This window comes from Mustela erminea, chromosome 2 (genome assembly GCF_009829155.1).
Source record: "Mustela erminea isolate mMusErm1 chromosome 2, mMusErm1.Pri, whole genome shotgun sequence".
NCBI classification, from domain to species: Eukaryota; Metazoa; Chordata; class Mammalia; order Carnivora; family Mustelidae; genus Mustela; species Mustela erminea.
In genome coordinates this window covers 155783213-156335892 of record NC_045615.1, presented here as the reverse complement: position 1 = coordinate 156335892, position 552680 = coordinate 155783213, and the positions used below count along the sequence as shown (strand labels likewise).

At 39.3% G+C, this 552680-nt stretch overlaps 2 protein-coding genes and 2 long non-coding RNA genes across 8 annotated transcripts; 2 read left to right on the top strand and 2 right to left on the bottom strand.

Moving 5' to 3' along the window:
• The first annotated feature begins 258948 nt into the window (after nt 1-258948).
• On the top strand, nt 258949-274786 carry LOC116584069. 4 transcript variants are annotated; one of them, XR_004283048.1, is made up of 6 exons: nt 258949-259205; nt 269205-269287; nt 270699-270770; nt 273058-273139; nt 273534-274220; nt 274747-274786. It is a non-coding gene; the product is annotated as an uncharacterized LOC116584069 (long non-coding RNA). The 4 variants fall into 4 exon arrangements; XR_004283049.1 differs by having other exon boundaries at nt 273058-273633; nt 274203-274220; nt 274747-274757; XR_004283046.1 differs by having other exon boundaries at nt 273058-274220.
• Nucleotides 274787-292401: 17615 nt separating this feature from the next.
• On the bottom strand, nt 292402-293268 carry LOC116585182. The gene is made up of 2 exons (XR_004283490.1): nt 293007-293268; nt 292402-292543 (listed from the first exon to the last, which is right to left on the bottom strand). It is a non-coding gene; the product is annotated as an uncharacterized LOC116585182 (long non-coding RNA).
• Nucleotides 292476-545885, top strand: ADAMTS3 (ADAM metallopeptidase with thrombospondin type 1 motif 3). 2 transcript variants are annotated; one of them, XM_032334543.1, is made up of 22 exons: nt 292476-292554; nt 293860-293887; nt 312707-313113; nt 407145-407301; nt 482445-482644; nt 502575-502658; nt 504460-504616; nt 505373-505478; nt 505878-506021; nt 506655-506787; nt 508854-508967; nt 511603-511748; nt 512934-513109; nt 514264-514397; nt 516435-516558; nt 521230-521310; nt 522996-523159; nt 529051-529216; nt 531943-532075; nt 535714-535921; nt 537663-537780; nt 543161-545885. In XM_032334543.1, exons 1-22 carry the CDS (start codon nt 292486-292488, stop codon nt 543700-543702), a joined length of 3591 nt encoding a protein of 1196 aa, XP_032190434.1. In that variant the 5' UTR covers nt 292476-292485; the 3' UTR covers nt 543703-545885. The 2 variants fall into 2 exon arrangements, with proteins under 2 accessions (XP_032190434.1, XP_032190435.1); XM_032334544.1 differs by lacking the exon at nt 292476-292554 and adding an exon at nt 293210-293295.
• Nucleotides 510294-510901, bottom strand: LOC116585181 (60S ribosomal protein L17-like). Its single transcript, XM_032334545.1, has one exon. It carries the CDS (start codon nt 510875-510877, stop codon nt 510326-510328), a length of 552 nt encoding a protein of 183 aa, XP_032190436.1. The 5' UTR covers nt 510878-510901; the 3' UTR covers nt 510294-510325.
• Nucleotides 545886-552680: the final 6795 nt, after the last annotated feature.

Below are 552680 nucleotides of genomic sequence, written 5' to 3'. Positions count from 1 at the left end.
ATTGCTGGATTGCAGGGTAGTTTGATTTTTAACCTTTTGAGGAACTTCCGTCCTGTTTCCCACAGTGGCTGTACCAGTTTGCATTCCCACCAGCAGGACACACGAGTTCCTCTTCCTCCACATCCTTGGCAACACTTGTTATTTTTTGTGTTTTTGATGTTGGCCATTCTGACAGATGTAAGGTAGTTTTACTGTAGTTTTGATTTGCATTTTGAGTGATGCTGAGTATTTTTCACGTGTCTGTTGGCCATATGTCCTCTTTGGAGAAATGGCTGTTCATGTCTTCTGCCTGTTTTTAAATTGGATTACTTAGATTTTTGAGTTATATACATTCTTTATATATTTTGAATACTAATGCTTTATTAGATATGTCAGATATGTCATTTGCATGGGGCACCGGGTGTGGTGCAAAAACAATGAATACTGAAAATAAATAAATAAATAAATTAAAAAAAAAGATATGTCATTTGCAAATATCTTCTCCCATTCAAAAGGCTATCTTTTAGTTTTGTTGGTGGTTTCCTTTGCTGTGAAGAAACCTTTTTTTTTTTTTTTTTTAATGTAGTCCCAATAGTTCACTTTTGCTTTTATTTCCCTTGCCTCAGGAGACATATCTAGAAAGACGTTGCTATGGCTGATGTCAGAGAAATTATTGCCTGTGCTCTCTTATAGGATTTGTATGGGTTTCATGTCTCATATTTAGGTCTTTAATCCATTTTGAGTTTATTTTTGTGTTTGATGGAAGAAACTGGTCAGTTTTATTCTTTTGCATAGAAGACTGTCTCCTTCCCATTGCATTTTATTTCCTCCTATGTTGAAGATTAATTAATCATATAATTGTAGGTTTATTTCTGGGTTTTCTATTCTGTTCTGTTGATCTATGTGTCTGTTTTTGTGCCAGTATCATATTGTTTTGATCACTATCACTTTGTAATATAACTTGAAGTCTGAAACTGTGACACTTCCAGTTTCGTTTTTCTCTTTCAAAATTGCTTTGGCTATTCAGGGTCTTTTGTAGTTTCATATAAATTTTAGGATCGTTTCTTCTAGTTCTGTGAAAAATGCTATTGGTATTTTGATAGAGTTTGCATTAAATCTGTAGATTGCTTTAGGTAATATAGGCATTTTAATAATTTATTCTTTCTATCCATAAGCATGGGATATCTTTATATTTCTTTGTGACCATTGATGTATTGTTTTAAGTGTCCACTTTGTGCAAATCATGGTGAGAATATTAATAATTTTTAGAAATTAGAAAAATACTTAACTCTTAGAGACTGTCACTTTGCTGTGTTCACAAATACCATAGTCAACACAAACACTGCCTAAGGAGTCTCTCAAACACTACAGAAATGTAGAAATATTTCTTATAAACCAGAATGCTTAATTAATCAGAACTCTTACTTTCCAAGCATTCTGAGAAATCAGTATTTTCCTATCACTTGCACCATGACACATCTGGGATGTTCAGTACACTTTATTCTGCATCTTTAACATTATATGTGATATACATGACAAATACGCATTTAAATAGTCACAGATATATTCCAAGTGGGGTTGGTGTGCTCTAGTTCTCGTGAATTGAGGGATAATGTTTCTATGTTACTGTTTTCTATAGCAAGTCCTAAAAATGGCTGCACATGTCTGGCAATTTAAAGTTTCAATAAACTGGGGCACCTGGATGGCTAAGTCAGTTAAGCATCCAGCTCTTGATTTTTGATCAGGCTATGATCTCAGGGTCTCACTGACTGAAGCCCACATTGGTCTCTGCACTCAGTGGGGAGTCAGCTTGAGATTCTCTCCCTCTCCTTCTGCCCCTCTTGCTGCAAGCTCCATCTCTCTCTCTCTCCCCCACTCACTAAAATAAGAAGAAATCTTTTTAAAAAGTGTCAATAAACTATTGCTTGATAATAACAGTGATTTATTTCTCTTAAGGATTAAATAACTGGAAGTTTAATTTTGCACCCAAATTTAAAAATAGCATATATCAGGGCCCCTTAATAAGGTGCACCTTAAGCATCGGCCTTAGGCTCAGGTCATGATCCCAGGATCCTGCATCACTTGCTCAGCAGGAAGCCTGCTTCTCCCTCTCTCACTCCCCCAGCTTGTGTTCCCTCTCTTGCTGTGTCTCTCTATATCAAATAAATAAAGCTTTAAAAAAATAGTGTATATCATATAGAATTGCTGATATGAATCTAATAGAACTTTGCCATTAAATCTACTGGATAGAATATGTAAAACGATTTGTCTCTTGACTAAACTGTACCTCTAGGGCAAAGTAGATTAGAAGAGTTGTCCAGAGTGACACAACTTTACAGGCTCACTTTGCTGCTGCTTTATTATAAAATCGAACCTATTGTAATAGATACACTTTTATGAGTCTAAAATTGAAGAACCTATTTATAGATATTATACTCCAATATGTTAGTGATTCACTGGATGAATTATTAAATAAAAGAATATTTATAAAATAACTATTTTTTAATAGGGTTCCTAGTTTGGAAGAAGATATTTGCAAATGATATATATGATTAGGAGATAAATAACTTATATAAAGAACTTACACAACTTAACACACATAACAAACTCCAATTAAAAAATGGCAAAGCTCAACTATACTTCAATTTAAAAACATGGGCAGAGAACCTGAACAGGTATTTTTCCAAAGAAGATATACAGATGGTGAACAGACAGACACATGAGAAGATGCTCGATGTCATTAATCATCAGGGAAATACAAATCAAAACCATGATGAGATATTACCTTACTCCTGTCAGAATGGCCGGAATAAAAAAGACAAAAGGTAAGTGTTGGCAAGGGTGTGAAGTAAAGAAAAACCTCATGTAGTATTGGTAGGAATGTAAATTGATGCAGTCACTGTGGAAAATAGTATGGAAGTCCCTCAAAACATTATAAATAGAAATACCATAAGATCCACTAATTCTACTACTGGGTATTTACCCAAAGAAAACAAAACACTAATTTGAGAAGATATATGCATTCCCATTTTTATTGTAGCATTACAATAAATTTACAATTTACAACTGCAATAGCCAAGATACGGAAACAACTTAAGTGTCCATCGATAGGTGAATGCATAAAGAAGATGTGGGTATATCCACAACGGAGAATATTACTCAGCCATATAAAGGAATGAAATCTTGCCAATTGTGATAACAGGGGTGGATCTAGAGGGTATTATGCAGAATGGAATAAGGCAGAGAAAGACAAATACCATGTAATTTCACTTAAAGAGACAAAGCAGAGCAGACCCATAAATTCAGAGAACAAACTGATGGTTGCTGGAGGGGAGAAGGATAGGAGGATGGACAAAATGGGTGAAAGCACTGGAAGGTTCAGGCTTCCAGTTATGGAATGAGTAAGTCATGGGAACAAAAGGTACAGCGTTGGAGGGGATAGAGTCAATGGTGTTGTAATAGTATTGTACGGTAACAGATGTAGCTGTGCTTATGGTGAGCATAACATAAGGTGTATGCTTGTTGAATCATTACGTTGTATACCTGAAACTAATATAGCACTGTGTGTCCATTATAGTTCAATTAAGAAACTATAAACCTTGCCTGGGGGTGTATCAAGTAGTCAACATACCAAGTCTGGTCTTTTCTAGGACTCTGGATTACCACCAAATGTGATCTGGTCCTCGCCTTTTGGCCTCGTTACTCACTTAGTTTTGTTAATGCTTGAATTGCCAGTCATCAGGGAAACAGAGCTTAGCAAATCCACCAAAGTGCTGTGTATAGCAGCATAGCAGGGACATAACCATGCCTACCGCTGCAGATAGACTGCTCAATTAAACCTTGTCTTTGCTTTTTACTGGATTTTGACCTTGGTCAAATTATCTGACCTCTGAGTCTCAGTGTCATCATCTGGAAAAGGTAGGGTAATAAAGTACCTCATATGTTACTATTGTAGTGAAATAATGTGACTAAAATGTGAAGTATGAATGAAATGATGCTTCTCAAGCACTTAGCCCATTCCTGGCAATACTAAAGGCTCAGTAGATGTTAGATAACAACAATAATTTGTGTTGTGGATTTTCATTGGTTTGTTACTATCATGACTACTTTTATTACGTAAAGCAGAAAGTTAATATATAAATTTATATGAAACATAGTATAGTTCCGGGAATGCTTGGGCAGGTTCTCAAAAGTACTTCATTTCTTGGTTTAAGGATAATTTAGATATAGAACTGGTAGATAGAAAGCTGTCTAATTAATGAGATCAGAACAAATGAACATAGGGGAAGTGAAGGAAAAATAAAATCAGATAAAAACAGACAGGGAAGCAAACCATAAGAGACTCTTAACTATAGGGAAAAAAAATCAGGGTTGCTGGAGAGGAGGTGGGTGGGGGAAAGGGATAAATGGGTGATGGGCGTTAAGGAAGACAGGTGATGTAATGAGCACTGGGTGTTGTATGCAATGATGAATCACTAAATTCTACCCCTGAAACTAACAATACACTAAATGTAAGCTTAATTGAATTTAAATTAAAAAAACAAATAAAATCTTTAAGAAAGGATTAGTTTATGGACAAATTAAATCCTGGGTTTTTTGTTTGTTTTGTTTCTTTTTTTTTGCCTTTAGCTGATATTAACTCACCTTAACATAGTAATCTCCAGTTATCTCTGCTGGTAAAAAGCTTATTGGCCACTGTATTTACTGTTGATTAATTCTTTTTATTGAACTAAAATTTACATAACATAAGACTAACCATTTTAGAGTATAATTTATTGGCATTTACTATATTCATAATGTGGAAACATTTCCTCATAGTAATTACAAAACATTTTTATCACTCTGAACAAGACCTCATACCCACTAAGTAGTCCCTCCCCATTTCCATGCCTTTCCACCCACCCAACCCAGGCAACCACCAATCTACTTTCTGTCTTTGGGATTTATTTATTTTGGATATTTCATGTAGATAGAGTCCTACAATATGTGACCTTTTAGAATTCTACAATTATGTAACCTAGCTTCTGTCACTAAGCCCAATGTTTTCGAGGTTTATACACATTATAGCATGTGTTGGTACTCACGACTGAGTAATTTTTTGAAACAGCTTCAGGAGAATAGGTATTATTTCTTCTTTGAATATTTGGTAGAATTCTCCAGGGAATCCATCAGGTCCTGGGCTCTTGTTTTTTGGGAGGTTTTTGATCACTGCTTCAATCTCGTTACTAGATATTGGTCAATTCAGGTTGTCAATTTCTTCCTGATTCAGTTTTGGAAGTTTATAGGTTTCCAGGAATGCATCCATTTTTGTCTATGTTGCTTAACTTATTGGCATATAACTGTTGATAATAATTTCTGGTGATTGTTTCTATTTCTTTGGTGTTAGTCATGATCTCTCCCTTTTCATTCATAATTTTATAAGTTTGGGTCCTCTCTCTTTTCTTTCAGATTAGTTTGGCCAATGGTTTATCGATCTTATTGATTCTTTCAAAAAACTAGCTTCTAGTTTCATTGATGTGTTCTACTATATCTCTAGTTTCTAACTCATTAATCTCTGCTCTAATCTTGATTATTTTCCTTTTTGAGTGTGGGGTTGGCTTAATTTGTTGTTAATTCTCCAGTTCTGGCATCATACACAAAGATGAACTCGAAATGGATAAAAGGCCTCAATGTGAGGCAGGAATCTATCCAAATCCTAGAGGAGAACATAGGCAGTAACCTCTTTGACATCAGCTACAGCAACTTCTTTCAAGATATGTCTCCAAAGGCAAAGGAAGCAAAAGCAAAAATGAACTTTTGGGACTTCATCAAGATCAAAAGCTTCTGCACAGCAAAGAAAATAGTCAGCAAATCAAAGAGGCAACCCACAGAATGGGAGAAGATATTCGCAAATGACACTACAAAGGGCTGATATCCAAGATCGGTAAAGAACTCCTCAAACTAAACACACACAAAACAGATAATCACGTCAAAAAATGGGCAAAAGACATGAACAGACACTTCTCCAAAGAAGACATACAAATGGCTAACAGACACATGAAAAAATGTTCATCATCACTAGCCATCAGGGAGATTCAAATCAAAACCACATTGAGATACCCCCTTACACCAGTTAGAATGGCCAAAATTAACAAGACAGTAAACAACATGTGTTGGAGAGGATGTGGAAAAAGGGGAACCCTCTTGCACTGTTGGTGGAATGCAAGTTGGTGTAGCTACTTTGGAAAACAGTGTGGAGATTCCTTAAGGAATTAAAAATAGAGCTACCCTATGACCCTGCAATTACACTACTGGGTATTTGGCCCAGATGTAGTGAAATGAAGGGCCATCTGTACCCCAATGTTCATAGCAGCAAGGGCCACAGTTGCTAAACTGTGGAAAGAACCAAGACGCCCTTCAAAAGATGAATGAATAAAGAAGATATGCTCCATATATACAATGGAATATTATGCCTCCATCAGAAAGGATGAATACCCAACTTTTGTATGAACATGGACGGGACTGGAAGAGATTATGCTGAGTGAAATAAGTCAAGCAGAGAGAGTCAAGTATCATATGGTTTCACTTACTTGTGGAGCATAAGGAATAACATGGGGAACATGGGGGAGATGGAGAGGAGAAGGAAATTTGGGGGAATTGGAGGGAGAGACAAACCATAAGAGACTGTGGACTCTGAGAAACAAACTGAGGGTTTTGGAGGGGATGTGGGTGGAGGGGTTGGGTGAGCCTGGTGGTGGGTATTATGGAGAGCACGTATTACATGGAGCACTGAGTGTGGTACATAAACAATGAATGCTGAAATACTGAAAAGAAATAAAGTAAAATGGGGGGAAAAAAAAGAAACTGTGCCAGTTTAAGGAGTCTGGGAAAGGATTCTTGCTGAAAGATTGCATCATGCATTTGCAAACATAAATCAATTTTAAACCAAATTTTCCTTGAATGTGGTAGTTGAAGAATGAATTTTCTTTGTTAGCCAGTTTATGAGCAGAATCAGAATACTTTTACCGCCCAAAGCACCATTTAGTTATTCTTAAGATTGTAATGAATTTACTCTGCTTCAGAATTGCTTTATGTCCCACATTTTAATCTAGGAGTAATTTCATGATACTTTTATGTGGCTAGCATAATTCAAGATTTGAACATAAGTGCTTATGCATAATCTTCAATAATAGTTTTGTGATGTATGGACTTGCCAGGAATTAGATGAGGTCTGTACACCCAGCAGTTTGACATATTTTATTAAAGAATATAGTAAATCAAGAGGTGGGGAGACAGAAACATATGTGAGTAAAAGACAGAAAAATAAGTTACATGAAGAATGGCTAAAGCAATGAATATAATTTAGCTTAAAGAAGGGATATTTGAAGAATTATATGGAAAATGCTGACCAACTGGATCTTTCTCTTTATTGAGCATATGGGATAATGAACTTAATCAATATAAGTTAAAAATATGAATACTGAATTCAAAGAGACAGATTAGAGTCCCATCTCCAGTCACTTATTTGCAGTCTGTAACTTCAGGCAGATTCCTTAACTGGCTTTGATTTTCGGATAGGAAAAATAAATATATAGCAATAATTATCTAAGAAGGTGGTTGTGAGGATTAAATGAGCTCATCTTTGCACCCTGATGCACCATAAATGTCCACTAAGCTATTTTTATAGTTTGAAGTCAAGGCCATTTAAATGTTGGACTAGATCTTCAAAGGAATGGATTCTTCCCTTGAGAGCCATGAGACCGTGAGGGGGTCCCCTCTGTCCGCAAGCAACATTCTTCTCCAGATGATCCATTTATGTATTTTTCTAGCTCGCAATCCTAGCAGCAAACTATAAATAAGGAGCAGCTGTTGTAAAAATCCTTTTTGCTCTTTCATGTTGGCTTGATATCTCTGGGAAGAAAATTTTTGCTATTTAAATTCTGTGCTTGTCACCCTGAATCTGGGTTGGAATTGGGGTCCTGCTGCGGATGGGGCTATACCAAAGCTACCAATGGGGACCGGTGCCCAAGAGGTAGGCTGCTCTGGGTGCCCTGCCCTTGTTTCTCAGACAAGCCTCACACTTCAGTAAGACAGGCCAAATCTACCTGCTACTTTCTTCAAAGCCATGGGTGGTTTCTCTGCCAGGGTACGGGCCAGGGACTCGACATTCTCCAGGAAGAGTCTCCCCCAGTGACTATCGGAGTTGCTGGGTGGGTTCTTGAGCTCCTTTTTCCCTCAGGTGAGACGATTCTCTTCTATGTTGTTTTCTCACAGGATCCCACCCTGGGAACCCACGTGGGACCCACTTTTATTTGCTGCCTCCTCTTTCTTGTCTTACTTCCCCCACTTTCCTTTTGGTGTTTGGGGGGATTACCTCTCAAATAAGTGGCTTGCATTAAAAATTCTTGTTTCAGAGTCTGCTCCGGGGGGAGCCAGACTGAGAGGCATGGTGTCAGGGGTCATCTGTCATGATTTGTTGATAAGCGTTTTGCAGTTTTATGGAGATACAATGGACACATAGTTGTGTAAGTTTAAGGTCTATAAAGTGTATATTTGATACACGTATATATGTCGTATGTTTTCAGAGCAGGGAACATCAAAATAGAGATTATGGGAGATTTGATGTGAATGGGAAAGGTTGGGATATATGGTGGGGGGGACTGAAAAGATGAGTGTCCATTCGCTTTAATTAAAAACATCTAATTGAGTGTTAAGCGCAAGACACTGGTCTAAATCCTGCTAGTGTAAGAGATGGGTGCTGTCCTGGACAGATTCACACTCTTCTAGGAAAGACAATCTTAGTAATTCATCACTAAATTCCAAGATGATCCAAGACTTAGAAAGCTGAGAACAAAGTGCTGTGGGAGTACAGACGAGAGAGAAACTCAACAGGCTGATAGGGATGTACCTCAAATTCACAAAGGAAGACGGTTTGTGCTAAAGGACGAGTAGGACTTTGGTGGACTCAAGTTGAGATGTGCCTTCTGGGCAAGAAGAGCAACCTGCATCTGCATAGAGTTTGAAGTTGCCTGGAGTGTTTGCGTGGACAGTTGAAGGAAAGCTAATTGTGGGGTGGAGAAGAGGCAGGAGATCAGGCTGAGAGAATGTGAAAGGTGTGATTATGAAAAGTCTTGTCTGCTTCAACTATAGAACAGATGGCAGGAGCACGAAGGGCTTCATGACCAGAAAATGCAACTGCGATGCCTTGTCCAACACCTCCTTTCTGCTTGTCTCTAGTTCAAGGAGAAAAGATACAGAAGAGGCTCAGGACAGAGGCTGTGTATTTTCAGTTACATTCATTACTGATTATAACGTGCCAGACCCTATGCTAGCGTGTCCTTTCCAAACCTTATCCTGTTTCATCCTCACGATAAGCCTGCAAGGTAGGACTACTGAGCTGTTTTGCTGGGGGACATTGAGGCTTAGAAGAGGTCTAGAAAATTGTAAGATTTGGAATCACGGATGGCTACCTGATTCAAAAGCCCTTAAACACTATACCATATTACTTCTCTCCTGGAAGAAGGGAATGTGGAGTAGGCAGACGCTGCAGAGGTCACCTTTCCTGGACGGGGGTGACAGCTCAGTGGAGACCACTGAAGGCAGAGGCCCACTTGCTGAGTTCTGCTCATTTGGAGCAGCAAAAGTCAGAAGGCACAGAAGGAAGAGCCATCATGTGGAAAGTTGTTTGTTTTATTATTTACTTTGTCGAAGTCTCCAGAAAATATTTTGGGTTTGGAGTATTTGTTTTCTCATCAGATTCATCCTTAGCAACTGTTAAAAGCATCCAACAGATGACAAGAGAATAAACAAACAAACAAACAAACAAAAAAACACTTAAGCCATCAACAGTGGCAAAGCCAGTGCCACAGAGTAAGTGACTGTTGGTTTTGGTTAACCGTTTCCTGGACGAGCCCGCGTACTCCACTGTCACACTTCCGTACCACCTCAGAGTAGAACTTTTCTTCTGCAGAAGGCTTAAGGAAACAAAACGAGCTTTTCTGCTGTGGTCCCAGCATTTTTGAACTACTTAATTTTTTTTGGACTTTAACATCTGTCTTAAGGACACAGCTACTTGACAGAAAATGCTTGTCATTAACTTTTCATTTAACACTTGAGAAAGTTGAGCCTTTTTTTTTTTTTTTTAAGATTTTATTTATTTATTTGACAGAGAGAGAGATCACAAGTAGGCAGAGAGGCAGGCAGAGAGAGAAGGGAAGCAGGCTCCCTGCCAAGCAGAGAGCCCGATGAGGGGCTCGATCCCAAGACCCTGAGATCATGACCTGAGCCGAAGGCAGAGGCTTTAACCCACTGAGCCACCCAGGTGCCCCGAGAAAGTTGGGCCTAATTGATGTGACTTAAAGTTTTTTTTACAAACAGAATTCTGAAATCTAGAGAGATAAGAAAGATAAGATGGATCCTATGTTTTCATAAATAAATAGTGGAAACCAGACATATAAATGATTTTGAAAGTTTTTTTTTTTTTTTTTAGTATATGTGCTGCCGAAGCGAGCACTGATTTTGAAAGTTTTAAGCACTGTGCATTCTTGCTACGCTAGACTAGAAGAGGGAAGCAGTAGGGAGACAATATGGAAAATGCCAAAGTACTTTTTTTTTTTTTTTCACGTAGGCCTCCAGGCTTGAACTCAGGACACTGAGATCAAAACCTGAGCTGAAATGAAGGGTTGGATACTTAACCCATTGTTCCACCTGGGTAGCCAAAGTAACTTTTAAACATGTGACTGAAGCATTAATGAAATTAATTAATTAAAAAAAGAAGTCTCACAATGGTCAGTGTAATGTAAAACATTTTTTCAAATAAAACATTATTTGAAACATCCCATTTTTGTAATGGATGTTAAAACATCCCCGTCATCCGATTCCCTACAGACTGCCGTCCACACTTACAGGAGGACCATTGCACATGGGAACTGGACATTTTGAGCAGTGATTGTTTCAGGCAACAGTCTTATATTAAGGATTTGAGTCAATTTTCCATCAGCTACTTGATCCGTACCTCTCCGTTAGAATCAGAACAATGTTTACTGTGTATCAGGCTCCCAGCGGTCTTTGAGAATCAACCTGAACATGTTAACTTGCTGCTCCTGGTGATGCTTGACGGTTATCCCTCTTCAGACTGAAGAGGGGAAAATCTAACACATTCATCTGAAAGCTTTATTTGCTATGGGAATTTGCTTTGGCTAATGCAATGTTTAAGACCTGCTGGTTCACTCAGAGGTCAAGGAACATTTATGTAAGGAATCTTCAATAACATTCTTGCAGCTTGGCGAGCGGAGAATGCCCTGATGCCAGTTTTCCCCTCTTTTGAATATTAAATTTGTGTATGCCTTCGTCTAAATTCCCACTGCACAGTGAAACTGTTTTCAAAATATGCAGATAACATCATGTAAAGTCAGAGCATTTGTTTTACTTTTATTTCCTTTTCAGGGATTTTCTTTTCTGGTTTATCAAAAGCACTGTTTTTGAAACATTGGTCATAACCAAAACCTGCATTATGAAAACATCTTTTACCAAACAAGTCAGTTTGCATTAAAATGCTCCCTAAGGGGACGTTTCCCTGCATTTCCCAAAGTATGTTCTGCAAACTTCTCCTTCGAAACCCTGGTTATTAGGGTGGTAACAGTTCTCCTTTGGTGAAAATGTTCTGTGATTAAGTAAGTTTGAGTAAGTCCAGGAATGGGGTGACACAGCTTGCTTTCTTCCACTTTCCGTTTGAAAGTATTTGACTCCCCTGGTGAACCTGTCGGCTTTGGGGTGAGGCTTTAGGCACTGGTAGATCCTTTTTGGTGAGAATTGGTACAGGGTTTGCTTGGATTACAGAGCACCGTGTAAGCCCATGTCAAGCACAAGGCACTTAACCTCAGAAAATCTTGGGGGGAACATCGACCTCAGTCTCGGGTTTATGTTCAGTCTCCCCCTCCCTAAATGTTCACAGACCAAGAGAGAGCTGAAAGGCTAATTTGCATCTACCCTGCCAGTCAGACTGGGAGATGACAGGGAAATTCTGCAGGACTGGTACCCCGATTTTTCCTCACACGCCCCAGATGCTGAGAACCCTTTGCCTGACACTGCCCACAGGTCTCACTGCCCTTTACGCTTTCTTAGCAATAAAACCCAAATCCCAAAGAAGCGACAAAGAAAGATAGCAACCTAGTTGAGAGCCACCGAAGAGAGAAAGATCAAGTGGGGCTCTCAGAATGTGCCACAGAAGAAAGGAAACAGAAGCACCGGAGAGGACATCCCGGCTCAAGATGGCGATGTAGGAGGGTCCCCAGTTCACGCCCTCCCATGGACAAGCCCAATCTGCAGTTACATAGAGAACAAAGTCTCCTGGGAGTAACAAACAAACAAAAATAAAAACTTAAAAATTATCTGAGCAACTCCCGTGCATCTGGTGAGCGAAAGAAGTCTCGCTTCGAAGCAGGTAGGAGAAGCTAGGACACAACCTTGCCATAAGCCCTGTCCCCAGTGCAGTGACCCACAACTGGGAGTGAACCAAACAGCGAGCTTCCTCCTGAAGAGGACAGGCTTGAACCCTACATCAAGCACCCAACTTTTTCTTTCTTTTAAGGATTTTATTTATTTGTTTGACAGACAGAGATCCCAAGTAGGCAGAGAAAGAGGGAGGAGGAAGCAGGCTCCCCGCTGAGCAGAGAGCCCGATGCGGGGCTTGATCCCAGGACCCCGAGATCCTGACCTGAGCCAAAGGTAGAGGCTTAACCCACTGAGGCACCCAGGCACCCCAAGCACCCAGCTTTTAAGACCTGAGAGACAAGCCCTAAAACATCTAGCTTTGAAAAATACCGGCGCTCACGTCCATGGGACCCACAAGTCTATGAGGCTCTGAGAAATAGCTCGTAAAGTATTTGAGCCCTTGGACTCACCAGCCTCGGAGCTCAGTGCAGCAGCAGTGGATAGAGAGTTGCCCAGACTTTGTGTGCATGAGGCTCAGTGACCACTTTTAAAGCCTTGGTCTAGGGGCAGGCATCTAACTCATCACACATGTAGGGGCCTGCCGGCTGGTGAGTACCTTCTTCACACTCTCCCTCTGCGTCCCTCTAGCCAGCAGGTGCTATCTTTTTTTCTGTATTTTTTTTTCTCTCTCTCTCTGTCTCTTTCTTTCCTGCAGGCCCCACTTATATGTTCTCCCTCTGCCTCATTGCAGCCAGTGGCCACCCTCTCGGTGCTCTCCCTCTGCCTTACTCCAGAGCATCAGTATTTCCTGGAGGGGAGCTTTTCCGTGTGTCTGGTGCTCCTGGTTTTGTAGCTGCCACCCAGGGGACAACCTTTGGTCACCTGGCTCTTGAGGCCAGGAGTGCTTATGATCCTGAGTCCCATGGGACAGTATTAATCAGAGAGACAGTTCTTGGCAGGCTACCACTCTTGGCGCACTGCACAAACAGCAGACGGACACACACTCCTGTCTTTCGTCAAAAAGGCCTGCTTGTCCTGGAGCTTTGGTCCGAGGGGCAGGCTTCTGGTCTGGCACATACCTAGAGGCCAACAGAGGTGCCCTCTGGGAATGGAGGCTTGTCAGAGGCAGGCCCCTGGCCAGGGCGGCCTCCGCCATTAAAAGATGGCGCCTGGCTAGTTGCCAGGTTAGGATTGCCTCGTGAGACTCAGCGGAACGCCCAAAGAGGAAGTAAACAGCATTGGTTGCTAGCGTAGTTGTTCGTTTAGGTGCACAGCCTGATTCGCTCGCTCTTGTACCCTGCTCGCTGATTGGTCATGTGAGTGTATATAAGTGTGTAGACTTGCGGAAATAAAGAGAGAGAAGAGAGAGAAGATGCATCCGAACCAGGGTTCTTGTCGTCCTTGCGGGGCGAGGGCGATAAATGGCGCCTGCACCCGGGAGCTTAATAAAGGAATCTTGCAAGGTAATCCGCAGGAAAGTGGGGAGTAAAGGTCCGCAGGTAAGCGGGGACATTAGCCACGTTCAAAAGTGGGAATTCCGCGGCAAAGCGGGGAGTAAAAATAGAAAAACCCTGCAAGGGAGAAGTCCACAGGTAAGCGGGGTAAAACCACGACAGAGGTGGTGGGAAACTTGTACAAGACCGCAACAAGAAGCGGGGCGGCCATAGAGCCGGGATTTTCTTATTGAAACCGCAGGTAAGCGGGGAAGGGACCACGATCAAAGTGGTGGGAATCTTGTACAAGTCCGCAGTAAGAAGCGGGGCGGCTTTAGAGCCGGGATTTAGCGAGTCCGCAATAAGAAGCGGGGTGGTCTTAAAGCCGGAATTTAGCGGCGAGTCTTTAACGTCCGCGTCTGTTGTCTGTTCATAATGGGATCTGAAGTATCTAAAGTGCGGTTGGAAGGGTCTTTAGAAGACCTGCTGAAAGCCAATGGAACTCCACTAAAAGCAAAAACTGCCCGGGCCTTTTTGAATACAGTGGAAAAGGCGGCTCCATGGTTCCTAGATGAAGGCTTGCTAAACATACCTCAATGGGACCACTTAGGGGAGGATTTGAAGAAACAGGACAATAAAACGCCTTTGCCACCTGGGACCCTGGCAATATGGACCTTAGTCTGGGGATGCCTGGTGGGGCCTAAACCCAAATGTGAATCAGCTCTACAAGAGGGAGCAGAGGCATTGGAGGAAGTGAAAGAGGAGAATTTGTCTTTGCCATTGAGGACCCTGGTGCAACAGGCGAGACATTATCATAAGCTGTTCGATGTGAATGCTTTAACTCTTCGCCTCAAATTTAACATAACAAAAGCACAGGCACGGGACATAGTAGTCTCCTGCAGAAATTGTGTGATCTTACTACCTGCACAGTCCTTGGGGGTTAATCCTAAGGGTTTGTTACCTAATCATATATGGCAAATGGATGTCACACATGTTTCAGAATTTGGAAAGTTAGGATATGTTCATGTCTCTGTAGATACCTGCTCTGGAATAATTTTCACCTCAGTGCATACGGGGGAAGAATCCAGAGATGTTATCGCCCATTGCCTACAGGCTTTCGCAGCATGGGGAAAGCCACGCCAATTAAAGACAGATAATGGTCCAGGCTACATCTCACAACCCTTTAAAGCCTTCCTACAACAACTTGACATTCACTTGATACATGGAATACCCTATAACCCACAAGGACAGGGTGTTGTGGAGCACACGCATCTTACAATAAAAAATGCGTTTTATAAACAAAAAGGGGGAATAGGGGACACCTTCAGGTCCCCTAAAGATAAGCTCAACACCATTCTCTTTATTTTGAATTTTTTAACGTTGGACAAAACGGGTAAATCAGCTGCAGACAGACATGCAAGTGATGCTGCTGCTTCCCCTATGCCTTTAGTACTTTGGAAGGACATCCTCACAGGAAAGTGAAATGGACCAGATCCAGTGTTAGTATGGAGTAGGGGGTCTGTATGTGTTTTTCCACAGGAAAAGGAGGCTCCAGTTTGGATCCCAGAGCGGCTGGTGCATGCAGCCTTGCCTCCAAACACCAGTCATGATGCTGAAGATGCTGATGATAACTCTGGGGATGCTAAACCTCCTGCGGCAGACTCAAGCCAGAAAGCTGTGAGCAGTGGTTAAAGCATGGCTATATCCTTTACCAGTGACTAACTCTTCTCTCATATTCCCTCCTCTCCCTTTGATGCATGGCAGGTCTGTAACTTGCTAGGAGCATGTACTGATATCTCAGCAGTGTCCATGTTAAATGGTGGCAAATTCCTCAACTGTTCTTATAAACAAAATGACTCTAGTACCTTTGAGACAACAGTTAATGTGTCTTGTCCCAATAATATTACTTATCAGCCCACTCTCATATGCGTCTGGCCACTGTTCCTTTTCCTCGTAATAAATGCTAGCGAGCTGAATGATACGTTGAATTGGACTAAGAATTGCTATCTTTCCCAGTGCTGGAATGTCACGGCCTTCAAGCTGGCTGTGATTATGCGTATCCCTACCCATGTTCCTATCCCAGTTTCCATTCCAGAGGACAAGTTACCGGTGGTACTATCAGGAAAGAAGAGAGATTTTGGTATCACAGCCGCCGTTGTGACAGCGTTGGCTATATCTACAGCAGCTGCCACGGCAGCAGCAGTCTTGCTTGCTGCAACTATACCCACTGCGGAAGCTGTGAACACCCTTGCAGAAGGAACGGCGGCTGCCCTTCAAACATAGACTCAGATCAATGCACATCTGCAAGCAGGAATCCTGATAGTCAACCAGAGAGTGGATTTGGTTCAAGAACAAGTGGACATATGAGGGGCCCTATTGGGACTGGGATGTATAGTACCCTTCCTGGCAATTTGTGTAACTCCCATAGCCTATACTAATATGAGTAACTTACAGAATGTCTCCCGACAGCTCACCCAATACTTGCAGGGGAATTAGCCCACCGAATTCCAAAACTATACTCAGCACCTGCTACTAGGCATAATAAGGATAAATAACACCAGAGTTGAGCTTGCAACCCTCCCAGAGATAATCAAAACATTGCAAGATGTGTTAACCTTTACGAAACAATGGGCTAGCGTAATTGGTCTGATGACAATCCTCGTAGTGGGCTTGATTCTGCTAGTAAGGAAACTGCAAATTTGGAGGCGACAGCAACATAGGCAACAGCAAGCCATGGTGCAGGCCTTGTTAGCCATCGAGGCTGGAACATCCCCCCAAATGTGGCTAAGTATGCTGGATCGGTAGTCAGTGACGGGTAAGATTGGTGGGGGAAATATACCAACCTAAGACAGGACGCAGATCATTGATATCTGCCATCTGATGATGGGTAAGGATATTCCCTGCCACTGACAACCTAAGACAGGCATGATCCCTGCCATAAAAGAAAAAAGGGGGAGATGTCGGAGGCAGGCCCCTGGCCAGGGCGACCTCCGCCATTAAAAGATGGCGCCTGGCTAGTTGCCAGGTTAGGATTGCCTCGTGAGACTAAGCTGAACGCCCAAAGAGGAAGTAAACAGCATTGGTTGCTAGTGAAGTTGTTCGTTTAGGTGCACAGCCTGATTCGCTCCCTCCTGTACCCTGCTCGCTGATTGGTCATGTAAGTGTATATAAGTGTGTAGACTTGCGGAAATAAAGAGAGAGAAGAGAGAGAAGATGCATCCGAACCAGGGTTCTTGTCGTCCTTGCGGGGCGAGGGCAATAGAGGCTGATGAACATGATCCTGGCACTCTTCCTCTGCCCAGCTACTGCCTACTGTATCCCCCCAAACAAACTTACATGCTCATCCAGTGCCCTGATTTTTGCAACTTGCCACCAGGGGACACCTGTACACTGCCTGACTCTGGTGGCCAGTGGGGCACAGGCTTGCTGTCCCACAGGACTGGGGTATTTGCATACTTTAAAAGCTGCTGCCCAAGGGCCTGGCTTCTAATCAGCTAGATGGAAATTACGACGGAAAAGATAAAAGATTGGAGGGTAAATCCAGGAAACTGAACATATGGGTAGTAGGTATTCAGAAGGGGAAAAGAGAACAGATGGTGGAGATCCTGTCAAATTGTAGGGAAATATTTTTCAAGGCTGAGCTGTCTGGAGTCTGCGGATTTAAAGCACTCACAGGGCTCCAGGCTGAACCATTCAGAAAAGATACACAATTATTTTCTGGTCAAATTCTTAAACAGTCTCCCAGGAAGAAAGATTAAATTATCTACTGAGATAAAAGAATCATAATGCCACTAGACTACCCAACTGTAAACAAAGGAAACTAAAAGACAATTGAATAACATCAGAGAAAAAGAGTCATACCTCAAGAATGCTACATCCAGCCAATGTATTATTCACCTGCATAGACATTCAAGGATTGGTGATAAAACAGCGTCGTCCCAGTAACCCCTCTGAGAAAAATATTTGAGATAGTCTAACTGAGATATAAATGAACTCAAATTAAGACTCAGGCCAGAGGAAAGACGAAGAGGACAGGAATAAATGGCGAACGAGGAGCCTTGCCATAGAACGGATTCACTCTCAGTGGACGGGTATTTTCCAAGTGCCTAAAACATACCAACATGGTTGTTGACAACGAGGATACTGCAGGGACTAAGATAAACAAGAATTAAATCTTAATGGACGAATATAATCTATCTGAGAATAAGTAACATAATGTTTGATTAAGGATGGCTGAAACACAGGGAATACATTGTGTTGGATTTTAAAATAAATACTAAAATATGCCCACAAAGCCTAAGAGAAGGGGGTGGGGAAGCACAAATGCATTATGAAATTCTCATGGGGGAGAGGGAGATGACGGGTGTTGGGGACTGGGAGAGTGAAATTAAAAATACTCTAAAGAACTATTTCTATTGGGGAAGACTGGCAAAGCAGTTGTTTTAATTGTAGATATCAACTCTGGTTGGTTAAAATCTAAAGATGACTGTAGACATCTCTTGTCTTAATCTCTAGGACTGAATATTGTGTGTGGGATTCTGTTGTCTTACATGGCAAAAACATTTTGCAAAAATAACTAAGGTTACTAATTAGTTGGCTCTGAGTTAATCAAAAGGGAGACATCAAGGTAGACCTAAGGTAATCACATGAGCACTTTTTTTAAGGGAGGGAGGGCCTGAGGGAGAGAGGGGTCCGAAGCAGGTTCCGCACACACAGCACAGAGACCAATGGGGCGCTCAGTCCCACAACCCTGAGATCATGACCCCAACCAACATCAAGGGTCTCACCGAGCCACCCAGGCCCCCCGGATCACATGAGCACTTTAAAAGCGGAGTTTTCTCCAGCTGATGGCAGAAGACGAAGTCAGGTAGATGGAAAGCTCGGGAAGGATTTGCTGCAACACTGATGGCTTTGAAGATGGAAGGAGCCACAATGCAAGAACTGAAGGGCGGCTTCTACTTGCTGAGAATAACCTTTGGCCAACAGCCAGCAAATAAAGGAAGACCTCAGTCCTACGCAGGCAAGAAACTCGATCCTACCAACAATGTGAATGAGTCTGGAAGCAGATTCTCCTCAGACCTTCCAGATAAGATCCCACCATGGCCATCATTTCAATTTCTGCCTGTGAAATTCCTTTTTTTTTTTTGTAAGATTTTGTTTATTTATTTGACAGACAGAGATCACAAGTAGGCAGAGAGGCAGGCAGAGAGAGAGAGGAGGAAGCAGGCTTCCCGCTGAGCAGAGAGCCTGATGCGGGGCTCGATGCCAGGACCCTGGGATCATGACCCGAGCCGAAGGCAGAGGCTTTAACCCACTGAGCCACACAGGCGCCCCAAATGTGAAATTCTAAGCAGAGATTCCAGGTGTCCAGACATCTGACATACAGAACTGCAAGCTAATAAATGGGTATTGTTTCACACTGCTGATTTTGCGATAATTTGTAATGCAGCAGCACAAAGCTAATATGTCAGCTTGTGAAAGTATTAGCTGATACTTAACCTTTATGACATTGTCTTGATGCTTTTGCTCAATCACAATTTTATAACTTAAACGTATGAAAAATTAATAGTTTATAATAATTAAACAGCAAATATCTAAATAATGAAATAAATACTAAAGAAAGCAGTGTATTTGGAAGTCCTTTGTAGACCACAGAGTGACATACAGTCTCAAGAGGCATCTATAGAACGTTAGGAAATGCATCCAGAGCACTATTCTTGAGTTTGTTGACTGTTCTCCCTTAGCGTGACCCTTAGTAACATTAAGTGTGTTAACTCAAATGCAAAGTGCCCTTTAACTCAGTTAATACAAAGTGTTTTCACTGCAAACCTATAGTTAACAAAGAAAAATGTTATATGCTTTTTACAGAGGATTGCCTGGTTAACAGATTTTTCTAGTGCTTTATTACTGTTGCCTTTTATATTTAAGTATCTATTTTTCTAATCCCAGCTTTATTGAGACATGGTAAATAAAAATTGTATGCACTTAAACTGTACAATGTGATGTTCTGACATACGCCTGCATCGTAAATGATTACCACAATCGAGCTGATGAACATATCTACCACCTCACATGGTTATCCCCCACCGCTTTGTGGTGAGAACACTTTAGATGTACTCTTCACAAATTGTAAGTATACAATATGTTATTTTTTAAATTTAATTTTATTTTTTCAGTGTTCCAAGATTCATTGTTTATGCATCACCCCCAGTGCCCCGTGCCGCCCGTGCCTCCTTAAGTAACTCTTTTATTTAGATTTTCATCCCGTCATTCTCATCATCTTCAGCTTTGTTCTCACTGGAAGGGTTTACAGCCTCCCCAACGTTCACAAATGCAAATTAACCTTATGATTATTTCTTTTTTTATTTTTATTTTTTATTTATTTGACAGACAGAGATCACAAGTACGCAGAGAGGCAGGCAGAGAGAGAGGAGGAAGCAGGCTCCCCACTGAACAGAGAGCCCGATGTGGGGCTCCATCCCAGGACCCTGGGATCATGACCTGAGCCAAAGGCAGAGGCCTTAACCCGCTGAGCCACCCAGGTGCCCCAACCTTATGATTATTTCTATCTGGAATCTGGAGTATAGTATTTCTTCAATAACTAATATACAATTTCTGGGTTTACCTAATCTCATAACTCCTTAATTCAAAGACCTTTCTTCAAAGTTATCCAAAGCTCAAGAGGCAATGAAAAATGTCAGAAAGAATGTTGTGCTATATTAGAGTTCACTCTTCAGGCTTCCATGAGCTAGTATTGCATCTTTGGCAAATCTCTGCTCTTCTCTCTCAGGCTCTACCTTTTAACATTTGTAAATTCAGCTCTCCATTTCTTTCTTTCTTTCTTTTTAAGTAGGCTCCATGCCCAACATGGGGCTTGAACTCACGACCTTGAGATCAAGAGTCGCATGCTCTACCCACGAAGCCAGCCAGGCGACCCTTAACATTTCTAATTCAAAGGAGTGGTTTCCACACGTTAGAACCCTGGGCCCTTCTTGGAGGTCCCCATATTTGCTCTAGAAATAAGTCAGGAGCCAGTGGGGTGGCTTTTGGATGCCTGCTCCTGTTTTAATTGGTAGAGTTCTTTTATCTGCTTCATAGAGTGGCTTCTGTATCACATTTCATTTCAAGAAATAGCTATAGAGCTTTTGAAAAATGAACACCAGAGTATTAGATGATTTCTAAGATTTATCTTGGTTTAAATGTAAGTTCCCTTCTCCACCTGAATTTTCTTTTCTGAATTCGGTAACTGAATACATTTATTTTTTGTTTAATTTTTTTAAAGATCTTACTTATTTATTTGACAGAGATCACAAGTAGGCAGAGAGGCAGGCAGAAAAAGAGGGGAAAGCAGGCTTCCTGCTGAGCACAGAGCCCAATACGGGGCTCCATCCCAGGACCCTGAGATCATGACCTGAGCCGAAGGCAGAGGCTTTTACCCACTGAGCGACCCAGGCGCCCTGAATGCATTTAGATAGCAAGGAATAAACATTCTACTATATATTAGTCATATTCCATAGAAACAGAGCCAACAAGATGTGTTCATTTTAAGGAATTGGTTCACTTGAGTGTGGAGGCTTTATAAGTCCAAAATCGTCAGAGGAGGCCAAGAGGTTACAGACTGCGCTTTGAGTCCAGCCAGTCTGAGGACAGAGTTCCCTCTTGGTTGGGACTGGATGCTACTGGTGATGGTCACTGTCTTTCTGCTTTTAAGACCTTCAAATGACTGGCGAGGTCCCATCCAGAGGTTAATCTGCTTTACCTGAAGTCCACCAATTCAAGTGTCAATTTTATCCAAAAAATTCCTTCATGGAAACATCCAGGAGAATGTTTGACCAATTTCTAGGCCCTGTGGCCTAGCCAAGTTGACACGTACAATTAACAGTCACATGCTAGGAAGAAAAGAAATAGGACATTTTTGCTGTATAATTACTCTTTTACCAATACACAAAAGTATGCACTAATAAAAGATAAAATAATACATTTTATTTTGTGGAAAATGACAGAATTAGAAAAATCAAAGTTTCATTTGGATAAGAAAAGCATGCTATTTGGGGCAGCTAAGATGACTGTGAATTTTTAAGTTAAATTGCTTGGACAAAAATTTCTCCTCTTTGAGTCAATGTTGGGTATAGTGTTATAAAGAAATAGCTCCTCCTAAATGATACCTATGTCTTTCACTGAAGAACTACCTCTGTGTTCTTTAGAGATCATGGATTCATGATGTCCTAGTCTTTACTTCATCTGTGTTTCTTCCTAAGTCTCTGCTTCCTATATCTGTTTACTGTTTCCCTTTGTTAATTCTCCCATTTTTATTTGTCGCTATTTCCTTCAGCAACTTTTCAGTAAATCATGGCATTTTGCAAGAAATAAATGAACACGCTCTTAGTAGATTGTTCTATATAAAATGTATGTATCTTTTTTTTGTATTTGCTTATTTGGTAATTGTCTTTGAGGCAAAAGGAAGGGGCAAGGTACATTCATCTTACCAAACAATAGAGAAATGAAACATTTACTCAAATTTAGTGGTAAATGTAATGAATAATGAAGGTTATATTTCTCTGAGTGACAAAAGAAATTTACATAGTTTAGCAATGTATATCATAGAATAAAAATAGTTTGTGTAGTCCTGTATCTCCCCTTGAAATAGATTTCCCCCCACAGAATGATATTTTCTTGCTAATTTAATTATTCTCTTCTCTGTACCTTGAGAATTCTAGTGCTATCCAGATGTGAAATATGCCTTAAAAAAAAGAAGTGTTTCATTATGAAATGACATGCATGACATATTTGCTTATAATGACACCATATAGCCAAATTCCCAAAGCAGCAACAACAAAGTTTCTCAGGCCCTCTTAACAACTCATTTGTATTCTTTCAACATGATTCCTTGCTTATGTGCTGCCTCCTTGGTTTGGGCCAAGGTTATAACTGATTTATATATTTTGCTGCCTCAGGAAAACACTGATACTTTATCTCCAAAAAAAAAGAAAGAAGAAAAGGTGATGAAGGAGAATTTCAGTATTTTTTAAAGACTGAAAAAATTAGACATCAAACTCTGGAGTAGAGAGTACACGTTTTTCATGCTTCCAAAGCAAGTAAATGCAAGGAGAAAGTACTTGGTCAGAGTGATCCATGAAGACAGCAGTCTGATGAACAAGAGTGCTATTCCAACTGTAGGAAGTGGCCAAGGAGACAACTCAAAACATCACCAGCTTTTGAGAAAGACACCATCACCTGTTAACTATCTTTGATTTGAGGTTACTTTTGAGATGAGAATGGTATGCTCACAGTTATCTTTGAGATTCTTCTAGAAAAAGGAATTTACCCTTGCCAGAGGTTCAAGGCAAGAGGAGAAGATCTTAAATATTTGAATATAGTGTTATGCTCCACAAATAAGTGAAACCATATGATAGTTGACTCTCTCTGCTTGACTTATTTCACTCAGCATAATCTCATCCAGTCCGGTCCATGTTGCTACAAAAGTTGTGTATTCATCCTTTCTGATGGAGGCATAATACTCCATATGGACCACATCTTCCTTATCCATTCGTCCGTTGAAGGGCATCTTGGTTCTTTCCCTAGTTTGTGTTCTATAGGTAGCATTTCTTTCTCCACAGGAGCATTGTCTTGCCTCCTGCTCCCCTAGCTTCATTTGTACAAGGACTGTTTTATATATTGTAGTGTCTCTGGAACCTCATATTGGTCTCGAATAAGATTGCCTATTAAATGAATATTTGTTAAGCTGAGTTAAACTGATTTCTCACTATTAATATATGATTAATTCTAGCTTTAGCGTATTGTGCTGTATTGTGAGATCTTAGAATCACTGGGATTGATATTCTTTTAAGGCCCAGTAGAAGTATTTAAGTAACAGTAACATAATAGTAACATTGGTTTTATGAATCATTTGTTTTTATGAATCAACTTACAAAAGGAGACTTAGAGGCAAATTTCAGGGTTGAATATAGAACATCCATCTCTAAATAAGTTAATGGCTACAAAAACCCTGATATACTTCGAATCCCTACCCAAAGAACACAAAATGTTGATTTTCAGTGACTTTGGTTCAATTTAAATTCTTCAGAATTTTTTTCCTGAACTGTCTCCTGAAGGCAACTAATGCATAGCTGTATGCCCCCTTTGTCTTCTCAGACACTGGTGTTCCTCTACCACCTATATTTGGTTATTTCTAACTTGGTAGGGGTTAGCACTAGAATCAGAAATTGCAGACTAATAGTCTGTACCCAAATAAGTCTCACATAGTTGCTCTGTTTGGTATTTTAGAAATTGGTATTTGTATCTCAGAGTCCCTAAAACCATCCTTGGGTTCCATGATTGCTAGAAGGACTTGTAGAACAAAGAAAAACTGTTATTATACTCATGGTTACAGTTTATTACATCAAGAGGATAAAGATTAGAATTAACAATGGAGAAAGGTACATAAGGCAATGTTAGGAGACTCCCAGCAAAAGTTTCCAGGTGTCCTATCCCAGTAGTCATGGGGACAGTGCTTAATTCTCCCAGCAATGATGTGTGATGGCATGCATGGAGTACTGCCAATCAGGGACATTCACCTGAAACTTGGTATCCAGTGTTTTTCTTGGTTGGTCACATAGGGGTCCATTCTGTCTAGGGGTCAGGCTGATATCACAGAAGCCATAAATCACTTGGTTGGCATAGACTCTCAGACATGGTCTGAGGGTATTCTAAGGGTTTCCAGGGTACCTTCTAGGAGCCTGACGAACGCCACACCTTTCTGTGTAGTGTGTGGCGTGTAGTCAACCCAGACCCGCTGAGTGAATCCTAGACCACATAGTATTAATAAAAACCTATGAGATTTAGGAAATTTCACATTAAATATGGATTTTTGGATTTTCTTCAAAAAGTGGACAAACTGGCTTATGTGTCAACTTGGCCTCCAGTGGTAAGAGCTGAGCAGCTGTTTTTACTTTAGAAAAGGCATGTTCTTTCCAGCCTACTGTAGTCCTTCAATATTACACCCAGTTTTTTTCACTCAATTGCATCACTTGTTCATCTCTTATGAACATTAACTTATTGATTATTTAGAAAGTAAGATATTTGTTGGTGATTCAGAATCAAAAACAGATCATTCTTTTACCTACTGAATTGGTCATGTATCTCAAGTTGTTTTTTCTATGCTACTTTGTTCACCATTTCATTGCTTAAGACATGGGATAAATTATTATTCCTGAGAAATCAACATTATTCAAATTTAAAAAAAAACCCAGAAGATTACTCTGGGCAAGTTTTCAAAATTTTTTTGTCCAGTGATGACGGCAACAAAGTAATTATAGATCATCTACTTTTTCTAACCTTACTCATCCTTTTCTCCTAAATCACCCTCACCTAAATCAAGGGAATAAATATTATATCTTACTTTAATAAGATTTTATTCAATATCACATATAAATTTTTCTTGGAAGCCAGGACACAAACTTTTAGGCTACCTATAGCCACTTTTTATTGGGACCTGGTCTAAATTAAGAATACCCTATATAACCTGACTACCACGTTAGAATGAAAGCAGTTTGCAGAACAAAAATGCCGCACACCCAGGTACTTCTTAGATAAATGCTCTTTAGAAAATAGATACAAAATATGGCACCTGGATGGTGCCATCATCTAAGTGTCGGGCTCTTGGTTTCAGCTCAGGTCACGATCTCAGGGTTGTGGGATTGAGCCCCGCATCAGGCTCTGGGTTCAGTGTAGAGTCTGCTTAAGACTCCCTCTTTTTCTCCCTCTCTCCTCTCCCCCTTCCAAAAAAAAATAAATCTTATAAAAGAAAAGCAAAGAAAAGCAAATAAAAGAGGTATAAAGCAGTTTATATTCTTTTCTCCGGAAGCCCGATGCAGTCCCAGCTCTGTGTCCTTTCAGAAGCTTTAGCTGCCTCATTACAGAACAGTTTGCTCAAGGCACACATCCGTCAGTACAGAGGCAGGACTAAGATAACTGAATTCCTCCTAACCCAAGGGCTCAGAGCAGGGCATTTAAGGATCAAGCCTGAGCGTTACCCATAGCGATGTGGCTATAGTCTGAATTTTATAGAGTAATTGCTTGCCTTACAGTTGAAGCTTAAACTAACGGACACATCCATAATTCCATAACATCTCGGCTGAATTTTTAAATAAATTACAAATATCTTAACATCTCTACAGATTTCTAGTGAGGATGGTTACTGTTGAGAGAATGGATATCATGATCTGTCTCCTAGTTCAAAGCAGAGCTGCACTTAAAATGCCCATGTGTGCAGGTACATCCTTAAATTTCTGTGGGCATTATGGAGAAATTAGAGACTTCATTGGTGACTCGGTGGTTATTATACTTTCTTTTGCCGAAACTCATTTTGAAAGGAAAAACATGCCGGTTTTCCCAAATTAAAAGTAATGGTTAATAAAGGACTATGACTTATATTACATGGAATGTATGGCTATGTGGCCATAATGTAATAAATCATAATGAAAATGAATGTAGGTAGGGGTAAACGGAAAAAACCAAAAAACAAAAAACGCTTCACTTGCAGCAGCTCACTTGACTGGCTTTGAGATTTGTTCTTAATAACAACAGGCAAAACAAATATAAAAATCTGAGAAATACTGTGTTAATCAATGGAGCATTATAAAGGCAGAGTCTCTCTCTCGAGTTAGTAATTATCAAGAATTGGAAGTTCCATTTAGAGCTATATCTATAGCTTAGAGCCATTAAAAAGTCAGCTTTATTATGAAAAGTCCTGCAGGAAAACGAAATTCGTTGTTAAGAAGTCTCTAGCTCCCAATCTCTTTTCCCCTCATTGAACTATTGTTTTTACAGCATTATTTTAGATAACTAAGGTTTCTTAGGAGCATAAGGATCACATTATAACAAAATAGATGGTATTTAATGCAACATTCATAGTATGGATGGGACTAGAAAGAGACAGGTGGGAAGATTTGTGAATATCTGAGCCATTTCCTTTATACCCTGTGATTTTGTTTCACACACAGCCTTTTAGCTTATTAAGCATTCATTCTTTTGATGTTTAAAAATGGAATGATTTTTCTTTGTTTAAAATTTATATCAAACAACAAGAACTTGAGCTTACTTTTCACTGTGGACATAAATTCTTACATTCTGTGTATATGTATCCTCATTGTAGCCACTGTACATATAGTTCTACATGTATAAGTCCTGAATGCTCTTTTCTCCCTTCAGGCACGTGCACCTGAATGTTTATAGCAGCAATGTCCACAATAGCCAGACTATGGAAAGGACCTAGATGTCCATCAACAGATGAACGGATCAAGAAGAAGTGGTATGTATGTATGTATGTGTATATATGTGTGTGTATGTGTATATATGTATATACACACACACACACATATATACACATACACATATACGTGTGTGTGTGTGTGTGTGTGTGTGTGTGTGTGTGTGTGTATAATGGAATACTATGCAGCCATCAAAAGAAATGAAATCTTGCCCTTTGCAACGATGTGGATGGAACTAGAGGGTATTATGCTGAGCGAAATAAGTCAATCAGAGAAAGAAAATTATCATTTGATCTCCCTGATATGAGGAAGTTGAGAGGCAATGTGGGGGGTTTGGAAGTAGAAAAAGAATAAAATGAAACAAGATGGGATTGGGAGGGAGACAAACCATAAGGGACTCTTAATCTCATAAAACTGAGGGTTGCTGGGGGGAGTGGGGTAGGGAGAGGGGGGTGGGGTTATGGACACTGGGGAAGGTATGTGCTATGGTGAGTGCTGTGAAGTGTGTAAACCTGGTGATTCATGGACCTGAACCCCTGGGGCTAATAATACATTATTTGTTAATTAAAAAAATTAGAAATTAAAAAAAGTTCTTCCTTAACATACTCAAATTGTATCCATCTTAGGGATTCTTTTCTTTGCCTACTCATGCAGCAGCACTCCCCAAAGCGCTGTAAGATAAATGTGATTGGGAACATGCATAAAAATGCAGTTGGCAAAGAAGCAGGGGGAAAAAGAGAAACAGAAAGAAATTCTGTGTCAGGGAAAGGGATATTTTATGTGCAGGAACTACAGAAGGCAATAAGATGCTGGGTAGTATTTCTCCTTCGTTCGAAGGAATGTCATAAAATGTGTTAATCATTAAAGGAGCCAAACGCTTTTAGATACCTCATTCATGTGTTATCTTTAAATAAATCTGAAGCTGGTGCTTGTGCTGCTAGTGATTTTCTGTCTGCAATGAGGAGAAATGAGTTACTATTCTTAATTGTATGATAGTGAAACCCTTGGTCGGTAGGGCACATTGCCTTCATTTGCGAGCAGTTTTATTGTTTTTATTTCAGGGATGGTACAGCACGTTTTGTCAGTTTTGAAAGTTTTCCAGTTAAATGTTTAATGATGGGTGGGCTGAGGCTGAGGGGCGAAAGAACAGGTCTCAAAATTCTCTCTTCCTACGGCTACCCAGAATGTACTCTGTACTTTGAATTCTCCCTCTGGACAGAGCTTCAGAGCAAATGAGGTATGTACTTTTAAAAATATTCATAAACTAAACAGGAAAAAAGTTCACAAGATAACAGTTATTTTTATTTTTTCAAATATGAAGATGCAGAGTTCCAGCATTTAGAGCGAACCCTCAGTTCTCAGTTAAGCCCAATCATTGCCTCTCATTACTTATATTTTAATTTTGATTCTCTCTTCAGTATACCCCTTTAAATAACCATAACGTTATTCAAATGTGTATACTGAAAACTTCTAGAACATGAACACATTTAATAGGCATCTGTGGGATTATTATTATGACCTGAAATTTTTAAGTATTCCATTAAAGAGCCTCGTTCTTACCAAGATACCAAGCGGTTTGATAAGTTATGGAGAAGGGGACATGACTGTGAGCTCAGAGAGAGAGGTGTCTGCATCATCTTTGTCACTGTCTTCCTAGCACCTGGTAGGGTGCCTGGTGTGTATGCAGCAGGAGTTTAATACCTGCTTTAGTTTGAATAATCAGAAAAGAAGATCATGTCCATGCTGTGATTGACATACACAATGCATTATCTCATTTAATCCTCAAACCCCTCAAGTAGGTACCACTTTCATCCTTTTTATTAATGAGACTAAGAACTTTAAGACCAGTGAGCGTTTGTGGCTTACCCAAGGTCACAGAACAGAACTAGTTGTGGGACTGAAATTTGAAAGAAAATTCTTGAACCTTCTACTGCACTAACGTGCTCTTGCCACAGAGTTCTGAATACCTGAACTGTTTTAGAAGGAAGGAAGAAGTTCAAGATTTGCAGCCAAAGTGCCCTTGAGACCCAGTGGTTTTCTTGTCCCAGCGCAGTGATGGTTGCCTGGAATGTTCCCGAAAGACGTTAAATGGATGTAGGAGGGCTCTGAGTGTCTGCTTTGGGCAGGAGACTTTTTTTTTTTTTTAAATACAAATATTTCCAAATGGGAGAGGAGGAAAAAAAAATCTTAGAAATCTTTATTATCCCATGAAAAGCCTTTTGAATACATGTGAGGAAAAATCCCAGCCACGTGAGGCCGGGCTCAGATGTGACGCCGACGACCGTTGATAGGTCCAATTACACCATTTATTCTAATAATGACACCAACTTATTTTCTTTTAATCTTCCACTCAATTTTCTGTGCTAAGTTTAGATTTTTGTAACATTAAACTGTTTCTGAAGCAGTTTCTAAGGAAACCTCTCCGGCGAGGCACTTAAATCAGTAATTAGAAAGTCGTTCTGTGTGAATTAAGTGAAACCGGCTGCGAGCCTGGAGGAACAGATGGGAAGGGGCAGTCGCACAGATCCCAGCTCCAGTGGCCTCCAGGGTTACTCCGTTTCTGACAGCCCCTGGGAAAACAAGCCTTCCAAGGTCCCCAAGGATGTTCAAGGTCCAAATGTAAGAACAATTTTTTAGTTACCAAACTTTGTGCCACTCCCCCCCCACCCCAATGATCTTGCAGCCTCCCCTTGTTCCAGAACTTTGTACCATCCCTGATAACGCGCTCTTCCCGCCAACCCACTGCACACGCGAGGTCAGCAGTAGGGAGGGGCTGCAGGGTCCGGGCTTGGACCCTCTCCAAAGACCCCAGCTTTCTGGGATTATTTTACCTGTCACACTTAACTGAAACCGATGCAACTCCCTTTCTGGAATCTTGTATCCCATGTTGGTGGAAAGTCAAGACTGGTCCCAAAATTTTGGACCAAAAAAAAAAAAAGTATTTTTTTTTTTTTCTGGTGCCAGGGCTGGGAGGTACGGAGTATGGTTTCCCTGACTTCCTGTCTGGCTCTGGATGCCTGCCTCTGCCTCTCCGGACCTCTCTCGGTTCTGCGCTTTCTCTTCTCCACTCCATCTCCGGCTGACTCTCCCCAAATCAAAAATTCGTCCTAGTCTATCATTCAGAGCAATCCCACCTTCTGCAGCCCTGACGGCAGACTGAAGCCCAGACCTACTTTTGGGTACTCAGACAGATCCAGAAGCTGGCTAAACAAAGCCTCCGGGCTCTGTCCGCAGCATGAAGCCCCCGCAGAGGCTTTGCGAGGACAGATTTTCCTTCACCTTGGGCGGCTCAGGCTCTCGGTATGGCCTCTCTCCCTCAGGAAGGCAGAGGGCTACAGTGAGCGCTTTGTTCACGTACATACTTTCTCTCCAGGTTTCTTTTTTCCAGGCAGAGGGATGTTCATTGAGGTAACACGTTTGGTCTCTTATTGTCCCTTTGTTCTGTCCTTTGGTGAATCTGGGACAAGAGGCCGGGCACCCGCAGCCCACATCCCTGCTCTGGGGTCTTGTTCTTTGCCCCCTGCAGGGAGGCCACCACACTTGCAGGTCGTTAGTTTTGAGGGGCAGGTTCTCCCCCCTCACTTATTTATTTATTTATTTTTAACTCTGCTCACCTCCCAAAGCAATAAAGGGAACCTTCTGATGTCAGTTTATTTGACTTTTATGTGTCACTCTCTCAGTTATTTGCAAATGTATGTGGAGAAAGGGGGAGTATTTGTTGGTTCCCTCAAGACCCATCTGGTTTTCTTTTCTTTCTTTTTTTTAAAGATTTATTTATTTATTTTAGAAGGAAAGCTAGCACAGTGGAGGGAAGCAGAGAGAGAATTCAAGCAGACTCTGTACTGAGTAGAGGAGCCCAACACAGGGCTTGATCCCACAGCCCTGAGATGGTGACCTGAGTGGGGATCAAGAGTTGGTCCCTTAATGGCCTGAGGAATCCCAAACGCCATCTGATTTAATTAACGCATCATCCCTCACCACTAGTAACATGTTTCCCCTTTAACCAATATCCTGATCTCAAGCCAGACCGTGGTACCCTTCAGTCTCAGAAGACAATCTAATCTCCTACTTCAGAAGGAAAATTAAGCCAACTGTGTCTTACTTTGCCTCAAGTCATGAGCCTACTTCCTGTCTTTCCTCTTATTTTCAAAGAAGGAGCTGTTTCACCCTGAGAGTAACCGCTTGACATCGTTTGTTTGTTTTTTTTTTTTTTTTAGAACACACAGAAAGAGAGAGAGAGAGAGAGGGAGAGGGTGGGGCAGATTGAGAGAGGTTTTTTTTGAAAGGTATTATTTCTTTATTTGACAGAGAAAAAGAGAGACAGAGAGAGAGAGAGAGAGTGACAGAAAGAGAGAGAGCACACAAGCAAGGGGAGCAGCAGAAGGAGCCTGATGTGGGACTTGATCCCAGGACACTGGGATCACGATCTGAACCAAAGGCAGACGCTTAACCGACTGAGCCACCCAGGGACCAGAGAGAGAAATTCTTCAGCAGGCTCCATGCCTGGGGTGGAGCCAGATGCAGGACTCGATCTCATGACCCAGAGATCATGACCTGAGCTGAAATCAAGAGTCAGACACAGAACTGACTGAGCCACCCAGGTGCCCTCCATTGAATTCTTAGGTACAAAACCAAATGAATCTTTATTGTCATTCAGTTTTCCTTCCTGCATCACTTAGAAGATTAACCAGCTCCTTAAAATTCTTGGATTTCATGGCACTACTGTACAGTGCAGTCTCTGGGACCTTCCAGACCAAGGTTTGCATTCCGCATCTACTACTTACTGTGAGACTTTGCACGAGATTCTCAGCCTTTCCAAACCTCCGTTTCACCATTTGTACGATAATGGTAGTAACAGTGTCCTCCTCACAGGGCAGGTACCAGTAAACTAGAGACGAGTACATGCTAAGCTCTTTACCCTGGTTCAGGGCCCTGAAGTCTTCAGACCCAGGCTTCCCTGCAGTGACTTGCTCAGGACACTTTGCAAAACTGTGTCCAGAAATCCCGGGCATTGTTCATTCTCATCTTCTTGAACTCCACAATATTTGCTTCTCTTGGTTTCCTGGACACTGTACTCTCTCTCCCTCTCTCTCTCTTTTTTAAATCTCTCTTCCCCTCCTCCACTTTTAGTCACATTTTCTGGCTCATCCTCTTTTATTTCATATTTAAGTGGCTGGAGTTTCTTGAAGCCTCTTCTCATGTTTTATTCTTTCCCCGGGAGATTTCATCCACATCCACGGTTCAGTTCTTATCTATCCCCTGATGACTCCTAGATTCATTTTTCTCGTTAGGCCTGTCCTCTGAGTTGCACAGTTACCTATCCACTATGTGTGGTCACAGGTACCCACCAACTTTGTGTGCCTCGAAGGAAACTCTAGGTGTTCCCTTTCCTCACCAAACTGACTTGGACTTGAGTTTTTGAACATCCCAGAAATCCTTCCCATACCTATTAGGCAGGCCAGGCTCCCTTGTTTCAGTGTTCGTAGGGCTCACTCTCTCCCTGTCAGACTTCTCCCCCAGTTACAATTGTTTAACTAGTGATTTAGTATCTTCCTCTCCAGGTAGTACAAGCTCCAGGACAGCTAAAGTGTCTGTCTTATTAACAACTGAATAAACAGCAGGTGGTGTTTCCCCTCACATTTTTCACATTGACTTCGTATTTTACCTCACATTTCATGAGTAGTAACAATATGTTATGTGCAGAAACAATAGAATCCATGGCACATAGCCATCACTTGAAAATGTTAGCTATTACAGTTTTAGCCACCAATCTGTAACTTCTCTCTATCCCTTCAAATGCTGCTGTATTCCAGGGTTTCTATCTCTCATGTCCTACTTTACATATCTTTTTTAAGCAATTTAATCTATTCTCTGGTTTAACCTCTCCCCTATGTGCCAACACTCTAGTGGGGCACTTAGTTTATACTGAAAGATTTGGGAAATGCTCTTTGAGGAGTAATATTAAGTGCAGAGACCTTCGGGATAAGTATGAGACCTTCAGGATAAGTATGGGCCAGAAGTCTTAATGACTTCTATAGGAAATTAGCTCTGAAAGCCTACCTTGGCTTTTAAGTCAGCCACCGAGCATGAGGTATCTGACACACAACATTCCAAATACATTTGTCACCTACTGGGGCTGTCTCTTCTTGTGTTGAGGTCCTACCCTTTCTGATTTGGTGACGTGATGTCACTGAGCTTGACTCTGCCTTCATCTTCTATTTGTACCCATGCAGGCCTCTCATTCAGCTTCAGTGAGTCTGCTAACTGGAACATAGACCAAAGAGCAAGAAATATTAAATGTTCACGTAAAGAAATATTACTATATAGTGGCGTAGCTCAAGGGTTGCTAACTTGTTCTGTAATCCCAGTGGCTTAAATTAGAGCTTCAATTAATTTAAGCTTTTCAGGGCCAAAAAAATTAATAAGAATAAAAATAAATAAATAAAATGCATGCCCAGGGCAAACAGGAAAAAAAAAAAAAGGTTTCAGTGATTCTTCTAGATGTTGGGAGGAAAGCTTCCTCTCACCCATGGTCAGTGCTATAAACAGTCAAGGTGATACATACCCACGTTGTTCTGGGTTCCCAATGTCAAAACTCTTTAACTGATATGCAAAGCTATTTTTTTTTTAATTTTTAATTTTTTATAAACATATATTTTTATCCCCGGAGGTACAGGTCTGTGAATCGCCAGGTTTACACACTTCACAGCACTCACCAAAGCACATACCCTCCCCAATATTTTTAACAAAGCAAAAATTATTAATAGTATTCCTTCTCACTCTCAAAAATATCTTGATTTGGGTAATCAATTGTATGACCAACTTCCTTAAAGTCCACCCAACCTAGAGTGGTAGAGTGATTGATGCCATAGGGAGGATGGGTTCAAATTTTGGCTGTTTGATGTGCTCAAACCTCACCTCCCTGTGACTTCTTCACAGCCCTTGGTATACTTTGTAGAGAGCTGGTCTAAACTGGGACCTCCTTAACCCTGCAGAGATGTTCTACTTACATTTAATTCTAAGAGACGGGGAATCATTTCCAATCTCTTTCATACAGGATACTTTCTAACTCCTAATATGAATTCAAGCATCTTTTCTCTGATATTCTCAGATTCAGCATACTAGGGAGTATAACTTTGCCAAACCTAGAAACTCTAGTTCTGCCTTCTACTTTACATCATACAATCAAAATAGTCCACTGAAAGATTCAGCTAAGAAGGAAGATTTATCCAGGTCATCATAACTGTGAGACTTTGAAGCAGCTCACAACTTTAAAACATCAAGCTCTTGAGCTTTCCTTTATCCATACATGTATACATTATTCACACACCTGTTCATAAATCCATAGAAATAAGCACAGGAGTCTGGAGGGTTATTCATTAAGTGATAATTATAAAAGCTGTTTGTTTTTAAGTCAAACTGAAGAATGAAAAACAGAAAAATCCTTCTGGTTACATTTTCATCAACAATCATTTCTTGAGTACCAGCTGTATGCTAGGCACCATGTAACTATTTTGAAATAGCATAAACAATAAAATTATATAATCTGAAAACAAGTGGATTTTATTTTTGGTAGTTTGTAGCTCTCTGACCAAGTTAATTGCACATTTATTTTTTCCCGTGGAACATCATACTCTCTTCTGGTATGGCATACAGCATGCTATATTATAGCTCTCTGCAACCATTTTTATCCCCTCTGTCAAACTGTGATCCCTTCAGGGGAAACTCCATCTTTTCATCTTTATAATGCCAACTATTGGCCCAGTGCCTGGCTACAATTGATGTACTATTTTTTTTTCTCTTTTTGCTAGTTTTTTTTTTTTAACTTTTCCTTATATAAAGTCAATTTAGAGCTAAAATAATTGAGTGGAGTTGAAATCTGTGTGGCATGATTTCAATAGCAAGCTAAGAAAAGAGATAGTTACAGAAATACTTTCCTAAGTGAACTGAATTGAAAATAAACTCCCAGAACTTGATGTGAAATCTTAAGTTTAGAGACAATGTGTTAGTCTTCTGATGTGAAATCTTAAGTTATGAGAACAATGTGTAAGTTTCAGAGTGATTATAGGTTCCAGCAAACTTATCAGAGTTGGCGCATGATGAACTTTAATTTTATTTTGGGTAAAAACTGTATCTCATCAGGGGAATCTGAGTAGCTCAGTTGGTTAAGCAGCCACCTGTTGATTTCAGCTCAGGTCATGATCTTGGGGTCCTGAGATTGAGTCCCACCCCCGTAGGTGGGCTTTGTGCTCAGTGAGAAGTCTGCTTCAGGATTCTTTCTCCCTCTGCCTCTTCCCCTGCTAATGCATGCTCTTATGTGCGCACGCTCTCTCTCTCAAATAAGTAAATTTCAATAAAAAGGATCCATACATCATCATATCTCTCTAGTCTATCTAGATAGTACCTTAAAGTATGTGCTAGGTAAATGCTCATAGAATGAATGGGTCTATATTTATCATAGAATTGGCATTAAATGTTCTACGAGGAGTAGTATTTGTTTTGATGTTTAACATTTATCTTATAATAAGGAAAGCTATTACTTATAATATAATTATAAATAAAGCATATCTTAGGAGCTAATATTTCCTCATTAGCAGAGCAATTATTAAGTGCTCAAAAAATTTTGGGCAAAATAACAAAATCAAATGACCACAGTTTCCTCCTCTGTGATGGGTCTAGCAAAATTCGGCATTTTCCCTATTGCCATTTTTTATTCTATATCTGTTGCAGTTAGTTTTATGCTGATATTACTTATATTTATGCACTTGTTGATTTTACTCACTAGGAAACTTTAAGGCCAAGTCCATGGCAGCTTGGGATTGTGGAATGACCACATCCTGGCTCTAATGCCCCTGTCTCCTGATTCCATTAACTGTGTTATTTCCGGATTTGTTTCTATTGGTTAGTGTTTTTCTTACTTATAGGTCATATTTTTCTGTTTCTTTTTGTGCCTGGTAATTTTTGTTTTGATGCCAGGAATTGTGAATCACGTTGTTTGTTGCTGGGTTTTGTTATATTCTTTTAAATATTTTTGGGCTTTGTTCTGGCAGACAGGTAAGTTACTTGGAATTTGTTTGAACCCTGTTGTGGCTTGCTTTTAAGCTTTGTTTGGAGTAGTCTTTAGACTAAGGTTATGAACGTATACTTTTCAGGACTCTACCAACTGTCTCCTATATTGAGATCTTTTCATTCTGGCTTGTGGGACAGAAATTCTTAGTGCTGAGTTAATTCTGAATTGTTTGACAAACTGCTGTTTGGTGGTTCTTAAGATTACCACCTTATGGAATATGACCCTTGCAAGCACAGATCAAAATTGAGCAAAAGATTTAAGAGGAACTCTCTCCTCTAAGGTATTCTGCCATGATTCTTGATGCTTTCACCTTCCCATATTCTGATATCTATTTCCTTAACTCAGTGAGATGACTCAGTTTTCTGTTTGTGTTTCCACTCCATATTTTGAGGCATCAAAATTTTCCAGGCAGGAAGCTAGGGTGCATCTCATTCATTTTTATATTTTCAGAGATCACAGCCCTGTACTTTCTGTTGTCTAATGTCTGAAAGTAGTTGTTGATGTATTTCATCTGGTTTTCTTCTTATTTAATGTGGGAGGGTAAATCCAGTTCCTGTTATTTCTTCATGGCCAAAACCAGAGATTCATATACTGTATTATTTAAAAATTTGATGTCTGTAATAGGACTAAAGACTTTTAATTTGCTGTTTAAGAAAATAAAAGGACCAGGGTGCTTGGGTGGCTCAGTGGGTTAAGTGTCCAGCTCTTGATTTTGGCTCAGGTCATGATCTCGGGGTATAATGCTAGAGATGGGCTCCATGCTGTCTGTGGAGCCTACTTAGAATTCTCTCTCTGCCCCTCCCAATCCTCACTCACTCTCTTAAAAAAAAATACAAAAGGAAAATTTATGCTATCATTCTCATTTCATAGAAGATAGGCTATTTAACAACAACAATTTGAGAACTATCTATTCTCAGTATATAGTATATTCCTTTCTATCACTCCTATTAAGTAAATTTAGTTCATGAAAAATTTACATTATTCATTTTCCCATTGTGTCATATGAGTTGAGTTTATGTTAGGCTAGCTTTAATCTGTTGGTTTGTGGTCAGAGGCCACTGATCCAGGCCATGCCTACCTTTTGTCATTTGTGCTTTCTTGCCAAAAAGCACAAGATTCAGATAGACCAATGAGAAAGTGATAAATGTTTAGCAATAGGCCAGGGCAAAAACTCAGATCTCCTGACTCCTTGTCCAGTCCTATATCACAACGGGGTTTTCCATGTGTGTGAACATAGTCAGTTGAGCTTCTAGATACTCTAGACATTATCTTCCCATTGATGTGTAACATCTCACAAAATTGTTTTGGCCCTTTGTCACCAATGTCTTATCTGAGTTAAGTACAATTACTTTGATAAAAGTGCTGACTGATAATAGCTTCAAGAAATTAAGAAATATGCTCAATAAAGCAATTAAAATAAGAAAATTCAAATCTGTTCATGATTTGTATGAGAGATAGAGATGCTTACCAAATCTTCCATCTGCTCCCTAACATTTACCAGCCCCCTGTGTGAGGCAGACCATGTGACCAGTTCTGGCCAATTGACCGTGGGCAAAAGTGCATGTGTTGGTTTCATGCAGAAGTATAGAAAAACTGGAGTCTGACTCACCAAATACTTTTCCTCTGCTGTGGGGACTGTGGCCATTTGCACATTCCAGATGGTGGAGATAGAAATTTCCTTTAGCCTAGAGTTTTGAGGACTCTGTGTGGAAAAGTCCCTATAAGCCCACCATAGGCAGATAACATGAACTATAAGCCACTGGGATTTGGGGGTTACTATATAATCAGCCTATGCTGCATTCTCATTGGTTATGGGACATGGTCCTGAATTACTGATGAAGCAGTGAATGATTATGAACATACCTGCCAGTCTCCATCTTCATCACAATCAGTCACTCTGATTTTTATCTGTCAAATATTCTTTCCTTCTTAGGCTGCTGCATATCCTGGCAGCTTTGAGAATGAGTGTCATCTTTTGTAAATTGTTAGTCACTGTGATTGTGCTAAATGGATTGGATTGGGGTAATTATAGCAAGTCAGCCTATACTGAGTGAAATTTTATCAAATTGTGTATTTTTCTTAGCTGATATAGAAGTGGCCTTATGAGGCCATGAACTGCCATAAGTAGTTCATAAGGGAGGATGAGAAACACAGTATAACATGTGTTTTTTTTTAAAGATTTTATTTATTTATTTGACAGAGACCACAAGTAGGCAGAGAGAGAGAGAGAGAGAGAAGCAGGCTCCCTGATGAGCAGAGAGCCCGATGCGGGACTCGATCCCAGAACCCTGAGATCATGACCTGAGCCGAAGACAGCGGCTTAACCCACTGAGCCACCCAGGAGCCCATAACATGTGTTTTTAATGAATAAAGCCAATTTGAGATAGTTCAAACAATGAACATCAAGAAAAAGAATGTATTGGAAAATATTTTGCTATCTCATAGAACCTAAGAACATCTGCATGTAGGGCCTACTGGAGCAGGAGCTGAAAAGATAAGTCTCTTACCCAGGCAACACTCTTTCTCTTCAGTCTCTGGTCTCAGATCTGCTCACCATTCTGCTTTATTCTCTTTTATTAACTGGAATCATCTGCTTCTTTGTGTGCATGGGGGTAGATGGCTACCCGCAGTTCATTATGCTACAAGTTGGCGTTATCTTAGTTCTAGTCAGATGGCAGAAGTTAATTAGCTGTGTCTGAGTCTTTATTGCAAAGAGAAAAGTGTCATTGGCTAACATAAGATCAGAAGTGTGTGTGTGTGTGTGTGTGTGTAGCAGAAAGTTGGTGTGGTGCAGTAAGCAGTTCTTAAGGAAATCAAATCACTGTGACATGATCAGAGACCCTGAAGTTATTTCCATCCATTTGAGATATGGGGGGCATCTCAAGAGTAAATCAAGGAGTTGGTAGGAAAATCTCACCAAAAGTTTATCTAGAAAAAAAATTGAAAAATCTTAAGATCAGCAACAGTTTATTTAAGAATGAAAGGAATTGAATAATTGATTATTAAATACAGGAGCAGGGGATGAGATACAATGTAAATTCTGCTTAATTTATAGAGGCTTTTTTCCATTGGCATTTAATGCACCAGAAGAAGCAAAATGCATGTCATGGGGGAAGCATTCTTTAGTTTTACTTCTCCTCTCACACTCCTCTAACTTGGCTTTTATTTTTTTTTTAATTTTTAATTTTTTTTCTGCATCTTTTTTTTTAAGACTTTATTTATTTATTTATTTATTTGACACACAGACATCACAAGTAGGCAGAGAGGCAGGCAGAGGGTGGGGAGGAAGCAGGCTCCCCACTGAACAGAGAGCCCAATGTGGGGCTCAATCTCAGGATCCTGAGATCATGACCTGAGCTGAAGGCAGAGGCTTAACCCACTGAGCAACCCAGGAGCCCCCCCCCTTTTTAAAAAAGATTTTATTTATTTATTTGAGAGAGAGAGAGACAGTGAGAGAGGGAAAATAAGCAGGGGGAGTAGGAGAGGGCAAAGCAGGCTTTCCACTGAGTGGGGAGCCTGAATCGGGGCTCCATCCCAGGACCCTGGGATCATGACCTGAGCTAAAGGCAGATGCTTAAGGACTGAGTCACCCAGGTGCCCCTAACTTGACTTGTCTTAAAGGAGATGCATACATGCTGCAAAAGTTATTCGTTACATGGATAGTAAAAAAAAAAAAGAAAAAAGAAAAAAAGAAAAGAAAAATAAACCCTCCACCATACAACCCTCCACCAAAACAAAAACAACCCAACAGAGAGTACTAAAAAGCTTCAGAGTTTCCAAGAAAGGAACCGTTGTGAAAGTGAGCCTGGTATCTTAGCCAGAAGGCTCCAAAATGGGTACAGACCTTGAAGAAGGATGAAATGCTGGGATATAGAAAGAAAACATTTATTTTATATTTCTACTTATTCTTTAGCAAAAAATTCAGAAATAAATGAAGCTTTGCTGATACATAAATCAAGGTTGGTAGCCTAACATGGATTGCATGTTGGACTTGAGGTACCATGTCTGATACCTGAGGTAGAAGGCAATGTGCATCATGGCTAGGATCACAGACTCTGCAACCATATGTCTGGGTTTTAGTCCCATCTTTAATTAATTAATTAATTAATTAATTCTATTTATTTTTTAAGACTTTATTTACTTATTTGACAGAGATCACAAGTAGGCAGAGAGGTAGGCAGAGAGAGAGAGGGAGAGAGAGAGAGAGAGAGGAAGAGTAGCAGGCTCCATGCTGAGCAGCGAGGCCGATGCAGGGCTTGATCCCAGGACACTGGGATCATGACCTGAGGCGAAGGCAGAGGCTTTAAACTACTGAGCCACCCAGGTGCTCCTAGTCCTATCTTTTAGAGCAAACACTTATGGGACCTTCCCTGAAATCTTTAACTCTCTGTGCTTCTTTTGTCTCACCTTATACAAGACGAATAAAAATAGTATTTGTTTCATGGAATTGTTCTGAAGATAAATGAACTGATGCATGTAAAGCCCTTGGAAGAGTTGCTGATACAAGGACATAGGATGTGAGTGGTAGAAATAACTTTGATCCTGAGAGGTGAAGGGTAGTTCCACAGCACAGAGGAGCTGACAATGATACCTTCCCTCAGTTGGTCAGTTTCAGCACACTGTGACATACTGCCACTCAGATATACTTTGCTAATACAACTTACATCATTTAGTTCCAATGAGGGCAGAATGGTTTTTTAGTACCATTAATATATAGAAATAAGTAACAAATCATTTTTTTCATGTTAACTTATGTTAAGAACTTTAGATTTCTGGCTCTCAATGATTCTTTCCAAATCCTTTTCTTTCTCAAAATGGTAACTTATAGATTACCATTTGTCTTTATTTGGAATATATATAAGACATTTCACCCAATGCAAGAAAAGCAATTGGAAAAGAATACAATACCGTTCATCTCTGAATCACACTGATTGTGTTAGGCATCAGCACTATAAGGGAATCTTTCATTTGGGGTCAAATTAAAGAACAGACATCATCTTTGCCTTGGAAAATGAAAACGAAGACACCTGAGTAGCTCAGTTGGTTAAGCGACTGCCTTTGGGTCAGATCATGATCCCAGGGTCCTGGGATCGAGCCCTGCCTCGGGATCCCCACTACTTGGAGGCCTGCTTAAGAAAAAAAAGAAATGAAAACAGACCTCAAAGATAGAATGTGTGCATAAAATTGTAATGATTAGGAGGGCCAGAATGGGTTGGATTGTTCAGAGTTTTTTCCATCTGGTTGGGAAAAGGAGCAGGTAATTCCCACTCATATTGGGGAAGCCTGTGTGGGCTAGACCCCCAGGTACCTGTGCCATTGTGGCATAGACAGGTAGGTGAGGAAACATTTCATATTTTGTAGAAAAGACAAAAGCTCAGCAGAACTCAGGGCACTTGGGTGGCTCAGTCAGTTAAGCGTCTGCCTTCTGCTCGGGTCATGATCCTGGGGTCCTGGGATTGAGTTCCAAGTCGGGCTCTTTGCTCAGTGAGGAAACTGCTTCTCCCTCTCCCTGTCCTCCCCCCGTGACCGCCCCCCCCCACTTGTGTTCCCTCTCTCACTCTCTCTGACATAAATAAATAAAATCTTAAGAAAAAAATCCTCAGCAGAACTGATATTAGGAATTCTGGAAAATAGTAGAAAGTGTTTTCACACGGTTTCTGGAGATTAAGGATCAGGGAGACCATCCTAGGTTATTATCCCTGTGTGGCCGTGTTCCTTCATGAGCAGGAAAACCAGAATTTGGTTCTTGGGAAGAAGAACCAAATCAAAGGATGTGTTCAAATGTTGTTGTAGTCAATTCTGTGTGTCAACTCAATGGAGCCTCCGGGTGCCCAGATACTTGGTCCAGCATCACTCTGGGTGTGTCTAGGAGGGTGTTTTTGATGAGATGAATAGCTGAATCCAAGAATGAGTAAAGCAGACTGCTTCCTGCGAGTGGGTGGTCCCATCGGAAGTCCTGAAGAGAACAAAGAGATTGATCTTCCCAAGAACAACATGGAGCTCCTCGTGCCTGACTGTTGAGCTGGGACATTAGTCTTGTTTCCTATTTTTGAACTTAAACTGAAAAACAAGCTCTTCTTGGGTCTCAAGCCTGCCAGCTTTCAGACTGTAAGTAACGTCTTCAGTTCTCATGCGTCTGTAGCTGTCTGCGGGTCCTGGGACTTCTTAGCCTCCATAATCATGTGAGTCACTTCCTTACAATAAGTGTCTTCATGTCATAAGGCATACATATGTAAGAGATTACATATGTAATATATATGTCGTATATTATATATAGCATATGTGATATATTACACGTGTAATATATACATGTTTATATATACACACACACATACACATATATGTGTGTATATCTATAAAGCCCTAACACAAGTGTCAATAGTACTAAGAATGATGATTTCCATTCTAATACATTCTGATAGGATTAGAATGAAGAAAAATGGCCCACATACTGGCTTAGGCAAGATACACTTAAGAAATTGAACTTAGTGTAGAGATCTGAAAAACAAACAGACAAACAAAAGTAATTCTGAATCAAGAATACAAGGCATTCCAGAACTCAGCTTTTTATGCTAAATAACACATCTTGGTGTTAAAAACAGCATATGACTGCATAAATCATTTTATAGCATATTGGTAAATAGAAGAAAGGATTGTAAGTCAAGATCAAATGAAATCTGTATGTATATAAAAAGTGAATAACCCAATCTTTTAATAAGACAGCCTACCCTTCAGAATCACACCTTATATTTTTTGTGCAGTTTATGGAGTTGAATGTTGAGCATATTATTCTATTACTGAGTATTTTTTATTTGACTTTGTCTTTTAACCATTAATTAATATGGATTTCACCGTTCACTTAACACCATGGCACTGTGATTTGGCAGTGCAGGAAATAAACACTCGCAGCATGGCTTTTATTATTCCCTAGGCAGCCATGAAACCAAATAAAGCAAAGATGAGACCCAGTGTTTTGAATTTTACCTCTTTTCCTATGTGTAAAATGGTCTGGGTTTAGTGAAAAAATGTTTCCCTGAAACCTCAGAAAATGTTTGCTTGGACTGAGCCTCAAGAAAATTTAGAGTTAGAAAGAAAAGGAAAAAGACGCATTTTAATAATTTCAGTTAAAAAAAACAAACCTAGATCTATTAAGCTCTCAAATGGAACATATTGCATGATTTCTATGACTTCTGTTATCTTGGCCTTTGAAGTAATTTGGGTAGGTGCCTTCGTTGATAGGCAGCCAGACAATGGTATTAGTGAAACTGATCATGTGGGCACTAACCCCAACTCGAGCTTTACCAGTCCTACTAGTCTGGGCTTTTCTACCGTCTCAGGTATGCTTGTAATAGCTGGAGATTCTGGGATCGATTTCCTACGCTTCCCGTAGCCAAAAGCCAAATAGTGTTCATATTTCATTCCCAGCTTCACCGCAAGTCCAAGCTTTTGCCAAATACCCCAGTACCCGAATCCAGAATATATTCCTTGCAGACTTTCTTTCTCATAAGGCGTTATTTATGTGGCTGTCTTGGGGTGGGATAACGTGACTTTTAATTTAACCGAAAGGCAATCACAATGCACTCGATGCTACTGGTGAGAAAGCGTCTGTATGAGCACAGGGGTCTCTGGAGGAAGAATGAGACGCAGATGTGTAGCTCAGGCTGCCCGACAGTAACATTGTTATTCCCAACAATCAAGTCAGACTTCTTGGCAAACGAGTTTTGGGTAATACGCAGCTTATAATGTCTTTATACTCACAGACTGGCAGGGTCCGGCGGATCTACCCGCTCATACCTTACATTCCTCTTGAAGAATAAGGAAAAGAAATCCAGGAAAGTGGAGTGTGGGGAGATTGTTGCTATTTTCCCCAAATAGACAGCTACAAAGTACCAGGGCCAATGGGAATGCTCTGCTCTGAGAGCCACTTTGGTTTCTTGGTGGGGGCTAAGAGAGGAAGGTCGGATGGTATGTTTTATGCCAGAGACTGAAGTTTAGTAGAGTTGGACTGGACCTTATGGGAAGGAGGAGCAAGGGCTTGCAATTTTGTTTGGTATAGAATTTCTGCCCTGTTTTTGAAAGACCTAATGATAATTATATGGAGCAAGAAATAATTAAAATCATAGGTAAGATAGCGAATTGATCAAATAATTCTCCTAAGCTTTCTCCTTCGCAAAGCTCTTCTCTCCTTTCCTGTTAACCCAAGGCTTCACCCTTCATCATCATTTCTCTTCCTGTGTCATTTCCCCCGAGGGTCTCCAGACTCCAATGATAAAACGGAAAATTCTATTTCGGTACAGTGTCTGTGATCGGTTATCATTCAATGGGGGTGTTCCTCCCACGTAAGATCTGTAATTTAAACCGTAGTTTTCTGTATCTCTAGCCCCTGATAAGCAGTTTGGGCTCGTTTTTCTAAATACCACCCCTTGGCCCTTGGAAGCAGACAGATTAGAATATTCTTCTGGGTCTTAGAATTAATTCAACACATATTTAATAAAACCTACCATTTTCCTAGAGTCTGTCCTAGTCACAGGAAAACAAAGGAATAAAATAAAACTCTTGTCTTCAGTGAGCCACTGAAGATTTTACTAGAAAGGAGGTGTCGTATCTTCTGTGCATGGTCTGAGTCCGTAAGATGGAAGGAAGTTCATGGGCTGTGAGGAGAGAGAGCACCCAAGTTAGAGGTGTGAGTTGTGCGACGGGTTGGGATGTGCTAAGCGCTCCTTGCTTACCATTCGGTCCCCCCCACCTTATCCCTCACCCCGTGCTGGGAGGTCCTTGTTCAGGAAACTAGTTCCTCACATTCACACTTTTGGAACTTCCAGTGAGCCAATCTGATGGCTCAAACCCTAGGATCTACAGCTTTCCAACTGTGACCTTGAACAGTTCCTCCACAAGCCTCAATTTCCTCATCTGTGAAAATGAGGAAATGAAAATTCTCCAAATGGCTTATTTTGGGGAAGGATTTAATGGGATAATTCATGCGAAGTTCTTAGTGCAGTTGCTGGCACATAGGAAGCTCTCAAAGAATGTTGGCAAATGCAACATAAATAAAAACGGATGTACCACGTGGCTCTGTCTTTACAAGGAATTAAATAAAAGAAGTAGAAATCCAACTCCAGAAGCCTTGATGAATGATGTAGGAATGTGGGGGTTATTTTCTGAAAGAAGCAGGCCCAGAGATCTTGGAGGGTCTAACACGTAAAGAAGCTTCTAAGAAATATTCTAGAATAGTTGCAGTCATTTGTTCCATCATCTCTCCAAATTCCTTGCCATTCATGACAGCTGCTAAGAACCGATCTCAGTCTCTCAGATAAATCTGTCTTCCTGTTAATTTCCCCCTTTCCCCCTTGCCCGAAGAGCCACGTCCCACATCATGTGGTCACGTTCCGGCTCACACTTCCTACGCTCAGGCACTGCCCCCACCGCTGAAGTGTAACCATCCCTATGAGGGACAGCCCCTGAGAAACGAGGGCTTTTCTCTCCTTAGATTTATTTTCTCATAAGTGTTACTTCTCTTGAAATTGTGATAAATCAAATGTTATATATTATTGCATAGCACTAATAACATTATTATTAAATGAATAATCTGTGCGTGACTCTGCTATTGTAGCATGAAAGGAGCCCTAGACAATATGTGAATGAAAGGTTATGGCTGTGTCCAATACACAGCAGGGGCTTATCATTAAAAAGCAGGTGGACTGGGGCGCCTGGGTGGCTCAGTGGGTTAAAGCCTCTGCCTTTGGCTCGGGTCATGATCCCAGGGTCCTGGGATTGAGCCCCACATTGGGCTCTCTGCTCAGCAGGGAGCCTGCTTCCTCCTCTCTCTCTGCCTGCCTCTCTGCCTACCTGTGATCTCTCTCTCTGTCAAATGAATAAATAAAATCTTTGAAAAAAAAATAAATAAGGTGGATTATGACTTGCTGATCCCAGAGGCCACCATGGTGGGGGCCTTGGCTGTACTCTGAAGACAAAAGATGCTAGTAGAGGTTTCAAGGGCAGGTGGGTGACACAGTCTTACATATGGAAAGGATCCTTCTGGATCTGTGCTGAGAAAAGACTGTGCGGGGAACAAAGGCAGAAAGTGGCAAACCGGTAGGAGGATTATTGCAACAGAGAGTGGTAGCATGAAAGTAAGAAACAGTGGGATTCTGGAGATATTCTGAAGGTAACCAGTTGTTGATGGATTTGTTTACGGATTGCATGTGGGGCCAGAAGTGGTGAAAGTCTGGGAGGGCGCTGGCCGGTTAGGAAGCAGATGAGGGGTGATGAAGGCTGAGACTGAGGTCTGGCTTTTGGGTTTTACGCCAAACCTGGCTACGTGTAGTTGTAAAAGGGTGTGGCTACGGCGGAGAGCTGTTCCCCGATACTCTTCACCGGATAAAACTCGTCACCTGTCTCATTTCCTACCTGAGCCCTAAGCTTTCTTCTGGGCTGCCACAGCACCTTGAAGAAACCAAAGAGAGAACGTGAAGGTTTGCTAACAACCTCCCTCCTCTCTCCGTGCCTGCAAATTCTAGTCGGGGTGGAGAGAATCTTCTGAGCCTGTAGGGGGTGATGGTTGCCTGCTTAATACAAAGTGAGTCAGCTCAAGTTGACTTGGTTTCTTGTCCTCATCCCACAGTTTAGAATATGGAGATCTGATCCTCACTTACATTCCTAAGATATTATCTAAATATTTTACCAAATTTTTGATCCTCTGCTTATATGAGGCACCTTTATTTTTTACACACGACAAAAGAAAAAACAAAACAAAACACTGCTAATTGAAACACAATCCAACACCTCAATTGCGAGACACGTCCTAACTCTACAGCTGTCAAAATGTTAAAAATACGAATCTTAAAGATCAATGAAATAAAGCATGCTATAAAGAACAAGTGTTTAAGTTGAAAGCCAAATAAAAATAAGAGAATTCTGTACTGGATGCCTATATTACATCAGAACACTATTTGGAAATTCCAGTATTCACCATCTATGAATTTTCAATATAACTGGGATAACTTATAAAGCCTACTTAAATTATATTTTAGTGGATATCTTTTATTTTAAGAATTTATTTACTCATTTGAGAAAGAGAGACAGTATATGAGTTGGGGGGAGGGAAGGGAGATACAGATTCCCCAAGAGCAGGGATCCTGATATGGGGCGCAGTTTTAGGACCCCAAGATCATGACTTGAGCTGAAGGCAGACACTTAACATACTGAGCCACCCAAGTGGGTATCTTGTTAAAATGTATATGTATTTTAAATAACCTCACCATTATCTCTTTAAAAAAGCATACTGAATAATATTCCATCTTTTTATCAATAGCTTAAAGTCATGATTATAAGTAACATTGGTTTCCAAGATACCACTCTCTTAGTCTGACTCCTAGTTTAGTGGCTTCTCTGTCTCTTCTGAGGGTTCCTTCTTGCTTCCCCAAGTCCTAAAATTTCAAATGTTCAGTGTTTCTCTGTTGTCTCCTCTTGGGGCTCAGGTGAGCTCCCTAACATCTTAGGTCTTAAAAGCTTTAAACACCACCAGTCAGAACCTCCGTCTGAACTTCCCTCTTACATTCAATTACATGGTTGCCTCTTTCACTCGATGCCTAATGAACATCTCGTGCCTGACCTCTCCAAATGAGCCCCTCACTTTTCCTTCTCAAGCTTTTCCTCCTATGGTCATCTTTATTTCAGCAAATGACATTCCATTCTGTCTCCATTCTCGTGTCTCTCACCCCACATAGCTAAGCCATCAGAAAGTTCTTTTCATTCTATCCTCAAAATATATTCAGGAGCCCACCAGTTCTCACCACCTCCACCGGCACCACCATTGTCTCTTAGCTGGAGTTCAATAACTTCTCTCTGTTGCCTCCCTTGCCTCTCTAGCACCCGTTCCCTAAATTTTTTTAGGGTTCCTTTAAAAATGTCATCAGACTATGCCACCTTTCTGGTCAAAAACCTGCAATGGCTTTATAATTGTTGCAGAGTCAGATCCAAAGCCCTTACTGTGATCTGTAAGGTCTGAGGGGCCTTGGCCTCTGCCTCCTCTCTGACTTCGTCTTCTGTCTCTTCCACTGGCTTCCTCTGTGTGCTTCTCCTATGGAGTTTCTCCATCTTGGCCCTATTAGCAAGTGCCTTGCTCCGGAGGGGCTGTCCTGTCCACTGTAAGATGTTTGCTAACATCCCGGCCTCTCAGTAGATGACGGTAACATTCCTCCATTGTGACAAAAAAAAAAAAAAAAAAAAATCTGCAGACATCACCAAGTGGTCTCCAAGGGTTAGGGGAAAAATGGCTCCTGATGGAGAACTGCCGCTCTAACCTGTCCCATACACTTCTCGCTCAGGACCTTTGCACCGTCCATTCTCCGCCTTCTTCCAGATACCACATAGCTTGCTCCCCTGCTTGGCCAGGTCTCTGCTTCAAGTATCATGTTAATCATCCCACTCTCCTTACCTTTTTTTTTTTTTTAAGATTTTTATTTATTTATTTGACAAAATAGAGATCACAAGTAGACAGAGAGGCAGGCAGAGAGAAAGGGGGAAGCAGAGCAGAGAGCCCAATGTGGGACTCGATCCAAGGACCCTGAGATCATGACCTGAGCCGAAGGCAGAGGTTTAACCCACGGAGCCACCCAGGCGCCCCTACTTTTTTCTTTTTTTTAAGAGAGAGAGAGAGAGAGAGCGAGCGCATGTGCGTGCGTATTGGGGGCAGGGCAGAGGGAGAGGGAAACTCTCAAGCATGTTCCATACCCAGCACTGAGGCAAATGTGGGACCCAGTGTTATGACCCTGAGATCATGACCTGAGCCGAAATCAAGAGGCAGACGCTGAACTGAGCGAGCCACCCAGGCGCCCCTCACTCTCATTCCTTACCAAGCTGTCATGGTTTTACTTCCTTTGTTCCATTTGCCTTTGCCTTGTTTTAGCCACTTACTCTGCCCAGGTGTCTCCTCTAATATGGAGGGAGCACAATTAGGGCAAAACTCGTGTTGTCCTTTTTCCCTCCCCCCCAGGGAAGGTGGGATGACTTAACTGATTGGCAGATTTGGTCAGAACAAGCTGGGTGTTTGGGGCTCAGCTCTCATTTCTTTTTCCTCCTGGTGTGTTCCTCTCCGAGAGCAAGTGAGGGAACCTGCTCCCTTTAGTGCTGCCTGTGACCACGGGGGTAAGTTTGGCTCAATCTGAGGTTTGATGAATTTTTAGCCCCTTTAGCCAGACCCTCATATCTAGCCTTTCAGTGACAAAAGTGCTACTTCGGACTCTGTCTGTTTTGTCATCATATATGTTAATCTGTTCGGAATTGAGGGAAAAGGAGAGATATCTACTGGAACCCTGGAGACCCTAATGTTGGATGCACTGAGAAATAAAGAAAGGATTGGAAACTGCGGGAAGCACAGTAATATGTGAACAGTTGAGGTTTCTGGTGTGGTAAGAGTAAGTGGGCTTTTTTTTGTTTTTCAAAGATTTGTTTGCGAGAGAGGGCGCACGCATGAGTTGGGGGAGGGGCAGAGGGCCGAATCCTCAAGCTGACTCCCTGCTGAGCACCGAGCCCCATGGTGGGGTTCAGTCCCCGCATCACCTCCACCACCACCCACCCATGAGATCATAACCTGAGCCAAATCCAAGAGTCGGATGCTTAACCAACACTTAAGGGCCTGAGCCATCCAGGCACCCCAGAGGGCATACAGCCTTTGATTGGGATTTTATTGTGTGGCTAGGGTATAATGGTTTCCGCTATTTTTAGGGGATTATACTTGGGCAGTTTTTAACTGCTCTGGCTGAGGCACGAGGCTTCCAGCCTTAAGCCATGAAATATTTTACCTTGGGCGGATGATTCCCTGGTAGACCGCTAATTCCAGAAGCCATTCTCTTTCTATAGCATCAAGACTGTGGGCTGTAGGTCTCTGAAAAGGGGGGCTAAATGGGCCTCAGCAAGGGCACTGGCGTCTCTTGGGCCTTGGCACATGCTGGCTGTGTGGGCAGCCCTCGCAAAAGTGGCAAGAAAAGTGCAGGGGGTGCGGGCCACCCCCAGGTGTGGGCCTTGGCAAGCGCAAGGACCTCAGCGCATCGGTGGGGCTCCGGGGTAAGCTGCTACTCCAGCACAGCGCTGGAGTGAAGGCCCCACAGTAGACCGAAGTGATTTTCCAAGCGGTGGTCCTTTATGACAATAGGTGAAGGGAATTAATTTCCTTTAAACAGCAAAGCAACCAAGTCCCATGGGCCCTCAGAGCATTACTGTGTGGGCTGGGGGAGGGGGGTGGTTGCAGAGGGAGTCTGTCCTCAGTTGTTGGTGCGGCAGGCAGCAGGACATTCATGGCCCCAAATTCCATTCAGGAAGGTTTGTGGAAGGTTAAGTCTGGATGTATATGTTCTTTCCATACATAGGTCAAGAGTTCCCTTTCACTCCATGGTCTCAGGTTGGCTCTTGATTGGTTAAATTTGTCCGAGAGAGAGATATTCTCCAGGAGACACCTTTTTCAGGTCTAACAATCCCTTGATGAGAAGTAGAGGAAACAGCCATTGTGGCTTAGGACGAGAAAATATCGGATTTCAAGGGACCGTGAATGTGGGGATCCTGGGTTCTATCTAATGGGGTGCCATAATTGGGGGTTCAGAGGGAAATGGAAATTAGACACGTACAAAGGGAATATAAGGGTCTTTGACAAAGAACTGGTGTCTGGTGCTCTCACCAGCATAAACTTTCAGCCTTGTAAGAAGACAGTAACTTCTCAGTGCCACATACCTAGAAGAGAGACAAAACACACAAGTGAATCCCTCTGTCCTCGTCCTCATGCTAAATGTTTAAGGCCAAAATGAGCCAAACTTAAGTTCTCCTGAGCTAAGGTAGGTCTCTAGATCTGGGGCTTTGGGTCCCAGGTTTAGCTGACTAACATTCGGGCAACACTAGCCTCATTTTTCAAAGATAACATTGAGTCTTTGCAACACTAAATATTTAGTTTTCTGAAACATAATTTTTCTTAAGATAACAGTTTTTGGGGGTGAGGGGATTTGTTTATTTTCTAGTTTAGTGGGTGCTGGCTGGTGCCATGATCTACTTATGTGTCCAATTAACTTTTTGGACTCTATAATAAGGGAAGGACATCAAAGACTTGGCATTGCGCTGAGCAGCCCTGAGGCAACCGCTCTCTTCCCGTAAGAGACAGCGCACACTGCGGCTGATTAAAGGACCCCCAACTTCACCCAGGCAACGAGAACCCCTTCAAAGCCGAGTGTGAGACACTTTGGAGAAAAAATCTGGATCTGAATTTTGTTGACCTTTAACTTACATGGGCAAGAGTATTTGATTCCATTGGATTTTCGTACTTTTGGACATTAAATCACAGGGATTTAATCTCTGAACTTTCCATTTTTCTCAGAAATTACACAACAAAAAAGAGAGTTTATATCTAATTATGGGGTAGCTCTGTGTTGGCGTATTATTGTGGAGTGCCTTAAATTGTTTACTCTTACTAAAAAATCTCTGATATGCTTTCTTGGAAAATGTGGTTTATCAACAACTGGGTATGAGAAATCGAATTGGGAGTGAGTAGACAACCTTAGTACAGAGTGACTTGGAGTTGGTTTAATTATGCTGTTCTAACCCATTTTAGGGTTTTCTGGGAGGAAATTCTATACCTCCCAAAAATATCCTCCAAAAAACTGGCTAGTATTGGAGGTGTGGCCCCAGGAAGGCAACAGCAATTATTCTAGCAAATTTCTTACCAATACTCTGAGAAAGAGAGCAAAACCCATGGTTGACCATAGACTTCATCTCGGGTTAAGCCCGAGATGAAAAGATACAAATGTGAGCAACTGTTGGAGAAAAAGGTAGAAATGCTTTTTCTTTAATGCTGATGTCTCCGTCCATGTTGAGGGAGTTAAATTAGTGTGATGCTAATAGTCCCTCTCCAATGCTCTGCTCAGCGTACAGCTACGGAAGGAGAAATGACTTACCTAATTTGAACATTTGGAAAGAATACACTGTGCATGCGTGGGGTTCAGCTCCCCCACTTCTCTCTTGGGAGAGAGATTCCGACTAAGCAGTCAGCTTTGTTCTGGCTCTACATGCCCTAAGTCAGCCAAAGCAGTTTCCCCATAAGAGGATGTCTTCCCTTGTCTAGACTTGCCTATGGCTGGGTGGGGAAAGCCTGTCTAATTTGGGGGCTTAGAATTACTGGCTTACTTACTTGTCAGCCATATCCCTCAACTTAGTCTTTATCCATAATAAAGGTGATATTTGACCTATTCTCAATCTCTCATTTTTGTCTTATTTTTCCATTTCATCAGAGCCACAGTGGAGGGAAATACCCACACTTGATAATACCCATATTTAGCACTTTCTGAAATATTCTTTCTTTATGTAATATCTCTCTTTGGTAGAAGACGAGTTCCAAGGTAGGAACGTGTTTTCTTCTCTGCTGCGTTCACAGTGCCCCCGACTAACACAAGGTAGACTCTCATTAAATATTTGCTAAATGAGGACCTCAATTATGATGCCTTATGAACTAGGGTGATGACCTCAGGGATGACTGAGCTTTTTCTGCAATAAATATCTCCCTGTAAGTTATGGATTGTTAATTTCCTATCTCTGTTCTTTCTTTCTTTTTTTCAAGATTTTATTTATTTGTCAGAGAGAGAGAGCACAAGCAAGCAGAGTGGCAGCAGAGGCAGAGAGAGAACCAGGCTCCCCACTGAGCAAGGAGCCCGAGGTGGGACTTGATCCCAGGACCTGTGATCAGAGACTTACCCGATGAGCCACCCAGCTGTCCCTCTGTTCTTTCTTAGGAATACCATAGAGGTGCTCTCTTTTACTTGCTCCCCACCATCTTTTCTTTCTTCTGTGTACTTAGGTAAAGCATTTTAAAATATGAGCCCAAGAATCTTTCTTAGTAAAGTATATGGACCTTGTATATTTACTGAGGCTGTTCTGTAGTATTTCTTTCTATTTTCTTTTTTCAGATTTTATTTATTTATTTGAGAGAGAGACAATGAGAGAGAGCATGAGAGGGGAGGTCAGAGGGAGAAGCAGATTCCCCATGGAGCTGAGAGCCTGATGTGGGACTCAGCATCTCAGCATCCCAGGACTCTGGGACCATGACTTGACCTAAAGGCAGTCGCTTAACCAACAAAGCCACCCAGGCGTCCCTGCATTTCTCTGTCTTGTGTTTAGTTGCATTTCAATGACTTCGATTTGTTGGATAAATGACATCTGGATAAATGAGGTGTTCCATTTCATTACGATGAAACAGAGAATGGCGCATACATGATTCGAAGTTGCCAGGAAAGAGATTCTATTTTGTCTCCATCAAGGCCAGCAAGCAGTTATATTATGACATTTACATGTTTGGCTTCTGTTCCCATGGGGCTTTGTCTTTCAAATGTCCTCTTAAAACTCTGTTTATTTGTCAGACTCATTTCCTCTTTTGTTTTCTGGACTTAGGCATGTACAGCAGTTCCCCCTTATCTACAGGTCAGCCAAGACCTCCAGCAGATGCCTGAACACATGGAGAGTACTGAACCCCATATGTATATAGTTTTTTCCTATACGCACCTATGACAAAGTTTAATTTATAATATAGGCACAGCAAGAGATTAACAATAATAAAATAGAGTAATTGAAACAATATACTGTACTAAAAGTTATATAAATGTGGTCTCTTTCAGATTATCTGGTTGTGAGGTGCCTGGGTGGCTCAGTGGGTTAAAAGTCTGCCTTCAGCTCAAGTCATCTCAGGGTCCTGGGATCGAGCCCCGCATCAGGCGGGGAGCCTGCTTCCCCTAGCCTGCCTCTCTGCCTACTTGTGATCTCTGTCTGTCAAATAAATAAATAAAATCTTTTAAAAAAGAAAACAAAAACAAACAAACAAACTCTCTGGTTGTATTGTACTCACCCTTTTTCTTGTGATGATGAGAGATGCCTACATGATCAAATAGCATGAAGTAAATGACATAAATATTGTGATTTGACATTAAGCTACTATTGACCTTCTGACTATTTGTCAGAAGGATCATTTGCTTCTGAACTGTGGTTTCAGCTTTGTTGTCCTAGTTTCCAGTTATCTGTTTAGTTATCACAGTCCAGAAGCCGATGATCTTCCTTGATTTATGGTCAGAAGATTAATGGTGGCCTAACGTTTTGTCACAATAACTATGTCATTTGCCTCACATTATCTGGTCACATGTGCCTTTTATCATCTCACATTACAAGAAGGCTAAGTCCAGTAGAATAGACATTGAGAAACCACATTTCCATAACTTTTATTACAGTATATTGTTCTTATTGTACCATTAGTTACTCTTTTTACTTTTTACTCTTTACTACATTAGTTACCATTAGTTACTCTTAATGTCTTGCTGTGCCTAATTTAGAAATTAAACTTTATCATAGGTATATATGGAAAGAAAAAAACCCAGTGTTTATTGGGTTTGGTACTCTCCATGGTTTCGGGTACCCACTGGGGGTCTTGGAACATGTCCCCCATGGACGAGGGGGACTACTGTATGAATCTGGGCATGCCCATGGGTATTTTCATCTCTTCAGTTTTTCTTTCTTCCTACATGGCCAACTTCTTGTAATATTAGGGTTTTTAATTTGGAATTATTTTGAGGCAAAATCATAAGCTTAAACTTACTAGAGTGTGTGCGTATGTGTGCGTGTGTGTAGGGGTTTCCAATTCAAGTTCGGTTAAGAAAAAAATTTTACGTTGCCTTTTTGTTGTTTTTATTAGTGTCCCTGAAGCTTACAATTCCATCTGAAACATCAGGAAAGGGGTAGATCTGTTAGAATCTGGTATTCCCTCATTTCAGTGAGGTCATGACGCCAACTTAATATCATCAAAACTCCACAGCAAACTAAATTAGGCCTTTGTTGTTGTGGTTATTAAAAGCAACAGAAGCCAATCTGTGGTAGGCAGCTTTTAAGACAGCGCCAGGGACTCCCACCTCCTAGCATTCACAGCTTGTGTGGTCCCTTCCTCTTGAGTGCGGGCTCAACAGTGACTTGCTTCTTATGAATGGAATGACAAAAGTAATGTGGATCACTCTGAGATTAGGTCATAAAGGACTTCCCTCTGGCACTCTCCCACTATCTCACCAGTTGGTTCCCTCTGATGAAGCCAGTTGCCGTGTTAAGAGCTGTCCTCCAGAGAGGCTCACATGGCAAAGGACCACAGCAGCCTCTGGCTGGGAGCCAGTGAGGAACAGAGGCCCTTAGTCCAACAGCCTCCAAGGAAGTAAATCCTGCCAACACCCACTAAATGGGCATGAAAACAGATTCTGCCCTGTTGATTCTTGAGATGACATTAGCATTGCTGATACCTTGATTGCAACCTCTTGAGATGCCCTCAGCTGGAGGATCCAGCAAGGCCATGCTTGGACTCCAGACCCATAGAAACTTTGAGCTAACGTATGCTGTCTCAAGCCACCATGTTTGGGGGAAGTGATCTATCACCAGTGATAGACAACTAATATACATCCTAAATCTATCATGAAAAATTAAATTTAATAATTTATTAGTTTATATCTCTTTCAACTCTAATTAAAAGCAAAGAATAAGAAATCACTTGACTTGCCAAAGGATTTGTTACCCTGTCATTAGAATCATTTACCTTCTCAGTTTCCGGGAGTCCTATCCCAAAAGGCTCTACCAAGACTTACCAAATAATTATCAGTAATATATGCTGGTTTTTAAGTTAGAAGCTCCTTGTTTAATCCTATATACTAAAAAGATTGGAAATGTGGGATGTTAATTTTACGCCTCTTTGCCAATATAACATTTTTTAAAATTGAAAGATAGTTAACGTGGCTATATTATATTAGGTTTAAGTGTACAACATGGTGATCTGACAGTTACACACCCTACAAAATGCTCATCATGCTGCGTGTGGTTACCATCTGTCACCGCGCAAAGCTATTACAATTTATTGAGTATATTCCCTGTGCTGTACTTATCACCCCCATGACTTCTTTATTTTATAACTGGAAGTTTGTACCTCTTCGTCCCCTTCACCTATTAAGCTCATTCTCCCCACCCCCACCCCTGGCAACCACGCATTTGTTCTCTGTATTTATGAGTCTATTTTTGTTTTCTTTGTTCTCGTTTTATTTTTTAGAATCCACATGTAAGTGGAATTATCCAGTCTATTTTCCTATCTGACTTTTGTTTAGCATATCTTCTAGGTCTTCCCATTTTGTCACAAATGGCAAGACTTAATTCTTTTTAATGGCTGAGCAATATTCCCATGCATGTGTGTTGTATGTGTGACGCGTCACAACTTTTTTTTTTTTAAGTGAGGATATTTATTTATTGTGTCGTTTTAATTGAAATGTAATTGGCACACAATGTTGTATTAGTTTCAGGTGTACAACATAGTGATTCAACAAGTTTATACATTAGGCTATGCTCACCCACAGGTGTAGCTACCCTCTGTCACCATACAAGTCTATCACAATACCACTGCTGTATTCTGTGCTGTACCTTTTACTCCCATGACTTACTCATCCCATGGCGTGAAGCCCACACCTTACTCTCTCTTTCACCGTTTTGTCCATCTTCCCATCACCCACCCCTCTGGCAACCATCAGTTTGTTCTTTGGGTTCTACATATGAGTGAAATCACATTGTATTTGTCTTTTTCTGAGGAACTTATTTCACTTAGCATCATACCATCCAGGTCCACCCATGTTGTTGCAAATGGCAAAATTATATGTGTATATAAAATGGTCACATCATCTTTATCTATTCATCCATCAACGCTTCTGCATCTTGGCTCTTGTAAATGCTGCTGCAATAACCACAGGCTGCGTATATCTTTTTGAATCAGTGCTTTCATTTTCTTTGGGTAAATACCCAGTAGTAGCATTCTGGCTCATATGTTATTTCTATTTTTAATTTTTTGAGGAAACTCCATACTGTTTTTCACAGTGACTGTACCCACTTACTTTTCTACCAACAGTGCAGGAGGGGTCCTTTTTCTCCAAATCCTTGCCAACATTTGTTATTTCTCGTCTTTTTATTTGTTTTTTCTGATTGGTGGAAGGGGTTATCTCATTGTGGTTTTTGTTTGTTTGTTTTTTTAAAATTTTATTTATTTGACAGAGAGAAAATGCCAGAGAGGGAACACAAGCAAGGGGAGTGGGAGAGGGAGAAGCAGGCTCTGCACCGAGCAGGGAGACCCATGCGGGCTCCATCCCAGGACAGTGGATCACAGCCCAAGCCGAAGGCAGATGCTCAACAATTGAGCCACCCAAGTGCCCCTCATTGCGGTTTTGATTTGCATTTTCCTCATGCTTAGTGAGGTGGAGTATCTTTTCACATGTCTTTTGGCCATTGATGTGTCTCTGGAAAAATGCCTATTTGGGTTCATTTGTTAATTGGACTATTTGTCTTTTTGATGAGTTGTGTAAGTTCTTTATATATTTTAGACATTAACCCTTTATTAGATACATGATTTGTAAAGATCTTCTCCCATTCAGTAGGTTGTTTTTCTGTTTTGTTTATGGGTTCCTTCATTGTATAAAAGCCTTTTGTTTTGAAGTAGTCCCAATACTTTATCTTTACTTTTGCTTCCTTTGCCTGATGAGACATATCTAGAAAATATTGAGAAGGCTGATGTCCAAGACATTAATGCCTATATTTTATTTTAGGAGTTTTATGGTTTTAGGACTTGGAAGATATTTTAATCTTTTCACATTGCCCTAAATATATATTCCCCCAAATATTGAAGTTGCAAATTTAGCTCATTTAATTTTAGAGCATATTGGCCAACATCTTAATTTTTAAAGTCATCTTTATGTTCAAATTAATTAACTGAATTGGATTTACTTTCTGTTGGAAAAAGTCTGACTCTCTTTTAAAGTGTTAAACATAATAATACACACTTTAAAAATATTACATAAAGTACTGAGAGATAAATTATGGTGCACATCCTACAAGACTATTCAAGAACCAGCTAGAGAGTGCTGGGTTTATTTTTGCTTCAAACAGCAAAAAGATAGATGATCTCTGATGGAAGAAGAAGAAAGTGTTTTTGCAGGCATTTACTTGGGAAAATGAGCTCCAGGAAGAATTTCTCAGTTGGGTAATAGAGAATATTAAGTTTCTTTTCTTATCACCAGTGTCACAATGTATAATTTTTCATAGTGACACTCAAATCTCTGACATTTCTGTCATTGGGGAAAATAAAGTTGTTATATAAAAAATAATGTTATTAATCTTATTCATAAAAATAAATTATTATACCTATTCTGTGGAGAAAGATATCCCTTATGGTATAGGAAGACATCCTCTAAAGAACATATATAATATTTTTTTCTCATTAGGTTGAATGAATTAAGTGGGATACTCTAGGTGAAAATGCCTGGTGTAAGTCCCAACACTCTGTAGGTACAAGGCTTTTTTTTTTTTAATTATTATGTTTTCATTTTATTTTAAATTTTAATCTAAATTTAATTTAATTTTTAAGCTTAATTCCAGTACAGTTAACATACAGTGTTCTATTAGTTTCAGGTGCACAATACAGTGATTCAACAATAAATGCATTCTTTAATCCCCATACCCTATTAGACCCAACCCCCCACCCACCTCCCCTCCGGCGACCATCAGTTTGTTCTCCATAGTTAAGAGTCAGTTTCTTGGTTTCCTTGTCTCTCTTTTTTCCTTTGGTCACTTGTTTTGTTTTTTAAATTCCATGTATGAGTGAAATCATATAGTATTTATCTTTCTCTGACTGACTTCTTCACTTAGCCTTATACCCTCTAGACCTATCAATATTACAAATGGCAAGATTTCATTCTTTTTTATGGCTGAATAATGTTCCATAGTATGCATATACTACATCTTCTTTATCCATTCTTCTGTTGATGGACACTTAGACTGCTTCCATAATTTGGCTATTTAAATAATGTTGTAATAAACATAGGAGTGTATGCATCCCTTTGAATTAATTGCTTTTTAAAAATAGCTATGTCTCTATCTATTTATCTTAGTTCCTTGTTTTTTGGCACAGAAGCATCTTTTTTTTATTTTTTAAATTTAAATTCAATGAATTAACATGTACTATATTATTAGTTTCAATGGTAGGCTTCAGTGAGTCATCAGTCTTATGTAATACCCAGTGTTCATTACACCCTGTGCCCTCCTTAATGTCCCTCACCCAGTTACCCCATCCCCCTGAATTAGTGGTTTTTGTATTTTGGGGGATAAATACCCAGGAGTGTGATTATGGTTTTTTTTTTTTTTATACATGGATTTAAGGCTATTAGTCTGTGTTCTTCAGGTAAAGATGATGGTAGCGAGGGATAAGGATGTCTGGGGACCAAAGGTTCTGGTTGAAGATTTGAGGTTTCTGAGGATATTTCAATCTCCACAATTTATAACCAATACACATATGATGTCCAAGAGCCTCAACTTTTTTCTCTAGAAAGAACAAAACACTGGCCCATAAGATAACATGGGAGAGAAAACTGGCTGACCCAGTGGACTGTTTAACTTTGGAGTGAGCTACTGAGGTTGTGAAATCCCATCTTCTGGCTGCCTCCAAAAGTGGAGTATTTTCTTATCTGTCTGGTATGTTAAGACAGAGATGGGCTAAGGGTGTAGGACAATGGCAATGACCTCTGAAGATCTCTCCAATCCTAAAAGTGACTAATTTTTGCAAAGGAATGCATAGTGTTGGGCAATAGAGAAATAAAAACATCTATCTAGAAGTCATGTTATGAATTAGAATCTGTAATTCTTGGAGATTTTTTTCAGGACCTGATCAGTAAAATATCTACAATATATCATTACCTTTATATGCAATCTCAATTTCAAAATGATAGTGCCTATTTTATACCTTGCATGTGTTGTCTTCGTACATAATTTGTATAGTGCATCTTATTGCCATTAGTATATACACAGATCCCTTTTTTCTGCTAGCCTCTGTGTACTTCTAGGCAGGCACATGTCTTTATCTTTACATTCTTAGAACCTGACATTAATCCTGGAATGTACGGGGCTGAATGAACTTTTGATGGACCGAGCTAATCTGGTCAGACCTGTCTGAGCCTACCCCAACACTCTGTACCTTTTCTTGTAGCATTTATTTTCTCATTTTTGGGTCATTGTCATTACTATTTACTTTATCTCCAACATTAAGTCTTGCTCTTCTTTTGTCTAAGAGAAACAGTATATTTTAGTGACAAAGACATACTCTACCAGACTAAAAATCAGTTTAGGTAATCTGCTGTATAACTTTGTGCAAATTACTTAATCTCTCTATGCCTCGATATCTTCATCTGTAAAATCGGGGTATTGACAGTACCCGTCTTGTAGGGTTTTGTGGAGGACTATCTGTATTGAAATATCTAACAAGTTTAGCACAATACTTTGCAGATAACAAGTACTCAACACATGATATCTATTTTCAATTTACCCTGTAGGCTTACAATTCCCTATGGATGGGAGGCATGTAATCCAGGTTGAATTCAAATAAATCAGAATATGGGGGAGAAATAGTCAATGGTTGCAGTAGGTAGAGATTTGTAAGAGATGATTACTAAGTTTGACTTAGTATTCAATATATTTTAATTAAATGTGTTTTAGTTATTATCATCAGAATTATTACTTTTTTTTTAGAAGTTGTTCTTACCTAAGCCATCAGTCTTTTCTACATTCTACAAGATATGTACAACCTCACTTCATCCCATGTGTTTCCATGTGAGTTTTATGAAGTCAGTGCCTTACACTTTCATAGGCAACTCGTTCTCCCAGGCTATTATGGAATGCAAGGTTTTCATTTCAGAGAAGCATAATTGCTATAACATATGGGTACATTTATGATGCTGTATAAATTTTAAAAAATGCTGGGGTGTATTTTCCCATGACCATACTCTGGGAGTAGCTTTAAAACAGTTTTTGTTTCTAAGACAGGAATACTTCATATATAAGAATTGCTGATTCATTCATTAATCTTTAAAAGTGAAACTGCAGGTCTATGTATCCCATTGCATTTTAACATCCCCCAAAGCCTTAAAAACAAAAACTAGGATGAAAAGTGAGATGACTTCTACCATAGGAGTGTTATCAATAAGGAGCTGCTCAGAAAATGTTCTCCGATCCATTTTCCCAACTCTACTTTACCCACTCCATCTTTTTTTTTCCCCCTTGCAGACACATTCTGCCTACTTTTGGCCAATGGAAGATATTGGCGGGAGATTGGAGGACAAGATGTCCGGGCATTTCCATCCCCCTCATTTGCTTGGGTCGGGGAGACTTCTCTCTGGCAGTGTTTGTGTCTCATCATGGTTACAGGGTTTTGTAGGATGGCCCTCCACCATTGTTCCAGCTAATTATGGGGAGTCAACTCGTGAGACCAACTCTTACTGCATAGCTTGGCTTTTAGGATTGGTCTCCTCATCTCCTCTTCTTCTAGTCCCTCTAGACCTAAAGGGGGTCACAGATTCCTTCAGTTACTAATTTCTGGGTTGTCTCAAGGGCCCATCTTTGGTTTTTCGGCTCTTCCAAACATTTTATGTCTCTCTGTTGTGTTCCCCGACATAGACCTTGATCTCACAGTAGGATATTCAGTGATTTTAGCAATTTGGATAGATACGCAGAGACCTGTAAGTTTTTCTCTATATGTAGCAGGTACATAGTAGGTGCCTTAGCCCATCTGGGCTGCTGTAAAAAAATGCCACAGACTGGGAGGCTAGTAAACAACGAAATTTATTTCATATAGTTCTAGAAAGTTAGGAAGTCCAAGTCAGAGTGCCTGTATGGTCATGTTCTGGTGAGGATTTTATTTGTTGTTCAGAGCTGATGGCTTCTCACTGTGTCCACACCTGATTGAAAGTGCTAAGGAGCTCTATCATTTCTTTAATAAAGGTGGTGATCCCATTCATCAGGGCCAGACCCTTAGGACCTAAGCACCTCCCAAAGTCCCCACTCCCAATATAATCACATTGGGCATTAGGATTCCAACACGGATTTTGGGGTATACAAACAGACCGTAGCAGTAGGTAATGCAGAAGTTTCTGGAATCTTGTTGTTTCAAATGCAGGGAGTAAAACTTTGTTTCTTAAATCACTTCTAAGGATTTGCATGCTTTGAACAAAGACTTATTAGGCTGTAACTCTTCCCTTTTCAAAATTCCTGCACTACTTCTCTATGGCTGAAGTTTACACAATTTTGTTTTAGTCGATAAGCAAAAGGACAGAGGAAGAGAACATGAAGGTTCTGTACATCCCTCTTGTCAGCTCAGAAAATTTCCTTCAACTTTAGACTCTTCTGCATTGATTTTTAACTTTCATGGAATCAGGAGCAGCTCTTTTCAAAAAGGAGAAGTGTTGGTGGACTGACTAGTACTCTTAGGTATAGTGAATTCTAGGGAGGAGGCTCATCCTATGTATGAAAGATCTTTTTCCTCCTACTCTGATTTTCTCTTTTACAAGGAGAAATATTAAAAGTATTGATGAGAATGTTATCAGTAATGAGTTGCTTAAAGTGATCTGTATGTGTACTAATCTTAAATAGTGAAAGTGCCAGAGGAATGTTCAAGAACACCAGGTTACTGTTGGGCCAAATAATTCTCTTATTTAGTGTTATTTGATAGCTGTAATCCCAGAGATTGGATTGAGAGTATTTACTGCCAGGCTCTACTTTTGATTGCTTCTAATTTTTTTAGGCTCATTTAAAAGAGCACGAAATCAGTTAATTAGGCAATGGTGATTCCAGGCAGATGAGGATTGATTTCTTCCATTTAAGAGTATCATTCTTGATAAAAGAGGATGCTATTTTGGAGATAAAGGGCCAGAGAGACAGCATCTGTTAATTTCCACAATGCTCAAGATTCATAGACCAGCACATAATTTCTTGTATAAAGAGAAACTCACAAACTACAACAACACAATTCTCCTAAGTTTCACTGAGAGAGTATTTCCTGCCAGTAACTTCATGACCCTCACATAACTTAAATTTGTGGTTTGAGATAATTATTTTGAAGGGAAAAATAAATTGGTACTAAACTCGTATTGGCTCCATGCTTCTTGGACATATTCTGTAAACATTTTAAAAAGATTATTTGGAAACATTCTTCACAAATTTATATACATATTTTTTACTAGTTTCATTGCCAAAATAAATTAGCCTAGGTCAATAGCTGTCTTTCAGTCTCTGTTTTCTTCTTTTTATTATTATTTTTTAAACATTTGAGAATCTTAACTGGGGAAGTCACCCAGAAGACGATTGTTTCTATTAAATTAAAGATTTGGAAGCTAAAGTTTCAGCTCAGTAAATGTTTGCTTATTATCTACTTTGTGCTAGGTATTTTGGATAGAAGATGAGGAAAGCAAGTTCTTTGGACAGTAGGTTCTCAAATTTTACATTTATCAAAATTACCTGGAGAGCTTGCTAGACCCCAGCCCCAGAGTTTTTGATTTAACAGCTCTAAAATGGGAATCCCAAATTTGCATATCGAAAGAGTTTCCAGTAATGTTGATGCTGTTGTTCTATGAATCACAAAAAGAACATGAAAACACATGATTAAAATGTGATTTGTATGCGACAACTCACAAGGATAATGTTATGACCGAGTTTTTGCGTCTGAGAGACCACCAAGGAGCCAAGCACCAATGCAACCACATGAGGGTTTATTTGACAAGCTTAAGGTTGGGCCCAAGTATACCCGACACAGCGGAGTAGGGACTTGGACCCCGAACCAGATTACAGTCAGAGTTTTTAAAGGCAGAATAGGGGTCGACTGGATGGTGGGTGAGGACAAAGGGGATTATGGATGATGTCAGTCTCCAAGGATTTTTGGAAGCAAGGTCTCCAGGACCTTGAGGGGCTTGCTATTGTTGGGAGAAAGGTTATTTATTACCAATAATAAAAATCTTCTCGTGAGACCCTTTAGATGTATCAGTGGGCCATATGCTTGGGAATGATTCTCGACACTATCTTGGAGGTTTAGAGATAAAGTTTCCTAAAGAAATTGTTAAAGTAGACGTAGAGGATTCTGGTCAGACCTGTCGGGGTAGGGGGTCCGTCAGGCTAGGATTGTCCTTAACAAAACCTCAAGGTGAGGGCAGTTGAGTCCTCAGGGCAGAGCCACTCTGTCTGTTTCAAGGGCTTGTCAGTAGGTAAGGAATTTTTTTTTAAAGATTTTATTTATTTATTTGACAGACAGAGATCACAAGTAGGCAGAGAGGCAGGCAGAGAGTGAAAGGGAAAAGCAGGCTCCCTGCTGAGCAGAGAGCCCGGATCCCAGGGCCCTGGGATCATGACCTGAGCTGGAGGCAGAGGCTTTAACCCACTGAGCCACCCAGGTGCCCCCGTAGGTAAGGAATTTTAATGATTTTCTTCTGCCTCTGTTTCCCACATCAGCTAAACTTGAGATGGGATGGCGTAATTTTCTCGGCTTCCACAGATATAAGGTGGGACAAATGGAAAAATAATTAAATCCATTGTAGAAGGGGGAGGATCAGAAAAAGCTTCAGGAAAGGATGATGTAAGAGCAGTATTTGGTAGCATGAATTGGAACTCAGAGAGGAACAATAGAGGATAGAGAGGAAATTTTTTTAAGTACCAACATATAAAAATATACAGAGTCATGCCAGAGCATGATTTATTCATTCATTTAACACATTTTTATAATATCCATTACATCTTGGGAATAAATAATGTGTTTACAAGAGTACTCATTGATAGATCACTTGGCTGAAGCATGAGTAGCTGAGTACCATGGCAGGAAATGGGACTGGAAGTATGGTTGAGGGCCATTAGTGATTCGTGGATGACATGGACCATGCTAAGGAGCTTGGATTTCATCCTCTAGGTAGTAAGGAGTATTTTGGGAAGATTACTTTCGTAGCAGTGGAGAATGCATTGGAGGGAAACAGAACAAGACCCAAGTAAGAGAGATCAGTAGGAAGGTTATTGCAGTAATCTGATCAAGAGATGATGAAGAACCTAGCAAATTTTTACTTCATTTTCAAGTCATATGACATATAAACATAATTTTTAATGCATTTTCTTTCTCCAGAAACTCACCACCTACCTTCCTCTCCCATTAGAATGTTAATTGTTTAGAGGCTAGGTGATGAGCTTTTTATTAAATCCTATATGGTTACACATGGGTTCAAACAGTAGAAAGGAAGGAGTATTTTTGCGTAACCACCTAAACAGGTAATAGGGAGTAATTTAGACAATTAGGAAAATAAAATTGACTGGGGGGATTTTTTTTTTTTGAATATTTAAAAAGCCACCTTTAAATACATGAGTTCCTGCTAAGTTCTTGTCCTGAAATTTAGCCGGTGGCCCTATTGCCATTCTAAATTTAAAACTGTCTTCAGATTTATGGAATAGCTGAGGGCACTGGTAAAATTCTATGTAGACTACAGAAGAGAGCCTGTCTTTCCTCCTGCAAACTCCAAAGATTCTCCAGTCAAGTGATGAGAACCATAGAGGATACTGTCCTCATATCCAAATTCTTTTAGGTCAATTCACATCTGATTATATTTTCAATTTTTTGCCATGCCAAAATGTCCCATTTGATGAAAATGTAGCTTTAGTATTTGTGGGAGCAGAATTTATAAAATGACATTCCAAAGACGTCCTGCTCTAAACCCTTGGAATCTGTACATAGGAGTTGTCACTCTCCTGACTATGCTATGCTATGACATAGTAGACCTTAAGATAGGGAGAGTATCTTTTTGGACCTGATCTAATCACACAAATCCTTAAAAGAAAACTTAGAGAGTTTTCTCCAGCTGATTTGCAGTAGGAAAAGCCAGGGGAAACTGAGGTGTAAGAAGTATTCAAGGACTCAATGCTGGTTTGTGGATGACAAGATCTACAAGAGAAAGAATGTGGGTGGCCTTAGGAGCAGCAAGTGGCCCCTTGTTGACAGCCACTAAGGAAAAGGGAGCCTCAGACATACAACTACAAAGAACTAGATTCTACCAGCAACCTGAAAGCTTTGTTACAGCCTGAATTGTGTCCCCCAAGATTATATGCAAAAGTCCTATCCCTTAGTGCCTCAGAATGTGACTATATTTAAAGATAGGATCTTCAAAGAGGTAATTAAATTAAAATGAGATCATTAGGGTGGGCCCTAATCCAATACGGTGCTCTTTTAAGAGGAAACTGGGACACCAACAGGCACACCGGGAAGACCAAATGAAGAAAGGTAGAAGACGGCTCTCTGTCGACCACCCTTGCCAGCTTCTAGAGCTGTCCTGAACTTCTTGATCTTGAACTTCTAGCTTCTAGAGCTGGGAAAAAAATAAATTTCTGTTGTTTAAGCCACTCTGTCTGTTGCAGCTTTACCAAGCTTGGAAACAGGTTTCTTCTCCCTAGCCAGGCTGACACCATGATTTTGGTCTTGGGAGACCATGAGTGGAGAACATAGAGAAACCCATCTGGATTCTGACCTACAGAACTGCGAGATAAGAAATGGATTATTTTAAGCCACTAAATTTGTGGTAACCTGTTATGTAGCAATAGAAGATTAATAAAATATCCTAAATTATTAATTCATGAATGTGCACTTTAAATATTTTAAAATTATATTTTATGATTTCTACAACTTGAAAATGTGAATTAAATATATTATTTATTTGGGTAGAAACTTAGCTGACTTTAGAATTAGTAGACTTGTTCAAATTAAAAAAATATGTTGACATTTTTCTCTGTGGTAAGAACAAAGGGAATCCCATAGCAATCTTTATTGCTGTAAACCAACTTTCTGCTCAGGCTTCTTATGGGAGGTGGTGATGCCAAGACTGAATCCAGGTTCAACTGAAGTAAGTCAGGATTTGAGGGAGAAAGTGTCAGTGGCTACAGTTGGTAAAGATTGGTACTAGATGATTGCTAAACCAATGTTTAACTCCCTGCAATTCAACATATTTTAATTCTCATAAGCTAATTACTACTTTTTAAAGATATAACTCAGAAAATTGCAAATCACCGGATAAATTAAATACACATACCAGAGTGAATATCTTTTCCAAGGCCCACGAATCCGAGCCCCAGGACAAGTTCAGCAAAGTTATACTGTGAAGTGTATTACCTATGAACTGCAGCTTTCTGAGAATTTCCTTCTAAAATATGTTACAGCCATGAGGATTAAATTGGCCCCTCCCATACCAAGTTAAAGATTAATTTGTAGTTTTAGAAATGAAAACCAATGATCAAGGAGCACTTTTATTTCTGGTGTAAATCACCAGTACAGAGGAGATAGATGGCGTCAAGTGCCAAATTTGTAGGACTATGGGGAATATTTGAGCTTTTGTCACATATTGCAATTTCCTCTGAATAATTTTGGAGTCTGAGTAAGCAAGTCATAGACATTTATCAAAATAACATGTCTGTCTCATTTTTCCTAAAAAATGACTTATCTTTGACTTATATTTGGGAGTAACTAATTTTTTCACTTCCTGATCATTGTTCACTTACTCATAAAGTTGATAAATTTCAGTTAACTGTTCCCATCTGTTTATCTACTTTGTGGATTATTATGCATAATTGCTCATGTTTCATACTCTGTATTTGATTACTGTCCTAATCCTAAGCTTTTCTCACAAGATTTCAGGCAAGAATGAAAAAACAAGAGTGCAAAATACAACTGGTTGTTGAGAGGATTAATGACAACTCTAGAGGAAGTTTGAGATAGAGAGTGATATCATTGGCTTACCTTTGTTCACTGATGTATTATAGAAGGTTCTTGGCACTTATTGTACAAATGAATAGGAATTCTGGGTTACTTTTGGGCTTTATTTCATTATTGAGCTTGAACTGTTTCTTAGATATATATTGACTCATATATATATTTTCTTTTTTGTGAATTTTCTATTTACATATTTTGTCATTCTACTGCTTGATGTTTTTACTATTAATGTATTAAACATTATATATATATTATATATATAATAGTAAAACCATACCACAAATGTTCCAAGTATTTTTTAAATTATAGAACTCTTTTATTTATGTAAAAAAATTTTTACTTGACATCCAAGAAAGACTTCCTGCTTCCCTATTTAGAGATCAGATATTCACCTATATTTTTCCATTTTAAATATACTATTTTTAAACAGTTAATCTATCCATCCATTTGGCATCTGGTGTATATTTTGACATTAGGATCTAACCTAACCTTTTTTTGATAAGTCCACTCATGTATTTAGTTGCAGGAAATTTAGTTGCAGCACTCTGGCTGTTTGAGCAGAAAAGTAATTTATTAAATGGCTAGATCACAGAATCACCAAGAGGTTTGAAGAACCAGTATGGAAGCTGTGAAGATAGAAAAGTCCAGTGCTAGGTTTTAGATCTTTCTAAGGGCCCACTGCTTCTCTGGCTGAGTGCTGAAACCTTCAGTTTCCACAAGTAAACCACAAGCATTGAACATTGGCTCTTCCAGTCCCTTGCAACCTAAGACAATCAATCTTGCTGCAGAAGCCACTGCAAGCAGAGAGGATTCTCTATGTTTTCTGTTTCTTTGGTGTACTGGTTCTCCATTCAAAATCTAGGGCAAGTGTGTGTGTTATCTACCAGAGTTAGGGCATAGCTCATACTCTAGATCAAGGGAAATTAGCAAACACCTGCATTTTCAATCCCAATAGTGGGAAGTACTTTTTTCCTGTCTCCAAAACTCACATGGTGGAGAGCATAGAGGTGTTGACATTACATACCATTGACCCCTGAACAACATGGGTTTGACGGTGTGCATCTATTGTTACATGGATTTTTTTTTCCAGTACAATACAGTACTGTAAATGCATTTTCCTTATGTTTTCCTTAATAGCATTTCCTTTTCTCTATCTTTATTGTGAGAATATGGTTTAGAATATATATAACAAAATGTGTGTCAATCAACTCTTTATGTTATCAGTAAGGATTCTGACCAACTGTAGGCTATTAGTAATCAAGTTTTGGGGGAGTCCAAAGTTACACATGGATTTTTGACTGCACAGGATTTGGCATCCCAACCCATGTGTCAATCAACGGTCAGCTGTAGGTTTCTTTCTTGAAAGTATAGATAAGAATGTCATTATATACATTAACCATACTTGCAATATACTTTCTTAAAAAAAGATTTTATTTATTTGAGAGAGAGAGAGCGCACAAGCCAAGGGCAGGAGACAGAGGAAAAGGGAGAAGTAGACTGCCTGCCAAGCAGGAAGCCTGATGTTGAGTTCGATCCCAGAACCCTGGGATCATGACCTGAGCTGAAGCACATGTTTAACTGACTGAGAACCCAGGTGCCTCCTTTTTTTTTTTTTTGGTTTGTGAGGAATATTAGGTTGTAGGGAAGGGGACCATGGATATGAGTATATGCTACTCCTTGTGAAGAGTTAAAATATGATCTTTGTGTTATATCTGCTGGCTTTGAATTCTGTCTTTGCCATCACTAGCTCTGTGACCTTAACCAAATTAATTAACATCTCTTTTAACCTTAGTTTATCTGTTAACTGGGTTATATCACTATCGAATGTGTTGGGACGATTATATATATTATCTATATCTATATCTATATCTATATCTATATCTATACACACGCACACACACACACACACACACACACACCCTGAAATGAGGGTGAAGTGTGTCATAGCACAGTGTCTGGTACAGAATATGCACTTAATAAATGTTATCATTATAAGTTACAATCATTATGTGTTCTGTTTCTTTCACTGCAGCTGGACTATCGTTTTTGGTCATCTACTTTGGCCTATTAAAAATATCAATGAAAGATGCAATTCTTTTTTTGCAGAGTGGGGAGGGGCCATGGGGGAGGGAGAGAGAGAATCTTAGCAGACTCCACGCCCAGTGCAGAGCCTGGTGCCAGGTTCTATCTCACAGTCCTGAGACCGGACCTGAGCTGAAATAAAGAGTTGGACGCTTAACCAGCTGAGCCACCCAGGTGCCCCTAAAGATGCAGTTCTTATTGTGAGAAGCTGGTGACAGTGACAATAGATACCAGATTCAAAAATCACTTCTCTCATAGTGTTTTAAGGTCTGTGTAACCTTGTCATGCCATTATGGGGCCATAATTTGGGGGTTTAAGGTATATAGGAATATAAAATGCATCCCAATTCTGAGTGTCAGTTATTTTTGATTATGAAATTTTCAAATTTTCACAAAATTAGAAAAACTAGTTCATTGAATCACTCTTTATTTTTCACCCAGATTTAATAACTACCAAGATCTTGCTACATTTGCTTTATCCAAGTCAAATTAATATATTACATTTGATTGGAAGTTAGCTCTAGAAGTTTTCATAGATGCCTGTTTAAATTTTTTGGTAAGACTCTTTCCGAAGTGAAACTGAATGCTTCATACTGTTACTGTATCATGGTATCATGGCAAGAAGCATACAATATCTGTTTGTCTCACTTTTATAATGCTGAGATTGACCATTGATTTCAGGTGGTGACAGCCTAATGCCTCCATTATAATTCTTATGAACACTGTCATCTAATGTTTAACACACTGATGACGTTTTCCTGACTCAAATATTACTTAAGAGGTACAAAGTGGAGATTTTTCTATTTCTATTTTTTTGCACATTTAATAGTATATTGATTTGCAAATATTTTCTCGCATTCCATAGGTTCCCTTTTCATTTTGTTGAGTGTCTCCTTTGCTGTGCAAAAGCTTTCTAGCTTGTTGTACTTCTATTTTATTTTTGCTTTTATTGCCTTTGCTTTTGGTATTAAATCCAAAAAATCATCATCGAGATCAAAGTCAAGGAGCTCACTGCCTATGTTTTCTTCTAGATAGTAGTTTTATGGTTTAGGTCTTCTTATATTTATATTTAATCTAGTTTAAGTTTATTTTTGTGTATGGTATAAGATAGTGGTGCAGTTTCATTCTTTTGTATGTCAGTGTTCAGTTTTCCCAACACTATTTATTGGAGAGACTATCCTTTCCCCATTGTGTATTGTTGGCTCCTTTGTCATAAATTAATTGACTATATATGGGTGGGTATGTTTCTGGACTCTGTCCTGTTCTGTTAATCTATGCATCTGTTTTTATGCCACGACCATACTATTTTGATTGCTATAGCTTTGTAATATAGCTTGAAGTTGGAAGTGTGATGCTTCTAACTTTGTTCTTCTTTCTCAAGATTGCTTGGCTATTCAAAGTCTTTTGTGATTTTCTACAAATTTTAGGATTGCTTGTTATTTTTTGGGGGGGAGTAGCTTTCTCTATTTTATATGAATTTTTATTTGATGTGTGTTAGTCAACAGCATTCAAAAATGCTCAGATTTTTCCATCTTTAATTAATGGGAGCCATTTCCTATGGACTCCTGTGTTCTTTTGATATGGTCTATTAGAAGTGAATTACATTGTACATTATACAGTATACCAAAGTCTAATAGTAAGTGATCAATTCTGAGTATGCAGTAATTTTCAATAAATTATATAAAAGTATAAAATTACATAGTTAAAAAATATATTTGTAGTAACACATAACAGTCAATAAAATACAACATATTTACTGATAAACTGGGTCCCATGGCACACATAGTACATATTCTAGCACTTTATCTCAATGTATATTGGTGACTAAAAAGCAATCTATGAGATAAAATAAATATGAACAAGTCTACATAGGTTATGCAAGTCATGCAATATCTTATAAACTTTGATACACATTAAAAAGCAAAATAAAGGGCGCCTGGGTGGCTCAGTGGGTTGAGCCGCTGCCTTCGGCTCAGGTCATGATCTCGGGGTCCTGGGATCGAGTCCTGCATCGGGCTCTCTGCTCGGTGGGGAGCCTGCTTCCTCCTCTCTCTCTCTGCCTGCCTCTCTGCCTACTTGTGATCTCTCTCTGTCAAATAAATAAATAAATCTTTAAAAGAAAAAAAAAAAAGCAAAATAAAATTCATTTACATGAATTCCTACACAGTTAGCAAAGGTATGTGAAAACAAATGATTATTATTTAAATATTTCTTTGTTTATTTTAGAGAGAGGGAGTGCATACATACATGTGCAAGGGGCAGGGGGTTAGAAAGAGAGGAAAATTTGACTCCCCAAGACCATGAACTCAGACATGACCATGACCTGAGCCAAAACCAAGAGTTGGCTGCTCAACCTACTGAGCCACCCAGGTGCCCTAGAAAACAAATTATTTGATGAAATAACAGGTACAAAATATTAAGCAAAAAATAATTTTGAAGGCATTATAGTGTCATTCTCATGCATACATTAAAGGCAGATATTCCAAGATATATCAGAATACTTCATTGAATATTTGTATGAAGCCAAAAAAGGATAAATATAAGAATTCTAATGGAAAGTTTGAATTCAATGAAGACCAATGTATGTAACTAACAGTAAACAATAAAGATTTTAATTATATTCAAAACCTAGAACACAATAATCTTCAAAAGCATATGTAATTCCAGTCACAAAGCTAGATAATAATAAATCATGTCTGTAGGAATTCTGTCATCACTGTCTTCAAACTACTGTTTTGTAAGTACTCTCACTGCGTCCAGTTGAAAAATCTATACCAATAAACTGGAAACCAATTTTATAGTATGTCTCATTACTTTTGAGAGTCGGATTATAGGGATAATAAATGATAAACCTAAATATAGGGAAATAAATCCAAATCTAATTTTGATGAGTTGTTCAGTTTATAGCTTGCCATTTTTGGTAAAAACAATAATACAAACTTATACTAAAGAATGTGAATTTCTTTGCTGTGATGCTTTCCATTGGTTTGTTCCTCTTTTAAAGATTTTATTTATTTATTTGAGAGAGAGATACATGAGCAAGGGGAGGGGCAGAGGGCAGGGGGCAGAGGGAGAGGGAGCCCACAAGTGGGAATCTTAAAGGGGGGCAATGGGGTGGTATGGGGAGTTCTTGATCCCATAACCCTGAGATCATGATCTGAGCCAAAACCAAAGACTGGGCACCTTAACTGACTGAGCCACCCAGGCTTCCCATGATCTGCTCCCCTTTTAGAGGTAATATTAGCACTACTGTGATTTTGGAATTAGTGGTTTAGTAGTCTTTGATGACCATCCCAGACCCATCAGCTGTGAATGGCTTTTCACGTGCAGTTTTTGTACCTGTTGTTGAAAATACTGATGGAATGCTGGAAGATAGAATTGTTTTCTTCAAAGTATCCAGATGTAGATATCGCCAGGGATAGTCATATATTCCCTCGAATCATACAAATAAGCCCTGTAGGCAGTAAGTTCAAAAGTCAGTGTTCCCCAGAATAGTATATAAAACTCCCTCTTTAAACTTATGAAGAAGATTTTAAAAATACTATTACATAATCAAGACACAGATCAGACCCTTTTCTTTAAATGATTTCTGATACTCCAGTGAATGCCCTCTCATTTTGGTTTAAGGATAGTGTATTAGCAAGGGTTCTCCAGAGAAACAGAACCAATAGGATACACATACAAAGCGATTTATTATGGAGTATTGGCTCGCCAGGTTGTAGAGGCTACGAAGTCCCATGATCTGTCCTCCGCCAGCTGGAAACCCAGGACAATTGGTGGTGTAGTTTCAGTCTGGGTCTGAAGCCATGAGACCCAGGAGTGCTACTGATGTGAATCTCAGTCTGGCGGCAGGAAAAGATGAGTGTCCCAGCTCATTCACTCAGGCCAAGAGAGCAAATTCTCCCTTTCTCAGCCTTTTTTGTCTTATTCAGGCCCTCCACTGATTGTATGAAGCCCACCCATACTGGAGATGGCAATCTGCTTTACTCAGCCTCGCACTCCCCACACTGATCTCATTCAGAAACACCCTCACAGATATACCCCAAAATAATGTTTAACTAAATATTTGGGCACTCTATGACCAGTCAGGTTGACCTATCAAATTAATCATCACAATCAGGTTTGGTTAAGTTAAAAATAGTAAGATGTATATGTACTCCCATGTTATTTTCCCTATCTAGATCATCCTGAAGATTTTTAAGCTCTGGGATATTTGCTAACGAATTCTAAAACTGCAGTGCATCCTACATGTTCAGGACTTCCTCATTCTCTGTGTATCTTTGCAAACACGGTATTCTAGGGAAATCCAGTGATTCATCAACTTTGATGCAAACCGATTGTTCTCAAATTACCACTCATATGGGGGGGAGGTAATTTGTGTGATTATAGGTTCATGTTCATATACATTCTTTTGGGGCTGGGGGGATAGCATGCAGAAATTGATGACTTCTGAGTACAAGAGCATGCAAATAAATTCAAGTTGCACAAACAAGGCCAAAAGTGAATTTTCATTCTTAGTAGTACATTTCCAAAATAGGCTGATTCTGTTTGCTCTAGTGGAGTGGACTTTGACATAGCAACATGTAAGTCATCCTTGGTCTTGAATTGATGGTGAATATTGGTGTTTTTTAAAAGTCAAAATTTCTGAAAGTCCTGACTCACAGATGTACATAAAAGCAAAGAGAGTCAAAGCTCCTAACTTGCTTTGCTGGGTTAGAGTGCGCTGCCGTTGGGACATAAGAACTGAATAAAGCAGTTCATGCTGAGCTTGGGTCACTTAATTTACTTAGTTCTCAAGGCAATGGAGTTGTCTTTGACAACATTTGCCTTACTGATGCCATGTCAGCAAGGAATGGATTTATACATGGATTACTATTTCAGTATTAAGGTCCAATAAATTGAAGAAACCCTCAGAAAAGGGGTGGGGGTGGGGGTCCAACTCTGCCTGCTGAGAAATCAGCAACGATTTGTCAGTCTCAGCTTCATCCTGTGGAAGCACTTTCTTTGGTATCTTGGCCAAAAATTGTTCATGATTTTTCCACAGCAGGGCTTTGGGTCAGGAGATTTACATCATGCACATGGCCAGAGTACTTGCCAAGTAAGCCAAGGAATGAATGAATATTGTCGCTCTCGCCAGCAAGAACGACCAGGAGACCTCAGCGAAGCAAGCTTTATTTCTGGGTAGCTGTTGGGATCTCCCTCTCCCCCGCCTGCGCATATCTATATATACCAAGGTTGCACAACCAATCACTCGCAGCCACATAGATACAAAATCTTAAGTTCCGCCTACTGGCTCGCATCCAGCCGCCATCTTAATGGCGTGTTTACTTTCGGGCACCGAAAAGGTCATGCGGCGCATGAGGCCCCACGGGCCCAGCCGGAGCAGCTCCGCATCGTCGCCGCCTGGCGGTGGCGACGGCTTGAGGCAGCGGCGGCCGAGGCAACGAGCAGCACGGCGGAGCCCAAAAGCATCACCGCGCATGCGCTACAAGCCGCTCGGGCACCGACAGAATATCTCTCTTTCCAATTGTTCTTTTTTTTTAAAAAAATATTATTTATTTATTTATTTGAGAGAGAGAGTGAGAGAGAGAGAGCATGAGAGGGGAGAAGGTCAGAGGGACAAGCAGACTCCCCTTGGAGCTGGGAGCCCGATGTGGGACTCGATCCCCGGACTCCAGGATCATGACCTGAGCCGAAGGCAGTTGCTTAACCAACTGAGCCACCCAGGCGCCCCTTTCCAATTGTTCTGAGTGGGCTTTTATTTTATTTTATTTTTTTTATGTTGAAGTTTAATCAAGGGTATTGACTTGTCTCCTGGAATGCCAATGGGTATCTAGTTTAAAAAAAAAATTATAATCTTATTTTACTTTTTGACCAAATTTCCCCCAAAAAAGTGGTGCTTAAGGGTTCTCACTGTTGAAACCACAACTTCTACGGGGCAGCAAAAAGGACTTCTCACATTGTTATTAGCCAAGTTTTTGATACCAGTGCAAAACAATCTGTACAGCAATGCATTCCAGTGTCATGGTTGCTTCTCTCTTTACCAAAGCAACAAAAGCAGATGTATATACAAGCATCACAGGTGTTCCATTGTGCCCAAAATTCCTGAATTTTTTTTCAGCTCAAGTGTTTCTTGGCCAAAAAAAAATATATATATATATTAGCTGTCAAAAATTAGGTTGACTGTCCTTGGAGTGTCTAAGAGGGGCTCACAAAATAAGAATCCTTACGAGAGTTCATTTGTCCTTATAGATAATAAAGTAGTTTTATCTGATTGAGTGCTGAAAGAAAAAGATTTTCCATCATGATTTGACTCAAAACATTAGAAGAAATGTCTTTTATTTTATATTGGATAATAGGACTTTACAACAACATACTTTTTAAAACTTAAATTCAATTAATTAACATGTAGTGTATTATTAGTTTCAGAGGTAGAATTTAGTGATTCATCAGTCTTATATAACACCCAGGGCTCATTACATCATCTGCCCTACTCAATTTCCATCACCCAGTTACCCCATTCCCCCACCCATTCCCTCCAGCAACCCTCAGTTTGTTTCCTGTGATTAAGAGTTTCTTATGGTTTGTCTCCCTCTCTGATTTCGTCTTGTTTTACTTATATATCTCTCCCTTCCCCTATGATCCTATTTTGTTCCTTAAATTCCTCATATCAGTGAGATCATATGAAAATGATCTCTCTGATTGATTTATTTTGTTTAGCTTAATACCCTCTAGTTCCATCCATGTCATTGTAAATGGCAAGATTTCATTTCTTTTGATGGATTCATAGTATTCCATTGTATATATATCCCACATCTTCTTTATCCATTCATCTGTTGATGGACATCTGGGTTCTTTCCATAGTTTGGCTATTGTGGACATTGCTGCTATAATTGGGGTGCAGGTGCCTCTTCAGATCACTACGTTTGTATCTTTAGGGTAAATACCCAGTAGTGCAATTGCTGGGTCATAGGGCAGTTCTATTTTCAACTTTTTGAGGCACCTCCATGCTATTTTCCAGAGTGGTTGCACCACCTTGCATTCCCACCAACAGTGTAGGAGGGTTTTCCTTTCTCCACATCCTCTCCAACATTTGTCCTTTCCTGGCTTGCTCATTTTAGCCATTCTGACTGGTGTGGGGTGATATCTCATCATGGTTTTGAGTTGTATTTCCCTGACACCAAGTGACAGCAACACACTTGATTTTAATTTTTTGGTCCACAAATCAGCTCAACAATATATATGGCACACGTGTCAACACCGTTTCTAATCATGAACTGATGTTCATGATTAGAACAGATTGACAATCTGTCAATGTGATCAGTAACCTTGTAGGTTGCTTCAAAACAAACTTCAGGTGTTGGGGAAAATTGATGTGTCAATGAAACAGTATTCTTTTTCAAACTGAGTCTTCTTTTCATGGCAAATCCACTCTGCCCTTTGTACTTTCCAGAGGGTGGCCACGGTGAGTCATTTCCGCTTCTCTGGCTGAGACATCCCTCCAAACCCCCAAACCTCCCTTGCTCAACAATATAGGTTCATTTTTCTCCTTAACATGTGTGCAGGTTGGCTGAGGTAGTTCTTTTTTGGACTGTGGAGTGGGTTTGGCTTTACTCTACCTGTTCTTCGTTCTGGGACCAGTAGCTCCCAGAACCTGTTCTTTTCATGCCAGACATCAGGGGCACTAGCGGCCAAGACAAACTCTGAATGCCCTTCAAAGCCTCTGCTTGAGGCATGCTGGTGAACACTCCATGCATGACTTTACCTCTTAACATTTTCCCCTCCTCTTCATTGTCTTAATTATTTTAATTAGTGTAGCTATATACTCAAGTCTTATCAAGTCATTTATTTATTCATTTTCAGAATGAACTTCTTCATTTATTTATTCATTTATTCATTTTCAGAATGTTTGGGCTATTCTGTTTCCTTTACTTTTTCATATAAGCATTAAGATAAAATTTTTTTTTTAAACATATAATGTATTATTTGCTTCAGGGGTACAGGTCTGTGAATCATCAGTCTTACACAACTCACAGCACTCCCCATAGCACACACCCTCCCCAATGTCCATAACCCAACCACCCCATCCTTTCACCCCCCCACCCCCCAGCAACCCTCAGTTTGTTTCCTGAGATTAAGAGTCTCCTGTGGTTTGTCTCCCTCCCTGGTCCCATCTTGTTTGTTTTCTTTCTTTCTTTTTTAAAGCATAAATGCTTGATAGAAATTGCATTAATCCTCTGGATCATTTAGGAAAGTGACACTTTTATTATGTATTAATGTGCTATGTACAAAATACCTCATCCATGACAAAGATCTCTGATTTCTTTCATCATCATTTTGTCATTTTCAGCATACAGATCCTCTTCTAGCTTAGTTAGGTTTATGTCTAAATATTTTGTTTTCTTTGGAGTGATTGTATATGGTATTGTTTCCAATTTTATTCCAATTGCTTAGGAGTTTGTTTCTCAAACTTTTGCTATATACTTTAAGGTAAATACATATATATTGATCACACAATAAGGCATGTATAGTTTTTACTCTTTTGAATTTAGCTAATTTTTCTGGCTTGGTACTTAATAGTTACATAAGTTCTCTGGATGTTGGCAAAGAAGGTATAATTCTGTTTATAGAATATAAAACTGAATCTTATCACTTAATAAACTTCTTTGTGATCTTAAAATATGGTCTTACCTATTTTTAAATATAATCTATAAAAGAGAGTGATAGGTTCTAGTACTTGATTAAAATTAGTTTAATTTATAAATTTTATTTTGTGAGTATCATTTGATTTGTGCTTATTTCTTATAAACACATGTATTTGTATCATTCTTACTTTTCTCTCAAAGCCTATGTCATTTACCTACAAGTTTAAGCCTTTTAGTTATATTTGTAATCAAAATTTACAGCTTAAAAAATTTTCTCTTTGTACTTGATGTGTTTTCTACATTGCCATTGCTTGCCAACTTTCCATCTTTTTATGTAAGGACAATAGTTTGCTTCTTTATTTTTGAGTGATATGAAAGATGTCCACTCGTAGTTCTCTCTATGGTTACCATAAAGTTTTCTGAAAAAATAACTTAGCTTCCATTTTTCTAAAAATCAAGTAAAGGCATCCCTAAAGGACAAGATATTTATTCACCCCATGTATCTGTCTTTCAGCTTTTTTCTTCCCTTCTGTTTCCTGGTCATTAAGATAATCAGTAAATATAAATCTAGATTACTATTAATAATGTTATATTTTATTTTATGCATATTATCTTTAAAAGTATACTATTTCACATTTTCATTCATTATGTAACCATTTTAACTATAATAACACAACTACTTCAGACTAACTCTATGATAAGACTTTTTTGTTCACCACTAGCCCTTTGTAACCTGAATTCCCTATTTTTGAGTTCTTCGCTTAAATTTGTCCCTTCTTTAGCTGGAAGTACATTTTTGAGTAATTTATTTAAGAATAGTACATATCCAGCCTGTTTATGAAAGTAAAAGGAATTTTTTTCTATTGTGTTCACATGATTGATTTCTTACCTGTATATATCGTTTTGGAAGCTCTGCAAACACAACTTGGTTGTCTTCTGAAATGTTGATAAGGAGACATATTGTTACATGGTCTAGGGTGAGATTAATTTTGTTGTCTTTTCCATTTGGCTGTCTGGATATACAAGAGAGATAGAGGAGCAGAGAGAGAGAGAGAGAGATAGAAGAGACAAGGGAGAAGGAGGGAGGAGGGGAAGAGAGAGAGAAAGTGGGGGAGAGAGATAATCTTTGTAAACTTTTTTATAAACTATTGCTAAAATTTATCTAGACATAGGTTAATTTTGTCATCAGTTTTGACTAATAAATAGATAACATTTCTAATCTGACTTTTTTTCTTAGAGAAGTTGTTTTTTTTTTTTAAACCTGTAATAACTTTAATCATTCTATTTCATTAATTTCTGAGGACTTCTTAGGACTCAGTAGTATCTCACATGGTGGGTGTTTGTTCTCCTTTCCCTGTGGTTCATCCCCTCTCTCAGCTGCCTTCCCCTCTGCCTTTGTCTTCTCTGTGCTGGGAGAATTTTGTAGCTATACATTGACAGTACCTTTGACTTCTGACATGCGGAATTTCGATTCTTCAGTCCTGGCATGAAGATTTCAATTATTGAGCGTAGTTTAGTCTCTTTGTGGAATTTCTTTGTGTCGTCCATCTTCTTTTTCATGTCTGTTTCCATCTTTGCTTCTGAGCCAACGGTCTCTTTTTCTCATTTTGATTTTTCCATAGAATTCCTATTTTGGGGGAGACATGCTTTCCGTTTCCCTAATTAAATATGAAGCATTTCGTTTCTAAAAACTAATTTCTGATTTTTATAACAAATTATTTTCAAAAGTAATCTTTTTGCTCTGACCTTCTTTCCTTATTTTCAGCCCATGGTCGATTGTTTTCTGTATACTCACTTAACTGCCCACGACTGAGGAAAGATTTATGCAGACTCAGTATTTGTGAAAACACAGAGTTTGTAGCTATTTCAAAATGGCCCACTGTCTGAATAATGGATATAACTTCCATGCCATTTTTTCTGTCCATCAAAGATTCAACCTTTGCAAATCTTCAGAACTGGGATGTGTAAGCGCTTTAATTCCCACTGGACACTTCTCTGAATCCCGAAGCACACGTTGCCCTAATTATTCTTCTAGTCTATTCCTCAGGCCGCTTGCGTTCCCTGCAAAGATTACTAACTGCAGAATAGTATCACCTGCCATGTTCCTCCACCTCTGGCCAATAGTGCCAGGAATGCAGCTTCGGAATGTGTGTCAAAAGAGAGACTCTGAGAGCACATGGAAAGGAAAAGGAATGCATCACGGAATGCCTCTCGAGTGTAATTTTCATAAGGTAATGGCTCTTCATTTTTCTGTTTGGAACAGACCCACCATCTGAGTTGTGATTAGATGGTGGAGGCCAGTGAAGGTGAGTTTTAAGTGCACAGACGTGAGCCAATTAAAGCTTCCTTCAACTGGATTTAGGATAGCGAGCTTCTATCCTTTGAGCCTATGAAGCATGCATAAACATTTTATTGTGTTTCTCAACCTTGATATACCAGCCTTATACTTAGAAATTCATCCCAACTTCTGGATTAGTGTCTCTTCCTTTACATTTCACTGGGGCAGTGAATATTTTTTACTATACTATTTTAGGTATTTTACTGAAAATTTGAAATAGGGGCTATTAATGAAATGCTGTCTTCAAAGGTTTAAAACATTTGTTCTATTTCTGAAATGAGATTTTTTTTTTTTGAAAGAAGCTTCTAGGTTTAGTTCATCTGGACGGCATAGATTTATATAATTTTCTCCTAAAAACATTTCCCCCTTGATTTATAGTGTAATTGAATTTAAATCGACTGGTTCTGGGCTCACACAAAACTTCCACATCCAGTCAGCAGTTAACTGTTGCTTGCCCTTTCTCAAGGGTCATGGGACTGACTCCACAATAGTTTTGCCAGATATGACCTTAGAGTCAGCCCCCAGTAGATGCTTGGTACTAGCTAATTCAACTATGTCTGACATCCCTGCTTCTCTTGCTGATTGCCCCAAATGTAGTCTCCTCTCCTAGTTCTTTTCTTCTCTTTGTTTCTCTTCATATTACCTTATGTTTTGTCTTCCCAAGTAGCTATTCCCCTAATTCTTACACACTTATACATTCTGGAAGCACTATTTCTTAGTAGCAAATTCTCCTCTGTTTGCAGCCTCTATCCTGAGTGCTACCTGTACCCCTGGGGATAAAAATATGTGTTTATAAAAAATAAAAAATTAAAAAAAAAACTTCTTATATTTTCTTGCTTTAATTATTTAATAATCAAAAGGTTGTTTCAAAAACATATCCTACACACACACACACACACACACACACACACACACACGTTTCATGTTAGCCATTGATGAACTCATGAGATGGTTCATCCACTCTAGTCATTTCTGTAATGAATGAGCATTTATAATCAGAGAAATTGGTCTGTTTCTCAGCTTTATGCTGAGAATATCCAAGGGATACTCAGCAAAAGTTAAGCAGGCCATATGATTCTTTCATATACTTCTGGTTTGAATGCTACATTACCTACTTCAGTCCTTTCTCATGGCATTAGTTAGTTGCAGTGTAGTCTTGGCAGCAGTCCTAACTTTCTCTACTGTCTTAAGCATTGCTAAGGGCCCAAGTTGACCATTATTTATGTGTTAGTTAGCAATGACAAGAACACTTGCTTGGATTGACCAAATAAAAAGTGGCCAGGGAACAGTTCTATAAATTACCCTCCTCCCCCTCAACCCTCAACATACACTGTGATTATAATTGGGACCTTATTCTCCTTATGTCATCTTACTTAAGGGCATCTTTGTGATATTGTGATTTATGAGACATATGTATTTGGACTTTGTCCTCTTTTCCTGCAGTTTCTAAAACCCTTGGAATTTCCTTAGTGTTGAGAACAAAATAGCATCCATTGTTATGTTAATGAGGAGACTTTTGGAAAGCACCTGAGAGGGGGGCTAGTTGTTAGAGGACCCAATCCTGTGATTAGAGGGTTAGAACTCTCAGTCCCACCTACCACCTCAGTAGAGGAGAGAGGGGCTAGAGGCTGAATCAGTTGTCAATGGCCAATGATTCAATCAACTATGCCTACATGTCCCTTCTTATACTTTGCCCTATGCACTTCTTCAATCTGGCTGTTCCTGAGTTGTATCCTTTTATAATAAACTTGTGATCCAGTAAGTGATCCAGTAAATAAAATCCAGTAAATAAAATGGAGTTCTGTGAGCCACTCTAGCAAACTAACCAAACCTGTAGAGGGGATCCTGGGAACCTCCGATTTATAACCAGTTACTCAGAAGCTACAGGTAATAGCCTTGCTATGTGACTGGCATCTGGAGACCAAGGAGAGGGGTCACTGGAACCTCTAGTCTATAGCTAGTCAGAAGCATAGGTGGTAACGTAGGCTTGTGCTCATCACCTCACAGGTGCCAAAGGGTAGGGGGATGGCCTTGTAGGACTGAGCCCTTAACCTATGAGTCCTAGGTTATCCCCAGGAAGATAGTGTCAGAACTGACTTAAACCTGACACCCAGCTGATGTGGAAGAATTTCTTGCTGGGTGGTGTGATGGGAAACCCCACGCCATACAATGGAATTGGTGACCAAAACCTTTAAATCTGCCTTTGTATTCTCTTTTTGGCTGCAATTCAGGGGCTAGGTGCTGGTTAGCAGACTACTTAGTAAAGATCAACTTTTGTCTTATGCCCTACACCACTGCTTAGACATTTGATGCCCTGACTGAAATGAAAATCTCTGTTAATGTGATGGTTATCACCCCTTCCTTCTTGAAAATTGACTCTCTCGGTTTCCATGGTACTACACTCTCATGGTATACTACTCAACAGTAGGGCTATTTTTTTTTTTTTTTCCAGGCATGCCTCCTTTCTTAAACATTGGTGGTTATTGGGGTTTAGGGAGTGATAATCATGTCTCTTTCCAATGTGGCTTCTGAACCACTGGGGAGGTAGATACAGGACACAGATGGAGATCAACATACCAGTTGTATTCGGATAAGGCTGAATTGGCAAATCAGCCTGAGACCACAATTGCATGACTCAGTCTTTTGGCAGAATTGGAACCAACCTTTTCACCCAGTTCTAGGTAGTGAAGCAGGAAACCCTCGGGCCTCCCTTTGCAAGGCAAAGCCTGCCTCTGCAGCTTCTGACAGGAGAAGTAGGAATTTGTACCCACGCTATATACCAATTAGTCTGAAGGTGAAGGAAGACAGGACTCTGGGCCATACTTGTGCAGTCAGATTTTTTTGTTTTCTCAATCTGATATAACACTGAAAGCGTGTTAGAAATATGTTTTTTAACTTTGTAGGCTGTCTGGCCTGACATGCAGATATCCTCCAAATAGCTGATTAATTAATTCCCCTCCTTAGTCCACAATAAGTCTGAATGAATTCTTCAGACACTCCCAGTGATGGCATCTGCCCCAACCCTAACCCCTCTGGTTTACATCTAAGCTTGATGATCTTCCTTTAGATCTTTCATATTTGCGTAGTTGTCGTTCCAGATTTCATTCAGGTGTAATAATGAGGATGTAATAATGAGGATGTTTTCTTGTGAAATTATGTCGTATTTTCCTCTGGGGACCCTTGTGCTAGGGTTTCTAATGGAAATAGAATCTCATCAGGTCCTGGAAAATTGACATTGATGGAGCCTTGTATTTTAGGTGAATCTGAAGCTCAATTTGGGAAGAGTATTCGAAAATCTAGAAAGATTTGTAATTCTGAGAATTAATTTTAATATAACTAGGATATTTTTTAGTATTCCCAAATGAGTGTCAGCTGAGCTGGAGAAAGGATTCTGAATGACTTTTTCTTCAAGACTGAGACATTGAATTACATTTTAACCTTTCTGCTTATATGGCCTTTTTTTTTTAGACTCCAAACCTGAGCACATCCATGCATATGTAGGCCTTGAGCAATTTCCTCCATGTTAGTAATGTCCTTCCCAGTGTGAGATCCTTATCTTGACATGCAGTAGGTACAGACCTGTTTTGCACTGGGCAAAAAGCAAAAAACAATGAGCACTTCAAGGCAGTTCGAGCCTGGAAGGCAGGAAATTACTGAGTGACTGAAACAACATTTATGAGCTTCTCCTGTGTTCAGAGAACAATTCAAGCCCTGAGGGGAATACAGATACTCTATTAGTTCATGTTCTCTTCTTGTCATGTGCCTATTTTCTGACTGAAAATTTACATAAACAGAAATTCTTCAAAGTCACTATATTTATTAGTCTGTCCAGTAATATTCTTAGATGTGGGTTAATGTACTAACTCCTGAAAAATATGTGCCAACCACCGTATCTGCAACACCATTCAACTTCTTGTAGTATTCAGGGTTCTCCTTCTAGATTCATGGATGCTTCTAGAATCATGGATGCTTTAGATGAGCTGTAAGAACAGAAACCATTTGAGTATCTCTTTTACTATCTTGGGTGGAAAAATATCTACAGTCCTAAGGACTAAATTTGACTTTCCAGTGCCTAACCAAAATTCAAAGTCTGTCTTTCACTCAGTTGCTAAATACCATACTGGTTGTACAACACCTCTTTCTCATTCTTTTTCCAGGAGGTCCATTCGAACATTGACATATATACTGAGTAATTTATTGATTTCGTCAGTAGTATTTCTTCAGTAGTATTTATTGAGTGTCTTTTGTGTCTGAGTGCTAGGGTTACCAGGATATTACTATATATAGCCCCTGATTTTAAGACACCATTTAGTGAGGGAAGCAGACAGAAACCAGCAATGACGGGATGATTTGATGTGTAGGTTGGCAAAGGTATATACAAAGGTGAAGGAGTCAGCTGCCTTGGGATGAGAAGGGGAAATGAGATATTTTGATTTTTTCTTAGACCACATATATGGAGTTTCCCAGATAGAAAGAGAAACTTAAGGAAAGGAAAATATGCTAAGGAATCAAGTAATTATTTAGCCTGTCACAGTGTTGTGCCTTTGGGAATAAACAAGTGTATTATTTGGAAATTCATAAACACTTCATGACAGATTTTCTTCTCAGTAGAGTGAGATCTCTAGAACAAAAGGGGAAAAATGGTTTTTATCCAGAAAAACATTGTAAAATCAAGTCAGCTAAAGACCATTGCATATTTATGCATTGGGATACTTGTTTTTCACATTAAGTTAGCTTATCAAGTTCTAATTTAAAATTATTTCAAGGCCCAAATATGCCTCTGGTTGTACATATACTATTGAACTGGGAAAGCATGACCAGCATAATCTTGGTTTGACCATATCTTTGATTTTTTTTCCTTCTTCCAAGATTATCACTGAGTATGAGCAGTCAGACCAAGACTTAGGATGTGGCCAAGAACAAGCCCGGGTGAGCCAAAAGTGAAGGTTCCATAACTCTGTGGTCAAGCCAACAGCATGTTTGGCCTCATTGCCATGAATGATTGCTGAATTCTTTAGAATAGGGGAACTCGGGTAAATGAGTGCTCTTGTACTCAACTGACCACTCTGGAGATTTGTGTGGCCACTAGCCCTCAGCTATCTTGTACAGACTGAGAAACCCACAGAACAGAAGAAGTGGGGACTTGGTACTGTTCGGTTTTTCCTTGTGTGGTGAATTTGTTGTTGTTGTTTAAATTTGTCTTTAAAGATCTTTCCCAATCCTGAGATTTCTCTCTACTGTCCTATCGAAATGGAAATTCTTTGCATAAAGTCAATGGATGTTGCTAAGAAGAAAAGAAAAGAGAGCTTGCAAAATTTGATGCTTGTTCTCATAAAATGTAGTATAGTTAATATTTTGGGTGGTCAGTAAAGTAGAGCAACTCACACACTTGCATATGAACATCTTCATTCATCACTAACATGTATTAGTTGAGCTGGAAACACAATATGCCACAGAATTTAGGAGTTGCTTTTACTCTGGAAAAGATGCTGGTGCTCTGCATTGGTGATGCCAGCAACAAAAATTTATATGTGAAGTATTTTTCAGTCCTTCCATCCTTTTTATCTTGAAGCATGTTTTTGTTTATCTGGTATGATTGTAATGAGACTCCATAATCTCCCTGTTTGCATGAACCACAGGTGAAAATTGCTTTCAATAATCCATGGTAATTTTCACTTAATAAATGATAGATTTTGGCCATTCTTTCTCTTCTTTTTATTAGGGCAGCCGTCATTTCTATCTTCTGAGAAAAACTGATAAAGAGAATGAGAAATCAGAATCAAGGCACCTAAGCACTTCACAGGACCTGCAGTAGAAATGCACACTTTCCAGTAAGCAGTATTAGACGACAGACTCTTGGAAGAACTCCCCATTTATTAATTAAATTCCTATAACAACCCTAACTCCCAACTTATAACTCCCACTTTCCAGATGGGGAAACTGAAGCCCAGAGATTTTCAGTAACTTTTCTAAAGACACAGTGGAGTTGGGGAAGCTTGAACTCAGGCACTCTGGGCTCTCAACCATTATGCTACAAATAGCTTTTGATTTTAGTGGAAAAAATCCACATTTCCTTGCTTGACTGAGTTAACTGGTTAAAAATACCATTACCTTTTGAATCTATTCTTATTTTAATTCTTATTTTATAAAGAAGACTGAGCTAAGTGTGCTTATAGCTACTGTACTTAGTTTCAAAGATATGAAGTCAGGTGGCTTGTACTCTATGGTGAAGTAAGCAACTGTATTGAGACTCAAATGACTAGCACTTGGCTGGACCTCACATCTGGTTCTGGGCCACAGTAAACATGCCCCCCTGGCTGAACTCAGAGATTCAAAACATTCAATCTTTGCACATTAGCAGATTCCTGCTTCGTTCATACAAGTGGGGATTTTGCATAAAGTACAATGCAAATATGCATGACATTTTTCAGAGAGAGATTGTATTCTGGGGATATTTGTCTTCAGATTATATTAAATTGGACATTGCTCAGTATTCAGTTAGAACAAATGAAAACTTACATATACTGTGTATATTAGAAATTGTGCAAAACCATGCAATAAGAGTGGCGATCACAGATCCCATAGAAAGAGAACATTATATGGTGAATAGTAAAGGGTTAGAGGATTGGACGCTTGGCCCAGAGGCCATCGCACACTGGCTGGCTATGTGGGATGGACATGATTTAACCTCTTGACTTAATTTCTTCTGTGTAAAAGAAGGATTATAATAGCAGCAACATCATGCAGTTAGTGTGAAGATTAAACCAGGTAGTGTGTAAAAGCCTGAGCGTAGAAAGCCCTTGGTCAATGTCGCAATTGTTGCATTCTTGAGCATGTGTATCACGGACTGCCGTTTGCCTTAGTTGAGCCATAAGTGACTTTAACCAATAGGAATTTACTCATGAGTCATTTTTTTAATACCAGCTATCAATACTCAGCCAATTAAACAGAGGTGATAGTTGATGTTCTATAGGTATATTTACAGAGTAAATTACCACAGTGAGTGCCTATGATCTAATTAAAAGGGCATATTCCCTCCCATAAAATTCTATAAAAAGGCCAGAAAAAAATTGAAATGTGAAAGTAAGATAACTTTGGGAAAATAACAATTTGTCTTATGTCAGATTTTTGCCCAAGGCTAAGCTGTTGGTTGGGTCGGATCTAGCTGTAATTATTTTCGTCTATATTCCACTGGACACGCAAGCATTTTGAGCTCAAAGATATTTTGGCTTAGATGATGATAATAATTTATAGGCCTTAAAAGTGTTCTCTGAACTGTCCCAGAAAAATATACTTCCAGTAGTGCTAGCATTTGTGAGTAATCTATGAGAAATAGAATAGGCTTGTTTGTCTGTTAAAGCCCTTAATTAAAAGTGATTAAAAGTGAATTCAAGGTGACTATACTAAAAAAAGACTGCAATGTTCCATATTTTGTGCATTGGTAATCAGTCCACTTAACTTCAGACGCAATTTTAAATGTTGCATATTTTATCTGCTATTCATTAACATTTGCCAATGGTTACTACGTAAATAAATAAATGAATGAAAAGAACACAAAGGGTTTTCATATGCCACAAGTGTATTCCGAAAAAGTTGGCCAAGCCTCCTGAAAATTCAGACTACTAATAGAAAATATTGAACATAATAAACTTTTATAGAATTCTTGCTTTATTATACTTCTTTGACTTTTACTGAAATGCTTGCCACATGTAACTTATTAGGATCTTTGGATCTTCGTCCACATAATGATTTTTCTCTTGTATTAGGAAGCTACCCCAACACCCAGGTAGCGGACACAACTCCTGTTTATTTGAACTTCTCAGAATTAATTTCATATAAACCGTGGATTTATAGCAACTTGCCAGGTTATAGGAAAGTATCTGGAATGCACACAAGTAAAGCGATTTCTGTAACAAAATTGAGCCATGTATCGGAGGTGAGAGTGGGTTAGTCTGTTAATCGTATATACCAGACTTGGAATATATTCTGGATGCCCTCCCAGGATGGCTTAAAGACTTCTTTTCCATGCCCCACTCTTGTGCATTTTCACATTTTAACTGTTGTCACTTATGGATGTGGGGGCGCATTGGCTAATTTGGCGAAGAGAGAAACTAAGAAACCATTCATACCATCTAAACCAAAGTTCCATAAACAATATTGTTCTTAAAAGGAGAGATGAGGACTAAGTTGTACCAAATGGAATGTGTAATTGAGAAAGCACACGGTCGATCCAATTGTTGATGCGTGTTCTTTAGTAGATAGAACAGAAAAATGAAGACTTTTCCTTCAAGCTGAACTATTTAATTGCATACATAAAACCTGTATGAAAAATGAAAGCCTCAGTCGGTATTACTGAAAGTATGGTATTGAGGTCTTCAACTATTAATGTTTATGTATTTTCCCCCTTCAATTCTGTCAGTTCTTGCTTCATCTACTTTGTTAGATGGCATATATTTGTAATGGTTATATCTTCCTGATGGTTTGATCTTGTTATCATTATAAAATATCCTTCTTTATCTCTAGGGTCATTTATTTAAGTTTATTATTTATGATAATAATATATGTCTTTTAATTATTGTCTGTGATTACTTCTTCTCAGGGTAAAGAACTTTCTATACTGTTTATTGTAAATAGAGTCTACTAGCAATGGATTTTCTGTTTTGGGAATGTCTCTATTTTACATTTATTTTGAAAAAAGTTTGACACGGTATAAAATTCTTAGTTTGTTGCTTCATAGTTTTTTATAAAAATGCTATCCCATGGACTTATGCCCTTCATTATTTCTGATGTGATGTCAGATGTTAATTTTAAGGTAGTTTCCTTGTTTTGTCTTTTTTCTTGCTGCTTTCAAGATTTTTTCTTTGTCTTTACCTTTCAACATTTTTAGGATGACATGTCTGGGTATGGATCTCTTTGTTTTTATCTTAGAGTTTAATAAGCTTCTTGGATATGTAGATTTTTTAAAAAGCTTAAGCCATTATTCCTCAAACATTTACCTCTCTTTATATGTTATTTTGATGCTTTCTCTCTCCTCTCCTTCTGGAACTCCCATTATGTGTATGCTGGTGTGCTTAATAGCATTTCACATTTCTCTGAAGCCCTGTTTATTTTCTTCACTCTGTTTTCTTTCTGTTCTTCAGATTGCATAATTTCTAGTGACCTGTCTTCAAGTTTGCTGTTTATTTCTTCTGCTGGGTCAAATCTACTGTTGAGCCCCTCTAATGAGTATTTCATTTCAGTTATTGAGTTTTCAATTCCAAAATTTCAACTTAAGTCTTTTAAAATACAATTTATTTTTCCTAATTGATATTCCCAATTTAGTGAGACATTATCATCATTTCCTCTTCCATTAGCTCTTTACTTAATGATATTTGCTTCAACTTTTTTGCTACATCTGGGCTTTTCTCAAGGCACTTTCACTTGCCTGCTTCGCCCCCCCACCCCACCATGTATGGGTCATACTATTCTGTTTGCTTGTACATTTTCATCGAAAATCAAACATTTTAGATAACATTTTATAGCACCTGTGTATACAGAATACTTTTCTTCTCTGGGCCCTTACTCTATGGAGTTTGTTGTTGCTCCTTTATTTCTTTAGTGAATTTATTGGAATATTTTAATGTAGCATTTTTCTTTCCATAGTGCACTCTTTGTCTCTTTCCATTGCCTTTCTGTTTACCTGTCTTCCTGTGTGAGTATCACACCTAGCAATTAAGCTTCATTGATTACTTTCTTGTTTTTGACAATGCCTGGGATAGAAATTGCGCCACAATTTGATCCAATTCATTTGGGTCCCTCTGAAGGGGAAGTTTTTGAGGTTGGTCGTTCTAGTTTGTTTTGACCCTAGGAAGACTCTTCTTAACTCTATTTTCCCCTGGTTTTCTCTAATTAACTTCTAGCTGACCTATGGTTTAACTTGTTGCTCTATGATGCTACTAGCCTACTCTTAATTACTTACTACCAGAATCCCCATGACTTTTGAGAGTACCCTCAGGCCTGAACCTCCTCTCTCTATACCTAGTAAAGGCCATTCCCTTAGAAAGCACCTTGGAACTGTTTGTTCTTAAATCTTGTCTCTCTCCTGGGCAAAAAACTCTGCACCACTGTTCCAGAATGGAGGGAGGAGATAGTGGCTTTATTCTCTAGGAATGACACCCCTGATTTACAAGTGGCATGCAGTGCATGGGCTGTGATTCTGGGTCTTCTCGGGCTACCTCTCCTGGTTTGGCATCTTTGCCCTATGAGTGAACTGGAGCAATAGTCTTGGTCTGTTGACCCTGAGGACGACCTTCTGCCCTATGAATAAACTTTGGGTAGAGGAAATTAATCTTAAACCCCTCAACTATTCTTGCCTATGATAGGGCTTTTGCAACATGGATTCGAGGGAGATGGGGATGAGAAATGCTGGTGGCCTTCCTTTCCTGGGACATACTTTAGCCCTTGGTGGGCAGCTTGGCAGGGAAGAAAGCCCTCTGTTCTTGGTTACTCCCACCCAGAATGGATTTTCTGTCACACTGAGCTTGGAGGGAGGTAAGGATGGAACAGATAATGGTTTAAATGCTACAGACTCTCATTGTTGTTACTGAGATTTAGTAGATTTTTTCTCCCAATAAATATGTCTTCATTTGCTCTATGTCCTTAAGACAATTTCTGTAGAGTTTAAGTGGTATTGTTTTTTTTTTTCCTTTTGCCAGTTATGATTGTTTTGCTGGGGATTATGTCTATGGAAGTTTTCATACTGACCTTCTAGATGTTATCCATTCCTAGTTTTTATTGATTTTTCTCTTTTCACTTTTCTGGCAGTTCCACTCTCATTGATTGTCCAGTCCTCGTACATGCAAGTTCACGGGTAAAGTATATTCACTTGGCTTCTTCCAGATAGTCCATCCACCTATAAATTAATGTGTAGGAGATTTTTGTAAAGATTGAGAATATGTGGGGCCCCTGGGTGGCTCATTGGGTTAAAGCTTCTGCCTTTGGCTCAGGTCATGATCCCGGGGTCCTGGAATCAAGTCCTGCATCGGGCTCTCTGCTCAGCAGGGAGCCTGCTTCCTCCTCTCTCTCTGCCTGCCTCTCTGCCTACTTGTGATCTCTGTCTGTCAAATTAAAAAAAAAAGTCTTAAAAAAAAGAGAGTATATAAACATTTAATAATTCAAATATCTTGCATTATGTGGTCATTTCCCCTTAAATAATCTGATGTTACTGAGATTAATTAACTTAATTAAAAATACAGTTGAGGGGTGCCTGGGTGGCTCATTGGGTTAAAGCCTCTGCCTTTGGCTCAGGTCATGATCTCAGGGCCCTGGGATCGAGTCCCACATCGGGCTCTCTGCTCAGCAGGGAGCCTGCTTCCCCCTCTCTCTCTCTGCCTGCCTCTCTACCTACTTGTGATCTCTCTCTCTGTGTCAAATAAATAAATAAAATCTTAAAAAAAAACAGTTGAGTAAGAAAAATCAGATTATTCCCTGTCATGTACTTTTTAAAGAGTCTTTTCAGAGAGTAGAAGAGATCTTAAAACCTAAAATAAAACTAGAACTCTTAGTCTAAGGAAATACTTCATGTATTATTAAGACACTTCTGTGGCTTGTGAGTTTACAAACTGATCAGAGGAGCATTCAAGTAGAAAGAAGAAATGACAAAAAAAAAAAAAAAAGAAGTTTAAAGAGTATATCAGTTAGGTGTGTTGCAAAACAAGCTATCCCAAAACTTAAAATAGTAATTTATTTATTATTTTTTATGACTCTGCCAGTCACCATATCCAGGTTGAGCTCAGCTGGGACAGTTTGGCTGGTCTTTGCTAAGTTTACTATCATGTCTGCTGTTGGCTCTGTTCCATTTGTCCTCTTCCTATGACCAGCAGATAGCCTCAAGATGCTTCTTATGATGACAGAAGAGATGTAAGAGAGTAACCAGAAGCATGTAAGACCTCTTGAGGCCTAGGTTTGGAACTGGGCATCATGACTCCTACCTCATTCTTTTGGCCAAAGCAAGTCACACTGGGTTCGGAAATACACTTTGCTTTAATGGAGGAACTCCAAACTCACATAATAGAGCAAGTAAAGAATTAGGGTCAGCAATGCAGTTGGTCTACCAAAAGGAATTAGGGAGGAAGTAAAGAGAGTTTTTCCAGTTCAGTTATTTTTGTCAAATATAAGTTAAGAGTTCCATTTGTGTTAAATCAGAAAAGAAAGGAACAGTCTTGTTGAGGGAATACATACAATATAGGGAACTAGAGAAGCATGGAATGGAGCTCACCAGCCATTGTACAAGTGAGCAGACTGATTCTTACAACATGTGCCCTTTCGTGATAACAAATGCTTATTTTGTGCCTTCTTGTGTGGCCATCTTTTGTGTGGGCACAGAGCAGGTTACTTTGGAAAGCAGATAAGCTTTTCTAATTCTTGGGAGGTTTAATCTTTACTTTCTCTCAGGAATGTGCAGCATCAGCTGGTCTTGTTTGTCTTGAAAATGGGGAGGATTCTAGTGAAGCTGACTTGTTACTCCACAAATAACTTAAAACCGTGGAACTTTCCCTCTGGAATTGTATGTGAATGGATTCCTACATTTTACAATGGAAAAGCATGAAATCATAGCCGGCTTGGCTACTGCTATTATTCATTTAGCAGGTTTTATTTTTTTAACAGTTAAACTTCCATTATGTTTTACTATTTGTGACATACCATTTTTATGTGTTTCACAGTTTTATGTATTTTGCAGTTAACTATTTGAAAGGACATTCAGACCCTGAAAGCAAGAGTGATTTACCATTCTTGTGTTTTTGTCCTTACTAATGCTAAATTTTTTAAGAAGGTAATGATCAATTTTGCTATCAAAACAAGTCTAAGTGACTTTTTTTTTTTGCTACTAACAGCAAGTCCTAATGTTTCAAATGTGGTGGCTGTGTGTTGGGAATGTATTCTATAACAACATACATACCTACAAATGTTAGATGCTGCATCAACACAAAGATAGCGACAGGTGAAAAGGAAGAGAAAGATCTGTTAATCACTACACAGACCTTTTAAAAGCTCGCACATACACACATAATCAAAAAGGTAAGTTGATAATGGTATCCTGTAATTCTAAGTATAGCAGAAAATCAATATAATTTTTAAGGAATACTTATTTATTTATCAGAAGTTTATCTATTATTCATAATTAATGACAATAAGAAGTTTTAGAAGATTTTATTTATTTATTTGACACACAGAGAGAAAGAGAGAGCCCATAAACAGGGAAGCAGCAGGAAGAAGGAGGGGAGAAGCAGGCTTCTTGCTGAGTGGGAAGACCCATGCAGGGCTCAATCCCAAGACCTTGGGATCATGACCTAAGCCAAAGGCAGATACTTAACCTACTGAGCCACCCAGGTACGCCAAGAATGTTAAAAGCAGACTAATTCTGATATTAGAAAGAACGTGTTTACTTGGAGAATGCATGCTTTTATGCATTTGTACCAATGATTTATAAAATTATAAAAAAGTGAAAGGCTACTTTCTTCTGTTAGTTTTATTTTTATGTTAATATATGTAAGCTATGACCATAAGGTAATGAGAATATTGTACTTGTTAAAAAGAACAAACATCCTACAATGTATACTTCAAAGCATGTGTTGTCATCAGTCTATCAAAGGAGGAAACCAAATCTTTTCTAAAAATGAATTTTTAAATTGTTAATGAAGAATTAATTTGTGGGATTTGTAAGAAAATCGCTCTCATTTCCTTATTTTTAATCTCATTCATAAATATTATCCAGCTTGCTTTCTTCACTTTATTCTTCAGACTTTATTTGTAAAAACAAACAAATAGCATGGAGGACATGGGGAGTTAGAGAGGAGAAGGGAGTTGGGGGAAATTGGAAGGGGAGGTGACCATGAGAGACTATGGACTCTGAAAAACAATCTGAGAGGTTTGAAGTGGCTGGGGGGGGTGGGAGGTCAGGGTACCAGGTGGTGGGTATTAGAGAGGGCACGGATTGCATGGAGCACTGGTGTGGTGCAAAAACAATGAATACTGTTATGCTGAAAATAAAAAATTTAAAAAAAGCAAAAAAAAATTATCTTAAAAAAACCCACAAAACCTTGATTTCATTAATAGTAAATATATTTACATGATTCTGTGACCCAGATGCTACCAAAGTCTTCCTTTCATAGACACACTTTCAGACATATTTTAAGTAAATACAAATACATATGTGTGTTGACTTCTCTTGTATTTTTCAATATAAATAGTCATATGCTCATGAACAATTCTTCAACTTACTTTATTTAGGAAAATCTTGGAGATCATCTCCTATTTATATAGTTTCCACATTTTTTTCACAGCTGTAGAGTACTCCACTGTGTAAACTGGTCCCTAGTTAAGGGATAGTTTGCAATGAATAATTTTGTATTCAAGTGACTTATTTTTAAAACCAAATTCACCTTCAAGGGACAAGAATTATCAGCACTGTGGATATTAACAAAAATGTATTTTGGACTCTGAAATGAGTAAGCCAAACAATTATGGAAAATGGTAATATTACAAAGGTACTTCAAAGACTATAATAATTTGGGTGTATACATTTAGTATGTATTTTTAAAATAATTTACATTATTTTACAGTGTATCTCCTATTGTGGTCACAATATAGTATCTTCTATTCCATATGTCCTATCCCTAAATAGTATGGGAGGAAAACTTACTTTTGATTTACCCCTTCCTGCTCTTCTTGGGGAATATGAACACTTTCTACCTTACTACAGTTGCTTTTTTTAATAGCTTATAAAATAGCTTATAAAGTAATAGCTAATGAAACCCTATAAAGGGCTTAGTTATGTTGTCTCCTTTCCATTTCATTGAAAAGCAAACTAAGATTCAGGGAGATTAAACAACTCGTCCATGTCATGGAGCTAGAAATTGATGGAGCCAGAAATTGATGGAGCCAAGATTTGAATCCTATTTATAAACTAAAATGAATTAACATTATGGTTTTTTCTTAAGAAGACTAGGGAGTGTGGCTGATAGAATGATAATAACTAGGTGAATGTACAATATAGTAAGATATCATCAAAATTGGACAAAGGATGAAAAGAATCCTAAATCCAATTAAGGAGCATTGAGATTTGTTGAATCTAATTAATTGTGGAAGGAATTAGCAGCAATACGGGTGGTCTTGGGTAGAATCATCCTGAAATCATTATTTCTCCGCTCCATAGGGTATCAGGCTCCAAAAGTTTCAATCCAGTAAACTTCAGCCTGTGTGAGACAGTAATATTCTCTGCCTAAATGGGTGAGTGATTTAACCCTGCTACAACTTTGAATTAAAAACACAGGTGATAAAATCAGTCAAACCTAAAATATTAGTGCTTTTGTGTTAAGCTCAAGGTAATCTGTTAGAGTGTTTGCTATGTCCAGGAGAATTTGATATATTAACTTCGTGATTTGAGCTTTAAAAAGTATGGAGAATGGGATGCCCAGTGGCTCAGGTCATGACCTCAGGGTCCTGAGATGGAGTCCCACACTGGACTCCCTGCTCAGTGGGGGACCTGCTTCTCCCCCGCCTGCTGCTCTCCCTGCTTGTGCTCTCTCTCTGTCTGACAAAAAAATTAACAAAATATTTTTTGAAAAGTGTAAGAGAATGAATATTTTAAAAAATATTGAAATAGAAACTATTTAATACAGTTAAGAATTTAATTTATTAATTTAAAAAGAGTTATCTGAATACTTTGGGAAGTTTTGATTTTTATAATTGTAAGTACGTCCTGTCTGATACATTATAAAAATGTCATGATGTGGGTTTATTTTCACCCACCATCCTGGGAACTTACGAGGTCATTTTAATCTAAAAACTTATATGGGGAATTTTCTTGGGTTATTTCATTAATAATTTTCTCCTATTGTTTTCATTCTTCTCTCTTGGACTCTTATGATTGGACATTGAATATTTTTCTGTTTGTCATTAAATTTTATCCCCTATTTTTCCTCTATTTTCTATTCTTTGCCTTTTTTGGTTTACTTTCTGGAACCTTTCCTCTACTTTACCCTCCAACTCCTCTATTGAGTTTTCAGTTATGCTATCATATTTTTAATTTCCAAGGTTTCTTTTTATATTTGGAATTTAAAGGATCATCATGTTCTTATTTCATGAATGCCAACTCTTAGCTATTTGCAGACATTAATGATACATTTTTTTTTTTTTTAGTTCATAGTCTGAATTTCCTTCAAGTCACTTATTTCTGTTAGTTTAAGCTTCTGTTTTATGCATTAGAGACTTTCTTCAAATGCCTATGCATTTTGGCTGGTGGCCAAATCTTTGGCTGTTGTGTGAGGTATTCAAGTGCTAATTGGAAGCTTTGTACCTATAGGCAGGTCTTGTTGATCCGTTTCCCTTGTCAGATGGTTGAACCAGATCATTTCTAGGGAGAACTTCAATGTCAGGGCTTGTAGCCCTTTTATTCTTGGGCAAGCAGGTTCCCCAAGAAGAGTCTCTTGAACCTTTGTTTGGAGATCAGAATCTTTTCTGCCAACTGCAAGGGTGCCCTGTACCTGGTGTGCCCTGGCTTCATAGAATTTTTCAGAGAAGAAATTTTCAGTCTTTTGTGGAAGGGAATTATCAAAAAGATCTGGTGGTTTAATTGCTTCTTATATCTTCAACAATATTTAGTTCTACTTTCTTGTCTAGCAGTATCTGCATGCCACAAAGTTGTAGTATTTTAGGGGCTATGTTTTCTTTCTAGGGTCTATATTCTTGGGTCTCTTAAGGCAGTTGCCACTTTCTCTTTTTTGTTTCACTATAGACTCCTCTTCTATTCTCTTGGTCCTTATAGATTTTTATCACTTTATTATCACTTTAGTTAAGTTTAATGACTGAGCATGAGTTTGTCCATCATGCTTAATGGGAAGTTTCACAGTGCTTTTCACACATGCTCATATTTATGAATAAAGAGATTTCTTAACCAGTCGTGATGACAAACATTTACTTCCTTAACAACACCATTTGTAAAGACTAATATTTATTGTTCTGCTTTTTCTCAACACTATTTGTACACTTGGCAGTAACCCATATATCTGTGGACGTGCACAATGTGTTAGACTTATGTGAGTAGTCATGTCAACATGATTGATGGGCAGACATATTTAATACTTTCATCAGTCATTTGAATGATGGCCAAGTGTATGCAGTGCATATACATTAATTTCACTGACAGCATGGGTCACTAGAATCTTGGACAGTAGTGTCAGGAAGCAGAAACAAACATATAACTAGTCAAAAAGAAAGTTAAAGGACAGAAGACTGTAAAAAATAAAAATTAAATCCATATTCATGGGTTATTGTACATTGGTCGTGTTTGAAAAGAAAAGGAAAGGCTTGCAACTGATGACAAACTAGACATGAATCAACAAAAGATAAATTTTCACACTTTTTTTAATAGGTTAAAGAAATTTACTGGTTTTTGTCATCAAGATAGTTTGATTTAAAAAAAGCTCATTAATTCTTCTCGAATGAACATTAGTCAGACTCTTATCATAATTTTGTTTAGGAGCCCACTCTTTCAGAAAAATGTGAGAACTTTGGAAAGACTTCAGAAGAAACTTGTGAAAAGAATTAAACCATCTAGAACCACAGTTGAGGAGGAAAGCATAGATGATTTGTGGCCATTTAGTCTAGTAAGGAAAGGCTGAAAGGGCATAGAACAACAGTTTTCATATAAGGAAAAGATTTTGGTTTTAGGGATGCAAAGCTTTATTTTCCCCCCTACTTTCACCATGGATTAGATAAGAGGGAAATTTCTAGGCTATCATCTCCTAACTTTATCTTGAAATAAGGGACTCATAGTTCTCATAGAGCAAGGAGCGTTTAATGAGTTATTGACGGAGTTGGGGTGACTGAAGAGATATGGACCCAGTAGATGCAAAGGACACTGAGTGCGAGACTTAGGAAGCTTAAATCAGTCACATTCTCAGGCACTAACAAATTGCATGATCTTTCATGAACCACTTGACTTTTCAGTGCCTGATTTTTTTCTACTGCAAAGCAAGAACACATCCCTACCTCCCCATCTGTATGCCGTCATTGTGAGAGAAATGAGATGACAGCAACGGAATCCCACCTCTGTCACCGGCCAGAAATACAGAAATCCATCCCTTCTTTGGGACAGCTTTGCATAGGCATCCCAACTCAATAAAGACTTTGTCAAACTAGGCAGTACAGTTAAGCTCATAGGCTTTGTGTGCTTAACTTACATGTGTTCTACCTAGGTATATTTTTATCTGTATCTATCTATCTGTGTATCGTTTATGTAGCATATCTATTATACACGTAAAATCATGTCATCTGCAAATAAGACAGTTTTACCTCTTCCTTTCCAATTCTGATATCTTTTATTTCTTTTCCTTGCCTATTTTGTCTCGCTAGGGCTTTTCATTGAATAAGAGTAGAGAGAGTGGGTACCCTTGTCTTGTTTCTGATCATAGAAGAAAAGCTTTCAACCTTTCATCTTTGAGTATGGTGTTAGTTGTGGGCTTGTCATATATGGCCTTTATTACACTGAGGTATGTTTATTCTATGTTTAATTTGTTAACGGTTTTTATTGTGTATGAATGTATTGTATATGAATGCTGAATTTTATCAATGCTTTTTGTATCTATTGAGATAATATGGTTCTTTTATTCTATTAACATAAGGTATCACAGTAATTGATATGCATATGTTCAACCATCCTTGCACTCCATGGATAAATATCACTTGACCATGTGCTGCTGAATTCAGTTTACTAGATTTTTTACTGAGAATTTTTGCAACTATATTCATCAGTGATATTGGCCTATAGTTGTCTTTATTAGTACTGTCTTTCTTGGTTTTGGTATCAGGATAATGCTGGTCTCATAAAATGAGTTTGGGAATGTTCCCTCCTTTTCATTTATTTAGAAGAGTTTGAGGAAGATTGGTGTTGAATCTTTAAATGTTGTAAATTTACCAGTGAAGCCATTTGTTCCTGGGATTTTCTTCATTGGGAGATCTTAGATTACTGATTCGATCTTCTTACTAGTAATTAGTCTATTCAGATTTCCTATCTCTTTCTGATTCAGTCTTGGTAAGTTGTAGGTTTCTAAGAATGTTTCTATTTCTTCTAGATTGTCCAGTTTGTTGGTATATGGTTGTTCATAGTGGCGTCTTAAAATCTTCTGAAGTTGTGTGATATCAGTTATGTCTCCTTTTTCATTTATAATTTTGTTGACCTGGGTCCTTTCATTTTTCTTTTTTAGTTAGTCTGAGGATTTGTTAATTTTGTTTGTCTTTTCAAAGAGCTAGCTCTTAGTTTGGTTAATCTTCTCTGTTGGTTTACTGTTCTCTATTTCATTTAGTTCTACTCTAGTTGCTATTATTTCCATTCTTCTGGTAACTTTGGGCTCAGTTTGTTCCTTTATCTAGTTTCTTAAGGCATAGAGTTAAGTTGTTTATTTGAGGTCTTTTTTGCTTCTTAATGTAGACATTTATTGCTGTGAATTTCCCTCTTAGAACTGCTTTTGCGGCAGCATGCCTGGGTGGCTCAGTTTATTGGTTAAGCGTCAGACTCATGATTTCAGCTCAGGCCGTGATCTTGGGGTCATGAGATTGAGTCCTGTGTCAGGCTCCATGCTGGGCATAGAGTCTACTTAAAGATTATCTCTTTTGGTCTTTCTCTCCCCTACCCTCTTGTGTGTGCCCCCGTGCCTGCATGTGTTCTCTCTTTCCCTCGAAACAAACAAAACTGCTTTTGCTGCATCCCACAAATTCTGCTTCTCTTTGTATGTTAAGAGTCCATTTTCATTTCTCTTAAGAAACTTTTTCATTTCCCTTTTAATTTCTAATTTGGTTCTTTTGTTGTTTAGGAAAGTGTTGTTAATTTTCATGTGTTTGTGAATTTTCCAGTTTTCCTGTTGTTGATTTCTGGTTTCATGCTATTGTGATCACAGAAGATACTTGGTATGATTTCAGTCTTCTTGAATTTGCTAAGACTTGTTTTGTGGTCTAACATATGGTCCATCCTAGAAAATGTTACATGTGCACTTGAGAAGAATGTGTATTTTGCTATTGGTGGATAGAATTCTCTGTATATATCTGTTAGGTTCATTTGGTCTATATTATTATTCAAATCTACTGTCTCCTTATTGATTCTGTGTATGGATGATATATCCATTGTTGAGAGTGAGGTATTAAAGTCTCCCACTATTACTGTATTACTATTTATTTCCTCTTTCAGCTCTGTTAGTTTTGCTTCATATTTTTAGGAAAAATGGGCACATAAATATTTTCATTTGTTATGTCTTCTTGATATATTAACTCCTTTATCATTATACAGTAACCTTCTTTATCTCTTTTTACCATTTTTAGTTTAAAGTATCACAACCCCTGCTTTTTTGGCAGCAGGAGGAGATTACCATTTGCTTGAAATATCTTTTTCCCTTCCTTCATTCTCAGTCTATATGTGTCTGTAGGGCTAAAGTGAGTCTCTTGTAGACAGTATGTTATGGATCTTATGGTTTTTTTTTAATCCATTCAGCCATTCTATGTCTTTTATTTGGAGAATTTAATCTGGTTATATTTAAAGTAATTATTGATAGGCAAGGAGTTACTATTGCCATTTTGATCATTGTTTTCAGGTTGTTTCTTGTAGATCCACTGTTGCTTGTTTTTTTGTCCTGCTGTCTTTGTGTGTGTGTGTTTTGATGTCTTTTGGTAAAAGTATGTTTTGACTTTTTTATTATGTTCTTTTGTGTAACTACTATAGGATTTTCCCCTAGCATAAAATAAATTAAGCTAGCATAAAATAAATTAAGCTTACAGCACGTTATTTTAAACTGACAACAGCTTAGCTTCAATACAATGCATAAACTTTATACTTTTATTCTCCCATCACATTTTCAGTTACTGCTGTTAGATCTTACATGTTTTTTAATATTGTATGATTCATAACATATTATTATAATGGTTATTTTTACGATGTTCCTTGTTTAGCTTTTTTAAACTAGAATTTTAAGTGAATCAAGTTAATATTAAATAAATTATGTACCACTATAGCTGTACTACAAAATCTCAATGACACTATATTTATCATTACTCAAATGAGATTTACACTCTCTTTTTATGTTTTATAATGTTAATTAAATTCTCCTACTTCCACTTAAAGAACTCCCATTAGCATTTCTTGTAAGTTAGGTCTGGTGATAATTTTTTTTTGTTTGTTTAGAAAAGCCTTCATCCCTTTTTTATTTCTAAAGGATAGCTACACAAGGTTTAGAGTTCTTGGCTGACAATTATTTTCTTTCTGTATTGTGAACAAGTCATCTCATTCTCTCCTGCCCAAAAAGTTTCTGTTTAGAAATCCACCAATAGATTTATGGGGGTTCCCTTGTATGTAACTTCTCTCTTTTCTCTTGCTGCTCTTCAAATTCTTTCTTCGTCTTTGAGTTTTGATGATTAATTATAATGTATCTCAATGTGCCCTATTTGAGTTCAACCCATGTAAGGTCTTTTGGGTCTCATGGATCTTCCCAGGTTTGGGAAGTTTTCAGCCATTACTGGAGTTTTCTTAGTTTATGGTGATATTGTATTTACCTGATTTTTTGTGATTCTTTATTTCTTATGTTGTTATCTGTTCATTTGAGTCACCTGGTTCCTCTTCTAGATTTTACAGTTTGATTTGGTGGAGAAATTTTTCACTAGTCAGCTCTGTTTGGGTTCTGGGTGTGTCTGTGTGATATTCTTGGGCAAGTGGGGTCTGCTATTAGAGTCTATTTTTGAGTGAGGCAACTGCTGAGGCTCTGAGGATTGGGATGGGGGTTGTGCTGCTAGCTGAGAACAGCCCAATAAGACTACTGGTTTGGTTCCCTACCCAAGTAATGCTGTAGGATGGGTTCTGTAATTGCCTGGATTCTCTGGTCAGGTTTATTAACTACTTGGGCCTGGGTGACTAATCAGTAGCTGGGGTTACGAATTAGATTCCCTGTCCTGGCAGGGCAACAGGGCAAAACCCAGGGCCTCCACAGCTGATTCTTTGGGCACTCAAATCAGTCCAGGGTTCTCTGGTCAGATGAGGCTACATGCTTTGATCTGCAGAGGAGGGAAGCCACAGGTGGTGCTCTCTGTGAAGTGCCACTGTGGGTAGTACTGTTGAATGGACCATGAAGCTTCCCCTGTGCTCTGGTTAGCTTCCCTGGTGGGAGGGACTGAAGTCTGTATTCAAGGAAGAGCGGGACTCTGAATTAGCTTCCCTGGCTGGGTGCAGCAGGGAAGAAGCTCTAAAGCCAATAAAGCTCTTTGTTTCTCATCATAATTCGAGCCAATTCACACTCCCTGATCATACAGGGCCAATGGCTTTGTTCTGCCCATCTCTCACTCAAGAGCCGCTGGGCCACACAAACTCCAGTGGTTGTCTCCCACCTTTCTGGTCAGATGGGGCTGGAAGACACTCTCCTCAGTGGGTGGTGGTGTGATTCAGCATGCTGCCTGGGTGTGGACAAACTGGGCTTTAGGGCTGCCAAAACCCCTTGTTTGAAGATCTAAATTAGGCAGATCTGAGCCCTGCCACATTCCCAGGAGAGAGTGCACCACTGATTTGCTTCCAGAGAGGAGCAAAGTCTCTGCTTGGGATTACTACTTGGACACTGCAGGTATGAGTTTGGTCTGCCAAGGTCCATGTGCTGACTATTGCAAGCTCCTCCCCACTTCTCTGTCACACTCAGATTCCCAGTGATTGAGCCCTATAGATTCCGTGCGTGCAATCCCTCTGATGTGAGATCAGAGTAGGGGCTCTTGCAAAGCCCCTAAATTGCCCCTAAGATGCCATCTGGTAGCTGATTGTCCTTATAGGTTCTTTTTCACCACTGAAGGAACCAGAGGCCCTAGGAGACCTCTCAAGGTGTGGCTCTGGTCTGTGGAAGTCAAGCAGTGCTGTCAACATGGCGCCACTTCTCTTATCCCTCTAATGCAGTCTGTCTTGGTCTCTGTGGTACACAGTGGCTGCTTCAGTCTCACCCACATATTCTAGGATTCTCTCATTGGTGTCTTATTCTTGAATAGTTGTTAGTTGTTCTTCTTGTGGGGGAGAGGGACTCGAGTCAGAAACAACCTATGTCATCATTTTGGTGATACCACTTCTCAAAGTACTTTAAGGACCTGGGAAAGTGCTGCTGAAAGGAACTTCACTTGTTGGATGAAAGCTCCCCCTGAATGCCGAGTATGATATCAGAAGGTGGTCACAGATGTGTGTCAAATGCCACTTTTACTTAATATTTCAGTTTTTGCTGTTTACGTAGCAGCCATTTTATTTTATTATGAGAACACAAAGTTCAGCGGAAGAAAGAAAATGCGTGTAATTTCAGTGAAGAGTTTATTCATATATTAGGAACTTGAGGTAGATATTTATTCCTGCCAATGTAAGTAATTGTGGACTTCCAAAAAAACTTAAATTTAAAAGAAATTTTTAATAATTTGGTCCTTATGGTACTTTCCTTTTCTTTTGTTTGAGATTATTATAATTTATGGAACCACCATTCTGTCTAAATTTATCATAGCCTTTTTAAAAAAAAACTGTCAGAAAAACTTTGGAATTTATGAGGAAAAGCAATAAATATTTCATATACAGTTGTTTTATAGAAGTTGACATTCTAGTTGTGAAAGTAATGCAAACTCTTTGTTGACTCCAAAGGGAAGGGGAGGACACGTTTAGATCTGAGTGTAATTTAAAGCAGAACACTAGAAGCAAAATAAACCATGTTAAGGAAACTGGTATATTCAGAAGTAGTATATCTTCTGTATGTTTTTGGTTCCTGAGACCTGAAGCAAATTTGCCCTTTGACTTGGAGGTGGGGCAGGAAATAAGAGGTGTGAGAGTCCTGTTTTCTCCTGCTCTAGCCATGGGTACAGCAGTCCAGTGTCTTGACCTTGCAGAAATGACACTTTCTGCGGTCTGGAGACAGCCGGAACCACAAAAAACAACACATCTCAAAAACAAACAAACAAACAAACAAACAAAAAAACACACAGATTTGGAAGATGTTGGCAATGATTAAAGTTAGGTGATGGCTCATGAAGGTTCTCTGCGTGACCCTTCTCTACTTTTGTATAGGTTTGAAGGTTTCCATAATGGAGGTGAAAAAAAAAAAAAAAAAAAAAAGGACAGCTGCAAAGAACTTGGGTGCTTTCTATGAGAGAGCCCATTTTCTTCTAACTTCTATACCAGGCTCGAAGGTGCTTATAGGGGAAAATGGTGTTTGGGGCTCTCCCCCGAATAAAGTCCCAGGAGATGGCAGCATGGTCCTCTGAGGGCTAATAACAGCCCATCTCTTGCCCTGTAGTTATGAGACACTTTGTTAATGGTTAATGGAGTTGGTTGATACTTTGTTAATGGAGTTTACATCTTATCTGTAGAGTCTATGATGCAGCAGGTAAAGCATGATACGGTGGGAACTGGAAGGCTTGTCTTCCAAGCCCTGTTCTGCCAGTTGCCAACAGATTTTGGAGGACATGAAACACAGTTACTGTGTGCTCCCTCTGGGCCAGATGCTGTTCTCTAGAATATGGTCATATATTACCTTGTGTATGACATTTGTAGACTAGAGATCACCTCTACTGACATCAATGGATTATTTTGTGGCACAAGCAAGATAAAACATATAAATGATTAGAAAATTTATACATCTCACAGCTTATAAATATATGATACAAAGATTAGCATTAGCATGTATCATTTATTAAAAGTTGAATATTTTAAAATAGCCTATAAATAAAAACCTGCCAGTAAGTAGTTCTTCAAAATAATTAATGTCCCATCCTGAAGTTTCTACATGGTCTTATTGAAGGAGTTTTCTTTTCAAGTCGCAAACCAGTAGGTGTGAATGATGACTGATTAAACCATTATTATATATTTTAATGAAAGCATCATTACATATATGGGGAGTAAAATGGACTTAACTAAGAGTTTTCTAAGGATTTATTTCATAAAATTGTAGAGCATGCTTGATTTGCTTGTAATACATAATTCTTGTCCCAGAGACCTTGGCAGAAGCTTTATCCCACTGGTGTTGCTCAGTGATTTTTCTTTAGTTGAAAGGAAGAGCAGAATGCCAGCTGCAGCTTTGACACTTATAATTGTACCCTATATAATAGTAATAGTTATGTATGGGCTGTTTAATTTGAAAGCAACATCAGTCATGCAAATTTCACATCAATTGAAAAAGAAAGGAGAAGAATTTCTGTCAAACAGCAGAAGAGTTAAATTACCAGGATTAAGTGACAGAAATTATTTCTAATATTCTGTGAACATGGAACTAACAAGTAATGCAAAATAAAAAATTAAAAAGTATTTTGATGTAAAGTTAAAATGATACTTAATTACTAAATTGGCCTCGTTTCCATTTAACAATTCAGAAAAATCTGGTAACTCTGGCTGGTGTGGGCAGCATTTCTCAGTGAAAACTTTAATCCCCATTTGGAAAAATACTAGTTGTTATGACGTTTCTCCTCAACATAGGTTGGCTGTGGACCATAAGATTCCAAAGCCAGCTAAGCCCACATTGATGTGAGGGTGATTATTTGAAGACATTCTGTTGAGCTGTGGGGGTTGGAGCATGACGGCAGCACGAATCTGTGAATCAAGTTTATGTGTCTTGGTATACAATCTTTTGTTTCCTTGCTTAGAAAGGTTACTATATTTTTCATTTTGTAAGCATATCTAGTTAGGCAGAAAGTATTACATGTGTCTGTAATTTGAAAGAAATTTTCTTAATCTTACCGGAAATCAGATAATAATAAAAATGAAATCTGTGAAGTATGGAGGAACCAAAGCTAGTGCAGGTACGTGGCTCACTCAAGGTCATCCAGCTCATTAGTACTAAAGCTGGGCCTCAGAACGAGAGGGTTGGATCGTAGCCTGGCCGGGCCTCACGGCTGTGTGAATGCCAAGGTCCTTTCTCGTACCCACAGGGTAAAGCTTGCTCGCTGGCTTCCTTCCTTCTTCCTTCCTCCGTCCCTATCTCCCTCTCTCTCTCTGTCTTTTCTTTCTCTTCTTTTGCTTCTTTCATGTGGAGCCCAGTGCAGAGCTTGAAATCACAACCCTAAGATCCAGACCCGAGGAAAGACAAGAGTTGGACACTCAACTCGCTGAGCCACCCAGGCATCCCCTGATTTAGTTTCACCTTTAAAAAAATCTGTTTTGTGGGACACCTGGGTGGCTCAGTTGGTTGGACGACTGCCTTCGGCTCAGGTCATGATCCTGGAGTCCTGGGATCGAGTCCCCAATCAGGCTCCCAGCTCCACGGGGAGTCTGCTTCTCCCTCTGACCTTCTCCTCGCTCATGCTCTCTCTCACTGTCTTTCTCTCAAATAAATAAATAAAATCTTAAAAAAAAAATCTGTTTTGAAAGAAATTGTACTTAGATTGTAATGCCTTCTTCTATAACTCAGGGAGAGAGATGGAGACGCTGGTCCTCACTTTTGGAGGGTAGAATGTGCAACAAAGCCATGTCTTCTATTTTTAGAATACAATAGTAAATCAGATAATTCAGCTTAAAGAAGGAAATTAGTTAGGTGATGCTACCAATTATCTAGGTTAGATTAAAGAAAACTCTAAACAGTTTATCATAGAAACACAGTGGTTTAGGATTAAACATTTTGGGTCTATAGAGAAAGACTGTTTCTTTTGAAAATCACTTAAACTGTAAGAGTTTCAGTTTCTTCATTTGTAAATTGAGGGTCTCAAATGAGTTGACTTTAACATTTCTTCCAGTCTGTGATTTGGGAGTTTCGGGATTTGTATCAAATTAGAACAGTGTAGTATAATAATATTTACTACAGATATTTATTTTTCATTTATTTTTGAACTTAATTATTGACACCTTTATATTTAATGGTGACAACAGAATTTTTTTTAATTGATTTTTTATTTTTTATAAACATATAATATATTTTTATCCCCCTCGGTACAGGTCTGTGAGTCGCCAGGTTTACACACTTCACAGCACTCACTATAGCACATACCCTCCCCAATGTCCATAACCCCACCCCCCCTTCTCCCAACCCCCTCTCCCCCCAGCAACCCTCTGTTTTGTGAGATTAAGAGTCACTTATGGTTTGTCTCCCTCCCAATCCCATCTTGTTTCATTTATTCTTCTCCTACCCCCTTAACCCCCCATGTTGCATCTCCACTTCCTCATATCAGGGAGATGACAACAGAATATTTTTTAAAGTGACTTCAGGATGTGGCTGAAAGGTCTCCTTTGACATATGCGTGGTCAGAGCCTCATGCACTCTTATTTCTCAGAGAATCTATGGGGCAACGGTGCCTCCCCAACCCTAAGGGACTCCCTTCTGAAATTGGAAACAATGGTAAATCTCCAATACAAGCTTCCATGTTTTACAAGATTCTCTAATTAGAACAAAATAGAGATTTACACTCTAATATGAAGAATTTGAGAGGCTGAGTGTGGGGCTTGGGGGTGTAGGGAAGGAAAAAATGCAACAAGATGGGATCAGGAGGAAGACAAACCATAAAACATTCTTAATCTCACAAAACAGAGGGTTGCTGGGGGGGGGTGGAGGGGGTAAGGAGAGGTGATGGGGTTATGGACATTGGGGAGGGTATGTGATATGGTGAGTGCTGTGAACTGTGTAAGACCGATGTAAGACCTGTACCCCTGGGGCAAATAATACATATGTTAATAAAAATAATTAAAAAAAAAAAAGAAAAATCCAAAATAAAAAAAATAGAGGTTTACGTATCTTATATTGAGAACAATGAAGCAAGTCAAGTTTCATAAGCTTTGAGTTTGAATGAGAAACAGGAGGCCAGAAGTGAATGCTGAAATGACCCAGATGATCGCAAGACCAGACGAGGAAGACTCAAGACTCAAAAACACAAGTGTACTCACATATACACAGGGACACCACCTACAAAATAATAAAAAAGGGAAAAAACTTACTCTAGCATCTGCCCCAAGAGAGACACAGAAGGGTAGCTTTCTGAAGAGGGTAGGAGTCCGGGCAATTAGGATGTCTCAGAGGGAAGGGCGAAGGCTGGGTGCCTGAGGAAGCCCTGGCAAGCGTAGAGGATTGGCCGCCATCTGCTCTGAGAGTTAGTGCTCTCACTGCATTCATCCTTACTGCCAATGGTAAGCTATATCCACTCAGTCAAGTTGTCTTCACCGTTCCTCTCCCACAATCAGCAGGGACTGGTTAGAGTAACCAGAACGATCATCTGGGTGATACACTAGTATCACAGGAGCTGCCAGATTCACATGTGGAGAAACTACCACTGAGGAAATGGAGATAAAAGAGCGATAAAGAAAACTTAATAATAAGCACAAATAATATTCTCAGATTTGAATGGATAATGCATCCATAAAAAAACAGTGTGCCCGAAAGGGGGGAAAACCAGTTAGAGTTGTTGCAAATAAAAAAGCAATCACCATCAAAACACAACTTTTCCACAGACAGGTTAAATAGCTGAAAGAACAGAGCTGAAATCCAAAGGATGTGAAGCAAGTATTACTGTAGAATGCAAGGCAGAATAACAAAGGTTTATTTAAAGGGCTCTAGTTTCCTATTCCTGCGTTAACAAAGGGCCTCAAACTTTGTGGCTTAAAATAGCCCAAATGTATTATTTTACAGTTCTGGAGGTCAGAGACCTAACAGCAAGGTGTTAGCAGGGCTGTGTTCCTTCCAGGAGCTCTAGGAGACAATCTTTCCCAGCTGTTAGAGTGCACTTATGGTCCCTTCCTCTGTCTTCAAAGCCAAGACAGCATCTTCAAATCTTTCTCTTGTTTTGTCCCTGAGCTCTGCCTCTGTTGTCACATCTTCTCTGACTCTTATACTACTGCCTCTTTCTTTGAAAAACTCTAATGAGTACCTTGGGTCTACCCAGATAATCATGGATAATCTTCCCATTTCAATATCTTTAACTTAATTACTGCAGAGTCCCATTTTCCATGTGAGGACACGTATTTGTAGATTCTGGATAGCGCTCTATGGACCTCTTTGGTTGGGGGCAGGTCGGGGACCTTTGTCTACTACAGAAACTATGAGAAAAACACTGAAAGGAATAGAGTATAAAGCTTGAATACGCATATCCATGTGATAGCAATGGCCAGGGAAAATAAGGAGAGAACAGATGAGAGAAAAGAATCAATTAAATACGAGGAGAAAAATTTTCCAGACCTGGAGAAAAAATAACGTTTTAGGAGGAAAGGACCATGCAATACCAAACAGGATGTATAAAAAGAGACCTACAAGTAGACACTAGTGAAATGTTAGATCTCCAAGAATAGAGCTGTCTCAAAGCTTTCCCAGACAGTAGCTTAAACACAAATGAGTGAAAATCAGATGGTCTCCAGGCTTTTATTAAGCAACACCAGGTATAGTAAACGAAGAAATAAGGCTTTCAAAATTCCGAGACAAAATTATTTTAAGCTTAGAATTCTATTCCCAGTCAAAGTAGCATTCATGAGTGAAGGCTGAGGATATTTTTGGACACGTTTAGAAATTTTTCCACCCACAGATTCCATTTGAAAGAATTACTTGAGGCTGTATTCTAGTAAAAACAAAGGGAAGTAGAAGAAAGAGGAAGACAAGGGATGCAAGTAACACTGGAGAGCAAAGGAACCCGCCAATCTAGTAAAGTCTGAAAGTTTGGTGCATATGACAAAAATAATAATCTGTCATTTAAACCACAGATGATTCTAACATGGCTGCTGGCAGAACTGGTATGGCAGGGTAGGAGGGAAGTGAAATGAAGCCATTCATTATTCTTCGTCTTGCTGGGAGTAAAAAAAATATTAATATAGTCTATTGTTGCATTTTCTTGATTAAAATTTTAAAAATTAGAATGATTGGATTAATAATATTCTGTGTTAGCATATTTTGAAAGAGATAGTCTCATATGCTGTTGGAAGGTATATACTTTGTCTAGTGTTTTAGGAGGCAAATTTGGTAGTTTCTTTCAAATTTTAAAATGAATATATACTTTGCTGTAGCACGTTAATCTCAAAGAATTTATCCTATAGAAGTATTTTTATATCTCTGAAAAGATTTGCAAGAATTTGTGTATGGCATTGTTCATCACTGTAAAAAAAATGGACAATAATCTAGACCTATGTACACTAATTAATTACTGACAACTAGTTCTGATTTAAAAAATCAAATAATTTTGAGTATTTGTACATATTGAAATATCTTCAAGTCATATATTTGAAGATATTTCAATATCTACAAATACTCAAAATTATTTGATCTTTTAAAAAATATAGGACTTGAAGATATTTCAAGTCCTATATTTTTTTAAAAGATTTATTTATTTATTCTTAGAGAGAGTGAGAAAGTGAGAGAGCACAAACAGGGGTGAGGGGGAGAAGGGGAGAGAGGAGAATCCTCAAACAGACTCCCTGCTGAGCCCAGAGCCGGGTGCAGGACACGATCCCGTGGTTCAGGAGATTATGGCCTGAACTGAAACTGAGTCAGATGCTCAAGCTACACCGAATGAGCAACCCAGGTGGCCTCAAGTCATATTTCTGAAAAATAGCAACAGAATTACTGCTATAATTCTATTTATTGCATATGATCCTATGTATGGGTGTATGTTCACATATTTATGGAATTACAGAGTTGTGTCTAGAAGAATCCAAACTAAAATGTTAACATTATTATCTTTGGGGAGGAGAGTTATTTGGGAGAAGATTTGCTTTTAATTTCCACTTTTGCTTTTTTTACATTATGAATATTTATGTATTATGCATGTTACCCCTAAAACATTTTAAAATTTCAAAAAGAATATAGCAAGATTCCTTGAAATCCCACACCCGAGGACAATTACTATGAGCAGTTTGGTGAGCATACATCCAGACTGCTTGACTACGCATGTGAGTATGTGGATATATTTAATTTTCCATAATTGGAAGCATACATAATGCATTTTAAAGCCATTTTTAGCTAAATTTTCAAATTCTGACATAATTGTAGATTCACATGCAGTTGAGAAAAGTACTACGAGAGACCCCTCCTACATTTTACCTTGTTTATCTCAGTGGCAACATGTTGTAAATTTGTACAGTACTACAACCACGATGTTGACATTGGTGTTGGAAACCAGAACATTCCCATCTCCAGGAGGATACCTCATGTTGCCCTTTTATAGTTAACCGCACTTGCTTCGAATCTCCACTTCCTATTTAACCCCTGGCCATCATGGACATGTTCTACATTTCTATAATTTTCTCAGTATTACATCCATGGAATCATATGGTATGTAACCTTTTGAGGTTAGCCCTTTCATTCTGCATAGATTTACCCAGGTTGTTGCACGTAGCAATCGCTTATTCCTTTTCACTGCTAAGTAGTATTCCACCACGTGGATGTAACCATTTGTTTAATCAGTCCCATGTGGAAAGATGTCTGGATTATTTCCAGTTCTTGCCTATTACAAATAAAGTTGTCATAAACATTGGTATATAATTTTTTTTTTTTTTCCCTTAACATAAATCTCCTTTTTTCCTGAAGTAAATACCCAGGATTGTAACTGCTGGGCCATATGCTAGTTACATGTTTAGTTTCTAAAGAAATTGCTAAACTGTTTTCCAGAGTGACTGCACTATTTTACATTACTTCTTCCTTTCCAATCTGCATACCTTTTATTTCTTTCTCTTGTTTTATTGCACTGACGAGAACTTCCATAACTATGTTGAATTAGAGTACAGGAACGGATATATCCTTGCCTTTGTCCTGATCTCAGAGGTAAAGCATTCAGCCTTTCACCACTTGAGTATCATGTCAGCAGTAGAATTTTTGTAGACACTCTTTATCAAGTTTGGGAAGTTACTCTATTCTTTTTTTCTGAGATTTAAAAAAAAAATCATGAATTGGTATTAAATTTTGTCAAATGCTTCTTCTGAATCAATTGATACACATGATTTTCTTTCTTTAGTCTGCTAATATTATAGGTTATATTGATTGATTTTCAACTATTGAACCAGACTTATATCACTGGATTATACTCTGTTTGAACTTAGTGTATAATTCTTTAATATTATACCATAATAAGGTAATAATAATATTAGAATACTACTTAGTTTTACTTGCTAACATTTTATTAGGGATCATCTACATTGATAAGAGCTATTGGTCTATAGTTTTCCTTTTTTCTTTTTGTATTGTCTTTGTCAACTTTTGATATTAGCTTCATGAAATGAATTAGGAAGTCCTTGCTCCCTCCCATTCTGTTTTTGGAAGAGTTTGTTTTACTTTTTAATTGGTTTTACTTCTTTTAATGTGTGGTAGAATTCGCTAGTGAAATCATCTGAGCCTGGAGATGGCTTTTTGGGGGATGTTTTTAAATTATGAATTCTTATCAATGATAAGATATGGAAAGAATCTATTTCACATTGCTTAGGTTGTGTTTTTGGAGGAAGTGGTCTGTTCTAAGTCTAATTTAGATGTGTAGAGTTTTTTTGTAGAATTTTTTTTTTTTTGTAGGGTCTGTGGTGATAACCTGTTACATTGATAATATCCATGATTTGTATTTTCTCGTTTTTTTATTATCAGTTTTGCTGGAGGTTTGCAATTTTACTCTTTTTGGTTTTTTCTTTGTTTTTGGAAGAACTAGCTTTGTTTCATTGATTATTTTGTATTGTATCTTTTGTTTTCAATTGATTGATTCTACTTTTATTATTATTTTCTTTCATTTGCTGACTTTGTCTTAATTTTGCTTTCTTTTGTGCTTTCTTGTAGTAGGAGCATAGATTATTAAATTGAAGCTTTTCTTCTTTTTTAATGTATGTATTTAGTTCTAAAAATTTACTCAGCACTGCTTTAGCTAAGTCTCACACATTTTGACATGTATTTTCATTTTCATTCAGTTCTGTCTTTTTAAAATGTACTTTGAGACTTCCTCTTTGATCATGGTTTATTTAGAGATGTGTTGCTTGGTTTTCAAGTGTTTGGTGATCCTCCTGTTTATCTTTTTGTTCTTTAACTTTTAGTTTGATTCCATTGTAGTCAGAGAACACAGTATGCATGATTTCAATTATTCTAAATTTATTGAGGCTTCTATTATTACTCAGGATGTGAATTTGTCCTGGTATACATTCCAAGGGCTCTTGGAAAGAATATATATTTTGTTGTTGTTTACTTATAAATGACATTATAACCGTTTGTTGATGGTGTTGTTGAGTTTTTCTCTGTTCTTGCTGGTTTCCTGTCTAATTGTCCTATCAGTTGTTGAGAGAGGGGTGTTAAGGTCTCTACTTATAATGTGAATTTGTCTTTTCTTTCATTTCCACCAATTTTTTGCTTCATACATTTCACAGCTTTGTTTTTGGTGCATTCACATTTAGGAATGATATGTCTTCTTGGTAAACTGACCTTTTTATCATGATATAATGTCTCTTTCTAGCTCTGGTAATGCTTTCCTCTGGAGTCTGCTTTAGTATTAATATAACCATTTTTAAAATTTCCTTTGATGAAATAATAATAATAAATAATAATTTATTTTTTCTAGCCTTTGACTTTAAACCTGCCTATATCATTTTATTTTAAGTAATTTACTTGTAGATAGTATTTAATCCCTTCACTAATCTCTGTCATTTAATTATAATATGTAGAGCATCTCCATTTAATTTAATTACTGATCTGTTAAGGCTTAATTCTTCCATTTTGTTTTTCTTTCCTGTTTGTTCTCTCTGTTTTTCATTTTTCTGATTTTTTTCCTGCTCATTGTGAGTTTATTTAGTTCACTCAATTTTGATTTATTTAAAATGCTTTCAAGTGTATCTCTTTATATAGCTTTTTTTAGTGCTTGCTTCCTATTAACCATATGTGTGTGTGTGTGTGTGTGTGTGTGTGTGTGTGTGTGTGTGTGTGTATTACCCTCTTCTCAGTCCACTGGTATTGTTATTTTCTCAATTTTAATGCAGATAGTGGCCTTACCTCCATTTATATCTCTTTACCTTCCCACATTTATAATCATCTTATTTTAATTGTCTTAAGTATTTCCTGTTTGTATATTTAGAAATACATCAGATAGTGTTGTAGGTTTTGCTTCAGCCATCAAGTATTTAAAAAAAAAATGCAAGACAAGAAGGAAAGTTTATTTTGTTTACCCACATTTTTCCTTACTATGTTCTTTCTGCTTTTCTGATATTCCAAGCTTCCTTCTTATATCATTTCCTTTCTGTTTAGAGAACTCTCTTCAGCCTTTCTTTTAGGGTAGGTCTGAAGGTAACAAATTTCTCTTCTCCTTCATCCGAGAATGTGCTGATTTCTCCATTTCTGAAGGGTGTTTTTACTGGGTGTAAGATTCTAGGTTGCCAATTCTTTTCTTTCAGCAAGTAAAAAATATTGCAACACTTCATTCTGACCTCCAAGGTTTCTGATGAAAAATTTGCTGTCATTCTAAGTTTTTTCCTCTTAGAGGTCATTTCTTTTTCACTATTTTCAAGACTTTTTTCCTGTATTTAGTTTTTAGAAAGTTGATTATGATGTATCTTGGTGTGGATTTTCTTTGGTTTTTACTGTTTGGGATTAGCTCATCTTCTTAAATCTCTAAGTTTACATTTCTGGCTAAATTTTGGAATTTTTAGCCATTACTTTTCCAGGTACTTTTTCAGCCCCACTTTCTTTCCTCTCTTTTTCTGGCACTTTGTTGGGTAATTGTCACATCTCTGTTGTGTCGGTGTTGGCATCTTGTGTCTTTTTTATTTGGTGTGAGATTTCTTGGATGGTATGATAAGTAATTTTTTACTAAGAAACTTGGTCATTTTCATATTACAGTTTGAGTGCTGTGTTTTGTATTCTGTGTCTTATTTAAACTTTGTTTTAACTAACTCTTTTGGATACTGCTTCTGGGGGAATGGGTGATTCCACCTCAGTGCAACCTCATGCCAGGTGGAGGTAGCAGCTCAAGTTCCCCATTTGGTCTATGTTGATATCCAACAGTGATGCTACTCTTCCTTACTACTGGGCAGGGGTGGAAATTCTGGCTTTTCTGGGTCTCCACTGACTCCTTGGTAGGGGCGGCCTTGTTATTGCAGAGGGAGTGACAGTCAAAGTCCTGAATCTCTCCTAGGCCTCCTACAAGAGGTAAGGAGTGACTCATTAATGCTAGGGGGGAGATGGAGGTAGGTTCCCCACATACCTACTGTCATCACAGTGGGTGGGCCTCATTCTATCAGCCAGCAAGGACAAAGATACCAGCCCCTTACCTCACCTTCCTTAATACTTGGTGAGGTATTGGAGAGATTCACTGTAGCCTCCAGAAGCTAGAAACTGAGTCCCTATTTCACTTTTACTGGCATGCGTAGTGGTGGGATCAGAGGTTTTCTGTTGTGTTTGACTGGAGGAGAGTAGTATTTGTCTAAAAGTTTTGCTCTTGATTGGCTGCCCCTATCCTGGTTCTTTGGCTAGAGAGAATAGGTATTTGTTGAGGCTATTTTTGTATGTAGCCATTGACATTGGATTGCTGGTTTTTCTGCTCCAAATCTGAGATGAGGCAAACAGAAATTTCAGGGACTTCACCATTCTGTCCTTTCTGGGTCCTGATATCCTCAGATTGTCTGACTTCTTTCCATTTTTCAGTCTTGTTATTTATAATGTACAAGGTTTTTTTATTTAGTAGGAGGAATAGGGAAAAGTATATCTACTCCAACATCCTAAAAGTAAAAACACCGATAATAAATCCTGATAAAGCAAAATCCATTTTGCAACCAATTTTTCACTCAAAAGTATCTTTTGAAGATCTTTAGTCCAATGACTACTGGTAGACATTTCAATAGACAAATATTCCATAGTTTCCTTTTAACTAATCCAGTAGTAATATACTTTTATTGACATAATAAAAAGTACAGTGATGGACATGTCTTAATATGGGGGCCACATTCTCTAGTCTATATTTCCAAAATCCAAAAAGCTATATAAACAAAAATATTTTACAATACTTGGTGTAAATTTGTTTTGTACAAAATCTCACTAGAATTCACATAAGGCTGTTTATCATCTCAATTTATCCAACTTGCTTCAATACTTTATGGTTACTAAAAAATATTAAGATATTTGACTGTGGTTCGCTGTCTAGCCTGCTGGGGTTGTTAAGAAACATGTGATCTGTATATCTTATACTTTCTGAGATGCAAATATTTTAAATGTAATACACATCTTTCAAATTGTCTTAGGATAATATCCCAGGAAAGTACTTGTTAAATTTTGAGTCAGACTGTCAAATTGTACCCTAAAATGTCTAATATGTATTCTTAACAGAACATAAGAGAACCCATCATTTCTTCATGTTTTTGACAACACGGGATATTGTCATACAGTAGTTTAAATTTAACTTCATTCTTTGTAGGATTATAAATAGAATCTATAAGTGCACATTTCAGAAAAATCTAGAGAATACAAAACAGTATAAAGATAAAATTAAAAGCACTTAAAACATTTCATTTCAGACGTGATAACTTTTAATATTTTGGCTTTTTTTCATTGTATCTACTTTTAAAATACAACCTTGGAATTATGTGTAGTTTTACTTTTGTCTTTTCAGCAGTGTTGTATTTTGAACAATTTCCTCTTTCTCTAAATATTTTTATAAAGTAAAATTGAAATGATTGCATAGCTTTATTGAAAAGATACAGCATAATTCATGTAACTAATTCCTTATTGTTGGGAAGATGAAATATTTCCAGATTTTCCCCATGTAATCACGTTGTAATAAATGTGGTTATATACATTCCAAAAACTGAAATTCTCTCTTTTCCAAAGATGTTCCAGTTCACTCCGATTATGGTACTGTTATTTTCACGTATGACTCAGAGAGCAAATTGAAAGAAATTAGTTTTAGTTTCTTTCCCTCTCACTCCCTGTCTTCTTTCTCCTTTCTCTCCATCTGTCCCTCCTTCTAGAAATGTTTAAATACAGGTAATTGATTTTTTTGTCAAAAAGCTAAACAAAGAAAAGAAAAGGAGATAGACTTTGGGTTCTCACAATAACTCATCTTGGAACTGGGAAAACTACTTGACTTTCTTATCTTCACTTTCTTCAACTATAAAACGAAGAAGTTGAATTAGCAGTTGTCTAAGATTATCCCCAGCTTCTACACCCTCATGTTTGTCCTTTTGTTAGGCCATCATCGTCACTGAGGTGATATCACCACCATTTTTCCAGTTTTTTCTATGCCTTTGTATGCTTGTTGGGGCAGAATTACTGTTTTTCTTTGCTTTACTAGTTTTCAGTTTTCCGGCAGGATTGTTTTGTGTGTGAGGAATATAAGCAGAACATCCCTCGGTTACCATGTTGAGATTTTTCTGTACTTTACTTCATCATGACATGTATATACTGCCTTGCAGATCATGGAATGTGTACCAGGTCTCTCCTTTTGTAGTGAATCAGTCTATCTGGGCCTCCTTTTCCCTATCAGTAAAACAGAGAAAATTGTCTAACTCGCAGCTTTCCCTTAGGAAAGTAAATGGGGCGCTGGGGTAGAAGTGGAGACTAGAGCAGCCGCTGAGTCACAGGCTAGAGGAACTTCTCCCCACTAGATGGCAGAGTGGAGGCGTTGAGTTTGTCCATCCCGCGTTGAACCTGGTTGACAGCTCTTCCATCTTCCTAGGCCAGCACCTCTTTCTTTTCCCACCTTCATTAATCCACCCTTCTGATTCTACCTCTAAAGACCTCCAGACTAGTGTTTTGAAGTCCTCCTCCTCCTACGCCATCAAAGGAAGAATTTCTGGTCACATGTTTGCAATTGTCTATCCGTACTCCCCAGATACTTTGTTGGCTCACTAGCCTTGATGACTCAGGGTGGAGACCAAGCCTTTCAAGCCTGAAGGACTTGCTGCCATTCCTGCCAACTTAAGGCCAATGCCATAAAACTTTCTCACATATACCCATGTGGCTCTTGGCTTTTTTTTTTTTTTTTTTTTGGAGGTCTGACATCAAAGATAACCCCGAGGGACTGAGGGTCAAGGTAAAGAGCACTCTACTCCCAGCACCTAGGATGTCAGTTCACCTTCAACCTGACCTCACTGGAGGAAGGGTGGTTTAGTACTTTATAACAGACTCCAAAACCTTCCATAATTTGTGTGTTATTAGGACAGGACAGACAGAGTTTTCCACTGATTGTTTTTTACATAAACTTCTCATCAGAAATCAATACATTTAAAGCATAAATGGAGGAATACAGTTTTGCTCTGGTTAGAAGCCATGCAGATATTCAGCGGTACCTGTTAGCTCTGGATCAGGGCTGAATACTGACAAAAGGGCTGCAAACCAAGGGCTGTCTTTCCAGATAGGCAGAGTTGACGATTCTCCAAAGATATGACCTACAAAAGAAGGGCTAAAAATCTTATTTCTAAAACGGTCTTCCTTGTAGTAGAGCTGGGATACTCAGATTGCCACTATTTGAGTTTAAGGCATTATTTCTGTTTGTGTGCCCCATAAAAGTGCATATCTCTTGGGGTTATGTTTTCATGTGAATTTTTTTTCTAAATTTACTATGTTAGCATGAGGAACTGAATCCATAGATCTAGTAAGCTAAATAATAGCTAAGCTCAAGTTAAGGTCTTGTAAACACAGTTAAAGACTGTGTTTTGATGGGGTAAGAGCACAGGATCTTTCAGAAGAAGAGGAGAAATCAGAGCAACAGAGGGTATCCAACAGCATGGAGTATCTACCAGGAAACAGAGTAGTGTAGGCTTAAGGGTTATCAGCAAGTTAAATATGATAATGTAAATGAAATCTTTAGCCTAGAACCTGACACAAGGTACATCCTCAATAAATGTAATTGTTACAACAATGTGCCCTGTACATTGATGCTAGGGTGACAGCAGAAAACAGTACAGACTTGGTTCCAGCCCTAAGGAAGCTAGCTGAGTAGATGAGCAACTAACTGAAAATTGTAATAGGGTGAATGGTAAATTCTCCTCCAGAGGAAGGTCAGAGTAGAGTGGTTGAGGAGCATGGAGCGGGGACACACAGTACTCTGACGAGAAGGGTTCTCCGCAGAAGGTGATTTTCTATTCTATGACCTCAGTTAGAGATGGGTAAAGGAGAGGAGGAAACAGAAAAACAGGGGAGGAAAGAGAAGAGAGTTTCAAACACAGGGAACACATACATGAAAATCCAGAACCGAGACCAAGCAGGGCATGTGCTGAGAGCTGAAAGTAGTTTCATTGTATTCAATACAATGGGTCATTGTACTGAATGAGGCTGAAGAGGTTGGCCGCGGAAGGGAGAATGGAAAGTGGCAGACATGAAAGACATACCTATAGCTAGCGGAAACTGGAACTGGCTGCTCCCAAGTGAGAAAAACCTTAGTCACCAGCACAAATCTGTTCATTGTTTCTGGAACACTGATGCGGCAATCAACTTTTATTGAATTTGGGAGAAAACTGTATATTCTGATTACCATTTTTATACTCTGAATTATGTGCCACAATTGCAATATTTTTGCTTCTCCCCTTGCAATTCTTCCTTTTCTCCTTTCCTCAGAAGAGTGAGAGTGGTACAAACACCACTTCGCTCGTATTTCTGTGTGTGAAACTACAGAGAAGAATAAGCAAGTACAGAGGGAACACAGCGGTGGGGCACCAGGGTGACGCAGTTGGGGTGGGCATCCGACTCTTCATTTTGGCTCAGGTCATGATCTCAGGGTCATGAGATGGAGCTCTGTGTCAGGCTCCACACTCAGTGTGGAGTCTGCTTGGGATTCACTCTCTCCCTCTCTCTATACCCCCCCCCCCATTCACTCTCTTTCTCTCTCTCTCTCAAATGAATAAATAAATAAATAAATAAATAAATCTTTTTTTTTTTTTTTAAAAAAAAGGAGCTGAATAAACAGAGAGTTAAAAATTGTTACAAGTTTCAAAAGTAGTAAATATACAGGAAAAGTAAATAATATAATTCATCTCCCCTTCGCTTCTCTTACTGAACTGTTGCACTGTGGATAGATTGGTGTGTACCCTTTTATATCTTTCTCCAACACCAAATATGTATATAACTGTGCGTATAGTGAGAGCTAATTCCGTTTTTAAAAGAGGCTAAACCTCACACATCATTTTGAAACTTGCATTCTCATTTAATAATATATCCTGGACAACTTTTGGATACATAAAGATTTAATCCAATCTTTTTAATAGTGCATACTATTTTATAGTATAATGTGCTATAATATAATTAACTACTCTACTCCTGATAGACCTTCAGATTTTTGTCAGGTCATGCTATAAAAATGCTATAATAGGTTAGTATATTTGTAAATACTTAGTTTTTTTATGGGTTGTCATAGTAGGTGTAAAAAAGTGGGTTGAATACATCATGTGTGTATAGGAACTCCATATTTTCTCTTTTGAAAGTTTCAAGTACATTTCTTTCTTTTTAATCTTTAGGAGTAGCCAATATTTCAGTTTTGGGTAGAGGGAGTAGCAATTTTCAGCTTTACCTCTATTCAAGGCATTCTTTAAGCCAGCAGCACACAAATTTGGTGCTTACCCAAAACTTATGCTCTCAAAAATTAATGAGAACATTAAAGAGCTTTTATTGTTAATAGGAGTAATATCTATCAATATTTACCATACTAGAACTTAAAGCTGAGAAAGTTAAAAATATGTATGATTTCCTTTAAAAATAACAGTAGTAAATATATCACATTTTAACATATAATATGTTTTTATGAAAAGAAGTTATGATTTAGTTAGATTTCAAAACAAAACAAAGCAAAAAGAATGGCATTTTTTCTTTTGTACATTTCTTTAATATTTAGATTAATAAAAGACAGCTGGATTCCAATATCTGCTTCTGCATTTTGCTAAGTCATTTTGGTTGAATGATATTAAGAAAAATTGGGTTCACACAAATATGTAGCAGGAAAAGAGGGATACTCTAATAGAATTTTCAGATAACTGTGGATATTCTTCTTTGATACTACATCAAAACTTGACAAGTGATAGTTTCATAAAAGTTATATACAATGTGAAACCATATCAATAAATGGATATTCTGTTACATTTTCATTGTTCTATTTTGTTTTTGAATCAATCTCTTACTCATACATTGGTCATTTAAAAAATATTGGTTTCCTGAGTTATTTAGGGCTTTCCAGTGCAGTTGTCAAGTTCACCACCAATCTTATCAGAAAAGTCTTACAGTAGTTGGAAGCTGTCAAGATCCTTGTAGTAAATACTAATTTTCTAAAATCCTAAATCTAAATTCCACTTTAAATCTCAAAGATTATCATTGGAAACATATATTGTGAATTATTTTCCTTGAAGCTACAGAGTGATTTCATTCATTTTGAATAAATTATTTGCCAAATACCCAATTACGAATAACCATAGTTTGTCTGTCATTGTGTCCTTAGGACAAGTGGTGCTCCACGGAAAAGAGGCTCGTTTAGCTTATAACTCAGTCTCACGGGTGATCTTTCTTCAGTCCATCTTTATACTTCATTTTGCAGCAGCAATTCTTTATGTATACCTGTTTATTTATTCCCATAGAATATGAAAAAATGTCTTTTCAGTGGCCAAGATTTAAGAAAATCAGTATGTTCTCCTGCATCATAAAGAACATTCCTAAGTGTAACTGTTTTTGTTTTTGTTTTCTTCCTGGCAGGGTATAACAGTGAAGAAATTAAGGATTGCTTCAGGGGTTTGGTGCCAGTGCCTTGATTCATGTTAAGGCTTCAAGTTTTTATATTCCATTGCTTTTATACCATCAGTGCAAATGCCAATAGAGTGGAAAAGGTAATGGACTTTGGCCTTATTTTGAAAATATTTTGACTTCATTAACACTCTGAAAAGATTTTAGGCATCCTCAAGGGTGTATCTAGCATTGAAAACTGCTGTTTTAGATAAGTGCTTCTCAAATATTAATATACACAAAAATTGCTTGGGGATCTTATTAAAATACAGATTTGAGAATGCCTGGGTGGCTCAGTCGGTTAAGTCTCTGACTCTTGATTTTGGCTCAGGTCATGATCTCAGGGTTATGAGATTGAGCCTTGTGTCAGAGATTAAGATTCTCTCTCTCTCCCTCTCCCTATGTGCCCGCCCCCAATAATACAGATTTGTTTTAATTCAGTAGGCTTGAAGTGGGACCTGAAAGTTGCATTTGTAACAAGTTCCCAGGTGAAGATGATGCTTCCTGTAGGTGGTACACATTGAGTAGCAAGAACCTAGACCTGCACAGTTTTAAAGTAATTAAAATGAAATGAAATAAAATAAAGTATTCAGTTAATCAGTTGGATTAGGCACATTTGGAACACCCCAAGCCATGTAGGGTTAGTGGCTATCATACTGGCCAGAATAGAGAAAATATCTGTCATTACAGAAAGTCATTGGATGGCGCTGCTCTAGGTGGTTTACATGGAGTTAATAATAACAGGCTTATGTAACTGAGTTCATTCAAATATTGATCAGATGCTGTTCTTCAAAACATATGTGGAGATAGCTTATTATGAATAACTTCAGTATTTTTCTGATAAATGCAACAAAGACAAATAACTTAGAATTTAAAAAAAATGGTTTAAACTCAATAGCTTCAAGTTGCCTGATGAATTTCTTAAAAACTCCCTAATGCTATGCCGTGTCTTTATGAGCTGCGTAAACTGATATTGCCAAGACCGGTGCATGATATTCCACTTTTGTGGAAGAAAGGAATCTATTTAAAAGATAAAATGATTAAGAGTAACTGATATGGAGATAGAAAAATCCTTACTCCCTGTAAATGATTTTCATAATAAAAAACATGGTCCTCCGTACAACTCTCAAGCAAAAATTTCAGTGAAAAAAAGCTCCACTGGGGAGAATAAAAGGTTATGCCTCAAAGGTTAGCAGGCGGGATAGTGTTTCTCCTGGGCACACGCCAGTGCAGACAGTGTGCTGAGAGGCATTCCTTGGAGTTCACTTGGGCAGCCCTTGCTCTGTTGAGAGCTGGCCAAACTGCATACCCCACCTGACTCAAGGAAACATTCCAACGTAGGCTTTCCAGAAGCATTCCTCGTCTGCAAAGTTCGCAAGCTGAGACGAGCCTAGTTGGAGTGAAATGCAAGTAAAAAGCTAACAAAAAGAAGAGGGAAGTCAGGGAGGGCGTTCTAGACTGAACTATGGGCTCATCTTTAGGTTATTTCCTGTCACATCTCTATCCATAAGTACAGTTTACCGTAGACTTGTCCGGAGTAAGTTGTGAATGTAGCGTGCCGGAAATGGAGCTGGTTATTTGGGGTGATAAGAACACCCCAACAGCAAAGCAAGAAGCCTTTCATCAGACATTCCAGTTTTAAAAGTGCATATGGTGCTGGGTGTCTTGGGTGAAGTGAAAATTCCCACCCCGGTCTGGGTCTCTTCATGCACCTCACAGATCTCCATTACATTCTTTGGTGAGAACAAAGAGGAAAAGAGAGTATTCCATCCATCTTGGCTACTGGTTTGCCGGTGTCCAGAAGCCCAAGATTGGTAGTTCTTGTAATTTCATCCCCCAGGGTAGGTGCAGATGTTGACCTTGTCAGATCAGTTCTCATTTGGGTGGATGTGTCTTGGCTTCGAAACTTCTCAGACATCGGTAAATACCCCCAAGAGGAACAGGCTGATGAACTCCGCTGGAATTTATGTCTAGGAAACATGTTTTTCTGCCGCATTAGCTGTCGCTCTGTGGTTTTGAGAGTCTCATACCACCATTCCCTCAGTCTCTCAGCTCCCACATGCACTACTTCAGAGCCAAGGCTTACCTCTGGGTTCTGTCTTGGGCTCTGGAGTCAAATCTTCAAATCTCAGTGGTCACCATAAATGTGGGAGACTGTGCTGGAGGCATTGTTTTTATCTACTTGAGACAAAAAAATGCCAGTTTGTAAAGACAAAGAATTGGCAGCCAAATTCTCCTCCACAATTTCTCAATGAACAATTGACATTTACTAAGAACCTACCATATGTCAGGCCATGGGTTAAGTGCCAGCAGACCTTCCAAACTTATTTGTCAAATGAAAGAAAAAAAAAGGGGTATCTTATGGAATTTTTACAACCAAATGTATGAATGTGTATTAGGACTAGAAAGGCTTACTATTAAATATAATGTAATATAAGCCCTGAAGGCAAGCAGGAAAATTTTTAGAACTCTCCACCTTTTTCTTTTCAAGGGTAAAATGGTTTAAGAATTCACATGTTTGCATACAGAATTTTCTTTTGTTTCTTGTTGGTTCAGCATCATTATCCTTTTTTTTTTTAAGATTTTATTTATTTGACAGAGAGAGAGATCACAAGTAGGCAGAGAGGCAGGCAGAGAGAGAGGGGGGAAGCAGGATCCCTGCTGAGCAGAGAGCCCGATGTGGGGCTCGATCCTAGGACCCTGATATCATGATCTGAGTCAAAGGCAGAGGGCTTAACCCACTGAGCTACCCAGGCACCCCCAGCATCATTATCTTAAACTTTAATGTGCTGAAAAATATTATGTACAATAGTGTATAAAACCATGAATTCTTAGACTGTATAGTCTACTTAAGGGATTATCCAAGAGCAATTTTCTTCCTAATCAAGTTTTGCTTTAAAAGCTAATTTTCATTTCTACCTTTGAGTAAGATGCCATTGCATTATGTTTATGAAAAATTCTAGGCATTAGCATTACTTTAAAACTGTATTTGAAGAAATTAGACAAGCGTCTTGGAACAGATGAAATTTTAATCCTAAATAGTTTGAAATGAGACTGTTAGTCCTTCTCTCCTTCCCAAAGTTTACATCACTTGGTACAATTATTAGATAAGTGTGCTTGTTTTCCAGCTGACACCAAGAAAACATACATGTTGCTCCTTACACTTGCAAATGGGTTTAATTTTTTTCAGTTAGGAACAAATGCCATAAACTACTTCTGTTCAGAAAGAGCAGCTCATCATCAGCTATAGAAAAACAAAGATGACAGATATTTATGAATGCATTAAGTGATTGTTCTAATATATTCCTACCATAAAAGCAATTTATTCAACTTAAAAGTGTGTTTTGCAACCATTTCAGTCTTCAGAGATGAAGTCCTACCTAAATTTGGTAAGTCTCCAGGAGACACTCCTGAGGTCATTTTGGCCAGTGCAGTTGATTGGTAGTTGAAGCTCTAAAGATATTCTAGGAGAAAAATCATCCTTTCAGTTTCAACCAAATCCTTGTCCACAACTCACTCCCCTCCAAGAACTCGCCATGTGTGGTAGGTTGAGATTAAACTGGTTCTACCTGAAGGCGCACTTACAGGGCACCTTCATGTAACAGCTTGTTAACAGGGGCCAACGAAGCTGTGCTAGGAAGACCTCACATTTAGACTTTTGCTGTCATCCTTAAGTAATGTTGCACATCATTTAAAGGAAAATGATTGAAGGTGTGTGTCATACATGTCCTTTGACTAGACAACATTGCCTAAGGTGATATTAACCTCTTCTCTTGAAACGTGCAAATACCATGTTAATAGCACAAATATATTGCACTGAGTTTTTCTACATTAGAGATGTTACTTTGTCTACCATAAAGACTTGAAATATATGATAGTTTCCAAACCGTATTTTGGCATTTCTTTATTGCCAAATATGAATGATCTCAATAAATAGAAATGCCCCGAGCCCCTCTAGACCTCTAAGTAGTCCTGCTTGTGATCTAAAGCAGGCAAAGTTATTTTTATTTTTTTATTTTTTAAAGATTTTATTTATTTATTTGACAGAGAGAAACACAGCAAAAGAGGGAACACAAGCAGGAGTAGGGGAAGTGGGAGAGGGAGAAGCAGGATTCCCGCTGAGCAGGAAGCCTGATGTGGGACTCAATCCCAGGACCCTGGGATCATGACCTGAGCCAAAGGCAGACGCTTAACACCTGAGCCACCCAGGCAAAGTCTGGGTGACAGTCTAAATTGACAACTTAGAATATTAGTGTATAAGGTATATTTAAGTAATTTAGCCACAAATTAATTACTTTTATTTCTTGCCAGAATCTCTTCCAGGGGCAGCTTAATGAACATGTTGACTGTCTCCAACTTTGTTCTTTACCTTTGTCCTTAAGCTACTTGAGTAACAGTGATGTCAGCCAGGCCACGTTATTCCGCTCCTGCAGAATTGTGTTAAGATCTCTTGGCTCTTAGCTTTTGTAGGCTACTAGAGACTCATAGATATCATTTATTCCAGTCCCTACATTTTAGAAATAAAGAAATTGATGTCTAGAGATGTGAAATAACTTGCTCAGAAATCACAAAGTTAGTAAGTGGCAGAATCAATACTAAAAATTCATCTTCCTTTTCCTTTATGTGGCATCCCGTGGGAAACGGCGGGCTGTCCGGCCCTCCTCTGTGTGTCCTCCCCCTCCGCCACCTAATCTGTAGCTTCTGGTCTTGAACACCTGAGTGAGTGGTGATGAGTAGAAAACATTCATGCTGCTAAAAGTTTAGGAAGTTCTTTAAGATGTTTCACACAACCATGTTTGTTTGCTGTGAACAGTGACTTCCAAAAGGAATCTACACTCCACACGCAGAGGGGAAGCTTTTCACTGGAGAGTTTGTGTTGGGCCAGATACTATGCAATATGTTTCTTTGATTGACTTTAAAATTAGTAAAAATTAAATAGAGCACAAGATTTAATATCACTATTGCCTCTATAATGAGATCATTCTTTTTTTTTTTTAAAGATTTTATTTATTTATTTGAAAGACAGGGATCATAAGTAGTCAGAGAAGCAGGCAGAGAGAGAGGGGGGAAGCAGGCTCCCTGCTGAGCTGAGTGCCCAACACAGGGCTCTATCCCAGGATCCTGAGATCATGACCTAAGCTGAAGGCAGAGGCTTTAACCCACTGAGCCACCCAGGTGCCCCAAGATCATTCTAATAAAAGCAGTAGCACCCAACTATGTGGCTTCAAATATATTCTACCACATTAGGCTTGGGACCCTGAGTAAATTACTTAAATTCTCCATGACAGTTTCCTCATTCATAAAATCAGCTAAGAATAGTTTTTATCTAATAGAACTGATGTAAGGAATAAAGTAAAGATTACATGAAAAGCCTTTGGAATAGTGCCAGGCATCTAGCCATTATTGATATTTTAATAGTCCAATCCAGGTTTTCTTACTGCAAGGCATGCATAATGGGAATTTTGGAGTATGCATCTCAAATCAGTGCTGCATTTTTATGTATCTTATGTAAACTACAAAAGTAGCACTTAAAATTGGTGAGATAAAAATTCAATCTTTTTGGGTTCCAAGAGACTATCCTGCATATCCATTTCCACTTGGAAACTCTGGACACCAGTGGTATATTCTCATGCCTTTTGTTTGATGTTACTGCTTGCTTCAACTTTATTTCCCAGTGTACCATCAACCACAGAAAGTTTTTCCCAAAGCAATCATGCCTATGATAATATTGTTAACTTTAATCAAATTTAGTGGTTTAAAGTGCTGATAACCTTACAACATATATCTGCAGTAATTAAGGATTTTCTCTCCATCTGGTACCAGTGGAATTATTCTGTGGTGATTAGTCATAGGCTGTAACAAATTACATTGTATGCTTGGTAGTTAGGATTTTTTTTTTTATTGCTTAAATATGAAGGCTATAATAGTTTTTTCAGTGTCTTTGTTTTTTCTACAATGTTTTGTTTATAGATGGAAATACATCAAAAAGTTCTCTCTCTCTCTCTCTTTTTTTTTTTCCATATGTTAGTTTGTCAGTGGAGGACTGTGCATATGGTCCTAGTTACCACAGGGAACCAGAGACATTCTACTGAGGTCTTGGATGTTCCATATGTCAGAGTCCCAGATGAGCTGCAGATGACATTTAAAATGAAGGTTGTCTTTGGGTATCTTTCTACTAAGACATATCAAACACAAATTGTAGGATGATTAATGTTATAGGGGTTATTTTTCTCAGTTTTTATGTGGTTATGGAAGTTGTTGGTGTATCACCAAGATGATAAGCAATTATAAAAATTCAAATCCATTTTTATTTAAAGATTCAAGTTGAATACTCATTTTCATTTTGGAGGAAGAAAAAACACTCTCCATTTAATAATGATACAATAAGTATGAATGTATTACTGGGATTGTTAGGAAGTTTATTTTATGACTTGTCTTGGCAACAATTTTAAAAAGCAATTATTCCATAGTATTTTAGAAATATCCTATACTAGGATTATCCTACAGTTTACCTGTATTATTTCATAAATAATATTCTACCTCATGTTTCTTTAAGATAAACATCTTTATCTCCAGTTAACTAAGATTAATCCAGTTACTGCAAAAATCAATATGGGGGGTGGAATTCTGTGGAGTTTACAAAGAATGTAGAAGACATAGTACACAACCTCAAATAGAGTAAAAAGGATATACAGAGATAAAATGCTTAGCAATACAAATAGACTCTAAAAGAGTACACATAATTATACATAGTGATGATTATCAAAGTGCAGAAAGCAAAAGGTGGTTTGTTCAAAGACAGAGAACTGAGAATGTAGTTAACTGAAACATTTGAGTACAGCTATGATTAAATTAGAATGACTTCATGACTGAAGAGGATTTTAAGTAAGTATATTTAAGCTTTAGAGAAGAAGAAGAAACAAATATCTCTACTGTCAGAGAGTTCATGTACCCGAGCTTGGCCCAGGACTTAAATTTGTGCAGGCCTCATGTGTTGGGTATTATTTGGTGTCAGTCTTGTACAGGAAGGCAGCAGTAGGCTCCATCACATATGTTGAAATTAGCCTGAAACTATATTCTCCATTTAGTTATCTAAGGCACTATATTACAAAAAAAATTATGGTGTTTGCTAAGCATTCATAATCATAAATGGTGATCTAACTTTTTTGGAGAAGATCAATGAAGCCTTGGTGTCATGTCAAGGGTAGTTTATGTTTTTATACATCTGCTTGGCTAGAGTATGGTATGGAGTTGTTCCATCAAACATACATCTAGATGTTTCTGTGAAGGCACAGTTTTAGATTGATTAATATTTAAACCAGTAGACTTTGAACAAAACAGATTATTCTCCATGATACGGATGGGTCTCATCCAATAAGCTGAAGGCTTTAAGAGAAAAGATAGATCCCATGAGGAAGGAAGAATTCTACATCCATATACTGTCTTTACACTTGAGGCTGCAACATCAGCTCTGCCCTGGGTCTCAAGCCTTTCCAGCCTCCACAACTGCTTGAACCAATTTCTTCAACAAAACTAATCACACTTTCTTTCTTTTTCTGTATATATACCCCACTGGTTCTGCTTCTCTGAACTCTGACGAATGTAGCATATAAACGTTTGCTATTACTCATGGTGACTGGTCTTTCCTCAAAAGCACAGGAAGATTTTATCTTTTAGTGAACATACTACCTCCATCTATTCAAGAAACAATGTCAAAAATGCAATCACACAGTGACCTCTAAAAGTATATATGTCTTAGTTATAATTTGGTATTTATTTGTAGCATGTTCCATAAAGGTGTATTCTTGGCAATTTAAAAAAATTGATATTATCTACTTGTGCTTTTACTACTTTTTTTTCTCATTTTTTTAAATTTATTTTTTATTTATTTTCAGCATAACAGTATTCGTTATTTTTGCGCCACACCCAGTGCTCCATGCAATCCGTGCCCTCTATAATACCCACCACCTGGTTCCCCGACCTCCCACCCCCCGCCCCTTCAAAACCCTCAGATTGTTTTTCAGAGTCCATAGTCTCTCATGGTTCACCTCCCCTTCCAATTTCCCCCAACTCCCTTCTCCTAACACCCCTTCTCCTCCATGCTATTTGTTATGCTCCACAAATAAGTGAAACCATATGATAATTGACTCTCTCTGCTTGACTGATTTCACTCAGCATAATCTGTTCCAGTCCCGACCATGTTGCTACAAAAGTTGGGTATTCATCCTTTCTGATGGAGGCATAATACTCCATAGTGTATATGGACCACATCTTCCTTATCCATTCGTCCGTCAAAGAGCGTCTTGGTTCTTTCCACAGTTGGGTGACTGTGGCCATTGCTGCTATAAACATTGGGGTACAGATGGCCCTTCTTTTCACGACATCTGTTATCTTTGGGGTAAATACCCAGTAGTGCAATTGCAGGGTCATAGGGAAGCTCTATTTTTAATTTCTTGAGGAATCTCCACACTGTTCTCCAAAGAGGCTGCACCAACTTGCATTCCCACCAACAGTGTAAGAGGGTTCCCCTTTCTCCACATCCCCTCCAACACATGTTGTTTCCTGTCTTGCTAATTTTGTCCATTCTAACTGATGTAAGTTGATATCTCAATGTGGTTTTAATTTGAATCTCCCTGAGGGCTAGTGATGATAAACATATTTTCATGTGTCTGATAGCCATTTGTATGTCTTCATTGGAGAATTGTCTGTTCATATCTTCTGCCCATATTTTGATATGATTGTCTGTTTTGAGTGTGTTGAAGAGTTCTTTATAGATCATGGGTATCAACCATTTGTCTGTACTGTCATTTGCCAATATCTTCTCCTATTCTGTGGGTTGCCTCTTTGTTTTGTTGACTGTTTCCTTTGCTGTGCAGAAGCTTTTGATTTTGCTTTTACTACTTTTTAACTTAAGTCACATAGAGTAGAAGCATTATGTAGTCACATTTTATTTAATTGTACATGGATTTATAGTTATATTTTTTCTTCCTTCCCTTTTTCCTTCCTTCTCTCTCCTCTCCTCTCTCCTTTCCTTCCTTCCTCTCATCCTTCCCTCCCTTCATCAGATCTGTAGTAATATTCCGAGGTCCATTTATCATTTTTTTAAATATATGAACATTTTTATTTGCCATTAATAGAATACAACATATTCTATCACAACTTAATTTCCTGATTTTAGGTCTCATTTAAGAAATAATTTATTGGAAAAGTATGGAATCATAGATGATCAAGTTTCAAAAATTTATTCTATTTATAGTATATAAGTCCCTTGATTTGTTACTTTGAACTTTGTCCTCAAATTTACTATGTTGAACCATATGAAATTGCTGATGCTTAACCATTTATTATCTATAATTTTTTATTACAAAAAGCGGTATTTTTTGAGGTAAAAAATTAATGGTAATTAAAAAATTCCAGATATTCTGTTTTGGGATAGCTATTTATTTATTTTTCTTTACTAATTATTGTCTTCCTCAACTTAAGTCACATTATTAGTCCATGCACAAAAAGAAAGTTTTACAGAAGGATAAATAGGGTGGGAGTGAAATAAGAAAAAGATGATGATTTTCTTACAATGTAATACAGTGTAAATTTCCTTTTGGGGTCAGATAGGGCTGCTGCTTTGAATATATGTGGATGCACTATAATATTTGTGTTAAAATAATGCTCTGAATTTTGCTGTACTAAAAGTCATCATGTGACATGTGGTTCAATGAGGGTCAAGTCCCTCAAGTACATGATGTGCTGTGTGAAGTTTGAAACCAGTAATCTTAATGGTACATAAAATGGTAGGATTGAAATGTGGTCTGGACAAGATGCCACAAGATGAAATACCACAGGGAAAGATGTTACCACAGTGCTGTTTGCCTTGTAATCATCCCTATATTTATTTACTTTAGTTTTTTGTTTTATTTTGTTTGTTTGTTTGTTTTTAAACTCAAGTATAACCTAAATATTTGAGTTAATCCAGTAGATTCTTAAAGCCATCTGCTTATTTGATTTTTGCTGTATAAAAAATTATAACATAATTGTAAAATGTTTACATTAGAGGAAATACAGGTTAAGAAAAGAAAATTAGGTGGCTCAGTGGGTTAAGCCTCTGCCTCAGGTCATGGTCTCAGGGTCCTGGGATCGAACCCCACATCAGGTGCTATGCTCAGTGGGGAGACTCCTTCCCCCTCTCTCTCTGCCTGCCTCTCTGCCTACTTGTGATCTCTCTCTTTCTGTCAAATAAATAAATAAATAAATAAATAAATATTTTTTTAAACAAGATTTTATTTATTTGACAGACTGAGACCACAAGTAGGCAGACAGGCAGGCAGAGAGGGAGGCAGACAGGCTGAGCAGAGAGCCTGATGCGGGGCTCGATCTCAGAACCCTGGGATCATGACCTGAGCCAAAGACAGAGGCTTAACACACTGAGCCACCCAGGTGCCCCAATAAATAAGAAATTCTTAAAAAAAAAAAAAAAGAAAGAAAAGAAAATTAGGGGAGATATCCTAAATACCTCTAAATTCTGGATTCCTCTAAGGGAGGAGGAAGGCTTTTTTATTGATGCTTTAGACTAGAAATTTATCAGCCAGTAGTCTTCAAGTTTTGATGTCGCCATATCGGGTTTTAAAATGGAGACATTTCCCGTAAAAGTGGTTTCTTAAAGCTTCTCTTGAAAACTGAGAAAACTTGGGTAACATTCCATCTCTTTGCTTTCATGGCAACAGTAAGTCACCAGTTTTGGAATGATAGCTACCTGCTTTAGACTCTTACTTGCCCCAGCGGCGCCACTCCCGGCCAACTTCATGTAACAGCTATCTAACTGTTTTCTTAGATATCTGAATTTGTGACTAAGAAAAGAGGTATGTTTTTAGTTCAGCATGATAACCTTATTTTGGGGGACATTACTGACATAAAACATTATCTTGGTTTTATGCATACAACTTCCTTTCATCTCCAAACTCCTTTAATTCACTTCATTAGCACAGAATCAATTTCTGAGAAGTATTAGTCTTTATAAATTTCTTGTCATTTATTTAAAACTTTTTTTCCAAGAAAGATAGTAATTTTATATAGTAAGGAATTGAGACACAAGACTAGCGTATGTTTTAGATAATGAATGGAAAGAGTCTGTCTGCGAAGCCAGAACCTATTGTCCCACACATGGATTTGTTCATTTGACATTTATTCACTGAGCACCTTATATCTGTTCAGGGTCCTGTGGATGTAGGGCTACAGTGAACAAAGTGTATGGTTTTATGGGAATTTATATGTGGCCATGGGAAATAGAAGACAAGTAAGTATATAATTTCAGAGAATAGTAGGCATGATGAAGAAGATAAAAGCGAGTGAGGCAATCTGTTTGTGTCCTTTAGAAAAGGTGGTCAGAAATGCCCCCAAGGAAGTAACATGTGCTCAGTGAATGAATGATTAGAAAAGGTTAGCTATGCAAGGATATAGAGGAACTGGAATGAGCTGACTTGTTCAATTCACGACAGGAAAGCTATTGCAGATGTTGCCTAGTGGGCAAGGGCAAGAGGGGAAGAAATGAAGCCAACCTGTAGGGAATGTTTTGAGTACAGTGGGGAGACATCAGAAGACTTTACTCGGGGATATGATGTGATCTGATTAGGTCTGAAGGATCACTTTGGCTGATCCGTGAAGAATTAACTTCCAGGGACAAAAGGGGATGGAGGGAAACTGTAATCTAGGCTGGGTGAAGTGGATGTAAGGGATGGTGCGAGATGCATACTGAAAATGGAACCAACAGGAATTGATCATGGACAAACTGGGAAGAGAAAGAAAAAGCAAAGATCAGGGATGACTCCTACAGTTTTGGACTGAGCAACTGGATGAATGATTGCTAGTAAGTGAAATAGTGAAGATTGAGAGAAGCAAGCTCTCCCAACAAAAACCAGCTAACGCATTCAATCTTTTCTGGAAATGGTAGGACATAAATACACAAGAGGTATATTGGGTACTAAGCACAGATATAAAGAAAGAATATGGCACAGTCCCTGGTCCTGGAGGGCTCACAGTCTAGTAGAGGAAACACATGTCAAAAAGTCAATAAAGATTTATATCCAGGGACATCTGGGTGGCTTAATCCGTTAAGCATCTGCCTTGGCTCAGGTCATGATCCCAGGATCCTAAGATCAAGTACCCCATCAAGTTCTTTGCTCAGCGGGAGCCTGACTCTCCCTCTGTCTGCCGCTCCCCCTGCTTGTGCTCTCTCTCTCTCTCCCCCTCTCTTCTATCTGACAAATAAATAAAGTCTTTAAAAAACTGTGTATCCAATATGACAGAGATGTGAACCAAGTGGAAGAGGAAGGAGCTTCCAGGAATCTCATTTCCTTATGATAAAAAAGGTAAACAGAAAGTTTTAACAATGAGCTCGACTGGATGTCTCAGAAATGGCTACCAGAACTTGTGACCATTCAAAAAACATTATTAATCACTGTTAACATGTTCTTTTATGGAGAAGATTGGATTTTATTTAGTCTTTTACCAGAGATCTTATTTTCTCACATGTCAGTTATTCCATTAATTCTCTGATTATCCCTTTACATCACATAAAGGAAAGACTATGAAACGTTAAAAAAAAAATTATTTCCGCCTGTTCTTTTCTCTACAAATTCTAATCGTGTTTTCATTACCCTATCTCTTTTCTGTCTCAGCATCAACCAAAGCCTACCAAGTGCTTCTTAAGGGTCCATTATGAGCCAACTACTTGTTTCTTCCTACATTCTCTTTACTTTCTGGCACTTCAACCTGAGTATGCTAAAATTTCCAGCTGTTATTTTAAAAGCATTCTTAGACTTCCTCTCTTCCTGACTTGAAGTTTTATTTTCCTTACCATCTCCTATCTGTCTCTTTCATCTTGTTCTTCATTTCCCCCCTTTTGGCTTAAGTCACCTATAACCTGGTAGTCAGCCATGGTTTTGCTTCCTATGATTAGCACACTAATCATACTGCTCATCTTTCCCGTTTCTTATTCTTCAATTGGAACTTCCATATACTCCTTAGTTACCATTTTTCTTTATTTTTCTAGGTTGTTCCCTGTCCATATCACTCAATTCTGTTTTCTCTAACGTGCTGTCTGCCACCATTTCTTCAGTAAATCCATAATAATAAAAAAAAAACCCTAAAACATGAACTTTTCATGCAACTTAAAATAATTTGATACATCGATTAAAGATGTTCTGAACATCATCATGAATGGTTAATAATGCCAAACAGAAATGCCTACATTTTTTCCTTCTTGCTCACTGGGGTTTCCTCTGATGTATTTTCTTAAAAAAAAAAAAAAAAAAGTCTTACAAACAACTGATCTATTTGTCTACCTTGGCTGGTTTTCGTCGGGCAGGGTCTGAGTACAGACTGTAATTAAGTGTGATCCAACAGTACCAAAAAAAAATCCAAATGAAAGGTTAACAAAATTAGATTTAGAGAAGATAATATGACATAAACGAAGACACATATGAAGGGGAAAAAAAAACGCGAAGAGTAAAGTACATTTCCAAGGTCCTTATTTTTTTAATGGATATTTAGGAGAGCACTTTATTAGAAATTTCTGTCATTGTAGGTTCAGGAAGAATTGTACTTCTTTATATTTGAAGAGCTTTCCTCCTTTCCTAAGCACTGCTATAAAGATCAAGGTCAAATTAGTGGCCCACACTATCTATTTATCTTTCCACTATCCTGAAGATATTTAAGCCTAAATAATTTGGGGTGGGATTTTCTTTCTCAGCTTACTTATTTTTAGTTCTTTGTGAACTTGAGTATCATTGATACACAATGCTACATTTCTTTCAGGTGTACAATGTAGGGGTTCAACTTCTCTATGTGTTACGCTGTGCTCACCCCAAGTGTAGCTGCCTTGTATGACCATACTATAGTACCGTTGACTATGTCCTCTATGCTGTGCCTTTTATTCCCATGAATCCCATTAAAGCCCAAAGAATTTTGTTTCCTTATCTATGATCTACTTTTAATTTGTTATCTTGTTGCATGATATTTATCTCTGTCCCCCCCACCATGGTTTCTGATGAGAGATGGGATATAAACACCTTCCTTAATAAACAGCCTTTTCTAACCATTTGGTGTCACTGTTCACCCTGTTTCCACTTCAGTCTTAACTGACTAGAATATGAGCCATTTGGTTAGAAAATCTGTCACATTTGGAAAGCAGCAGCCAGTCAGAGAGAAATTAAATTGTTTTTCTTTGTCTGCCTACTGTTCCAAGTTTCTGCCGGTGTTGCCAGTCATTTGGAGAGAGAAGTGTGGAGCTTGTTCAGCTGTCAGTGAGTGTGGAGGAGCTTGGGTGGATGTACGCCAACCTCTGCTGTTTGCCATGGACTCAATAGCTGAAGGCTGGGGAGGCTCTCGGGGAGGCTCAACCAGGTCATTCTTGAAGAAAGCAGCTGATGCTTTCTGAGGAAAGAATGCTTTGTCACTATTGTGAAACTGATGGCATTGGTCTATGAGGCAAAGCTCATATTTTCCACTTTCATATCTCTGCCTTAAAAGTCTTTGTGGACAAAACAACCCTAAGGAAGACTATTCACGAAGCTGAATTTGCCCTATGGTTAGTTCAATCATCCAACATCGAGGAGATGCTGAAATATTAAGAATTTCTTCATGTGAGTCCGTCCCTTAAGACTGCCCTGGAGTGTTAGGTCAGATACCTTTGTATGAAGAGAATGGGGCAGATGTTAGAGGTGTAGCTCTCAAGTGTGATGAGAATGAGAAAGGCATCGACGGAGACACTACATACTGGATTGAGAGAAGTTACTGAGGAAAATCTATTCCTATAGAAAATTGTGAAAAATAAATGAACAATGGAGCTCCCTAAAAAAATTCAGAAAGCTAATACATGATATTTAAATTCAGAGAGCTGTTTGTCAGATATTCTGTGTTAATGTATATTTATTTTCAGATCTGTAGCAGAAATCAGTGACTCCGTTGATGGAAAATTAGTCTTGTTGGCTTTAGGACTGTGACTCTTCCTATAGGTAAAGCATGTGTCGGGAAACTATTGTAGGGAGAAATTTCTCTCCCCTCTTCTTTTCGATGTTTGTTTAGTGATTACCTGTATTATTATTCCAAGGGCTTTGGATACATTATAGCATTTAATACTAACAGGAAGTTTACGAAATCAATTCTGCTATTGCCTCCATTTTGTGAATGAAGAAATTGAAGCTGCGAAAGTTATGGAAGCAACTTGCCCAAGATTACACAGCCGGAAAATGACAGAGTTCAAACCCAGACACCACTCAGGTTGTTAACCGAGGGGCTAGATAACCCTTCATGATATAGGTGCAAAAATGGGGGTAAAAAGTTAATCCTGCCCTTAAATCTGTTAGTCAGATATAAACTAAAATTTGAAAGGGATCGGTGAGGCATTGGTACATTGCTCAGGAACTGATGAGACACAGAGGAAAATAGCCTCAGCATAGAACCTTGTAAGATGACGTTAAACATGACTGCAAGGTACAAGTTTTCATGCAGATGTAGGAGCTTGGCGAGGTATCGTCTACAACAGTTATAAAGACCTACTCGTGTACTAGACTCACCTGCGTCATGTTTCACGGTTTTGAAAATGGACTCTATCACTTATTACGTGTGTGACCTTGTTCAGTGTACTTCATCTCTCGACTTTATTTTTCTCGTTTGTAAAATAAGGATAGAAACTAGACAATGCTTTGGAAGGATGTTGTGATGATTAAAAGAGTTCATAGATGGTCTGATGCCAGGCAGGTTCTCAAATGTTAGCTGCCATCTTTGTTAGCACCATCAGCATTTCACCTAATTCCTTTTAATTCTCACGTTACTTTCTACATGAGGCAGCAGTGTCTGTGACCTATGGTGGGCATTGTTATAGTGTATGTCTTATCAGAATACTGAGGCAGTGCTTCATGGTGTTTGGCTCTGGAGGGAGGTATTTTAACCACCACCTAAGGCTCACAGATACTGTAAGCAGTCATTCCAACCTCAGACAGCTGGGAAGGGCCAGAACTGGAATTGGACTAACATTTTCCCACTATAAGTCTAGACTCTGCATTTTTTTTTTTTCTATAATTTGGGGACCGATGAGAGTTGAAGAATTAAAAGCAAGACTCTCCCTAACCATCAGAGATGTGCTAGTGTGGTATTCCAACACAGGTACCTTCCAGCATGCCCAAATCAGATTGTCTGGAAAAGAGAAATTAAATACACAGAAAAAAATGAGCAAATAAAATACTCAAAACAAACAAGAAGATAAATTATATTAGCAAAACAGCATAAACTAACAAGATGGGTCAAAGGAATCTCAACAGAGAGATTCCCAAATCTAAACCCTAAAAGCTCATTTTAATGTGGCAAACCAAAGCAGAAATAAAATAATTATATTCTGTTTACTTTTTTAAAAAGAACTTAATTCCAGTAAACATACTGTGTTATATTAGTTTCAGGTGTACAATACAGTGATTCAAAAATTCTGTATGTTGGGGCGCCTGGGTGGCTCAGTGGGTTAAAGCCTCTGCCTTCGGCTCAGGTCATGATCCCGGGATCCTGGGATCGAGCCCCGCATCAGACTTTCTGCTCAGCAGGGAACCTGCTTCCTCCTCTCTCTCTCTCTATCTGCCTGCCTCTCTGCTTACTTGTGATCTCTTTCTGTCAAATAAATAAATAAAATCTTTTTTTAAAAAAAAAAGAAAGAAAATTCTGTATGTTGCTCAGTGCTCATAATGATAAGTGCACTCTTAATCTCCTTCACCTGCGTCAGCCGTCTCCCCGCTGACCTCCCCTCTGGAGGTATCTGGCAATCACCAGTTTCTTCTCTACAGTTAAATGTCTATTATTTGGTTTGTCTTTTTTTTCCTCATTCATGTATTTAGTTTCTTAAATTTCACATGTGAATGAAATCATATTCTATTTTTCTTTCTCTGACTTATTTAACTTAGCAGTATACGGTCTAGATCCATCCATATTGTTGCAAACGGCAAGATCTCATTCTTTTTTATGGCTCAGTATATTCCATTATATATTTCAATATAATATATCACATCTTCTTTATCCATTTGTCTATCAATGGATACTTGGTTGCTTCCATAATTAGACTATTACAAATAATACTGCAATAAACATAGGGGTGTTATATTTTTAAATTTGTGTTTTTATAGTCTGGGTAAATATCCCATTTGTTTGCTATTATGTTTTGTTTTTCTGATGATACTGAGTTAGAATATTAAGTTGTAACAGTCTTACAGAGATACAAAATAATTCAATTCTTAGATCAATTTTTGTAACAGCTGAAATTCATTGAAAATGTCTTCCCTCTATTTTTGTAAAGATTAGAATTAGAAATTTAATATTCTCTTTAGACCAACTGTCACTTAGTGTTCAAAACTATCAAAATTTCTCCAAATACAGTGTCTATAAAAAACAATATATTAATAAGATGAATGATTCTTTCACTCCAGATTTCTGCCTCCCTTTTCTGTCTTTGACTCCACTCTGCAAAAGTAGGACAGATTACTCTTTGGACATTTTCTTTTGTGTTGTTCTAGATGCTGGGGAGCCAGTGATAAAAAAGATGAAGACGAAGCAAGTCCCCACTCTCCTAAAATGAAAGAGAATAAGTATTGAAAAAAATGTCTAAATGCAAGACAACAGTAGCAAAAATGCAGGCAGGGAACTTTTTAATGCTGAAGCTACTGAAAATAAGAATAATAGTAATAATAATAATAATAATATACGGTAAGTAACATCTACTGAGGACTTACTCCTGCAAAGTACTGCTAAGCATTTTATATACATTTTATCTTTGAAAACTCACAATTCATTCATTTAGTAAGTACATGTTGAGAGCCTGCTTTATGCCAGGATAACTCTTCTAGGATCTCAGCCTTCCTCCGTGAACAAAAGAAAGATTGTGCTCTGCTGAAATTTATATTCTGGGACTAATAAGTAGTAAAAAATGTTTCTTTTATAAGATCTTAAGATAAGTGTTCTTACCACACACACAAAAATAATAAAAGGAGCAGGAGGAAGCGCTGGGAGGTGATTGGTTATGTCTGTGGCCTTCATGATGGTGATGGTTTCATGGGTGTACACTTAACCCAGAACTCAGGTCCCTCACACCTCAATAAAGTCATTTGAAAAAAGATGTTTTGTGAGTTGGCAAGCTGAGCTCATGATGAAGTCAAGGAGAGAAGTGTAGTGCTGGGGAAGGAAAGATAATCCAGAAAAAAGACAAGGAGGTCAGTTTCTAGTAGGTTGAAGGTTGAATTTGAGATTATAGTGGGTTGTACAAATGGAAATGCCCTCTGGCTGTTTGCAAGGGAGGGGCTGGTAGGAAAATAAATGGTGATGAAGTCTTGGGGATTACCTTCTCAGAAACAGTTAAGAGAGAAAAGTGTGGAGTGCAAAGGACAAACCCTTGAGAAATCAGAAAGGGCATGATGCGGGGTGGGGGGTAGGGATGACTATCTGGTGACTATCTAAGAGAGAACCAGAACAGTCAGAGAAAGAGGAAGAGTTCAAGAGAGTTCTGAATGCAGCAGGAAACTTAGTAGAGAAGATGGGGGACATTGTTCTTTAGCAAGAAAGTGGCTGCTGGTAATATCAAAAGAGCACTTCACATTAAATGGAAGTAGAAGAGTGCAGAAACCAAAAAGAACAAAGTGGTACCACTCTCTTTACATCTAGTCTCTGGGTCCGTAAGACTATCGAGACAGAAACTGGTATTAGCTCAATGAACAATACCTAATGAAATATTGAAAAATCCAATTTTTTTTTTCTGTACAGCAGTTGGCTTTCAGTATACAGCCAAACCACAAAGAAGAGACCTACGTATCAGTTCTTGAATATGAAGTAGAACTCTGTGCCCTCCAATGTAGAAGTTTTATTTTCCCATGTCCCTTCACATAGAGATTTATTTTTGCTGTCCGTCAGAAGGGAAAACTGTCCTCTGGTAGGCAGCAGCGTTTGAAATAAGGGAGAAAATGAAATATACTCTGTCCCAAGGTTGCATTTGTATTAGGAAAATATCATTTTGGCAGGAGAGACAGGGTAATTTGTCAAGCAGATTAATCTCAGGAATGGAAAGTCCTAATCAAATGGCAAAGAGTTTAATAGATCTCTTGGATAGGTAGACTGGCCACAGCTCTGTAATTCTGCTATGGGAGAGAAAAGAGACTTAGTCTATCTGCAAAAATCTAATGGGTGGAAATCATAATAAATTTGGAGACAGTATCATTAGATTTGTTCAGTGTTGGTCCGTTCCCACTTTTAGCAATGCAGTACAGCGAATAGAAAAATGCTCACTTAGAGCATATCCTATGTATAATACAGTTACACTCCTTCGATCAATCTATAGGTTCTTAATGGCTAGAAAAGTAGAGAAATAGAATAATTTTTTCTCTTTCACCCTTAATTACATTTGTTATATTTTTTAAATAAGCAAAAAGGAACTGATGGAGAAAATTCAAAACAACACACAAGAGCTAATTTTTTTTCTCAAACATTTTCACACTATTCCAACTAAAACTACACATTATTGTCAAATTGATACCAATTTTACTCTCTAATCATTTTCTCATTAAGGGGTCTTTTAGGAAATACTTGTTTACTGATAGATGCACAAAAGCTATCCTTTATATGTTGGCCCTTTTCCTCTTTTTAATTACTAAAATGGTGGTAGAGGTAGAGGTAGAGGTAAGTGGCTCTAGACTCCTGAGGTATGAGGCTTTGTCAGTTTCGGTGCATCTCCTCAAGGTCAGTGCCAACTTCTGTGTATCCTCCTGGTAGTTAGCAGAGTACTGTAGGGGCAGTAGGCATAAATCATAGTGCAGTGTATTATCACAAAGAATGCTGTCACATTTTCAACTGTAATAAAAATAGTTTTAAAATCCCATAAAGAAGCCAAATGGACAGAATTTGAGAGCGATATATATATCTAAATCTATATCTATATCTATATCTATATCTATATCTATATATACACACACACATAGAATTTGAGATATATATATATATAGTTATTTAGAGCATAATCACTATCCATTTCCCAATTATTGCTGATTTGGGAATATTAAAGTACAATTTGAATACAGACCGATTATATCCAGTGTTTCCAGCTCACTGCAAACAGAAATTTGATGCTATTTGAGGGATGGAGTCTCTGGGGGGCAGGGGGCAGTCTGCGGGAATAGAGTGCACACTCTGGGTGTTGCCTCAGTGTCCAGAAATGGCCACGACTTTATCCGACTGTAATAGCCCTCCTTTCAGAATCTTAGACAGTTCGTGCATACCATCTGCTCTCTGTCTGTATTCCTTCTGTGCTTTTCTTCATCTAGAAGAATGGTTCTTGAAATTCTTACAGGACTCTTTAAAACGTTTGCCACATATTTTGAGAAGCATCTGGTTGGAAGAAGTCCTGCTTTCTGTATTTGTTCCCAGTTGTCTGGTGTGTGCCATGTTTCTCGTGAATCTAGTTTTGTTAACTTTTGGGGTAAATGCTTTTGCATCTGCTTCAGCACGTATTTCCAGTGAGACTAATAGCCCAAAGCAGTTGCTAAGGGTTGTATAAGTGAAAGACCCTGCGTCGGGAAAACTTGATTAATTTACCTGCCATCTCATTTGCACAAGGTTACCTGGAAATTGGTGTTTGTTTCTTTTGCTTGATGATTTCAAGATGGACCTTGTCCCTTTAAGGAATCCTGGATACCTTGAATACTTTCTCAAACATCTGCTCTGGTTTCATCAGGGAGACTTTGGAAGAGCTGTAATTCACATCGCTTTCCTTCAGCAAACAAGGCAACTTACCTGTCAGTAAGACGAATTTTCCGAGGAGCTAAAAAATGGAGAGCATTATAAAGGAACTCTGAATCTTAACAGGGACAGAACTTGCAGTTAAAGTAGAGTGGAAGAATGTCTGTTGCTGGTTACTTTTTATTATTTTCAGGTTTTCTTTTTTTAAGATTTTATTTATTTATGTGAGATAGAGCCAGAGTGAGAGCGAGAAAGTTCGAGCAGGGGGAGAGGGAAGGCTGGAAGGGAGAGGGAGAAGCAGGCTTTCCAGGGAGCAGGGATGAGGCTGGATCCCAGGACCCGGGGATCTTGACCTGAGCTAAAGGCAGCCAATTAAATGACTGAGCCAGTGAGGCGCCCTTATTTTCATAGGTTTTTTGGTGTTAAATCGTTAAATTAACATACACATATTCAAAGTTTGGAAATTCCAAAATATGTAAGGAAGAAAATTAAAATATGTATTGTCTAAAAAGAATCGTTACTATAAGATGATGGTCAGCACTTACGTTCTGTTACCGTGCAACAAGCACTGTTCTCAACTCTTTACTTACATTAATTCTTTTAACTCTCATGATGATTTTAATGAGATGGGTACTATCGTTGTCCTCATTATAGAGATGAGGACACGGAGGCCCAGGTTAAGTTGCTTGCACAGTACTTGTTTGGTTAATCAGTGGCACGGCCAGAATTCAAACACAGGCAGCCTAATTCTTGGGTCTCACTCTTTTTTTTTTTTCTTTTAAAGATTGTATTTATTTGTCAGAGAGAGAGAGAGAGAAAGAGAGTGAGCACACAAGCACAAGCAGGCAGAGTGGCAGGCAGAGGCAGAGAGAGAAGCAGGCTCCCCACTGAGGAAGGACCCCGATGCGGGACTTGATCCCAGGACCCTGGGATCATGACCTGAGCTGAAGGCAGCAGCTTAACTGACTGAGCCACCCAGGTGTCCCTCTTGGGTCTCACTCTTTTTTTTTTTTTTAAATTTTTAATTTTTTTATCCCCAGGGGTACAGGTCTGTGGATCACCAGGTTTACACACTTCACAGCACTCACCAAAGCACATACCCTTCCCAATGTCCATAACCCCACCTTGGGTCTCACTCTTAACTGCTGTACTGTGCCATCGACCCTTGTTTATCCCTATTGGCACTTAGGTGAAATTTCTTCCAGACTGCTTTCAATCAAGTTTTTAAAATAAGGTTGAATTTAGAGACCATGTTTAATTACTTACCTTAATTTTGTTTGTTTAATCTTCTAACAGTTTTCCCCTATGCTATCTGCAAACACTTGATAAGGATCTTTGTAATAAAGATATTTGAATCCAGTGAGGCCGCTGAGACACCCCCCCTTCTCATATCACGTATTTACAAAAGTCCGCTTTGCCTACCGAGCAGTAACAGCACAGAGGAAAAAGTGCAGAGACCCAAGTCAGTGCAGGGCAGGCTTAGTGAATGACTTTCGGTCAATCCTTTAGCCTATTAAGTCTCAGTTTCTCACCTGTAAAATGGAGCAGTGATATTGGTAACCTGGAGTGCAAGGTTGTCATGGCAACTGAGATAGACCTGAGAAGTATTTTAGGAAAGTGTATAGACACGTAGACATGTTAGTGATTACTTTTTTTTTTTTTTAAGATTTTATTTATTTGACAGAGAGAGAGAGACACAGCGAGAGAGGGAACATAAGCAACGCAGTGGGAGAGGGAGAAGCAGTCTTCCTGCTGAGCAGGGAGCCGGATGCAGGTCTCTATCCCAGGACCCTGGGATCATGACCTGAGCCAAAGGCAGATGCTTAACAACTGAGCCACCCAGGTGCCCCTGTTCTGTATATTTGAGTCTCCATTTTGTTTGTTTCTTTTCTTCCTTGCTTGTTCATTTGTTTTGTTTCTTAGATTCTACATGAGTGAAATCATATTGTGTTTGTCTTTCTCTGACTTATTGTACTTAGCGCTATGCCTGATGGATCCATCTAGGTTGTTGCAAATGGCACAACGTCCTACCTCTTCATGGCTGAGTAATATTCCATTGTGTGTATATGCCTTATCTTCTTTATCCATTCATCTATCCATGGACACTTGGGTTGCTTCCATATCTTGGCTATTGCAAACCTGCAATAAATATAGGGGTGCATATATATTTTTTGAATTAATGTTTTTCTTTTCCCCTTTGGGTAAATACCCAGTAGTGGAATTACTAGACATCTAGTAATTCTATTTTTAGTTTTTAAAGGAACTGCCACACTGTTTTCCACAGTTTTCATTCCCACCAAAAGTGCACAAGAGTTCCCTTTCCCACATCCTTGCCAACACTTGTTATTTTTTGTGTTTTTAACTTAAGTCATTCTGACGGGTGTAAAATGACACTTCATTGTGGTTTTGATTTGTGTTTCCCTGATGATTAGTGATGCTGAGCATCTTTTCATGTGTCTCTTGGCCATCTGTATGCTTTCTTTGGAAACTCTGACCTCTGACCACTTTTTTTTGAAGACTTTATTTTTTTATTTGAGAGAAAGAGAGAGGGAAACAGAGAGAAGGAGCAGGGGTAGGGGAGAGACAAAGGGAGAGGGAGAAGCAGACTCCCCACAGACTACCTGTTGAGCAGGGAGCCCAATGTGGGACTTGGTCCCAGAACCCCAAGACCATGACCTGAGCCAAAGGCATATGTTTAACTGGCTGAACCACCCAGGTCCCTCCTCCCCTGACCATTTTTAATAGAATTATTTGGTTTTTTGGGGGTGTTGATTTGTATACATTCTTCATATATTTTGGATAGTAACCCCTTATTCGATGCATCATTTGCAAATATCTTCTCCCATTCAGTAGGCTGGTTTTTCACTTTGTGGGTAGTTTTCTTTGCTGTGCAAAAGCTTTTTTATTTTGGTGTACCCCAATACTTTAATTTTGCTTTTGTTTCCCTTGTGAGAGGAGGCATATTTAGAAAAATGTTGCTGTGACTGATATCAAGAAAAATAAAATAAAAAAATTATTGCCTATGTTTTCTTCTAAGAATTTTATGATTTTGGGTCTCACCTTAGGTCTTTAATCCACTTGAATTTATTTTTGTTTATGATATAAGAAAGTGTTTCAGTTTCATTTTTTTTTCATGTAACTTTCCAGTTTCCTCAACGCCCTTTATTGAAGAGACTATCTTTTCCCCATTGCATATTCTTGCCTCCTTTGTCATAAATTAATTGACCATATAAGCTCTGTTTTGTTCCATTGATCTATGTGTCTATCTTTGTGTCAGTAGTACAGTGCTTTGATTATTACAGCTTTGATTATCACAGCTACTATATTTTGAAATCTGAGATTGTGATATTTCCAGCTTCATTCTTCTTTTAAAGACAACTTTGAGTATTTGGGGGTTTTGTAGTTAAATACAAATTTTAAGATTATCCGTTCCAGTTCTGTGAAAAATGCCGTCAATACTTTGACATGGACATTTTAACAACTTTGGTTCTCACAGTCCATGGAATACCCTTCTGTTGGTTTGTGTCACCTTCAATTTCTTTCATCAATGTTTTACAGTTTTCAAAGTGTAGGTCTTTTACCTCTTTGGTTAAGTTTTTTAGATATTTTATTCTATTTGGTGCAGAAATGGAATTGTTTTCTTAATTTGTATTAATTATTATTTATTTATTTTTTTAAAGATTTTATTTACTTATTTGACAGACAGAGATCACAAGTAGGCAGAGAGGTAGGCAGAGAGAGAGAGAAAGAAAGAGGGAAGCAGGCTTCCTGCGGAGCAGAGAGCCCGATGCGGGGCTCGATCCCAGGACCCTGAGATCATGACCCGAGCCGAAGGTAGCAGCCCAAACCACTGAGCCACCCAGGTGCCCCAATTTGTATTAATTATTAGTTTATAGAAATGCAGTGGGTTTCTGTATATTGATTGCATCCTGTGGCCTAACTGAATTCATTTTTCAGTTCTGGTAGTTTTTTGGTGGAGTCTTCAGGGTTTTCTATATATAGTGTCATGTCATCTGCAAATAGATACAGTTTCACTTCTTCCTTACCAATTTCAGTGCCTTTTATTCTTTTTCTTGTCTGATTGCTGTGGCTAGGACTTCCAATACTATGTTGAAAAAAGTGGTGAGAATGGATATCCTTATCTTCTATCAACATTTGTTAAGCTTGTTATTTGGCTCCTTTCAACTCTATGGTCAAAAAATTGCTGAATCAACTGCTTTCATTTTCCTCCCTTTTTAATTTGCAACTGACCTTTTAATCTCTCCCATTTCTCCCTTTGTAAATTTCTTCCTTGCTTACCTAATTTCTCTCTTTTATCTTCTTCCCTCCCCTTCTCAGCGTCATAAGTGTATGAAGTGTTTCTGTTTGTAGGCAAACCAGGTGAGGACCTCCAGTATTGTCATTGACCTTTGAGAGGTGCTTGTGCATTCCTTTTCTCTACCTCTGCCCAGGAGCATACCCAAGTGGTTTCAAACACAAAAGGCTGGACACTTGTTATTGAGGCCTCTGGGGAAGGAGGCCTAACTCTGCTCCCACAGTACTGCAGCAGCAAGTGACCTATAACCACAAGAATCAACTTGATTAAATGAACTGCTTTGTAACAGATGTGGCTCACTGACTTAGGGAGAGGATATTCAAAATGCTAATAAAATAATGAAGGGGATGAATTGTTTTTCACTTCCAGTTTCTTCTAAAATTGGTTGAAAATATCTGCAAAACTTGCATCAAGGACATTTTTTATGAAGTATTCTAATTCTCCAGCTTTTGCCATCTTTGGATATTGTTGGTAGTCGCTTAGCATATATGAACATGCTTATATATTTTCTTTTAACTTGGGGCTTGGCACTCGCCTTAGAAAACCTAGCAAGACTGAATGGCACCCGCTGAGGTGAAACACTTGTCTTATAAACTTGTTATGGAGATATGCATGGAGATACATAAAAATAAGACTTACATTCTGGGATGATATCATCAGTGCCTGCCCACTGCCTTAGATGCGTGTTGCCCTATCCAAAGAATGTGCCATACAAAATTTTGCAGTGGATAAGTCTAGACAAAATATTTTTGGATACTTTGAGTATATCCCTCCGGATTAAACACTGTTGCCAAAGGGTTAATCGGATTCAAAGATCCCTCCCATGAGGTTTGAGAGTCTGTGATATAAATTCCATCTGTTTCTTGAAGCATTTTATGGGTTTGGCAATGTGATGTGTTGGCCTGACAATTGTTTAAAAAATCCTTTTTAGCCTGATACAGGTATAATTTTTTTATAGTATCCAGATTTATTTTCTTCAACATCTAATTTTAAATTAGAAACCACTCCAGGTCTGTGTCTGGGATATAAAATTTGTTCTGAATGTGAGTACTACAAAGCCATCCCTTGACCAAAGAGGTGTTAACTTTCATACTGTAGTGTAGGAGTAGAACAATCTTTGTCCAATTTGAATGCTATGAGAATTGGAAAATTGTAAACAGTGAAAGTCGGTCCTGAAATATTTCTTGACTGTACTTTCTTTGCTGCAAGGAATTGTCTACAAACTGTCTTCAGTTGATTATGGTATCTGAGATGACCTCTGGGCTTATGTAAACTGTGTGTGCTCATTTTTCATGAATAACTTTCAAATTGGTAAATCCAGGTTTAAACAAATTGGTAAAACCAGGTTTAAGAACAAACAAACAAACAAACAAACAAACAAAACAACAAGCAAACTCAACCTTAAAGAGTTAAAACTGGGAAAAACCAGCCTGAGAGAGAGTGAATGTTGGAAGAGGAGAGAGATGGTTTCATCTATTTGCCTTAGTCATGGAAGGGATCTACTTCACGTTTACCCCTTCACCACCTATAATCCTGGCTTTGAATTTACATAATGAGCTCCCTTGGCTGTATTAATTCTTGGATAGGGAATTCCTTTAGGTCTGTCTGCTTCAGTCTCCTGGTGAGCTTTGAAACACTGAACTTTTTCTCAAGCCTCTTCTCCTCTTATACAGACCTATTTAGTCACATGATCAGATTGTAAACCTTTATTTTGACCCGGCTTCCTCTTAAATTGTAATTCTAATCAAATAATCTTTCTCTGGCTCCACATACCTCCACCACTGGCAAGAGTTTCCCTTCCTTCAATCTTTAGCAACCACTCCGGAAATTTGCTTATCTCGACCTACATCAACCCTTAGGCATTATTTATATGAAGAGGGAGATTGAGAACACTCACTAATTGTTGTTCAATTCTCAGAGAGACAGGGTCCCCGGTTTTTGAGAAGAGTGTAAACTTCTGTAACTGCTTACCCTATCAACAAAAAGATAAGAAGCCTTAGGTCTTCCTCTGTACCAAAGGAGGTATCATGTTCCATTTTTTAGAACCAGGGCTAGCCAGCTTTAGAACAAGGTAATGATGATCTCAGGAGACTCAGCTAGTTTTTTGAACTGGAAAACTGGAACATCAATTTCTGGGAGAAGTATTTGATTCTGACTCCTTACAGATACATGGGGGTGCCCTATTAAGGACTAGTGCCCACTGAACTCCTGTCCCGTTCTGGTCTTCTATGTCTTCTTTAGATAATGATTTGAGATTAGCAATATCTCCTCACCATCAGTCCCAATTCCAAGATTTCAGATTAATATGTTTAGACCCTGTAAAAGGAAGAAAGCAGTGTCATTAACTCTATAAAGACTATTAGAACCATGAGAGAGTCAGCATCTGGAACTGCAACCTGCTTCTGTGGATGCCTCTTGGGCTGATGTGTATTCCACCAGATGCCCTTTTTAACATGCCCAGCCTCCCAAAAGCCAGATAAAAAAGCTCTGTGTCCACCTGCTTTTTGACTCAGAACTGTCTCCTGGCTCCATTCCTCATCATCATCTCCAGACCTCTCTCTTATTAGCCATCACCAGTCTCCATGTTCTTCAAATGTCACTAGACTCCCCCTCTTTTCCTCGCTCTCCTTTGAAATAGTAGCTGGATTAAAGACTGCCCTGCTGGCTCTCATCTAACATCCCTTTGAGGTGGTGTTTTGGTAAATGCCTCCAACAAAAAGCCTCAGGTCCATGATGCTTTCACTATGTCTTTGGCTTCATTGTGGCTTTAGACACCGATTGAATTCTGTGTTTTTTTATTGGTTAACTAAGTAGTACAGTGCTGAAAGTCATATGGCAGTTTCTGCCTCTGGCTCTAAGTGACGGTCTACTCCAGGGCACTGATTTTATGTGATCAGCTGCATCTAGTGTGAGCAGACATTAAACTTCTGTGTGGCAAAAGTTTTTATATGCCCGTCGCCCAGTGTACTGTCTGGCAGACATAATGTCAACTGAACAGCTTCTGAATGAACAAACATATCCCAGGGACAGTTTGAAGGCCTATGTGGACCTGTAGACTGAGCTCTGTATTTTGTCAAAAACCTCAATTATGAATTTATAAGAAAATGGTAAAAATTGAAGCATCAACTCCAGTGAAATTGATACTCATCAGACATCCAAGTGAGTATGAAACAGATCTCCTATGCAGATTTACAGTTTTATTAAAATTATATCTTGGATTTAATTTATAGAGGCATGACTGAAGATTGAAAAAGAATGGCCAATGCCATTGAAAGAAAATTTATTATTTATGTTTCCCAAGAGATGGCTGCATACCACGCCACATAAGGTCACAGGCGAAACATTGGGTTTTGGTCAGGAGGCAAAGGAGAAAGCCTAGGTCGAAACTTTATTGGGGTTTCTGGAAGAATAGCCAAGTGAGGTAGGGTTAAACAGCTCAGAATTGGCTACGTTGTACAATGTCAGTGGGCTCTTGGCTGTAGGAATTGTCCTAGTTACGGGCCCCTGGGTTATTTAACGCAGGAGAAACAATGGCTTGATGTGAGAGAGAGTTTGATAAGGAGATGTTTGAGGGTATAGGCTTTGTTTTGGTTAGTCTGAATATGAAAGATGTTCTTTCAAGTCAGTTGTTTACCATATTTAGGAATTGGCTAACCTGGAAGGGGCAGTTTCTTCCCATGTCTGTAGTTCTCCCCAGGAAGTCAAAACATCACACCACAGAAAATTAAAAAAAAAAACATGATCAATACTATGGAAATGGTTGCTCACCTGTTCTATGATCCTTGAACCCCTCAGCCAAATCAGAGATCTTAGAAGAGATTAGAAACTGATTTTTAAAGATATTTGTTTGGAGAGGAAACTGTAACTATAAAGTGGTAGTGCCCTTGCTCCCACAGACATGCACGCATAAGAGGTGGAAGGATTAAGGGGTTCTGCTTTCTTCCCCTCAAGCACAGTGCAAGGAGCTGTTATAAGTCCCTCTGGAGGCTTGTGGGGGTTTTCACAGAAGATGGGTGCCTGACCCTGTCTGAGAAAACCAAAGCATCCTGTGGCCAATTTTTCAGGTCATGTAGACTTTGCAATGGAGCAGATGTGGGTAGACGGGAGAGAGAACCAGGGTGGTATCATCTTAGGTCCTGTCCAATGGGCCTCCCTGGAGGAAAGGATGACTCTAGTAGCAAGAGGTTATATGTGAGCCCTGACTTCCTTAGGGCTGCAGAATGAGTTGCGAGGGACCACCCAAAACAGAGACACATCTGCCTAGGTCAAGAGAACTGTAGGACAAGGCCTCTGGGTGAGGAAATCACCACAGAACCCTCAAACACACCCACTGAAAAAAGGCTTTCAAATACCTTCCAGTCCCGAGGAGCCTGAAGGCAGCTTATGAGAGTATCTATTTAAATAAGACCTTTCTCATTTAATAATTCCTTTTTTCTGTATTTGACCTGAAAGGGTCCAGAAGTGGTTAGTAAGCCAGGCAAGGTGGAGATAGAATATAGAAAAATAGAAGAGGCCATTCACTTACCCAATTTCTACTGCAAGTTTCTGGCCTAAAGCATCCTAGGAACCCAATTCTGCTTAATTTCCTGGCAGGACACTTCTAGTTTCTGAATGAAGACTATGATTTTTATTTAAAGTAACTACATATTGTCCATTACCAAAAGGCAAGCAGACAAATCATGAGACCTAACAAAGTTTTCATCAAAGACAGGATCCAAAAAACAGAGGACACAAGGAAATAATCTGCCATATGAAAAAGAGCTACAGTACCTTAACAGAGTTGAAGTAGAGCATGTTTTTGATAAAGATCTACCACAGGGAAGAAACAAAACCAGTGGAAGGTTCTGCTTTGTAGCTCCAATGAAACATTAAGGAAATATGATCTCTTTGAAAGTAAAAAATTAATTGAAAAATCAATAAATTGAGAAGCAGGTTGAGAGAGGTAAGAGCTGAGTGAAGGAATCAACTGAAGAATTAGAGAATTAAAATACCAGAAGAGTACATAAAGAACCAAAGTCACATGCAGAAAACAGAATCAGTGAGGTTGAGGACTAACTCGAAGTGCTCAAAGAATATTGAGAAAAGAGGGCAATGGTGGCTTCTGTTTGAACGAGTACTTAACTGACTGGACACCAACACATTCCAGAGGAAGAAGCAGAGACTTGGGGAGGAGGTCACCTAATGGGTCCAGGAAAATCGCCAGGAGGTGACAGAGCAGAATTCAAATTGACGTCTGTCAGATTCCAGAGGATGTCTATCAGTCATGACCCTTTACAACACAAGGATGAGACATTTGGATCTGAAGGAGAATGAGCAAAGAGCCAACTCATAGGTGTTGGGTACTTAAAGGGAAAAAAGGAAGAACAATTTGAGCGGGGACAAAAATAAAATACAGAATAAAACTTTTTTTTAACTGGAAAAAAAATAATCATACAGGTGAAAGATCTTATTTAGTTAGAAAACTGGACAATTGATCTAAGCAAACTGGTTCTTCAGGCAGAAGTGAGGGTAGGCAATATAGAAATAAAATAGATCATTTGCAAAAGAAAGAGCATTTACTGATGTTAAGAATGTGGTGAGACAGGTATTCTTATTTATGGATGTGTCAAGTAGTATATAAAAAATATTGATTGTAAAAAATAATCTGAAATGCAGACAAGAAATCATCTTAAGGGTCAAGGGGGGGGTGGCGCCTGGGTAGCTCAGTCGGTTAAGCCTCTGCCTTTGGCTCAGTTTATGATCCTGAAGTCCTGGGATCCAGCCACGCCTTGGGCTGCCTGCTCAGCGAGAGCCTGCTTCTCCCTCTGCCCTTCACCTTGCTCATGCTCTCTCTGTTTCTCTCTCTGTCTCTCTCTCCTGCACGCTCTCTCTCTCTCAAATCAATAAATAAAAGCTTAAAAAAAAAAAAGAAATCACCTAAAGGAGGCAGACATTAATTTTATAATTAGAAAAAGATATTTAAAATAGATAAAAAGTTAAAAATGTAAATAGAACTAAATATTTTAAGGTTTATATGATTATTAAAATATAAAAATACTTATTAACAGAGCCTAGTATCTGAGATTTTTCATCAATGGAAAAAGTCGTGGTATCCCCACAAAAATTCTAAGAGGAAACTATGGACACATCTGACATGATAAACTAACAAACAACGTATGACTATGTTGAGTTTGGCAATAATCTTTGAATTCCTTGATGTAATCCTAGCGAAGCAGGATAGGGCATAGGTGGTTGGTCTCTAAGACAACAGATGAGTTCTTTCTGGTCTGCTGTTTATGGTGTTACATTGTGCAAATCAGCATCTCCCTCTAAAAGTCTAGAATCCAGCCGAGAAGACCCTCAATATTTTTCTTGCCCAAGTCACTTGTCCAAGGCCACACAGGTATTTAGTGTTGGAACAAATGAGGTTTGGTGGACTCAAGCTGGCTGGAAGAAAATCAGATTTAGGAAGAGAGGAAATTCCAGTTAGAGGGAGCAGTGTGAAGAAAAAGTGTGGTGCTCAGACCAAGTGAGAAGCTGGCTTTCCCCTGCCAGTACAGACAGATGTATATCCACATAAAATCTCAGCATAATAATAGTATTTCATAATAATAATACATTTGATATAATATACAATATATACTACCTCAGCTTTCTATTATAATTTATAGTTTTATAATATAATTACTAATACATTTTTAAAATTTGGTCTTCAGGAAGATCTTTGGAGTTTGGAAGAATTATTACTATCATCCTCTGTCCCATCCTTGAATTACCAATAAAATAAAACTGAGGGACCAGGAATTTAAAAACACTCTTTCCTGATTGTCTCCCTCCCTCTGTCCCTCCTCCCAAAATACTCTTCGCTAAGTAAGTAGCAGGTCAAGAAATTCAGTTAGGCAACTCCTGGCAATTTGATGGACAATACTGAAACCAGTGGAAACCAACTTAAAACTCAGTATTTGAGAATGACGGAGACTCCGTGGCATGCCGCAGAGAAGCGACTGATGGATAAGGAGGCAGTGAAAATTTGTATGAAATTATTGGCCTATAAGGGGGCTCAGGAACAGAATCCAGGACGCTGGGTAGTATAAAGGGAAAAAAAAAAAAATCAATCCCCACACAGCTGGGTGGTAAACTTCTTTTCCACAGTTTGGAAGGTATGAATGAAGCAAATAGAACTGTTCAGAGGAGATTGATTTGGCAAAGTTCTGAATCCCAAAGACTGATGATCTGGGGAGATTCTCTCTTTTACCTCAAGGCAAGACCACACCTCAACCATCTCAAACAGATAAAAATCTTCCCTAAGAAGACAGCAAGAGATTTCTCAACCTTATACACTTCAAACAAGTCTTTGTTGGGCCAAGATGTGTCAGAGTGATCCAAGGTCTGTCTGCCTGTTCTGGCTGAGCTTCTGCCAAGCAGGATCCAGAAACCAGCTCAGGCATGACTGGTACTGGATACAGACCCCTGTCAACCAAGAGAGCCCTGGTGGGAGCTCCAGAGCAGGGCAGGACTGGCCTCCCCTGTGGTTCCTGGAGGCACAACTAACTTTTCTGGGTGTTTGTACAGGAAGCCTCCGGTGTCTGAGGCCCTCCATTTACGCGAAGGACCAGAGAATGCCAGCCATTCTCTGTATTTTATTTACTTAAGTACAAATATATTTGTACTGGTGGAAAAAAATACCAATAGATATCAAATAAATTTTTAAATGAGTTGTACTAATGTAAATACACCTACTTATACATATGAAGTGTGCCTATACACAGATTTATTGGGAAGAGGGCTCACCTGTCTGTTAACCGGTCATGTACTCAGTGACCTGTGAAGCCATCTTTCTATTTTGGATTAGTTTGGAGGGCAGAGAGTATAAAATCCAGTGAATTTATGTTACCCATAGCATTGTTCAATAGCAATGCAAAAGCCGGAATCTTATCTGATGTTTACAATTAAATAGGTAAGAGGGTCCCTGGGTGGTTCAGCCGTTAGGCATCTGCCTTTGGCTTGGGTCATGGTCCTAGGGTTCTGGGGTCCTGGGGTCCTGGTGTTCTGGGATCAAGCCCCACATCTGGCTCCCTGCCCAGCAGGAAGCCTGCTTCTCTCTTTCCCAGTCTTCCTGCTTGTGTTCCCTCTCTCACTGTGTCTCTCTCTGTCAATAAATAAATAAAATCCTTTTAAAAAAATAATTAAATAGCCAACATATTTCCTCTTTACTGATGATCTGATAGATTCTTTTGAGGTTTCTCAAGTAATTTCATGTTGCTTTCTATTTCCTGAAAAGCAAAATACATCCCACACTTGATCATAGTCCAAAAATTGAGAATCTCCTTGGAAATTCTGTAGCAACATAAAAGCTATAATATTAATTTCTCCTGATGATATATCAGAGTTCTGAAAACTTTTCAGGTAGAGGTTCTGTCATTTCTGATGAAACATTTTACCACGTAAGAGGCACAAACAGATGGAAGTAAATGTGGGTTTTGTTTGTTTGCTGTTTGTTTGCTTATTTCTAGATAATTTTACTAGAGCTAGAGGCAACAAAGTACTTACAAACTTAGAATCCTCTAAATGTTTGAAAATAGTTATTATGGTTTCTATAACAGTTTTTCCAAAATCTCTACTTGCCCCAAACACAAATAAGGTCCAAACTGCTAACCAGCTAGGCCTCTTCTGAAAGGAAAGAGTCAGCTGTTGAGTTTTTCCTCATATGAGGGGCTCTTTCATTCTTCATTTAGATCCTTCCAGAGGAGTTATAAATATCTATGCTGTGGCTGGGGGCAACACTCTACACAGTAGTGTGAGTAAGGAGGTGGAGAAAGATGCTCTGATGTGGTAAGACTGGCTGAGGCAGCAGTGAGATTCCCATTCACCAGGCCATGAAACAGCATTTACCTTTTAACTTGCCCATAAAGAGGTTAGTTATGGATCAGTTCAGGTCAAAGTCTTACTGGGTCTAGCCTCCTTTCTTTGCCTAACGAAGGCCATCTGTTGTGGTGGCTCTATAAAAGTCCTTAAATATTGACTGGTTTGAGTAGTGAAGGTTGGTGCCTAATTGCCTAGAACATAATTTTCCTTTTTCAAGTGATGATTGCTCTGAGTTGGTTGGCCATTTTTTCTATTTTGGCCATTTTTCTCAAGTTTACCCTCCTTTTTTTTTTTTTTTTTTTAAAGATTTTATTTATTTGTTTGACAGAGATCACAAGTAGGCAGAGAGGCAGGCAGAGAGAGAGGAGGAAGCAGGCTCCCTACTGAGCAGAGAGCCCAGGACCCTGAGATCATGACCACCGAGCTGAAGGCAGAGGCCTCAACCCACTGAGCCACACAGGTGCCCCGTTGCCCTCCTGTTTTGAGATCCTGTGGTAACTTTGTCTTTGATTTCTTGGCAGTAACAGAGTAAAGAGAACATTGGATCAGAAACTAGGAAACTTGAGTTCCCCTTCAGGTTTTACCATTACCGACTAAATGAATTTCAGAAGAATCACCTAACCTTCCTATGTCTCGGTTCTTTCATCTGTGAAATGAGGGTGTTGAACTGGATGGCTTTTCCAGAAATTAAATTCTGTGAGTGGGCACAATCGCACACCACCTTTTGTTTCCACAATTTATGCTCTGGCAAATTTTATATTACTATTTTCACAAAGGAGACAATAAAGTAATACATATATTTTATGAAAATTTTAGAATAATACAGAAAATTAAAAGAAGATGATTTTAAATACTAAAATCACTCCTACAACTAACTGGAGATAACTGCTGTTAACTTTTGTGGTATTAGTTGCCAGGGTTTCTTGTTTGCATATGCCTGTGTGTTTTTGACTTCCAGTTTATAAACATGTAATAAACATATTTAATTATAAATATATTTTATAGGTAAATAAAATATATAGTTATATAACATGGAATCATGCTGTATATATAATTTCATATGCTATTTATTTCACAGAACATTATATTATGACTGGGTTGTTAAATATTCTTCAAAAATATTATTTTTAATGGTTGTAGAATATATCCCTTTAGCACAGTGCCTGGAAAGAGAAAAGATTGAGTTACTTGAGGAGAGTATATTCATTATCTTTTGCGGCATAACAAATTACTCCAACATTCAGTGTGTTGAAACAGTTAACAAACATTTATTAATTTGCAGCTTTAACGTCAGGAATTTGGGAGCAGTTTGACGGGGTGGTTCTGTCTTTAATGAGATTGTAGTCAAGATGTTAGCTCAAGCTGCGATCGTATGAAGGCTTGACCAGGGCTGGAGAAGCTGCTTCCAACATGGCTGCCACTCCCTGCTGGTAACTTGATCTTTGCTGTTGATAGAAGGCCTTAGTTCCTCATCTTAGGGGCTTCTCCATGGGCTGCTTGAGTGTCCTCACAACATGGAGGCTCTCTCGTTCAGGGCAAACGACCTAAGAGAAAGTAAGGCAGAACCTAGAAGGTCTTTTATCAAGTAACCTCAGAAGTCATGCTCCCTATTTTTTACAGCACACCACTGATTACACAGGTCACCCCATTAGGGGTGGGAAGACAGGAACATCAGGAGATGAAAATTTGGGGGGTTCTCTGAAAGACTGGTTACAACAGACGGATTCTCAGAAATGTAATTATGGTATCATATTAACAAGTAATTTTGTTGGAAAAAAAATCACATTTTTTGGATTATATTATTTAATATCTGTGTATGTTTATGTAATTCAAGTGTGTACAGTATTACATTCTCAAACTTTCTAGTCTTTTTCTTGGGTCACTTTGCCCTTTTATATTTCAAACAAATGGTTGAATCTCCTGTCCACGTAAGGATATTGTGAGAAACTTGAAATTCTTTCCCTCCTACTAGCCAATGAATTTTGAAAGTTTTGTAGTATTCTGGTCACCTTTTCTTGTAATTTTACAAAATCACTAAATTTTCAGTCCCTTCTCTATATTCCTCTTCCTGCTATTGTTTTCTTCTGAGATTGCTTTGCCCCCTATTCTTATTTCAATCAAAGTGTTTCAAATGAAGGATTGTTATATATAGCAGATTTTTATTAAATATTTGGGGGTAGCAAGGCATATTATAGTCTAGCATGATATAAAAAATAACTTAAAAGTTTATTATTAGACATCAGTGTCCAGAAATTTCATTAACTGCTTTCGTTTCAAGACAGCTCTTATTAGCTATTTCCTTAAGCCCCAGTTTATAAGTTTTTGGTCTTTTTTCTTCCCTATTGCTGACTCACTTTCTTCTCTTCTTTTTACTTTTGAGGCCCATGCTCAATTTGTTTGAAGAAACTAAACATTTCTCTTGCTTCATTATGCAGAATAATTCAGCTATTATTCTATTATACTATTTTCTTCTAAATTCTCTCATGGGAAGCTTCACATTGGCTTCCCAAGGGGCTCATGAATAATTTCCCTAAGCAAGTAACTATCTTTCTTGATATGAATTATACCAACTCTCTAGTATGTTAACATAGCTTCAGTAATTTTCCTTCCTTCTACAGATAGAAATATTACTTTAATTTTCCTCTTTGTGTTTTTTAAGTTATTTTTTTTATTTCAATATGATTTCAGACCTCCAAAAAAGTTGTAGGAATAGCAGAAAAAATTCCTATATATACTTCACCAAGTTTCCCCACATAGTAACAGTTTACCACATTTACTTTATATTTTTCTTTCTGTGTGTGTGTGTGTGTGTGTGTGTGTGTGTAATTTTTTTTCTTAACCAGTTGAGAGTAAGATGGGGACATGGTGTATCTTATCCATAAATACTTCAGTGTGCATATCCTAAAAACAAGGACATTTATTTGCATAACCCAAGTACAATGATCAAAATTAGGCAAATAACATTGATACACCATAACCGTCTAATATACAGTCCTTATTCAGATTTTTCAAATTTGCCCAAGAATGTCCTTTTTAGAGAAATGAAATCTGAGATCATGTGTTCCATTTTGTTGTCCTTTCTTTTCATCTGGAACAGTTCCCCAGTCTTTGTGTTTCATGACATTGACATTTTTGAACTATGTAGATCAGTTATGTTATAAAATATCCCTTAGTCTGGGTTTGTCAGTATTTCCTCGTGATTAGATTCAGGTTGTGCATTTCTGCCAGGAAGTACAGAGGGATGTGTTTTTCTTAATGGACCACATCAGAAGACACATGGTGTTGATTTGTCCATTCCTGGTATGGGAGACTGTTTCTAATACCAATTTTTTCCTTAATGCTTATTACATGATTCTAATTGGTTATAATGTAATGCTTTGTAATTTTTTTTGCAATTTTTTCACAATGTGGTCACTTTATTGTAGCCCTCTTTCTTAAAAAACAAAAAATTAATCTTCTTGCTTAGTAGGTTCTTTCTTTTTTGTACCTATTGAAACCTTTTAAGGTTTACTCAAATTCCATCTCCTCTTTGAGCTAATCCAGAGTAATCTTTTCTGAACTAAAATCTTATAATTATTGAATATAAAAAACTGGCTTGAAGTCTGACATATTGTAAGCACTCATTCAATATTGTATTTTTTGCTTCCTTTCAACTTTTTGTGTGACATCTCATATGTATTGTTTTAAATGTTTGTTTGCTTCGTGTAATTTTAGATTTGCAAGGAAAATCAGTCATAAGATAATCTCATTTTAGTTTGCATATGAAGAAATTGAGGAAAGAGAGGTTGTGTGATATTCTTAGGTTAAAAAGTTAATTTTTAGCACTAGATCTTATATCTAGAGTTCGTAGATTCTTAAGATTTTAAGACTGACCAGAGCTTTTATTTCTTGGAGATATTGTAAGGGCAAAGGAGAAGGTTTGATCATCTAGGTTCCTGCCAGCCAATTCAACAAAACTTCCCTGGTTTTATCTGTTTTAGATGTTAGAATTAAAACAAACAAACAAACAAACAAACAAAACCTCTGCAACTAAAAAGAAAACAAGAATTAAAAATTTGAAAAACAATTGCTCTATTCCACATTAACCCAATGCACAAATGCCCTGCTAGGAACCTATGTAATCTGTACTTCAGATCCCAGAAACAAGGAATCCACTGACTTTTCATTCAATAAATATTTGCTGAGTACTTTGCATGTACCATGCATTTTGTAGGCTTTGGACATACAAAGATAGAAAGACATTAGTAGATGCTATTCTCACATAGCATTTGACACTTATTTGACACTCATTTGACACTCATTTGACACTTAGGAAGCTTAGGAAGCTTAGGAAGTTAATTTATATTAACTTGAGTTCTACTTATTTGCAATTCTCTCTTCAGGGTACACAAAGAAAAGCCAGTGGCATAATCTACATAAAACTCTTAAATTTACTGAGGCAGATTGACAGTATCTTTTCTTCTCCAGGGTAAAACTCCCAAGGTCCTTCAACTGTATATATATATTTTTTCCTGACTTTTTTTTTCTTTTTTAAATTTTTTAAAAAAGATTTTACTCATTTGTTCATGAGAGACAAAAACAGAGAGAGAGAGACAGAGAGAGAGAGAAGCAGGCTCCCCACTGTGCAGGGAGCCCAATGCGGGACTCGATCCCAAGACCCCAGGATTATGACCTGAGCCAAAGGCAGATGCTTAACCATCTGAGCCACCCAGGCACCATTTTCCTTTTAAAAACAAAACAAGACAAACAAAACAAAACAAAACAAAGCTCTTTTTTTAGAGCACTTTCAGGTTTATGATGAAATTCAAAGGGAGGTAGAGAGGCTGCCTATATACCCCCATTCCTACACATTCATAGCCTCTTCCATCATCAACATCTTTTGCCATAGTGGTACATTTTTACCAAGGATGAACCTACATAGACGTATGATAATTACCCAAAGTCTGTAGTTTACCTAATGATTCATTCTTGGTGTTGTACATTCAGTGGGTTTGAACAGATGTATAAGGACATATATCCACCATTATACGATCATACAGACTATTTTTACTGCCTTACAAATCCCTGTTTTCTGCCTATTCATCTCTCTTCCCCACCCCCATCCAGGCAATCACTGATTTTTAAAACTGTATGCATAGTTTTGTCTTTCTAGAATGTCATATACTTAGAATCATACAATATGTAGATTTCTCAGATTGGCTTTTTTCACTTAGTAATATGAATTTAAATTTCTCTATAGGTTTGTAGCTCATTTCTTTCTACTACTGAATAACATCTCATTGTCTGGATATATCGTAGTTTATTTATCCTTTCACTTACTTAAAGGACATCTTGTTTGCTTCCTACTTTGGCAGTTGTGAAAAAGGGCTTCCATAAACATTCATGTGCAGATCTTTGGGTAGATATAAGTCTTTAACTCCTTTGGTTAAATACCAAGATGTGGCATTGCTGGATTGTATGGTGCGAGTATGTTTAGTTTTGTAATAAATCATCAAACTGTCTTCCAAAGTGACAAGTACAATTTTGCAGTCCTACCAGCAATGAATGAGATTTCCTGTCACTCTGCATTTTTGCCAGCATTTGATATTGTCAGAGTTCCAGATTTTGGCCATTTTAATAGGTGCACAGTGGTATCTCATTATTCTCTTTTGGATTTCCTAGATGACATATGAGGAGGAGCATCTTTTCTTTTTTTTTTTTTTTTAGATTATTTATTTAATTATTTGACAGACAGAGATCACAAATAGACAGAGAGGCAGGCAGAGAGAGAGAGAGAGGGAAGCAGGCTCCCTGATGAGCAGAGAGCCTGATGCGGGACTCGATCCCAGGACCCTGAGACCATGACCTGAGCCGAAGGCAGCGGCTCAATCCACAGAGCCACCCAGGCGCCCAGGAGCATCTTTTCTTTTCATTTTTATTTGTCCTCTGTGTATCTTCTTTGGTTAGATGTCTGTTAATTTTGGCCCATTTTTAAATCAGGTTGTTGTTTTTTTTTATTATTATGCTTTAAGAGTTCTTTGCAAATTTTAGATAATAGTGTTTTATCAAATGTGTCTTTGCAAATATTTTCTTCCAGTCTGTGGCTTGTCCTATCATTCTCTCAGCATTATTTTTTGGAGAGCAGAGAAGTTTTTAACTTAAATGAAGTATAGCTGGGGCACCTGAGTGGCTCAGTGCGTTGAGCCTCTGCCTTTGGCTCAGGTCATGATCTCAGGGTCCTGGGATGGAGCCCCGCATTGGGCTTTCTGCTCAGTGGGAAGCCTGTTTCCCCCTCTCTTTCTCTGCCTGTCTCTCTGCCTACTTGTGATCTCTGTCAAATAAATAAATAAAATGTTTTTAAAATAAAATAAAATAAAATAAATGAAGTATAGCTTATAATTTATTTCTGTCATGGATCATGTCTTTGGTGTTGTATCTAAAAATGCATCATTATGGCCAAGATCACCTACGTTTTCTTCTACATTATCTTCTAGGAATTTTATAGGTTTGCATTTTACATTTATGTGTGTGGTCCATTTTGAGTTACTTTTTTTAAGGGTTATTTTTGTGAAGGGTGTAAGGTTTGCATTTAGGCTCATTTCTTTACAGGTGGGTGTCTGGTTGTTTTGGCACCATTTGTTGTAGAGTATTTTTGCTCCATTGTATGGCTTTTACTCCTTTGTCAAAGATCAGCTGACTATATTTGTGGGATTCTATTTCTGAGCTTTCTAATTTGTTCCATCGATGTACTTGTCTAATCTTCCCCAATACCACAGTCTTCGTTACCGTAGCCTTGTAAGTTAGTCAGTGTTGAAGTTGGGTAGTTTCAGTCCTCCAACTTTGTTCTCTCTTAATATTGTGTTGGCTGCTCTGGGTCTTTTGCCTCTCCATATAAACTTTAGTTATAAAGTATAAAATAAAAATATAATATAAATATATTTATATTATATAATTTATATAATTTATAATATATAATATAAAAAATATAAAATACTTTAGTTTATAAAGTATTTGCCTCTCCACATAAATGTTTATTGAATTCATAAAATACTTGCTGGGATTTTTATTGAGATTTCATTGGATCCATAGATCAGGTTGGGAATAACTGACATCTTGAAAATATTGAGTTCTCCTATCCATGAACATGGAATACATCTCCATTTTTCCTTTGATTTAGTTTACCAGTTTTGAAGTTTTCCTTATTTACGTCTTGCATATATTTTGTTAGATTTATTCCTATTTCTCTTAGGAGGTACTAATATAAATAGTATTATGTTTCTAATTTCCAATTCTACTTTCCATTGTTGGCATATAGGAAAGCAACCAACTTTTACATATTAACCTTGTATACTGCAACCTTGGTAGAATTACTTATTAGTTTCAGGAAGGTTTTTTGTTTTGTTTTGTTTTTTGTTTGATCAGTTCTTCCTGTTTTTCTGTAAAGATAATCACGTCATCTGTGAACAAAGACAGTTTTAAATAACCCTTCTCAATCTGTATACCTTTTATTTCCTTTTCTCACCTCATTGCATTTGCAAGGCCATCTAGTACGAGTCGAAAAGGAGTGGTGAGAGAGAATATCCTTGTAATATACCTGATCTTAGCAGAAAAGCTTTGAGTTTCTCACTATTAAGCATGTTAGCTGTAGGTTTTTTATAGTTTTAGAAGTTGAGAAAGTTCCCCTCTTTTCCTAGTTTACTGAGGGTTTTTATTTTTAATGGGTGATGGATTTTTATCAAATTAATTTTCTGTTTCTTTTGTTATGATCATATGATTTTTTAAAAAAAGATTTTATTTATTTATTTGGGAGAGAGAAAGTGAGAGTGAGTGACGCACAAGCAGGGGAAGGGCAGATGAAGAAGCAGACTCCACACTGAGCAGGGAGGCTGACACAGGGATTGATCCCAGGTCCTGGTAGTATGACCTGAGCCAAAGGCAGAGGCTTAACCAACAGAGCCACCCAAGCTCCCCTAATTTTTCTTTTTTAATTTGATGATATCATAGATTATATCAATAGATTTTTGAATGTTCAACCAACTTTGCTACCTGAGATAAAACTCACTAGTGGTCATTAAGTGTGATTCTTTTTTTATATTTTTCTTGGATTTAATTTGCTAATATTTTGTTGAGGATTTTCATATTCTTGTTCAGGAGGAATATTTATCTGTAGTTTTTTTTCTTCTATAGTATCTTATAATGTCTGGTTTTGATATTAGAGCAATTCTGATCTCATGGTTCCCTTTGCAGAATTCTATCCTTTGAAAGAGATTATAGGAAATTGACATAACTTCTTCCTTAAATCTCAGCCTGGTGCTTTCTTTTTCGGAATATTATTAATTCCCTATATAGATTTGGGTTGACCTATATTATTTTTCTTCCATCTAAAGAATGCCTTTTACTATTTATTGTAAGGCAGGCCTACTGGCAACAAATTTCTTTAACCTTTGCTTCTCTTTAATTTTCCTTCACTTTTAAAGGATAATTTTGCAGGATACAGAATTCTAGGTTGGTGGTTTTTTTTTTTTTCTCAACAGTTCAAATACTGCACTCCCCTTTCTTGCTTGCATGGTTTTTGAGAAGGTGGATATAATTATCTTTGTTCCTCTATGGGTAAAATACATTTCCCCCCCTTTAACGTCATTCAATATTTTTTCTTCATTTTTAAATTTCTGTAACTTGAAAATGATATACCTAAGTATAGTATGTATGTATGTCTGTATTTTTATGTTTATCCTGCTTAGTGTTTTCTGGATTTCCTGGATGGTTGTCTGGTGTCTGACATTACTTTGGGGAAATTCTCTATCATTGCTGTTTCAAATATTTCTTCTGCTCCTGTCTCTCTTTCTTCCTTTTCTGGTATTCCCTTTATACATATGTAAAACTTTTTATAGTTTTCCCAAAATCTTTAGATATTCTGAAATTTTTTTCAGTCGTGTTCAGTTGTTGTTAGGTTTTCTGTTTATATATTCTCTAATGCAAATAATTTTTTTTTCCTCAACTGTGTCCAGTCTACTAATGAACCCATTAAAACCATCCTTCTTTTCTGTTATGGTGTTTTTTATCTCTAGCATTTCTTTATGGTTCTCTCAGGATTTGCATCCTTCTATTTACATTGCCCATCTGTTCTTACACATTGTCTATTTTATCCATTAAAGCTTTTAGCATAATCATTATAGTTGTCTTAAATTGCCAGTCTGATAATTCTAAAATTCTTGCTGTATCTGGTTCTGATGCTTGCTTTGTCTCTTCAAATTTTGCCTTTTGGTATGCTTTGTAGTTTTCTTGACAGGTGGACATGACATATTGGGTAAAAGAAACTTCTTTAGATAGAATGTTAGTAATGTGGTGAGATATAGGGGGAAGGGAAGTGTTATATATTCTACAATTAGGTCTCAGTTTTTTAGTGTGTCTATGCCATGGGACTGTAAATTTCACATGTGTTTTTAAGTTTTTCCTCCCCTTCTGAAGTGGCCAAGAGTTGGTATTTCTCTTCTTCATATCTATTAGACTCTGATAATAGCTGAGCAGGTTAGGCTCTAGTTAACTACTTTCTCCTGAGGTCAGGCCTTGATTATAGGAACAGGGTGTTCTGGCATATTTCAAAGTCATTCTCTCCCCTCCCTCCACTCCCACCTCTCACTTGCCAGAAACCTGGGATGATTTTTCTGAAATATTTGCTATAGGAAACTAGCAAAACTCTTGGAGGCAAATCTCACAATATATGGTTCTCCCTGGAGTCTTTAATTCTCAGAATTGCCTGCACTGAGCCTCTAACAAGTCATCAATTATAGTTCAGATTTTCTTATCCCTTCACTCTTTTCTATGGTAGTTTCTGCTTATGAGTCTATTCAGGTAAGCTACGACTCCCTGTGCTTCCCTGTCTCTCCAGTCTTGTGGGCAGCAGTTTGTTCTATGTCTTCCCCTCTCATATGGAATCAAGAAGAGTTGTTGATTTTTGTCTGTTCAATGTTTGACTTGTTGTTAGGATGGAGTAGTAACTTCCAAGCTCCTTATGCATGAAATTGGAAATTGGAAACTATTTTTTAATGACATGGCACCAAGTTGATACACCACTGAAGACACTTAACTCTATACATGTTCCAGTTGCCAACATATCTCTGAATTGTGTGGTACTTAGACCTTTACAGTGGTAATAAAATTAAAATGAGGTCTTTAGGGTGTGCCCTAATCTAATATGACTGGTGTTCTTCCTGAAAATGGAATTTTGGATACAGATATACACATACAGAGAAAAGACCATATGAAGAGACACAGGGAAAAGATGGCCATCTATGAACCAAGGAAAGAGGCCTAGAACAAGACCTTTCCCTCACAGCTCTCAGACAGAACCTACACCACTGACTTAAGATTTGATTTCAGGCCTTTTGGTTCCCAAACTGTGAGACAATAAATTTCTATTGTTAAAACCACACAATTTGTAGTACTTTGTTATAGCAAACCTAGCAAACCCATATGGGTTTAGAAGAATTATTCACAAGTATTAAAAAATGCTTATTACAGATAAGACTTAATTATGTCTGTATACTAAGTTATTAGGAATGTCTAAGCAATCCAAATATATCAATGCATTTAAGTTTTATAAAAATCCCTTTGAGATAGGTACTGTTATCACTTCCTTTGTGTAGAAGAAAAAACCCTCTCTCAGAGAGATTTATAAAATTGTTCTAAGTCACCCAGTTAAGATTTAGATGGCTGGCCTGTGGAGTCTATACTCTTTTTTTTCTTTTAAAGAGAGGGAGAGAGAGAGTTGGCAGTTGCAGGGGTGGACAGAGGGAGAGGGAGAAGCAGACTCCCTATTGGGTAGGGAGCCCAATGTAGGACCCTGAGATCATGACCTGGACTGAAATCAGGAGTTAGACGTTTAACCAAATGAGCCACCTAGGCACCTTATAACCCTACTTTGGGTAGTACCCACTGTCCAGAGAGAGGGAGAGTTTGCCAAATTATAGGGTTACTTATTTATTTTTCCAGAATTTAGGAAAATCACATTTTAATTGGTGAGTGTTAGTGCTTGTATTAATTTTTTGTGACTGTCATAATAAATTGTCACAAACTGGGTCACTTAAAACAGAAATTTGTTCTCTCACAGTTTTGGAGACCAGAAGTCTGAACTCAAGGGCTACAGTCTCCATAGGCCCTAGAAGACATCTGTTTTTTTGCATTTTTCCAACCTCTGCTGACTCTTTGCATTCTTTGGTATTCTTTGACTGTATTACTCCAGTCTCTGCCTTAGTGGTCACATTGTCTGCTGCTCTTCTGTCTGTGAGCATCTCCTCTGAATACCGCTTATAAGAACACTGCTCATTGGATTTAGGGCCCAGATAATCCAGGATGATACCTTCAATTTAAGATCTTTAACTTAATTACATATCTAAAGACTTTTTCTTAAAAATGAGGTAACATTTACAGTTTCCAGGGATTTAATTTGATGTGGACACATCTTCTGGAGGGCTACCATGCAACGCACTACATTGCTGTCTTGTATTTTTAAGTCAGTGTGCTTTTCTTGTGATTGTAGTGAACCACAAACATTTAGGTAAACTAATGAGGAAATACAGTGACAAGAGGGGAAGAAAGGAAAGAAAGAGGAAAGGATAAGATGAGAGGAGAGGAAAGCGTTAGCTCTAGGGACAATGACCATTGTCCCTATGTTTCAATATGTGCTACCAAAGTTGAATCCTTGTTATTTGAGAGTAGTTTAAAACAAGTGAAAAAGTTATGGATTTGTTTGGGGAAAATACGGGTAAGTGTTTGAATAAAAAATAGGGGAAAAGGATTTTTAAGGCAACTGAAATGATCTATTTTAAAATTATAAGTCCTTCTAAAGAATATTATCATAAAGAAATAGCAATTTAAGTCATCATCATAATCTTCAATTATGATCTTCAATAGATCTGTCTCCCTGCCTCTGTTTCTATGGCAAACAAATAACATTTCAGCATAGTTTCATACAATTACAAGGCTAAGAAACAGTTTGTCATTGGCAAGCCTTGTGAATGTAAGACATTAGTGAGACTCCTGCATATGCATGTTCACATTAATTTGCCAAAACTTAATTTAAAATCCAGAAACTGAAATGTTATTCATAATAAGAAAGTTGGAACTTTCTTAAAAGCTTTTCACACCCTAATAATAATGTAACAATGAGCACGAGCAGACAATTCACAAAAGAAGTCCTATAAACACTAAAAATAAAAATCTAACTCAGTAATAATCAAAGAAATGCAAGTTGCATGTTTTTATCCACATACTGGTAGTGATTAAAAAGAATAATTCTATCCAGAATTGTAAAATATGTGAATGAAAGGGCATTTTTATACTAACTGGTGGGATGTAAACTCGGACAAATTTTCCAAAGGGAAAGTCTTCAAAATGTGCAGATACTTTGACCCAACAAATTCAGTTCTAGGCAGTGTATCCTAAGGATATAAAACATGTTTACTCAAAGATGTATGCACAACAAGGTTTATTCTGATATGCTTGTATTAGTTATGAAATGAATCAATTTTGTGAAAAGCACATTTTATTTATGGATCTTATTCAAATATATAATTCACATACTTATTACATAAAATATCTGGCAACAAAAACATTAAGAATATTATCTAGATACTAAAGTTATGTGAAACTTTTAAAGTATTTATTATTGTTTTTCATTTTTAAATAATTTGAACCACATGTAAAATAAATAAAAATGTATTTTGAGATATTTAAATATACTCCTTATTGGGTTCTTCATTATAGAAGAAAACAATATGTTAGATAGTGCTTTATAAGTGTATTTTTGAGATTTTCTCCACTAAATTTTGCATTGTGCATATATGTAGTTAATAGAAAATACACATGGAGATTTTTTTTTTTTCAGGTAAAATTTATAATTTGTTGCCATAGAGAAGAATAAATTTCCAAAACTAAAAACAAATTCCAATAATGTGTTCTACTTACTTCAAAAGGATAGGCATTTAAAATTTCCAATAGATATATACTTGGCAAGTTAAGAATGTTTAGGACGCTAAGCCCCTGGGTGGCTCAGTCATTTAAGTATCCAGCTCTTTATTTTGGCTCAGGTCATGATCTTGGGGTCATGAGATTGAGCCCTATGTCGGGCTTCTCTCTGGGTATGGAGCCCACTTAAGAGTCTTTCTCTCTCCCTTTCCCTCTGCCCTCCCCACCCCTGACTTGTGCATGTGTGTACTCTTTCTTTCTCTCTCTAAACAAGAAAAAAAATGCTTAGGACTCAAAGAAATAAGATTAAATGGAGGGGAAATAGTTAAATATGAAAGTAGAGATTTTCTACTTTTCTTGCTACTGCCTGCTTTATATTGTAGAATAAGATACTTCAAGGACATTTCTTCACATTCAACTCAATTCAGTAAATATTTATTGAGCTCAGTCATCATGTTCAATAATGAAGAAGTTACTGAGCCATCATCACTTTTTTCTAGGAGACCAATCCTGGACCTTCTCATATTCAAGTAATTTCCAGATTCACACGAGAAACACTTCAATAGTAGTACTCAGAAATACTGCCTAGGCAATGTGACTCTGAAATTCTAATATTTTAGTTATTAGTTTTCTTTTGTCCATGCTGTCATGAGTGCCATTATAGGCAGAAGATTAAAGTTAAAATCCAGTATTTTCTCAAAGTAAACAGTATGAAGGCTCTGTTCCTTTTCCTTCCTCAATAACATATTGCTTAGTCCTTTGGGGCTACTATAGCAGAATAACACGGACTGCACAGTGGATAAACAACAGAAATTTATCTCTCATAAGTTCTAAAGGCTGAGAAGTCCAAGATCAAGGTACTGGCATGGTTGCCTTCTGGTCTGTGGACCCTTTTGCTGGTTCAAGCTGGCTTGTTGTGTTCTCACCTGGTAGAAGGGGCTGTGGAACTTTCTGGAGTCTCTTTATAAGGCACAAGTCCCATTCATGAGGGCTCCACCCCCATAGCACGTCAGAAAGGCCCCGCCTCCTCACACCATCATCTTTGGCATTTGGGATTTAACACATAAATTTTGAGGGGACATATACATTCACACTGTGGCATGCTCTAAGAAGAGCCATAAACATGACAGGGCCCTCAGGAATGGATTCTCTCTCAGTACTGGATATGGTGGTCTTCATTTACTTTGAACTTGAGCATCACGTTTAAGGTGATTATAACTGTACCATGTCTCTATCATCTCATGCTTTGGATTTATATAATTAAACATAATGTAAATATGTATAAAAGACACACCCATTAAAAAATAAAATAGAACTTAAAGGAATTAAAACAAAGGGGAAACACTCTATTTTTCACTCTTTCCTGCCCTCAATACAATTGCTCTTGAGGCAACCAATTTAAATCTCTTGTTGTGTTTTCCTCCTTGTTGCTAAATAAGGCATTTATACGTATTACATTCTCTGCTTCCTGTTAGGATATTGAGGATTTAATTTCTTATACCTCCTTCCCGCTTTATACCGATCCTTGCAAAATAATCATGTATCTTAATTTTAGGTACACCATTTAACAATATTTGCATTAGAAAGAGATAAATGATTCCTGTAGTGTCAAGTATTGACCTTGGATTGTATTTCTTTTCTGGTAAAATTTTGTCCCCTAAAGTTGCTAATCATTTTACATTTTCTTAGAGGACTTTCTTATCAAAATGGTTATATTTCCTAACAGAGCTTCATCAGAACCATTTTGCTGTTAAAAAAAAAAAATGGGGGTGTGTCGGTGGCTCAGTGGGTTAAAGTGCCTTCCACTCAAGTCATGATCCCAGGGTCCTGGGATCGAGCCCCGCATCAGGCTCTCTGCTCAGCAGGGAAATGCTTCCCTTCCTCTCTTTCTGTTTGCCTCTCTGCCCACTTGTGATCTCTGTCTGTCAAATAAATAAATAAAATCTTAAAAAAAAAAAGGACCCCAGTATGCTTATGTTAGACTCTGTCTGGACCAGTGGCTCTAGGCCATAGCCACAGTGTTGGCAGTTTCAGATACTCTGTCTTAGGTCACAAACATTTTCCTTCTTAAGGTACTCCTTGGTGTAAAGATGACTACCTCCTTAAACACTTTGTATAAGGTTACTCAAAAGGCAAGTGTATGCAGCGATGCATGCCTGAATATGTTTTTAAACAATCCACACTTATGATGGATAATTTTTACGTTATAGAAATAGGTAAAGAGCTAAGATACAAGAAAAAAGTAAGACACAAGCCAGAGCTCTCTAACATTTGACTACTAGGTGTTCCAGGAAAGACACAAAAAGAACTTGGGGCAGGATGATGTAAAAAGAAATAAAGAACCATAAAATTCCAAATTGAAGGAGCCAAGCTACAATTTTTCCTCAGAATTTTGAAGAAATATCCCATTGCCATATAGCATCCAGTGTTACAGATGAGAAATCTGAAGATATTCAGGTTTTTATTTCTTTGCAGTTCCTTCTACTCTCTGGAAGATTTTAAGATCTTCTTTTTACCTTCGGAATTCTAAAATTTCATAATGAAGCACTTTTCTGTCAATATTTTTAAAAATCATATTGCTAGATGCTCTCTTTGCCCTTTCAATGTGGGCCCTATGGTTCTTTCGCTCCAGTAAGGTTTTGCTTTAGCTTTGTTTTTTTCTTTTCCTTTTCTGAAGCTTCTATCAACCAGATGTGAGATCTCCTAGTTTTGTCTTTTATGTCTCTTGCTTTAAAAAAAGAAAATGTTTTCAGCTTTTTCAGTTTTTTTATTTTTGAGAAATGTCTTTTATTTGTTTTATTTTCCAAACTTTCTGCTGATTTTCAAATAGTTATTTCCCAAGAACTCTTTGTTTTCTTTTGTTGTTTTTTGTAGTGCCTGATTAAAGACATTTAATCTGGTTGGTATACACACTGGAGGGTATCATTTTTGTTATTATTCCTATTAGTCTCTGATCTCAGTTTTCTCTTTTTCTTCTGGGATTCCTGCCCCCCCCCCCCCCCCGTTTATCTTGTTTGTCTTTCACATTGCTTGTCTTTTCACATTTTTTCTTAAACCATGTTGACTTTCAATTGCCCATTAAAAATCTGGCTGTGACCTCTGTGTTTGATTCCATTTTCAGCTGGCAGCCCTGTTAGTGATCAGAGAGCCAGAGGACTCAAAAAATGTCAAAATACCAGACATTTGTTCTCTGGGATTCTTCATTTTCTCTTAAAAAAAAAAAAAGCCTTCATTCTCTTGTCTAAGAATTAGACTCCTGACTCCTCTTTCTCGTATTCCATGAGAAGTGGAGTGTGTTGGTGTGGACATGGGATGAGACAACTGGATGCACACCTTCAACCAATCCCACGTTTGTAGCCCATAATCTTATCACTCCTAGCATTGCTTTTCTGTCTGCAGTTCTGCTTTCTTCCTTTTTCCAAGCATTTATCCAAGCTAAGGTCTCTTCTGAGGTGCTGTGTCGGGGTTGCGCCCCTAAGATGGCGCCATAGAGCATGGTAACTCACCGCAAGTATGGCTTAGCATGCTGGATCGGTAGTCAATGACGGGTAATGAGGACGATAACAGGTACCAACCTAAGACAAAAGCTGCAGCATGCTCTGCAGTATTTGATGATGGGTAAGGATGCAAGTTGATCGTCCCAACCTAAGACAGGCACGGTCTCTTATCCATACAAATAAATAAAGAAGGGGCAGCTGTCGGGGTCGAGCCCCTAAGATGGCGCCGGCTACATAGCCCGAGCAGCACGGACAGCCTGAAAAACATCCGCCCTGGCCACACATGACCTCGTGCTCCTCACATGAACACTGCATGCCACCACTGCCTACGAGCCCCAGATACCTCCTGTTCACGTGAACACCTCTGTGATTGGCTGTATACCTCCTGTTCACGTGAACACCTCTGTGATTGGCTGTTATGCCCTATATAAGGCAAGGGAACTTCCCCGCAGGGGAGGGAGAAAGATCGACCAGGGAATAAACAAGAGCTTGTGCATCGACCTCTGTGTGTGTTGGTGTTGCCTCATCTCTGCAGGGAGGGAGGGCGCGACAGTGCTGTATCCGTTACTACTCTTCCACCTGCTTTTCATTTTCCAAAGTTGTGTGAAGTCTGTCATCCATTGATAGCCCTCTCCTATCTTTTAGTGATTCTTGGTTTAACTGCATATTTCTTAATCATGAAGTATTCATCAAGTACCTGATCTGCTTATGTGCTCTAAAAGATACAAGAGAACGTCAAGGGACAAAGACTTTGCCCTGAAGAAACTCACAATTAATGGAAGAGAAGAGACCGATACAAGTGATGGTGAGCTATGGATGGTATTATACAGTACTGAATTATGGGCCCCAGTCTTAACGGTGCTGTGGGAGTTCAGAACACTTGGACAGAGCTCTGAAAGAAACATTTTGAACCTGTGGAAGAAAGAGAATTTAATGAAAGTACATATCATTGATTTTTCTAGGCCTTTACTCAGGAATATGACAACTTTATACACTAGTAAGGAGACTGGCTAGTGCAAAGGTTAAATGTTGGAGTAGTAGCAACAGAAAATCAGTGCTTTATAGTTTAAACTTCATGTGATAGTAATGATAACAAAAAAAAAATTTAAGAATTTATATGTTGCATGGAGGTTGAGTCCTTATAACTCTGTTGAATAGATAAGAAAAACAAAGTGCTGATAATTTAATTTGTCTTTGAGTAACAAAGGAAAGGATCCAAGAATCCAGCCTGGGGATATAGACCTCACTGACATATGATCCGTGGCCCTTTTCAATGCACGTGGTCTATACCTAATTTCTGATGATAATTTATAGGTTCTTTTATGTAAGAATTCTTGCACATATCCAGAGATGTTACTGGCTGAATATTATAATGCATAATTGTGAAGCAGAGGCATACTTGATACGAAATTACTTTGAGTCATATCTCCTGCAGGCTTCATTGACCCATTCACTTCCTCATTAATGCATTCAATATTTTAGTCCTTCTCTTCATGTAGGTGCTGAGTGCTGGGAATACCCATATGAATGAGCCAAAGAGCTCATTTTATGTATGTAAAGGGATGATATTCATATTTCTTTGTTTTATATGATTCAAACAATAATTTTGTTTCTTTGGATTATTAAGGTTATTTCTAGCCCATGTTAGTTTATTCTTTTTAAAATTAATCAATTTAATTAATTAATGAAAATTCCAGAATAATTAGCATACAGCGTTACATTAGTTTGAGGTTTACAATATCATGATTCAACAATTCTCCATTTTACTCATGCTTATCACAAGAAGAATATTCTCAATCTCCTTTACCTATTTCACCCTCCGACCACCTACCTCCCTTCTGGCAACCACCAGTTTATTCTCTATATTTGAATTGGGTTTTTTTGTTTGTTCATCTATTTCTTAAATTCCACATATGAGTGAAATCATATGGTATTTGTGTTTCTCTGACTTCTTTCACTTAACATTATACCCTCTAGATTCATTCATATTGTTGCAAATGGCAAGATTTCATTCCTTTTTTTATGGTTGTGTAATATCTCTTAATATATATATATATATATATGCCATATCTTTTTTTCATGTTGATAAGGATACAATTTGAGTGTAATTATAAAGGACAGAGCAGCAATCTAAATCACAAGAAGATAGCAAAACAAATTTAAAATACAGGAGATTCAACAGAACAAATTACATGGAATCTTCAACAAGTCTAAATGTCCTCACAAGAGCCCCTATTGAAAATTTTTTTAAAAAATTGAGGCAAAGCTGTGCGATTTGTGTGCTACATCTTCTTTATCCATTCATCTACCAATGGACATGGGTTGTTTCCATATCCTGGCTATTATAAATAATGTTGCAATAAACATAGGGGTGCACATATCTTTTCGAATTAGTGTTTTCATTTTCTTTGCATGATTACCCAGTAGTAGAAATACTGGATCATATAGTTGTTCTATTTTTAACTTTTTGAGGACCAGAAGTACACAATGGTTCCCATTTATTCACATCCTTGTCAACACTTATTTCTTGTGTTTTTTATTTTAGCCTTTTTGTCAGGTGTAAGGTAATCTTATTATTGTTTTAATTTGCATTTCCCTGATGGTAAGTGATGTTGAACATCTTTTCATGTGACTTTGGCCATCTGTATGTCTTCTTTGGAAAAATGTCTGTTCATGTCTTCTGCCCATTTTTTAATCAGATTGTTAGGTCTTTCTTCTTTCTTATTTATTTATTTATTTATTTATTTGGTGTTGAATTGTGTAAGTTCTTTTTATATTTTGGATAGTAATACCCTTTATGGGTATATCAATTACAAATATCTTCTCCTATTCAGAGAGCTGTCTTTTTTGTTCTGTAGATGGTTTCCTTTGCTGTGCAAAAGCTTTTTATTTTGGTGTAGTCCCAGTGTTTAATTTTGCTTTTGTTTCTTTTCCCTAAAAAGTTATATCTAGAAAGATGTTCCTATGGCTGATGTCAAAGAAATTACTACCTATGTTTTCTTCTAGGAATTTTATGGTTTGAGGTCTCACATTTAGTTCTTTATTTTGAGTTTATTTTTGTGTATGGTGTAAGAAAGTAGTCCAGGTTCATTCTTGGGCATATAGCTATCCAGTTTTCCCAACACCATTTGTTGAAGAGAATTTTTCCTGTTGTGTATTTTTGCCTCCTTTGTCAGAGATCAATTGACCATATAGTCATGTGTTTATTTCTGGGATCTCTATACTGTTGTATTGATCTATGTGTCTATTTTTGTCATTATATAGTTTCTGTTTTGTTTTTTCATTTAAGTCTACCTACAATCTGAAAAACAGAATTCACTTTTACCTTTTCCTGATAACCCTCAGCAAGAACAACACTATGGCCAGGTATTAGAGTTAGCAAACACATCCCCAAAGTATTTTTTCCAAAATATTTAAAAACTGTTTTGGATTTAGTAGAACCCAAAACACAATGTATTCAGAACATTTTCCCTCTTGATTTCTAAATCCTGACTCATTTACATGTAACTCAGTGCTATGTTATTTGGGAGAGTGGTTCAATGTTTAAGATTTTTCCTGAGTTTTTGGCATTTATTTTTTCTCAGTGCTAACTTCAAGTATCCCCACCCCACTCCATCCAACCAGGAAATCTATTATATTTACACAGACCTAAATATTCAAGTTTTGCTTAAAACCAAAAATACAGAAAGTTTGAGGTCAAAGACGTATGTTCATGGCCCTACTCCATATCTGTCCCTTCCTATGAATGAAGAATATTTCAGAAAAACAAGGGGTAGGAAAAGAAAGGAAGAGCAATTTCTTTCTACAAATGTTTTGGCACATAGGTGTTCTGCTGGATTTTCCCCACATGCAAGTGTGATCATGAAGACGGAGCAGGACATTCCTTTTCCTTGAAGAATATACTGGCATGGGTATTTTTATTGGAACCTGGTCTTTTGCAAAAGCTATGCTAAATCAGAAGAAGAAACAGTGGTGGAAAGTTTCAGCCTCATTCTGTCTTCTCCTCCTTTCTATCCCCAAGGAAGGGGGAAACCCACAGAGAACATGCAGCACATTCCAAGAGAGTTGATCATTATTGTGTTTTAGCAGTCCTTCACACTTGTAAAGAAATACCTAAATTAACCTGGTGGAGCCTGCAGTTTCATATCCTTTTGCCTTCTAGTAACCCCTCTGATTACTACAGCCATTGCCATTGTCATTACTGCGCACATTGCACTACGCTTTCAAACAAAAGCCTGGCTCCCATTTCCGAAAATGTCATAAGAATTAAGCTCTCTGTAAAACTTTAAGGAAACATTTTAAAACGAAAACTGCACAGGTTCAATCTGAACTTCATTAATGGCCTCCTTGAAGCCAAACATAGTCTTGCGAGGCCTATTAGTGTGATCTGGAGATGCTGAAGGCCTGCATAGTTTCTTAGAGTCCAAAAATGCCTCCCTCAAGCTGGCATCATTCCCTGAACTGAGTTGTTTGAGGCCTTTGCTGGGTCCAGGTAAAATTCACATCTTATTTTTTCCCCTTTCCCCTTTCTGTCAGCTAAGAGAAAATATAAGACAGCACTGCCCTGCTTGGAGAATTAGCAGTCAGATGAAGGGCCTTCTTTATTGGCAGGACTGAGAGGTTTTCTGCTTCCTTGTAAGCAGAATGTCCTGACGTTGCCCTGTGTGCATGCATTTATGGTTCCTTAATTAAAAATGTAAAAATTCCCTCATTCTATGGCCAAATACATTACAAGGGATTCATGGGAAATAGAATTCTTCGGGGAGCCTGGAGTGTATCTGCATCTTCCTGGGAAGGAAAATTTATGAAGGGACTTCTGATCCTTAGGCTTAAAGATCACATCCAGTGATGAATAGTTGAATTTCCAACTCAAATAGTAATGACTTTCATTTACTCATTCAACCAATACTCATAAATGAATTTCTACCTACCAAGCACCATCCTGGGAGAATGGTGGTGAGCAAGACAGACTTATTTATAGATTCCTCAAGGAGCTTGCAATAGAGTGATGGAGACAAACCCAGAAACACATAATTTTTTAAGTAATGCTTTAGGTACTTCCTTTAAAGAAAATGAAAGCAAGATAACAGGATGGAATGTAATGGGGTGTGTGTATAGGTGGTGGGTGTGGCAGTTATTTTAAATATGGCAGTCAGAGAAGGACTTCCTAAGGGACTGGCATTGAAGAGGTATCTAGATGCAATGAGAGAATGAACCATGGCATACCTAGGAGAAACCCGTTTCAGGGTAAAAACCAGTGCCCTGAGGTTGGGATGAGCCTCATGTACTTGAGGAGAAACAGAAATGCCAGTCTGGATAGAGGGATTAAAATAGGAGAAAGTATTAGAAGATGAGGTTCAAGTATGGAAGGTATTGAATGACTGACCTGATTTTTTACCTCTCACTGTCTTCTCAAGGCTAAAATATATCTCTTGCTCCTCGATCTTGGGATTGTCCAAAGAAATTAGATGACTTTCTTTGGCTAATTGCAAGTGAGCAGAGACAACAGGATGGCAGTTCTGAACAGAGGATTTAAGAGGCTTGGCACATTTCCATTTCTACTGCAGCTAATTCCCTGGTCCCAGGAGAAGGAGGAGAGAGGCAGGTCGAAACTTCCAAACTGCTTCAGCCTGAACAGTTTTGCTTCAGGAGGGCCTGCCTGGTTGAAGCAAATCCACTAGCTCACTCACAGATCTGCGAGGATAAATTATTGATGTCCTTGAGGTTTATGGTTGTTTTTAATGCAGCATTACTGTGGCAATGGCTGATCAACACAGATACCTGATCATTTAAGACCTTGGGAGTTAAAATTGGGCATTCCTGTAACTGTAATGGAAAGCCAACTGGACGGTTTTAAGGTAGGAAATGACACAAACTGAGTTAAGATTTTCAAAGATTATTGTTTTAAAAGGTCTTCACTTTCTGAAGAATAGACTATAAGGAAAAAGTGATATCAGGCAGTTCAGGAGCCGTGATTCAAGAGGAAGATGTTGGTGGCCAAGATACTCCCTTGTTTATAAAAAAAAAAAAAAATGTAAAAATAGTAAATTCTGATTTCTATCTTAGAAACTTGGCAATCATATTACAGTCAGTGACATCAAAGGCATTGATTTGTTCTGTGTTAGAGATCTCTGCTTTACAACTAGTTGGAGCATTGCTGTCCCCTCGTCATGCGTCAATCTAGTAGAGTTATTTTGTTTTTTCACAGCAGAGCCAAGGGAACTAACTCACAGCTTGAAATTAGGAAGAATCTCTTCTGATGACAATTTTTTTTTAATGACAATTTTTAAGTAAAAAGGGGCAAGTCAGGGCATGGAAAGTAGAAACCAAATTATGTTGTTGGTGCTATACTTTCAGGCCTTAAGAACTAAACAGATATAATATGGTAAGAAAAAAAAAAAATAGGAGAGAGAGACAGAGCGAGAGCCCACTTTATCAGGAAGACCAGATAACGCATGTCTACCTAATGTCTCTCTAATCATGGGCAACAGTAGTCTTAGATCTTCCTGAGGTTTCTGTTCACCCACCAGAAAGATGGGATAACAACTGCCTAACCTGCTTTTTAGTTTATCCTGAGTTTATTCATATGCTAAAGTACTTTAAAGAAAAGTATAATGTACTCTATCAATGGAAAGTACAATTATAAAACTTGAGAACTAGTCAAGGTCTTTGCTAGTGAAAGATAATTAGTACTATACATGCAAAAATTCCTCCTAATTTATTTCAAGTGCTATAATTACTCACATACCTAGGGAATTTCCTTTTTTATTGAATGTAGGTTAGAATAACACTGAGCAAGTGTGAACCACTGTGTCTGCTCTTATGTTTAAATTTTGAGCTAGTATCTCCTAACACTGTGGCAGAAAATACACCAGACTTTAAAGGTGTTTTGCTGTTGTGGAGGTATTAAGGAAGGATTTGAATTGTTCCAGACAGTGAAATTTAAATGCTTTTTTCCCCTCTCAGAGAGAAAAGAAAAAAAAAAAAAACAAATCTACTAAAATTACAGATAATTCCCCAAGTCTAGTACTTCACCCACAGCACACATGAGTTGTCTGTTCTAATGTTTTTGCTAAAAGAGAAACAGGAATAATGCGAGCTCTCGTGCATGCTTTTTCAATCTCTCCCGCCCACTTCTCTATAATCCCCACATCCTCTGAGGGAAAATTCTCCTCCACTTACAAAGACAACTGTAAAATCTTCATGTGAACTGACATTTGCTAAACCAAACTGCCCACTTATATTTTATCATTTGGTCAAAAATATTCTTGATCTTGTGTTCCAAATTAAATGCAAATGAGGCCCTAAGTGGAGAAGTTGGGTCAGGCTGCAAGGACACTGTCCAGAGGAAGGTGACCTGGCCAGCTGGCTGTCCTTCTCAGGTAATAGGGAATTTCAGACTTGCCAGCAGAGTTGACCAAAAGGCAGAAGTGTTTCTGCTTTTCCTTTACCCTTTCATGTCCGATAAGGCAGAAAGTTTTGGAGGGAGCCCGCCATCCGGTTCAGGAGTCAGCCTTCTCACTTTGCTCTGTATTTATGGCCTGTTATTGTGGCCCCTTTCCTTGTCTGAGCTTGACACTGGTTGTTCTGGTGAGATAGCAACAAGCCCTTCCCCTCCTCAGCGTTCTGGCCATCCCATGATCAGACTTTGTGGGAAATGATACGTGTGTAGATCAAAGACTTCCTTGACAGCTGAGATATTCACAAGCACAGGTGTTGCCATGACTACCACTTCTCACTAGCAGGGGGAGGGCAGCTAGGGTGGCACTGGATGGCTTTTTCTTTTAAGATATTAAGAGTTTCACACTCCTGTCCCAACTGAGTTATTTCTTGATTTCATGTATGTTTTGACTTTTTTTTTTTTTTTTTTTTTTGCCCTTCTATTGTTTATAGCACTTCATGAGCTGTGGCCTTTGAACTTTAAGGAGAATGTATACACAATTTTCTATGTAAATGAGTATGCATATTGTGGAAGATTGAGGTTCAGAAGATTTCATGATATTTTCAAAGAGATCTGTGATGCAAAAATGGGTTAAGTACTATTAGCCTTGCTAATAAAGGTCACTCATATAATGGCTCCAGGATGTTAGCCTTAAGCCATTAGGGCACGATCTGATCCACATTCCAGTGGGATATAATAAAAGCTGGAGCAGCTACCAATTTGCTCAGGGAATCGGGGACACCTAACTACTTTTATACCTGACCTTTGTATCCCCTTTGGGTTTCACATTCTAGAATCATTTCACTTAAAACCTAGATATTCTTTTTAAGCATACCGCCTTATTACTGATAGGTTATTTGACCAATTTATTGTTTGGATTTGAGCCTTCTTTGCACGAGGATCAAAAGAGGGGAGGGGAATTGGGAAGGGCTAGTGAGGGGCTGAGGGGAAGAATGAGAAACTAGAAATGTTTCCTTTGTTTTTAATTAGGTTTCCTTGAAGTCGCTCCCCAGTTCTGAATCCAGAACCACAGATTTCAAGGTTTCAGGGCCTTGGGCTTTGTGGGAAAAAAATTTGGACTTGTAATAAAAGTTTCGGTGGTTCTAAGAATAAAAAGACCTAAGACCTATCTTTCATCTACTACTAATTGAAGGACTCCATTCCAACCCTCCAAGCCATATGGAGCCTGTTTCTTTCAATGTCTAACAGATGAAGTGGGTTACTTCCCTCTCTTTACTTGGATTAACTTGACTGGCCCCAGAAGGCATCTGCTCTTGGTTTGGTACTTCCTGTTGTCTAGTTTCCTGAAGATGATCCTTCCTTTCCAGGACTATTTGGACTGTAAGAAGGTTGTATCTTGGCTTCTTTCTATCTTTGCTCAATCCTCCTCTTGAAATGTTTTATCAGACAAGATCTGACAATAGCTCTCTTTCTGACCTCCTGAAACATGTCTGTTTAGCTGGTTATATTATCTTTTCTTGATCTTCTCTTTGAAAGTAATCCAGTAGATGGAAGAGCCCCAGATTCTTAGGCATTTCCTGACTTTAGATATTCTAGAAATACAATTTAGCACTTCTCAACTTTGTTAAAAAATATTTTACAAACACCCAAATGAACAAAGTTGGCATAATAATTAAGATTGTTGTGAAGCTAGGAGGAAAATGAAAAATCATTTTTTCAAAATGTATCACTAGGAAAAATAGGGTAGTAATTCGGCCATATAATTTATTCTCCAAAGGGAAGTGAGTCCTGTATCCCATGTAATGACTCCTCAGTCTCCGAAGGCCAGGCTAGAAGTAATCTCCGTTTAGATGCTAGTTCTTATTCTGTCATGTTAACTATGAATTTCCTTGGGTCTTAATTTTTAATTATTTGAACCCGATGATTTCTTAGTTAGAAGACTGTGACTACTGTAACTTTTGTATCCTTTAGATAGTCTTTAATACAGAAGCATTCTCTTCAACACATAAGCTTCATATATGCACAATAAATCATAAAGAAGGCACATTTTTGTTAACCTCTGCAATCTAAGTACTTTGTAAGAGCAAGCTACTTTTTTTGAAGTTACATTTTTTCCAAGTTCCTAGGTTTGCCATTTAGGACACTGAACCATGACTAACAATTTGGTATCTATGGTAAAATTGTTAATCAGTGTCCAAGCAAGACAGCTAAAATAAGTAGTTGGTTCCCATCTTTGAGCATATGTCATGACTAAACTGCTCTGAATGAGTTTGATTGTCTGAGAGATGTCAACTGTGAGTGGGCCAGCTATGAGGCTGCAGTAAGATAAAAAATAGAGTGGACAGCTTAGAATCTCAAACCTTCTTATCCACTGAACCAGATGCTTGCATCCAGACCTCAGCTCTGCTCCTTCTCATGAGGACCTGAAACTCTGAAACTGAGGTCTTATGAAATGGTCTTCAATTCTTGATCATTGTTTGATAGTGTGTTCTTATAGCAGGATCCTTTTCCTTTTCTCTCTTCTCTCTCCTTTTTTCCTTCCTTCCCACCCAACATCATCTCTCTGTCTCCTTGCTTCCTCTCAGTTTGACACCTTTTCTTGGCATTTTAATTTTCCATAGCCATTCTTCTTATGTTCAGGGAAAGGCTTAAAAAACTGTTTTAAAGATATATCATATCTGATCCAATAGGAAGGTCTCCAAGACACAGAAACTAAGGCTGACAAGGCAAACTGGAGCAAAGTTTTAGCATATTTTCACACTCCAAATAAACAAAATCCTTTTATCCTGAAAATGCATTTTTCCTTTAATAATACATACCTTTATTGCTTTAAGTCCAACATCTCTTGGGATTCTCTGTTTAATTAGCTGTTTTTTACGCTGACCATGAATCTTTGTTTTGTTGTAAATTTCTCCTTTCTCTTTTCAGATACCCTTGCTGGTCTATCATTTATTCTTCTTTGTATCACTCTCCCGTCTAAAACTTCAATATTAGAAATTCTTTTTATTTCACATTTGTAGTAACCTGTATGAACTTTAAAATATTTTTTCTTGAATTTATTTTCCCTGAGATCTGGTTCATGCACAATTGTAGAGGATATTTTTCTTCACTAGCCCACCCTTTTCCAGATACATTTATCATAGCCTTTCTCGTGTCTCCTTTACTCACGATATTTCCTTCACTTTCTGTTCTTCTCCAGTTAGGCATACCAATCTCACTCTACACAATTTCTTGCAACTTCCTTTCTCCAGGAGATTCTCATAACACTCTTTACACACTAGGACTGTAAGAATTTTCATTATGTGACCTAGTTCTTGCCTAAGTTTCTGTGGCTCATATGATAATAATTCTTCACTAATGCATGACACAGAGTAGATTTTCAAAATATATTTTGATTGAATACATTAACATTAAATTTCCTTTTTTCTATTTTCTCATTTATATATTTAATAATCACATTGGTATACTATAGCTGGCTCATACTAGCTTGTGAGAGCTGATTGTTAAATTTTCAAGATTTTTAAAAACTGTTGATATAAAAAATCATATAAATGGTATTAAGTCAATTAAATTAAAAACAGAGGTAATAAATACTTAAAGCTCAACACTACTTAATTATTTTATTATATTTTTCTATTGTCTATGCTCTTCAGATTACTTACATCTATAGAATCTATATTGTAGGAACACTATAGAAGGTGTGCTACTATGCATTTTTTCCCAACAGTGAGATTAAAACTGATGATGGTGGGAGTATTGCCACAGGAGAAATTGGCAAATGCAAATTGGGTCTTGGTTTATTTTGTTGATTTTCTAGACATAAGAAAATGATGGAGAAACTGTTAGTATTGGTGTCTAAACTTTGAACTGTATTGTGTTTGTAGTAGTTCCATTGTGAATAGCACCAAGAGTTGAGAAAATAAATTTCTTGTATTCAAAAACTACAATCTTACTCAACCAACAAATTTCTTACAGAACTGATGAACAAGTGAAATTCCAACATACATCTTCATCAATTTCACTTTTGTCTGATTCATTGACATAAATAAAAATATCAGCCTTCAGTCATGTCTAAACTATACTTACTCCTCAACTCCCCAACTGCAACCATAGGTTTGGTTACAGAAACAAGAGTTAGACAAAAATCACTGGCATAAAAACAGACACATAGACCAGTGGAACAGAGTAGAGAGCCCAGATATGGACCCTCAACTCTATGGTCAAATAATCTTCGACAAAACAGGAAAAAATATATAGTGGAAAAAAGACAGTCTCTTCAATAAATGGTGCTGGGAAAACTGGACAGCTATATGTAGAAGAATGAAACTCGACTATTCTCTTACACCATACACAAAGATAAACTCAAAACAGATAAAAGACCTTAATGTGAGAAAGGAATCCATCAGAATCCTAGAGGAGAACATAGGCAGTAACCTCTTCGATATCAGCCACAGCAACTTCTTTCAAGATATGTTTCCAAAGGCAAAGGAAACAAGAGTGAAGATGAACTTTTGGGACTTCATCAAGATCAAAAGCTTCTGCACAGCAAAGGAAACAGTCAACAAAACAAAGAGGCAACCCACGGAATGGGAGAAGATATTTGCAAATGACAGTACAGACAAAAGGTTGATATCCAGGATCTATAAAGAACTCCTCAAACTCAACACACACAAAACAGACAATCATTTCAAAAAATGGGCAGAAGATATGAACAGACACTTCTCCAATGAAGACATATAAATGGCTATCAGACACATGAAAAAATGTTCATCATCACTAGCCCTCAGGGAGATTCAAATTAAAACCACATTGAGATACCAACTTACACCAGTTAGAATAGCCAAAATTAGCAAGACAGGAAACAACATGTGTTGGAGGGGATGTGGAGAAAGGGGAACCCTCTTACACTGTTGGTGGGAATACAAGTTGGTGCAGCCACTTTGGAAAACAGTGTGGAGATTCCTCAAGAAATTAAAAATAGAGCTTCCCTATGACCCTGCAATTACACTCCTGGGTATTTACCCCAAAGATACAGATGTAGTGAAAAGAAGGGCCATCTGTACCCCAATGTTTATAGCAGCAATGGCCACGGTCGCCCAACTGTGGAAAGAACCAAGATGCCCTTCAACGGACGAATGGATAAGGAAGATGTGGTCCATATACACTATGAAGTATTATGCCTCCATCAGAAAAGATGAATACCCAACTTTTGTAGCAACATGGTTGGGACTGGAACAGATTATGCTGAGTGAAATAAGTCAAGCAGAGAGAGTCAATTATCATATGGTTTCACTTATTTGTGGAGCATAACAAATAGCATGGAGGACAAGGGGAGATGGAGAGGAGAAGGGAGTTGAGGGAAATTGGAAGGGGAGGTGAACCATGAGAGACTATGGACTCTAAAAAACAATCTGAGGGTTTTGAAGGGGCGGCGGGTGGGAGGTTGGGGGAACCTGGTGGTGGGTATTATAGAGGGCATGGATTGCATGGAGCACTGGGTGTGGTGCAAAAACAATGAATACTGTTATGCTGAAAAGAAATTAAAAAAAAAAAAGAGTTAGACAAAAATCAAAGAAAACATTCATTCTGCAAGAATTAATTAGTTACATAGAATTTAAAATAAATTTATGGATTTTAATATTATTTATAAATTGCTAAACATCATTTATATCAAGATATTTATAATAAAGCTACATAAGTACATATATTTATATGCATACTTTTTCCAGATTTTTCTCCATATATACAATATTCAACTATTCACCTTTTCTTCCACTTATAACCTAGACTTGTTTTCTTTTTATTTCTTTAAGTAAGGTATTTCCATTTTCCTTATAATATTAACTATCAGTATACAGCCATCCAAAGAATACTACAAATTAACTACTAGTATTACAGGCATCCAAAGAATACTATGGTGTAGGTAATTAAGAGTGGCAGTATATTTTTATGGCATTTATATTCTCTTCCTTCAGAGAACAATTAATATAGCAAATGCTGGTTTCGTGATGATTTCTTTTTCAAGAAGATTGTAACCAGTTTTTACTCAAAATTATCTGCGGTGTTTGTGCATCTGGAATTACTGTACACCTCACCTGTAATGGTGCCTGTTCAGGATAGTATTTTTGTGTGAAGAGGGAAAATATAGAAAGTGGGTATAGGTGCATAGCTCTAGAACAGCAAGAGGCAACCAGGCAAACTTTCAATTCAATATTAAATTTTAATAGCTTATCCAATAATTGACATTTTAGGTTTGTTGTGTGAATGGGCAAACTCATTTAACTTGGTACCACACATTTTATTAATTAACACTTTACTGTCATTCTGGGGGTAATTCTAAGTTTTGGGGGGGCTGAGGCTTACAAAATTTAGGAAGCTCCCTGTGAAGAAAAAGAATACATAATTGTGTATAAAATATTAGGTTACAGAGGTGAATACTTATCTAAAATAAGAATATAACAAATTACAAATTTTACACAGCTGACACATAGCATAAATGTCATAACATCTAGAAAAATAACACAACAATTCACAGCTTTCATATGAAGTCATCTTTTATACAAAGGATAGAAAGATAATTTTTTAGAATGATTAATAAAAATTGGTTTTTATGACTAATAGAAAATTTTCTGTCTGCTTCATAACTTAAAAGGAATGTCATGTAGATTAAACCATCTTTTATACAAAGGATAGAAAGATAATTTTTTAGAATGATTAATAAAAATTGGTTTTTATGACTAATAGAAAATTTTCTGTCTGCTTCATAACTTAAAAGGAATGTCATGTAGATTTTTAGGATTGTTGTCAAGTCTGAGAAAACCTCATTCATATTTCTTTCATATATGAGCTGTGAGATTTCGAGGTTTTTTGTGTGTATAATGATTGTTTATAAATACATTTTGAATTGGTACTCATTAACTGATATATCATTGATATCTTCATTGTAGTGACATTTAAGTTTTGTATTTTCTTTGTCAACATCAGTGTTTTACGTCAAATCAAATTGGTGAAATATAGTAATTCAACAAAGAAAGAGTATGAGCAGTTATAGTCCATCAAAGGCAAGCAGTCCAGTTTGAATAGAGTGTAGTGTGGGATAAGACAGGAGGAGGCAGAGGCAAAGAGGCAAAAAAAAAAGTCTCAGAGCCAGAGAGGAGTAGGGAAGTAATATCACTTCCTGGAAGGAGCTTGAAGAACAATCATTAAGAGGTCTGCTGATGGATCATTAGCATACGGAAGGGCAGTCTAATGGAAATGTTAAGAGCATTATAGAGTCAGACAAAGCCAACTGTGAATCCTAGCTCTGCTACTTACTAACATAGGAGACCTTGCTACCAATAACTTAGGATACAAAGAAATGCCTGCAAACCACAGACCTATATCCAGCGAAACCAAACTAACCCTTTTCAAGTTGCTCTTAGCCAGATCCCCCAAATGCTCGTGGCTCTTCCAGCACCACCCAAGATAAGGGGAAGTGTGATAGACAAGAAATTCGAGGGGCAAGAGTCAGTGATATTCATCAACTGCAGTGAAAATTTTATAATTTTTTTTTATACATTTCTAGGGCTTCTCATGCAGCCTTAGCATGGATGGTACAAGGGAGAGACCCCGAAGATTACATTTTATCAGGTCCACAGTAAGTGAGGCTCTGTTGGCAAAGTCATGGTGGGAATGGTACTTTGGGTGTTTCCTATACAACCATGAAATGCACATGTCAAGGTAGAAATTGAGGCTTCTTCTCAAATGCCTGCACTCTTGCCTTTTTCATCCCGTGTGCTTAATAGTAATATCACCTTTCTCTGTGTGGCACAGATCTGTCTTTTAGCTGCCATAGAAAGTCAGAAGTGCTTGTTATGGGACAACTGAAAAGAGATTCCAGAAATCACTGTATTCCTTTGCTGCTTCTGGCAAACTTCAGTTGATTGGAAAAGGCAAGGGGCTGTGGCAGGTCCGCACAAACATATTGCCTGTAATACAGGGTTGCTTTTAAAAACTCAACACATTTTTTCAGGACTGAGGAAGAGATTTTAAAAATAGGAAGCCAAAATTTCTTACCTTCCAAAAATTAGGCAAACAGAACCATGTTTTTATAAATGAAAAACAATGTCTGCAGTTTTGTGCTATTGGAGTACGTGCTGAAACTCACAAATGCTTGTTATAAAAGGCTTTTATTTTATGATATTACTGCTCCTCTGTGTTCTTACTTCTGAATGTGTTTTCTTTCCTCTACCAGGCCAGTGCTTGTTAATCCTGGCTGAAAAAGACAGTCACGAGAGTACTTTAAAAAAAAAAAAAAAAAAAGCCCATTTCCTAGGGTACTCTTAGTATTTGCAACTAAAGAAAAAAAAAAAAAACAAGCAAACAACAACAACAACAACAAAAAACTAAATAACTTTGACCCACAAGAAGGGCTGAGAACCAATGTATGAAACAAATATCAGGCAAGGTATCTCTAGGCTAAGCTTGAGCGGTTCCATTGCTGTGCTCAGATTTAGAAAGAGGAAACAGAGTCAGGCTTCCTTGTCCCAGTCTACTAGCATTATAGCTCCACCTACTGGGAGGACAGGCCTTAAAATATCAGTATTTACTCTATTTTTCATAAACACAGTAGGTTTTATTTCAGCTACTGGCAAAATAAGTTCAATCTTGATTAACAGCAACAACAACCACCACCAAAACAATTACCGAATACTGTTTGGTAAAATACAGTTACCAAATCCATGTTTTATAAGTTAAGTAGAATTCCTAGTTTTTTGTTCATGATCAAAGGTGAGGCCATCAAAAGAAATGAAATCTTGCCATTTGCGACAACATGGATGGAACTAGAGCGTATCATGCTTAGCGTAATAAGTCAAGCGGAGAAAGACAACTATCATATGATCTCCCTGATATGAGGAAGTGGTGATGCAACATGGGGGCTTAAGTGGGTAGGAGAAGAATCAATGAAACAAGATGGGATTGGGAGGGAGACAAACCATAAGTGACTTTTAATCTCACAAAACAAACTGAGGGTTGCTGGGGGGAGGGGGGTTGGGAGAAGGGGGGTGGGGTTATGGACATTGGGGAGGGTATGTGCTTTGGTGAGTGCTGTGAAGTGTGTAAACCTGGCGATTCACAGACCTGTACCCCTGGGGATAAAAATATATGTTTATAAAAAATTAAAAAAAAAAAAAAGGTGAGGCTGACTTGGATAAACAACGTACTTCTTCAAACGCTGACGTTATTTGAAGCAGGTATTACATTCTGTCTTTGCTTCATACCTCAACCCGATATTTATTCCGAAGAACTCCAACCCATATTTACGGATGCATGAAACAATTTTATCACGGGAAAATAGTAAAGAAGATACAAACTTGCCCTTTGGCTCCTGACCTATCCAATACACCTTCTTCCTCTAACAATCCGTTTTGGAAAAAGTACTCTGACTTTGATCTTTACTGTTTTGCTAAAAATCAGTTTTGAAACTCCTCCAACTTTCAACTCCACCGTTGGGGGAGAGAAGAAATGACAGTCTCTCTCTTCCCTTTTCCCTCGGGCCAGAGCACAAGGGACTGATGGTCAGAGTTGAATCTAATTCATTTACATCCAACCAAGACCATACTATAGAAAATATAAAATAAAAATATTTTATTTTTATTTTGTATAAAATATAAAATGGTGGCTCAGTGGGTTCAGCATCTGCCTTCAGTGCAGGTCCCAATCTCAGGGTCCTGGGATCGAGTCCCACATCAAGCTCCCCTCCGTGGGGAGTCTGCTTTTCCCACTCACTCCCCCTCCATACTCTCCCTCTCTCTTTCTCAAATCAATACATAGAATCTTTAAAATAAAAATATGATCTGGTCCCTTCCCTAAGAAAATGCGTGTTAACATGGATTATAAGAAATAGTATAGTGCAGGGGTGCCTGGGTGGCTCAGTGGGTTAAGCCTCTGCCTTTGGCTCAGGTCATGATCTCAGGGTCCTGGGATTGAGCCCTGCATCGGGCTCTCTGCTCCGCAGGGAAACTGCTTCCTCTCTCTCTACCTGCCTCTCTGCCTACTTTTGCTCTCTCTCACTCTGTCAAATAAATAAATAAAATCTAAAAAAAGAAAGAAAGAAAGAAAGAAAGAAAGAAAGAAAGAAAGAAAGAAAGAAAAGGAATAGTATAGCGTAACGGTGAAGAGCAGTTCCTGACACCAGGCTGCTTGACTCCAATCTGACCTCACGATCAACTAGCCCTTCCCAAGCAAGTTACTCAATACAGGCGTAGCCTGGTTTCCTCCTCATCTGCAGAAGAAAACCGATACTGGTACCTATTTCAGAGAGTTGCTGTAAGAATTAGATGTGGTAATATTTTCTAAATAACTATAGATAGATCACTGCCTGGTACATAGTAAGGGCTATATTTATTAGCTTTTTTCATTATATTAACTGATGCTTACTTATTTTCCAATATGCCAGTATTCTTCTTAGAATATATTGCTGTATGTTATTTTAAAATATTAACTTTTTTCTTCCTTGTAGTTTCCTGGTTTGCTCCCCCCACTCCCAATTCAGTCAAGTTACCCGCATTACGCTTATGACCTTAAGGGAACACGTGCAACTATAAATATATAGTTTTGAATTGGATCCAAATGATATTCGCATATGGTGATTGGGTGGTGCATCTCTTTTCTTTATAAAGGTTCCCTTCCTTTGTCTTTTTATTGAAGATACCAGATTCTATGTTCCGTGGGTTTCCCATAGTCTGGATTTTGCTAATTGCATGTCTATAATGTCATTTCATATGCTCCTCTGTCCCCTGTTGTTCCTGAAACGTGGTAACACTTTCTGGAGAATCGTTAAGATTCAGGTTCAATTCTTTGTTTATTTTTTGGAAAAGTACTTCATATGTGGTACGTTCTTCTTTTAATCAGGGGGTCCATGATTGGTCGTCTCTGTTGCTGTGTTGTTGCCAACGACGGATGGTCACTGCCTGGATTTTTTAGTATCAACGAGAGTGAAAATTCTATCTCTTCTTCATCTATTATCTGAGAGTATAGGAATGTTGAGCATCTTTTCCTATGTCTGTGGCCATTTGAACGTCTTTGGAAAAATGTCTATTCAGGTCCTCTTCCCATCTTTAAATTGGGTTATGTGCCGGGGCAGGGTGTTGTGGGTTTTAATTTGTTTTAACATAGAATGTATTATTTGTTTCTGGGGTGCAGGCATGTGATTCATCAGTCCTGCAGAATACGCAGCACTCATCATAACACACAGTACAAACTTCTGTTGCAGAGCGGTCTCCTTGTCCTCACGCATAAAGCGGAAACTGCCCAACTGCTCTCCGTTTCAGCTACTGTTCTCGGAATGGCCCACCGTGCTTCTGCTGCTTTGGGGGTCCCCATGTCATGAATATCCTATGCCTTACTCCCTTCTCCTCAGTTCTTCTTACATAGACACTGATAAAGCAGTTCAGGGGGTGGTTTGATTCTACCCGCTGATGTGAGGACAGCTTGTCCCTAGTTTTGTGGTAGCTGCTGTCTATGGAGTTTTGGTTTTGCCATTCTTGTTCCTCCATATAGTTTTATGGGGAAGTTTTCAGAGATTCAAAACCACCTCAGCTAGTATCTTCTGAGAATCTTTCCTGTCAGTTAATTCTTAATGTTGTTACGTGGTACCGGGTCCTCCGCCTTTTTCATTGTCATTCCGGACCTTTTCTGGACTGAAAAGCAAGCTTGTATGTAAATTAACCGTAAAACAAAGTCCTGAAAAATCTCACGGGGAGTGCTATGAGCAAACAATTTGCACAATTGTTAAGGCTATGGATTCTGGAACTGAGGAGACAAGGGTTCAAATCCTATCTCTGTCACTTACTGTCTGTGTGATCCTAAGCAAACCACTTACCCTCTCTAATCCTCAATTTTCTTATACTTAATACACTTATTTCATAAGAATATCCTAGGGATTCACAAACAAGACATGTAAAGTATTTGGCACAGAAAGTACATAGACATCATAGATGTTAAAGTTTTAAATTGTCATTTGTATATTATTAAGGTCTTTTTTGGTTTCTTAGTTTTGCTGAGGACATATCATTCAGACTGGGGAGAGGCATACAGACAAGTAGAGTGTTACTTTATATTTATTTAACTACTGCATGAGGTTCTGCAAACATCTAATGTTTGATTGGTTAAATTATTTGAGTAAGTAACTGAAGTAGCTTGAAACACAAAGGCTCTTTGTGAAGATTGTGTTTTTTAGTGGGGATGTTCTACTTTTTAGGTATAATCTGAACAAGCTCCTTGATTCTTGGAAGCCTCATGTCTTCAAAGTAATTGAGATAGTGGACTAAATAATTTAAAAAATACTCCTCGTCTTCAAGCCCTTTGATATTATATTTTTATGAGCTTTTGCTGTTATTTTTAGCTGCAGATTTCTCAGCTGTCTGGGAGTAGGAGATAGAATAGAGAGGTATCTGGGAATGGAAAAAGCTACCTCACTATTGTGGGAAGTAACATTAAGATAGGTGAACCTGGAAATGACGAAGAAATCCTAAATGCCTGAAATACAGATGACTGAAATAATGAGTGCTCGATTTGGGTATAAGATTTGGGCAAGGAGTATAGGAGAAGATTGTATACTCAGTGGAAAGAAAAGGTATTCCTTGGCTTAGCAAAGCATGGTCCTCGAAATCTTCCAGAACTAGCATTCTAAACACTTTAAATTTACAGAGTTGTTTGCCTAAGCTCAGATTCTTTGATCCACCAATGTCTATAAGCTCTAAAAGGAAATCTGAATTTCTCCAAGTGTCTCATAAGGAATGACATAACTTTGTAATGCATACAATGAGAATAGAGATTTCTCTGCGTACCATCTACAAATGTAAAACTCTCTAGTTTCCAAACAGGTATAGGGAGGCTTAAACTAGGGCCTTCAACTGAAGACATTAGGAATTTGCTTTCTGATGTGTTATTTAAAAATATCCAAAATGGTTTGGGTTTCAAAAGCACTTGACTAGAAGTCACAAATAAGTCACCTGGATTTTCTTTTGTAAATATGACCTTGGCTGATTTGGGCTATCCCAGAAGAAGCTAGAATATGTCTCCTTGCCTGGCTGTCTGAACAGTATCATTTCCAAGACCCAGTTAGTTTCTATTTTCTTTTCCTTTTGTAAGATTTCAGCTAATATCCAAAAATTATTAAGCATTTTTATTGTATAAAGGTATAAGAGGTCATTTCACTGCGGTACATCATTTTGAGCCCTAAAAAAGGAGATGTTTCTGATTTTCTCTATGAAGGCAGTCTTGCCATTAGCTATTAAAAGGAATACGTTGATGAATACCGTGATGAAATAGATTATGTTGAGAATAAACACTAAACAAGTGGAGTGGGATAAGAATTTGGAAAAATCGGAACAAAAGCATAGCTGGCTGTAGTAATAATTCTTCCCCAACCCGATTACCTGTTGTAGAAAAGGGGGATCCAGAGCTTGAGGTGGGAAGGAGAGAACAATGCATTCTGGCTCTACGCTCGCAATCGTCATACCCTCTCCTCATTCAAGGTTTGTGAATCCTCTGGGCACCCTGAACAGACATTCCTGCTAGTTTTAATTTGTTTCTTTTCCTTCTCTCCCTTTCTTCTGCTTTCCTGTTGCTTGAATCGGAAGTGGATGCGTAGGGAGACTGTGCACATCGCTTCCTTCATCAAGTAGGTATTAAGCGTCTTCAACACACCACACACTAGGCAGGGGGTGGTAGGTTTGTTGGGAAGCAGAGATGAGGGAGGTTATTTGAACTTCTTTCTCTCTTCACAGTTTAAGCCCAAAGGGATGATGACTAAAATGTTGAATCGGATACTGGAAAGTACTCAGACCCATCCATTTCTATGATGATCTTTTTATTTGGTGAGAACATGAAAATGAAAGACTAGTATTAATGTGATGTGTACAGTCACAGCGTATTAAAGTTCTCCTTAACAATATAAAGGGGGGGTTCCACCCCACCTTGAGCCCAAGTTGGATCTACGAGAGATTCATGCAAACACAGGAAAATGTAATGAGCTAATATGGTGGGTGGTCTGACGGTGTCTAGTTGCATAAATCGATTAGCAAGGGGAAGGTTGACTGCCAAAGAGGAGAGTGGGATGGGCTACAGAAAAGGCTTTAAAGTGTCTGTTTTAAGAACTTGTATCCTAGCACAATGTCATGGAATTGTTAATGAGACTTAAGGAAAGAAAGACTTAAAGCAAATCCTGATTTGGGGACATTAGGGAGGGCTCTTGGGGCAGCACCCAGGAATATGGATATGAGACAGTAGTCGAAAGAAGACTTTTCCCCCCCAACTCTACTCAAATATAGCACCTTGGAATTGGTAATATCAGGAGAATCAGGAGATTGTGGTCCTGGCACAATCATCAGAATTCTTTCTGTGCTTCCAAGTTAAGACAGCCTCAAATGGCTTCATACGCAGCAGACATGGAGGAGTGAGTGGCAGCAGGAAGAATGGTCAGATTCCAAGTAGTTAATGTGACTGACAGGATGGTTGTGACACATGTGACATACTGAGTATTAGTAAGCATAAGAAACTCATAGAAGGAAAAAGTCCTTTAAGATATGAATCATTGTTATTAACATGAAATTTAGATTACGTATGCTTTCAAAGGGTACTTGTGTAGAAGGGTAAAAAATATTCAACTTGTTCTTATTTGGTTATTTATCTTTTTTGTTTTTCTTATTCTTTTCATTAGAGGGATCTGAGCATTCACAGATCCTCAGTATTTCCCCTACCCCTCTCACTCCCATCTCAACACCAAAGCTCTGGCTCTACTTCTGGGAGCATTTAAAAAGCAAGCCTCTCTCTCTGACTTCAAAGAAAGACAAACCAGCTTTTTAGTAGTAATCATTTGGGTCTAGTTATAATGCGCTAGCAAGATCTGTTAAGAAAGAAACAAGAAGAGGGGTGCCTGGGTGGCTCCATTGGTTAAGTGTCTGTCTGCCTTTGGCTCAGGTCATGATCCCAGAGTCCTGGGATCAAGCTCCACATCAGGCTCCCTGGCCAGCAGAAAGCCTATTTCTCCCTCTCCCACTCCCTCTGCTTGTGTTCCCTCTCTTGCCATCTCTCTCTCTCGCTCCGTCAAATAAATAAATAAATATCTTTAAAAAAAAAGAAAGCAACAAGAATTGACTAGGCAATAGGAGTAGAAGAATTAAGAAGCTATGACAGAAAAAAAAAAAAACCAGAGAGAAAATTGTGTGTAGGAAAAGAGAGAAGACCCTGGCCCCAAAGTCTGGAAAACTATCCTAGGATATTTAAGGAGTGGGGTGGAGTTTGAGAGAGAAAGCAACTACTGCCCAGCAACTTCCAGGCTGATAAAACTAAGACCATGTTGAGGGGCATGCAGTTAGAAATTATAAACATCAAGAACAAAACAACAAAAACAACAAGCCTTCCAACACTTAGTCACTTAAAACAATAACTATTTTTTTCCTCACCAGGTTATAGGTAGGCAGGTGAGCTATGATGATCAGTTCCTATGGCACAGACATAGTTCCAAGAGAGGAAAGGAAACATGCAAGTATTTTTTTCAAATATCTATTTGAGTCAAGCGTGTACTTCCCATTGGTCAAAGTATGTCAGATGGTCAAGCTGAGCCTCACTGAGAGAGGGCATTATTGAAGGCATGATAGGGAAAGATGGCGTTATTGAGATTTCCAGGTGCCATTTGGGAAGTTGATCTCTCACAGGTTACACAACAGAGAGCCTCTCACTGCCCGCACCCAAGACCTGTACCAACGTTTGCCCCAGCCATAGCACAGTATAGCACAAAGGTGGGTGGGTGTGGTTGGCACTTGTGTCTCCCTTTTGCCCTCAGCTCCTGATGTTTAAAGATTTTGGTTCTAGTTTTCGCCAAAATAGTTTAGTAGAAAGCTAAACCATACTGGTAATGATATAACTCTTCAAATAAGTTTAAAAATTTTATCTTATATTTTTGAATGGTTGTAAAACATTTAGAATTATTCAATTAATTAGTTAATAGTTTTGAGGTAAGACTGTTTTCTTAAAGATATTTGTCTTGTCCTTTCCATTCAGAGTGAAAGCATAATATTAATATTATTGATAATAAATATATAATTAATATAATATTAATATTATAATATTAATATTAATAATAATTGCTATCATCTTGGGCTGGCTTCATTTGAATTTAATAATAATAATATTTTCAGTACCATACAAATATGTGTAGTTGATATATGTCATCCATTTATTCTTCAAAAACTATAATAATAAAAATTTAAAAATTTAGAAAAAAGAGTCAAAACATAGAAAAAAGTTTTATCTATAACTAACAATATGGATGGATATTCATACAATATATAATATAATATTTGGTAAAAAAATTCTAGAATATTATATATAATATGATATACATTAAAAAATTTCAAAAAAAACAAAAATAAACAATATATTTTTTAAAGATTTTATTTATTTACTTGAGAGAGAGACAGTGAGAGAGAACTTGAACGAGGAGAAGGTCAGAGAGAGCAGCAGATTCCCCATGGAGCTGGGAGTCCGATGCGGGACTCGATCCCGGGACTCCAGGATCATGACCTGAGCCGAAGACAGTCGTCCAACCAACTGAGCCACCCAGGCGTCCCAGAAATAAACAATATTTTTAAAGGAATACTTATAAAATAAAACTTTAGTATTTCTTTATTTAAAATTTTTTAAAGATTTATTTTTTTTATTTTGAGAGAGAGAGCAAGAGGCATAGGGAGAGAATCTTCAAGCAAACTTCCTGCTGCATGTGGAGCCTGATGTGGGGCTTAATCTTACAACCCTGCAATTTTGACCTGAGCCAAAATGAAAAGCTGCATGCTTAACCAACTGAGCCACGCATGTGCCCCAGAACTTTTTTTCTTTTAAAAACGAGGTTATGGTATGCAAGGGGCTCCGGATAATAGATACGTTGAGTGGAAGTTGAAGGGAACAAGATGAAGGAACATCATAGGGATATATAAATTATTGTTAAAATTGTAGTTGTCACGATGGGTGTAGGAATACACAGGCCTAATATTATTAAAAATATATTTATACATATGTACCAACGGGGAGACCATATACAGATCAGTGGTGAGAGTATATCAGGGACCAAAATTATGATTAATTCAAATCTGTATATCTAAGTTTATATATTTAAAGCAGCATTACTTAAAAGAAGGTTTAAATGGTGAAGAAAATGACTTAATTTCGAGGGTACACAGTATGCTTTATATATATCTTCCTACCTCTTTTTAAAATACTTTCTCTTATCTTAATGTCTTTGAAGAAATAGCTTTGGTATATGTAAAATAGTCTTTATGAAATAGCTTTAAATCTCATTGGTCTTTAATTGCAAAAAGTACCCAAGCTATTAATAATAATGATTACAAACCTTCTGCCTTTTTAATTTGGTTTTATAAACTATCAACAAAATGTGAATTTTATAACCATGGTTTGTTTATTTTCACATTAGCCATTCTAAGACAGTATTACACATAAAGTCGGTTTTCAACATCCTACCATTTGGTGGTCACGGTTAATGAAGTTACATAGATCTGCAAGTTTATTTTTCTTAGATTTTAAAATCATAAGGAGAAAGACTTGGTTACTCTCCACTTGAAATTTCTATTTAAAACAACGGAGCAAAGACAATTAAGCAAAATGCTTATAAATGATTACAAACAATGTCAGCAGGACAAACAGAGATCTAAGAAGTAAATGAACACAAACTGTTCATTGATTAAATTACATGAGTTTTATTCCCAGCTGGGGAAAAGGTGTCACCATCTACCTCACCAACACAACCCCAAATTAAGAAGAGGGAGATCAGGGCTGTGAGAGACCAGGAAAAAACCAAACCAGATACTCACCCCTGGAGGCAACAGCAGATGTTTCCCTTCAAAGATGATTACAACTGGGAAGCAGTTAGTGACAGTAAGGTCCTACAGAGAATTTCCTCATTGAGAGGATGATTTAAAATAAGTTACTGAGAGAGGCACAAGTGTTCCTGTGTGTTACTAAAATTAAGCTGAATTAATTCCTCAAGGAACTGACCATAAGGAAGATTCCAGTGAAAAGGACCCAGGGGACTTGAACACTACAAATTAGACAGCAGGGGAAGGCTTTCCAGAGGATGGGCACCCAGTGGTTCATAAAGCTCACTAGAGATAGGGCGATTGTAAGAGTCATGGGAGGAGCCATCTGAGAGCTCTGCTTGTGAAGATGCTTTCATGTTTGAGACATTCCCCCTGTTACGGTGAAAGAATACAAATGTGTCATACTCTGGTGTTCTCCAAAGGGTCTCTCTTCTCTATTCGCTGCCGCTCTTCTTCGTTGCTCTCAAATATTAATACACATGATTATATATATGTATATAGTATCTATGCTACATATATGTGTATATATAATACAACAAACAAATTACATATTTATATTTATATTCATCTACATACTCACATGGGAACTAAGTCTAACTCTCAAAGGGACTATGATGGCTTAGAGTTTAATGCCTGTTTAGATTTCCTTTCCTTTTCTCGTTTCTTTTCTTCTTTTCTTTTCTTTTCTTTTTTCTCTTCTTTTTTAAATATAACTTCCCTTCCTAAGCCTTGCACGTTTTCTAAGGACGGTGAGATTGAATAAGAAATTTCTCAGGCTCATCTCACTGACTTCAAACAAAATAATTACGCACTTGGGCAGCAGATGCACAAAACATCTTAATTATTTGGCTTGTATCGAGGAATTGGTGATCTCAGAAAGCAGAGCACTAAACATGGTGATGAGACACTAGAGGATGGTCTTTTTAGAACAATAACAGACAAACCCAACACTAGAAGAGAGTGACCCTAAAATCAGATCTTTCTTGAACAGAAGCAGAAGCAGCGTTTGCTGGTGCCCACAGGGGTCCTTTCAGAGTCGGTGTGGATTGGTGCACATTGACGAGGTACATATTTGCCCTGCAATAAACTGATTACCATCAGAAACTCTAAACCGGCATAAGCTAGGATTGAGAATTTTCTAAGGATTTAGGCTTCACTAGGAGTATGGCGTAAAGCCGAACATAGAGCTTTGTTAGAGCCACTGAGGGGCCCAAAATAAGCAACTAATTAATCATGAGAATGTGCAAGTCAGAAGTCTCTTAAGTAACAAACCAGTAACTGAGACTTGATTTAAAAAAAAAAAAAATTCTAAATGTGAACTCCTAGATTAGCTTTGACAGGAACCAGGGTGGAGAGGGTTGGTGTTGGTCATGGTGGTACCACCTTTCTTCAGTGGTCATAAATTTAGAAAAGATTGCTAACCTATGGGGTCAAGAGGAGGCATAGGGATTTCTGTGTTGTTACTAAGAAGATTGACACCAAGGATGAGAAACATCTCTACCTGCTGATCTCTCTGTTTGGAGAAATCTTCCCCAGGCTCACTTCTACCGTTTGATGGCCCTGAAGAGACTACAAATGGAGTCCTGGCCAATGGCCTGACCCTTCTCTTCCCACTTTGATCTGTCTTACACTGTGAAGGACCTTGTGTGTATACATTTGGACAACCAATTATAAATTCATGTTCTATCCCAATTCCCCTCCACTAGGCAACCCGTAGTCTCTTGGCTACCCATCCGCTCCAGGAGGACAGAAGTGATTCCCCTCCAAGGTGAGAATCTGGAGATAAGGCCTGCATAGGCCCTGAAATAAACTCAGGGCCATTTGTGCATGAAATGTGGTCTAACATAGGTAGGCATGGACTCTGGTGGCCACCTCCCTTGGTCCTACAGACTCTTTGCTCAGTGATAGGAGCATGATACATGCCTGAGTGGGGTCCTCTTGAGTGCAGACCCAGAGCAGGGGCCCTCAGTGCCTGTTGCCTGCTGTATCTTCGTGGTTCTTTCCCTCACTTGTCTCACTTTTTCTTCAGAGTGCAGGAAATTGGAATAACTTATAATTGCTTTGGACCTTTTCCATTTCAGTTTTGGAGGCATTTACTCCACAGAATTGTCGTCTGCAATGTTTAATGATGTAAACACAGAGTATGCTCATCTTACAATAGTAAATGCATTTTTCAGAAATTAAAAAATTGGTTTTTTTCCAAACTTAACTGTGTATGTGATAAGGATCAAGGAAGAATGGGCCAAGAGAAGTGGAATACAAAAGAAGATGGCTTGGTGAAATTATGCCATCTGGGTCTTTGAGCAACGGGCTACCTCCAACAGGGTTGGCATCTTAGACTATGAGAGCATTTTCCATTTCATGGAAATCTTCTGTGTTTTCCACCCTGGGTAGTAAGTATAGTCATGGTAAGTGAAGAAGGGGGGTTAAATATTCTCTCTCTGCCAACAATCCAAGAGAAAATTAAATCAACTCACAGAAGCTGATTGTTAAAGTTTCAGGAATTTTGCAAGCCAAAATTGTGTTTAATGTGGTCATTATTAAAATTAACCTATGGAGTGCCTTGCTGGCTCAACCAGTAGAGCATACAGCTCTTTATCTCAGAGTTGTAAGTTCAAGTTCCACATTGGGTGCTGAGATTCCTTAAAAATAAAATCTTTTAAAAAACAAATGTATAGGGATGCCTGGGTGGCTCAGTTGGTCAAGCGGCTGCCTTCAGCTCAGGTCATGATCCCAGCATCCTGGGATCAAGTCCCACATCGGGCCTCTTGCTCGGCAGGGAGCCTGCTTCTCCCTCTGCCTCTGCCTGCCTCTCTGTCTGCCTGTGCTCACTCTCTCTCCCTCTCTCTCTCTCTCTCTGACAAATAAATAAAATCTAAAAATTTTTTTTCTTTAAAAAAAATGAATGTATAAGCTTACAATTAAGGAATTTATATTCAAAACAAAGGTAGTAAGTACTAAGACTATACTAAGTTCTAATTATTAAGCTATATTATATTTTTTCCTATGCTTTAGAAGTTATTTGTGTCTGTTGTATGTACATGGTAGGAATACTGCAGAATGGTGTGCTGCTGCATTTCTCATCTTCACTTCATGTTGAGAGATATGTCCTAGACCACAAAACCTTATCAGTTCATTGATATGCTCGATTTATTTCCTATGTATCTTTTAAGTCTTGTGTATATATCTTATAGGTCTTGGTCTGATTAATGTAATCTCACTGATACAATGCATCAGAGGAATGTTCTTCAGAATATTCTGACAATTGGATCCCTTTGAACTATATTAAGATAGAAGGTAAGAGAGTTTCGAAAAGACATAGGGTAAGACCATAGGGGTCCATCTCACACGAACGCAAACTGCTTCTGATCCTCTTTTTGCTAGGAATGGAAAAGAGCAAATTTGCTGGATCAATAGTTACATGCCACACACCAAAGCTGCGCTAATTTGCTCTTGTCAAGATATCACATTTAAACTGTCATGATTTGCAGATGACAAGATGCTATTACATAGAAAATTCTAAAGACTGCATCAAAAAAAAAAAACTGTTAGAAACAATAAATGAATTCAGTTTAGTAGCAGGATTTAGTAGCAGGATTAGAAGCAGGATCCAAAGTTAATACCAGGAAAGCAATTGTGTTTCTATACACCAGTAACAAGGTAGCAGAAAGAGAGATTAAGAAAATAATTCCATATGCACTTGTACCAAAAAGAATAAAATATCTCGGAATAAACTTAACCAAGGAGGTGAAAGACCTATACTCCAAAAAATATAAAACACTGATGAAAGAAATTAAAGATGACACAAACAAATGAAAAAATATTCCATGGTCATGGGTTGGAAAAACCAATATTGTTAAAATGGCTATACTTCTATACTACACAAAGCAATCTACAGATTCAGTACAATCCCTGTCAAAATACCAAGAGGTAAACTAGAACAAATAACCTTAAAATCTGTATGGAACCACAAAAGGTCCCAAATAGCCAAAGCAATCTTGAGAAGGAAGAACAAAGCTGGAGGCATCACAATCCCGTATTTCAAGACCTACTACAAAACTTCAGTAAGCAGAACAGTATGGCACTGGCAAAAAAAAATAGACACATGGATCAATGCAATAGAATGGAAAGCCCCCAAGTAAACCCTTGCTTTTATGGTCACTTAATCAATGAAAGGGAAGGAAAAAATATACAATGGGGAAAAGGTAGTCTCTTCAATAGCTGGTACAGGAAAAACTGGACAGCTGCATACAAAATAATAGACGTGGATCACCTTCTTACAAACACACAACAATAAACTCAAAACAGATCAAAGACCTAAACGTGAGACCTAAAACCATGAAGCTCCTAGAAGAGAACATAGGCATCAGCCGTAACAACATTTTTCTAGATATATCCCCTCCAGCAAGAGAAAGAAAAGCAAAAACAAACTATTGGAACTATATCAAAATAAAAAGATTTTGCTCAGAGAAGGAAATTGTCAACAAAATGAAAAGGCAACCTCCTGAGTGGGAGGAAGATACTTCCAAATGATATATCCGATAAAACGTTAATATTGAAAATATATAAGAAAATATGCAACTCTACACCAAAAAAAAAAAACTACAATTAATCCAATTAAAGATGTGCAGAATACTTGGGTAGACATTTTTGCAAAGACATACAGATGGCCAACAGACCCATGAAAAGATGCTCAACATCACTAATTAGGGAAATGCAAATCAAAACCACAATAAGTCACTACCTTACACCTGTCAGAAGGGCTAGGCTCAAAAAGGCAAGAAATAATAAGCATTGGCCTGGAGGTGGAGAAAAGGAGCCCATGTACTACTGGTGGGAGTGTGGTGCTGCCAGTGTGAAACAATATGGGGCATACCCCCCCAAAATTAAAAATAGAGAAAGATATCATGTTCAGCACAACAAAATTGGGGTTTCTTTGCTTAACCTTTTATTCATCCATCATAATCCATGTGGTTTTGTAAGGAGCAGACTTATGTATTAAATCGATATGATGGGACTATCATTTCTGTTAAGTCTTCAAGAGTGAAATTGATATCTATTATTCCCCTCAGCGTATGGTAATTTTAAAAATGTATTAGCTTTGTTGGAGTGGACCAATTTCAGACATTTCCACTTAGCCTTCACCACGAGGATAATTCTTCTACCACAGGTCAAGGAATTAATGTGGGGTTGTATGAACTTTCAAGTATGTCCGCTTTTTTTTTTTTTAAGTCCATTTCAATATGTGATAGCTTTCAAGGAAATGTCTACCAGATGCTTCTGTGGATCCAGGGGACCCACTATGAATTTCAGCTACTCTATGAGCTGGTTTACTGGTACTGATGTCAGTGTGGTAGCACTTGGAATTTCTGGGTATCAGTATCAGTGGATACCCCATAACAAGTAATTTTTGAAACAACCTGCTATTATTCTTTCCCCCAATTCATGGATACCCAAGTAAATGCCATAGGTCCTGATATTTCAGGGTCTTTCCTCATAGGGATCTGGCCTCTCTGTGAGTTAGTAGATTCTAGGTCTGGAAACTAGGTCAGATCTGAAAACTGGGTCAGGGATTGTGACTTTAATCAGGCAATTTCTTTCAACTTCCTGAACATTCTTCCTCAATTTCTTGTCATAACATAAATTAAGCGATACCTGTGTTGGCTACCTTTGCACCATGCCTCTAGAAATATCATCTATTTTTAACATCTCCATAGTTCTTCATAGTTTGGGCCACTCCTGACTACTGCTTCAGCCTTGCCTCTCATTGCAATAATTGCACACCGTTTGCTTCTGATAGTTAAATAACATCACCTGGTCCCTGTTGCTTTGGGAATTTAGTTTAATAATAACATCTAATGCCCCTGCCTATGTTCAACAGAGGACACCACAGCCAAGCTTCCCAGTAATATGTATGTCCAGTCTCACCACTGATTTCCTTACCAATTTACTAAATGGGGTTTCCTCTGGTCCTTTACTGAACATATTTGGCTGTTGGGTTTTATAGCCTTATATAGTATAGCCACTTTAGGATATCTACTTTGGGATAGGAAAAATGATTATGGGTTTTATTAAATGCTGCCAGAACACCCTCTCTTCTGGCTTTTGCGTTTTACATTGAATTTTACCTTTTGATTTGTCACCCTGCACATCCCATTATTTTCTCTTTAATGACTCAATGGTGCACCCAGTTCCATAGTTACTTTTTCCCCCCTCATATCTCAAGCAAGCAGGTCTTTGTAACTAAAGGTAGTCAAATAATCCAGTCCTAGCCAGGCGTGTGTGGGGCCAGAGAAGAATGTTTGGTGCTCAGTTAATCCACTAAGGTGTCTCTTGATGCTACATGCCCACTTTTAACAGTGAACAGGCAAGAACAGCAGCCATGGCCTCTGAAGGGGCCAGGAAACCTCAAGTTCAGATTCCTCAGGGATGAGGGTGTAGATCACCCCACCAGCAGAGGCGCTAGCTGAAGGTGAGGGCATCTAGACCGAGCAGTTGAAGAAGAGAACAGTTACTGACCAGAGATCAATTACCATCTTGAGGTGCAGTTCCAACTCTTGCTAACCCTCTTTTTGTACTTCTCTTGGAAACGAGAGCCACCAGCATCCTGGAGAAGCTGTTCCCAGATGGACACACTGGCTGTCAGAGCCAGTGGACCTGAGCAGGGAAAAGATGCTCTTTCAGCCCCGAGCCCTTTGGGGTGACATATCCATCATCACCTGCCGGCGAGTACAGCTACTGACTACTCACAGATATGTCCTGCACTGGAGCAGTGAGCAGGTGTAAACATTTCTGTGCTCAAAATTACGCCACCTCAAAGGGGGTGGCTTAGAAGCAATGACTGTTGGATGTGGGGACACAAAAGCCCAAGCCCTTTGCCTTAAGTTGGGGCAACTCTGAAAGATCATTCAGCTCCAAAATTCGCAGTGGGACTGGCTAAGACCTCATTTGTAACCTTGTAGATTTGCTTCTTCTCTGCCCAACCTTGCCTTCCTCACTTTCTTACAGATATACATCCTGGGAGGAGTTTCTAGTTAATTCTTCCAGATGCAATGCTCCATCTACAAATCTGCTTCTAGGGAACCCCATTAAACCAGTGCAGTTGGGTTTCTATGGATGCAGTCAAAGAGCAATCCCCAGTGAGGATATAGTTTGAGAAATGGGATCCTCACTGGTACATTCCAAATCACAGACATCTATGTCACTCTTATTTGTAGAAGTAGCCTTTAGTTAAAAGAGCCAAAAGTCTTATAATTTAAGTGACAGGTAATTGGTAAACTGAAATAAGACAGAGACATAATTTCTTAGACTTCATAGCAAATGGGAGAACCCATGACTGAGTAGACTTCTTAGAGACCCTGAGCAGACACACCTTGAGATAACTATGACTTAATTCAATTGTTTTTTTCTTTTCAATTAGCTCAAATTAATTTCTGCTTTTGTATTTATGAATTATTTCTTCTTGTTTTATAAGAAAATATTTTTCCTCATTCCAGCTCTCAAGTTGAATGCATAAAGTATTTATTTTAATTCATATGTCGGAAAAAATCAAAGCCATAATTTTTTTGGAAATCAATCACATTTTATCTCAGAGAACACTAAATTGATTCTTTCAGATGTAATTCAAACAGCTTATATACATGGATGTTAAGACAAAAAGATCTAAGCTCTCAGTTGGTTTTTAGTTTGTTTGTTTGTTTCCATGACCTAACCACAACTTCAACATCACAAAAAGATGCTCTTTTTCATTTATGTTTTTGCTTTTGTCCTATTTTTATTCCCATTGTAACTTAAGCAATGTAGGCACTTAAAAAAGTTTATCCTATATAAAATAAAGTTTATCTTCCAAGTGTATAAAACTTCAACATATTATATAGTAAATCCAACATTTCTAGAATTTTTAAAGTTTGGATTTTAGAACAATAAATCATAGCAAGATATTCAGGACAGTATCTCTAAGCTTGAAATCTGAAAATAATATTGATTTCTACCAAGGTTATTTTAGTGCATTCATCTAGTCATCATTTTTCTGTCTCAAGAGAAATTGTGAAAACAAAAATATCATGTATAAATACTTTTAAGAAAAACTTCTGCCAACATCTGAAGACACTATCTTTCATATTTGTAAGAAACTTTCTACAAAGCAGTGTTTGAGATGCTTCTTTTGACAATAACGTTTATAAATCCATGAATTTATATTCTCTGTTTCTTCCTTTCTTGTTTCCCCTTTGATTCCTGTTCTCTTCTTTTATTCAGTCGTTTCCAGTTAATTAATTCTACCGGTTGAGGTCTAGACTTGTCATTTTCATGGTCATAGTAGCCAACATGAAGGGGAAAAACTAAAAGAAAGCAAACAGGAGAATGGCCAAAAAAAGAGAGACAAAGATCTCTCCTGGTATTTATTAATCCATAAGTGTATCATTTTCACAAATCTCAACATTCCATATTCTGTTGTGAGATCCTTCCTGAGTTCAAGAAACCAAGATATTAACAAAATAGGCAATTTGATGTTGGTTAGGCATAGAATTGAATTTAAATCTTTAAACTTAAGGGTGATGTGACCTTGGGGAAGTTCTGTTAAACTCTCTGAAACACAGTTCCCTCCTTCATACGTGGAGAGAATGCCTTCCACGCAGACTTTGTATTACATAAACACATAACATGCATTGGACAGAGCTTGTTCGTTCACTCACTGTCACATTTGACAAACATCTAATGAGCACCTTCTGTATGCTGCGTGTTATGTTGGGTTCCAGGGTGTACTTCAAGTTTTTGAGAAATAAAAATGGTGCATTTCAGGCATACGGTAAGTGGCAACTGCTAAAAGACTAGAAAATGTACTCCGGAAAGAAACTTAATGACTCCAGGAAGAAGTAATGGCATGTGGGAATCGACAGTGAGCACAGAAATTATACAAACTTATTATTCATTCCCTTCAAGTGTTGGCTGACAAAAATGAAGAACAAATGAGAGAACTAAAAGCTTTCTAAAGTTAGTAACATGTTCTGGGAGAGGTCACAGACAGTGATATACTCTAGATATTAGAAAATACAAAATCTTACTATAAATATTAATTGTGTTTACTTTAAATGTAAATACTGAAAGACTGAAAAGAGAATATTTAGTTTTTCTATCTAGTAAATAATAGGATGGAAAAGATAATCTTTCTGCAAAAGGAAGAGAGGAGTTAAAGATAGTAGAAATTTCTAGTAAAAATAGAAAACAGATGAAAATGTCAGAGATAAAGGTCATGACATATACCTGGTGATAAAGGAACATTTTAAACTGAGGTCCCTGCTGTTGTAAAGCATTTGGAAACTATGAAGACAGGCTCGGAGCATCTCAGCATTCTGGTGAGGCCTTCACCAGAGCCTTTACATTATAGATTTGCTGAACTTAAGCAATAAATATCTTTCTGGGTTTGCTTCTGTTAGTTGATTTTTTTTTTCTACTCATGGGCAGAGTTATGGTCTGCACTCTCTAGACTATAAATTAAAAAGTGAGCTTAAACTTTTGTAAATTCCTATAAAATATATTGTTAGCTATTGGTACATTTTCATGACACATTGTCGCTCACAACAATTTTGCCTACTAAAAATTAAATTTCACTTAACTGACTTTTGTTTCATGAGTATTATGGAATAATGAACATTCTCCATTTCTTCTGTAAAAGATAAGTCTGTGTCCTGTAGCCCCTGAGGGCTTGGGGCTTACAGTCTACTCTCACATATTTATGTACTAGAGCTCCCACTTGCTGAGTTTAGTTTTGTTTCTGCCAAATATTTATTATTTTAATGACATAATTTAAATATTTGTGTATATCAATGAAATATGAATGGGAAATGGGAGAGAGAGATTTGTGTGAATATTAAGTTACATGCTTTGGAATAACTCAGTAAAGAAAAAAATGGGTGAAAAGTGATGTTAAATTAGGGGGAAACAAGATATTTAGAAAAAAATAATCAGGGTGCCTGGGTGGCTCAGTCAGTTAAGTGTCTGCCTTCGGCTGGGGTCATGACCTCAGGGTCTTAGGCCAAGTCCAACATCGGGCTCCCTGTTCAGCAGGGAGTCTGCTTCTCCCTCTCCTGCTCCTGCTCTCTTTCACTCACTCTCTTTCTCAATTACAGTAAATAAAATGTTTAAAAAGAATTGTCAAACCATGGACATCTAGAAGGATTTTAGCATTCTTTTTGCTTCACTATAGTATTTGAATTCCTGTATCCTTTCAAACAACTGAAACTGGAAATCTTAGTCAATATTACAGGAGTAGCTTATGCAAGAAAAGCCAGAGGAAATGCCCACCAAAGAATATATATTCTCAAGGGATTTAGCTTTCACCCTACACCAAAAGACAGGAACTTGAATACATACTTATTCACTTTAAGTTAATATAGAGTAAAATATTGATGATATTTATCAGTTTTTATTGTTCCCTAATTTAACTAATTTTCCAGATTTGTTAACTACCAGAATCAATAGGGAAAGTATTTCTCTTATATTTTATGCACTTATTTCATACTCTACCAAGTTAATTAATTTTAGTAGGGGAATAAGTCACTTGCTTTTGCTTCTGACTCTCAACTGGATTTCAGTCTTCTGATTGAGCTATAATGTTTGATCTGACGATACAATAGAACTCTGACTGTATCATGACTATTCAAATAGCCGTACTTGGAGTTTTAGTGTGTAAAGACATAGTATAGCCAAGTGAATTTTCTGTGTTGGTCATTTTTACAATGTATGCTCGCTCCATATAATTGTAACATAATAAGTTATTTCTCCAATTATTTGTGAGTCCTAAAGCCTTTTTTTTCTCCAACACGTAACTGATTCACCCTCATTTTAGCAGCAACAATTGACTTGTGATTCACTAGTTGTGAGAACAATTGTAGCAAGCCTCTGGTTTGGTTCTGGAACAGAATAGTTAGCTTTGCCTGTGTAAGGAAAGGAAGTCTGCTGGAGGCCACGTTCCTAAATTACCACTGAATTTCCAAATGTTCATTTGCATAAGTTAGGGTATATATTGTGGGTGTCCTTTTTCTGATATAATTCTGTCCTGTCATTTCATTACAGAGTAGATAGCATCTCAAACACGTGGAGGGGGGAGTCATGTGAACGCCCCGTGGGTTACGGCAGCCTGGCGTTTCTTATGCACAATTCAGAAGGTCACTAGCAAGCATGTGGGTGCCACTTGTTCTGAAAATCAAGGCACTTAGTTGTTAAATTCACTATCATACATACTTAGCCAATTATGGTATTACAAGAGAACCTGACTTCCGGAAGGAGGCTACTTCACAGATTTTACAGCCTCAGTACAGTATGGCATGGAAGGCTTACCAAATGCTGGGGTGTCAGCTCTAATGTTTAACTCCTAAATTACCAGGCTGGGAATAGCTTGCCACGCTTCTCTCTCCATTTCCATATTGATCTAACAGTAGAAATTATTCTCATATGGCCCAAATCCAGTCGCTGCAGAGAGTTGGAGAGCTACAAAAACTGGCATTCACTACTATTTCACAGTATCATTTTTTCCCCTCAAAAATAAGCAGAATTTTGGCTTAATTTGTGGAACCAAAGGATACCTGACATAGTAATGATGCTTACCATCTCCCCAGTTTGTATGTTTACAAAAGGACAACCTATCCTAAGAACCTTCTTTAAAAGATCCTCTGGCATTTTCCAGACACTTCTTTTTCAGATGAAAAATTTTAAAAATGTGTAAAAAGCATCTGACAGATGCCACGGAGCCGACTTCACACTCCGCCAGTACTAGGAGAGGCCGCTGTGGTGGAGTGAATATTGGACAGAAGCAGGGAGGTTAGGAGTTGAAATAATCATCAAAGACTTAAGGCCAGAGGCACAAATCACCTTGCCCGGTGGCAGTCAGACTCCAAGTCTTTGGGGCCACCCGCACATAAAAGGATACTGGGTGCTGTGTGCTCGTGGGCACAGCTGTCCGTAAATCGCTGAGGTCAAGAGGAGTTCTTGACCTGGAGGAGGCATGTAGTCGCTGGGTGTTGGAGCCAGCGCCATAGGGCTGCGTCTCCAAGTTGTTCTCAGACCGAAGGGGGGCGGGGGGAGGTCGGTTTTGAAGTAGCGCTGGAAAGGTGTTTCCTAACTTTTTGATTGCCCAGAACCCCGAGCCCAGGTCTGTGGTATCATTTACCCCATCACCTCAAACGGCCTGCAGGTCCGCTCATAGGACTCTCTGGGGATGGTTTGCCAACTCGGGCACCTGTTTCTGTGCTCCGCGGCGTTCTTGCTGCGGAGTGGGGGTAACCAGGTTCCTCCCTTGTGGGCGCACCTGAGGCTCAGGGGACCACACGTGTGCGTGCGTCAACAGACACCTGCTGCGCCCTTCCCTTTTCTCCTCGCGTGCCCTTTCTTGCCCCGGGGCTGGGCTTCGAGGGGACGAGGGTCCCCGGGGCGGGTGGGGTGCGGGGGGTGCGGGAGGGGGTTTGCCCGGAAACACTCTTCTTTGTGTTCTCGGTGAATGGGCATTACGGAATTTCGTTTTTAATCGGAGAGGCCGTCTTGGACTGCGGGTTTTCTTGGGCATTTGCCGGGAACTGGTGCTCGGATGGGAGGAGCGGATCGCAGCGCCGGGGCAGGAGCGGGCTGACAGCTCGGTGCCCACACTGAAAAGTTTTCTGTTTCCTGTCTTCCTCCTCCGCATGCCTGCTGTGCAGCTCGGGAGGAATCAAAGAACGAGAGGAGGAGGACAGTGGCCTCGGGGTTGGGACTGAATGCGTGGGAACGTGGGAGGTAATGTGAGAAGGAGAATGGAGAGCTCGCGCTGTTAAAAATCTGTAAAATGAAATTGGAGAAGCATTGCACCTATTGATTGCCAATCTCGCCCGAGGGACCAATTAATCTTGATGAGATTTCCCAGTCAGTGTGGGGTTAATGCATCCTCATGGAAATCAGACAAAGGGCATCAGACTGCTAAATTCAAAGACCAAGTCTCGGGGGCATCTATTTAACAGTCCTCTGCGCTTATCTATCTGTACTGTGTCGATCATTATCCTGTGCTTTGTCCATGTCACGACAGATATCATAGGATCATGACGTCTTTTGATTCCCAGCGTCTCGCAGGATACCTTGCAGATAATAGGGACCGTGTGTAAGGAGAGAAAAACGAGAGGAAAGCTAGGAAAAGGAAAAGAAAGGAATGAAGGGAGGGAGGAAGGAAAATTCAGGCTAGTGTTTATTTTTATAGCTGTTGTCAATAACTGCAGACAAATTATTTTCTTAAAGAGCTCTAGGAAGGAGTATATCCTGTAATCTTTCCCAATAGTACATCCCAGAAAACAACAATTTGAGCAGACATGTTATGAAGACCATAGATCTTTATATAATTTAATCTTTACTCTGGAAGAGTAAGTTTTAGGGATATAAGAAATGTATTAAAGAGAAGTTAATCTGGTTAAATGTAGATAGTACATATATTTTTTTAAAAAAAGCCACATTCATTGGGGGGGGGGTGGAGAAAGGTGATGTGATCCAGCAAATATTTTGCATAATGCAATTGAAATACTATTGTGTTATTCATCAAGAGTCCTTCCAGAGTACAAATATGAACTTTTCACCTATTTTTAATTCCTTGGTACATTGTATAAATTAAACCATTGTGCTTTTGTTAAACCAGAACACCTTTCAAAATTTTCTTAGCCTCTTGAGGTCGATGAATTATTTATTGTTAACTAATTTAGTTGCCAGAAGGAGACATTCTAATGAGATTTTGGAAGCTAAATATGAAAAGTCTCATGCTTTTGAAAGAAAATAGTGCATTTGTTGAGAAGTGGTTTTACTTCTATTTAGTGATTAGCTCAGCACTCAATAGATGTGCCATTTCTCACATCTATTGCTAACTAGCTTACCAACCCCAACTTGGAAGGGAGAGGCAGCATTTCCCACTGCTATTTCTACCGGTGTTCATTGAGAAATATTTAAAAAAAAAAAAAAAAAGTTTAATCTTGTAAATGTCTGCTAGAGGTAAAATGGTGATTAGAAAAAAATATAATTCCTTCATAGATGTGTTAATTAAAAGTAAGATGTCAAGATTTTAATTATAAAGGAAAATATGCCCCTCAGTTCAGGTTTCCTTGGATACTAGGACAGACTTCTGGACTTTTACAGTGTTTACTTCTAGACCGAGCAAACGGGAAGGGGCTCAAAAATATTTTAGCAAACTCTTCAGTGTGGTTTTTGTATCTCTCAAGGTGTGAATATAGATGTCTACTTCGGACTTCCTCCTTTCCCAATTTAAAGGGGAAGCTGGAGGCTTTTCCATGATGTGTAACTTGGAGCTATATACTAATGGAGTGTGCCTCTAGCTAGATACGTGTTTTTTACGTATGGATACTTCAAGCACCCCAGCCATCCCAGGGACACAGTAATATTTTGTTGAGCTGAACTTGAGAAGGACTGTTTGAATGAATGCTTGATGACTCCTGAGTTATGCCCCTTTCTTGCCTGTCACAATGATTCAATGTGCATTAGCATGGCATGTCAAAAATTCAGCCTTGTTCTTAGAGTCGTTCATGCAAATACAAACTTTTTCTCTTTAAATTCAGCAAGTAGCTCAATTTCGGGGACCATAAATATATACTGTATAAAGCAAGTAGCATTTAGTGGATGAAAACAGAACACACACTTGGCCTTCCCATCAGCCATGCGCCTACTTTTCCTACGTGGAGACACTTATGCATGAATTTTTACACTCATTGGAAGAAAAGAAATGGTAAATTATCATTTTTATAATTGAGGAAAGTCTTTTTCATTTTCTTGGAACTTAAAGATTGTTTAATTGATTTTCCTCACACTCTTCAATATGAAATTGGCAGAGATTAAACATGGAATGTTTCTGTTTAAAGTGATTGTTTTTCAGGAGTAACAGCCAACTGTGTACAAACTATGAGAATGGAAATCATATCCTCAACGCACTAGTGTCTCTGTAGGAGGCTATCCTTGAATCCTTTCCTGGGAAGACTTCATACAGGCGGAAATGTATCGGCTTTGAGAGACTTGAGTTAGTAATGGCCTTAGATGAGGTTCAAATTAAGACTACGTTAGCAGAAGATGGGAGGTCACATGTTCGGAGTGTCAGTAGCAATATTAGTGACTCCTGTCTACATCCCACAGAACTCTAAGCAGGCTGAGACAGGTTCTTTGAACCAAATTGACCAGAAAATGCTTTTTGAAAATGGGTTTAGTTTATGCTTTGGCGAGTATGTGCAGACACATTCTCATCTCTATTGGTCCATCAATGTTTCAAGAAAATGACAAAAGAGAGCTTTTAAAGAAAGACGATTTAAGAATGGGGATGGTAAGTCTGTTCATCCATACTGAAGGAAAAGAGGGAACTAAAAGGAGACTGTTAGAGTTGGAAAGGGCAACGGAGCTAATTTACATGTCGTTCGGCGCCTCCATTTTGTAAGTTACCAAAGTGAGTTCTAGGAAGACAAATGACTTGACAAACTTAGTCTGTGGTGAACAGAGCTGAGACTTCAGTTCTGAACTTCATGTTGCTTCTCTGTAATAGGACACCTTAAATTAATGTAGCCCCAAGCATCTGGAGTTTTTAAAGAATTATGTGAAACTGTGGGATATTTAATCCTGTTGAGAAAATGGAGCCATTCATCAATGTCCTCGTGCTAGTGGTGCTGGGGTGGAGAGAGGAAAGACGAATTGTGCTATTAAGCAAGAGGAAGCAGGTGGTAGGATGAATGTGACTCTAACACAGACCGTGAGACTGATATGATAGTAGGGTAGATAAGCTGAAAGTATGGCATCCAGTGAAGAGAAGTTAGATTAAAAATAACACTACAAGTTCTTCAATGTCTAGGTAGTATATAAATAAAGAACTGCATGGAAATAAGTGACACCCAATGCAGGATAGTTTTTAATTGAAGGACGAGAGAGAGTGGCACAATCTGGGAGAGGTAGCTGAAATACTTTATTACAATAATATTTCATTTTAAGCTGGAGGTGTTCTTCTCTAAACTTGCACACATCTTAAATATGGTATAATGACTTTTTATAAGTTTGTGCAAGAGGAGTCTTTAACTTGAGATATGGTTGTAAATGTTATGTATGCTTATCCTCATTTGCATTCCTTTTTCCCATCCCACCATGCAAATCCTGGTTTTAGCACACAAAGATAAAATATTGATATTAAGTTGTCAAAATTTAACGTTTCACACTATCGCATTATCAGCAATGTTCAGACTCTATTAGCGGCCTTTCGTCTGTCTCTCTCTCCAGTTGTCACTATCTATTTCCACCAGATTTATCCCCACTCACCAACTCGTGCTTGGGCCAACCTGGCACTCTTGGGTTCACGCACTCACCATCTCCTACAAACTCAGATCAGCACATAAACATGCTTGCTTGCCTGTGTTCCTTCCTCACTGACGGGCATTATCCATTTCACTAGGTTCAAACCTCTTCTAGTTTAAACTTGAATGCTACAGAGTTCAGATGCCCTTAGTAGGCAATTTATACAATACATTCTTCTTGATAGTTTCAATATCAGTATATCCTCAGATCAGTAAATTGAGTCCATACAGTTCTGAATGCAAACAATATGAAGATTCACAAATGACTATTTTGCACATTAAGTCATGAATTAACCTAACAGGCATGTGTTTTTAATCTCATTGAACTCTTCTCAACTCTCTGATACCTAAAGCTCCACTGAATTAATGTACACAAAGTGTCAGTTATATACCAGGACATCACTAAGTCTTTCATCTAATTTTTTTCCTGCCAGGAATAGAGGCTATTCTCTGTCTTCATCATCCAGCTTCTATTTTTTTTTAAGATTTTATTTATTTATTTGACAGAGAGATCACAAGTAGGCAGAGAGGCAGGCGGCGGGGGTGGGGGGAAAGCAGGCTCCGCGCTGAGCAGAGAGCCAGATGTGCGGCTCCATCCCAGGACCCTGAGATCATGACCTGAACTGAAGGCAGAGGCTTAACCCACTGAGCCACCCAGGCGTCCTATCCAGCTTCTATTTTAACTGAGCTGTCTGAGAAAAAAAAATAAAAAAAGAAAGAAATTCTTCTTAGGTGCAACAAAATGTCTACCCAGGTTTAAAGACGTGAGAATGCAAAAATCTCAAAAATCTCATGGGAGTGATCATACGGAGTGAGACTATGTGAAAGCATATGGCACTGCACTGCCCTCCAGACAGAGCATCACGATGGTCTAACTTCTCAGGAGACAGCAAAGGTACATAGGCAGGAATGAAACTGGAGGCCAAGTTTATGCCATGCCACGAGGGAAGAACCTAGTTGCGAGCATAGTGATGTCATGGAAGAGACACTAGACCTCATCTCTTACTTTCTGTATCTCTTCCATCCAATCTCACACAGTAGCCTGTGTCATGAGGACAAGCAACAACCACAAGAAGAGAGAACTAGTTTAAAATCTTAACTAGGGCATACCACAAGTGGCAAGGTCAGACGTTATAAACTCTGGAAATTCCCAGGAGTACATGTTCTGCTTTGAGATTATCCACTTAAGAAGGATGCCAAGGGGACCCGCTTCCCTGATTGGCCTCTACTCCTGGCCTTGCTGTGGACGATAAAACCGTAGATGGCCTCATTTCCCCTCTGCTTGTCTCCGAATGCCATGTGCATGGAGACGGTTGTCGGAGGAGGCATTCCTCTTTTACGATCCCATATTATTTTGGCTCAGCGGCCTGTGGCATCATAAAAGTCATTACTCAAAACAACGTGTAGCTAAACCACAGAGGCATGGGCTTTTCCACGCTGCCAGTTGGGAGGGGCAGTCGAGAATTTGGCCTGACGTGGACCTCTAATGGGATTATGCTGGACAGGAGAAACTCTCGGCTACCCTCTAGTAGCTCTTTGGCGTGAAAGGTGGGAGCACCAGTCAGGGGGGCAGTAGCCTCTAAGAATGGATGTAGTTTCATCTTCTGGCTTCTTTAATGTCCCCTTGGGCCAATTTCCAGGCAACGATTATTAATAAGGGAAAGAGCTAATAACTGAGACAAGATCCCTGAGAAGCTTCTCAACCTGTTGGTTGGTGTTCAAAGGACTCATGTAGGGCCTCTGAAGGAGTTATGATGCTATGAAAGATGGCTTAGACCTTGTAAGATGTAGATTTTTATTTTCAAATGCTGACTCTTTTTTCTTTAAAAATTTACTTGTTTGTAAATTATTAATTTTTTTCCTTGAATTTTCTATCTTTCTCCTAATGACTTAAAGAGCAATGTGTTGGGGTGCCTGGGTGGCTCAGTGGGTTAAGCCTCTACCTTCGACTCGGGTCATGATCTCGGGGTCCTGGGATTGAGCCCCACATCGGGCTCTCAGCAGGGAGCCTGCTTCCCTTCCTCTCTGTCTGCCTCTCTGCCTGCTTGTGATCTCTGTCTGCCAAATAAATAAATAAATAAATAAATAAATAAATAAATAAAATAAATAAAAATACAATCTTTAAACAGTTATGTGTGCATATATATATGTATGAGTATTTTTATTACTCAGAAGTTGTGACTCAGCACTAAAACACAAGCACTGGCTTACTCTAGCCACAAGAATAGTACATTGCAGTTCTCACAAAAATCTCACAAAGATGTGAGATTTTGATAATTTGATATTACCACCACTATTTTATGAATGAAATTGACTCAGAGAAGTTAAAGAAGTTATTCAAAAATACATAGCAATTATGTAAAAGTGCTATATTGTAGCTAAAGGAATCTATTTTTTACTTAGTTAAAAGTTTTAGCCTTTAAAGTACCTGGATGTTTATGGTTAGGCAAATATTCCTTTTTATGTTTAGGGTTTTTTTTTTTCTTTTTCTTTCTGTAATGGAAATAGGGTTAAGTAGTAAGTGAAATGTCTAAACAATGGATAATTTGAGACTTCTGTTTTCTTCCTAGTTTCCATTTGTACATGTACAATTCTATGTCTAATTTTTTCCTGTTCTGAATTTTTCTCTGTCACAAATAATGGTACAATAAATATCTTAGTGGCAAATGGTTCTTGTATATTTATAATTACTTCCTTAGAACATATCACAGAAGTGAAATGAATGGGTGAAGGGGAATGAGTATTTAAAAATTACTGATCTACATAATAAATAATTTTCCTCTGTGCTGTAAAAATAACATGTGGGTGTGAGCTGCCTTTTATTATCTATGCAGTTATATATATCTATATATCTGAACATATATATATATACAGACCATATGTATGTATATATGGGTGTATATATACCCAAGATACATGGATATATATATAAACATTTTATATATATATATATATTCTATTATCTGTACAAATATTTATATAATTATAGAAATCTGTACAGAATTACAATTAATGTTGTCAGTGTATTCCAGTTTAGCTGATAGAGTCAAATGCTGACTGACAAATGAAACCGATGGAATACTTCTCTGATAATTGAAAATTTAGAAAAAGACACTTTTGGAAAAAAAACCTAAAATTATACTTAATAGATACCTTGCTTCAGATAAGCATCTTTAGCATTGACCGAGGACCGATTTTTATCTAATTAAATACCATAAATATGTAAATATTTTAATCAACTACAGAAAATTAGATAAGACTTAAGAAGTATTGGAACACAGAGCACATAGAGCGCATAATAAAACATAATAATTTGAAACGATGCAACAGTTTTATTTATTTATTTATTTATTTATTTAAAAGAAGGGATTTTACAAAGCTGATTGGAATTGAACCACTATGAGTCATTCCTTAACATTTACAGGCACCCTACATTCATTGTTTTCAAATATGCATGAAGCAGGGAAATTCCCAGGTATATGATCCTGAAACTGAGCAAACCTAATTGCCATATATGATCCTTAAACCACTAATTAAATTAATATATTTATTTAAATGTATTCCAATAATAAAAGAGTTCTTGAAGAACTGTCTTCAAAGATGGCATATGTCATAGATATAAATCAACTTAGAACCAAGAAGATGTCTCAATAGAGTGCTAAAGAAGTGACCAAGAGTATGTCAATAAGATGGATAATCTAGGTATGTGTTTGTTATTTCAACTTACAGGAACGTCAATGAAATAAAAATAAAATACCTGCTCCCAGCATTTTCATTGACAGCTCCTAGATTTTTCTCAAATGGAGTTCAAAAAGCTATTATAGAAAATCAGATCTGGAAATTATGCTCAACTAAGTCAACTTAAGAGTGAATTGAATAACATCCACTAATGGTCATTCATTATCAATAAAAAGTGTCATGAATTTAAACAAATATTTTATTTGTATTTCATGTTACATATTATGATAGTTACTTTGTAAAGAAACTATTCCTCTTCTCTATGGAATAGTGCCATTTTGGCTGTTTTCCTGGTCCTTTGTGAGACCCCTGAGACTAAACATACTTTGTCAGCCTCCCTGCTGTGCACTCCACCATGTTGACAGGTTTCCAAGGACTTGGGGCGCTCCCAGGAAGCAAGGGCAGAGTGGGCCTCAACCCTTATATTACCAGACTTCTATGTGTTCAATCATCTCTCCTTACAGCATTACAACACACACGCCTGCACACACATGCACACACACACTCAGTCTGTTCCAGTGGGGAAAGTGGGAATCCCTCTCTTTCCAACACTAAACAGCATCTAAGTCTCCCTCTCTGTTCCAGCCCTCCCCCTTTCCTCTTGGTCAATGGAACCCTAAGAGGTTTGTCTCTCCTTTTCAATACTTTCCAGCTTTGGCTCTTGGCTAGAGACAATGAAAAACACACTTAGTGTAGTTGTTGAGTTTCAAGCAAGCCTTTCTCTAGAGAATGTCAAGACTCGAGTCCACTGTGGAGTGTGGAGAACAGGCATAAATCACGTCCTCACCACCCGCATTTTTTCACATTGGACTCAACCTACATACACTTGAAAGACACTGACGGGGGAATACGTTTTCTTGATGATGAATGGCTATCATAAACCATAGAATTAGTTTCATTGGACCAGCTCTTTACTGACCATGCTCTATTTCTACCTCACTTCAAAACCTAACATACCATGTTCTATATCGTAGTGAAATTGACATCAAGATAATTTTCTCGTCTACTAGTCTGTAAACATCTCAAGAACAAGAACTTTGTCTCACTCATTTTTCTGTCCCCAAAACCTAGCAGGGCGACTGGTCTTGAAGAACACTCAGTAAGTACTTGTTGAATGAACGAGTGAATGAATGAATGGTAATCCTTTTGGTTTCAGTGTTTGAACCACCTCAGTCTTAAACCTTACTGGCAGCTTTTGTGAATCACCATAACATAGGCTGCCTGGAGTATAAAAATGCCAAGAGGGTAGACCAATGATTAGGAGACAAGGAGAGGAAGACTTAGCAATTTTAGTAACTGCATCATATTTTAACTCTTCCTCTTCTCATGAGTAGGTCCAATTCAGGGGTGTTCCAGTTGTGGACTGAATTGGTCAGGTGCGTGATATTATATAGAAGAATCAATCATCTTTCTAGCCATGTCAGGAAATAGATTTATTTTGCTATTTTTTCCTCTATAATAATATTAATATTAATTTTATATCATAAAGTATCTTAAACTATTTTATATTTTACAGTTTAAATAATGGCTTTCATACCATTATCATATATAATCTTAAAAATATATTGACATCTAGGAATTGATAGTCAGAGAGGTTGAGGGTCTTGATAATGATGACACAGCCAGAAAGGGGTAGACTTGAACCTAAGTCATCTCACCCCATATATTCTTTCCATCATGTTATCATGCAAGACCTTAAAAGGAAGAACCCAAAGGTGAATCCGACATAGACACCCTAAGACGTTGTAGGTGAGATCACTGACCACATTTTGGAGTAGAACTTGGAAGTACCATCAGAGAAATAGAAATAACTTGCAATGGAAGCATAAAGGAGTGAGAGTTGATTTCCACCTGGGGAAGGAAGAAAGCCTTCACAGATTGGTAAATGAAAAGGACTTCTAGGATGCCAGGAATTTGGAAATTTGGGTTGTAGAGGAAGATTATTTTGAGTTGAAGAAAGGACAGAAGGAAGCACAGGGCTTGGGTTGTGGATCAGGGAACAGCAATGGCTTAGTTTGGCAGGATCTTGAGTGGGTGTAGCGCACAATATGGTCGGAAAGGTCAGCTGGGGCCAGATTTGAAGGAACTTGAATTCCAGACTAAGGCATTCAAATTTGTTATGGAGACAGTGATCACTGAGGATGGAAGTCTTCTACATGGACCATGAAACTGCTGAGCAGGGCGAATGAGATGTCTGGACCATGGCCACTGCACTCGTATCCCCCATTTTTATCAAACCAAATATGTGTGCACCTGTTTCTCTGGCTGATGTCAGGAAATCCTTTGATATTTCCCCAGGGTAATATTTTCCTTGTATACCTCAAAAAAGGGAAACTGAAAATCCTATGAGCATTTCCAAGAAACGGGCTGTCCCAGGGCAATGAGCCCTGACTTCTGCCCGACAAAACAGGTCTGCTTTGGACAGGGTGTGCACTGCACACACTCAATTGATAGCAATGCGAAAAGCAGATATTCCATCTGCCAACGATAAAACACATAAAATCACACAGGAATGTACAGTATGCTGGTTTGAACTACATAGGCGTTTGCCGCAACCGGAGAGAAAGGACCTGCCTATTTATGTCCCCTGGTAAGGACATTAGGGAGGAAAAGCTTTGATGTTTAAGCAATCATATAATTGACTCTACTGTTGGATCCAGAAGCCCAGGGTTGGTTTCAGGAATGAGCACTGAACATTTTTAATGGCACGATGAGTAAAGGAGGCGTGTGGCAAAAAATGTTAGGCAGATAGACTATTATCCGAAATATTCTGATTATGCAGATTTTCAGCTTTCCCTCTCAATGGGTACGCTGCTAGCCTGGCTGAATTTTGGCTTCAGGTTCTAGATCCCTGGGATAATAATAATCTAAAAAACAACATAGATCCTCCAACGCGGTGGCCAGCTATTGTGTCCACGTTTGGAGAGAGCCAGGTAGATGGAAAGGGCTCAGATGGCTGCAGGACGACACATCTGTCCGACGATTCTGCGATTAGATCTGGAGCCAGTTTCTCATCCTTTCACTTCGCCCCGTACAGCCAGTGAATGTGCCCAGTCCTACCGATTCCTCTTGGACAAAACGACAACCATCTGCTTCTTTCTGTCACCAGCTTCGTCCAGAACTTCATTGCCTTCTTCCTGGATTAGTGTAATAGTTTCCTAACTGATTTTCCTGCCTTCGGCCTCCTCTTTCCCCATCCAATCTGCAGACTACCTCCTTTTTCCCCCATCCAACCTGCAACCATTCCAAACTAACATTCTTAAAATACTGCTCTCTCGCCCTGACTCATCTGTTCATGCCCCCGCAGAGTTCCCCCTCACCTGCTCTGCAGCCGGGCGGTCAAGTGGTCCTGATTAGGTGCACCGAGGAGCTGAAACTCCTCGCTTCCAGCTTCTATCAGCACATGCCCTGCACGGGCCGCACTATTCACATTTTTTGTTTGTTTGGTTTTGGACATTTTTCTCCCCTTCATCCCTTCCTTTCGTTAACACGCTCTTTGCTCCAACCTTCCCCTTTATCAGCCTAAATCTCAGCTTTTCCATGGTTACTCCAGCCCACTTGGGTGTCTGTTTTCAGAGTGTCTTTCCAAACTTATATCTGAACTCCTACTCTGGCGCTAGCTTACAGACTGCCTTGTTTGGTTAATTAATCTCTTTAATATTGGGGATTGTCCCCCAAAACACTTTTATGTGCTGTGAGAGCAAGGATCGTTTGTAGCGCCGCTTTTGTAACCTCTCGTGTTCAGCAGCTTTATAGGATGATCTAAAAAGAAATGCTTTCTTAAATGAATTTAAAAGAACTGCATTCTTTTCACCAAAGAAGGTAATACATGGTAACGAAGTTTAGCTAACTTACTTTATCCCAAAACCAGAGAAATGATTAAAAAGTGAGATAAAAAAATTTTTTTTTAAAAAGTGAGATAAATAGGGACAGCTAACAATTAAGTTGTTGCTTCTTTTGTTCCAGCATACTTTCATAAACATTAGATACATTATTTTATTTAATATCTTCAGCAGTCTTGTGAGGTAGGCCCTGCTATTATTCTTAATGTATAGAGCAGGGAATTGAGACTTCTAGAGATAAAAAATTTGTCCAAAGTCACAGAGCTGGTAAATGGTGTTTAAGCTTATTTGTTTAACTTCAGAAACCATATTCTTTTTTCTTTAATATTTTATTAATTTATTTGACAGAGAGAGTGAGATCACAAGCTGGCAGAGAGGCAGGCAGAGAGAGGGGGAGAAGCAGGCTCACTGCGGAGCAGAGAGCCTGATGCGGGTCTCGATCCCAGGACCCTGAGATCATGACCTGAGCCTAAGGCAGAGGCTTAACCCACCGAGCCATCCAGATGCCCCCAGAAACCATATTCTTAATTACTCCTTGCTATGGTCTGAATGTTTGTGTTCCACCCCCCACCCCCAACTCAGATTCATAGGTTGAAATCCTAACAAGGTGATGGTATTAGGAAAGGAGGACTTTGGAAAGTAATAATGCCCAGAACTATGGGAAATATATTTCTGCTGTTGACAAGCCACTCCGTGTGTGGTGTTTTGTTACTGCAGCCTGAACAGACGAATACACTCAGATAGTCTGAATTTCTTAGAAGAAATCTCAACCCTCCATCTGTTTTTTAGTAAGACAAATAAATATACATTTTGTGATAGAGTATGATTATTTTACTATTGATTATATTTTCCTGGCTAACATGTGAGACAATTGGTACCAGAATAAAAAACAGCTCTACTTATGAAAAGAAAAATTGGGGGAAAAATGATTTTATAGAAAACACAATGGGATGGATAAAATTTATAGAATAACAGCAAGGTACATTAATATAACATGTCATTTAGGCACTGTGATTTATATTTTCCAGTCTGAAGATATATCATGTTATTATTTATAACCAATAGTTATTATTTTTGAAAAGAAATGACTTGTTTTCTGAATTCAGCCATAATTTGTCTTTCATTGGAATTTTTTGCTCAGTGTGAAATCTGATAGCTGAAAAGTTATAAAGATAACAATGTTTCAGAAAAAAACGATATTTAGAACTATTTCTTATAAATCATATTGTAGAATTTTATAGAAAACAAGACTCTCCAGCTGTTCTAAATTTTCACTGAAAACAAATATGAGGAAAATGGATTTTCTTCTAGCAAGAGGGTTTCAGGCAGTAAGTATTGTGAGTTTGGAACAGTCTTCCAAGGGACAATTATGGTTGCATATAAAATTAATGTTTATACTATCATTTATTTAAAAACCTCAATGAGAGCATCACTATTCTCTTGAAAATATCTGCATGATCTATCAATAACAGAGAAATCTGGAAAGTAGTTAGAGCTGATGACCAAAAGCAGGACCTAGCGGGTGTCCAAAATGGGGAGGAGACATGAGCTTGGAAAGAGGAAATTCTGCTCTTCTACGTTAGCAGAAAAACTATACAACTTTGAGTAGTTTCGGATGAACATGACCTATACTAGCAAGGACCACGTGATCAGCCTAGTTTAAAACAAGAAGTCAGGAGTCAAGAGCTTTGGAACCTACGTTGACAAAGAGGGATGAAGAGTCCATTTATGAAAACATTTATTCAAAAAAATAGCTTTTATCCAACACATTGATACATCAAGCACTCCACTTGGTACAGAGGTTATAAAAAAATATATGATACAAAAGTAGGCTTTGCCTCCAAGGGGTCAACATGGTTTTGAACTGTGACTTATAAAGAGAAGTGGGTTAGGGTTGAATATAGGACTCTTAGGGCCTTAGATGTACCATGGTGGGGTGACAGATATCAACCTTGCAAGGTTGCTTGACAGAATTTTCCCCAGATTCATCTTGGGTGTTTGAAGGGGAAAGCCGAGGTGCTTATTCAGTTCAGTATAGACAGAAAGCACTTAGTCTTAATGGCCAGGGGGGATGTGGACTGTGACGGGATCAGCTCCAGACCTAAGGGCCATCAGGGGCCCTGCAGTAAGTTGTGAGTCTAGTCTTAGAAAACCAGAATTGGTGCTAAGGATATACTCCGTGGTGTATCTCCTCTGGGCCATCAGCTCACTGAGGATTGACATCTCTTATTAAATACTTTAGTGAAACTAACTTCCCTAAGAAAAATTAATAAGATTTAGAAGGAATGTCAGGGTCATCTTTGAATTATAGGATTAATTTACTTCCTATTATGTCCTCCCAGTGCCTCACCTTTGTTCCATCCTTCTGCTAAAATTCATGAAACTGACCCATGAACAGAACAGTGTTTTCATTGCTCCCACCAAAATGGAATGGAAAATGGCCCGATTCCTGACCCACGTGGGTATGCTGGGTAACTTCTCTTGAAGGGAGCTGATGTAGTACCTCCAGGGAGGAGACAACTGGGTTAACTGGAATCATAAAGGATCTGCCATTGGGTCACTGCTTGCTGTGCGCCAGGCGTGGCACAAACACACTCTGAAGGTGTAGATCTTAGATTCTAGTTAGAGATTTCTCAGGCTCTCTGCCTTTGCTTGTGCCATTTCCTCTGCAAAGAGCCCCCTTTCCTCTCAAAACCATCTGAAAATCTTTTGCATCATTCACAACTCACAATTTGGCACCTACCTGAAGACTTAGTTCTAACTTCCCCCAATCTAAGAAAACTCACCTTCCGTTCTCTATGCCTCTGTGGTAGGTTCTTGTGTTTCTCACCTAGAACCTACTTTTTGCCCTGGTTGCTGTGCTCTCAGTTCACAAAGCATATGGCTGGCTTCCTTACTGGATGATCAACTCCTTCAGAGTAGGATACACTCTTTTTTTTTTTTCCCCTAAGATTTTATTTATTTATTTGACAGAGAGAGAGAGAGAGACAGTGAGAGAGGGAACACAAGCAAGGGGAAAGAGAGACAGAGAAGTAGGCTTCCTGCCCAGCAGGGAGTCTGATGTTGGGCTCGATCCCAGGACCCTGGGATCATGAACCAAGCTGAAGGCCAACGCTTAAGGACTGAGCCACCCAGGTGCCCCAGAAAACACCCCTTTTAAAAGCTTTATCTTCCCCAAGCGGTGTGGTTTTCAAGGTTTCCTCCATATCACAATCCTTTGGGGAGCCTGTTAAAAATCTGGATTACTGGTCTACATCTCAGATTTGCCAGGTTAAATCTCAGGAGGTAGGGTCCCAGGACTCCCATGTCAAACCAGTATCATGAGTGAGTTTTGTGCTGAACAAAATTCTGGACTCCGTCTTAGGGTAGAGCATTGGTTCTCAGCTGGGATCGATTTTGCCTTCCAGGGGACATGTGGCAACAGCTGGAAACATTTTTGTTGATCACCACCAGGACAGGAATGGGTGCTCCTGGCATCCGGAAGGGAGAGGCCTGGGACACTACTCGATGTCCTACAATGCCTAGGACAGTCTCCAGCACAAAGAATTATCTGGCTCAGAATGTCAATGGTGCTGAAACCCTGGTATTGAGCAAACAACACCCTGTGCATGCAGATGATCAATAAATGTTTCTTGAATAAATGAGTCTAAGGTGAAGTAGGTTGGGAAAAGTAAAGTGAGGTGTTTTTCATAAGGGTTCAGTTGCATTCCTTCTGGGACAGGCCTGATGGGGCTGCTTTACAGCTTCCTAGCTGTTCAGTTGTGCAGGGTCACGAAGGCCCAGGACCTCCTAAAGACCACCCATTCTAGCAAGAATAGTAACCTTTGTATAAGAGAGCCAGTATTATTATTTTTATAATGTTCACATCATAGTGACTTTCTCCTTTTAGTTCTTTATGGATTTCTTTTTTTTTTTTTTTTAAAGATTTTATTTATTTATTTGACAGACAGAGATCACAAGCAGGTAGAGAGGCAGGCAGAGAGAGAGAGAGGAGGAAGCAGGCTCCCTGCTGAGCAGAGAGCCCGATGTGGGACTCGATCCCAGGACCCTGAGATCATGACCTGAGCCGAAGGCAGAGGCTTAACCCTCTGAGCCACCCAGGCGCCCATCTTTATGGATTTCTTAAATTGTAAAACTAACATGTATTTCCTTAGGTGACCCTGGTATTCCTGGGATGGGGGGTAGCATGACGTCTGTGGTGCAGACAAGTTCCCTCAGGGCAGCTCTATGATTTGCTGTCTCCGTGTAGTTAACCGGTGCCCTTCCTAGGACTAGAAGCCACTGTTTTCCACACACAGACCAGAAAGCCACCTCGCTTTCCAAATCCTTGTCTTGACAACTTTGGGCCTTGATTTGAAAACAGAGTTCTGGAATTGAACGTCTCCCTTTGTTCTTTGCGATTGCTCAGTCCTGAATGAAGCGTCCTCCCCCCAAAATCATTTCCTCTGTCTGGAGAGAGGCTGCGTTTAGATTGTCTCTATAGAAGTCAAGGATCAGCTCGTTTTGAGAGTGTTCAGTTTGGGGACTTACAGCTTCTGATCCTAGCATGACGGTTATTTTCAAGTTATTTTCAAGAACTGGTGGCTGTGCTGTGTTAGCCTGGCAAGCAGAGGATTTGTTCCTGGAGAATAAACCCTCGGAGATTATGTGTGTGTGTAAATGTGTGTATACACATATCATTCTACAATACTGAGACCAAAGATAGGAGACTGACATAAAAGATTTGGATGGGTTCATTTCTGACTCTCCGACTCCACTACAATTTCCCGCTTTTGATTTTTGTTTGGGTTAGAAGTCCCCAGCTAGGCTGCTCTGTGTTGAGGTTCGCCGGTATTTGGACAATGCTTTGACTCAGTAACATCAAAAAAGAAAAGAATGAGGATTTGAGTATAGTTTTCCATCTTAGAATAAATTCTTATTTTTTAAATGATATTTATTGATGCAGAAATTTTTAAGGTATAACTATAACGTTATAACACATAATTCTGTGAAGAGTTTGGACATAGGCTATGTTATTTTCCTTTTTTTTCAATATTTGAGAAATTAGGTTCTAGTCTGTTCAGGTCAGAAGTAAAAATGAGTTTAAAAGACTGGAAAGTATTTAATGGCATATAAAAACATTTTTTTGTGGGTGGTCTCCCTGTAACTCATCTTTTTTTATTTTCCTTCTTCTTATCACCTTTATTTTCAAACACGTTTCAGTGTCAGGCAAGTGAAATAAGAAGAAATAGTGTCTCTTCTTCTTTTTTTTTTTTTTTAAAGATTTTATTTATTTATTTGACAGACAGAGATCACAAGTAGGCAGAGAGGCAGGCAGAGAGAGAGGAGGAAGCAGGCTCCCTGCCGAGCAGAGAGCCTGACGCGGGGCTCGATCCCAGGACCCTGGGACCATGACCCGAGCCGAAGGCAGAGGCTTCAGCCCACTGAGCCACCCAGGTGCCCCAAGAAGAAATAACGTCTTTAAAAATCAAACTAAATAGGAGAGAGAGAAGCAAGGCAAAGGCTAATTAATGAGGTGTTTTGCATTTTCTCTCCAGCATTTAGTACAAGGCTAACTTTCACTGCTGTCTAATCAAGTGAATCAAGAGTGAAAAGTTCAAATATTAGGCTTTCCTGTGGAGCTGGTTTCATGAGGTCCCGAAAGCCAACATCAGCGGAGTGACAGAAGGGCGTTCATGTTTCTGTCTCGGCTGTGGTGGGCTGCTGAGGTGGTCACTGGAGGCAAACGAGACTCCCCAAACCAAAGTGGAACCTGCGCCTCAGGATTTCGGTGCCCTAAGGTGAAGGCCTTTGCTTCAAGTCTCCACTGACTTCCTCTGCATTTCACTAACCCCTCTCCCCAAATTGCTTCCTTAAAGCTAAACAAACAAAAACGTCAAAACACCAGACTTCTCAACAAAAGGCATTTTGTTTTCTACCCAACTGTTGTGTACAATATATGAAAGTCACAGTCATGGCAGAAGGAAACTTACATTAAATTAACTTCCCCAAAACAACTTAAAATCAATGGATGTGTTTTCCTCCAGAGAAATCCGTAATTACCTTGGCTTTGGCACAGCGGAAAATAACAGAGTATCATAGACAGTTTCTTGAGTTGACTATAGTTCAGATCAAGATCCACATATGCTATAAATCTCTGTAATGGCAAATAACTATCAGGGACCTACGAAGCCATTTAGCGATGTAAGTGGTCCACACCAGAACTTCCAAACAGATTGGAACAACCAGTGTTCATTTCTCACAGAATACTCTGAAATGACCAATAGGTGAAATTAAAGTAACAGCTTAGAGATTTAAGCTTGTGTCTGTAGAATAGGTCCGCCAGATAAAATGCAGGGCTCCCAGTGAAATTTGAATTTCATATAAGCAATGAATTTCTTTAGTATAAATATGTACCAAATATTATATAGAACATGATTTTACTAAGAAAGTATTTGTTATTTATCTGAAATTCAAATTTAATGAGGTATTCTGTGGGTTTTTTTTCACCAAGTCTGTCAGCCTTACCCAAGAAGATATTTTCAAACTTCTATTTTATTATTTTTTTAAGATTTTATTTGTTTATTTGACAGAGATCACAAGTAGGCAGAGAGGCAGGCAGAGAGAGAGAGGAGGAAGTGGGTTCTCCGCAGAGAGCCTGATGCCGGACTTGATCCCAGGACCCCAAGATCATGACCTGAGCCGAAGGCAGAGGCTTTAACCCACTGAGCCACCCAGGCACCCCAGAACTTTAATATTTTAAATGAGAGAATTGTACTTTGTGACTTTCTTTTTTTTTTTTTTTTTTTTTTTTTTTACTTTGTGACTTTCTGTAGGTTTGGGGCTTCTGGAGGTACAGAAGAAATTTTTAAAATTAAAAAAAATTTTTTTTAAAGATTTTGTTTATTTGACAGAGAGAGATCACAAGTAGGTAGAGAGGCAGGCAGAGAGAAAGAGAGGAGGAAGCAGGCTCCCTGCCACGCAGAGAGCCCAATGCAGGACTCGATCCCAGAACCCTGAGATCATGATCTGAGCTGAAGGCAGAGACTTAACCCACTGAGCCACCCAGGCACCCAAAATTAAAAAAAAAATTTTAAACAGATACATTTTACTTTAGGAAAGTCACCAGAAAGACTCTTGAGTTACTCCACTGTAAATGAAGGACCAATGAATCCCCTGGGTGGTATTGTGAGGTTGTCTTACCCCTGACTGTCAATGTTACCAACTGAGATATTTTGTGTTTCTTCACTAGAGAAGCTGATGTATTTTTTTTTTTCTTCATTTCACTGTATTGTTGAAAAATTAGTATAATGATTACATAAAATGTAGATTTTGGTCAAAGTGCAGAGATGTGTCATATGACGTTGTTTTAGATTAAATAATATAGAGCTATTAGTTCCTATTATTGTTCTATCAAGACCCTACAGGTCACAACCCATACGTTGAGGATTGTGCCTTCTTTTTATTTTTTTTAATTTTTAGATTTTTAAAAAGATTTTAAAATGTATTTGTTTGACCGAGAGAGAAAACTTGCTCACAAGTTGGGGGAGGGGCAGAGGGAGAGGAAGAAGCAGACGTCCCGCTGGCTGAGCTGGGAGCCGGATGTGGGGCTGGATGTAGAGCTCAATCCCAGGACCCTGAGATCATGGTCTGAGCCGAAGGTGCCAGTGCATTGTGCCTTCTTTGGTTGGAAATGGATGTTCCAACCCATGATTTTACCAGGGTAAGAGATGAGATTTTAAAAGTGGGGAGGAGAGGGGCCTCCATTCTGTAAGATTAAGAGTCATAAGGCTAGACTTAGAGACATGGAAATGCCCCCAAACCGAACAGCTTCGAGGCTAGAGCTGGTGCAGGTGCACGTGATAAATGCTCCGAGTCAGCTGCTTGGAGTGTAGGTGGGGACCCTTAGGCCGTGCTTCATTCCTATAAATCTCCAGCATACCCACCCCTATTAGTCATGAGAGACACTGAATCGTGTCCTTCTGTTGTCACTTGAGCATTCAATGAAGTTTTGTAAAACACTGCAGTGAGGACCCAGCCACCTTTGGAGAATTAACCCAGGGATCTAGGTCTCTGCCTGGAGGAAAGCGGAATGAGGAGAGAGCAGCCCAGAGAATCAGCTTCTAAGACGACGGGATGTGACCTGCAGGAGCTCCGGACCAGAGCTGGGGAGGCCAGACACCCGGCACATCTGAGGGACACTAGGTTGGATCAGTAGAACATCTAACAATTGCTCAGAGATCCCCAGAAATCACGCGGGAGGAAGAACACAGTACAAGAGTGAACTTCTTGAAATCGATTTGTATGTTAAAAGAAACGTAACCTTCTTTGGCATTACAGACTCGTGGGATTTGGAAGCATGTTGATTGCATTATGTTCCTCTTGGCAGCCGGAAAGCTTAGGGCTGAAAGTATTGCTTAATTATAATAATCATCTCATCCAGAATGCCTAAAATCATTAGAAGCTACCAGGAAGGAGGGAAATTGAAGTACAACACCTTCTCTCCCCTTAAATGGTTCATGACCCCTCTTTCGATCTTTATTACTGTAGGAAGTTTTTGTGTGTACAGGACTAAGGGGATTTGATTTGCACATAAGCTGGGATTTAGAGATGCCTGAGCACGTGCGGGGAAACCGGAGGGCAGCCTGCCAAGAGTCTGCTCCGATGAGAGAGTAGGGAGGCTCTTGAGAAGATCGAGTCGCTCACAAGCTGGACCCCCAAATGAAACAGCAGAGGGGGAGGGCAGGCGTGACCCTGGGTCGAATTGTCTTGTCAACTGTATTAGTTATTGATTCTCCCCACTCCCCGCCGTGGATATGTGTCAAGTCTTCTGGGGACAAGTGTAAGTAAAGCCAGAAAAAAAAGAAACCGCAAAAAGGTGTTTTAGTAAAACTGCTACATAGGGGCACCTGAGTGGCAGAGTCGGTTAACTATCTGACGCTTGGTTCACGCTTGGTTTTGGCTCAGGTCGTGATCTCAGGGTTGTGAGATCGAGCCCCACATCAGGCTCTGTGCTCAGTGAGGAGTCTGCTCAAGATGCTCTCCCCCTGTCTCCTCCCCAGCCCCGCCCCTCCAAAGCAAACAAACAAACAAATAAAATAAAATAAAAAGCCTGCATGAAAAGGAGTGGCTTTAGATCTCTCCTGAAAATGTTACATCCCCCTAAATGGTTGGTCCTTCAAGGTCCACAGTGATCTCCCCTGGGAGACACCGGTGCTTTGGGGCCTGGTAGCAGAGACTAAAGGCAGGGACAGGCGTGGCCGACGGCCCCGAGAAGCTCCCAGGCAGCATCCCAGGCAGTGGGGTGTGGTGTGTGCTACAATGACTCCCGGTATGAGGAGTGGCCAGACTCTCTTCCTCGTTCAACTTGAGTCAGCCTTCTCTAAACCCTCTGTGCCTAAGCTTTGGGGTCCGTCCTCGCTGGGTCTGGGACATCCAGTTGTAACAAGAATCTTGCTAAGCAGGTTTTACGAGAATCCTCACCCTCCATGTCTGAGCAAGCTCCCTGGTCCACACCCTGGCCATCTGGTCATCCTGGCCTCCCTGCAGCAAGCTCTCACCCGGTGGATTTTGCCAGAATCCCCCCGACTCCTGAGGTTTCCTCTTACAAATTTTCTATCCACTAGCACCCATCCTGCTCCTGGGCTGTAAATCCTCAGTTGTCCGTGCTGCATTCTGAATGGAGCCTAGAGCTATACTAAGGTCTCTTTTCCCTACGTCAGTAGTTCCTGTAGGAATAGATCTGGTTTTACCACTCTCCTGTCTGGCTCTGGTTCTCTTTAAGAGAAGAGATCCTCTGTGCACCAGAGGCAAGTAGACCTTGTACGGAGGAGACTGTGGCAGTACCCACAGTGCTTCACAGTAGGGGAGATGGTACCCAGAGGGGGTGATGCTGCCCGTGTTCAAAGCAGAGCCAGCCGTGTGTTCTCGAGTGTGCAGTGAGACAGGTGACTGCGTGGTTGAGGGCACATACGAGAGTTACCCCAATGAGTCTCAGAATATGGGGAAAGAATCTTTCCAAGGAAGCAGAACAAGAGGCAAAAAAACCACAGAAATTATATTAAATCTGATAACAGCAGTACTGATTATAAATGAAATATTGTGCTGTTTTAAATACTCACATTATTATTTTACAGGTAATAAAAACTGAGACTAGAAAAGCCAACTCCCCCTGAAAGGGCAGAATTAGAACAGAAATACAAGTGTTCTGATACATTTCCAGTGCTTATTCTAGCACAATACAGCTGTCTCTCATTTAAAATATTTCCTATACAGATTTTGATGTCTAAGATCTTTTATAATTTGGATGATGTATGCATTAACAAATTTCTTTTTTCTATATGTCTATGTGGGATATATACTTTCTTAGAGCTTATTCATTACAAATTTAAACTTAGATTTAAATTTTTGAATTTAAATTAAATTTATTAAAATATATTGAACTATATTCATTAAAAAGGTGACTCTGCTCATCTTTTTTTTTTTTTTTAAGATTTTATTTATTTATTTGAGGGAGAGACAGTGAGAGAGAGCATGAGCGAGGAGAAGGTCAGAGGGAGAAGCAGACTCCCCATGGAGCTGGGAGCCCGATGCGGGACTCGATCCCGGGACTCCGGGATCATGACCTGAGCTGAAGGCAGTCGTCCAACCAACTGAGCCACCCAGGCGTCCCTGACTCTGCTCATCTTTATTTGAAGAGAGATCTACTGGGAGCCTGGGTGGCTCAGTCAGTTAAGCCTCTGTCTTTGGCTCAGGTCATGATCTCAGGGTCCTGGGATCGAGTCCAGCATCGGGGTCCCTGCTCAGTGGGGGGGTCTGCTTCTTCCTCTGCCTGCAGCTCCCCCTCTGACAAATAGATAAATAAAATATTTTTAAAAAATGAAGAGAAATTGACTAAGTTTAAAAATAGGAAATATATTCCAAAATCTGGCAAAACGTAAGAAGGTACATTGTTTAAAAAAAAAAAAAATAGGCAGTTGGAGGCTCTGAGGATGCATAAAAGAATTCTATCTCTGTTTTTATAACTACTCTTGAAAATGACATCCAAGCAAGATGGCGACATGGGGCTGGACAGGGTCAAAACCACAGATTTTTGCCAGGTTAGTCCAGAAAAACTAGAGCAGGCACCCGACTCACTCCACAAGCAAAGAGGCCGAGAAAGCCAAGAACTGGAGGCTTTCCAGAAGCTGAGCAGGGTGGACGCCAGAGGAGTAGCCAGGAGAGCAAGCCAGGGGTTAGTAAGTAGAGAAAGCAGCAGAGGTACCAGGAGACAAGAGCACGGGCAGGGGCTGCAGGGCTATCTCCACGGCTTCTGGACAGTGTCTCCTTAGCGTGATAGTGCCTCACTTAATGCTCCGAGCATGAGCTCACTGCATAATGTCTTAAAGGTAATTTTCTACACCCGATACCACAGAAACCAAATCTAATCTACCCATTAAAATATAGGATTTGGGTGCGGAAACTGAGGGACATGGGCGTCTGAGTTATCTGGTTTGTCATTAGAGTGTGCAGCAGACTTTCTGGTTGGTTTCTTAGACCTGTGTCCATCCCTGTCCCCAGCCACGGCCTTGGCACTGAGGAGAGCAGGACGGAGTCTGGAAAATATATTCCTATTTCTAGCCTATTGTTTTGGAAGCAAGAGAAGTGAGATTCCAGATGGAATTGTGGAGACTGAGGGACAGTGTATTAGCTTCAAGCCTGGAGGAAGCCCTAGAAAGAAGGCCATGGAATTAAAATCTCAGAACTCAGGAAAGAGAGTGGAAATTGATGAGAGTTTTTAAGTGGCCCAGTAAAGGGATATGTCAGCAGCATTATTAGATATGGTTCACTATTCTAAGAGACCCTATCCTATCTTAAGAGTTGTAAATATCATCCTTGCTGTGGGAGGTCTATGGTCTTGAACTTGTGTTATGAGAATCTGTGGGATGTGCTATGTCCTTTCTTTTTGGCCAGATATTTGATTTGGCCCTAAAATGGATGATGGTTGGGACAAACCTTTTCAATATCATTATTTCAAGCAACTCAACTTTTAGGCTTTATGTACTCTTACCCCAAAACCCAAACTCTTCAAACCCAAGAAAGGGGAAGCAGTGGAAGGCCCAGATGATGTAAAGGGCAGAAGTGAGGGTTCTCCATTCTAAGAAGGCAGTGGGCACCTTCCAAACCACTCATCTCCCTCGGACTGGTGCGTGGGGTAGGGGTGGTGGAAAAAAGGGCATCTCTGTAGGAGAGGTATGCACCGATCCATCTTTTTAAGACCTTTGTGCCATGTCATATGTCCAGAGTTGTTGTGGAGATTTGCTGTTATTTTGTACTTATACAGTGTTTTACATCACCGTCAAATAAACATTGAAATCTTAAATCATTCTCCCTGCAATGTAAGCTCCTAAGACTTTCTTGAAGTGAAGAATACATCCCCAAGTAACTTAAACACACTTGTATAGAAAAGGACAGGATTTACCTGGGCGGTGGGGGAGAAGCAAAATAGAACAAAGAAAAGGGAAAAATTCATTCAATCGTTCTATGCAGAAAGACTGTTCAATTTCTTATATAACCTGTGCAAATTAGAAGGAAATGCATTGCATTGCATGGTGTTCTGGCAAGAAAACAGTTTTCAGAAACGCTCCTACACTGTTGGTGGGAATGTAAGCTGGTGCAACCACTCTGGAAAACAGCATGGAGGTTCCTCAAAATGTTGAAAATAGAACTGCCCTATGACCCAACAATCACACTACTGGGTATTTACCCTAAAGGTACAAATGTCGTGATCTGAAGGGGAACGTGCACCCGAATGTTTATAGCGCAAAGTGCAGAATAGCCAAACTATGGAAAGAACCTAGATGTCCATCAACAGATGAATGGATAAAGAAGATGTGATTTTATATATATATATATATATATATATATATATATATATATAAAAAATGGAATACTATGCAGCCATCAAAAGAAATGAAATCTTGCCATTTGCAATGACGTGCATGGAACTAGAGGGTATTATGCTTAGCAAAATAAGTCAATCAGAGAAAGATAACTATCATATGCTCTCCCTGATATGAGGAAGTGGAGATGCAATGTGGGGGGCTTGGGGGTAGGAAAAGAATAAATGAAACAAGATGGGATCGGGAGGGAGACAAACCATAAGACACTCTTAATCTCACAAAACAAACTGAGGGTTGCTGGGGGGAGGGTAGAGGAAGAGGGTATTGGGATTATGGACATTGGGGAGGGTATGTGCTATGGTGAGTGCTGTGAAATGTGTAAACCTGGCGATTCACAGACCTGTACCCCTGGGGCTAATAATACATTATATGTTTATAAAAAAATTAAGAATATATTTTTTAAAAAAGAAAAGAAAACAGTTTTCACTCTAGCAACTGGCCTGCTCAGAGTTCTGCTTCTCACTTGTTCATGACACTTATTGGGTTAACACTGTGGTCCCACAGTTGGAAATGCATAGAGGCTATAGCCTGGGTGTTTTTGGTGGATGTATGATTTTTAGTACTAGGCGCTAAGTTCCATAAGGAGAAGGAAGAATGACCAGGGAAGAAGTTGACAAGCATAGCCTTGTGGGTGTTGACAGAGTATATATGTTCTTTGTTTGTCTCTTCTTGGGATTCTCAATAATAGCAGAAGACAAGAGCACCTTCATTTGAGGATATTAGGGCAGCTCAAAGCTACCCCTAAGAATCACTGAGAGCAACAGCCAGTCATAAAAGATAGGGGTATTGAAAGCAGTTGCTGAGCTAGTCTGCAAATTCTACCATACGGGATCTGATCCGTATGATGGCAACAGAGCAGATTCAAACCAGTATCTGACAGATTCCTCTTCAGTTAATGGATTGATTGTACTGTAGTTCAATCTAAACAATACAAATACTTGAATTAATTTGCAGTCATGTTCATTATCAGCTGCATATAAAACATGGACTATTGACTTTTTTATTACTGAGAAACAATGAAGCCTTGGTAAAGGGGTAAAGTTTTGCTGTCCAATCACAGAATTTTAAAATGTGTCATTTCTGCATTAGTAAAGAAGGAGAAACCTTATTTTAGTCATTTCCCAGGTGACAAGGAACCAAATTTTCCTGTCCCAATATAAACATTTTAGATGTTCTCAAATGCTTTCTCCTATTTAATGGGGCCAGATTTACAACAGACAGCCCTGGAGAGGCTACTTCATTCCAAAAATATTGTCTGTAATTTAGAGTTTGATAGCAGCAGGCGGGTCCCGATATTGGGCCTGGCGTCACAACCCCAACAACCTGAAGGAGGGTATGGCTGCTTGAAGAGAATGACAGCAGGCTTTGCCCATCCATGGTGCGTCTCTGAAAAATGAGATGTGGGCCTATCGGTTCTACTGTAGCAATGTTTCCTTGTTAAGCTAACATAATTAGAATAGGATTTAAAAAATAATAGCTTCTGACAATTTCTATCTATGCCTTTTCCATCTGTTCTCAAAATCTGAAAATATTTGCATATACACCCCCCAAAACAATTACAAAGCAAACTCCCAAGGGTCCACCATGCATCTTAAGAAACACAAAATGGGTGGGAAATGTTAAAAAGTACAAACCTCCAGATATAAGATAAACAGCCCTGAGGATAGAATGTACAGCATAGTGACTATAGTTAACAATACTGTATTGTATATTTGACATTTGCTAAGACCCTAGATCTTAAAAGTTCTTATCACAAGGAAAAAATTTTTTAGTGATGGATGTTAACTAAACTTACTGTAACTATTTCAATATATCTATCTACACAAATAGAAATATATCTCAAATCATGTTGTGCACCTAAAATTAATACGATGTTATATGTCAATTATATCTCAATTCTATAAAGAAGAAAAAACAGAAACTTACCATCCCTTTGAAGTCCCCTTTCTCTCACACGGCACGGAAGGACGACCACTACTCTGAGCTTTGTATGTACTATTTCCTTGCCTTTTGTTATGTGAAAATACAGATTTCTCAATTGGAAAATGGGATTATGCAGGACATATTCTATTGCAACTTGCTTTTTTCACTCAACATCCCTTTTTGCGATTCATCCATGTCCCAGCTATATAGTACCTCATTGCATTAATGTATCACAACTGTATTCAATTGCCTCTCCATGGACACTTGAGTTGATTTCAGACTTTTCACCAATATCTTTGCTTTTATGAACATTCTTGTACATATCTCCCAGAGAACAAAAACAAGAATTTTTCTAAAACAGTGCTCCCAATTTTTTTCACAGGTCAGCACGTATAAGAACTAATCTTCATTCTCTGATTCACAGGGACAGTTCCATCAGGTTGCCCTGGTCCAAGGCAATTGCCTTGACCCTCCCAGAGATTCCAAGGGCTAAGGGAACAATATTTAACACACCTGTCACTTAAGGGACACTATATAGGAAGCTCCACTGTATGGATTTGCTTTCTCTTATTGAGTTAGATTGGCTCAAACCTTCACCAGGGTGTTAAATCATAAGAAAGATAATGGGCACCCTTGTATATTGTTCTTCACTTTAGTAGGAATGAATCTCACGTTTCTCCATTAAGGGTGGTGCTGGCTTTTGGGTTGAGGAATATATATATATATATATATATATATATATATATATATATAATCATACTAAGAAAAGATTCACCAATTTCTATATCATCAAATATTTTCTTATCATTTGAGGTTGATTTATGTGAAATTTATGTGAAATGCTTTTCTGGGACATATGTGGACATAATCAAATAAATTTTCCTTTAGATCTATTAGTGGGATGAATTTTATTAAAGGATTTTCTATAACATTGAAATATCCCCCTTGGGGAGCACCTGGGTAGCTCAGTCAGTTGGATGCCCAACTTTGATTTTGGCTCAGATCATGATCTCAGAACTGTGAGATCAAATCCCCAGTTGGACTCTGTGCCCAGCATGGAGTCTGAGTGAGATTCTCTCCTTCTGCCCCTCCCCTGTTCTCTCTTTCTCTCTCTCTCAAATAAATAAATAAAATCTTTTTTTAAAAAAAGAAACCCACCTGATTTTGATGCACTATTGGATTCTTTTTGCTAGTATTGTATTTAGGATTTCCTATCTATATTTAGAAATAAGATTGGTTTGTAGTTGTGTGTATATATGCATGTATAAGTATGTATGTATGTAAGGGTATGTGTGTGGAGTTTTTATATCAATGTTAAACTCACCTAATGAATATCATTTGGAAGGTGTACTTATTTATCAATGCCCTAGCATAGGTTAAGTAGCACTGAGATTACTTGGCCTTAAAGGTTTCTGTTGGCTTGTTTTTACGGACGCATAATTGGCATACAATATTATATTAGTTTCAGGTGTACCACATAGTAATTCAATATTTATATATGTTGTAAAATGATCACCACAATAAGTCTAGTCACCATACAAAGTTGTTTCAACATTATTGACTATATTCCCTATGGGGCGAGTCACATTCCTGGGTCTTATTTATTTCATAACTGGAAGATCGTACCCCTTAATGCCCTTCACCTATTTTTGCCCAATCCCCTACTCCCTGTCCTCTGACAACCATGAGTTTGTTCTCTGTATCTATGAGTCTCTTTCTGTTTTTCATTTGTTCATTTGGTTTGCTTTTTGCTTTTTGTTTTTTTTTTTTTTTTAGATTCCATGTATAACTGAAATTATTCAGTATTTGTGATCTTCAAGGTTTTGTAGAATTCCTCTTTCATACCATTTGTTCTGGTGACTTTTATGGGATGGGGAGGCTTTTTGACGACTTTTTATTTCTTCTGTGAAAACCGGACTACTTAAACTTTATACTTCTATTGCAGCTAGTTTTATAAATTATATCTTCCTCAAAAATACTGATTTGAAGGAGCACATCCACCCCAATGTTTACAGCAGCATTATTAACACTAGCCAAATTATGGGAAGAGACTAAATGTCCATTGATTGATGAATGCAAAAAGTTTCTTTATATACATTTATAATAGAATATTACTCAGCCACCGGAAAGAATGAAATCTTATCACTTACAATGACATGGATGAAGCTAGAGTATTATGCTAAGTGAAATAAATCAGAGAAAGACAAATACTACGTGATTTCACTCACATGTGGAACTTAAGAAACAAAACAAATGAACATAGGGGAAGGGAAAAAGAATGAGAGAGGGAGGAAAACCCTATACTGTTAAGTATAGAGAACAAGCAGGGTTGCTGATGGGGAGGTGGGGGATGGGCTAGATGGTTGACGGGCATTAAGGAGGGCACTTGGGATGAGTCCCAGTTGTTCTATGTAAGTGATGAACCACTAAATTCTACTCCTGAAGCCAATATTATACCATATGCTAACTAGAATTTAAATAAAAACTTTAAAAAATAAATTATATCTTTCTAAGAAGACATACATTCCATCTAATTTTCAAAAGTTAATTTCCATATAGTTATACAATAAGATCTAGAACTTTAAAAAAATCTGTGTTTTGATCCATATGGCTGCCTTTTGATTTATTTTGTGTATGTGTCATTCCCTCTTCTTTTCTGAGCTAATTGTTTATCCTGTTTGTTTTTTTTTTTTTAAAGAATCCACTTTTTGTTCTCTGTTCTAACTCAATTAATGTTTACCTTTAGAATATCTTTTATTTGTTTTATTTTGCTTTACTTTGTTGGTTCTTTCTATTCTTTTCTAGTTGTATGTTTTATTTCACTGGTTTCATTTTATTGTTATGTGTATTTAATACTATGAATTTCTTTGGAAACCTGCTTTAGCTATGTCCCACAGGTTCTGAACATAGGTCTAAGTGGATTTGAACTCCATTCCTGGTACCAAATATGTGTTTGCTTTCTATTGCTATATATCTAGTGAGCAACACCTAGTGGCTTAAAACAACACACATTTGTTTGTTTGTTTGTTTGTTTTTAATTTTTAATTTTTTATAGACATATAATATATTTTTATCCCCAGGGGTACAGGTCTGTGAATCACCAGGTATACACACTTCACAGCACTCACCAAAACACATACCCTCCCCAATGTCCATAACCCCACCCCCCTTCTATCAATCCCCCTCCCCCCAGCAACCCTCAGTTTGTTTTGTGAGATTAAGAGTCACTTATGATTTGTCTCCCTCCCAATCCCATCTTGTTTCATTGATTCTTCTCCTACCCACTTAAGCCCCCATGTTGCATCACCACTTCCTCATATCAGTGAGATCATATGATAGTTGTCTTTCTCTGCTTGACTTATTTCGCTAAGCATGATATGCTCTAGTTCCATCCATGTTGTCACAAATGGCAAGATTTCATTTCTTTTGATGGCTGTATAGTATTCCATTGTGTATATATACCTCTTCTTCTTGACCCATTCATCTGTTGATGGACATCTAGGTTCTTTCCATAGTTTGGCTATTGTGGACATTGCTGCTATAAACATTTGGGTGCACGTGCCCCTTCGGATCACTACGTTTGTATCTTTAGGGTAAATACCCAGTAGTGCAATTGCTGGGTCATAGGGCAGTTCTATTTTCAGCATTTTGAGGAACCTCCATGCTGTTTTCCAGAGTGGTTGCACCAGCTTGCATTCCCACCAACAGTGTAGGAGGGTTCCCCTTTCTGCGCATCCTCGCCAGCATCTGTCATTTCCTGACTTGTTGATTTTAGCCATTCTGACTGGTGTGAGGTCATATCTCATTGTGGTTTTGATTTGTATTTCCCTGATGCCAAGTGATATGGAACACTTTTTCATGTGTCTGTTGGCCATCTGGATGTCTTCTTTGCAGAAATGTCTGTTCATGTCCTCTGCCCATTTCTTGATTGGATTATTTGTTCTTTGGGTGTTGAGTTTGCTGAGCTCTTTATAGATTTTGGACAATAGTCCTTTATCTGATATGTCGTTTGCAAATATCTTCTCCCATTCTGTCAGTTGTCTTTTGGTTTTGTTAACTGTTTCCTTTGCTGTGCAAAAGCTTTTGATCTTGATAAAATCCCAGTAGTTTATTTTTGCCCTTGCTTCCCTTGACTTTGGCGATGTTCCTAGGAAGATGTTGCTGCAGCTGAGGTCAAAGAAGTTGCTGCCTTTGTTCTCCTCAAGGATTTTGATGGATTCCTTTCTCACATTGAGGTCCATCATCCATTTTGAGTCTATTTTCGTGTGTGGTGTAAGGAAATGGTCCAATTTCATTTTTCTGCATGTGGCTGTCCAATTTTCCCAACACCATTTATTGAAGACGCTGTCTTTTTTCCATTGGACATTCTTTCCTGCTTTGTCGAAGATTAGTTGACCATAGAGTTGAGGGTCTATTTCTGGGCTCTCTATTCTGTTCCATTGATCTATGTGTCTGTTTTTGTGCCAGTACCATGCTGTCATGATGATGACAGCTTTGTAATAGAGCTTGAAGTCCGGAATTGTGATGCCACCAACTTTGGCTTTCTTTTTCAATATCCCTTTGGCTATTCGAGGTGTTTTCTGGTTCCATATAAATTTTAGAATTATTTGTTCCATTTCTTTGAAAAAGATGGATGGTACTTTGATAGGAATTGCATTAAATGTGTAGATTGCTTTTGGTAGCATAGACATTTTCACAATATTTATTCTTCCAATCCAGGAGCATGGAACATTTATCCATTTCTTTGTATCTTCCTCAATTTCTTTAATGAGTACTTTATAGTTTTCTGAGTATAGATTCTGTGCCTCTTTGGTTAGGTTTATACCTAAGTATCTTATGGTTTGGGGTGCAATTGTAAATGGGATTGACTCCCTAATTTCTCTTTCTTCTGTCTTGTTGTTGGTGTAGAAAAATGCAACTGATTTCTGTGCATTGATTTTATATCCTGACACTTTACCGAATTCCTGTACAAGTTCTAGCAGTTTTGGAGTGGAGTCTTTTGGGTTTTCCACATATAGTATCATATCATCTGCGAAGAGTGATAGTTTGACTTCTTCTTTGCTGATTTGGATGCCTTTAATTTCCTTTTGTTGTCTGATTCCTGAGGCTAGGACTTCTAGTACTATGTTGAATAGCAGTGGTGATAATGGACATCCCTGCCGTGTTCCTGACCTTAGCAGAAAAGCTTTCAGTTTTTCTCCATTGAGAATGATATTTGTGGTAGGTTTTTCATAAATGGCTTTGATAATATTGAGGTATGTGCCCTCTATCCCTACACTTTGAAGAGTTTTGATCAGGAAGGGATGCTGTACTTTGTCAAATGCTTTTTCAGCATCTATTGAGAGTATCATATGGTTCTTCTTCTTTCTTTTATTGATGTGTTGTATCACATTGACTGATTTGCGGATGTTGAACCAACCTTGCAGCCCTGCAATAAATCCCACTTGGTCGTGATGAATAATCCTTTTTTTTTTTTTTAATTTATTTATCAGAGAGAGAGGGAAAGAGAGCGAGCACAGGCAGACGTAATGGCAGGCAGAGGCAGAGGGAGAAGCAGGCTCCCCGCCGAGCAAGGAGCCCGATGTGGGACTCGATCCCCGGATGCTGGGATCATGCCTGAGCCGAAGGCAGCTGCTTAACCAACTGAGCCACCCAGGCGTCCCAATGAATAATCCTTTTAATGTACTGTTGAATCCTATTGGCTAGTATTTTGGTGAGAATTTTCACATCTGTGTTCATCAAGGATATTGGTCTATAGCTCTTTTTTTTGATGGGATCCTTGTCTGGTTTTGGGATCAAGGTGATGCTGGCCTCATAAAATGAGTTTGGAAGTTTTCCTTCCATTTCTATTTTTTGGAACGGTTTCAGGATAATAGGAATTAGTTCTTCTTTAAATGTTTGGTAGAATTCCCCCGTCTGGCCCTGGTTTTGTTTGTTTGGAGATTTTTAATGACTGTTTCAATCTCCTTACTGGTTATGAGTCTGTTCAGGCTTTCTATTTCTTCCTGGTTCAGTTGTGGCAGTTTATATGTTTCTAGGAATGCATCCATTTCTTCCAGATTGTCAAATTTATTGGCGTAGAGTTGCTCATAGTATGTTCTTATAATTGTTTGTATTTCTTTGGTATTAGTTGTGATCTCTCCTCTTTCATTCATGATTTTATTTATTTGGGTCTTTCTCTTTTCTTTTTGATAAGTCTGGCCAGGGGTTTATCAATTTTATTAATTCTTTCAAAGAACCAGCTCCTAGTTTCCTTGATTTGTTCTAGTGTTTTTTGGGTTCTATTTCATTGATTTCTGCTCTGATCTTTATGATTTCTCTTCTCCTGCTGGGTTTAGAGTTTCTTTCTTGTTCTTTCTCCAGATCCTTTAGGTGTAGGGTTAGGTTGTATACCTGAGACCTTTCTTGTTTCTTGAAAAAGGCTTGTACTGCTATATATTTTCCTCTCAGGACTGGTTTTGTTGTGTCCCATAGATTTTGAACCGTTGTATTTTCATTATCATTTGTTTCCATGATTTTTTTCAATTCTTCTTTAATTTCCCGGTTGACCCATTCATTGTTTAGAAGGATGCTGTTTAGTCTCCATGTATTTGGGTTCTTTCCAAACTTCCTCTTGTGGTTGAGTTCTAGCTTCAGAGTATTGTGGTCTGAAAATATGCAGGGAATGATCCCAATCTTTTGATACCTGTTGAGTCCTGATTTAGGACCGAGGATGTGATCTATTCTGGAGAATGTTCCATGTGCACTAGAGAAGAATGTGTATTCTGTTGCTTTGGGATGAAATGTTCTGAATATATCTGTGATGTCCATCTGGTCCGGTGTGTCATTTAAGGCCTTTATTTCCTTGTTGATCTTTTGCTTGGATGATCTGTCCATATCCGTGAGGGGAGTGTTAAAGTCCCCTACTATTATTGTATTATTGTTGATGTGTTTCTTTGATTTTGTTATTAATTGGTTTATATAGTTGGCTGCTCCCACGTTGGGGGCATAGATACTTAAAATTGTTAGATCTTCTTGTTAGACAGACCCTTTGAGTATGACTGAGTGTCCTTCCTCATCTCTTATTATAGTCTTTGGCTTAAAATCTAATTGATCTAAGGATTGCCACTCCTGCTTTCTTCTGATGTCCATTAGCATGGTAAATTCTTTTCCACCCCCTCACTTTAAATCTGGAGGTGTCTTTGGGCTTAAAATGAGTTTCTTGTCGGCAACATATAGATGGGTTTTGGATTTTAATCCATTCTGATACCCTGTGTCTTTTGACAGGGGCATTTAGCCCATTAACATTCAGGGTAACTATTGAGAGATATGAATTTAGTGCCATTGTATTGACTGTAAGGTGACTGTTACTGTATATAGTCTCTGCTCCTTTCTGATCTACTACTTTTAGGCTCTCTCTTTGCTTAGAGGACCCCTTTCAATATTTCCTGTAGAGCTGGTTTGGTGTTTGCAAATTCTTTCAGTTTTTGTTTGTCCTGGAAGCTTTTAATTTCTCCTTCTATTTTCAATGATAGCCTAGCTGGATATAGTATTCTTGGCTGCATGTTTTTCTCCTTTAGTGCTCTGAATATATCATGCCAGCTCTTTCTGGCCTGCCAGGTCTCTGTGGATAAGTCTGCTGCCAATCTAATATTTTTACCATTGTATGTTACAGACTTCTTTTCCTGGGCTGCTTTCTGGATTTTCTCTTTGTCACTAAGACTTGTAAATTTTACTATTAGGTGACGGGGTGTGGGCCTATTCTTATTGATTTTGAGGGGCGTTCTCTGAATCTCCTGAATTTTGATGCTTGTTCCCTTTGCCATATTGGGGAAATTCTCCCAATAATTCTCTCCAGTATACCTTCTGCTCCCCTCTCTCTTTCTTCTTCTTCTGGAATCCCAATTATTCTAATGTTGTTTCGTCTTATGGTGTCACTTATCTCTCAAATTCTCCCCTCGTGGTCCAGTAGCTGTTTGTCCCTCTTTTGCTCAGCTTCTTTATTCTCTGTCATTTGGTCTTCTATATCGCTAATTCTTTCTTCTGCCTCATTTATCCTAGCAGTGAGAGCCTCCATTTTTGGTTACCTTATTAATAGCTTTTTTAATTTCAACTTGGTTAGATTTTAGTTCTTTTATTTCTCCAGAAAGGGCTTTTATATCTCCCGAGAGGGTTTCTCTAATATCTTCCATGCCTTTTTCGAGCCCGGCTAGAACCTTGAGAATTGTCATTCTGAACTCTAGATCTGACATATTACCAATGTCTGTATTGATTAGGTCCCTAGCCTTCGGTACTGCCTCTTGTTCTTTATTTTGTGGTGAAGTTTTCCGCCTTGTCACTTTTTCCAGATAAGAGTATATGAAGGAGCAAGTAAAATACTAAAAGGGTGGCAACAACCCCAGGAAAATATGCTTTAACCAATTCAGAAGAGATCCCAAATCGTGAGGTGGGAGAAAGGGGATAAAAAGAGGTTCAGAAAGAAAGAAAGAAAAGAAAAAAAGAAAAGAAAAGAATTAATGAAAACGAATAAAGAAAAGTATAAAAAAGAAAATATATATATATTAGATAAACTAGTTAAAAAACCTTAAAAACGAAAAGGGTAAAGGTTAAAAAAATTTTAGCAGAAGAAGAGAAAAAAAAATGAAAAAGAAAAAAAATTAAATTAACTTCCAGACTAACGAATCACAGGGAGAAAGCCATGAGTTCCATGCTTTGCTTTCTCCTCCTCTGGAATTCTGCTGCTCTCCTTGGTATTGAAACCGCACTCCTTGGTAGGTGAACTTGGTCTCAGCTGGATTTCTTGATGATCTTCTGGGGGAGGGGCCTGTTGTAGTGATTCTCAAGTGTCTTTGCCCCAGGCGGAATTGCACCACCCTTAGCAGGGGCCGGGGTGAGTAATCCGCTCGGGTTTGCTTTCAGGAGCTTTTGTTCCCTGAGCGCTTTCCGTAGAGTTCAGGAGGACGGGAATACAAATGGCGGCCTCCTGGTCTCCGGCCCGGAGGAGCCGAGAGCCCGAGAGCCCGGGGCCCCACTCCTCAGTGCACCCTCAGAGAATAGCACCCAGTCACTCCCGTCTGCCTGACCTCCGGCCCTGCTCCGAGCTCACTGAGCCTGCGACCGGTTCAAGGTAACCCCGCGCTGTGAGCTTACTGTGGGCTCTGTCTCTGTAGCCGGCTTTCCTGTTCCAGTACCCGCAAGCTCTGCGACACTCAGACACCCCCGATCCTTCTGTGACCCTGCGGGACCTGAGGCCATGCTGACCCCGCGTGGGCTTCGCCCAGGTTTAGCCTCTAGAGCGATGTCCCTCAGCGGAACTGACTTTTAAAAGTCCCGATTTTGTGCTCCGTTGCTCTGCCGCTTGCCGGGAGCCGGCCCCTCCCCCCGTCGCTTTGGAGTCACGTCTCCGCCAGTCCTACCTTTCAGAAAGTGGTTGTCTTTCTGTTTCTAGTGTTGCTGTTCTTCTTCTCTTTGATCTGCCGATGGATTTTCAGGTGTTTGCAATCTTTAGATAAGCTATCTAGCTGATCTCCTGCTAGCTGAAGTAGTCTCAGCCTGCTGCTTCTCTGCTGTCTTGACTCCTCCCCCAACAACACACATTTGTAATCTCAGAGTTTCTGTGGGCCAGAAGTCCAGGCATGGTTTAGCTGGGTTCTCTGTTCAGGAACTCTCAATCTATAATCAGGGTATTAGCTAGGCTGCATTCTTTTCTGGAGCTTGAGGTCCTTTCCCACTCTGTATAATTTGTGCCAAAATTCATTTCCTTGTGGGTGTAGGACTGAAGTCTCCACTTTCTTGGTGTCTATCCACTGGAGGCTGCTCTCAACTCTTCTAGGCTCCACAGTTACTTGCTATGTGGATCTTGCAGAGGACTTCCCACATATGAGTTTACTTCTTAATGCCAGAAAGGGAGAGTCTTATATATTAGAGCCTAATCAAGAAATTACTATCCAATCACTTTGTCATATTCTCTTGGCTAGAAGAAAGTCACAGGTTCAACTTAAACACAACAGAAGATTATACAAAAATGTCACGTATCAGATAGTCATTGTAGGATATGTTGGCCGTGTCTTTGCAGGTTATTTGACTTCTCTTTCTAGCTGTCTTTTTTGTCTTTGATGTTCTGTGGCTTTACTGGCATGGTTCAGGTGCAGATCTGGTTTTATTATTTTAGGAGCTGATCCTTATTTCCTGTAACTAGATATGTAACTCTTCAATAATTCTGGAAATTCTCAGGCATTTTTTCCCCCAAATATTGCCAGGGGGTGTCTTTCAATCAGGGACCAGGTACATTTCTCAGTTTGAATTTTCCATGAACATATGAGTGATGTAAACTTGAATCTTAGATCTTTGTGAGAGAATCTTGTGGTTTTCTTCTTTTTTCTAGTTTTGAGATATAATTGATATACAATATTGTATTAGCTGAAGGTATACAACATAATGGTTTGATATATGTATATACTGTGATATGATCACCACAATAAATTCAGTTAGCATTTATCACCTCACACACTTAAAATATTTTTCTGGTGATAAGAACTTTAAGTTTTGTGATTTTCAATTCTCAGTGGAGACTATTATTATTATTATTATTATTGCATCTAGAATTTCTGAGACAAATATATTTTCTCTCAGTTTCCTGACCTGGTAGGCCAATATTTCTGTCAACATTTTCATTGAAGGAATAGCCCATTTGGTTGTACAATGCAAAAGCTTTAGTTCATTTACCTTCTGTTGAGCAAGCCCTAGGTTTTGTTTATTGGTCCTTCATGTGCAACCATTGGTTCCCTATATTAGCTCCTGGTATTGTAATGGACCCTCAGGCTGGCCTTGTTTTCCACTTTTGTTTACTATGCTGGTTTCAACTTATGATTGATAGATTGCTTTTTTGATTGATTGGTTGGTTAGTTTGGTTTTACTTGATCTTTGTTGATTTTTCTAAAACTGAGGTATAAAAGACATACTTGGTGATTTCTTTCTCTTACTTTCTTGTAATTTGGAAGGTCATTTAAAGTTATTCTTGTCATTCTTTACCCAGTATTGTGTTTACACAGTGGGGGTATATTTTAGGATGTAGCCATATTGTTGATGTCACAGCCCTCATTTTTAAACTGTTTTTACACATAATTCCTAATCTAGCCTTGGCTTTCCTCTGAAGGTTAAATAGACTTCTTTTTATTTACCTGGGATGGTCATCTTGCATCTCTAAGCTTTTCCCTCAGCTGGCTGATGTCTCTCAAAGTCCAGTATATTTATTATATGACAACAGTCCCAGGTTTGTTCATTTCTTCAAAGAGGCAGAATGTCTTTAGCAATATTTTTTATAATGAATCCTCTATTACAAGGCAGGAGTAGATGAAAAATTGGTCTGCTACAATCAGGAGTTAAAACATTTTGTTAGTAAACAACTCAAAATATTTCCTTATAACTTTTAATAAACATGTACTTTTATTTGGTTACAACTCGTCTTCCCAGACTTAATATAATCTAATCCCTACTTTATAAATCTGGAAGATTAGAATCACTATTTTTACTACCAGGAAAAATGTGTTATATCGTGAATTATGATGAGAATTTGTCTGTAAACAACTTCACCTGTGATCTTTTTTCATCTCCTATACTCCAGAGCTGTTTCTACCTTTACAATTAAATCAAGTCCTAGAAGACATGCAAATTTTAGTGAATGTAAGAATATTTTCATGTGTTTGATAAAGTTAGGTTTTCCCTAGTTACATATCTGTTCTGCTTCTACATGGTAGATAAGACCATAACTTGCATTTTTAACCAATACCTAGATAAGTCTCATAACAAGGATTAGGACTCATAATCTAAGCAAATCTGTAGTATATTGACTCGACAAATCATTCTAAAATCTCTCCTTTCTCTTTTAGTGTTTGCAGCACTTTCAACTTTAGAAGATAGCCACAAACTAGCAATATACTGAATTGAATTATATTTTAAATTATAATTTACCTACACGCTGATTATTTCCAGCCCTAGATTAATTTATTTCATGTTCTGGGCCTTTGGAATTTTTCTGACTTGCACATTTTTATTTTATTATGTTTTTAATATTGAAGTTATAAATTATAATTTTGACATTTGATAACTTTCTTAGGGATGTTTAAATACCTCCTTTGGCTGTCCAGTCTTACATTTTATGTTTCCAATTGACTGTGGGTACTTCTTTCCTTTTCCTTTTCTCTTTTCATTTTCATACTCTTGAGGCTACAAGCAGTCATCACTTTCCACTGCTTTTCCTTCTAGTCATGTTACGTCGATGTACTTTATTGTGATTTTCTTTAATTATCCTATAATTTGCTTGTGCCTTTATTCAAATTATGTCTCCCTTATAATAATATGCATAGGGGTATTCAAACTTTATATAAAATGCATTTAATAAGTGTAATTAATAAGGATTAGCTTTATATATGTATAGTTCGTTGTTTTATAATTAGATTTATTTTCCTTTTGCTTAGTACAATTTTATAACTTTAATAGTATGCTGTTTGTTTGTTTTTGTTTTCTTGAATTCATATCCATAGTTTATCTGTGTGAGAATGAAAGGATCATAGTTTGATTTTCAGAAAAATTTTATTTTTTCAGTAAAATGAGTAATTGATTATAAATGTAGCATAGAATATACATTAAATAAGCAAATCAAAGTAAGTTTTATTTGACCATTGTCTGGACACTAGTGAAATATCTTACACAATTATAGAGTTTGTTCTCTGAAAAAGAATAGATTAACAGCACATGGAGTCATTCATATCTCATGCTTTTATTGTTCAAAATTAAGTCTAGGGTGATGATTTGCTAGAAAAGCTCAGCAGACACCGAGAAAATCAGAATGGCCTGAGATATTAAATCTAGATGGCTTACATGTCATCCTATTGTAAGAGGGACGAGACCCACACAAAAAACGAAACATGAACAAGATGAACCAAGGACTGTTCTCTTTGTTTAAAACTTCCAGCAAATTTACCTCATACTGAAAAGAAAAAATACAACTACCCAGGGTCTTTCTTGAGCCTGTCTTCTGCTCTCCAGGGGCCACAACCAGGTATCTTGGAGATTTCGTTGCAGTGCTCAGGCATCTGGGGCAAGAGCTCACCCTCTGAGAAACATGGCAACATGTGCTGGGAACCATAAGAGATTAGAAGAGAATAGCTTCAGACTGAAATTGACACAAATGTAGCCACAGAGTTCAGTTGGGAAGGAAAATGAAAAAAAAAAAAAAAAAGATGATGATCCAGTAGACTTTAAGTCTGTGTTTTTGTTTACTCAGAATTTCATTTCATTATATTTCGTAAATCTACAATTCAATAGGCTTTTTTGTACTAGAAGTGATTTTTTTTCATAGATTGTGTGGTTTTTTTTTTTAAGTAAAATCATCAACAAATATTTAGTTTCTTACTTTGATCAGGAAACTAAATGTAAATGATCAGTTTTAGGAATTATTTAAAATACCTTCATAAATATGTAATCCAGGGTGGTGAATTTTAAACTACTATTAATGTTTTCTTCTTCCCTTCTGATCACCCCCAAATTTTTAGAATTAGAAAATATATTTGAGGGAATCTCATGTCTATTTGGATCCCCATAGGTATGAAATTAAATTTAAATCTCTCCTGTTAAAAATGAAAAGAAAAATGTTTGATAGATATCTGAATCATTAGCTGTCATGTATTTGGTGCACTGTCCTCCACCTGGGATCATTAAAATCATGATTAATTATAACAGTAACAAATGTATTACTGAAGACTTTTGTGGAAAAGATGGACTTAACACCTTAAGTCTTCAGGATTTCTCTACAGTTCTGTTTCATATTTGTTCAGTGATATTTATTGGTCCTGTTTCCTGGGAGGGAATTCTTGACAAGGAAAGTACTTGAACTAAGGTACAAAAATGGGAATAGCTGTTTCCTGGATTTCTCATACAAGAACATTTACCAAGTGCTATCCCTGTGCATATGTCAAAACCCGTTTACTTCAACTGAAAACTGTGTTTTCCAAAAGAGAGAAAAACATACGTTCTTCAAGAATATTAGGAATATTTAGGAATGAGAGTTCGGGTTTGAATATTAAATCTTTGAGTCGAGGAGTTTGCTCATATTTTAAAGTCTAACACTTGCTTATTTATACTTCAAATCCTACTTTGAAATTCAGAAATGAAAGTATTTTAATGATGCTTTTTCATACCTATAGATTTCCTTTTTAAAGAAAAGACACCTGAGAAAGCAGGTGCATTTTGTTTCCATAAGTGTGAAGCTTGGAAGCAGAATAAGAGACTAGAAAGGAGATCGCTGGAACCATGGTTGGGTCCATGTTGTGTCTTTCAGCTGCACGGAATGTGTGTGAGGGTATCCGGAGCACTTCACAGAGCAAGGTAGGAATTGGTCTGCTACAATCAGTAGTTAAAACATTGGAGCTTTCCAGAGCAGAGCAGAATTGAGGAAAAGAGCTCACACTTTGGATTTTGCCTTCCTCATATACTAAAATATATGGAGTAAAATTCATTAGGAAAATCAGGCAACCTCCTAATATCTCAGATTCTGATCCAGAACGGTATATATGGAGAATAGAACACAATTTACTGTTGAATAAAGTATCAGTTGTGCTGAAAATGGATTGGCAGTAATAATAGCAACATAATAACAGGAAGACAAGTAATTTCTGTTGAGTGCTGGTTATGATGTGCCATGAATTTTACATGTATTAGTTTATTCGCTCCCGCAATAACCCAATAAGTTAGAGGCTGTAGTTACCCATATTTAAAGAAGGTTTAACTGAAATTGATCTCTTTTCCTATAAAGCTTGCTTAGTAACAGCTCATCATTCTAGCAATGACCCAGTGTTTGAGTAGTTATTCCAAGTATAAATGCACAGGCAGGCTGTATAATGTGAGAGCGCTCCTCAAAGACAGAACTTTGATGTCCTATTTTTTAAAAGAAAGAAATATCCCCTCATTCTCAGACGAAGGTTGTGAACGAAATAGACATAAGTTACAAAAGACTTAGGAAAAATAGATAAACTTACATTTGTCGTAGATTTCAAAAAGTCAAACAAACGGGCGTTTGTTCAAATTCTTTGTCTCTGTCCTCTCTCAATGTCCCTCTCTCTTAGTTTCTCTCTCTCAATATATATAGTATACATATGTATCCTTGAATACATTATTTAATATGTCTAAGCCTTAATTTCTGCATCTATTAAAGCAAGGATGAGAATACCCTTCCTAGTATATTTTAGGAATTGAAGTTGATAACATAAGGAAAGTACTACAGACGGCCCCTTACATAATACATCCTTTTCCATGTTCTTCACCTGACCTCCTGATGATAAAGCATTTAGAAATCTCATGCTTTATGGATAGTAATATTTTTTAAAAAGTCAAATGGGCCCCCATAGTAACTTTCATGTAGTTTACTTATTATCAGGAAACAAAAGCAATTTTATAGTAGATACTGTGGGTTTTAAAAGAGCTATGAGATGTTTAATGTTTCAATATACTAGAATAAGTGATATGCATAAATGACTTAACAGTGAGATGACATATAAAATTATATTGATGTAGTAAGAGCTGAATTATGTGTGGGCAACAGCAGGGCAAGGTGATAGACAAGTTGCTAATTGTTCTGAGGGATTAAAAAGAAACTTAAGGAAATAGAAGCTATTGAGGTCCTAGGCTTTTAGGGAAAGCCTTCAGTAGGCCCTGGGAGAGGAGGAGGTCTGTGTATATACGGGCAAGAAAAGGGAGCAAATTCTTGACAGGGAAAGTACTTGAACTAAGGTACAAAAATGGGAAAACTCTGTGTGTGTGTGTGTGTGTGTGTGTGTGTGTGTGTTTGATGTGCACACAAGTGCTGGGGCTGTCAGCCTACATTGATCACCAGGTTCTTATTAGTCAGCAGGGAGAAATAAAGTTGGATGGATACACTGAGGCAGAATTATGCATTCTTACGGTCTAAGCACAAGAGCAATATTTTATCACTGGCTTGGCATGAAAGATTTCAACAATTTCAGTTAATAATACTAAGAAAGCTGATGTTGGTCATATGTTCAGTATGAATGATGGGCCATTTTTCCCACTAATTTATGTGTTTTTCCTAGAATATCAATATATTTTATTAGCATTGATTTTTTTTTCTATCCAAAGTAAATATATTCCTGTATCCATCCACCATGTACCAAGCTAGAGATAATATAAAGAAATGGACTTAATTTAAAAACATTTATTAAGTGCCTCTTCCGCATCACACTCTGGGGCCAAGTTCGGAGGGGACAGCAGTGACTAAGAAATACAACCTGTGCCCACACGGAGCTTAGAGTCTAACAGGAAATCCGGGCATTGATTTAAAAACAAAAAGTGCAAGGAATTTTGAGAGAACAGGGCATCTGGGGGCTATACCCTCACTTAGAGAGTAAGTGGAAATTCACAGAGGAGTGGAAGACTTAGCAGTTTCTCATTACGGAGTTATGCAGTAGCTGAACACGTCCTCACGGTCTCCTCCCTCACTATGGGAGCGTCGGTAATTTAGGGGATGGTGGGTCTTTATTCATGAAAGTTTCTTTGTGTCTTACCACCTGTGACGTGCTCTTGAGAAGAGGCAATCATAGCAGGAAAACCAAACACCTTTTCTTTCGAGATTTTATTTATTTATTGGAGAGAGAGGGAGAGCGAGCACAAGCAGAGGGGAGTGGGAGGAGCAGCGCCCCCTACCCCTCAACCCCCCAACCCCTCCAGCTGGCTGGGAGCCTGACCAGGACCCTGGGATCATGACTTAACCAACTGAGCCACCAAGGCACCCCAAAAACCAAACAGCCTTTAAGGGGCTGTCGGGAAGTACTGTAAGCACATTTAAGGAAGGCAGCAGTGGTAAGCTGCAATTTGCTTTTATTTTGGAATCAGAAACCATCTAAACTGGGCTCCGCCATCCCTGGAGGTGATGGTTGTTTCTAGATGCACCAGAGGGTTGTCTGTGTTGGCACATTAAACTCCTAAAGGACGACCCTGTGGATTTTGGTGGTTAAGGCAGCTTGGAGGCTGTGGCCACTGCTCGCATCTTAGTGTTAAGCTGGGATTCTGGAACATCCACGGTCCTGCGGCTCCTGGCCCATGCAGAGACGCCAACCTCAGTCCTCACGGCAGAACGTTCCACAGGACTGGCTTCTGGTACTTCTTCAGAAGCTGGAGCAGGTCATACGTTCAAGCTTTCATACAAAATTCAGATACACAGAGGCTCCAAAATGCTGTTAGGAGAAATACCACTCTTCTGAGACCTGTGAATAGGTCTTCCTTTAAAGAACTGTGGCAAGAGAGGCTTTTCCTTGGTTTTGTAAAGTGGGTAAACCCCAGATAACCAGGTCTTTCCTCCCTGTGGCATGTGAATATCTGTCAAGACTCTTAGACTGGGTTATGATATACAATATCTCTCAAAAGCAGCTCACTCTAGGCCCTGGTACCAACTTGACACACCAGTGTTCGGGCTCTGTTTAGAAAAGGCCACAGTAAACCATAGCAGTCTGATCTCGATTATGGTGACATTATTATTTCCTGACGTCTCTGAGATCCCAATCAGTCTTCCTCCGTTCTGTACCCCTGACACAGAGACTTTGGCCTACAGCTGAAACCAGTCTTGGCTTGTCAAAGGAACTGACTGAAGCCAGGCTGAGTGTTTTTTATCAAAGGATGCCACACACAAACTTTCAGAAACTTTACTCTCAGTAAGATGCTCCATCCAAAACAAATTAAATGCCTCATGCTCTAGCTTCAGTCATTTCTGATTCTGACCTCTGAAAATTCAAAGCAGCTGATAACTATTACACAATCATTCTCATATAGTTGTTTACTGTTAGCAAATCGCTCCTTAGTTGTTTCCTTTTAAATAACAATTTATCCTAGTTCCTTTTAAATCTGTCACATTGAAACAAACACTTGTTTCATTTCTGGCAAATAATCCCAAATATTTGTCTATCTGCTGTTATGAGCCCTGTTCAGAAAGAACTTGTTGTGGAGGTATGTTTGAAACTCTGCAGAAATCTTTTTGAAAGAAATTTGCATATCGCTGCCACGTGTCTTTGTTTTTGTTTGTTTTTTTTTTTTTTTTTTTGACAGAGAGAGATCACAAGTAGGCATAGAGGCAGGCAGAGAGAGAGAGAGGAGGAAGCAGGCTCCCTGCCGAGCAGAGAGCCTGATGCGGGACTCGATCCCAGAACCCTGAGATCATGAGCCGAGCCGAAGGCAGCGGCTTAACCCACTGAGCTACCCAGGTGCCCCACTGCCACGTGTCTTAATCTGTATTTTAACTTTGGTGTTTTGGTGCGTGTGTGTGTGTGTGGAATGACCACTGATTCTTGTGACTATCAGTACTGTTTTTACCTTTAAATTACTGTTGCCAGACAGAATAAAGGATGCCCAGTTCAATCTGAATTTCAGATAAGCAACAAATAATTTTCTAGTATAAGTATGTCTCATATACCCCCAAATTCCTTACTGTTTATATGAAATTCAAATTTGACTGGGAATCCTCTATTTTTATTTGCTAACCCTAGCAACCCTCATGAGATAAAAGCACTCACCAGCAATAGCCACCATTCTCCTGTTTTTAAGTTAAAATGAGTCACATACCCCTTCCCTATATCAGAAGCAGAGAATATTCCAAAATACTTGCATAATACCTACTAGGTTCTAATATTGAAAACTCACTACAGAGATTGGTGTTTGAAAGAGTCTCATACCTATCTTAGTGAAAAACTTGGAAATCATAAACACTGCCAGGACTGTGTCATCTTAGCTTTTTTAATTGCTGTGAAGGTCAGATACCTTAGTTAGTGGAGATAATAATAGCTACTTTTTAAGACCACGGCAAGAGGGGCGTCTGGGTGGCTCAGTGGGTTAAGCCTCTGCTTTCGGCTCGGGTCATGGTCTCAGGTCCTGGGATGGAGCCCCGCATCGGGCTCTCTGCTCAGCGGGGAGCCTGCTTCCCCCACGCCCCCCACTCCACCACCCCCGCCATCCCACCTGCCTCTCTGCCTACTTGTGATCTCTCTCTCTGTCAAATAAATAAATAAAATCTTAAAAAAAAAAGACCATGGCAAAGGATGAGAATAAGGGGCCAGAAACAACCCGGAGCTGCTTCTGCCACATCCCGTAAATACTGTACAAGGACAACATACGCCACAGACCGTCCTCAGCATCAGGGAGATAACAGTGAACTAGATAAATCTCAGGAGATTATTAACTAGTAAAGAAACAAAAGAGAGAAGTTTAGGTAATGCTAAGGGCTAGGCAAAACATTAATCGAGGAAACAGGAAGGACCGTCAGAAGCACCGTGCTGCTGAGGATGGGCAAGGGAGGGTCGTCCTGAGGTGGCCATATTTAGTGGGACTGGAGTAGAAGAAGGAGCTGCCCTGAGAAGACCCATGGGCAGGGCCTTTAGAGTAAAGGGAGTTCTAAGTGCAGAGGCAGAGAGAGCTTGGCTGGCTGGAAGTGTTGGGGCACAGGGGCAGGGGAGGGGAAACAGAGCTACAGCGTGAATGAGGGGCACGTTTCTAGAACACTGTTTCTCAAACTATCTGTGGTGAAGGACAATTTTGTTTTATTCCCAGTTCTTCTACAAAACCCCCAAATTACCATACAAATGAAATGAAGAAAACCACGTACACAGTACGGGCCCACATTTCTTAGATTCAGCAGCATAAAATTGTATTTTAATAAGTAACATCAGAACCAACATGACAGGGAAAAGAATTACAAAAGCTGTTGCACATTCACGGAAAATGCATCTATTGGCAAACAATATACCTTGCTTAATAAGATACGCCCACCAATCACACATGTCAACATTGTGGTGATGCCGACGGCTGTACAAGTTTATTACTCTCACTTCCGCACATGGATCTTGGGGCACAGACCACACTTGGCATAGCTGGAGCATTGTTCGAGCAGGAGAAAGGCAGAGGTCATCATGGCCATGATAAGTCAAGATTTAATTCCACGTGCTAGCCAGATACTAAATCAATAATAATATGAAAAACGATGACAATAATGAAGATATGTTTTTATGGTCAACTGTGAAGGAATGAGATTCTCTTTATCCTACACTTCCCAGAGGCTTAGGTCTAAGCAGGGTGATTCATCGTAGAAGATACCCACAATGGCCAGACGTCCACATTCTTCCAAGACTCCTATCATTTCCATAGTACCAGATGGCTCTTCCTTTCAATGATGTGCTGGAAAGAGAGATCTAAATGGGGAGACAAGAGAACTTAATTCTAGTCTGGCTCCAATAGCAAGGCTTGGGCAAGTCTCTTCACATGTCTGGGTCTTAGTTTTCTCACCTATAAAAAAATAGGATGGAGGACTAGCTAGCTAATCTTCAAGGTACTTTTGAATTCCAAACTTATAAATCTATGATTATAAATGTGTTTATTTTCACTGATAGAACAAACTTTTCAGAAAGAGAAGAACCTGCTAAATTAAAATCATAGTAATAATAATTTCAAATTATTTTTAATCAAGTCAAAGTAGTTTTAATCAAAGTGATAAAAATAAAACTAAAATAAAAATATATATTTTTTAATTTTAGTGTAGTGAAACTGCTAGCAAATATTTGAATAGCTGAAATGTCTTGTAATTACCATATCCTATCTCTGCACTGGGTTTAACTTACTAGGACAGGGTTTCTAGCATACTCTGGCTAAACTCTCTATAGATTCAGAAATTAGTATTTATTCACTTTCTAACTCTTTTCTTCTCATCCCAGTATTCTTCACCATGTTTCAGGTTTTAGGTTTACTGATTTCTATATAGGTTCTTTGTGGTAGTTTGGGGCAGATGCCAACAAAACAAAACATTCCTCCCTAGAATATTTTAAATGTACATTTCAAAGTGATTCAAATAAAGATGTTCTAGAAATTGTCCATTCATCCATTAGATATTTATGGAACACTTCCGTTAAATATTGGAATAATATAAAAGTAAATGGTACCCAACTAGGCTCAGGAGAAGATCATTGATGGGTTTGGGAAGAAACGCTTGATTGGACGGGTAGAAGTCTGCAAATGAGAGAAGTCCTAAGTGCTGTGAGAACCTGAAGACCCTGACACCCCCTGGCAGAGCCAAGGCAAGGGTTTTGGGGATACTAGAATGGGAACTTGAGAAATAACTGGAAAGGATAGTTCAGTCCCGAGGAAAAGCACATACAGGTGCAGTAGGGGAAAGGCAGGCAGTTTCGTGAGGCAGGTGGAGGCAACAGGCCTGTGCTTCCAGTGCTGTATTCTGAAGACTCTCTATTCCCTTACCGAGTTTGGAAATGATTTCCTAGCAAAGGGGAATACACCTTCAAGGCTTTCCACAGGGAAACGAAGGGCCGCTGAGAGCCAACAGCGCCAGACATGTTAGCATCATTACCTCAGCCATGTAGGTGGTTTCGACCTTCCTAACTCACCAAGGCAGAAATGGGCCCAGAGAGGTTTGCCAACATCCCTGAAGGAACAGAGGTAGCCGAGTGGCAGAGCTGGCATTTGAGTTTCATTGTTTGACTTCCCCGTTCCAAAGGCCAGGCATGTCACACCTCAGCACGAGGCTTCCAGAAGGGGCGGACATGTTGCTGGTGGGAAAAGTTCTCCTCTGCCTTTGCCCTCAGGCCACCCAACTTCTCAGGCTCCCTTCAAAAGGTTACCCCCCAGGGCACTGTATGTGGGAGGGGATGGGAATTTACCTAACCCCCAATGCTGGGCCCTTGCTTATCAACAATGGCCTCACGGGGCCTGCCTCCAGGCTTTTCATCCCGCGGCAGCAGGTCTGGCCCAGCAGTTCACAGGCTGAAGGGACAAACTTAATTAAATTCAAGTGAGTGTTGTTAGGAGAGCCTGTCAGGCGCAGTTGTGTGCGGCTGAATAATTGAGTTGTGCACGGTTTTTTTTCCCCCCCTTTGCCTTCTTGGTGGTAGGCTTTTTTGGGGGGTTTTGTTTTGTTTTCTTTGGGTTTCTAAAGATGACCCTGACACTTTCCATAAAGCTGTTTTCTAGTAGGAACGCCCTCCATCAAAGCGAGGCCCTTTGGTTGCCAGGCTACCGTGAGAAAAGAGAACTCCGAGGGGACAATGCCGACCTTTTCCCGGAGGATCCAGGGTCTACACTAGCTCAGTACGAAAGTGCCTCCCAGGGACCTCACAGCTAGAACCGCGCAGCGGCCCTACCTAAACGCCAGACCCGTAGACAGGAAGGCACAGCCTGGCCCGGAGGAAGCTCATCCTTGCTGGTCGAAAGCAAACCGTATCCAATTGGCAGGGAGGAAGGAAACCGGTCACTGAGGGATCCAGTCTAAAACTCTGACCTCAGATAAGCCCAGATGAAAGCAGTTAAGGAGTGTTTTTCCCAGTATAGCCCTCGGGCCCGGGGGAGAAGGGTGCCTGCTTGGGAGAGGGGAGGACGCGAAGGCTTTGCAGCTGGTTGCCTAGACATTTGGGGCTGGATCACTTACAGTCTGTGTCTGCGGTCTCCGAACCTTTGGCACCTCCGATTTTAGCCTTTAGGTGTTTATTTTAGATGATCTTTGTTTTTTCTGGCTGTTTAAATATCACCGAGCTTACCATTCAGGGGTTCCTGCTTTCCCGAGGATGGTCAGAGGTCATCCTGTCTTTATAGTAATTTCCAGGTTTGGGTTTTTTTGTTTTGTTTTTTATTATTTTTTAATTTATTTGCTAGAGAGGGAGCGAGTGAGTGAGAGCACAAGCAGGGGGAGGGGCGAGGAGCAGAGGGAGCAGAGGGAGAAGCAGCTCACCACTAAGTAAGGCTCCGCCGTGGGAGACTGGAACCCAGGCTCCTGGCATCCGAGGCCTGAGCAGAAAGATGCTTAACCACCTGCGCCACCTGGGCATCTGGTATAATAATTTTCAGTTGTAATTAAGCTCCAGTACAGATTTCCAGCATGCAATACAAAACAGATACAATGATGGAATGAATATTTCTTTTTTAAAGATTTTATTTATTTATTTGACAGACAGGTCATAAGCAGGTAGAGAGGCAGGCAGAGAGGAAGAAGCAGGCTCCCTGCTGAGCAGAGAGCTTGACTCAGGGCTCAATCCCAGGACCCTGGGATCAGGGCCTGAGCCGAAGGCAGAGGCTTTAACCCACTGAGCCACCCAGGCGCCCCTGGAATGAATATTTTTAAAAAACTGCTGCTGTTCTTGACGTGGGAATCACTATTTGAAAGACCATGAAGTGGTAGAAGTTTTTAGTTTTTCATCAGTGTAAGTAGGTTTTTAGAGAGGGTTTTTGGCTTGCAATTAGTTGACTCTTTCACTATAGTAGACCATACTATGGTCCAGTTATTGACGTGCTTATAAATTAAGTGCTTATTTTTCTTCTTTTAAAATATTTTAATGTAACAGATGACTCCATCCTGATAATGGTACAGAACTCCAAAGTTCATAAAATGTTATCTTTTACATTTCACACATTATGAAATGGAGATTGACTATCCAAAGCTATGCATTATCTGTGCCGAAACTGGGTTGTTTCTCAAAAAAGTCTCCAGACCCTTGTACTAGAGTAGGTAAAGGGGAAATTCAGGGACACAGTTTCATCCTCTGCTTTTTTCTTTTTCTTTTTCTTTTTTTTTTTAAATGGTTTCAGAAAGTTCCCCTCTTTCTTTGGACCTCTGAGGATCTTTGGGTTTTTTAGAAAAAGCTCTTGTGTAATACATGATCTGGCCATTGTGGGCCAGAGATAAATTCCTGCATACATCTCTATGGCTTCCCCTCCTCAAGCAGAGAACATTGATGACTTTTAAATCATTTATTGCAAAAAGTATCATAAAGTGATTAATTTATAATTCATTCAGAGGTTGTTGTAGCAAAACTCCTGACAGTTATAGATGAAATAACTAAGGAATCGAATATATTAATTTAACCAAATATTAAGTGAGCACCCACATGATGTCAAACATTGTTCTGAAAGCTGGAGATTTAACAGTAAACAAAGTAAGTGCCTAACTAACTAGATTGGTGGAGATCCATTGCAAAGAAAGCATGAGGTCAGGGCTCTAAGAGTGACACAGTCATGCTCCCTGATTAGTGTTGGCACACTTTCTAAAACATCTACAAGTGATTCCGATGTTCTACCCTTGGTATTTGGAATATAACACAAAGCTTTTTCCTCACTAGGGAACTTTGTTTTGCTTAAAATGGTCTGTAGTGGCTTGGGACATAAATACAAGTATATCCTTTATAAATAGCAGTCAGAAAACACTATATTGAGAAAGCCTAGAGCCTGAAGTTTGGGTCTAAAAAGCAGCAGGTATTCTTCTGGGCAGTTTTTTCCCTGAAAAGATGTTTTGTGGAAGATGTCAATATTGGAAACAGGGAATTTAATCTATGGGATTGGTTAAAGAGATTCAGGAAGACAGAGAAGCCGAACAGAGGTCAGTGAGGCAAAGAGAGCAAGAAGTTGTTGAACCCCAGGCAGGAAGGGAAAAGGTGAAGGTCTAGGAAATGCCAGGGTCACACAGCAGAATAGGGATCCAGGATGGTAAGTCTGACAGGAGCTAAAATCCTGAGTGGGATGCTGCCCAAGGCAGAAAAAAAGGGGCGAATCTGCTTTGTCCCGTGCTCCCATCTTCCAAGATCCCATGACTGCCTCTCATTACAGGCAAAAGCCCGTTAGCAAGGGAGCTCGAGAAGTGCAGGCAGCAGGAATCAGATTCCTTAGGATGCAGAGGAGAGCAGATAAAGAGAAGAAAAGAATCGACCCAGGACTAGCACATTTATTGACTTTTCTTTGTTCAGAGTGGGTTCTGGAACCAAACTGCTTGGGCTCAAATCCTGACTTTGCTACTTATAATGTGTGTAATCTTGGGCAAGTTACTTAGTCTCACAGAGTCACATTTTCATCATCTGTAAAATGAGGTTCAAGTAGGAATGACCTTATATAACTTGTAAGACGGATCTTAAATGAAATAACATATTTTAGTGTGTTATTTTTATCATTATTATTGTGTGTAAAGCATTGCATAGGTGATGAGAGAAATGTAATAAAAGCCATTCCTATTCTCAAGGTCATATAGAATTTATTCTGGGAAGGAAACACATTCATAAACAATATAAGGGATTATACCATAGAGAGGGAAGAGTGAATGTTGTCTATCAACCAAGTACAGGACCACTATATTCTGCTTTCAATTTGCAAATTAAAAGAGGTGGTATTGTGTGAAATTACTTTTAAATCCCAATAGTATGGTTAATGTTTAAATGCCCTATTTAGATTTGTGGTCAAAAGAGCAGTATTTTTTTTAAATATTTTTTGTATTATAAAAGTAACAATGTTTATTGTAGGAAATTATATTAACTATATTAAGTGACTCTTAATTGCTTATAGTTCTAGTTTTTCTGAAGGTGCATGAACTTCCTGAAAAGATTCAATGTTAACCACAATTCTATGGAATTCAATAAACATGTGATTTCTGTTATGTGCTCAATAGTTCATGAGGGAGAGGCCCCGGGGGCGGAGTCAAGATGGCGGAGAAGTAGCAGGCTGAGACTACTTCAGCTAGCCGGAGATCAGCTAGATAGCTTATCAAAAGATTGCAAACACCTGCAAATCCATCGGCAGATCGAAGAGAAGAAGAACAGCAATTCTGGAAACAGAAAAGCAACCACTTTCTGAAAGGTAGGACCGGCGGAGACGTGAATCCAAAGCGACGGGAAGATAGACCCCGGGGGGAGGGGCCGGCTCCCGGCAAGCAGCGGAGCAACCGCGCACAAAATCAGGACTTTTAAAAGTCTGTTCCGCTGAGGGACATCGCTCCAGAGGCTAAACCGGGGCGAAGCCCACGCGGGGTCAGCGTGGCATCAGGTCCTGCAGGGTCACAGAAGGATCGGGGACGTCTGAGTGTCGCAGAGCTTGCGGGTATTGGAACGGGAAAGCCGGCTACAGAGACAGAGCCGACAGTAAGCTCACAGCTCGGTGTTACCTTGAACCGGTCGCAGGCTCGGTGAGCTCGGAGCGCGGCCGTAGGTCAGGCAGACGGGAGTGACTGGCGCTGTTCTCTGAGGGCGCACTGAGGAGTGCGGCCCTGGGCTCTCGGCTCCTCCGGGCCAGAGACCAGGAGGCCGCCATTTGTATTCCTGTCCTCCGGAACTCTACGGAAAGCGCTCAGGGAACAAAAGCTCCTGAAAGCAAACCCGAGCGGATTACTCAGCCCAGCCCCTGGTAAGGGTGGTGCAATTCCGCCTGGGGCAAAGACACTTGAGAATCACTACACCAGGCCCCTCCCCCAGAAGATCAACAAGAAATCCAGCCGAGACCAAGTTCACCTACCAAGGAGTGCGGTTTCAATACCAAGGAGAGCAGCAGAATTCCAGAGGAGGAGAAAGCAAAGCATCGAACTCATGGCTTTCTCCCTGTGATTCGTTAGTCTGGAAGTTAATTTAATTTTTTTTTCTTTTTCTTTTTTTTCTCTTCTTCTCCTAAAAGTTTTTAACTTTTACCCTTTTCTTTTTTAACGTATTTTAACTAGTTTATCTAATATATTTTTTTCTCTTTTATAATCTTCTTTATGCGTTTTCTTTTTTTTAATTCTTTTCTTTCTTTTTTTCTTTTTCTTTTTCTTTCTTTCTTACTGAACCTCTTTTATCCCCTTTCTCCCCCCTCACGGTTTAGGATCTCTTCTGATTTGGTTAAAGCATATTTTCCTGGGGTTGTCGTCACCCGTTTAGTATTTTACTTGCTCCTTCATATACTCTTATCTGGACAAAATGACAAGGCGGAAAACTTCACCACAAAAAAAAAGAACAAGAGGCAGTACCAAAGGCAAGGGACCATATCAATACAGACATTGGTAATATGCCAGATTTACAGTTCAGAATGACAATTCTCAAGGTTCTAGCAGGGCTCAAAAAAGGCATGGAAGATAATAAAGAAACCTTTTCAGGAGATATAAAAGCCCTTTCTGGAGAAATAGAAGAACTAAAATCTAACCAAGTTGAAATTTAAAAAGCTATTAATAAGGTGCAATCAAAAATGGAGGCTCTCACTGCTAGGATAAATGAGGCAGAAGAAAGAATTAGTGATATAGAAGACCAAATGACAGAGAATAAAGAAGCTGAGCAAAAGAGGGACAAACAGCTACTGGACCATGAGGGGAGAATTCAAGAGATAAGTGACACCATAAGACGAAACAATATTAGAATAATTGGGATTCCAGAAGAAGAAGAAAGAGAGAGGGGAGCAGAAGGTATACTGGAGAGAATTATTGGGAGAATTTCCCCAATATGGCAAAGGGAACAAGCATCAAATTTCAGGAGATTCAGAGAACGCCCCTCCAAATAAATATGAATAGGCCCACACCCTGTCACCTAATAGTAAAATTTACAAGTCTTAGTGACAAAGAGAAAATCCTGAAAGCAGCCCGGGAAAAGAAGTCTGTAACATACAATGGTAAAAATATTAGATTGGCAGCAGACTTATCCACAGAGACCTGGCAGGCCAGAAAGAGCTGGCATGATATATTCAGAGCACTAAAGGAGAAAAACATGCAGCCAAGAATACTATATCCAGCTAGGCTATCATTGAAAATAGAAGGAGACATTAAAAGCTTCCAGGACAAACAAAAACTGAAAGAATTTGTGAGCACCAAACCAGCTCTACAGGAAATATTGAAAGGGGTCCTCTAAGCAAAGAGAGAGCCTACAAGTAGTAGATCAGAAAGGCACACAGACAATATACAGTTAACAGTCACCTTACAGGCAATATAATGGCACTAAATTCATATCTCTCAATAGTTACCCTGAATGTTAATGGGCTAAATGCCCCAATCAAAAGACACAGGGTATCAGAATGGATAAAAAAACAAAACCCATCTATATGTTGCCTACAAGAAACTCATTTTAAGCCCGAATACACCTCCAGATTTAAAGTGAGGGGGTAGAAAAGAATTTACCATGCTAATGGACATCAGAAGAAAGCAGGAGTAGCAATCCTTCTATCAGATCAATTAGATTTTAAGCCAAAGACTATAATAAGAGATGGGGAAGGACACTATATCATACTCAAAGGGTCTGTCCAACAAGAAGATCTAACAATTTTAAGTATCTATGACCCAACGTGGGAGCAGCCAACTATATAAACCAATTAATAACAAAATCAAAGAAACACATCAACAATAATACAATAATAGTAGGGGACTTTAACACTCCCCTCACGGAAATGGACAGATCATCCAAGCAAAAGATCAACAAGGAAATAAAGGCCTTAAATGACACACCAGACCAGATGGACATCACAGATATATTCAGAACATTTCATCCCAAAGCAACAGAATACACATTCTTCTCTAGTGCACATGGAACATTCTCCAGAATAGATCACATCCTCGGTCCTAAATCAGGACTCAACTGGTATCAAAAGATTGGGATCATTCCCTGCATATTTTCAGATCACAATGCTCTGAAGCTAGAACTCAACCACAAGAGGAAGTTTGGAAAGAACCCAAATACATGGAGACTAAACAGCATCCTTCTAAAGAATGAATGGGTCAACCGGGAAATTAAAGAAGAATTGAAAAAAATCATGGAAACAAATGATAATGAAAATACAACGGTTCAAAATCTGTGGGACACAACAAAGGCAGTCCTGAGAGGAAAATATACAGCGGTACAAGCCTTTCTCAAGAAACAAGAAAGGTCTCAGGCACACAACCTAACCCTACACCTAAAGGAGCTGGAGAAAGAACAAGAAAGAAACCCTAAGCCCAGCAGGAGAAGAGAAATCCTAAAGATCAGAGCAGAAATAAATGAAATAGAACCCAAAAAACACTAGAACAAATCAAGGAAACTAGGAGCTGGTTCTTTGAAAGAATTAATAAAATTGATAAACCCCTGGCCAGACTTATCAAAAAGAAAAGAGAAAGGACCCAAATAAATAAAATCATGAATGAAAGAGCAGAAATCACAACTAACACCAAAGAAATACAAACTATTATAAGAACATACTATGAGCAACTCTACGCCAACAAATTTGACAATCTGGAAGAAATGGATGCATTCCTAGAAACATATAAACTCCCACAACTGAACCAGGAAGAAATAGAAAGCCTGAACAGACCCATAACCAGTAAGGAGATTGAAACAGTCATTAAAAATCTCCAAACAAACAAAAGCCCAGGGCCAGACAGCTTCCCGGGGGAATTCTACCAAACATTTAACCCACTGAGCCACCCAGGCGCCCCATACCAAACATTTAAAGAAGAATTAATTCCTATTCTCCTGAAACTGTTCCAAAAAATAGAAATGGAAGGAAAACTTCCAAACTCATTTTATGAGGCCAGCATCACCTTGATCCCAAAACCAGACAAGGATCCCATCAAAAAAGAGAGCTATAGACCAATATCCTTGATGAACACAGATGCAAAAATTCTCACCAAAATACTAGCCAATAGGATTCAACAGTACATTAAAAGGTTTATTCACCACGACCAAGTGGGATTTATTCCAGGGCTGCATGTTTGGTTCAACATCCGCAAATCAATCCATGTGATACAACACATCAATAAAAGAAAGACAAGAACCATATGATACTCTCAATAAATGCTGAAAAAGCATTTGACAAAGTACAGCATCCCTTCCTGATCAAAACTCTTCAAAGTGTAGGGATAGAGGGCACATACCTCAATATTATCAAAGCCATTTATGAAAAACCCACCACAAATATCATTCTCAATGGAGAAAAACTGAAAGCTTTTCCGCTAAGGTCAGGAACACGGCAGGGATGTCCATTATTACCACTGCTATTCAACATAGTACTAGAAGTCCTAGCCTCAGCAATCAGACAACAAAGGGAAATTAAAGGCATCCAAATCAGCAAAGAAGAAGTCAAACTATCACTCTTCGCAGATGATATGATACTATATGTGGGATACCCAAATGACTCCACTCCAAAACTACTAGAACTTGTACAGGAATTCAGTAAAGTGTCAGGATATAAAATCAATGCACAGAAATCAGTTGCATTTCTCTACACCAACAACAAGACAGAAGAAATAGAAATTAAAGGAGTCAATCCCATTTACAATTGCACCCCAAACCGTAAGATACCTAGGAATAAACCTAACCAAAGAGGCTAAGAATCTATACTCTGAAAACTATAAAGTACTCATGAAAGAAATTGAGGAAGACACAAAGAAATGGAAAAATGTTCCATGCTCCTGGATTGGAAGAATAAATATTGTGAAAATGTCTATGCTACCAAAAGCAATCTATGCATTTAATGCAATTCCTATCAAAGTACCATCCATCTTTTTCAAAGAAATGGAACAAATAATTCTAAAATTTATATGGAACCAGAAAACACCTCAAATAGCCAAAGGAATATTGAAAAAGAAAGCCAAAGTTGGTGGCATCACAATTCCAGACTTCAGGCTCTCTTACAAAGCTGTCATCATCAAGACAGCATGGTACTGGCACAAAAACAGACAGATCAATGGAACAGAATAGAGAGCCCAGAAATAGACCCTCAACTCTATGGTCAACTAATCTTCGACAAAGCAGGAAAGAATGTCCAATGGAAAAAAGACAGCGTCTTCAATAAATGGCGCTGGGAAAATTGGACAGCCACATGTAGAAAAATGAAATTGGACCATTTCCTTACACCACACAAAAATAGACTCAAAATGGATGAAGGACTTCAATGTGAGAAAGGAATCCATCAAAATCCTTGAGGAGAACAAAGGCAGCAACTTCTTTGACCTCAGCCGCAGCAACATGTTCCTAGGAACATCGCCAAAGGCAAGGGAAGCTAGGGCAAAAATGAACTACTGGGATTTTATCAAGATCAAAAGCTTTTGCACAGCAAAGGAAACAGTTAACAAAACCAAAAGACAACTGACAGAATGGGAGAAGATATTTGCAAATGACATATCAGATAAAGGACTAGTGTCCAAAATCTATAAAGAACTTAGCAAACTCAACACCCAAAGAACAAATAATCCAATCAAGAAATGGGCAGAGGACATGAACAGACATTTCTGCAAAGAAGACGTCCAGATGGCCAACAGACACATGAAAAAGTGCTCCATATCACTTGGCATCAGGGAAATACAAATCAAAACCACAATGAGATATCACCTCACACCAGTCAGAATGGCTAAAATCAACAAGTCAGGAAATGACAGATGCTGGCGAGGATGTGCAGAAAGGGGAACCCTCCTACACTGTTGGTGGGAATGCAAGCTGGTGCAACCACTCTGGAAAACAGCATGGAGGTTCCTCAAAATGCTGAAAATAGTACTGCCCTATGACCCAGCAATTGCACTACTGGGTATTTACCCTAAAAATACAAACGTAGTGATCCAAAGGGGCACATGCACCCGAATGTTTATAGCAGCAATGTCCACAATAGCCAAACTATGGAAAGAACCTAGATGTACATCAACAGATGAATGGATAAAGAAGATGTGGTATATATACACAATGGAATACTATGCAGCCATCAAAAGAAATGAAATCTTGCCATTTGTGACAACGTGGATGGAACTAGAGCATATCATGCTTAGCGAAATAAGTCAAGTGGAGAAAGACAACTATCATATGATCTCCCTGATATTAGGACATGGTGATGCAACATGGGGGCTTAAGTGGGTAGGAGAAGAATAAATGAAACAAGATGGGATTGGGAGGGAGACAAACCATAAGTGACTCTTAATCTCACAAAACAAACTGAGGGTTGCTGGGGGGAGGGGGTTGGGAGAAGGGGGGTGGGATTATGGACATTGGGGAGGGTATGTGTTTTGGTGAGTGCTGTGAAGTGTGTAAACCTGGCGATTCACAGACCTGTACCCCTGGGGATAAAAATATATGTTTAATTAAAAATTAAAAATTTAAAGAAAAATAGTTCATGAGGGACCTTATCTGGAGTATTTGTATAAAATGAGGGCTAGAGGAAACAGAGTTAATATCATCACAGAAATAAATATAATGCAATTTAAATATGGCCATTGCCACAGGAGAAGTACAAACAATATGGATTGGGAATTTAAAGAAGGGAGAAACCACCTCCAATTTAGGAGGCAGAAGGTTTCAATTATGAAAAGTCATTTGAGATAAACTTTGAAGACCTGTAGACTTTTGACAAAGTCAGTTACACCTGTTAGTTTCATCTGCTCCAAAACGATTTCCTGTCTTCTGGTATCATCACTTTGATTTTCCTCCAGGCATAACCCATCTTCCACCCTTAGGCTCTATGGTTTGGGTCAGGTTGACCCCATTTTTGTTTCATGTTTTGAATGTGACCCAAATCTGACCAGTCAGGTAATAGTTATACCTTGAAGATATAAGACCCAGTGAAAAGGAGTTTTTTCTTTTAGGGCTGCTGAACTTGGAGCTAAAGGAGTTTCCTGCATGGAGAGATCTTGAAAACAAGCTGAAGCCAATGCAAAGGAAAGCAGAGGTGAGAGGCGAAGCAAGTATGAGATGAAGCAGGGTGGGAGGGGGTAGAGAGAGAACGAGAGTGAATCTCACATCCTGATAACATTGCTTAAGCCTCCAGTAGTTTCTGAAACTGACATCATGACTTTTCAGCTACCCAGCCAATAAAATGTCTTCTTGGTTATGCTTTCTTGTATTAGGTCTTAGTTATTTCATAAAGAAAGTATCCTAATAGAAATGGAAGGCAGGGAGCTGTAGTAGGTGTGAACCACATGAGCAAAGGCAGGAAGGTGGTAAAGACTGGGAGTATGATCAGGGAAAGCAATCGTCTGAACTGAAGGGAGTGTGTGACATAGACACAAGCTCACACCAATATATGTAAACAATGGAGAAGAAGTGGGGAAAGAAAATTGAGAAAATATAGTAGATTTTGCATGGAAAGCTGAGTATACCCTTAATTGTCTAGGCAATCACCGTCTGAAGAAATATAATGTGAACAGCATGTGTAATTTTAAATTTTTATTTATCCTTAATGAAGGTAAAATTAATTTTAATAATGTTCTATAACCTAATACATCCGTAATATTACCAATTCAGCATTTAATCCGTATAAAAATTAGTATAAAGATATTTTGCTTATTTTTTTTGTACTGTTTTCAAAACCCAGTGTGCATTTTACACTTCCAGCTGGTCTCACTTCTTAATAACCACATTTCAAGGGCTCAATAACCACAGCTGTTTAGTAGCTACTGTATTAAACTGCAGAGGTATTAGTAATGCAGAGATACAGAGATTTTTTGAGTAGCCTATCATTATGAGGGGTGTGTTTCAAGAAGTTTAATCTGTCACGATTTTCAAAATTATTAGGGAAGGGAAGTAGGAAGCTATTCATTGAATTATGTAAATGTTCCAGGCAATAAAGAAAGCTCGAACTAGAATAATAAAAACTGGAATTAAATGGAGCTCTATTAAAGACTCCAGAGGTAAAAACGCATAGAATTTGACAGAGATTTGATATGAGGGTGATGGAGATAAAAATAGAAGAGATTACAATGATTTAATTTTCCCATCAAGAAAGACCAGGAATACATCAGTAGTAAAGATGATGACTTCTACCTTGTAGATGTTTCAGGGAGTTGTAGGACATCTAAGTAATATTGATCACTAGGTAATTGAAGAGGTGTGTCTATGGCTCAGGATATGGGGGTAAGAGAAAAGATTGGAGAGAAATGTATATGACTTTTGAGGTCATGGGAGATGACCTAATTAATGAAATGAGATTAAGGGGGAGTGTTGAGCAGCTTCATGTGAAGCAGAGACCAATAAAGATGAGATGATGACAGACTTTTGTAGAGAAAAACCAAGTACACAGTCGTTCTATGTCCTTGGCAAAACATGAAACATTCCTTGCTTCAACTTTCTCATCTGTACAGAGATGGTGGACGTCTTCACCTCTGAAGCGCCTCCTAGTGCCGACGTCTTCTAGTGCGATCACCTCGGACCAGGTCAGTAGGAGCTCCTAGGCAGAAAGTGATTAAGATTTTAAAACATTATGAAATGAGGGAATGATAATGAAGGCAGAATAAATATGAATATGGTGCTAAAATATCTATTCGGTAACTAGAAAGAGAAACCTCCTCAAGGGAACGATTCTGTCTCTTCAGTTAGAAAAGAGCTGAACCTGTTTATAGGCAGAAAGTAGGAAACTTGCAGGGGACCTGGGTGGCTCAGTGTGGGTTAAAGCCTCTGCCTTCGGCTCAGGTCATGATCCTGGGGTCCTGGAATCGAGCCCCACATCCGGCTCTCTGCTCAGCGGGGAGTCTGCTTCCTCCTCTCTCTCTCTTCCTGCCTCTCTGCCTACTTGTGATCTCTGTCTGTCAAATAAATAAATAAAAATAAATAAAAATCTTTAAAAAAAATTAGGAAACTTACAGAAGGGAGAACTAAAGGTAACCTGGTGCGGAGCCACAGCGCGTTCAGACATAGATTCTTCTAGCATTTACTCTATGTCTGCTCTATTTTAAGCATCTTGTGTGATGTTCTTGTAAAGGACATTTAATTCTTACCACAGGTCTGTGAGAGCAGAATTATTGCATCTTTTACAAAGGGAGTTGTGGTATTGTTGCTAAGACCATGAGTTTCAAAGGCAGATGGTCTGGGCTCAAGCCACAGCACCATATTTGCTTAGCTATGAAAACTTGGACAAGCTTCTTTTCCTTTACCCTTTTGTTTTTTGTCTGTTTGTTTGTTTGTTTGTTTTTGACATACCAATTTCATGGGATTTTTTTTTAATAGCATATTTGGAATACTTAGTGCCTGATACATGTAAGTATTCTATAGCAATAGTTCTCAGTTAGGGACAATTTTGCTCCCCACAGAACATTTGGCAATGGCTGGAGTCCTATTTGATGATCATGGCTGGTGCCTGCTACTGGCTTCCAGTGGGTAGAGGCCAGAGATGCTGCTAAATAATGTACAATGGACATGCACAATTTTCACAACAAAGAATCATCTTGCACATATGTCAACAGTGCCAAGGTTGAGAAGCCCCCTTCTACAGGAATTAGCTATTATTATTAGTCCTTCATAGGGGCAGAGAAGCTAAATAACATAGCCAAGATAACATAGGAAGTGACTGAACCAGTCTTTGAGCCTCTTTTTTTCTCATTCCAAGTTTGAGTCCAATTCAGGTGCACGTCTCGCTATATCATGACTGCCACTTAAAAGTAAGGTTACGCCTAACCCCTTGATTTCTAACACCATCCTCCAATAAAAGGAGCCAAGGTCATGTCTAGAATGGGAAATATACAAGATGATCTTACAGCATCTTGTAGTGCCATAATGAAAGAAAAACAAGCCAAGAAAAACAGATACCCATGATAGGAGTATGTCATTGGGTCACAGAAACCAACGGAAAGAACTCCCAATGGCCAAAAGTGAGATAATTTGAGCAATAACACAATATAGTGTTGGACCATCATCCAAAATAGAAAGTCAGTGCCCACAGTTCCATATTGTTATAAATAAATGATCAAATGTATGAAATAATGGGAGAAATAGACAAATCTTCCATGCAGAAGAATTCCAAATAATTTACATAGTTACTCTACTCTCAAAAAAGAAGAGAGTAGGGGAATAACTCCCTGATTCTTAAGTGTACAGTAGATCTAGTGACTTCTTTCAAAAAAAAATAATTTCACAGGAAAGACAACTGAAAACACTACCTCACTCAGGTGATCAAGGTTAACATCAATAATAAATTCATGTTGATAGTATGTACTCTTGATTGATATGATGAAAATGATTTTATCTTTGTGGTCTTTCTCCCCACAATGTATAACTTGTGTAATTATTAGAAAAATATCAGATTTCATTTGAGAGACATTTTTCCAAATGATCAGTACTTCCTAAAACTGCCGTCAAAAACAAGAAAAGTCTAAAAAAACTGTCACAGCCACAGGGAAACCAAGCAAACATAGCAACTAATGTGGTATCCTGAATGAGACCCTAGAACAGAAAAGGGACATCAGGTACAAACAACAACAAAAAAATCTGAATGAAGTACAGATTTTAGTTAATAATGTATCAGTCTCGGCTCATTTATTGTTACAACTGTACCATACTAAGGTAAGATGTTAACAACCGTGGAAACTAGATGTGGAGCTTATGGGAATTCTCCACAACTGTTTTGTAAATCACAAACTATTCTAAAATAAAACGTTTTTTAAAAACAGCAAATTTGCATGATTCCCCTTGAAATGGAGGGCTGACCTTTACTTGTCCTTCTCACAGACAAAAGGCAAGGTCAAGTACTGCTTTTGAGGAGGAGAGATGAAGCTATAGAAGAAGGGATGCCTTTGAGATTCTCAACAAAGTCAGTATCAAGTGAGATATTATGAAGTATTACACAGTTGGAGGAAATTGTGTTCTTGAAGATAGTTAAAAGATCTGAAGTAATAAATTCAATAGGGATTTTATAGTGAATTTCAGTAAGTACATTATATAAATTATTCTAAATCATCCATGTGAAGAAAAATATATTTAATGTATTTAAATGTACACAAAAGAAAACCTATTGAGGGATTATTTAAAATAAATACAATATTCAAGTTGTTCAGATAGTGAGAGAAACCGTATACACAACTCATGTGCACCGATAGGAATCATTTGTTACATGACCAAGGTCTCTAACAACGTGCTACTGAAAACCTGTTTAGCAGATAATGTTCTTTATTCAATATCTATTTTTTTGTTGTTGTTGCTGAAAGTTCCCAATTTTGTTGAGAGGCAGTTGACCCCCCCCTAAAATAATGCAATGTCCCAGACATCCTGGAAGCTAGAGATGGCTATGTGACACAGCTGTGACCAGTGAGTATTTGTCAGTTTTGGCGAAGACTTTGTGTTCTTAATTATGGATACCCACATTTCTTCCCTTTTTTTTTTCCTCTTCCTCTCTGTAACATCAGTTCTATGCCTAGAGTGCACCAGGATTTTTGTGATCAGGAGTCCATAAGAAGGAGGAGGAGGAGGGCACGGTGGAAAGATGGACAGCCAGATCCTTGGTCTTATTTTTAAGTACCTACTCTAGCCAGAAGAGACCTCCGTCAGACCTCTGGTTGTCTGGGGGCAAATGGTGTCACTCTTAGAAGAGTTTCTGTCCTATGAAGTCAAAACCATTCCTTACTGATACAGTTCCCTAAACTGATTGTCCAATTTCAGGAAAAACTCTCCAACATGGGTGAAGGAGGGAGGAGGTATTAATTTAGCACATCAGATTGGCTCATAATCCAGCAATCTATGGGATGTCTCTACGGAGACAGAGCATCCTAATATCTGTAACAGGTTTTTATATAACCAGTTTTCTTTCTTGATCTACATGAATCTGATGCATAACAAAATGGTGTCCTCTCTACCTGTGTTTCCTTGTTTTCACTAAGCCTGTCTTCCAGTACCCGGTGAGTATCCAAAAGGGTTTACGTGGAAGGCATTTTCTTAGAACTTTACAATCTGTTACATATCGGTCTAAGATAGTACATTTTGAAATGTACAGTTGAGGGGAATTCCCCATGACTGATTACATGAGCAAAAAGGTGGAGTTGCTGTCTTTCCCAGAAGTGTCATGGCAGAGCGTAGTGGGTTGATTTGTGACATTTTTGTGAGCGGACTACGGAACAGGCATGGTCGGTATCTCCAAGTTAAAAGAGAAGTGTTTGTATTATTGGTTGCATTCACAGACAGCCTTCCTTTAAAAATTGCATTGCAGTGTTGAGGTACAATTTGGTGGTAATTTGTAAGGGATTGGATACCACAAGTTTAAGAGGGAAATTTTGGGAGGGAAAGAAGTAGATTTTATAAATAAAAATCTAAAAGATATATTTCTGATGATTTATCTTAAGAGGATTTTATCTTTTCCTATATTTTCTTTATATTTTAATCTGAAAATATTTAATTCATTTCTTTATATTTTTATTGCTTTTACAGTCAAGAAAGTATGTATGTTGGGATGCCTGGGTGGCTCAGTCATTAAGCCTCTACCTTAGGCTCCTGTGATTGGCATCGGGTTCCTGGCTCAGCGGGGAGCCTGCCTCTCTCTCTCCCCTACTCCCCCTGCTTGTGCTCCCTCTCTCGCTGTGCTTCTGTCTGTCAAATAAATAAGTAACATCTTTAAAAAGAGAGAGAGAAAATGTGTATGTCTTACAGTAATACTATTTACTTGTTTCAACCTACAAATGAAATTTTTCTTTTTGTTATAAAGAATGAACCTCCAGTGTAGCCTATCTTTAGATTAAAAATAAAAACTTTTTCCTGAACATTGTAGTGGAATGGATTATTATTAATCCACTGAGAGAAAGATGTTTGGAAAAAAAAAAGGCTAAAGGGATCTTTGAAATGCTGGAATAAAACTTTCTTTGCAGCTGTTTTGGAAGATGCTGGAAGCTAGGAAAAGGTGAAGAGAATAGCATAGAATTTTCTTCCATTCATGGACCAACGTAAGTCTAGCATTTTCCCAGATGTCAAAGGACAAACTGACCCAGTTGTTTAACACTATTTTCAGAAACTTCACAACCAGAGCTAGAAATAAAAGAGAAGCATTGAACTACATCCATGAGTGCAAAAACAAAACAAAAAGTCCTATATTAACGAAGATGGTTTATTAAGCACATATGACTAATGGTTGTATGACTTGAATGGAAATGACCGGTGGAGTATTAAAGTAAGAAATAACTTTTCCCAATTCTGATAACCCCAGAAGCTGGGATTTTCTCACATGAGAAGCTTAAGCATTTTTAGTTGCTTGAAGAAACAGGGCTGAAATAAATAAATGGTTCATTGGACACAAGATCCTCTATAGGTGAAGTAGTAAGAGCAAGTGCAAAAGGTCTGGCAACATCCACGTTAACCACAAGCCTTTTCTCCTTTTCCCCCATCCAAAATCAGCAGAACAATATGGATTCTATTACTGCTTCTGGGAAAAACAATTGGTTCCAGGAGGTCATGGCAAGCAGAGATGCCCAAAGTGGCATTCACTCCCTGCCTACTTGGCCCACTCGGTAAGAAGTAGGGTTCTTCTTTGGCTGGCTCTGAGCAAATGTACGTATGCCAGGCAAAGAATGGTGGTCCTCTGCCAGCTCATTCCTGGCTACTACTTGCTATCTTTGGCTTCACATACTTCCTATTTCTCCCCAGGCCACTGTACCTCTGACTAGCAAAGTATGATTACAGTAAATCTCAACTTTTCATATTTATGTGTTTTTATGCTAGAAAGGTTTGAACAGAGAGACTCCTACAGTCTTGGACAGTTCCCTATCAGCTTCTCATCGTAGACAACAAGAGAATTTCCTTTGCCACAGGTGTGCCTGAGGAGACAGAAAAAAATCATCAGGCACATAGTTATTTTAGTACAAAGGAAGGGGACTTCTCTGAAGCATCAGAACTTACTAGAAGAAACAGGAATACATTTGGAAACTTTTTGTGACTCAGTAAGATTAAAAAAAAACACTACATTTATGTAACTTAAAATGGTCACTGATAAAAAGAGACCCACCTAAGTACAACTCAACTGTAATTTGAAGATAATTTTTAAAAAATGGTTGTCAGGAGTTCCTAGGAGGCTCAGTTAATTAGGCATCTGCCTTCAGCTCGGCTCATGATCCCAGGGTCCTAGGATTGAGCCTTGTGTTGGGCTCCCTGAATAGCAGGGCGTCTGTTTCTCCCTCTTGCTCTGCTACTCCCCCTACTTGTGCTCTCTCTCTCTCTGTCAAATAAATAAATAAAATCTTCACACACATAAAAATCTGGGCCAAAAGCAATGAGATGGCAAATAAAGGTTTATTTATTACAGAAAATTGAATTTTAAAAAAGTTTGACATGTCCAATAAACTCTTCAAGAGCCTAAATAAAGAGAAATAGACATAAAAGTGATGAAATGAAAGATGAGGTATAGAGAAAAGTAAGAAATGTGTTATACATATGATAGAGACTTCAGAAAGAAAGAGAAGCCAGAAAGAACTAATGAAAAGAAAAAAAAAATTTAAGATTTTATTTATTTATTTGACAGAAATCAGAAGTAGGCAGAGAGGCAGGCAGAGAGAGGGGAAGCAGGCTTCCGCTGAGCAGAGAGGTAGATGTAGGGCTCCATCCCAGAACCCTGAGATCATGACCTGAGCCGAAGACAGAGGCTTACCCCACTGAGCCACACAGGCACCCCAATAAGGAAAATGTTAAAGAGCTGAATAAAGTCTTGAGTCTGAAACTAAAATGGGCTCACTGAATACAAGCTCACTGAATAAATAAAAAGGGAAACTAATAGCTTAGGCATAAAGAAAATGAATTCAGTTACTTCTAACTAATTTTTGAATAAAAGAGAAAAAACTCCAGATTGTCTAGATAGAGACACACAGAAAATAAGAACAATAAAAATTCAATCTACCAAAGCTACGGTAAAGGGCCAAAGCCATTGTAGATAAAGTGATAGCCTACATATTTCTATTACCAAATACAAATGAATGAAAATAAATGATTAAAAAAAACCTCAAAACTTTTGAAAATGTGTAGTCAAGTTTAAGGAAATCAGAGAAAAAAAACTAATACTAAAAGTAAAATAAATAATTAGAAATTTAAAATTTATAGGTATTCATAAAACTAGAAACTGACTTTTTGAAAAACATTAAAAATATGTAATGTACTGGTAAATCTAAATAAAAAGAATTAACATTAATATGATCTATACAAAATTTAAAATAGACTTATTAACTGTGTTAATGTTAAACATCTTGATGTATAATATTTTATGCAACATTAATTATAAGATCAATTCTAAAGAATTTTAAAACCTCAAAAGACTAATATCTAGAGAAGTAATTAAATATTGTGGGTTTTTTAAAGGCTCTTGTCCTGATAGTTTTGCAGGTGAATTCTTCTTAAACTTTCAGGGAAGAATTAATATGAAGAGCCTAGGAAAGAAGGAAAATTTTCTAATTCAGCTAATATAAGCCTAATAGCTAAATCTTACAAAATGCAAAAAGTTTTAGTTCTATCTCCATTACGACAATGCAAGCATTCATAGATATTAGTGAGTTTAATACAACATGGTTTTAATATAATAACATACCATGATCAAATAGGAACTAAGCCAGAAAATAAGATTGTTTTAAGGTCAGGAGATTTATGAAGCAGTGTACAGCAACCATAGGCCAAGGAAGAATACCTACAATAAATATTTGTTGGGTGTTTGGTGTGGGAAGAGGGGAATAAATGACTCTCATTACCTTACTTGCTACTCCTTCTAGAATGCTGAACCAATTGAGATGCAGACAAAGGACTTAAGCTGATAGAAATTAACAGATCAACTTTACAACTACTAGCCATTAGAAAAACACAATGAAAATAAAAGACCTCATTCACAATGTCAACAAAATCATAAACTAACTATAGATGAATTCGAGAAGTAAAGAGCAGTAGTGATGACAAAATTTATGAACATTTACAAAGGTCCTGGAAAAGACCTAAATGGAAAGACATATCACATTCATGGAAGGGAAGGGAGGACTTAATTTCATAAAGATACAGTTCTTCTCGAGGTAAGTTCCATTTCTAATTCCAGTGTTATTTTTCTTTTTTCCTTTCTGTCCTTTTCTTACCTCTCCTCCATTTTCTTCTCCCTGGTTTGCTACTTTGCTTTTTTAAAACTTGAGGAACTTAGAAAGTTTTAGGCAAAAACAAAATAAAACCAAACCCTGAGATATTATAATACTATAGTTATTAAAATTGCTAGATTTTATGTGTGTGTATATGTGACTATATAATGTTGTTATGTTACGTACAACATTACATTATCACTATGTTGCCATGATACATGAATATCCTTTTGGGTCCTGGACCCAATGTGTCTGTGTGTGTGTGTGCATATGTAGGCTTCCCTGTACCAACAAGTAGTTCTTAGACATCAGCAGGGTGTTTGAGAATTCAACTCAATTCTGACAGTATCCACCAGAGATGGCTTCAGATTCCACAGGTAAAGGGTTCAGTCCCACAGAATAGCCCTCCACTTCAGATGCCAATCACAGTCCGCGGTTGTTACCCATATTCCTGTCAATTGGCTATAAATCAGAGTTTTTCACTACCCCCTCCTTGGATTCAATTAATTTTTCAGAACCGTTCACAGGGCTCAGAAACTTGTTTACACGCTGGATTACTGATTTATTGCAAAGGATATTAAAGGTCACAGATCAACAAAAAGATGAAGAGATACATACAGAAAGGTCCTGAACAAAAGAGCTTCTGTCCTCTTGGAGTTTAGGGACTTCAACTACCTCTGTTTTAAGCCCAAACTTTCCAGCTGATGAAATCCTTCTTCCTAGCTTATCTCTTAACTCAGGCAAAAGACCCTGCAGGCAAAACATCCTCAGAAGGGAACCAAAACTACCTCCTCAAGTAATAAAGACTGCCCTGAGTCAGCAAGACCTGTGTGACTGACCCCAACACAATGGTCAGTTTGACCTTTGCTGCCCACCTGCACGTACCCCCCAACCTGTGCCCTGTATAAACCTGGAAGTATTTTCAGCACTTTGGAGACAGTCTGAAACACTAATTGGCTGTCTTTCTGGTGTTGGCCTCATTAAACTAAATTTCTTTCACCTTTCACCATCACTCGTTTCTCTGCCTTTGGATTTTATCAGCAGTGAGTCACCGAACGTGGTCTGTTTGGGACCCGAGAGCCAGGTGATCTCACAGATGCCCTGGCTACGCAGTGGCATCTGAAAGCATTCTGGTTCACCAATCCTGTAGAATCCTCTATGAAACCCCTCCTTTTGGGTTTTTATGGAAGCTACATTACATAGGCATGATTGATTAAGTTATTGGCCATTGGGGATGGATTCAACCTCCAGCCCTCTTCCTTTCCAGGAAATCAAGGGGTGGGATTGAAATTTCCAACCCCCTCTTCTATGGTGCTTACCCATGGCCATCAGCCCCCAGCCTCAGAGGTTTTCCAGAAGTCAACTTCATTGATGTGTATAATAAGGGACTTCTAGGGCTCTAAAGTATGTTTAGGAATTGAGGACAGGACACCAAATATTATAACAAGAGATGCTTCCACTGCTCTCATGGATCAGGAAATTCCAAGGTATTTAAGAACTGTGAGCCAAGAACTATGGATGAAGACCAAATACACATGACAAATATATTTTGGTCACCTGAATGACCAAATATATATATTTCTTATGGATCACAATATCACAAGTATAAATAATCTTCATATTTTAATTATAGTAGCATAATATTTAGGATATATGTATATGCTAATATAGTTTGTTACATATGTGTATAGTTGTGTATATATATATAAATATGTTGTATATTACATATATAAATAGATAAAAGTAATAGTATAACACAAATTTCACACAGTAAAATGGGTAAATGAATTTAATTTGAAGTCAAGTCAACTAACCAGGATAAAGACTTCATATCAGTTTCTTCCTGCATGGAGATAGGGGTTTGGAAAGAATTACAAGCCAAATAGGGTAGTGGGTAGGGTTACCATCCAGTCCAAAAAGAACAGGGAGGAAGTAAGTTTGGGCTGAAATGAAATCCTAACCTTTTTCACGGTTTTCCTGAGAACTCAGTTTACTGAAATACAGATGTCGCGTACCTAGTTAATGGTCAGTCAGCAAATTGAGACTCTAGTTTTCATGTTTATAAGGATTTTGTTATATTTTGTTTCATTTTCACCAAGCTCAATGAGTATGAAAAAGTTATAATCCCAGAGCATTTGTTAAAATACCACGCTAGAATGTTTAATGCAATAGTTGTTTCAGAAAGCTTCTTACGATGGCTCATCTTTTATGTATAGCTTTTTGGTAACAGCGGGTTTTCTCTGTCTTGTTAAAATAAGGTTTCCCTTTTGAAGTCACTGACACTTATGGGAAAATATCTGGCAAGAGACACGTATGTAATGTAATGAACTAAATGTATGATATTCTTTAAGAACGAGCTACAGTACTTGAAGAACTGGAGTTTAGAATATGTCACTGAATTGAGCCTTGATGGGTCTTCTATGGAAAACATTTTCAAGGATGAATTCATTTCAGTGATAAGTGGCTTTTTTGTGTTTAAATGTTGATTATTTGTCAGTGATGTTTTCAGCTTGTCTTTGTCTTAGGAAATGGAGTTTTGTGAATGCGCTTCCTTCACTTTGTGTACATATTACAAAGGAACAGTGAGGAGTACCTTGATAGTCTATGTGATCACGATTCAAAGTGAAAATCGTTACATGTGAACAGACCCTGTTATGGAGGTTCTGTTCTTCCCCCAAAAGAATTGCTTTGCACCTGGGTTTCTGATCTGGAACTAATTCCTTCCTCTGACTGCAATTTTAAGTGCCCTTCCTCTACCCCAAGGATGAAGAGGCTACAGGGTAGAATGTTGTAGGGCTAAGCAATTGGGAATTTCTCCCAGAATAAATACAGTACATTACCGGCATTTCTGAAGTCTGTAAGATGGAGAAAACTTCTGGAACTCTAGAGAAATGATTTTAAAGGTAACTGTGATCATTTGCTACTGCAATGATTTTTTTCAATAAAGAGGTTCAATATCTAGAGGTTCAATAAAGAGGTCATTGCAATGACCTCTTTCAATAAAGAGGTTCTTGATAGAGGAAAGCAACTGATCTCTTTGAAATTGAAACAGAACAAAATCAGCTTGATTCACACAAATAATCAACTAAGCTTAAACAATGCAGGGAAGTAAGTCTAGACCCAATTAGATGTAAGGCAACTGTTCTCTTAGCCACTCCAAAGATTCTCACCAATTCCTTGGTGTAAAGTAAGTGTGGTTTATACTAGAATTTCACGGTATACCTTGTCTTTGTTTCTATTAGACTTACCATGTGGTCAAATACATGAGAACTCTTCATCCATGGTATAGGTATGATTTTTCTCACCAATTTTTTTTTTAATTTTGTGAAGTCTTAACTAAGTGAACCCTCTTATTGCTATATATATATATGGGTGGACACCATTGCCCTGTTATAACCTTATGCCTAGAATGGACAGATGTAGGTTTATCACGTATGCTTTTGCAACAATTGGGGTGTTCAAGCAGTCTTACTTTTCTTTCTTTTATATAAATTTAATTAAAACATCTTTAAATCCCCAGATCTCTCCACTGGCAAAAAATTCAATCTCAGTTACCTGGTCTCATCTGTGGGATTTCACAGTCACCGAAATACAGAGACCAGCCTCACTAGGTTTGGGTGACACAGGTCACCTTCCAGATCCCCTATGTGGGCCTTTGTGGTGTGGTGGGGAGCACAGGTGCCTGGGTTTCATCTTCCCCAGGCCCCGTGACAGCTCTTTCCTTCCAACACTTTGCTGTCTCCATGGACCTTGGCTTCCCAGGTCTTCTGGGAACATAGATGTCCAAAATCTCTGTCTCTGTCTCACCAGTCAAGAGAGGTCCCCCACTTCTCTTCCGCTAAGCTTCTGAAAAACAAAAGCAAGGAGACAGGCTGTATGGGGACATTTCTTTCTCTTTTTAGCCTTTTCTTGAAACAAGAGAACACAGAACTTGGTGTGTGTGTGTGTGTTGAGACAGGGGTTGGAGGTGGAGAGGATACGATGGAAAAGAAGAGTAAGAGAACAAAACAGGTAAATATGTGCTGCTTCGTAGAAAGTTCACATCTTTGTATAGAACGCTTCCAATAAGGCTTCTGTCTCTGTGTGTGTTAGTCATGGGAACACTTCATCTAATTCTCACAGAGAATGAAAGAACAACACTTTCTAGAGTGATCAAAGAGATTAATGGAACATTTATATTCCCCAAAACAGGATTTAAAGAGGTCCTATTACATGGATGTGAGAGAAAAATGGGCATTATGACTCTAAGAAAAATCTCTGTGGGCTTGAAGCATATGCTAGAATATTAGACTTACTTAAGACCTACTCTGACTTATATCAACCAAATCATGTTATAAAGAATCCAAGTCCCTCTCACTAGAGTCCCTAGCGAATGCCTTGTGGTTAGTCTCTCAATAAAAGTTTCCACCTTCCTTTTCTCAAAGATGAACGACCTCAGACAGTTCCTTGATTTCCAATACTGATTTTAGGCCAACGGCTCATGGAGAGCCAATGGCAGGCACGTCTCCTGCCTCAGTGAAGGGTGGTCATTGCATGAAGAGTTCATCAATGTGGCACCTCAAGAGGAAGTATCTGTTGTGTTCCTGTGGGCAAAAAATGTGCCTCAGAGGGGTTGTAGATTGCAGACTGTGATTAATTTTTTAAGAATTAATAATTAACCATTCTTAAACTGGTTTTATTTAACATGCTCACTGTGTGAGAAAGAACACGGCTCAGTGACTTTTTAGTAAAAGCATGTTTAATCTCTCAATCAGTGCTGCAGAGATGCTTCCTGGGGCTCCTTTCTACCCAGCTCTGAATTACATGTTGATTGTATAATAGATACTTAGCAAGGTATACACAAAATTAGGTGTTATTCTAAATAGCTCATACTTGGTTTTATTGTCACATGTCTTATTTTCTGTAATTATCTCTAAATTGTATGTGCTAGGGTCTTGTGACACAGTGTTTGCTGAGGACAAGCTCTGTCACCATCACCTGGGAGGCCCACCCTAAGTTTACTGCATCAGAATTTGCATTTATTCGGTACCTAAAAGTTTGAGCAGCAAGTCTTCAGACACAATGTAGACTGAATTATCTGTGTAACTTTGGAAAAATATAGACACCAAGTTTCCACAGCAGATCTACTAAATCAGAATAGCTGGGAGTTGCCCATAAATGTGCATTTAAAAAATGTTAATTCCAGTGTAGTTAACATACAGTGTGATATTAGTTTCAGGTGTACAATATGGTGATTCAACACTTCCATACATCCCCCAGTGTCCATGATAAGGGCACAAATGTGAATTTTTAAAAATATCTCCACAGGTCATCTTCTTAATGTTTCTTCTAATACTGGGAAGAGAACACCATAGTAAACTGAGATTTGCTTTTAGCATGAATTGTCACAAGCAGGTATTTAGTTTATATATTGGAAATTTTTTTCCTACTAAGTCAACAGATTTTAGGATTGACTGAAGTTTATAGACTTGCATTACTTCCTTACACTAGTAACAATTTTAATTATTAGTAAAAACAAAATGGAGACTATTTTGGAGAATTTTTTCCCTAATGTGTAAAAAGCATTTAAATATCGTTAGAATATTTGATTCTTTATAAAGTTACATTGATGGTAAATGTTTTTTCTGAAATGTTTGCATCTCTTTGAGATGACATAAGACTACGGTTCTATAATTTCACATTTGAATTGTCTCCAGTAAGCACTTATCATTGGAACTTGCCAGAATAGTGGTGGCTTCTGGGTTCTTGCTTCATTTAGTGTGACAATAACAAAATAAAGACGCTAGACATAAATCTTAGTGTTTTTTTTTTCTTCTTAAAACCAATGAACTTTTGTTATAATAGCAACCAAGTAAGAGCAGCAACAACTTCTAGACTGACACATCTGCTTTATCATCTGGCTGAGAATCTCTTCAGATAAAAACCCAAGTCTTTCCAGATCAGTGTTTGGGCTCTGTTTCGTTATTGTTTTTGTTTCGTCCTCACCCCCCGCCCCCCGAAAAAGCTAGATTCAGATAAAAACCTAAGTCTTTCCAGATCAGAGTTCAGGCTTCTTTGTTTTATTTTTGTTTTTATTTCTGTTTTTTGTTGTTGTTTTTCCTAAAAAAGCTAGATTCTAAGATTGTGAATTTTGTTTTCTTAAGAAGAGACAGTCTAAGACTGGTTGTTGATTTCATAACGAGTTTTCCATTTCTCTGGTGGTTTGTTTTCTGCCCATTTCTCTATGCAAATTATTCCTAATTTCAGTCTGGAAAAAAGTTAATTGCTGCCTTAGTGAATGCATATAACACCCTGAGAACTCAAGAACTAATCTTATTGAAAGGTTGTTTTCATGTGGTAAAACTGGGGATGACTTTTGATAACTCAGAGGAATGCAGAATTTGTTTTTCCCGTAGGAATAAAGATAAAACCCTTGTAAACATTTTGTGAGCACTTTGCCAGTCAATGGATACAAAATGTGGTTCAGAAAGTTAATAACAAAATATAAACTCTGTTCAGATGTGCTGCAATGCTGTGTGAAAGACCCTTGCTGCCTCCCAATAGAACAGAACCGTGGTTTTCTGTGTAGTCATTGGATTGGATAACCAGAAGACATCTGACTCTATTTCTTTGCTTTTAGACAGCATGGAAAGAGTCAAGTGTCCTAATCTCAAAAATCTACAGGAAATTTTATTGCAGAAGTTGCTTTATTAACTAATAGTAACAACTCTTCCTTAAGTGGAGGGATTCTCCTAAATGTTATTTTAATACAGCTTTTTTCCACAGAAAGCCATTTCATCCCGTTTGGACTCTAGCATAAATTCAGAACACTTAATTAAGTTTCTGGCTTGAAAGTAACTTACATTCTCCTGTAAGAGAACTCGATTTACGAGCTGTAAGTGTTAATTTGCTAGAGCTCTCTCTCCCTCAATACATTCTTTTGAATTCCATTGAAAATGGTAAATTCTACTCTACTTTTTTAAAATGGTAATGAATTCATAGACTTTTGTACTGTGAAGTACCTCCCAAATGTTATGTATCATTGAGTTGAGAATTACAGAAAACAACACACAGTTTTGAAGTTAACAATTTGGTGGTATTTCAAAATATAAGGATTGGTATAATTAGTAAGAGTCAGTTAACTATTTAAATTTATCATATATTTATCACATAGTCAACTGTATGAAAAGCACTGTGCCACATCTCTGATTTTGAACCTCTCTGAGAGAATACATTGACTACCTTCAATAGGCCTAAGTATTCATATGTTTTATCCTGAGTTCCATCCACTACAGTAGAGTTCCTTGAACTATCAAGAGGGAAATTATGGCATAAATGCAAAGTAATCTGATGATAATTCTCAGTGCTTCACTAATAGAATAGCTATAACTATTGAGGTGTGCCTTATCAAGGAACATTTGGAAGAACTTTAAATTTTAATTATTCTCTTATTTCTGTTTCAACCCCAAGAAGACTGATTTTTTAAGCTTTTTTGCTTCTTCCAAGCAAAAAACATTTCAAAAACTTGAAGAAAAAGAGAAAGATTATAAAAGTAATGGAAGGTAGATGGTAATATCTGTTTGTATTAGTTGGTATAAACAGTTAAATACATCAATTGTTAACTCAAACTTTGTTAAGGAAAGAAGGCTATTTATGGTGCTAATCAAAGATAGGGGTACAATGAATAATCCCACGTCAAGAAAAAGGAAAATCAAGGAACATGAGGAATGATTTTCCCTCATGTCTTGTCCCATGGTGGAATTATTCTTCCAAAAGCAAATGATGAGATAAAAAAAATTCTGGATGTCCAAGTTTATCCACATAAGATAATGGTTTCCCTCCAAAGGAAAAGACTGTGGGAACAGCACTGCCTCAACCACAAACCAAAGAATGAACTTGATGACCAAGTAGGGCTTTTCCATTTCTAATTTCTTGATCCTTCTTTTCATGAATTTTCCTGTTTAATTTTTTTTTCTTTCAGTGGGGCTTCCAAAAACGCCTGTAAAAAAGGTCAAGTTGGAAATAGCTTACTCACTGATAATAGGAGGGGAAAAGAAAATATTCATTCCATTCTGCTAAGTAGAGACAGGAAATATTCCCTGCCTCATTCATTGAACAAATATTGTCTGAGAGCCCACTATGTGCTGGTCTCTATTCTATGGGTATGAAAGTTCAGCATCCTAACTCCTAACCAACCTAACAACTTGGTTAATAATACTGACAGTAGTGTATACACAGCATGATTGATTCTCTGATCCACAAATGAAAAATCAGTATTATGTAAAACAGGGGAGGGTGTTATGTGAGGGGAAACTCTTATCCTTAATGCAAAAATGCAGCAAACTCATTCCATATGTGATGCTATCAGCCCCATTTCCTCATTTTGCAGTGAGAAAAGGCATCTCGTAGCAGTGTGCTTTGAGGTTATAGGGGATTGGAGAAGTGGAGAAGATAGCCAGTAGGCCCAGCTCTCATGTTCCTCTAAGGCTCAGTTCCATGTACGACCTACTCTCATGTTTCTCTGTGTTGGTTCTAGATGCCAAGAATTCCAGGGCCTGGAATAAAGCTCATCACCAGGTAGGAAAAAAAGCACATGATTTTTCCTGAACAAGCTCAGGAAGTAGGGCAGTACTCTGTAACTTCCATGGGATAGAAGTTTGTCTAGATACCTGTAACTGAAAGTGAACAGAGTAGAGGTCAATGTCCTCAAGGAACTTGCGGTTTAGAAGAGGGGGTGGATAGAAATCTGATTACTTATGGTGCAGTAAAGTTCTGTACTTATATTTTGAACCAGGTGGAACAGAGAATTTCTCACATTTATTGGACCATGGGAAAGACATAAAAATGACAATCTAATTAATATTGACAGGAGGTCATAAATATATTAAAAGTGGGGAGAATACTTAATTAAAATTAAAAACTTGTGCTCTGTGAAAGACAAGGTCAAGGGAATAAGAAAACAAGCTAGAAACTGGGAGAAAATATTTGCAAAAGATATTTTGCAAATAAAGATAAAGAATTATTCTCTAAAATACACAAAGAACTAAAACTCAACAATAAGAAAATAAACAACCCAATTAAAATATGGGTCAAAGACTTTTAGCAGACACTTGAGCAAAGAAAATATACAGATGGCAAAGAAGCACATGAAAAGGCGCTCTACCTCAAGTGGTTTCAGGGAAATGCAAATTAAAACAATCTTGAGATACGAATCTCTACGTTTCAGAATGGTCAAAATCTGGAAAATGGACACCAACAGATGCTTACCAGGATGTAGAACAAGAGGAGCTCTCAAATAGTCCTTGCTGGTGAGAATGCAAAATGGCACAGTCACTTTGGAAGACAGTTTGGCAGTTTCTTGTAAAATTAAACATACCTCAACCATATGATCCAGCAATCATGATTTTTGGTATGTACCCAAAGATAGTTGAAAACTTATATCCACACAAAACCCCGCACATGGATGTTTCTAGGAGTTTTATTCACATCTGCCAATCTTGAAAGCAACCAAGATGTCCTTCAGTAGGAGTGCCTAACCTGGGGTATATCCAGGGAATGGAATATTATTGAACGCTAAAAAGAAATGAGCAATCAAGCCATGAAAAGACATGGAGGAAACTTAAAGGCGTATTACTAAGTGAAGGAAGACGATCTGGAAAGGCCCCACACTGGATGATCCCGTCTATATGACGTTCTGGAAAAGGTGGAACTATGGAGACAGTAAAAACCATGAGGGGTTGCCAGTGGTTGGGAGATGCGGAGCGATGAGAAGGTGGAAACTAGAGGACTTTTAGGGCCGTGAAAAAACTCCGTATGATAATGGTAGATGTAGAGTCACTATATATTTGTCCAAATCCACAGAATATACAAAAACAAGGGTGAACCATATGCCAACTGTGGACTTGAGGTGGTTATGATGTATCAGTACAGCTTCATGCATTCTAACATACCACTCTTTTGTTACAGTTTGGAGGTGGGGATATTAGTGGAGGTTCTGTTGTGTAGGGGCTGGGGGGTATATGAGAAATCTCCATCTCCCCCTCAGCTCTGCTGTGAATCTTACATTACTCTAAAAACAAATCTTATTAAAAAAAAAAAAAAGCGCAGAAAAGGTAAGTAGCAGAACAACAACAAATTATTAATGATTTTTTTTTTTGCTATAAGAAATGACAAAAATTTGTTTATATGTTTAGAACACAATATGCATGGGGTATGAAAATACTGTCAAGTTATGACAAGATGCGGAACATTGACCAGTTAGCCTCAAATGGAAAACACACACACACATACACACACACTCCTGCCCAGTTAATTGTTGCCAATGAGGATGCACAGATTTTTAAAATGTCCACACATCGACTGATTTCATGAAACTTAAGTCTTAAAGGGACTGATTTCACAATTAGGGAGACTACATATGTGTGACGACTTCTGAAATTATTTCTCTATTTCAAACATATTTTGGAAGAAAACCTCCTACAAACATTGGTTTAGTATTTGGGCTAGTGCATGGACATGAGCGTGGGAAACAGTGCGAGCCAGAGGCAAAGAAACGTGTGGGGAAAGGCAGGGATTTATCTTAAAGCAGGCATGTAGGGGGCAGTTTGTGAAAGGAACTTAATGACTGCTTTGCTTTTGATTTCCTGTGTTATGTCTGGTAAAATTAAAAGTTCATCACATTTTAGCTCTTTACATTTTCCTACTTTTCTTAGAACTCGCCATATTTCATTCCCATCGAGCCATCTGTACATTCGCCATACAGTTTCAAGTAAAAAAAAAATCTTCATTTAGGCCCTTGTTATATTCTAGACCACGTGCTAAACAGTTGACATGCAAGGTTCTGTTAATTTTCATGAACATGTTGCAAAAGCAGTATTATTAAACTAATTTTAGATGGAGAAACCCAAGCTGAATATGCACGTGAATCTTACCTATCGGACTCAGAGTTCACTTTACCTTAATAATTGGTCTTTGCAAAGGCATTTCCCTCAAGTAGTGTGTTCTTCAGAACATAAGGCCCAAGAAAAACGCATTCTATGGTCAAATCAGGACCATAGTGCACTGTATCTCCCTCTGGAAGACTCCCAGGGCGCTTAGAATATCAAAGTCCCTGTGAAGTTCTGAAATAAAGAAATCCATTTCATGTTGTTTATCCGAGTACTTCACAATCTTTAGTTCGCTGTCAAAGAAGTGTGTGTGTGTGTGCGTGTGTGTATGTGTGTGTGTGTGTAACATTTAACATTCCAGGACATACTTTGAGAAACTGTGTCTTAGAGTATACTGAGAGAGCCTTATTAATCTGAACTCAACTCATTTAGAATCCAGAAATATAAAACTTCTTATAAGCGCTCAAATCTATGTTTGTCACAACGAAGGTCATGACTCACTGGGTCATGAAAGCAACGAAGTCGATTCTGACCAGTACTGGGTGGGGGGGGACCCAGAAAACAATTAAGATAGAAAATATCAGAGTAGTTGCGTGTAGCACATACTGAATCATGAAATTTTTACTGGGTCACAATGCAAAGTACATTTCTCTCTGTGGTCATGGCCCCAGATGTCCAAAGCCACTGTTCTCGTGAAAGTCAGATGAATTGCTTGTTGCACTATTTGTGATGACAAATGCCGGAACTTTGTAAAACTTAACACAAAAAGGGCTAGTGTAATGCCATGGCTAAAGACAGTATTTGTTGTTACTTCAAATCAGAATTTTTAGAGCTGAAATATCTCTGGGGGGAAAACCAAAATAGTTTGGTGGCTTGTCAAGGTCAAACAGACCAAGCTGGGCCCAGAACCCAGGTTTTCTGACTTGTACTTCCGTATTCTTTTACTTGTCAGTGTAAATTGATGTAGGTTTTACTTATAGAACATGAGGATTCTTTCTTTCTTTCTTTCTTTCTTTCTTTCTTTCTTTCTTTCTTTCAAGATTTCATTTATTTGTCAGAGAGAGAGAGAGAAAGGCAGAGGAAGATGCAGGCTGCACTTAGCAAGGAGCAATGCAGGACTCATGGGAGGGCCCCTGGATCCTGACCTGAGCCACCCAAGCATCCCGAGGATTATTATTATTTTTAATGAATAAGAAAACTGGGTATAAAATTCAGCAGATCACTCCTGGATAGAAAGTCAACGACAGGTTACAAACATGTTGAAGGGAAAAAGTAACTTAGCAGATTTCAGGGTTGGGGTCTAATTACAATTCCACCCCAAAACTAACCGAATACCCTACTGGGGTATTAATACCCTATTGGGAGTCCTTAGGTTATCTGGCCATTCCGCTATCTGGTTTCTCGATTGTACATATAAGCGTCCCATACACATGATTTTGAGAAGACTTAGCAGATAACGCACCGGTGACCACAGAATCTTGCTAGGTGTAAGTTAAAGAGGCAACCCTTAAATAATGAATCAAAGATTAAGAAACCTCTAGACTCTGCACCATTTTTAAAGAAGAAAAAAAAAATTGATTTACCGAAGAATCCCTTAGCAAAATACTATCTTCTACACCTTTTATCTTAGGTGGACCTTCTCAAGACTCCAGCTCAAGTTCTGAGGTTTAGATCAGAAGTTGTGCCTGATCGCCCGCATTTCATGGTCTGCTGTGGGGAGGGAGGACCCGAAACTGGTCAGAGGAGGGGGGAAATACTTTCCTTTCCAGTCCTCGGCTCCCAGCCCCTGTCTCCCTCAGGAGGTGACCTGGGCTTGGATTCCTGCAAAGTGTCTTCGCATCTTCAGGGCTCTGGAAGCCCAGGTTGGTGTCCTCTCCCCCCAGGAAGCTTCAGCCCCAGGGGGCAGAAATCATTTGATAACCTAATCTTGGAGGGAGGAAGAGACGCTGAGGCCTGTGTGCCCCAGTGATAAACGGAAGCATCCGGGCGAGTCTGGAACAGACGTGGTATCTTTCCAGAGTAATACAAACCAGGGAAGCGTACCCAAGAACTGGAAGCCGGCAGGGACCACCCCTACAAAACGTGGTGGGCGGCTGGGGGGCCCCGCAGGTTCCTGGGGCTCCCTCCGGGCAGTCTCTTCCCGGGCTGGAAGGGCGCTGGAGGTCGAAGGAGGTGAAAGTCCTAAAGCCCAGGAGCGGCCCGGGGACCCTCCCCCTTCCTATAATTAACTCAACGCGGGTCCCGCCAGGAGGGACCCGTGGCTTCCCCGGACCGCCCCCCTCCCCTAAGCCCGTCTGGCGGGGGCCGGGGAGGACCTCGGGGCGGGGGGCCCCCCGCCGCACGAGTCCCCACCTAGGCGGTTTCAAACCCCGACCCCGCCTGGGGCCGGCCGCCCGCGGGATCGTCCCGCTCCTCCCCACTCCCCGCCGTCCTCCCGCGCCGGCCGCGCCCGCCCCGGCCATCCCGGCGGGCGCGGGGGGCGCGGGCTCCGGCCCCGCGTGACGTGGGCGTCGCGGCGGGAGGGGCCGCCCGGGGAGGGGGGGGTGCTCCGGCCGCCTTATGAGCGCCCGGCGGGTCGCCGGCAGCCCGCAGAGCGCCGCGCGGAGAGCAACAGGAGCCGCGCCGACCCGCTCCTCCCGCCCCCTTCGCCAGCCTCCTCCTCCGCCCCTCCGGCTCCTCCCGCCCCCACCTCTGCGCGAGCGGCGGAGTCGCCCTCTCGCTGCCTCTTTCTCCCGCTCGCTCCTCTCGCTCGCCACTACTTCCCCCTGCTGTGCTCCCGGGCGCCCAAGCATTCTCCGCGCGAACCTCAGGAACCCGTGGTGCTCGAAAAGCCCAGGGAAAGCCGCCTCGGGCCGAGACAGTGGGAAGCCCCCGGCCCCTGCCCCCTCTCCCGGCGCAGCCCGTGCCCGGCTCGCAGCACCTTCTCGCTCCGGCACCCTCGGTTTGGGAGGACGGGGTGAGAAGGTGAAGTGGGAAGGACGCCGAGCCGAGGGGCCGGTCTCAGAGCTCACATTTCATTTTCATTGAAGCAAATCACAGAAGATCAGTTGTGTTTTTTTTTTTTTTTTTAATTCTGCATTTTTTTTCTTTCTTTCTTCCTTCCTTTCTTTCTTTTCTTTTTCTTTCTTTCTTTCTTTTTTTTTTAAAGAAACTTATTTTGGGGGGTTTGCTCTGAGCATTGGCTTCGCCCAGTAGTCGAAAAGTGAACTCGACTCGTGATGGTTCTCCTGTCACTCTGGTTGATAGCAGCCGCTCTGGTAGAGGTTAGGACTTCAGCTGATGGACAAGTAAGTGGAAAATAATAACAATCAAAAACTCAAACCCAACCTTTTCCCGAAAAAGTTCCTCCCCTCTTTCCCCTCCTCTCTTCCCTCCTCCCCCCTCCCACCCGTCCCTGTTATCTGGCGCCTTCAGGAGCGGTGTCCGAGCGCTGGGCGCCGCCTGCGGGGTGTTCCGGGGCGGGGGGTGGGATTGCAGGGGTGGGTCGCGACTCCCACGCGGGGAGCCCCGGCTCGTCCCACCTAGCGCCCCCCCCACCCACCCCGCCGTTGCGGCATTCGCAACGATTCGTGGCGACAAAGTGCAGCCAGGTCGCGTCCTCGCCGGGCCGTCTGGGTCTCCCCGATCCGGAGGGCGGTCTGGGCGCTTGAATGAAGCTCCGGACGCGGCGCCCGGGATCCCCGCGCTGCGGCCGCCCGCGTCGGGCTCGCGGGGCTCCCTCTCCTCCGCACTGACTCACCGCGTTTTCGGGCAGCGGGAGGCGGGGGTTGCAGGAAGTCCCCGGGTCGGGCAGGGAGCGATCCGGCAGACACGTGTCCTGGGAGGACCGCGGCCGGGCTGGGGTTTGACAGTTGGGGCGGGGGGCCGGGGACGCTTCCTGCCCTGCGTTTTCCTGGGCAGCGGCTGGCGGCGCCGCCGCGGTCCTCCCCTCCCCCTCCCCCTCGGCGCGGCTCCTCCTCCTCCTCCCGAGCGAAGTGGAGCGCGGCCCCTCGGCTCCGCGGCCCAGCCCCCACGCTCGGGGGCTCAAGGTGAAGCCGATGCTCTCGGAAGATCGCTGGAGAAGGCTCGCGGGCCGGCCCCGCCGTCTGTTGTAAATCACATCAGCTCAGGGCCCGTGGGACTTGGGGCACAGAATTTCCCTGGGAGTTGTTGTAGCTTCTCCGGTCTGCCCGGTTCTGGCCGTAGGTTAAAAAGTAGAAGATTGCCTGGTGGATTCTTGACCTCAAATCTGATCTGTCAGGCCCCCTTTTAGGTTTCTTTTCACGCCTATGAATACAGAGGCTTTCTTGGCTAATCCGCACCCAGTATCTGAGTTTTAAGAAAAGAATATTGAATGTCAGTATTTATTTTTGCTGGCTTTAGACATATTAAAATTAAAACGGGGAAACCACTCCCTGTTCCAAACTGTTACTAATTGGCTCATTCTCTTGCCGCAAGAACCTAGAAACCCAGGCGCAGCCTTCAGGCACCAGTCCCCATCTCGGGCATCTCCTGATTAGCTCCTGAAAAGCGTTAATGGTAGAAATAAAACGTACAAGGTGATAAGATGAAACCCAGTAACTGTTTCTTTTTACTTTTCCCCTCCTTTACAGGCTGGTAATGAAGAAATGGTGCAAATAGGTAAGCCTTGTTCTCAGATATCTTTCTTATCTTGGTAGAAAGTAGAGAATGAAATAAGCTCATTAAAATATTGTTTCTGAAATTTCTCCCATTGGTGGTTTTTTAAAAAAATGTAGTTTAGGAACACCGCTGTTCTTCTCTTCGTCTTTATGGAGGAGGGTCCCAGTTTTCTCAGACAGAGTTAAAGGGATATAAAAATTCTGCCATTGGACTTGTGATGCGTCAGTTTTTTACTGTCCCTGGACAAGCCACTCCAAGGTACTTGGAGGATGATGTAGAGTTTGGAAGAAGACATGGAGATAAGTCAAATCAAATCAACTCGTGTTGCATAAGGACAGGCACATCTGATTAGAATGGAAGGCAAAGTGTAAGAATGCTACAAAGAAGGGAAAAATGAAAGAGGATGAACATTTTTCTCTTAAAAGTTTTCCAGCTTTGTATAAGCTTTTTGATGACTTCTCTTATTCCGTATGCTTTGCAATAACTATCTGCTAATGTGCAAGATATTATTAGGTATTTTGCAAATAATGTCTAAAACTGTAGGATGTGGGAATTATTCCCATTTTATGGGTGAGAGGACTGAGGCTCAGAGAGGCTAAGTGACTTGGATTAGGTCACTCCGAAGTCCACATGATCTTTTTTTTTTTTTTTTTTTTGAAGCTATTTATTTGTTCTGAATTCAGAGACTGAAAGTCATCTGGCCAGAAGCCAAGCTCCATTCAAAGTCTTTTTATACACATTTAACTTGGATTACTTTAAAGATAAATTTTCGTTTTGGCAGAGTGTTAGTCTAAATGCTGTATTTGTCAGATGATATTGTAAGGTCCCCTTTGAAATGAAAACTTTTGATTACCACAAGCATAGTTACCTGTCCTTGCTTGTGTACGGTGCATGGGGCACCGTGTTAATTGCTTTGTGTGCATTGTGTCATCTACACACATGCATTGCGCACATCAGGTGTGCAATTGCACACATTGTGCCTGTTTCAGATTTGGAGAAGATGAGGCTTGGGAGGCTCTGCAGCTCCCAGCTAGAGTGCATAGTGGAGAGCTGGGAAGATTCCATACTTGTAAACTAATGGAGGGACCCCAAGATCCAGGCCCAGAGCTGTCCATATGTAGCTGCCTCTCGTCATCTGTCAGCGTGCTCCCCTCCTGTGCAGGGTTTGGCGTTGTTGGAACTCTTCTCCAAGCTTAGACCTCCATAGTAAGGTAGGACAGAGGGGAAGACAGTGACCAAGAACTGCATAAAAGATGCAGTGTCTGTGAAGAGACATTTGTAATTTGTAGCTGATAACATTCAGTCATGAATATGTATCTTTTAAAAGAAGGATTTTTAAAAAAACCCTCGAACAAGTAGAAAACTATCTTCTTTTTTTATCGGTTAAACATTTGATTACTTAAACATCCCACCTTTTCAATTTGTAAATTAAAAAACTGTGTTAAGACGGCCCACCCTAGGGGCACCTGGGTGGCTTTGTTGGTTAAGCATCCAACTCTTGATCTCAGCTCAGGTCTTGATCTCTGGGTTGTGAGTTCAAGGCCTGCAAAAAAAAAAAAAGAATAAAGATTACCTATTCTTTCAAAGATTATCCGTTCTATAAAAAAGATTACCCATTCTATCAAAGGAATAAAATATATGCTTTGATTAAATTTTCCAATAGCATCATGATGCCCTCCTGTAAGAGGCCCTGAGTTAGACTTTGGTCCAGTCCTTTTTTAATATAAATACTTCAGTCACATGTTTCTTTTCTTTCTTTTTTTTTTTTTTAAGATTTTATTTATTTACTTGACAGAGAGATCACCAGTAGGCAGAGAGAGAGAGAGAGAGAGAGAGAGAGAAGCAGGCCCCTGCTGAGCAGAGAGCCCGACACGGGGCTCGATCCCAGGACCCTGGGATCATGACCTGAGTTGAAGGCAGAGGCTTAATCCACTGAGCCACCCAGGCGCCCCCACTTGCATGTTTCTAAGAGAAGGAGGAGGTACAGGTGTGCTTAAATTTGATAGAGGAAGATGACCAGCAGTGTGGAAGAGGGGAAAGCAGGGGACTCTTAGATTGTGTTGCTGGAGATTTTCTTTCTCCCAAGTTCCTCTGCTATGTAGGGTTTCTCTCTTTTATTACTGCCATTTTTTTTTTTTTTTTTTTTTTACCATTTTCAAGTTGAGTGAAGAGAAGAGATAACGATTAAAAATGGGTTTGACTCATGAGTCCTGTGGTAGTGAACATGTAGCTATCATTCGGCTTTGGGAATATAATCATTTATGTAGCTCTTAAAAGGGATTTAAAAATACATTTTAAGAAATCTGTGTATAGGAATGAGATTTCTTTCCCTTGTCCCTACATGCAAAGATGTTGTTAACCTGAAAGTTTGGTAAAATGCCCTCTTCTACATATAATTAAGTAATTTTTTCCCAAGAATTAATTGAAAAGTGGTTTTATATAACTGCTTGGAGGTGCAATTTGATTAATGGTACGATTAGGAAAGATGAATAAGGCTTGTAGAATTAATTATTTTTATTGGTCTCCAAATTGGCTAGAGAGGAGTGCATGGTTCTGAATGAGTTCTATAAAATCTCATGTCTTGGGAAGAGAGAACTGTAGATTAGTGACAAACTGCAAATTATTAAGAAGCTGAGTTAAAAAAATTAGTTTGCACTGAGGTATACTATGCATGCGGGGTGGTGCGTGTAAGTACACACCTGGCTGGCCCTTCAGGAAGAGAACTCGCCTGTGTGACTAGCGTCTTGATCAATAAGTACAACTTTTTACACCTTCTTAGCACTATCCCCACGTGATGGGTAACCACTCTCCTGCCTTCTGACAGGACAGGTTACTTTTGCCAGTTTTGAAGTGTTTTTGATAAGTAAAATAAAATAAAATAGTTTTTAGTGTTTTTAATAAATAGATAAATAAATAGTAAATCAATCAATCAAATCAAATAAAAATAAACAAATAAATAAAAATAAGATAAAATAATAAAATTAAATAAATAAAATAAAATAAAATAAATTAAAAATAAAAAAGCAATCTGTGCTTCAGAAAGCAATAAAAAAATATGTCTACTATGCTTCAGGCCCTAGAGTAGGAAGGCTTTTGTTTATGGAGCAAGAAGGTGGTTGTGAGGAGAGCAGGTGAGAATGTGTAACGAAATATCACCTATGTAGTGTGTGGACGGGCCTTTTCTTCTTTCCTTCTCTCTATACCGAGTGGGAAAATGCCTTCTTGGTATGTGGGAAAGTATGATTCACCCCAGAGAAAAGGGGTAAATAGGCTTTGAACTCTGACCTACTTCTCTGCTGCTTGGTCAACCAAAGAGGAGCTCCTTACCTCCTACCTGTCTGCACCCGCACACACCTGCACTCACACATGTATACAGACGTGCACGTATGTACATAGAGCTACGTGTGTGAGTGTGTATGCTTTGTGCATATATGTGTAAGTGTGGTTCCTGACACACTCACTTAGCATCTGTGGCGTATCAGGGAGCGTTTTCATTCTGACTCAGAGTATGGCCTTGGGAAGTTGCCTAGGGTCATTGTGGGCAGCTGCCTGGCTGGTCCGATTGGGTAAGGACACATGTGGCTCAGGAAATAATCATGGTTCTGTAGAAACTGGAGATGTGTAGAATCTGCAGAAGGATCCTCCAGCTTGTTTGCTAAGCTGCCACTCAGATACTGCCTGAGCATCAGTAGAAGAAGAATCACTGTGAGGCTTTGGTGTTGGGCTGAGTTCTCTCACTCACCTCTCGGAATCGGGCATATCTATCTTTCTCTGCCCTATTTCTGTTTCCAAGTCTCAAATTCCATTACTTTTTATTCTTAACAAAATAAGGCCGCTAATCTTGTTCCCTCAAATATCCAGTTTACTGAGAAATATTGTTTCATCCTTTGCAGGTCTTTATTTGCTTTTCAAGGATTAGTGTGAGTCACTTCACTGAGTCCTTGGCTTATAGTAGGCGTATCTACTGGTGTAGACCTCATGAGAGCCGACACTTTGTCGTGATGATTGCTGTATCCCCAGTATATAAAACTGGGCTTGGTACCTTGTGGGACCTCAAATATTTGTTATTCAATGCATAGATCAAGTCAGCAGGGTATTAGATTGCGATTTACCTGTGTTCTGTCTTTTCTTAAATGCTCTCGGTCTGTGCCCCTCCCCAGGTTTCATTAGTCCCTAAGAAAATAAGGATGGTGATAATGGCTCTACAATTAATGATTCAGTGTTATCAAGGCTCCTCGGGACTTCTCTTTTCATTCCACAAAGCTCAGGGAGCTGGGTTTATTGGTTTCTTACACTGTTCTGTTTCTGTTCAACAAGATTTGGTAAATTGAACAGAATCACGTGCAGGTTCGGAACGCCCACTAATTTTGCACTAATGTCTGCTTGAGATCATTTGCTCTGTTTCAGGCATCAGTGGAATTAAGATAACCTAAGATTAAAATCTCACCACCCAATTTGCCAGGAGCAATACAGAAATGTGTGATTTAAAGGAGTTTAAAGGCTTAAAGTTTAGAATTTTAACTACCTATATAACCACTGTTCTTTCTTGTACCTAAAGATCATGCATTTGACGTCATTGATTTAGCTTCCCTCCCTCCATTGGGCCTCATGATGGCTAATATCAAATGCTTAAGATTTGTAGATGAAGATCTTATTTAGTGTAACATGTTAATCTGTTACTAGCAATTTATTGTTGCTGTCTGGCTGAAATATTTCTTCCTCATACATTCATTGTTTTTTCTTGCCGTTGTACCAAATCATCGTAATGTTGCTCAGAAATGTTAAGAAATCCCCGTGGTCACTTCTGCTTCCAGGATGATTATCTCTAAGCATTCTTTGCTTGTGGGTAGCCAAGCCAGATTACCTTGGAAAGCCATTAGGGACAATTCCAAATTGCTTGGTAAAATCATGAATGGTTTCAATAGGAAGGATTTGGTTATGCTACTTGGACTGGATATGTTGACAGTGATGACTTAGATGGAACTCTCATGCCAGAATTTTGGGAACCTTCTCTCTGTGTTGCTCCAATAGAGATCAGCTTTTACTCCTGAACTGTGATGTGTGTATTATTAGGAATTGTTGGATTAATTCTTTTTAATTAGTTTTTCTTCTGAATAAAGACATTTTACATGTGCCCATTATAATTGTCTTCTTTAGTTTTTCTGTATTCCCCAGATTTCTGACAATCTTCCTAAGTACCGAACTGTTAACAACTTAGCATATTCTTACTCAGTCATCTTTCAGTACATTGATTGTGTGGATTATTTTTCTATACCTGTGTTTGTTTTGTTTCCTATTTTAGTATAGTTTTCCATAACATTACACAGTCCTTTTAGACATAATTTTAATCTCATTATCCTGATAAACCTTAATGTATGTGCTTATTTCCCTAATGACATGTATTTTCTCATGACAATGAACGTTGCCCCCCAGTGTTGTATATAGATAGCTGCCTGCTTTTCACGGGACTCCTCTAGGAGAAGGCCCTAGAAGCTGATTGCTGAGACAGATGGCTTTTAAAGAAGTTTGTATGATCTGAACTTTTACTAGTGGTATAGGGAAGTGTTGATCTTTAAAAATTTCAGTCTTAACTTAGTTTTAGCTCTGCTGTCCCTAAATCTGAGTGTAATTTTTAAATCTTTGATTTTGCAGTCTTTGAAATATGTAATGAGTTAATCCTTTTTCTAGTTATCAATCATTATTCTAGTTATCAAATACCCAAAAGTGTAATCAATTACACAAAATTCTTGTAAATTTTAGTAGTGCTATGAGAAGATTCATCCATCTCCTAGAATTTGAGAGTTGTATTATTCTTTCAAATGGTTAGTAAAGCATGGGAAGAGTTTCCTAGTTTAGGAATCTCTGTTCCCACAAGTAATTTATCCATCCTGATTTTCCAAATATGTTTACATGATTTTGCTGACTAACTGTAAATCCTTAGGAGAGATTTTGTGGTCATGTCAATGATAGCATGATGAATCTTCATGGAATTTAGAATAAATTGTGACCAGCATGAAACAGTCTACCTTGTTTTTGAAGTGACTAAAAAAACAAAAGAAAAAGAAAACATTTAGGAAACTCGTGGGAAGTAAGATAGGATTAAACATATGAATCTTCAAATACTGGGATCTTAGATGTTAAATCACATTTCCTACAATCTTTCTTCGTATTTAGTGTTTGTATTTTTCTACGTGTATATGCACATAAATTAAAAAAAAAATGATTGAAATCATTCTTCAAATGAGCTTGAGGTCCTTTATATGTAAAAATCTCTCTTTTACATTTCTTAATCTAAAACCTAACCAGCCTATCCAACAGACGACCTATTAATACTCATTGCCATTCTTCCTTTATATGGTCAGGGGCACAGAACCTTGTTCACTGTGTAGTTTACTACTTTCCAGCTGACTTTAACCTCTCACAGCATCTCTTTCTTCCGTGTGAACATCGGCATACTACTACTGCTTAGTTCATAGAATTGTAAAGGATTCACAGAGTGCTGGCACATGGGAGGCAAGCTAGGATAATGGATAGTAGCTATTATTAGTAGTATATCTTAGTCTTGTGCTTTTTAAAAAAGCACTTTCACTCAGTGAGAGCCACCCCATTCTAATCCGTACATTTTTGGTAGGTCTGCCGACCACTATGAATTTCCAGGAACCTTAATTTACTGTGTCAAGGACTTGTAAACTCTCCAGCCACTCAGCTCGCCATGTGACAGCTCTTTGAGAGGTCTATTTTCATGTATTATCTGAATGTTGATATCTCAATATAGTATTGCTTAACTCATTGGAATATGGTAGCACAGGGGGCAGTTGGGTAAGGAATGAACTGTGCAGAACAACTCTGCATACAGACTCCATGCCAACTTTATTTCTTGTGTACTGGACAGAATTCTTTATTCTTTTCATCTTGTTTACGGAAAGTCTTTCCAGTTCCATTGAGAGAAAGTTCCTGTATTGATCATGACTCCTTTGGATGCAAAGAACACGAACCCAGTTGATACTTGTTAAGGACGACGAAATTGATCAGGCGATCGGAGTCAGGTATAGCTGAACCCCAGGGGCTCAAACAATGTCAGAAATCCTTCCCTCTCCTCCCCCAACTCTTCTTTCCTTCTCATTTTCCTGCGTTGGTTCTATTTCTTTATCAGGATATGATTGGTGGCCCCTCAGGCTGTGGCTGGTATTGTCACCAGCATTTCTAGGCTTTCATTCTGCCTTTCACCCCACTAGATAGAGCACTTTTTTTTTTTTTTAATTTATTTGACAGAGAGAGATCACAAGTAGGCAGAGAGGCAGGCAGAGAGAGAGAGGGAAGCAGGTTCCCTGCCGAGCAGAGAGCCCCATGCGGGGCTCTATCCCAGGACCTTGGGATCATGACCTGAGCCGAAGGCAGAGGCTTAACCCACTGAGCCACCCAGGTGCCCCAGCACTTGTTTTTTGATAGCCCCCCACCGCCGGACTTCCGCCTTGGGGAGTGAGGTTGATTGGCTACTTGGCTTGAGTCATAAGCTTATCCAGGAACCATTCGCTGTGGTCAGGGGATGCAGTGCTCTGAGTGGCCTGGATTGAGATATTTCACTCTTGATTTACGGGGACTGAGAAGAATGCAGGATGGTTAACCTGAGGGCACACTGGGGCGCAGTTAAGGAAAAAGGAGGACGGATGCCAGGGAGCACAGGAGTATTAATGCCGTGGCCTGAGGGCGCCCCAGCACACTGCTCGGGAATGGGCAGCGGGGTAGGTAGAATAATGCCCCCCCTCAAGGGGTCTGCATCCGAATCCCTGGAACTCATGAGTATGTTCTGTTATATGAACAAGAGCAGTTAAGTTTGCACATGGAATTAAGGTTGCTAATCGACTGGTCTTTAAATAGGGAGATGACCCTGGATTTTCTGAGGTCTGTCCTCGTAAATAAAAGAGGGAGACAAAGAGACAAAACTAGAGAGATGGCAGCATTAGAAAAGACTTGGTCTGATGTTTCTGGTTTTGAAGACGAAGGCAGGGACCCAGGAGTTAAGGAACGTGTGTGGCCTCTGGAAGTTCGAGAAGTCAAGGAAACAGATTATTCCCAGAGCTTCTTGAAGACATGCAGCCCCGCTGACCCCTTGATTTTAGCCCCTGTGACCTAGTTCAGACTTCAGACCTCCAGAACTGTAGGATAATAAATGATTATTGTTTGAAGTCGCCGCGTTTGTGGCAGTTTGTTATGGCAGCGATAGGAAGCTGAAACAGTGGCCTAGTGGACTGTCCTAGTCTCTCATACCTTTGTTATATTGTGAGCAAGACTATTTTAGATTTGGGAAGTATAATCACCACAAGTCAGTTTCTGTGGAAATCTTTAAAAATGCTGCTTGCGTTTCTTATCTGTCATATTTTCCTCAGCCTTTGGCCCTGGGGACAAATGGTTGTTTTCCTGGCTTTAAATTCTGGGCTCAATATTCATCTTTAAAAGTATTATCCATCAAAAAATTGTGAGGTGTATGAGAAATATTAATTTATAGAATGTCTAATATAGCTCCTGAGTTTATAAAACTTCCAGGGATGATAAATATAACCATTAGATGTGCTTCTTTAAAAACTGAGATTGAATGTTAACATTTTGACAATGGAGCCTCACATTAAAAAAAATATATCTTCTCTCCTTCTTCTTCTGTTATTGATTACTTGATCATTTTAATATGTGGCAAACAGGGCACCTGGGTGGCTCAGTCATTAGGTGTTTGCCTTTGGTTCAGGTCATGATCTCAGGGTCCTGGGATCGAGCCCCACATCGGGCTCCCTGCTCAGCAGGAAGCCTGCTTCTCCTTCTCCCACTCCCCCTGCTTGTGTTCCCTCTCTCACTGTGTCTCTGTCAAATAAATAAATAAAATTTAAAAAAATGTAGCAAACAAAGAAAATACTTGGACATTTTTCTTCTTCTTTTCTTTTTTTTTCTTGAAAGATCTTCTTTTACCTGATTTCATGACCCGGAACACTAAGGAATGTGTTGTTCTTTCCTAAGTGACTGTCTTGAATGTAAACATTGTGCAATTGCAACAAATATTTATGAAAAAGCCAGATTTAAAAAAATGTGAAGAATTTTTAAGTTCACAACTATTTTTTCTTTCTTAATGAGGGGAAAAAAAAAAAAGGCTTTCTCTCTTTTTTCTCAAAGAGCTTGATGAGAAATCTTTGAGTCTGAGAGTAGGTTTGCAATTAAAGTAAAAGACTTCAAAGAGGTTCTCTGCCTTGTGGTGATAAGAGCCTAGAGGAGATGAAGTGAGGAAAAAGACTTTGGCTGTGTTCAGAAGTTCAGCACGTGTCACAACGAACTTTTAACTGCCTCTCGGTGAAGATGCGTCCCCGTCTTCCTTGGTGTGTATAGCCTTGGGAAGCCCTCAGCGTGTGATGTCTTCCTTAATGTCCACTTGTCACCTTGCTCACATTTTTCCTGGAGCAGCTGGCTCCTGTCATTTCCGATGAAACTCATTCTCCTGCCCTCGGCAAAGGATTTGGAAATGTTGTTGTTGGAGCTGCTTCTTTAGCAGATCTTGAAAATGCTTATTTGCTTTCCTTCTTGTGGCCAGATTGTTGCATGCTGAGATTTGTACCTGAGAAAGGAAATTGCCTGTGTAAACTCTCTCTTTATAGTCATCAACCAATTCTTGGGAGAGAATCTCCGTGTCTGGGTGGGGTAAGAGAGTACGGGTTGTTTCGGCTGGCCTGGCCTTCAGGCCCTCGGTTGGCATGGAGCTGAAGATCCCTTCTGGTTAGAAACACCAGACTGGGGTGGGAGTGGAGATACGAGAGGCCTGAGAGGTGCTGGGACGTGGAAGGAATCTTCTGTAGCTCCACCTGGATGGGAATGGTCAAGGCGATAATAAGCTCAGCTAATTTTTCTTTTTTTATATTGTTACAAGATGAACTAAGTCTTTTATGTGCCTTACCTTGTTTGAATCCATTAGTATCCTCCTTTTACAACCTCTCAGCTTTAATTTTGATAATTTGCTTGCAGAGGCCAAAATGCACATCACTCTGAAATCAGAATTTAAGCGCAGTACTGACTCCAGACCTTGGGTAATCAACTGCCGTACCCCACCGTCTCCCTTCCTTGCTTGGGAACTCAAGCCCTATTGCATTAATCAAAGTGTTCCAATATCGTCTGTGCCAGGAGTAGCTTTGGGCTTCGTTAGATCAACTAACGGTTGCTGTGATGTGTGTGAGCTTTGTACCGTAGTCCCTTGAAGTCTTAGTGATTCTGTTCTCTTACTATTCTATAGTGTGGTCTTTGTAACGTGTTGGGGATATCTGGTAACCTCTGGGAGACATTTGGGTATCACTGCACAACATACTAGATGGATACCAAGCTGCCTGTCCCAGTTGTGAGCTTTGGACACTGAATGTGTGAAGGAATTAAGATGATCTCAGAGCTTGGGCCACAGGGGCATACTATGAAAACATTCCCCCTCAAGAACCCCACTTCCAAAAACTGCCATTGATTTTTTTTTTCCCCCAAAGACTGCTGTATGCAGGGAACACTTAAACATAGTTAAGATACCACACCTTCATCCCAAAGCGCTTAAAATCTCTGAAAAGACAGAAGCAAGCATATAAGTTTTCTCCCATAGAGATTTTTAGAACTTAATACAGGTAATGCATGACGGTGAGATCTAAGAGGCTTAGACCAGCAGGGGTGTGCTCTGGACAAGGTGTGTACTCTGGGAGAGATGGGGCTTGAGACAGGTCCCACAGGCCAGGTTGGAATTGTACAGATGGAGAGAAAGCAGCAGTCCTTTCCCTGGGGGCGAACGGTAGAGTAGGACTTGGAGGACAGACGGGATTAAGTTGGGTCTAGGCAACCCATTAGAATGTTCCAGTAGGCCAAAATGAGAAATGATATTGCAAAGAAGTTAGCTGACAGAGCGTGGAGGGCCTTAAATGACAGTTTAGTTTTGATTTGGGTTCAGTTATCTGGTCTGCGAGTTTCAGCTCGTTATTTGTGAAGAGAGAGGATTTGATTAGTAGAGGTCTTTAAGGTTATTTCCATGTCTAACATGGAAAAAGCTCTCAGTTTTCTGAGTCTGTTTTATCCTGAAGTGATGATGAGCCACTGAAACTATTCAGAGAGAATAACCTAGTAATACCAACACCTAACATTTATCGAACCCTTCCTATGTGCCAAATAGTGTCCTAAACACTTTGGATTAGGTCAGTTCATTTTTACAAGTCTGTGAGTTAAATACTATTACCCTCGTTTTACAGATGGGTACTGACATGGAGGTCTTAAGTGGCCAAAATCACAGAGGTAGCAAGTGGCAGAATTAAGGCATTTTACATGTGGGACTTTGAAACAGTTTTCCTGGCAGTAATTCAGATAATATTTTTACAATTTATACAGTATTTGGTAGTGAGAAATGATGTTGGGGAGTTTGGACTTGGCACTTCGAGGTTGGCGGTGTGTGGTGACGAAGACTTGAAGCAATCTGAAGAAATGGGATTAGTTGGACAGAAATTTCTAAGGAGAAAACAGTAGGACGTGAATGATGGTAAATGGGGGGCGGGAAATGGATACAAGGTTCGTTTCCTAGCCTGGGGCTTTGGGAGAATCAACGCGTCATGAACAGAAATGGTGAAAGCTGGAAGGCAAGCTGAATGTTTAAGTGAAAATGAGAGTTTTGGTTGAGATATTTTAGGGGTGAAGAGAATGTAGGGCACATTATTCTAGGCAAAGAACTGCCATGTTCAAATTTCAGTGTGAGGGAAGTTCCTTTTTTTCTTTCAACGTGTATTTAGAGAGGGCCTGTTATGTGCAAGTACACCGACATGTGAAAAAGGGCCCAAAGTCTCAGAAATGGTTACAATTTTGAAACTGTGAGAAAATTCTAACGGCGTTGATGTTAAAATGCAAAGTCTGATCAGCCACAAGGTCTTTAAGTATATGGAAACATAAAACATTGCCTCCTCAAATACTTAGATGTAGATTATTTTTAATATTAGTATGTATATATACAGATGTATACACATCTCTCACAAACACACACACACTCTCTCTCTCTCTCCCCTACAAGAATGTGTCTCTTTGATTCAACCCAAGGAGGAAGACGCTTTAAGTTCAACTCTCAAATGAGGATTCTAGAGAATTCTCTGACAAGGAGACTTGTTAGTATTGTCATCCAGAGGAGATACGATGATACTTTTTCTTAAAGGTAGTTTGAGTTTCTGAGGAAATCTTGAATGAAAACACAGCTCTCTCACTTGCTTGAGGGAACAAGTTAGAAATAGCAGATATAAAGATGTAGTAAATATATCCTTTACAAACAAGGCCAGGGGAACAGGAGGCTCTCACTTTGATAGGAAGTACGTACCCCAGGCGGCGTCTGACAGGGTCTGCTGGGCTAGGGCAGGGCTTTTGCCCTATGATGTGAAGGACAACCTGTGCTCCTTTTCAGGATCCTTCCGAGGAGGAAGAATGGGGAGGGAGGTGCTGAGCTTTGCAAACTTCTTATTTTTCCTAGACTTAGCAATCACAGACGTCACTCTTCTTTAACTGGGAAAAGGGTGAGCTAAGAGATGGAGGGGCCCAGGAGAGTCAGAGAAAAATCTTTCTTCACAGAGAGCAGGAGCAGGTTAAAGGCTTTCCACCTCTAACTTAAAAAAACAAAAAACAAAAACAAAAAACTCAAAAAACATCTACTTGAGGTGCCTTCATTGTAAGAAATAGGCAAAGATTAGATGGTTTTCAAGGTCATTTTTATTTTTGACCTTTATAGATATTCTATGAATATCTAAAGGAATAGCAGAATGGGGTTGGTTTCCTGTTACTTGTTTCTAACTGTGAGGGGCTCTGTGTCTGCATTCCAGGAGATCTGTTTTAATGACCAGATCCACTTTCTGGTTCTTAGTAGCTTAAATCTAAGACCTAGATACTATGAAATGTTTGAATTACTGGTCAGCGAGAGCTGTGAGAAGTAGAAACAACTTTTGCAAGCAAAATTCTGGTTGTAGAGGTATAGACAACTTGTCTAGTTAGCTGTCTTTGATTGCTTGGTGATTAAATTGTTCTTTGGGGAAAAGATGGTGCATTCTAATTTTATTTATTTATTTGTTTGTTCATTTGATAGAGGTCACAAGTAGGCAGAGGCAGGCAGAGGGAGAGAGTGGGGGGAAGCAGGCTCCCCGTTGAGCAGAGAGCCCCATGCAGGGCTCGATCCCAGGACCCTGAAATCAGGATCTGAGCCAAAGGCAGAGGCTTAACCCACTGAGCCACCCAGGCCCCCACATTCTAATTTTAGATACACCCTTGGGCTCAGTCTGCTCTCATCCATTCATTCCTTCAGGTTCTATTTTAGGCATTGGCGAGCGGTAGAAAGAGAACGGATAAAAATCTGTGCCCTCCTGGAGCTTATACGCTAGTGGAAGGAACAATAAGTACACATAAGTATAATTTAGGGTGTGTCAGAGTGAGTGGTAAGTTTTGTGGGGAAAAATAAAATGCAGAAAGAGGATAGAGTGATGAGATGGAAGCTGGTCAGGACTGAGCTCAATGAGAGAGGCTCACAGTAAAGCAACACCTGAAGGAACTGAGGAGGAGATCCCAGAGGAAAGCCATCCCAGCGGCCTGGAGATGTGAGAATTCTCAGTACCAGGCTGTGGGACAGAGCAAACCCATTTCACTCTGGGATGGGTTTTGAGGAGAAGAACAAGGGGTTGACCTGTCACTGTAACTACTCTGGCTCTATTTTGAGGATAATTTATAAAGTGGAGGAGCAGAAGCAAGAACAGGTATGGGGCTCAATAAAAACTGGGACCCCTGGTTTGGACCAGGGCAGTGGCCGGGCTGGTGGTGAGCTGAGGTCACTGTTTGGTGGCATCTTTGAAGGCTGAGTCAATAGAATTTGTTGGAAGATTTGATTTGTGATGTGACAAGAGTCAAGGGTGGTTTAGCCAGGTGTTGGGTCTGAGTGGCTAGGAGGATAGCCTTGCCAGTTACTGACCTTAGAGCAGGGAGAGAGGAAGTTTACTTCTGGGAATGTTAAGTTGGAGGGCTTAGGGAACGTCCACCTGGGAAGACAATGGAGTTGACAAGAGAGGAGCCCGTGGAGGAAGCCGGGGCCAGAGATAAAAGATGGTAAAGACACTCAAACTCATGGGATGAACTTACCATCCTGCAGAGGGTAAATGCAGGAGACAGGAGTCCATGGACCAGGTCCTGTGGCTCGGCCGTGTATGCAAGTTGCAGAAACCAAGGGATGCGAGGAAGGGAGAAGGAGGAGGAGAGATCACGGGGAAGGAGGAGAGCCACAAGGGCAATGTTCTGGAAGCTGGGTAGAGAACTTATTTCAAGAAGGAAGGAGAAATAAGCTGGGCCAGAATCTGCTGAAGCAGCAAGGAAGGAGCGGGCGTGTGGACCATTGGTTTCAGCCACATGGGGTCTCTAGTGACCTCAAGAGCCTGATTGGATCAGGCTCGAGAAGGAGCAAGAGTGGGAAGAGAGGAATTGGAGACATCTCTGGTAGTCAACCTTTTGGAGCATTTTGCTATAAAGGGTCATGAAGTGATGGGGTATTAGCCGGAGTGGGATGTGACGTCAGAGGATTTTTATTAAGGATGGGAGATAAGAGGGCAGCTTGTTTATTTGTCGGTGGGAATGATCTAGTGATGTGGGGAAACGGATACGGAAAGAGGAGAGACAGTTGCAGAGGCAGCTCTTGCAGAGGCCAGAGGGGTTAGGATAAGGTGCACGAGTGGAGAGTTTGCTCCTAGGTAAGACCACAGGCAGCTTCTCCGTAGCGCCTGGAGGAAGATGGACCACGTGTGCACAGACGCCAGTCAGGGGTGGGAGCTTCACTGCATCGGAGTCCTGTTCAGGTGACTCAGTGACCGCAGTGTGGCTTTATGGTGGCTCCAGCCATTTGTGCTTGTAGAATTTATGGCCCACGAAAACCTTTATATACGAATTGCCGTGGCCCTTCGGCCATCTCTGCTGGTGGTTATACAGTTTCGAATCTTAAAATTGCACATTGGCAGTCTTTGAATGAGTAGCTAACTTGCATTGAAGGTTTCAATAACTCACATTTATTGCATCCTCTGCATAATCTCATTTAAACCTCTCACTAGACCTATGAAGTGGGAAGTATTTCTAGCTTCCAGTTAACAACTGAGGACACTGAACCTGAGGGAAACTGAAGAACTTGGTCAGGGTCATGCACTGACTTAACTTACTGCTTTCTAATGGTGCAGTTCCTTCCTTATCCACAGGCTGTCCTGCTTTGTGGAAGGATTTGGACCTGTGAAGTTTGTCATGTCTGAATACAGTAACTTACCGCTGGTATAATTTAATTTGCTTGTATGATTGTAATCTGAGATGAAAATACTTTTGATGGCGGTGAGCTTTCCCCGCCACCCTCTCCCACCTTTCTTTTTGCTTTCCAAAGAGCAAATTTAAGAGCCTTCCCAATTTAAGAGCCTTTTACAGAAATTTTCGAAACTATACTGGAGGCAATATTGGTTGTCTAGCTGCGGGTAGACCGAACATGGTCATTCTTGTGTTAGTTTTCCTTTATAAGTCAGATCTTAAATTAGAAATCGACAGCAAGATGTTCTATCCATTTTGAAGTGAATAAGAGCATAGCAGCATGGTCCTCAGTGTCAAAATGATAAAAATTGAATTTTCCCCTTGGCTTCTTGCTTGCAATGTGTGAGGCCTCCTAGGCCTGCCTTTTCATTGATAAACTAGGGATAACACCCACTTGCTGCGATTGCTGTGAGAATTAGTGATGGTATATATATTTAAAATATTTTATTTATTTATTTGACAGAGAGAGAGAGAGTTAGAGAATACAAGCAGGGGTAGCAGGATAAAGGGAGGGAGGAGTTAGGCTCCCTGGTAGCAGGGCGCCAGACTCGGGGCTCGATCTCAGGACCCTGGGATCATGACCAGAGCCAAAGGCAGACACTTAACCGACTGAGCTACTCGGGTGCTGTAGAGATGGTATATTCTTGATCACAAAGCACAGTGCCCAGCATTTATCATGCCAATAAGTGGCAGGTGTCCTGGTAGCTCCTTTGTCAGTTCTGCTAACTACTGCCCAGGGGGGTGGCAGCCTGAGGGGTTACTAACTGCATCTTTTCCTTTGGTTACAGTAATTCCTAATTGGAAAATCACTCATTCTGGGGTTAATTTCAGCAGTGTGTCTTATGTGTACATTTTAGGAAGGACTTCTTATTTAGCATCAGAGAAGACCAAGCTCTGTAGAAATATGCCATCTTTATTTTGTATAAAAATGCAGAACATACTGTCTGACAGTGGAAAAATGGAACTGTCCCAGAGAATCTAGGATGCACATTGTGCTGTAAGCCTGAGGCTCTGGGTGTCCTCCTGGGTGTGGAGGAGTCTGCTTGCATTCTTCCTGAATTTTCTAGTTCTCTAGTAACTTAATCCAGGCATCAGTATATTGTCTAGACTTTGGGCGTGTGAATTTCCTTTGGTGGAGATGGGAAATCTCCTTCCTTTGAAACAGTGAATGAATTGTTAGAGAAAGAGTTATAAGTGGGATTACTGGTGCAGCCAGAAGCCCTTGGCCCTCTGGTAGGATATTTTCTAAGTCAGTGTGTGCAGCATGCGCAAAGCAAAGGTTCTCCGGTTACCTGCGTTACTAACTTAGACAAATCCTACTGACAAGAGACCGTGGCGTGTACAAAATCTTGTATTAGATGATATTGGAAATACCAAGCTGAGTGGGGGAGTTTCTTGTCCGTAAGGAGTTTGTACTTAGTTGGGGTTAGGCTTTGTCAGTCTACATCCGAGAGCTGATTCACCCCTTACTGTGGAGAGCTGTCCCTCCATCATTCTGCTCCTGCAACACTCGAGATCATGCCTTAAAATTTCGAGTTCTTTCTATAAGCCAGAAGCTACAAAAGTATTCCCCAGGGATTAAGCTGTAAGAGAGACGACATCTTTGCATCTGTGCTTAATGCTGATGCCTAGTGTGGGTCCTTGACTCTGGTCCAGAGAACTCACAAAGCAAGTATCGTGCCTCTGTTTCTCCTCCCAGGGTTGGAGTCAGGCTTCACTTTACTCTGGGAGGCAACAGTTCTCACTCCTCTGCCTAGTAACTATTTGATCTGTGCATTTAGTAAAAAAGGGTATTTTGTTTAAATACATCGAGCATTCTAAATGGCATAATGATATCAAGCATGCATTCAGAGAATTTCCAAGTTGTAAAATGCCTTCCTTTGTCTTCTGATATTTTATACACTGTTTGAAATATTTAAAAAGCAGGAACAGAATGAACATATTCGATAAGGTTACTTTAAGATCAGCAATGTTATAGTTCAGTTATGAGTCTTACACTTTGATTTGTTGGATGATGTACACGTGATTGCTCTAGGCGAGAGATATTCGTAGGTCATGGAATTTTTAGGGTCCTTTTACATACTGCAGGACTAGTCTTAGGTTAGAATCATGAAGGTGGGGGATTTTTAAATTTCTGTTACAGATTTTGCTTGTGTCCTTTTCTCATCCTTCCCCTCATGTCCTTCTCCAGGATCCACTGTCTTGCTTCCAAATTATTTCTAATAAGGGATAAATGGTTTATTCAATGAGTTATCTTTCCCCAGGGTGTCTGCATTTTAACAGACATAGTATATTTGGCTAAACGAGGGGAATTAGTTGTGCCATTGAGTTTAACCTGTAGCTGGCCACGCATCATGCAAGGCGGGTTCCAAGCAGACATAAATATTAAAATGAGAACCTATCCCATGTGTGGAATTTGTTTTTTTTTTTTTTTTTTATTTTAAAGATTTTATTTATTTATTTGACAGAGAGAAATTACAAGTACACTGAGAGGCAGGCAGAGAGAGAGAGAGAGAAGGAAGCAGGCTCCCTGCTGAGCAGAGAGCCCGATGCGGGACTCGATCCCAGGACCCTGAGATCATGACCTGAGCCGAAGGCAGCGGCTTAACCCACTGAGCCACCCAGGCGCCCCATGTGAGCCACCCAGGCGCCCCCCATGTGTGGAATTTGTTGCCAAATGGCATTGCCATTTGCTCTTAACTGACCAACATCTACATATTTAATTTATAGATTATGATTTCTGCTTTTCTTTTACCCATTCTCCTTGTTTTCTGCAAATGTTCTGTGATCTCTGGGGCACAGCTCAGTGGAGTAGAAGGAGTGTATGGGCTTTGGAGTATAACTTGGATTGATATCCAGGCTTCACAGTTACATGATCTTGGGTACATACTTCCTGAATCTCAGTTTCCTTACCTGTGAGGTGTGATTGTTAGGTTTGTTATGATGGTAAAATTATGTATAAACTACAGCACTATAAACTACAGTGTATAAAATTATAGGCCAACCATAAATGCAACATAAAGTGGCTATTATAATGAGTATATATTCTAGGATTTTTACAGGGAAAAAAATTAAACAATCAAAAAAATTTTTTTACATAATAACAACTTTGTTAAAAAATTGTAGCAGGTGTCAATTATGCCCATAATAAGTGAGCTGAGATCATGTTTTGATTGTAAGCAAACCAGATATCATTTATGGAAACTTATTATATTCATAGTCTCAAACATATAAATGAGGTATGAATATTCACATTGTAGTACATTTTTAAAAAAGAAAACCATTGATGGAACCCAGAGTTACCTAAGTATAGTTGAGAAATGATCCAAGTTCTCAAAATTTCATACTTAATGAGATGGCTCAGGAATATATTTATGATGCAAGTTGATGTACAGCCTTCTGAGGTGGGGCACTTTATGTCAGATCCTCCTGTGTTCTCTTGTCACACAGGGTTCTACAATTCTATTTTTTACCCCACAGATTTACCAATACAGAACCAGAGTGAGTATGAGCTGGTGACTCCAGTCAGCACAAATTTTGAAGGACACTATCTCTCCCATATTCTTTCTGCAACTCACAAAAGGAGGTCACCGAGGGACGTGTCTTCCGACTCTGAGCAATTGTTCTTTAACATCTCCGCGTTTGGAAGAGATTTTCATCTGCGACTAAGGCCCAACACTCAGCTGGTTGCTCCTGGGGCTGTTGTGGAATGGCACGAGACAGATCTGGTGTCAGAGAATATAACTGACCCCACTGATGATCATCAATCAGGAAATGCTTCAGAAAGAATCTGGAAAACAGAGCTTTTGCAGACTAACTGTGCTTATGTTGGTGACATCATGGACATTCCAGGAACCTTTGTTGCCATTAGCAACTGTGACGGTCTGGTAAGAGTCACTCCCTTCTGTGTGTGTGTGTGTGTGTGTTTGCAGGTGTGTGGGAGGGCAGCATGGCTCCAGCATGGTTTGGAAGGGATAGGTGGAAAGGAAGCTTTACTATATTTGAAGTTCAGGAAGGAGCTTGAGAAAGGACTTGACTGTCAAAGATGTGTGCTTTGGCTTCATTTTGCCACAAAGACAGCATTATTCCAAGAAGCAAAAGATACCTATTTTAGCATTTTTTTGCTTACGTGTTCACTTGTGTTACACTGGGGAATTTCATTTCCTTATATCTTTCAAAGCATTCTGAAAATTTTTAAAGAAATGTAGATTCTTCCAAAATGATAGTATTTCACTTCTTATGTGGAAACTTTGGATATCTTCTTAAAGAAAGTATTTTGAATGCATTCTTTCGCTTCCCCACAGAATGGTAAAATGGGAAATGAGCAGATCCTTTGTCAGAATTCGTTCAAATAGCATTACTTTACAAACATGACATGTAGTTCCCTTTGCACTGTGGCTTTGAGTCAGTTCTTTCTTTAGTTTGAACTGAAATACCCATATATTGCTCTTCTGTTTTGTTGTCGAGGCCAGTAGTAACTGACCTTTCTCTACACACTCTGCAGATGTGAAATATTCTTATTTGTTTTGTCTCCCCAGATGTTACTTGAAAAGTATGTCAATGTTTATGCCCCTTTCATCCACAGTTGACTTTGTTCAAAAAAGCAACCATTTTTCTTTCGATGGTTGCCAAGCTGCTGTTTCTTGGGAGTTCAGAGCTATTCCCTTTGTTTTGCCACTCTTCTGGGAGTTCTCAAATATTCCTTATGGTCCTGCTTGTAATTATCCTACCTTAGCTGGTTCTACAACAATACCATGAATTTTTTGCTATTGTGCTCTCCATGCATAGGCCCAACCCAGCGGTGGTATGGCACATATGTTGTACCAAATGCTGGTAAGGTCATTGTTTTAGGCTTTCCTTTTGCAGTCCTGTCCTACCTCTTGGTGTTCTGTAGGGTTTTAAAAGCCAGTGCAGAGGACATGCAGCAGAACATATGTAGATTCCAGTGTTCCAGTTGGACTGCACTAGATTAGGTCTCTACACTCCGCGTTTGGTGCTAGACCATATTCTAGGGTTTGAAGACACAAGGAACCACTCGAATTTTTCTCATTCTCTACAAAGGTTGAATAGAGGTGAATTAATTCAGTCATTGACTAGGAAATAAAAAAGAAAGCACTTTCTAGAAGATGAAGTTCAAAGTATTCATTGAGAGAGATTGATTCAGTACTCCTAAGATAGAAAAGAACATAAATCATACAAAAGGTACCACTTTATAATACTTTTAAGTAAAATACGTTGAGTATAAAACTTAATCCAGTGTTAACATTTTGGTTTTAAAACCTAAAATATTATGTACTTTTTATTTTCTCGGTTAAGATTTGAAATGTGGGATATTGGCTGGAAAATCAGTTTAAGGAAGGTAACAGGCAAGGAACTTTTTTTTAATGCATCATCACAATGATTTTTACATCTCAGCAACCACTATTTTTCTTACTGTACATGTCTAATTATCTAATCATAGATATGAGAAATCTGGGCACGTAACAAGTTGTTAAGGAAGAGGAACATAGATACAAAGTCTGAACGACTATTAATTATTAGGATTCTTTAATTTCTCATTTTTCAGATAATGGTGTTAGCATCACATGTAAATTGATATCGAGTGTGTGTGTGTGTGTGTGTGTGTGTGTGTATGTGTGTGTGTGTTATACTACCACTGCACACTACAGGTATTCATTGGTTCCAGTCTTTGATCCGTTATTTAGTTAATTAAACAGTGTTTGTAGGAGCTGGTAATGGGCCAAGTGCCATTCTAGGCTCTGAAACGGCGAAAGGAGTCGTGGTTACCATCTTCCTGCAGCTCAAAGATGTTAAATTTGTCGTGGGATTTAAGTGTCAAAATATCTGGCATATGTGTGTGTATATATATATGTTAGAATCACATTTAACTTGGAAAATTGTAGTTTTCGAGAGAAATATGTTCGGAGAGATGAACAGGACAGAGCTTTGAACCAGAGATAATTGGCTGAGGCCTTCAGCTCAGTCCAGGAGAAGGTGGGTCTGGCCTGCAGAGAAGGCAGTGCTGCCCTGTGGGAATGCGGGGTGAAGCCCTTCCTGGAGCTTCCAGCACCAGCAGCCCTGTGCCTGGAGGAAGCGCCGTGATGACAACAGCGCTATGGGGAGCGAATCCACAAACCCCTGGGATAACACTAGGACCACTTCATTAAGCTGGGAACAAGTTCTTAAAATTGCAGAATCGTTGTGCGTGGGATAAGCCCTTAGCAGAGATGAAATAGGAAGTTCAATTGTAGGGAACGGAAATAAACTTGCCTGGTTGCTGCTTCCTAAACCCTTTTTTCTCTTTAACTGACTATATAGGGATTTAACCTTAACCTTCTTGACCTTAGAAAGGTCTTGAAAGATTTTTAAAAATTTGTTTGAGAGAGAGAGAGCACAGGCACAGGGAGCAGCAGAGGGAGAGGGAGAAGCAGGCTCCCCGCTGAGAAGGGATCCTGATTCGGGATACCTCGATCACAAGACCTTGGGATTATGACCTGAGCCAAAGGTAGACGCTTAACTGACTGAGCCACCCAGGTGCCCCAGTTTTATCATTTTTAAAATGAATGAATGAGTGAATAAATGAATGAATTTAAAGATTTATTTATTTGCGAGAGAGAGAGAGAGAGAAAGAGAGAGTACATGCGAGCAGGGGCGGGGGAGGGAGAGGGAGAGAGAGAAAAATCCTTAAGCAGACTTCCTGTTGAGCAGGGATACTGATGCAGGGCTCGCTCCCAGGACCCTGCGACCATGACCTGAGCCAAAATCAAGAGCCGGACGCTTAACCGAGTCACCCGGGTGCCCCTCATTTTATTTTTCTTCTTATTTTTTAGAAGACTTTATTTGTTTGGGAGAGAGGGAGAGAGAGCCTGAGCTCGGGGAGGAGCCTAGGGGGAGGGACAAGCTGACTCCCTGTTGAGTGTGGAGCCTGAGGGGTGCAGAGCTTGATTTCAGGAGTCTGAGATCAGGACCCGAGTTGAAACCAAGAGTCAGAGAAAAGTGGCTTAACCAACGGTGCCACCAGGCACCCCTCTGGTAATTAATTTCTGTTGTATTTTACAAAACAGTCCAAGACCAATTGGGGGAAAAGAAAACATTCTCTTCAGCACAGATAATTTGAAAAGCAATAGCACTTAAGTTGTCTTTACCTCTCTGGAATCAGACACTTGACTGAACTGGTAAGGTAGACTTCACCTGTCTCAGGTGACTGTATGAAATGCTCAAAGGAAAGGTGCTTTAGTAAAGGCATGATTGAAGAGGACCTAAGATGCCTCGATTGATGTATCAGAAGCCAATGTCTAGAATATGATCTAGACATGGATATGCGTCAGAACTAAGTTATTCTCTGGGTTTCTGAAATCAACATCCAAGTCTTCCCAAAGGAAGTGACAGTGATTCTTACCCAGTGTGGCCAACAATAACTAATATGTTGCCGTCTAGTGTGACCTTTTCCTGTTCTCTGCCAGGTGCTTATTTATGAGTGACTGCTAATTCTTTCCCGTTTTCAGCTCTATTCTTGCTTTAGTCTATCCTACCTCTAGGTAAGAGCTACCGAGGTGGTCAGGCATTGAATCGTCCCTGCTTTCCAATAGCATCCAATCTAGAACAAAGCCCAGCTTCTCTAGACCTTCCCCCAAATTACCCAGCTGAAGCCCAAGTCCCGTGAATGGTTCTTTCTCACTCTTTTTTTTCCTGAAATGCTGATGCTTCCCTCTGGTGTGCGCTCTCCCTCCGTGCAACATGGAACGAACGCAGCCCGTCCACAGCAGATGGGCTGCAGGTGGTCTCCGGCTGGAGGGCGTCGACATGCTTTACCTCCCTGCTTGGACATTTCTGAAATTTCACACGCTTCATAATGGGAAGACACTTCTGGCTGAGAATCCCAGCTGAAAATAGATTTCTGTATTCCACAGAGCCCTGGCGTTGACTCTGTAACACCATTAAATCTCCCCTGCGAGCAGTGGCCGCTCGCAGTCATAGTTTGTGGTCTACAAATGTGCCAGAATAAAGGGTTGTTTGGTTAGTAGGCTTTATTTCATGTATTTCATAACGTAAGGAAACTGAATTTCTCTGGACTTGCTGGAACAATATTGCTCTGTTAATTCCCCTGGATTAGCATCAGAGGGAACTGCTAGGGAGTGGATGAGCTGACTGCTAACGGCCTTCCTGGGTTATCCGGCTCAGTGATTTCCTTGTGGGCTGATTTTATGATCAAGGGAGTCTATCTAGGACAGAAATTTTCAGCATTTTTTTTTTAACATTGGGAATTCTTCCTTCAGATGAAATCACTAGGGGTTACCTAATAAAGTAGTACGCGACATGGATAAATTCAGGAAGGGCCTGCCTGCAGCACAGGTGGGAGAGGCTCTTTGTCCTGGGGTCTCTTCTTCCTGCCCCATTCTCACTTTAGACCAACTTTTAGGCTCCCCGAGGCCTCTGTCAGTGATCTTCACTATTAGGGCAAGGGGTCTTGGAAGCTTGAGGTGAACAATTGGGAAGCCACAAATAGCACCTCTTCTTTGAAATATCTGATGCTCACATCTGGTTAATATGGGAGGTATTTTATCTTTCTTAGATTTGGAGCATGGCCCAATGAAGTCTTGGAGGATAATTGCAAACCTATAAAGGAAACAGCCTTAGGATTCCCCTGTCTTGAGACTTTTTTGCTTTGGGATTTGGGCCCCTCAACAGCATGTTCTCGCCATGCCTATTTCTGTAAGTGTAGCTGCAGAGGCAGTTTTAAGAAGTCTGTCTAAAAAGTATTATGAGCCAGTGTGCCTGGGATTAAGAATGTTTGACCTGTGGTTGTAAATACAGCTCAATCTAGTGAAAGAAATGTTTGATACTAAAAATGGATACAAGTCTGCAGCTATTTATACAGTGGATTTGGAAAAGAGCGTTTGGGAAGGCCGATCTTGATCTTTAGATGTTGACATTGGAACATCTGCTTTTGTGAGAGGAGCCTGATTTGCTGAGGGCCTATCACCTCCCCCGGAACAAGTCTAGGAAAGGTGTTCTGTGTTTTATTGTTGGGAAGTGTGGGGGGGGAGTGGGGGGGGAGATCTGTTTGTTTATGATTTATATGCTGATTTCAGAGACATTAGAAGGTTTGAGGAACAAAGGGCTGAAACCTGGTTTACCTCTGGGCACCCACCTACACCAGGTGGTTTTAGCAATGCAGGGTTAGAAGGAGCTCAAAGCCCCTAAACGCTTTTTAATTTCCAGAAGTGGAAGGAAAAAAAAAAAAAAAAAGCAGCAGGTACTTCCCACTCCCCCACATTGTTTTAAATTTTATTTTATTTTTTTTCAGTGTTCCAAGAGTCACTGTTTATGCACCACACCCAGTGCTCCATGCAGTACATGCCCTCAATGCCCACCACCAGGCTCACCCCTCCCCCCTCCCCTCCAAAACCCTCAGTTTGTTTCTCAGAGTCCACAGTCTCTCATGCTTCGTCTCCCCCTCTGATATCCCCCAATTCACTTTTCCTTTCCTTTTCCTAATGTCCTCCGTGTTATTCCTTATGTACTGGCCCCTTTTAAAATGAAGAATGGTCGGAAGTTCTCTAGTTCAGTTATTCTGGGAGATCCAGTACCGTGGCAAGCCTCATTGCTGCTTTGCCGAGAGTCAGTCAAGCTGTGGCCCCTTGGGAGAGGTCAGCGTTTACCTCGTTGGGCGCCTCCCCGTTCGGGTACCTCTCCCACTCTGCGCCCTTTCTCAAATATAAAGGCAGCGGGAATGTGCTTATCTGGGGGAAAGAGGCAAGGTTTGGCATAGTCCTTGATCATTTTCACATTTTATATCAGATTTGCATAAGTCGAGAATCTTACATATGTCAAGTCTTCCCCAATTTCTTTGGCTCTATTTCTCTTGTGTGATTTGGTTGATCTTATATGAAGAATATCCAAGGACGTAGAGTAGGAAGTGGAAAAAAAAAAAAACCCTATCAGAAGTGTTTTTGAATTTTGCTAATATTTCTATATAATAGTTATTTTGTAGTTAAGCTAAACTATTCATGTTTGTTTATGAATATTACCGGTAGAGTGCTTGTTATTTGATTTATATCATTTTGATGATGATTTGTTTCCATTATCTCCCTTAACTTTGGTGTAGTAAATTTCTTAAAAATTAAATTTAAAGATGAGTTAAAAATTGGGGAAAAATTTACATATGAGGCTGCAAATCTTCCTTTGGACAGTCATGGAAAAACAAAATTAAAGGGGCAACAGAAGTACTCTTTCTTTCTGCTGTCATCACGACAAGTAATGCTACTTCTTCCCAACGCCTTGACAACCATAACTTCATTACTCTAATACGGATTTTTCAAGACACTCAAGACCTACTTTAAGAACTGTGAAAATAGTGCTGACCCCATCTTAAAATGCCTTCTTCTGAGTAAATCATTACAAAACAAGAACAAGAGGACAGCTGGGTATTGATAGGATGCCCTTGCGCATAATCAGGTTTTGGGGTCACAGAGTTCTTGTAAACTCAGTCCAGTCGCAAAGTTTTCAACTGTGGAAACCGTGTTCTTGGACTTAATCTTTGCCTCCAGGAATACGGATCCAAGTTAAAGCATTTTGAAGCACTAGGCTCTGGGAAGTGCTATACAGATTGCTGTGGTGAATTCTGAAGGTCAGTCAGGCATAACCTTGGTCTTCAAGAGCACTGGAAAGGAGACGGGCATTAGGAGACCAGAAGTGCAAGGGAGAGTGTTTTCTCTGTTGTAAGCCTAGACCGCATGGGATGTGGGAGCCCGGAGGGTGGAAAGATGCTTTCTGCCTGGAAGATGGTAGAAGGCTTCCTGGAGGAAGCAATATTTGTGGTACAGGAGATTTGAAAAGATAAACATTTACGTTAAAGTAATCCCTGATGACAGTGGGGATGGGGTGGGCGGGAGGAGGGGCCTCTGGAGAAAGGAGGAGTCTTGTTGGAGGCCTGCCCGGGATGGCCTTGAGAACAGAGGGAGGATGTGGACCTTGACCTCGCGGACTTTGTGACGTATAGAACACACACACAGGAGGGCCAGTGTTTATCTGAATGTGGGACCACATATGATACAAAAGGGAGGGAGAGAGAGAAAGGAGCATAAAGCAGTGACTCTGTTGTTGATGTTAATAGGACTTGCTTGGGCATTCAGGATGGGAGGAGCCTGTGCCGATGCCTGCTCCTTAATGATCTTGCTTTTGTTTCTGCCATGGGCAAAGTTTCTCTGGGGGCAGCTGCGTGGCTCACTTGGTTAAGCGGCTGCCTCCGGCTCAGGTCATGATCCCGGGATCCTGGGATCGGGCCCTGCATGGGGCTCCCTGCTCAGCGGGGAACCTGCTTCTCCTTCTTCCCCTCGTGCTCCCCTTGCTTGTGCTCTCTCTCTCTCTCTCTCTCTCTCTCGAATAAGTAAAATCTTGAAAAGAAGAGCATTTCTCTGAAGTCATGGGCCCTTTTCCTCTGGAGTTTAGGGATATTTTTTCATAGTAACTTTTTTCTAGAGTCTGTTCCCCAAGTTCTATCTCAGAGGGTTATGAAGTTTGACTTTGAAAAATCTGACTTTTTCCATCATTTAGGTTCTTTCACCTTTCAAGTTTGATCAGCGATTGTGCCATTAGTAAACCTCCCGCTATGACTTATTTCTTCCACCTGAACTGTTTTCCTCACTTTCTTATTATATTTACTCTGGGTTACTCTATGTTCATATCTCTTACTTGTTGCCATTCCCCAAGGTGTATTGCTGATGTCATTTTAGTGATATTTGTTTACAGAGCATTACTGTAAAGAAAGTTAGAAAAACATAAAGAATAATTAGATCAGCCTTACTGACTCTCAAAAAATAAAACAAAATAACTCTCAAGAGATGAGTTAATTTTGACATTAAATCTTGTTTTGTGTCATTTATAGTATTTATGCTCTGTAGCTCTATATGTGTATATAGAGATATATATGCATACATATATGTACACAAACACTCGTATAAATACATATACGCATGTACATATGGCAGACCATAGAAAAGGCAGAGAAAATCTATGTTTAATTAAATACTTGGATTCAAAGACGAGTGACAGAATTTGTTGTTAGGACATAGAACGGGTGGTCGAACTATATTGTCCTGTGTGTCTTTTGACAGCAAAGCCCATGGCAATTCTGTGACCCCAAGCCACCTAAATATGCTTCTCACAATGTGGGTTGTTGAGAAGGAGGCCACACATGATTAACTTTTATGTTTTTAAATTGTTAGAAATATGAGTGAGGTTAATCAGAAATACAACTGAAAAGTGAGGTCTTAAACTACTATTGTTAGTCTACAACAGTGACATGGCAAGTTTTGGGATAGAAAAGTTTCGGGATAGAAAAAGCAAGTGTACTTTTTATTAAGGTAGTCAGACTTTGGGATTTCTTTGTCTCTAAAAAAAGGGACTTTAATTTATTTAATTTTTAATTTTAATTTTTTAGAGATTTAATTTACTTATTTGTCAGAAAGAAGAGAGAGTTTGTGCACAAGTAAGGGGAGCAGGGGGCAGAGGGAGAAGCAGGCTCCCTGCTGAGCAAGGAGCCCTATTCTGGGCTCTGTCTCAGGACCCTGGGTTCATGACCTGAGCTGAAGACAGATGCTTAACCGACTGAGCCACCCTGTCGTCCCTTAAACATGGGACTTTAATCACTCAATGTTTTTTCTAAAAATAATAGTTTTCAAGAGACTTAATTTCTGAGCAATATTAGACTGCACAAAATGTATCAAGATACTGTTATTAGTCTTAATGTGGTTTGTAAGTTCTTTGATAAACAAGTTCAAATCTTCCATAATTGTAATGAATTTCTGAAAATTCTAGTTTATTGATTGAAGAAACGGGGATGTATAGTTGTATTGAGGTCTAACTTTAGAGTTTACCAACTCTAAAAAAAAACTCTAAAAAAAAAATGTTAAAAAAAAAAAAACCCGGCATTATATTTTTCCTAGTAGGTTTTAAAAAGTATGATCTAGATTGTCATAGCCTACTTTTGTTTAGAAGATGTTTAATTTTGTGGTTTGTGGTGGGAATAGCCAATAAATTCCAATGAAGAGGAACACCAGCTAAGCTATTTAGAGTTAGGATACTTTGAAAGAGTTCAGTTTGGGAAAATAGAACTCCTATAGGTGACAGGAGTCGAAACTTGTGCAAAACGTTTGAGGGAAATGGCTAACGGGGAGAGTGTTTAGGGCGTTGGTGTAGAAGCCCGCACCTAACTCAGGTTCCACCGCCTCCCTGCCTGTGACCTTCAACAAGTGACTTGACCTTTTGGAGGGCTCTTACCTTTCCGTAAAGTGGAGGTCAGGTCAAGACCTTGGCAAGACTGTTAGGACATTTCTCACACAGCCTGGTCCCTAAGAACTAGATGATTATTACTGCAGTCCTTTAACTTCTTTTTTTCAACTTAAAATGATTTGTCCTTCCTATTTTGTGATTAATAGTAGTAATGATGAAATTTGCAAAATAAGAAATATTGCAGCCTGTGACATAATTTGTGGAAAATTCAGTCTTCTCTGACGTGAATAACTTGGTGAAAATCCTGTAATGTTCACATTACCTTCTCCCCTGAGGCAGAGCCTCCTTTATCATGGGCTCTGAGGGATACTCTAACCTCTGCCTCCTAGAGACTTCAAAGGATGGGAACCTCACTCTTCTCCATCTTATTTATATATAGCTCTGCCATATATAGAAAGTTCTTTCTTAGGTTCTTTTTAGAAATAGGAAGTGAGAATATCTTGTTCCACATAATAGGTTCTTCAGAGTTGACAAGGATGTAGTGACTGTTCATGATTGACCTTTTATTGTTATTATTGTTAATACTTCTGTTTTATGCAGTTGACCTCTCTGTGGTTCATTGTATCTAACAGGCAGCAAACTACTTCAGGGAAATTTCCCTAGAGTGGTATGAGATAGCCCACACTCTGGCCAGAAAGGATTTAACTAGGCATAAGTCATAATTTTAACATTCCTTTCCTGCTTTTTGTTTTGGGAAAATGTTTTAAATCTTGAGTCTTAGAGTGAGACTTTCTTTTGGGGGGGGTAGTGGCATTAGGGGTAAAACACTAGAGTTCAGAGTCTTACCAAGCTCGTTCATTTCATATCTCTTTCATCAGGTGACGACGGTCAATATGTTATCTTATATCTATTTCTTTTTCCAGTCCAGAAAAAAAAAAATTCCTTTTTCCTTTAAAAAAAAATGCAGCAAAAGTATGCATTTTTTACAACTTTGTGGAGGCAGTGGCAAGGAACAGAGAGTAAGGTGGCATGGTGTGTTCCTAACTCTAGCTACGAGGAAGTGCATTTTTGAACTTAAATGACATTATCGAATGTCATTTGGGGCCATGGTGAATTTTTGATTAATTGACAGGATTATCCAACTCCAATTTAAAATGCAAGAAATTTCTGGAAGGCCTAATTCTGTCTAGTGATGTCCCTAAAAATGAAAGATTGTTTTAGATTGAGAAGACTGTGCTATTAATGCTAGGGTGTCACGTGAATTTAGTGGGACCCAGTCTGAGCATGCAAAGCCCAGGAGAAAAGGAAGAACAGCACTTAGTGAGAGATTCTGCAAATGTTAGCAGCACGAACACAGTGGGAAAACTTACATTTAGCATTATCTGTGAAACAGGATGCTTTTAGCCTAGTGATTAGAATCTTGGGGTAATAATCCTTTAAGCTTGCAGGATACTGATCTTGCTCAGAGGGTGCCACTATTTCCTGCTTTCCTGCCTGGTTTCGTATAGTGCTTTATTTTTCCTACCTGGCTCTGAAGATGGGATTAACGGGCCACTAGGACAAGAAAACAGACCAAAAAGAGTGATGTGGATCCAGATATAGTTAAAACGCGGTGAGATCTCCATCTCTGTTTGGTCAGCCCCATGTCATTGTTACCTTTGACTTCAACTTTGGTACCAAATCTAAACTCAGCATAATGATGAGGTAAGATTCTGAACCCTATTGGTCCTAGACTCTAACCATGGATCTAAAATTTTCAGAGGAGGCCTTTTTTAATAGCTGTGATTGGAAACATTTTAGAAACATGTGTCTCTAAGAGAATGTTTTAAAATTAGGGCTATATTTGTGGGACTTCTCTGTTTCTCCTTCCCATACTTAAAAACTAGGGAGCTCGAATTAGTTTGGTGGTTCTTTTTGTTCTACCTGTTGGACCTTGGGTTTTGAAATATTATGTAAACCAAAGTGTGTTTTTTAGATAATCAATCATTTTTCCTTTCTATTAATAATAAAAACATACAAAATTGCTGGCCAAAATCCCCAGTGAGTACAACTTACTTTCCCTCTATACCCACTGGTGATCTTCTCTAATAAGAAGATTAAGTCATTCTTAGACCTATTAGCATTTTGCTTATCCTTGTAGTGATAGCCCTTCCCAGGTTTCCATGACTGTCTCTACTGGTTCCAACAGGCCCAGGGATCTAAACTTAGGAAATTGTTGGGGCGCCTGGATGGCTCAGTGGGTTAAAGCCTCTGCCTTTGGCTTGGGTCATGATCCCGGGATCCTGGGATCCAGCCCTGTATCCTGCTTTCTGCTCAGCAGGGAGCCTGCTTCTTCCTCTCTCTCCCTGCCTCTCTGCCTACTTGTGATCTCTGTCTGTCAAATAAATAAAATCTTTAAAAAATAAAATAAAATAAAATTAAATTAAATTAAAAGACATTGTTGACTATAAGCTTTCTGAGATTCACGTTAGGTGGCTCTTCTATGACTCTATAACAAGTTTGTTTCGGGCGTGCGTGCATTCCCAGCCAGGGAAGACATCAAAGCATCATACTTGATCATTATTCGTTAATTGTGGTTTGGGGGGGTTGGCATTGCATGTGTGGGTGTTACTTTTCCAAATGTTGGGATATGGTTAGCTTCTACTAATGCTTTTTCTACTTACTTTTTAAAAATTTACTTTTAATCCACTATGACTAAATCTTGTGTTCTTGAAGATTCCAAAGAACCCAACTATTACAAGCCAAGCTATTACAGTTTTGGGAGATGTTTCATCTTGACTCCCAGTAAAATGTGGAAATAAGAGAAATATGTATATTCATATATATACACATGTTATGGGTATATAAAGAGAGGAATATAGTTCTGTTTTTATAAAATATTAAGAGCAAGAGGAACTGTCCCTTGAATATACTGTTAGGGAAGTACCTACCAGTCACTTCAGCATAAGAATGTACCAGCTTTGTCGAGGCAGCCTTTCCCTGGAAGAGCCCTCACATGTTACATCTGCAGAATATGCAGTGAAAGGTGAGAATTATGGCTTCTCCAAGGGGCCTCTGATCTTAGTGGACACCAACATCTCCTGCACAGCTTGTTAAAACATAGATTGCTATGTGCTGTCTCGGTTTCTTATTTAGTAGGTCTGTGGAGGGGTCTGAAAGTTTGCATTTTTAGCAAGTTTTCAGTTAGTGCCAGCCTCTGTAACTCAACTGTTTCTTGTTTATGTGCAATGATAGTGAATACTGGTTCTTCCCAACTGACCTGCTTCTCTGATAAGGAATTTCAAGGTTTTTCTTTCTTTTTCTTTTTGGATCTGTAGTACTGCTTTGGCCCTTGCCCACTGCCCAGTCATCATCCCAGCCAGTCTGCCTCAGCACAGGTCAGTTCCAGCCCCAGATTGGATTAACTGTGCCCAGCTAAAACTTCCTCTTGTGGTCCCCTTGCCTGGAGGCTCCATGTTCTTTGGGAAGCACTAGTGAGTGCCACCCCAGGTCACGTTCTGGCAGAATACAGAAACTGTATGAACATGGACAAGCCACTTAATATGTCTGATTCTTGGATTCCTTCTTTGATTCACATAAAGATTTCCTGATGGTAGTTGGAGCTCTGAAGCGGATACTCATAAGTTACTCAGTAGCCAGTACTCAGAAGAAGTGCTTGTGAGGTTCTAAAGCCACTTTGCTTTCAAGAATTGGGGGTGGCGGTTATGCCAAAAGGCAGCACAGAGGCCTTAAGATCTTCAGTTGTCCTGTGCTGTCACAGTCTAGGACTATCACTCTCTTCAGATTTGTATGACACAGGCTTACACCCTGTCCATACACCAGCCCTGCCGGTTCTGTGCTTTCCCTGCCCTCTTTTGTATGTACGCTTTCAACTTAGATGGTCTCATCTGATTTTATGGCTTCAGATACCATCCATACAGGGGTGGTTCCATGTGCACCCCCAACCTCTCCTCTGCACTCCAGACTTGTATGCATATCCTGCTGCCCATTCAGCATCTGCAGCTGGGGGTCTGAGAGCCATCCCAGACCTAAAAGGGTCAAAGATCAATCCTTGATGGCCATGCCATGCATGATTTTCTCCAGAAAGTCTGGGCAACTATTTCTTTTTTTTTTTTTTTAAAGATTTTATTTATTTATTGGACAGATCACAAGTAGGCAGAGAGGCAGGCAGACAGAGAGAGGGAAGCAGGCTCCCCAGTGAGCAGAGAGCCTGATACAGGGCTCGATCCCAGGACCCTGAGATCATGACCTGACTGACCTGAAGGTAGAGGCTTTAACCCACTGAGCCACCAGGTGCCCTTGGGCAACTATTTATTAGGCCCAAAATGTGGGCTTATGCTAGATGCCTTTTCTTGCCTCTTCTTTCTCATCGAATCTGTAGTCTTAGGATTTTTCTGTAAAATATGTTCTGAATCCACTTAGAGAATTTCCAGTGCTACAACTCCTAACTGGTCTTCTTGTTCTATTTTGCTGCTCTTCATCCTTTACATAGGAGCTGAAACTAAATTTGATAAACTTTGTTTGAACACTTTCAGTTATTTCCCACTAAAATTCAAACTTCTTGGGGGCACCTCGGTGCCTCAGTCAGTTAAGCGTCTGCCTTTGGCTCCAGTCATGATCTCAGGGCCCTGGGTTTGACCCCGGCCCCCCCCCCCCCCCCCCGCGGGCTCCCTGCTCAGCAGAGAGCCTGCTTCTCCCTCTTGCTCTGCCTGCCTCTCTGCCCGCGTGTGCTCTCTATCTCTCTGTCAGATAAATAAATCTGAAAAAAAAAAATCAAACTTCTTACCATAATTTTTAAGACCCTGTGTTAGTAGTTTCAGTAATCATTGTATATTGTGATCATCCAAAGAGCTTTAAAGAAAATGGAGATACCTAGAGACCAAGCCCAGAGATACCGATTCATTGACTCTAGGGGGTAAGGCTCAGCCTAAGTAAATTAAATGCTGCTGCAGATAATTCTAATATGCAGCTAGTTTGGAGAATCATTGTTCTTTCCAAGGGGTCTCTAACCGTAGTGGGTGTGGGAATCTTACGGACGATTTGTCAGAACACAGATTTCTGGGAGCCACCGGGGGTTTCTGATTCTGCAAGTCTGCTCAGGAGCCTGATGGTTTGCTCTCCTAACAAGTTCCCAGGTGACACTACATTTCGAGAACCAGTGTTGTATAAAATCTAGTCTTAGCATACTTCTCTGATATTATTTCTTTGTTCAGTATATTTCAGCCCTACGGGTCTTCCCTTTTGTCTTTTAAACAATCCAAATTGTCCCCATCTCTGGCCTGTGGGAAGTGTTGCTTTTTTTGTTTGTTTGTTTGTTTTCCAGCTCAAAATATTCCATTCTAAATCTTTGAATAGAGGTTCCTTCTCATCACTTCAAGTGTTAAATTGCATTTCCACTAAAAGAATTTTCCTGGCTATTTTGGCTAAAACAGCAGCCCTAGTCACTTTGTATTATGTTAGTGTTTTAAATCTTGTTTGTATCCTTTATTGGCATCTCAAATTTATCTTTTATTTTAAAAAGATTTTATTTATTTATTTAGCATGAGGGGACGGGGCAGAGGGAGAGGGAGAGAGAGAGTCTCAAGAAGACTGCTGAGCACAGAGTCCGATATGGGCCTCGATCCCACGACCCTGACATCATGACCTGAACCCGAATCAAGGGTCCAGATGCTCCGCTGACCAAGACATCCAGGTGCCCCACATCTCAGGTTTATCTTGAATTTATTTTGTACATTTATTTTTGGAAAGGCATAGGTTTCTTCATGGTGGGTAAGAGCTCTTTCCTCTGGGTCTTGAACAATGCTTGATACACAGTACGTACTCAAGAAGCCAACACTGATAGTCTGAGTGGTATCAGTACTGGAATGGAGGAACTGAGTACCACTTTGGAAAGGTGGGCCATAGAGATATTTCTTCCATGTGTTTAGAATTCCCTCTGCGTAACTTTCACAGATGGAGTGCTATGAACTTCAAGGTTTAAGGTTCTTAAGATTTCGTATAAATCAACTCTATCCTTCTGTGATTTTCATAACTAAACTCTTATCCCCTCTCATTTTCTGTCTCCTCTTTTTGTACATACAAGTTAGTGAAGGGGATCATCATCTTGACCAAAACCCACATGTAAATTCATAAGTAGAAGTATAGGCTGTCTCTTAAATTACTTTATTCTTGTTAAGCAACAGGAATAGATACAAATCATCTTGGCAACTTGTTGCTTAAGAAAAGATATGATTTTTAAAAAGACATAAAAATATTATTCTTTGGATAAATTCCTTGGAAGAAAACAAAATATATACTGACTTTCCAGGCAATGTTGTTACTATAGCAACCTATAGTTCTCTTTTCTGAGTGCCAGTCACACCTAAATTATCTGTTTAATGCCTTTTTCCCCTGTGCTCAACTAGAAACTCCGTGAGAGTTGGAACTGTGTCTGTCATGCTTCTCCTGGTAAAAAAACAGGAGTAAATCCATAAAGTAAATCCATAAGGAGTAAACCCATAAAACCAGGCACCATTCCTGGTATACAGTAGGTGCATAATAAGTATCAGATGACTCCTGAATGAATGAAAACACGGCATTTAAGTACCATGGCTCTGTAATCTGCTGGCTGTCACTTCCCAGGTTTCTTGCACCTTAAGGGAGTAAGTGTGTTCTCTGGGTAGAATTCCTCCTCGTCCTTCCCTGTTGGTACCCAGAACTCTGCTTTGTAATTTTCATTTCTTTTTGTGGTTTCTCCTTGATGGAATGTTATAAAGATTCTCAAGCCAAGTACAAAAAGCCACACCTCTTCAGTTTCTTGGATGGTTTGACTTTTTTCAGGCAAATACGAGTTTTTCCATTTTTTGTGTTTCTTGGTAACTCCCAAGATTCTTTATATTCCTGTGAGTGAATTTTCTCTCCTTGTGCTTCTTAGGAGGGAACACACTGATTGATATCTGGCTAACTTGTTCATTCATTCAGTAAATATTTATTGATCATTGAGTATGTGTTAGGTACTTTTCAGCACTAGGGATGCTGCAGTGAACAGAAGCAGGCCTCCTATTTGCCCCCCTTGAAGTTCCCATGCTTAGAGTGGGAAATAGAGACATTACTTTTTTTTTTTTTTTTGAAAAATTTTATTTATTTACTTGACAGACAGAGATCACAAGTAGAGAGAGAGGCAGGCAGAGAGAGACAAGGAAGCAGGCTCCCTGGGATCATGACCTGAGCCAAAGGCAGAGGCTTTAACCCACTGAGCCACCCAGGCGCCCCAATAAAGCTATTACTTTTTAAAGTCATCCAACTGAGTAAAGAAAGATATGAAGGAAAGAGGCATTGCTTTATGAAAAAGGTAACAAAGCCATCAGACCTAGGCTCGGGGCAGGGAAGATTTCCAGGAAATGGTAGATAAGCTGAATTTTATTTTATTTTATTTTATTTAAGATTTTATTTATTTGACAGAGAGAGAGAGCGAGAGAGAGCGAGCACTCACAAGTAGGCAGGGAGGCAGGTAGAGGGGGAGGGGAAAGCAGGTTCCTCAATGAGTAGAGAGCCTGATGCGGGGCTCGATTCCAGGACCCTGAGATCATGACCGGACCTGAAGGCAGAGGCTTTAACCCACTGAGCCACCCAGGCGCCCCGATAAGCTGAATTTTAAAACATGGATAGGCATTTCCTAGATGAGGTACTTGATGAACCCATTTTATGAAGTAAGAGGACAAAGGAGACTATGGGGCTGGGGGTGGGGGGAAGATTATCAGAGCTGGTTGAGATAGAATTTGATTTCCAGAAGAAAACCAATTTGTCACAGTAGTCCTCCTGAGCTACTGTACATGTTTCACCGTAATACTAATATTAGTTAAAATTTCTGAGCACTGACTCTGTGTGCTGGGCATAGATCTGTCCTTTATAGGAATGATCTTAATCCTGACAACAGTTCCTGTTTGTGGATTCGGAATCCAGAGGAGTGAGTGTCTTGTCCTCGTCTCCTGGAAGACGTGAATACTTGCATTCAGAACTTCTTCCTTTGATTGTCAGCTAATCCTGGTTCTCAGAGGTATTCCTAATACTGCTGGTAGCTCGGGTAACCTGAATTCAAACACAGACACCTATGTGGGTCTCTCTTTATGTGTGTATTCCCTATGTGTAATCACATATAAATGAAGAGGTCTATGTATATACATTTATGTAAAATAGTCCACGTGGGTATTTAGGCGTGTGTTTGTGTAAGATACAGACGCGTGTAATGATGTACACACAAACACATCAGTAGTATGATTTGATGTTGAAAACGGAATCTAGGCATTTGAAATCAAGCAACCTCATCGTGAGAAAAGTTGCTGGGTAGGACAGATAGATGAGTACTAGTAATGGGCCCGTGGAACTGAGCGGCTCCCTATCAAGTTCGCGTGCCTAGCCACAGCAGGTGAGTGAGTTCTTGAGGGCAAGTGAAAATCTCCTGCGCCCGGCCTTCTCCACTGCTGCTAAAGCAGCTCATCTCCACTCGCCGTAGCTGCTTATAGCTTTAAGTAGCAAGCCCTGGACTCTCTCTGCCAGCTCCTGTCAGGCCAGCCAGGGTTACCGTGGGGCCAGGGTTGCATGGACGCTGCTGCGGTCTGTGCGAGGCCAGGGAAGGGGTTAGTGGATTGGCTGGCCGCCTGGGCACCGGGGCAGGGCAGCCGTGGAGCCGTGCAGCAATTTCCTGCTTGGGGTGAAGCCCTAGAAGGCTGGTGCTGGCAAAGCCCAGACTCTCCAGTTCTTTTGAGACAACTCCCTGACCCCTTTCTCCACCTCCGTGTTTCTTGTCGGGGGGAATCTGATTTGTGCTGGTCACAGGCACGTGGAGATGATTGACGGGGGTCAGAAAGCCCCCCACCCTCCGCTCCCAGCTCATAGTCCTTGGGCCTGGAGTTTATACGTTAGAAAACTCGGACATCGTCCTCTCTAGCTCTGAGTTTCTAGCACAGATCAAATCACATTAGCAGGGGAGCAGACCCGCTCCCGAAGGGCCCTGAAGGACAGGTGAGGGGGACTGGGAGCGAGACGCACACGTCGTGGGGGGCCGTGAAGGATGGAATGATGCTCGTCAAAACACACTGTCAGGAAGGAGCCGAAGAGGAGAAAAACGCTACACACGGACTGGTCTTCACAGTTTTACTTAAATCTGATCTTGACTTGGCGCATTTCCCTTTCTTTGGAGGGTGAGGGCAAAAGAAAGCAAATGCAGTCCCTGAACTTCTTACTGTAAGCGTCCCTTCTGTCGCGGTGGTTGCACTGTTCCACATTAAGTAGAGCTGGTAGCTAGCCTCTCTTCTGAATCACCCTGATTGTCTCCCTGGTTGCTTTGTTCTTTCAAGTTCAGATGTCTCTCTAATAACTGGTGGCGTTCCAGGGAGAACTCTGGGGAGAGGGGGTTTCCTAAGTTAGACTCGGGTGGTGGAGCACTTCTTGGTGGAAGGAACGTCCGGTCACTGCTTCTTTGTGGGTCTGCTCTGTCTGACCTATGGAGTGTCCTTCCTCAGTGCGCTGGGATCTCTTGAAGGAGAAGCTTTTCCTCTCACCAAAGGGGATGGGGTCCTAAGACTCTCTCTAAGTAGATGCCTTTTCCCGGGTGGACCCCTCAGGAGCTGTGAGCTTGCCTAATGGGGATGCGAAGGCCTGTGTGTCCTCCTGGAGTTTTACTCATAGCGCTATGGGGTCCTTGGTGCTTGTAGAACCGTCCCGGTTGTTTTATAGGTGAGGGAGCGGATGCCCAGGGCAGTTGAGTGATGAAATCGGTGTCACACATTTCTGATCAGTGGCAGAGAAAGAACTGGAATCCAGGTCTCACAACTCCCATCTCTGTCCAGTGTTTTCCCTATGTAGCACCTGGTTATGAACCCAGAGTACTTCTGAGAGGTCGGAGCACGGCTGCCCATTCGGTGCAATTCTGTTTTTGCCCCTTCTCCTCGGCTGACTCAAATGGTTGGTTTGGCTGTATAAAACGATTATCCATTTCAGTATTTTATTTGAGCTGGCTGCCCTATGCCTCATTCTCATGAAGCCTAAAACCGGTTATGCTCTTCAGAAAATGCGTCCCCACGAACGAGACACACTGATAAAGATCCACACTGGGTAAGTGCGTAGACTCTGGAGTCCGTGCACTTTCTAGATGTGAAACCGCTTTTTTTTTTTTTTTTTATACAGGTTACTTTTTTTTATACAGGTTACTGTATAATGTATTATTTGCCCCAGGGGCACAGGTGTGTGAATCATCAGTCTTACACACTTCACAGCACTCACCATAGCACACACCCTCCCCAGTGTCCATCACCAGCCACCCTTTCCTTACCCGCCACCCGCCGGCAACCCTCCGTTTGTTTTGTGAGATTGAGTTTCTGATGGTTTGTCTCCCTCCCGATCCCCTCTTGTCGTGAAACTACTTTTAAGTCTCGTTTCTTCATTAGTCAAATGGTGACAATAATAACTAATTCAGTTACAGTAGAACCTGTCACTCGGGTTTCTGTGAGCGTGAATAATCCACGTAAGCACCTTGTACAGTGCCTGGGACACAGTAAGTATTCAGTAAAGTTGGTTATTATGGTTCTTCTTAAATATGCTGTTTTTATAGTTTATACAGCATTGTCATTGCCTCCATTTTGCAAAGCACAGGACCTTGTCAACAGGTACTGATTTAGAAAGAGTCTAGAGTGGTTTTCACAAACGGAATAGCAGATGTAGGACCGTTCTGAGGGTCAGGTGCGTCTTGGTGTCTGCACACGGTCCTGCCTTCTTCCCACCTGTCCGCCTCCCTCCTCATTCTTCCTTTGCTTTCTCTTCTTGTTGCAGTCTCTCCCTTTCACTTCCTTCCTTTTTTTTTTTTTTTTAAGATTTTATTTATTTACTTGACACAGAGAGAGCGAGAGAGATCACACGTAGGCAGAGAGGCAGGCAGAGGCGGGGCGGGAAGCAGGCTCCCCGCCGAGCAGAGAGCCTGATGCGGGGCTCGATCTCAGGACCCTGAGATCCTGACCTGAGCCGAAGGCAGAGGCTTTAACCCACTGAGCCACCCAGGCGCCCCACCCTTTCACTTTCTTCTGAAAGGACTTGAGCATATCACATATTAGGATAATATCAGTTAAGTCATTAATGAAAGATAAGAACAAAGACCATGGGAGAGAAGCTTAAAAGAATCTTTTCAAGTATATGAACTGAATAAGATTACACACTTGGAATAAAGTTTCCTCTAAAGTTACTGGCAGTGGAAGCTTAAAAGGAAATACGTTGAGTTGCAGTATTCTCATTTCCTGACAATAGAAAACAAGATACATTAAATCTTGCAGATTGTTATGTTTTTGCAACTGGGGCTAAACTCAGGTTATAACAATTGTAGGCCCTACTTCTGTAGTCAAAGCTTGATTGATCATCGTACTCAAGAGACAACTCAGTATTTGCACATATAAGTCACATTTTCATGGTATTGTTGTCTTTTATGATGGCCTTATTATAATCAGGTTACATGTTAAAGATATTGTTCAGATTATGGAAATAACTCAGTGTCCCAATGAGTCATGGTTGAGTGGGCTACATATTGATATTTTCACTAATTTTTAAAAATAACAGAGGCAACAGGAATGAGTCATGCGCTTATTTAAAAAACCTGTTTAAAAGTTTTCTAATACATTATTCATGTTCAATCCTAATTAAAATCTATTTATTTATTTATTTATTTATTTATTTTAAAAAAGATTTTATTTATTTATTTGACAGCAGAGATCACAAGTAGGCAGAGAGAGAGGAAGGGAAGCAGGCTCCTGCTGAGCAGAGAGCCCGATGCAGGGCTTGATCCCAGCACCCTTGGATCATGACCTGAGCCAAAGGCAGCGGCTTTAACCCACTGAGCCACCCAGGCGCCCCTAATCTTAATTAAAATTTAATGTAATATGTAGAATTCCCTCACATGTTACCTTACACACGTAGACAATTCATTTTCTTGTAGATTTCATTCTAATCAGTGATGTTTGCATACAGTTTTACTGTTGGGTTTAATGTGTCTTCATAATACTGGAAAACAAAATGGTTGTTAAATTTATAGGATCACAGCGTCCTTTTTTCAAACAGGCACCTACTTGTGTAAAGAGGTAAGAACTCCAGAAACTGCTTTGCAGGAAAAAGAAGAGTTACTACTCTGGGCCTGGGTTACCTTTATAAAGTTGTAAAGAAATTGCCTCAAAATTCATTGGAAGTAGAATTTTTTTTTCTTTTAATGCATGTGTTAAATAAATGTAGATTGAATATACATTCTGCCTATATTTTTTTTCTTTTCTCTAGCCCAACTTTTAGACTAGTCATTTCTTTACTCTTTGCTGTATGAGAGATTATTGGGTAATACCCAAGACCCCTAAAAGTTAATGGTTTATGAAATTCTGTCTTATTTGTTTTGATAGAATAGTTATCTTCTATCAAGAATATCTGAAAATAGAAGAATACATTATTTTATATATGGTGGCCTTATGGTTGCGATTTTATATTTTTAAGACTTAATTCTGTTCACCAATTTCTCGTGTTTGCAAACTAGCTCACTAGTATTCACTCAGCCTTAGATATTTCTTTTTTTTAAAGTTTGAAGTTAACATTTTAACTTTTATAATGGTTTTAACCTTTGAAAAGCATTTTAACATTGTCAGAAGTGAAGACTGTTCTTTTTCTGTTGGTTGTGATTCATCTCTCTGCCAGTTTCCCAGAGAGCGGTTACGCAAGGTGCGGTGATGGAGCGTGTGGGGGTTGGCGGCGTTCGGTTTGATCAGCGTAATCATCCTGTATTTGTTCGGAAGTTAGCAATGAGAATGGTCTGAGTTCAGAGGACCACTGTATTCCCACCGCAGTACCCGATGTGAATAATAGACTTTGTAGCTGGCTTGGATACCCTTTCTGGTTTTGGCCTTGGGGTCTCAGCCAGACAGAAGTGTTGTGTGAAGATGTCTTCAACATGCCAGTGGTCTGTCATCTTGTCAGACTGTCCTTAGGACGTGAGAGGAGCTGCCTAATCTGTTCCGAGGGTGGGGGGGGGGTAGGAAATGTCATGGAAGAGCAGTGTAAGTTGAATGGAGAGAAAGTAAGTGGATTACGTTTCATTTAGTTTGTTTGCAGACCGGACCAGGTGTTAAAAAGATCAGAAGTTGTGGCAAATATTGAGGATGAAGTTTGGCCCACCACTTCTTCTCCCAAGGTCAATGGTGGGAGGGAAGGTTTTCAGTCTGCTTTTCCAATTATATGTTTGTGTGTAGGAGAGAGGATGTACCATTTCCTACATGATTGTGAAATGTCCCTTCCTTGGGGTCCTCTTCGGTCCTATTGGTTCCAGCAATTTAAGCTGCCATGTCACTTAAGCTTTGTTTTTATAGAGTCTCCGATAATTTTACTTGAAATTCTCGAGTTCTCTTTCCCCATATGTCTCAGGGGACATTAAAGCTCTGTTTGAGGGGGAGTTTTGGGGGACATCTCACATGGAAACCTAGATCTCTATTCTGAGTTTATTTCAGAGATCTAGGTAGAACAATGGTATAGTTAATGAGTCTGGGAACTTGTTGAAGTCATTTTCTTTGCTGACTGAAAGCATTCATTTGTGTGTGGTTAACTTTGGCTTGATTTTTCTGGTAACTGCCCTTTATTATAGTAATGGAGGCAAATAATTAAAAGCTATGGATAACTTCAATGGAAATTGGAGGAAATTATTGAGAAAGAATTTAGGCAATGTACACGATATGTGATTCTTTTATGGTTAATTTAAGAAATAGCTACTTTTGAGGGTGTTTCTTTATAGAACTTGTTTTGGAATAATTATAAGTAAATCTTGCTTTTGCAATGAGAATAATATAAACTAACATTTATCTAGTCCCGGTTATATGCCAGAATCTCTGTTAAGTACTTTGTATGTATTATGTTTAATAACAACCCTGTAAACTAGGTACCAAGTTCTTGTGCTCATCTTTTTAAACTGGTTTCAAGAGATACTTGCCATTTTAAGGGAGTGTGAATATTAGAAAAATAGAGAAGGAAGGAATCTTTATGTAGAACTAGGCTCAAATAGTTATGGGCCTGGGTTATCTGACATAAAGCTTATAAATATTTAGATTAATTTTTAAATATTGTTAAATAATCCTTAATTTGGGTTACTTGTTTATTTTATTTTATTTTACCATTTAGAGATAGTTGTGTATTAGAAACTAGGTATAATGTTTTGGGGAGGATATAGATGGTTTAAACATGGATTTTGGGGCATTCATAGGAGAACACAGGATAGTGACTACAGTTTGCGTCTGGGCAGAAGTGTAGACAGATAGGGAGCACAGCTGGTAGACTGGTTGGGGAAGCCCAGGGCAAGTCTATTTTGTGAAAATTGATGAGCCTCCCAAGAGAGAGCTTACCCCAGGAAAGAAGAATCAAGCTCTTCTGAGCTTGACTTGGTCTTGGGCATTGAGGGACAGAATAGTTCTGAGCATAGGATGATAATGTTTCTTCTTTATATATATAGGTATCTATATATCTATAAATATAGATATAGATATATAGATATATTTATGTATCCATATAAATATATAGATATCTATATCTATATCTATATCTCTCTATATATTTTTACTTCTTTAGTCCTAAATGGATTTATGTCTGAGCTCCATGGAAATTTAGGAGGGCATCAAAATAAAAATTGTAGTGAGAAAAGGCTTACTCCCTTGTGTATGGGAAACATTTTAGAGTCTTAGAACAATACTGGTCATTTGTTTGGGCCTAGAAATCCCACGACAGCAGGTCCAGGAGTTGGTGACTTCTAAGTTATTACTGCGAATGAGACCCATCCATGCCCATAGATGAGTAAGCCCGGACAACCTGGGCGGGGGGCGGTTATAGAAATAACGGTCAAACCAGTGAACATAAAAGGGAGATATTGAGAAAGAAAGGGAGAGGGGGAAGGGGAAAGAGGCAGGTGGGCATTCAGAGGGCAGAGTGATAAGAATGATAACTCCCGTCTCCCATCCTGGGCATCAAGGAAGACTTTAGGGAGGGGAATCTTAGAGAATACTTAATACTGGAGCACAGAGAAATAGGAAGGAGGGAATGCCAGTCTGAACAGAGGAAAATACAGACGTAAAGACATGGACATGGCACATTTGGGGAAGGGGGGAAGAGAGTGAAAACTTCAGCTGGCTTCATCACAGCACATACGAGGAGCTTCAGAGTGGCAATAAAGAAGAGTATCCCAGTTGAATTGTATTCAAGAAGTAATTAAATAAGTGACATTATGGGGAGTGACCCGGAAGTGAACGGGAAGTGGTAGAGAGCAGTTTGAAGGCTCCTGTAATATCCACAGTGTAACAATACAGTATAGTACAATAATAGTATGATTAGGAACCAGAGAAGTAGCTGGGGACATAGTGATGAGGAAAGATTACATAACATTGAGTAAAATTCCTACAATTTGGCCACTAATTTGGATGGAGAGAGAGGAGGAGGGTGTGGGCAAGGTGGTCACAGATCAGCTGAGTTTTGAGAAGACAAGATTGGGGAATATGGAAAACAGAAGAACAGAAGACACATGCTTCTAAGATTCCCCCAAGATACACTGGATGTGAACTGCCGACGGGGTGTGCAGATGGAGATGTTTAGCAGACATCTGGGGACCAGGGGAGACTCTGGAGGGAGCACATGGCCCCGGGGGAGGAATTTGGAAGACGGGGGGGGGGGGGATAAAGAAGGTAACTGAAGTGGGGACAGTGGATAGAATTGAGGATGTCCAGATAGAAGAGCTGAAGCATAGAGCCTATTTTTTAAGGAGATTTTATTTGTTTTTATTAACAATTTTAGGTTCAAAACAAAACTAAGCAGAAGGTACAGAGATTCTCCGAGTACCCTCTACCCCTGCATACACAGAGAGCACCTAATGTAGGGTCAAGTTTATATTGATGAAAAACATTAAGTTACACAATATTTTTTGTTTCAAGTGCTCTTCTTAACTCAAATGATGCCAAAACGTGTTCTTGGCAGGGTATTCTTATAGACTCTACTAATGGATAGCTACCAGTGATTTTGACTCAAGTGTTGATATCATGAAATGATGTTTGTTCACATCTGAATCGGCTAGATGGTATTTCAGAGTTTGTCTCTTAAAAATGTAAAATACTTCTCCTAACTGTTCTTTTTCTCAGCTATTAGGAAGTCATTTAAATTTTCTTTGATTCATCTTCTCCATGTTAAATATGACCATACTTGTTTTCTGTAGCTGCCTTGACAGAGATCTTAGAAAATAGCTCAGTTTTTGATATTTATTTATTTATTTCTGAGGGGGAGATTTTTAACTGTTAATTTATTTTAACTCTCCTAGCCCCTCGCTTAGAGGCTTCTTCCAAACCACTAGCATGAACGAGTGACTTCTGAGATACAGAATCAAAGTTAACACCCCAAGGTCTTAGTGGAAGTAGTAGAGCAGAGATTTGGGGATAAGTGGGAGTATATTTATATCGAGGGACTTCTGTATTTATGTGTATTTTATAATATGCATGTGTTTGTTTATTGCAAGCGCATAGATGTACTTTTTGAATTGGGCATGTAACTGTGGTTATGGTTAAGCATGTGAATGAAACTGTGCCTTTCCGTGTTACTGAGGTATTTGCACATACTCTAAGCTAAAAGTCACACACTTGATGTAGAAGGGCATATATGACTTTTTAAAAATCATCATAAGTACATAGGCATACATGCATTTATTTATGCTACCTGTGAGATGGGCAATAAAGTATTTGACATGCAGGTCACAAGAGACAAGGGCATTTATATCTCTGTTGGGCATTAATAACAAGAGACGTCAAGCCCTTAGGTAGAAAATAGACAAAGTCCTTATAGGGTTTCATGTTAGGCTAGCAGGATAAATGCAAGCGTGGCTTTTGACTTTCCATCAATTTAAAAGGTTCTTATTAGCAAGTGCTGGGATTTCGTAATGGTTTAAATTCTCACTGAGAAATAGTGCCCTACAAATAGTGGATCAAAAAAAGGTGTGTTCTCAGCATATTCTACCTGTACCAGTTGGGTTTTAGTTGGTGGCAAGAGAAATCTATTGGTTAGCAGGAAGAAAAATGAAAGATACTGGAAGTGGTAGGTGAGTCACAGAAGTTGAAGGAAAACCTAAACAGCAAAGCTTCAACAGGGCAGGAACTAGGATGGCTCAAGGGCTCTCAATCAGAATCCATTTCCTGGAAGACTGGGATGGTTGAGTTCCAACTGTCACTATCCTGTATGGCCTTTCTCTAGGTTCAGATTCTTGGGAGTGAAATTCCAGTTAGGTCATCTTGAATTGGGCTACCCTTTGAAAGACAGCATGATGATGGTGTGTTCTACCAGAGCCACGTAGACTTTAGAGGGGTTGCTCTCCATAAGAGGCATGAGTTATGGTTACAAGAAGGGAACAGAGATGCTAGGCAGGCCGACATGAGAAGCATGCCATAGGCAGTGATGGCACTTTGTAGTTCTTTTAAAAAAGTGAAAATATGGGCGTGCACGATCTCTGAAACGAAGTCTGAATTTATACCCATGAGCATATGCAGATATACATACTCATGCATATGTATTTTATACAGTGCTTTTGGAAGATCTCTGCCACTTTTTCCTTTAAATCACTACTCTTATAGTTGACATATTGAATGACGTTCTATGGGCTGCTTTTCTTCTCTCAAAGAGCAAATTTACATACAAGTGGTCCCCAAAGACACATTATGTTGGGTGTAATATACAGAAAGTGCTGAGGTCAGCCTATTATGGAAAATAATTCATTTTTTGATCATTAATGAAGGCAGTTTAATTTCTTAGGCATGGAAGTGTGTTCTCACATTTTTTTTTTTTTTTTTTGCATAGAAGTTGCATTGACTCGTGTGATTATTCTTATCTACCAGGAGGAGGAGATCCTTCTACTGAGAAAAACTTTTCCTTTCGGTGTACTGTGTGCTTTTTGACCCAGGACTTGATTTGCTATAATTAAAAACATGTACAAGTGCTGTCAATAAAAACCTGAAGCTTGCCACTTACATTTCTAAATAGATTGTTTTAGATAGATTCTCATTATGCTTTAATAATGGAAAGAAACTTTTCAATGTGGTTCATACACTTGAGACAAAAGAATAAAAAAAGGTCTTCTGAAGTCATTTATCGATCTTTCAAGTTCTAGATCAGTGGTTCTCAGACTTCATTTGACATATGAGTGTTACCTGGGGTGATTACTGAAAATACAGATGTATGCATTGCCTTCTAGAGATTTTGGTTTGGTAGATCAGTGGGGGTTCAAAATTCTAGTTTTATCAAGCACCCCAGATTCTGGTGCAGGTAGTCTCCAGACCACACGCTGGAAAATCCTGTTCTAGATGATGTCCTGTTAGCTTATGAAGAGTATCAAAGAAGGAAGAATTATGTATAATTAGTTCAAAGGTTTGGAATGGAATTATTATAATATTGAGCATTCAGATGATTTACTCTCAAACCACACTTCTACTAAAGTGACTGAGGATTCTGTTTTCACTGAAAATGCAAGGTAACTTTATGTGGAAGTTAATGAGAAAGGAAAATTTATGAGTGACTTCTACATTCTTGACTAACATTTTAGTTTTAGATGCAGCTCATAGAATAATAGCACATTTTTTTTTTATCTGAGGGTATTCCAGGGTGAGTTAGAATGTTTTATTTTTTCCTTGTTTTTGCTTGGAATAAATCAGTGTTCTCTGATAAATATGGTATGGTAGGTGCACCAAGACTATGGTTTCCTCCCATATTCCCTTGAAAGTTATTTTTTCATGCATGTATTTTTTTTTCTGAAAGCAAAGTGTTTTTCCCCCAGGATTTTCTAGTAAAAACCTTTTTATGCCACCTATTTCTCTCAACATAAGATGGTTTGAATTGTAATGTTACTTAAAAAAAAATTACCCATGAGTGAAACTAACATTATCAGTGGTGACATAGGAAGGACTCCAGGAAGCCGAGCTTCAGTTGCCGAAGGCACCAAGGGTTGCATAAAAACTTAGAGGGAGCAGTTAAACCAGGATGGAATATAGCAATCAGAAACAGAGTGCTTACTTTGGAGCAAAATAAGTATCACCAACCTCAGTAGATAGCAGCTGGCTCTATAAGACAAAGGACGCCTTTTACTGTAGGTAATATGGGGGCAGAAACTGGTTACATACTATCCTTTTAGTTATGCCTGAACATACAAAGTTAAAATCATCTGCAGAAGCATCCACATGCACAAATAGGCTAGACAGGGAAGGGCTACATAGCTCAAGTCTGTATTTTTCAAATTACCATAGCTTTTGAAAGTCTCAAGCAGGGAAAGCAAGCCTAGTAGGTTTTTTTTTTTTTTTTAATCTTTTTGATTGAGCTAAAAAGATCCTCAAGGCACAAGTGATGGCTTATCGTTAGGAGGTTAAATTCAGTCACAAGTGTTTACTTTGTTGTTGTTCAAATTATTTCAACAAATTTCTGGGTAATGTTAATATTAACTAGCTAGTACTAATGTAGACAGACATTATTTTTCTGATGATCATTAACCTGGAACAAGAAAAGATGAGATTTTGTTGGTGGACGCTTATATTTTACACCCTCGTGCTCCATAGTCGCAGGACCCTTGAATATTTGTAAACCCGATGATGTGGTATATTTAGGAGTGCAAAAATACACTTTCCTTTAAAAAGTTCAGCTGATACTTTATGATATTCTTCTGGGTTAATAATTTAGTGAGCTATCTTCTGTTAAAATATTTTAAAGTTTAATATTCGGTAATTCATAGTAAGTAAAAGATTCTCATTGATGTAGCTTCAGTTATATGATTTTCATAAAAACGTAAGAGATAGAGAGGAAGGTGTCTTATAAGTTCTACAAAAGAGGATGTTTATAGGTACGTTCGGTAGAACAGAAGTAGTGACCTATTAAACTAGAAAGTAAGGTGCTAGTTCTACTGCATGTTGAGGTCTTCCTTATTATACATTTTTAGCCATGACACAAAACATATTCCGGATTGTTTGGTAGTATTTATGTACCTATTTTCAGAGCAGCAGTTTCTATGGTGTTACATTTGCATTTGTCCTTAGGATAAAACGTTTCCAACAACTTTTTCTTCCATCTGTCTTAAATTTGTGAATTATACCAGGAAGAAAGCTTCAGTTATTGGGTTCATGCATTTAACATCTAATAACTTCCCTTTAGACAAGCAGAGTGTGCTTTGAATTCAAGGCTCTGACAACCACAAAAGGCAAGAAACTGGGATGCTGCCAGAAAGAAATACTGGATATCAGAGATTGTTCCTGTGTGAAGGGAAGGGCGGGGAGAAGTTCCTATAAGTTTTGTGCTTTCAAAACATGGGATCAAAATGGAAGATTTTCACGGTCTGGTTGAGTGTTTATTGTTAGAACAGGGTATGTCTTAGATGTGTTTGAGTTGAAGGGTATAGATTCATCATTACCATCATCAGAAATTAAACAGAAGAAGAATGAGCAGAAGGACAGAGGCCCAAGTAAGACGGGAGGCCCATGGGTCCCCACTTGCCCGTAGTTTACTTAAGAACCGTCCTCACTAAGTTTAACATTTTTCCTCTTAGAAATGCCCATGGAATTAAAAATGATTAAGGCTGGTGTGCCACCCACACCACCCTCAAGAAACCAGCTACCTCTGACTTGGAGCAGTGTTGGTCTTGGTGGGCTAGGTCTGATCCTGGTGGTAGAAATGCTGACATTGGGAGGGGGTAGCACTTTTATATCCCTACACAGAGGGATGCGTACGGGGATGAACATCCAGTGGGAAACAAACATTCTCCAGACTGTGAAGACTGGAAGGGATCAGGCTGATGCTGGCCCGTCTTTATAGACTCGAAGAAAGGTGAGGTCTGAATGCCATGGTCATGGCAATCCACAAGATGGAGTTCTTTTACACTGGTAGAACATTTCCAAAATGAACACTTGTGTGAGCAACGCTGCTTCCAGCGAGACAAAGCCTGAGGAAAACCAAGAAAGAGGGCTGGGTTTATTACGTTCAAGGATATGGCTAGAAAACCACACAAAAGTTACTGCTTTGATGACCCTTTCATCATTCCAGATTTTACCAGTTCATCTTGCCAAGCATGTAGGTTGAAAATTTCCTCCGTGTAAGATGAAGTGCGCTCCTTTCTTATGCAGGTTTGTAGGACGTACAAGCGGACCTTAGGTGGAAATCTAATGAATTGCTTTTTACCAAATTGTAACTCATTTCAAAAGATTAAATGGAAGAAATGAGTAAAAAAAAACAAATACAAAACCACAAAAAAAAAAACCACACAAAAAAACACAAAAACACAAAAAAACACAAACCCTTCTCCATTATAGTCATCTTCTGTCCCTAGAACTTAATGTCTACATATAGTAGGTGCACAGTATGTTTGTAGGTGAACAAGATTGCTTGCATAGAAGAGCCAAAGCAGAAAGAGTGCTGTATTGAACTAGGAAATAATGTGCTAAATTGTCTCTATGTAAAATCCTTCCTGTTTAGTGATCTGGTTTATGCCTCTCCCTTTTTTTTCTTTCTACCATCCTGAAATAGACATTCCAGAGAAAAGCCCAGTCCCTAAATTGTTTGTAATGTTGTCAAAATCTGGGTTAGCAATATACCTTATGGATATAGGTTATCGTGGGAAAGGTGTATTTTTTTTCTTCAGATGATTAAGAAATAATTGAACAGAAATGAGTAGGTGTGATTAGATACTTCTGCTGTTTTCTTGGGATTGTCATTGGCTCACACATTGTAGCCTTGGCTGTGTATTTCTACAAAAACAGGTTTTAAAGGTGTTTGATAAATAATTTCCCTTTTCTTTTTTTTTTCCCGTTTGTAACAAAAGGTTACGTTTGTAATGCCACTTGCATTCTCTCCAGGCACAGAAATAACAATATATAAAGTATAAACTTATTAATAATGTAAATGTAGCCTTTTTTAGTTGCAGTAATAAACTGATTGTATCACTTTTCTGACTGTAATAATTAGTATAGAAACTATGGACTCACAGACAAAGTGCATGAGATTTAACCCGCTGATCCACCCAGGCACCCCAACTGCATGAGATTTAGACAGTTACTTATATTTTTTCCCCACTTTGATTGTGGCCAAGAAAATAGATATGGGAATTGACAAAGTTTTTATAAATCAAGATTTATAAACTAATCAGAATTCTTACTGATGATATAGTGCTTATTTGGATATTAAACTCTTGTAGCAGAACAGGGCTCTTTATATGTTGGCTAATTGAACATAATAATAAGAAAGAATAGAGCTCTTGACTAAATAGAAGTTGATGTCCTATTGATGTTCTTTGTTGTATCTGTGAAGGGAGAAAACAAGAAGAAAAAACTCTGTGTATGTAGGAAAGGCTATTGTTAATGAGTCACTGCCTAGTGTAAGACTGTGCACTCCGTGAATCTGGAACTTTGGTGATGGTTACAGAAAAATATAACTGATTATCTATGTATATTGCCTGGAGGGGATCGACAGAAATGAGCATCTGTACCCCTTAGTCGGAGCTATTAAAATTTCACTTTGCTGGTTGGTCCTGTGACTCTCTCCTCTTCCTCTAGTGGGTTGTTTTGGCTCCAGGCCACTTTTTTTTTTTTTTTTTAAGATTTTATTTATGTGTTTGATAGAGATCACAAGTAGGCAGAGAGGCAAGCAGAGAGAGAGAGAGAGAGAGAGAGAGAGGGAGAGGGAAGCAGGCCCCCTGCTGAGCAAAGAGCCCAATTTGGACTTGATCCCAGGACCCTGAGATCATGACCTGAGCTGAAGGCAGAGACCTTAACCCACTGAGGAACCCAGGTACACCTCCAGGCCACTTCTTAAGAAGACCACTGAGTCTTGTTACGGAGTGAGATGACTTGCTGCCAATGTAAGGACCCATGTTAGCACCAACACCCTTTTTTCCCTCTCAAGCAAGAAAATCCGTGTTAGCTTTTCCCTTTCCTTCATTGTCTTCTGCTTATTTTTCTGAACATTAAGCCAATATCATCTGCTAATGTGCATATTTACAACGAATCATTTTTTGTGAAAAAGAGAACCTGTAAGTTGACATACCTTTTATAAAGAACATACATTCTCTAGCCTAACCTCTGTCTGGCAGAGAGTAGACACTCTTCTTGCCCTCTTAAGACTTTGGGAAAATTTTAACCTCTCGGTATTTTTTTTTTTAATTCTCATCTATAAAATAATAGTGGTGATCATAGATACGATTTTCCTTAAAATAAGCTCTTACATCGAGATAAGGATGAGTAGTTTTCACTAAATCTAGTCAACAATTGATAGCTTACTGAGCATTTATTATTTACAAAGCTCTATTTTCCGCTCCCACGTTTTTAAGCTGATGACACTGAAGGGAAATGAGGATGTGGTAGAGCACACGAGAAGAGAAAATCATCAGAGAGTGGGGGCGAAGCATTCCGTCCCAGCCAGCACACCACCTGTTCTAAGTAGCACACTGACCATCGGATGCTTACATTCTTCCCTCAAATTATGAACTTGACACTCTTTGTTCTTGAACTCTTTCTTCCGTCTGGTAATTCCGTCTGTTTCAGAGAAGAAACATTTTTTTCCTCCTATTATTGATTCAACTTTTTGGTATCAGATAACTGCCTATTTGAAAATTTGGTTTTACTACGTTTTGGTCCTCTTGATGCACTCTAAAAAAATACATGCCCAAAGCCTTGTGTTTATTAGTATTGGACGAGGCCACGTATTAGTGTTGGAAGAGGTCCTCGATTCAGAGACTTGATGGAAAGCTAGATTGTCAGTTGTCTTTATGAAATAGACACAGAACATGTGAATTCAAAACATTTTATTTGCAAATGTCAGCCAGATGGGCCTCTCTGTACTGGACAAAGCAGAGATATAAGTAGAATGTATGAATATCAAAATATGATAGTTTTAACTTGGGTGGCTCAATACCTACCATGATGACGAAGATAGGTGTTGGGTTTTGAAGTAAGTTAGAACTGGTTGAACCTTCTGCCATCTAGACACTTTGCTACATTGGGAAAAAAAAGTGAATTGATATCTGTAGGTCATAGTTTCCTCATTTATAAAGTGGAAATAATATTTACTGTAGGGTTTTGTTGTTTTTGGTTTTGGTCTGGCTTAAAGTAGATGACATGTGTGAATCTATACACAGTGTTTTCATGAGGGTAGATACACAGTTGTTGCTACTTCTGGAAATTTAGAAAGTATTAAAAAGTGGTTAGAATCAGTGGATATATCTCTAGAGAAAAGAAAAGGAATCAGAGGTTGAAAATTAGAGTAGCTTTTTAAAAAGGGAAAGTTGGGAAGAGAACTGGCAGGAAGGTTGCTTGAATGATTTTATTGTGAACGTGTTTTCTCAATGATCTTTAACAAGATCAATAACCTGTTAAACCAGAATACAAGTAATACAAGTGCTTGAAGATGATACAGGCCAAAAGTTACCAACCTTCAGCATTAGAATACACATAACATTGCTTTATTATCTATATCCCATGATCTGCTCAGGTTTTTAAGATTTATGTCAGATCTGAAATCACTACTTGATAATGGGACTCTAGTCTAAACTACAAAATTTTTTAGCATAAAGCCCCTATGATCAACACATCTGTAGAGGTTCCAGAAATGGAATAACAGAGTTGTAAGAAAATCTGCGAGAGCAGTGTATTGGATAATGTGGAGAAATTTTGGAAGATTGGATTTCTTTAAAGGACAGATCTTGTTCCCCTGTTTTAGTGTTTGTTGTCATGAAAATAATCACAAACCCACATGCCCGAGGCTTAATGAAAACCTGGTGGCTGCAGAAATAATCAAAAGTATAACATGCTCTGTTTCTCCTTTTAACCCATTTCATCTAACTCAACATTTCACACAGTACTCTCAGGAAGTTTTGAGCATTCCAGTCCCAGGCAGATACTTGGTTTTTCAAATTTTTGTGATGTGGGAAATAGATAAAAGAAGGAGAAAGAATTGAGAGGCAGTGACATTTATAAGGTAGCAGTTTTCAAGTGGAAGAGAATTTGGGCGGGGTGGGGGTGGGGCTTCTGCTTTGAGAACTCGATTCCCAGGAGTGGTCCCCAGTCTGCTTTGTTGTTTGAGCATCCTTTGGGTGCCTGCCTTTTTTTCTTTTTTTTCAAGATTTTGTTTATTTAGTAGGCAGAGCTCATATGTAGGCAGGGAGAGAAGGGGAAGCAGGCTCCCTGCCAAGCAGAGAGCCCGATGCGGGGCTCTATCCCAAGAGCTTGAGATCATGACCTGAGCCGGAGGCAGAGGCTCAACCCACTGAGCCACCCAGGCGCCCCTAGGTGCCCATCTTTAATGGGGGCTATAAGTAATTGTCACCCAATCCTCCCCTTTTTGCACACTCCCTGCTGTATGTAGCAGGACTGGTGATATCTTCACCATTAGCAACAAGTCCTCGTTTTTCCTGATGAAACTTGTGGGCCTTACAGATTTGCTGTGAGGAACCTGGGAGATAGCTCACTTCTGCAAAGGTGAGTATGGGAATTCGAGGGAATTGAATTTTTTCCTGGCCTCATCTCTGGTCTGCTGTAGGAATGCAGAGCAGATGCAGTGACTCAGATGTAACTCCATCTGTGCATTAATGACATTCAGACATGCTCCTCTGTCTTTCGGTGTTTCGTTCTTCTGCTGTTAAGTCTGTTCTACTCAGGGAATATTCTGGTAGGACAGAGTGGGTCCGGCTTTTGAGTTTTGAAAGATAAAGGTAGTTGTTTATTTAATGAATGGTATTGAAAAAATGACATATATGTATAATTTTGAAAAATATTTACATATTTTTAAAAAGGAGGCCAGTAGCTTTCAGGACATCACTTCAAGAATTTCACACATAAGAAAAACAAGGCTAGTACCCTTACACGTAACATGCACTATAATTCAGTGGTTAGTGTTCGGTTTCTAAAGATTGATTACTCTTTTTCCTTTAATTTTTACATGTTACAATAATTCCAGTGTGGTTAAGGGGGAGTAGGATTGGGCTAGATTGGATGGGGAAAGGAACGAAGGAGCCAAGGTTATTTTAGAATCGGAATGTATTCTAATACTATAAATAATAAATAAATGCTGTATTAATGAGATTTGGGTACTCTTCCCCCTGACCCTTTTATCCAAATCTTTGTATTCTCTTTCAGTGAGGATGGATGCTTGAGGCAGTGTAATCCTTCCTAAAAACCACTATTCGCAACAGACTTGTTCTCCGCCTGATGCCAGGGTTGACCAAATATGTTCGGTGTCTACCTTGGAGGCACATGAACAGTGTATTTCCTAGAATTCATTGCTGAGGGACTGTTATTCCTCTGAGAAAAAGAGAAATCAGAGAGGGAGAGGCTTACCACTGGCAGAAATGAAACTGAAACATTTATTAGAAGATTAATTCCTGATACTGCTCCCACCAAGACTAGACTAGTTTAACTTTAGAATTAAAAAAAAATCAAATTCAGGGGCACCTGGGTGGCTCAGTTGTTAAGTGTCTGCCTTTGGCTCAGGTCATGATCTCAGGGTCCTGGGATCCAGCCCCTGATCAGGCTCCTTGCTCAGTGGGGAGCCTACTTCTCCCTCTCCCACTCCCCCAGCTTATGTTCCCTCTGTTACTGTGTCTCTCTTTGTCAAATAAATAAAAATAAAATCTTAAAAAAAAATAAAATTCATTGAGGTGTTACTGAGATACATCGAATTCTCCAGCTTTAGGTGAACGATCTGGTAAATTCTGACAGTGTTACACAATCATGAAGCCATCACCATAGTCATGATACAGAAGATGTTTCCTCCTGTTCCTTTTTTTTTAAATTTTTTTAGATTATTTTATTTTTTTTTAATTTATTTTTATTTATCAGAGAGAGAGAGTGGGAGAGAGTGAGCACAGGCAGACAGAGAGGCAGGCAGAGGCAGAGGGAGAAGCAGGCTCCCTGCTGAGCAAGGAGCCTGATGCGGGACTTGATCCCAGGATGCTGGGATCATGACCAGAGCCGAAGGCAGCTGCTTAACCAACTGAGCCACCCAGGCGTCCCTTTCCTCCTGTTCGGTAACCATCAGTTTCCTTGCTCTACCTCCAGCAACCACTGCTCTGATTTCTTTCACTGTAATTTTGCCTATTCTGGAATTTTATACGTATGAAATCAGATAGTAGGTATTTTGTGTGCGTGAGTTTGGATTTTTTCAGTTATCATAATGCTTTTGGGATTCAGCCATGTTATTGCTGAATCTATAATTTGTGTATTTTTACTGCAGAATACTCTTCCACTGTATAGATCCATCAAAATTCGCTCATCCATCCCCCACTTGAAAGACATTTAGGTTCCTTTAATTTTTTGGCTATTGCAAATAAGGCGGCTATGAACATTAGGGTGAAAGTATTTGTATGGATAGGTTTTCATTTCACTTAAGCAAATATTTAGGAATGAAATGGCTGGCGTCATATAACAGGTATACATTTAACTTTATAACAAACTGCCAAACTGTTTTGTGAACTGGCTTCACCATTTTTCTTTGCTCATAACAAGTAAGAGAGTTCCAGTTCCTCTACATCCTTGCCAACATTAGGTAATGTCAGATTTTTTGTTTGTTTGTTTGTTTTTAAATTTTAGGTATTCTTTTGAGTGAATAGGGATATCTCATTAAGGTTTTGATTATTTTTATTGCTAAAATGACTATAATGATGTTGAGGGTTTTATGCATATGTGTACTTGTCATTTATATATCTTCTTTTATGATTTAACTACAAATCTTTTGCCAGTTTTAAAAAACAGATTGTCTTCTTGAGTTTAAGAAATCTTTTACATTTTGGATACAAATATTGTATTTTTTCTGTCTGTAGCCAGACTTTTCATTTTACTTCTTTGTTTTTTTTTAAAGAGCAAAAGTTTTTCATTTTGCTATTTTATTGATATTTTCTTTTATACCCATGCTGTTGGTGTCTTATTTAAGAAATCATTAACAAACTCAAAGTTCTTTGTTTCCTAGAAATTCTTGGAATTTTAGTCTGTGTACTAATCTATTTAGACAGTATACTCCCACTTTATTATTTTTTTTTTCAAAATAATTTCAGCTATCCCAGTTTCTTTGCCTTTCTGTATAAAATTAAAGTAATCATGTATATTTCTATAAAAAATGTAGCTTGGATTTTTTTTAAAGATCTTTATATGTAGGTGAGAGAGAGAGTGAGAGACATTGTGTGTGCACAAGTAGAGGGAAGGGCAAAGGGAGAAGGAGAGAATCTCCAGCAGACTTCCCACTGAGCATGGGCTCGATCTCACAACATCGAGATTATGACCTGAACCAAAGTAAAGACTCGAATGAACGATTAACTGACTGAGGAACCCAGATGCCCCATTGCTTGGATTTTGATAGGGATTGTATTGAATTTATATAAAAATCTGGAGAAAATTGCCATCTGTACTGTGCTGATTGTTCATCTCTGATCACAATATGTCCTTCCATTTCTTTAGATCTTTTTAAATTTATTTCATCAGTATTGCATAGTGTTCAGCATATTCTTCCTGTATATGTTTTCTTAGATTTACACCTACTAGTATTTTATATTTTTTTCTCACTCTCCTGAGTGTGGTTGTAAATGATATTGTGTTTTTATTTTGTTTTGTTTTGTTTTTTGTTTTAATTTTAGTGTATGCACATTCATCACTTATATAAAAATATAATTGATTTTTGCATGTGTATCTTGTATCATGCTACCTTGCTAAACTTATTTATTACTTTTGAGTTATTTTGATAGATTCCTTGAGATTTTCTACATAGACAACCATATCTTCTGGAATTAGGGACAGTTTTATTTCTTTCTTTACAATTTGCATATTTTTTAATGTCCTCTTCTTACACTGTATTAAGTAAGAGGGTTGAGAACAAACATCTTTACCTTGTTCTTAGTCTTAAAGGAAAAGCCAGTACCATTAACTATAATGTTATCATTTTATCATTAAGTATAATGTTATTTATATGTTTTTTTGAAGATATTCTTTATCAAGTTGAGGAAATTCCCTTCTGTTCATATTTTTCTGAGAATTTTTATCATAAACTGGTGTTGAATTTTGCCTAATGAATTTTCTGCTTCAATTGATACAATCATGTGATTTTTCTTTTTTGTTCTGTTAATGTGGTGGATTTTATTGGTTGATTGATTTTCAAATATTGAACCATCCTTGCATCCCTGGAATAAACCTTATTAGATCATGCTGTATAATCCTTATATTGTTTATTGTTGAATCCTGTTTGCTAATATTTTGTTAAGAATGTTTGTATCAATATTCATAAAGATATTGATATGGAGGTATTTTTTTTAACTGTCCTTGTCTGGTTTTGGTATCAGGGTAATTAGCTTCATAAAATGAACTGATGAGTGTTCCTTCTTCCGCTTTTGTTTTTTGGAAGGGATTGTATGTTGCTGTTAATTCCTCTTTAACCATTTTGAGGAATTCTTCAGTAAAACTTTCTGGGCCTATAGATTCCTTTTGTGTGTGTGAGAGAGAGGATTTTAAAGTTATGAATTTAATTGCCTTAAAAGTTTTAGGAATATTTTAAATGATGTGTTTTGCATTGCATGACTTGTGGTGGCTTATGTTTTTTCGAAGTAGTTTACCTTGTCTGTGTTGTCAAATTTATGTTTATGGAGTTCATCATATTCCCTTATTATCCATTTGATGTCTTAATGTCTTGAATGAATTTCCTGTTTCATTTATTTTTGTCTTCATATTATTTTTGTCTTCTCTCTTTTTTTTTATTGTCAGTCTTTTCAGAGGCTTGTTAATTTCATTGATGTTTTCAAAGAACCAGCTCTTTGTTTCATTGATTTTTCCTCTTGTTTTTCTTTTTTCTTTCATTGATTTCAACTATTTATTATTTCTTTCTGTCTACATGTTTTGAGTTTATTTTACTCTTCTTTTTCTAGTTTCTTTAGGTAAGAGCCTAGATTATTGATTTGAGACTTTTCCTCTTATCTAATGTGTTCATTTCATGCTATTAATTTCCCTCTCTGTCCTGCTTTGGCTGAGTCCCACAAATTTTGATATGTTGTATATTCATTCAGTTCAATGTTCTTTTTTTTTTTTCCTCCCCTTGAGATTTTCTCTTTGACTCATGGATTATTTATAGTAATTGTTTGGTTTCTAAGTGTTTGGGTGATACTTCTTTTACTTTTAGTTTGATTTCATTGTAGCAGAAAAACACTCAGTCTGATTTCAATTATTTCAAATTTGTTGAGTTTTTTTTGGGACCAGGATATGATTTATCTTGTGTTTTTTTGTGGGCTCTTGAAAGTGTTTTGCTGTTCTTGGAGGGAATGTTGTAAAATACTGATTAGATCCTGTTGGCTGATGTTGTTGTTAAGTTCTTCTCTATCTTTGCTGACTTTGTTACAGTTTTCTGTCAGTTCTTGCAAGAGGCTTATTGAAGATAGCAACCGTAATTGTGGATTTGTTTATTTTTCCTTTCAGTTATATCAGTTTTGTGTAACATATTTCATAGTGTTGTTATTGGTTTTATACTTGTAAGATTGCTACATTTTCTTGATGGATTGATGATTTTATCATCATGTAACATCCCTTTCTGTGTCTGGTAATTTTCTTTCTTCTTAAGTCTACTTTATCAGATTTTAATACAGCCACTCCTGATTTTCTCTGTGGTTTATGCTAACATGATATATATTTTCCATTTATATTTGCTTTTAACTTGCATATATTGTTATACTTGATATAACTTTATAGACAGCTTGAAGTCAGCATAAGTTTAACCATGTGGCTATAGGGAAGGATGCCTCATTCTTCTGGGTAGAAGGTGAGAGTTTTGGCTTCCAGTGGTAACACAGGGGGCTGGGGAAGGGTTGGTTGCTGACTAATGGATATGAAGGTCCTAGCTCCCTACTTGGCTTTTTCTAACACATCAGGGAAGTGTTGTGATAACTCATTAAAGCATTGAAAGAAGGAATTCCAGGCTCTTTACTTGGCCTGTGTTAGTGTGGTTGTGTGTAGGGCTACATTTTTTTTTTTTTTCCCTGCAGTGTTTGGCTGGAGTAGAGCAGTTAATTGTTATATTATAGAAGGTTTTCTCTCTTCTGAGGTTGACTTTCTCCTGGTTCTTTGGCTGAAGAAGCAGTCTTTTGTTGGGGCTTTTGTTTTTTGTCTGTCCCTATTTTTCCCAACTTTCCGGTTTTTCTACTCCAACTCTGGAAAATATGAGGCAAAATGAAAGCCCAGCATCTTACCATGGATCCTGAGGTTTCTAGCCAGTTTCTCTTCTCTCCGTCTTCAGAGTCTTATGTTTGCTTTGTATATAATGTCCAGGGTATTGAGTTTTACTTCATGGAAAGAATCCCTAGGTGGAGTATATCAGCCCTATCCATCTTCCCAGATGTGCTTTTTAAGGAGATCTCTAGGGACTGTTGCTTTGAGTATGACTGTTGAAAAGCGAAGCTCTCCATAAGCTAGTTATCATTGTATTTGTTAATACTGGCAATTCATTCTTCTTAGATGGTTGGAAATGGAGTACCAAGTTACCTCTGTTGTGAGTTACAGATTTTGTCTGGCTTCACTTCATGCTAAATTTTAGATGAATTTTTCCCTCACTTATAGTCATGATCATCAAATATTATAACAAAGTCTGAGGTACTTCAGATTGACTAAGTACCTTAATGTAAAACAAATCATTAGCCAGTTTCCTAAAGCACTATAGCTGTCAGTGTGAACTATTTGTAGATAAAGAATTACTCTTCTGCCTCTTCTTGACCATTTTCTGTGAGGCATATCCAGTAGTGGTAGTGGTTCTCGCGAGAGCACTCGAGATAGCACAACTTCGATTTTTCTGTTATACCTTGGGGGTTCACGGGAACGGCAAAAAGAAGCAATATTGCCCTGAATGGAATCCAGTTTTAATATCTTTCTTCAGATATATATTGGGGAAGGGACAAGATAACATGGTTAGAATCTTAATTTGAAAGGAATTTGTAATATGAACCAGTAGGTAAATTAGACTGTTTTGGTAAAAACAGTAAGAAAACAAACTTCTTTTCATGGGAGAAAAACTTATGAGTAACTTTTATGTTCAAGAACACTGTTTATGTCCTTAACATACTGTATAAACCCACAGTGAATTGCTTTGCATGCTGTTAAGAGATATTTCACCCGGGGAGCTTTCTGTATTTGGCATGCATTCTGTCGTAACAGAGGATACCATTTTATTTTCAGAAGAAAAATGTTCAGTATGTAGTTTGTTTTTTATAGGCATCTTTTCTCCTATGGGGTATACAATTTTGGCCTTGGCAAAAAACAAGAGATATAATGGAATTGAGAATGTACGAATATCAGAATTTTTATAAAAATATCATTACTCTTTCTATTTGTCATTTATATTGTCAAGTCTCATCCCATTTTTTTTTCCTGGACCAAGATTTCCAGATGTGATGAAAGAATATCACTTTCAGAAACTCAGTTCTCATTTCTAGGTTTCCCATGTATTTATTTTAGGAATTTTAAGTATCTGCTTTATGTTGCATAGTTTCTGATATTCTAACTTCAGACTGAGGGAGATATGATCCTTACTGGTAGTCTTCTTCAGTGGGTAAGTTGGGGAATCTTGGTTGCTCTAATGTAGTGGTTCTCAAACATTTGACCTTGGAACTCTTAGACTCTGAAAAAGTATTGAAAACCTCAGGGACTTTGTTTATGCACATCATTTCTATCTACATTTGCCATATTAGAAATTAAGGCTGAGGAAATGTTAGAAGATTGATTAATTCCTTTGAAGTAACAAAAATAAGGCTATTATATGATAACGTAAGTAACTTTTTACAAAAAATGGCTTTATTTAAAAAAAATTGGAGAGAAGAATGGCATTGGTTTTCATTTGTGTAGACCTCTTTAGTATTTGTCCTAATAGAAGACTGCTAGGTTTTTATACCTGCTTTTGCATTTTAAGACATTGTTTTGGTTGACATGAATGAAGAAAATTTGGTCTTACAAACATATACAGTTAGAAAAGAAAGAAATATTTTAATACCTCTTCAGATAATTGAGGATATTCTTTTATCCTAACTTAAACTCAACAAATGGTAGCATTTTAAAAGGTTAGTTGCAGTGTGGAATCTGAAACTGTATCAACTATTTTTGTACTCGGTTATATTAAAATCCTTGTTGCAATTTCAGTGGATCATTTAGCTATGTATGATTTTGCAATTACATTTGGAACATATTGGTTCACTTAGTTACAAGATATTACACTATCAGTATTTGTTAATATATTCACAGATCAATTCAGAAAAAGTCTTTCAGTGTCGGGAGGCCCTCAAGCTCACAGTGGCAGATAAAAGCACTCCAAAATTCTCATTTTCACTTGAAAGCCTCAAGTTTATCATTGTCAACAAGTCCTGTCAGTTGTTTTCCTTTTGAAGAAGCAGGCTTACTTTATTCATTTTCAAGATGTTTGCCAAATACCCGTTTGAATAACCGTAATTTGTGGGAGTTGTTATTTTAAGTGAAAGTTGTGTTCCATGAAAAAAGTGGCTAGTTCAGGTCACACTTCAAACAGTTGCATAAGTGATCTTCCTTAAGATATTTCTTATGTTTTGGTATGCAATCCAAGTGGGGTATGCTTGTGCTCTTCCTGTTTGTGTCACAGAATATTAAGAATTTTGTACTTAAGGCTAAATATTTAATAAAATTAACTATTACTGTTTCACTAAGACATTGTTAAATTCAACTGGTTATTTATTTATTTATTTTTAAAAGATTTTATTTATTTACTTGAGAGAAAGAGAGTGAGAGAGAGCATAGAAGGGAGTGGGAGAGGGAGAAGCAGGCTCCCTGAGAAGCAGGCAGCCCCAAGCGGGACTTGATCCCGGGACTCCAGGATCATTACCTGAGCCAAAAGCAGTTGCTTGACCAACTAGCCACCCAGGTGCCCCTCAACTGGCTTTTAAAAAATTATTGTTATTACTGTGTTTGGTGGTAAAGAATACAATGACTGGTAGCGGGGTTAGGTGCCGTTGCCTAGATTCACGCTAAGGAGGTGGAGGTTTCACTCACCATTGCTTTTGTACCGTTAATGCAAATATCAGCACAGTAAAAAAGGCAAAAAAAAATCTACATATTGTGGTGAGAAGAGTTTTGACCTTGCAGAAATTAAGAGAATGAGTCTCCCAATCTCCAGGGGTTCATGGACTGCCCTTTGAGAACCACTGCTCTAAGTCATGGATGTATAAGAGAATAGATTCACTATTCATATTATTATTATTATTATTATTCAACTTGAAATGTAGAGGAATTAAAAAAAAATAGTCCTGGTAATTCTAGTTGTACCCATGAGAAAAGGTAGCAATTAGATTTTATAGGAGATGGAGAAACCAAGTCAGTGTAGCTAAGCCGTTTGGCTTGTAAAAGAAATCAGGATACGCTGAAAAGGGTAGAATCTGAAGGGTCAGAATGGAACCAGCATCTTCTGCCTGGACTAAAATGGTATTGAGCATGAGCCTTTCTCAGCTTGCTCTTCTCATCTTGTACACAAATTGGAAGTCTTCTCCAAGTAAGAATATCTCAGAAAATACTGCCCATGGGGAGAATTCGTGGGAGGGGCGGCCCGGGAGACCTGCGGAGGGCAGCCATTGAGATGTGACGGGGACATAGCAAGAAGGCAAGGATGCTGAGGTTATTAAAGGTCTGCTGTGTGCCAGCCATTGTGTAAGGCACTTCACACACGCTGCTCCTTCATTCTCATGGCAAACGTATGAAGTCAGTATTACCAGCCTCATTTTGGGGATGGTGAAATGGAGCCTCCGATGTTAAAAAAGGAGCTTGAGTCTACATCGCTCCAGTGGGTTGCAGTCGGAATTCAAACCATCTCTTTTCACTCTGGTATGGAAGTCTTCATATAAGTGTTCATGAGCCTCTTGGATTGTGCTGTTTACTGTCCATTGTTAGTGTATCTCTCTTATAAGCATATTTCTGAATATACATGCATGCACTCCAGGCTTGAAGTTTGACCTTTCTGAGTAAAACAATCACAATTTTGTATTCATTCAACCACTAGGGGGGGCAAGAGTGCTAACTTGTTAGGTAGATCATGATTGATGAGTAGGGCTTAAATTACACAATTGTGGTATGATTTATACGTATGTCTTGTAAGAAATGGTATATGGAAAACTCTGACCATTTCCCTAATGATTATTCTTGGTAGGAAAAATGCTGTGCTATCTTCTCTGAAACTTAGGGGATTGCTTTCAGCCCCTAAATGTGAAAAATAAATGAGGTGTAGTTTAACTCAAACGTATGACGGGCTCCCAAAGAGAAGGATCATGTCAAGTGGATTGGCAAAATTAGGAGTAAACCAGTCAGGAAGATTCAAATTCTAGTCTCAAGTTTGTTTGCTTTTTTGTTTTGATACATGTGAAATTTCACATTCTTCACTTTATCATGATCTGTTGAATGCAGTGGTGTCTGAAAGAAATGATACAATTTTCCTAAGACATTATTTAAACCTTAAAGGAAAGTGTTACATGACTGTTTGTATTTCGATAATGCTTTAATTAATCAGTATTTTTATTTCAGATCTAACATTTACATATGGTTAGCTAGGTATGGAGTGTCCCTTAAGATAAATGATACATCTAGTTCCTCATTTATAAAATTACCATGTGGGTAATTAATAGTAAAATTATGAAGCACTTTCAGACAATGAAAGCTGTGAACTGGGAAGTAATTACATAACATTTGCCACTGAAGTATTTTTATTTGAAAAGAATTTTTGGCTATTGTCCTGATTTATTTTTTTATTTTTATTTTTATTTTTTTTAAAGATTTATTTATTTATTTGACAGACAGAGATCACAAGTAGACAGAGAGGCAGGCAGAGAGAGGAGGAGGAGGCAGGCTCCCTGCTGAACGGAGAGCCTGATGCCCGATGCGGGGCTTGATCCCAGGACCCTGGGGCCATGACCCGAGCCAAAGGCAGAGACTTTAACCCACTGAGCCACCCAGGCGGCCCTTGTCCTGATTTATTGATCTTCAAGACTCTTATACTTTTTGGGTGATGATTACTGTGAAAAAATTTAGAAATTCCATGAGCATCATAACCATGATAATTGTGAAACTTTGCCAACCAGATTCTTGGTCTCTATATTGTGCTTTTTTGGTTTTTGTTGAATAATAGTTTATAAATGAGGGGATTGAAAATAGTTTACCATTTGACTATTTATAGATACAATGAAAACCTTTCTTGAGTTCTATATAGATTTTTTTTTCAAATTCTGAAAATTTCTGAAGGATTACTAAAATAATGTATCTTATGTGATGCCTGGGTGAATCAGTCAGTTAAACATCTGCTGTCAGCTCAAGTCTTGTTCCCAGGGTCCTGGGATTGAGCCCCACATCAGGCTTCCTGCTCAGTGGGGAGCCTGCTTCTCTCTCTCCCTCCACTGCTTCCCCTGCTTAGGTGTTCCCTCTGTCAAATGAATAAATAAAACCTTTAAAAAATAAATTACCTTTCCATGATTCTAATTTTGAAAAATTATGGCTATTGGAGCCAGTGCGCCAAGGTTCATAATCTTATTCGCTCTGGTAATACAGGCCATGTGATGCTGGGATACGTCTTCATCTCCTTGAACATTAGTATGTAATTGGACTGCAGAGCTGCTGTGTTGCGGTAGGCTCTGAGGATACAAAGATGAATCCCGAGCTGTTCTGTCTTCAAGGATGGTAGTCTAATGGGGGGACTCTACAAGTAAGAGGACCATTCCCATGAGATGTGGTGAGGGCAGTAATAAAGTTATGCCCCCTTGCTACCGAGGCATCATCTAAAGGGTTCCAAGCCTACCTGGGACATAGTGCTTGGAAATGCTTCCGGGGAGGTAAGTCTTGAACTTAAAGGGATAATAGGTATAGAATTTGGGGGTCTGGGAGGAAGAAACATATTTTAAGCAGAAGAAATAGCATGGGATGGTGGAAGGAGACAGTATGGCTTTTGTTTTCTTTACACATTTTGATTTTGATTTTTTTTATTTAATAATTTTACAACACCCAGTGCTCATCACTATTAATGCCCTCCTTAAGCCATCACACATTTAACCCCAACCCCCACCTCCCCTCCAGCAAGCTTCAGTTTGTTGTCTGTAGTTAAAATTCTGTTTCCTGCTTTGCCTCCCTCCCTCTCTCTCTTTTTAATATATATTCATGTTTTGTTTCTTAAATTCCACATATGAGTGAAATCATATGGTATTCATCATTCTCTGACTGACTTATTTTGCATAGCATAATACTCTCTAGCTCTGTCCACATCATTGCAAATGTCAAGATTTCATTCTTTTTGATGGCTGAGTGATATTCCATTGTGTGTGTGTGTGTGTGTGTGTGTGTGTGTGTGTGTATACCACATTTTCATTATCCATTTGTCAGTGGATGGACATTTGGGCTCTTTTTTATATCTTGGCTTTTGTAGACAATGTTGCTATAAATATTGAGGTATATGTATCCCTTCAGATCAGTATTTTTGTATCCTTCGGGTAAATATCTAGCAGTGCAATTGCTGTATCCTTGGGGAATTTTATGTTTAGCTTTTTGAGACACCTCCATACTGTTTTCCAGAGCAGCTGCACCAGGTCACATTCCCGTCAACAGTGCGAGAGAGTTTTCCTTTCTCCACATCCTCACCAACACCTGTTGCTTCCTGAGTTGTTAGTTTTAGCCATTCTGACAGGTGTGAGGTGGTAACTCATTGCGGTTTTGATTTGGATTTCCCTGATGCCGAGTGGTGTTGAACCCTTTTTCATGTGTCCGTTGGCTGTCTGGATGTCTTCTTTGGAGAAATGTCTGTTCATGTCTTCTGCCCATTTCTTGATTGGATTATTTGTTCTTTGGGTATTGAGTTTGATAAGTTCTTTATAGATTTTAGACATTAACCCTTTATCAGATATGTCATTTGCAAATATCTTCTCATTCCAGAAGTTGCCTTTTAATTTTGTTGACTGTTTCCTTTACTGTGCAGAAGCCTGTTATCTTGATAAGGTCCCTGTAGTTTCCTTTTGCTTTTGCTTCCCTTGCCTGAGGAGACAGAACTAGTAAGATGCTGCAGCTGAGGTCAAAGAGGGTACTGACCGTGTTCCCCTCTAGGATTTTGATGCTTTCCTGTCTTACATTTAGGTCTTTCTTCCATTTTGAATGTATTTATTTATTTTTTTCTCTCAGAATTTTGTGTGTGTGTGTGTGTGTGTGTGTGTGTGTGTGTGTGTATAGTACAAGAAAGTGGCCTAGTTTCATTCCTTTGCATGTGGCTGTCCAGTTTTCCCAACACCATTTGTTGAAAAGACTTTTTTCCATTGGATATTCTTTCCTGCTTTAATGAAGATTAGTTGACCATATCATTTTGGGTTCATTTCTGGGTTTTCTAATGTGTTCCATTCACCTATGTTTTTGTGCCAGTACCACACTGTCTTGATCACTAGAGCTTTGTAATATAACTTAAAGTCCAGAATTGTGATGTTTCCAGCTCTGCTTTTCTTTTTGAATATTTCTTTAGCTATTCAGTGTCTTTTGTGGTTCCATATTCCAAATTTTTAGGTTTGTTTGACTCTTTTAAATTGTAAGAATATAGAGTGAAGATGGAATAATGCAGGGGAGTAAGTTGGAGATCTACATGAGGCTGACATCGGTGTATCTCTAGAACATAGTATGTTTGAGTCTTGTTTAAATAATCGGAAGCTATTCATAGCTTTTCTATAAGGAATGACATGATTTTATATTTTAGTACAATCCTTGGCATTGCACTGGGGAGAAGTCAGAAGAAGGTACTGTAGTAGATTCAGTGAGAAGCAGTATAATCTGAGATAAGAAGGGGCCAGCAGACCCTAGGGTGACTCAGGCTTTGGCTGTGGGTGACTGTATGGAAAATAGGGGAGAGAAGCAAGCTCTTTCGAGGGGTCTTTGAGCTGGAGCTAGATGAAAACAAAATAAAATACAACCTTAAAATATCGTTTGAGTACTTCCAGCGTGCTGGGGATACAGTACGGTTTTTAACATAATAAATTTTCTCAGTATTCCCTTGAGGCATTACCATCTATAATTGACTAATGAGAAAACAGATTCAGAGAAGTCACCTATCTGACCCAAGATCATAGCTGGATGTGGTAGGACTTGGAATTGAGTCTAGGTCTATCCCATCTAAAGTACAACCTATTCTTACTCTATTACTTGGGAATCACTGTACAGCTATAGTTGAAGCGATGGGAGTGTAAGCGGAAATGGTCCAGAGGAGTGTGTAGACCAGAGAAGAGATGACGGCCAAGCATAGAACCTGGGCAAGTAACATTGGATCAAATGGAACTCATTTAAGTGGAACATCTTCTGTGTCTCTGTAGAAGATGCATTCAGAGAGGTAGCAGCCTAACTAGAAAAAGCTTCTCAGCCAAGACGAAAACATTAGAGTCGTCCTGAAAGGCTCTTACTCTTTCTCACATCCACATCCAGTCCATTAGCACATTCTTTTGTCTTTGCCTTCAGAGTCCATGCAGAATCTGACCGTATCCTGCTGTCCAAGCTACCCACAGTTGCTCTGCTCTAACCACAAGCCCTGTTATCCGTTCTTGTTCCTACCATCTTCTCTCAGTCAGACCCAGTGCTTTCTGAATGTAGATTGGATCATCCCTCAGCTCACAGCTGTCCAGGGGTCTTCCTTGTCATTCAGAATATAACCCAAACTACCCTGGCCCACTGGACAGCAGTGACTCCCGCTGGCTACCTCTCTAGCCTCCTCCATCCTCCCCAGGGTATTATCACCAGCCACAGGCTGAGCATGCTCCTTTTCTGGACCTTTGCCTGCCTGGAACGCTTTTCCCCTAATTCTGTCACTCTGTTAGAGTGACCAAACCAGCCTTTGGTCTTTCCATTACCTTGTCCCACCTCTTCGTTGTCTTTCTGTCCATAGAATTTTTCATCACTGGACATATTAAACTTGCTTGTTTGCTTTGTATTAATTGCCCCTAGAATCTCCATCCTATGCCTAAACTTTATGAAAGTAGAGATTTTTCCTTTTTTTGTTCACTCTATCTCCAGGATCTAGAATCGAGTAAATGCTCAACAAATATTTGGATAACTGAATACAGCCAGATTGGCTTTTAAAAACAAGTAAATCAGATCATTCTACCCACCCCCCCCCCCTCCACCCCATTCAACCTTCCCAACCCCACAGACTCCCATTACCATTGGAATAGAATCCAAACTCCTTTCTGTGGTCTACAAGGCCTTCCGTGATCTGGACCTTGGCTGAGACTGACCCTTGACACTCCGCCCCGGGTAGCTACATTCCAGCCACATTGGCCTTCTTGTTCTTCCTGGAACTCATTAAGCTCATTTCTTCCTCTTGCTGCTCGCTCTGCCAGCCACTCCTTCTCCATGGTTGGCTCCTGTTGTGCCTTCAGATCTTTGCTCCAGTACTGCTTCAGCAGAAAAGCTTCCCTAGACGACCCTCTCTTACAACGGTGTTCTCGGTACTTGCCTCTTGACCCCGAATCTTCCTAGGATTCCGGCTAATTTTTACCATCGACATTGTCCCTGCCTGAGCAAGATTGTTCATTTATTTAAATATGCTTCCTCTCCACCTGGATGGTAAACCTCATGAGGGTGGTGGTGATTTCGGTCTTCTTTACCGTCCTATGCCCAACACCTAGAAGGGAGGGCTTGGTACATCTTAGAGGGCCAAGACTTAGAGGATGGATACATGAAATACTGCTGCCACTCCTGTGAGGACGGTTCGTTATTACTGTGAATAGTGGAATATTTTGGTGACACACGGTTTAAATAAAGGCCTAAAACTTCTAGGATGACGGTTATGCAGTTTGGACATTAAGTCATGAGACTATCTTTCCAAACTGGCTCATGGAATTCTGGTATATTGCTTTATAGAGATTCTTTTTGCACATTCTTGGGAACCCAAATCTCTCAAACTTTCAGGATGCTGTAATTTTTATTTTTAGTTGTTGCCAGAAGTATTTGACTGAATTAGATGGCTACATCCTCGGGGAGAGTGAGGCTGAATTCTCTTCTGTGTCTCCGGCTCCTTCCCTAGAATTCAGCACACAGTAGGTGTTTACTAAATTTTTGTTAATGGTAAACTTAAAAAAAAGAGAGATGTTTCCCCCAAAATAGCACCAAAATTTAGAATTTTCTGTAAAATATTTTCAGTTTCTGTGGATTTCAAAACTGTACCTCCCCCCCACCCCGAAGCTTAACTTTTCAGAAACTTTTGGTTGCTGAGAATCGGAAGGGGAGAAAGGAAGGGGTGATAGCCCATACTAAATTTAAATCTGTCCTCCAGGCCAGAGAAACAGAGGGGACCTATAATATTATTCACCTACAGTGACTCCCTATTTGGATGAGGTTGGGGTGGAGGCAGGGAGAGGCTCTGTGGTCCAGCATGCTTCTTCACTCGTATTTTCTTTTTGATAAAACAGCCAGTGTTCAGTGTGGCTCCAGAAGTTTTGGTTTGGGGATTAAAAAAGCGAGCAACAGGTAGCAGTGACGCAGGTTATGCTCAGTCGCTGAGCTGCACACACCTTGAGCCAACATAACCCCTGAAAGGTGGCAGTGTTTGAACTGAATCTGTGCTTTTCAGATGGGGCAGCACCTTTTCAATAAAGGCACGCTTATACCGACTCCTTAAGAAGTTTAGACTGGAGGGCTGTCTCCAGCAACTGGCCCCCTGCTGCCAAGCCCCATTTGTTTGTCTTGGCAGCCTGGCTGTGTCTGCTTGGCCCGTGCTAATGCTGGGATGTTAAATTGATGAAACACAGAGCTCTTGATCCTTTTCAGTGGGACTTCTATTTGGTTAATGGCAAGGTAGAGAATGGAGAATGGATACTCTTGTCGTGTAGGTAGAGATTTGGGGAACTGTGGGAAGACACTTTATTAGAATAATGAACCATGCGCTTCGTGTGGCTTTTGTCTTATTCTTTCTTTGGTCCAGATAGAATTTTTTTTTTTCTTCAAGGGATTGCAATACATGTTCTATTTGGCATAAATACTCAAGCATAAGATAGCCTGCCAAAAATATGAAGGCATTTGGCTTTTTGAGAATTTGGACATTTCAGAACTAGGGACCAAGTATCCCGGTGTAACACGCACTCATGGCTGGTGTGCTGGGGATTAGCTACCCTTTGGCTGTCAATCATCATGATTATACATTGTTGCAGAAGCAATGGGCTATGACTAGACTTTTTAGAATTAACAGCACAGGAAGGAAACAAGTATAAATCATCTCTCTGGTTTATGTTTCTCAAAAGGGATGTATAATATCGCTTAAGTTGATACAAGCGTTGACAGTCCCCTAAGGTTGGTGACTAACAATCCCTCACTTTGTTCAGGCTTCCACTCTAATGTTGCCTCTCCAAAGAATCAAAACAGCAAGTCCTCTCCCCTGTGTCTCTTTAACCCCTCACCTGCCTTATGCTTCATAGCAATTATCATGACCTGAAATTATTTTTACTTTTATTTTATTTTATATCTCCTTCCCTGCAATGTGAGTTCTAGGAGGACAGGAATTTTTTTCTTATTTACTGCTTAACTGTCAATGCTCAGAAGAGTATCCAGGATATAGTAAGTGTGGGATAAATGTGTGTCAAATGACTGAATAAGTAAGAAAACGAAAGGAGAAATAAAGGATGAAGTAAAGAAAGGAAATATTGCGTGTTTTCCAGATAGTACCCTTCAACAGGTGGCTAGTTAAACCAGGACAGGGAGCCTGTCAATCCTGCACATATGAAATGTTTATTAGGGCTTATAATAAAACTTTGGGTGAAAACTAGATTGCATGGAGCAAACACATCACTTAACCCAAGTAAATGAAATCATTAGGTTAGTCAAAGATCAGGGAATATGAAAACATTTCATTTTATGACTGAAGGATTGAGCAGAGAAATCAGATTTGTTTTCATAGAGATGTTAAAAAAGTATGAGCTTGAGACTTTTATCATTGGCCCTAAGAATATATTTAAAATTCTCTTGCTTACCAGGCTCTTTTTTAGAAGGGGTTGCTTTGTCAATTTCAGGATCTCTGTTAGTTGCTTGTGCCCATTCTCTGAGCACACTAGCATTCCTGATGCTGCTGTATGGTACGTGATGGTACAGATGGAATTGACAGAAGAAAATATCTCCCGTCCACTAAAAAAAAAAGCTTAAGGATGATGTTTGATGCGTAACAGATGGCTTGAGAAAAGACCTGTCAAATTAGGATGGTGATAATGGATTAGTGAACACCCTATAATTAACTACTAATTATTCTTCTCATGATTGTATTTCTTTCCACTCTGTCAACTTCTTATATTGTATTGCGTATATAAACAATTATATTTCATATTTTCTTTTTCATGTTTTGATATATTAACTTTTGCCATGAAGGCTCAGCTGTTTCACATTCTTCATAATACCATTATCATATTTCATCAAATTTGTAATGTGAGAATTAACCCGTGTGGGGAATAAGACTACTATGTGTTAGTGATATGCCTGGCATACAGAATATGTTCATCTCGTGTTTGTTGATGTTAATTAAATATTCCAAATTGATTTAGCCTTTGCTTTATTACAAGACATTTAGCTTCTTTCTGGTTATTGATATTATACGTAGTGATGTGCTGACTATGCTTTCGAACACCCATGGCTTCATGATTCTTTTGATTTAGGGACTCACAGTGAATTCCCACAGGGAGATATCTTCATCAAAGATTGTGAACATTTTTATATCTCTTGATTTGTGAATGGTTGATATTGTCTTATGCCTTCAATATTTGAATGTCCCTTTGGTCTTATACAACAAATAAGGTTTTCTGTTTTTTGTTTTTTTTTTAGCTTAGGCAGCACAAGTTGTGGCAAATTCTTCTTCTTGACACAGGATAGCTAATGTAGCTAGTATTTTTCAAATTAGATATAGGTAACAACTTTTTTCTTTTTATCATTTTAGGCCTTTTTTTTGTATGGTTGTAGCATGTTTGTGGATTTTATTAATATAGAATTTTGTTATAAATTATGGATCCTTTTAAAGAATTGGTAGACCTTTGAGCTTGGACACTGATTGTTGTAAACTTTATTATTTTTTTTCAATCTTCATGTGGGGGGCCTCTAAAACTTTGCCGTTCTTGACACCTGTTTTGTCCTTCTTTCAATTTTTTGAAGTTCTAGTGGCTTTTGAAATTGTCTCAAATTTTTAAAACATGAACACATATTCATATGGTATATGTTACATAGTTATGATCTCTTCCTCAGCTCTGTTACTCTACAGAGGAGCAACATGACTAGAAAATTCATTTTGACCAGCTCCAACAAACAGAAACAGAAATCTGTGACTATTTAAGATGACCGAATCTGGTTAAAAATCAGTTAACGACCAGTTTTTAATAAAAGGAAATACTTTTAATATTTAACTATTTTGTTCCTGGTTCTGTTAAAAATTTTGAAATATTAAAATCTCCCCCAATAATATAACTCTATGATAATAGTGTCATTATTGATACTAGGATGATAGCTCTTAGTAATATTAAATATAATTGCACAAGGCATGGGCTTTTTTATGCATTTATTCTTTTAATCTTATCATTATCCCATTTTCACAGATGATGAAACTGAGCTTTGAGAAGTTAAATGAAACTTTTCCTACTAGTGAACAAAATGTTCAGACTTGGGTCTGTCCAGCTTTAAAAGCCTAGGCTCTTAATCATGATGCTTTGTTAAATAAATTGGTTTTGACAATTTTATACTTATCCCTAAGGATTTCTTTTTAAAAGTCTCTTCTTTTTTGATCATGTGGATTTGTCTGACCATTTCAGAATTGAAATATTAAGTACATAAGTTTTTAAGTTTTATTCTAAATATTCTTGATGACCAGGCATTGTTACATACTAGGAAACCCATTCTCCAGTACTACTACACAGAGAAGTAGTTACTGGTTCTATCTCAGCTTCACTCCCTGGTTTTAGTCAGTTCCTTAATCCTAGACCTCATTCCTCTAACTCCAAACTTAAAATAAAATTGATTCTAGTTCAGCACTTGTCTAATACATTCCTTATCCAGTAGTAGTTTTTGTATTTAATGGCTTATAGTATGTACCTTTGAAAACTCAAAAGGACTTTTTGTAAACAAAATTGCTTTTCATTAACTTTTTTCATTAATATTTCCTATGTTCTTCTAGTTTTTGGCAATTGATGTCCTATGGGCAGTAAATGAAGTGAACTTGATAAAATTACATCACTTGTGGTCACAGTTTCCAGTAGAATATTGAAGTGTTGTTTAAAGGTTCTTGTTTCATTTAGTCCTACTCTTACTGAAAATAGTTTAGCACCTTGAATAGAAACCCTTCTGATATCCGGAAGTGCCACTAGGTACCTGTTCAAAATCATGATAACTATTTTCTTTAGAAGATCGTAGCCGGGGGGTCATGGAGAAGGCTTCAGGTATCCTAGAAAAGCCTGGAGTAATGTGAGAAAATGTATAATAGGGCCATTTTAAAAAGACTTCATAGGTTTCATTATTGATTCAGTTATTCATTGAATCATAACTCATTCAGATTCCTAAAAAGAAAATTAAACCCAAAGAGAGTTGTAAAATATCCCTATTCTGAAAACCTCGTTTGCTTTTATTTAACCACTTAGCCCTCCATACCAAACCTTTTTAGATACCTATTTTGACCATATTTTCTATTCTTATTCTATTTTTTTTATTTAAATATAGTTGACATACAATGTTACATTGACTTCAGGTGTGCAACATAGCAATGGAACATACTTAATTGTTATCCTGTGCTCACACAAGTGTAGTTACCACCTGTCACCGCGTAACACTATTACAGTATCATTGACTACATTCTTCATGCTGTACCCTGTGTTCCCAAGCCTTCTTCACCCCATACCCGGAAGACGGGATCTCCCACTCCCCTTCGCCCATTTTGCTCATCCCCTTCACTTCCTCCCCTCGGACAACCATCCGTTGATTCTCTGTACTTATAGGTTTGTTTCTGCTTTTTCTTTTCTTTTTTAAATTCTTTATTTAAATTCAGTGTAGTTAACATATACTGTATTATGAGTTACCAGGGTAGAATTTAGTGATTCATCAGTTGCGTCTAATACCCGGTGCTCATTGCTCCTTAGTTCCCATCACCTAATTACTCCACTCCACCGTCTACCTCCCCTCCAGCAACCCTCCGTTTGTTTCCTAGATTTCACCGGCTCTTACGGTTTGTCTCCCTCTCATTTTTCACCTTTTTAAATTTTTCCTTCCCTTCCCCTATATGCATCTGTTTTGTTTCTTAAATTCCATATATAAGGGAAGTCATTTGGTATTTGTCTTTCCGTGATTTATTTCATTTAGCATAATACATGCTAACTCCATCCGTGATGCCATGTCATTGCAAATGGCAAGATTTTGTTCTCTTTTTGAGAGCTGAGTAATATTCCATTATATATACATATGCCACATCTTCTTTATCCATTCATCTGTCCGTGGACATCTGGACTCATTCCATAGTTTGGCTATTGTGGACATCGCTGCTATAAACATTGGGGTGCAGGTGCCCCTTTGAATCACTATTTTTGCATCTTTTGGATAAATACCTAGTAGAGCAATTGCTGGGTTGTAGGATAGCTCTATTGTTAACTCTTTGGGGAACCCCCCCCAAAAAAACACAAAGCCCTGCTCTCATGTTCAGTGTGGGATAAACTTTAGTCACTAAAGTGAAAAGGAGAGCACTGAAAAGTCAGTGCCAGAGACTCCCCGTCCTCTGTTTGTCTTCACGCTCTGCTTTGTATCCTCACTCCTGAAGCTCCGTCACAGCTGCCTGCCTTTCGTATAAATGAGTTTATTTCCTGAAAAAATCAGACTGTGAAAGGAGGATGTAAAGTATGCTCTATGTTCTAAGGATACAGGTTGGCTTGGAGTCAGTCTTTCATGATTCTCAAATAGTAGAAATCCAGACTGGAGAATCTGTTTATCTTAGACCTGCCACTGGTTATCTCTGTCACCTTTACACAGCAGGATACAAGGGAACAGTCGTGTACTACCGAGTATGGATAGTGTGGGTAGCGTTCTTAGCACATAGTAAGTCCTCAATAAGTGTTTGTTCATTGGTGACACGGAAGCATCATTTGACATCTTCCAGTTTCAGTGACTTACCCAGCAATGACTGCATCCCACTGAAAGTAAAATGACCACTTCTATTTAAAATGTCCAAAAATCTATGTTAAGCAATTCAAGAAGCTTATTGTCTAATTTGGAGTGGTCCTTATTTCTTTCTGCCTGACGAGATACCGGATTGCTGAACATCCCAGACCTATAAAAATAAAAGTGATTTTGTTCCCTTATATTGCAAATGAATTAGAGTTTTATTACTGTTTTTGTCTTTAATGATTTTCAGCCTATAAATGTAAATGACATTTCTCTAATTTTGGCTTTGTTCTGCCAGTTTTTTATAAGTAATGACTATTAAGAATGAGCAAATAGAACCTAATAAAATTCGCTCACTAATGTAGGGCATTTCAGGTTACTAGATAAAAGCTCACTTCGTTTGCTTTTTGTTGTAACTGTGGCACATCTTTATTTCATTTAGCATTTAGAAATGCTAAAAGATACTTCAAACCTCTAAGAAGAAAAAAATGCTCACAACCCCACAACTCAAAGAACTTTATGGTTTACATTTTGGGTATTTTCCTTCCATGGCTATTTCTATCAATTTAAGACAGTGATCTTCCAATAAATGCCATTTTGAATATGTCTACTTTAGTAAGTTTCTCAAGGACTTTCTCATGTCTTTTGATCCTTTTGTAATTCCTCCCTGTGTTGGTTTGGAGCGCTGCACAGTGAGTACTTTGTTTAAAGACAGAACAGTGGAAAAGCAAACAAACAAATATAAATAATGAACCAATGATACAAGAGCAGGCCACTATTCTAAGCAACATGGTATGTAGAAAATGCACATTTTCCATATCATGGAAAAATGTGCATTTTTCTCCATAGTTCCTCTTCAAACAGCGGCCTATCAGGGAAGGTAGGGGTCATGAGGAAGTAAATGCTGGTTAAGAATAAGTGGGTGTAAGTAAATTATACAACATTTTCAGTAGATGTAAGTACTTTAGAGATCGTTCAGAAATGGCTTAAAATGTGTTTCTTCTTTGATTGTAGAACACAGCAGACATTTAAACAATTCACTATGGACAGTATTTAGGGCATACAGGGCATCCTAAAATCAGGGGTGATTCAAGTTTCATGGGGCCTGAAACTTGTATGATTTGCAGACCACATTTTAGGAAAATTAACACAACCTTACAAATAAAAAAAAAATTAGATACAGTAGTGAGTATTTGGTAGGAGAAAAAAAAATCATAAACGTTACAAGTTTGATAAAGCTGACAAATACCACAAATGTCAGAAGCTCTAGGAGAAACAAAATATTTTTATTAAGTAACCGCTTGACTTATTTCTGTATTTTTTTTTATTTCTCTTTTTTGGCTCCCATACTTTGTCTCTTTGTCAGTAATTGCACCATATCGTTTTTATAGAGAATATAGAAAGTAAAGTCAGTTTTTCTTCTGGTATGATTAAGCAGAATTTGTACTGTATTATTGGTAATTGGGATGCCTATGGCATGGGCGGACAGTCCCCTTCACTGTTTGTAGTGTTGCTACTAGCTTGTGCCTTATAAATAAGGAATTCTGATAAATTCAATCTCTTACATTTCTCATCAAGAAAGAAAAAAACCAGGGGCTTTTGGGTGGCTCAGTGGGTTAAGCCTCTGCCTTCGGCTCAGGGTCCTGGGATCAAGCTCCGCAAGCCCCGCATCGGGCTCTCTGCTCAGCAGGGAGCCTGTTTCCCTTCCTCTCTCTCTGCCTGCCTCTCCGCCTACTCATGATCTTGTCTCTCTCTGTGTCAAACGAATAAAAATCTTTAAGAAAAAGAAAGAAAGAAAGAAAAGAAACAGATACAGAGTTTATAATTACATATGTCGAATTTTCAAATCTACTTTGTACGAGAGAATTTCCCTTTCGAGCAGGCATTGGTGGAATGCGTTTACAACAAGGTAAGAAAGGCACTTACGTTGTGCCTTCACTTAAAATGCCTTTACTTACAGTCGTACACACCTCGGGATGGGAAGACTTTTCCACAGTCCAGATTCCGGCTTCCCACATTTTAGGCCTTGTTTATCCTCACTGGCCCCACACCTCCAGGCCTAGCACCATGGACTGGGTCTGTCTTTATTTTATCCTCTTGCCACTGTTAATACTCTTTCCCTGGTCTTCTTTATTGCACTGTATTTTATTGAGGTAATTTTTTTTTTTTTAAAGATTTTATTTATTTAACAGACAGAGATCACAAGTAGGCAGAGAGGCAGACAGAGAGGAGGAAGCAGGTTCCCTGCTGAGCAGAGAGCCCTATGTGGGGCTCGATCCCAGGACCCTGGGATCATGACCTGAGCCGAAGGCAGAGGCTTTAACCCACTGAGCCACCCAGGCGCCCCATATTGAGGTAATTTTTAAGCTAAGGTGGTTATTATCTAGGAACAACTAGATAATAAGTGTTAAGTGCTGGGAATCAAGCTTGTGCTAAGTAAGCACTGCACCACCCGTCCTTGAAGCAACTCTGGGGTAATTACTGTACTAATCTCAATTCTGGAGATGAGAAAACTGAACTTGTTGGGATTTCTGTGCAGGTCTGTCAGAAACCACAGCTTATGTTTCAAACTACTACAAACCTCTTTTCAACAATTTATACTTGCAATGGGCTTATTTGAATCCAAACATGATCCTGTATTTTAATATGAGCCTATATATTTTTTTTCTTTAAAGATTTTATTTATTTACTTGAGAGAGAGACAGTGAGAGAGAGCATTAACGAGGAGAAGGTCAGAGAGAGAAGCAGACTCCCCATGGAGCTGGGAGCCTGATGCAGGACTCGATCCCAGGACTCCAGGATCATGACCTGAGCCGAAGGCAGTCGTCCAACCAACTGAGCCACCCAGGCGTCCCGAGCCTATATTTTTTTTAAAGATTTTATTTATTCATTTAAGAGAGAGAGAGAGGGAGAGGGAGAAGCAGACTCCCTGCTGAGCAAGGAGCCCCATGTGGGGCTCTATCCCAGGACCCTGAGATCATGACCTGAGACAAAAGCAGATGCTGAACCAACTGAGCCACCCATGCACCCTAATATGAGCATATTAATAATAATGTAATTAATAATATAATTAATTTAATTAAATTAATAATGTGACTAAAACACTCATTTAAAAAAAATTTATTTATTTATTCGACAGAGAGAGAGATCACAAGTAGGCAGGCAGAGAGGGAGGGGGAAGCAGGGTCCCCACTGAGCAGAGAGCCTGATGCAGAGCTCAATCCCAGAACACTGGGATCTCGACCTGAGCCGAAGGTGGAGGCTTATCCCACCGAGCCACCCAGGCGCCAGTAAAACACTCATTATTACTATATATTTTCTAATCATGATTCCCCATACCCTCGGATTTTCTTAATTTGGTAGTTCCAATCCTCTCACAACAAATTATAGCAAATTACCTGTAAAACCAAACCTATGGGAGGGTCTTTGAAGGAGGTCGGGGGGCGGGTAACGGGGCAAGGGAGGGAAGTTGTTGTATTTTATACGTGTGTATGACTAAGGCTAACTGTGCTGCAGAGACACATTCAACTCCAATACAGAAAATCGGTTCCAGTCTGCATATGTATTAAGAGAAATGGAGTGAATTTGATTTATTAAACAAACTTAGTTGAAAGATTAAAGCTAGGGCTTCACTGGTAGAGCATGAGACTCCTTGATCCCTAGGTTGTAAGCTCAAGAGCCACCCTGCGCATAGAGCTTATTAAACCAAAACAAAACACCCCCCCCAAAACAAACAAACAAACAAAAATTAAGGATGGTTGCAGAGGCAGTTTCAGAGGGAGGGTTCTAAAGGTTGGTGGACTCAGGTGCTGCTGTGGTGTGACCTAGCCAGATAATGGCAGCCCAAGCAAACAGTTTCATTTAGAAGCAATTTGAGAGCAAATGATTGGGTTTCCAGCTTTCACTCCCTCAAGGTAATTGGGGCAATTTTGTTTATGAGAAAACAGAGGAAGATCAGTTTTATAAAAGAAATAATGCCCAAACATGTTCATGAACTGGTATACATACTATGACTATATTTATTAAATTATTTTATGTTATATCAATTATGTTGGTAAAGAGCATGTATTATATTACATATATTAAAACATGATTCTGATGTTATGGATGATAACTTTACAGATGTAAAGTTTACAGCTGGCCAGTACTTTTCAAGATCTCAAACATAAGCTTTTGTTTTCATAATCAGTTTCTGTTTTATAAAGGACTCCTTGAGTAAGGGGAAAAACCCCTCAAACTTTAAAAATATTGCTTACTGTTTAAAAACTTCAGTAGTGCTCTATTTACATACGAGCACAGTGGGTAGATTGTATTTCCTTCAACATGCATAATTTATTTATGAAAAACCTTTAGAAGTATATTAGGGTTTGGTTTCATTACTTTGAAATTTTGAAAAATATTTGGAGCTGGTTAGTGTAACAAACGCCCCCCCCCCCCCCCGCCTTGGTATCATTCTATTTCTGTATCTGTAGTTATAAATTTCTGGGTCTGAAAAATGCTCAGTTTATGTCATAAAATCACACTGGCCTTATTTCTGAATATATTGGCACTAGACGAGGGCTTGCTTTTCCACTAGTGCTTCCACATCTATCTTTGAAAATTTGGGTTTCATATATTTCCTTTCGATTGCCTAGCTAGGATACTCCTGCTTTGCTACCAACTGGAATCTGCTAGTCGGAAATGACCTCAGACATGATTGAGAAATCTGTGTCATTCTTTTCCCATTAATAACTGTTTTGTTTTTTGCTTTTTTTTTTTTTTTTTTTTTTTTAAGCTGACATCTGTTCTGAGTAGCTCAGATCCGCTTTAGCCAGGCAGTCGCTGTGTGTAAATGTTACTTGACCTTCAAGAATCTCTAGATCCAGCCAGGATTCGGTCAGATTTGATCCTCTCCAGTTTGGAATATCTGGCCAACTTCTCTGGCCAGAATTAGGCTTTGACACCCCTAAAGGTCTGTAGATGATTTTATGCAAAGGTATGCTATCCTTTCGCTTGTCTGCAGTCTGTCTGTAAAGTGAAAATAATGGAAATTGTGTGTTAGTCTCTTTGCTTTTGGGACATCTTATTTGATGCTCCTTCTTTTTTTCCTTCCTCCCTCTTTCCTTTCTTCTTCTTCCTTCTTCTTTTCCTTTTCCTCTTCCTCCCTGTATGCCTTCTCCTATTCCTCCCCTTTCTTCTTCTGCTGAAGGCAGTGGTGGGTAGCAGCAGTTGATACACTGTTTTTATATGTCTGCTTCCTCCTCCTGTGCTCTTAGGAAGGCCTCTCTGGCAAAGCAATTAAGAGAGGTGGTTATGGTGACCAGTGACCCGAATGGAATGGCCCTGTAATGCTGACCGAGGAGAGCTTCACGTAGTGTATACTTCCTGAGTAATAAGACATGCACTGCAGATTGTAGTTCACCATAGTCTTTCTTAGATGGCATAATCACGGCAGGCTTTATGTGCTTCGGTGACATTGGCACGGTTGAAGGCCTAGGACAAATTCTCTACAACAAACCCACTGCTACTTGTACACAAGCCTGGTAAAACACAAGGTTGTGTAGGAATTCCATAAAGAAGAGCAATTTGGGAATGTATTCAGTGTAAGTTTTGGTAGTTTTTTAAAGATTTATCTGTTTTAGAGAGAAAAAGAGAGTGGGGGCAGGGGGAGAGGGAGAGGGAAAGACTCTCAGGCAGAGTCCCTGCTGAGTGTGGAGCCCAACGAGCCCAGAGTAGGGCTCCTCCTCTCATGACTGAGATCATGACCCTAAGATCACACCCTGAGCTGAAATCAAGAGACACTTAACCGATTGAGTCACCCAGGTGCCCCCAGTTTTTGTAGTTTTGATGCCTCTTGCAGAGATACAATAAACAAGTCTCACCTGAAAAACAAAATAAGGTGTCTTTTTTTAGGGCCGGAGTCCCTTACTTGTTTCTCCTTGGTTCTAGAGCCAGGTTGTATGGCTCCTGAAGCATATTTGTGACCACAGAAGCCAATGATATGATTTGGTGCTTCTCTGAAGTGAAAAAATATGGTTTCAAGCAGTGGTCATGTGAGGGAAGTTGTGGTATCAGCTCTGTCCGCCTTTTTTTCAAACCAAACAGTAAAATTTTTGAGACAGGCCTGGAGTCACAGACACAGATTGTCAAGATCATTAGTGCCATTTTTCAGAACAGTCTATTGAGGGCTTAAGAAGGTGTGTGAAATACCATTTCAGCTGGTGGGGACACCATGGTGAAAATGTCATGCAAGGTTTCTAGGGAGAGGCACCTAGTAAGCCAGTGAACATACAGAAAACTCTCAGGTTAGCAGAGGTCTAAGTGTGATGTGGAGAAATAAAATAGGGTGATGGGAGAGGAAATGACTGAGGCATTTGAGGTGTCAGGAGAGATAATATTTAGGTTGAGAACTGAAGAAAAGAAAGTGCAAGGTGGAGGGAAAATCAGGAAGCTTTGGCGGAGCTCTCCATCAAACATATTTGGTGGAGAAAACTGCTAAGAAGATTGTTGAGTTACAGGGGTGGCGTTAGAAGGCAAAGCCAAAGAGATGGGAAGAAGTCAGATGTTGTATGCCTTTGTAAGCCAGGGTAAAAAGTTAATTTTAGGTATAATGGGGGGCCATGGAGCATTTTAAGGAGAAGGAAAATATAGTATGATTAACTTAAAAAAAAATCAGCTGGTGTTTGGATTGTGGTAGCAGTGAGGGAGAGGGAAAGAAATAACAGATTTGGGGTATATTGAGGGTAGTTTGTCAAGATTTGCTGGTGAGTGTGAGCTGTGGAGCAAGAGGAGGAAGAAACAGCGATCCGTCTTAGATTTTAGATTTGACGAAAAGGACTGGTGGACCATTTCCTGAGATGGGGACCATTGGAGGAGCAGTGGGTTTAGACAGCAAACTCAAGAGTTCTGTGTTGGCCATGGGGAGTTTGAGACTCCTGGGAGGTATCCTGTGGGGATGTTGCATAGACAGCTGTGTAAGCAAGACAGAGCCTCAGAGAGAGGTTAGGGCTGAAGGTTAGAGGACATCAGCAGTTGGAAGATGCTCTTTAGAGCCATGGGATTGGATGGGCTCACCTAAAGGAAGTGAATTGTCAGGAAGAGGCAGTGTAGAAGAGAGTCCTCACGCACTTCTGTAGTTCAGAGAAGGATCTGGTAAATGACACTGAGAAGGAGTGGTCAGTTAGGTAGGAGGAAAACAAGGAGCGTATGACTTGCCGGAAGCCAGGGGAAGATAGCATTTTCAAGAATGAGACAAACATGGCTTTAGGTTTTATGGGATATGCAGTTTCATCAGTGTGAGGTCCTTTTAAAGATAATGCAAACACCTTAATACAAAAATAGTTGCTAATGTGATTGTTTAGAATGAGAAACCATGAGGAATTACAAAGTACAGAACTAAAAAAATGCCACAAATATCACAAAATTCTGGAAAAAACACAATTGTATCAAAACACATGTTGTACTTATATAACACTTTTTCCTCAACTTTTTTTTTTTTAAGATTTACTTATTTATTTGACAGATAGAGATCACAAGGAGGCAGAGAGGCAGGCAGAGAGAGAGAGGAGGAAGAAGGCTCCTGGCTGAGCAGAGAGCCCAATGTGGGGCTCGATCCCAGGACCCTGGGATCATGACCTGAGCTGAAGGCAGAGGCTTTAACCCACTGAGCCACCCAGGCGCCCCTCCTCAACTTTTTTTGAGGGGGTGTGCTTACTCTCGAATTGCATCTTCATATTATAACAATTCTGTAAAGTCATATTCTACAAAGATCGTGGAAAGATAATTTAGCTTGTGTCATGGACTTCAAAATTATATTTTTATTATCAACAAATTTAGAGAAGTTATGTTAGTATCAAGTCTATTACTGATAATGTCATGTAAGATTTTAGGATTATTGCCAAAATGTGGGAAGCATCTATCAAACTTCTTTCATATATGAACTCTCTGATTTCAGGGCATTTGAAGTTTTCACACACAGTAACTAATCACAGATAATCTTTGAGGGACTCCTGGGCGGCTCAGTTGGGTAAGCGCTTGACTCTTAATTTCATCTCAGGTCATGATCTCAGGGCCATCACACTGAGCCCCATCTTGGGTCCACACTGAGATGCTTCAGATTCTCTCTGCCCTTTACCCACGGGCACACACTCTCTCTCAAGAAATCAAATCTTTTTTGAAAACCAAATGAATGATCTTTGACCATAAAATCAGTTTGTTATTGATGTTTTTTGTGTCATCACCCAGCAAGACAATTCTACTTTGTGGACAACTAGGAAAAACTGAACTATCCAAGAAAGTTACTGTGAACCACAAAACTATATCCCAGTGAGCCCATTCTGAATGAATACCCAACTCAATTTCTATCTTGAGATGCATTGTGGAAACATTGTTAGGACCCCGCCCTGGGCCGTGTAGCCTAATCAAGTAAGGTGCTTTTCTTAAACTCTACTAACTTCCTCTGGTGGGAGTGAGCACTAAGGTGAAGGGCATACAGGATGGGTAGAAGATCAGGTAAGAGAAAAACAGAGAAGTTCCTATTGGGTTTATACTCAAGCATTAACTAGGTTGGGTTAGGTTGGAAACAGTAGGTCTAGGTCTTTGGTGAAAGTTCTGTGTAAGTAGCAATATGATATGCTTGGCAAATAGCACACTGAGGAAACCTCCAGACAGCAGAGAGAAGTGGCTACACTTGAAGACATGAGTAAGTAAGTGGGGGTGGCTATGGATTCTCCTCTCTAAAAGAAAGGAAAAGGCAAACTCTCTGACAATTGCTTCATTAGGATCAGAAATTTTGCCCCTTAAAGCCAGTAGTGCTCATAGTTTAATATCTGCCATCAAATGTGTAAACAAAGATGTCAATGATTAAGATGACGGAGAGTTTGGATGAAAAACTCTTCTCAATTAAATTTAGGTCCTTTTCGTTTTACATCCCCAAACCTGGGTTGTTTTGGAGCACAGGAACAACCTAAGTAAATTTCACTTCTACATTTTGTTAAATGATTTTCAAATGTGGTGTTAGGGAGAATGTCCTGACTCAGATCTTGCAGTAATTGAATATAAACTTAATAACTTTGCTCGCAGTTGACTGAAGTTACACTCTTAAAGCCAAGTAAATTTGGGTTGAGATCATATTATTTGTCTAACTAATCATCAATATTAGTTGCATGAAAATAGGTCAGAATGGAAATGGGAGGAGAAGAGGAATGTGATTGGAAGTAAGTGTCTCCCCCACCCCGGAGGGCTTCATGGTCTCTCTTGCGTTGCTCCTTTACTCGCTTGTGTTGGCAGTTAGAGTAACAGCAAAAAAAGGCATACGGAATTCTCAGATACAGGTATTTATTTAGTGAATTCTGGCTGAGGCGAGAGCCCTTGCCTGATCTGCAATCTGTTCTTCTACTTAGACCAGCCGTAGGAAGAGTTGCCTGTGGAGGGAATGGAGCTGGGAGGGAAGAATACGGGAGGAATGAAAAGAAAATGGCACTGATGTTTACAATTGCCTTAGCCCTCTCTGAATTTTCTTTCTTTTCTTTACTATAAAGTCAGATTCAAGAAGAGGCTGTTGGACCTTTCTGTTGCTTCTTTTCTTGCCATTTACAAACATCATTTTAGGGTTTTAACTTGAATTGGCAGATTTGTTAAGGCGGATGAGGAAGAAGTCATGGGCAAGACTCCTACATGCTCCGCTCAGCCAAACTTCCATTAGCTAGTTCGACCTCCATCCAGAGACTATGTTCTCAATAGATGGTGAGTCAGCCTTGATGTCAATAGTGGAATTACTGCCCTCTGGCAGGTCTGCCCTGAATATGTTGTGCAGATAGTTTGTACAGCCTCCGATGAATCAGGGATCTTCTCTCTCCCGTGATCTTCCACATATTTGAAGAGTTCATCACAGCCTCCCCCTCAAAGGTTGAAGAGCCTTGTTTTATTTGTTCTGCGTGCTAAGGTGGAGTTTGGGTCACTCAGTGATCACCTTTCCTTTGCCATGTTCGTTCACCTCTCATCCTGGAAGAGCCCTGACTTGGTTCATTGCTCTGCCCTCCCAGCTGATTCTGGGGACTGACCTCTCCTCCCCAGCTCCAGGGGCAAATCATGGTTGGAATGAGCCAGTCACTGTGGTCTCATTCCCTTCGCTGGGGATTGGCTTAAGCATGGTATGCAGCCAAACGTGGCCCCCTGGGCGGAGGGCAAGTAGGCCAGCAGATGTATGAAAAGACCTTCCCAGATATAAGAAGATTTATTTGCTTCACTGCCCCTTCCTTCTTTCCTTCCCTCCGTCCTGCCTTCCTTTTCTTTGTTTTTCAAACTTGGACTTGTCAGTAGCGGATACCTAGCTCTGGTGCACTTGGTTGGAAACATCCAGAGAGACTAGAGTATGGGGCAGGGTGGAAAGATCGGAAGTCCTGGGATCATTGACATCAGGTTGAACGGCTGAGCACTCCTTGCACATAACTTATTATTTCCTGTTGCCTTATTTTTGTTTTTAAGATTTTTTGTTTATTGGAGACAGAGAGGGAGGCATGAGTGGTTGAGGCAGGGCAGCGGAGAAGGAGAAGCAGACCCTCCCTGATGACCAGGGGGCCTGAGGTGGGGCTCTGTTTCCATTACTTGCAATTTTCTTTTCTGTTATGTGGCCCTCTAAGGATCCTGATAGATATCAATCCCTCCTATTATATTAATCCCTCCTATTATATTAATTTACCTGCAACTTCTTTCAGTGAATGATACCCTAAGCATTGTATGTAATATTTCCTTCATGGACTTTTTATATTTAACTGAAATTATGTATTTATGTAATATTTCCTTCATGGACTTTTATATTTAACTGAAATATTTCATTAACCTAGGCAAGGCTCCTAACATGGTTGATAGGTTGAAGACTTGTCTTCTGAAGTTTTATCCTGAGTTAATTCAACACTGGCAGGTTTGGGCCTTTGATTTCATTAAGGAAAGTCCTCTACCCCATGGACTTTATGTGTGTTTAGCTGATCTCTGTTTTACAATGGGGTCTTGCTGATAAAAGTAACATTTGCTCTTTTGTTCTTATTGGTTCTGTTTTTTCTATTCAAGATTTCAAATTAAAATGCATGAAAAAAATCCTTCTCTTTCACAATTCTAGACCTGCTTTCCCCCAGGATTAAGGACTATGTATATAACAGGGGCTGTGAAGCAGGTGGAGAAACTTTGCCACCAATTATTAGCACATTTGGTGGCTGCACCAGTTGAAGGATGTTGAGTTTGTGGCATTAGGCTCAGAAGAGTTCTTGTTCCCAGTTTTGCTTCTCCCTTTATTCTCCCAGATGTATTCTTAAAAGTATGGGCAATTATTTATTTTATGCCTTTTCTAATACACAAAGGAGATGCTTTACTGCTACAAAGTCATTTACTGCTACAAAGTGTTACCGATTTTTATCACCTTTATTGAACTGTAATTCACGTATCCTATAACTCACCTGTTTAAAATTAGTGGTTTCTAGTTTAGTTACAGAGTCGTGCGGCCGTCAGCACAATGAACTTTAGAACATTTTCGCCCCCTGGACCAGCCCTGCACCCGTGAGCAGTCAGTCCCCCTTTCCCCCACCATCCCTTTCCCGGCTCCCCCAGTTCTACAAGCCCAGCCCCGCTCAGCAATTTTTGGTCTCCGTGGACTTGACTGTTCTAGGCATCTCCTGTGATGGAATGGTCCAGTATATATTCTTTCGTGACTGGCTTCTCTTACTTCACATGTTTTCAAAGTGTGTCCATGTGGAGCACCCTTGAGCTCTTCATGGCTTCTTATTACAGAAGACTGTTCCGTTGCACGGCTCTCTGGTCTTGGGGGCGGGGGCATCTGGCCTGTTCCCACGTTTTGGCAGTTCTGCATGATCTGGAATCGTGATCTGAATTTACCTGTACCTCCTACAGTTTGCATCCCAGCTTGCAAAATCCACTTGACAAGCAATGCTCTTTTCCTCTGATTACATCCAGCTTTTAGGTATGGCATTTTCACGTGTGAGGCTTTGTTCACTGACCACTCAATTCCTTAAAAAGTGCTTATAGATCCCCACAAAACAAGGCGAATGGAAGAAAGAACACTCAGTGTACATCTAAGCACAAATGCCCATACACAAATCCGTGGGTTTAGAAAGTTTGAGGAATTCACATGTGAGCACATTGCTTTTAACACAGAAGGTCATTGGAAGCCTGGGTTTAGCTTTAAATTGGAAAAAAATACCCTAAGGTGTTTAATGTTTATCCTCAAAGGTCCAGGATAAGACCATGATGACAGCTACCAACTTATTTTTTATGATCTTGGAAACACATGAGAGGACGCAATTTTTATCGTGCGTCACACACGGAGATTTGCATACCTCGGTCCCTTCTCCATTTAGGATTTGGTGAGGGGAGCCGGGAGTTCTTTCCTTACTTGTTTTTCTAGGAACAGGAGAAGGAACCGTCTCTGCATTTATGTGTTTGTATTTTCTCCTCTGAAGGGAAGTCAGCCCGCGGCCCATTTTTACTTAGACACATGGCAGCAGCTGGGCGGTGTTTGTCCTCTTCCTGGCTGCCTCTGCAGCCCGTACCTGAGCTGTTCTGGAAGTCTGTTCTGGGATGTGGTGATTGCTCACCTGCCTGTTTCCTCCTTTGGAGGGCTGTGTTGCCGTCCATGAGCTTGTGTACGTTGCAACGGGCCTCCCACAGACCACAGCAGAATGACCACCAAAATGACCAGTATCGTTCTGCCTACTGCCAGGATTTTGAGGCCATGATTGACCTAATAATAGTAGGAACATGAAATAGGATGGGTTGAACTGGGAATATGAGTGAGGTTTCCTGGGTCGATTGAGCTTTCTGTATCTCCTCTTCTTTTTTCCCTTTCTTTCCTTTCTCTTGCTCTTTTTCCCTCCTCCTCCTCCTCTTTCTCTCCCTTCTTAACTTGCTCCCTCCCTTCCCCTGTGTAGGGAAACGCTCTGAATATCTACGCAGGTAGCTGTCCTATCGAGTTGACTGAGGAATAGACCGAGACCGCCTCTGTGTGTAGCCTTTTCCCAATGGCAAATTGCAACCTCTGATGAGAAAACCATTCTAATAGGAGCAAGATATTCCTAATCTGGAGAGAATTGTTGGCACATAGGGTGAATAATGGACAATTGTGAATAATGGGACCGCAATTTTGGATAACAGAAAGTCCAGAGAAAAATTAAAGTGGATTTGTGTCATCTGTGGGCATCCACGAGAGTCGGAAACCATGCAGTTTCTCAATCCACTCTCTGTAATGTGTAGACACCAAAGTGTTACTCCATTCCTCTGCCTTAGCCTCAGGGTCTGAATCTGGTGGACCTGCTCAGGCTCTTTCCAGAGGGGAGAAAGGGAGGGCTTTAGGCCCCACTTCGTCCACATGGGGTTGGACCCCTGTCTCCTACAGAGTGATGTATTTCAAATAATTATTCAAGAACCTTCAACTCCTATCTAACTTCATGTGTAAAACTTAATTTGACCCCTGGGGCAAATAATACATTATATGTTAATAATTAAAAAAAAAACCTTAATTTGAGGTGGATCATAGACTACTATTTAAACCTAGAAACAAAAGGCTTCTAATAGAAAATTTAGGGATGGATAAGAAAATTAGGGATGGATTTTGTGTCTTGAGCAAGACACAAAAAGCAGTAACCTTAAATACCATTAATAAACCATTAAGAAGCCCTAAATGCCAATAATAAAAAGCCTAAATATAATAATGAATAAACTATTTAATTCTGACTTCATCAAAATTAAAAATTCTGCTCATCACAAAACACCATCAAACTAATGAATAAAGCACAGACTGGGATAACATATTAGCAACATGTAGGTCCAAAAAAACAATTTGTGTACTGAATATTTAAAGAAATTCCACAAATTAGTGATGAAAGTTGAACAATCTCATTTTTTAAAATGGAGGAAGAGTAGAACAGACGTCTCACAAAAGATACACAGAATGTCAATAAATATATGAAAGGTTTGGTATGTAGTTGGTCATTGAACAGTTTGGGGGACGGGGGCACTGATCCCTGTACAGTTGAAAATCCACATAGAACTTTTTACTCCCCTGACACTTTCCTGCTAATATAGCCTACTGTTCAGTGGGAACCTCACCAATAACATAAAGAGTCAAGACATACTTTGTATGTTATTTGTATCATATACCTTATTGTTCCAGTAAAGCTAGAGAAGAAAGAATGTTACTATGAAAATCATAAGGAAGAGAAAAACAGATTTACAGTATTGTAGTGTGCTTACTGAAAAAAAAATCCCCATGTAAGTGGACTTGCATAGTTCAAACCCATGTTGCTCAAGGGTCAACTGTACTCACACACTAATCCTAGTCAGCAAAAGTAATAAGAAACTAGTGACCCATGCAACAACATGGGTGAATCTCAAAAATATTATGGTGATTTAAAGAAAACAAACAAGGATAGTATGTGAATATGGCAAGAGTTGTAAGCACTGTGCACCAAATGACTGAAATTGGAGGGGGAGGTTGATTGTAAAACTGGCCACAAACTCTTCCCTTCCCAGTCCCCACATCCCTATACATTGTGTCCCTTACAGAAAATTTCTCTCAAGAGGTGGCTCAGTTGATTAAGTGTCCATCTCTTGGTTTCAGCTCCGTTTGTGATCTCACCGTCCTGAGATCAAGTCCTTCGTTGGGTTCTGTGCTCAGCGTGGTGTCTGCTTGAGATCCTCTCCCCCTCTACTCTTAAAAAAATAAAGTGTCTCTTCTTAGCCTCCACCTGAAAAAAAAAAAATATTATGGTGAGTGAGAGAAGGCAGAGTATTAAAATCTACATACACTATGTTTCTATTTATAATGAAGTCTAAGAATAGATTTTAAAAATATATGATAGAATCAGAAAGTAATTATCTAGGGATTGGGGAGAGAAATTGACTGGAAAAGAGGCATGAGAGAACCTTTTGATGCCTAGAGCTAGGTCCTATATTTTGTTTTCAGTGTTGGTTACACAGGTGTTTGCCATTTTGAAGACTTGGACTGAGTTCCTATGATCTGTGTTTTTATTGCATGTCAATTAAAAAATGACACCGACAAAGTAGTGCTAATTTTCTCCTCAGAATTGTTTTAGTAAAATGGAGTAGAAATCCAAACTGAAGAGATGTCTTTTCCCCTCCATGGGACTCAATAAAATTATTTTGATTTTATTTATGGTTGGGCAAAACTGACAGAGTGAACCTTTTTAATTTTCCTGATTTTCAATTTCCAGATTTCCTCTTATATAAACTTCTCACCTACACTGTGCTCTGTCTTTACAGGAAGACAGAAGTATGTCCAAAGGCATAGGGGAATATGGGCTTGTAAGGTGTTCCTATTGCTGATACAAAAGGTGTGGTTGAGCACCGCTATGGGCCAGAGCTGGTAGCCATCTAGGCCTACTTGTTAAGGAATGAATTGGCATAAGATGAGGTGTTTTGGGGACTAAATGAACATTATAAACTTGTGCTCAGAAGTTTAGACTTCATCTTCTAAGGGACAGATATCTTTGCAAGTTTTTAAGTGGGAAAGTAATTTTCCCCCCTTGAAAAATTGTTGGGGAGTAAGCCAAAATTTGGAAAAACCCCTGGCAGGGACATTAGTGTATGAGTGTGGTTTCTGGTATAGAGCAGTTGATCTATGATTAAAAAAAAAAAAAAAATTTTAGATTCTACTATTTTACCAGATTTTGATGCATGATTATCAAATGGGATTCAGATCTTTGTCCCTTTTGAAATGTGTTTGAAAAATACTGCGATGCTTACCTTACATTTGTCTGTTTGATGCTTTTTTACATTACTCGTATCATATAATTATTATTCTCAGGCAATTAAAAGTGACTTTTATCAAGATTGTGGAATTTAAAATATTAGTGGTATTTCACATAAAATAGTTTTGCTTTTAAAAATTTGAAGTAGAAAAGCTATTAAATCGTGTTCTGCATATTTTCTTAAATTTTGCACTGACTTATGACATACCTCTTTATAAAAAAATCATAAATATCCTCCTTAATTAGCTTACAGACAATTGAAGAATAAAAAAATAACCTCAAAAAAAAATTGGAGAAGGGAGACACATTTTTTCTTTTAGGGGATTATTGCTTTTGGAAATACATTTTAAGGTTTCAGCAAACACCTTTTCAGAAAATGATTTATTTAAACAAAATTACTATGCCAAGGTAAGGCTTATACCAGTAACATAGCAACTGTAGGTACACATTTAATTTTGTGAGAAAGATGGCAAGAAAAATGTCTTGAGCTCGAAATGAATGTCTGTTGCCAATTCAATAATGTAAAATATCTCACATGAAGGAAAATCACTGGTTACGATGGTGATTTCTTACAACATTTTAATCTAAATAATATGATTTTGTCATTCATATTTTAAGAAAAGGATCTTAGGAATTGTTAAAAGATCATTCTGGTACTGTTAGTTGTTCTATACATAACGTTTGAGAAATCCTTCATCTAAAAAAGGAAAAAATGATGGAAACAGATGACTGCATTATTTGACTAAAGACTTACTCATACACAATTTCATTTAAGAGGAACTAAAGGTGATGGAGGAAAACATGTGGCTTGGCGTTTGAATGCCATAAAGCAAAGTTAATATACTTATTCAGTAAAACATTTTTAAAAATGAACCAATTCTAAAAAAATAAATAAAAATGAGCTAATTCTTAGGAAGCTAAATATTTTTTTGTTGTTGTCTGAAATAATTAGTTACTATGATAGTAAGAATTCTGAATGATTGCATTTTGTGAATAAGTACTTTATAAATGGGTGCAGACTACTTTTAAAAAGTAAATATATTTTAATTGCCATTTATTAAATTACATTAGTTCATTCCCCAGGTCCCAAACCACAGAAAAATTAAAAATAGCTTAATTTTGACTTTTCCTAGCATACCATATCAAGCCTTTGCTTTATATATGCTTAGGTATTTGTTACTTAGAGATTCCACTGATTTCAAATTAGTACATTATTACGCAATGTATAAAAATCCCAGTGAAGGGGCCCCTGGGTAGCTCAGTGGGTTAAGCCTCTGCCTCCAGCTCAGGTCATGACCTCAGAGTCCTGGGATCGGGCTCTCTGCTGGGTGGGGGGTCTGCTTCCCCTCTCCCCAACCACCTGCCTCTCTGCTTACTTGTGATTTCTGTCTGTCAAATAAATAAATAAAATCCTAAAAAAAAAAAAAATCCCAGTGAATACATGCATACCCAGGAATTAGGTAGTCTTGTGTTTTGGAAGACATAGCAGTAGTCAGTGGATGTTGTAATCTTAAGCAAGTTGATCTTTTACATTTTGGTTTAGCACTGCTATTCTTACAGAGAGGGTAACCAGTCTTCCTGGTTTGACTCAGCCTAAGTGTTTTCCCCAGGACGTGCGATTTTCATGCTAAAGCTAGCTAGAGAGTATCATGCTAAGCGAGAAATAAGTGAGTCAGAGAAAGACAAATACCATCTGATTTCACTCATATGTGGAATGTAAGAAACAAAACAAATGAGCAGAGGGGAAAAAAGTGAGAGAGAGAGAGGCAAACCAAGAACTAGACTCTGAACTCCAGAGAGCAAACTCATGGTCACCAGAGGGGAGGTGTCGGTGGGGGGGTGGGTGAGCTAGGTGTGAGAGGAAGGTGGACACTTGTTGCATTGAGCACCAGGTGTTGCGTGGACGTGTTGAATCACTGTATCGTACACCTGACACTAATATTGTACTGCGTGTTAATCAGAATTTAAATAAAAACTGAAAAAAATATAACTAGGATAATCCCACCAAACCTGACCGCTTGGTCCCTCTTTGTCCTTAAGACCGTTTCCGGGATTCTGTGAGTTCAAGATTATTTCCACAATAGTACTAAAACATCATTTGTTTCTCTCATTGTCATTCTCATTCAAGTACACAGTCACGTTTCCAGCTGCTGCAAGAGGTGTGGTAGATATTACAACAGATTGAATTCAGAAGCAGGTAGGAGAATCCAGCTGTCTTCTCTGTTAAGTAAGACATAAAAATATTTGCAAAAAAAAAAAAAAATGGATACTCTTTGCACTAAATTTTCTTTGTTTTGAGCTTGTTTGGACTTTTTTTCCATAAAATATTATTTATTTTGCATATAATGGACTCATTATTTTATTTTTAAGTGAATTAAAAACATTTTATGAATTTTTACTTTGATTTTTAATAGAATAAATACCAAGCACATAAGCTATACAAACAAAGGCTCTTTGAGTTCCCCAATAATTTTAAAGAGAGTAAAAGACCCAAAAGTTTGAGAAACACTGTTTCAGAATTTTTCTACACAAAAGAAGGAACAATATCATATATTCAGCCTTTCAGCAGGCTTTGTTAATGGGACTGTGAATCCATGTCTTACCCTGTTACCCCTGTGTGCAGCTTTGCTGCTCCCCTGTGCCCCAATTTTCATACAAGTAGAGGAAGGTGCTGTTTACTCTGGCTGAACCTCTCCAAATTACAATAGCTAAAGCTCAAAAGGAACAAAACCCCAAAACGTTTGTGGGAACTCAGAAAGATGAAACAGTTACATTCACACTTAAAGCCCATCCTATTAATGGAAAGAATCGTATAGGATACTTTTATTTGTTTTCTCCAATTTTGCCATTAACTGCTGTTAGTGTTAACACACTTTTATTAGTAAAATGACTATATTAAATATACCATAGGACTTTACCTACCAGGGTGAGAGCACAAGAAATTCTTGTTTTCTTCCCTTGATGGGTTTGAGTTATTGTTAGCATCGTTAGTACTCAGTATTGTTAGACATAAGTTAAGCCACGTGGCTCTAGGAGAGCTTCTGTGGTCATGACCCCTGGAGGACTAGTTCATAGTGGACGGATACTGAGACCTGGCTAAGAGCTTTGAAACTGATGGATATTGTTGACCACACAACCTTGCAGAGCGTATTCTGTGTCAGTTTTTCAACCTGTATACTTACTTGAGAATGAACAGTAGTGACAGAAATTGGATTCAGGTCATGGCCATAAAATTCATGGGCATGCATATGCATGGGCAAAAGACTAGCAGTCTGATCACCTTTGTTTCCATAAATTGGTGCAGAGTTGTTTTTTGTTTGTTTGTTTGTTTGTTGTTGTTGTTTATAAACATCCAGTTACTTTGAGAATATTTTAGGAAGCTGGTTGACAAGTCTTTGATGTCAGGTGTTCTAGTGGTGCAGTGCTTCCTTGGTGATTCTTACTAAAGGGACTAAATTTCTTTCCAAAGATGAATTCCCTGATGAGCTTTAGCGATAAGTGGTGATTTCGGTGCGAGGGAGTTTTGCAAAATGCCCATGTCACAACTTTTAGCTCTACTTTTAATCATTGCCTTATCGGGGAATGTATTATAATGTGAGCAGCACGGGCAAACTGACATTTGAGGAAATGCATCCGTTTATGGAGCACCTCCTAAATGCCATGTGCTGTCTTGGACAAACTGACAGCCAATTAGAAGTTTCGGAAGTTAACATACATTTTTAACAGAGTTAATATAACTATCCACAGTTTAAGCAGAAGGTAGACTTTGCTATATCCGAACTGTGAAATATATTCCCCTCTATTCCTCCAAAATGGAAAGAAGCTTCTTTTTCTCTTTTTATACATGTTCATTGTTGAGAAATTCAGGAATACAGTACATAAATGTGGCTTCCGTTGACATGTTGATACATAATCAATCCTCATTACTCATGGATTGGGTATTTGCAAGTTTGCTTACTTGCTAATATTTAGCCCCGGGGTCAATACTGGGGTGTCTTTGCCATTATTCACGGACATTCACAGAGCAGCAGAAATTTCGAGTTGCCCAAATGTGCATGTTCCTAGTTGAGGTCAAACAAGGTAACTCTCTGCCTCCTTGTTTCAGCTCTCTGGCTGTAACAAGTATCCTTCCTGCGGTTTACTTAGTGCCACATTTTTTGCAGTTTTGTGTTTTTTATTGGTGATTTCACTGTTTGAAATGGTCCCCAAGTGGAGTGCTGAAGTGCTGGCTAATAATATTGAGCGCAAGGGGGCTGTGGTGTGCCTTAGGGACAAAATACCTGAGGGAAGCTTTGTTCAGGCATGAATTATCATGCTGTCGGCCATGAGCTCCATGTTAATGAGTCAACAGTGTATTTAAATAAGTTGCCTGTTAAATAGAAACACATCGAAAGCAGAGTTATATGTTGATTGCCTGTTGAAAATGTTGCAACCAGAGGCTTTCAGGAATTGAACCCTGTATTTCCCCTAGGAGCAATTGTTTAGCATTCACTATTTCAGTGTTCATTTGTTCTTTGTAAAGTGAAATGACCACGATTAATGAGAAGAGACTGTATGCCTCTTAAGAGATGTTTGTATGCTTGATACACATGATTTTTCCCAAACTAAAATGAAGCAGAACAAACTTTCTGTGGCATTTTGCTATTTGCTAAACATTAGAGTTCAGCATCTTTCCCTGGCAGTACAAATGCATGAAAAAGTTTTAATGTGTCTGTGCTATAATTGAAATATGTAATGCTTATTTATTGTTCCACTTGGCACATATACATTTAAATTCCTACAAGTGGAGACACCAAGTCAAAGGATATGTGGATTTTTAAGAATCCACACTGCCAAACTGTCCTCCTGAAGGGCTGTAATAATTTGTAATTCCAATACTAATGTTTATGAATGTTTGTTTCTCCATAACTTTGAAGAACTGAGGATTATTTTTCTTTTAAATCTTTGCCAATCATGAAGAAATTAATGGGGACCACCTTAGCATTTTGCCTACCATAGGACCCAACCTCAGAGTGTGTGACTTTATGTGTTTGGTGGAGCTCCAGAATTTGCATTTCTTATGGGTCTAAGATCTTCTTTTAAGTCATGAATGAAAGAGGAGAGAGATCACAATCAACAAAACAAAAATACAAACAATTGAAAAAGAATATTATGAAAAACTGTATGCCAACAAATTAGGCAATCTGGAATACATAGATAAAATTCCTAGAAACATATAAACTCCCAAAACTGAAACAGGAAGAAGTAGAAAATTTGAATAGACCCAATACCAGCAAAGGAATTGAATCAGTCATCAAAAATCTCCTAACAAACAAAAGTCCAGGGCCAGATAGATGGCTTTCCAGGGGAATTCTACTGGATATTTAAAGAAGAGTTAATACCTATTCTTCTCAAACTGTTCTAAACAATAGAAATGGAAGGAAAACTTCCAAACTCGTTCTATGAGGCCAGCATTGCCTTGGTTCCCAAACCAGAAGAAGATACCACTAAAAAGCAGCATTAAAGGCGGGTAATCCTGATAAACATAGATGCAAAAATTCTCAACAGGTTACTGGCAAATCGAGTCCAACAGTACATTAAAATAATTATTCATCACAGTCAGGTAGGATTTATTCCTAGGCTGCAAGGGTGGTTCAGTATTTGAAAAGATTAGAAAGAACATCAGATTAGGAGTTGAAAAATAAGGGTTAAAGTCCTAGCTGTGCCACTTACCTACATACATGACAGTGGGAATGTCATTTGACTTTAGTAGTTGTACCTAAATAGCACAGAAGGTTTTAAAGATTGGGAGAACACATGAATGTGGAATGAGCTATATAAGTTTAAATTGATGTTTTTATCACTGTCATCGTATCGTATATGTGGACCTCAAACACTTAGGTGCATAACTGCTTTCTCTTGGGGTACTCCGGACTTGTTGAATGAAGTGAGGTCCCATTTGCTTGTAGCCTGTGAATCTCAGGGCGCTGACCAGCGTTGGTCTCTGCTCGTTCTTTACGTGGCCATCATCAGGATGTGCTCAGGGTTGAAGGCAGAGGCTTGTTATCTGTATATGATAGTCATCTGCGCCAACTATGCTTTCGCTAGGATTTCACCTTCCTTATTTGTCTAGTTGGTTGATGTACCAAATAGTAATAGGGAGCAAGAGAGGCCAGCCTTTCTATAAAACCCGTGTTTGTTGTGGGAAATAAGCTTTTTCTCTAATCCCTACTCATATCTCTGTGATTTACATTTACAATTTAAAAAGAATAAAAAGCACTAATCAGCCTGCGTACAGAATAGAAAGCATTGCTCTTCAGAGATCTTGTAAGAAATAATAACTATAAATGCTTGCAAAATCATGTATGCCTAAGCATACTACTTAGCAGAGTTTGTGACATTGAGAGACCTATTTTGTTTATTTTTCTTTTCTTTAAAAAAATTTTTTTATTAACATTTAATGTATTATTAGTCCCAGGGTTACAGGTCTGTGAATCACCAGGTTTACACACTTCACAGCACTCACCATAGCACATACCCAATGCCCGTAACCCCGCCACTCTCTCCCGGCCCCCCTCCCCCCAGCAACCCTCAGTTTGTTTTGTGAGATTAAGAGTCTCTCATGGTTTGTCTCCCTCCCGATCCCATCTTGTTTCATTTATCCTTTTTCTACCCCCCCAAACCCCCATGTTGCCTGAGAGACCTATTTTAATGTCAGCATATAACTTCAATAAATTTTGTGTGATACCACACTTTTCATATAGCACAGGTGTGCAAAGAAAAATGCAGAAGGAGTAAATAAAATCGTGTGACTCACTGGCCTCTGTGCCTGACAGACATTAGAGCAGAACATAAAGCTATTCAAAACAACACATGCTTTAGCCTCATATTTAATGTGTCAGGGTCAAGGCTTAGTTCGAAGTAAGGTGTAGCCCCCTTGACAGATAAGCTTTCTCCTTTTCTTGAGATGGTACGTATCAGCAAATGCTACATCTCAGGGCAAGAACATCAGAAGCAACTCAAGATATGAGGTAAGTGCTGCAGAGCCAGCGTAAATTTAGAGGGACTAGAGAAAGTCTTTATCCGCAGGGCTTGATAGTGGACATAGGCTGGTACTAAACTAGCTGGAGAGATGCTTTCGCATTTTAATGTGACTTGCAGGCAGGGTGTGGCTTTTGATCAGGACCTGACATTAATGTTCAGGGTCAACTGTGGTTAAAGCTTGTTTTTTCCATCATAAGAAGATCATCAGGGAAAAGTCAGTATATTTCAATACTGTAAACTGTTTTGGGCTGTTTCAGCCATTTGGCAGCTCTATAAACAGAGTCGGATTTCATTGAAAGAATGAGAACTGAGAAATATATGTTCTTTCGTGCCAGCTGCGGTGGCTGCCGTTCCAAAGGAGAACTAGTTTCTGAGTGTGAATTTTAAGAATTGGATCTTGTTATTTTTTTTTCCTGAAAAAAAAAATATCCTAAATAACTTCTGAAAAATATGAAAGGTTTGGCATTGATTTCTTTTGGTGTAAGCTACATAGAATGACTAGACAATGTATAAGGGAAATTCCATTATGGGTTGTTGGTCCCATTGGAACTAAAATGGAAGGACTCAAGGTGATTTCTAAGATCACGCCTCAGTTTTAAAGTTCTATCATTTTTACTAGTTCTTTTTAACAGCTAGGTGTAATATTCTTTATTTAGCATAAACTTTTTTTTTTTTTTAAAGATTTTATTTATTTATTTGACAAAGAGAGATCACGAGTAGGCAGAGAGGCAGGCAGAGAGAGAGGAGGAAGCAGGCTCCTGCTGAGCAGAGAGCCCGATGTGGGACTCGATCCCAGGACCCTGAGATCATGACCTGAGCCGAAGGCAGCGGCTTAACCCACTGAGCCACCCAGGCGCCCTTAACATAAACTTTTAATGAAGTAGGGTAGAGTATCCGTCAGGGTCCTGGGAGGGAGCAATGCCATTCTGTAAGAGGTTGAACTGGGAAGGGCTTCACGAAGGGCCTCTTTAAAGAGATGTGTGCAGGGATAAGGGAACCAGCGTGGGATGATGAGGCACCCAGAGCCCGTCAAGAGGTGGATGTTGTTACTGTCCCAAGGCCACACGGGATAAGGCAGGGGACATGGTATTAAAACTGCGGCCATGCAAAGGGTAGCTGAGGCGTACTACTGTCAGACCTGTGGTGTGGCAGGAATGGAAAACAGAGACGAATACCCAACCTTTCTCCTCTCCCGTCCTCTGACACGGAGGATGCTGGGGGACGGTACCGCAGGCCAGGCTAACAAGGTGGAATATGTCCTTTTCACCCGCACTGAAATGGTTGGTACCTGGGCTTACCTGATCGTACAGAAGGCTGGGGAATGTAGTTCTCCTGTATGTCTAGAAAGATGATGAGTTCCAGCAGCCCCTGCTACAGAAGGATCCAGAACGACTCCCAACTTTCTGACCCAGCAGCCAGTGGATTGTGGTTGGTTAGGATGCTATCGTGGGCTTTCTTCTTTTCTGTTGGTTACTTTATCCATAAGGACTCTGGGCTTTTTCTCTCATTACAACTTGGTCTTCAGAGGCTCTTTTTTTGTTTATATTTAGCAGATGCACATCTTCTAGGTCTTTCCCATTCATCTCCCCTTGAATATCTCTATTCCTTTATCCTGCTTTATTTTCTTCAAAATACTTTTTCACTATATGAAAATACATCACTTACTTGTCCATTGTTTTCACTAGTGTTTTAAGCTTTGTGGGGTGGTGGCTTTGTCATGGTCCTGCCTGTATTCCCGGTTCCTGGAATAATGGATGACCTGCAGTGGGGACTTAAAATGTTTATTCAGAGGAAGTGTCACCGGATCCTGAGTCACTGTAGCATTGCACCATAATTTTCTTTTTCTATTCTTACTTATGCCCACTGGGTGTTCTGTCTATTTGCTTCACTTCTGTTTCTCTCCTTACAACTTTTCCTTTGTTTGCTTTAGTTTGACTTATGTCTTGCTTTATGGGTATTGTAGTTAGTTCGATGAAAGAGTTTCCAGTGATGTTGTCATAAACTGCCCTGAAGTCTTAACAGTCCCATGTTCCATTTTTAAATTCCTTTATATATTCTCGGGTTTCCAGTTGGTTGTTATTTATCTGTTGCTGATGCCTTTCAGTTTTCTTTGCTATTGTTCCCACTCAATTTCTGTTATGATCTCTTGCCTTATCTCAGGACTTACCTTTTGTTCCAGCCAGACTTTTCTTTCCCTTGAGTTCTTGTGACAGTTTTGTCTCTATCATCAGACCTTCCCCGTCTTCACTATACAACCTTGTCTTAAACCCTTCAAAATACTATGTGAGGATCAAGAATTTTCTTTTATTCACTAGGTGTTCTTTCTCCGTCTTAACGCTAACTCCGTTCTTTCAGCTTTCCATTGTTGGGTACCAAGCCATCTAAATTTAGAATGTCAAATCACAGCTACTTTATTATGTTCATGGATTTTGTGTGTCAGGAATTCATAGAGGACAAGTGCAGATGATTTGTCTTTGCTCCAGAATGTCTGGGTCCTCATCTGGAAATGCTCAAAAGACAGGAGTGGTTTGAATGGCTGAGTGTTGGGACTCTGTGGAGCGGGGTTCTTCCTTCTCACGTCTGGTGGCTGGGCTGAGTGATTCAAAGGCTTCAGCGGTTACCAGAGTGCCTGCATGTGGCCTCTTTGTATGGCTTGGGCTTCTCAGTGTGGCTGCTGGCTCTAAGAGAGGACATGTGGAGAGTTGAGTGTTCCTTGGGACTGAGGCAGAATCTGCAAGTTTTCTCCCTGGCTAGGCTTAGAAATCACATAGTGGCACATCTACCACATTATTTTGATACATATAAAGGTGAATCATAAAAGCTGGCCTGGGTTCCAGGGAGGGCAGTTAAATTCTACCTCTTGGCAGAATCAAGTCAAGGTCATACTGACAAAACCAATGTGGGACGGAAGATTGTGTTGCAGGCCATCTTTGGTAAATAAAATCTGCCACGTTGACCTATATCTATTCATGGGATTTCCTTTGTTTAACTCAATGAGGTTGAAATGTCTTGAGGCCTTGTTACTCGAAGTGTCATACAGGGACCAGAACATGAACGTGGCCTGGGAGTTTATTAGAAATATAGAATCTGAGAGCACTGAATCAGACTCTGCATTGACAAGATCTCCAGGTGATTCATTTACATTTTAGAGTTTGAGAAACTCTGCCCTAGGGAATATTGACCATGATATGGGCTTGCCAGTATCCACCCAGTGGCAGAAAAATAGCAAGTGCTAAAGGAATAGATTGAATAGCTCTAGGTTGAACTCCTATGTACAAGCAACATTTCTATACTTTAAATTATACCTGTCATTTTACTAATGTTAACTGTGACCTACACTCTTTTCAGGAACAGTAAATATATCTTTAGTTTGTGTCTTCGAATTATAATATGCACAATCCTAGGTTTAATAATTAATCTCTGTGACTCAAGAAGGTTTGCAATGATTACGTATTTTAGTATGTATTATAATGCTGTTTTGAATAATTTCTGAGATAAAAAAGTTAGGTTCTTTTGGATTTTACATTCCCCTTGAACTATTTTTTAATTGTTGAATTTATTTTTTTAGTTTTTTGTTAAAAAATTATGCTATATTTATTAATTTGAAATAACAAATATTCATTTATATTATTTGCCAAGTCCATAATCTATTATGGAAGTATAAAGAATCATTATCCAGATAGAATTTATAAAGCTTCTTCTTTCCTGTGACAACTGTTAGTAGATATTTATTTTCTACTAAATGAAAGAATATGATTTTTAATTCATTTTTTATAACTTTTTTGTTTCTTAGAATAGTTAAGACACCCTGACTCACTCTACAAACTCTTAAAAACCAAGAAATGTATACATACTTTATTTTCTCTTTAGTAGATGACTATTATGTATTTTAATTATATAGAGTTCAATTTCTAGATTCCATTTACTCAAGTTTCCTTTGAATAGTCATCTTAAAATTTGTTTTAGAGTAGGGGAATAAATATCCAGAAATTCATTTTGATTGGCACATTATTTGTTAAGCAGTTTTTCTCAAACTGTAATTTCCAGACTACTACTATTTGCAGGACCTGAAGGGCTTGTTAAAATGGCATATTTCTGATCTCCATCCCAGTCCTCTTGAATCAGACTCTCTGGGTTGGAACATGGAAAGTCTCTGAGGTTGGGACCCAGTTTCTTTGGCAAACTAAAGTTTGCGACCTACTTTACGTTAGTCTTATAGTCGTATTTCAGGTTATTTATCACGGGAATCAGCGGGTCTTGGAATGTTGGCACGGACCAGCCTTTGAACTTCCCATCTTCCCTGGGAGATCTAACATTGGAAGATCATTTATTTGGAGATCATTTTAGAGATTACCTAGTAAAACTCACGTGATTTTCCAGATTATGAAACTGAGGTCTGAAGAGTTGAAATGACTTTTCGAAAGTCGCGCTAGTTAACAACAAAGCTATGTCCGAACTCAGATTTTGTCAGCCAAGCTAGTTTCCTTCTTTCTGCTGAGATGAGGTAGGTGCATCTTCTCTTTAAGCCTAGTATTTAGGTACTAGATCATAAAGGAAATCCTGAGCATTTAGTCAGAAAGGATCTTTTGGTTTTCTGAGTTACCCTTGTTAGGAGAATGAATGTTTGCAGTCTTTGATCCTGTCAGGGTTTTAGTCGCCTAATTTAAGTTTTTTCTTAGCAATTTCCTTGTATGTCCTTAGAAACCCTATCATGACTCAGGAAAAGTCCTAGATAAAATGCCTTAATGTGAAAAGTTGGCACGAGAAAAAAATCAGATACACTGGGGGGTGATGTATTCTCTTTATGAAGAGGAATGAAGCTTTTCTTTAAACCGATACAGTAGTTTATATGCCAGAGAGTCCGTGAATGTCACATACTTAGGAAAGTCATTTTACTAGAGGTTCTTCCGATGCTGGAATTGAGGATCCAGGAGCATTCTCTCTCCACACATCTTAAAATTCGGCCCTTCACATGCTTCTGCCTCCTCCCTCTTGTCCCCCATCCTTTCGCTCCAACTGTGCAAGCACACGGTAGCCCAGTGCTGTGGGGAGCCGCACTACTCCCGCTTCCTTTGTAAGTTGTTCAGTCACCACACTGACTTTTAAACCGCAAAAGATACTGAAGAGTGTTGCACAATTTGGCTTTTTCAATTTTCCTCCACAGAGAAAATTCTGTGATTTCACATTTTTGGATATTTTACGTCTCTGAATGATGCGCACCAAACTTACCATGACAGTTGAGGTACATCAAACCGGTGTATTTGTGATCTGTTGGATAACACTAACAATTGTTTATGTATTTGCTCCTATAACTTCTACATTTCCAAAACACTGTGTTTTCTTATTTATTTATTTGTTTGACAGAGAGATAGAGATCACAAGGAGGCAGAGAGGCAGGCAGAGGGCAGAGGAAGCAGGCTCTTTGAACAGAGAGCCCAATGCGGGTCTTGATCCCAGGACCCTGAGATCATGACCTGAGCTGAAGGCAGCAGCTTAACCCACTGAGCCACCCAGGCGCCCCAACACTATGTTTTCTTTCTTTCTTTTCTTTCTTCTTTTTTTTTTTTTTTTAAAGATTTTATTTATTTATTTGACAGACAAAGATCACAAGCAGGCAGAGAGGCAGACAGAGAGAGAGAAGGAAGCAGGTTCCCTGCCTAGCAGAGAGCTGGATGTGGGGCTCGATCCCAGGACCCTGGGATCATGACCTGAGCTGAAGGCAGAGGCTTAACCCACTGAGCCACCCAGGCGCCCCAGCACTATGTTTTCTTGTTTCAGATTAAGACATAATGTTGTCTTAGTTTTAACCTGAAGTGTATAGGGCATGTAGTTTCATTTCATTCAACAAGTACCTGGTCCTTCAGCATGAAGAGATATGTGGCAGTTTATACGCAGTCACACAATTAGATACTGAAAGTAGGATAAGTCAGCAAGAAGGGAAGAGGAGAGAAGGGAAACCGAGGTCCAAAAGAAGGTTGGTCTCCAACGATTCATGGCACAAGATTGTCTTAAACTTAGAATAAAAATTTGACTTAGAATTTTCCTACAGATATTGTTAGTTGCATAATTACATGCTTTTGAAATAGAAATAAACCAGTTTTTCAGAAGAAGCAAAATGGGTCCTATTACTAAAATCTGAGAGATTCTTCTTCCTGGATTCTCACATAGCAAACAATGTATGATACTGAGAGGTCCTCAACAACAAACACGCTATTATTATAATAATGGGCTTCATAGGGCTTTTCTGGTATAATCTCCTTTATAATAGGTTGATGCTTTAACACACTTCACGTAGCTGAATGAAAAAGGTTTTATTTAGGGGCCAAATAACCAGAGCATGGCTTAACTGAGGCAGGGGCTGGTAGTGGGGATTAGAGTAAACAAGAGGAATTCATCTAAATATATAGAAAATCCTTCAGTCTTCAGGAAATATTCCTAGAATTTTATTTTTTGCAACCTAGATTTTGATAATCAGGCAGTGGAAGGTTGGAGATTACATTTTCTAATTGAAGAACTGAAACGATGATGTCTAGTGTTGCTGGTTAAGGTTAGGTCCATTTGCTTTAGCAATTAATTGACTCCATATTAATTAATTGAGTCAAGATGTTTGCAATCTCTCTCGCTCTCTCTCTTTTAATTTAGGGCTCTACTCATCATACCTGCCTGAATAGGAGAGCCTATTCACCCCCTTCATAGAGCGGATTCTGCAAATACACATGTAGTGCTATCAGTTTGTAAGGGATTATGTTCAATGATCTTAAGACTCAGAAGTCATCCAGAGGGTTCACTGTTGAATGAATTGCCAGCGAGACCCAAATGTAAATCTGGAATTTAACCAGATTTTTATCTCAGAGAATCAGCTGACACCTTGCTCAACATCTCTTAATCTCCAAGGACTTGCACAGTTTAAATAAATAATTAAATGGTTGACAATGATAAGTATCATAGACATAAAGCTAAGATGCTGGAATCCAAAGTAGTAAAAGTTACTTCTGGCTTTGGAATAAAGAAAAACTTTATGGAAGTCAGGGACATGGCTTGGGAAATATTTTAGCTACTTCTCCATTTTCATAAACCCTCTCTAAGTGCATCCCAAATAACTAAGTTTCTTCAATGTAAAAAAGAAATGCTGTCTTTGCATATCAAATATAGCTTTGAGTCAGTTCTACTCACTATTTTCTTGCCTTTCTCGACTATTTTTTCTTCCTCGATGTCTCCTGTGTAGAAATTTTGGGGATATCATTGAAATACTCTTTGAAATTCAGGAAAGATTTGGCAATAGTAATTATACCTGTCCGTCCTAATGATAAAATGGGACCAGGCAATATGTCTATGGGTACACCGATAGAGTAAGAGTTGGAGGAAGCAGCATAGCAAAGTGGCGAGTCTCAAAATGTGTTTTCAAGGAAACTTAGTGAATTAATATAGAGCTGTTGTACCCCTAAGGTATAATGATAGTCCTTCTTGAATATTATATTTACAAATATTCTCTCTCACATACACACACAACATTAAAATAATTTTTTTTTCAGTGCCTCTTCTAGACATCTAAAACTAAACAAAGTTTAGGGTGCCTGGGTGGCTCAGTTGGTTGAGCGACTGCTTTAGGATCAGTTCATGATCCTGTAGTCCCAGGATCAAGTCCCGGGTCTGGCTACCTGCTCGGCAGGGAGTCTGCCTCTCCCTCTGATCTTCCCCCTCTCGTGCTCGCTCTCTCTCATTCTCTCTCTCTCCCTCAAATAAATAAAATCTTTAAAAAAAAACACCAATTTTAATTAAACTTGTTTAAAACTCAATAGATATTTTAAAAAGCAAAAAACAGAAAATAGGCATATGAAATTAATTACTGCTTTTCTGTGCTATGATCTCGTATTGACATGATAACCAATTTAGCCCAAAATAACGGATATCTGGTTGAGTTCACCTTCAATAATGTGTTGTATTATTTGGCACGTGTTTCCTGGCATCCACAAAAGCTACCTAGTTCGACTCTCCTTCCTTAACAGATTTAAGACTCACTGCAATAAAACAGGATTTAGGTATCACAATTAAAAATGGAATGTTTCCATAGCATAAGTTTTTTAGATTATCTGGCACAGAGTTTTCAAGAAAACCTTGGTAATTCTTGTTGGAACTCTTTAAAATATCTTTTATATCAATTTTTATCTTAAACCAAGTTAATGCAGTTTAGTCTTTTCTTGTGGTTTATGGTTATCGACATATAGAGACTTGAGTTTCTCCTTTTTTTAGGGCTTTGTCGTTTGCAGAGGGCATTCATAGAGAGTCCCTATGTCCCAGAGCCCTTCCTCTTGTTTGCCATTTACACTCAGATGAGAATTAGGAAACCATCTAACCTGGCTTATTAGAAGTGAGTGTCAACTAAGGCTGTGAGGACCCTTCCTAGTGAGTAAGGAGTGTGGCCTTTGTGATAGCTGTTTCCATCCTCAGAGGCGAGTTGGCTTAATTCTGGATTCTTGGCAGTGTTTGTTGGTGATGTAGCTGGAAGAGTTGACCAGATGAGAGGGGAATTACGCAGCTGGATTTTTAGCGTAGATCATTGTTTTATAAATATCCCCTCCAAAATGCCGTCAAAGGGCCCGAGTGAAGACTTAATTAAAACAATAAAATGTGTTTAATATAATGTCCTTAATGCTGTCCTAAACATAATAAGTATCTTAAAGCTTCATCTGTGTTAAGTTTGGGGAAATAATTTTGAGAAATACAATTAATATTTCCTGAACTGTTACATGGGAGTGAGAATGGTGGATGTGGAGGGCTTTGTGTCACAAAGGGAAATTCACAGAATATTACCTTGATATCATCCATCATTGAAGTAACGTTGAAGATGGGTTAAAAGTGATTGCATCTGTTTAACAGAATCTCCTAGGACCATATGTCTTCTTACGTGTGACATTTCTAGAAACTCCGAAGTTATAGCTTCAAAGTTGTAAATACTGGCAGCATGATACGTGATCCCGGTACTTGGAATGCCACTGTCTGAGACTTTCTCGTTTTATACATTGGGTTTTATTCTTCTAAGGAAGGCACTGTGTTGTATTCATTTGTGAAATAAAACTGGGGATCTGAGGGCAGGAGTGTGCTGTTGAGTACTGGGATGTGACCATGCTGTTGAGTACTGGGATGTGACCATGCTGTTGAGTACTGGGATGTGACTGTGCTGTTGAGTACTGGAATGTGACTGTGCTGTTGAGTACTGGGATGTGACGGTGCGTGGTCTCTGGGCTTCCAGAATGTTCGCTGAATGCATGACTCCCTAAAGGAGTATCTCGGTGGAGAAAAGAGCCTTCAATACGTAACTGTTATGTACTGATGATTTTATGCTGGGGTGGTGTAGTCTGAAAATATATAGGGTGACTATCAAAAAGTACTCATTTGGTAGCTACTAAGTGAGAGAAATCAATATAGTGTGGTGGGAAGAGCAGCAGAAAAGTCTCCCCGTGATGAATCTGGCTACGATCTGACTAGGCTCTGACCACTTCCTCTTCCATGAGTCTTTTTACCATTTCTTCGGCCCCCGGCCCTCTGATTAGATACCTCTGTTTGATTTCCTTCCCATAGTCTTTGTCCCGTGTGTCTTCTTCGCCGCAGTTACTATTATTTGGATAAAACTCTCTGCGGCTGAGATGCCCCTGACCCTCTTCTCTGGGTTCCTCTTATCTCCTCTTGCCATTCCTTCTCAGATGTTTTATTTTCACTGGCCCATTGCTTACATTGCTTTCTTCTCCCTCAAGAATTGGACACCAACGCCGGCCCGCGCTGACGTTCCGGGCCCTGCGATGAAGCGGTGAATGAACGGGACAGAGGCCGGGCTTGGTGAAGCTTCTGTTCTGAAAGAGGGACAGTCACCTAGACGAGGCTTTGTTAAAATAATAATAATAATAATAATAATGAATACTGTTAGGCTGAAAATAAATAAAAAATAAATAAAAAAAAAAAAAGAAAGAACAAAAGAAAAACAAAAGGGATCAGCAAGAGCCCATCGTGGTTGTAGTGGAGGCAGCAACAGTGAATGAGGAGACGGGCCCAAGAGGAGGTGCCGGAGCAGAGGAAGCCCTCGGGCCTCAGAAGAACGTTGGCTACTCACCCGAGGAGAGTGGGCATCTGTAAACGCAGAGGAGCTTCGATTTTAAAGGCATCAAGTACTTACTTTCTCCTGTAATTAGTCTTCATTCCTTCCCCCCCACCCCTTTCTCCTTATCTCCTCCCACGGCCGCTTCTGCCTCCTGGATTTGCACTTAACCCCCTGCTGCCGGCTGGTTCGTCTTCTCTTCCGTCTGGCAGGTCGGTCTCTCCAAACCGCGTTGTGGTTGTTCATGTGAGAGTCCGGACTGCAGGCAAGCGAGTCCTCCGTTGCTTCTTTCCAGAGCTGCCCCGCACAGGCTCTACTCAGAGCGAGCAGGTTACTCGCGTGCCCTCACGCGTGTGTTGGGCTTTTGTGCTTCAGAACCTTGCTCAAGCCTAAATGGCCTCGCTTCTAGTGCCTTCTCTCACACCACCCGCATGGCGGTCCTGCTACCTTTTGAAGACCACAACATGTCTGACAAGTTGTTAGCCCCTCTGTTGTACCATTCATTCCAGTAGTTTTTCATAAAAAAATATCTTGAAGACACAGTTGTTGCTACCAGTGGTTCTGGGGCTTATGGAGGCAAAGATGAATGGGGAGTCAGCCTCAGAACCGACAGTGCTCTTGGGGACATGGAGGATAATACATTTATGTAAAACGACCCAAAATTTGTGTTAACGGTCATGAGAGCAAAGAGCACAAGGCTCTGAGTCAGAAGAATGAGCTGAGATGGTCCTAATGTAGATGGGGCCACCTAATGTAGGTAGAGATAAGGAAGTCATTTCTAAGGAATTCACAGCGAAGCCAATACCTGGAGAATGAAAAAGAGCCCGCTGAGGGAAGTGTGGTGGGCTGGAAGAAGAGCCTTCTGAGTAGAACCAATAGCATTTCAAAGTCTGAGGCAATAAGGAGCTTGACATAGTGAAGGAAAAATGGAGCCAAGCCAAGGCCCTGAGGTTGGTGCATAGTAAGCCAGGTGAGACCCTCAGGGGTGAGACCGCCAGGGGTTGATGGGCAGGGCTGGTGATGCCGGCACTGGAAGTGGGCATCTGCACAGCTGTGTGGAATGGAGCCCCCTCCCAGCTGACATAGAACTACCCCGAGCTTTGGGGGCGCCTGGGTGGCTCAGTGGGTTGAGCGGCTGCCTTTGGCTCAGGTCATGATCTCAGGGTCCTGGGATTGAGCCCTGCATCCGGCTCCCTGCTCAGCGGAGAACCTGCTTCTCTCTTTCCCTCTGCTTGCCGCTCTGCCTACTTGTGGTATCTCTCCCATCTCTCTAATAAATAAATAATTTTTTTTTTTTTTTTAAAGAACTATCCTAAGCTTTTATGTGAGCAAGAATGAAGTACCTGATGTGTTGCGCCGTCACGTGTCCTGCCCATTTGTGGCCACATTCTCATTTGTCTAAAATAATGTGGTAGCTTGCAAGAGCCATTTTGGCTGCTGTGCTATATGAGAATGTGAGACCGCATGAACAATGAAGTCCCCATGGGGACTGGAGAGATGTCAGTTGGAAAAGATTTTAGGTCATTTGGATATAGAATGAACAGCTCCTACTGATAATTTGCTGTGTGTCCAGTAAACTTGTGGGGGAATAAAATCTCACTTGATTTGAGTCTCAAGGGCACTTTCATGTACTTTCTGGACTTTCTGTAACATACCTCAGTGAATACTTGTAAGTATGTATTTTGTATATTTGACTAAATTGCCCTAAACTAGAGGGCAAACAGACCCTATCTTTGAGATGCTTTTATTTACTGTCATGTCTAGTATGGTGCTTTAGATAAAGTACTTTTTAAATTAGACTTCACTTAAATTAATGAATAAAAGGGTAGGTTCTCAGATTTTTTGACCACGGAGTTTTCAGGAGTCATGTGACCTTGCCTTGCCGTTGATACCACCTTTACTAGGCTTAAATTTTCATTGCCTTCTAAGGGAGAGGCTTAGCTGTGTTAAATTTTTGTGTTACCTATGTTTGCCCAGTCATAATGGAAACAGCCTGAGGAAGCCCACGTGGTAGGATTTATGAGCTAGCCCTATTCTTGGTATCCACCACTACCACTTACTTCCCTGGGTAGGATACAGTAACGTGGTTCACAGCCAACTGCGACAAGAGAGCCAGGAAATGGAATCTGGCTTAGTGGGGAAAGTAATATCATGGGGACTGGGAATTGAATATTTGCAGTAGGAGGTATGTAGAAATGTTTTTTAAAGGCCTGTGAGCTAATCCTTACTGCCTCGCCGTCACTAGCCATAGTGTCCCCACTAGCCATTGCCCAGTGCTCATCCTTGTTTCATGGGCCACTCTTTCCATCTACAGTTAGACACGCCTCTGGGAGAAACATGATGATTTGTGGGATGTCTGAAGATAGGAGGCAGTTTCTGAAATCCACATGGGCACTGATGAGGTCTGTAACGAAGGGAGGGGTGGTGGAAATGGAAGGATGGGACCGGAATGTAAGAAACGTCCTAGAACGTGGTGACTGCAGGGATTTGGTGCAAAGACAAGACCAGAACAAAGAGGACTGCTGAAGCCCTGCTGATGAAGCTCCGTTTATGAACTTAAATGTGCGCCAGCAGACCAGTGTTTTCAAGATAAAGCCAGTTAATACTGCCTATCACCGATGGATGGCATGAGTGATGAGCCTGGACATTTAAGCCTTGGACACGGAACTCTGTTTCTTCTTAGTCTGAATGAGTTTTATGAATGTTATGAAACCATACATGCCTGAGAAGGGCAAAAATAATGATGTTGAAATTATTGGTAAAAAGAGATTTGAGAATGGAACACCAATGCTAAAGAGATTAAAATGACAACTGGAAAGCACAAGAAAATGTTGGAAATTCTATTTGTAGAGGAGATCCATTGACAGTAGGGACAACTCGGAAGGATAAAGAGTAATCAGGCCCCTTGTAAAAAACACTGCATTTCACAGTAGAGGAGTAGAGGAAGAGTGATTGACCAGATAAGAAAACAACTCCAAAAATGGGAGTTAGGTCTCAAAGGTCAGCATGAATATCCAATGCCCATTAGCTCAGTGTTCTTTTTAGGGAAAGCTAGAAGTTTCTTCAGGAGGGTAAGGGCTAAGCCTAGTGAAGGAGCTGTGGCCGTGTTTTCTTGTGAGACGGGGTCACATAAAATCAAGGACTATTTTGTGCATAGCATCAGGGTGAGTGCAGAAGCTCATGGGGAGACACCCTAGTTTCTAAGACCTCCCTGGGACACTTCCACAGGGAAGGAGAGCAGAGGGCATGCCAGGTGGAAGAAGTCAGAGTGGAAACCAGGGAGCAGAGTCGAATGCAACAGAAACGCTACAGTCAAGTGTATTTGTTGCAAACAAGTGCCATATGGGAAGGCATACCTACCTTTAATTTTTGTGCTGCTCAGGGGCGCCTGGGTAGCTCAGTGGGTTAAGCCGCTGCCTTCGGCTCAGGTCATGATCCCAGGGTCCTGGGATTGAGCCCCGCATCGGGCTCTCTGCTCGGCGGGGAGCCTGCTTCCTCCTCTCTCTCTGCCTGCCTCTCTGCCTGATCATCATCTCTCTCTGTCAAATAAATGAATAAAAAATCTTTAATTTCTGTGCTGCTCAACAGAGAGTGGTAGAACTGTTACATCAATAGCTAGAAATGATGCACATCCCCAAGGTCCAGCCCATGTTTCATGAGAGCCAGTAATCTCCTATTTGAAAATATAGAATAAGCTAAGGGCCTCAGAAGAAAAATAGGACTGACTTCTAGATCCAACGTGTGTTTCCAAAATAATTACAATTCCCACACTAACACATTATTTCTCTGACTTAATTTTCAAATAAAAAGCACAAAAATTTAAATTCATACTACATATTAATGTGTGACCTTTAAATTGGAAATGTGAGCTGTAACTATTTGACTATAATGTGGACTTGATACCTAATGAGGAGCAAATTTCAGACAAAAGACATCATTTCTATTCAGCTATAGTAGTGAACATAATCCTGGGATTTTCTAAGTAAACGATGAAACAGCAGAAAAAAAGACTCTGTTAATGAATCAAGGATAACTTTTTTAGTAGGGAAGGATGGCGCTTGAGGAGGGAAAAATATGTATAAAATCATCAAGTGTTAGATGAAGATAGGACAAATATGAGTTAGTTCCTCAAATTAATAAATACTGGAAATGCAGTATTTCCACTGAAACTTAAAGAGGCTTTTTAAAGGAACTCATTGTTTTCCTACCATAGTGGTATGGAAGGAAAATGTAAATGACTTAAAAAAAATACTAGCCATGCATGGGCAGCAGCTCCACAATGGGTGATTATGGGATATTGGAGATGTTTGTTGAGTTTATTTCATAACCCTGTAAGATTTCTTTTAGAGATAAAATACCAAGTAGAATTTATAAATGGACTTCTTTTGCAGGCTAACAAAATGCAGACATTGTGTAATTTTCTTATTCTTACTCTATGTAAAGTTCTTATGATACCTTATATGAATTATTTTATTCCTATCATTTATGAATTTCTATCTTATGTTAATTATTTAACTATGTAAATTTATAGCCAAAAGTGAAAGAAAAAGCATGAGTTTTCACAAATTATATTCTTGCCATTTAAAAAGGTACTTGTGAGCTAAAGATGACAGCTACTTTATCTTTTTTAAATTTTTTAAAAAATTTTATGCTTTCTCTAGGCTGGAATGATAAAAAGTGATGATGATGAGTATTTCATTGAACCTTTGGAGAGAGGTAAACAGATGGAGGAAGAAAATGGAAGGATTCATGTTGTCTACAAGAGATCAGCAGTAGAAGGGGCTTCTGGAAACTTGTCCCACGACTGCCGATACAGAGGTAGGTATCTTTGACAAGACTTAATAATTAACCATAATTTTAAGATACCTTGAAAACAACTCTCCCAATCAGTTAAGAGAGTGTGATAATCATGTGCTTTTGCATAATATGGAGGTAGTGAAAGAAGTTCCTAAGTCATGAAATTTGGCCCAACTTTCTTGAAACCCATAGCAGAATATAATGTTACTGGTATTATTATTATTTTATTACAGTGCATTATTGTGTTGACAGTCTGTTTGCTATTTATGATTTCTGTTAAGGCTTCACATTAAAATTATCTTTTCTCTCTCTTCTGTGAAAACTTAAAAATATTTTTGCTTTCTAAAAGTATCTAAATTATGGGTTATTAATATTATTCAAACCTTTAAAATGAGATATATTGACATGGCAAAGAGATGGATATGTGGTAGGCACATTTGAAAATACAAATGCTATGTGACTTTAAGGTCTATTTTGCAAATCTTTCTACAATATGGGAGAGAGAATGAGTTGAATGATTCTGCCAAATTTTAATTCAAAATAGACTGGACCGCTCAAGTCAATTAAATTATGGCATGTTAAGCTTCTCTAATTTTGTGTGTTTTAATGAAATCTGAAACTAATTTGTTATTAAAGAGATGTTTTTATAAGTTGGGTATAGAAATTCCCTTAATGGAAAAGAAAGGAAATTTGAGAATTTATGTTTTTTAACTAAATTTCAAAAAGTCTGTATTTCCTTATGTCAGGCCAATTATCTGATTAGAGATAATAGAAATTTCCCCCAGGGAAAATGTCAGTAATATAAATAATCTTAAGTTGACCATCTAGATTCTAGATTCATGATATCTTGCCTCCTGAGAGTTATTACCTAGTTTGATTTTCAGATACGTTTCCTTTAATGTGCCACACTAATGGAATAGTACAATTTAAAATAAATTTTAAATTAACTCGGCCTGAAGAGTTTTTGAGAAATTTCTTATCTGAAGCAACAGCACTGAATTAATAGATGGAAAACTGTGAAATGTGTGCCTGTCCTCAAGGGTCACGGTGGTGTAATTGAAAGAGAATATTTAGGCAGATGCGAGTAATAGCTCTGAAACATCAAGTTGTTCTGTGACCTTAGTAATTCAACTGTCTGATCCTCAGTTTATCTGTGAGCAAAGAATTCAGGTACGTTGCACAATTATAATGTCTTAGAAATAATGCATGCAGATTGTTGAGTGTAGCCCTTGATAATAGTAGATAGGCAATCAGTGCTAGCTGTTACTGTTATTAATCATTAATGATAATAACCTTGTACAAAGATTTACACTTCAGGAGTTTTAATTAAAGTCGAACAGTTAGGCATTGCTTGCCTTCGTGTTGTGAATACATTCTTATTAGTTCTCATTTGTATTTTCATGTTTTAAAAATGTCATTCTAAATCTAAAGACTGAATATGTGAAAAGATAGATAGTAGGATGCTGTACTTTTTCTTCCTTTTTTTTTTTTAAAGATTATTTATTTATTTATTTAGCAGAGAGAGAGAGAGAGAGAGATAGAGATCACAAGTAGGCAGAGAGGCAGACAGAGAGAGAGGGGGAAGCAGGCTCCCCGCTGGGCAGAGAGCCTGATGCGGGGCTCGATCCCAGGACCCTGAGATCATGACCTGAGCCCAAGGCAGAGGCTTAGCCCACTGAGCCACCCAGGCGCCCCTACAGTACTTTTTCTATAGTTTAATTGTCAATGATATCTAATATCTTTTGTGAGGCAGTGGTTAAATATCTTTTAGTAAAGTGTAGCCTCTATGCTATAGAGCCGTAGTAGGGGACAGGAACGTCCTTAGTGCGTAAGGCGCTGTGACCTTCCTTCCGGTTGCTCCTTCCCTCACACCTGTAGTCTCACCGAGCTTTACTCTGTTGCTCTATTTCAGTCCCTGAGGCTATCCATTTCTATAAGTATCAGTCCTGGGAATTTTTAGTAGTCTAATATTTACAGAGAAGGAGAGATTTTTTTTTTTCAGTTGAAATAAGACAGTTATGGGAAATACTATGTTTAATACCTATTGCATTTTTAGAGACTAGATTAGGAAAAGTAATTTAGAAGTTAGAGTGTATAAATTTAAAAGAATAAGAGGAGATTAAGGCAGTTTGGGACATTAATTTAGAAAATTATTTAACATATCAAGTAGCATCAACCTTGACTTAACTTTGATTTTATAATGAGTTGTTTTTAAGAGTGCAGGCACTGAAGACTTTATTTTTAATTTTTCAATTATGAGTAGAAGATTATCTTATAGTTGAAGTAGACCATAAAATGCATTTTGGAAGGGTTTTCAGCAATCATCAGTCAAAGGAGGAGGGGTTCCTTTCTTAATTCAAAATTGTTTTAAAACTTCACCTAATATATAACGCAGAATATTCTATGATAAACCTTAGTATGAGCTTAACAACTTCTGTTTTCTTATTTATGAAGTTCTGATTGAACTGAGTTGCCAGTGATTATCAATTTACTTCCTTTTGAGACTCTTAAATTATAACCATATATTTCAGAAATGTAAATGTCTTTTTAGGGTAAAAAGAGATTCAGATTCAGAACTTTAAGTACTATATTATAACTTTAAAATTCTTCTTTTACCTTCTTGATCACAAGACCGAGAGCCAAGCTTTTTCATGGACTACATACTTTCCGAGTGAAATTAAGAATATATTTTTATACCTTATTCCATCATTCTAAAATGTAGAAATGAACAGATTCTAGGTTTAGACGGTATATTGATTTATAAATGAAAGCTACAGTATCATATGAAATAGTGCTTTGTCTGGATCAACTCAGGATATTATTGTACGAGACACAAGTGGTCTTTCTTCAATAAGTTACTAGAAGAGGATTAAAATACATAAGAGGTACTTAGAAATACATTTGAGGGCCACGGTCTTCATAAATTTCCCTGACAGCAAATCATCTGGACAGAGTTTCACCAGTGGGGCCCCTATAAATAAACATTCTGCTGTATTTTGCTAGTTGTCTCCATAATCGCCCGGCCACATGTGTTGCTTTGTCAGCTTAGCAACTCAGAACTGACATTCATTTCATTTCCATAGTTTGGAGTAAGTGTTCTAAATTAAAACCAATTATGTCCTGAACGAAGTGATAGAAGTGAGATGGAGAGAAAGAGCCAAATTGGATTGAGACTGAAGTAAAACCAATGGGGTGATTTGATGCCGTCTATCTCGGGGGTGGAGACAGTGACCAAGGATGACTCAGAACACTAATCTGAAAGATGAGAAGATTCTCTTTCCAGAATTCAGGTATTTAAAATGGGAAACAGAAATAGGGTTGATGAGGATGACAAGGGGGTATAATTTTGGATATTTGAGTTCAAAGATCCCCTGGAAAAGTGAGTGAATAAAAAATGCACAGTATATTTTCATAATCACGTGTCAGAGTCAGTGAATGATGGCCCTTACACACATGGTGGCGAAGGGATGAGTAGAGGTTTGCTTGGAGTCAGGGGACAGGTTTTGTCTCGTGGATGCTTAGAGTGTCTTAGCTTGCCTTCTACCCTCGCTTTTCCAAGTTCTTATCGAGAATCAGAAGGTGATCCTTGCACAGAATTGGAAGCCCATTAAAGATATCTGCTACCTCTCGCTATAGGAGAGGAAGACATTGTGTCCTCAAAACACAAACACAAAACTAAACTTTAAGCAGAAAATAGGCTTCTACCACACTCAAGAACACGAAGCTGTTTCACTTGATGAAAAGCAAACAGCTCTTTTGATTCCTTATTCTCTTATTTATCTGGGTTTTCAATAAAAGTCACTCACAACTTTGAACCTGTTGAGAACATAAATGCTATGATTCAACAGTAACACAAACCTGCAACCATTTCCATATAGTTCACGGATTCTTTCCTTAATTCTTCGTAAGGAAGTTGTATTGTTTTTTGAAATGTGGAAAAATGTGAAGAACTGTTTGGAAAATATATTGAACTTGTAAGATCAGAGACGCAGCACTCTGCTTTAGAATTACTCTTTTAAGACCGAAAACGGTTTTACACTTGGCAATACAAACAACCTCTCCCAGTGTAGAATTGGCAGGTGTTTATAACATATAGTACTGCCAGTTTCTGGCAAAGAAACCCCATCTTTTTCATTAAACAACAAACATAAACTGTTCATGATTATGATAAAGAACATGTAAAAAAAAAAAACCTTATCTACTTCATTATGGGGGGAAAGTTGAATTTCACTATTTTTTCTCTTCTTGATTTCTGCTTTGGGAGGATGGATATCACATCCGTTTCTGTGCATTCAGTTTGGACAAAATTATTTTATATTTTACTGGTTTTTGAAATTTCATTTGGTAACAGCATGGTTAATCAACCGACAAACGGTCATAAGGTTCACCTCCACTGTTAAATCAATCATCTGAGCCTAAACTCCAATGAAAAACAAAACATAGCCCTGACCATCTCTGAAGAATGTCTGTATTGTCACCCATAAGAAGTTTGCTTTAGGCAGTCTCTTTGGGGGGAAAAGGGGGGCTGTACTTGGATGACATCATTCAGCTTTTCATAATTTTTATTTAATCCCTGAGCCCTTAAGCTTTTCCCATCAAATTACAAACTATTCACTCACCAGAAGCTTTGTGCTAAAGTAATTTTTGTAATTACTTCCTACCAGTGGGAAACAAGGAATAGTAAGCCTTTATCTCCTAGCTTTCTTTCAGGATTTTCATTTTCCTGCACGATCCCAAGCGCTTGTGTTGCTGGCGTGGTTGTCATGGAGCTGTGAAGGAGTGTCTTTGTCCCAGGTGGGAAGCATGTACAAGTCAGAAATGATTTGGGAGTTGCTCCTGGTTGCCAGGGAATGAATCTATGAAACAAGCGCTAGAATAATGGGAAGACTAGTTCTTATTTTGGTGACTCTAGGAACTTCCTAGGCAGAGTCCTTCCTTGAATCTATAGAAAAGTCAGTAGGTGCTATAACCTATTATATTTGGAAGTTCTCATGACCTATGCCCCAATCCAAAAGAGGCAGTGGTGGGCTTTGCAAGCCACAAAAAATGAAAAAAAAAAATCAAATGAGAGAAATCAATTTTGGCATCTCTTCTTATTAAATGAGGCATGAAACAGTATAAATTATGAAGATCTGTCAAGTAGTAGCCATTCTTTTAGATAGATGTTAAATGATAAATTTTACTCATTTTTACTCGGCTGCACAATTTAGCTTATAATATGATCTAAGGTCAGCCATTCATCAAAGTTACTACTAGGGATTCATATGGAAATACTACTTATATTTATGTAATTCCTTTTAGGTTGGTTTTGCATATTTTATAATCCATGTATTTATAGTAATTATTGGCAAAAAGAAGGCAATTAAAGACTGAGTTGTTAAATGAAATAATCAGGAAGCAGAGTGATGGTTGAAGATCTTTCAGATGTGAAAGATAGAAGCTAATGCTTTTATGTCCTTGTATTAAAATGTCTTACACGGCCTAATATATCCCTTTGTGAATAGGTACCAGGAAAGGAGTTTGTTTATATAGACTAGGATTAAAGTGTTACAAATATAACTCCATTTTTGTAATAAAGAATTGAATATGGAAAGATACAAACTGTATGGAGAATTGAGAACTTCTGGATGCCTATTTAGTCATTGAAGTGACATTAAAGGACAAAGAATTTGAAGTTTTTAGATATATCTAGGTGATTGGAACAAAATTGAGAACAGTTATTTTAAATTAGGGTACAAAGCTAAAGCAGATAATGCAGGCTGGACATTGATTCTTAAATTAAATGATTGCCTTTCAGAGGTAACTGTATTGGGGCACCTGGGAGGCTCAGTTTTAAGCATCTGCCTTCAGCTCAGGTCATGATCTTGGGGTCCTGGGATCGAGCCCTGCATTGGCTCCCTGCCCCGTGGGGAGTCTTCTTCTCCCTTTGCCCCTCCTCCCACTCATGTGCACACACGCTCTCTCTCTCTTTCTCTCTCAGATAAATAAATGAAATCTTAAAAAAAGAAGAAGAAACTCAATTATTGAGTCATGAAAGAATGATTATCAATAAATCTGTGAGGATTGGAAATGTAATTGTACTTTCTAAATATAAGATATTTTATTATGAAAATACACTTTAGTGTTTGGTTTTATTTACATGAACTTCCTTTACTTAAAAGGTATAGACTCTATTTGTAGTAAAATAGACCCCGCACGTGCCAAGTCGGCTGGCTTAAACACATTTTAAAGCCTGTACTTAATTTCTTTCTGTGGACAACTTACTTATAAACTTGCATGTTAGTAAGAAGCATATTGTAAGGAATTCAAATATTTCTAGAGGTTTTGTAAATCTTTTATTTCATTATTTCTGTTTCTAACATGATAAATATTTTTATGGAAGATAATTTGCTATCAGGATATGTGTGTGTGTATGTCTTTCATTGTTTTCTTTTTCCTATTAGGTCATCCACTATTAACTTTAAATGTAAAATTATTTATGAGGATAAATGCTAGTCACTTCCCTTTGGTATTTTGTAAATAGTTTTGTGTGTGTGTGTGGGTTCCTTTCTGTGTCATTCTTGGTCTGATGTCTTTCTTTATGGGATCTTTTTATCCCTGTCCCTGCAGAGCATCTTTAAGGTAGTTGAAGTGGAAGTTAGTGATATATGTTGAAGAAAACTACAATAATAGGGAAAAATAAGGGTAGCAGAGAAATAATATTTCTATTTGAAAATCATCTGTGATTAGATTATGGGAACTATGAATTAAAATGTGAGGGCTATATTCAGGCCAAGATAATTGCTCCTCTAATGCACAGTTCTGCAAGGGGAGCTGAATCCTTGGTTTTGTTCTTTCTAGACACCAAATATTTTGCTCTAATTTTCACTTGCAGACCACCTGGTCTAGATACCTAATTTTAAAAATTCTTAATGGATGTCCTTGAAGTTGAGACTTTGTGTGAGGTGGAAAGATTTATTTTAGGAATGATGGGAGCCATTTCCCTAAGTAAGACTATAAAGTTTACTGGAGATAAGTAATTATATATAGCATTTTCTTTTATTACTGTCTAGTACCTTACTGAGTATCTGGAAAAAATATTGGGCAAGTCTGAATGAGGCATTAGTTCAAACTGGTTTTGTTTTTCTTGTTTAAAGTTTGATTTATTTCTCTTAGAGGAGAGTGAGAAAGAGAGAAGGGAACGGGCAGAGGACAAGGAGAGAATCTCAAGCAGAATCCCTGTTGAGTGTGGAGCCTGGCGAAGGGCTTGATCTCAAGATCGGGAGATCATGACCTGAGCCGAAATCAAGAGTTGGACACTTAACCGACTGAGCCACCCGGGTACCCCTGTTTTGTATCTTTCACAACTATTATAGCCACTTATATGCCCCCTTAACTTGTTATGTGCTTTTAGCCTGATATAGTTTTCATTATTTCAGAGCTCTGATTAGTAAATCAAGTATCCTAAGACTTTTATTCAAAGGACAGTCTTTAATTGTGGCTATTTTCTAGCCAATTCCCGTGGAAGTTTTCATTTCTCTTGAGTGCGCTTTATGGATTGGTGCGTGTTCTTCCAGTGTGAACAACAAGGTCTGTGTGGTACTAACCCTGCATTCTGACTTCAGTTCTATGTCTCAGCACTTTGGCGGGTTTCATCATGTTTCCATGTTCTGTGGGGTCTTACTCCCTATACTAGAAGGATAGAAGCAATGTCTAAGCCCCTTTTGGTGAGACGAGTGAGTGATAAAAGTAGATTCTCTTTCATCCTATGCCATGATCCTGGTACTAATAAAATGCCACTGGGAAGCCTTCTAGTCATAGGAAATGAGGGTATTAGGACAGATTTTTGAGTTCTTCATTTTACATCTTGGATGACCCATTTAGATAAAACCAACGGAGGAATTTGATGCAAGTAAACATTGCCCTACTTCATTCTGTAATCCTGGGCTTGGCTTTTGAGTCCAGTGAGAAGTCCTAGGGAAATCACTGCTAGATAAGGCATATGCACCACCCTACTTATATTTAAAGGAGCTATAATTAAGTACAGCAGGCTAGGTTTTTTGTCTTCTACAGCATCCTTCTCTCGTTTGTGGTGACCCAACATCTGGAAAGTCAGCAGAAGCATTTGTGTGGTTGTTATAGGTTTGCTATCATCTGGGTTCCTGTGGGCATTCCTCCATCACCTACCAGTGCTCTGTCTCTTAAATTTTGGAAGAAATGTTGTAATACCCTGTCATCTCTGACATATACAAAATATTAATGAACCTTTATGATATACATTGAGTTTTTTTTAATAGATTTGAGATCTGACGCGTGGACATTAGTCAAAATAACTATTACAATAATCACTCAGATTTTTATTCTCAATCAAACCCCAACTTTGATGGAGTTTTCATCTTTCCTAATTATGTGGCTCATTTTATGTTGCAACTCAGACCTCAACTCACATGTACATAACAGCATCACTCCTCTGTTTCTTTTTTTTGTGTGTGACCTTATGAACAACTTTGATAAAGTAGCTCAAGTCATTAGCGTTAAGTTCAAATTTTGTATCCTGAACAGACCTTACGTAAATGGGAAGCCAAGAATTGACTCTAAATACTAGGGATTTTGAAAATTGACCTTCCTTTCTTTAATACAGTCGTTACATTGTAGCATTTGTTAATTCTGCACAAATATTCATGCAGAAGACAAAGAAAAAGCAGGGGGAGAAGGGCAGTTGTCCTACAATATAGAATGCTTTACATGTTGATCTTGCGCGGGAGTCTTCTACATCAACTGGTATGTGGGTTTCTTTGGCTGGCTGAGTAGGCCCCACTGGGCTGATACTCTGTGTCTGCCTGGCCGCTGCAGGCCCTGCTGGCTTTTCCTGCTGGTCTTTCTCAATTTGACTAGAGGCTGCTCTCCCTGGCGCAGTGGACCACCCTGAATCTGGCGAGGCACCTTACGCCGCAGCCTGTGTGGCCCACGGCAGTCTGTTATGGGACCACGTTGAGTCTGGTTCAGCAGCCCTTTTTACAGGCTCCCTGGGAAACTTGGATACTGTTCTTTTTGCAGCACAGGAAGTAAGGGGAGTCGTGGCTTCCTCGGCTGCCACCAGATTGGATGGGCCACCTGCCCTGAGGTGGTCTCTTTCCAGAGGCCCCAGGACAGAGCAGGAAAAAAGGCTTTGGTGCTTGGAGATCCTCACAGATCTGTATATTTTAATAACATGTCCCTTCTCTTCTGAGCCTTGGCCTTGAAGGGAGCTGGGAAGAAGTCAGGACCACTGTCTCCTCATTCCCGTTTGTCTCTCTTGTCCCCAAAGCAGTGCAAGATCTAAATGACCCGACTTGCCTTTTCCTTCCTCTGATTACAAGCTTCCTCCTTACCACGGCAGTCTCATGCCTAAGACGCATGATGGCCAGGACTTCCCTCTGATAGGAGGAAAACACAAATGAAAACCAAGCATGCAAATAAAAAACTGCTGTTTTCTGGCTTCCAGGCCTGGTGTTGATTTGTTATGTGTTGATTTGATTTGTATTGATTGTTATGTGAGAACCAAGAGAATTATAGCATCCTTTCTTTCCATACAGCCTTGCTTACCAATCTCTTTGCTTTGGACAAATCTTACTTGAGCTCCAGAAGCTGAATATTGAATTTCCTTTAATTCTTTTTTTTTTTTTTTTGAAGATTTTATTTATTTATTTGAGAGGGAGAGAAAGAGAGAGCATGAGAGGGGAGAAGGTCAGAGGGAGAAGCAGACTCCCTATGGAGCTGGGAGCCCGACTCAATCCCGGGACTCTGGGATCATGATCTGAGCCAAAGGCAGTGGCTTAAACAACTGAGCCACCCAGGCCCCGAGTTTCCTTTTGTTCTTGATGCAACAATCTGACAGTCCAATGGACTCCTCCTTCTCTCTCACTCACGGTCTCCCAGCCACTGTTGGGATGATCAGCAAGTCATCTACACACAAACACAGGGAAGAATAAACATTGTATTTTCCAAATATCCTTCCCATTACACAAGTTACCATATTTCTGCGGTCCACGTTGCTGTAGTGGACCACATAGTGTAGATACATACGGTTTTGTAGAAACCGTATGTATCAAAGGGTTGTTGAAAGGGCTCTTATTAGACTCTTTCCCCCTCATTTTATATGTGTAAGTTTGGATGAAGAAGGATAAGATGCCAAATGCAAAAATAGTGACAAACAGGGTTACAAAGGTAATCAATGTCAGGAAAAAAACTTACATTCATAACTCAAGCCATTACTTACCACGTGAGTTAGGATCTAAATTATATCACAAATATGGCTTTGACACCCAGAGTCACCAAGAAAACCCTGCAGTTTTCAGTTTGTCCGTATCTATACCTCTAATCTCAGAGTCTGAATACTACTGGACTATTATTTTCTTTTTCTAACGAATACCTGCAAATACAGAATTTTATCCCAAATTCCACAGAATTTTATTTGTGATTAAAAGAAGAAATCAAAGATCTATTCTCTTTGTGAATATAGAAACCTGAGGTTTTATTTATGATAGAATTGTTATTTATGATAGAATTTATGATAGAATATGTTAGGTGATTTTTTTTTTAATATAGAGCAGCGTAATAGTATAATCATCACAAGTCCCTGTGCTTACTTTTGCAGATTTGTTAAACTTTTGGTCCAGAGATAGAAGAATGGTGTTAAAAGTGACAGAGGTAGCATGTCCAGTCCTCCTGCAGTTGAAAAAGGGAGGTCATCTGTTTTAGTCTTCTTCAGTTCTTGGCAATAACAAAGGAAAAATTAATAAGGCCAGTCATGAAGGCAGTTTCTTGCTTCAGGTTCTCAGATCCAGTGACTAAGTCTTAAAGAACAACTTGAATGTGATATACAGCAGGAAAACTTACGGGAATGGGAAACCGGAACTGCTCAGTGTTCAGTCCCTTGAGAATATCCCTTACATTTCTAGGTATAGGGCCAGAATATAAGTGATTATTTCAGAAAACATATTTTGATTATGGAGATGGATCACACACGTTCTCCGTTCAATCCCCTTTCCACACTCACTCTAACCCCACCTTAATGGCCATTCCTGTGAAAGGTGTTTCATAGCCAAAGGAAGACGGTCCAAGTGTGTTAAATTTTTTTAGTGTAAAGTCAGCCAAGGATATCCTGTAAAAACAGATTCAAACATTTGAATCTGATCTGTTGAGCCAGTTTTAAAATTAGATCTTCAAACTGGATCTTTAGAACACTAAAGAAATCAGAAATCTCAGCGGTGACTTTTTTTTTTTTGGTAGGACTATCAACGTGTATCTCTAACAGTCTTTACTATTTCCTATTTCACAGAGAAGGAGAAAGAGCTCGCATTTTTCAGCTAGTTCACAAGAAAACTAAAACATTTATGAGAGATGGAATAGGGGTCCATAGTTTATGCTTTCAAGAAGTATGACGACAAGGTGCCTGGGTGGCTCAGTTGGTTAAGCATCTGCCTTTGGTTCAGGTCATGATCTCGGGGTCGGAGGGTGGAGTCCTGGGTCAGGCTCCCTGCTCAGTAGGCAATCAGCTTCTCCCTCTGCCCTTCCCCTCATTTGTGTTCTCTGTCTCTCTCTCTCAAATAAAAAATAAAATCTTAAAAAAAAAAAAAAAACCAGGGAAGACATGATAAAAAATTAAATATTGAGTTTCAGAGAAATACCAAGTATATTATTGACACAGATACATTATTTTGGTGTCTTGGGTACTCAGTATGTGCTTTCCCATCCAAGAGTATAGTACACTTCAATAAAGATTGGTAAAGAACCATATAATTACACTAAGTCATTATGCAATTAACATTATAATGACTGATTTAGAAAACAGGTGTTGTGACTTTAGCAATACCAGTGAAGGCTTGAGTGTGTGAGGACACATGTATAAATCATACCACCTCAGGAGTTTGTTGTTTCTTTTTTTTTTTTTTTTTTAAGATTTTATTTATTTATTTGACAGACAAAGATTACAAGTAGGCAGAGAGGAGGAAGCAGGTTCCCCACTGAGTGGAGAGCCCGATGCAGGTCTTGATCCCAGGACCCTGGGATCATGACCTGAGCCTAAGGCAGAGGCTTTAACCCACTGAGACACCCAGGTGCCCAGGAATTTTTTTTTTTTTTTTTTTTTTTACATAATAAGTATATCAACCAGGTTGATTCAATGTCTACACTGACAAAAAGGTTGGTAAGCCTTTTTTTCCCCCTATAGTTTCATATATATATATATATATATATATATATATATATATGTATATATAGTTTTAACCCAATGTCTTTCTGTTAAGAAATTTTGTGACCTATGTCAAGTTACTTAAACTACCAGTGCCTCAGTCTCTTCGTCTACAAGGCACAGAAAATAATAGCACTTACTTCACAGGATTGTTCTTTGGATTAATCTGATACTTAATGTAAGGCACTTAGTTTTGTTCTGGGGACTCACGAAACGCTCAGTAAAAATTACCTCTTACCATTCCTTTATTATGACTGCATTTTCTCTTTGTGGTAGTTTTAAAATGTTACAGAAGCATCAGCTATTTTTCTTTGAGCGTGTGGTGTGTTGTGTTTTTATCAAAGCATCACTCAGTTTTTCTCCCTTTGCTGTCATGCGCATGATCTCTTTGGTGTTTCTGTTTTCAGCTGGTGGGAAATTGCTCTCCAGTAGAATTTTCTGAGATGATGAAAATGTTCTACATCAGGGCTACCATATGTAGCCATTGAGGTGTGATTAGTGGACTGAGGAACTGAATTTTTAATATTAATTTAATTTCTAAATTTTTTATTTTTCGAAAGATTTTATTTATCTGACACAGAGAGAGAGAGAGAGAGAGAGAGAGCGAGCGCACAAGCGGGGGGAGTGGCAGGCAGGGGGAGAGGGAGAAGCAGGCAGGATGTGGGGTTTGAACCCAGGACCCCAGGATCGTGACCTGAGCCCAAGGCAGACCTTTAACTGGCTGAGCCACCCAGGCACCCGTAATTTTAATTTTAATTAATGTAATTTAAAGAGCTGCCTGTGACTAATTGCTTTTGTAATGGACAGCACAGGTCAAGGGTTTGCACCATGGTGTGTATGGTCTTAATAGTTTCCAGTTCTTTCATAAGCCTCACTTCATTTGAGTCTCCTAAGAATTACGTGATACAGAATAGGGGGGATTACTTCACTTGTTCCTCTTTGCTCAACATTGCTTGTTTAAGGTCTAGCACAGGGTCTAGCACAGAGAAGGTCTTCAGCACATATTGAGTCGACAAATGAATGACTGAACTTTCATTCATTTCAAATGAAGGAAAGAAGTCCCCTGCTGACGATTTGAGAGGACTTCCTTCCATAGTCTGAGGGTCAGAAAGCTGTGGGAATGGGGCTCAGGAATGGGGAGCATGGAAGAGATTGTGGAGTGCTTGAGAGGTAGGCTGTAGAACTTGTTTATTGAGTCACTATTTCTTCCTCTTATTCTAAAGACTTTCATGAGATGTTCATGAGTCTCCAGTGGGAAATGCAGACTCTACACAGATGATCTAGGTCTCTTCTGTCTTCATAAATATTTGGCTGGAATCTTGGCCCTTTTGCCCATTTGTTGTTGCTTTTCATCACCATCCATTGCCAAATTTCTGTGAAGAACATATCCCCTTTCACTCCTTCCTTCTTATCACTTCATCTCTCATGCAGCTCCCACTGGGCTTGGCTGTCATCCCCAGCACTTATGTAAAGTTTCCCCCAGATACGGAGAGACCCGTACAAATTTCAACAGATTTTTCTTCTCAGAGCTCATTCTCTTGGACCTCGTCATGACATTTGGTGAGATGCTGTTTCTCTGAGTTTTCTGTTATTTCGGCTTCTGTCACACTCACTTTAGCCTCCTTATCCCTTCCTGTCTCTGATCAGTGAGTTTGGCTCTCTTTTCTTACTAGTGAGTAGGACATTTCCCCTCACATTCAATTTTATTCTACATAGTTTCAAAAGTAACAAACTCTTTGATGATCAAACGGTGCTGCTACAGTTTGCTTTTTACTCACCTTACCTCTCTGTGGCCTCAGACTCTTCCTTTAGCTTTCATGACTTGACTCAGATTTCCTTCTTGGCTTCCTTTCTTGATAACTTTTCCTCTTCCTTCTCATGCAAGTCTGTTTTTGGCTTGTGTCTTGCCCACATTCCTCTCTTGAGCCCCGAGACTATATATTTGACCACTTATTTGCTGCCTGCCCTTGGATATCCGCAAAGACCTTTAACTTAATCGTGGCTGACCTTGAGCTTATCTTTGTCCATCACCTTCTTCTTCTTCTGTTAGATCTTCCTCTTACTAACATGTACCAATTGGTACCGACATGTACCCAGTTAAGCCTTCCGACTTCCCTGTGCCTTATCTAGTTTGGTAATCAAGACCCATGAATTATACACCCAGAAGTTGTCAAAATGGCCCCTTTGGCCTCCATTGTTTCTACTTTTGATCAAAGCCCAATGATTTTTTGTTATGAATCCCGCAGCAGCCTCCTAACTATTTTCCTGCTTCTATACCTGGTTCACTGCATTCCATTTTGAGATAGAATGTTACAGGACTTCGTGGACTATGTATCAACACCTTGTTTGTGTCCATGAGAGAGAGAGAGAGAGAGAAAGAGAGTGTGTGTGTGTTTGTGTGTGTGTGTCTAATGCATATTTATATCATTATAGTTTATACATTATAGAACATGCATGACATTATTAAAGTTATACACAGAAATAGAAATTATAAAGACTAATAAAGATAAATTGGTAGAGGCTCTATTTTTTCTCTTAAAAGATTTTACTTATATATAAGAGATTATTATATAAAAGATTTTACTTACTTATTTGAGAGAGGGACAGTGAGAGAGAGCATGAGAGGCGAGAAGGTCAGAGGGAGACCTCTGACTTAATTTCTCAGTGAAGCTGGGAGCCCCATGAGGGACTCGGCCCCAGGATTCTGGGATCATGACCTGAGCTGAAGACAGTTCCTTTACCAACTGAGCCACCTAGGTGCCCTCAATATATTTTTTAAGGATTTATTTATTTGATGGCGGGGGGCGGGGGCGGCATTCATGCAGCAGAGGGAGAGGGAGAGAATCTCAAGCAGGCTCCCCGCTGTGTGCGAAGCCCAGTGTGGGGCTCTAACTTGGAACCCTGACATCACGACCTGGGCTGAAATCAAGAGTCAGATGCTTAACTGACTGAGCCACCCGGGTGCCCCAGCAACAATTGTATGTATGTTTCGACTGTAAATACCCTGGTCCTCTGTTTTGGAGATCGCTGCTTTTGATTGAAGATGTAATGAGCTTTGTGAACTGAAATACTTTATGTCACTGTCTAGTCTAAAATTCTTAGGCATTCCCCATTTGCTGTTTGCTAAAATACCTGCATTTTTTAGCATTGTCCTCTGTGACTGGAACTGCCCTGTTGTAACTGTCTTGCTACTCGCCAGGGACTCCCACCTGCCTCAGTGTACATTCTGTGTTTTGGCTCTGCTGAACTCTAAACTCCCAGACACACACTTCCCCCCACCTCAACTTCTCATTTGTCTTTATATATGCGGGGCTGCGTAGCTCTTCCTTTTGAAATGTTGGAATGTATCCTTTTATCAGACTTTACCTAGAAGACTCTAGACCATATTTTTGAGAAGAGAATAAATGTCTGTTTTGGGTTTTGTAGGCTCTGAAATGTGGGGATAGTAATGTTTGTTTCATATCTGAGGGCTAAATGAGATAATTTGATTTGATCCCTGGCACATGTGGTTTGGCTATTTTAATATACAGCCAACTCATTTTGTCTAACCTCATCTAATATTCTCCTTTGAGAATAAGAATAAATATTTCATTTTTTTTTCACTTTTCTTGCTTATAATAATTTAAGTCTACTTTTTCATACTTAACCTTGTATATAATTGGAGAAGAGCCTTCTGTAAGACAATTTAGAAGGGGAATTAGAAAATGTTTTGAGAAAATGTTCACTCTATTAAGATAAAGTTGTTGTACATAAACCCTTTTCAAAAACAGCTAGACAGGATTTTTCTTTCCAATGAAATTGTACTCTGTATAGCAGAGTTTCTTAGTCTGCAAGGGCACCAATTTTGTATATATGTGCATATCTGGATTGTCCCTTTTCTCCCCGAGAGCTTCCAAAGCTTTTAAAGGGTTTTGAAACAGGTCCATTATTTTAAAAAATCTGGGAGGGAATAACTGTCCTCAAGCTGTTTTAATAGTCTTTGGGTAAATTACTGTACTTTTTTAAAAAAAAGATTTTATTTATTTATTTGACAGAGATCACAAGTAGGCAGAGAGGCAGTCAGAAGAAAGAAGGGGAACCAGGCTCCCTGGAGTAGAGAGCCCGATGTGGGGCTTGATCCCAGGACTCTGGGATCATGACCTGAGCCGAAGGCAGAGGCTTAACCCACTGAACCACTCAGGTGCCCCAAATTAATGTACTTTTTCAAGCTATATGAGTACATATATTGGCAACAAAAGGAAGGAGAAATGGATCTTGTTTATGTAATGATGTATGTTGCCTACCCAGTAGTGGACTTTTAATAACAGGACACAAATTGAACAACAGACCTATCTCTCATTTAAAAAGCATAATCTTTCCCCCTCTTAAATGAGTAAATCAGTCTAGTTCAATAGTGTCTACTAGCTAAACTTAATAAGCTATGCTTTGGTGAGAGGGAAGCATGTCCCCAAATGCTGTCTTTCCAATAATGCAGAAAATAAAGAAAAAAAAAAGGTCTGCACAAGCAGGATTATTTTGTATTTCAACGTTTAAGAAATGTATGCCACAGAGATGATAACGCTCCGTGTGAAGAGATCTTCATTATCTCAGCCAACAGTGGTCTTCCAAAGCAATGACATCATTGTTGATTCACTGACTTCAGAATCCAGGCAGGAGCCGGAAGCCGAGAAACTTAGGCAGCCTCTTTGTCAGACATGGTGCAGAAAAGAAGACACAAAGAGCCTCCCATTGAGTCATGGCGGGCTTTGCGACTCCTTTCTTGGCCCTTTGTGAAAGCACATGACTGGACTTGTAGAAGATTAACCCCCTTAACATTTCTGTAAAAAATTAAACAGATGCAAAGCAGCTCCATCACCTTTTTTTCCTCTCTGTTGTGAATTCAGCATTATGGTGGGCAGTGAATTATTTTGAATTCCTTCAGAGGGGCCAGGGCAGTCAATGAGGACTGTGAATGAGAGCCCTCTGAAGGGCTCAGTTGTGGGTTTTCTTGGGCTTTCACTGTTCTTTCTGGCATTATTCCCCTGAAAGAGTTCCCTCTAAGAGTGGGGTCAGTCTAGAGACCTTTATAGTGCTTGAAGTAATCCACCCTTTAATCTGTTTCTTCCTGTGGGAAAATCAGTGTGAAAAAAAAGAGTGAGTCAGTATTTTGTCCAGATATAGACTGTTTAGGCTGTTTACTTTTAATTTACTACTATTCTTTGCATGAACACAGCTTCTTTTCAAGTTATGTTCCTTTAATAAAGGAAAAAATTCCAAAAACTTAACACATGATTTATGCTGATTATTTTATCTAATCATGTGAAAATGGAACCATTGATGTTCTTAACACTACTTCCTACCCTGGACTGTCATTTTAATTGATCCAGCATTATGTATACTCTTAAATAAGTATAGTCGATTATTGTTATGAGATAAATGATCTCTACGTTTTTTTAATTTCCTAAATTCTGAGTTTATGTACCTATTCTATATGTGAAAGGATGGATTGTGTATTTTATCATTACATGTCACAATATTATGTTTGAGGGTAACAAGAGTTAGTTCTTGATGTTTAGGGACAAACTTGGTGGTGGTGAGAACACAAATAATAGTGGTTTCCTTTGGGCGTAGAATAATAATTGGGAGAGGAGATGGTGAGAGAAGGCTTTTGGCTTACTTTTTCTTGTTATTTTTTAAAATGTAGTCATGCATTCATGCATTTTATGTTGGAAATGTTAAGATGACAAAGAGAAAGTTCCATTAGACTGAGAGAGAATTAGTGAATATTTTAGTTCAGGTTCTTTTTCTTATTCTTGTTCCAAGTCTATAAAGATTGTATCTCTAAAGACAGATATACCATATGATTGAGTAATTCCAATGCTGGGTATGTACCCAAAGAAAATGAAAACACTAAGTTGAAAAGATATATATACCCTATGTTCATACCCTATGTTTGCAGCAGAATTTACAATAGCCAAGTTATAGAAGCAACCTAAGTGTTCCTCAACATGACTAGATAGAGAAGATGCGGCGTGTGTGTGTGTGTGTGTGTGTGTGTGTGTCTGTGTGTAATGGAATATTACTCAGCCATAAAAAAGAATGCCATCTTGCCATTTGTGACAACATGAATTGACCTAGAGGCTGTTAAGCTAAGTAAAATAAGTCAGACAGAGAAAGACAAATACCATATGATTTCACTTATGGGTGGGAATCTAAAAAAAGAAAACCAAACAAATGAAGAAAGAAACTTAAGAAACTTAAGAAACAGACTGATAAATATAGAGACGCCGGTGGTGGCCAGAAGGGGGGTGGGTGGAGGGACAGGTGAAATAAATGAAAGGGATAAAATGGTAAAAATTTATATAAACCAGTTATAAAATAAATCACGGAGACAAAAAGTATCACATAGGGAATATAGTCAATAATATTGTAGAAAAAAAAAAGAAAAAGATCATATTTCATGGTAGGTTCTAATTCCAATTTAAAAACTCCAGATCATAAGAAGAAGGAAAGGAGATGGGGAATATTATTTCCATTGCAAAATATCTGAAAGATTGAAGTAGAATGTTTTCTAGGAACAATTGTTTCAAGAGCAAGTGTGCATCAATATTTCCTTTCTAGTACCTGACTGCTAGAAATAAAATAAAGTTAGTTACCTCCAGTTAACTTTGAAATAACCTGGAGTGAAAAAAAACATGAAAAAAAGAAATAAATTGGGTCACACAAAGAAGTCAATGAAAGAATTTTCTTTATTCCCTTGGCCTCTCTTTCTTACTTTTCCTCTTCTAGAACTGTTCTTGGAGAAAATAGGTGATGTGCTTTAAACCTAGAGCCTATGTGAGGGACATGCATAGACAAAACTATAAGGATAATTTGGATTTTCAGGTAAAGTGAATTTTAGCACAAAATATATGATGTAATCATGCAATTTTTCCATTACTTTGGTGTAAAAGTTGGATTTTTTGTTGTTGCTGTTTTATAGGAAGGCAAGAAGGAATTGATGGGGTAGGGTAGTGATAGATGGGGCTCTACTTAAGGAAAAATAGATTTAGAGATACAGGCATCCTGAGCTCACGCATCAGCGGGGCCACCACAGTAGAGAGGGCTGTGGAAGGGAGCAGCGTTGTACTTGCCAACTTAATTTTCATCCTTCCTGCCCTTCTTGTTCCTGGATGGGACGGTGAGGCTAAGGGACCTAGCTGTGCCTGCATTTCTCAAATGAAACTTAGGAAATCTGAGCAACACAGAACCATGCAAAGAGCCTGGGTCTCCAGGAGTTAGAAGGTAGGAGTTCTAGTCCTGATTTACCACTAGCATGGAGATCTAAGGGGTTCACTTCTCGGCTGGGCTAATAACCACCCTCCAAGTGGACATACAGATTTTAAGCTCCTTGAAGCTTCTGTATAGTCATGGTATTCAGCATAGGACCTGGCACCAGCAACATACTCAGTATATATATATGTATTTTTTAATGAAAAGGCAAAAATACACAATTTTTCTGATTGCAAAAATAGAGTAGGGTTGGGTGATTAGAGTTAGGTGTTATGTTTCCTAAAGTTCCTTCAAACTCCTGAAAGCAGATTTTAGGTCATCCTGTTAACCTTCTTTCTACCCCCCAGCAAGCTGTCCATCAGTAATAGACGTGATATGTTGTCACCCACCTTCTCTGCTTCAGTAACCAAACCTCACTGTCACTGTGCCCTGTTTCCTCTTTTTTTGCCTGCACTATGTAACGGTTGTCTGGTCTCCAGTTCGGCTTCCTTTTAGGAAGTTTTTAATGAGTTTGAACCATAGGTAATTGCCACTCGTGTAGGTCCAAAACAGTTGAATACTGACAATGTCATAGGGTGTCCCTCAATCATTATCCAGACTCTAGTCACAGTGACGCTTTCACCGTTTCAATGGCTTCTCATAATCGCTCCGTCCCTCTCTCCAGACCTTCTGCTCCTGCCCTCCCGAGCCCCTTCTTGTGCTGACTCACAAGGGTTCTGATGATCTTTTTAAAAAATTTATTTATGAGGGAGAGAGAAAGCAAGCACATGGGCAGTGGGGAGGAGCAGAGGGAGAGGGAGAGGACTCCACACCAAGCAGGGAGCCCAACACAGGGCTCCATCCTCAGACCTTGGGATCATGACTTGAGCCAAAGGCAGACGCTTAACCCACTGAGCCACCCAGGTGCCCTGCACGTGTTGTTGATCTGGCCCTAACTTTCCTATTTGGCCTAGTCGACTGCCACCTACTAGTGGTAGACACCAGAAATATATTCTCTTTTATTAATACTCATTCTTTGTCTCCCTTACCCTGTGTCCCTCTCCTCTTCCCATCTACTTTCTTTTTCTTTCTCTCTGTCTCACTGTCAAGAGTCCAGCTGTACAGAAATTTCAATTCCTGGACTGCTAAGTTTTCTCTTCAGTGTGGGTCTCTGGGAATACCTTTTCTATCTTTTTTTAATACTTTATTTCTAGAGCAGTTTTATGGTTATAGAAAAAGTTTGCAATAGATACAGAGTTCCCATGGCCTCCCTCCCCGCATCTATACACGGTTTCTCCTATTCCTACCGTCCTACACTGGTGTGGTGAATTTGTTACCGTTGATGATCCAGCATTGATAACTTATTATTAACTAATTCCGTTGCTTACATTCGAGTTTACTTTTTCTTGAACCGTTCTGTAGATTTGCCCCATACATGTCATGAATCAACCATTACAATGTCACATGGAATGGTTTCACCGCCCTACACACCGGAATGAAAGAAGTCCCACAAACTAGTCAACACATCCATCACCTCACACGGTTACTTTCTTGTGTATGGGGGGGTGGGGGCTTTAGACCTTTTAATGTCTACTCTCAGTAAGCTGCAAACATACAAAACAGCATTATTGGCTACAGTCATCCTACTGTACATTAAATCTCCAGGGGATGCTATTTCTTTTGCCAAAAATTAATGCTTTCTTTCTTTTCTTTCTCTCTTTCTCTCTCCCTCCCCTCCCCTCCCCCCTCTAACCCTCAGTCCTGTCCTCTAGCCTAGCTGACACCCACTGTAGCAGTAGAAGAGAGATAATATACATAAACCATTTAGTATTTTAGAAGTGAAAAGTGCTATTGAGAGTAGGAGTTTCTTTCCTGTAAAGCATTTCTCCTGTCCCATTTCAGCAAAAGCCCCCAAGACTGAACACAGTACCACAGAGGCGGTGTGATGAACAGAGAACGCTGTAGAAGTTAGGAAGAAGAGTGCCCTTGTCCTGAGGCCCTAGAATTTCATCAATATGCTTTTCCTAAGTTGGTTAATTATCCTTGTGAGCTCATAGTGATTTTCCATGGAACATAAAAGGAACTTAAAAAAAAAAATATGTGGCCCAAATTTCTGTTTTCTAGGAGCCCAGGAAAAAGGGGTCATCACTGGGAAGTTAGGAAGGCATGAAAATTTTCAGGAACAGTTTATTTTATTATTTTCTAAAAAGAACATTCAGGTATTTATAGAACAGCTTAGGAAACGAGGCGCTTTCCCACACAGGTGTTTTTGCTATGCTTCAGAATACTGGTCTGAGGGAAATGCTACTGAGGCCGCCTTTTAATTCACAGGAGAAACATACCCTTTTGCTCCTTCCTATATAATAACATTAGTTTTGCGAGAATTATGAGTAATCAGTATAGGAAATGTAGTTATTTTGGGTTGAATATTATTTTTTCATAATGTATGAGATAATAGGAAATGAAGTGGATGAAATTAGGAAAGTTAAAAATACAGGCTTTGGATCTCGGCTGCCAGGTGAACCTGGGCTCCAGCCTTGCACAATTCACTGAAACTTTCAGGGCCTCCACTTCTGCCCATGTGAATGAGGGAAGAAACTGTGTCTTCCTCCTTGAGTTCTTTTAAGAACAAAATGAAGTCAGGTACTTCGGACACCACCTGGCCCATCACCGTTACCGCCATAACATCAGTATGCTTATGACTTTCGATAGACCTGGTCCTGCGGAACGAAAGTGCCTTCAAGAGCTGGTTAAAATTTCACAGTGTGAGTCTTGCACAGGCCTTCTCAGATTAAGAGCACAGGGCTGTGATCGCTCTCTCAATCTGCCGGTCCTTCCTACTTGCTCAATTTTAGTTTTAGTTGTTATTTTACATTCTTTTTTCTAAGCTGAACTGGTCAGCTATCTTGAAAAGGCATCATGAAAAAGTGTTATTTGAAAACATAGGATGTTTGCGTCTCTAGGGCATTTTAGACTTGGAAATACCAGAATGAGTGGTTGACACCAGAAATACATTCTCCCACATTCATACCCATTGTTTGTCTCCTCCGTCTTCTGTCCTCTGTCCCCTTCGCATCTGCCTTTCTGTCTCTTTCTTGCCAGTCTGCGCACGTACGTCCGTGGGCGCGCACCTGGCCTCCCTGCTGCCCCTCCTCCATCATTAGAAAAGTAGAAGGAAATGCTTAGCTAATTAACACTGGCATTTGGGGAGGATTCCTCTGTCATTGCTTTGTAGCTAATGTCTCTAGGATATGTAGAGAACTTTGTGGCTTTATGGTTAGAACGATGTGCGAGGCATTCCCATGATTGATTGGCTGGTGGATGACTATTTACTGTAGCTTTAAACTCAGATTCCCTTTCACCGTACTCTTTATCGTTATCATTCCAAACCATGTAGGAAATTTTTTTTTTAAAAATCACTTAATCTAGCATTATCGACCTAAGTACTTTTTTTTATCTTAACTTTGGGACATTTGCGTTGATTGGCTGTTTCTCCGTTGCATAGTCATTTCTAGATGATATGCTCTGATGACAGGTCGTTTCCCTTTTGTATGATTTTAATATTTGGGCCATTTTATTACTTTCATCTTTTAACTTAAATGAAGTATTTCAGAGATATAAAAATGAACACAAAATTATAGGCATTTATGCATCATAAATTTAAATAGCAATCAAAAATTTTTCCATGCAAGCTTTGGATCTTTCTGCCTTTTTTTTTTTTTTTTTTTTAAATAAAACCTCATACATAGAGTTAAAGCCCTGCCAGTCATCTCTTTGTTCACCTTCCTATCTGAGGGGCCTTCATTCACCAATTTTTATATGAATGATTCTTGGGGATGTTTTTATATTTTTACTAGATCCATGTACAGTGTTTGTGGTATGTGAAGAAAGAGTTAACATTGCAGCCCTAAGTTGGCTGTCCTCTGAAGGGCCTCCCTGCCTCCTTAGCCCTTGGCTGGCATCTGAGAACTTGAATTTCAGCTTTCCACCGTCCCCAGGATGTGCTCTCGCTGTGCCTCAAGTATATCAACAATGTGGTAGATGCTGAGCACCTGCTTGCTTTCTGGGAACCCGCGATTTGGGTACGTGCCAGGAGGAGGTTGCCTGTGTGACGAACCCCCAGGAGAAACCCTGGACACTGAGTCTCTAACGAGTCTCCCTGGCAGACAGCTTTTCCTCTGTGTGGTCACAACTCCTGCCGGAGGAATCAGGCACGTCCTGTGTGACTCCACTCAGAGGAGGACTCTTGGAAGCTTGTGTACGGTTCCCTCTGCACTTCCCTTCATATGCCTTTTCCTTCTACTGATTTTTCTTTGTGTCCTCTCACTGTAATACGTCCAGGCCATGAGCCCCATAATATGTTGCGTCCTGTGAGTCCAGGCAAGTCATCAAACCTGCAGGTGCCTTGGAGACACCTGGTGAAATAAATAGCTTTCTTTTTTTCCTCTCTCTCTTCTAGTTAGAATGTAGGCTAACTGCAACAAGAGATTCCAGAATGCAGTGTGACTTGAGCACAAAAGAAACTTACATTTTTTTGCTAGTGTAACAGTTTAGAAGTTGAAATACCATTAGATTGGCAGAAATAAATGTCCAGGCAGCAGCGCATACCCCATCACTGAGGCACATTAGGGAAAACATCTGGGGAAGCAGGGACAGCCCCGCTGTTGTCCATCACATCCTAGGGCAGCGCAGACAACTCTAACAGGTCCTGATGACAGGGTTTGGGAAAGGGATCTTAACATCTGGCTGTGGTGCTTGTAAGCTGCATGACCGGGGACCTACCAGTTGGTCTTCTGGCACCGTCATAGACCAAAATACACAGGAGGATGACCTCGCAGAAGGTCGGCAGGTCTCTATTGCCAGATGAGGGTTTGAGGTTGACAGAACAGCAGCCTTTGACTTGACATTGGCCTGTGGGCTTGGGTGCAAGCCTCCCAGTTTTATTTATAGCTATGACACGGCAGGCCAATGGCAGGGTTTGTCACAGCAGCATTCATGGTTGAGAAGAATCCCTGTTTCTCCCTATGCCAAAGGACAGGGTTGGACTATTCTCCTGTTGACAGATTGGTCAGTCTTTTAATGGTCCAACTTGACCCCAGTCTCTGTGCCCCTGTCCTTTTGTCCTAGCCTCCTTTGGGTCTGAAAATCTCTGCCCTGATTTTCCCGAGGTGGTTGCTGTTCTCCGTCTCAGTGCTCCCGACCTGCCCCAACATCGTTTCTCTCTTGGGTGCTTCATGTGGCTTGTGCTTGAGAGGCTTCCAGTTCTTTCTTAATTTTTGGTACTGGTGACTTCTCTGTTATTGTCAGGTCAGGTTTCCATTTAAAATAATGTTGGTTATATTTCTAGGTAGGTTTTTGGCAGCATTTTAAAGTTGTTCGTATTTCTTTATTATTTGATTATAGTTAGTACTTTTGTGGTAGAGATCTATTCTAAAAGGACACTCAGGATTTTGTTGTTTTTCCAAGAACTCCTATCTGAAACTAACGATGTACTGTATATTGGCTAATTGAATTTAAGTAAAAAAGCAAGGTTGCCAATTAAATAATTGACTTCTCAACCTATCTGACTAATTTATAGGGGAAAAAAACCAACTAATTGATCAGCTGATGAGTTGGTTGACTCCATCCACTGTGTGTTTTCTTGGGTCCAAGCATAGCAAAGGTCCTCCTTGTGCTCTGCCTCTTCCCTACCTTTTCTTTTTCTCCCACTCCCCTCCCCACCCCCCACTGTGATGCCAGGCCACCAGCTCCAGCATTTTTGACTTTCTTGTCCAAGGAGTTGAAGATGAATTGGTCATCAATGGACCATAGAACAAGTTTAGGAGAGCTATTTGTATAATTTATCCAGATATAAACACTGCAGGTCTTTCTTTTTAATTTACTACTTCCTTCCATAAACAGTTACAAATTCACATGGAAGAAGGAGACTAAAGAAAAGGTTGTTCTCCCAGAGAGGATGCTTCTAGAATTCTTTGTCTTACCTGGTACACATGTACAATCAAACAAAATGTGCTGGTTGTTTTTATTTAAGAAAGCATTCCTGGTTTCTCCTGGGCTTTCCTCTCCCTCAGTGCCTCTGTCCTACCTCCTTTATTCCTGACACTGAAGATGAAATTTGGAGTTGCCTAATGGCAGCTGCAAATAAGACCATCTCCTCTGATACCAAATTACTTAGAATCTCTTCTGTTGCTACTGATGGAGTACCTGCCGTGGCTAGACAGATGACTTACATAGTATTTCCATTTGTCCCAGAGAAATAGGAATACGATGAAAGGGTTTAGACAGAGGAGAATCATCATCTCTACTGAAAATAAAAATGCATCTCAGAATAGGTAGGCAGCTATTCAATGGTGGATATAATATTGTCTTTATGTATGACATATGGCTTATTTCTGCAATAATGAGTGGTACATTTTCAGTTCTTTTTTTTTTTTCTATCTCACTAACAAATGAGGCAGAGATTGGCTGCTAGTAATTAGTAATTACCTGGATTTTTGCTTTTATACTTTGATGTTAGAAAATTACTTCTTTAGTGTCTGATGTTGCTAAATTACATTCTTTAGAACTCGTAAAAAAGCCACTTTTTTTCATCTTTTGTTAATTATATACTGTGAGACAGCAGTTAAATAGCATTTTTGAGTCTGAGCCTTTTAATCAACTAGGAAGAGACTGACCCCTTTGTGTGTTTTGTGTTTTTGTGTTTTGTTTTTTTGGGTTTTTTTGACCAGCCCCACTTATATTACCCTAAGGACCAAATTCAAGTTAATTTCAATGAGAAATGTTGATAATACTGTATTCACTATAGCAACTTCACCCCAAAACTACAGATGCCTCTAGTTGATGATTAATCTTGTGCAGGATAGCTAGAGTAAGAGAAGACTCACCACAACCCTAATATGTACCTTCCAGCTGAACTCTCTTCCTCAAAATGCCCACCTACAGGAGGCTTGAGACCCTACTTTCTCTTAGGAGGTTTGAACACAAAAACTGCCAGTAACGGCTTTGTGATGCCATTGTTTGTGGGAGGTATTTGCTGTTTAAGAATTTTTGTATGTAGAGGTGCCTGGGTGGCTCAGTGGGTTAAGCCTTTGCCTTAGGCTCAGGTCATGATCTCAGGGTCCTGGAATCGAGCCCCGCATTGGGCTCTCTGCTCAACGGGGAGACTGCTTCCCCTCTCTCTGTGCCTGCCTCTCTGCCTGCTTGTGATCTCTTTCTCTCTCTCTCTCACTCTCTCTCTCTCTCTGTCAAATAAATAAATAAATAAAATCTTTTAAAAAAAGAACTTTTATATGTAAAGGATAACAAGTATAGTTGATGAAGTATGAGGTTCAAATTGCAAACTTAAGAACAGCTGTAATTCTGACAGTTACCAGTCATGTAGCTAGGGGACATGTCTACACTTCTGGGGGCCTTGGTTTCATGGTCTATGAAGTGGACTGTTTCACATGATTGTTATGAGGATTAAATAAAATATTCACTTGAAATGCATTTTTCAACCTGTAAATACCATAAATCTTAGTTATTTAATACATTGTATCAGCTAATAGATTTAGTCTTCTAAAGGGAATGTAGTCAGAATTCAAGAAGAAATTCTAGTTGGTAATTTCTATCTTGATAATGTCTATTATCTTGAGAGATTAAGTAGCCCTCTTATTCTAAGACTTCTGGAACTTTCTTATGTTTGGTGTCAAGAAAACATATGGTAGATGGAATCAACCCATTAATTAGCTGATTAGTTGATTTTTTTTTACTTATCTGAGGAATAGTTTCTTGAGATTTTTGTATTAAGAAGAGTCTGTTTTTCTAAATGAATTCTGATGTTTTAAGTAGATGCTGTATTTTTATCATTCACCTTACCTTTTTTTTTTTTTAAAGATTTTTAATTTTTACTTATTTGTCAGAGAGAGAGAGAGAGAGCACGCACAAACAGGGGAGTCTGCATTTTCTCTGCTGCTCTGTCTGTCATGGATAAATAAAGAAAATCTGTTAAAAAAAAAAAAAAAAGCACAAGCAGGGGAAGCAGCAGGCTCCCCACTGAGCAGGGAGCCCACTGTGGGACTCGATCTCACAGCCCTGGGATCATGACCTGAGTCAAAGGCAGCCGATGAACTGACTGAGCCACTCAGGCATCCCTCACCTTACCTTTTGAATAGGAGGGACAGTGGACAAGATTTTCTAAAAGACATGCTAGTTCACCATAAAGATACACTTCATTATGAACCCTTAAAACAGCCCAGAGTTTTTATACCTTGATTATTTTTGTTGAAATGCTACAGTGTGTTTAAAGGGCAGACTCTGCTGGTTAGACTGTGTGTGTTTGAATCCTAGCCCAGTAGATACACAGTGTTGGGAAAGTTGTCAACTATTTTTTTTGTAACTGGCTCATGAAAACATTGTAGTAGTGCCCTGGTATCTGTCCGGTTGTCTCTCTCTTGCTCCCTCTCAGTCACTCTTTCTGTGCACTCTTTGTTTAAAATTTGAAGACAGATTTGAAAAATAAATGAGATTATCCCTCTCTTTAATTACACTAATCATAAGGTTAATGGGAAAAAGATTACAGAAATAAAGGAGCACGGGATCCTTGCTTCCTGTTTCTTGCTTTTGTCTTTGCTAATGTTCTTTGCTAATACATTTGGGTAAGCATTTGGTATGGCTGGAGTGACACAGATGGATGAAATGTGCTTTTAAAATAAGAAGGCATGGATATGTGTAAACATATGACCGTATATATGCATCCACGTACACAAACACAAATTTGGATAGGGTGAAAAAACATGAAAGAAAAAATAAAACTCTAATTTGGTTAATGATTGTGGGAAATAATTTGGTTGGTAAATGTTCTATTTTAGGGGTATACCAAGAATGTCATATCTTGGCTGTGTATGGAGAGTTTTCAAGGAAATACCCAATATGGGAATTAGCTGTCTTTTTGATATAACATCATAGCAAGTGTGTACGCATATAGATGATAGATGGAAATAAGCAATGTTACATATAAAACATGAACACCACAAATGTAGATGCACTAATTCAGGAGCACTTTCTCTATTAGGTTACAGAATACTTAAGAAGTATGAAAAAAAATATATGGAAGTCACTTAATTCAATGATATTTAAATGTAACTAGGTGCAGTTTATTTATTTTTTTTTAATGAATATTTTTTTTTTATTTCCAGCATAACAGTATTCATTATTTTTGCACCACACCCCGTGCTCCATGCAATCCGTGCCCTCTATAATACCCACCACCTGGTACCCCAACCTCCCACCCCCCATCCCTTCAAAACCCTCAGATTGTTTTTCAGAGTCCATAGTCTCTCATGGTTCACCTCCCCTTCCAATTTCCCCCAACTCCCTTCTCCACTCTAAGTCCCCATGTCCTCCATGCTATTTGTTATGCTCCACAAATAAGTGAAACCATATGATAATTGACTCTCTCTGCTTGACTTATTTCACTCAGCATAATCTCTTCCAGTCCCGTCCATGTTGCTACAAAAGTTGGGTATTCATCCTTTCTGATGGAGGCATAATACTCTATCCCCAGGGGTACAGGGCAGTTTATTTTTATATGTTCTTGATAAATTCGGAATGTCCAAAAGTTTCAAGACTTTGTAATTACATTTTTTTATAATTATGAAATTTTCATATTTTACTTTTTTTTGAAATCTACTTGTGCTTGTATTAATATAGCCCCTCAACAATCTTATGCTTTCTTTATACATGCTTTCTCTTTTTTTCTTATTTTTGCTTTCAACCTGTATCTTAGCCTATAGCTTGGTCTAGCTTTTTTTGTTATTATTATTTTTACCCCACTTAATAATCTCTGCCTTTTGTATAGAATATTTTATTTAAAGTAATTATTCATGTGGTTGGAAGTTGGTTCCCTGTTTTGCTTTTTCTCTTCTGCTTGTCTTTCTTGTTCTTTGCCCCTGTGGACCTCCTTTCTTGCCTTCTCTTGGATTAATTGAATATTTTATGTAATTCCATTTTAATTTATTATCTCTTTAGCTATGTCACTTTATTTTTTAATGGTTACTTGGGGATTGTAATATACATATAATGTTTAAATTTTTAGTTCTACTTGGAGTTAATATTGTACCAATTTATGTAAAACATAAGAGCCTTACAATCATATAGGCCCATTTACTACCTCTCTACCCATTATGCTATAATATTATGTACACATTGGTTATGAATTCCACAATTTATTATATTTTTTGTTTTAAACAATGTGTTATGTATATTTACCCACGTATTTATCTTTATGGTGAACATTATTCTTTCCAAAATATCTGAATTTTACTTGGTATCATTTCCCTTCAGCCCAAACAACTTCTGTATTCTCGTAGTGCAGATTTACTTTATACCTTAATTTTTAGTTACTGAAGATGTGTGTATGTTGCCTCCTTTCTTGAGAACTATTTTCAGTAGATTTTTAATTAATTTTAAATTTAAAAAATTAAAATTAGTGTCTAATTTTTAATTTTTAAGTTGGCAGTATTTTTCTTTTAGCATTTTATGATGTTATTCTGTAGTTTTGGTGTCGTGGCCAGCGCGACGAATCGACCAGGGTAACCGTGGGGGGTAAGAGGATGATGAAAAAAAGTTAAGAGACAAAGAGATGGGGGCAGGAGGGACACTGAAGATGATGTCCAACAGTGCCAAATTTATTCCACGTCTTACAAGCATTTATAAGGCAGACCAGAATAGGAGGAGCATTACATCAGTACCTAGTCAGATGACCGCAAGTTCCTATAACAAGTTTACATTAACTACAAGTAAACCTCGTGAGCCCAGGTATTAGCAAGACAGTCAACCAGGGAGTGGGTTATGGGAGGTACAGAACAAGGATTAACTAAGAACTCAGGACTCTGGCCACATTGTTCCCTACTACAGGGAGAGTGTGTGGGAAGTCACGTAGGCGAGCGCACGACACAAAGCATAGACCCTTTCTCAGTGCACTCAACTTTCCCTTCCTGAACCTTGTCAAGGTGTCCGGACTTTGAAGGAGACACAAGTCGGGGCCTGGTTTGGTCCTCGACTCCAACCGTGCCGTGGCCTCCAACATTTTGGGGCCTCCCTTCTTTCTGATTGGAGTTAGAGATCATTTTATATCATTATTCTCCTGTATACGCTATGCTGTTTTTCCCTTACTGCTTTCAAGATCTACCATTATTTGTGGTTTTAGCAGTGTGACTATGAAATGTTTATGTGTGGTACTTCTTTTTATCCTGTTTGGATTTCACAGAGCTTCTCGAATTTTAAAATTTATATCTTCCACCATATTTTAGAATTTTTTGTCATAATTTTTTCAAATAACTTTTCAACCAATTCTTTCCTGCCTTATTCTCTTTCTTAGAGTCCACTCACATGTATGTCATACCTTCGGATATTATTTCACAGATCACTGCATCTTCTTTTATTTTCTTTCAGATCTTTTCCTCTGTTCTTTTTAGACTATTTTTTGTTGTTCTGTTTTCAAGTTCATTGACTCTTGGATCTGTCATTTCCAATATATGTTAAACCTATTCCCTTGATTTAAAAAAATAGTTATTGCATTTTTTAGTATTTAATATTGTAGCTTTTAGTTCTCTTTCATTTTCTGTTGTGTTTTTCTAATTGTGCATTCATTATGAGCATATTTTTCTTTATGTCATTGAGGAAATATAAAATCTTGCTATCTTAATTGTAGCATCTGTTTCGTCTCCGATTTGCTATCAGTTGGTTGCATTTTCTTTTAATTATGCATTGTGCTTTCTTATTTCTTTACACATCTAAGTAATGTGGGATGCATCTTGGACATTTTGTGGGATACATTATCGAGATTATGAATTCTGTTAATACTCAACCAGAAGGTATTGATATTTTTGTTTGTTTGTTTGTTTGGCTGAAACCAAATTCTAAACTGTAATCTCTCTTCATTTTTTTCTTTCACCATTAGCTGGCTGCTTAGTTTGCCCCAAATATGCACAGTACGGTGTTCAGTCAGAGAATTGAGCAGAGTACATTTGTAGAACTTTGAGATCACCTTCTATAGTTTTCTATTTTTGTGGACCAAACCTTCTCCCATCCTAACCTAGTCTTTAGGTGTTTCGGTGCTCAAACTTTGTACTTGAATTTGAAGTAATAAACCTCTAAGTTCCCATTCAAGTTTCAGCTATCCATGTGGATCTCCCCCAGAAAGAAAAGCTGTTAAGACCAGGAAACTTACCGGTGTGCCATTCCACTCTTCCAAGTTTCAATTCCCCTTCAGTTTTTTCCTACATTTGCTTATTTTCTGGTGATTTCAGAAAGCTGCTTTATCTATTTCTTTAGTGTTCATAGTTGTTATCTATAAGAGAGTTGGCTGGATAGAAACTACTCAGCCAGCCATACCAGAAATTTGTAGTTTCTTTTATCCACTCGGTGTTCTCCTTGCCTTCACCAAGCATCTTAGCCAACGAAGAGGTTAAAATGACTTGGTCATGCAGTTTCAGCTTCTTCTACAGTAGAAGTATTGTGTTCCCTGCTGATATATTCTTCTCTTTGTTATTAAAATATCCAAGTCAGCAGTACTCAGAATCACAAGGTCAGGGGAAACGGACATTTAGTCATTGCATATAATTTTTAAAGACTCAACTCCCTGGTTCATGGATTTTTGCATTTTGGCTCTCGTTGAATAGTATCATATGTCAGTAACTGGTTCATAGCATAAAATTTCATGCAAGAGAGTAGCTCAATCTCACATCTCATAATGTTTTATTTCCCAAGCTAAGCTTTCAAAAGGTCACTTTTTGGGACACACACCAAAAAAAAAAAAAAAAAAAAAAAAAAACTTAAATGATAACCTATTTCATTATTATTCATCAATTTATTTATTTTCGCTTGAACCGAACTCATTTGTTGGAGGCATCATTATGGGAGATAAAATATTGTTGTCTAAGGAATTTGAATTGGTGCTGCTGGGAGGCTCATGTTAAGAAATAAAAATAAATCTAAATTCCAAACAAGTTTCTGTTTCTGTGAGAACAATCTTCCATAGTGAAATTGAATGGTGTGATCATTCAGGTTGGTCCTCTTAATATATGATGGTTTTCAATTTGTTGGACACGGCACTTTCATATACCATAGTTGGGTTGTCTTATGTTGTGACAATGATTCCCATAGTGTTGCACTGAATATTATTACTGTTTGCTCTAGTGTGCTGTACATATTTCATCATAAAGTATGTGTGCCAATGATGCACACTGGTATCTTCTTTACCGTATCACATCATGGGGACGGATCCCGTACTTGTTACGCTGGGCCATGAACAGAAGTGAGATCCAAAATAGCCCTGTAGAGATTAAGCTCATCTTTTGATCCTATGCACAGCCTCATTTACTGCCGCTGGAGGGCTGATCTGATTTTACAAAGAGAGTAACTGACATGTCCAGCAGGAGTTACCTAGCCCATCTGATTAAGAACCTCTTCTGCAGGGAGCCTTTTGCTTAGCGTTTATATGAGATACGGATATCCTCAGATCCTGGTCCTATTCCAAAAAAATCTCTCCTAACTTTTCCTTTGAACTTCTTGGTCACCATTTCCAATTTCATTTCTTTCATGACTCATTACTTGAGTAGACAACCAAAGAATTGGTATGTAGATCCTAACCTTGGGCTATAGCTCCTTCCAGATAAAAAAAGAAATAGAAAGTGAGGCATAGTGCTTAAATTCAGCCAGCTGTGGACTGTCAGTCTTCATTGTTTTTATCTCTATCTCTGAATGAGCCTGTAACACTTTCATGGTCCACTTTGGCCTGGTTCCTGTATATCTTGTGGAAGCATCCATAAGAAGGGCTTGAGGTTTTTCATCTTTAGCTAATTAGTAAAGAGGAACTCCTCCAGGAACATAAAAGGTAAAAAGTATGAATTAAGGAAGAAGAAAAGTGTTAGGAGCATATGTACTGGGTCATGTGAGCAGAATGATGAACAATTTGTGCTACCAGAATTTGATACCATATACATTACTTTCATTGGTTGGTGGAGACGGAGGTCTGTTGGATATGCCTGTCCTAATAACAGAATTAGCCAGATAACACTTACTTCAAGAATAAAAGATCAGCTTGCATGGTTATTTGGAATTCCATAATCAGATATTTTGGTAATGTAAAACATTCTGTTTTACCAGACATCAGTAGGAAGCTAGGAGATATTTTCTTAAAAATGAGTTATTTGCTTAGGTATAGTTGGTCTTACTGCTATACCATAAAACTCACAAAGGCTTTGCTGTGATTCTCTTATTAAATACAATCATCTGATCATGAAAACTAAAAGTAAAGCAACTTGCACTGTATTTTGGCCAAGTTGGAGAGTTTCTGTTTTTTTGTTTTTCTTAATCTGGGACCCCTCAAAACTGGCAACCTTTTAAAATAATCTGTAGAATGGGTCATTGGTAAATGTCGCTTCCAAAGTCAGAGTGGCTAACTAGATGTTCTTACTCCTTCTTGGCGGTCGGGTATACAAGATAGAGCAACTTGTCCTCTACCGTGAAGGAAGAATGCTGATTTTCTCTAAACATGTGGACTGCTATTTCCAGCTTTCTAGAACCTGTCAGTAACACGAAGTCAGTATTAAAGACTGAAATGGTACATACACTGTGGGATTGTGTGAGATTTGTTTTGTCCCTGAGGCGAAGTGGTAAACATGAACTGCTGGCCTTGCCAGGTGAAAACAGTCTGCTGGTGGTGTTCTGAACAGAATAGAGAAAAAAAAAAGTAAAATCCATTTCTCAAATGAAAACTGCATAGGTGAAACCGGCTAGGTCAGTTTTATCCAGTAACAGTATCTGGAACAGCAACTATAATTATAATCACCATTTTATTACTTGTATACAAACTCCAGATCATTCTCTAAAACCCACTGATCTTCTACACTAGCTCAGATTGGAGAGTTCAATGGGGAAGTGATAGGAGTCATCACTCTGGAGTTCTTTAGGTCTTTGTGTTTAGTAATCTTCTCAGAATGGCTCCATAAGAATACAGCAATTTTTTAAAAAAAATTTACTATTGTTTGTGTTTTTTTAAAAAATTTACTACATTGTGCTTCAGTGGCTCGCACTGGTCTTTTCTACCATAACAGCTCTTGTGGCTCTTGTGCCACAGTCCGGGCATTTGTCTGAAGTTTTTTAAACTGACAACTTTGTACCCATTTCAGTATATCCTGAAGAATACTATAAATGTACTATAAATATGTACTGAATGTGTTTGGGCATCCCCCTGGCCCTGCAATCAAATGTGTTCAGATTGGAATTACATGCATATTCTTTGGTCAGAAGCATCTCACATCCTCACCAGTTATTACTGTCTCACAGCAACATGTTCTGCTGTTTGTGTCCACCTCCACTGCTACAGAACTCATGTGAGTGAGATGCAACAAGAAGTAGGAAGTGGCCGATTAAAACACTGGTTTAACATGGAACAGTCTGGAAGGGTGCCCGTGATAGTACTGATAACACGTAATAATTGTACATGTATACCATTTTGTACTCTATTCTATGCATTATCTCATTGGATCTTCATAACAATAATCTTATGGAGGTTCTATGATTACTACAATTATTACCACCACTTTCACTGTGAAGACTGAAATGAATGATACTCTAGATTTCCCAGAGTTTCAGAATACATAATTGGTATGTGCAGAACTTAAGAGTCCAATTGATTGGAACTTAAATGCTCTTTTCACTCTATCATAAATTTTAGACCATAGGCTCTATGATTGGGTTGAACTTATTCCTTATAAAATCATGGAATGTTAATGAAGGAAGAGGTTTTGGTGACTGGGTGATCTCTAAGGGATTTATCTGGGTGAAAGTTATTAAACAGTTTTATTTACCCAGATAACAACTTATTAAAGAGTAATTATCTGTCAGGAAGTCCAGCATGTGAAATAGATGAAAGTGAGCTCTTCCATTTGAGAGTCTCAGCCCCTGGCGTCACCTTGACCCTGGCTTCCGGGGAAGAGGTGCGTTCAGGATCACTGGTTGCTCTGTGGAGGAGAGTGGTCAGGACAGCTGGTGTGGTACGTAGGATTCTAAGGTGGCCCCAGGATTTCCGCTCCCTCCCCGGGGTTACATGCCCTCTATAATGAACCTCCTCCCCCTGCGTGTGGGCAGATGTTATGAATGTGATGACATATCAAAAGGAAGATGATCCTGGGTGAGCTTGACCCCAGCACAGGACCTATTAAAAGAAGGTGACACATTAGAGAGATGGGCTCCTGCTGGCCTGGAAGAAAGTAAGAAGCCACGTGGTGAGCTGCCTCTGTGGGCCTTGTGGCAAGAAACTGAAGGAAGCTTCTAGGAGTTGAAGCCTTGGCTGAGAGCTAGCAAGAACATGGGGATCCCTGTTACACAGCTGCGAGGAAATGAACTCTGTCAGCAAGCCATGAGCTTGGAAGAGGACTCCAGAGTTCAGAGGAGAACATCAGCGTGGCTGACATTTTGATTTCAGCTTTGTACAAAAGTAAAACAAAAGCTCAGCTCTGCCCAGACTCAGACCTACAAGTCTGTGAATTAACGAGTGAGTGTTGATTAAAATTGCGTAGTTTGTGGTGATTTGTTATACAGCAAATGGAATGCTAAGACAGTTGGCTTAGCCTTAGTTATTGTGACTTCTGTGACTGCAATATAAATTCCAAATCATGTTGGTGGTGGTTTGGAGATGTCATATACGATTATATGAAAGAGAGCGCTTATATTTGGCAGTATATAATGAAAGCTGCCTTTTGTGTAGAATCTCAGACTTACTATTAAGAGCCCCTCTAAGATGGTTTCATGTGGTTCTATTCAGAATTAGAAATGGAAGTTTCTGCTAATGATGATGATGATATAATTATAAAAATAGTAGGTAATATAATGAGGTGGTGAAGCATTGTTATTATATTATGGTTATCATATAATTTGAGAATTCTCCTTTAGGAAGGGACCAGCCTTTTTGGAAAAAAATTAAAATATAAAAACCTGCTTGAGTCAAAGATAAAATCATACTGGACTTGTATGTGAACAGAATTCCCTTTGAAGAAAGAGGATACATTTGCTTGAGGCACCAGAAAAGGAAGACAAGAAGGACCACCGAGGAGGTTGGGTACCCTGAAATGGTAGGAGGCTAGGCCACCCTTCCCTGAAAGACTTAAGAAAGTAACTAAACTTGTCAAATATTTGTTGCAAGGGGATCTTCCTCTGGAGCCAGAAAAAGGAATAAACTTGGTATCTCAGCACGAGGTGGAAAGGACACGTTTTTCGGGGAAGGAGCCCATGAAGAAGTACTGACTAGTCCTTGGGAATTTGCTGGAATCCTGGGAGCACTCTGGACTCCCACGAGTCTCTGAGATATGAGGAGATGGGGCTCAACATCTAGAAACATTCATTTTAAGTTGACTATGTTATTTTTTTTTTAAGAATTTATTTATTTATTTGACAGACAGAGATTACAAGTAGACAGAGAGGCAGGCAGAGAGGAGGAAGCAGGCCCCCTGCTGAGCAGAGAGCCCGACATGGGGCTCGATCCCAGGACCCTGGGATCATGATCCGAGCCGAAGGCAGAGGCTTTAACCCACTGAGCCACCCAGGCGCCCCTAGTTGACTACGTTTAAAGCACTATAATAAACACTTAGCTTTATAACTTCATTTTATTCTCCAGGCACTTAACATAGTGCCTGATATGTTAGGTGCTTTACAAGTATTTTCTTAAATTTATTTGCCAAGAAAAAAGAAAATGAAAGAGAGTATCTATTACATACTGAGAATTAATTTCCTAAGGATGGACTAGTCTTGCTCCTTCTCCTCAGAGTTCTTACCATCTAGTGAGTTAATACATAAAGGAATGATATGGATGAAATAGATGGTATTGTTATCCTCATTTTACTGAAATATCTCAAGTTCAGTGAGAGTAAATAACTTCGTTGCACATACCTAAAATGTGACAAAGCTAGTAATGGTAATCCCTTTTGTCCAATTTCTAATATATAGTCCTTGTTAAGTACAAAATGCAGCCCCTCATCAATTTAAATGATATTATTTTGGATGTTAATTTCCAACTTAAGAGTCTTTAATGTGAAATCCTGGTCATAAAAATTTATAATTAACTGCCCGTATATATCTTTCAGAAAAACTGATATAATTCACTGTAATCGATTTTAGAATACTTGGGAGCTTTATTTATAAGGGACAAATATTTGTGATTCTAATAAATACAACCAGTTCAAGGCTCAGCACCCTTTAGGTATATTTGGTGGAAATGTAAACTTCTCTCCGGATAAAATAAAGGAATAGCCATTATGTTCGCATCTGTGCCTCCACCTGTCCCCTGATTATCTACCTGCTTTGTTGAATTGCCTTTTTATTTTTTAGGTAATTAAAAAGTTATTTGGTTCAGTTACAAAGCTTGCTTTGTCCCAGTGAGAGCATTCTCTGCCCCAAAAATGTTAGTATCTGCTCTTCCTCCTTTTACTCTTCTCGGAAGATCCTAAAAACACTGTCCTTTTAAGAGCCAAAGGTGTTCAACAAACACCGATTAAACTGTCCCTTACACAGGTTTTCTGTACTTGTGCCTTATTTTATGTTGCCTCACATTTGCCCACTTGTTCCCTCCCCCTCTGGCTTATAGAGGTAAATATATCATGTTTCTGAAATGCTAAATTCAGAATCTCATTATTTTACTCTCTAACATTTATGCACTATTACTGTGTTTGCAATGTGTTATTGTTTTCCATTACCATTGAAAATCTGTGAAGGTTTTACAAGGTCACAGAAGATTCTGCCGATAAAATGATACCATAGATTTCATGCAGCGCCCCAAGAGCACAGCCAAATAGTGACCCCTCCTTTTATACGTTCCGACTGGGTAGCATTTCTTGATAACTTTCACTATATACAATACTGTGCTTTATGGATTTCCTCATTTTTTCTTAAGTTTACTCATATTTTTTTCCCAGTTAGTTTCCATACCTATTTAAGATGAACATTTCCTTTTTATTATTTTTTATGAAGTTTTAAAATGTAATCCCAGTGTAGTTAACATACAGGTGATATTAGTTGCAGGTGTACAAGATAGTGACTCAGCACTTCCATATGACACCCAGTGTTCATCGGGACAAGTGCGCTCCTGCGTCCTGGTCACCTACTTCACCCATCTGCCCCACCCGCCTCCTCTCTGGGGACTATCAGTTTGCTCTGTAGAGTTGAGAGTCTGTTTCTTGGTTTGTCTCGTTCTCTCTCTCTCTCTTTTTTTTTTTTTTTGGTTTGTTTTGTTTCTTAAGTTTCACATATGAGTGAAATCATACAGTATTTGTCTTTCTCTGACTTATTTCACCTAGCTTTATACCTTCCAGCTCCAACCATGTCATTGCAAATGGCCCATTTCATTCTTTTTTTATGGCCAAGTAATATTCCATCACACAGCTATACTATCCCATCACATATATATGCGTATCTATATTCCATCATATTATGTGTGTGTATATATATATATTAGACACACACGCATATACATACATATAGCACCACTTCTTTGTGCATTCAGCTGCTGATGGACACTTAGGCTATTTCCATAATTTAGCTGTTGTAAATAAATGTAGGCGTGTATGTGTCCTTTTGATTTCATGTTTTTGTATTTTGGGGGTAAATATCCTGTAGTATGATTACTACATCATAAGGTATTTCTATTTTTAACTTTTAAAAAAAAATTCTCCTTGTTCTTTTTCTTTTTTTTTTTTTTAAGATTTCATTTATTTATTTATTTGTGTGTGAGAGAGAGAGAGAGAGCATGCACGAGCAGGCAGAGTGGCAGCAGAGGCAGAGGGAGAAGCAGGCTCCCCACTGAGCAGGGAGCCCGATGTGGGACTCGATCCCAGCACCCTGGGATCATGACCTGAGCCGAAGGCAGCAGCTTAACTGACTGAGCCACCCAAGCGTCCCTGTTTTCATTTTACACAAGAAGCTCAAGTGATACGTGTTGACGAGGATGTGGAGAAGAAAGTGATGGTGAGAATGCAGACTGGAGAAGAGCGTTTCTTCATAACGTTGCACACGTGCCTTTTGCTCTGCACTAGTTGACCGACCTTTAGAAGTAGTTTTTTCTCAAACACAGAGAATACACCACAGCCTCTAGTGAATACAGGAAGGACAATAGTCATTTCGACTCAACACTGATTTGAGAATATACCATTTCAGTGCCTTATGGTTTACTAAATGCTTTATTCATTGTATGTAATGTTTTTTAGCTGCAATTAAGGTAGATACAAAGACTGCTACCATTTTCTATGGCAACCAAAAAAAGGAATTCACCAATCTTTTAATATGGCTGAGACTTTTGTAAGCTCAGATGGGATCATTCATACACGATCCATTCCAATTCCATCTATGGAAGAGAATTTTTCTAGAGAAGATTTCCTGGAAGGATGTTTCTGATGACTCTAAGCATGCATTCTTCACCTTCTCATTAATCAGATTATGTATGGAGTCAGCTCAGTTTGAGGTCACTTATTCAGGGATAAATATTTGAAGAAATTCACAACAATCATTCATTCTTCTTTCCAGTTTTTTGTTGTGGGTTAGTGATTCACAGTTTTGGAGCTCAGAAATTTGAACTGAGATGATGGAGAATATGTCCTTTCTCTGAGCACAAGTAGAGACCCCGTTAGCTTAGCTCCAGAGTAGAAATTCCTTATTTTTCTCCAGTGCTTGGCAACGTCAAAGGCCACTCAAAATATCAAGGCTGTAGACCTAATTTGCTCAAGGGGCAGAGCTGCCTCAATGGAATTATGTCACACTAGATGGCAATTTGGAATACTTGTAGCATTCATAAAGGAAAGCTCACATAGATTTGGAAAGTGCTGCTACAGAGAGGCAGATGTAGACCAGTCATGCTCTGTGACTGCTGTGTCCTTTCTCCTTTAAGCCTTTCTAAACTGACTTTTCTGAGTAGGTTTTAACAATACCCAAGTGAAGTTATTCTGCAAAAACATATAGCCCTAAATCCCTTTCTCCTTTGGTATTTCTCCTTTCTCCATTATACTTCCCCAGTCTCCTGGAACTTCTTAGATGATGGAAGATAAAAATGCAGAGGAAGAACCCATTTACAATGGAGTGATCTAGAAAGATGTGTTCAAGGAGCTGGCAACCATCTCATCCCTACTCCTGTCTGGGGGTGATAGTCCAAGCATTTCACTGCCAGTGTGACAGGGACACATCCTCATCAGAAGAGACACTGACACAGGTGCTGGGGCAGGATGGTGGCAGTCCCTTGCTATGACAGGTATTTTCCTTTGAGGTGCCTTTGGGGGCCTGCAATGCTCAGGGGGTGGCCTGGACAGCAGTTATTTGCTAATCAATATGGAAGCATTTTAATTTTTTAATATCTGGTAAAATAATGTTAGAAGAGTACTGGCTACATAACTGACTACCTACTCTTCCTCTCTCTTCTCCGGTATGTGGATTCCTGTTTATCTCTGTCACTTAGATGACTGACACCTACTGAAAAATTTCTAGGCATTTGATCATTACTCTCTTATGCTCCCATTGTATCATTTTATTAATCAAATGGAAGCATTCAGTCATTCAAAGACACCATCCTTGTATCACAGTGTGATATAAGGAAAGTATGAAATGCTTTATATATAACTTTAGAGGATGTATGGGTTTCATTCAAGAACTCTGTGAGGTAGACCTTGGAGGCAATAATCACCTCATTTTGCAGATAAGGAAACATACTGTGAGAGCAGAGCTTCTCAAAACCAGAAATAACACCCTTACCTAGAAACAGGTTAGGGATACACTTTTCAGGCTCCAACCCAGACCTAGTGAGCCAGAAGCTGTCGGGTGGGACCAAGCAGCCTGTGTTTTCATTAGCCCTGCAGGGGATTCTAATGCACTGTCAGGCTTGAGACTCACCGTCAAATTTCAGTGACTCAGACCTTCAGGAATGTTCTGTCAGGACTCGAGTCCAGTGCCTCGGCCACCTTACCTCTCTGCCTCCAATAATTGTGGGCAGCTATGTTGGAATTAATGCCAGGTACTCTCTTGATAATATCTGTGAGTTGCAGGAGCTGTCCAACTTAAATAGGAAGCCGAAACGAGTAAAATAAGAACTGCTGTGTCACTCTACTTCTTTGGGTTAACATATTTTTTTCCCCTGCATATGACATCGTGAATGAAATTGCTCTAACTTCAAATGTGTATTCTTTTGTGTTTTACTTACATGCAACAGTATATAGTGCTGATAAAACCCGTTACATTTATTTGAGCATGTGTATTTAAAACTTGCAAACTCTGATCTTACCTAAGGGCCCTCTTTTGATGTGCTTCTTTAAAATAAATTATTTATGTATGTATTTTTAATTTGGGGGTATAGTTGACACCCGATGTTACCTTCGTATCAGGTGCACAACTCGTGATGTAGCAAATTTATGCATTATGTCTACCTTAAACTAGCCTCTCCTGTTTCTATCTCTGGTGTATGGCATTTTGATCCTGTCTTCTTCTCCATATAAAATGATAACTAACTTTGCATCTTTCCCCTTTGTCATCTATATTTTCCCTTCTAGAATTTCATGCCACATCATGTCCTGATCTCTGGGTCCTTTTTCAGTTTCTTTTTTGGAGGCATAGAGAGACTCTTAGCGACGCTGAAGAGAAGAGTGATCCGTTTTCTCCTTTGCAGTGAAACGATCCTTGCACTGGAATACATTTTAATTTAGTTCTTTTTCAAGATACCAGTTTTCCCCCACCCCCTTATTTTTGGTTAATTACTTAATAATTTCCCAAAGGAAGTTCCTCCTTTCATGGACACAAATCCTTATCCTGCTATGCAAGTTCTTGCTTGCTGTGGCTCCCTGCCTAATTCTCATTCTTAAATCTTGGCTGAATGTCACTTCCTTGGAAGCCCTCTGACCCTGCAGACTGGGCCAGGCCAACCATCATATGACCTGGAAGTACCCTTATACCAAGAACTTTCTCTTCCTAGAACTCGTTACAGTCTGCGGTCATATACTTGTGCATTTACTTGTTTAAGCTCTGGCTTTTCCATCAAAGCTCTCAAAGAGCCAAGACTCTGTTTTCCTCATCATTTTCTTTTTAGCACCTGGCGGAGTGTTGCACACACAGTAGGCCCTCAAGAAATACTTGTAGGATTGAATGAACTGACTCCCCAGAAGGGCATTAACTGCTCGGGGGCAATCCTGCTGGGACAATTTGCTAACTCACAAGGATAAAATATTTACTTAAGTGTGCCAGAGACCGATTCTTGAGTTATAGTCGTGGGGCAAGCATCTGGTGCGTAATGTGAGTCTGAAGAGTGAGATTGTGCGAGAGAAGAAAGAAATGGGGGAATTGGTAGTAAAAAGAGAGCCAGGAGGGTCTAGATCAAGAAATGTAGTGGAAGGAAGCATTTCAGGGCCAGTGGCTCAGAACAGAGACTAGAGACAATGAGCTCCTTTCATGCAGTAACCTGTTAGAGACAGGAAGTATTTCTGAAGACTTTGGTATAGATCTAGAACAGTAAAACTCAGGTTTCTTAGAAATATCCACTTTCATTTAAAGCTAGTAATTGCTTGGATCAAGAGCAAGAGGTCTTAAATGATGATAATCACTAAAAAAAGGTGTTGTTTAGACTATTTCTTTGCCAGTCATTTCTGTTGTCATTTTTTTGATGTCATAGTAACAGCTTTCAGATTTAAAAATAAATTCCTTTCACAGCATTTTAAACCAGGCGACTGTGCAAAAATATAATCAGTCACCTCATTCTCTTGAAATATATAACCGAAATAGCAGTAAATAATCCACCCCTGTGGACAGGATGGAAGAAACAGAAGTGGAAGAAAATTTAGTGTAAGGAAAAAATATAAAAATCTATTTATGGAAGCATTTATTTTCATATTGCCTAGTTAATAATTAGTGACATCTTTTCTCGTTTCTATTTATAACTTTCTTCTTCTTTTTGCCACATAAAATTATCCAATTTTTAAATAATTCATATGTGTAATAGTTCTAGTACGGTCCTGAGGGAGATAATCTCTTGTGACTGCTTTTTTTTGCCTTCTGGGTTAGCTGCTTAATGCTAAAAACAACTCTTGGCATGTGGATGATTCAAAGCATAGCAGGAAAATAATAATAGGGAATTCTATACCATAAAAGAAGAAAAAAAAAAGAGAGAGAGAGCGCGCTCTTCCCAAACATGCATAGGACAAATAGGCTACCACTCCATTGTTTAATTAAATTAATTAAATTAGATTTAAATTTCAGTTGTTTAATTAAATTAACTAAATTTAATTAAATTCAGTTCCTTTAAACACATGTATTTAAATACATGTTAAATAATTTTATCAAAATGAAAAAATAGGGGCGCCCGGGTGGCTCAGTGAGTTAAAGCCTCTGCCTTCGGCTGAGGGCATGATCCCAGGGTCCTGGGATCAAGTCCCGCATCAGGCTCTCTGCTCAGTGGGGAGCCTGCTTCCTCCTCTCTCTCTCTGCCTGCCTCTCTGCCCAGTTGTGATCTCTGTCAAAAAATAAATAAAATCTTTTAAAAAATGAAAAAAATACAGACTAACTTACAAAGTATGGACTTTTTTTTTCTTTTATTGCTAACATAGCCATGGGCTTTGAAAACTTTTTTTTTTTTTTTTTTTTTAGATTCTTTTTACCACATTCTGTCTGAGGAAATGAGGAAATGGGCAGCATGCTTATTTTAGAATATTCCTCATTAAGTTGCATAATCACGAGTCTTTGCATGAATGTGACACGATTTGTGTTTGACCTACAGTGTTGTCAGCACCCCAAGACACTTCTTATGCCACTATTGTGACTTCAAACACCATAAGTTAGTTTTTCCTGATTTTGAACTATTAATAAACAAAATCCTATGGTATATAGTTTTTTCTGGCAGGTTTCTTTTACACAGGGCTATTTTTATGAAATTTATCCAAATGTGTGTAGTTCAACTCCATCCTTACTGCTGTGTAATTTTTCATTGCATGGGCATACCACAGTTTCGTTACCATTTTATTGTAAAGGGACTGGGTTGTTTCCATTTTGGGCTATTGTAAATAAAGCTGTTGTGATCATTCGTGCATATTTTTGGTGCACATACACATATGTTTCTGGCAGGTAGATATGGAGGAGTGAAATTTCTGTGTCCTGTATTCAGCTTTAGTAGAGAGTTCGGTTTTCAATGTGGCTTTATCAGTATGTGGTTTTAACAGAAAGTGTTGGAAAAATAGGCGTGTTGCACATCCTTAACACTTTGTATTGTTGTTATTGTTATTATTATTTCAATTTCAGCCACTCTGGAGTGTGTAGTGATACCTCATTCTGCTTATTAACATGTCCTTGAGATCGTTAAGGCTAGGCATCTTGTCATATGTTTATTGGTCATCTGAATGTCCACTTTAGTTAATCCATTTTAATCCATTCTTATCCATTTTTCTATTGGAGTGTTGCTTTTGTTACTGATATGTGGAAAAGGAGTTCTTTATGCACATGAATACCTTTTAATTTATTTTTATTTTTTAAAATTTTATTTGTTTATTTGACAAATACAGGTCACAAGTAGGCAGAGAGGCAGGCAGAGAGAGAGAGAGGAGGAAGCAGGTTCCCTGCTGAGCAGAGATCCCAATGTGGGGCTCGATCCCAGGACCCTGGGATCATGACTGGAGCTGAAAGCAGAGGCTTTAACCCACTGAGCCACGCAGGCGCCCCCATGAATACTTTCTTAGATCTTTTCTCACATTTGTGGCTTACTTTTCATTTTCTTAGGGTCTTTAGGTGACAGATCTTAAAATCAAATGTAGCAAAATTTTCCTATAGTTAACATGGAGTTTTATATATAGTTTTATATGTTTATATATGAAACACCATTTTTCTTATGTTAGAAGGAGTTGACATAGGGTTTTCATGGCCTCTTAAAGAATTTTTGCCTCTTAAAGTCATGAAATTGGTCTCTGTTTTCGTTTAAATGCTCCTGTTTTTTCTTTCACGTTTAGATTTGAAGCCATCTACTGTGTGTGTGTGTGTGTGTGTGTGTGTTTATGTGAGGTGTGGCTCGGGATTCATTTTTGTCCCCATATGGATGTCCAGTTGACTTAGCAACATTTACAGAAAAGGCCATTCATCTCGCATTTCATGGTACTGTTTTCTTTTATTTTGGGTGACCATAGGACTGTGGGTCTGTTCTGGACTCTGTTCTCTTTCATGGGCCTCTTTGTCAGTCTGTGCTTTAGTGTTGTGCTGTTTTAACTGGTTTAACTTTCTAACAGATTTTGATACAAAATCAAATCTGTACAACTTTTTAAAGATCACCATGGCTGTTTTTGACCCTTTGTATTGCCCTGTAATTTTTAAAAATTTTTCCTAGCTTTCACAGAAAAATACTTATTGATATTTTTATTAGGATTGTGCTGAATCTATGAAATAATTTGGGGATAATTGGCATCTTTATAATATTGAATCCTCCAAGCTATGAACACAGTTATTTGTTACACTTATTTAGGTAGAATGTATTTTCTTTCAGTACCATTTTATTCTTTTCAAGATACAAGTACTGCGTATTTTTTCTTAGAGACATTCCTGGTGATCTGATGTTTTTTGACGCCATTGTGAATTCTGTCTTTAAAAAAAAAAATTGTGTTTCTGGAATCTAGAAAAATGATTTTTATATTGACTATATTCATTTTTCTTGATAAATTCAGTTATTAATTTTCATAGTTTGTCCACAGAATCCTTTGAGTTTCAGGATAGGTTTTAATGACATATTCAATTTTTTTACTAGATGTAGTTCAATTCACATTTTCATTCACATTTCTATTTGTTTTTGTGTCATTTTTAATACAATGTTCAAGGTATTGTTTATTTCTTACAAGATTTATTGGCATAAAGCTTATGATATCTTACTTTTACTAGATTTTTTTGAAGGATCTCTAATGGTATTCCCTTTTTGTATCTTATCTCTCTCTTTGTAAAAGTCTTCTAATCCATCATTCTTTCCATAGATTTAATTTTTGGCTGTGCTGATTTTTTTTTTCTGCTTTTTATTACTTTATGTAGTTTAATGACTTAATTTGTTTTTCCTTTTCTAACTTCTTGAAATGAATATTTAGGAAGTAAATATTTACTCTTTCTTCATTTTCCCATTTAGGTTTTCAGGGTTATAAATTTTCCCTGTAGGTACAGCCTTATGTGCATCTCACAAATTCTAATATGCTATTATTCATTTCAAAATATTTTCTAAATTTCCACTGTGATTTCTTCTTCACCACATGGGTTATGAGTATATTGTTTAATTTCCATGTTTGACGATTTCTATTTGTCATTTTTCTTTTGATTTGTTGCTCAATTCCCAGTGATTTCAGTTCTCTGAAGTCTGTTAAGACTTGCTTTATGGCCCAACATAAAATGTTATGGTCCAGCAATAGGCAAAAGTTCCAAGATCACTTGAAAAGAATGTGAATTCTGTCATTGTTGGATACAGTGCTGTTTGTTACCAAGTCAGTTTTGTTAATTGTGTTGCTCTTGTCATCTAGAAATGTACTGTTTTTGTAAATCTGTTCTTTAATTAGTGTTAGTTGTGTTAAAATCACCCTGTATGATTAAAGATTTTTTTCTCATTTTAATTCTATCAATTTGTGCTTTATATATTATTAAGCTATATAATTAGTTGCATGTAAATTTAAACTTGCTATATATTTTTGAATTGCTTTATCTTTCTAATAGATTGAATTTTTAAAATCTTCTAATTTTTTTTCTTTTTAATAAGCTCCTTGCTTTGAAGTCTAGCTTATCTGACAGTAGTAGAGTTAATTTTCTTTAGTGTTTTCTTGTTGCACCTTTTCCATCCTTTCATTTTTAACCTTTCTTAGTATTTGAGATAGGTCTTTTGTAAGCAGCATACTGGGGCTTTTGGCAGGGGTGGGGAGGCAGAGGGAGACAGAGAGAGAATCTCAGTGAACATGAGGCTTGATCTCACAACCCTAAGAGGTCATGACCTGAGTCAAAAACAAGAATCAGACCTTAACTGAGTCACCCAGGTACCCCATACTGCCACTTTTTAAATTTTATTTTTCTTATGTAGTATGACAGTCTTTGTGTTTTAATTCAAATATATATTAGGTTTCCACTTCATGTAATTGCAATAATTTCCTAGGACTTCCATAACAAAGTACTACAAACTGGGGGTCTAAAAAAACATTTATTCTTCTGCAGTCTATAGGTCACATGTCTGAAATCTGGATGGTTTCAGATGGTTCCTTCTGAGGGTTCCAAGGGAGAATCCATTCCATTTCTGTCTCCCAGCTTCTGGTGTTGCTGGGAATCCTTAGCTTTCTCTGGTTTGTAGACACAGCCCTCCAAACTCTGCTTCCGCCTGCATACCCTGTTGTCTCCCTTTGTGTCTGTATCCAAATTTCCCTCTCCTTATATGGACACCAATCATTGAATTGGTGCCCATCCTAATTCAGTGTGACCATATCTTAACTCATCACATCTGCAATGATACTACTTCCAAATAAACTTATGTTCAGAGGTCCTAGGATTTGGAACTTAAATATATCTTTTTTGGAGACACAGTTCTACCCCAGATCAATCATTAATGATATATCTGAGATTATATCTACCATCTTATTTTTTTTCCTATTTTTTATTCCTATTTGTCTTCCTCTTTCTCCACTTTTTTGCTTTCTTTTGAATTACCCAAGTATTTTTTATTATTCCATTTCCATCTTCATTAAGCTATTTATGTAAACATTCCTTTATATTCACTTAGCATTTATGCCAAAATTACAACATGCAGACTTTACTTATTATAGTCTAGTATAGTTTTTGATACTTTCTGAGAAAACACGAGAATCTTAGAACAACTTAATTCCATTTGCCTCTCCCTACCATCATTTGAATCATTTCTATGATATGTTTTAATTCTCTATATATCTTTCAACACCCCTGCAAAAAAAAACGAAGATTGATTTATATTTGTCCACTTTTCCTGTTTCTCTTCATACCTCGTCATACTAGTTTTCATCAGAATAATACATTCCTTTTGTCGGAAGAATGACCTTTAGTATAACTTTTCCTGTGGGTCTGCTGACAGTGATTTTTTGACTGTTTATTTCAGAATTACCTGTCTGAGAATAACTTCATTTTTCCCTACTTTGGAAGGTTATTTTAATAACATATGTTGTTTTAGCACTTTAAAAATATGATTCTCCTGCCTTTTGACTTTCATCATCCCTAGTGAGAAGTCAAGTTGCCAGTCACACTGTTGTTCCTTTGAAAGTGATATTTCTTTTTCTTTCTGATTGATTCTACAATTTTCCCTTTGTCTTTGGATTTCACTTCCCTGATCTGGTTTTCTTTCTATTCATCCCCCTTGAGTTTTGTAATGCTTCCCAAATTCGTGGCTCGATGCCATTCATCGCTTTTGGAAATTCTAACCTATTAGTATTTTTCCCTGCTGAGATTCACATTTATATATGTTACACATTCACATGCAAAGGGAGTTTACTAAAAGGAACTCTAAAGGGCATAGCTTGGAAAATCTGGATATACACCTTCATTCAGAGCAGGGACCACCTGAAACCTGGATTTAATTATATCCTACCTCTGGCAACCTGGTTTAAATTTAAAAACTTCACAACATCCAGATTACTGGTGTTTTCTATCCAAATCCAACAGTAAATATCAATACAGTGAAAAGCTGTAATCTTGCTAAGGAAGAAGTTTGGTGACGTGAATCTGCCTAAAGAATGCTAGAACACAGCATAGCATTCATAGACAACCAATGGTCAGAAAATACTGATTAAGTGAAATAGAGTCAAGAAATACAGGCTATTTTGTCATGTTGTTAATGCCTCTTGTCCTCTTTACTATTTACAGTGCCCTTGAGGATCTGAAAGTAAAAAAATGTATTTAAGGCTAAGTAGGAGCGCTTATCATGCTTTATGACGTGAAAGCTTACAAGCATTATGAGAGACAGGGAGAATTCCTAAACCCAAGTTCCCATGTTGGTACCAAGTTCCCATGTTGGTACCAAGTTCCCATGTTGGTACCATTGGCATTGAGGTAACGATAGAATTTATGATGCTCACTTGAGAGAGAATTTGCTCTACATGTCTTCAGACCATAACATTCATGATATTTATTGCCAGAGTACCTTTCATTTTATCGCATTTTTGTCTATGTTATCTATCATATTGAATGTTATGCTCGAGTTTTCACGTCTGAGAGACCACCAAGGAGCCAACACCGATGCAATCCCACAAGGGTTTATTTGACAAGCTTAAGCTTGGGCCCAAGTATACCCGACACAGCGGAGTAGGGACTTGAACCCCGAACCAGATTACAGTCAGAGTTTTTAAAGGCAGAGTAGGGATGGATTCAGCTGTGGGTGAGGACAAAGGGGATTAAAGACGGCGAAAGTCTCCAAGGAATCTTGGAAGCAAGGTCTCCAAGACCTTGAGGGGCTAGCTGTTGTTGGGAGAAAGGTTATTTATTACCAATTATAAAAATCTTCTCGTGAGACCCTTTAGATGTGTATCAGAAAGCCATATACTTGGGAATGATTCTCGACACTATCTTGGCAGTTTAGAGATAAAGTTTCCTAAAGTAGACTTACAGGATCCTGGTCGGACCTGCTGGAGCAGGGGGTCGGTCAGGCTAGGATTGTCCTTAGCAAAATCTCAAGGTGAGGGCAGTTGAGTCCCCAGGGGAGAGCCACTCTCTCTGTTTCAAGGGCTTGTCAGTAGATAAGGAATTTTAATGATTCTCCTCTGCCTCTGTTTCCCACATCAGCTAAACTTGGAATGGCCTTAATTTTCTCGGCCTCCACATTTCCCCCTGAACGATTTTGACCCTTAAATCTTTAAGGTTGTTGAAGGTGTAACTTCATCTTCTGTAACTTCTTCCTGCTGAATAGGAGCGTAGAGTTGTCCCTACCTACTCAAGTCAACACTGGTCAGTTGGGGAATGTGTTGGCGAGTTATGAAAGACAGAGGCAGCTGAGTCCAGGGGTTTAAATCAGTCATTAAAGGAGAGAGGGACTGTTTAAAGTGCTAACCTGAGTAGGTCAGAACCCAAGAAATATTTTGTGATAATCTGGAACATCAAGATGGCTGCACTTATGTCAGGGCTAGACTCGAGATGGGTACAGTCTTGTTTTTCTTGGCCTCCACATGAATTTGGTTTTTTCTCACATATCAATTTGAAAGATAATCAATATATAATATGTTAATTTTTGTGCATTAGTTATTAGTTCAGTTCTTAGTATGTTTATTCATATTAACGTTTTTTGAATTAGAAAATGAAGTACTTTCTTTTTAGGAAACTTCATTGTCACACACCAGAAAACTGATGATATAAATATACCAATCTATGATATTTGGGATGTTTATAGCATCTTTTTAAATAGGGTGCCCTGGTGCAGTCCAGTACCTGCAAGGCTATATGCAGTGGTGCTGATGGATTCTCGCCTGCAGGGAACTTCCAGTGCAGCCAAATAAAACGGTCACAAATAATACTATGATGTACCTCGCTTATGCACATCATAAAGGAGGCAGAAAGACTCATGGGAAACATGAATGACATTGTGGTGTGGGAAATGTTTCTAAAAAAAGTTCGTCAAGTTTGAGTAAAATATTTACCAATAATACAAGGTTGTTGGGATTTGAGTGATTTTCCAGATGTGCTAGAAATGTCTCTTATTTCTCTACCCGATAACCTGCTGTCCTTCTGACGACGCAGCTGGGTGTATCTTTATGCAGTTAGGAGGCTGTATCTGGTAGAAATTAGCCTCTGAGACAGTTTTGTTCATATGTGGTAGAAGACGCTATTGTCCTTAGTTGTTTATTTATTTATTTTTTTCTCCCACAAGTTATGAGATTCCTCAACCATCATTTACTGAATGCCTCCTTACCTGCCAGGCCTTGTGTTGTGTAGTGGTGGTAGATGTAAGTGGGAATGAATCAAGGTCATTTCCTCAACAAGTTTACAAAACGAATAGGGAAGGCAAAACAAACAGAAACTTAAGTACGTGTAGATTACAAGGCAGACATAAAGTGCTGTTGTAGCTTAAAAAAAGAAAAGCTTCCTGGAGGTAGTATATATTCATGTAACTAAATAAGATTTTTGAGAATTTGCACAGAAATCTGTCTTTTTGTCCATTTGTTTTATTTTGTGTAGCATTTACTGATTTTTTTCTAGTTATAATGGTTTTCAAAATTGGGGAGGGAATAAACAGCATAAAGAGCAGGTGGCTGGCTCTGGGCTCAGTCTAGAGAGCACTTGACTTTTAATCTTGGGGTTTTTGCATTCAAGCCTCATGTTGGGCATGGAACCTAACTAACATTAAAAAAAGGCATTCAGGGGCGCCTGGGTGGCTCAGTGGGTTAAAGCCTCTGCTTTCGGCTCAGGTCATGATCCCAGGGTCCTGGGATCGAGCCCCGCATTGGGCTCTCTGCTCAGCAGGGAGCCTGCTTCCTCCTCTCTCTCTCTGTCTGCCTCTCTGCCTACTTGTGATCTCTCTCTGTCAAATAAATAAATAAATCTTTAAAAAAAAAAAAGGCATTCAGATGGATAAAAGACCTCAATGTGAGACAGAAATCCATCAGAATCCTAGAGGAGAACATAGGCAGTAATCTATTCGATATCAGCCACAGCAACTTCTTTCAAGATATGTCTCCAAAGACAAAGGAAACAAAAACAAAAATAAACTTTTGGGGACTTCATCAAAATCAAAAGCTTCTGCACAGCAAAGGAAACAGTCAAAAAAACAAAGAGGCAACCCACGGAATGGGAGAAGATATTTGCAAATGACAGTACAGACAAAAGGTTAATATCCAGGATCTATAATGAACTCCTCAAACTCAACACATGCAAAACTGGCAATCATATCAAAAAATGGGCAGAAGATATGAACAGACACTTCTCCAATGAAGACATACAAATGGCTATCAGACACATGAAAAAATGTTCATCATCACTAGCCCTCAGGGAGATTCAAATTAAAACCACATTGAGATATCACCTTACACCAGTTAGAATGGCCAAAATTAACAAGACAGGAAACAACATGTATTGGATGGGATGTGGAGAAAGGGGAACCCTCTTACACTGTTGGTGGGAATGCAAGTTGGTGCAGCCTCTTTGGAGAGCATTGTGGAGGTTCCTCAAGAAATTAAAAATAGAACTTCCTTATGACCCTGCAATTGCACTCCTGGGTATTTACCCCAAAGATACAGATGTCGTGAAAAGAAGGGCCATCTGTACCCCAATGTTTATAGCAGCAATGTCCATGGTCGCCAAACTATGGAAAGAACCAAGATGCCCTTCAACGGACGAATGGATAAGGAAAATGTGGTTCATATACACTATGGAGTATTATGCCTCCATCAGAAAGGCTGAATACCCAACTTTTGTAGCAACATGGACGGGACTGGAAGAGATTATGCTGAGTGAAATAAGTCAAGCAGAGAAAGTCAATTATCATATGGTTTCACTTATTTGTGGAGCATAACAAATAGCATGGAGGAGAAGGGGTGTTAGGAGAAGGGAGTTGGGGGAAATTGGAAGGGGAGGTGAACCATGAGAGACTATGGACTCTGAAAAACAATCTGAGGGGTTTGAAGTGGTGGGGAAGTGGGAGGTTGGGGTACCAGGTGGTGGGTATTATAGAGGGCACGGATTGCATGGAGCACTGGGTGTGGTGCAAAAATAATGAATACCGTTATGCTGAAAATAAATAAATTAATTTAAAAAAATTTTAAAAAGGCATTTAAAAAAGAAATAAGCAATTTAAAAAAGAAGTTCTTTTTTACTATATAACCTTTTACTCTCTTCTTCCTATGAGTGTACATGTGTGTATGGGTCTGTGTTTTGAACTTGACTTTTTCCTGTTTATTGATTTCTTGTATTCATTCATATATCGCTGTGGATTTGAAGACTGCGAGGTTTCCAGACCTTTCATGTCCTTGCTCATATTTTACTATGATGGGTAAATCTTCTTCTTCTGTAAAATAAGGGTCTTTAAAATATTAAAGCATAGACATCATTTTCATGTAATATGTTGTAATATGTTGCAGATTTTTTGAGAATTTTGTTTTATACTCCTTATGTTGTTGCTGTTGTTTGACCTGTAGAAGTTCAAACACCAGCATTTCTGCCTAACTGTGTTATTCTAGGCAACTTGCTACATATGTAGCTCATTTTACTAATCTCTAACATGGAGAGGATAATATTTCATAAGGTTGCTGGGAAGATCAATTAATATATTAAAACTGTTACAATGGTGCCTAGTCTATGAAGTATTAATTTTGTTGTTAATGAGATGTATATTAAACAAGGGAAGAAAATTGGAATTGTGAAGAAAAATCTTTTTATTGAAATAAATATAGAATATCCTTGTTTTGTACCAAAGAGGGAAAAATAGAGATATTTATGTGTATTCATATTTAAAATGTATTTTGAAAGAGTAGTTCAATTAGCAAATTTTCATTATACAATACAAATATTAGTATTAGAACTAACAGAAAAGATATCTTAGGTATGTGTGATAGTCTAGGAGATGCCATTGAGCAAAATATAAATATTTTGTAGTCTTTTAATCTGATATGTGTATGGGTGTATTGCGTGTGTCTGTGCATTTCATAATACGGAAAACCAGTGGCATTCTTATCTTTTTTTTTTAAGATTTTATTTATTTATTTGACAGAGGAAGAGAGAGAGATCACAAATAGGCAGAGAGGCAAGTGGAAAGAGAAGAGGAAGCAGGCTCCCCACTGAGCAGAGAGCCCGATGTGGGGCTCGATCCCAGGACCCTGGGATCATGATCTGAGCTGAAGGCAGAGGCTTAACCCACTGAGCCACCCAGGTGCCCCCATTCTTCTCTTTGGTACTGAATGTTCATTTGTGTAAAATTAAATTTCAACAAAAAAACTTTTATGACTCAATCTCTCTTGAAAGATGTCTTTATTACATGAAGAAATTCAAGCAGGTAATTGTATTTGTACAAAATATTTTGCCATGTCAAGCAGTCAAAAATTAGGAAAACAGACGTCTCCAACAAGAAGTTTCCTTTTGACATTCATTAATTCCTGTAGCATCTTACGAGACCATGGCCTTTCAGGTTGAGCATATATATCCTTTTCAGCAAACCACAGCATTGCTGGATTTAACTACATCGTGATTACACTATTGGTCACTGTCAGAGAGTCGGGAATTCAAGGGGAAAAATCCACTGATAGTATAAGGCATTGGCATAAGAGTGTATTGTACACACGAACTAAACAGAGATAAATAAAAGCAAAGGCCATTAAAGTAGTCAGAGTGATTCTGTAACTATATAGTCTTACACCAGGGAAAAAAGGATTGGAAAAATTAGGACTGTCCTCATGCAACATAAATAGCCTGGTGAGATCAGCAAGCTGCGATCGCCTTTTCCATGTTGTAAGTTGGGATAATGATTCGCTCCGTTTTTCTGCCCTCCTCCCCGTAAGAGTCATTACAATTCTGTAATAAATTGTAGGTATTAATTACATACAAACTAATCCTAATGATGATAATACTGTCTTTCATTGTGGCTTCCTAAGTTTGGGAGTTTCTCAAAGCTAGAACACTGTTTGGTTTTACCTGGGATGCTCATTCATTGATAATGTGTGATAGTAAAGTGGTGATGTGCGTGAACATCGAGAGAATTACTAATAATTGGAATGTATTCATTCATTTAGCATTCTAAGTGCTTGGGAGGAAGTATGTATTTTGTCAGCATTGCTGGATATCCTCAGTAGTGTTGTTATTAAACCAGACAAAGTCTTACTGTTTCTAGCAGCCTCAGATTCAAATGGTGTTCCAGTATCACTGGGGAGGTTCAGTGGGGAGGTGGGGGGGTGGGAGTTAATTGTGTTCTCTCACCGAAAGATTTAGTAATATATATAGTAAATCTTATATATATATATATACACATATATGTATGTATATATATATATATTTTTAATATGGCCTTTTCCCCATGGTAGATTTTCACTATAGCATTTGCTGATTTTTTTCCTGTTTGTGATATTCAATATTACTAAAATATCAACATATAATTTTATTACTATCAAATGAAAACACAGTACTCTGAATAACTATATGCCGTATCTTGAGAAACTCAAAACAGTTCACTAATCTTCATTCATTACTTGCACAGTAATACCTGGGGTCCAGAGTATGTCTCTTCGTTGGCATCTCCGTTTCATATTGAGGCAGAAGCAAAAATGTCCAGGGCATTTGCCAAGGCTCATGATATAAATAATTGTAATCTGGTTCACTGTTTTATTTTGTTTGGTTTCTCTCTTAGTTGCTTATTTAAGAAATTATTTTTCCAGCAGTAAACATTAATTTCGTTGAATGCTGCACCCATGCTCTACCATGTCTCTGCATGTGCTCCTAGGAGTTTTGCTGTCTCACTTTAAACAACCCAAATGTTCTGATTTTCATCTAGTCACTCCCAAATTCAATTGCAAGTTATTTATTCTTCTCTAGTCTCTTCGTCTTTGTCAGATTTTTTTCTCTATTTGTTTCCCGTTTTGTCTTTTTCTTTTCATTTTGTTTCCTTTGGTAAGCCTCACATCTCTGTCTTTCGTTCAGCCTAAGTAAATTCTTGTTATAACGTCTCCTCTACATTTTGACAGTGCACATTGGTCTTTTAAATGGTTGAATTCCATTAACTCTGAATGTATGTGTGAGCAGATTCAGATAGCTCTGGTCCAAGTCTGAGTGACCTCTCACTAATAAAAAATTAATAGTTTACATGGTGAAAAATCATTCTGTCCATATAATAATTATTAATTAATATGGAAAAACATTGCTTCCGTTACTTTCGTTTTTGGATTACTTAATAGGTCAATGTTACACTGATGTGACTGAGAAAGATAACATCTGGACAATAGTAAGAGATTTATGATAAATTGGAAAATAAGCACATACATAGTCTATTGCTTATTGTACTAAGCTCTGTCATCCAAACTAAGATCACATAGAGGAAAGACACTATATTTTTAAAATAAACAAATGGACTGAAAATGAACAGTTGAGGCATTCCTATAGAGCTGTATATCACAAACGGGTGACCCAATTCCCTTGACTCAGGGGGGTCCTAGAGTGCTTCTTGAAATGCAGATTCTAAGGCCCATGGCCGACTGACTGCAGGAAAGGTCTGGGTGGAGACCCAAGAATTAGGGGATTCTAATGGACACTAGTGTGCTGCAGAGAAGCCTGCCTACCCTCCAGGGTATTTAAAGTGCCAGCTGGTTTTATTTAAAAACCTATAAAGTATACTGAAGAAGTGTCCAGCATCCATAAATACCAAAGCAGTTTATATCATGTCAGAAGTGAGGAGGGGAGACCTTGTGAAGAATGATCTCACACATTCTGTGATAAAACTCTGGCAGACGTCCTGTGTGCTCTACTAGGCTTCTGCTCACTAGACATCCCACCCTCTAGGAACTACAATTTGTGGCTTGATTTAAAGTGTTTTGTTATCAGGGGCGCCTGGGTGGCTCAGTGTGTTAAAGCCTCTGCCTTCAGCTCAGGTCATGATCCCAGGGTCCTGGGAGCCCCCGCATCGGGCTCTCTGCTCAGCAGGGAGTCTGCTCCCCACCCCCCGCCTGCCTCTCTGCCTACTTGTGATCTTTGTCTATCAAATAAATAAATAAAAATCTTAAAAAAATGTTCTGTTATCAAGTCACTTTTGGAAGAAAAGAAGGCAGTCTCTGTGGGAGGTCTTTTGCCTCTCTTGCTTAAATTATTTTTGCATCAATTTAGATTGTTGTATTATCTCCTTCGGGGATTTTTGTGATGTTGTCCCAAGCTGTGTATTTCTATACTTGTGTCAAACGAGGCATTAACGTACGATAGAAGAGATTTACATTTAAATCTTGTTTTATTTTTTGTAGTTTTGTCTTGGCCTATAATAAACACAGTAACAGTCACAAATCTTAAGTTCTCAGCTCAATTAATATTTACAGATCTAATTCTTACAAGTTGTAGAAGATTTCCACTATCCCCAAAACTTACCTTGTACCATCTCCTAGTTCAGTATCCATCAGAGGGAATCACCGTTCTGAATTCTAGCAACATGGTATTTTTTTGGCTTTTTCATGAAATTAATATATATCAGATAAATTGAAACATAAAGGTATTTATTCTTTTTTTGTCTGGTCTCTTTAACTTAACATTAATCGGTGAGGTTAATCCATGATGCTGCATAGATAGCAAAATTTGTTCCCTTTTATCGCTTTATGCTCTTCCATCAAACACATTCACCATAATTTATTCATCCAATCTATTTCCTAATTTTAGCTCTTAGAAGTAGCTATTAATATTCTTGTACATGTGTTATGGTGGGCACTCAGATGCACTCATTTCTGTTTAGGTTTTACGCAGGAGTAGAATTGCTATATTTTAGAGCATGCCTGTATTCAACTTTAGCAGATAACGCCGAACACTTTGCAAACTAACACACAGACCGGCATTCCCAGGCCGCAGTGTGTGAGCGTTCCATTTGATCAAATCCTAGTCCAGCTTTAGCTATTGTAGCTATTTAGCTATTGTATCTGGCTTTAATTTATTTTTCCTGATGTCTGAAGATATTGAGAACCTTTATATATGCCTATTTGCTGCAATGCATATAATAATTATTAATTAATATGGAAAGGTATTACTTCAGTGATATGTTTGAAAGATAAGCACATAGATGGACTGCTATTTTTGTGAAATGCAGGATTAAGGACTTTTTTTTTTTTTTTAAAGATTTTGTTTATTTATTTGACAGACAGAGATCACAAGTAGGCAGAGAGGCAGGCAGAGGGAGAGAGGGGGAAGCAGGCTCCCCGTGGATCAGAGAGCCTGATGTGGGGCTGGATCCTAGGACCCTGGGATCATGACCTGAGCCAAAGGCAGAGGCTTTAACCCACTGAGCCACCCAGGCACCCTAAGATTAAGGACACTTTTAAGAATTGAATATCTATCTTATTATTGTTTTGTAGGCATATTTACATATTCTGGATGTGAATACTTTGTCAGAAATGTGTTACAAATATTTTCTCCAACTCTGTGATGCATCATCTTTAAGTAATATTTATAGTTCTCAGTATAGAGGTCTAGCACCTCTTTGCTCAATTTTCCTAAGACTCTTTTTTATACTCTGAAATAGTATTGTTTTTCTTTGTTGGTAATTTTTATTTCTCACCTATTGCTGCTAATACACAAAATTCAAGTGATTTTGTTTGGCTTTGTTTTCAGTGACTTGCTTAGTTCATTTATTAATTCTAATCGTTGGTCTGTAGATTTGGATTTCTGTAATCACAGACATGTCATCTGGAAATAGTGACAGATTTGTTTCTCCCATATAAATCATAATTTTTTTTAAATTTTCTTTTCATGTTTTAATGAAAATAATTTTTTGCCACTCTGTGCATGTCTACAGATGACTGAGAAGGAACTGCCAGTGTTGACCTTGGGGTTACAAATAACTTTTATTGAATAAGCAAATTCACAAATAGAAAGACCCACGAATAATGAGCATTAACCATGTTACAGATATAACAAATGTCCATGAATTATAATATCATATATATATGAGTGTGTATTATAAAACAATTTATTTAATTTTATACTTACTTCTGGATATATGTCTCCAATTTTTCTTTGATGTTATCATTTCTAGAACTGTCAGAAACCTCAGTAACAATTAGTTATTATATTTTTTCCATTCTTCCACTTCACGTACACTGATAGGTTATGACCTGTTTCTATCCCCATTTTCTTTAAACTCAACAATTTACCTGATGTTTTACTCACTTATTTATTTTTATTTATTTATATATTTTTAAAGATTTTATTTATTTATTTGACAGAGATCACAAGCAGGCAGATAGTCAGGCAGAGAGAGAGGATGAAGCAGACTCCCTGCTCAGCAGAGAGCCCGATGCGGGACTCGATCCGAGGACCCTGAGATCATGACTTGAGCCGAGGCTTTAACCCACTGAGCCACCCAGGCATCCCAACACTGATTTATTTTAATAATTTATTGATCTCTTAATTGCCCAGACTCCCTGGACGATTTTTTAGCCTATTTATCCATTTTTTTTAAATGGATGAAATCACTAATTATCAGATTTTTTAATAACAAAAGTTTACTGCATTCAGGAATGTTTATTTATTTCCCTTTGTCTAGAGTACCATGAAATCAATATAAATAAGAGTTCCAAAGCAAATAGGATAAAGGTGAAATAACTCTCATATGTCATACGCTTGTGTGAGTACAACTGTATTATAACGAGTATTATGCAGTACATACCTAGCTTTCAGGTTTGCTGTTATATGAAGTTATGTGCTATGGTGAGTTTTATTATCTGTTACTATTCTTTGCTTTACCTAGGTCTTAACTCTGATATTCACTGAGCAAGAGAGAAGAGATGATTTTATCCTTCAACGCTTTTTTATTTGTTTGAGCTTTGGCTCTACAGACATTAATAAGCTAGGACGGGTTACTGTATTGATTAGAGGCACAGGAGGTGATCCTTGAACAGGAAACACTTTGGTCAGGTCCTTTAAGGATTTTTCTAGCTACTGTTTAGTTCAAGTGGACAACATTCTAGGCTGATGAAATAAGTAAAAGGGCAAAAAGGAGTAGACTGTGTAATGGCAGTTAGGTTAACTCTTTTAGAGAAAAAAAAAAATGAAACCAGACTACAATAAGTGATAGGTATTTAGGTATAGTGAAATGTTTGGCCACTGACAAAGGGTTTAGATTTAAAGCGGAAAGGAAATTTGCACTCCCAAAGCTCTTGTGATAACATTTAAAGGAGATCATTGGAGTGGCCGAACAAAGGAGACAGAAAATAGGGGAAGAGAAGACAGAGTCCAATATAGAACCTGGGCTCTGATCCTGGATGCAGAGTCGTAGATGAATGTCCAATCTAAGAATAGTGCATAGCGAGGATTATCAGGACTTGCGAATGGCCTGATGAGGAAAGCAAAGTAAAAATGATGGCAGACTCAGAGTTTCAACTGCCTGGAGAGGAAGTACAAGAATATGGCTGAAGGATTATCATGTTGAGATAAGTTAATGCTTTGAGAATAATTATAGTGAGAAGATAATTGGAACAGCAATGTAGGAATGTTCTGTAACCCAGGATCTGCAATTTAAGGTTAAAAAAGTATTAAAACTCAATGGCTGAAGGACTTGTCCAAGGGCATATGAGAGCAGAGGGCCTTGGGGGGTTCTCAGCCAATGGGTGTGGAGCACAGGGTCTAGCAAAGGTCTAGCAAAGGACCACCTGAAGACACATATGGAAAACTAAGAGTAGAGAAGAGCAAAATGTCGAGTTGGAAGACCACATCAGTGAAGAGAATGTGTGGTGATTCACGCTATGAAAGAAAGCAAAATGGGCTGGAAATGGGGATGCTGGTCTAGAGAGAAGGAAAAAGTAATCCTGATTTGACTCAGGTGGGTTTCTATAAAGAAACAGGAGCCCTGAAGCCCGAAATGAAGAGGGGTGGAGAGGGGGGGTATCTAGAGGTTGGGGGAGTGACAGTTATTACTAAATTGCAAACAATTTAAGACAAAGACAAAATATACTTCCAGGAATGCTGGTTCTAAACAAATGCTTGGAGTACGTCAAGAAATTTATAAAATATTACTTAGGAGCTCCTCACAGGGCACGAAGAGGAGCTCAATAAATATTTGTTGAATGGAAGAGTGGCTGCCTTGTACACATCCTAGGGCTTCTGGTGCGTTTTCTGACAACTGTAAGTTCGTTAATAGTGATCTTAGTGAAATGGTTATATGGAAATATAAGTTAGAGGCCAGGTTGGAAGCGGTTCCGAGGGCTGCGGAAGAGGAGAGACATGGAGGGAGGTATTCGGCAAACTTGACAAAATTAGAGAATCGCGGAAGCAAGTTCTACAGGTAGGAGAGATCTTGCCAATCACTGGAAGACCCAACCCTCTCATTACAGGGCTGTGGACTTGAGGCCCAGCTTTGTTAAATAACTTACCATATATATATATCAAAGTTCGGTTCCAGGAAATTGAAACCACACTAGCTATTTTAAGCATGAAACGATTTAATATAAAGAATTAAGTGTGCATTAAATTGTTGGAAGGATTGGGAAAGTGGCCGTTCGCCTTGAGCTCCAAGACTCATTCTTGGGCTGATCCAGCCGAGTCGCCCACCCGGGCAGCTGCTCCTGCAGCTCAGGCCAGGGAGGGGGGATGGGCGAGCTGCCCCCGCACCTGCTGACTGCCAGAATGAAGACTTCTCAGAAGATGATGACTGGCACTGCTGTCCTTCATGCCCCTTGCAGGCTCCAGGCAGCCCACAACTGGACGTAAGAGGCTGCTCTGGAGCACCCCGGTCCGATAGCATCTCCCCAACCACATTCGCCACTCCTGATTTCAGAACTCGCTCTAGCTGGCGTAACCACATGCTCACCGGGCATCCTCTCTGCAAGCACTCTGGGGTGTAGCTCCCGCTTCTGCAGCTGCAGACAATGCAAGGAAGTAGGAACGCGTGGTGACTGCCCCATAATCACGTTCACCGCCCCTGTTTGCACAACTAGGAAGGAACATCACTGCGACGGAACAAGGTGTTAGTACCGTGCCTCCGGCATCACTGAACGTAGGTGCGCAAAGGAGACTTAAGAGCTTTAGTCCTCCTTCTAAAAATCACATTCTGATCCCAAGAGCCCTAGAAGTAAGCTGACTTCTTACTTAACTTGATTTGGTTGTCCAAACTAGGCCACATTAGAGGGTGAAGGAAAACCTTCCTAATATTTATGCCAGGATGGCGGGCATGATGCAGAGCGACCCCCAGCAAACCCAGCTCTAAACCTGTGTGTGAATTATTTAAGGTTCTTCACGATCTCGCTTCAGCCTCCCTTAGTGACCGCTTCTCTCCACACAAATCTTCACTTATTTTTGTTCCATCCTTTTTGGAGTTCTGCCCCCCCACCCCCCAACCCCGCCATCTGTCGGTCCTTGTCAGGTCGTCTGCACGTGTGTCGTTGCCTGGACTGGCCCTCCCTCTTTCTCCACATGTCTGACTTCGGTGAATCTTTTTAAAATCCAGCCGAGAAGTCACCTCCTCTGTTGAAATAGCCTTGCATTTCTTCTAGTAGAGTACATTGGTTCTACTTCAGTTACACACTTACCTTGTATCAAAGTATCCGTTTATCTATTTCTCCCTATTACACTGTGACCACCTTAATGACGGGAACTGGGATTAACCACCTTCTATTCCCAGAAGCGAGGTCAGATTCCGTGCTACAGATGTGCTCAAGAAATGTCTGGAAAGAGTTGGGTGCAAGCTAGGGAGGAGGAGAGTGAAGAAATCAAGTCAAGTGCAGGAGGAGTGAGCCAGGAAAGGAACGTCAGTAATTGCACGTAATCCTAGTGTTTCCATTTGTGAAGCTTCTTTTTGTATCACCCACCTACTAGATCTTCAGAACTCCTGAATGAGTTGAGATGAAATCAGCTCACCCTCACTTAGAAACAGACTTGTCTGGATTTCCCATCCAATACTTGAAGAAAATATCAGTATTTATTGATTTTGATGACAGTCAGTGGTGAAATGTTCTCACTACATCTGGGTTAACCCATCAGATATGCTATTCCTCAATGTGAGCTGAATGTATAAATGTTAATTTCTTTTTAAAAAATTGTGATATATTAGTGACCACACAGTATATCATTGGTTTTTGATGTAGTGTTCCCTTTCATTGTTTGCGTGTAACCCCAGTTTTTAGATTTCTTGAGCTAAAGATGCAAAAAGGTCTCACTTTCCTGTTGATGAGATTTCTTTTTTGAGTGAGCAGTTTCGTCCCGCTCATTGGAGCCCATGTTGTTGATTTTAGGAAATGTCCCACAGTGAACCCTGATTTGAAGGATTTATTTCTTGCCTTCACTGCTGAAACATGACTTCCTGCCATTCGCCCCCAATTTTCTCTCATCTACATATGATTTTTTTTTTAAAGACCTAGTTTATAATTCTTTACAAAACTCAGTGCAAAACATTTTCAGTGAATATTTCAAACATTGTGTTCTTTGGACTGTGCAGTGATACCTGTGTTTGCTAAGGTTTTGCATTTTTTTTTTCCTTCCATGTTTGTGTTAAGTAACAAGCAGCGTTTTTGAGAGAGGCCTACCCTTGGAAGACAGTCTTTTTCTGTAAACACATTTACAGTACCTCTTGGCTCAGCCAGCTTTTAATGAACAAAGAAATACAGATTGTTCTAGGAGTGAGATGAACAGGGTATATATATTTTTTGAGCTCCAAGTGATGTTTAACCTTAAATGTCTCTTTTTTGTATATGATATCATATGTTACAAGAACATATTCAAGGAGATTTAGTATCTTATGGAAGTATGAATTTTTTTTTTTAATTAAGAGTACTGTCAGGGTCTTTATACTGAACATTTCACTACTGCCTAACTTCCACAAATCCAAGTAAATGTGTATAGAAAGCTATTTAGGGAAAGCTGACTTGCTGTAGAAAATTCTAAGTCATGTTACAGAGTAACATGCCTATAAATCCAAGTTTCTAAACTTCCATATGTTCTTAGCAAAACCAAATCAAATAAACTTCTGCTCTTACCCAAGATGGAACAACAGAGACGGATGTACCCTCCTGACTTAAACTACCAGAAATGGACAAAATATATGAAACAGTGGTTTGCAAAATACCAGGTATCTGGTGGTGAAGGATAGGGAGCCCGAAGAGATAAGAAACAAAGGAAGTGAGCTTCCTGGGGGGTTCCAGCCTGCATCTCAGGGGAGGGCAACTGGGCCGAGCCTGCAGACATTCAGAGTGGAGAAACCAGAGCAGAGCGTCTGAGACATGAAGGTAGCCAGAGTTCCCAGAACTGTGCGTGACAAGAGAATTATGCAGAGGTAGAACTCAGAAGATCTGAATGTGTTCCCCACTAGTATTTAGTCAAGTTCTAATCAGCACATATATAGAGAAGATTTTGCAAAGGTGGGAAAAGAACCACTGCCTGAGGGGGTCAGAGGTAACAGTGCCCATGCTGGCCTGGGGCTGGAACAGTGCTTGTTCAAACTACACGGACTGGAACGTCTCAAGATTCACGCTGCAGTGGATGGAGCCCACAGGAAGTCTTCCCTCAGTAGTGGTGAATAATTAGCTCTACATGAGCACTGTTCTGGTCCTTTATAATTTATCTTCGGCAAGACCTGAAAGGACCAAACTGTTTCCAGGTAATTTGACTGCATCCAAGAATAAAGCTCAAGAATATTTACGGGAGTAAGAATACATCAGCAACCAGCAAGGTAAATGCACTGTGGCAGACATCAGGTCAAAATTAGCAAGCGTGCAGGGGCACCTGGGTGGCTCAGCGGGTTGAAGCCTCTGCCTTCAGCTCAGGTCATGATCCCACAGTCCTGGGATCGAGCCCCATATGGGGCCCTCTGCTCAGCAGGAAGCCTGCTTCCCTTCCTCTCTCTCTGTCTGCCTCTCTGCCTGCTTGTGATCTCTGTCTGTCTTATAAATAATAAATAAAATCTTAAAAAACAAGTACAAGCATGCAAAGGGAGAGGAAAATGCAACCCAATAGGATGGGAAAAAAATCAGTCAAAACCGATGCATAAGTGACAGAAATGTTAGAAAACAGTGCATGAAAACAGCTATTAAAACTGTATTCCCTATGTTTATAAAAACAGAAGATATAAAAACATGCTTAATTTTTTGGCTTCCATATGATCAGGACTATGTGGGAGCATGTATATATATGAGTAAAATGTAAATAACAACAATATTTCTTTCCCTCGGGTGGATTTTATTTGTAAGATTAAGAATAGTTTTATTTTAGCAAATAAGTGTCTTTAATGGAAATTCATTTTAGGAATGGTTTAACTTTTTTTTTTAATGCAAAACATACCTTGTTATTAAATTTCACCTGGATAATATTACTTTGGGGTTAGGAATTACACTTTCCAGTAATAGTATTTGATGGCAAATACTGTTCTGTCATAATTTATCTTAAATTTGCAATAATTACTATGGCTTAAATACACTGATGATATGTTAGGATTATAAAATTAACCTTTCTATGTTTTAGATATTAACCCCTTCTCGGACATATCATTTGCAAATATCTTCTCCCATTTGGTAGGTTGTCTTCTTGTTCTGTTGATGGTTTCCTTCACTGAGGAAAGAAAAGCTTTATTTCGGTGTGGTCCCTACGGTTTCTTTTTGCTTTTGTTTCCCTTGCCTTAAGGAAACATCTAGAAACATGTTGCTAAGGTCAATGGCAGAGAAATTACTGCCTGTGTTCTCTTTAGGATTTTTATGGTTTTAGGTTTCACCTTCAGGTCTTTATCCATTCTGAGCTTATTTTTGTGTATGGTGTTTGAAAGTGGTCCAGTTTCATTCTCCTACATGGAGCTGTTTCCCCAGCACCCTTTATTAAAAGGGCTGTTTCCCCACTGTATATCCTTGCCTCCTTTGTCAAAGATTCATTGGCCATGTTTGTATGGGTTTATTTCTGGGCTCTCTATTCAGTTCCATTGATCTATGCGTCTATTTTTGTGTCAGTACCATATTGTTTTGACTGCTACAGCTTAGTAGTACATCTTAAAAATCTGGAATTCTGATACCTCCAACTTTGTTCTTTCTCAGGATTGCTTGCGTTATTTGTTATACCACAAAGGATATTATTTGGTCTAGTTCTATGAAAAACGCTGTTGGTATTTTGATAGGGATGGTATTGAATCTGTAGAATACTTTGGGTAATATAGACATTTTAACAATATTCAATATAATTGAATTATTATAATTCAATATAATTAAAACAATATTTTAACAATCTTATTTCTTCCAGGCAATGAGTGTGGAATATCATTACATTTGTTTGTGTTATCTTCAGTTTCTTTCATCAGTGTTTTATAGTTTTCAGAGTACCGTCTTTCACATCTCTAGTTAAGTTTGTTCCTAGGTATTTTATTCTTTTGGGTGCAATTATGAATGGGGTTGTTTTTTAAATTTCTCTTTCTGTGTTTTCACCATTAGTGTATGGAAATGCTACTGATTTCTGTATATTGGTTGTGTATGCACAGTTTTTTCTTTTTTATTGCTGAGGAGTATGAATAAATCACAGTTTGTTTAAAAATAACCTTTCATCTGAACATAAGTCAAAACTGTTTGATCAGCATTATTCAAATGAGCATACGACTTCTGATTAAAAAAAATGTAGATGACCACTTTAGTATTGTCATTTTATGGGTAAAATGCATGTTTAATTCCATGTTTTTGAAGCTTTGGTAAAAATTTATTGGTGATAGCATAGTAAAATTTTATTATAAAACAATAAAAAGGCAAGTTTCTAAACTACCATGTGTTCTTAGCAAAACCAAATCCTTATTTGGAAAATCCTGATCTAAGTGAATTTTTAGTCACTTAGGATAAATTCTGTTTGGTGTTGTAGATGTGTAAATACTTAATCTAAATGTCACATTTACTAAACCTTTTATTAAATCACTCCATATGCCTTTGGAAAAAGTTTAGTGTGCTCAAACAGAGTTTCAGGGAAAGTCTGAACTGAAGAAATCTCTTTACCCTTAATAAAGTGGCACCTAAGAGACAACAGATGAACATAATTTGAGCTTTGAAATTGGCAGCTATGAAATGGAATTTTCTCTCCTTTGTGAAGTTGAGCTTACGTAGAAAACGTTGACTTCTAGCAGGGTCAGATTACTAGAACATGCTGTAGTACATGAATGTAGGGACTCCTTGTACTCTTGGATTTCGGAAAGGTCATCTGCAAAAACCAGGAGTAAGAAGGAATATAATTTAGAAGAGGAGAGATGTTAATTAAAATGCTATTCATTGTACAGAGGGATAATATTTGGAAATGAAAAACTGTGCTGTCCTTCAAAGTTAAGTTTTTATAGTTTTAGCTGAATAAGAACAACAGAAGAAACACATGAAGACATAGATCACTAGTAGTAAAGCCCTTCATTTCAAATGAGATAGAGAATAAAATAATTAATTTGGGAGATTAAACAGAACATGTCAACCTTTTTAGAGGACTACATAGCCCAAGAACAACTTGTTAAAGAAGAGCAGGAAGGAAGATGATAATTGATGACTGTCACAGGAAGGGCTTAGATGGGTTTATTCATCAGAGCTCTTTTCGTTTCAGTTGTTAGGAACTAACATCAAACTGTCTTAAGCAAAACTCAGTTGTAAGAGAGAAAATGAGGTGGTGGTAGTTTAAGTATTCATGAAATTGAGAAGACCAAGGTTTCAGGAATTGTTGAATTCAGTGGCTCAGAGTCGTCTTTGAAGGATAATCTGTTCTCCCCATTAGTCATCTTCACTTTCCTCTTCTTGCATTAAACATCGATCAAGAGCTCTCCCCACGCTAGTCCCAGGCAGCTTCCGTGTCATACACTCCAGTTTCAAGCTTAGTAGAGGGAATTTCTCTTTCCTAGTAACCATAAATAAAATAATCCAAGGTCATCGTTTAATTGGTATGACTTAGACCACTTGCCAATCCATTCACTGATCAATAGAGTCAAGGAAATGGGTCAATTCTTGACCCATCCCTGGGTCAGTGCCTACAATACCAGAGCTGAGTATACAGGGGTAGAGCAGGAAATGGAGGGTGAGTGGGCATAAAACCGTGTAACTATGTGGACCTCCTGGAGAAAGATCCTCCCACACCTACAGCTGCCAGATTTAGCAGATAAAAATACAAGATTTGCATTTAAATTTTAATTTCTTTGAGTAAGTTTTTAGTATTAGGCCCATCTCGTGCAATATTTGGGACATATTTATATATCAAAAGTGTTACTTAAATGAAATTTCAGTATAACAGAGTATACTGTATTTTGTCTGACAACTCTGCCCACACCTGAACATTTCAGTAATTTATTCAAGAAACAATTGGAATGGGCTAGGCAAGCAACAATGAATGATATGGGTCCCATATCATGGGAATGAAGGACTCTGTCTTGCAAGAGAATGCAGAAGTGAGGGGAGCTTGGGTGGCTCAGTTGTTAAGCGTCTGCCTTCAGCTCAGATCACTACCCCAGGGTCCTGGGATCAAGCCCCACATCAGGCTCCCTGCCCAGGGGGAGGCCTGCTTCTCCCTCTCCCACTCCCCCTACTTGTGTTCCTCATCGCTGTTTCTCTCTGTATCAAATAAAGATAAAAATCTTAAAGGAAAAAGAAAAGAGAGAGAGAATGCAGAAGTGATCCCTAGGCCAACAGATTGCAGTAACAGAAATGAAACACAAACTGCATTAATGCAAACTAAGAATAAAAGAGACCAGTAGAAGATCAGTGGTAGGGAATGCAGGAAGAGAGGGATCTGAAATGGAGAATTCAGCAGTGTGGGTCGCCTGTACAGCATCAGTTTTCCTCTCTCTCTCTCTCTTTTTTTGGGGGGGTGGGGTGGGGTTTCAGGGCCTCCCCACTTCATATTCAGGGCAGGCCAGGCTCAGTTGCAGGGGCTGATTTTCTGATGGGACTAAGACCTAGGTGGGGTTCTGTTCTTTTCTGTGAATGATTTTTACAGGAGCCCGTGACTCCGTTCTGGCCACTAAAACCTATAGTTAAATGTACTGGGCTTCTAGGAAAGATTTTTGCCTACTCCTAAGAAACAAGCACTAGAAGACACAAGTTGTGGTATGTGGATATGATGCTGGTATTGGTGCTGCCATTTTGAAATAATCAAAGAATCTGATCTGGAATAAAGTGATTTCACCAAGAATGGCAGGATGAGAGATGGAGAAAACTGCTTACCTGATGATGTGTCAATAAACCAATTAATCCCAGGAGTCACCTGACTTCCGGGCCTGTTGTAATGCAAACGAATATATTTCCTGGTTGCTTAAAATACTTGCAAGTTTTATTCGCAGCTTAAAATATTTTAACTGACATACAAGAGACTCACACTAAAAGTCAGAATGTTGTAAGTATTGGACATTGAGGTGACTATTCTGTTTTATTAGTTAATGATCATAAACTCAAATCATAAAAATGTTTTTTTCACTTGAAAAGCAAGATGCTTTCCACTTTTTTAAAAAAAGCCTGTATGCTATCCCTTGAAGTAGTCAATGAAAACAAAAGCAAATGTGTATTTGAGAATTAGAACTTTTGGGGAAAAGAAATCACGGAAACTAATATTCATTCAATGGTGATGTCTTTTTTTAAAAAAAGCAACAGTTACTTAATGAGACTTCAGAATTGACATCATGAATTGGCCTGAATATAGTTCTTTGAACTATCATTATGGAATTTCCCGGTTGGTGAAGGGTTCAGCTGTTTTTCACAGAAATCTTTTATATCTTGATGGCATGATGCCCCCATATAGTGGGGTGCTATTAGTGTATCTTTTTAGGAATTACAAAAATATAAATTTTTTTGAAAAGGTGTTAGTGGAAAAAATCACTATTGGATGATTTAACAGGTCAACACGACTTAACTCCTCTCTGTTTCCGATGTTAGCGTATGACATTTGTTGAATTTTATGCCTATTTTTAGCTCTGATCTTAGGATCTCCACCTACTATTGGAAAATTCAGCTTGTGGCATCCCGGTCACCTCATTTTCACAACCATATTCTGGTCGTGAAGAATGTTAAATTGATATAGATAGACTCATGCTATGTTTTTGGTTACTGTAAAACATTTCCTTCCTCATTTTCTGAAGTTGGACCACGAAGAAAACTGGGACATTTTGGTAAACTGAACCTTACTTTATCATTCACTTATCCACATGAAAATTAACTTGCATTCCCAAATGAAGCAGGAGAGCATGAGGAATTTATGCAACAAAATTATTGTCACTGTCCTATCTATGAGGGCTAGATTCAGTGACATATAAAAGAACACCCAAAATTGGCCTAAACATGATGGAAGTGCTGTCCCCCGTATGTAACAAAGTCTGGTGCTAGGCACTGCAGGGGGGTGTCAGATCTCTCCTTTAGAGCTCCCCTATCAACCTAAGCGCATGTCTTGATTCTAAGGTTACTCATAGAACTGCTGACATCATGTCCATGTCCGGGAAGCAGGAAGGAATACTGAATAAAGGATCACAAGGTCTTAACCTACCAAGAGGAATCACACTCCTTTGACGAGCCTTGGCGGAAGCCTTTCATATCAGCCCACTGAAGCCACTGGAGTACAAGCAGTACTTCTGCTCTTATGTCACTGAATTATCCTTGGTCATGCGGGGTGCTTAGTCCCAAGAGAGACTGCAAATGACTTTTAGCTGAGTTTATGACCACCTCAAGAAAAACTCACAGTCTACTCCTTAGGGAAGAGAGAATGGATGAGGATAGTGGTGTCTGTCATGGTCTCTGTCACAGAACGTTCGAGGTTGCTTGCCTACCCCAAATGTACTTGTATCAGATTCAGAACTTGATCAAAACTTGTACTTTTCTAATTTTACCTTTGTCTCCTATCATTTTTCGGACTATAGAATTTCTTCTGGGGTGGGAGTGATTTCATCAGTCTATACTTACACTTCCTGTAAATATGATTAGGTGATGTAAACATGTGGTGCTCCATCCCGAACATGTCTGAAGCCCAAGTGTTTATAATCAGCAAAATGCATTGTATTCCACTTTATCTGTCTGGTCAGTTCAAAATTCTTATTTAATACTAGGTACCATCCTGTTTTTAACCCTAAAATTAACTATATTTATTGTGACTTAGTCGGTCACCAGTGTGCCTCTCATATATCTTTAATAAAAATGGGCTTCATAGCAAAATTACTCTTTTTCTGAAAACTCATATACAACAATTAGGAAGCTAGTGGGGACAAAAATGGGTACAATCAAAATGTTTCCAAATGGTAATTAATTCTTATCAGTAACTCAAAAGGTTCAGTTTCAAAAAAGTTTGAAGAAAGGAAACTCACTCTCATTACTAAGACAGATTGCCTTTGATATTTCTGGGAAGCTTGAAAGATATTCTGAGCATCACTTTTCTGGAGTGACACACACTGCACCTGTGGTAGGGCCTTGTTTATTTATTTGTCTATAAGATGCCCAGTCTTCCCACTGATTCTGTTATCACATCAGTCACTCTCTGCTGTCCAACTCAGGTACAGCCATTCAACTCACCTTGAATGCGCTTACTTAAGGGGTTGCCAACAGAGTGCCCCCACTGTTCTGGTTTGCTACTCCAGATGGAAAACTTCACTCTGTTTTTGCTTCTTAATCTTGCCTATTGCCTTCTCTGTGATTTCTTTCAATCCTCTTAGTGGTAAACATCCCTGGTGGACAGGTGTTTGGACATGATTAGCACGATACTCACCTTTAATTATTCCTGTTCCTATATTAAATGGGGCACAGAAATAACACAGAATTAGACATAGAGGCATCTTAAATGTTGTCAAAGCTGGTGTCAGCTTTTAAACTTTGAAGTTTTATAAAGCTATTGCTGGAAATCATGTTCTAGTCCCCTGATGAGATCTGCTTAAGCTAGAAGGAGTGTAAGTCTTTCAAGCCTACGTAGTGGTTTGTGACTTCGTGATACGAACTCAGCTCCATTCTGAATATAAATCCAGTATAACCATGTGGTTCTAACATCCAAAGAGGTTCCAAGTGGTTCTTTACCTTCTCGGGGTCTGTGACATGTACAGGTACTCAATAATTATGCATTAAGTGAAGATCAGTGCCATCTATTAACTAACTTTTTCCAATTTCATATTAGGGTTTTAATCTATGAAACAAGCTTGTCTCATTGGATTTCATCTTAATTTACCTGAAAGTAAATATTGTACATTCTTTTCTCCTTGTATTGTACCTACTTTATGCTCTGCAGGAAATATTGTTAACCCTCATTCTTTCTAAAGTTATTAGCAGTTTAGATGTCCCTTCACTAATTCTAGATTTTTTTTTCCTATCTCTATAGATTAAAAAAGTAAAATTTCCGATTTATAAAATAAAATGTAGAAAGCTTAAGAAAGGTATAGAAGACGTCCCTCAATGGGAAATCTCCACCACCGTCACCATCACCATCATGGCAATAATAACAGTGAATACTCTTTCTTGAGCGCTTTTTCTAAGCACTGTACATATAGTGCTTTTACTATAATCTTCTCTTTACAGCAAGTCTGCAAAGTAGGGATTATCCCATTTTACAGATGAGGAAAGTGAGGTTTAGAGAGGGTAAACATCTTAAATAAAATCACATTGCTATGGGGGCGCCTGGGTGGTTCAGTGGGTTAAGCCTCTGCCTTCAGCTCAGGTCGTGATCTCAGGGTCCTGGGATCGAGCCCCGCATCTGGCTCTCTGCTCAGTGGGGAGCCTGCTTCCCCGACCCCCTCACCTACTTTTGATCTGTCTCTCTGTCATATAAATAAATAAAATCTTTAAAAAAAAAAAAATCACATTGTGATGATGGCCACTGCCCGGATTTGAATCCAAGTATGTCTGATTACAAAGCCCGTGACAAGGTGGGCATACTGGGGAAAATTCGTTATGAGTGAAGGTGTTTCACAGCCTCAGAATTGTCTTTAATGCCTACTGATGCATATGGATAAAAAGTGCCAGAAATTCCTTCACTGTCTTTCTTTGCACTGTTTGACAAGTGCCCACTTTAGGAATCATAGAAAGGGCACTGTAGGGACAGAAGTGTATTCGATTGAATCAGGGCAAAGGTTGAAGGAAAAAGGCTTCCTTCTTCCTTTCTAGGTTCCTCATGCAATGAAAAAAGAGATTTTCTTCTCTTAACCAGAAAACCACCTATTTAAGGAGGGATTCAAAGGCCAAACCAAAGGTGTGTTAGAGCTGAATGGAACTGTCTTTCCGAAATAAGTACTTAGTCTTCTCCATTCATGCATCAGACTTAACGATATGATGACATTGCTCAGTATATTTGCATTGGACATGGTCACTGGCAGTTCTGCCAAAAAGAGTCCTTTTTAGAACTGGGAGCTCATGTAGGAGTTTCCTGTGTGTACATGAGCTATCATATCCTTTCACTTTCCCAAGAGTGTGAAAAGGCTGGAGGTCGAATGAGGTAAAGCTGACTGCAGGTGTAGTCTCCTGCCCTCAATGTGGGTTGCAGCTCTTAAAAACTTTTTAGGAAAACTTTCTGTTTGATGTGGATGGCGGTAAGGGCTATTTATGTACTGTGGCGTCAGTGTGATCCCCCGATGAGAAGAAATTTCCCAGCTAATGATCTTGCATTTGGGCTTGGGTCAAAGCGAATTACAGGATAGCTTTCAAACCTGAGGAGTGATATTCGGAGCTTATGTCTGTCCTTGCAGGGGAGGCTGCTGGGGTTTCTTTGTGTTTTTTCATAGCAAAAAGGGTGTGAGAAAGATCCCTACCTCTACTACTTCTAATCCCATGTGTCTAGGGTATGCCCATCAGTCTTCCTGGCCAAGAGACACCTTTTCCCCTCCTCCAACTTTGTTAAAACTGCAAACATGGGGAGGAAGATGCCCATTTGTTAATGTCAGACACCGATTCAAAGGGTTTACGGGCTCAAGGGCAGCATTAAGTGAGCCTCCCATACAAAAGCATGAGTCAGAACGGGTTCTGTCAAACTTGTTTTTAGATATGGGGGGGGTTCTAGACATCAGGGCAGTTTGTAAAATAAAATCCTTTTCAGCTTACATATATTTGAAATGGAAATGAATCCACTTTCAGTTTTATACCAGCAGTTTTGAATAATATCTTTTATTTTAGCATCCAGGTGATAAATTTTATTTTTCATTTCACAAAAAACATTTTTCTTCCAAAAATATGGAAATATGAAAGCAGATAATCAAGAAAATTAGAACCTGAGAATTCCTCTCATTCTCTATCTCAGCAGATAGATAAATGGATAGATGGATATAGATATGGATATTTGTATTGTGTGTCTGTGTGTATGTGTGTGTTGTCCATTGGGAAAGTAAAATTAAATTTCTTCAACTGTATAAAATGGAAAAAAAAGTGTTTCTTCTTTTATTTTCCCCTCGGATGTATTTTCTGACCGACTTCTTACTTTGGTGTCTCATGGATTTCCAGATATAACTATGACAGTGACATGCTAACTAAATGATGGCCAGAACAAGCGTGGAGACCTACAGTGGCTCCCTAGCAGCATTCACGAGAAAACCAGACTCATAAGAAATGAAGTCCTGTATCATGACTGATAATTATACAACTAGATACCCTTGTGTTGCCATGCTCTAATTTGGTTTTTAAGTTAAGGTTACTGGCAAGAGGAGTGATTTAAGTTTATGTGATACAAATTCTGTCCCCTCAGGATTATAGCAACTTAACCACTATAAACTTTTCAACACATAGTTCTTTAATTTATAGTCTCCATTTATTTAATAACTACTTAGTGGCTGTTCTGTCTGTATCCACTCTCTTTGTTCTGCACTGAGGATGTGGCCACAGGAGGGTGAAAGTACACATTCTCAGACCCATTGAACATCCCATCTGGCCTGATGGTGCTGCTTTGGGTCCAGTAATACTACGTTACCATCAGCGTTGCTATTCTGTGCTAAATGTCGAGGAGGTTCGTCTGATCAGACGCATGTGTACAGTATTTGAAGAATAAACAGAAAAGCAGCATCTCAGTGACTATGGAAAATAATATGGACTAGGGAATATAATATAATGTTGGACCCCTAGAAGCTTCTTTTTTTGTCAAGAATTGTCAGAGGGTCGATTGGGGAAGCTGAAATGCCTGAGTTCCTTTTGTTTCTTAATAGGGTCGAATCTGGGAGGCCTTGACGATGTAAGTACTATTTCCAGCAGCATCGACCAGCAGCTGAAGGACGCAGCGCGGCACCGCAGACACACGGGAGAGAATGATTACAACATCGAGGTGCTGCTAGGGGTGGACGACTCCGTGGTCCGCTTCCACGGCAAAGAGCACGTCCAGAACTACCTCCTCACTCTGATGAATATTGTGAGTAGCGCCTCTTCTCTGAGGCTTTTTGATCTTCTGATTCACTTCTCTTGTTGTGTTCGTGTCTTCTGCAAGCCAATGGGAGGACTCCCACTGCTGGAGCCCACACCCCAGATGTGCACCTGAGTGCGTTAAACTCAAATATTGATCTGCGTATTCAACAGATAAGAATGGAAAAAGGAAGGAAGCATCAAACTGAATTTTCTTTGGGGTGATCAGCTAGTTCTCCATTGTCATCAAGGGGAAAAATCGTAGATTGAAAACGTCGTAATAAGATGGAACTATAGAAGGACTTAGGATTTTCATTGTGTTCTGGGGATAATCAAAACTCTTGTGACTTTATCCACCTGCCCTGCTGTGGACCACAAAGAATGAGATAGCATCATTCTGTTTCCCGAGATGGTAACGAATGATTCAGGGCTGATAACCGTGCGGGTGCCTGTTGCCAGGGTTTCTGAATCAGAGTGGTGTCTTTCAACATCATACGATTGAAGGAAATATACATACGGAGCGCAGTCCGGCTGGGGCACAGTGGAGCACCGTGTTTCTCCTTTCTTTCTCCTTTATGACCTTAATCATATGCAGGGGAAATATGGTCTGCAGCCTAGAACTGGGCTTCTCTTTTCCCCCTGTGAACTGGCAGGGAGCAGTTGAGGAGAAATATCTAAACCACGTACTTCTAAAAGATAATTGAGATGATAGTGCACTCTTTTGCATATATTACCTCCTACAATCATAAAATACTTCTTTTTTTGATCTAGCAAATTTATTACCTCAGCCTATTCTCTCTTTTTCAGCTTTTGATTTTTTAAGTTAATTTCTTCAGGTATCTATTATTGTTTACCAACCTTCTTTCCATGCTTAAGATTAGATTTCAAATAATTATAATGGAGAATACTATTGATTTTATTAATCACCATTTTATTTATACTAATATTTAAGCCTATGTGTTAAATATATTTTTGCTTATCGAGGTGCCAGTTTATAAGATTGTACATACCCCTGCCACGTGTCTGTGAGATGGAAAGGAAGTACAGAAATTATTTCTCTTTGCTCATTGGCACTGCTTCCTGGTATGAAGACTGAATATCATGCAAAATACCAATTACTGGCTTTGACAATAGATGTGTGTAGAGACTCATTATTTATGAATTTCTTTGACAACCGACTATTAATTTTTTGTCTGGCTTGCTAGTGGAGAAACTCCGGGCATGCTGTTTCTCCTCTCTGAGCCTGCTTCAGTGTCTCCATCTTTGCAAAGAGAAAACTAATAGGACTGATTTTACTAGGCATGTTGAGAGGATTTCATGGGTAATAAATGGGTAAGCACAAGTCACTGTGCTGTGTGTACAGGCAGAAGGAAACAATCCTATTTTAGCTTTCCACATGGAATTTACTTCCAAATCCCGAGGGAGATGCCCCTCCCACTCACGTAATTCACTGTGCCCCTGGGCTGCTGCCACCCTCTCACCAGGGAGGGTAGCCAATCCCTACAGACGTCCTAGGCTCCTTCCTGGTGCTCAGGACGACAGACGGCTCTTGGCATCAGGCAGCAGACATCTGATATGGTCCTTGTCCTCACGGAACTTATAATTTAGTCATGCTATTATTAAGGTTTACGGGACAGGTGCTGTTCTGTAAATGCTATAGGACTTCGGAGAAGGCAGCTGTGCCAACAGTCATTCAAGTCGTCGAGTGTTGAGGGTATCAAACTAGGACTTGGAGGCCAGGGTTTTCTTTCTCGTTCTGCTGCCTGTTGGCTCTGAGGCCTTCGACAAAGGGATTTCATTTCTGAAATGTTTATATAATCTGTTTATAAAATCAAAGGCTCCATAAGATGTTCCTTAATTCTGTAATTCATGAAGGTAGGAGTTAAACTGGGTCTTTAGGGCTTTTTCTCTTGTTGTGTTGTTTGCTGTTTGCTTTTGTCTTTTGAAGGGTGGAAAACGTAAAGGATTTCTAGGTAGAATCTTTTGACAAGAAAGTAGAAATGGATAAAGTGTATTTGCCAGACAGTAATTCTGATTTGAAGAGTGTCAAAGAATAAACGAAGTGTCACACTTCAGGTTTAATAATACTCAAAAGGGCTGTTTTAGTCTTAAGTCCACTAAGAAGAGTTAGATAATAGACTAAGTCTTCATCTCAAATACTAGAAATTATTCTAAAGTTAACAGTGCATCACAGAATGGAGCTATAGTAGAGAAAATCTTAAAACTTAAGAAGTTCATTGTATCTGAAATAATTGATGTAGGCAGGGGTTTAGGGGAGACAGTAATAATACTCCAATAACAACACTTAAAACATAATTGTTATATGTCAGGAGTAATGTTAAACTCTTTCTTTAAAGATTTTTTTAAATTTATTTGAGAGAGAGGGTCAGAGGCTGAGAGAGAGAGAGAGAGAGAGCGCGCGCATGATGGGGGAGGGGCTGAGGCCTAGGGACAAGCAGGCTCCCCGCTGAGCAGGGAGTCCCACATGGGGTTCAAGCCAAGGACCCTGAGATCATGACCTGAACCAAAGGCAGACATTTAATAGACTGAGACACCCAGGTGCTTGATATTAAACATTTTTTAAATTTATCTGCTACTTTATTTACTTTTCCCCTATGCTGTCCATCTTGTGACTTATTTGTTTTATAACGAAGAGCTTGTCCCTCTCAATCCCCTTCACCTACTTTGCCCGTTCCCCTGAACCTCCCCCTCATTTATCTGCTATTTTAAGTTAGCTGTGTGAATTGGCCAACTTTTTTTTTTCTAAGATTTTACTTATTTATTTGACAGAGAGAGAGATATCACAAGCAGGCAGAGAGGCAGACAGAGAGAGAAGGAAGCAGGCTCCCCGCTGAGCAGAGAGCCCTATGCGGGGCTCGATCCCAGGACCCTGGGATCATGACCTGAGCTGAAGGCAGAGACTTTAACCCACTGAGCCACCCAGGTGTCTCAATTGGCCACCTTTTTGACCAAATGTATTTCCTCTATTCCAGGGCCATATTGCCTAAAGATAGTAATGGTTTTGTGTATGAGCTTGGTGAAATTCTGAAGTGATAGACTATGTGAATCTGGGAGTTTGGACACAGGAAAGGCAGCTCCCTAAATTAGCACTTCTCTCGGAAGTTTAAGGGTCAAGTGAACAAGTCTGAACAGGCCCCGAGGTGATTTTGCTCTAACTTTCTAAGAGGGAGAGTGGGTATCCTCTACCCACCCCCCGGGTTCTCTGAATCTGTGAAGGAGGGAATAGTCAACTGCCTTCCGTCTTCTTTTATTTTTAACTCCTTCTTTTTTGTAGATCTTGAAATGTACCCAAGTCTCATCTATAAAGAAGAAATAAACAGATCTGAATATATTCTAAAACAGTGTGACTAATGACTAGATTCTTGGCAAGCCTTTTATGCTTCAAATAAGATGTATGTGATATGTGTTAAGCCTGTCTTAGGATCTCATATCCTATCTTGGTATGTTAAGAAATTTTAGTTTTGCTATTTTGTAACATGGCTGACTTGCTGGGAAAGTGGTTCTCAGCAACGGGGCGTGTCTTATTATACAAATAGTCATCCATTGCCTACTGTGTACAAGGCCATTGTAGGCTTAGAAATTTTCCCAAAGAATGCAGTAGAAAATTCTCTGCCCTCTTGGAGCTTAAAAGAGGAGACAGGTGATAGTCCAAGGAGAAATAAGTAGGTAAGTTTAGGTAATAATAACTATTGAGAAGACAAATGAAGAAGAGTAAAGAGATGTTGTCAAGGAGAGATGAGGCAGTGTGCGGAGTGTTTAGGTTAGGGGGTTAGGAAGAACAAGGATACTATGTGGCCAGAGATACAGGAATTATGTGAGGAAGAGGCGTAGGCAAACAGCGGGGGAAGGAGTGGTCCAGTCTCATGGATCATTAACTGCAAAAGTTCTGAGTCAAAAAAGAGCTTCTGAATCAGGAATGTTTGGGATATAGGCCCAAGAGTTAGTGTTTTCTAAACATAATGGGTTAATTTGGATGAACACCCCTAGCTGAAAATCACTAGTAGGGCAATGAAAGGAAAGAATTGAGAGGAGAGATTGGGAAGAAATCTAAGAAATAGAAATGAAATTTCTTAGAGTGAAAAATATAAGTAATTGGACTATCCTGGAAATTTCTCCAAGAGTTTTTCTTTATATTTTATATTCAAACCCTATTGCCAGAAATCTGTTATCATGTGAATAGCTGCGAAGCTTGCTTTCCTGAACTCTGAGTATTCTAGGCAGGTAACAACTTTATCTTGATCTGAATATAGGTTTTTTAAAAAAAGTCTTTTGACTTACTGATTTCTACCTAATGGGCTTTAGTACCCTTTCTATTCCGTTGATCTGTGTGTCTGCTTCCGTGCCAGTACCATGCTGTTTTGATCACTACAACTTTGTACTGTAAGTTGAAGTGCAAAATTGTGATGCCTCCAGCTTCGCTTTTCTTTCTTACTTTCTTTCTTTTTTAAAAGATTTTATTTATTTATTTGAGAGAAAGTGTGTGAGAGAGAGAATGAGCATGAGAAGTAGGAGGGTCAGAGGGAGAAGCAGACTCCCTGCAGAGCAGGGAGCCTGATATAGGACTCGATCCCTGGACTCCAGGATCATGACGTGAGCCGAAGGCAATCGCTTAACCAACTGAGCCACCCAGGCATCCTGCTTTGCTTTTCTTTTTCAAGATTGGCTATTCAGGATCTTTTGAGGTCCCATTAATTTTAGGATCGTTTGTTCTAGCTCTGTGAAAAATTGCTATTGGTATTTTGATAGGGATTGTATTAAATGTGTACATTGCTTTGGGAAGCATAGGTATCTTTTTTTTTTTTTTTTAAAGATTTTATTTATTTATTTGACAGACAGAGATCACAAGTAGGCAGAGAGGCAGGCAGAGAGAGAGAGGAGGAAGCAGGCTCCCTGCTGAGCAGAGAGCCTGATGCGGGACTTGATCCCAGGACCCTGAGATCATGACCTGAGCCGAAGGCAGCGGCTTAACCCACTGAGCCACCCAGGCGCCCCGGGAAGCATAGATATCTTAATGATATTTGTTGTTCTGATCCCTGAGCACGGAGTGTCTTTCCATTTCTTTGTATCATCTTCAGTTTTTTTCTTAGTATTTTATAGTTTTCAGAGCATAGGTCTTCAGCCTCTTCAGTTAGTTCATTCCTAGGTATCTTTTTGTATTTGCTGCAATTGTAAATGGAATTAATTCCTTAATTTCTCTTCCTGCTGCTTCATAATTGGTATATAAAAGTGCAACAGATTTCTGTATGTTGATTTCATGTCCTGCAACTTGGCTGAATGTGTGTGTCAGTTCCAGCAGTTTTTTGGTGGAATCTTCTGGATTTTCTATGTATAGTATGACGTCAGCTGCCAATAGTGACAGTTCGACTTCTTCCTTACTGATTGAGATGCTTTTGTTTCCTTTTGTTGTCCAAGTTCTGAGGCTGGGACTTCCGGTCCTGTAGTTAATAGCAGCGGTGAGAGAGGACATTCCTGCCTGGCTCCTGACCGTAGAGGAAGAGCTCTGTTTTCCCACTGAGGATGATGTTAGCTCTGGGTTTTCATAGATGGCCTTCATGATGTTGAGGTGTATTTCCTCTAAACCTACTTAGTTGAGGTTTTTGTTTGTTGGTTGCTTGGTTTTTATAAATCATGAATTGATGTTGTGCCTTGTCAAATGGTTTTGCTACATCTACTGAAATGAACATATGGTTCTTGTCTTTCATCTTATTGATATAATGTGTCGTGTTGATTGATTGCACCACCCTGGCAACCCAGGAATGAAACCCACCTGATCGCAGTGAATGATTTTTGTTAATGTATTTTTGGATTCATTTTACTAGCATTTTATTGAGAATTTTTGCATCCATATCCATCAGAGATACTGACCTGTATGTAGTTCTCTTTTTCAGTAGATTCTTTTTTTTTTTTTTTACGATTTTATTTATTTATTTGAGAGAGAGAGAGAAAGAGAGGTCAGCAGGAGAAGCAGACTCCCTGTCAAGCAGGGAGCCCAATGTGGGACTCGATCCCAGGCCTCCAGGATCATGACCTGAGCTGAAGGCAGTTGCCTAACCAACTGAGCCACCCAGGTGCCGTTCAGTAGAGTCTTTATCTGGTTTTGGTATCAGTGGAGTGCTGGTGTCCTAGACTGATTTGGGATGTTTTCCTCCATTTACTGTGTTTTGGAATAGATTAAGGAGAATAGGAATGAACTCTTCCTTACATGTCTGGTAAGATTTACCTCTGAAGCCGTCTGGCCCTGGACTTTTGTTTGTTAGTTTTTATAATAACCGATTCAAATTCTTTGCTGGTTATCTGTCTATTCAAGTTTTCTATTTTTTCCTGTTTCAGTTTTGGTAGCTTATATGTTCCTAGGAATTTTTCCATTTCTTCGAGGTTGCCTAGTTGCTGGCATATAGCTCTTTACAACTGTATTTCTGCAGTGTTGGTTGTTATTTCTCCTCTCTCATTTGTGATTTTGTTTATTTGAGTCCTTTCTCTCTCTCTCTCTCTTTCTTTTGATAAGTCTGGCTGGAGACTTATCAATTTTGTTAACTTCTTCAAAGAACCAACCCTTGGTTTCATTGATTTGTTACGCAAAATATTAAATTTGGAGAAGGTTGGGTATATAGGAATACTTTATATTATTTTTGTTCTTTTTCTGTGAGTCTAAAATTGTTTCGGAATGAAGTAAAAAACAAAAATAAATATCATCAAAGAACCCTTAATTTATGCTATCCTTTGTTTCATTTCCTTTGCTTATAACCTTTAAAGACTGTAATATAAGTTGGGGGGAGTTCAATTATGGGTAGAGACAAGTAGTCAAAGGAATGGCCTGTGTATTTTTGCTAACCACACATGAGAGAAATACACAATGAATATGTGATTTAATAGTAAATAAAGTCAGTGTTGAAATACCATAAAACATTACTCTTATATATCAACTTTTATTAAAGTATAACTTACATATGACAAGACTGATGAGATTTTACTTAAAATTATTTTTCTGTTTCAGTGTAGTTCTCTTTGAGGTACCTTCAGAGATTATAGCAAAGAAATTCGGTCTTGCCGATTTGCCCTCCATTTTCTTAGCACCCCATTATTCAAGCCAGAAAACTTTTATTACAGAGATGTTTTTCCCCTTGAGGATGCGCTTCACGAGGAGAAGTTAGGTTTATGAATATGTAAATGAAACCTAGAAAATACTAATTAACTGAAAGGAAGGATCGATTGGGTGCTATAGGGCAAGAGCGTTAGAGATGTCTTTGAAGTACGGGAACGAGGAAGATGCACACACGGACTTGGCCTTGAATGGTAGGTAGAAGTTAGACCTTTGGAGAAGGTGATAGGGAATCCCAGGCAGAGAAGAGATTGGAACATTCAACAGTCCCGTTTCAGTTTGGCTCTATAAAGGTTGCACTGAAGGAAATCAGTGCAAAATAAGAAAATCACGATAGAAAACAATCCTACAACTCTTCAGTCAGGGTTTCTCTTCTTTGTTCAGTTCTGTTTTAAAAACCAGTTATTGAACCAACAGCGGATGGGTATTTGTCATGTTTAAGACATTGGGAGAACACAGAGAAGTTCTTGGCAGGTTAAGACCAGGAAGCACAGAGGGGTTGAAATGAAAACAGTTCCTCTAAGTGTTAGTTTGATTTGAAAGAAGTGCACGCCGGTTCTGTAAAATCATGTCATTTTATTTTTCATTGAAATTGGTCAAACTTTTACCAAATTATTACGTGAATGGCAATTAAAAAGACATAAAAGATACGTATCCCATCTACTCTAATCCTTTTTTTTGTTTTTTGAAAGATGGTATTTATTTATTTATTTGACAGACAGAGATTACAAGTAGGCAAGAGAGGCAGGCAGAGAGAGAGAGAGAGGAGGAAGCAGGCTCTGTGCAGAGCGGAGAGCCCGATGTGGGGCTTGATCCCAGGGCCCTAGGATCATGACCTGAGCTGAAAGCAGAGGCTTTAACCCACTGAGCCACCCAGGTGCGCTACTCTAATCCTTTTGAATCCTAGAGTATGTTTCAGTTACTACAATGCCTAACTAGTGTTTACCATATTTCACCTTTCACGCAGTTGCTGTACATTATTAAGCTTCATATTTACAACATCAAAAACAGTGTCTGACACCTCAGACGAGGAAAACACGAGGGGGTCAGAGAGAGGGAGAGAGAAATGAAGAAGTGGAGCACAGGACATTTGCATGGAAGTGAAAGTGGTGTATAAAGACGTTAGGTTTTTGTCCAAACTCATTGAACTTTGGAACACAAGGAGTGAATCCTCCTGTGCAAATTGTGGACTTCAGTGAGAATGTGTCAATACCGATTCATCAATTGCAAGGCATGTACCACGCTAATGCAAGGTATAATCTTAATATGTGGGGAGGTGAAAGGTATATGGGAACTTTCTGTGCTTGCCAGCAAATTTTTCTTTAAACCTGAAATGACTCTAAAAACTTAAGTCTAAAGAAACACACAAAAAGTCCCAAGAAGGGATCCCCTGGGTGGTTCAATCAGTTAAGCTCAGGTCATGATCCAGAGTCCTGGGATCCAGCCCCGCATTGGACTCCCTGCTCAGCAGAGACCCTGCTTCTTCCTCTCCCTCTGCCTGCTACTCCCTCTCCGTGTGCGCACTCACTCGCTCTATCAGATGAATAAAGTCTTTTTTTTTTTAAAGATTTATTTATTTATTTGACAGACAGAGATCACAAGTAGGCAGAGAGGCAGGCAGAGAGAGGAGGAAGCAGGCTCCCTGCAGAGCAGAAAGCCTGTCTTGAAACTTGATCCCTGGACCCTAGGATCATGATCTGAGCTGAAGGCAGAGGCTTAACCCACTGAGCCACCCAGGCGTCCCAAATAAAGTCTTTAAGAAAAAAAGTTTTAATGAAACAGAACGGTGCCTTGTATTGCACGGAGCCCTGGGTGTTGCGTATGAACAATGAATCTTGGAACACTGATGAAATAAAATTAAACAAAACAAAACAGTGCCTGACACAGAGTAAACATGCCGCAAAATTTTAATTGATTAATTGTTTTAACAAATATTTTAATGCTATATACCAGGTATATATGAAGGTGAACACAAAAGATTTATTTCCCGCCCATTCCAAGATTACAGACTGGTGGGCAAATCAGATAAAGCATCGTAGGTTACACTAAGAGAAATGCATGGAGCCGGCAGTTTGCTTGGAAAAGAAATAACAGAGCAAGTAAATAACAGGGATTTTACACAGCCATGATGGTAAAGAAGGACTTAGACCGAGAAGTGATGATTAAACTGAGATCTGAAGTAAAGTGGGGAACCAGCCACTGAGCAATGACCTGCGTCGTAGCTGCCAGACAAAGCCGCTGTGGTTGGAGTCTAACACGCGAGGAGTCGGGCAGAGCTTAAAGAAGAAGGTTAGCCCCTTTAAGGTGGGAGGGGGATACTTTATTCAGTTTTAAGTAAATTAAGAAAAAGCCATTGAAGGCCTCTTGCTGTGTCATAAAGAATAGGTTGGACAGAGGTTCAGAATGAAGGCAGACCGATTGGGTGTCAGTTGTAGACGTGCAGACAAGAGATGGTGGCTTGTTAGACCCTGGCGATTGCTGTAACAAGGAAGTATTTATGATGTAATCAAAAGGATTTCGCAATGGATCAGATGGGGGCTGAGGGACAGGGGTGACTTACGATTTTCTGGCTTGAATATTTCTGGATGATGATGATGCCATTTGTGTAGATGGAAGGTCTACGGGGAAAAAAAACCGATTGTGTGGAATCAGGGTTAGTGATGACATCTCTGGGGGTGTTTGAAATCATCTAGTTCATGTTTAGATTCTAAAGAATGATTTCACGTCATTAAGCATGAAAGCTTATACCAAGTGACATTTTAGCCTTTGTTCTGTGCCTGGTTCTGTGCTAAATATCTTACCTGAATTATATAGCATTCCTCAACCCTGAAATGTGTTCACTTTTAGTCCTGGTTTACCAATGAGGAGATCGAAATTTGGAGAGGTTAGGTGGCTTTCCTAGAGTCTTCCAGCTAACAGGTGTCGTGGCCAGAGCTTGAGCCCAGAGAGATCTCTCTGCCTTCGGAGCTCAGTGCTCTGCTGCCTCCCTACACTTTACTGCATTTTGTGTATCCCTTGCCAGATCAATCCCTGATGTCTTTCCTTTACCTGTTTCTGTGTCTTGTGAAAATACCATTCAAGTCACTGAAATGAGAATTCAGTTACTTGCCTGATTGAATGAAATCAATTAGCAATCTTTTAAAATATTCTCTGTCACAGGGCGATGAAGCAGATTCTGTGTTCAGGAGGGTGTCTTGTTTTCATTGTGCCAGATGGCCCCTGTCATCCACACTTGACTGTCTGTGGCAGGTATCGTCGTCGTATACTAAGATCTGGGAAGTGATCTGGGTTTGTTGTGCCTATTAAAATTTTCAGCTTTCTGCGGAGAACTGAGTCCATGTTGTAATACAGGATTTATCAAATGAAAAGAAAATAATTTATTTAAAAGGTGCCTCCCAGTATGAGAAATAATTGTACTTCCAAGTAATCATTAATAATTAAGGAGAACTCTAATTCTTTTTTAGACTGAAATTGGCTACTTATGCGCAGCGAAATAATAACCCAGTTGTGTTCTGTGAGTATGGCCGGCTTCCCTACCTAATATTTTTAAAACAAAACATATAGTCTGTGTAAGGACTCTGGTCCTAACAAAGTATGAATAATGACTCTCCAAGCATTAGCAGATACATGTGACTACTGGTTAATTAATGATGATGGAGTCTCTACACGGCTTTTGATTTCTCAACTAATGATTCTTAAAACATTGAACAGGAGTGCAGGGCAGATTTATCTGGGGACTATACGTGTTCAGCAATGGAGGCAAATCATGAAGCAGTTGTCTATGGTGGGTCATTATCTTTCATCCATTTCCTCCATTAGAACGGACATCAGTCCTCTAGACACTGATTCACCCAACAGACATACCTGCCCATAGGCCAAATCCTGTTTGCTTCTAGAGAGACAAAAACCTAATAAAATGGAGCTCCTTTTCCCAAGGAGCTAGTTCTAGCAGGCAGGTGAAATCAACAAATAATAATAAAATGTGCTAATTTCTTAGAATGATTTTGTTACAGATTACTTTGTAAACATGAACTAAAAAGAAAGGGATGGTTTGGCAAATAACGCCCGTGGCAGATGGAGTGTTCACAGAGGAGATGCCGTTTGAGTCGGACTTGAGAGAATGAATTGGCATCTCCCTGCTAGAAAAGGAGATGACGGCTCTGGGAAGATGGGCAGCAGACACGGTGGCTTTGAGCTGAGGGAGACTTGTCTGTAGGTGAAATCGAAGGGTACTGAGAGGACAGAAAATGAGGCTGCACAGGGCAGCTGCTGTTAATGTTATACAGATGTTCCTGCCACTCTAAGATATTTGAATTTCACCTTGCTAATGAAGAGTCAAGGAGTTTCAGAGATGAGTAACTTTGGGGTCCTGGGTGGCTCAGTCAATTAGGCATCTGGCTTTTATCTCAGGTCACGATCCCAGGGTCTGGGGATTGGGTCCCATGTCGGGCTCTCTGCTCAGCGGGGAGCATGCTACTCTCTCTCCCTCTGCTGTGCTCTCTCTCTCAAATAAATAAAATCTTTAAAAAAAAAAAAAAGAAGAAGAGTGACTTTATCAGTCTGTGCTTTAAGAAGAGAATCTCAGTGAATTTCATGTATCTGGAGGAAGAGACGCTGTTAGACGCTGTGTTGTGAACAGACACATAGTATCCAGAACTAAGGGATAACTCAGTCCATCTGGCTCCAAACCCCTTGTGGTTTATACTGCATCATGTAGCCTCAACAAATTAATTTCCCCAATGTGGATTGACCATAACAGGTCATGGAGACAGACTGGAGTAGACATAAGTCCGCTTGGCCATCCCTTATATGAACATGCATACCTTCCCTGGAATGTCCTGGACCCATAGTTCTAGAAGAGTCTGAACATCTCAGGTGAAATTAACGTAACAGCAGGACAACCCCACAGTGTTGCTGCCTCAGAGGTCCCTTTGATTTTTACTGAAGCATCTCAGTGTCCTTGTTCCTCTTTCCTTTTGTTTCTTTAAAAAAAAAAAAAAAAAAAGATTTGTATTTATTTTTGAGAGAGAGAGAGCGCATGAGCACAAGCAGGGGGGAGGGGCAGCGGGAGAAGCTGACTCCCCGTTGAGCAGGGAGCCCTTAATGGACTGAGCCACTCGGGTGCCCTTTTCCCCTTTGTTTCTGAAGCCCCAAATTTTCTTCCTGACTTCATTCATTTTTCCCTTTGTTATGCAACAAATATCAGACTAACCTTATCCCTCTCAGATTTATAGCAGTCTTTATTTTTCCCAGGGTCCAAAAACACAGAAAATCTTTTAAGCTTGTTGAGAGCATCATCATTCTCATTCTTGATGAGAGGGAATGAGGTCTACCTGGGCTTTTGGTATGCTTTCACTAAAGGCCGGAAGAGTTTTTAAGTCCTTTTAGCTGAATTGCCTCTTCTTGGTCCTCCCTTTGAAGCTCAAAGGAGGTAAAGTCATAATTAACATAAAAGGACAGACTCGTGCTTATTGAAAACAACCATCTGACCCTTCCGGAGAACTACCGAAATGGCCCAAATTACCCAAAGGCAAACATTTGCAAGAGTTTTAACAGGTTATGGCGACAGTTAGGCTGGAGAGTAGCTGCCGGCAGTGGACCCAAAGACATAGACTTGAGAGATGTCCGCAGGACTGAGTGACAGATCGGCTGCCGTTTTGGCAGAAGTGAATGGAGGATGCTTGAGTCTTCAACTAGAGCCTTGAGAGTACAGACCTGAGACACTTGCAAGAGAGAACAGTATTGAGAGAAGACGATTATCCTTTGAGAGATATAGATATGTTCCCAGTAGGTAGCTCTGTTGCTGTTGGAGTTGAACGGATAGCTCTGGAGCGTCAGAGAGATGAATCAGGGTCCCCGACATCAGCATTTGGCGCTCATCAGCTTACAGGTATTGATTGAAGAAACAGCAGCGAATGAAACATTGCAGGGAGAGCACAGAGAAGAGACAAGGGTTGAAAACCAAACCTGGAGGCACACAGGCATGTGAGCTAGGCAGAGAAAAGGGAGCAAATATCACTAAAGAAGCACCATAGTGTCACTGGAGAACAGGGTGCTGAAGAGTATTACGTACTGCTGAGCACTGTAGATGGGGTTTTTTTATTCACGAAGAGGGAGAACTGAGAATGTTAGTTAAAGAGGAAAAGGAACTCCACGAAAAGGAGAGATTGAATACAGGCAATGAAGTGTTCATTTTTTGGAGCAGATCCTTTGGGGCCAAAGCAGCCGAAGACTTAGCACTTACCTGGGACAGAAAAAAAGGCAAGCAAGGTAGTTGAGAAAAAAGATCAGGAATCAGCCTCACGTAGACTTATCTGAATTTTAGTTGTGCTAATTTGGGGGAGGGAAAAAAATCCTATGACTTCTGTGGGTCTCCGTCTCTTTCTAAAGTAGTGATAAAGATGACTCCTTTTCAGGGCATTGAACTGTTGCCATAATGGGGGTTGGGCTTCTGGCACGTGCTCTCCAGACATACCCTCCTGAGGACATACCCCCTGACTCTAGGTCTCCCTGCTCTGACTACTAAGTCTTAAGTAGCTTCTTCTCTCCCTCTGGTCCCCTGTCTCATCACTCAGCTTTATTTTCTACAGAGCATGTATTCCTATCTGGTATGACCTTGTCTGCATGTCTTTTTCTTTTTTTTATTTATTGATTGATTTTTGTCTGTGCATGTAACAGATTTTACCTTTTAGAACATAGTGATGGTAAGAACAGAGACTCAAACTCAATCACGGTTCTGTTTCTTGCCCCAAGGACAATTGGGCACGTGGTAACTGTTCAGTAAATATTTGATAAAACTATTAATAAAGGTAGCTATTTTTAGTCTGTGATTGGAGGTGAGAGAAGAGAAGAGAGTCAGCTACCTACTGGGAGTAAAAGGAATACAGAATATTGGCTGAGAATCCAAGTAGGGGTATATTTGGAGCTTTTAGCTCTGTAAGAGATGAGTCATGGAGAGAGCACTGTTTCTTCTTGTTCATTTCAGAATGCTTTTATGTCCAGCCCAAATTACCTAGACATGTTTGCCTTCCATAAACCAAGTCTCTTTCTCTCTTTAAAAATCGTACTTGGGGGGCACCTGGGTGGCTCAGTAGGTTAATGCCTCTGCCTTTGGCTCAGGTCATGATCTCAGGGTCCTGGGATCGAGCCCCGTAGTGGGCTCTCTGCTCAGCAGGGAGCCTGCTTCCTCCTCTCTCTCTCTGCCTGCCTCTCTGCCTACTTGTGATCTGTCTGTCTCTGTCAAGTAAATAAATAAAAACTTAAAAAAAAAATCGTACTTGGGTATCATTTATTTTCATCTATATGAATAATGGTATTCATGATGGCTAACAATTTTACACTTGCAAGGGCCAGCACTATTAAGCATATAAGCATAGAGTCACGTATACGAGTTCATTTATTCCTCTCAACAATCCTGTAAGGACAGTGCTATAATTAGCCCATTTCACAGATGAGAAGACTGAAGCATAGAGGCAAATAACACGCTCAAGGTCACATAGCCAAGATCGATCCCAGGTAGCCTGGCTGCAGAGCACATGCTCTTACGCACTCAGCCTCCTGTCTCTCAAGACCTAATCCACCCATCGAAAAGAAAAATGAGTGTTGCTTTGTTGCAGCCAGACAAAGCTGTTCATCAGCTAGTCAGACAAAGCAGGTCAGACTGTCCTGCCAGGGAAATGTCCCGGGAGAAATTGTCCTGTCCGGGAACAAACCTGGAAGGAATTTTCCTTTCAAGGAAAGGAATACTTGACTTGATTTTACCTTTTCCCCCTCTCACATTATTGGCAACCCCTTCTAATTTAAGGTCATCTGAAAATTGAATTCATGTTCTGTTTACCCCTTCGTTCAGGTAATTTAATAAAAGCTCAGGGCTCAACCCTGAACACCTCACAGATGATCTACATACCTTCTAATAGATTGGCTCACGCGGTAAAAGGATATTTGGTTTTATATAGGTTTGCATTATGTTGTGTCAAATATGTGACTTTTTAGGATATTTATCCTTACACACACAAAACACTGGTTGTACATTTCAGCCCTATCTTTTCATTTCTTATTCAGTTTTTCCAGTGATCTGTTCTAGCGTCTCTTTCTTTTTCCCAATATTTTTTAGAATACCATCATATTGATCGTCAAGAAATCCTTATTTATAGTAAATTTAGAACCCAGTTCCTCATTTCCTTAAAATTTACATGAGGAAGATTATGAAAGGAAGTGAGGTTGCTAAGTCCTCTTTCTCAATATACTCACACACCAATTTCTTAAATTCAGGGATAGCGAACCACTGTCAGTTATTCGAAAACCAGCTGTTTTGTGCAGAGTGACAGTGCTGTGGTCTGTGGGTCTGTGGAAGTGTAGCAAGATGGTGAACACGACTGGCTCTGGAGCCACACTGCCTAGGTTTTCCTCCTTTGCTGCGTCTATTAACTGTGTGACCTTGGGCAAGTTACTTGACTTCTCTGGGCCTCAACTTCATTGATGTAAAACAGAGATGGTATCTCTAAAGTAGTTGCAAGGATTACTTGAATGAATATAAAGTATTTAGTGCAGTGTCTGGAATCTGGAAAGCTCTGTATAATGTTAGTTGTTGGTTTTGGTTGTTGTTGTCATTTTTATTTAGGGAAAAAAATCACCTTCCTTGTCACAAAGAGTTGTAAAAATGCTTTCTTAACAAATACTATTTTAGTTCATCTTGACAGATTCAAGTGGTTCATTCAGTATGATGTGTTTTTAGTTCATTCTGTACATAATTTATTGATTGTTAAAATTTGTGATTAATTTGTAGTCAGATTCTGGGAGTTTCTCTGTGTCTCTCATAGGTTTTAGTAGATGACATTGAAAAACAATCTAAATAAAGATGTCTTCAGTATTTTTCTTAGCTTTCAAGAGTCAAATGACTCAGTGTTTTCCTTAGACTAGAATATTTTAAAACTCTTACTTAATTTTAAGGAAGTTATTTTATTTATGTGTAAATATAGGGAAAGGCAGACATAACAACTGGTGGTGAGTAAATACCTCCAGGTGTATTAAGCCGCCTTTACCCTCCTCAAAAATGTGCATACTGCCATCTGCTGGAGAAAGTTTTGCACACTGAGGCAGTATTTTTGAAAAATTTAAGCATCAAAATGATTTTCCCCATAGTTTTTTTTAATAGATATCATTTAAATTACATCTTTTATTCAATTGAGATTTCAAGTGTGAGAGTCTTCAAGTCCCTTTTAGGTGAAAACTAAGAAGGAGGCAGTTATATTTCTTGTTCTATTCATGTAGATTATGAAAATACATCCGGAAGGCTTTCAAATCTTTTCCAGGGATAGATGGAAGGTTGCTTAAGTTCTTTGTGTTTTTCTGAGGGCAGTTGTGGGGCATTTTGCTAGATCTGGACAACAGCCCTCTGAAGCAGACAAAGCAAGTCCAACCATAATTGGCCAATGAGAAAACAGAGGGCCCGGGGAGGTTAAGTGATCAGCCCAAGGTCACTCCAGTCTTTCTGGCATGTCTGGGTCAGAATCCAGGTCTTTGAATATCTTATCCTATGCTGCTGATTATTTCTTGAACTTACCATATCCTGCAGGCCTCTGAGTAGAAAAACATTGTATCCTATTATTAATAAGGCTAGCGAAATGAAAAACAGCTAAATTCCTAAGTACATTTTAAAGTGAATAATGTATTTTTTAAACTTTGAAAAGCAAAATAGTAAGTGATATCCAACGCTTTGCATTGACACCTAATGTGCTTTGGTTTGCCATATTGAAGGAATACTATCTGCTCTGTGTACATACTATTGCCTTATTTTTAGTGATTTCTACCCATAATAACTTATGCATGTCCTATGACAGTTTCACAAATGTGTGCTGACCCAGGAGGTTCCCTGCTTGATTTTTGATTTGGTTTCTGTTGGCATATCCTGCTATCTAATTAGCCTGGCATCATAGTGACTTTGATTAAACAGTACTTTTCATCTGGTAAATGGTATCTTTGACTTTTAAAAAAGTAGCCTTCTACTCCATCATTTTATAATGTAATATTACCATGGGGAACATAAATTTTGTCCTTTAGACTTCCTTGATATTGTAGTGATTTTAAAATTTCCCGAGTACAGATGAATTTACTGATTTAGGGTGATTATAGATTATACTAACTCTGCTATCATAAGCTGTTGGCCAATGTTGCCACCTTTCCTCCATGTGCGAGTCTCAGATTTTCTGATAGAAGTGTCTCCTGCCTTTTCAATATAGGGGTCACTGCTGATCTGTGTTCCCTCCTTCTGTCATCTCTGCTCTAGAAACTTTTTTTTTAACCTAACTACTTTAGTTTAAAATGATATCATTCCCCTATTTTGTGTATTTACTAGCATTACTTTCAGTCTTTTTTTCTTTTTTTAGCATCGAACACATTTACATTTCGCTTACATAAAGCTGAGTACGCGGGCGTTGCTAATTCAGAACAGCTGACTTACAAGAAGTCTCTTGGAATGTCCCTGAGTCTCTGGATGAATGTGTTAGTAACATGCCTGGCTTCAGACTTTTTGCTTGCATTGGAATTATAATGTTGGGAATTTCTTATCAGATAATTAATCCAGAAGAGGAAGGAGATTCAGTCTTCAATTGGGCAGGTGTGGAGTAAGATAAGAGAATGTGACCGTGACCGAAAAGGTCGTAAGAAATCACAGCTTTTTTGTCCAGCTTTCAGTCTTTTCTTATATTGACCCAGAATTTACCCTTCTCAGTTGGAACCCATGGTTTTTGTTTATTTCCTATAGATATATGGAATAAATTGAAGCTAGTAAGTCTTTTCCATATGGCAGCTAGTAAGTCTTCTTTTTCGGTTTTTCTTTTCTGTTTGCTCTATTCTACTATTCCGTAATGTCCCGCTCCTCTTCTCACTCACAGATTTTTGGGGCACGCGGTTTGCATGAGTTCAATCTTCTAATTCTCGCACCAGCCCAGTCTGGTAGTATTCCTGTGTCCCTCCGACTGAGGCGAAGAATGATGGAGACCATACGACAATGAGGGTTTGAACTAAGAGGTCAACTGAGAAAATTGGTGTCAGGCTCTAGGCCACTGTGTCTCCCCTTCTTTATGTGACACATTTTCGAGGTTTCTTGCTTTTTGCTCTTCTCTGGGTATACACGTATTTGTCAACTTCTCTTTCATAAGACATTGTAGATAAAATGTACTCAATACTTCAGGGATACCCTGGCCTCCCAAAGCGATGGCTTCCTTCTGGGCTGCCTGTCTGCACATTACAGAGGTGTTTTGTTTTGTTTTTTGTTTTGTTTTTTTAACTTGGCTTCTCTCAAACAAGTATGAGATTGGGTCTTGCCATCCTCTATGTGTACGCGCGTTTGTAAACTCTATGTGTGTGTGTGTAAATGCATTTTTCCACTTAAGAGGATTCTACATTTTCTCTTGTCAAACCATACTTTGTCTTCTTTAGTTTCGACTCATGTCTGCCCCCTTTTTTCTTTAACCTCCGTGTTTGCAGTCCTCTCTTGTATTCCGTACAAATTTAGTAAGGATGCCTTTAGTCTAGATTTTAGGCCATGATTTTTTAAGGTGTTCTCTGCGGTTCCATGAGATTCTTGAGATAGTTCCGTTGGGATTTCTTGCTCTCATTTCTCGGTCAGTGTGGGACTTCGTAATTTTATGACTCATGAGTTTTGTGGGAGCTTTTTAGGACATGCTATCATTCTTAAGTTAGGTTTCTTTTTAAAGTCTCTCTTTATGAGATTATGGTTCTCTTTTCTCTGTAGGGTTTCCGTTTGCTGTGCCTACAGTCTTCTGGACCTCGAGTCAAACCGCAGTTAGTTTTCCATCTGTATTTTAGTTATTGTGACAAATGTTCAGTCCCTGTTCCTGAGAATAGCTAAGAAGTTTTGTGATCTAGTCAGATAACGCCATCTTTCCCATTCCTGCCCAGCATTTGCCACCTTAATAAGCAACCTTCACATGCACTGATTTCGCACCAGCTTAATCAGAAGATACCACGACGGGCCACTTCAGATTCCTATCTGCCCAGCACTGACGGTGCACTCATCTGTATAAATCTGTGGGGACTGTGACCTCTGAGGTTGCTTCAATTCTAATATCTATGATTTTAATGTATACCAAATGACTTTTTGAAATTTCAACCCGACTTCAAAAAATTAAATAATAAGGAGTGACTGAACTTAGCTTTTCTGAACTATACCCAAGCATGATAGTTATTTAATGTGCACTCGTACGGTCCCCTTAGTAATTCAGATGTGAAAGGACTTCTAACTACTCATCGACTGAGCTGCCCTATTGCTAGAGCACCAGGGGCGAGGGGAGGGGACTACCCACTCACTGGCCTGCAGATAAGCCACGACAGCTGCTACACGCCAAGTCCATTTCCACGGGCTCTCCCAGCTGGACTTTGGGCAGCTTGTGATGACCTGGGCACGAGACAAATGCCTCTTTCTGTTTTCCTCTACGTGACCGTGGCTCTGCTCAGCTAGCAGACTCTTATCTGAGTCACCCACTCGTGGTTGCTTTCGATGACTACTATATGTGAGCTACAGCACACTGGACTCTTTCTAACACAACAGTAGGTTAATGAAGCCCTTTGGAGGTATCTTCTCCATTGTTCAAGGTACGGTGGGGTTTACAGCATCAGTGATTCACATACCTGAGACTTGTTTCAGAGCTAATGGTCAGAGAGTTCAGCTTAAACCAAATTTTAAAAAAAAGGGACTTGACTCTAGCACTTGTCATCACATGACTGAGCCCTAAAATGTTGTCCATCTCATGAAATCGTTTGTCACCCTTCTATTAGCAACGATCTGCTTTGTTTCCAGGTGAATGAAATTTACCACGATGAGTCCCTCGGAGTGCATATAAATGTGGTCCTGGTGCGCATGATAATGCTGGGGTACGCAAAGGTAAAATGCTTTTAAATACGTGGACTATGAACACGACCGAGCTAACAAACGGAAGACTGCATTTCTGTAGCTGTAGCGAACACGTCGCCCTGGTGTCTCACGTAGACCTAGCTGGTTACAAGTGAGGAGGAGAAACTGCCACAGCAAGCATTCATCTCCCGGTCTGAGCGGATAATGATTTTTGTGCTGACACCGTTTGCTTATCTGTCTAATGGAGTCACAGGTAGTGGTCCTGGCTCTAGGCGTGACCGTATGAATGAAAACAAATGCATATAATTGTGAAGAAAGAGAATTTCCTCAGTCTACCATTATCATCAAATTCTCGAACCATTTATTTTTTTAAAACATCTCTGCTGCATGCCGACTATGTGTCAGATGCTTTCTAGTGCTTTGAATATATCGGTGAAGAAAAGCAGCAAAGATCCTTGCCCTCTCATGGTTTGTGAAAAACAGTATTTTCCATGTCTATCATTCCACTTAAGAAAAGCCAAGTACAGAGTGGATACTCCCTTAGAAGAGCTCTATTCCTTCTGAAAACAAAAAGTTAGGTCAAAATGCACAGGTAGGAATTTCATGTAATGTAACGAACTTCAGCTGGCTTTAAAATAGCAGTAGATGGGTCCTTGTCCTTGGAAATAATTAAATGGATGACCTTGGTTTCTTCCTTTGAGAAAGTGCCTAACTTGGCAATTTTCTTGATATTTAAAATTACATGTCCCCCTCCCATAATTAATCCTCCTGATTATGAAATACTAAGGAAATTATGCCTTTAGCAAACAGGAAAAAAAATCCGTGTGTTTGCAGTTCATTATGTATGTAACACCCACTTATCATTTTCTGATGAGAGTGTGTCCTTGATCTTTACTTTATTCCCCAAGCCTGACCTACTTTGTGTCACGAACACTAAACACAAGTTGACTCCAGCTGGAGATGTTAACAGCCTTCAGTGGGTTGTTAGATGATTTGTTTGGAGAAGTATGTGATCAGCATATAATAAACCAGGCTCATTTTATTCAGAATGTAAACACCGATAATGACATTTGCTGAAATGTAACAAAACTCTCAGCCTGTCAGCCAACAAGGTACTAATATGGAGCTCCAAATTCAATTTCTTATTCAATCAGAGCTACTCTGGAAAGTATGGATACTGAGTTTTTGAAGGATGGGCCCCTTTCCCTCTAAACTTTTAACTCCTGATCCTAATGTGGTAGTAGCAACATTCCAGGCAATGTCAGTCTGCCTCTTGTAAATACCAGATAAGAGTACATCTCTCTTCATTGCTCTGAGGTTAAGAAAGGTTAGTTGCTTTTTTCAGTGTAAGGTTTATGTAATTGGGCCATTTCCTGAAATGAAGATTTGACCAGCTTTGCCAGCTCATTGAAGAACTTAAATACTTCACCTATGTTGCTCAATTCTGGGCAAATAAAAATAAAAATTTTAACCAAAGACCTTTAAGAACTCTGGATAAAAGTATCACAGCAGAATCTTTTCCTCTTTTTTTTTTTTCCCCCCGTTCTTAATGTCTATAAAACTAAGAAATCTGAGCTGGATTAGGAAATGGACTACTAGAGTTCTTACCCCAATGATTAACATTGAGTTGCCCAACGATAGCAAAGGTCAGCGTCATGTGTCCCCATAAACGTGCAGTCACCTGTCACACAGGTACCACTGGTCACTGTTCAGATTTCCTTCCTGGGCGTTTAGAATCCCCAAACAAGAATAGGCATATGCGTAAGCCCTAAATGAGATTATCGAACCTCATTGAAATATTGCACTTCTTCAACACACCGTTTCCTCTTAGTCCATCAGCCTCATAGAAAGGGGAAACCCATCCAGAAGCTTGGAGAATGTGTGTCGCTGGGCTTGCCAACAACAAAAGTCTGATCCGAACCACCCCGAACACCATGATCATGCAATTTTCTTAACCAGGCAAGACTTCGGACCTGCTGGAATGCAAGGTATTTCTATTAACGTGCAGAAGAAAAACTTAAGGGCATGACTTTCCAAAAATAATCCTAAATCCAGGAGTCTGTTCAAATGTTCAGCTCCCTTCTATCCTTTTGCACCATGCATCAGCCAGGCACACACTGTCTTTCTATTGCTTCCAGTGACTTCTGTGGAATTCACGATGTTAAATGCCACTTAAATGGTATAATAAATTATACTTGCCTTTAAAATAATGACTGTGCATTTGGGGTGTGGAGGGGATCCTGTCAAATGTGACGTGATTTCCACTAACCGCTTGGGAAGGGAATGGAGATGCCATGAGAAATGATTGCTGCCAAAGAGCTTTCTTCCAAAGTCAGCTTACATTTATCTAATAAATTCTGACGTAGACTTTGGAAAAAAGTAGACTGATGAGTTTCTTTTCAACACTGATGGAATTTCTGGCTCTTTTTATCAGTACCATCATAGGAAGGACCATTCACTAAAAACAGAAAGACGGGGCTTTGTTGGTGGGCAGCACAGAATGGTAACCCCAGGCAGTTCCTTCTCTTAGGGACAGAGAAAACGCAGACCCAATGAATCTTTTTAGAGAGCATTACCTGTGTGTGGCTTTCCCAAGAGAATGTGGCACAATGCTAGCAGCGAAATAATACTGCCTCTGTTTCCTGAAAAGCTTTTTTTTATCCCCCCCTAGGCAAAGGTCCAGTAGTAGCTCTTAATGGGCTTTCTCATAAAATGAAAATAAAAGTAATTGTTATTCTCTACAGGATATGCTCCGGTCACAGGCATGTGTCATCCAGTGAGAAGTTGTACCCTGAATCATGAGGATGGTTTTTCATCTGCTTTTGTAGTAGCCCATGAGACTGGCCATGTGTAAGTCACTGTTGACAGCTATAAAGCGAAAAAAAAGGTCTTTTCTTTCCCGCTTCTCTCAGTATTGTTCACACTTTGGGCAGAGTACATGCCAGCATGCAACTCTCATTCCTTGCCAAGTGTGAGGAGCTGAAAACAGGGAAGAGGTCATGTGCTGAAACTAAATAAGTGACTCTGGCTGGCGGAGACCACCCCCCCCCACCCGCGCTTTTCACAGCGACGGGACAAGGAAGACATTTCTGTCCATTTGTTCTCTATTTCACAGTCTCTGGGACTCCTCCGCCAAAGCCACATTAATTTGCAAAACGCACAGTCCCCTGAACGGGTTTCCAAGAGTGAAATCAAGCACCACCCATGGCCCCTCTGGTTCTCACCCGTGAGGTCTCACTTCCGTTGCAGGCTGGGAATGGAGCACGACGGACAAGGCAACAGGTGCGGCGATGAGACCGCGATGGGGAGCGTCATGGCTCCCTTGGTGCAGGCCGCGTTTCATCGCTACCACTGGTCCCGGTGCAGCGGCCAAGAGCTGAAGAGATACATCCAGTAGGTCCCCTTCTGTGTGTCCCCAGAGTGTTTATGTCATAGCCTAACACAGACATGAAACTGACATTTAGGATTTGACCTTAACCAAACTCCCAGTGAATGAGAATTGTCACTCATGATAAACATTTTCTTATGACTCAGAGCTTTTTGGCACCATAATCCCATAATGTAATCACAGTATTTTAAGCCATAAGCCTAGAATTTAAGAGGATTTTTAACTCTGGTCTCCTTTTAGTAAATTCCTTATGGAATCTATGGTGGTCAAACTTGAGTTAGGGACTAGGAGAGAGAGGACGGTCATGTGACGCCCGCAGAGAGTGCCACATATGCCCTGTAGGGTGGGGGCTGGGATCTGTGCCATCTACCACGTGGGGGTCCCGTGGGGGCCATGAATAAGGCTGTCACAATTCTACTGTATTCCTGAGTCATGTTTGGCTTCTTTTTTGGGAGGAATAAGGATGATGGGTCTTTTCTGAATGGAAGTGAACTAGAAACCTTAAAAGGTAGGACTCTGTGATCTTGCTGTATGACTGGATGAAACTCCAGAGTGTGTAACCTAAGAACAGTTTTTCATTAGGATGGGATTAAAAAAAAAAAAAAATTTAATGACATGAAATACTTTCCTTTTTACAGTTCCTATGACTGTCTCCTCGATGACCCTTTTGAACATGACTGGCCCAAACTCCCAGAACTTCCTGGAATCAACTACTCTATGGATGAACAGTGTCGTTTTGACTTTGGGGTTGGTTATAAAATGTGCACTGCGGTACGTCACTCACAGTCAGTTGAGATTTTGCATCTTGGAATCTGTTTGCTTCACTCCTGCTTGGTGAGCTTTGTAGGCTCACGGGTCAAGCAGAAGACTATCTACCCATGATTTTGTGTTTGATGTGTCACTGTGCGCTGAGGCTAAGAGCTTCAAATATATTACCCTGTTTAATCCTTGGGGCCGACTAGATGGGAATTGGTATATTTTAATTTTATAGACGAAAAAACCAAGACTTACAGAGATTAAGCCCAACTTGCTCAAATCACGCATCTGGTAAATAGGGGAGCTTGACATCGAGACTGAGATGGTCAGGCTCGAAGCTTTACGCTCTGTCGCTCTCTTAGTTTTTGTGACCTTCAGAGATGACTTCTAAGCCTTCAGTTGATTGTTTTTCACTAGTTTGTTAGCTGGATTTCATGTATCTGTGACCATAGGGAAGGGTCGTTGTGGTATATTCTCACGTGAGAATCCTATGGTATGGCCGGAAGGTCAGGGATATGGGTTTTCTCCTGAGGCTCGGTGGGCGATCAGAACGTGGGTCTCATACTTACTAAGTATATGACTTTAAGCACTTTATTCAATCTCTCTTAGTTTCCTTGGGTATAAAAATGTGGATAATGATAGCATTTATCTCATAGATTTGGTATCAGGGTTCAACCTGATGCTGTAATTACAGCGCTGAGCCCAATGCAGGCATATGGTGAATGGGGTCTGGGTTAGCCCATCCCCCACGTGGCTGTGCACGTTAGAGCTGTATCACACCAAACTTCTATATCAAGCTTTAGTAGTTCAGAAGAAGAAAAGGAAGAAAGGAGGGGTTTTCATGTGTTGGAGCAAGCCTTATGTGTAAGAGCAGAGAAAGTAACTATCTCAAGGTACTGAGAAGAAGTTGACGTGCTGTTTGGAATCTTCCGTGTGGTGCTATCTCCAGCCATTCGGTCGGTGTGTAAGGTACAAGCTGTCAGTCCTTTATTGCCTGCATCAGTGCTTTAAGACCTGAGAATTCTAAAGCTTTGCCCCAATGTCACGGAAAAGTACAATTTCTAGATTAAATAATAGGAATTAGAACAACAACAACAAAAGAAAAAACAAAAAACCCAGGTCCAAAATGAGTACAATTAAAAAATAATAATAATAAAAGTTCTGTCCATGAGGCTGTATATGGGTAATAAGTACAGTGAAAAATCAACACGTGAATAAACTAGCGTTTGATTTTTTTTCAAATCTAGAGAATGGTAAGATATTTTTAGTTACAAAGACATCAAACAAGTGAAGAACATACACAAATATGTGGCTTACACATCCATTTGGATATTATAATGTGGTGTTTTAGGAAAACAAAAAGAATTCTCATGTGGAAGAGTGCTGCAATTCTAGTCTGGCTGATATTATCTCACTTATAAGCATAACTAATGCCTTACTTATAACTCAGATTCTCAGTCATGGATTGTTTTGAGTATTAAATATATGGAAAATATGTTCTAAACTACATGAATGCATTGGTTTTGTTATACCTAGAACACCTCATCTCACATAGCAAGCCTTATAAATATTTTCTGCTTCTAGTCAGCTCAGTATTATTTACAGTCTAACTAGTTCATAACTAGTTATTTATAATCAGACTAGTCAGCTTAGTATTATTTACAATACAATTATTTACAAGAGAAGCTGTTTTAATAACTTGAGAGCTTCAAAACTATCTTAATAAGTTTTCACATTTAAAATGGTCATGATATTTACAGATTCTTTAAAATTCTCATACCGTCTATTTGAAAACCACGAAACAGAAATGGTATACAGAAATGTTGAAGACAACCGGAGAATCGCAAATTATTATTTATCATTGATAATTTAGAAAAGAGGAATACAAGTATCCTTTCCTTGGAATTAATACTTGGGCAGGATTTTTTTTTTCTTATCATGCCACAGCTGTTACTACTAATTTAAAATTAAAATACCCAAGGGACATGACATGAAGAAAGTGTCCACAAGGTGCCGTCGGACACAGGTGGGTAGGACATGCCATCTCTCTTTCATTGAGATCCTGATTCTCTCTCTTCCAGTTCCGAACATTTGACCCATGTAAACAACTGTGGTGTAGCCATCCTGATAATCCCTACTTCTGTAAGACAAAAAAGGGACCCCCACTTGATGGGACCGAATGTGCTGCGGGAAAAGTGAGTATATCTATTTATACAGTGAAGATTTGAGATAGGTTTCCTCATAAGCGTCTTTAGAAGCCTGGAAAATTAGGACCCTGGCTGTCATCATTCTTGTACCAACCACGGTGTCTGGGATTTCATTACAGTAACACACCAGCATTGTTTCCTAGGGCTTCCATGGCAAATTACCACAATCTTGGTGGCTGAAAACAACAGAAAGGATATTTTCTCATAGTTCCAGGAGCCAGAAGTCCAAAATCAGTTTCCCTGAGCCAAATTCGATGTGGGGACTGGGCCATTCTCTCTCCAGAGGCTCGAGGGGAGGATCTGTTCCTGCGTCTTCCAGCGTCAGGGGGCTGCCCGCATTCCTTGACTTGTGACTGCATCATTCCTGTCTCTGCTTCCGTGGCCACATGATTTCCTACTCTTCTGTGTGCAGATTTCCCTCTGCCCCTCTCTTCTAAGAACACATGTGCTATGCTGGCAGTGAGGGCCTGCCTGCGTAATCCAGGATAACCTCTCCAGCTCAACATCCTTAACCAAATCCCATCAGCAAAGAGCGTTTTCCAGATATGGGTGTTTACAGACTTGGGGGATTAGGACGTCTTTGAGACCACGGTTAGGCTACTCCTGATAGAATAGGAAGCAACAGCTCGGGGGAGTATCTGGGCCCCTGCTGATGGGATTTGATTTACTTGCTGGCATCCCACTCCTTGTGGAAGTTGTCCAGAAATAAAGTATCATGTGAATTTATACAGAAGATTTGGCCTTGCTCCTTGGGGAAAGATGCCCAGAGGTTTTAAATCTCGAATTGTGTAGTCAAGATTGAATGCTCAGAAACTGGCCAGGGGCCAGGCTACACTACTCATAAGGGGAAAGATCACCAAACCCAAAACAAAGGCATGTTAAGAACTCAAGTTGAAGAGCCTTGACTAGTTTGGAAATAAGATATTGTAGAAAGGACCAAAAGCTGGCAAGGAAGATTTACATAGCTTTAAATTCTTTTAAAGCCATTTAAAGCTCTATTTGTGTGTGAACTGTATTTGCTCTGATGATGCTAATAATAATAATAATAACGATAAATAAATCTGCCATTATTGGTGTTTAAACTTTCTTAGGTATTATGCTAAACAGATTACAGAAAGTGTGTTGCTTTGGAAAAATTCAGTGTTACAAACTTCTGACTGAAAAAAAAAAAACAAGAGCGACAATGAATTGATTCATTTTTTGCTTTATGAAATCTGTATCCTGTAAATCAACTCTGAACATCCAACTTCTCTAAATATATTTGTGTCATATTTGAATTTACCAAATTTGAGGGGTTTTTTTGTTTTTTTTTTTTTAATTTTTATTTGCATTTATTCTGTGCAAATTTACTCCCGGGCCATAAGTTTTTGTTTCTTCAGTTTCTTCTGGGATATCTTTTTCTGTGCAACCTCCTCTTCTGGTTTAGGAACAATCTGCTCTTTTTCAGTAAGGATCATCTCAATGTGGCAGGGAGAGCTCATGTATGGGTTAATGCGACCATGAGCCCTGTAAGTCCTACGCCGCATCTTGGGGGCTTTGTTCACCTGAATGTGCTCAATGACCAGAGAATCGACATCTAAACCCTTAAGTTCAGCATTACTCTCTGCGTTTTTAAGCATGTGCAGTAAAAATTCAGCACTCTTCTTGGGCCACCGACCTTGTGTCCAGCCCCACTGTTTGGCCTGAGCACACCTACCAACTCCACCATTGTAGCGACGGAATGGCACACACTGCTTCTGTGAAGTGACGTCTTTCAGATACTTGGTGGCTTTTCGGATATGCATACCCTTGATGGCCTGGGCAGTTTCACGTGTGTTCTTAAAGTGAACACGGACATTTGAACCTCTTGGCTTGCATGATTTCATAGGGTTTTCCGGGTCAAGCGAATAGCAAACCATTTTCAGAGGTCACCCCAGGCCGCTGAGAGGAAAAGCACCAAATTTGAGTTTTAAGAAACATTTTTATTGTAGGTAGGGCCAAAAAAGCAAGTCGGAATGTTGAGCGGAACTGCTAGTTGTTGAGCACCCGCCGTATGCTGGGTACCGTAAGCCAGGTGTCCCTGTAGTAGCAGCGCTCCAGAGTTCCCACTAACTTGCTGGTCCGTTGGTCTCATCCTCTGCACGATCATTTCTGGGCCCTGATATTCTTCATCTAAAACGTAAAGATAACAAGTGCCCTATCTCTCAGCATCACTGTGAATGAAAATTTTGAAATATATCTAAATGTTTTGAACACTGTGCGTGTTTTAGATAAGTTAAATCATTCCGGAGGACGATGTTACACTTGAAAAGACCCTGATGCTCTAGCTAATGAGGGATAAAGGGTAGAGCCATGCCTACTATGCAAGTTAGGTCCGCAGATCATTCTTACTGGTTTTGTTTGATTAGTCATTTAAGAACTTGTCTGCATGAGTGAATTGGTTTTTCATTTTATACTTAAAAGTGCAAGTCTAAATTGTCCTAGTTAGGGTATCTTATTGTTTTAATTGTGCTAGGCTAATTTTAAATGCATTTTTACCTGCGGGGAGAGAAGAAAGAAAGGCCTTTAACTGGTGTAGTTGTATAATAATTTGAGCATTAGCTTATGCCTGATTCTCATACTTGCCTTTTGTCATCTTCCTAAGTGGTGCTATAAGGGCCACTGCATGTGGAAAAATGCTAATCAACAAAAACAAGATGGCAACTGGGGATCTTGGACCAAATTTGGCTCTTGTTCCCGGACGTGCGGAATCGGGGTCCGTTTCAGAACGCGCCAGTGTAATAATCCTGCGTGAGTAAACTCCTGTAATTCAGTTATTTTTGGAGAGACGGGAAAATGCTCCGGTAGTATGTTATTAATATTCTGCTTCATGAAGTACATGTCAAATACCAAACATGAAAACCAGGGGTTTAAGTGTCTATTTTGGGTAAATCTCTATTCATCAATCCCGTAAAGCGTCGTCACTGGCGAAGACGAGGCTCCAGTGAAAATTCGAGATCTGGGAAGCATTGCCGTGTAGAAGTCCTCAGGAGCTAGGCGGGGAAGCTCAGTCCCTGTGCTGGGCCCCGAGGCTGGAGGGCCACTGCAGAAGCCCGGTGTGTCCGTCAGCTGGTCAACCTGGGAGCAGCTCCAGCCAGGGGCTCACCCCCTCCAGGGTTAGGAGAGCAACACAGCCGAGCAGGACCACAGAAGGATGGCGAAAGAAGCCCGAGGCACTGGGGGAACAGCTCCATAGTCCCCCACTCAGACTAAATACAACAAGTCCCTCTCGTGTGCTCAGCAAACCTTAGGGCCTTCTTTCTGGTCTAGGGTTTACCAAGTAAGAAAAGTGCTTTCTTCAGTCTCTGGCAGCAGGATGGCTCCGGGAAAGTTTCTCATCAAGTATATCAAATGTCCCATAGCTGTTTTCACGGGAAGAGATGCCGGTAGTAGTAGTGGAAGTAACAAAAACAAAGAAAATTATAGTAAGAGTGGCTCAGGTTCACTATGAGCCCTGCTCTGTAGCAAGTATGGTCCATGTGTTCCCTTGGGCAATCCTCTCCATTGTTCCCTAAGGAAGGTGGGATTATTTTTCGCATTCTGTGTAGGAGAAAGCTAAGACGTAGAGCTGTGATCAAATTTCTTTGGGTTCCATGGCCATGTATTATGCATGGGAGGAGATATAATTTTCCTCGGTCCGTATATATAAGTTTTTAAAAATTTCTTTATATACTTTCACTGTGCATTCAAAATATACTGTTGGAAATGCTGATTTAAGCTGAGTTTTTGGTCCCCATCTCCCCACCCTATCCCAGACACGCACACAGGGAGAGGATGGTGCTTTTGGAAAGGGATGGAAATTAGGAAGTGTGAGTTCATTCCCTTAGTGCCCACAGCTCAGCCGCTCTGGCTTTCTGCCTTGGAGCGCTGTGTCTGCAAGCTTCAACTGCTGGCCCAGAGCCAAGGGGCCTTTTTCAATGTTGTCTTTTCTTTTAGGCCCATCAATGGTGGTCAGGATTGTCCTGGTGTTAATTTTGAGTACCAGCTTTGTAATACAGAAGAATGCCCAAAACACTTTGAGGACTTCAGAGCACAGCAGTGCCAGCAGCGTAACTCGCACTTCGAATACCAGAATACCAAACACCACTGGTTACCATACGAGCATCCGGACTGTGAGTAGACGCTCGCTGTCTTTCCTGCTGTGTGGATGGGGTCTCTGCGTTTTTAAGCCTTGTCAACACCGATCCCTTGGACTCTGGGGCCTTACTCGGTAAATTAGAAAACTCGGTGTTTATAGGGGTAAGTCCTGCTGGTTTTCCAAGAGCGAGGCTCCTATAGCGCTTCCCCTAGAGAGGTGAGGACTGTGGGCCAGTTCCCGGCCAACAGCATTCCCACCGTCACTGCAGAAAAGACCCGTGGAAAACAGCCCATGGGAGACATGTTGCATTTCCTTGTTTGACTGGCATCTTTCTACTAGGAAACCCTCTTGAATTTTGTGATCTTTCCTTTTCGAAGAACTAGAGAAAAAACACTCTTCTTTTACAGTCGAGTCAGAAACAAGAAGATCATGACATGAGAACTAAAGGCACATCATAACCTTTTACTTTTGTACCGTATCCTAGTTATTAAAAAGACACTTGGGGACTCCCTTTTAGTGTTTCACTTTATCCCTCTGAATTTTTGCTTAAGTGTGTTCAGATGGGGACACCTCACCATGCTTCATAATTGTGTGGCTGAAAAAAGATGGCTACATGATTACCATATGACACAATACACTGCTGAGTTCAGTTTAAAAGCTGTTTTAAAGAAAAGATGCATCCACCTAAGGATTCCAAGTTGTAATCGATCGAGAAGAAATGCATTATTTTTTATTGGTTTCAGGGAAGCAAGTCACGTAAATTTTATTACATTTAACTAATGAGATCCTACATGAGGCATAAACCATACTCGGTCATTGGTTCTAACAAAGGAGAAACCCTTTTAATTCTCTAAGTGTCACCGAAATGAAATTGGTTCTAATTAAAATTTATTGAAGAACTGTGGTCAAATCCAGGGTTGACGTCAAACCTGGTGTGCCTGGGACAGTCCCGGTCATTCCTATGCAGTTCTTAAATTCAGCCATTTTTCGCTCTCAGAAGTTTCACAGTTTGGATCAGCCGTGTGCCAAATATGTATCCTTTTCTGCTATTCTTTCTTTAATTTATTCATACAGTGTTTTGTTTTGGGGAAACCATGCAGAAACTCCGTATTTTACAAATAAAATCACTGTAGTGTGCAAATATGCCACTTTCTGTACGAAGTCGATTGAATGCTCCGTCTTTTGCAGCCAAGAAAAGATGCCACCTTTACTGCCAATCCAGAGAGACGGGAGATGTGGTGTACATGAAACAGCTGGTGCATGACGGGACACACTGTTCTTACAAAGATCCGTACAGCATATGTGTGCGGGGAGAGTGTGTGGTGAGTCCGCCCGCCTTCCCCGGAAGCTTCCAGTGCTCTCGTGCAGTTCTGCTTTGACTGTCGCTCATCTGCATGTTTTCGAAAGATGGTAACCCTGTCTTATCTGTAAAATCTGTAGAATCTAGGACGAGCTGAGGAGCCCTAAACTAAATGTGGGAGAAATTTCACTTTTCATAACAATGTTTGGCCGTTGGCAGAATCGAGATGTCAATATATCATTTTCCCTCCTCTTCCAGCCACATGCCTTTCTAAGTTACTCCGATCCCTCCGGATGGGGATTCAATGGCTCAGGATGGACAGGGCCTTTTTTGCTTTGAGTATTTTACTAGTGGTCATCTACTTTTACACTACAGAGCTTTTTTCGAAAACGCAATGCTATACGTATTGTATCTTTTATTTAAAAAAATAATAGACATTCTCTCTCTCGTGCCCTCTCATTCTCTCTTACTTTCCAATTGATTCTAATTTTAAACACTGGATTCCCACTCAGAACAAAAGAGGCAAAGATGCAAAAAGTGGGTTTTGCCCCATTGAGACTCTTTTTTAAAAAACTGCGGTTGACTTTCTTGTTCCCAAGTTGAACCGATATGAAATCAGCCTTATTAGCCGAACACGTTAGTTCTGTCTGTTTCTTCTTCATTTCATTTCATTTCCGCACAACCGAAGTGTTGTAGGAATGAATCTCAAGGATGCAGAGACCTCACGTTTGAAATGAATTTCCCCAGAAAGTAGAATCTGACTTTGTCCATCTCTTACCCTCCCACAGTATCTGGTACATTCAACATGTGGTCGTCGTTGTCTCTCCGCATTTTCATTCCAAACTTCTGAGTGCGGTGGCTTATCACATTCCCCGACCCCGCACTGACTTCCGTGAAGGGGCCTGTTCCCAGTTCAGAAAACCTTCAGTGGTTCCCTGTTAAGTGCATGTGAAAACATAAACTCTGCCTGATATTCAGGGCCTTTCGTGGCCCGTGCTTTGCAAATCTTTCACTGTTCTTCCCTTCTCATACAGCACTAACTTTCCATTGGCTTAAACATGGCGTCAGTATTGCTCTCTGAACCCACTTTCCGTGAGCGTACAATTTCCATGGCTCTGTTTTTATCCCTCTGCCTTCTGAAATGCCTTTCGACAGGGCCCTGTGAAAACCACCAACCCTTGGTCAAGTCTTTTTGTTGATTGGTTGGTCGGTTGGATCTTAGTTTCAGAGATAGTTTAGTGATTCATCAGTCTTATACAATACCTAGTGCCCTCATGTGCCCTCCTCAGTGCCCATCACCCAGTCACCTCATCCTTCAACCCTCTTCCCTCCAGCAACCCTCAGTTTGTTTCCTGTGATTAAGAGTCTCTTATGGTTTGTCTCCCTCTCTGATTTCGTCTTATTTCATTTTTTGTAAAGTTTCGTTTTGCATCCCTAGACAGCTTGTAAAGCTTATGCTAATGCCCATCTCATCATTTTATTAGTCATCTTTCCAAATAAGAGAACAACGAGGGAAAAATACCATCTTACTTTTTGTCTTCTCAGCATCAACAATAATATCTGTACTTAATAGATGTTTGATGGGTCATGACTGTGTGTGGGGGTAAATATTTCATTAGACTGGGGGTTTTATCTGACAGTAGATTTTAACCTAGAGTACAAGTCATTTGACTTCATAGTAGTTCTTCAAAAAGATTGAGGCATTAAAAATCAGAGCTAGCTAGAGGGCGCCTGGGTGGCTCAGTGGGTTAAATCCTCTGCCTTCAGCTCAGGTCTTGATCCCAGGGGTCCTGGGATCGAGCCCCGCATCAGGCTCTCTGCTCTGCAGGGAGCCTGCTTCCTCCTCTCTCTCTCTCTGCCTGCCTCTCTGCCTACTTGTGGTCTCTGTCTGTCAAATAAATAAATAAAATCTTTAAAAAAAAAAAATCAGAGCTAGAGTCAAGGTTTGGTCAGACTGCGTTATTGTAGGCTCACGATAAAACAAATGGTTTGTCCTTGTCTAGGATGCTGACCTTCACTCGGCATATTAAAGTGAGTCACGTTTAACATCTCTTTCCAGAAAGTGGGCTGTGATAAAGAAATCGGTTCTACTAAGGTTGAGGATAAGTGCGGCGTCTGTGGAGGAGATAATTCTCATTGTCGAACCATTAAGGGAACATTCACCAGAACTCCCAAGAAGTTTGGTAAGATGAGGTCTCTCATGAATTTGGTATCTCCTTCTCTACGATTTGTACTTTTTGAAACATCTTTTAGGAATGTAGCATTTTCCCTAGAAACATGACAAAAAATTAGCTGCTGATTTATTTTTATTCAGATTACCTTTTCTTTTGTTTTCTTTTTTTTTTTTTTAAGATTTTATTTATATATTTGGGAGTGAGAGGGAGAGCAAGGACAAGAGAAACAGAACGAGCATCAGCAGGGGGAGAGTCAGAGTGAGAGGGAGGAGCAGACTCCCTGGTCTTGAGGGAGAACGAAGCATACTCCCTACTGTTTCGGGAGCCCGACGCGGGTCCCCAGCATCATGACCTGAGCTGAAGGCAGACGCTTAACCGACTGAACCACCCAGACACCCCCAAATGACCTTTTAAGGAACTAAAAATCAAAAGAATAAAAATAAAAACACTTGGACTAAATTCATAATCTGTGGCATCCACGATGAAAAATTGTCTACTTAATTTAGATAAAGGTCAAATAAAATCAATATAAATTATAGTAGTTAGTTAAAATATGTGTTTTGTTTTGTTTCGTGTTGTTATTATTTATTTATTTTGTTTATTTGTTCCTTTGTTTTCTTTTCTTTCTTTCTTTCTTTATTTTTGAGAGAGAGAGTGTGTGCAAGGGGGAGGGACAGAGGGACAAGGAGAGAGAATCCCAGCCAGACTCCGCATGCAATGTGGAGCCCAATGTGGGGCTTGATCTGCCCACCCCTGAGATCATGACCTGAGCAGAAATCAAGGGTTGGACACTAAACCGATGGAGCCACCTGAGCACCCTTATTCTGTGCTTTTAATAAAACACATTAGGCATAATTATTAGAATTGAGGGTTATTTCGAAATTTCTGTTCACATAAATTGTTGATCAGAACTTTAAAAAAAATCACAAAATTTTAAACACAACTTTTAAAATATTGCATTAGCTGTATTTCTTCTATTTTAAAGGTGAACAAGTGTATCCTAATTATCAATCTATAAATCTAGATTCCGTATTTCACATAATTTTGGCAGTTTTATATTACACAAAATTAGGTACATAACCAAATACAACCCTGAGATATGATTGCTTGTGTGTGTGTGAATGTTACTGTTTATTTCAGAGTCAATGACTTGGACTTAGGCATACAGTGAAGTTTCAGCAGATAAGGAGGAAAAAAATACAAATAACATGTGAACTTATGAGTAATTTTATAATTATTTACCGAAATTTTCATCAAAGATTTGGATACAAACATTTATTATGGGACAATCTTTTTTCGTTTTTAACAGTTATGACTCAATTTAGTTTGTGACAAATATTACTCAGTTTATGGGGAAATTGTCTCTGGGAATTCATCATTTAAAGATAATTTGGTGTGGGACTTTTCTCGAGAAACTTCTGTTCCATCATCCCCACATAGTTGGCTTAGTCTCTGGTAGAATGATTAGGAAATTGAGACTCATTCATGCTACATGACCCAATCACAAGATTAATTGATACTATTGATACTATTTTGTAATAAAGTACCCCCATTTCCAGCCATTATTTTAGAATGCTTCCATGATCAATACTGTAATCCCTAGGGATTTAAAAAACCCATATTTTGGCAAGATTCCACTTCAGTGTGTAAAAGTAACTTGTGATGTAATGTTTTTAACTGTAAGGAGTTTAATGAAGAAATAAATTGATCTTCTGACTGTTTTAAAATCCTCCCTGTCCGTTAGTGTTATGAAAAAACTGAAACTATAAAACTTTATCAAGTTTTTATTAATTGTAAAAAAAATTATCTTATATAATGAAAAGTTTATTATATGTCTAATTATAAATGTAAAATAAATTTAAGTACACAGCTTTATTATTCCAGTTGTATGTGTTAACTGAGCTACCCAACATTAAAGTCTTATTTTAATGAATAAAAAAAAAGAATGATAAAATAAGACAAAACAAAAATAAAGATAAGAAATTGGTTACTTTGAGCACATGATCATGGCAGGGATTTTCTGTTTTTAGAAGAAGAGAAAGTATAAAAAAGCTAGTCTTCACCCAAATGGAATAATTCTCCCAATTCACTATACTCTCAATAGACCTCCGCTACCCCTGCGCAAGCTAACCGCACACAGACCAGTTCTGCTCTTTGATATACCGAGTGAGGCAGAGCTAGGTCACTCTGAAGCATTTTTTGTTACCAATGGTTTTGATATTCCCGTGCAATCATTTAATAGTTAAATGGTTGAAAAAAAAAAACCAAACATTGCCATTTCTGGCTGATTATATTATTTTAAGAACGTACACAGACTTAAAATGACATGTTATTGTTTTGGTGGAATACCGTGTAATTTTCTTCATTTTAGCGTGAAGCAATTAAGAGTGCTTTCTCTATGGCAGCTCTAGTCTTCTTTTTGGTATAAAATCATTCATAGTATTCTGGTTCCATAAAATCATTCATAGTACTCTATTTCCAGAGTAAATTAATGTAAAGAAAAAGGTTTTTGCCGTTTACCATCATCCATTAATCATCCATTCTGTGGTATGAGGTCATGACGCATTTTTGAGGTACCTCAAAAACTAGACTAAACCTGTGAATCAAGTTCAGAACAGAAGAAAGATTTCCTCAGTCCTAAAGATTCAGACTATTCAAGATAATCAACCTAACACCCATTTCTTTGCACTGGTGTTGTCATCATAGTCACTCAATAGACTCATTAACGTTTTCCAACAGGGAAACATTTAAGCAAGAGGGGCCATACAGAATTCAAGTTGCTGGAAAGTGAAATCTGCAAGTATTCAACTTCCAATCACCTTTCTCATTTCTCATTCATTCTTAGTCTTCGTTTCATTGACTAGTAACTATTAACTATAGTAGCTAACTATTGAAAATGCCTTTTGATCTTCAACGCATAAAATTACAGGATTATTTGCTCTCTTACCGAATAGACTCTCCATAGCTTATAGTATAGTCAATGAAATGGCAAGACTTTGGTAAACATGAAACTTTCACTAATTAAAAACATTCTATTTAAGGGAAGACAAGAGGCGCCTTCACTTTACCCAAAGGAGCTCGTAATGTTTCTCTTGCTGAAACAAGGGAAGCTAAAACTGTACTGGGTAAGTTGTAGGAAACTGCAGAAAGACGGGCATCCATAATGGCTTCAAGCTGTTTTACTGTGCGTGGTCGGCAACGAAACACGCTACGTCTAACCGTTGCACACTCAGAACAGACATGCTATGGTTCACGGACGCGACTTGACCCCGACTCAGGTACTGAAAACCCTGACCCCCAAATGACTGTGCCATTGAGTTAAGACAGTAATAAATGTTGTGGAGAAGTTGAGTAAATCTACCCACGGGTGGATATTTATTGTCCATATAGAAATGACAACCATACTTCTTTCTGATAACATCAGCAGTTGTGTATTTATAATGGAATTCCTGTCACACTCATCCCAAATTGGATGTTTCCTAGGTAAGGTGTCTACTGCATCACCTCCCTCTAATAATTTAGACTTCCTAGGTAAAACATCTTGATTTCTACTTGTCCTGTTGTTGATTTATAGCTCGGATCTTAATTCTAAGTGATCTTAAGATAATTTTTAGGACGTGTGACAATACTAAGATTTGTTTAACATTGCCTGTAATAGGATTGATACAATATTTTAAAACCCAAGGCAATCTATTAAGCATATTGATTTCATGATTTCTGGATTAGAGGATTGAGTTTAGGGCACATTTTTAAGGCAGGGTATGACGTAACTTGTGGACCTGTTCCAGCTGAATGGTTTGGTCAAATCTAAAAAATGTGTTTTCAACCTTTCCCATAATAAAACTTGTTCAAGGCTTTAAAATTAATGGCTGAGCATAAGAAAAATGAAAGCCACTCACTGATCTTCCTTATGAAATTTCTTTAGAACAAAGCAGGCTTTAAATGTGAAGATATTTCAGTAATTAGAAGTTTAGCTATCTGTGCTTGCCCTAAACCTTTTAAAATAATATGTAGACAGATAAAATATCTCAAGAAGTTCTCCAACTAAGTACACTAAAAACTGGCCCCACTTCAAAAGGGTGGTTTAGAAAACTAAAATAGTTTAATGCACAAACTGGACAGGTTACTGTGTTGTACTACGTACACCTGAAACTAATGTAACATTCTGTGTGTCAAATTGAATAAATAAATAAATAAATAAATTACTTAATTTAATAGCAACGACTGAATAAATTGAATAAACTAATAAATACTCAAACTGAATTAATTAATTAATTAATTAATTAGCAGCGACGACGACAACAACAGAAAACTGTGACAACAACAACAGAAAACCAAAACTCACAGGGGGAGACTGGAAAGTATAATATGTGCCTGAATTGTTGACACAGTTCATGGTTCAATACAAGATAAGTGACTGATAGGTTAGAAACACGATTAACCCCTCCCCACTTAATTAAAAAAAAAAAACCCAAAATAAAATAAAATAACGTCTCCTCTAATCTCATTCCAGTTGTCACAAAAGCTACCAAAGCTTTGAAGTTCATTTCTGAAACGGCTTTGAGTTTATGGATGCCCCCTTCTGCATGCAGGAGCAGTAAGAATTTCATGCTCGACTAACCATGGTTGTTGCTTTTGTTTTCTTCTTTGCTTTCTCCAATATTTACTACACATGCAAAGGGTACCTTAAGATGTTTGATATACCCCCTGGTGCTAGACATGTGTTAATCCAAGAAGACGAGGCTTCTCCTCATATTCTTGGTAAGTGTTTCTGTCTGCTGGCTTTGCTGTAACATGCACTTAGAGAAATGTCAAAGATACCACATATAGAGAGAGATACACATGTAGATGTATGTGTATCTCTATGTATACACATCTGTATACATAGATATGCAAGATTCAGGATTACATAAAAATGCATTACTGGTTTTCAATGGTCATTTCTCCCCACTCTTCTTTCTTTAAAACAAAAAATATTCAAAAACAGAGCTTTAATTTTTGGTGAAACCTGGGTTGGTTCATTATTTATATGTAGAAAAGGTTTGTTACGCATTTTTGCTCTGTATGGGGGATGAGAAGAAGGAATATGTTAACAAAATGCATTAAATTAAGGAAGAATATCAGAAAAATTTGCCATAGTTATGTTGGCAAATTAGTTCTGATATTTGGTTGATGCCGTACCGTATGCCTGTCCTTACTTTATTGCATTTTAAGTTCTTGTACTGAAAAGCCAGTGTCTGTGACGCGTCCAGGTCCTGCCTGGCAGCGGCAGATCCATTTGCATGGCTGTTTACAATTCTTTCCCTCCTTCACGAGAGGATCGGGTAAAAATGTCATTCTAAAGAGGTTTTTTTCCAAAGTGTATGCGCAAATGTAAACATGACCTCCGCATATTCTCTGAACTATTAAAGCATGAAGAATCTCGCTGAAATGAAAGCATCACCTGTCAACCCGATGAAAATTTGTCTCATTACTTTTATTTTAAATGTGTGACTTTAAAAAATGAACTGTTTTATGGTATTTCATAGAACTGTTTTTTAATATCTACTTTGAATTCACTACTAGATCCCTTAACAATCTAGCAGTCAGACATAGTTCTTTTCCCAGTAATTCATATTCCTTATTTTTTTGTCCTAGAACTGAAATTATTATCCTTGGAAACATTAGATAGTTTCAAAAAGCTCAAGAGGAATAAATGTATTTAACTAAAATTGCTCATGTTATCTACACATTTTCAGGAATGGTAATAACATGAAATTTTATTTTCTAATTTATTATATGCTGGTAAATACCCTGAGACTTTAAAATTCTATTGGTCATGTTTTGTCCATTAGAGAAAGCATATTTAAATAATATATAGTAGATAATAATGCATTAAGAACTTTATCACAGTAAACCACCTTTTCTAGCCATATAAGTAGGGACGTGGCCTTAGCATTTCACAAACATAAGAACTAATTGTTTGTTGGTCTAAAAATTAGTTCAATATTTTGGATACCTATTGATACTTTTACTAACTAGAAAGAGATAGCACCCTAAAGTAAAGATGCCATTATGTTATGTGCTGTCCTAGCATAAATGATTTTTGTTAATGATTATAGAGGTATCCGTAATTTTCAAAATATTCCCAGCTTTCTGAGAAAATATACAGGAGTAAATAAGAAACTGGTAACATCTTTAACAGTCCTTTCAAATGGGAATATTTGTTCATTTTTATCTCCTTTACTTAACCACCTTGCTATTGTTTTTGACTAGTTACGAGTACTGCTTGAGGATTTTGAATGCTGAATGAAGGGAATGGGAGTCCTATCAGAACTAACTCATTTTCATTGCCTTGATGCTAATAAACAGTCTTTCATTTATAGAAAGGGGTAGACTAGCTGTGGGTCATCAAACCTGTAATATGAAATAAAATGTATGCCGGTTACCCATTTTTCTCCTTTTAGCTATTAAGAACCAGGCTACAGGCCACTATATTTTAAATGGCAAAGGGGAGGAAGCCAAGTCGCGAACCTTCATCGATCTGGGCGTGGAATGGGTCTATAGCATTGAAGATGACATTGAAACTCTTCACACAGATGGACCTTTACACGATCCAGTTATCGTTCTGGTATGTGGTATTACAGGCTTACTCTGTGATTGGTTTAGTTTATGATTTTATAATTAATTTATCTGAAAACACTGTACCTCGAACATTGAATCTTTAGTTGTTTTTTAAAATTGCATTTACCAGCCGCTGTCTACTCTTTGTACAACGTTGTCATATATTTTATTATATGTACATTAGAAACTCAATAACATAGTATTATGATCCCTAACTGCTAGTAATCCATTATCTGTTAGAGACAAAAGATGAGTAGATTTTTATATTTACGCACATATGTACCAGTTCTGAGGCTCTTCCTTCTTCCCTGTAAATCGGACCTTCCACGTAGTAGCATTTGCCTTCGACATAAAGAACATCCCTTCGCGTTTCTTGTGGCGTGGGTGTGCGTCTTAGCAAAGAATTCCCCCAACTTCCAATGATCATAGTATTTCACCCTCGTTCTTAGGAGATGTCTTCAGAAGATATAAACATTTTGGTAACTAGTGCTCTGTGTGTGTGTGTGTGTGTGTTAGCCCTTCAAAGTGGTTTTCACGCTGTTACCGGGGAATTGAAGGAATGGAAGGGCGGATGTGTGAAGTAGTTGTGACCACAAGATGGCAGTAGTGGGCACCGGCTTTATCGCCGCCTTAACGCCTTTGCAGGTCTGGCCACCAGTCAGGAGAGAAGCAAGCAGAAGGAACTCCTGGGAGAGAAGGGATGGGGGAGGGGGCCTTTCGGGTTAGGTGATGTCCAGCAGCTGCACAGTGCGGATCTCTACGCTGGGAGCTCCGAAGAGCAGCCGTAGCTTGGGATCCTTACAGCCATCGTGTCCTTTATCCTTAGCAGGTGCCCAGTGCAGTTTCATCCGGGTATGCTAAGCAAGCAGGTTCCAACTGGCTAAAAATACACCTGTTTGGGCTACATGGAAAAGAACTGGGTATATAAAAATTTGAGTTTGGTGCTAGCAGGCTTCTGCACTAAAGGCTCTCAGCCTGCTGTGAAGAAACACAAGAGGGGCCAGCATGCCCGAGCTGTCTTCTGACTCTGTTTGACTCTGTCTGCTAACGCAGCCCCTCCACAGCCCATTGTTGATGATGAGAAGTCCGTGTCCTTCCTAGGGCTGCTCTGCCTGTGATGGATCCGTTTTCCCTGGCTGCTCTGGAAAGATTTTCTCTTTAGCTTTTTGTTTCGTTTCATTGTTTGTTTAGCGGTTTGACCGTGATACGCTTAGTTTGTGGTGTTCTTTGTATCTGGCTTGGGGTTCACCAAGCATCCTGGTGATCTGAGTCGATGTGGTTTTTTTTGGGGGGTTTTGTTTTTTGTTTTTTTGTTTTTACCAAATTTGGGTTGAGTTTTTCATTGTGTACCAAATGCATTTTTCCCCCACCTCTCACTCCCAGGGCTCATTTACACGTATCTAATCCAGTTGAAATTGTTCCACGTGCCTCCTGGGCTTTGTCCATCCTCTGTAATCACTTTTTCTGTTTGGATCATTGCTATGGAGCTATGTTCAAGTTCACTGTGTCTTATGTGGTCTCCAATCTGCTGTTGAGCCCATCCGGTTAATTTTTCACGTCAGATGGTGTTCTTTTCTTTCCTAGAATTTCCATGTGGCCTTTTTATTTTTATTCATTCATTTATTTATTTATTTATTGATAGACAGAGAGAGATCACAAGTAGGCAGAGAGGCAGGCAGAGAGAGGGGGAAGCAGGCTCCCCGCTGAGCAGAGAGCCCGACGTGGGGCTCGATTCCAGGACCCTGAGATCATGACCCGAGCCGAAGGCAGAGGCTTAAACCACTGAGCCACCCAGGCGCCCCCATGTGGCCTTTTTAAAACAAAAATTGCAAAATATCATTTCCCCTCCCATGCTGTGATTTCCATATATTTCACCATTATGTCTAATGTTTCCTTTAAGTCCTGTGTCTGTCTTCTTGTTGTCTGCTTCTGTGGGTGCTTTTTTTCCTGGATTATGAGTCACATTTTCCTGCTTCTTCCAATTTTTTTAAGTGTATACTGGACATTATAGTTGGTAAGGTGTAGGGCATTTGGTTTATGTCGCCTTCTTTACAGGCTATGGGGCTTTTTACAGGCTGTCATTTCCCCCTGATCTTTGAAGCCTAATTTATCCTTTGTTGGGGCTGATCTGTTTCAATTTTGTCCTTATGCTTACGGGATGGCCTTTCTGACGCTTTAGCTAAATATCTGAAGTGTTAGCGAGGCCGTTTCATCTGGCTAGATAAGAACCCCTGTGTCCCTAGTGCCACCTGACCTCGGGTGTCTCTGTCCTGCTTCCAGTCCCACAGTAGCCACTCGCTGTGGACAGTGTGGTGACTCAGCCTGGGCATGCACAGAACAGCCTTCCGTCTAGGACGTGTGCTGCTTCTGGGCCACCCCTCCGTGCAGCCCCTTCTTCTTTAGGGCCCTACCTGCAAGTTCCACTTGCCATGTCCTCAGCAACCTGAGACCGCCGTCTTGGTAGGGACTCCTGCTCCCTGGGCAGAGCCCAGAGCCTGACCCTGGCAGGAAGCCAGAACCTGGCCTATTTCTCTTCTCACAGGGACCACTGCCCTTCACTGTATGACTCACGGGGCTCATGGATGAAAGCCGAGACATCTACCTGGTTTGAAAAATATTGTTGGATTCTGTATGCAACTTATCAGATTTTCTATGAAAAATGTTATACTAATTTAAACCAGATATCCCCACTCAATTCCATGGAGGTTTTTTCTTTCTTTGAAAATTATTTGGTGAAGTGTCTGTCCAAATCTTTTGCCCATTGTTAAAGTGAGTTGTCTTATCTTTTTTGTTGTATTTTAAGAGTTCTTTATATATACTTGATATGTCCTTTATGAAATATAAGACTTGTCAAATAGTTTCTTCTCGTCTATCATTTCTTTTTGTTCTCTTAATAGTGGCTTTCACAGAGCAAAATATTTTAACTCTCCTGAAGTCTAATTTATTAATCTATTTTCTTTAATGGATCAAGATTCTGATATGTGATATATATCACACACATATTTATTTATTTATTTATATGTTTATATATGCATATTTCTGCCCAATCCAATGTTAAAGCATTTTCTTATTTTTTTTACTAGAAGTTTTATATTTTACATTTTGAGTTGATTTTTATATAAATTTTGTATGATGGGATAGCTTCGTGCTTTTGCATATGGATGTCCATATTACCTATTGCTGCAAAACAAATGACCCTGAACCTGTTAGGTAAACACAAAGCAGTATTTATTATCTCATAGCCTCTGTGGGTCAGGCCACTAGGAGCTGCAGAAACGGCTAGCTGTGGCTCAGGGCATCTCATGAGGCCACCGTTGGCTCCAGTGGGGACATCTGCTTCCCTGCTCAGGCACAGAGCTGTTGGAAGGCCTCCGCAGACTGCTTCTCGGCTTTCCCCCGTGGTGGCCGGTGTCTACACTCCTCACCATGTGAGCCTCTCCGGAGACTCCGTAAGTGTCCTTATCGCGTGACGGCTGACTTCCCCTGGAATGAGTGATCCAGGTGACAGAGTGTGGCCAAGACAGAGACCGTCTTCTTTAACTGAATATTGGGAGGAACATCCCATCCATGCTGCCGTTGTCTGTTTGCTGGAAGCAGGTCACTGAGTCCAGCCCACCCTGAAGGGGAGAGGAATTGAGCCCCAGTCCTTGAGAGGGAAAGTATTAAAGAGTTGCGGACACATTTTTAAAGCCACCACAGTGACTTGTTCTGGTACCATTTGTTGAAAAAAAAAGGTCTTTTTTTCCATGAAGTGATCTTCTCACCTCTGTCAAAAATTAGTTGTTCATGTTTCTGTGGGTTTATTTCTGACTGTCGTTCTGTTTCATAGGTTATATAACTTTATAGCAAAAATATGCAATAATCAAAATTGTATTAAGTTTGGGTGGCTGGAGAAGAGAGGGTCCGTTTCACTCGTCTGATTACGCTGCGATCTTTCCCAGTGGCGCAGGCGTCTGGCCGCAGAGCCCTGCCGTTCACCGCCGTGCTAGCCTCCCTCCGGGCTTCGTCCACCGGTAGCAGGGCGACCGCAGGGAACAAGAGAGCTAGAGACAGAAGGAGAGATTTGTAGCTAGGACGGCGGGGCTGTGGACAAGCAGGGCTCTATCACCATGGCCTTTCTTTTCCTCTCTAAAGGGCTGGAACCCCAGGCTGGGAGCCTGGGACCATGGCGGGACCCGTCGGCGGCTGGAAGCACTAGGCCTCTGGCCAGAGTCTAGGGCTCAGTGCTTGATTTCTAACGTTGCTTTAGAAACAAACACTAGGGGACAAACAGACACAAGAACCCAGATAACCAAATCCTTCATACTAGTGGGTTTAATATTACTCGATCTCTCAAACAATAGCCATTTCTCAAAGTTTAGTTTAAAATACTTTTTTTTTTTTTTAAATACTAGTAAACTGCACACACTTTTTTCCCTGCGTGTAACTGATATAACCCTCTAAGAGCTGGTGCGGGAAGGTTGATAAAAGCTTACTTAAAAAAAAAAAAAAAAGAGTACATCGCCAGAAACAATATTACAGGACAAAAACAAACAAACAAACAAACAAACAAACCACCTGAGACTGTATTTGCAATGCTTATTACTATAAAAGAAGGATTAATGTCCTTATGTCATATTGCAGTCATTTATAAAAAATATCTGTTTACCAATAAAAAAGAAGGCAGGATGAAACCAGAAAACTAGTGACTAATAATAAACCAGGAAAATTAAACTTTACTGTTTATCAAATAAATAACAATTAAAATTAACAATTTTTTACCCATTCAATTAACAAAGATGAAAATTACATAGTATGTAGTGCCAAATGGGACACTTTCATATACTTTCATCATGAAAGTAATAATTGTTCTGAGTATTCTGAAGGGCCATTCATCAGTTTGTTCTAAGAATTATAAAAAGCACTTGTTCCATTTATAAGGAAAATCAGAAATCACAAAGCGGGGGACAAATTCTGATCAATACTAGTATTTATTAACAAGTGAATGGCTAAATAATGCCTATTACCTTTAGGATTAAGCATTGTACTGACACTGAAAAGTATGTTTTCAAAGAAGATTTACTGTCTTGGGAAATAGTACATGACTCATTAAGTGAAATAATCAAAGCCAGAAAGTATGAATGTGTGTACACACACACACCCCCACACCCACACCCACACCACACACACACACACACACAAGATGCAAATATCTTGAGGGTATACTGCAAAACAACAGAAGTGATTTTGGTTTTCTCTGATTTAGTAAAGTCATGGTAATTTTTTATTTTCTTTGTGTTTTTCCATAATGTGTACATTTTCTGGAGGGAACATTACTGTTTTCGTCATCATGACAAAGCAGTCACTTTAAAGAATAATTTTCAGATGCAGAAAGGAGATATATAACTTAAGGAAATCCACAGTGAATTTCATTGGAAATCTATTATTTTTATTATGTAAACTCTTATACCTCTTTTTTTTATGTTTTTTATGGTCAAAGTTTTATATGTTTACATCTTTTTTTGTTGTTGTTGTTAAACAGGGCATCCTTATAATTTACTTGATAGAAACAGAAACATATTTTCAGAAACTGCTTGAAAGCTTTCCAGTTTTTTTTCCAAAGATTTTATTTATTTATCTGACAGACAGAAATCACAAGTAGGCAGAGAGGCAGGCGGGGGGCGGGGGGGGGGGACGGGAAGCAGACTCCCTGCTGAGCAGAGAATTCAATGCGGGGCTCGATCCCAGGACCCTGACATCATGACCTGAGCTGAAGGCAGAGGCTTAACCCACTGAGCCACCCGGGTGCCCCAAAAGTTTTCCAGTTTTAATAAGATGACTATTCTGAAATAGTTGATTTTTATTGAAAATGTAAAGCCCCTTCAGGTGACTTACCTGTCTATTTCATGTATCCATTAGATCATACCTCAAGACAACGATACCCACTCCAGCCTGACGTATAAGTACATCATTCATGAAGATTCCGCACCTACAATCAGCAGCAACAATGTCATCCAGGAAGAATTAGATACTTTTGAATGGGCTTTGAAGAGTTGGTCTCAGTGTTCCAAACCCTGTGGTGGAGGTAACAATTGACCACGTTGAGTACGTTCAATGTAATTCATAGGAGGCCATTTCCAGTGCTTCTACCTTAAAGATTGCCTCTCATTGAGGCCACAGTCTGAGAAATACCAGACTTAACAACCAAAACATAAGTACAAAGCATTTTTACTGAAATCTCTGAATCTACAAAGGATAGGCGTCCATTCCTAACCACGGTAAACCTTCTCAAAATCCTCTCGCCGTTTTCCCTGAGGTTCTTTTTGTCTCATGTTCATCTGCTGGTCCCTTTAATGACTCGAGTTTTCCCAGATTCTCCCAAATGCAGTGCCCTGTGGTTCTGGCCTTTCTTCTTCTCCACTTTTGCTGTGCATTTCTTTTCTATCGGTGATGGTAAGAAAAGAGCTATTCGTTGTACCAGGTAGCAGTTACTGTTTTAAATGTTGTCTATATTAGTGCACGAGCCCTCAAAATAGCTCTGTGAGGTCAGCACTGTGATGATCTCTGTTGTACTGATTGGAAAACTGAAGAACAGGGAAGAGAAGTCATTTCCCCAGACCCGAAGATACAGACCTGGTGGTCTGGCTTCTGGCTACATGTCTTACTCCCTTGTGCTGCCTCTCTGCCCTTGCTCAAGTAAATCCATTAAGCCATTCCCAGAGTTTTTAAGTTTCTCCTTTCATCCATTCCCCCACTTCTGAACAATGAACGCTCCAGAACTGGGCTGGCTACAGGGAGTTTTCCCCAACATGCAGGACAAGGCAAAAGGCCGAGTCATGATGCCGAGTAATGGAGAACGAAAAAATGATTCAGAGCAGGGAATGCATGTGTCAACGATTTATTTTATAATTCTAAATTCAAGGGTGCATTTTTATTTATTTATTTATTTTAAGAATTTATTTATTTATTGGAGAGAGGAAGAGAGAGAGAGAGAGAGAGGCCGAGCAGCAGACAGAGGTAGAGGGAGAAGAAGACACTCTGCTGAGCAGGGAGCCTGATGCAGGGCTCGGTCCCAGGACCCCAGGGTCATAACCTGAGCCAAAGGCAGACGCTTAACCTCCTGAGCCACCCAGGCATCCCAAGGATGTATTTTTAAAGAGGCTTTTTTTTGAGGTGGAGGGGATATAAACTGTTTTTAATTATTTAAAATGACAATCCATTACAAAATACATGTTTAATTTAATACATGTTTATCTTCCCTTTTGCTGCTCCCTCAGCATCTGCTTGGTTACTGAATTTGTCAGACACACCTTTTTAATATCTACCACATCTATTCCTTCCTCACCAGGTTTCCCTCATCACTTTGGAAGGGAAGATTATTCCAGAAGTCTTTTAACTAGTCAACTAATTTGATTTTCTTCTCTTCCTTTATTTCCAGGGTAATCTTGAATGAATGAATGAATGAATGAATGACCAAATGAGTAGAGTTAGAGCATTTGCCTCATTTAAATGCCGTAGCCTCCTACTGTGTGTCCCAGAGACAGGATCATTTGTGTAGCTTTCTTGCCAAAAGTGGATAACTGAGTCTAATCATTAGGAAGCAAATAAACCTAAACTGTGGGGTGTTTTACAAAAAACAAATGGCTTGTACATCTCAAAAATATTCAAGATAAAAGAGAGGCCCAGAAACTATTCTTGCTTAATGCTGTGACAGCTAAATTCACCACATCATCGTTGTTTGGAAACACATTGCCAGGAAGAACCCAATTGGGGCAAATAGAAAATTTGAATTTGGTCTGTATATTAGATAATAGTACTATATCTGCGTTAAATATTCTGGTTGTAAGAACTATGTGAGAGATGTGCTTGTGATGGGCAGTGTGCTGAAGTATTTGCCAAGGAAGGATCAGGATGCCAGCAACTTAGTCTCAAAGGGTTTGGCAAAATTTTGTGTATGTTATGTATATTGCATATGATAATTAAGTTATTACATATGTAAAATTATACATATGCCCTCAAATATGGTGACAAACATAACACAAGGTTAATTTAGATACAAGTATGACAAATGTGCATTGTGCTTTCCTTACATTTTTGTAGGTTTAAAACATTTATTAAAAATTTTTAATTAATTAATTATTTACGGATGTCAGGGTTGCCGAGTGGGGAGACAGTCAAAAACTCCCTGTGACTGCCAAGATATGTCTAAACACTAGTCTGGCATGCAAGGCTTTTAGGATTAGATTCTTTCCTATCCCCTATCCCCCCTCACAGAGGAAACCTCAGCCGTTCCAACAGACCTTCCGTTTTTAATATGTCATTTCCTTCGCCTGGAGTCTTCTCTGCTCCATTCCCTTTACCCAGCACTGTTTGAACTTCAAGATTCCAATTGAGAAGCACGGGTTTTGTAAGCAGCCCCTGCCCCTCTGCCAGCTGAGACCCTCCCCTCTGTGTTCCTTTGGCGCCCTCTACAGGAAATGATGTGCCTAACTCTCTAAAAGCCCATGTCACTGGGTATTGTCCCAGTGGTTGTCTAATCTGTCCCTCACCTTAGACTGTGTGTGTTTGGGGGTCTAGCTCATTGGCACATGCACAACTGCTATTTAATCATTTATACTCTTTATTAAATGTAGGCCCTGAAAAGTTTAGGATTGTGTTTATTTAACTGACTTCTGGACCTTCAGTGGCTCCAACAGTGCCTCGCCTCCTCTATGTCCTCAGGCAATGTTTGTTGAATGAATGACTGAACGACCAAGTATATAACAGAATGAATAAGTGAGTAAATCATAAGAAATGTGTTTCCTTTCCTAGGTTTCCAGTACACTAAATATGGATGCCGTAGAAAAAGTGATAATAAGATGGTTCACCGCAGCTTCTGTGAGGTCAACAAGAAGCCAAAACCTATTAGAAGAATGTGCAATATTCAAGAATGTACACATCCACTGTAAGTGGTCATTTTAACTATCATATCCTGAGCACAACGTGACAGGGATTTAAATGTCTTTAGTTCTTTTCAGTTTTAATTTCATTTTTAGTCAAAGCTAATAAATGTATCTGGTTAAATAGTGTAAGGCATTTCATAGGAATTATTTGAGGCTTCAGTTTCTCTGCCCTTTACCATAGTCCTGCTCCTCAAATACAACCATGCTCCAGTTATAAGGCTGCTTTGGATATCTAGTAACTCCTTGTTTCCAGTTCTCTACGTAAAATGTGTTTGCATCTCCTTGATTTTTGGGGGGTGAGGGGGTTTGGATATTATGTATATTGATTTTCCAAGGTGGAAAGTGAAAGGTTTAGCATTTTTTTTAATAATCCTTCCCCAGATACACACAGCCCAGACTTCTCTCATCCCCAGTATTTCCAGTATTGTTATAACCTAATTTTACTGATATTAATCTTCAGAGTTTATATTATCTTAACAACTTACATCTGTCTTAATAGGTGATTCACTTAGCTGGTCTTTCCTTGTGAACATTTTATCTTCTAGAATTAATTAAGGTTTTGATTTTTATTATTTGTTTTCTCCTACTTTTCACTCATTCATCCCCATACTGTCTTCTGTGAGTATCGGTCTCCTATAAATACTAAACACTCAAATATCCTGTCACTTGCAACTTCTGAGAGATAGATATATTTCAGACAGTTCAGTGTGTTTCAGCTCTGTCCCGGACTTCTGTTCATTCTGGAATGTCTTTTTACCTTTTCCAAGATACTCCTATGGCCCCTCTTTTGCATCAGTTCTCCTGTTTCCTGCATCTTTTGTCTTTTCTTTTCATGTATTCATTTGTTCTGGTAGATCATGTCTTCCAGTAGCTTCATGAAAAATGTAGATACAAAGTGAAAGTTTGTGGCTAAAAAATTCTCATACACCTAAGAAATGTAGCTTAGAGGTTAAAGTGTAAGGGTATATAGGAAGTCTTTCTTCTCTCACTCTTCATGATTGGGACACACCCATAAAGTTCCAAACCATAATGTGTTTTCCTTCAGGATTTGAAACCATTGTTCCATTGTTTTTTAGATTCGCGTGTTGCTGTTGAAAAGTCATCTGACATTCTGTTTCTCAATGCTTTCTGTTTTCGTCACTCAAAGTTTGTAGGATCTTTTTTTTGTTCCCAGTGTCCTGAAATGTCACAGCAATGGCACTGCCTTGATGCTCTACTTTGCTCATCCATCATGCTATGTACTCGAAGACTTTTTAAAACACAAACCAATATCTTTCATCTCTGGGACATTTTCCTGTGTTTTTTCTTTGAAATATTTCCCCTATTTTTTCAGTTTTTTTTTCTAAGATATTTGTAGTTAGGATTCTTAAGGATATCTAATTTTCTTTTCTTTTCTCATCTATTGTTTATTGCTCTATTTCCTAAATTTTTCTTTTTTACTACTGTGTTAGTATCCAAGAGCACTTTAATATCCAAGCACTCTGTTTTGTTCCTCACATGTTCCTTGTTAAGGCATTTGATGTTCATTTCACTGGTGTTAATATATTCTTTTATATCTTTTATATTAAAGATTATTTTCTTTTTCATGCATTATTACTTTTGAGTTCTTTTCCTCTGTTTCTCCCCCCGCCCCATGATTTGTGTTAGAGGCTTTTCTGTCTCCACTGAAGAATACAGTGTTAAAAGGCTTCTTGGAAGCTTGAAAGCTTGCTTTATAGTCAAGACTTGCTTGCTGGTGGCTTCACTGTTGGACAAGCTGCCTGGGCTATTTCGTTGGAAGACCCTCAATGTATATTTAGGTCTTTATTAATGAAATGATCAGATTTCAAAGAGTAGAATCAATCACCTGCCTAGAGAGCATAAGCCTATTTAACAGCTGTTCTGGAAGTTGTATATACGTGTGTAGGGCTAGGGTCATCTTCATTATTCCATACGTGAAATCTTACCTTACCCCCTGCTTTCACTCTGGTCTCTTTCTCTGTTGTCTCTTGACTGTGTCTGTTGTCCACAAGCGAAAAGTCTGGTTCATCTTCTACAGAGGATAAATGTTAGACCCTCTGCTCCATTAGAGGAGGGGCAATCAGCCAGTGGAGGTAAGGAGCAGGAGGTGGAACTATTTCCACACAGACTTTTCCTCAGCCCCCTCTTTTCAGCCCTACCTTCACCCGGTTTCCCAGTGCACACTTTTACCTGTGGCCCCAATCCAGCACATTCCTGGAGCTCTGCTGCCAAGTTAGTCTGCTTACCAGCTTCTAGAGCTGATTTAAAATTCATCCCTCTTAGGTCTGCTGAGCTGGTAGCCACATGTCCCACTGCTTTCTAGGTTCCAGAATTATCTTTTGGGGCCTTCTATCCAATTTTTTTTTTTTTTTTTACCTTTGTGGATTTATGCCATTTATTCCCCTTTGTTGTCATTCTAGGAATTTTAGGAGGGAATAAAGTTAACCAAGAGTATCTTTGACTATGAAATGTATACTTCTCATTTAATATCTGTCTTCAAATGAGAGTTACTTTTGAGGGCTCTACCATTGCTTAGTTGCCACAATACCTTCTACTGCCACTCTGACAAGCGAAAGTCAGCCTAAACTGGAGATACCAAAGACTACCAAGGTTTTAACATTGTTAGGTCTTGGTGCCCCATATATATGAAAAGAAAAAAAAAAAAATACAGAGGGAAAGTGACTCTAGAAAGGATAAAGAGTATGCCTGAGTTACATTCTGACAGATTGCGGAACCAGACGAAATCACTGGGGACAGCCTTTTGGGATCACATGTAGCCACTTGTCATGGAGACCTCTCCCTAATAACACAGCCACAGCTGACGTGGAAAGCGCTGGGGCCATTGACATCAACACAGAATTGGGAAATGGTCCATGAGAAATCTTTTTGAAAATATTTTTTTAGAAATCTTTCTGTCAGGTGCATTCAAGCCCCAGATGCACACTACCTTTTACATTTTTTGTTGGGCCTCATAACAGCTGATAGGAAGAACTGAATTTTCCAGGTAGGACAGATAACTCAGGCAGCCTTTTCAGGGGCCAATTGCAGAAATGGAACAGTCATCTCTGTTAGAATCTTAAAACCTGAGGAACTCAGGATTTCATGGAAAGGCAGCGGCCCCCAAAGCAGTTTGTGTCACAAGTACCTGATGCGTGGCTTCTCTTAGTTTCCTTTCACGTGTTTAACACCGTGAGGCGGGGTGGCTGAGGGCCACTTGGTGTGTTTCTGAAAACGGCCCTCCTGCCTGAACCTAACCTGGCAAACTTAAGATGAGTTTCAGGAACCCTCTGTCAGTGGATCATCCTTTCGATAAAGAAGTTTCCAGGTTGGGGCGGGTGGGCGGGCAGAAAAATACCCACGCATTAAACATAGACGTGTCGGGCTTGTTGCTATTAGAAAATGCTCGGACTTTGGACGTGGCGGATGCATCCCTCTTCTGAAACTGCTTCCTGATCGGAGTCTGTTCCTCCTCCCCCGCGCCCCCACCCTCCTTCCCTGAACCCTCCCCAGCTCCCCCCCAACCCCCCCCCCCACCGCTGCCCCTCACTCAGGGAGCAGGGAAGGCCTGAGGTGCAGAGCCGGAGGGTGCTAGCCGTGGCAGCAGCAGCGTCTAACCATGTCCCCTCTCCCCGCGCTGCAGCTGGGTGGCCGAGGAGTGGGAGCACTGCACCAAGACCTGCGGGAGCTCGGGCTACCAGCTCCGCACCGTGCGCTGCCTGCAGCCGCTCCACGATGGCACCAACCGCTCGGTGCACAGCAAGTACTGCCCCGCCGAGCGGCCGGACAACCGGCGGCCGTGTAACCGCGTGCCCTGCCCCTCCCACTGGAAAACAGGGCCCTGGAACGAGGTGGGTGTGCGACTCCCAAGTGCGCGCGTGAGTTTGTGTGCGTGTGTGTGAGTGTGCCCGGATGCGTGTGCGGAAGGCGTGCACTGCGTATTTGAGTTGGGCACATGTATCCGGGAGGCATTGTGGGAGTCAAGACGCGGCCACACAGACGGGACCACAGACTTTGTGATCCCTGAGCTCCTGGAGGTGCCAGGAAACAGGATTTTAAAACAGGGCTTGCATTTAGGATGACTCGGTAGGGGCCACCACGTGTGGATGCTCTGTGACGTCTAAAGGGGACTGGTTTTCTATTTCGTATCTTGGCTGCCGTCACACCATTCCCGCGGGATGAATTCCAAACACCTGACCGACCGCGGGGCCCTGCCCCTTTGGCCCACGGGTGACGGGTGGTGCCTCTCCTCCCTCTCCTCCTCCTCCTGTTTCTCCCAGTGTAACTGACCTCAAGTTCTATCAGTTCAGGTGTCCCAGGAAATGATTCAACATTTGTATATATTGCAAATACTCCCCACACCAAGCCCCCGCAACCTCTTCTCACCCCGTTGCTCTGTGTTCCAACTCTGTCCCGGTTTGAGAAACTCCTGCTGTTCCAGAAAGACCGAGCTCACGGGAGTCTCCACCTCTCAGCTGATGGCCCTTCTTCCTCCTCCTGACTCACCACCTCCGCAGCCGCTAGGGCTCCTCTCCAGTGGCCAAAATACCACCTTTGGGGGCTGCCTTGTCCCCCCCACCCCGTCCTTCCCCGACCTTCCAGAGTGGCCCACAGCCAGCAGGCCACTCACGGTGGACACTGTAACTCTGGTCGTGGAGCCCGTGCCGGCTACTAGCCCACACACCCTCGAAGACTCTGCGCTGCTTCTGCACCACACAGCCAGGACCTGTCCAGTCCTTGTTCATTTGCTGACTCAGTGTCCTGTGGCCTGAACTAATGCCACACTTCGGTATTCCTGAAGATTCAAAAGGAGGGATCATGAGATCACGGGAGAAAAGCTTAGAGGAGGAAAGGGCCTCAGCAAGCAGACCCAGAATGAAGGCGGACGTGGAGAGCAGGCCCGGAAGGAAGGAACAGGAGAGCGAGGGTCACCTGCACGGGCCCGAAAGCTAACTCGCGTCTCCTCTCAGAGACCTGGAACATAGGTCCCTCCTCTCTTCCTCCTGCCTGGACCAATAGCTTAGATGATCCCGGACTTAATCTGAAAGTGGTTAACCCCTTCCTTAACGGACTTAGCTCATGAGAATAAAATCACAGTAGCTCCAAAGAGGTTGACTGAACCAAGTTAGCCTTCCAGTAAGTTCTACCATCAGTAAGGAAGGAGAAGGAATGGGAAGGCCAGTAACGGGATCTCTCCCTGGAAAGAGACCCCACCACTGTTCTGAGGGACTTTGCAGGTATTAACTTGACAGTGATGGCTTCTTTCCTGTCACGTGCTCCCCGCCTGCCCACCCGGCAGCTCTACGGACATTGTCTCCTTTACATTCGTTTAGTCCTGACAACAGTCCTGAGGCAAGTGCTGCCAGCCCAGCTCTCGGAGAAGCAGCCCCGTGCCCAGGCGGGTCCCTCATGCCGTCAGGCTATGAACGTGATTATTTGTCTCCAAAAACAAAATAGAGAAGGAACTCCAGAGCTGTGCAGGCGCATATGTGTGTGTGTGTGTATGTGTGCGCGCGTGCACATGTGTGTCCACAGGGAGGAAGGTGGTGTTGGTGCAACGAACCTCTCTAACTGTAGCCTTGGTTTCTCTAGTGCTCCGTGACCTGCGGGGAAGGGACGGAGGTGAGGCAGGTCCTGTGCAGGGCCGGAGACCACTGCGCAGGGGAGAAGCCGGAGGCGGTCAGGGCCTGTCAGCTGCCCCCCTGTAACGGTACGTAGGACCCCGATCGGTCTCCCTGCTCTGGCCATGGTTTCTACACCTCAAATGGCAGCATTTCAGGACCAGCTCTGGAAAGTGTTTGCTTGTCCGAAAACATCCTGAGGAGCTCACCCCTGGGACACGCGCCTCATCGTCCTCTCCCAGATCCGCGTTCGAGGCTGTGCCCCACGCCCGCGACGCCTCCGAACCCCAGGGCCGCCCTGGGTCCTGTCCGCGCGGATGCAGGGCTGAGGGCGCGTCGTGCCTGCGAGGCTGCCTGCGAGGCTGCCGTCGATTTGTTTTTCCAGCAGAAGCTACTCAGGTTCTCTCTGTGTCTTTCTAAGTTCACATCACTGTAAAAGGCATAATATCGCAGGTTTTGAAATATTTTGCTGCAATTATCCAGTTCACACGAGGGGGATCGATGCCACGCGCGAAGCCATTTCCGTTCTCCCTGCGTCCCTCTAGGAGCCCTTCGGCGGGGGATTCCAGAACGGACTCCTTGCACGCGTGCACGGATTCCAGAATGGACTCCTTGCACGCGTGCACGGATTCCAGAACGGACTCCTTGCACGCATGCACGTGCACGCTCGCCTCGCCTCCCCCCTTGCGGCAGCGCAGGCGCGGGGCGCGTCTGAGACCGTGGAAGAGGTCCGGGCCGGGGCCACCCCTGTCCCTGTCTCTCTTCCTCGTCTCCTGTGCTCTCCCTGTCTACGTCCATGTGTCCGCCTCACTCCGTATTTGCACTTGCTGAGCGCGGGCTCCCGCCGCCTGCGCTGGTGCGGCCCGGCTTCCTGGCTCGGAGGTGCTGTGGTCCCAGGCTGCCCCGGGCTCGCTTCCTCTGCGTCTCTCTCTGCGGTTCCACCTGCTTCTCTCTCTCTCCCTCCCTCCCTCCCTCCCTATTCCCCATCCTCATCCCCGTCTCTCCCTTTTTTTCTGCACTTTTCTTCTCTTCTCTCTCCTTATCTCTTCCTTTCTCCTTTTTCCTTATTTCCCTCTTTCTTTCCCCGACGTCTGACCTCCCCAGCCTCTTTCTACCTCCTGCGTGTCCTTTGTCCGTCTGTCCGTTGGTGTCTGTCCTTTACCCGCCCCCCCTTGCTCCTCCGCAGGGTCCTCCTGCCCTTCCTCCCCGTGCTTGTCCCTCTGCCTTTCTCTCCCACTCTGAGTCTGGATCCGTCCCCTCATCGGCCTCACTCCTGTCCCTCTCCTCTTGGTCCCTGGTCTTCCTCACCTTCTTTCTTTCTCTCTACGCCCATGTCTGCGCTCGGCCTGTGTCCGGCTCTCTTTCTCCTGTGTCCGTTTCTCTTTCTTCTTGTCCCGCTGAGCCGGCTGCGGGCTGTTCACTCCCTCTCTCCACCATCCCCGTCCTTGGTCGCTGTCTCTGCCCACCTGACAGCTGTTTCCTCACACTCCCTACTGCTGCCACCACAGACTTCCTCTTAAATGCCCTTTTCCTGGGTCTGTGCCTAGTGACAGCTGGATGCTGCCGGGACATAGTGGGACTCGGAACTTATATGAAGTTGACTTTTCATTGGCCTGAGGTGCTATTTTATCAAACGTCTTACATTTTTTTAAATTTTTTATTAACATATAATATATTATTTGGCCCAGGGGTACAGGTCTGTGAATCGCCAGGTTTGCACACTTCACAGCACTCACCACAGCACATACCCTCCCCAATGTCCATAACCCCACCCCCCTCTCCCGATCCCCCTCCCCCCAGCAACCCTCAGTTTGTTTTGTGAGATTAAGAGTCACTTATGGCTTGTCTCCCTCCTAATCCCATCTTGTTTCATTTTTTACTTCCCTGCCCTCCACAACCCCCTGCCCTGCCTCTCAAAAATGTCTTTTTTCTTTTTTAATGAAATTTCAAGTCTTAAAGCTTATAAACCATTTCATTACAAATTTTCCTTTGAAATATGTGGTAGCAAGATCAAGTGTGGCCATGAGAGGGAGACAAAGGACTTAGATATTTAATCATTTTTCTCTGGAAAATACATTTGAAAGTTTAAAACACAAGACAAAGCCAACAGAACAAACTTTACCCAATGAGAAGCTGTAAGTTTACCGTTGTGATAATATTTCACTCATTTGTACTACCGTCAAGAGGCTAAAAATTTTGTGAGTAGACTTGACTGTTCTTAATAGTTGGTAAAGCATGTGCTTCTGCAAATATGCCCAACTGTCAGCAAGAATTGCTTGATTCTCTTCCTTTAGCTAAAAGAAATTCTTTTTAATTGCAAAACAGAGGTACAGATGAGATGGCATAATTACGTTAGGGATTCCACCATCTACTGCATTGCTCTGAAATCCAGGCCCAACAGCCAATTCTGTGAGGTCTAAAAGCCATAGGTTTCTATCACACTTTTTAATTAGTAATAATTCCCATCGGTTTCAGGGGCGTCTGTGTGGCTCAGTGGGTTAAAGCCTCTGCCTTCGGCTCAGGTCATGATCCCAGGGTCCTGGGATCGAGCGCCACATCGGGCTCTCTGCTCAGCGGGGAGCCTGCTTCCTCCTCTCTCTGCCTGCCTCTCTGCCTATTTGTGATCTCTGTCTGTCAAATAAATAAATAAAATCTTTAAAAAATAATAATAATTCCCATCGGTCTCAAACTGCAATTAAAATCAAATGACTTTTTGATACCGTATGAAATACCCTTTTCCTGAACCTCTTACAATGATGTGGGCATAGAACAAGAAGGCCCAAAAGCTTCCTTAATTTTAGTGATTGATTTTGTCATGTGAACCCTTTCCCCAAGCCCCATTTTGATTGTACTAGTTCCTTGTTGCTGTTAAGCTCTTCCCATCTATCCTGAGACAAATTGCCATGCAGTGAATGTATCCCTATGGGTATCTGTTGTTTTTTTTTTTTTTTTCTCGGAATATCTCATCATTTTCCTCCTCGATACAGAAGCATATTCTGTCCGGCCCTAACTAGACCCATGTTGTGAACTAGTTCTTGCAGTGCCAATGTGCTCACACAGAGGGGGGACTCATACAGGAGCCCCTTCTCTAACACGGAGAGACGAGGTCATGCTTTGAGCTGGGCCGCAGAAAGGGGGTTAGGGGTCAGAGGGAAAAGAGAGTACAGGGTCAAATAAAGTCCTCTCATCACAGGGTTTATTAAACATACAGGAAGAAGAAATTAATATCCTTATTTTAAGATACAGGCAGAGAAAAAGTAATTCAGAAATAATAAGGGTATTTGAGGAGAAACTCATTAATGTGCCATGCAGACATTCACAACATAATTAGATGATTACCTTAGCTAATACGCAATATTCAGATGTGTCATTCTATGTAGTAGATCTGTAAATGTCAGACAAACACAGGTCATTCCAAAACTGAAGGGGACATGCTGTTACTCTAATGGATAGTTTTATCATTGGTTTTAGAATTGGTAATCGATAACAGATACAGGTGGTAATTTTAGCTCTCTCTTGGTCTTGCCAACTGTCCGTTTTTTTCAAACTTTAGAAAGAAAGATTCTTTAATTTCCTTGGCAATTTATATACAGGTTCCTTACCTAGCCATGAAGTGTGACCCATTAATACTTTGTAATTTTAAATGATTCTAGTGTGTAAGTGCCACAGTTTCCAATTCTTCGTGCTTACGGATCCGGCATAGGATTAGTATCTCTTTGCGTATTCTGTAGTAAAAATGAAACTGTTACATTGACTGTGGATGTTACCTTGGTTTTCTTTTGGTGATACGTTTTTAAGATTTAATTTGTTCCCACGGGTCCTTAGAATTTATTTTGCTTTTTATTTATTTATTTATTTATTTATTTTAAAAGATTTATTTATTTATTTTGGAGAGAGAGAGAGAGAGAGAGGGGAAGAGAGAGGGACAGAGGGAAAGAGAGAGAATCTCAAGCAGACTTCCCGCTGAGCGTGGAGCCTCACGCTGGGCTTGATCTCAACATCCTGAGATCATGACCTGAGCCAAAAGCAAGAGTCAGATGCTTAACCAACTGAGCAACCCAGGTGCCCCAGGATTTATTTTGATTTTAACTTAATGTAGACACTAATCTATTAGAAAGCCGGAAATACTATAAAGTTTAAAAAAAGAAAAAAAAAGAGAGAGATGTTTCTTTATATCCTAAAAAATATTTGTGCAAAATGAATCCTATTTTCTCATTCTAAAATCATATGTAGGTTCCTACTAGGAAGAGAAAAGTACCCTCAGTGTGCAGACTTGATGGAGATATTAAAATGGTGTTCAATTCCAGGGCTTGGCAGAGAAAAAGACTGTATATTTCAGTGAATTTATCTAAATGTTCATATTTGTTTATTGAGATGAAGTTGACATACAACATATTAGTTTCAGGTGTACCATATAATGATTTGGTATTTTTACATGTTGCAACATGATCACAACCTGAAGTCTAGTTAATGTCTATCACTATGTATAATTACGAAATTATTTTTTCTTGCCATCAGAACTCTTAAGATCTATTCTCTTAGCAGTGTTTAAATATGCAATTTAGCATTATAAACTGATAAACTGTGGTCACCATGTGTACATTATAGGCCCATGGCACTTATCACTGGAAATTTCTGCCTTCTGACCCCCTTCACCCATTTCACCCCCTCCCTAACCCCTGCCACTGCAACCACCAGTCTGTTTGCTGTATCAAGGAGCTTTTGTCCCTAGATTCCACGTACAAGGGAGACAGTGTGCTACTTGTCCATCTTGGTCTGACTTACTTCATTTAACGTAAAATGGTCAACGTCCATCTATGTTGTACATGGCAAGATTTCATTCTTCTTTACATCTGAATAATATTCCGTTATATACATATACCGCAGTTTCTTTCTCCATTCATCCATTCATTGGCGAGCAGTTAAGTTTTTTCCGTATCTTGGCTATTACAAATGAGGCTGCGGTCAACATGGGGGTGTGTGCATCTTTCCAAAAGAGTGTTTTCATTTTCTTCCGATACCTGCTTTTGGGACTTCCCAAGTCATATAAAAATATGCTTATATTTTTAATTTTTGTAGGAGTATCTGTGCTGTTGTCCACAGTGGCTGTGCCACTCTCACCACTGACATTCACATTTTTTTAAAGATTTTTATTCACCTATTTGACAGAGATCACAAGTAGGCAGAGAGAGAGAGAGAGGAGGAAGCAGGCTCCCTGGTGTGCAGAGAGTCTGATGGGGAACTTGATCCCAGGACCCGGGATCATGACCTGAGCCAAGGCAGTGGCTTTAACCCACTGAGACCCCAGGCGCCCCTGACATTCACATTTTTAATGCAAAGTCTCATTTGGACAACTCCAATTCACGTCGGATTCTACTTAAAATTTTTTATATTCCGAAACAATTTCCATTTCTCCCTTTCATTCTGCTTAGATGTGTGTTTCATCCTGTTTTCTTTTATCCTCGGCAGATGAGCCGTGTTTGGGAGACAAGTCCATCTTCTGTCAGATGGAGGTGCTGGCGCGGTACTGCTCCATACCCGGCTATAACAAGCTGTGTTGTGAGTCCTGTAGCAAGCGCGGCACCACCCTGCCACCACCGTACCTTCCAGAAGCTGCTGAAACTCACGGGGATGCTGTCTTTAACCCTAGCGACCTCCCTGGATCTCTCCTGATGCCTACGTCCTGGGTCCCTCACCGTTCGGAGCCCCCTGCGGAGAGGAAGCGATCTCTGAGCAGGCTGCCTGCGGCGGGGGGTCCCAGGCCACACAGTAAACCCGATGGTGCTCACTTGCCCCAGCGGAGAGCTCCGCTAGCCGGGGGTAAGACTCTGAGACTGGTGTCCCCGGCCACCAGGAGCGACCCGCTCAGCTCCCCCGCAGAAGCGGCCGCGGCCCGCCTCCCCGCGGTCAGCGAGTCCCTGGATGCTGCTTCTCAGGCCAGAACCTCAAGGAAAGATGACAGAATCATTGACAAGACACGTCCGGTCAGATCGGCCGCTTTGGAAAGATGAGAAAGCGAACCTCGAAGGCCAGAAAGCAGAGGAGAACCCGGACAGGCTCCCTCTCCCTGCGGTGCATACAGCTGGTTTCGAGTCCAGTCCCCCTGTTGAAAGTAAATCTCCGTAACTGTCAGCTCGTCTTGTCTGTGAGCGGAAGAGCGAAAAGTGCTGGTTCACTTTCTAGTTGCTTTCATCCACCTCTTGTTCTGCATTGACTCATTTGCCAGAAGTCATCGGAAGAAAGCACCAAAGATTATTAATAGAAGGAAAGTAAGTTGCTAAGTGTGTCGGTCCCTCTCTAATGCAGCAGAGGGCCTGGAAACAATTATGTATATCGGCGGATTTTTTTTTTTAAGAAGTTACACTAAAAATAAAGAGGTGCCAACAGTTTACACTTTAACGAAATATTTTGGAAATGGAGCAAAAAATTCTTAGACTTGTATTCCTATTTATCTATATTAGAAGTATTGTATGAGCGAATTTGCAGCTGTTGTGTAAATATTGTATATTGCAGAAATCAGTATTATTTTAAGAGATGTGTTCTCAAATGATTGTTTACTATATTACATTTCTGGATGTTCTAGGTGCCTGTTGTTGAGTATTGCCTTATTTGATGTGCTATGGGTCGATTTTCGAAGCCGAATATTATGAACAAGAAGTTAGAATTGTAGCTACTGACAGTACAAAGGGTTTTTGTTGTGTGGTTTTGTCCGATCAACAGTGTAATACCTAAGTTACAGAAAAAGAAAAATCATATAATGCTGTGGACATACAGATCCTAGCTTCCCTCTTACCTCCCACTTTTTAAATAACAAAGATTAGGAAAGACCTGTTAGGCTACTAGTGGTCACAGGACCAGAGACTAGTGAGTCAGCCTAGGCAAGCCAAAATTAAAACCCTCTTATCAGGATCTCAGTAGATACCACTGAAGTGTCCTGTGTTCTTGGGCTGATTTTTTTCTTTTTCCTTTGTTGACATATGCAAACGGTTATACTCAATGTACTGTAAGAATGACAAAAGAAGAATGTTTCAAGATAATTTGCTTGTGTGTTGGTAGCTGAGAAAAGCATCATCGAACTAGAATTGACACCTGAGTGTAATAGGGCTTTGGGGCTTTGGAGGAAGATTCAAGAAAGTATTTGTCCGTGGTCGCAATATTTATTTTCTGCATGGTCCATATTCAAATGTTCACAACTACGATGCATCTGACTGCAATCATGTGCTGGTAATTTCTGTCAGTGGTCACCTTACTCACAGTGAAGCCAGAAATGCTCTCTCCAGGGAGTAGATGTAAAGTACTTGTATATAGAATTCAGAACTGAAGATATTTATTAAAAGTCGATTTTTTTTTCTTGATAGTATTTTTATGTACTAAATATTTACGCTAATATCAATGGCATATTTTGGTAAACTAGAGAGACATCATTAGAGATGCACATTTTGTGCCTGGAGGAGAAACTTAACCAAACAACGGCAACCAAATCAAAGAGCTAATTTGAAACAAAATTTGACCTCATGCAACCTTTTTGCATTTTTAAAGTAGCTGATACAAAGTTAATGACTTCTTCCCTTTGGATGGAACCTTAAATAGTATAGATCCAGATAGCTGTTTAATGAAAAAGGGAATTAGAAACATTTCTTTAAGTATATGAAAGAGGTAAATACTTAAAAGAAAAAAAGAAAAAGTGTTGTGAGCGCACTGTTCTTGAGGTCAGTTCCTGAACTGTATTATGCAAACGAACTCGAGAGATGTCAGCCTCTCCGAGCACATCTGTGCAAGGACGTTTGCCTTTTAGCCACAGTAAACTCAGCTTCACCTACTGACTCTCTACCACTAAAGAATCTGCTACTTCGTGCAAGGCTTTTAAAGTTTAAAGGAATAAGCTGAATTCCAGACAGAAAAACAACCTCTGAGCCTCAAGTAGAAGTCATTTTTTTTTTTTTTTCCCCTGAAAGCTTCCCCAGAATGAAATTCTCTCTAGTTTGCTTGCATATGTATGCATCTGGTCCACAGGAGAATGCAGAGAAAGACGGTCGCACAAATACACCTCTCATGAAGATGTACATATTTCTTCTACTTCTCATCTTCGACCTTCCTCTTCTGCGAAGCTAAAAACTCCCTTTTTATCCGAGTGTACACTACTGATGCTGTTTGTTGTATTGGGAGCACGTAGCAATAAAATGTTAACAAAATACAGACCTGGCTCTATCTAGATTCTATCATGAGGTTCATTACTGAGTAATGGAAACTTATGTTCCTCCTACCAAGTTCAAATAGTGTCAAATTCATTGGCTCCTTGGACTTTCTCTGAAGAGGCTCAAATAAAGTGACAGTGTCTCCTAGCCTCACACCAAGGTGTATCATAACATTTTTCCATCATAAAAGAGAGAGACTAGGAGCGGTGGCTCTGTGCTTAAATCCATCCCGCAGAGCTATGAAGATGCGGAGAGCAAAGGGCAATAATGCTGGGACGTCCAAGGAGGGGAAGGGGGACTTCTGTCTTCTGAATGTGCTGCCCCAGAGTGGTTTTTAAAGAGAAGCTATCCAACAGCTTTAGAATGCTTATTCCCTGAGGACTTCGGGGACTACGTGACATCTGACTCGGGAGTGGGGGCTAAAGCAGGGCATCAAGGCTGGGGGGGGGCGTGGGGGAGGTGTGGGGGGGGAGCTTTGCTTATGTCACGGGGAGGCACTAGATTGCCATGGTCACTTTAAAGGGCAAAGGCAGGCTTGAACTGCACCTGTGCCTCTATACCTGAATGACCCCGGGTAACCAGACTTAAGGTCAGTTTCCTCATCTTTTAAAATGGGAGGCAGGACTGTCAAACATCAGTGCATAATTGCTGTGAGAAACGAGAAAGTAAAGTTGTTAGTGTGAGGCTGACACCTAGTAGCTCTCAATAAATACTAAGTATCATCATTGCCCTTATATTGTCCCCATCCTCCTCCTCATCTTCATCATGTGACCAAACCATAGCTTTCCTCTAGGTTTGTGATTCAAACCACAGCTGGTTTGAATCATGGTCACGGAGTCCTGTTAATGGTGGTAAAGAACATAGTTCGAGGAATCTAAAAACCACTTTAGGTTCTAAGTAGGAGGGACAAACTCATTAAAAATTATCTTTAGTCAATGGTTTTGAAAAATTTTAGCTATGTCCACCCTCCCTTCATAAACAATAAGTAGTCAAACTAAAGAAAGACTGCTAATTCTCTATTTCTGTGCGGTAGTGAAATAGAAGCCAGTAGTGAAATAATGCTCCAGATTATTAGCAAATAAAATGTTTTCCATATATTTGCAATATACTTTGCAAAAATATCAAGTTATTCCTTTAAACATAGCTTATCATGAATAAGCTGCTTAAATATATGATATTAAAAAAAATCACTTGAAGAATGATGAAGAGTGGACAACCAAAAAGTATTTGTTACAATTGTTACAAAAGTACTGAAGATAATGGTAGTAAAAAGTAAAAGGTTAAAGCTACTTAAAATGCAATAAAATATAAAAACCACCCAAGGGTGGGTAGGCTTTGTCAATACATCAATTAGTATTAGAAAACATTCCTTTTGGGCTCCGATATGTGAGAAACTTAATTTGAGCTAGAGACATTATTAATTAAAATTAATAAAAATTAATTAAAATACTGCCTACCAAGCAAAGGCATAATCTAAAATGAATTTGCCATCAAAAACACAAATTCTAAAATAAACCGAAGTGCTATCAATTTCCGCAAAACTCATCAGAAGGTTCACCTCGGTATTTGAATTGCTTCCTAAATTCCCCCATCCTGGTAAGTGGCAGGAGCCTAAAAAGTTGCCCATCTACTTCCCGGCGGCACTAGGCTTCCTTGTAGGAGTGCTGACGACACTGACTCTGCCTTTGGTCCTTGGTCTCGGCCGCCCCTCGCACGCAGGTGGCACCACTTTAGATAACTACCCTGTGACCTCACCCCTGTGCGCCTCGCTCCATAAAAGCTGGAGGTCAAGGTCCAGATAGGGGTGAAGGGAGGGAGTGCTGTCTGATTGCCGGGTGGTCTGACCGCTGCCGGATTGTCCCTGTCTGTAAGTTACCCTGGATAAAACTCTGAATGCCATGGGGGACGGGGGGGCTTCCTTCTCTTTCTGGTATTGTAGTGCCTTCTCAGTCTGGAGGATTCACTACTGACCCTTCTCCACCTTCTAACAATTGGTTACTCTGCCGGGTACCGAGAAAGAAACAAGCATGAGAGAGCGAGCTGAGCAGTGGAAAGCCCTTTGCTTCTGGGGGAGCTCCCAAGCTGGCCAGTCACTGCCATATGGAGACACGTGGCCAGGTCTTTTGAGCAGTTTGGACAATTGCTTGTGCATGGGGATGCCCTAAAAACACCTGTGGGATTGCTGGCTACGTCCCATCGGAAACTGGTAGGGAAGCAGAAGGGTCGAGAAGAGGTGGCAGTTCAGGTGTCCTGACTGTGGGGTCCTGGGAAGATGATATCGAAGACCATATCTTACTGTCTGCTGGGGCACATATGGGACCTGGGTGTCTGTTCTTGCCCTGTGCTCTGGTAGCCCATCACTACTGTAGTCTCTTGGTCGCTGACTTCAGGAAAGCCTAAAAAATCCATCAAAAGGGAAATAAACAGGTTGAAACACAGGAAAAACCAAAGGATATTGTTCAAAGTAAAATGGTAAAAAGGGGGCCCACCCCTTTCTTGCCACAGTTGTGGCAAGAGCTAGCATTACCTGGAACCCTGAGAGAGAATCTAGACAAACAACCCAATCTGGTCTTGGTAAACCTAAAAAAGACATTGCCTAAGGGAGAGCAGTTTATGCCCTTGAAGGAAGTGTCCAAAAGCCAGGGGTGTTTTAGAGTGCCCCTCCAACAAGGAGGAATTTCAGGGGTGGATATGCCCTACCTCTGGAGACTGGGGTTAGGCCAATGTCACCCTTCAGTGCATGCCATGGGGAGACAGCCAGAGGCCCCATGGTGACTTAACATGGTCTTGCCCTAAATAACAGAGCATACAGCTCTAATAAACAGTGGAGCTGAATGCACACCTCTCTTTGGGAGCTCCTGCAAAGTTTCAGGGAGACCTAAAGGCTGTTTATGGTCATGGGGACAGATTAGCAAGGCCGAATAATTCCTACCTACAGATCTGCAGGCTCCCTCCCTGCTGTTCTGTTGTGTATATTTCCCCCATTTCTGAGTATAATTTGGGCACCGATGTTTTACAGGATCTGGCTCTAACTGCAGTGACCAGCCAGTTCAGCTTGGGTATCTCAGTAGTGAAAACCATCCTCGTAGGTCGTGCAAAAATGAGAACCCAGGCCGCTGCTGGATCCCCAGAGAATAACACAAGTACAGGGCCTGGGGGTGTGAATGCCAGTTGGGGGCTGTGAATTAGATGTAAGTTCATATCCACAAGGGTTTAGATGGGGCTTGTGGCGATGACAAAATGGGAAATCAATTATTATTTCTTTTTTAACGTTTTTACTTCAATTCCAGTTTTATCCTACGGTGGTCTACTACTTTCAGGTGGCAGTTCAGTGATTCCCCATTTCCATGCATCAGCTGGCGCTCTTCACAAGTGCCCTCCTTAATCCCCATCACCTACCTCCCCCTTCCCACCCCCCCCTTGCCTCGAGGTTCCAAAAGACTCTGTTCTCCTTATAACATGACACCGCTGGAAACCCTGGTTATATTACCAAGGCTTTGAGTGGAATGTTGGGTTTGAGAGAGACTTGCCTAGGCTCCGATAGGACCCGGCAGCTTTAAGGAACTAAGGTTGACTTTATGGAGCCTACGATGGCCCTGGGGAAAAACTGGCTTGATTTTTTTGCTTCTGTGATTCCCAGGAACCTTACTAGGCGAATAAGGAAGGTCACTTTCTGGCAGGTTTGGGAATCTCCAGCTATTCTGAGGGAACTCAAGAAGAGCGGGAGTAACCCATACCTAGAAGTACTGCAGGTGAGTCTGATTTGGCTTTGCTCTTAACCTTGACAGATGATTAAACGCTCCTTGTGAAGTTCCTATGAGAAGTCCCAGTGTCCTGAGCATGTTATGAAGGCGACACACACGTGAGTTCTGTCTTTCCACATGGTCAGCTTTACTCAATCATAAGGCAAGGCATGCATAATTGTAGAGCCGGTTCAGGATTCCAAACTCGGTGACCTTTCACCACAAGTTTGATTTGGTTTCTTGCACATCACACAAAGCAAAGCATTAGTCTCACAACAAACTAGAACAAGGGGTAGGAAGTCAACGAACCAAACGTGAAGTCAGTCTGTGAGCATGCAGCTGGGACGAGGACCTGGTCTGCTCGAAGCCCGCTGTTGGCACCTGCTGCTTATTACCTGCAAAGGGGTGAGGGATCTGTGTTCCACTCAGAGATCAGTGGGCAGAGATCAGTGGGCAGAGACTCGGGCAGCAGTTGGTGGGGCTTGTGTTGGTTTCGGACATACCTGGTCTTAACTCAACACCCCTGGCCGGTTGTGTCACTGCTTGACATGTGTGACTCCATCGTGCTCTCTCTACGTTACACCCTGGGATTCCTCATGACTAACCTGTAAGGGTCATGCAGGAATCAAATAGGTCTTAAACCAGGTCAACAGAGCTATTGTGCTAATGTGGGCAAAGGCAAAGATAAGGCATTTAATCATGTATTCAATTTAAAAAAAAACAAAAATCAAATTTCAAGTACTATGAAATGTCATCAGACCTCATAAGATGAAAATCTACACCAAATCAAAGCTAGTTAAAAGAAACTGAATCAAATAAAGGTTAATCAGTGTAGAGAAAAGCAAAATTAAGGACTAAATTTTAAAATTCCAACTCGTTACATCTGATAAGAATTAAGTCAAAAAGAGAGAAGAAAAACTAAATCTAAATTTAAGGTAAGTTAATAGATCAACAAAGCAATCAAATAAATGAAATGAAAATCACATTGCCTAATATAGGTAGATCAAGATCCAAAAATATACATGGAATCTTCAACATGGGCTGCAGTACATCCAGAAAAGAATGGCAAAGGTATAGTTAATCATAGTCTTTGTGAGTGTTCCCTTCTTAAGCCTGAAAATGGCTAACATCCTAATACTGTGTTTAATAAGTTATTAACAAAAATAATGGCTAAAAGCAATAGAAGGATTTCCTTAATGAATTTCCAGACATGAATAGAGGTAACTCTATCCCATTTCTAAAGTGTTTCAAAGTGCTACAGTTGGATCATGAGCCTATCACCAATTTGAAAGGTTTTGTCAACCATTCTAGAAAGGAAAATCTATTGTGTGAGTTTTGTATATTTGTGTTCAGTGCCGTTAAGCTGGGGTTGTTGAGTGTCCTGGCCACACGAGTGACCTGTGTGTGTGCTCAGAATAGGTTAGCTTGTGGGTCAAGGTTTTATGAGCTGGTTTGAGCCCTTCTAAGTTTTCACATGAAACTTTATCAATTCTGTCTATTTTTACCCGGGGTGTTTCTGTTACTTCGGTGTGATAGGATTCTGGAAAACTTTGTATGGATATTCTGAAATAAAGTTACCCATTTGGGTAATGTTGTTAAATCTCCTGTTAATAGCATGTGATGTTTTAATACCCTCAGTGTCTAGAGTGATGAAAGTATCATTCACCCTAGTATGACTAAGGAATGTTAAATCTAAGGAGTTACTAGCAGAAATTATCCAGTTAAAGTATCTCATGTCTAAGAACAAATTTTCAGTAGACGTTTTTGTGACTGGATAAAGATTAGTATGTATTTTTAATCCATGGCAGGTATAACACATGCGATTAGACCATTGAAATTGTATCCCTTTGAGTAGTAAAATCCATCAATCCACAGGAGTGTATGTGTTAGAAATGCTGTCTTACTCCTCTTTGTTGTGGTAAAACATGTGTGTCATCTGTTAATCAGTGTGGAATCCCCTTATTAGTCTTGACAGTGAATGTTCACATTGTCCCGTTGTCACAGCCTCATGGTCTGGAGGCATCTAACTGTGAGAGACCCTGTCCAGTCAGAAGACAGTTTTCCTATTACAGTACTGTTTCTGATATCATTCGATTCCAGTAGGTTATTGATTCTGTAGCAATGATTTTTCAATTGTTCTCTCCTATAGAAAATTCTAAGATTAAGTAACTTGTTGGAGGGCGTAGACCCTATGCTCCATGTTACGGTTAATTTCCAGTTGGTGAGTATGGTAATCACACACAGTTGAGACAATGGAATGTAGTTCTCTAAATGCTGAGGAGATTTTGGAACATAAATTTCCTACTGCATTAAGTAGAGGGTTAACAGGTTTTTAAATGCAAATAGCTCCTGCTTAATAGTCCGGACTCCTGAATTCCAGAGATAACTAAGTTAGAGAGGATGCCTGGTCCTACCAGAATTGTAGAGGCTTTCCAAGTCTAATTCTTTTGATGGGTGGTAGGTTGGGCAGTTCATGGGGGGTCGTTCCTGGCTCTTTTGCATAAATCTTACATTCAGGTTGTATATAGAACAAATTGAATCTTTCATTTGGAAGGTTATTTCAATTCTCTGTGGCTTAGGTTTGTGTACAGTTCTCATAAGGTTAAATAATAGAAGCTCAAACATATCTGACTGGAGGAGTTTTGGTGTTGGGTTGGTAATGCCATAGGTCCATTATGACTTCCAATGGAACATTCCCATACAGTGTGCAGTATTTCAACATCCCCTCTCAATAATACGTGGGTCTGGACTTTAGGCAATACACCATTTGCCAAAGGGGACTCCTTTAGCTGTGTAAACTGGTACAGAAGAACAAGTTCTGGCTATAGAGAACATGCTGTGCCAACTATGTATATTCTACCCCTCAAGCAACAGACGGTTGGATCAATGAAAAAAAAAATTGTTGCATATCTGAATCAATCCTAAGCCTGCATTAAAATCCATTTTCAACATTTCCCACCATGCTGGTGATCTTCTTTGTATAATTGAGGTTTTATTAACAAAAGTTAGTAAAAATGTATTGAATCTAATTGGTCATACTGATATGATCAC

Coding starts and splice junctions, on each gene's coding strand:
- LOC116585181 (XM_032334545.1), bottom strand. CDS start 510,877: ATGGTTTGCTATTCGCTTGACCCGGAAAACCCTATGAAATCATGCAAG.
- ADAMTS3 (XM_032334543.1), top strand. CDS start 292,486: ATGGTTCTCCTGTCACTCTGGTTGATAGCAGCCGCTCTGGTAGAGGTT. Junction 511,749..512,933: donor CGCCAGTGTAATAATCCTGC/GTGAGTAAACTC, acceptor CTTTTCTTTTAG/GCCCATCAATGGTGGTCAGG. Junction 537,781..543,160: donor TCAGCTGCCCCCCTGTAACG/GTACGTAGGACC, acceptor TATCCTCGGCAG/ATGAGCCGTGTTTGGGAGAC.